Source organism: Balaenoptera musculus, chromosome 16, assembly GCF_009873245.2.
Source record: "Balaenoptera musculus isolate JJ_BM4_2016_0621 chromosome 16, mBalMus1.pri.v3, whole genome shotgun sequence".
In the NCBI taxonomy this organism is placed as follows: Eukaryota; Metazoa; Chordata; class Mammalia; order Artiodactyla; family Balaenopteridae; genus Balaenoptera; species Balaenoptera musculus.
In genome coordinates, this window is record NC_045800.1 from 34738991 (window position 1) to 35296095 (window position 557105).

Here is a 557105-nt window from a genome sequence, read left to right on the forward strand (position 1 = left end):
ACTTCTCCCCGGTCCCCTACCCCGCGGTCCACGTCCCCACCGCGCTCTAGAGGGAGCCCGCGGGCCGCGCGCCCGCCGCCGACTGGTTTTATGCGAGGCCGCCTAGTCCGCGGACCTTGTTCCAACACCTGCACTGCCGGGGCCGACAACCAACGAGGGCGCCTCCGCAAACGTGGTCCCTTGGGTCCTCACAGTATTCGTGAGCCCCCTGACCCCTGCTAACACAGAGCCAGATACACATCGCCGCCCTCACGCGTGCGCCTGGCGTGAGCCTGCCGGGCCCCTCCCCGCTCCGGGAAGCCTGGTGGCTGGGTTCCCACAGCTCCCCGGCCAGACTCCGGCCCGCCCGCTAGCTCCGGCCCTGGCCGCCCTCCATCCCCGCCCTGTCTGGCTCCAGGCAAAACCCGGGGAGGCGGCCGCTCGGAGGCTCCCGGGAGGCGGCGCGGCGCGGCGCGGCGGACTGAGCATGCGCAGTGAGCAAGGCCGGCTCCGGCGCAAGAAGGAAGCGTTCGCTGTGGTCCCGGCGGCTGCGCTGGGGTATGCAGTACCGGCTAACGTGGCTGCTGCACCCCGCGCTGTCCAGCACCTTCCGCTCGGTCCTCGGCGGCCGCCTGCCCCGTCCGGAGCGCCTCTGTGGGTAAGCCGAGCGGAGCGCCTGGGCCCTCGGGGCCCTTGGGTCACGGTGGTTTGGAGCTCGGGTTGCAAAGTGGTGATTCAGCACTTAAAGCCGCCGCCGCCGCCCCTCATGCCGCCTGTCCCGCCGGCCTGGGGCCCGGACGGCCGCACTGAGGCCGCCCGGGGCCCGGAAGGGCTGCTCGCGGGGCGGGAGCTAGGGCCCTTGCCCGAAGAGGAAGGTGTCCCTCGGGCGGTGAGGGCTGACGGAGGCTGTGACCCGGGGTCAGCGGGCGTGTGTCACAAGTGCGGGGGGCGCGGGGCGCGGGCGCGGACAGTCACCCCGGCCCGCTCCCGGGAGCCGCGCCGGGCCGCGCCACTCTCGGGAGAGTCTTCCTGTGAGGGACTGGGAAGCCGAGGCGGACTGTCCCTTGCCATGGGGTAAAGGATCTGAGTCCAGGGAGACCGCTTCTCACCTTCCTCTCAGCTCCGCTTTTTCCTCTGCGGACTGAGTTTCCACTCCTCTATGGAAATGCCAGCCTTGGGAAGTGTAAAAGTTTGCCGGCCTCCGCCTTAGCGAGTAGCCGAATGTTGGCTTTACTGTGGGAGGGAATTTGGGAGCCGAAAGATACCCTGGGATCCTTCATCGCAGCTCCCTTGTTTTACACCTGGGACAGCCGAGGTCCAGGAGAGATTGTGGCAGAAACCAGGATTGGGACGCAGGTTTTTGCCATCCGGTGGCGTGCTCTCTCCACTTGGCTGCTCTGTGTGTGGTAGAAATTGTCAGCGTTGTAGCGAACGCTGAATACCCTTTACTGTGAATAAAGAGGAATTGGCAAAGATGGGTAGTATTGTCTTGCCCTACTTAGGTACATTATTTGAACTCTTCGTCCGGTTTAACAAGTATCTGGGACCTAATAAGTGCAGGGTACAGTGATGACCCTCTGTGTAATATGGTCTGCCTTCATAATTGCTGGAGCGGATTGAGATGCCACGAGAGCATAGCCAGCTGAGAGGGTCAGAAGCTGGGCAGGATGTGTTTTAGGAGAATGGTGCGGGACAAAGACAGAGGAGGGGGTCTGGGCTGGCCTTTGAAGGAAAGGCAGAAGGTGGGTGTAATCCTACCTAGGTGTGCAGGTTAGCCTGTCTGTGTTGGGAGGACGGTGAGCAGATTAGTCGGAGCCTTAGAGAATTTCCTTGGGGGAATTAGGAGGAAACAAGTCCTGTGTTATAAAAGTAGGATAATGCCAGCTTGACCTTTGGATTTTAGTTGGGCTTTTTCTGGTGAATAATAGGTAGGGAGCCATTAGGAGTTTTTGAGGTGGGAAGTGATCTAATGAAACTGGTTGTTTAGGAAATTAGTCTGGTAGCTGTGTGCAGGATTGTAAGGGAGTGGAGAGGCCTGAGGCAGAGAAACTGGTTGGGCCTTAGTCTTTACTGCCTGAACTAGGATAGTAGTAATGGTACTAAAGGAGGCCTAATGCAAATGAAGAATCTGTGGAACTTGTTTTCCCTCTTGTGATTCTACATCCCAGAATCCACTACAACATGCAAAAAGATCCCTGAGTTTAGAAAGGGAAGTGGAGGTGCTGAGCATAGGTGGGGTACCTTCCTGGGCCTCCTTCATGTCAGAACACTTTTTAAAATTGTTGCTAATAGGCTGTGTTTCGCTCCACCTTATCTCCAGTGTACAGAATTTGTGATTTTACAGAAAGCATCAATTTTAAGTTTTATACAACTAAAAGGTTTATATGTTCTACTTGCAATTCACTTTTCTCTATGGTTTTCTGCCACTGTTCTTCACTTTCATTGATGAAGTCCAGGGCATGGGTTGAACAACCGGAGCTTCAAAATATGGTGGTTCTCAGAGAGGGAAATTCAAGATTCAAAGCGTAATAAATGAGATCAACCATTTAGAAAGCTCTACACTAAAAATTAGTGTCTGAAGCTAGTAAGGAAAATGCAGGTCCAATCAAAGGGATCAGGGCGTAGTTTTAGGAAGGAACATACTACCACCGGAAGTTACCATATATTCCGATCTTAAGGAAGGCACTCAATCCTACTCTACATAGTAGGAAGAATGCGTTAACAGAGATGGTTACGTAGCTATTTACTGGAAGAGCTGGGATTTAACCAGTGTCTGTCTGGTGCCAGAGCCTGAGCTCTTAACTGTTATTTTATACTGCCTTTGCCAGTGTTTGGGCATTCGTTTCCTGTTCTAACCTCTTGAGAAAGAAGTGGTCTTACAGCATTTGTATAAGATCAATTCATTTAAAAAGCAGCCTCATTGTTCTCTGTTCAGCCTTATTGGATAAACGGGAGCTCTGCAGAATCATCTGAACCTAGGGGAACCTGGAGGTAATAGCCCAGTTCCTGGCAACCACTTGAAGCACTTGAGCACCAGTCATCTCACTTTGCAGGTAGCTCTACTTTGCCTTTCTCTGTTCTACAGGCTTAAGAAACAGTGGTTTGCCAGGTGGGGTTACCTATTAAGATTCAGGCTTTTAAACCACTTTTAACCAGAACAATGTCTTTTAACAATTTAAAAGGACCGGATGCCCTTGAATATCTTTAGCATTAGCCGCACACATAAAAAGTTACATTCTGCCTATCTGCCTTAAAGGTTAGAGCTGGGCACGGTCTCATTAGAGAGTAATGTGGGGAGCGGAAGTTCAGTATATGTTTCCTTGAGAATGGGTTTCCTTTCCGTTTTCCTGTTGGTATTTTATATCTCCTAAACAGGTACCAGAGGCTCAGCCTACCTTTCAGCCAGGGTGATAAGGCTAAACTCTCTTTCCATAGGGTTAGATCCTCTAAGGTATGTTGGGCTCTGAAGGCTTGGGTAGGGTCTTCCTAACTGGCTTGTCTTCAGTCTGCCCTCACTCTTCTGTCTGTTCATTCAGCCTTACTTGAATGTCTGTTCTGTAGTGATCACTCACTGTGCTCAGTGCTGTGGGGGATGCAAAGACAGTCAGTTATAAATTCTGTCCTCAAGGAGTGTTCAGTCATGTAGTGACTCGTCCATTCCTTCACCTTTGACCTTTCACTGAACATCTCCATTTTTGTGTTCTGTTCCTTCTTTCAATTTATTTTGAAAAGCAACTCAGTATTATTATCACAGTACTCTTTTTTTTTAAATTAGTAGATCATGTTTTCCTCTTTTTTTTTAAAAAAAAAATTTTATTTATTTATTTATTTGGCTGTGCCAGGTCTTCGTTGAGGCACACGGGATCTTCAGTTGCGGCACGCATGTGGGATCTAGTTCCCTGACCAGGGATGGAACCCAGGCCCCCTGCATTGGGACCATGGAGTCTTAGCCACTGGACCACCAGGGAAGTCCCCACAGTACTCTTCTTTTAAAATGGTACTGGGCCTCCCTGGTGGCGCAGTGGTTAAGAATCCGCCTGCTAATGCAGTGGACCTGGGTTTGAGCCCTGGTCCAGGAAGATCCCACATGCCACGGAGCAACTGAGCCCATGCACCACAACTACTGAGCCTGCGCTCTAGAGCCCGTGAGCCACAACTACTGAGCCCGCGTGCCACAACTAATGAAGCCCGCACGCCTAGAGCCCGTGCTCCGCGACAAGAGAAGCCACCACAATGAGAAGCCCGCACACCGCAATGAAGAGTAGTCCCCGCTCGCCGCAATTAGAGAAAGCCCACGCACAGCAATGAAGACCGGATGCAGCCAAAAACAAATAAATAAATAAATTTTAAAATAAATAAATAAAATAAAATGGTACTTATAAAATTCTTATAGAGTTAAAAGCTATAAAAGCTTTTATTCTTCCTAGAGAACTGTATACTTTCTCTTTGCCTATTAAAAGTATGTAACTAAAAAAAAAAAAGAAAGAAAGAAAAAAGTAGGACTTCACAGGCTGTTCCCCGAGGGGAAGATATCACACTGCTTGACATATTTATCCCATGAATGAATTAATGGTCTTCCTTCAACACTGGTTTTCTCTGTTGATTTTCCTAGTTTTGCATATGTTGGTGTTATCATTTTCTCAGTTTAGCTTGAAAATTGGAGTAATCTATGAATCTCTCTTTTCCCTTCACTGCCTATTCCCAAGACCAAACTCTCTTCAATCTTTCATCTTAAAGTTTCTTGGAGTAAACTTGATTATCCATCAGGATTCTAGTTCAGGCCATGATAAATCTTCCCTGACGTCTCACATCTTCAAGTTTTATAACTGATTTTTCCAGCCTCCTATTTTCCTATTAGTTGATGCTTATCATTGCTGTTGTCTTGTTTAGACACCACCAGTGGTTATGCGCTATTTCAAGATCAAGTCCAAACTTCTTGACCTAGCATTTAAGCATCTCATAAGCTGGTCTTAGCCCAACTTTTCAACCTAACTTCACTCTTCTCCAGTCAGACTCACTAATTTACTGGTTCTTGTACATGACCTGTTGATTCCCATTCTAGAATGCCCTTCCCTCTTTTCTTTATATGACTCAACCTGTCCTTTTTAGACCTTATACAGGTCACACAGTTATCTTTCCTTTTTCTGAACTTAATGATTTTAAGATATTTTGAAATACCCATTTTACATTTAACCATATACTGCCTCATAATTTTTGACTCTTTTAATTATTTAATATTATACATGCCAGAGTGTATAGGACAAAGAAGAATAACAAAATGAACACCTGTGTACCCACCATCTAGTTTAGGAAATTTCTGGTAACTTTGAAGCCCTTTGTGCTCACCTCCCCTGGAGAGGTGATGTTATCCTGAATTTGGATATTAATTCCCTTGATTTTTCTTTATTGCTTTATCAATCTTAATATATTCCTAAACAGTACATTGTTTAGTTTTGTCTGTTGTTGACCTTTATGGAAAATTTTCTTCTCTGAGTTACTTTTTTTCATTTAACAGTATTTTTGAGATTCATTCACATAGATGTATGTGTTCACTGTTGAAAGACAATCTTATGTGAAAATGTCACTAATTATTTTTTTATTCTGTTGTTGATGGAGATTTGAGTTGTTTCTTTTTTTTTTCTATCACAAATAATCCATGTGGTAGGCTTGCCCCAGTACCCAATCTTCTCTACCTACACTCACCAGGGTTCTCATCACATATATGTGTTTCATCCAATTTGTAGCCACTTACCACATGTGCTTATTTAAATGTAAATTAACTAAAATTAACGATTCAGTTCCTCAGTCACCCTGTCCACATTTCAAGTCATATGTGGCTTGTGGCTGCCAAATGGGGCAGTGCAGATATAGAGTATATCCATCATCACAGAAGTTTTATGAAACTGGCTTGATCTGTATTCGGGCAATTCCCAAATGTGTATCGCTAGCCAGAACCTCTCCCCTGAATTTCAGATTTAGGTAATAAACTTCCTACTCAACATTTTCCTTTGTATGTCTGATATACATCCTTTTTTTTTTTCTTTTTTTTTTTTTGCGCCTGTTTTGGGTCTTCGTTGCTGGGCACGAGCTTTCTTTAGCGGCAAGTGGGGGCTCCCCTTCGTTGCGGAGCACAGGCTCTAGGTGTGCAGGCTTCAATAGTTGTGGCACACGGGCTTCAGTAGTTGTGGCACACGGGCTTAGTTGCTCCGTGGCATGTGGGATCTTCCCGGACCAGGGCTCGAACCCGTGTCCCCTTCATTGGCAGGCGGATTCTCAACCACTGCGCCACCAGGGAAGCCCCTGATATACATTTTAAACTGATCATGTCCAAAACCCGTCACCAAATCTTCTACGTCAAAACCTACTCCTGCCACCAACTTCTCCCTTATCTCAGGTAATGACACCTCTGCTCTTCCACTTGTTTAGGCTAACAACTTGGAATCATCCTTAACTCCTTTATTGTTCTCATAGCCCTCATCCAGTCAGCATATACATCCAGATTCAGACTCTTCTCACTGCCACCACCCTGGTTCTGATCACCCTTTTACCCAGATTACTATAATAGCCTCTTAACCAGTTTCCTCGCTTCTGCACTTGCCACTCTAACCATTATAATAATAAAGAATATTCCTTTGACAGCTCATCTGATACATATCAATGTTTGTAATCGGTGCTCTTAATAGTTTTAATTTTTTAAATAGCTGTATAGTTGCCTTTGTAGTATAGCAACAAAGTCTCACTCAAGATCAGTTTATGAGGAAGATAATACTGCTTATTATGGAGCTTTTTGTCACAAAGGATCCAAGTTCACTTGCAATAGTAACTGGATAAAAAATATCCAACAATTCAATGACTAGCATAATGGGCCCTGCAACTCATTTGTTTTTGTTTTTGTTTTCTTCTGTCTATTAAATACAAAAAAAATGCCTTGTGGGGCAAACCTAATGCGTAATTGACTTTCTTAAGGAATGAGATTCTGAATTCAGTACTTGCACTGGTGATTTTTTTTCTGAAGAACACATGACCTACTACATATATGCTAAAAATCAAACATTCTGCCTTTTAAGGGAAAACTTAAATGAATCTATTTAATACATGGCTGATTTTAAAAATTAATTTTTATATTTACCAAAGTAATACAGGCAGAGTTTTAAGAGTTAAATAGTACTAAAAGGTTTACAGCAAAAACAGCAGTTCCCTGCTCCCAGAGGCAACCACATTCAACTTTTTTTTTTTTTGGGCTGCACTGCGCTGTATGCAGGGATCTTAGTTCCCCAACCAGGGATGGAACCTGCGTCCCCTTCAGTGGAAGGGCAGAGTCTTAACCACTGGACCGCCAGGGCAGTCCCCACATTCAACTTTTTAAGCTATTTATTTTGAAATTTATTTTAATATTTCCAAATAATATGCTAATACTGTTATTCCTTGATTTCTTAATTTTAGGAATTATCTGTTGATTTGTTTTTACGGTAAATAAAGATTTAATTCTCTTCCCTTATCCTTCCTTCTTGCTCCATCTTACCAAACTAGTTATATCACAGATTTTGGATATAGCAGTCTTCAGTATTTATATTATTATGCCTTTGCAAATATTATTCACTGCCAGGCTAAGTAGTGTAATCTGATTACATTCTTTTTCTTGTCATATTTTTGTTTTTGCCTTTTGTCATTTTCTGTTTACTTATTTCTGCTTCTTCCCAGTTGCTTCCACAGCCGCTTAGTACAATTTCTCACATGACCAAACTTATTAAATGATGTACTGATTCCATATTTTTTCCTTGGAGACTTTCCCTCCAGACACTTTCCCCTGAGCTGCAGACTGGACTAGTTTTGCTCCAGGCCTGCTGTGAAGTGGTTGCCTGGAATTTCCCTTTGTTTCTCTCTAATAATGAATTTCCTGAATCTCATATTTTGTTCTATCTTGGTTTGCTCCTTCATTCAAAAGATACGTGGTATATTTGAAACATGTATTCCAGTAACTTCTTGAGAAAGAGAGCACATGGGAGATAACTTTTTAAAGATCTTCTAATGATTTCCTAAACAGAAAAGTGTAGATTTGAGTTTTCATATGAATCTACATATTTGTAGAATAAATCTACAAAATTGAGAAAGATGATCTGAATGGCCTCCACTCTTCCATCCAGCTCTAGAGTTGTAGGATTCTAAATACTTGAGAATTAAATGATTTTACAGATTATTTAGCAAATGGTTAAAGCAACAAACTTTTGAAGAGGCCCTTTGCAGAACTTTGACAAAAAAAAGACATATAACTTTTCTTTTGCTCCCCTTTCTTTTGATTGTTCTTTGCGTATTTCCATTTTATTTATTCTTTTCTTGCAGTTTTATTGAGATCTAATTGGCATACAGCATGGTGTAAGTCTTAGGTGTACAACATAATGATTTGACTTACATACATCCTGAAATGATTACTACAGTAAGTTTACTAAACATCCATCATCTATATAGATACAAAATTAAAGAAATAGAAAAAAATATTTTTCCTCATGATGTGAACTCCTGGATTTACTCTCTTAACAACTTTCATATATAGCATAGACAGTGTTAATTATATTTATCATGTTGTACATTACATTCCCGGTACTTATTTATCTCATAACTGGAAGTTTGTACCTTTTGACTGCCTTCATCCAGTTCCCCCTTCCCCTATCCCTCCACCTCTGGTAACCACAAATCTGACCTCTTTTTCTAGGAGTTTTTTTTTTTTTTTTTTTTTTTAATATTTTATTTATTTATTTGGCTGTGCCGGGTCTTTAGTTGCAGCATGCGGGATCTTCGTTGCCGTGTGCGGGATCTTTAGTTGCAGTATGTGGAATCTTTGGTTGTGGCATGCAGGATCTAGTTCCCTAACCAGGGATCGAACCTGGGCCCCCTGTGTTGGGAGTGCGGAGTCTTAACCACTGGACCACCAGGGAGGTCCCTGTTTGTTCTTGAAGTATAATTGACCTACAATACTATGTTAGTTCCTGTTACACAATATAGCAATTTGATATTTCTGTACATTTCAAAATGATCACCATGATAAGTTTAGTTACCATTTCTCATCATACAAAGATATTATGTAATTATTGAATATAATAATTCAATAATTGGGGACAATAATTCAATAAGTGGGGACACACTGTACATTTTATACCCATCACTCATTTATTTTGTAACTGGAAGTTTGTACTTCTTAATCTCCCTCACTTATTTCTCTCCTCCCCTAGCCCCCTCCCCTGTGGCAACCACCTGTTTGTTCTCTGTATCTGTGATTCTGTTTGTTTGTTCATTTGTTCTGTTTTTTAGATTCCACATACAAGTGAAATCATACAGTATTTGCCTCTCTGACTTATTTCACTTAACATAATACCCACTAGGTCCATCCATGTTGTTGCAAATGACAAGATTCCATTCTTTTTTATGGTTGAGTAATATTCCATTGTTTGAGATATATATACATATATATACACACACACACACACACACACACACATACACACACATATACACACATGTATCGCTCCCATCTTTATTCATCTATTGATGTGCACTTGGATTATTTTATAATTTGGCTATTGTAAGTCATGCTACAATGAAATGATATATCCAATAAGGGGTTAATAACCAAAATATTCAAAGAACTCATACAACTCAACATCAAAATAAACAACCCAATCAAAAAATGGGCAGAGAGGGACTTCCCTGGTAGTCCAGTGGTTAAGACTTCGCTGTCCAGTGCAGGGGGTGTAGGTTCAATCCCTGGTCGGGGAGCTAAGATCCCACATGCCTCGGGGCCAAAAAACCAAAACATAAAAGAGAAGCAATATTGTAACAAATTCAATAAAGAGTTTAAAAATGGTCCACAACAAAAAAAAAAAAAATCTAAAAGAAAAAAAATGGGCAGAGAATCTAATAGATATTTTTCCAAAGAAGACATAAAGATGGCCAACAGGCACATGAAAAGATGCTCATCACTAATCATCAGGGAAATAAATCAAAACCACAAAGAGATCTCACCTCACATCTGTCAGGATGGCTATTATCAAAAAGACAACAAGAAGTGTTAGTGAGGATGTGGAGAAAAGAGAACCCTTGTGCACTGCTGGTGGGGATGTAAATTGGTGCAGCCACTGTGGAAAACAGTATGGAGGTTCTTCAAAATATTGAAAATAGAACTACCATATGATCCAGCAATTCCACTCCTGGGTATGTATCTGAAGAAAATGAAAACATTAATTCAAAAAGATATATGGAGTCCTGTGATCATTGCAGCATTATTTACAATAGCCAAGATGTGGAAGTAATCTAAGTGCCCATCAGTAGATGAGTGGATAAAGATGATGTGGTGTACACACACACACACACACACACACACACACACACACGCAAAATGTAGTATTACTCAGCCATAAAAAAGAATGAAATCCTTTGTTTTTAATTGAACTTAAAAGATTTGTTTTTATGGAGCAAGTGCATTTGAGATTTTGCTTTTCAAACAAGAAGAAATGAAAACAAACATTAGCTTTCTTTTTTCCTTCTTTATTTGGTTGGTGAAAGTTTTCCCGCCTTCCCTTCTTCCCTAGGGCTACTCGGTGGTCTTTGTGTGCTCTGCTCATGGCTAATACAAGGCACCATGTACACATCATTAGCCACTATCTGAAGGGGCTAGGTATTGGGCACCATTTAATTTAGGGTAAAATATTCTTGAGCTCAGAGTCTGTTCCAAGAAGATATCAGTGAACTGGACTCCTGGTTCTGAGTTTGTACTCCAAACTGCCATCCCGTGACAAAATGTCTTATTCTTTCTATAAGTCTATTCCCTTGGGAGCCAGTGTGATACAGTGGAAAAGTCACTGTCTAGTAGTCAGACCTGAGTTAAAGCCCTCTTTGGCGTGGGTTGGTTTTGTTATCTTGAACGGGTTACTTTGCATGGGCCTTTTTTTTTTTTTTTTTTTTTTTTACTAGGCATTGGACTAAGTAGCTTCAAAATCCCTGAGTCCAATAAGTTTTGATTTCTGAACAGCATTGGCTTCTACTGATGTATAGTCTCTTTTGTTTTCTTGTGCTAAAATGTTGCTGTCTCCTCACTTTGTGTGGTTTTTATTTTAGAGAGATTCTGGCCGACTATAAAGTATGTGGCTGTGGACCAGTAGGCTGGGATGTGGCATGCAAATATGTTTTGCAGTTGTTATTTTTTATTTTATTATTTATTTATTTGAATTTATTTTAGGCTGCGTTGGGTCTCCATTGTGGTGCATGGGCTTCTCATTGCAGTGGCTTCTCTTGTTGAGGAACGTGGGCTCTAGGCGTGTGGGCTTCAGTAGTTGTGGCACACAGGCTAAGTAGTTGTCGCTCGTGGGCTCTAGAGTGCAGTCTCAGTAGTTGTGGCACACAGGCTTAGCTGCTCTGTGGCATGTGGGATCTTCCCGGACCAGGGCTCGAACCTGTGTCCCCTGCATTGACAGGCGGATTCTTAACCACTGTGCCACCAGGGAAGTCTCTGCAGTTGTTATTTTTTAAATGTGTATAAACACTTAAAAATCCCAAGAGTTCAGTCCCTTTAGGGAAAGTGGCATGATGTGTGATACTGGGCCCACATTACTCTCTGGCAGCAGTTGGCCTGAGCTGAGATTTACTTCCCTTTCATGTGGGACATGTATTCCTTCTCACCACAATTTGCTCATTTATGTTACCTGTTTGGCCTTGTAAGCATGTAGATTCATGAGCCTTGCTATGAAGTGATTAGAAGAAATCAGTCTTATTAGTTTTTAGTCATAGTTTTTGGTAATAGTAAAAATGAAGCAAAATACACATATAAATTGCTCTGAAGCTACAGAAATGATTGTGTAATCAGGACTACCCCCTGCTTTGTTTATGGTTTACAAAGAATTATCACATCATGTTATTTGATCCTTATGGCAACTGAATGTAGTTGACAGAGAAATAAAAGAATCCTACATCTCTTAAGAAGTTGAATTCATTTCAGGTAGCTCTGCTGCCTCTGAATTCACCTTATAGTCTAGAACCTGGGCAAGGCTGAAGGAGTGAGAGTGGGTGGGTGTAGAAGAGCATTAAGCTTGTTTCTAGGAAAGTAGGTAGAGCCGTCAACCTGGGCTAGATGGGCAAACATAAAAGGAGTAGCAAGTCTCTTCCAATCTGTGAGGCATCTCCAGAGATGCCCAACAAGAAGAGAGCGGGAAAAGTGAAAAAATTAGTGTACAGCATGTCAAGAAGATGATAAGTATAATGTAACAGAGTGGGGAAGGCCAAGAGAAACAAGATGACTACATTAGGGTCTCTGGTAGATCAGGTCAGATAAATAAGGCAGATGTGCACACTGACACTGGGAAGATACCATTCCTAGAAGCTGAGTAGACAAGGCTGTCTGGTCAGTTGGATACATGGTTAAAACAATAGACTTTTTGGGCTTCCCTGGTGGCGCAGTGGTTGAGAATCTGCCTGCCAGTGCAGGGGACACGGGTTCGAGCCCTGGTTTGGGAAGATCCCACATGCCGCGGAGCAACTAGGCCCATGAGCCACAACTACTGAGCCTGCGCGTCTGGAGCCTGTGCCCCGCAACAAGAGAGGCTGCGACAGTGAAAGGCCCGCGTACTGCGATGAAGAGTGGCCCCCGCTTGCCACAACTAGAGAAAGCCCTTGCATAGAAATGAAGACCCAACACAGCCCAAAAAATTAAATAAATAAATAAATAAATAAGTCAGGAGCTCTTCAAAAAAAAAAAAAATAGACTTTTTTTCCCCTAAGGTAAAATGGGTATTTGTTTGTACTTAAACTTATAAATCGACCAGCCAAACTGGTACTAATGTTATCATGACTCAGCAAAATACAAAGCATCTTTCCACAAATATTAGAGTAATGGACAAATTAGGGGTTGTAATAATATAAATGCTGTATATATTTATAATAGCTTTATTGATACCATCCAATTCACTCATTTAAAGTATGCCATTAAGTGGCTTTTAGTATATTCACAGAGTTTTGCAGCCGTGACCACAGGCAATTTTAAACATCTTTACCCACTCAAAAAGAAATCCCTTACCCTTTAGCATTGACTTCTCATTTCCCTCTTCCTCTAGCCCCTGGCAACAATTAATTTGCTTTCTTTCTCTAAGGATTTGCCTATTCTGAATATTTCATATAAATGGAATCATGCAATATGTGATCTTTTGTGTTTGGCTTCTTTCACTTAGCATAATGTTTTCAAAGTTTATCCATGTTGTAGCATGTGTCAGTGCTTCATGCCTTTTTATTGCTGATTAATATTCCATTATATGGATATGCCACATTTTATCCATTAATCAGTTGATGGACATCTGGGTTGTTTACAGTCTTGAAATATTATGAATAAGACAGCTATGAACATTCAGGTACAAGTTCTGTGTGGATATATGTTCTCATTTCTCTTGGTGTGTACCTAGGAATGGAAATGCTAGGTCATATGGAAACTGTGTTTAACCTTTTCAGGGACTGCCAGACTTTTTTAAAGCAGTTGTACCACTTTACATTCTTACCAACACTGTACGAGAGTTCCAATTTCTTCACATCCTTGCTGACATTTGTTATTATATATGTGTTTTGTTATAGCCGTCCTGCTGTGTGTGATGGTATTTCATTGCAGTTTTGATTTGCATTTCCCTGCTGGCTAATGATTTTGAGTATCTTTTCATGTGCTTATTATCCATTATTATATATCTTCTTTGGAGAAATGTGTATTCAGATCCTTTGCCTATTTTTTTCAACTGGGTTGTCTTGTTATTGAGTTGTAAGTGTTCTTTATATATTCTAGATATGTCTCTTATCAGATATATGATCTGCAAGTATTTTGTCCTATTCTGTAGGTTGTCTTAATGGTGTTCTTTGAAGCACAAAGTTTGTGGGGTTTTTTTGGCTTAAACAGCAGAAATTTATTTTCTCACAGTGGAGAAATGGAGGCTGGAAAACTGAGATTGAGGTGTTGGCAGTTTGCTTTCTCCTGAGGCCTCTCTCCTTGGTTTGCAGGTGGCTGCCTTTTCTGTGTCCTCACATGGCTTTTCCTCTGTGCCCATGCATTCCTGGTGTCTCTGTATGTCATAATCTCTTCTTATAAGGACACTAGTCAGATTTGATTATGGCCCACCCTAAAGGCATTTTAACTTAATTACCTCTTTAAAGGCCCTATCTCCAAATACAGTTACATTCTGAAGTAGTGGGATGTTAAAAAGCAAGACAACAGGCCCAAAATGGAGTTGCTTGTACAACTTGGAGTTGCTTATAAGCCCCATGTCATCAAACTGAGACTTAATTACAGTTTTGGCTCTCCCAGAAATGGAATCTTAAACCAGTCAATCAGGAATTGTCTGATCTGCACTAGTTAGATAATCTGCCCGAGAGACCTCTGTCATCCCCTAAAGGAAAGTGACCTTACAATAACCAACCCGCTTTTTTGCCTTGTATAATTGGAGCTCCTTTTTATCTGCTGCATTGGCTGCTGCCCAGTTCTAATTGATTTTTGCTCAAATAAACTCTTAAAATCTTTAATATGCCTTAGTTTATCTTTTAGTCATATGAACTTATGAATTGGGGGGGGAGGAGCACAATTCAGTCCATAACAGCAACATTAAGGATTTCAGATTTCCTCTTAAGAGCAATGGAAAACCATCGAAAGATTAGAAGCAAGGGCTATGTTAAAGGGGATGTAGCCGATGCTTCTAGACATCATTTCTTTTTACTAACAAAACCCTGTTTTTTGGTCAAGGCTTCAGTGTGTTCAGTCAAAAATGCAAACTGGTTCCCTTGGCACAAGGAACCTCTTGGGAGGCCATGTGACAGTATAAGTGGCTAATGAGATATAATTTGGAGGTCTACTGAGCGGACTTCAATAGTCTCAGGGGAGGCTGTTGTTTTACTGAAAAAAGGTATGTTCCTTTATCCTACACTCTTTCTTCTTCCTATCTGGGAAAAGGATACAATGCTTGGAGGTACAGCAGTCATCTTGAAACCATGAGGATGAAGGTTTCATGCTAAGGATATAGAGCAGGCAGATAGGAAGAGCTTGGTTTTCAGATCACACCCTTGAGCTGCTATATAAGCTCTGGTCAGTCTACATCCAGACTTTTTGTTACATGTGAATAATAAATCCCTACTTATTTAAACCACTGAGGTAGGGATTCCTGTTACAGCTGAACACACTACTTCCTGGTACAGAGGGCTAGAGGAGAAGGAATACCAGTTTAGAGGCCTTTGTCAGAGTCCAGACCAGAGATGACAGGGACCTGCATTAGAATGGCAGCAATGGCCTTGGAGCAAAGTGGACGGATCCCAGATACAAGATACATTGCCTGAGCGGCCTCCACATTTGATCCCATGAATTTCCCCTCGCTTGTTAGGGCCTTTGAGTTTGCTTTATTTGCCTTCCCTTAAAGTCCTGTAGCATGCACAGCCAATAAACATTTTTGGAGCACCTACTCAGTGGTGGGTCCTGTATTTCTGGGGTATTTTTCCCTGGCTACTCATAAGTACATTGATCACTCTTTCCTGTGAAGTCAGTTGTTTTCAACTTTATGTCTGTAATCCACAGTAATAAACATATTTTATATCATGACTGAAACACATGCAGCTTGATATATAACTGAAAAAGAAAAGTTTCACAAAGCAGTATTTGAAATATGTGCCATAAGCTTCATTATTTTTCATTCTATTCTACTGTTTAAAAAAAAGATGCTGATCACATCCACCACTCACTAAGTTTGCTTTCATGATCCACCAATGAGTCAAGGACCATGGATTGAAAACTCAATCTCTATCATTCTTTTGGCCGCCATTATTCACTACCTAGTGATATCTCTTGAATTGATATTTATGTTACCATCTGGACCATGAGCCCCCTCCCTGCCTTACTGTATCTATCCATAGTGCCTGGCACTGTGCCTGGCACATAGTGGATTGTACGCTCCTTGAGATCAAGAGCCGCACAGTGTGACCCTTTGAGTCCCCTCAGCACTATGAACATGAGAAATCCATCCTTCCAATTTGTCTAGGGTCGAGTAGGGGGAGGTCTTTTTTTTTTTTTTTAATTTTATTTATTTATTTTTTATATAGCAGGTTCTTATTAGTCATCCATTTTATACACATCAGTGTATACATGTCAATCCCAATCTTCCAATTCATCCCACCACCACCCCACCACCCACCGCTTTCCCCCCTTGGTGTTCATACGTTTGTTCTCTGCATCTGTGTCTCTATTTCTGCCTTGCAAACTGGTTCATCTGTACCATTTTTCTAGATTCCACATATATGCGTTAATATGCGATATTTGTTTTTCTCTTTCTGACTTACCACTCTGTATGCCAGTCTCTAGGTCCATCCACGTCTCTACAAATGACTCAATTTAGTTCCTTTTTATGGCTGAGTAATATTCCATTGTATATATGTACCACATCTTCTTTATCCATTCTGTCTGTCGATGGGCATTTAGGTAGCTTCCATGTCCTGGCTATTGTAAAGTGCTGCAGTGAACATTGGGGTGCATGTGTCTTTTTGAATTATGGTTTTCTCTGGGTATATGCCCAGTAGTGGGATTGCTGGGTCATATGGTAATTCTATTTTTAGTTTTTTAAGGAACCTACATACTGTTCTCCATAGAGGCTGTATCAATTTACATTCTCACTGACAGTGCAAGAGGGTTCCCTTTTCTCCACACCCTCTCCAGCATTTGTTGTTTGTAGATCTTCTGATGATGCCCATTCTAACCGGTGTGAAGTGATACCTCATTGTACTTTTGATTTGCATTTCTCTAATAATTAGTGATGTTGAGCAGCTTTTCATGTGCCTCTTGGCCATCTTATGTCTACTTTGGAGAAATGTCTATTTAGGTCTTCAGACCATTTTTTGATTGGGTTTGTTTTTTTTTTAATATTGAGCTGCATGAGCTGTTTATATACTTTGGAGATTAATCCTTTCTCTGTCGATTCATTTGCAAATATTTTCTCCCATTCTGAGGGTTGTCTTTTCATCTTGTTTATAGTTTCCTTTGCTGTGCAAAAGCTTTTAAGTTTCATTAGGTCCCATTTGTTTATTTTTGTTCTTATTTCCATTACTCAAGGAGGTGGGTCAAAAAAGATCTTGCTGTTATTTATGTCAAAGGGTGCTCTTTCTATGTTTTTCTCTAAGAGTTTTATGGTGTCCGGTCTTACATTTAGGTCTCTAATCCATTTGGAGTTTATTTTTGTGTATGGTGTTAGGAAGTGTTCTAATTTCATTCTTTTACATGTAGCTGTCCAGTTTTCCCAGCACCACTTATTGAAGAGACTGTCTTTTCTCCACAGTATATCCTTGCCTCCTTTGTCATAGATTAGTTGACCATAGGTGCGTGGGTTTATCTCTGGGCTTTCTATCCTGTTCCATTGATCTATATTTCTGTTTTTGTGCCAGTACCATATTGGCTTGATTACTGTAGCTTTGTAGTATAGTCTGAAGTCAGGGAGTCTGATTCCTCCAGCTCTGTTTTTTTCCCTCAAGATTGCTTTGGCTATTCGGGGTCTTTTGTGTCTCCATACAAATTTTAAGATTTTTGGTTCTAGTTCTATAAAAAATGCCATTGGTAATTTGATAGGGATTGCATTGCATCTGTAAATGGCTTTGGGTAGTATAGTCATTTTCACAATATTGATTCTTCCAGTCCAAGAACATGGTATATCTCTCCATCTGTTTGTGTCATCTTTGATTTCTTTCATCAGTGTCTTATAGTTTTCTGAGTACAGGTCTTTTACCTCCTTGGGTAGGTTTTATTCCTAGGTATTTTATTCTTTTTGTTGCAGTGGTGAATGTTTCCTTAATTTCTCTTTCTGATCTTTCATTTTTATAGGAATGCCAGAGATTTCTGTGCATTAATTTTGTATCCTGCAACTTTACCAAATTGATTGATTAGCTCTAGTAGTTTTCTGGTGGCATCTTTAGGATTCTCTATGTATAGTATCATGTCATCTGCAAACAGTGACAGTGTTACTTCTTCTTTTCCAATTTGGATTTCTTTTATTTCTTTTTCTTCTCTGATTGCCGTGGCTAGGACTTCCAAAACTATGTTGAATAATAGTGGTGAGAGTGGATATCCTTGTCTTGTTCCTGATCTTAGAGGAAATGCTTTCAGTTTTTCACCATTGAGAATGATGTTTGCTGTGGGTTTGTTGTATATGGCCTTTATTATGTTGAGGTAGGTTTCCTCTGTGCCCACTTTCTGGAGAGTTTTATCATAAATGGGTGTTGAATTTTGTCAAAAGCTTTTTCTGCATCTATTGAGATGATCACATGGTTTTTTATTCTTCAGTTTGTTAATATGATGTATCACACATTGATTGATTTGCGTATACTGAAGAATCAAAGTTTTACTTATACATTTTTTAGTTTTGGCTGCGTCGGGTCTTAGTTGTGGCACGCAGGATCTTTATAGCGGCACGCAGGCTTCTTTCTAGTTGTGGTGTGCGGGTTTTCTCTCTCTAGTTGTGGCGTGCGGGCTCCAGAGCACGTGGGCTCTATAGTTTGCAGCACATGGGCTCTCTAGTTGAGGTGCGCAGGCTCAGTAGATGTGGCATGCGGGCTTCGTTGCCCCATGGCATGGGGGATCTTAGTGCCCTGGCCAGGGATCGAACCCTCGTCCCCTGCATTGGAATGCAGATTCTTTAACACTGGACCACCAGGGAAGTCCGTGAAGCACAAAGTTTTAAATTTGGATCAAGTTTAATTTATCATTTTTTAAACTGCTTACGCTTTTGAGGTTATACCTAAGAAACCACTGCCTAATCCAAGGTCATAAAGATTTACCCTTATGTTTCCTTCTAAGAGTTTTATTGTTTTAGTTTTTACATTTAGGTCTTTGATCTGTTTTGAGTTAATTTTTGTATATGGTGTCCAGCTTCATCTTTTTGCATGTGGATGTCTGATTGTCCCAGCACCATTTGTTGGAAAGACTATTCTTTCCCCCATTGAATTGTTTTGGTATCCGTGTCAGAAATCAGTTGATTGTAAGGGTGAGGGTTTCAAACTATTCTATTAATATGTAAGTCTGTCCTTATCCAGACCACACTACTTTGATTACTATAGCTTTATTGTAAGTTTTGAAGTCAGGAAGTGTGAGTCCTCCATCTTCGTTCTTATTTTTCAAGATTGTTTTAACTATCCTGGGTCCCTTGCACTTCCATACAAATTTTAGGATGAGCTTGTCAATATCTGCAAAGAAGCAACCAGATGCGATTTTGATCTATGTGGGGAGTATTGCTATCTTAAAGATATTAAATCTTCTAATCCATGAATATGGAGTTCTTTCCATTTATTTAGATCTTCTTTAATTACTTACAACAGAGTTTTGCAGTTTTCACTGTATACGTTTTCTACTTCCTTGTTAAATTTATTTCTGTTTCATTTTTTGATGCTATTGTAAATGGACTTGTTTTCTTATTTCAATTTTAGTTTGTTCATTGCTATTATAGAGAAGTACTGTTGATTTTTTGTTTTCTATATACAAGATTATGTCTTCTGTGAAAAGAGCTAGCTTTACTTCTTCCTTTCCAATTTGGATTCCTTTTATTTCATTTTCTTGCCGAATTGGCCTGGCTAGAACCTTCAAGTACAGTGTTGAATAGAAATGGCAAGAGTGGACATCCTTGTCTTGTTCTTGATCTTAGGGTGAAAACAGTCTTTCACCTTTAATTATGTTGCCAGCTGTGGCTCTTCCATAGACACCCTTTATCAGGTTGAGGAAGTTCCCTTCTGTTCCTAGTTTTTTGACTTCATTATGAATAGGCATGAAGAGATGTATTTTGGGCTTCCCTGGTGGCACAGTGGTTAAGAATCCGCCTGCCAATGCAGGGGACACGGGTTCGAGCCCCGGTCTGGGAAGATCCCACATGCCGTGGAGCAGCTAAGCCCGTGCGCCACAACTACTGAGCCTGCGCTCTAGAGCCCACATGCCACAGCTACTGAAGCCCGCGCACCTAGAGCACGTGCGCTGCAACAAGAGAAGCCACTGCAATGAGAAGCCCACGCGCCACAAGGAAGAGTAGCCCCCGCTCACCGCAACTAGAGAGAAAGCCCGCTCACAGCAACGAAGACCCAATGCAGCTAAAAATAAATAAATTAATTTAAAAAAAAAAAGATGTATTTTAAAAACAGCCTCATACTTGGCATTGAAAATATTGCAAATATATTAAACAAAGTTTTTTCCTGAACCATTTGACAGTAAGCTGCCAATTTGATGCCCTGTCACCACCTAATTCTTTACTGTGATTTCCTGTAAACAAGGACATTCTCCTATATAACCGCAATATGATCGTTAAAATCAGAAAATTAACATCGATTCATTACTGCCATTTAAATCTCAGATCCCATTCAGATGTCACCAGTTGTCCAGTTTTATCCTTTACTGAAGGATACCTTAATGAAAGGATTCATTTCAGAATTAGCGTCGTCTTTAGTTGTCGTGTCTCTTTAGTCTCTTCAGAAGGGAAGTTCCACAGCCAAAGCATTTCATGACCTTGAATCTTTTAGAATTTACAGACCGGTTACTTTTAGAATGTCCCTAATTTGGGTTTTTCTGATTATTCCTCATGGTCGAATTCAGGTTACCCAGCTTTGGCAGAAATATCACAAAATTGATGCAGTGTATGTTTTCATTGCATCCTATCAGTTGACACTCAGTTTTGTCCTTTATTGGCTATATTTACTTTGATCACTTTAAGATAGTTCCTCCCAGGCTTCTCCACTGTAAAATTACTCTTTTCCCTTTGCTATAAATATCTTCAGGGGAGATACTTTAAAACTATGTAACTATAATGTTCCTTATCAAACTTTCAACTTACTCATTTTATTTATTCATATCAGTATAGACTTGTGTTGTTCTGTTTTACTTAAAGAGTTTTACTCTGCTACTGTTGTGATTTAATCTGATGCTCAGATTGTCCCACACATGGGCAGTGGGGACCCTTTCAAGCTGGCTTCTGTATCCATTTAACATCCATCTTTCTTTTGGTATTTTTGTATTTTTTGGCACAATGAGATATACCAGGCTCATTGTCTCATTTCCCTGTCCCAGTCCTGGAATCAACCATTTCTCCAAGGAACCCTGGTTCCTTTTAGTGGAGAATAAAATTTAGAAACCAAGTTCTAGGTGCTAAATGTACTCATCTGCTGTTTGGGGAGGAAGAGGAGGAAGATAGCTACTTCCAGGCCCTCTTATTAGACAGAGCCAGAGATACATGTATATGCATAAATAGGTATTTGATATAGATACAGATACATAGATATAGACAGATATTCTGTACACAGACCCATGTTAACATCTGTATTTATTTCCTGTCTGTCTATATGTGTATATTGAAAACCATGAGCCATACAGATAACCTCCAATTCCAATCAAAGACTACAAAGTTCATTTTAGCTTTTTTCCTTTCCGTGTTTGTAATTCTTTGCCCTGATAGTGAGGACCCTGGTTCTTATTATTCTTATTAAATACACTTATTTAATCCATCCCGCTAGATGTAACCAACATCTCATCATTGCCGCTGCCCCCTTCCCTTTGAGGTGCTTCCTGGGCACTGTCGCCCTGTGTTGGGCTGCCCCAGGAGTGGTTGCCCTTTTTATTCTGTGAGAGCTTTGACACCCCACTTGAGGCTGTTTTCTCAAAAGTATGCATGCCTCCTTAACCCTGCTTGGGCCTCAACTACCATGCTGGGCCACCAAGAGCAATTCTTCTCTCCTCACCCCACTCAGGAATGGGGATATTTTGAAATTTGCATTAGCCTTTATTTTAAATACCCTAAAGTTTGTAAATAGAGCCGAGTACAAGGCCTAACTTTGTATGTTGTCTATAAAATTCAGGGAATAGAAAGTGATGGAAAAGGGTTTGGGTAGCATGTACTCAAAAACAACACTGTCTTGTCTTTTTTCCTAGGGGTTTTCTGGTTGGTGGCTGTAAAACAGGTGGTGTTTGAATAGGAAGTCGTAGGTGCAGAGTGGGTTGTTGGACTTAAATTTGTAACCATTTATATGGGAAAAGTATATAAGCACATTTTCTAGAAGGAGACACATTAAAAATGTGTTTATCTTTAGATGGTGGAATCTAGGTAATTTGTATTTCCTCATACTTAAAGAAAACTATATACAAGTAGCATGGATAACTTTGTTTCTTTTATTATATGAGTAATTATAAAATAAAAGAAATAAAAATAAAACAAGAGCTTTAAATGCCCAGTACTGAGAACTTTTGCTTGTTGGTTCTGGGATACGGGAGAAGAAAAACGAAAAACGTATCTGCCCATATTCTTAGGAAAGCCTTTGATAAACATTTAGTTTAATTTAGTTTTGTTTTTTTCTACCTTTGGCCTTCTAGTAGCATAGAATCCTGGCTCTTAACATCTTCCGTAATGTAGTGTAGACATCCCAATGCGTTAACTTTTTTTTTTTTTTTTTTAATTTTTTTTTGGCTGTGTTGGGTTTTCGTTTCTGTGCGAGGGCTTTCTCCAGTTGCGGCGAGCGGGGGCCACTCTTCATCACGGTGCGCGGGCCTCTCACTGTCACGGCCTCTCTTGTTGCATAGCACAAGCTCCAGACGCGCAGGCTCAGTAGTTGTGGCTCACGGGCCTAATTGCTCCGCAGCATGTGGGATCTTCCCAGACCAGGGCTCGAACCCGTGTCCCCTGCATTGGCAGGCAAACTCAACCACTGCGCCACCAGGGAAGCCCAACTTTTTTTTGTTGTTGTTGGGGACAGAGGGTCTGGATACAGATGTATTTTTAATTTTTTAAAAAGCTTTTTATTTTGAACTAATTTTAGACTTACAGAAAAGTTGCAGAAATAATACACTTCCCCTATACTTAATCATTGTATAATTATCAAGAACAAGAAATTAATATCTTTACCTTTGTAGTTGATAGATATCTTGTAGGAGATACTTTGCGACTGTGCAAATCCTTTTTTACCTTACTTTTTAGCATCCACCAGTAGATCTCTGCAACAGTTAGTACTGCACTAAATGATGATTATTTCCCTTTTTATTTATTAATTGAAATTCTGTGAGGGAGAACTGTTTTTGTCCCTCATTTGTTTACTTATTTACTTATTTCTTTCCGTATGGATTCACAGATATTTATTTTACTCTACGGGTTAAAATTCATTGCTATCATTATTTATGTGTTGAACAAATTGTTCTAGCTTTGGCCATTAGGAACGCATTTGGGTTGGCTCCTGTGTACTTTCAATAAGCCCCCATCTTTTTTAGAGAACTTCTTTACTTCTGACACTATAAGGTGTTTCAGACTCATTTCGTATTTTCTTTGTCCTAGCCCTGAAATCAACTGCTTGGTTCTTTTTATTGGAAAATGATGTTTAGGGATCACAGTCTGGACACTAGATGTACTTACTGTCACTGAGGTGTCATTGCGTTTAGTGGATAGTCTAGCTACCCCCACACATAAACATATTTATGTTTCTAAATCTGGATAGATATATTCCAAATCATGAGTTTATATTGATATCTCTGATTCCAATTTAGTATTACAAAGCTTATTTTAGTCTTTTCTTTTTCCCTATTTATAGTTTCTTCCTCTAACAACAACTACACTGGATTTCATTATCTACAGTTTACTTACTTATTTGATCAGTTCTGGTATACATACAAAGTGCTTTCATAATTGCTAGCCCACACCTCTGTAAGAAACACTTTTGATAACTATATCATAACATTTATGTACAGTTCTTTCTGTCTTTATTGTATCCAGTCAAAATACTATTTTCCAGTTAAAGTTAGTTCATTTGTGTCTTTTTTTTAAATTACTTTATTTATTTTTGGCTGCAGTGGGTCTTCGTTGCTGCATGTGGGCTTTCTCTAGCTGCAGCGAGCGTGGGCTACTCTTCATTGCGGTGCGCGGGCTTCTCATTGTGGTGGCTTCTCTTGTTGCGGAGCACAGGCTCTAGGCGTGTGGGCCTCAGTAGTTGCATCACGCGGGCTCAGTAGTTATGGCTCGCGAGCTCTAGAGCGCAGGCTCAGTAGTTGTGGCGCACGGGCTGTTGCTCCGCGGCATGTGGGATCTTCCCGGACTAGGGCTCGAATCCGTGTCCCCTGTATTGGCAGTCGGATTCTTAACCACTGCGCCACCAGGGAAGTCTCAAGTTAGTTCATTTCTTTCCCACCCTCTTCAGTATGATTATGTTCATTTCTAATACAGTTCGTTTCTTTTGTTAGTATTTTTATTTTATTTTGCACACTAACATCCTGACTGATTTTAATGGTTTTTTATTGTTTTTAATTGTGAAATATACATAAGGTTTACCATTTTAGCCATTTTTAAGTGTACAGTTCAGTGGCACTAACTGTATCACATCAGTGTGATTACATTGTTGCGCAACCATCACCACCATCCATCTCCAGAACTTTTTCATTTTCCCAAACTGAAACTCTGTATCCGGCAAACAGTAACTTCCTATTCCCCGTTCCCCTCAGCCCCTGGCAACTACCATTCTACTTTCTGTCTCTGAATTTGACTACTCTAGATATCACATATAAGTGGAATCAAACAGTCTTTGTCCTTTTGTGACTAGTTTACTTCACTTAACATAACGTCTTCAAGATTCATCCATGTTGGGATTCAGTATTAACGTTTGAACTGTACTGTCAGAGTCTTGGGAATGCTTGACAGTATCACTGCCCCTGAGGGGCCCTGAGATGGTGAGGTGGGGACTCTGACTTCCTCTGCTCCTCTTGAACCAGAGTAGTTGAGTTTTATGATTTGCACTTCTATGAGATTTCAGTAGAGGGAAGCATATTTTCTTTTAAAAAAAAAATAGTTTGGGAATCACATTATGAATAGTATTCAAGCCTCTACTTTAATACTAGGTGGTCAGGTGCTTCTGACACGACCTAGTCAGTGAAGACTATTCTAACTGTTCGTCGGTTACATAAGCGTCAGTAGCTCTCCTTCCACCTTCCACCATTAAACTTAGTTTTGCCTGCTGAGGCAACACAAAGTGGGTTTGCTCTTTTACCTAATAGTCTTGGATATTTGAACGTTGCTTTTATGGATTGGTCATAGTATTGTGGAAGGGTCCATCCTGATACAGATCCTTTTGGGACTAGACGAGAATGTAGATAATTATTCTTTGGCTCGCATTGCTGTTGGGATCCTGGAGCCACAACACCTGGACTCTGCCATTCACCTCATGTGGCCTGGTAATCGTTACTGCCCTGTTCAAGCCTTTTCCCTCATCAGCAAAATGGGGACAATAATAGTATCTACCTTACAAGTTTGTGGTGAGAATGAAATGAGGAAATGCATGTAATGTGTATGTCTCCATCATATAGTTAAGTGTTCAATAAATGTGGACTAATAACAGTAACAATGCCACCATTGCTATGAAGAGGAGAAGAAAGTGTTATGTATTTTATTTTTGGATGCAACAACAGAGGTGTAATTTCAAAGTTGTAGGCAGCCACCTAGATGGGGCTTGAGGGGTAAGTTTTTTTAAAGTCTATCTAAATAGAATAGCATCTGCAATTAAAAAAAAAAAAAGTCGTCAGAATCTAGGCTCTTACCTACAAAACTACTTAAAATTCTTATCCTATTTGTAGAAAGTAACAAAATGAATCCTAAAATTGACAGCAACATTGGGCCAAACCACATTAGGTCAGCAATTGAGAAAGTAGGTTCCGGAATTAGGCTGTGGGTTCTGTTCCATTGTCTGCTTAAAGCTTTTACCTCACATCACAAACGGTTCAAAAAAATTTGTTTGGAAATTGCCCAAGTTGTGAGCCAACAAACTAGTTTCTTAAGGGAACCAAGTTGTCAGCAGCAACAGTGAATGGAAATGGAGCTCAGGTTTTTTCTTTATTAATCAGCTTGATGTATTGTGATGTTGCTGATGCAAGTTAACAACAGTAACAAAAAATTCACTTTGGGCTTATAAATTTACTAAGCAGAGACTAGTATGTTCAAGTTCAAGTCCATTAACTTTTATCTTTTAAAAGATTCTTTCTGTACTGACCTGAAAAGTACAAGGAATAAAGACCACCTAATAGTTTACTATCCATAGATAACCATACTGAACATTTCTGCGAGTATCCTTCCAGGGATTTAGTCTCTGTACATAAGATAAGCTTTTTAACTTGATGGAGTGATTAAGAAGAGCATGGTGCTTTGGTGTCTAAAGACTTGGGTTTAAATCTTAGTCCTTTTATTTAATGCTTGTGTGGCCCTAGCCAAATAACTTTATGAGGTTTAATTTCCCCATCCAGGAAAAACAGGAATAATAGGATCTACCTAAGGGGTTTGTTGAAGGTATAATCCCTACGAAGAGTTTATGCTGTGTAAAATACTGACTGAGCATTCAGTAAGAGTCTGTCCCAGTAACCTGGCTGTGCTCCTTCTAAGGCAGATCCCTTTACTTGTGTACTAGATTGCTTACTCAAGGACAAGGTTTCTACAAACCTCTCTCTTTCTCCTTCATTATCAGTTTTCCCCCTCTCTTCATTTAAGCCTTTTCTGGTTCAGATTTTTAAAAATAAATAGGTAGGACTTCCCTGGTGGCGCAGCGGTTAAGAATCCGCCTGCCAATGCAGGGGACACGGGTTCGAGCCCTGGTCTGGGAAGATCCCACATGCCGCGGAGCAACTAAGCCCGTGCGCCACAACTACTGAGCCTGCGCTCCAGAGCCCGTGAGCCACAGCTACTGAGCCCTCATGCCACAACTACTGAGGCCCGCGCCTAGAGCCCATGCTCTGCAACAAGAGAAGCCACCAAATGAGAAGCACGCGCACCGCAAGGAAGAGTAGCCCCCGCTCGCCGCAACTAGAGAAAGCCCGCGCACAGCAACAAAGACACAATGCAGCCAAAAATAAATAAATTTTTAAAAATAAAAATAAATAGGTGGGCGTTTAATAGATAACAGCTTTCTGTGTTTTGATGAGTCTATCTCCTGGTTTTATTTTAAGTGGGCTAAATTGGTTGCAGTTATCCATTATTTTTGGATGATGAAGTCAGAACTATAAACTAGGGTCTTTCAGCCTGAGCACTGTTGACATTTCGGGCCGGATAATTTTGTCATGAACGTTATCCTGTGCATTGTAGGATGCTTAGCAGCATCCCTGGCTTCCACTCGCTAGTTGCCAGTTGTACCTTTCAGTTGTGACAATTCATTTGTGACACATTGCCAGATGTCCCCTTGGGAAGCGAGTGGTTCTGTTGAGAACCACTGACTATAAACAGTGGCTTGCCTATAGCGATTATAAAGGGATAATTATTTGCCTGTTTTTCCGATAGTGTTATAAAGTACCATCCTATTACCAGGCTGTCCTGGAGATGACAATATACAACTGGAATTTGCATGAGTATATGTTAAGGATGCCAGTAATAACATGGTGGCTGTTGAGGTGGTCTATTTGCTTCTCACCACCCTAGGAACATAATAATGGTGATGATTATAAGGTTACCATTAGTGGGTGCCTACTATGTACCAGACACTGCCTGGGTGAAGTTTATTTATACCTATTGTACAGGAGAAAAGCTGTAAAGGCTGTCCAAGTCTGATGCAACTTTAGGTACCTCTGTCAGTTTAGTGCACCCATATGAACACTTCATGTGACTCTTGATTGGCAGTACCAGATGAGGCCCCAAAGCCATTTGACCAAGAGTTCAATAGGATCCAGGATCTGAGCAACATAGGGGTCATTTGGTAAAGGTGAAGGTATATAATTACTGAACATTGTCTGGAAGTGGTCATTGAGTCAGTACTGACATGGAGAATCATACTGAGGCAGAGTACAGGTCAAGCTTTCTGAACCAGCGTTATCTGAAGAGGGCAGGATTCTCTTTCTGTCAGAACCAGGGTGTACATGTCAGTGGAACTGAGCCTTCACATGGAGATTCACCACTCGGTACAGAACATGAGTGTTTGCGGTTTGCTTTCCTTGGAGGGCTGTCTTGAGAGAATTATTTACAGATTGGTAACTCTTCCTAGACTGTGATTTGCATTAATCTTTAGAGACCATGATAGGGATCTCTGAGCTGTCCTTGCTCTTCTGAGGTCATGGAGAATCTATGAGGAACATGACCCATGTGTAAAATTAATTCTGAGTTTGAAGAAATGTTCACTTTATATAGTATTCTTTTTTTGTTTTAAAAAAAGAAAAGAACCTGTCTAATTCAAATCCTGGGTTAGTGGTGGGAATGTAAATTGATACAGCCACTATGGAGAACAGTATGGAGGTTCCTTAAAAAACTAAAAATAGAACTACCATACAACCCAGCAATCCCACTTCTGGACATATACCCTGAGAAAACCATAATTCAAAAAGAGTCATGTACCACAATGTTCATTGCAGCACTATTTACAATAGCCAGGACATGGAAGCAACCTAAGTGTCCATTGACTGATGAATGGATAAAGAAGATGTGGCTCATATATACAATGGGATATTACTCAGCCATAAAAAAGAAACAAAATTGAGTTATTTGTAGTGAGGTGGATGGACCTAGAGACTGTCATACAGAGTGAAGTAAGTCAAAAAGAGAAAAACAAATACCATATGCTAACACACATATATGGAATCTAAAAAAAAAAAAGGTTCTGAAGAACCTAGGGGCAGGACAGGAATAAAGACACACGTAGAGAATGGACTTGAGGACACGGGAGGGGGAAGGGTAAGCTGGGACGAAGTGAGAGAGTGGCATGGACATATATATACTACCAAATGTAAAATAGATAGCTAGTGGGAAGCAGCTGCATAGCACAGGGAGATCAACTCGGTGCTTTGTGACCACCTAGAGGGGTGGGATAGGGAGGGTGGGAGGGAGACACAAGAGGGAGGGGATATGGAGATATATGTATACATATAGCTGATTCACTTTCTTATACAGCAGAAACTAACACACCATTGTAAAGCAATTATACTCCAATAAAGATGTTAAAAAAAAAAAATCCTGGGTTAGAAGTTGTTGTTTAATGTAAATGTTGAAAATTGATGGGAGAATTTATTTATTTTAAGTTTAATTATTTTGCTTTTATTTGGATCACATTTATTGCTTGTCACTCTTAATTGGTTGCTGGGAGTGTCAAGTTTTATCTTTATATCTTAACTGGGGTCTAAAGTAATTACTAAAAGCTAGCCTTCAAATCATACATAATGAGTAAAGACTTGTTAAATGATTTAACATATTATTGACTCAGTTGACTCATGCTGTGCTTATTACATGGGTCTCCTTATTGTTGTGGCCAAGAGGACATCAACAGAAATAATTGTCTCAGGACACACCTGAGAAGGTTTAGATAATTATTATGTTAATTGGACTATTATTTCTTCTGAGCCTTCTTAGTTTAAGCACCTGTTTGATATGGATAGCTACTTCTCAACATCTAAGTGGTACTATTTCCAGGATGACTTTTTTTTAAAGTAAATTATTTATTTTATTTATTTATTTTTTTTAAAAGTAAATTATTTTATTTATTTATTTATTTTTAAAGTAAATTATTTATTTTATTTATTTATTTTTGGCTGTGTTGGGTCTTCATTGCTGCGCGTGGCCTTTTCTTTAGTTGCGGCGAACGGGCTACTCTTCCTTGCGGTGCTCGGGCTTCTCATTGCAGTGGCTTCTCTTGTTGCGGAGCGTGGGCTCTAAGCGCGCAGGCTCAGTAGTTGTGGCTCACAGGCTCTAGAGAGCAGGCTCAGTAGTTGTGGAGCACGGGCTTAGTTGCTCCCGCAGCATGTGGGATCTTCCCGGACCAGGGCTCGAACCCCTGTCCCCTGCATTGGCAGGTGGATTCTTTTTTTTTTTTTTCAAGAAGTATTTTAATTAATTAATTAATTAATTTTATTTTTGGCTGTGTTGGGTCTTCGTTTCTGTGTGAGGGCTTTCTCTAGTTGTGGCAAGTGGGGGCCACTCTTCATCACGGTGCGCGGGCCTCTCACTATCGCGGCTTCTCTTGTTGCGGAGCACAGGCTCCAGACGCGCAGGCTCAGTAGTTGTGGCTCACGGGCCTAATTGCTCCGCGGCATGTGGGATCTTCCCAGACCAGGGCTCGAACCCGTGTCCCCTGCATTGGCAGGCAGATTCTCAACCACTGCACCACCAGGGAAGCCCGGCAGGTGGATTCTTAACCATTGCGCCATCAGGGAAGTCCCTCCAGGATGACCTTTGATGGATGATCTTTACAGCCTTGAGTAATTCATTTATCTCCCTCCTCTTTTGTTTTACTATGTTTTATATTTTCAAAAACTCTATTTTAAAAAACTTTTAATCGAAATATATCATAAGTGTTCAGCTTGATGAATTTTCACAAACTGACCATACCTCTGTGAACATACCTGTATAACCAGCACATGGTCAGCATCTCAGAAGCCCCCCTCATGTTTTCTTCTGTTCACTACCCACTACCCCCAAGGGTAACCACCATCCTGACATAAAGCATAGCTTGATTTTACTTATTCTTGCACTTTATTTAAATGGGAGAAAAAAAACATTTACTCTTTAGCATCTAACTTCTTTCGCTCAACCTTACATTAGTGAGATTCATCCTTATTTTTGTTCTTTGTTCTAGATTATTCATTTTCATTGCTGTATACTATTCCATTGTGTGAATATATCACAGTGTATTTACCTTTTCATTGCTAATGGACATTTGATCTTTTCTAGTTTTGGCTATTATGAATAGTATTGCTATGAACATATAAATGCATTTATTTGGGGTATATAGCTAATACATGAACTGTTAGGTCATATTGTCAGCTTTAGTATATACTGCCAGTTTTTGAAAATAGTTGTGGCAGTTTGCATCCCCATCGGCAGTGTATGAGAGTTTGGGTTGCCCTCTGACTTCTCTATCACTGGTGTTTTTTATTCTTTTCATTTTAGCCATTCTGGTTGGTATGTAGTGGTATCTCAGAAAACCTCCTGTGGCAGAAATCAGCTGTGAATTTGGGGCATCTTAGAGCTTTAATCTGTCAAACCAAGCTCATGCACCCACCAGAGCCTCATTTGTTTCTCTTGCCTTAGTAGAGTCCTTCTTCTTGGGTCAAGTATGATCTTTAGTCTGCACCCAGAATTGGCAGATACCTGCAGAGAAGAGAATAGGTGATGATCATCCACTCACCTCAGAGGGCTCTCCCCTCTGGAATTCCAGTTTATCCAACCCTCATTGCTTCCACAACTCTCCAACATCTATGAGAATGTGATTTTTAAATTTTTTGTGGCTTTTTCTAGTTATTGAAGCTGAATCAGGTTGCCACGACCTATTATATCCTATGCAAAAGTGGAAGTTGTCAGCAGATTCTTGGGATTTTCTATGTGCCCAGCGATGTCACCTGTGAGTAATGTTAGTTTTTTTCCCCCTTCCTTTCTCATCTTTTTTTTTTTCTTGCATTATCAGACTGGTCATAATTACCAGTACAGTGTTTAATAGAAGAGGTGATAGTGGCATCTTTTTTGTAGGGATGGAGAATGAATGCATTATTTTATCATTGTGTATGACAATTGCTGTGGTTTTTGTAGTTTGTTTTCGATGAAGGAATTCTCTTCTATTTCTGGTTTGCTGACATTTTTTTAAAGACATGAATGGTTATTGAATTTAAATACTTTTTCTGCACGTACCAAGATGATTATATGACTTTCTCTTTTTTTCCCCTATTCCTATGGCTTAATGTATGCTTCTGAAAAATCACGTATAATCTTACCATGTCTGCTGTAATATTATTTTCATATTCCCTTTCATCCATGAGACAATTCTGTACAGAGAGACAATTCTCTCTTTAAACCTGCTGTACATTTAAACCTACCAGACATTTTCCTTTTTATTTTTTATCAGCAAAGTAGATAATATAGTTCTCAGCCCAGAGACTACTTTGGCAGATTGGAAACATTCTTCCAGGCTCCTACCACCACCTCTCTCTATTTTATATAGGGAGGAATGAGTGAAAAACTGAAAAATCTCCTTAGAGCATGATTTTGACCTATTTTAATTTTTATTTCCTTGTTTTTGTTATTTGGGATTGTAAGGGAGGAGAATGGGGTCAGGGAAGGGCTGAGGGGGTGATGACAGGGATCTGGGGAAGAAAGCCGTATGTGATTTCCTTAAGCCTCACCTTCTGCTCCTCCCCTTCCCACGCTTCCTCTTTATAGTTCCAGCTTTGCCACAAATCAATTGTGTAAATGACCTTGGACAAGTCACTTAATCACTGAGCTTTTGTTTCCTCATCTGAGATTGAGGAGAATGGCCATGAACAGCTGCTGTGACCTGCCACTTACAGAAAATGGAAAGATTCAACGAGCAGTTTGCAAAGCATATGACGCTTCTAAAATGCGAACGATTTTTTAAAAAATATCTTTATTGGAATATAATTGCTTTACAATGTTGTGTTAGTTTCTGCTGTACACACATATCCCCATATCCCCTCCACGAGTGGTTGTTAGGATTAGTTTTCTACAGTGGCATCTATCTCACATTTTCTAACAGCCTGAAAGTTACCTGTGGAAGAAGGATGCTTGTGAAACACCCTCGGCCCGCAAACTACGACTGTAAGAAACCTGTAGTTAACTGTGGCAAGAGGTATAAAATGGAGGTTTTGTTAATTTGTTTAAACCTTCGTAAAGTCTCTATAAATTGTTCATAGCTAAGCTTGTCACTTTTGGAATGAACAACCATTGATATGTATGTACCAAAGCTAAAACAAAATTTGCAAAAGCTCTTTTCTCTAAAATGATACTGCTGCAGGATTCCTTTAAATTAAAATAACCCTTGTTCATTTAAGGGTTTGTTTTTTCATTGTAAACTCCTTTCCAGAGGGCACAGAGTTAGAACAGCTGACATGCTGCCTGGCACAAAGGCAGAGCATCACATCGTGGGAAAGTAAGACTTAATTGACAGGATTTTAGTTTATACCCACCTTTATGATCTATCTGGCGCATGAAGTGAGATACACTGGTCCTGTAACTGAAGAGCCATGGGGTAGATCAGGGGACTGGTACCAGTCCGAGGCCTGTTAGGACCTGGGCCGCACAGCAGGAGATGAGCAGCGGGCCAGCAAGCGAAGCTTCATCTGCCGCTCCCCATCACTCCGCATCGCTCCCCATCGCTCCCCATCTCTCCCCATCGCTCCGCATCGCTCCCCATCGCTCCCCATCTCTCCCCATCGCTCCGCATTGCTCCCCAGCGCTCCCCAGTGCTCCCCAGCGCTCCCCATTGCTCGAATTACCGCCTGAACCATTCCCACCCCCACAACCCCCACCCCCATCTGTAGAAAATTGTCTTCCACGAAACTGGTCCCTGGTGCCAAAAAGGTTGGGGACCGCTGGGGTAGATGGTTCCCTGAGACATGTCATTTTTTAGGTCAAGTAATATGGATAGTATTGGGGAATATGTGGTCTTATAGTGAGACATCCGAGGGCTCATATCACCACTGCCTTGATATTCTGTTTTACTAACCTCTGCCTTGTACAGGGAAGAAAGGGTGTTTGTGGAGTGGTTCTGATTCAAGGCATTTTCTCTCTGGGTACCTCCTCCACATTCAGGAGTGCCATAGGTAAGCTTCACTTCCGCCTATGGTTTTGGGAGTGGATGGATGGATTCCACAGAAGGGAGGTTTTGATTTATAATTTGACTATTAGCCCAGTCATTTATGTGTTCAGGTTTACAGGTCATCCATTCAGAAATTAGAAATGGATCAGGTCTAACTTTAAATATGTCTCAGGCTATGGGGTGGGTAGGGAGCAAACGGCAGAGTAGACTTGCTCAATCTTCTATTAAATCAGCTGTGAAACACTTAGAGACATGAGAAAAAAGACTGTAAAGGGTCATCTGAATAAAAGATTATTTGTGTAAAAGTTTTCCTCTTGGTACAGGAAGTTATAATTGATCTGTTTGGGAATTTGTTTTTGCAGACCTGCAATTTAGGCCTAGCCTAGATAAAAGTCCATGATCTTTCAGTGGAAGTTCTGGTTGTAGTTCTGTTAACATCAAGCTCTTGGTTTTCCGCTGAATGCCTCACATTTTTTTCTTCACCACCATTCATTTGCTCAGGTCTCCCCTTCCTTTTATTTGGCATGCTTCTACTCACCTGCTCTCTTTCCTGTCTCCCCTCCTGGACTGAGTTAGATGCCCCTTTTATTACTCCCATAGTTCCCTGGGGATAACTTTGTCACCACACTTAAAAAATAATGTCTTGTTTTCATCTCTGTCATAAGTCTGGGTTCCTTCAGAGCAAGGGCTCTGGTGTATTCATCTTTGTAGCCAGCGTGTATGGTGTGGTGTCTGGACCTTAACTGTTTGGCTATCAGGGTGCTGAGGTAGACAAGGACTGGGAGTTAAGAGCTAAGTCCTAATTGTAACTTTTTGCTGTATCATCTTGGACAAGTGATCTTCAGGTTTCTTAAAAGTAAGATGAGGGGACTGGCTCGCCTGGGGATCTTGTTAAAAATGCAGATTCTGGCTTAGTAGGTCTCTAGTGGTTTCTGATATTTTGCATTTTTAACAAGCTTACAAGAAGAGCTAGTGCTGCCGGTTCAAGAACTACAAAGGACTAGATAACATCTAATGGCTTTTCCAGCTTTTACCCTCTGTGATTTTAGTCACTGTTTTAAATGCTGAACAAAATTACAAGATATGCTGTAATTGCTAAACATCTCTCCAGTTTATCAGAATGTGAAACACTGACAATTCTGTGCCTTATTATGAAGTTGTATGATAATGTCCCTGTATTACTTCCAAGATTTTGACTTCGACAGGTTAAAAATATCAAATAGATGTCCGGAAAAGCATTTGAGTTAGCACTAGCTTGTCATCTAAAAGTCAGTACTTGCTTGCTTGCTCTTTGGTGCATGTTAGAGAACATTTGCAATAAATAAAGTGCTAATGAGGGAGTTGAGATGGGTGGACATGTGATCTCATCAGTATAAATACAAACAGGCAAGCTGTTGAGAAATTCATCATCATCAGAGGAGTTCCTGATCATTTCTTTCAGTTCTCCAGAAGGTGGGAATCAAATTGTCATATGACATATTGATAGATATGCTGTAGGTAAAGGCAGACTGTACCTATTGAATATGGATTGCTGGGGATGGGTCTTGTTTGAAAACGTCGCTACTGTTTCTTTTAGCTTTTACTTCCTCAAGAAGTCACGATATTTGATTTGGGAGCATTGCCAGCTTAGAAATTTATAGTTGTCCTTGATCTGGTGTACAGATGTCTAAAAGTAGTTGGGTTAATTTTTATGTTTGATTCATAGAAAAAAAAAATCCATCTCTTTACTCTTAACCACACCAGGAATATTAAACGGACATAGCTTCAATGTCCAAATGAGTTATATACATGCCTGTGATGGACTCTGATCATTTTTTTTTCCTCTAAGAAAATGAAAATCTGGACAAGGGAAATTAAACCATGAAAAAAGTACAGAATGTAGCATATAGTTGAGGGTGGTTATCTTAATTATAAAGAAATTTTCACCTCCCACAGAATAAGACAGTTTTTCCTACCAAAGTGAGCTGTATTTCATGTCCTGACTATGGTTGTGGATTGAACAGAAGTTTTAGAGCTTGCTTCATCATCATCATCATCATCATTGCATTTTAATCATTTGTAACCCTTGGTTCCCCTAGCTCAAACTAGCTGGGACAAACACAGTAGAGGGAGTTGGGTATAAGCAATGGCAATGGAACCAAAATAAATAGCCTTTGGTTTTTGCTCCCACTTAGTGGAATCCATCACTAGAATTCCAACCTTCTCCCTCCCTCCTGGTAGAGCCTTACAGGAGGGAGCTTAGGCATCCTCTGTGGTGCACATGGAGCTTTTTTTTACTGTTGCCTTTTTTTTTTTTTTTTTTTTTTTTAAATAAATTTATTTATTTATTTTTGGCTGTGTTGGGTCTTCGTTGCTGCGTGCGGGCTTTCTCTAGTTGCGGCGAGCAGGAGTTACTCTTCGTTGTGGTGCATGGGCTTCTCATTGCGGTGGCTTCTTGTTGCAGAGCACGGGCTCTAGACACGTGGGCTTCAGTAGCTGTAGCACGTGGGCTTAGCAGTTGTGGCTCGCGGGCTCTAGAGCACAGGCTTAGTAGTTGTGGCGCGTGGGCTTAGTTGCTCCAAGGCATGTGGGGTCTTCCTGGACTAGGGCTCAAACCCGTGTCCCCTGTATTGGGAGGCAGATTGTTAACCACTGTGCCACCAGGGAAGTCCCTAATGTTGCCTTTTAATGCTGTCCTTCTTGCTGGGGGGTCTTAATGGAGGCTACCTAGTGGCTTATTTAATCTTAATCTTGCTGCTAGGTTGGAACTCATTTTTAAAATAGTAATGTATGTTGAACCCAAATTAAAGTTTTTGAAGCCAGCTGTGTATCAAAGGCATTTGCTGCAGTCCAAACAGGTTGTCTTTTGGGAAATACCTTAACCAGGATTATTATTGTTGTGACCCTCTTTGGAGGCTTAGATAGACCATTTTTTATTACCCTGAGAATTTTTTTTTAACAACAGAACACTATTTGAAGACTTTCCACTTAGACATTTTAATTTGTCTTCGATATTGAACTTAAGTAGCTTATAGCTAATGAAATAGAAAGGAGTTCTTAATAATAATAATGCCTTTTCACTTTCAAATTGCTTTTGAATTGTCCATGGTGGCCTTATAGCTCCAAAATGTTAGTATTATATTTTATGCTTTATTTTTAAAGAAATTAGTTTTTACTATAAAGAGGGCAAGATTATTAATACTATAAAGTACTATGTGTTTTTTTAAAAAATCAGTATTACACATTTAGTATGACCTATAGTGTTGATCTCCAGAATTCCAAATACTCTCCTCAAAAGAAGATCTAGGGGACATTTTTATTTTTATAATTTTTATTTTATATTGGAGTATAGTTGATTTACAATGTTGTGTTAGTTTCAGGTATACAGCAAAGTGATTCAGTTATACATATACATATATCTATTCTTTTTCAGATTCTTTTCCCATATAGGTTATTACAAAACACTGAGTATAGGTCCCTGTGCTATACAGTAGGTTAGTAGGTTAGGGGACTTTCTTTTTTTTTTTTTTTTAATGTATATATATATATATTTTTAACACGTCTTAATTTTATTTATTTATTTATTTTTGCTGTGTTGGGTCTTCGTTTCTGTGTGAGGGCTTTCTCTAGTTGTGGCAAGCGGGGGCCTCTCTTCATCGCGGTGCGTGGGCCTCTCACTATCGCGGCCTCTCTTGCTGTGGAGCACAGGCTCCAGACGCGCAGGCTCAGTAATTGTGGCTCACGGGCCCAGTTGCTCCGTGGCATGTGGGATCTTCCCAGACCAGGGCTCGAACCCGTGTCCCCTGCATTGGCAGGCAGATTCTCAACCGCTGCGCCACCAGGGAAGCCCCTAGGGGACATTCTTAATAAGAGTGAACCTCTTTATTTAATCAGTTGTTCAGTTGTTACCCAGAAGACTAGTTACAGATGATTTCATAGAGAAAGATATTCTGATAGAAGCAAACTGGATTTTTCCCTCTCTTAATCTCCAGAGACTTTTTTTTTAAAACATAGGCACATTCCAGTACCAATTTTTAAAATTAATTAATTAATTAATTTTTGGCTGCGTTGGGTCTTCGTTGCTGTGCGCGGACTTTCTTTAGTTGCAGCGAGCAGGGGCTACTCTTCGTTGCAGTGTGCAGGCTTCTCATTGCGGTGTCTTCTCTTGTTGTGGAGCGCGGGCTCTAGGCGTGTAGGCTCAGTAGTTGTGGCTCGCGGGCTCTAGGGTGCAGGCTCAGTAGTTGTGGCGCACGGGCTTAGTTGCTCCTTGGCATGTGGGATCTTCCCGGACCAGGGCGCGAACTCGTGTCCCCTGCTTTGGCAGGCCGATTCTTAACCACTGCGCCACCAGGGAAGTCCCAATCTCCAGTGATTTTAACACAGAAAAAAATTTTATCCAAAATTAATTGCGTGCCTATTTATGTCACCTCTGATTTACCATTAAATCTGGATGTCTGTCAGTCTTTAAAGAGCAGTTAGATCCACTTCTTTTGTGTTCCAGGTAAAAAGCATATGTGTTAGCACAGGATCATTTTTTTTCTCTGTAGTTTCGGATAAGTTTTTGGCTTTACCTGATTAGTATATTGACCAGGTTCAGTTTTTGTCTCTTAAGCAGTCCCCAACATAGACAAAAATAGCGTTCACTCTTAGTCTCAAAAACATACATGCTGCAGATCTGGAAAATCCCTTCACTGCACTCATACCAACTTACGGGTGCAGTGAAGGGATAGGTCCCTTCCCATCAGTGTAACTCCAGCCTTCCTAGAGAAGAAAGGAGAGGATTGTCAGAGGAAGTGAAGTCCTTTGTAAGAGAAATTATCAAACATCTCTGTTAAGATCATTGGACTGTTCCTACTGTGACATTCAAGTCTTCACCAGATTACAAAAGTTTCTTGGGGTCCTTCCAACTTTTTGTTTGATTGTTTTTATGTGTTTGCTTTTGCTGCCTTCATAGGACAACCCAGGTCTCTTATTTTTATTAGGACTTCACAGGATTTTTCCTCAATGGTGTTGTTTCCTAGGTTTTGAGCATGTGAATATCAAACCCATCAGTTCCAGATCTGCCCTATCTCTGAATATCATAAGTTTGAGCAGTGTTTTGGTTAACCCAATAATAATACTTTCACAACTTCTCACCTCACTTACTCTAGTAGATACCTCTGAAATATGTGGGAAAGCAGTTATTGGTAATTGAAAACTCTTCTAGGTCAGCACACTGGCCAACTCATGGCACAACCAGTCCTGTTGCAAATCCCCATCGATGTGTTCTCCTAGGTACAAATATGGCTCCTCAGAAACAATATTGTTATCATTCTGTGAAAGAATGATGGTTAAGAGGGAGGAGAGGAATGATTATACCCTATAGGTAGGCTATAAAAAGTTTCCTCTAGAATCTGGATCAAAATGGTGGATTAGGAAGATCCTGAGCTCACCTCCTCCCCTGGACACACCAAATCTACAACTACATATAGACAACTATCTCTGAGAATGACCTGAGGACTAGCAAAACAGATTTTCAGATTTGTTGTATATGAACCTCATGGTAACCACAAACAAAAACCTATAACAGATACACAAAAAATAAAGAGAAAGGAATACAAACATAACACTAAAGAAAGTCATCAGAGCACAGGGGAAGGAACAAGAGAATAAGAAAGAAACAGAGAAGAATTGTAAAAACAACCATAAAACAATTAACAAAATAGCAATAAGTATATCCCTGTAAGTAATTAAATGTAAATGAACTAAGTGCTCCAATCAAAAGACATAGGGTGGCTGAATGGATTAAAAAAAGACCCATTTATATGCTGCCTGTAAGAGACTCACTTCAGATTTAAAGATGCACACAGACTGAAAGTGAAGGGATGGAAAAAGATATTTTATGCAATAGAAATGAAAGGAAAGCTGGGTTAGCAATATTTACATCAGACAAAATAGACTTTGAAACAAAGACTGTCAGAGAAGACAAAAAAAAGGCATTACATAATGATAAAGGTATGAATCCAACAAGAAGATATAACACTTGTAAATGTGCATCCAACTCAGGAGCACCTAAATACATAAACCAAATATTAATAGATGTAAAGTGAGATATTGACAGTAATACAATAATAGTAGGGGACTTTAAAGCCTCACTTACATCAATGGATAGATCACTCAGAGAGAAAATCAATAAGGAAACATTGACCTTAAATGACACATTATATCAAATGGACTCAATAGATATCTACAGAACATTTCACCCAAAACTAGCAGAATATACCTTCTTTTCCAGTGCACATGGAACATTCTCCCAGATAGATCACATCTGGGCCACAAAACAAGTCTCAGAAAATTTAAGAACACTGAAATTATATTAAATAAGCGTCTTTTTGGACCACATGGTATGAAAATAGAAATCAGTTACAAGAAAAATGGAAAAAACGCAAACACATGGAGGCTAAACAACATGATGCTAAGCAACCAGTGGGCCAGTGAAGAAAGCAAAGAGGAAATCACAAAATACCTTGAGACAAATGAAAATGGAAATACAATGTTCCAAAATCAGTGAAACAGAACAAAAGCAGTTTTAAGAAAGAAGTTTATAGCAATCCAGGCCTACCTCAGGAAACAAAAAACTCAAATAAATAATCTAACCTTACACCTAAAGGAACTAGAAAAAGAAGAACAAATAGAGCCCAAAGTTAGTAGAAGGAAGGAAATAAAAAATATCAGAGCAGGGCTTCCCTGGTGGCGCAGTAGTTGAGAATCTGCCTGCCAATGCAGGGGACATGGGTTCGAGCCCTGGTCTGGGAAGATCCCACATGCCGCAGAGCAACTAGGCCCGTGAGCCACAATTACTGAGCCTGCGCGTCTGCAGCCTGTGCTCCGCCACAAGAGAGGCCGCGATAGTGAGAGGCCCGCGCACCGCGATGAAGAGTGGCCCCCGCTTGCCGCAACTAGAGAAAGCCCTCGCAGAGAAACGAAGACCCAACACAGTCATAAATAAAAATAAATAAATAAATAAAAATTAAAAAAAAAATCAGAGCAGAAATAAATGAAATAGAGACTAAAAAAACAATAGAAAATACGATGAGACTAAAAGCTGATTCTTTGAAGAGATAAACAAAATTGATAAACCTTTAGCCACACTCATAAAGAGAGGACCCAAATAAATAAAAACAAATGAAAGAGAAGTTATAACTGATACCACAGAAATGCAAAGGACCATAAGAGTCTGTGATGAACAATTACTTGCCAACAAATTGGACAACCTAGAAGAAATGGATAAATTCCTAGAAACATACAATCTTCTGAGACTGAATCACGAAGAACTAGAAAATCTGAAGAGACAGATCACTAGAAATGAAGTTGAATCAGTAATCAAAAAGTTCCAAACAAAAGTCCAGAACCACACAGCTTCACAGGTGAACTCTACCAAACATTTAAAAAAGACTTAATATCAATCTGTCTTTCTCAAACTATTCTAAAAAAGAGGAAAAGGAACGTTTCAAAAATCATTCTACAAGGGCAGTGTTACCCTGATACCAAAACCAGATAAAGACACTATAAAAAAAAGAAAATCACATGACAGTATTCCTGATGAACAAAGATGCAAAAATCCTCAGCAAAATATTAGGAAACCAAATTCAACAATACATTAAAAGGGTCATATACCACAATGAAGTGGGATTTGTTCCAGCAATTCAAGGATGTTTCCACATCTGCAAATCAGTCAACATGAAACATCATATTAACAAAACAAAGAATAAAAATCATATGATCATCCCAACAGATGCAGAAATAACATTTGACAAAATTCAACATCCATTTATGAGAAAAACTGTCAACAAAGTGAGTATAGAGGGAATATAACCTCAACATAATAAAGGCCATATATGACAGACCCACAACTAACATAATACTCAATGGTGAAAAGCTGAACACTATTCCTCTAAGATCAGGAACAGGACAGGAATGCCCACTCTCACCACTTTTATTCAACATAGTAATGGATTACTATTTTCAGATGACATGCTACTGTATATAGAAAACCTTAAAGACTCCACCAAAATAACTGTTAGAACTAATAAATGAATTCAGTGAATCTGCGGGATTCAAAATCAGTATACAGAAATCTGTTGTGTTTCTGTATAGTAATAACAAACTTTCAGAAGGAGAAATGAAGGAAATAATCCCATTTACATTTGCATCAAAGAGAATAAAATACCTAGGAATGAATTTAATCAAGGAGGTAGAAGACCTGAACTCTGAAAACTATAAGACGTTGATGAAAGAAATTGAAGATGACACAAATAAATGGAAAGATTATATTATGCTCATGGATAGGAGAATTAATATTGGTAAAATGTACACATTACACAAAACAATCTACAGATTCAGTGCAATCCCTATGAAAATACTAACGGCATTTTTCAGAGAACGGGACAGATAATCCTAAAATTCATATGGAACTGCAAAAGGCCCTTAATAACCAAAGTAGTCTTAAGAAAGAAAATCAAAGTTGGAGCTATCATGCTTCCTGATTTCAAACTATGCTAGAAAGCTATAATAATCAAAACTATATGGCACAAAAACAGATGCATAGATCAATTGGACAGAATAGAGAGCCTAGAAATAAACCCACTCACATGTGGGTCAGTTAATTTACAACACAGGAGCCAAGACCATACATTGGGGAAAAGACATTCTCATCAGCAAGTGATGCTGGGAAAACTGAATCACTTTCCTATCCCATATACAAAAATAAACTCAAAATGGATTAAAGACTTAAATGTAAGGCCTGAAACCATAAAACTCCTAGAAGAAAACATAGGCAGTATGCTCTTTGACATCGTTCTTAGCAATATTATTTTGGATGTATCTCCTCAGGCAAAAATAAACAAATGGGACTACATCAAACTAAAAAGCTGTTGCACAGCTAAGGAAACCATCAACAAAATGAAAAGACAATCTACTGAATGGTAGAAGATATTTGCAAATGACATATTTGATAAAGGGTTAATATCCAAAATATATAGAGAACTCACACAACTCAATATCAAAAATATCTGATTTAAAAAATGGGCATTTAAAAACTGAATATACATTTATCCATGGAAGACATACACGTGGCCAGCAGACACATGAACAGATGCTCAACATCACTACATCAGGGAAATGCAAATCAAAACCACCTCACACCTGACAGAATGGCTGTCATCAAAAAGACAACAATTAAGAACCATTGTTACTTTAAATTAAAAAAAAAAACAATTTGAACATGATTTTTTCTGTATTGAAAGCTTGAATTCGTTTTATATTTGGATCCTTCTGAATCTTTTCTTAGTGTAACTTTTGGAATATGAATTTATAATTGAATATTGAGATGTGAAGCCATGAAATCAGAAATATTAACAAATCAATGTAAGCAAGAAGTGCCAATTGCCAATCATCACAAGACAGGTACAAAGAAATGTGAAGAAAAAAAAAAAGACAACAAATTAAGTGTTGGCAAGGACATGGAGAAAAGGGAACCCTTGCGCACTATTGGTGGACTTCATGCAATGCCCCAATTGTATGAAGTTTCCTCAAAAAATTAAAAATAGAACTACCATACAATCCAGCAATTCCACTTCTGGGTATTTATCCAGAAAGTATGAGAACACTAATTTGAAAAATATAGGCAGACCTATGTTCATTGCAGCATTATTTATAGTAGCCAAGATATGGATAAATGGCAAATAGCAAAATTTCATTATTTCTCATGGCTGAGTAATATTCCAGTGTGTGTGTGTTTGTGTGTGTGTCTGTGTACCATACCTCACACACACACACACACACACACACACATATACACACACAAGAATATTACTCAGCCATGAAAATAATGAAATCTTGCCATTTGCAACAGCACGGATGGACCTAGAGAGGTATTATGCTAAGTGAAATAAGTCAGACAGAGAAAGACAAATACCGTATGATTTCACTTATATGTGGAATCTAAAAAACAAAATAAGTGAACAAACAAAACAGAAACAGACTCATAGATACAGAGGAAAAATTCTTGGTTGCTAGAGGGGAGGATGGAGGGGGGTTTGGGCAAAATAGGTGAAGGTGATTAAGAGGTATAAATTTCCAGTTATAAAATAAATAAGTCAATGGGGATTTAGGGAATATAGTCAATAATATTTTAAGAACCTTGTATGGTGACAGATGGTTACTAGACTTATTGTGGTGATCAGTTTGTGATGAATCACTATGTTGTACACCTGAAACTAATATTGTATGTTAGTTGTACTTCATTGTACACATTTTTTAATCTGATGATATATTATATGGGTTTGCTTGTTACTCTTTGTTCATTAAAAGAAAAAAGCACAATCCAACAATTAATAATTTTTTTCTTTTCAGTTTCCAAAAAAAGACTTACAGCAAAATGAATAATCCAGCTATCAAGAGAATAGGAAATCATATCATCAAATCTCCTGAAGACAAGCGAGAATACCGTGGACTAGAGCTGGCCAATGGGATCAAAGTACTTCTCATCAGTGATCCCACAACAGATAAATCATCAGCAGCACTTGATGTACACATAGGTACAGTTTAAAATTATGAATTAAGCTTTGTTCAGTTTCATTGACCTAATGTTGACAATTATTAGAACTCTCCATATTTGTGCGAATGGAGACCTGGTAGTTACCAGTTCGATGTACCTTACTTTGTACAGTAGCCCTGTACAGCTATAGGTAATCTACAGTTGTCTAAGTTAAATCACCTTACATTTACCAAAAGTATCTTGTTAGGTTCCCAGCTAAGGTGACCTAGAAACAAGGAAATTCATTCCCATCCTTTAAGACAGTAACAGTTCTAATGCCTTTACTTTTATAAACTTTTGATATACTAGGGAATACCATATTTCCTAAATTCTTGTGTGCACATTTCTTCCACATTTAATGCTGCTTTAATCAAGTTATTTCTTATTTATATGTACATTTAGTTTCTTTTTTTCCTCTCTGAAAAGCTTTTATTTAACTCAATGGCATTTTAGAATTGGGAAAATAAGATAATAACCATCATAAGTTGAACAAATAATTGTTGCCAAGCACAGCTCAGTGTGCTTTGCAAATTATCATCTAATTTGTATTGCACAACTCTCTAAGTAAGGTATGTACACAAAAAGTGACTGAGGGCTTCCCTGTTGGTGCAGTGGTTAAGAATATGCCTGCCAATGCAGAGGACATGGGTTTAAGACCTGGTCCGGGAAGATCCCACATGACGCGGAGCAGCAAAGCCCTTGCGCCACAGCTACTGAGCCTGCACTGTAGAGCCCACGAGCCACAACTACTGAGCCCGTGTGCCACAACTACTGAAGCCCACGTGCCTAGAGCCCGTGCTCTGCAACAAGAGAAGCCACCGCAATGAGAAGCCCATGCACCACAACAAAGAGTAGCCCCTACTCACGGCAACTAGAGAAAGCCTGGGAGCAGCAACGAAGACCCAGTGCAGCCAAAAATAAATAAAATAAATAAATAAATAAAATGTTTAAAAAAAAAGTGACTGAAGCAAAATATTTTGCTCAAAGTTTTACAGCTAGTAGAGCTGCTAACCCCCAAACTTATGCTCTTAGCACTATGCTATATTGTCTCCTGCAATAAAATATAAGAGCTAGAAAGTTTCTAGCTCTTATAAAACAGTGAATTCAACTCTTCCTCTTAGTGTGATATGTGAGGAAACTAATGTCCAGAGGAGATAAATATCTGCCCAAGGCCACCAACTAACTGATGTCAAAAGCTGGGGCTTGAATCTAAACTGCACCATTTAGAGTAGCCTATGCGTAACTTTCTCTGACTGTGATTGGAGTTATCATGCTAACAAGTTCCAAATCATCTGTGATTCATCTGTACTCCATAGCTTTCAACATTTAAAAAAATGATTTATTATATATGTATATTTTCTCTTCTCTTTCAGGTTCCTTGTCAGATCCTGCAAATATTGCTGGCTTAAGTCATTTTTGTGAACATATGCTATTTTTAGGAACAAAGAAATACCCTAAAGAAAATGAATACAGCCAGTTTCTCAGTGAGCATGCAGGAAGTTCAAATGCCTTTACTAGTGGAGAGCATACCAATTACTATTTTGATGTTTCTCATGAACACCTAGAAGGTGCCCTAGACAGGTAATGCTGAAAATACCCTATGAATTATCCACCTTTGTTCACTTATCATGTTAATAATAATAATTAATATTTTTACAAAGATGTCTTCACAGCTTTATAGCTTAACAAAAGATATTTTAACCAGTATTTTCCCACTCTGGATTTTATAACAAAGAAAATAATGAATGATGTCATATATTTACTTTGTGGTAGAGGAAAAATAATGGCATGACTTTAAACCAGCCTTTAAGCCTACAAAATATTTTATTAGCTTATAAAATTCTCACCAGGCCTTCCCATTGTAACTGGTATTACATATGAAGCATCTGATGAAGAATAAACTGTAATAGTGTCATGGATCTCCTTTCAACCATACTCCTGTTCCAGAATGCTAGAACTTAAATATTCTGTTCTCCTTTAGTTCCTCAATCTTCAAGGATACTTAGTGAATACAGAATGTTTTGACCTGCTGTTTCAACCCTGGGGACATTTTGTGAAAGTATTTTCTGGAGCAAACTCCATTAGGCTATTTTAATTTCTTGGTCAATTTTCTATACAGCTAACAATATATAATTTTTTATCATATCAGTGATTTGATTCATTGTTCAAAGTGTAATTTTTCCCGTGGTGAATTTTTACAGTTTTCTGTGTTATCAAGAAGGTGTAATTCTGCAGCCTTTTGATGGGTCTATAATGAAGTTTGATTTCACAGTTTTAGTAATTCTCAGCTTTAATTGCTTACTTATGTTAATAGTCATTTTTTTTTCAAACCTAATAGTTTGAATTTATTCTGTAGCACAAAGAACATTAACAGAACAAGGCCATGGGTTCAGGATACAGGACTGGGTCGGAGTAACCTGTTTCTTATTTATTCTAGCTTATGTTTCAGTCTTCAGGCAGCAGCTTGGAGGTGTAATCATCTTTTATATGTATTCCCAGAAGACTTCCATTAATGAGTTCCCTGGGATCATACACTGAATTTAATTTCCTGCTTTACAAATGCCTCAGCAGATGTTCATGTAATAGATCTCTGTTTGATGGCGGATGTCTGTTACTTGGATCAGAGTAAAAAAACCACTTATATAGAGCATCTTTCAAAAATATAGATTATACTGTGTCAGAATCATGACCCTTTATGTGAACTTGTCCAGCTATGGTATGTAGCTATTAGGCACTTTTCCCAGCCTGAATTGAGGTAGATAAAAGTGGTTATATGTCTAGAATTATGTTTCCATATATCTTTGAATATAGGCTCCAGATAGATGGAGTTTCCCTTTGGATTGGTATGCGTAAAGTACTTAGCACAGGATTGTATTCACTATGTGCTTAAAATAATATCAAGTAATGATAACAGTCTTTTTGACAGCTGGACTGAGGTGCAGTTGCTGAGATGTTTATAAACCCAGGAGTCTCTTAGGCCCACTGAATAGTAGTCGCATTCAGGCAGAGCCTCTTCTCTTGGCTTCATCTGAATTCTGGACATTGTTTTTTATAAGATGGGGTCTAAAGTTTCTTAAGAAGACTTATTACTATATGAAATCATGATTTAAATTGCAACCTGATATAGGAGAGTTAATTTATTAACTAAAGGAATCTTAGTTCAGCTTTGGTACTACTATTAAAGAATAGCCTCAAGAAAAGCATATTGGTTACTTATATTAAAGTTACATGCCATGTTATTTGTTGAACCACTGCTTATTAAATTTTTAAAATTCTCTTAATATTTCATAAAAGCCCATAATTATGTCTTAGTCAAACTACTGTGTCATAGGTTTTTCACTCCATTATTTTTTCCACTAATTAAAGTTTGTTTCCTTTTCTTTATAAGAAGGAAAAATATTCAGATAGAGCCTTTTAAAAATAGGTCACTTAGTTTGTCCTAAAATGCCTGAGTCTTAGTGAAATTGCACTTAAAACTGTAAATGTAAGATTTATTGCCTAAGAACCATCACCTGCCTTTTCCTTTCTTGGAGAATTAGCCATATACAACAGGGATTTTCATAGACATGCCGAATTGTAAATCTTAAGTACATTGCTGCTGTCTCATAAGTCTGCCCTGACTTTTTGTTGTTGTTGTATTGTGGTTTATAATAAGAAATATATATTTGGTCTTTGTCCCTGGTCCTGGCCCATAGCTCCTAAAACCCTTGGAATTTCCTAAGTGATGAGAGCCAAAGGTTGCTTTTTGTTATTTTAATGCAGTGACGTTGGGGAAGTCCCTTGATAATCTGAGTTTGGGGGCTGGTTGCGTGGGGAGCCAGCCCTGTGATTAAGGGTTGGAACTTTCAGTCCAGGGGCTGGAGATTGACTTCAGTCACCAGTGGTCAGTGATTCACCCAATCCTGACGAAGTTTGGAGAACTTACAGGTTGGTGAACACATGGAGATTTGGGGAGGGTGGCCTGCCTAGAGGGCATGGAAGCTCCATACCCTTCCCACATACCTTGCCTTATGCATCTCTTTCATCTGGCTGTTCCTGAATCATATCCTTATCCATATCCTATAATATAAATATATAATATTTATATAAATATATAAATCATATCCATATCCATATCCTATAATAAATCCAGTAATTTAGTAAGTAAAACATTTCTCTGAGTCCTGTAAGCTGATCTAGGAAATTAATCGAACCCGAGGAGGAGGTCATGGGAACCTCTGATCTACAGCCAGTTGGTCAGAAGCCCAGGTGACAAGCTGGACTTGCAATTGGTGTTTGAAGTTGGGGGCAGTCTTGTAGGACCTGTGAGATCTGATGATATCAGTATTGAGTTGAATTTTAGGCCACCCAGCTGGTGTCGGAGAATTGATTGGTGGTGTGGTAACAACACATGGGAGTTGTCAGAATCAGAGTTGTTAATCTTTTTATATTTTCACTAATTATTTAACATATCTGGGGCAGAGTTCTCTGAATTTACATATGTATGATATTATATTTTTCTTCTGTTACTTAGAACTTATATTCCTTTTTTCTTAGTAGCAATGGTAGTTTTTTCTTATTCTGTAGAATTCATATTTCCTATCTAAGTTTCAAACATATTTTTTTAAACATATTTTTAAAAGGCCACTTAAAATAACAGCTTTCAAATTGTTAATTATGTTTCATACCCTTAGGTTTGCACAGTTTTTCCTGTGCCCCTTGTTTGATGAGAGTTGCAAAGACAGAGAGGTAAATGCAGTTGATTCAGAACATGAGAAGAATGTGATGAATGATGCTTGGAGACTCTTTCAGTTGGAAAAAGCTACAGGGAATCCCAAACACCCCTTCAGCAAATTTGGAACAGGTTTGTCAGCTGCGGCTCTAATGCATCTGTTCTCCTTGACCTCATTTAAACCATGGCCCCTTTGCCCAGTATTGTATTTTACAGTTCAGGATAGAAGATTGCAGAACTCCTTGTTCCTACCTACCCTGTTGTTCATAAACTCAGAGTCTGGAGCTGATAAATGGTTGTTATATCATTGTTACTCCTTGGTATTTCTTAAACCATGCCCCTACACATATGTTATCTGGCAGGTCCCTATGTAGACACCTATATTTGTGATTCGTGACCTAAAAAGAGGTTAAAGCTTAGGTATGTGAGCTTCATGGAGAAGGTGATAGTTTATTGAGAAGAAGAGTGACCAAATATGAAGCAAGTTTGTTGGATAACAAGGTGATAGAATTGAATTTAGATTTTAGAAATAGTAAGAATAAAGTGGCAATAATCCCTTTAACAGATGAGTAACATTTTGGCTAGTAGTTCAAAAAGAAGGATGTCAACAGGAGTTGGGCCCTTGGCATTGGATATTTTTTTTAACTGAGGTGTAGTTGATGAACAATATTGTGTAATTTTCAGGTGTACAACAGAGTGATTCTGGCATTGGACTTTGTACATAATACGTGGAATGATATTCTCAAAATTGTAGTAACAGTGACCTAAGCAGTTATTTAGCCCTCTAGAGGTTACTCTGGCCATCCCATACAAATAGGGGTCTGACTGTTTAAGGAACAGAGCAGTTAGAGTTGTGAATAAATATTTTTAAAAAATATTTATTTATTTATTTGGCTGCATCGGGTCTTAGTTGTAGCACGTGGGATCTTTTAGTTGTGGCATGTGGGATCTTTAGTTGTGGCATGCAGGATCTTTTAGTTGCAGCATGCAAACTCTTAGTTGCGGCATGTGGGATCTAGTTCACTGACCAGGGATTGAACCTGGACCCCCTGCATTGGGAGCTTGGAGTCTTAGCCACTGGACCACCAGGGAAGTCCCTGTGAGTAGATATTAACCAGCATTTCAAAGGGAGGAGATAATAGATCTCTTTATTCTGAATAAATAGAATGCTCACTTCAAGGCTTGTTGAACCCCCCTGCTCCCATCACCTCCACCTCTACTATCTACAGGTAGATGCATACTCCGGGCATGACTATAGAAGACACACAAGGTCCCTGCTCTCAAAGTGCTACAACATGCTGGTAGGAGATTAGAGGTGGGGATAACAGGGAGTAGAATAAAATAAATGTAGAGATTCTTGATTTTACGATTGTACCCTTTTTCTTTATTCAGTTTTTCATTAAAAAGTACATTTAATTTAAATATTTAAATGATACAAAAGTATTTTTTTTTAAAAAGCAAAAACAAAAAGTTGCCCTCTTCTTCATCTACTCTTGCCATTACCACTTCACCAGATGTAATCATTGTTAAAGGTTGCTGTGATTTTAAAATACTGCTTTGGGGATTATGAAATAGCATAAAAATAATAGATTGTTTAGTGTACTTAAAGTTTATGCTTATTACATAAGTTAATTTGGGGGACTTTAAAAAAAGACTATAAAGACAGCTTTCTTTCAGTTTGGATACCATTCTGATATATCTAGCAGCAGCCAGGGAATTAGCATAGCTTTTATAGAAATAGGGATTTTTAAAAATTGTAATTAGAAGCAGTGATACTGTATTCTTTAGACTTATAATATTTGGCACCCTGTGACAGCATCATTGCTAAGGTGAATATTGTGGTCTCTAAAATGTCTATGTAATGATTATCTGAAAAGTGGCTTTCGTAGAGAACATCAGCATACATGGTATATCAAGAGGGACTGAGTTTTAAAAACCAAATTTCAACATCACTACATCCAAATGAGTGTTGTCCTTTAAATAGTCCCTTTGGCAGGTTAGATACCTCCACCAACAATGCTGCTATTGTGCAGAACATGTTAGAGCTCCTCTTTGGGAGTTGCCTTCTTTTAAATAGTCTCACTGGTGATAAATCACAATCAGCATAATCAGGAAGCAGCCACAGATCTTCCAGAAATAAATCCAGTGAGTAAGGTGAGCAGTATTACCTCTGGTCACAAACAAGAAACAATCTTAAAATGTCCTAGAAGAAGGTTTCAGGAGTTATGGGCAAAGAAAAACATTGAATGGTCAGTTACGTGGAGGTGGAGTTTAAGAGCATATTTGTTTTTTAACCACTGACAAGGCTGGGCAGTTAGCAAAATATGAGGTAATATAAACAGCTAAGAGGTGAGTTAGCCAGACTCAGTACAAAAGTACAGAAAATGTGATATAAGTAACGCAAATACCAAGTTACCTACTGATTTTAGAAATATAAACTAACATTGAACTTTTTGGAGTAGAGGTTCTGTCGATTGTTAAGGTCACAGACAAGTTTGAAAGTATGATGAAAGCTGTTTACCCTTACCTTAGAAATCACACACGTATAAAATTTTGCAAAAGTTATTCTTGCAGAAGAATCCTTGTCAGAAATTCATACTTAATTTACTTCTGTTATTTTTTAGTAACTTCAGATGTTTCTGTGAGTGTGGGCCATTTTGTCCATCAAGGGATTATGATTTATTGTTTTAACATTAATATTTAAAATATTAAAATATTATTTTAATAATGTTATTATTATTTAATATCAGGAAAAGCTGGGTATTTTTAAATGAACAAAAACCAAGCATTGTGTTCTATATTTTTAAGAAAACCTTACAATAAAATGTTTGTCCTTAACGGTACTTTTTCTTTATACAACCCACAGTAAGAAGCATATTTTACTCAGAGCACACGTATGTGTGTTTGTGTGAGCAACTGAAACAAAAGTTTTACCAAACAATATCTTTCTTATATTTTCAGATGTAGTCTGGTACCCTCTGTTATATTCTGTTTCTTTTAAAAAAAATTCTGGTCTGCCAATACATTAAATTTATTTCATCACAATCGAGTGGGTCCCAACCTACAGTTTAAGTAATTCAGAGTGAAAGGCAGTCATTTCAGTAGACCCAGGAAAAGCATTTGATAAAACTCCTTCATGAACAAAACAACAAAAAAGCACTCATTCATGAACAAAACAACAAAAAACTCTTGAGTTGATAACAACCTATGCCAGACATCATGATTAATTCTGAAGTTTCAAAGGGATTTCTGTTGAAAGGCAAAAACAAAACAAGAATACCCTCTAATCACTTTTTTGTTCAGTTGTGCCGTAGGTACTAGTCATTGCAGGAAGTTAAGGGAAAAAAACGTCATAAGTAAGAGGTTGAAAGGAAGCAAAAGAAAACTTTCCTTATTTCCATATGATATGATTACATAAAAAATTCAAGAACTCTTCAGATCAGTCATTAAAAATAAGATTATTCACCAGCGTTGCCAAAAGAAGAGAAACACTAACATTGCATTTTTGTATCAATAGTAATCAATTAGAAAAATGCTACAGGAAAAATTATTTCATTTACAATATAAAAATAGCTATAAGGGGGCTTCCCTGGTGGCGCAGTGGTTGAGGGTCTGCCTGCCAATGCAGGGGGCACGGGTTCGGGCCCTGGTCTGGGAGGATCCCGCGTGCCGCAGAGCGGCTGGGCCCGTGAGCCACAGTTACTGAGCCTGCGCGTCTGGAGCCTGTGCTCCGCAACAAGTGAGGCTGCGGTGGTGAGGGGCCCGCGCACCGCGATGAGGAGTGGCCCCCACTTGCCGCAACTGGAGAAAGCCCTCGCACAGAAACGAGGACCCAACACAGCCATAAATAAATAAATAAAATTTAAAAAAAAAGAAAAAAAAATAGCTATAAGGTATTTAGAAGTAGCTCTAGCAGAAGAGCAAAAAATATATAATGGATATAAAAGAATGCCTGAGTAGGGCTTCCCTGGTGGTGCAGTGGTTAAGAATCCGCCTGCCAATGCAGGAGACACAGGTTTGAGCCCTCGTCCAGAAGCATCCCACATGCCGTGGAGCAACTAAGCCCGTGTGCCACAACTACTGAGCCCACGTGCCACAACAACTGAAGCCTGCGCGCCTAGAGCCCGTGCTCCACAACAAGAGAAGCCACTGCAATGAGAAGCCCGCACACCACAACGAAGAGTTACCCCCACTCACCACAAATAGAGAAAAGCCCACACACAACAACGAAGACCCAATGCAGCCAAAAATAAATAAATAAAATAAATTTTAAAAGAAGAGGTTGTGCATGTGAAGTGGTTAGCCAAAAGTCTGGCCATAAAGGTGCTCAGTAAATGATAGTAGCCTCCATAATAACAATGTAATAGAGGATCAGTAGCTGTGAAAGACAGCAAAACTTTGAAAAGGTCTTTGCCATGAAGTCGTGAGGGGCAGCCAGGGCTGCTTGAAGAGTCAGTGGGTTTGATGAACTGACTGTTGGGCAGTGTTATTAGAGAAGTGTTGTTCTCCTGTTCTCTTTTTAGGCTGAACCAGTGGTTGGTGACCACATTCCCTTTGCCCCTTCATTTATCACTCACATATGCCTTTAGTTTTAGTTCCATAGTTCCTGATAAATTATATGTCTTTTCTCTGCCCTGTTGCCTTTAAAAATTTTTTTCTCTGCGTCTCCGTGGAATAAAAGCAGAAGCACTTGAATTTTTAAAAGTAGTTTGGAACAGGAAAGGGAAAACTTAGTTCTGGTTATTCTTTAGTGATCTGTTTCTCTAATCATAACCCCACAGACACTGTGGGAGCAACTGGGTTTAGTCAGCTGAGAAGGAAATAAAAGAAGGAAGTCAGGATGTGGGTGAGGGAAACAAAACAGGCACTCCTTGATAGAATGAAAGGCAAAGTGGGAGAGTGCCTGGAAATAGAGGGTGGAGCTGTATTTAGATATGGGTGATGTTTTTCTTTCTTAATTGTTATGTGGCAATTATGTTTTGTAGCACGTACCACAGGATCATAAGAATCTGAATAGGGTGTTATAAGTGCGCTCAGATTATCTCTCTTTCTCTCTCAGTTGACAAGTAATTTTTTAAAGGTCCTCTACATGTAAAGTGCATTAGAAAATGCAAAGAAGTATAATCAGTGTCTTTGCACTCAAGATGTTTCTGGTTTAGTTGGAGAGCAAGTCAAACCCAGGATTTCACTGGAGTATAATCTCAGATTTGATTTTCCAGGAACATAATCTCTTCTCTCTTTTTTCCTCCTTGCTAATTTTTACTGAGTGCTGTACTAAGCACTTTGCCTGGATTATTTAACTCAGTTCTCACAATATCCCCAGTAGGTACGTGCTCTTATTATTTCTGTCTTATAGATGAGTGAACTAAGACTTCAGAGAAGGTAATTAAATTGCTTAGGGTCACTCAGCTTTTTGAATGCTGGAGCCAGGTCTGGTGCTTTTAACTACTATTCTACCTGCTTTAGGTTTGCCTAGAATTAAATTCTCCAGGATCTCAGAGGAGACGCAAATTGAATTTTCCTGAAGGTTGGGTAGGATTTTCTTAAGTAGAGGAAGAGCCACTCAAGAAGAAAAGGAACAGTATTTATTGTATGAGTATTAAGTGCCACACACTGGGTAGGTGTTTTACCTAATATGATTTCACTTAACTTTAACCACAATACTGAAATTTTCATCATCCCATTTGACAGATGCCAAAACTGATACTGACAGAATAATTAGACCAAAGTTTCATAGCCTTGTGGGGAATACAAGGAGGAGGGAGAAAGGGAGGGTGGTAGCAGAAGTGTCTGTGTAGGTTATGGGATTCAGTATCAAATCAGTCTGAACTCTTAAGCCTGTGTTCTTTGTGATAATGTTAGGTTGACCCCCAAAACCATGACAAGAAGCAAAGACCAAGGGGTGAGCCCTTGGCTGTTATTGGCCATAATAAAGGATGCTTTTGTAGGAAGGAGTAGGAAAATGGATTAGGACCAAAAAAAATATTGTGAAATATGAACCAGAAGGTAGTTGAACATCTCTTGACCCTGGGATGATGATAATGACACAAAAAATTAGACCCCAATAAAAGTTAATCATTTACTTTTTTCTCCCTTTCCTCCCTCCATCCCTTCCTCTTCTTAACTGAAGAATTTAAAATGTACGAAAGTAGACAAAATACTGTAACGAACCCTGTGTATACATCACTTTGCCCCTGGCCAGTCCTGTCTGATCTGCATTCCCAGTCACCCCCTTGTAGTATTTTGAAAAGATCCCAGACATCATATCATTTCACTCACGTATATTTCAATATATGTCTCTAAAGATAATGACTTTTAAAAAACAAGGTAAAAGTACCATTATCATTAATATCATCAACTATGCAGGTAGTGTTCAAATTTCTAGTTGTCTCATAAAAGTCATAATTTTTAAAGGTTTATCTGAATAAAGATCTACTTAAGTGTCAATTGTTAGTGATTAATGTGTCTTTTAAATTTTTAGTCTATAGGTTCATTCTTCATCTCTCTCCTCTGCTTCCTCCCTTTGACCCCCTGGAATTTATTTATTGAAGAATCAGGATATTTATTGTGTAGAACTTTTCATAGCCTAGCTTTTGCTGATTGCATTCCCAACAGTGTAGTTTAACATATTCCTCTGTCTTCTGTATTTCCACAAATTGGCAGTTGGATATAGAGGCTTGGTCAGATTCATTTTTGTCTTTTTTGTGGGAGGGCTTCATAGGTGGTGATGTGTTCTTTCATCAGGGGCGTATAATGTCTAGTTTTCTGTTTATGATGTTGCAGCCATCCTCAATGCGTCATCTCTCTAATTCTAATTCTGTTGTTTTTTTCTCGTATTGATTTGCTTGAATACTACTATAAACAGAAGATCTCTTTTTCTACTTTTGCCTACCCAGTGGTACAATTATTATAGGAAAGGCAAGACAAATGTTTGATTCATTCCCTTTATTTACCAGTTTTCAAAATATTGAGTTGGTTCCCTAGCATCCTTGAATGATGACTAATTTGTTTTTTTTAGTATCATGATAAACTCATAGATATAAAAATATTTGTTTCAGCCTGCTTAGTCATGTATTATTCTCCAAATTTTCCCCTGGCTTTTGTTAGTATCTTTTTTTTTTTTTTCCTTGCTAGGAAATGTGTCTATGGAAAACTAGAAATTGACTGAAAACTGAAAACAAGTGTACAGGTGCTTTATTATGGCATTTAAGAGGCTTTCACTTCAAGTCCCCTTTTCTTTTGTAACTCACATCTTGTACTTACATGTACTTACCCAGCTGCAGGAGAATTGTCCTTCTTAATTTTTTAGGAAAATTTATGTATCTCCAAAGGCTTTGGTCTCTTCCAGGATTTTTAGAAGATTGCTATAGCAAGAAGAAAGAGCTTAAAAAGAAAAAAGAGGTTATAATAATTCCAAGTAACTAACTGTAGATATATTAACCTAACCTTCAGAATCTTGGATTTTCAGAGAACAATTAAGAGTTTCATGGCTATAACTATCAAATGACTTTTCCCTGAGAACCTTATGAGACATACAGTTGGAGCCAGCTTTGATTTCTAAAACACATTTCTAAAACTTCAAACTCAGTCCTTCCCACAGAGTATAAGGAATATTTGGCTGGCTTTAGAATTTTCCAGGAAAATACATTCTATTTACTTGAAAATCAGCACTCATATACATTAGTACTGAGTTTGTAAGCTTTTTTTTAAATAGAATTTATAGTTCTTATAATGAAAATATAAAATAAAATTTACTGAGCTTACAATTTACAAAACCGTCTTCATATCCGTTATCACTTCCCGTAAACTTCACAGCAACCCAAGTTCCTATTAAGTAATTATTGTCTGACAGATGCTATGCTGAGCCTTAACACAGATTATTCATTTAATCCTCATGGCAATCCTGTGAGGCTGGTTCTCTTATTATTCGTATTTACCAATAAGGAAACTGGGGCTTAGAGAAGTTAAGAAACTTGTCTCACAGCTAGTAAATGAAGGGGTCAGGGATTGACTCTTGCTTTTAACAATTGGGCATGTACCCATATTACCCCCATTTTACAGATAAAATAAATGACCCCTTGGAGATATTTGTAGACTTTTCCAAGGTTGCTTAATTAGTCAAGGATGGAGTCAGGATGGGAAACCCTGAATCTCCCAACTGCCAAGCCAGTGCTGTCTCCTGGCAGGCCCAGAGCGGAAGGTCCCAGTGGGTCAGCAATCCTGACATCCTCAAGCCTCTGCTGGAGCTCACTCTTACGGTGAGAGAGCCAGAAAGGTAGGATTCAAGATTTTTGTAGCAGCATTTTAATTTGATATAAATGACCCAGCTGAATTAGTGTTAAATTAGGACAGTATATGTCTAGAGACTGAACTGGTATTTGTTATCCCAGCCATATTCACATTGTTCTCCACATATAGATTCTTAGGTAGAGGAAAGTCATCTGGACCATTTACTGAGCTTTCTTCCCTACTTTGGTGGAACGGTTTCTGTGCTGTACTCAGAAGCCAGGAATCCCTCCTACAATTCAAATCATAACAGACGTAGATACTGTTTATTGCCTATTTTCTGCTGTACTTCAAGTATTATATTAAATTCTGTAACATTTTTACAGATTTATTATTTGTCATAAAAGAGATCAGTATAAAAGCATTTGCCAGATCATTCTTTACACACTACTTAAAGAAACAGAACCTTACTAATACAGTTTGAGCATCTGTTGTACACTTCTCCAATTGCATTTTTCTCCCTGCTCCCGAGAGATAACCACTATCTTAAGTTTAGTGATTGTCACTCCCATGCTTTTTTTTTATAAAACATTGCTGTCATGCATTTATTCCTAAGCAATATGTTGTATAGTTTTTTTAGTTTTATAAAAATGGTATTTTATTGTGAGTAATCTCTACCACTTGTATTTTTTCATTCAGTGGTATATTTGTAAGGATTATCCATATTAGAGAGTGTGCCTCTGATAAGATTTTTAAATATATTAATTAATTAATTAATTAATTAATTAATTTATGGCTGCGTTGGGTCTTCGTTGCTGCACGCAGGCTTTCTTTAGTTGTGTCGAGCGGAGGCTACTCTTCGTTGTGGTGTGTAGGCTTCTCATTGCGGTGTCTTCTCGTTGTGGAGCACAGGCTCCAGGCATGTGGGCTTCAGTAGTTGTGGCATGCGGGCTCAGTAGTTGTGGCACGCAGGCTCTAGCGCAGGCTCAGTAGTGGTGGCTCACGGGCTTAGTTGCTCCGTGGCATGTGGGATCTTCCCGGACCAGGGCTCAAACCCGTGTCCCCTGCATTGGCAGGTGGATTCTTTTTTTTTTTTTTTTTTTTTTAAAGAGAGGTCTAGCTTTTTTTTTTTTTTAATTTTTTTTTATAGCTTCTTTTATTTTTATTTATTTATTTATTTTTGGCTGTGCTGGGTCTTCGGTTCGTGCGAGGGCTTTCTCTAGTTGCGGCAAGTGGGGGCCACTCTTCGTCGCGGTGCGGGGACCGCTCTTCATCGCGGTGCGCGGGCCTTTCACTATCGCGGCCCCTCCCGTTGCGGGGCACAGGCTCCAGACGCTCAGGCTCAGCAGTTGTGGCTCACGGGCCCAGCCGCTCCGTGGCATGTGGGATCTTCCCAGACCAGGGCTCGAACCCGTGTCCCCTGCATTAGCAGGCAGACTCTCAACCACTGCGCCACCAGGGAAGCCCTGGATTCTTAACCACTGCGCCACCAGGGAAGCCCCCTCTGATAAGTTTTTTATTTTTATTTTTTGCTGCTATCTGAAAAATTTATAAAATGCATATACTATTCTTTATCCATTTTCCTGTTGATGAAACATTGCTGCTATAAGCATTTCTTATACATGTTTCCTTGTACACAGTTCTCTAGGGTTCTGGGAGTGGGATTACTGTATATTAGGATATGTACATCTTTTAGATTAAACAGATATTGCCAAGTTGTTTCCTATAGTGGTTGATCCAGTTTGCACTCCCTCATGCAGCGTCTGAGTTCTCATTTCACCATCACCACAACACTTGGTGTCATCAGACTTTCTATTCTATTTATTGGTTGTTAAATATTAGTCTTATGCTTTTTTTACATCTTTTTTCTTTTTTAAATTTGGTGTTATATAAGTCTACCAATGTCAGAACAGCAGATTGAGCTTAAGAGAAGTAGGGTGACTTGTTCAAGGTCATGCAGCCAGAAGACATTTGACCCTGGATTTGATGATATCTCTGCCAACACCAAAGCCAGTGCTTGTTCCTCTGCACCTCCCTACCTGGGGATGATGGCACTGATAGTAGCAGAGTCTACTCAGTAATTTAAGGACTAATTATGGAATTCTGTGCATTATGTCCTGCTTTTCCTGCCATTTCCTCAACTAACTTTCTTGAGAACTTCCACTATAGCTAGCCTTCTTGTTTTTAAAAAACTTTAAAAAAAAATTGTTATAAAAGGGCTAATAAACTTAATAACAAGCCTGACTCTTTGGCCCATTTTTACCTAATATTCATGTTTTTCTGTCAGTGTACTAAGAGCTGACTATCCTGACCCCAAGAGAGTAATAGTGGAGAACTTTTTCCTCTTTCTGATTCAGGAGCTTCTAAGGATACAGCACTGCCATTCTGGGCTGTGTTCCCAAACAGACCACAGTTTCCTTGTGTCATCATATATTAGAAAGCCTAAAAGCATCTAGGTAGCAAATAAATGAATATGTAGATTCACAGAATGGCATCTATTTGTGGCTAAAAGCCACTTTTCAGAACAAACGTGATTGGACCTCTGTTTAGAAGTTTGGCCAGAGATACAGAATCACTAGATTTTTGTACCTTAGGTAGGTCAGGTTGCTGTTGACAGAGTGGCTCCTTTGGCTCGTTTTACTTTTAACTTTTTGTTGAAATATAATAAATGTACTGAAAAGTGTGTGTCTCTGATAAATTGTTGTTGTTGTTTTTACTCTGCTGCTATTTGAAGAATCAGATGAATGAATATACTGCTATTATTTATGTACAACTCACTGAATTTTCAAAACCTCAGTACACCATGGACCCAGCACCCAGTCAAGAAGCAGATTACCAGCAGGATAACCTCTGTTCTGACTTTTCATGACTCAGATTAGTTTAGCCTGTTTTTATGCTTTATATAAATGAAATGATGCAGTGTATACTCTTCTGTGTCTGTCTGGCTTCTCTTGTTCAACCTTAAAGTTGTGAAATTCCTCCGTGCTGTTGCACATGAACAGTGGATTCTTCGTTTTTTTTGTGGTATACTATTCTGTTGTGGTCCTCTGGATCTTTTCACTCTAGCATTGTCAGTATTTTGCCAGTGATACATGTCTTAGTGTATTTGGGGTATGTTCTTGCTTTATCTCTGTGTTTTTAAATGAACCTAAAGATAAAGGGTAAGGATTAGAATGGTAAGATATTCAGGTACATTAAAATCAAAGCAGAATGAGCTAGAACTAGTCAAACTGAAAGAATTTTAAGTTCTAGATGGAGGCCATGATCTTGGTTTTTGTATACTCTGATTTGAGATTTTTTTTTAACCAGAACATTGACCAGATTGTGAATAGGCATATCACACTTAGACTGAAAATCTGATTTCTATCTAACACTATCACATTTATAGTCTGTTGAAATAAAACGTAATTTCTCCAAACTTGGGTGTCCCAGTGTGTGGAGCTTGATGCATATATTGTGGGACTCTGAGCTTGGCAGTATAAATGAGTAAGGAAGCTCTAAGGACTAGTCTCTCTGGAACTGAGGCTTTTATAACCTTCATTTAGTAGAAAAGGGAGGTACCATCAATATTCAAGCTTTACCTTAATATGAGAGAACTTCAAACCATTACCCAACAAAAAGCTTTTTTTTTTCTTTTCCTTTTTTTTTCTGAGGAGTTAGGGCCCTGGATACTTTTTAGATCGCCTGGATTCCTCAGGTAGAATGAGGGAGTATTTTAGGACCCCTAGCAGAGCAGATCTGGAGTTGAACTGGATCTTTAGTGAAACTGAGAAGACTGATAAAGAACCTGGAGACTTGATTAGCAGGCTATGCTAGTGAATATGAGTACATTTGATTGCTTTCTGACTAGAGAAAGGTTAACGAGTACTTGCTGGGCTGTTTCTTGCACACTCCACTAGATCTGTTGATTGAAGCATTCTGGGGCATGAATCTTGGCTCAGAATCTTCAGCTCTACGTGGCTAAAGACTGGGTCTGAGAACGCCATCTGATGGCTCTCTCTAGATACCCAGTTTAGTGAAGGGCACTCTCCCAATGCCAGTTCATCAGCCATTATAATAACCCAAGGGGAAAAAACACATCAAGAATATGTTCTGCCATAGTTTCATCTATTCAGGTGAAAAAGAGTAGCCCATTTAATAGTATAAGCAAGAACAACAATAAAAGTTATTATACTAGATCTTAGGGTATTTCTAGTCAAGATGCCATTTTTAGAAAGATACCAATCATTGAAATTCCACCTCCCAGCCTTTAAATGGCAAGATCTTTATTAGAAATGTACTACTTAGAGAGTTTGACTATTTGCTTTTGACATGCGTATTTTATCCTAATTGAATTAGTTATTAAATTTCATAAGCGATCTCATAGTGGTACGCTGTGTACATCGCTTGAGACTTACAAAAATAGCATTGCATCCTATTTTTACCAGTGCAGGTCAAATTCATGAGAATTCACATCACAAATTTAATGCTTCAGCCAAGAATAGTACATTTCTTTCCACAAGTAACTTGGCAAGTTCCAAAAAGATCCCTCAGTGACTATGTTCAATTAATTACGGAGCACCTAGGGAATTGGAAGTTAAAGTAAGTGTGAATGGAGGCCATGTGGATCTCATTTTGTCTTATAAGTGCTCATAATACCTACTATCTCTTAGGAATTTTAAGAAGTATAATTTTTATAAGGTACTTTAAGCTCTTGAGGGAAGACTCTCTATAGATTAAAATGTTACTAGTTTGTACTATACTATCCTGTTTATCCAGGTTATGGTCAAACATATTTGACTAATCATTATATGTGTTTGTTTGGACTCTATTTTTTAAGTTTACCTTATAACAATGTCAGTAATAATTATAAGACTTTAAAATTTGCGTGTTTTGCTTTTTCTTAGAAATGTTTTTCCTTCCTTTCAGGTAACAAATATACTCTAGAGACTAGACCAAACCAAGAAGGCATTGATGTAAGACAAGAGCTACTGAAATTCCATTCTACTTATTATTCATCCAACTTAATGGCTATTTGTGTTTTAGGTCGAGGTAAGAATCGTTAAAATTTTTTCATGGTGTTGGATAATCTTAGTTTTCCACTTTGGCTTTTTCAAAGTATTGGAAGAAGGATATAAGACACTTCCTTTTATCTGTTCAGAGGCTTTTGAAAATGATCTTGTTGGAGAATATGTGGAGGGGAATTTTGTTTTTAACTCACTGTGTTCTAAAAAGAAGCTTAGGTGATTTTAAATGGAGACCTGAAGAAAATATAAATTAATAGCAAGGAAAGGAAGTATAAAGGATAAGACTGAGAGATTTGACCTTATAAAATTCAAAAAAACTAAAAAAAAATTAAAAGACAGATGATTATAAACTAGGAAAACTATTAGAAAGCAACAAAGTTTGATATTGTTTCCCCTATTAAATTACCATAATTTTGATTTGGGTTTTGTTTTAACTAATACCCATTATGAGGAGAGGTGCTCTTTTGTATTTGTGGTGTATACAATTTATGCAATTCCTCCACACTTTCTGGAGGACAGTTTAACAAGATGCATCACCCTATAAAGTACATTTTTACTTCTAGAAGTGCAATCTAAGGAAATAATCAGAGTTGTTCAAACAGGTGATGTACGAGGATGTTTCAGTATAGTATTTATTAGTGAAAAGTTAGATGCAAGCTAAATGTTCATTAACAGAAGATTGGTTAAATAGTGATGTTATAGGTATATAATAGAGCATCTTATAGAAAATAGCATCCCTTCTCCCACTTCCTCTCCTCTCACCTGCTTTATTTTTCTTTAAAACATTTATCACCACCTGAAATATTAAATATTCTTTATTGTTGCCTGCTGTACCAGAATGTAAGTTACTTGAGAATAGAAACTGTTTGTTCACTGCTTTGTCTGGGTTAGTGCTTGACACATCATAAGTATTCAGTAAGTAAATATTGAATGAATAAATAGTTTCATGACAGTGTTTTCATAACTTGGGAAAATATTCTTATTGTATTAAATAGAAAACAAAAGCACTCTATAAAAGCACTGTGTGCTATCTGATCCCATTTGGGGATTTCTAAAAAATTCTAATAGACATAAATGGGAGACATAAGACAAAGTAGAAAAACATACCAGAAATTTAATAATGTGGTATAGTAGTTAAGAACTCATGCGCTAGAGTCTGAGAGCTTGGGTTTGAATTCCTAATACACCACCTACTCAGTATATAGTGGCTATGAGCTAACAAAGTTACTTCAGTTCTCTGCACTTCAGTTTTTGCATTTGTAAAATGGAGGTGGTACCTCATACCTGTTGTGAGGTTTAATAGAGATAATGCAGAAAAAGTGCATAGTGCCTGGCAACACAGTAAAATGCTCCATAAATGGTAGCTACTTTCAGCATTCCATAATCATGAGCTTATGGGCGACTTTTGTTTTCTTCTTTTGTTTTTGGTTTTGTTTTTTTGCTTTTGTTTTTCAAAGTATTCTGCTATTGGCAAATGTTACTTTTGTGGGTAGAAAATAAACAACTATATATATTTTAACTTGGTAATAGGAACAAGGATATAAAATGGATCCAAGGAGTAAGGCTAATAAAAAATGTATATTATAATCCTGTGTGCTTTCTAAAGGTAGGTAGATCTGTAGAGTGTTAAAAAATATCACTTGGTATTTAGAGCCTAGTCCTGGGAGTAGGTTTCTAAGCTGTATTTTTGTCCACGTCATCTTGAGATAAAACACATGATTTCATTACGCACTTATTAGGCAAGTAATAATGACAACAGATGACGCATACATAAGCCCTGCCCTCAGTGTTCTTGGTTTAGTGGAAATGACAGAATAAGCATCTGAAAGAGACAAAGAGTTTCTTTGTTGCAGTTCCCTCTCCCAGTGTGACTGACCTCCTGTGCTCAGCTCAGTGGATTTGATGACATGTCTGGGAGAAGTGTCTTTACAGTACAGTGGTGTGTGGAGGAAACAGGATCTCTTAAAGGATTAATAGATAATCCGCTCCTTCTTCTAGGAGGAGGGGAGAGGAAGAGTAACCATGTGGAAGGATCTCTGTCACAAAGGGACAAAAAAGTTTTTCTCTCTTCTCCCACGGGGTCCTCCCTCTAGTGTGGCAGCACCAATTACCTGGACACTTGACAAATAGGTAACCGTCAAGTAGAGACCCTAGGATTGCCAAGTCCTGGTAATGTAAAGATGAATGGGACTCAGTTCCCTGATCTCTGGTAGCTCACAGTGAAGACAGATGGTGCATTATTGTACAGCTGCCTTACCTTTAAAAAGCTACATGGTGAATTTGTGCTTCTAAAAGGAAAGGCATTCCCTAGTAGAACCTTGCTCTAAAGGGCCTCGCTGTCGTCAGCACTTCAGGGTGACAAATCATTGTTGACTGCCCATCTTGTTTCCAGTTACGTGTCCCATCTGTGTGTCTCTTTATGTCTTTATGTCAGGTGTCTCTGACATCTCTTGCTCCAAATACACCCGATTCATTCCCGAGTTCACTTGTCATATAACAAACAGCCACGGGTTGGCCTTTTATTTGGCTCTGGACATTTTAGGGTCCTTCATACATGTCAAAAGAATCAAAGTAAAAATACATATGTTTTATAAATAAAGTGCACATGCCCACATTCATAGGCCTAAAAGAGAACTTCATACTATCTATAGGCAATTCTCATATAGTGAGTAAGTGCTTTTTAGAGAGTTCATGGAAAAGTTCAAAATGGGTCCTAGAATATCAAGGGAAATTTCTTATTCGATTCAAATGCTTCCTGACAGTGACAAGTAATGAATGTTTATACCATTTATAAATAACCTGTTTTTGAGGAGGCAGAATCAAGGTGAGTGGTTATCTTCTTTATAAAAAGATAACCTTTTCCACTTTTTTCTTTTTGGAGTAATAGTAGTATGTGTGCACAGAAAAAAATTTATCCCATACAGAAAGATATAAAATGGAAATCACGTTCTTCTTCCTTATCCCACCTTATGACCACTATGCCCTCTCCTCAAAGATAGTCACTTTATATCATTTTTTGTTATACTTGTAAAAGTAGAATTTTGTTAATATACTTGGATTTATGTGTGTCTGTTAAGAAATTAAATGAGATTATACTACATGGCACTGAAGTCTGTGGTTTTCACTTAATAGAGCTTTGAGATATTTTCATATCAGCACATACAGACCTCTCCCTCATTAATGGCTACATAATATTCCAATATACAGACTTTTCGTAACATGCACACGTTGATAGATGTTTAGGTCATTTCCAGTTTTTATTGTTGTTATAAATGGTGTTGCAGTGAACATCTCATACTTTTGCAAATACAACTCTCTATTAAAAATATAGATAGATGATAACATAGAAGAACTTCACATAAGTGGCTATATAATCTTACCAACAATTACAAATCTTTGCATGAGTTTGACACAGTATGGTACAGAATCATATAGTGTTAGACCTTGAAGAGACTTGTGGTCATCCTACCCAGCTTTCATGTTTTATAGAACCTGGAGTGGTTAAACAGTTTGTCCAAATAGTCTCTTGACATAATTGGTTGGTGAAGTTGGGGTTAGAATTGAAGACCCAGGATTCTTCTCACCATTTTATACTATTCCCCCACAAAATCAATTACTTACAAACTCTAATATTTGACTTTCAGCAATGGGTTTAGACTGTGTCTATTTATAAAGTTAATGTTAAAATCTGTCAGTGGTTTCGTATGTGCCTTTTGGGAATCGTAGATAAAATAGTTTCCAAATGCCACTCATTATTCTATTATTGTTTCCAATATTTGTTTGAAATTTATTGCAAGATAATATTTGTAAAACAGTTTTTTAAACTATAAAGAGACAGATATGTGTGAGGTATAATCAATATCAATACTGCATAGCTTCAGAAGTTATATAGGCACTGGTGGGATTTTACTGAACGCTTCAACTTTATCAGATGGAGTTTTTAAAAAATTCCTAGGTTTTCCTTTTAATAGTCCTGAGATTTTTCAGGCAATCGTAAGGTGTTTTCTTTCCCCCCCCAGCTTTACTGAGATATAATTAAAATATAACATCGTATAAATTTAAGGTATACAGAGACTTCCCTGGTGGCGCAGTGGTTAAGAATCCGCCTGCCAATGCAGGGGACACGGGTTCGATCCCTGCTCCGGGAAGATCCCACATGCCGCGGAGCAGCTAAGCCCATGCACCACAACTACTGAGCCTGCGCTCTAGAGCCTGCAAGCCACAACTACTGAGCCTGTGTGCCACAACTGCTGAAGCCTGAACACCTAGAGCCCATGCTCCGCAACAAAGAGAAGCCACCGCAATGAAGAGTAGCCCCCGCTCGCCTCAAGTAGAGAAAGCCCGTGCGCAGTGATGAAGACCCAGCGCAGCCAAAAATAAATAAATTTATTAAAAAAAAAAAACTTAAGGTGTACAACATAGTGATTTTATATATGTGTATATAATCCTAAGATTTTTAAATACTACCCATCATGTGTTATGATTAGTTTAAGTTCTGTTTCCATTGTCTGTTTTCTTGTAGAATCTTTAGATGACTTGACTGATCTGGTGGTGAAGTTATTTTCTGAAGTGGAGAACAAAAATGTCCCATTGCCAGAATTTCCTGAACATCCTTTCCAAGAAGAACATCTTAAAGTAAGTGCATGTATTTCTAGTATTTTTTTCTTTTTTAAATTTATGGACATAATAATATGCCTGGTTTACCAAAGAGTACATGAACATTTTTGGAGGTTCCATTATTTATATAGTTTTTAATATTTGTCTGGTTTATATTAAAATCAAATCAAATCAATTTCACATTTATTAGGGACGTGTATCACCAAAAAGATAACAATATGTTCTGATCTTTGCATGTTAAAAGTAGTTTTGGTAGCTATAACCTTGGCAGACTGTAGAAGCTGTTATCCAGTGCCAGAAGGCAAGTATCCAAAAGTATTGAGCTGCATGGTCAAGGGGACCAAACATGGACTGCATACCAACTGTAATGAAATCCCACTAAGAAAGAGCCCAGGTCGTTTATTTCAGTGTGGTCAGTATGGTTTTCTCTGGCAGTTGATTCTCTCCTGAATTTGGGATTTTTCCATGAAAATCGGTATTCTTTTTTTTTTTGAAAATCACTATTCTTCATAGTTTGTAAGTATTTTATTCAGTAGGAGTTGTACATAGCTAACCTTTTGTGATTTGTTTTATTTTTTCCCCAGCAACTTTACAAAATAGTACCCATTAAGGACATTAGGAATCTTTACGTGACATTTCCCATACCTGACCTTCAGAAATACTACAAATCAAATCCTGGTCATTATCTTGGTCATCTCATTGGGCATGAAGGTCCTGGGAGTCTGTTATCAGAACTTAAATCAAAGGGTGAGTCTCTTGGACACCAGCTTCTGAGGGTAGTACCCCACCTCCACCATATTTTTTTACTCTGACTCTCATTTCTCCTAAATATTTTCCTGTGAAGGAACATTTTCAGATGATACCGTTTAGGGTTGATGAGAGTGAGGTGTTGGTTGTTGTACACTTGTTTTTTGCTTTGGGGTTTTTGTTTTTGTCTTTTTCCATAATTTGTTTTATCCTTCAGTACTGAGCTGTGAAGTTTACATATTTCAAAAGGTATTGTAGTGCATGTTTTAAATAAGATAGAGGTTAAAAAAAGTAAAAGCTCACATTGGGTATTCTTTACCATCTCTATGAAATGTGCTGAAATATTTATTTGCCTGCTCTTATCCATCAAACCAAAGGGTATACTAGGATCAGTCAATAGATTTCCAAGGTTCCTCTCCACTCAGACTCATTTTATATAACACTTAAGCACAGTCATCTACTCTTGATTTCTTGATTTGGGAAATGATTTGAAGCGTCCCAAGGAAAGCTCCCAAACTAAAAATATCATTTGAATCTTTTGCAGTGTCTGAACTGCTTTTCAGTGCTTTTCTGAACTGATTTTTTTCCCAATCTTTTCTGCAAGAGGGCCATTCTATGTGTTCCATTGGGAACATACAGAATGAATTTTTTTAAAAAATTCCTTGTCTTAAAAGAAGACACACATGCAATCATGTTGATTTCCTTTGAATGTTACAGGCTGGGTAAATACTCTTGTTGGTGGGCAAAAGGAAGGAGCCCGAGGTTTTATGTTTTTTATCATTAATGTGGACTTGACTGAGGAAGGATTATGTAAGTATTGACCTTTTTGTTTTTGAATGAAAATTGATTTCTTATGATTTACTTTTATTAACTTATGCTGTGGATCTGTTTTTTGCTGTAAAGCTATAAACACTTTAATTCATACCATTTTATCCATTGTATTTATCATGTGTAACTTCATTTCATGGATGATTTTCCCTCCTTAACAACTGATCATTATGTTGCACTTGTAAAATGTGTACTTGACTTTTTATTTGCTCATTTACTACCCCAAAGCCCCTTCAGTCACATATACCAAATCCTGGAGGGCCATGTATGTGGGACCCTAAAACCAGTCTCAGGGAGGTGAGAACTCCCATCTCTAAGAGGGACCGTCTTCTACTTACCTGACTTTACCTTAGGAGTGAGCTCATTGCTTTGAAGGATTCGAGGACTGAATGGTTTTTAAGTGTGCCCCTTTTTTCCAGTACATGTTGAAGATATAATTTTGCACATGTTTCAATACATTCAGAAGTTACGTGCGGAAGGACCTCAAGAATGGGTTTTCCAAGAGTGCAAGGTACTTTTGTTTCACCAAAATTTTTCTTAAGGAAATTTTTCAAGAAACAAATATATGTGAATTAATTTAAATATAAGGAAGAGGAAAGAAATCAGATTGCTTTTCTATCCCTCAGAAGAAAGTCAGCAGTTTCTTGAGGTTTTATCTATCAGGGCTTACTCTATTCTCTGCCGGCCTGAAGTTGCACGAGCTGTGTCATTTTCAGATCTCGTGATAAAAATTTGTAGCATACTCTCAAAGAAACAGTGAATTGTTATATATATGATTGTGTTCTTAAAAGTGATTTTATTGTTGTTTGTATGGAAAAGCCTGGCCTTTTTTTTGTTTTGCATAAAACAGAAGGTATTTGTCTTTTAAATGTTTAAAGCCTTCTTTTAAGAGTTTTTTAAAATATCTACTATATAATTAAGGACTATCAAGACTCTGAAATGTATTTTAGGATAAGAGATAACCTCTTTACATAGATAAAAGTTTAAAGGTATAATCTCTGCTTGTGAAACTTATGACAATAACTTCTAATCAGGTTGCAGTTCTCTGAAAGGGTCAGCAAAATCATCATGTATGCAACTGTTGGATCTCACAAGCTTCCTCCAAAGTTTTCCTAATTCTTTGACTAATAGTTTCAACAGAATCATATTCTGTGTTTGTTATTTTCATTCATGTTCTGTACATTCCTAAATCAAGCATAGCCTTTTTTTCAGAAAGTGTGATAGTTAAATATGGAGTAGAAAGTCTATAGTGCAAACCAATCCCCCCCCAAAAAAAGTATTTCTAAATAATAGGTGACTTATGTCTAATTGATTTAATTTTTCATTTAGGACTTGAATGCTGTTGCTTTTAGGTTTAAAGATAAAGAGAGGCCACGGGGTTATACTTCTAAGATTGCAGGAATATTGCATGTAAGTTTATTGTTATTTTACTCTATACATTGGCATGTAGAGTATTTCAGTGATCTTGTATAAATAATGTTACTTTCATTACTATACAAATGATAAAAATTGAAGGTATAGTCTAAAACTTTAGACTTTGTAGCAACCAGGTAAAATTTGATGTGAAGACATTCTTTAAATCTTAATTTTCATCATCCTAAAAATCATCGTCTATAATATTTTCATTTCATAGACATTTTGCTTGTTGGCTTTAAATATTTTTCAATTCTACAATGTGTCAGGTGCTACTTACGTGAAAGCTATAAATCATCCACTTTTCTCCATTTCCATTGCTACCACCCTCATATGAGCTACCAGCATTTCTTGCCTGGACTACCATCATAGTCTCTTACCTGGGTTCCCTGTTTGCCTTCTTCTGCCCCACCTTAGTTTATTTTTCCAGCCTCAGTGATCTTTTGAAGACCCAAATCAGATTGTTCCACTCCTCTGTGTCAAGTAAGTTTCCCATCAGAGTTGGAACAGATCTAAATTTTTACCTTGACCTACATGGCCATCTGGTCCCAGCCTCTCTCTGACTGAATTCCATACCACTCGCATTCCACTCCAGCTACACTGGCTATGTGCCTAATCTTCAAGCATTAAGTTTACTCCTCCCTCTCAGGGCCCTGACAGTTGCTGTTTTCTCTGCCTGGAACACTTCTGGTTTTTCCATGACTAGGTTCTTCTTATCATTTGGGTCTCCACTCAGATGTCTCTCCCTCAGAGAGACCTTCCCTGACCTCCCCATCGTGACCCTGCCCCTTTTAAAATTTTCTTCATAGCACCTATCACTGTAATGACAGTATTTGTTTGTTTGTTGTCAGCCTCCTTCCCAATTAGAATATAAGCTCCTTAGAGAGCAGGGATATCATCTGTCTTATCGACCATTGTATCCACAGCAGCACCTAGAACAGTGCCTGGCACAGAGTAGGTGTTCATTACATACTTGTTGAGTGAATGAATCAGTCTATCTCAGTAAGTTGCTCGTACTAAAAAGCATCTTCTACATTATTTTTCTTTACTAACTGAAAATATAAGCCATTTTTCCTACACAACAACTTTCTAAATGCTTGTCTGATTTCATTCATAGAAATTTGAGTAGAAATTCTGTTTATTAAAATGTATGTACTTTATATTAAGAATCCTACAGGTGTCAGCATTTAATCATCAAATTTTCTTTATTAACAAGTACTCAGTTTTAGCTAGAGGTATTACTCACATTTTTCCCTGAAAAAATGTGATTTTGTTCTCTATAATGTAAATGTGTTTAGGGATTAACTGCAGAATCATTCCACAATATTAAATTGCTTAAAGTGTGGTAGGAAAGAGAAAAGATTCAGAAATTTTTCCAGTGGAGTAAAATTTAATTGAAGGGAAGAGGGGGGTGTAAAATAGAGGATTTAACATGTTAGAGATCTGTTTGCTTTAATAAGTTAGACTCTATTGTAGCCTTGCAAATTTTATTTATTTATTTTCCTTTTAAAAAGTATTATCCCCTAGAAGAAGTGCTCACAGCTGAATATTTACTGGAAGAATTTAGACCCGATTTAATAGAGATGGTTCTCGATAAACTCAGACCAGAAAATGTCCGGTGAGTTGCTCTACAGATTTTACTGTTACGTACTAAATTTTCAATAATGATTGGAATCTGAAAATTTGAAATTGTGAATAAAGTGCTTTTAAAGTTTTTTATCAAGCATGATTACAAAAGTAGAGAGAATAAGTAGAATGAAACAGTACCAAACTTCAACAGTCAATACACGGCCGGTCTTTTTTATCTTTACCCACACTTGTTCACTCATCCTCCCTCCACTCTGTGTATTTCAATTTATTTATTTATGGCTGCGTTGGGTCTTTGTTACTGCGCCCGGGCTTTCTCTAGTTGTGGTGAATGGGGGCTGCTCTTCGTTGTGGTGCGCGGGCTTCTCATTGCAATGGCTTCTTCTGTTGTGGAGCACAGGCTCTAGGTGCACGGGCTTCAGTAGTTGTGGCACGTGGGCTCAGTAGTTGTTGCTTGCAGGCTCTAGAGCACAGGCTCGGTAGTTGTGGCACACAGGCTTAGTTGCTCCGCGGCATGTGGGATCTTCCTGGACCAGGGATCAAACCCGTGTCCCCTGCGTTGGCAGGCGGATTCTTAACCACTGTGCCACCAGGGAAGACCCCTCCCTCCACTCTAGATTATTTTAAATCAGTATCTCGAACACATGAAGATTCTTTTTTTTTTTAACATAATCATAATTTCATTATGAATAAAATATAGTAATAGATCGTCTTAACCAGTCTTCATCCTTACTCAGATACCGGAAGTGTCAGCTCACTTATCTGGTTTAAAAAGCAAGTGAGGACACCCTCTTTTTTTTTAAGTAGAAGTAAGGATTACAATCTCAGAATGCTTCTGACTGACCAGTGGTTAACCAGGAGATCAAAAGTTGGAGAAGCTCTTACAGTAACAGAAGTATTCCTGTTAGAGGAGGGTCAGCCCTAAAGAGCTTATGAACTACCACATGATATTTCTGCCTTAAAATTTAATTTCATCTATATTTTCTGAAGTCAAGAATAAAAGGAATACACTTGGCTGGCACATACTTTGCATTTTTTCTTTTTCTCCTCTTTTGAGCACATATTTCCAAAATTCTCCTGGGAACTTAGTGATTGAGTAAATATGTTTTTTGGAATAGTCATTTTATGAATAAAATCAACAATCTGGTAGAACATTTTGAAGAAAAAATCCTCTGACAGACTGTTCTATCAAAGTCGTTTTCCTAGTTACCGTTGTTTGAACTTTTTCAGATATACCCTAGCAACAAACGGTAGGGAAATTAAGTTAAAAGGAATATTATTGCTGGTTACACAAATCTGTATATGTGATAAAATGACATAGACCTATACACACACATTGTACCGGCACCAATTTTGTTTGTACACATTGTACCAACATTGTACCAACACCAACACCAATTTATAATCCAACTTATAATACTTTTGATATTGTACTGTATTATAATTATGTAAAATGTAACCATTGAGGGAAGCTAGGTGAAGAGTACACAGGACCGCCCTGTACTATTTTTTTTTTCCATAGTGTACACATTATTTTTTATTTATTTTTTTATACATCAGGTTCTTATTAGTTATCTATTTTATACATATTAGTGTATATATGTCAGTCCCAATCTCCCAGTTCATCCCACCACCACCACCCCCTGCCACTTTCCCCCCTTGGTGTTCGTACATTTGTTCTATCCATCTGTGTCTCTATTTCTGCCTTGCAAACCGGTTCATCTGTACCATTTTTCTAGATTCCACATATATGTGTTAATATACGATATTCGTTTTTCTCTTTCTGACTGACTTATGACAGTCTCTAAGTCCATCCATGTCTCTACAAATGACCCAATTTCATTCCTTTTTATGGCTGAGTAATACTTCATTGTATATATGTACCACATCTTCTTTATCCATTCATCTGTCGATGGGCATTTAGGTTTCTTCCATGACCTGGCTATTGTAAATAGTGCTGCAATGAACATTGGAGTGCATGTGTCTTTTTGAATTATGGTTTTCTCTGGGTATATGCCCAGTAGTGGGATTGCTGGGTCATATGGTAATTCTATTTTTAGTTTTTTAAGGAACCTCCATACTGTTCTCCATAGTAGCTGTATCAATTTACATTCCCACCAACAATGCAAGAGGGTTCCCTTTTCTCCACACCCTTTCCAGCATTTGTTGTTTGTAGATTTTCTGATGATGCCCATTCTAACCAGTGTGAGGTGATACCTCACTGTACTTTTGATTTGCATTTCTCTAATAATTAGTGATGTTGAGCAGCTTTTCATGTGACTCTTGGCCATCTGTATGTCTTCTTTGGAGAGTGTACACATTTTTGTTATTTTTATTTTGACTTGGTTTTTGTGTGTGTGTGTGTGTGTGTGTGTGTGTGTGCTTTAATTTCGTCTCATCTAGATTATCTATTTCCATGTGTTAAGGGAAGCTTCATTTAGAACCTTGGGACCAATAGTATAACTCCTGCTTGAAACAATGGTGGCAAAAGTAAAAACTGCTCTACAATAAAGGAACATTATAGCTGTCTATTTTACATTTCTTAATCTAATACAGAACCAGCCACATGACAACATACATATGTTTTCTCTTCACTATGCTCCTAGTTTATATGCTTACATATGACATTTTTACCAATGTAAAATCTATTCATGATGTGGAGAAAACAAGCAATGCCACTTTAGTCAGGATGATGGATGAAGACAGCATCCTCATCCTTGCAGACAAAGATGGGAAAAATGTTAAAACTCCTCCAAAGAGGAGGTAGGAGAAGAAGAACTCTCAGTATATTCAACTATTTGTAAATTTTGGAAGAGCAGACTGATTTTTCCTATGTCTCCCAGGATGATTACTCCTAAACCCAGCCATTTGGTGTGAATTTGTAGGTATCAGAGGTAGAGGTGGGGGTGGAGCTGAATTATTGAAGAGATTGCAAAATCTTGCACTGGGAAGGGAAGGGGATTCCTTTCTTATCCAGAACTCTACTTTGGAGTTGGAAGTGGAGACAGCCACACCCTAGTTCCAAGGACTCCAGCCAAACATCACAGCAACAATGAAATTTCCAAAACTTCTGCAAGCCAGTGCAATCTTTATTTTATTACAATTGCCTCAGGACCGATAGTGCCCTGGCCATCAAAAAACATCATGATCACATGATGATCTTGATTATATGCTGAGTTGTTGAATAAACTAAACTTTCCGCCCTGTACTATTTTTGCAACTTCCTAACTGTAGGAATTTATTATTATATCAAAACAAAAACTTTTTAAGTTAAAAAAATTATTTACAATAGCAACAAAAACAAAATATTTAGGAATGAATTTAACCAAAGATAAACAAGACCTCTACACAAAAAACTACAAAACAGTGCCCAGAGATATTAAAGACCTTGTTTGTAGATTAGGAGACTTGATTTTATTAAAATGTCCATTCTCTCACATTTGATTCACAGACTCAGTATAATCACAATCAAAATCCTAGTAGGCTTTTTTTCTTTTAGAAATTGGTAAGCTGATTCCAAAATTCATGAGGATCTACAAAAGACCTTGATTACCCATAACACTCTTGCACAAAAAAACAAAAGTTGGAGGACTAAAACTGCCAGATTTGAAATCTTACTATAAAGCTACAGTACTTAAGACATTGTAGTATAGGCATAAAGATAGGCAAAGAAATCATTAGTACGGAACAGAGTCTAGAAATAAGCCCACACATATATGATCAATTGATTTCTTTTTTATTGTGGTAAAAAAAACCCCACATAACATAAAATTTATCATCTTAACATTTTTTTGGCCACGCCACGCAGCATGTGGGATCTTACTTCCCAGACCAGAGATTGAATCCGTGCCCCCTGCAGTGTAAGCCCGGAGTCTTAACCACTGGACCGCTAGGGAGGTCCCCATCTTAACTATTTTTAAGTGTACAATTCAGTAGTGTTAAGTATATTTGTATTGTTGTGAAACATCTCCAGAACTTTTTTAGCTTGCAAAACTCAATCTATACCCATTAAACAACAACTCCTCTTACCCCTTCCCGACCCCACCATCTCCTGTTCACAACCGTTCTACTTTCTCTTTGTGTGAATTTGACTACTTAGATACCTAATATAGATGGACTCGTGAAACATGTCTTTATTTCACTTAGCATAACATCCTTAAGGTTCATCTATGTTGTAGCATGTGACAGGATTTCCTTCCTTTTTAATGCTAAATAGTATTCCATAGTATGTATACACCACATTTTCTTTATCCAATCATCATTGGTCAGTTGATTTTTTTGACAAAAGCACTGACATAATTAAAATGGGAAAGGAAAGTCTTTTTAACAAATGGTGCTCTTCCACATGCTGCATAGCCACATGGAAAAAAGGTTAAATGTGACCTTTACCTCACAACATTCATAAAAATTAATTTGAGATAGATCATAGACCTCAGTATGAAAGCTGAAACTAGAAAACTTCTAGGAGAAAGTACAGTTTGAAAATATCTTTAAAACCTTGCGATAAGCAAAGATTTTTTAGAACATAAAAAGCAGTAACCATTAAAGAAAAGACATTGATAAATCGGACTTCATCAAGATTAAGAACTTCTGTTCTTAAGGTGATTTATGCATTTGCTTAGATGATTAAAATACAAGGAAGAAAAATACTCAGAACACACGCTAAATCATTTTAAGTAAGTAAAACAGTTTACCTATTTCTATTTTCCTCAAAGTAGCTTATACATTCTGGAAAAAAAAAAACCTAAATTCTGTTGAATTTTATTATATACCTTCTAAAAACAAAACCTCCTATCAGGGTGAGATGTGACAGGGTGAGAGAGTGTCATGGACATATATACACTACCAAATGTAAAATAGATAGCTAGTGGGAAGCAGCCGCATAGCACAGGGAGATCAGCTCGGTGATTTGTGACCACCTAGAGGGGTGGGATAGGGAGGGTGGGAGGGAGGGAGATGCAGGAGGGAAGAGATATGGGAACATATGTATATGTATAACTGATTCACTTTGTTATAAAGCAGAAACTAACACACCATTGTAAAGCAATTATACTTCAATAAAGATGTTTAAAAAAAAAACCTCCTATCAAAATGAGCAGAAAGAGCTTTAAACTTAATCATAAAACTCAATAAACACTTTTTAAGGTTTCTTCACCTACTAGTCATGCTATCTTGGAGAGATCACTTTTTTCCTTCAACCAGTGTTTATTGAGTAACTAATGTGAAACCTCAGAGTTCATTATTCTGCAAAGGGGACATGTGAAAAGTTATATAATGTCATGAACACTTACTCTCATTTAATTTCCTGGAAAATTGCCCACCTGAAAAATGAAGTAGTGCTTTATCTTTCTATGTGATGCAAAATGATTTAGCAAAGTTGAAAACTTGTACAAATACGAGGTAATCCTATTTAAGATTATATCATATAACAAAGATGTGCATTTTTTGGCAAGAAAAATCATGATCTAATTATGTGCGTATAATTTTTGCAGCCCTAGATCCAGTTATTTGACCCTGCAACACTTTCTTTCTCTTTTTTTTTTTTGGCCTCACTGCGCAGCTTGTGGGATCTTAGTTCCCTGACCAGGGATGGAACCTGCACCCTCGGCAATGAAAGTGTGGAGTCTTACCCACTGGACTGCCAGGGAATTCCCAGACCCCGAAACATTTTACAGGAGTGAATTTGCCGGAGCATACATTTTACTTCTGTTAAATTGCCTGTTTCTAAATTCCATATCTTATACAGTTAGAGTTGAGAACCTCTTTTTCTCTCTACCTTCACCTTTAATGAGAAAGCACTTTTTCTCTATAGGATTGATCTCTGTGGCTGTTATAATTATAACTGCAGTCAGTGACATAGTGCAGAACAGCCTGGGATAATAATGCCAACTGCCAAGCCAGATTGGGGTTGCTGGAGGGTAAGATTATTTTGTTTAATACCCACTGAGACAAGTTTAACATTGCAACCAGGTAGGAAAATTAATAGGAAAATCCTTCAGAATGAAAGGAACCTTAAAGGTCATTTAATCCAACCTCTGTCAAGTATATATCTCTTCTGCAATATCTCTAACAAGTAGTTACCAGCCTCAGCTTAAATTCCTTCAAGGATGGGGAACTCATTAAATACCAAGGTAGCCAGTTCCATTTTTGCCAGTTCTAATTGTTAGAGAGTTCTTTTCAATGTTGAGACTTGATTTACCTTTTCAAAGATGTTTACCTGTTACTATTTCATCATCATCATCACCCACCTTCTTTGATCCTATCATTTGGTGCCCATTTTACCATTTTAAACCTACAAATACAGCTATAGAGTTTTTGCCACATGCCTTGCTTAGGTCATAAATAAATCCATTCGTTTGGGAGGAGTTATTCTTGGTAAATCCATGTAGGTCCCAGTGATAACTGTCTTCTTGTCCAGATGTTTGATAGTCTGACAGTTGACTGTAGAATTTTGTCAGGAGGTCAGTGCCTAATCCACTGGTTTGTGGTTTTTAGGCCACACTCCTTTTCCTTTCTGAAAATCAGAGCATTTTCCCATCTTCAGTCTTCTGCCTCTTTTCCTGTCATCCATTAATGATAAAAGGTGATAGGCAGTGATCCTGCTGGGATTTGTTAGTTGCCTAAGCATCAGAGAATGTGACTCATCTGTGTTGCAGGTGTGAGTTCATTTGAGTCACCCGGCTGGCTCACTCACCTGTCCTGAGCTTCAACTCTTTTTTTCTGTTGTTTGGTCCACCTTTGCACTTTAAAGATCCATGAAGTCCTGTATCTGCTAACATGGGATCAGCATATCACATTTTTTTTAATTAATAAATTAATTTTTTGGCTGCGTTGGGTCTTCGTTGCTGCGCGCAGGCTTTCTCTAGTTGTGGCGAGCGGGGGCGACTCTTCGTTGCGGTGCACAGGCTTCTCATTGCGGTGGCTTCTCTTGTGGCAGAGCACTGGCTCTAAGCGCACGGCTTCAGTAGTTGTGGCACATGGGCTTAGTTGCTCTGAGGCATGTGGGATCTTCCTGGACGTGGGATCAATCCTGTGTCCCCTGCATTGGCAGGCGGGTTCTTAACCACTGCACCACCAGGGAAGTCCCAGCATACCACATTTTGCTTTAGGTCATGTGTCTCATTAGATTATGAGTTCCTGCCAGGTAGGAACTATGTTTTAAAACATCTTGCCCAGAATTCAAGCTGATTGAATTCTCTAAACTTTTAGCCTAACCTTTCTTGATTCCTTCTTACTTTAAGAAACCCTTTTTAAAAAAAATTTTTGAGCACTTTTCTTGAACTTCAATTTCTTAGCACTTTAGCCTTCCTGTCACTGTTTTTTAAGTTTGATTCAGAGTCTGTCATTAGTAGATTTTTTTTGTGCCTTCTTTCTTCCTCTGTTGTGTATCTTTTAAAAATATGATTTGATATCATGATATTGTGGAAATCTACTAGTAGAAGGACAGAGTTCATCTAGTTTGAATCCCTGTTTAAAAAGTAATGAAACTGAAGCCCAGAGACTTGCTTAATTTAGATCTTAACTGTGATTTTGGCAAGATCTCAAAGAAAGTGAGTCACGGTATCGACCAGAATCCAAGTTTCTCATGGCCAGGTCTGTTCACTTTCTACTAATTCTTTTTTAATTTATCACAGTTACCTGTGAAGCCTCTTCTCATTCTTGGCTGTCTTCCCTCTTTTCTCTCTCCGGGATTATTTGCAAAGGTCTCATGAGAATTCATTCCTGGGGAACCATATTGCCTTTTAATGTCTGTAGTCAGGATTATTTCTGAATGGATTCCATCAGCAGCAACAGCTATTCATTCCCACTGAACACTTCTAAATGGCTGATTTGAAGTCAACAGTCAGCATTCATTCTAGACCACTGTTTCCTTTTCTTACTGTTGTAAGCTTCAGTATGAAAATAAGAGGCCATTTCTTCTCACATTTCTAAGGACCATGTCAGTAGCCAATTCTTTGTGGGTGGAATTGAAGAGTAGCATTCCCCCCTCACCCCACAACACACACACATATTTAAGAAAAAAACTCATGGAGACTATTTTTTAGTATAATTAGGTTTCCAGCAGGTAGTCTAAGATGCTGCAGTGTCTGTGCCAGTTTTTCTCAATTGTCTGCAGTTAAATATACTGCAGCTCTCTGTGGTGTACCTCAATTATTGTGACTCTTTTCTCCTTTTCTCCTAATTCAGGTGCTCTCGCGGTTCCACACTCTGGTTCATAGATTTCTGTATACATTTGACATGTGTCTACTCTGTCTCTTCTGTTATTCGCCCTTCGTAATTTATTTGAAAATACATACTCTTCCATTGTATTTCAGTTTTGAATTCCTCGATGGTACACTAACTCTTGGTCTGCAAAGGTATCTCTTTCTGTTAGGCCAATATTTGGTATTTCCCTAGTTTGAGGAGCTACACTTATCTACTTCATATTTACTTCTTATGGTAACATGTCAACTGTTACCGCATAGACTTTACTTTGGTATCTAACTATCTAGATCCCTTAGGATTGTAACTGATAAATCTCCCCTCTCCTCCTTTTTTAACCTGAGCATTACTGGACAGCCTCCAGGGTCTGCTTCCTTCTGTGTCATATAGTCATCCTCCAGAGCAGTTGATGGCTTTTCCCGAGTTTTTTCACTTTCTCTCTCAGAACTGAGTTTAAAGTTTTCTTGTTCCAGAGGGCAAGTCCACTGCCAAATGAATGCTCCAGTCTTCACAAGTTGTAATCAATCCCTTGTTCATTATTCTGATTCATGGGCTGTCATTCAGGGAAACCAGAACCATCTATGTAATAAACTTCCAAAATCAAGCATCTCATGGAAGAGAAGATGGAATACCACCTCCCTACCCCGGAATTCTACTTCCTAACGTGTTTTTCAGAGGTCTCCCTGAGAATCAATCCATTCATTCTTTGAAAAATCAACAGGAATAGAAGCAATTTCTATGACTGACTCTTAGCTGGCTCTGTCATGTATTGAATGAATGCCCTTAAGAAACATCACATACCCTTCATGTGGCCATGTGCGTTCTGTATACACTGCACATACCCCTCATAAGGGATTTTCAAATAGCCAACATGTATCACTTCTTCTAGATACAATAACAGAACTCTTTCATCTGTTAAACCCTATGATTCTTCTGTATGTTTCTGTCGAACATATTCTTATTTAGCATGTTTTCTAGAACTGCTAGTGGTCAGTGGCAGCTAGGCCAGATCAGGAACACCTTAAACTGGAAGATTAGTCAGTCATTCTAACAGATAGGTGAGTCAGATTGCTTATGATATCTACCCTGAAGCAAGTGAGAAAGCCAAGTCTAGCTAGCCAGGTAGAGTATTTTATCTAGAATGAATAAGGAATAGATGGTGGTTCAGACAGTCAGGCATTGAAATGGAGGAGGTCCAACGATGGGCAGGTGTTTGGAACACAGAGATCAGGATTCTGAAAATTAATGGGTGTTCAGCAGAGGGGAGTTTTGACTGCAAGTAGTGGGCTTTCAGCTGTGAGACCGACATTCAGAGGCTAGAACCTAACCTCTGGGAGGACAAGTGAGAACAAGCAGGAACAGACATGAACCTAGTTATTTGAATTGGGACATAAAGAAGAAGTGAAACCAATAACAGGACTGACTGCATGGCAAGCCTTCCAAGCTATTGGCCCAGCACTCTATCTGCAAGATTCAAAGTAGGATTGGTCCCAGCCTGGGGTTGAGGCTGCTAGTGAGAGTGAAATGATTCCAACTTCGATAGTTAAAAGGCAGCAGAGGCAGACCTGTCCGTGACGATCCGCACAGGGACAGAAGCTCCGCTGGTATAGAGCTCCTTTCGCTCCTCTACTTGTAATCTTTTGACATTATTTTACCTCTACCTTCCCTCCCTGAACTTTTTTTCCTTCTGACTTCTCTTCCGTGCTCTTTCTACTACCCCAGCAGAGAAAGATAGAGATGTTTTCTTGGTCTTGTTCCTGTCTCCCCTAGCAGCAGGAAGGCCAGTGTACATGTAGTACATACAGTTGATGGTGGTGTCTGGCAGGAAAAAAAAAATAACAGAGTACAAACTTAGCAAGTTATAATGAAAGTGTGTTTTTAATTTTTTTTGGATCTCTGAATGAGCCAACAAATTTTCTTATCCATTCTTGTAACCCTGGGGCCTGAGCTGTTCCTGGGAAGGAGTACTTTGTTGTGCTTTTTTAAGGACAGTTTTTCAACTGACCTGGTTCCACTTTTTTCCCTAGCTACTCTTCTTTTACGATTTTAGTCAGTAGCATTCACAACAAGAATCTTTCTTGCAAGCAGCTTTTCATACCAAAAACGATGGACTATAACCAAAGGATAAAAGAGAGTATGATCAAAGACTTCTATACATACATTGCCGTTTCAGCTAGGCCTCATAGGACTTACAGGGTTGTAGAGGCCCAACACATTCTTGGATATTATTTATATTTTCGTGAGTCAGATTCTATAAATTTATGTATACAACATGAGTTTATAGGTTTTTTTTCCATCTGTCTCTAGGGTTGCAATAGTTTCCAAATCTTTTGAAGGAAAAACTGATCGCACAGAAGAGTGGTACGGAACCCAGTACAAACAAGAAGCTGTACCAGATGAAGTCATTAAGGTAGGGTTAACCCATCTGTGAATAAGCTGATGTGTGAGGGACACACGAGAATATGAGCTCCCTAGATCAACCAATTCACGGCCCAAAGTGTGGAGAGTGATGGCCCAGCACTGCCTGTACCATCCCAAGAGGAGTGAACAGGGAGGTGGAGAGCTGGAGCTTAGGTTTTGCGTGAAGAAATGGTACTGTAGCCACCTTCTCGTCTGTCTGTCAGACCAGCAGGGCTGTAAAGCAGACTCCAAGTCTCATGCTGTCAAAGATCAATGAAGTCCAAAGTACACAGGGTTGCAAAGGCACCAAGACAGGCAGGAAGAGATGGAAATAGAGAACCTGAAAGACAGATGCAAGGGCTGAGAGCTCACGATCTTGCTGTGAACACAGGTGGGGAGCAATTTCTGGGATTCATACCATCTTCACTTTAGGAGGGGCTATATTTTATGCCTCATACTGTATCGTTGCTCTTATTGTCAACATAGGGTCATTACGATTTGTTTCAAAACAGGTATGTATAGATAGTATGTTACCCCATTCATCAGGAGTCAGGATTTTGTTTGTGAGTCTTATCTACTTGTCTGGTACTTTTTCTTTTTTGGTTCTCATTGGCTGTGTAGCTTTGAGACTGTGTCCTTTATTCATGGGGAGACACCAGAAAGCCTTGCTCTGACTAAATTCTAGTTAAACTTGGGTAATGGATATTTCTTAAATGTACCAGGGTAATGACGATACAGAAAAAAGTAGTTTAAGAAAGAAAAATTATTACTGGTACTTTTCTGACATACTCACAGCACATAAGGAGATGACTGAAGCCCTTTAGTATGTGAAAATGTCCATCTTACTAAACTGTGAGGAAAGCTGATCTCCCATGAATTAGTGCTGGGTGTGAACTAACCCTCAAACAAGAGAAAACCCCTGTTCACCAAATTCTGACCATGACAAACCTGCCCCAAATGGGAATTTAAACAAATTGATCTGGAAGCTCAGCAGTGAAATTACTTGCTGAGTGTTTACCAGTCCCTACAATTCAGCCATACTGGGGACTTAAGTTGCTACATATAAATAATATGGCCAACATCCCCACCATCCCAGTGCCAAAAGACACAAATGCAGGGACCAAAATAGAACTACAAGAGCTGCAAGGCTGTGCCACATGAGCTGGAGACCAAATTACTGAACCCAGAATCATTGGCAGTTGGTTGCTTTTTTTTTTAAATAATGAAAAGTCTTATAAATCAGAGTTCATCAATCGTGGTCTGATCTGCCTCACTTAGCTTTTGGAAGTAGCCCGTGGAACAGATCCAACCTGCAGGTTGTGTCAATCCTGTTCCACAATCCAGATTTAAATCTCAACTTTGTCCTTAACCTTATGCTTGAGATATTGGTCCACTTGAAAATGCATGTGGTCGTCTGGGAGAGAAGTAGACCAGGCCTTTAGAAGTGCTGAAGTCAAAGAAGCCCCCTTTAACCTCGTTTTCAAGCCATACATGCAAGTAATTTAGTGTAGCTGAAAGTTTAACTCTTTTAAATGACCTGTTGTCTAGCAGTTGTGGGTATTTATCTCTGTGCAGATTATTCTCCATTCTTTAAAGAGCTGGAGCAAACATGATCTTCATATGGACCAGTTAGCCTGAGTTCCACAGTCTCAGATTGTTCCTTCACCTCAACTGGTCATTTTAGACGTGTGTAAAGAGGAAAGATAGATAAGTGTAAAACCTTGATTAGTTCCAGAGACTCCAATTCAAGTTTCATGAAAAGTCATTGATAGATCTTGGGAGTGGCCTTTTTATATATGATGGAAGAGAATGCTGTGTGACATTTATTCTCTTATTATTTGCCTAGATATTAAGCAATGTGACTGTTTTAAACTCTTAAATCAGATTCTAATTGCTTTTGTGTGTGTGTGTGTGTGTGTTTTTTCACTATTCATCCAGAAATGGCAAAATGCTGATCTGAATGGGAAATTTAAACTTCCAACGAAGAATGAATTTATTCCTACAGATTTTGAGATTTTATCATTAGAAAAAGAAGCAACACCATACCCTTCTCTTATTAAGGTAATATGTTAATCACTGATATTAAATTTAAGGGACAGACCTATCACATAGAAGGGACTAGAGAGATGGTTTCTTGCATTTGGTACTATGTTGATTTGCGGGGCTCACACCCTATAGATAACAGAAAAGTTGCAGAGAGAATAACTACAAGAAATATTAAAAGGCTAGACATTTTAAAACAAACAAAACTACTCTACAGCATAGAATCTAGGGAATTGTTTTCTTTGCAGGCAATAAAATAGTAAGTCTGGAATGTAACTACAAGTCTATTGAAAGCGGACTTTTTTCCATGTTCACTGAAGGCCCAATAAGGAAGTAGATTTATGCTGCATCATGAAAGTTAGAGATAAGAAAGAATCTCTAAAGCCTGGAAGAGAGCATATCCAGGGGAAGCTGTTGGATTTCCTGCCCTTAAAAACAATTCTTTCTCATTTTGACAGAGCGCTATATGAAGTTAATGGAGTTATAAGCCAGTGGGAAGAATGACTGAGAAGGGGGTTTTCTTTTTCAGAATGTTCTTTTCATGTCATTATTTCACACCTTGGGTAGATTGTGTAGAAAAATGGATCAAATTATTACAGCACATCCTTTTTTCTTAACTTTAAAACTAACTCTTTCTAAGCTTACCACCATAGACAGACATCTTTCTTTCCCTTTTCTTCAAATGACCTGACATTCAGATTAACTCAATGAGATGAGAATTAGTGTTTAGGACTATGAAATTTAATTTATCTCAAGCAACTAGATTATAAATGAGACAATCATTTTTCTTTAAAAATGACATTTTAATGAGTTATAGTTTAGGTTATTCAAAGAGAAAGCTTATTTACTTCTCCTATTTTTATTTTTTGTTTGTTTTAAATAGGCCATCTTAGCATAAACTAAGGAGAACATTAAACTATTTATATCTCTTGTCAGAGTTTCAAGGTAGTTTCAAGTGAACTTTAAGACTTTTTTTTTTTTAATTCATTTGGCTACGTCAGGTCTTAGTTGTGGTATGTGGGATCTTCTTCGCGGCATGCGGGATCTTTCGTTGTGGTGTGTGGGCTCTTTGTTGCAGCGCGTGGGCTTCTCTCTAGTTGTGGCATGCGGTCTCCAGAGTGCATGGACTCTGTAGTTGCGGCACACGGGCTCTCTAGTTGTGACGCGCAGGCTCAGTAGTTGCGGCACACAGGCTTAATTGCCCCACGGCATGTGGGGTCTTAGTTCCCCAACCAGGGATCGAACCCGCATGCCCTGCATTGGAAGGCGAATTCTTAACCACTGGACCACCAGGGAAGTCCCTAAGACTTTTTAAAATATAGTATGAATGAGTGAGTGGAGAGGCAAAGGAGTGGCTTATTTGTTCATCCTTGGCTGTGTTAGTATCCGTTGCGGTATAACAAATTACTCTAAAATTCAGCAGTTTAAAACCACAAACACTTATTTTATCTCATGCAGTTTCCAAGGGACAGGAATGTGGAAGTAGCTTAGTTGGGTAGTTCTGGCCCAGGGTCTCTCAGGTTATGGTCAAGCTGTGGGCTAGGACTTTGGTCATCTGAAGGCTCAACTAAGGCTGGAGGATTCTATTCCAAGTTCAGTTGTGTGGCTTTGGGCAGACCTTAGTTCTTCGGTACATGGGCCTCTCCATAGAGTAGCGTGACATGGCAGCTGGCTTACCCCAAAGTGAGTGATCCAAGAGGGAAAATGAGTGATCAAGGTGGAAGTCACAGTGTCTTTTATAATCTAATCTCAGAAGTGTCGTATCATCACGTCTGCCATAATCTGTTGGTCAGACAGAGACCAACCCTGGTCCAGTGCAGGAGAGAGGACCACACAAGGGTGTGAATTCCAGCAGGCAGGGATCCGTGTGGCCCACTTTGGTGGCTGGCTGCCACACACCCACCCCCCAAGGACTCCTGCATCCAGAAAGACAGGGACAGGACAGTTGGTATTGGCTTCACCTGTCTGTCTCTTCCTCCACTGTCTCCCCATCTCTTTGACCCAGGGTGCTGTTAAGAGGGTGATTTCTCTCTACTACTGGAATCACCAGTCACCTCTCCAGCTTCCCACCAGCTGACCCTCTGAGTATGCTTCAAGGCCATGGGTCAGCAGTCTCTCCAGAACAAAGCTCAGCTATTGCCTCTGTCCTCCTCCTCTTGAAGAGTGATTTGATTGAAGATTTTTGCCGAATGTGCCTGTATTTCCCTAAACATACTGTTTCTCCATCACAGGATACAGCTATGAGCAAACTCTGGTTCAAACAAGATGATAAGTTTTTCTTGCCCAAGGCCTGTCTCAACTTTGAATTTTTCAGGTACGTAAAATGAATCTAGCTACAAAGCTTCCTATGAAAATCAACAATTACATTTCTGAAAGTTTTCTTTGCTTCCTTAAGGACCTATGTCTGGAAATAAAAGGAATTAGAGTTTTTTAGCCTAGACAAAGGAAGGCTGCTCCTTCCTGTTAAGGGAAGGCTGTAGACTCACCAGAAGTTTCACTGAAGAAAGATTAAATAATTTGGGGTGGTTTTTTTTGTTGTGGTTTTGGTTTTGTATTCCTGGAACTTGCCCAGAAGAAGAGGTAGTAGTTAATAAATGATCTTGAATCCCTTCCAGCCCTTTAATTGTCTGGAGCCCTCAGATATTGCTTTCTCTATTCCTGGCTTGGTAGAAGATGTTTAATAAAATTTATGAATAATGCTACTGTTGCAATGATTTCTCAGTATAAATCTTTAGTTTATCTCGTCTCATTTTATTTGTGTGATAATGTTATCACTCAATTCAAATTTTACTTTGTGAGTTTGCACTCTATAATTTTATATTTCTAAAATTCAGTGGTCTGTGTTTATAAAATAAACCTATCATTTTTTAATAATGTTCAATATAATGATCAACTTTTTCATTAATTTTTATTTGATTTGCTTGGCATGAAATTAAAGCTGGATGTGTTTTAAATGTTTTAGAAAAGAGAAAAAGAATCTCTTAAGTAGGAAGTTAATAGTTCACGAACAAGTATGTTGAGATTGTAGAGATGTAAACATTATTTATAACATAAGATTCATAAATTATCTAGAGCTGCACTGAGATTGTTGGTGTTGTTTTTTGCTTGTTTGTTTGTGTACATCAAACATGGGCTTTCTGATTATGGCTTACTGTTGGTAGAGAGCATTACAAAGCTGGTTTTATTTTTTGATAGTTCAGGGTGATATTTTTAACACTCTAAGCAGCTTGTCACACTTTCCCATCTGGCTTCTATGATTTGGCTTCAGAATACCTTTTGAGAGACCATTTGACATGTTTGCATTCTCTAAACTGCCTAGCATAGTTCTCAGAATTTAAAATGTCTGCTTCCCACCAATCCCTCTCCGTGTTCTGGTCTCTCTAGAGGCAAACACTATTAGGTTTCTTGTACGTTCTTAAATAAATTTTCTGTTTGTGTATATCCTTTTCATCTTTTCAGAAATAGGATAATATTATGCATATGTACAGTTTTTAAAACTCTGTGATCCATATTTAAGCATATAACATCTGGTTACAAAATAATATGTTTTAAATTAACAAGTGAACCAGGATTTAAGCATTCCACTTGAATCATGTTCTCTTTTAAAAGTTGGTTTAGGACCCTCTCCAATTCACCAGCATAGCTGCTGTGGATGCAGCATTTTAGGACACTTCTTGGAATTGTGTTCTGAGCTTGATCCATATGACTTTGAACTCCCACATTTGTTTTTTTCTAGCTTTTCACTTCCACCTAAGGGTGCCTGTGGGAATGAGCCCTTTCAAGGACTCTCTTTTGTTTTGCTGCTTTTGTGAGTTGTGCTAGTAAGTTTCTGAACTGCTTCCTTCTATTTGACTAAAGAAGGAAGTCTTCATCATGTATAATACTTAAAAAATTAAATGACAGAGTGTTATTTAGATTTGCCAGGTGGAGAATGTGTAGCTTTAGAATTTTCTCTTTGATTTTAATTCTCTGTAGCTAAGCATTTTACCCCTATTTTTACTTAATTATCAGTTTTTGATAAAGTTTCTGGCTCTGATGTCAGTGCATTGGTTATATTTACTGTGCTATAGATAGAGTGAAACTTTTAATTTGCTGCCAAACAAACCAAGCCACGAGGCTACCTCAGGTCCTTTGTACTGGCTGTTTCCTCAGCCTGGAAGGTTCTCCACCCAGATATCCCCAGGGCTTGCTCCTTTGCTTCCTTCAGGTCTGGACCCAGATGTCACCTTTCAGAGTGGCCTTGATTAATAATTAGTAAGAATTTTAATAATAACAATTTAATTTATTAATAATAATTTTATGTAAATTAGCAGTCTTCCTGTCCCACCACCACTACCCATCACTCCTATTCCTCTTACCCTGCATAATTTTTCTCCATAACAGTATCACCACCTGATGTATCATATTTAAATTTATTATTTGTCTCTTCCAACTAGGCTCTAAACTCTGTGAAGTCAGGGACTCTGCCTGATTTGTTCCTTCTTTGTTCCCAGTACCTAGAGAAGTGCCTAGCACTGTAGTGAGAATGTAGTACATATTTGTTGAATGAAGGAATCTTTTACTTCTCATAAAGGTAAGCAGTGTCACATAGTCAGATGAATAGGTCATTTGACTTAAATCTGAATTCTAACTCTGCTGCTACTAGCCCAGGTGACATGAGGAAAATGATGCTTCTTATTTGGGAAATGAAGATTTAAGTTAGGTCATCTCTGTGGTCCTCTTTAGCTCTTGCACTCTGTAATTATTTCCTCTCTTTTGTTGCTCTTTCTCACTTAAAAATTTTCCTGTTTTAATATTTTTTCCTAGTTCTGGCTGTAGTTGTATGATGGATATTATCAATTACTTTACTGACGGTGTTCCAGTCTCTTGGCTTGGGAGGAAACTCAGAGATAAGCTAACATTTTCACAGGTCTTAGTTTTTCTCTTTCAAGTCTCTGTTTTTCCCTTTTAAGTTTATATAATCATGGCACACAAACTTCTCAGTCTCATCCTCCTGTCCCCCAGGGGTATGGCTTGCTTAGAGGGGGAAAGAGGACATGCACGTGCTGTATCAGCTCTATCAGCCGTGCCTTGTCCTGTTAGCCTAAATGTAGGCATGCGTTTTGGCCTGTTCCTCCTCCTTACCTACCCAGTGTTTCCAACTTGTCAGTTCTGCCACGCCATCTGGGCTAAGCAATTCCTTCTCCCTCTTCACCACTACCAGCACACATGGCATATTTCAAGCTTCTTTTTTAAACATCTTGTTTTTTTTCCTCATGAGAAGAGTCAGATTCAGGAATTAAAAGTGTATCTTCAGGAAGTTATTTTAACCCCTGTTCAGTTCCTTGATCCATCTCGAAAGGCCATATCACATTGGGAAGTAATAAATCAGCTATTTTACTGTCAACATTTTCTTCCAGCCCATTTGCTTATGTGGACCCCTTGCACTGTAACATGGCCTATTTGTACCTTGAGCTCCTCAAAGACTCACTCAACGAGTATGCATATGCAGCAGAGCTAGCAGGCTTGAGCTATGACCTCCAAAATACCATCTATGGGATGTATGTAAGTACCCACGTCTTAGAGCCTTCCACTCATCAACATTTTTTATATTGATTTGCTGGAAGCATTTTTGATTGAGGGTGTGAGTTTAATTTCTTTTTTTTGTGACTAATCATATTTTCGCATCATTTAATTTTTAAGTTAGCTCTTACTCTTAAGTATTCAGCAATATACCATTCATATTATGCAAATTTTCCTTGATTTCTTTTTTTTTTAAACATCTTTCATCAGACTGTCATATTTTTCTCCTCAAAACAAAATTGGACCCTGATTTAGGTTTAGATCTCTCCCATTCTGTATCTGAAGTCTTGGTCTTTGACAACAGAGAATGAAGTCTTCCTGCCATTGTAAAACAGAAGGTTGGCCTATACTATTTCCCTAGAAATTCAGATCATGAGGCTGCATATTCATACTCTTCGGTCATGTTTCTTCATTACCATGCCAGTGCTTGAGGTATCAAAGCATTTCTTTTGTTTTTCTTTTTGTTAGTCGCTACATTTATGCTGATCCTCTCCATTGCAACATGACATACCTGTTTATCAGGTTATTGAAGGATGATTTAAAAGAGTATACATATGCAGCACGCCTCTCAGGTTTGAGCTATGGCATTGCATCAGGAATGAATGCAATACTTGTAAGTAAAATGAACACGAAAGAAAAGGCGTCACACCGTTTAAGCATTATGTTGAGCTTGGGAAAACTATTAACTTCTGCATTTTAAAACAAGAAGATTGATGGTTTTTTCCTTGCACCTTTTTAATGATTGAAGAACTCAAGTTAGTATTAGTTCCACTAACAAATGATTTAGTAGAGTTTAGTGCATCTTGTGAACATGTATTTGTGCTACATTTATTTGCATGTTCATTTGCATGAAATGTTTAATATATTAATCCTGAAAGCATGTTGTTCTTTCCATGTATTTGAATATATTAACATCTGTAAGTGAAAGATACCCATAGTTACTGTTGTGGTGCTGAATTTTACTTATGAGCTTCTTTATTTCTGCTGACAGTAGTAGAAAGTTCCTGTGTTCAAACACGTCTGACATTTTCATTTAATTTATTTTGTAGCATGTATCATTAACTACTTTTAAGTGTATTTTAACATAAACATTATTAAATGCATCCCAAGAAATAACTAGATCCTTTCTCTTGAAACCGTTTCTGTTATGTTTCCAAACTTATATCTCATTTCCAAATTAACATCCCTCTTCTGGCACAATTCATCTTCACTTTTCTTAAAAATATATTGTATGTTTTCATAACAACTAAAATGAGAGCATGCACTGTGTACTCTTTCTATACAAAAGGTTTTAGGGTTTTTAAATTTTATTGATTTTGCAGTGACTTTTTTTCTTCATACAAGTAACTTTTCTGGTAGTTTTTGTTTCACGTATAAGAATGTATATAACCTAACCATTCTCAGAGTCCAGGGAAATTTGAAGCTCAGAGATCAAAATAAAATCCAAATAGAAAAGTAATAATCTATGGTTTATTTTTTGCTGTTGAGTTTTAGTAGCATATCACCATTAAAATAAATAATTTTTAATTTGTGACAAAATGGGCTTTCTGCTAGTTGTCAGTCTAGTTCCCACAGTACATGATGTGCTTTCCATGGGCAGTGACCTTCACTCCTGCTGAGATTCTTGCCTATCAATTTTCACAAGGTAGAGGCGTCCAGAGATATTCTAGTTGCAGTGTATCCTCTACTTCTGTGGGTGCCACCATGTGGCAATATAATAGTAGGAAATGTGATAATAGGCTTCCCCTGCTTTTCAAAATGTTATGCTTTCAGAAACTATTAAAGTAAATTGTCCTAAGGCAAAATCCAGACAGTACATAGAGTGTATCCTTACTTCACATCTGTTTTGCCACTGGCTTTTGGTACAGCAGCAGAACTCATCAAACAAGCAAGTAGTGAGACCTATGGACCATTATTGGGCAACATTGAACAAGAAAAGTGGCAAAATGCCATATAATACAAAATTGGGGCTTCCTGATTTCTTAAAAGATGATTTTTTTAAATATTTAAATATAAACAATTTGGGGACGTATCCAGTAGTTGGCTAGGTAACCCTCCCCTCTGATTTTTACCTTCTTAACACAACTATAAAAATCTTAAGCCTGCCATTCTTTAGAAATTCTTTTTGAAGGTTAAATTTAGAACACATTCTATAATTAATTTTGATTTAATGAGAACTTGAATTTTGATGATATATAGTGTGTACTGCCATAGTTTGGCACCAGGTAGGTTTTCCTGCTATTGTTTTTGTTTAGGAAAAGCATATGCTTTAGGATATTAGTAAATAAAGATGGTCAATGTTATCTTCCTAAGTGTTGAACTATATTTATGAGAAATGAAATTCATTTAATTTCTTGTTTTATTTTTATTTTGATACACCTGGTTTGGGGATTTTCTACATGTTTTAAAGTCAAATTGACGGTGTTTCATGTTAATTTTAGACTTTTAATATCCTGAACTCTTTCCGTAGCTCTCGGTGAAAGGTTATAATGACAAGCAGCCAATTTTGCTAAAGAAGATCATTGAGAAAATGGCTACCTTTGAGATTGATGAAAAAAGATTTGAAATTATCAAGGAGGCAGTAAGTTTTCTCAACTTATTTTTATAATTTATTTTTTTATTCATAAGGTGATATTGCCACATTATGAACATTTTTGAAAAAGAGGCGAGGAGGAAAAGAAGCATTCATAACCCTGTGGCAGTCATTTTATCCTATCTTTGCTAAATCCTATACTCTGTCCAGAAGGAAAGCCTGGGAGACTCTGGTGGACACCTGGCCCCCTTCTCTGTAGGCCCTAAGAGCTAGGATAGCACTGACTTTCAGAGAGGAGCCTGAGGTAGACCTAGCGGCTTTCAGGGACTCCTTGAAGGTTTCATCCAGTCTCCATTTAAGAAGAACACTCCAGGGCTTCCCTGGTGGCTCAGTGGTTAAGAATCGCCTGCCAGTGCAGGGGACACAGGTTCGAGCCCTGGTCTGGGAAGATCCCACATGCCGCAGAGCAACTAAGCCCATGCGCCACAACTACTGAGCCTGCACTCTAGAGCCCGTGAGCCACAACTACTGAAGCCCACGTGCCTAGCTCCTGTGCTCTGCAACAAGAGAAGCCACCGCAGTGAGAAGCCCGTGAACTGCGATGAAGAGTAGCCCTCACTCGCTGCAACTAAAGAAAGCCCACGTGCAGCAACGAAGACCCAACACAGCCATAAACTAACTAACTAATTAATTAATTAATTAATTAATTAATTTTTAAAAGGGGGGGAAGAAAAGAACACTCTCTTCTGCAGGCAGGGACCTCAGCCTTCCATAACAGCCTTGGTCACATTAGGGCAGACTATTTAGGCTTGATGTATCTTCCACTTAAATTCAACTCATGGTTGGCCCAATAATGGAAATATGGGATGGATACCTACTTTAAAAGCCAAACTATGACCTTCATTGTACACCCAAAGAAATTATCATCAGTTTTCAAATTAAGATTCAGTATTTTATATATATACATATCCATGTTGCTTGCTTAGAGAGACTTTTGGGATGACCTTATGGTGAAGAATTAAAGGATGCCAAGAGATGGAGGCCTTGAAAACTGGGGATAACTTTCTGAGGGATGAAAGAGATCCCGTAGTGAAGGTACTTAGAGTATATGTCAGATGCTGGGGGTAAAGCAGCAGCCTGGACAAAGAAAAAGTATGCTCAGGACTTCTCTGGTGGTCCAGTGGTTAAGACTCCAAGCTTCCACTGCAGAGGGCACAGGTTTGATCCCTGGTCGGGGAAGTAAGATCCTTCATGCCATGCAGTATGGCAAAAAAAAAAAAAAACCTTTTGAAAATACAACATGCAATCGTTTTTTTTTTAATTTATTTATTTTATTTATTTTTGGCTGCGTTGGGTCTTCGTTGTTGCACGCGGGCTTTTCTCTAGTTGCGGTGAACGGGGGCTATTCTTCGTTGCGGTGTGTGGGCTTCTCATTGTGGTGGCTTCTCTTGTTGCAGAGCATGGGCTCTAGGCACGTGGGCTTCAGTAGTTGTGGCACACGGGTGTAGTTGCTCCGCAGCCTGTGGGATCTTCCCGGACCAGGACTTGAACCCGTGTCCCCTGCATTGGCAGGCGGATTCTTAACCACTGCGCCACCAGGGAAGTCCGCAATCATTTTTAAGACTCAGTGTACACACCTCACTCCTGATACTATTTCTGGTGTTATAAGGAACATATATGTTAATTGAATTTAATTGAAGTTCTGTTCTCAGAATTTTACATTTTACATTTCTTAACTTTAACTTTACATTTCTTAATTATGGGGCCAAAAAACAAAAAAATTACTTTAAAAAAAAATAAGACTTCAAAAAAAAAGAAAGAAAAAAGAAAAAGCATGCTCTTTAGTTTAAGTATCAGAAGGAAGAGAAGAGTAAGTCCCATTCTAAATTACATAACTTCGAAAAGGATGAAGCAGATATCCCTGCGTCCCATTTAACACATCATTTATGCAAAATGAAGTTTGATTATAGCTGACCTTTTGAAATGATTTTAAAAAGATCGATAAAATTAACAAACCCACGTCTCCCTTCACTAGTATATGCGATCTCTTAACAATTTCCGAGCTGAACAGCCACACCAGCACGCCATGTACTACCTCCGCTTGCTGATGACTGAAGTGGCCTGGACTAAAGATGAATTGAAAGAAGCCCTGGATGGTGAGACTCTTTCTACTGATAGCCTAATGCTTTCTTCATTTTTTTCTAAAATCATTTTGGTTTATCCTATTACCTAGTGTTTATGCTTTCTAATAACTTGTAGTTCCATTAAAGCCAGCTGTGCATACTGTTTTTTGGTTGTTGTTTTTTTTTGTTTTTGTTTTTGTTTTACAAAAGCAGTGGTGGCCTTTGAAGTGGCTTTTGTATTCAGGCAGTTTAACCACATTTGCTGTTTTCATCCTGGACCCACAACAGTCACTTATTACTGTTCATAGATTTTTGCAGATGACAGTGTTTTGACCCAAGCACTTACCTTGTTAATATTGAAGTTTTCAGAAAAGGAAAAAAGGGCTGAGCTTGAAAGTCTTATCACACAGAAAGAATGCTTAGGCATTTTTAGATCTATTCAGTTTGGTTAAAAAATGGAAAATATGTAAAGCCTGAAGAGTCATCTTTTGTTGCTTTTTTCCTAAAATCTTAAATCTAGTTTTCAGAGCTTTTGCTTTAAAGTCCTAAATTCCTCAAGGGCAGTGAATTATGCCTTCCTTTTATCCTCTTTATTTAGTATCTAGTATATTATGCCCTCAGTGTGTGTCTAATGAATGTCTATTCAATGGAATGAAATTACTTTCAGGGTTGTTTCATTGGAAAGAATATAGACCAATATTACCCTTTATTATTGTTTTATCTTTCCACTTCTCAGCATTACTTTACCAATTAATCTTTCTTCCTACATGCTCAGCAATAAGAAAAAAGAAGTGTTGAATTTTTAATGATCTTTTATGACAAGTCCTTACTTATTATGTATCACTACGCCTTTGATGACTTTAGTGACAAATCAAGAGTGAGGTATTGAAGGTCATTATTTTATTGGTTGAGTAGGCGTATAGATTATAAAATTCATTAACTAGAACAGATACGTTTTTAATCTGGACAGTTAATACACCTTTCTTTGCAAAATGATTATGAGTCACATCTGGTTGTAACAGCAGGAATTTTACCTTTTTAAAAAAATACCACAAATTGATTTTAAATACATTTTCAAGAAACCGAACCTGCATTCAGCATGATCCAAGAGCAGAGATTTGGGGATTCCCACCCCCTTTGTTAGATTCTGGGTCAGATGGTATATGAATTGTAAGCAGAATTAGTTCTAAAGTTTCACATAAGCATGTGATGCCTTCCTAAAATGTGTTTTATAAAGAGAAAGTTAGCACTTTTTCGGTTGAAATTTTCTGCTCTAATAATCATTCTGTTTTGATATATATATTCATCAATAATCCGGTAATGCCAACATGGCTTAATCTGGAGACAACTCAATATGAGAGGCTGGCTCCCCCGTGACTCTACGTCTGTCAGCTATCCAGGTGCCAGGGTAGCAAGAACCTCAGAATTCAGTGTGGTCCAACAGCATTTACTGACTGCCTGCTATGCACCAGGCGCCAGACTGCAGGTGCTTGAGATTAAAAAATGATCAATTAGGTGGGGTTTCTTGGATCAAGGAGCTCCAGTCTAGTGGCAAAGCATAAATGTAAAACAGATTGTTTTTTGTAGAGGCAAAGAGACTGAGTATTGTTACAGAAGTCTGCAGAGAGAGCTGAGGGGGTCTAGTGAAGGGGACTTCTAGGGCAGTGCAGTGGAGTGGGATGGGTATGCATTTTGGAATTAGACTCAGATTCAAATGCAGCTCTGCCACTTACTAGCTTGATGACTTTGGACAAGAAACTTAAATTTTCTTAACTTCAGTTTTCTCACCTTTAAAATGGGGATAATAGCACATAATTTATAGTTTATAAGATAACATCTATAAAATGCCTGATGCATAGTAAGCACTTGTTAATTCCCTTCCTATGTCTCTCTTTAAATTTTATTCACTAATTTTAGCATCCATTGTAGCATTTATTAGTATGGTGTCCTAATGGAGAAGGGACAACTCTTCTTTACTGAAGAATTAAATCAGTACATGTAAAAGTAATGAGAGGAATGGAAAATTCACTATTAGGATTCCATAATAATAATTGATACAGGCAGTATCCACCGCTGGATGCTAAATTAGTGGGTAAAAGTTAAGTAAGGACAAGATATTTGTGTAGTCTCAAAGTATTTCCTCCAAAGTAAATATTTAAAAATTATAATGGGAAAAGAAGGCATTGGTGGAGTGGCTTTTCCTAATTGCTTGTAGAGCATACATGAGTTACTTAATTATAACCAAAAGATTAAAACAGTCCCTTGGCAGACAGCACTATAACCACGTGGTCAGTGTTTACATCACCAGTATTACAGCGTAACAGCATCATGTGCCCCCGATGTGATGCCCTGAGAAAGACATATTACCTCTGGGGTATTCTTCTAAGAATACAGAAGCTCAATTTAAGCATGAGAAAACACTAGACAAGCCCAAATAAAGGGCATTCTATAAAATAACTGAGCAGTACTGCTTAAAAATCTTAAGGTCATAGAAAGGCAAGGAAAGACCAAGGAACTGTTACAGATTGGAGGAAACTAAGGACACATGACAACTAAATGCAAGGTGGGATTGTGGATTAGATCCTGGAACAGAAAAGGGATATTAGTGGAAAACCTGAAATCCAAATAAAGTCTGTATTTTAGTTAATAGTATTGTCCCAGTGTTAACTTCTTAGTTTTGATCATCATCCTGTGGTTGTTAAAGATGTTAACGTAAGAGAAAACTGGGTGAAGGGTATATAGGAACTCCCTGTAATATTTTTGCAACTCTTCTGTAAGTCTCAAATTATCTCAGAGTTTTTTTTAAAAAAACCTTATAGGTAGAGCTTACTATTTCTTACACTTGTTTACAGATGTTACCCTTCCTCGCCTTAAGGCCTTCATACCTCAGCTCCTGTCACGGCTGCACATTGAAGCCCTTCTCCATGGAAACATAACAAAGCAGGTGGGGGATTGAGGTTTTAGCAATAATCTTTTATGCATCATTGCAAGAGAAAATTTTACCCTAGTTGGTCTAAGATTACTAACTAACCACCACAGTGTGGCTGTATAAGCACATTAGTGTTGATTCAGGCTTCCCTGCCCTATGCAGGAAGGTAGGGGAGGGTATAGGGGGAGCAGAATGATCATGGTTAACTGTGGACCTACTTTCACAGCTGTCTCCTCTGTTTTTGCCTGCCTCGTGCAATCATTGAAGGAAATGGGAATAATTATCCCTACTCTGTAGGACAGCAGGACTGTGTAGTGGATAAGAGCACATGGTGTAGAATCAGCCTGGATTCAAATCTTGACTCTTCCGCTTACAAGTTATGTAATCTTCTGAAAACATCTTAATCTCTCTATGCTCAGTTTCCTTATCGGTAAAATTACTTATAAGGATTAAATTAAATAGTACATTCCAAGTGTTTAGCATGTGGAAAGCATTCCAGATTCCCTTGGTAGTCTGTCTTAAGAGCCCACACTCTCTACCACTCTGTTATATTGCCTCCAAAACAATATGCCAAGGTCAGGTGCTAATAAGTAGCTGAGACAGTATTCTTCCCCAGGTCAGTTTTATTCAGAATAAAGCCTCATGCTTACCTCCTTTGCTTTGCTATAACCCCAGGTGTCTGTGGTGTGGGTCATTGACTTGGGACCACCTTTCCATCAGCAATAACCTCTCCAGCTTTGGCAGTGCCTTTTCCCCAGAATCGAGATCAGTGCTGATGATTGTCTGGGTCTCTGTTTCTCTTCACTACTACCATACTGACTCTATTGCAAATTGATGAGTTCAGTTTTTATCCATTTGAACAGGATCAAATGTATTTAAGATTTAAAAATCCACTTTTATGATAAACTAGGTTAGTTTGTTTCACAAGCATGTTGTTTCATATTGCATGGACTACTGTCTAATCAAGATACATTTGTGATTTGTAATGTGCTATGACCTATCTTCTTCCACAGGCTGCATTAGGAATTATGCAGATGGTCGAAGACACCCTTATTGAACATGCTCATACAAAACCTCTCCTTCCAAGTCAGCTGGTTCGGTATAGAGAAGTTCAGCTCCCTGACAGTAAGTGGAAATGTTATATCTTTGGTAATGGACTACTTTGACATAATATTGTGTGTGATTACAGATGGGTTGAAGTCACTTGGATGGTAATATGTAGTTTTATGGTAAAGATCTACTGGGATCCTCTACTATTTATAGGTAAAGGTAGATAATTCTGCAGGAAAATTATCTGTAGGAGTGCCAGAGAGGTAAAATTGGAGGTAGGCAATTATTTTGAAGAGAATGATACTGGAATTGACTGGTAATTGAGTGTAGAGGAGTTAGGAAAAAAATCACAAAACTAAAGAAATGTTGACTGTGAAGCATGAAATAAAATTTATTTATAAAAAATGTAAATCAGAATTAGGAGTGCATAGGAGTCTTTGGCAGAAGACTCACAGGTGCAGATAACACCATGTATTATTCATTGCATGCATATTTGATAAGGAATTAATATAAAGAATTGATAATAATATATTGGAGTTTGCAATGGTGGGTTACTTTTTTTTTTTTCGGAGGGAATTTATTTATTTATATTTTTTGGCTGTGTTGGTTCTTCGCTTCTGTGCGAGGGCCTTCTCCAGCCGCGGCAAGCGGGAACCACTCTTCATCGCGGTGCGCGGGCCTCTCACTATCGCGGCCTCCCTTGTTGCGGAGCACAGGCTCCAGACGCGCAGGCTCAGCAGTTGGGGCTCACGGGCCCAGCTGCTCCGCGGCATGTGGGATCCTCCCAGACCAGGGCTCGAACCCGTGTCCCCTGCATTGGCAGGCAGACTCTCAACCACTGCGCCACCAGGGAAGCCCAATGTTGGGTTACTTTTACATTAACAGTGGTTTCCTTTGATATAGAACTCATTAAGCATTATTTTCAATATTGTTCAGAATTGTATGGTGGGAAGTATGTTAGACCAGGGATGAGAAGCATTGATTTTTTTCTTTAACCTTTTTCTAAAAGTAATCACTTCCTCTTCTGACCCCCCAGCACAGGTTTTCTGAACCTTTCCTTGTTTAACCTACTCAGCACTTCTTCTCTTGTATTGGGATTGAAGTGCATCTCCATCTCCCCTGTTAGGCTATACATTTCTTAAGGCTGGGGTCTGTGTCTGGCTCACTTGAGTAGCTACTAAAGCATTACCTCAGGATCTCTTTGTTGAATGCTCAAAGACACTTTGAGCACAGCACTGCTATTCTGCATGGCCAGTCATTACAGACCTGGTAATGGTTACTTTCAAACTTCACTTAGTTTGTTCCTCAGTCACTGCAGCATGGCAGAGAGGGAGAATCAGGAACTGCCATTCAAGGGAATTCCCTGGTGGTCCAGTGGTTAGAACTCTGCACTTTCACTGCCTAGGGCCCTAGTTTGATTCCTGGTTGGGAAACTAATATCCCACAAGCTGCTCGGTACAGCTGAAAGAACAAGTGATTGAATGAATGAACAAACTGCCATTCAAAAACCATAGCACATGGTCATCAGGCAATGACTAAACACTGTGTATTTGCTTAGTCACATTTACTGCTCATGAAATAGTTATCAGATCATAAAGCATGGCCATCTGTTTATAACTTTGATGAATACTTGATCAGCATATCTGAGTTTTTGTCTTAGCTCTCCACCATCCAACTTTGTGTCCTTGGACAAGTCACCCCACTTCTCAGGGTCTTAGTTTCCTCATCTCTAAAGTAAGGTGTTAGGCTAAGTCATCTCTAAGCATTGTGCGCATTTGTGTAAATTTGTGAAGTGACCTTCAGTGTGGGTGTTGGTAAACAATATTAGGAATAGAATGCTAAATAGATAATGGCACAACTAGTAATTTAAAAATTGTTTTGTATGGTTATTAAAACATAGGTAATATTTCTGTTGAAGTTCTTATAGATATTAGCTAGTTCTAATCTAGTATGTACACTACATTGTAGATTTCATTAACTATGGATCTCATTTAGCATTAATACTTAGTCATAAAATGGGTTTTTTATAAGTGTTTTGCCCTTTAAAGTCAGTGAGTGTTTATCGAGGGCCTACCAAGTACAGATCACTGTAGTAGGATTCCCTTGGGTAAGTTGAGTTTCACATTCGTAATGAATTAATTGTAATAGTTTGGAACTGCCAAAAGACACCAACCAAACTGAACAACTTCATAACAGCCAAACAAAACAGTAACTTTATTAAACCCTAAATAAATTTTTGAACGTGTTGCTGTCTTCTTGAAACTTCCTAGGAGGATGGTTTGTCTATCAGCAGAGGAATGAAGTTCACAATAACTGTGGCATCGAGATATACTACCAAACAGACATGCAGAGCACCTCGGAGAACATGTTTCTGGAGCTCTTCTGTCAGATCATCTCCGAGCCGTGCTTCAACACCCTGCGCACCAAGGAACAGCTGGGTGAGGGGGAAGCAGGGGATGGCAGGATACCTCAGTCCTTGAGGAACAGCCATTGTCCTCGAGAGCATTCTCCACATGTACAGTCCCCTAGCATGATGCTTCAGGCATGCTCTACTCAGAAAGACTGTGAAAGCCTTGTTTGTGGGGAATCCGCTTCTAGAAGATAAGCAGTTAACATCTCATGGACATGAGAGCAGTTCTTAAGGAGATGATACTGTGTTTACATTACATACGAGTCTATAAAAAGGTCATTTTGGGTGGGATGCTAAGGGAAGTCTGTTAGGGGTGACAAGGTGGGAAGCAAGCCATCCACAGAAGCTTAGATTTACTGAATTTTGGGTTCATTGAGGGGGCAGGTATTTTCTTTTGTTCATCTTTGTTTCCCAAGCCTGGGGCACATAGAAGGTACTCAGTAAGTGTCTGTTGAGGAATTGTTTCGGCAGAGTTCTAGGCGCTGTTAAAAGCCTTGGAGATCCTGACAGGTTTGATCAATTAAGGAAAGAAACAAGCCCCAGTAATGTACTTTGAATAACCAATGAAAAAGGATTTGGGTGAGTGTCCCCAAGTAACAATCTTTTTTTCAATAACCACAGTGGTAGATGCTGGACAGCAAAAATGGATAAGTTATGGATGGTCTTTCCCTTCATGGAGCTCACAGTCTAGTCAGGAATGCAGACCTGTAAGGAATAATTTTAGTACAGTTTGGCAAATGCTACTAAGAGTGTTCAAACTCTAAAGGCTATGCTGAAGGTAGGGAGGTGTGCTTTGAGGCAGAGCAGCTGGAGAAGGCAAGCCACGAACGCTGTTTAGGAAAGATGTAGACGGTAGTTAGTGTATGAGCTCACAAGGTGACAATGGAAGTATGACCTTCAGTTACTTGGTCTAAAGGTTTGCAGTCTGAATGGAGTTGGTCCAGGAATGGGTTATCTAGCAAGAAACGCAATAGTGGCGGCAAGTTCACATAAGGAGCTTGGATGTGAAAGGAAGCCGAGCTAGGACAATGGTTAGGGGATGAAAATGAGTCCAGCATTTCATAGGGATGAGAATAACTTTAACATGGATTGAAGGGGATGAACTAGCAGACAGGGAGGAGCTTGGGAATATTGAGTTTGAAAGATGAACAAGGGTTTTCTCTCCAAATTGCTAACTATTCTTCAGAGAGCTCTTCTGCCCTGTGCTTAGGAACTGAAGATATTTTAATAGCTCATTTCTTCAGAGGTGAATAATATGAAGCCCTAAAGTAGATTTTATTTGCTCTGGCAGGATAATTTTTGAAAGATTAAAAGTGACCCACGTCTCAAATGCCAAGATCCTCACTGGCTGGTGTTTGCGTTTCAGGTTATATTGTCTTCAGCGGGCCACGCCGAGCCAATGGCATACAGGGCTTACGGTTCATCATCCAGTCGGAAAAGCCGCCTCACTACCTAGAAAGCCGAGTGGAAGCTTTCTTAATTACCATGGAAAAGTCCATAGAGGACATGACAGAAGAGGCCTTCCAAAAACACATCCAAGCGTTAGCGATTCGTCGACTAGACAAACCAAAGAAACTGTCTGCAGAGTGTGCTAAATACTGGGGGGAAATCATCTCCCAGCAATACAATTTTGACAGAGGTAAGGCAAAATTAGGGCCCCAACATTCATGGCATGTAAGTAAAACATTTGAGGACATTGATGCCATTCTACAAAATGGTATTTGTTTTGTAGGTGATGTTCCAGTACGATTTGGGATGGGGGTGGAGGCATACCACTTCTAAAGAACCTTTATTTAATGTAACAACGATTTCCTAGTAGAAACTTTATCTTTTTTTTTTTCCTTCTCTGAACTAGAGCTGGGTCTATCTGTATCTCATAATAATGCACTAATAATAAATCTGATTTCACTTTTTGTGTTCATTCAGTACGCCCCTGAGGCTCTGAGCACAGATATGTAGGTATTTCTCATAACTCTATATGGAAGATGTGCAAATTGAACTCTCTTGAGACAGGTGCTGCCCTGGAGGCACAGGGGTTCAAATGTTTTCCTTTAGGGATCTCCCAAAATTTGTCAGTGCTTTTAGATTTGGGAGAGCTGTGCTCCCCAAAGGGTCCTGCTTATCAGCTTCCTTTTGCCTTTCTTAGAACAGAGCTTAACAATGGAGTGCGCTCAGCTACACTAGAAGTCAGAAAGAGTTGGGTTGTGTTCTCATTGTAACACCAGCAAGCCAAAGATCTCGGCCAAGTCACATTTTTTGGGCCTCTGTTTCCTTACCTGTAATTTTTCTAGCAGTTGGATTCACCGTTAATAGTACTGGATTGGCCAAGAAGTTCGTTCGGGTTTTTCCGTAAGATGTTACGGAAAAACCTGTGCGAACTTCTTGGCCAACCCAGTACCTACCACTTATTGAGCATTTGCCCTGTGCCCCTCGTATTGTGTTATTGTCAGTTAAGTAGTTGTTATCCCCAATTTCTAGATGAGGAAACTGAGGCTCAGAAAAGTTGAAGTGACTAGCCCAAGACCCAACAGCTCATGACTAGAGAGACATGATATCCTCTTACTTTTTACTTGAAATTTATTCCCTTACTACTTGCAGGAGCAGATGATCACTCAAAAAGATGGATTCTTAAGAGTGTTGGAGTGAAGTATATTGTCATTTAGTGTAGTATTCTGGGATACTTAAAATGAAAATATTGTAAATTCTTGTTTGATTACTTTTTCAGATAATATAGAAGTTGCCTATTTAAAAACACTTACCAAGGAAGATATTATCAAATTCTATAAGGTAAGTTCAATTTGCATGTTTAGATTTTGACTGATAAGGAAATATTGTATGCACTGTGTTGTGTGTTGCTGCTTTGAACCCATTCAGGCAGGATTTACGAAGGCATTTTTATGGACCTAAGTATTTTTGACACATATTACTGTTAGGAAGAAGAGATAGTCCATGTTGAACCCAGTACTGTTTTTCTCTCCCTCTGGACCGAGGACCGTGGTGGCCCTTCCTGGCTTCCAGATCCACCTGTTTAGGTTACCCTTTTGTTTCTTCTCTCTGTTCCTCGCCCCAGCCCACAAAGAACATCGCTGAGCTTTTGGTGGGAAGAAAGAGCAAAGAAAACAAATAGAACTTGGGAATCAGATTATTTTCCAGTCTCTGACAACTATAAATCATCTTCACTAATTTAGGTGCCACTATGGCTCCTTTTAAAAATAAATGATTACTCACCTTTGAACTGTGTTCAGAGATCTTCTGAGTTTTTTTTTTTGTAAATTGTGTTCATTGAAGTATAGTTGATTTACGATGTTGTGTTAGTTTCAGGTGTACAGCAAAGTGATTCAGTTTTTTATATATATATATTCTTTTTCATATTCTTTTCCATTATAGGTTATTATAAGATATTGAATGTAGTTCCCTGTGCTATACAGTAGGATCTTATTGTTTGTCTATTTTATATATAGTAGTTTATATCTGCTAATCCCAAACTAGAGATTTGTGAGTTTTATTTTTATTTTTTTAAAGTAGAATGAAAGACTTCTTTTTTTTAAATTTTTATACTAATTATTATTTTTATTTATTTATTTATTTTTGGCTGTGTCGGGTCTTCGTTGCTGTGCGCAGGCTCTCTCTAGTTGCGGTGAGCGGGGGCTACTCTTCGCTGCAGTGTGCGGGCTTCGCATTGCGGTGGCTTCTCTTGTTGCGGAGCACAGACTCCAGTAGTTGTGGCACGCGGGCTCAGTAGTTGTGGCTCGTGGGCCCTAGAGCGCAGACTCAGCAGTTGTGGCGTACGGGCTTAGCTGCTCTGCGGCCTGTGGAATCTTCCCAGGCCAGGACTAGAACCTGTGTCCCGGCATCGGCAGGCGGATTCTTAACCACTGCGCCACCAGGGAAGTCCCGGGTTTGTGAGCTTTAAATGCCTGAGCTCACTGAGAAAGTTCATCAAGAGAAAAGAGAGGCACCACCATTAAAGTTTTCCCAGTACAGCTTGAAGAGGTTTACACCATCTAAATTTTCCCCACCCGTAACAGAATTCATAGAAGGGTAGCAAAAATTTTAAGTGGGCATATAATGTGTAGTAACCATGCTAAGTGCAGAAATTAAAAATTTATGCTGCAATAGAGTTGTACCTAAAGTGTTATATATATTCTTTGTAATGTATTGGGACCTCTAATTTGTGTAAAATACTTTTATGTCTGTTTTTTAGGACAAGGAACAAAATTCTACTCCATAATTACCATAGTACCTTAGAATTATACTCTATCTAGTATCGTTAGCTACTTCCCCTGGTTCATATCTGATTTATAAGACACCAGGTTTTTCGTTGGGAGCTCAGGTCCTGCCTCATGCTAACATCTCTGGGAGGGATGTCATCTGCTTTTCAAGGTCATTTTTCAGGGATCTGTTGTAACTGCCGTAACAGGAGTGGTGCTTGCAGTTCTCATTGGAATGATTTTGTGAAATTAGTTGTACAGTGAAGGCTAGTCAGATCTAATTCACCACGGTTGGTGCTGTGTGGGAGAGTGAGGAAAAGGAAATAGCCCTGAGTTGGAGGTGCTGATAGTTTCATAGAAGAAAAGGGTGATTTAGCACTGTCTGCCAGTTACTTATTACACTTCCCCCCAGATCCTCTGCAGGACGACAAGGTTTCTGGTCTCTGTATGTGCAAACATGTATTCATATAGCCAGTAACACTTTAGCAATAAGAAAAGAGAGACAGTAGCAATTTTAGGTTCAAAATTTGACAGTAAAAGACAGTATTTTGAATGTTCCTTTCTCAGCAATGGGATTTGAACCATTTTGGCTATGGGCATGGCTGGCTGGGCAATTTACCGTTTTCTTTACCTCATGGCTCCCTTGCATTGTGTAGAGGAATTGTGTTTTTTTGCAGTGATAGTCTTTTAAAAAATATATATTTTCACAAGGGGGAGGCTAGGCCTGTGAAGAGGCAGTGGGTATATGGAAGATCTGTGCACCTTCCACTCAATTTTGCTGTGAACCCAAACTGCTTTAAAAAATAAAATCTATTTTTAAAAAATGTGTGTATGTATGTAACGAAAACACATACTTTTTTTTTTTTTTTTAATTAAAAAATTTTTTTCTTTTATTTTTTGGCCACACCATGCAGCATGTGGGATCTTAACTCCCCGACCAGGGATTGAGCCCATATCCCCTGCAGTGGAAGCACAGAGTCCTAACCACTGGACCACCAGGGAACTCCCAACACATACATATTTTTTAAATAAAACAATATATAAAATAAGATTCTGTTCTGAAATGTAACCCCAGGTAGTCTTTGTGTCTGTGGAGAGAGAGCTGCAGTAGGACCGTGGTGGGCAGAGTTGGGTGTGAGAGCAGGCCTCCAGGACACGTGTCCGCTGCCAGGCCGTTCAGCCGTCCAGAGCCCTGCTCAGAGCTGCTGGCCTCCCTCAGTGGTCTGTGGGGCAGCAGCAGGAGCACATGTGGCCCCTGAGCACAGACTCGGGGCTCAGCCGTATCACCAACTAGCTAGCTCTGTGACCTTGGCCAAATTACTTAAGCTTCCTTATTTACAAAATAGAGATTATGGGGTATTCATTGAAATGAGGTATGTAAAGTGATTGGCACTTAGTAGCATTTATTAAACAGTCTCCATTGTTATCTCTTTATTAGTAATACTCAATCTTAGGATTTTTAAATATTTTAATCAGAATGTTTTAGATTGGAATATGTTTTCCTCCTTGGTGTTATAAAGTGGGTTTTAGTTGTGTTGATTTACTGCTTAAGACTGTTACACTTCGTGAGGTTAGTTACTTGTTCTCAACTGCCTACAAAAGAGGGTGCTCGTGTTCAGCTCTTTTTGGTTCCTAAGACATTTATTTTAAGACGTTATTAGTTATGTGTGTTCAAAAAGAATGATGACTTACTATGACTTACTGTGATGTTTCCAGAAGAAATGAAGATTTCTCTTTCCTTCCACAAATTCTGTTATTTATTTGAAGTTACAGGTGGTACCTGATTATTGAATTTGTGAAAATAGCAGTTATAAGACTGACTTTCTTGTCTTAAAAAATGAGAGTATTTATTACCAAGCTTACGCTAAATCTAGAACAGGCTTTCCCTAGCTATGTTCCGTGGTACAAGATACTAATAGGGGGTACCTAGAAAGAAGGGTTTCGTGACCATGTACGTTTGGGAATGACTACCCTTTATTCTCATTCTTGGAGAATCACAGAGCATGTTAGCTTTTGAAAAGTTCTAAGAACCCCATAGTTAAGATTTCTTTAGCCCAGCATTTGTTTAGTTTTGATTAACAAAATACTTCCTAAGCTGCTATCACTATGGACACTTTTTTTTTTTTTTTTGCACAGAATACCTATAAGTATCTCTTAGGACTCTAGTGTTCCTTAGAATAGAGTTAGCAAGAAAATGCAATTGGTTGGTTTTTAGAAAAATGGGGATTATCCAAAGTTGGTCAGGAAATTGAACAGGATGTTCTGCTGTAACCGATACAGGTTAAGAGGGCAATGAAGGTTTGGGTGAAAAGGGATCAAGAATAGATCTTTGGAAGCAAACGTTTTACTCCAGTAAGTAAGATGTTCTCAGATGAGGCACTGCATGTTACTGGAGGCCGACCTGGGCTGAGCTCCTGAAAGAGGCTGTTCTGCCAGCTGGCAGAGCCGTGGGCAAGCTTGCTGTGCAACCTCAGCAGGGCTTCCATTGCAGCTGCACAGGGCCAGGCTTGCAATAACTGTTACATAAATAACCGTGAGTCAGTCTGGCTTTGCTGATGATCTCTTCCTCTGAGGTTACAAAACATTGCTGCTGGCTGAGGCATCAGGGGAAACTTCATCGCAACTCGTGTTTTCCCTTTGCAAAAGACAGATACAGGTCCAGCATCAAGGAAAATGTGAGGAGACACTTCCCCACAGGATCCTTCTGCCAACATACCACTCCTGGCTTTCTTGGTAGTAACTAAGGGGAGTCCCTCAAAGCAACGTGGTGGAATGGAGAGAACAAGCAAACCTCACTTCTGGCACCATCCCTTCCAAGCTGTGTGACTCCAGCCGTGTGACTCTTTGTTTTAGAGTCAGAGTCTCTAAAATAGGAATCATCATGATGTTTAGCTTACAGAGAATCAAGTGAGCTGACATAGGAGGGAGGCTGATACAAGATGACACTCAAGAGATGTTAGTTTTCTTCTTTTCTTAGGGGGGCAAGCATTGTGGTCATCCCTTAACTAAGCTCAGGCCATTGTCTCTGCAGACACTGCAGATCACTAGGTGCAGCCCTGCGTCACACCCCAGTGAGAACTAAGCTAAGGTTTTAATCCCAAGCCCAGGTACTTACTAGCCGTAGGAGCTTGAGCACTTAATCTCCTTGGACTCAGTTTTCTCATCGTAAGATGGGGTTAAGAATAATTCTTGCCGGGCTTCCCTAGTGGCGCAGTGGTTAAGAATCCGCCTGCCAATGCAGTGGATGTGGGTTCGAGCCCTGGTCTGGGAAGATCCCACATGCCGTGGAGCAACTGGGCCCGTTCGCCACAACTGCTGAGCCTGTGCTCTAGAGCCCACGAGCCACAACTACTGAGCCCGCATGCCACAACTACTGAAGCCCGCGTGCCTAGAGCCCGTGCTGCGCAACAAGAAGCCACCACAATGAGAAGCCAGCGCACCGCAATGAAGAGTAGCCCCCGCTCGCAGCAACCATAGAGGGCCCGCGCACAGCAATGAAGACCCAACGCAGCCAAAAATAAATAATAAATAAATTTTAAAAAAAAAAGAATAATTCTTGCCTACCCTCCTAATCTTTGTGGAGTTCAAATGAAATGCTGTAGGTAAGGGGAAAGAAAGGGAGGCGTCTTTACTGTTTCTGACTGCGTGAGAGCTGATTGTTCATGGTCGTAAGAGATGTTCATGGTCGTAAGAGAGCACCTCATTTTAAGTTCCTTAGTGGGGCAAAAGGGTGACCTTGCTATTCTTTCCACCCAGGAAATGTTGGCGGTAGATGCCCCGAGAAGACATAAGGTATCCGTCCATGTTCTTGCCAGAGAAATGGATTCTTGTAAGTATTGAGTATTGACTTTTTCAAAAGTGTGTTTTTAGGCACACGATAGCTGTACCATGCCATAGCCACATCCTTTATAGAGCACCAGGAAGTAAAGGGGCACAGAAAGGGAACTAACTGGAGACAAGGTCTGCTCTGTCAAAACAAAAATAAGGGGAAAAAGGAAATGAGGCAGTGAAGGAGGGAGCCAACAGCAGATGACACAGTGCCGAGCTGGCCACAGCTCCATAAGAAAACAAGGCCAGGTGCTGGTAGGACATCTCCAAAGAATCTGTATGGAACAACTGCATGTGGCGGGAGAAGGGTGAGCAGTTTATCTGTCCTTCCCATCGCCTGTCTCTGACTGGCCAGGGTTTGCCCCATGACCATTTACTCCCCCAGCCTTCCAGGTTGTTTTACTGGGTCCTTCCGGGTGGCCAGAGCCTCAGGATCCAGTGAGGTCAGAGCTGGGCACTAAAGCAGCTGCGGCCAAGGCTATTTAAGCACAGTAACATCATGAACCATCATTAGGGACACTCTGGATAGGAGGTAGGACAAGCGAACAAAGCCTTGGGAGCACACACCCTAAAAGGATCTGAAAGGTACATGAACGGGGCCTGGTGCAGATTTTTAGTGAGCTGAGTCTGGTTTGTGTTTGTTTGTTTGTTTGCTCTTGTGTACAAGTATCAATAAGTGCAAAGCATTAAACCTTTTGTTTTTTATAGGTCCTGTGGTTGGAGAGTTCCCATGTCAAAATGATATAAATTTGTCACAAGCACCAGCCTTGCCACAAGTAAGAAATATAGATTTCTTGTTAGCTTGCCCTGTTAGAGGACTTTCTACTTAGAAGGAGCTTGTTCACCAGGACACATAAGACCTAGAGATTTCAGGTTACGAGGTATTCGGGCATCTACTTTAGGTCTCCCGTGAAGACCAGGTTGCCATTCTTTCCTTTTTCAGCTGCAGAGACTCAGCCTTTGCCCTTGTCCGCCTTGTCCTCTAGCTTGAACAGTTGTGTTACTCTGCAATGAGTCATCTCCAGCCACATTTGTCCCAGCCTTTTCCATGGTGCTTGTGCATTTTAATCATCTGGAAAGGTTGGGATTTACTTGCAAGAAGAGGAAGCTGGCAGTGTAAGCAGGCTCTTGCCGGGTGGGCACACTGGCCTCTACCACTCCGCCAAAGCGGTGGTCCTGAGCCCTCAGTGGGCCTGCCCTTGAGTGCCCGGAGGAAAGCCAAGATTCTTCCCTCTGGCCCAGAGTCCCACTGGGGACATTCACCATAGGTTTGCATAGACCCTCTGACCTTACTGATCCAGGAAGAGAGGTCAGTAGATATAATATGTAATATATAGTGTAGAAACTAGTATGTATATGTAAAAATAAAGTTTATGTCCTGTTCAGTCTGCTTTTTAGGCTAAATACACTAAAACTTTTTTCTTTGCAGCCTGAAGTGATTCAGAACATGACTGAGTTCAAGCGTGGTTTGCCACTGTTTCCCCTTGTGAAACCACATATTAACTTCATGGCTGCAAAACTCTGAAGATTCCTCACGGGTGGGAAAGTGCAAGTGGATGCATTCCTGAGTCTTCCAAGGGCTAGGAAAACAATCTTGGCCACTTTAATATTTTCTGGTTCACTATTAGAGAGACAAACAGAAAAAAAAAAGTTGTCAAATGTCATTATGTAGAAATATTAAAAATCCAAAGTAATTAAATTACAAAATCTTATAGATGTAGAATATTTTTAAAATACATGCCTCTTAATATTTTAAAAGTTTTCTTTTCATTACTAAGAGAAATGTCCCTTATATAACAATACTTAAAATGATGGATGATATTCCTGTAGAAACTTTCTTCCTTATTCTGTAAAATAGTCACTTGTCAGAAGAAAAATATGTTAGCTTTTTTCTAAAAGCCTCCTAGGTTGACAGAAAAGACTTCAAAACATATAGAAAGATAATACCTTTTTTAAAAATGGATCCTCAATTTTGCTTTCTACTTAATGGTTTCATGTAAATAATGGAGAACATTACATTTGGCAGATAATGAACAAAGCAATGTAGTTTTCTTTTATTAGTGAAATTGCTGATTATATAAGGCATGGTTTTAATCTTTTTATAGAATTTGAACATGTTTTTTATTCAAACTAGTAAAATGCTGGAAAACTCTAGAACACCCTACTTATTTACAGTGCTAGAAATACAGACTTACCTTACATCAATTTTGTCCCAAACTGAATTTCTCAGGATTACTGTGATTTGTTTTTTTCTGATTGAATTATATTGACATTCTTGTTGTTCATAGTTGGTTTGCAGTGTTCCATCAGTGTCACTTTTTCCCATCAACACGTTGCTGTATTTATTTAACAAAAACAAACAGGGTCAACTTCAGATCCCACTGAGTGTGTGACATGCTTTTCCAACATCATCTATTCTAAACACCTGTAACTTTTTACTACCACGAAATTGCAGTCAGTATACGAACCAAAATATTTGCCCCATTATGAATATAAAAGGCAACACGTGCAAAGACACCTTTTTGGAGGTCTAAAAAGGAAAGCCTTGGATTCTTAAATAGCGTGCCCTCCATAGAGACTCTAAATCCTGTTTTGCTACCAGTCTAATACTGCCTTAAGTGTAAAGTTATTTTTTGAATATATAAATTCAAACATACAAACACACAGATGATGACTGGAGTGAACTTTTAAAAAATATTTTTTTCATGAGATACAATTTTGGATGAAATTGTTACTGTAGATTTAACAGCTGTTTTGAAATATTTACTGTTACTAAAACTTAAAGAGAAATTGGAAACCTACAGGCACTAGTAACAGTAAGTGGCCCTGTAGTTCACTAACTCAGGCAAAGTAAAGAATGGCATTTTGAAATGATATTTTACCTCCATATGACTTGATTTGCCAGGACTTCTTTCTGTAGAGTCATGTCGTTTCACATCTTAAGTTTTCACATTTGCTATTTTTCTGAATAATCTGAATTTGGGGCAAGAATGATAATTACAACTGTGGAGGCTGCTTTTGAAAGCAGGGCTCCCTTTCTACTGTCAGATATATGTGGTGCTGTAACCGTCTTTTTATCCCTACCTTCAAGAGCTTCCTTGTATGAAGCCTGTCTTTGTCCATCAGAAGGTACGTGAGTCATCATCACTTCCTTCTGGTTTTATGCATTTGTAGACTATGCAGCTTTTCATCAAACTGCAAATATATACAAGAGGGATCAAAAACTAGTCCTGAGTGCATAAATCCACCACTGGAAAAGTAAATAATCCACTTATATCTTTTCTGTGGAAAATTATGTGCTACTGGGTAACTTTTAGCTCTTTAAAAAAAAGGGAGGGGGTGAAATTTAACCGTGTCATTTTTATGAGAAAGTCACGTGAAGAAATCTGAACGGCATCTCATGTAGTCTTACAGGAATCTGTGGTTGCTCCTGAGCGTGCTCTAGCATTGTCTCGTTTCCACTTTGGATCCAGAGCTACTGTGGGGTCACTCAGGCATACTTATGGATTCAGCTACATGGGTCCAAACTGCAGTCCCTGAGCAATAACAGACAACCTGGATACTGCTCTTCACTCAGCGCTTAGTAAATGAGATTTGTGAAACACACTAAGGTGTTAGTTACCCGTGACTTTTTGAAAAGTCTTCTTTTTCACTACTTGATGTGGAAGAGAGAGCATGTGACACAGCCAGTATGTGGTAGAGTGCTAGGGTAATCCTGTTTACAATAAATTGCCTGAATTTCACCTCTGGAGTTTGCATTTGTATTATTTTTACAGTTTCAGTGGCCAGTCCTCAACCTACCTCTCCACATCCCGATTCGACGATCTTTCTTGCTTTCATTGTTCCTAATGTAGAAAGCAGTGGATTTTTTTTTTTAAGTGAATCTGGGTAACAGTGATTTAGTCAAATAAATGGGTCAATTTCACGTCTTAAGAGTAGATCACTTTTGTAAAACAGGAATCTCAGTGTGAGAGGCTGAACTCCTTGCTGACCCCAAACCCAGAAAGGTTTGTCCTGTGAGTTACAGGGAGGAGATTCAGAAGGTAGAAAAAATATTTCTCTCCTCATCTTCCTCGCATGTCTCCAGCAGCAGGTTAGGCAGATATTTTGTCCGATCCCTGGCTTCTTACTTCCCTGTCAAAATAATCTTTCTACTCATGAGGTTACCAGCTGGTTTGACCAAGCATTTCAAGAGGGAATCTGGTTGTTCTTCAGCTTCCAACCTAGGACAGTAGTGCAGGGCACATGGTCAGCTCTGTGCTCAAGGAGGACACAGCTGCCCCATCCGGAGGCCTGGAGCCACCCCAGGTTTTAGGGCTTGGTGCAGTTTCCCCCTCTCTCATGGTGTGTGAGGGGAATCATCTGGTCCCCTTCTCTTATTCGCAGCATGTTTATGGTGAAAACCAAGGATTCTCACATACTCATCTCCCTTTGTAAGGATGGTTCCTGCCCTCCTAATCCTTCCCTGGAAGGGCCTCTGACCAGTAGGCTTCTAGATCCCTAGTATTCTGTGCTGCCCATACAATGAAGTTCATTCACTGTCCTTATCAACCTGAACGTTGACCATTCCATAGTTTCTTGTGGCAAAGCTTATTGGTAGTACTGAATTGCTACTTTTCTCACCCAATCTTTTGACATGGGAGGACGATGATTAAAATCATCATCATCCCAGGTTTTCGGACGTGAAAATAGGCTCAGAAAGGCTAAACAGTTTGCCCCAGACCATGCAAGAAGCACGGATTCAAACCTCCACTCAGATCTTTAAACTCTAATTCTCATTGTTCCATGTGGATTTCCTGTAATAATGGGTACCAAGTCTACAAGGTACTTGTGGAACAAAGTAGAGGGCAGTTGCTTTTACATGTGTATGAAACTTAACTTTTTTCCAGATACCACCTTACTCAGTCTCCAACCTTTGCCTATTTTGGAGGGAGTGAGACCAAGTCTCAGAGTCTGTGTGCCTCTCCTCCAGTCCTCTGTTGTTTCCCCTCTGCTGGACTCCCTTGTGGACAGTTATCACCACTGGGATCTCCCTCCCTCTTGGAGTCAGTCCAGAGCCATGCCTCCTGGCCTGCTAGGCCCTTAAATCAATGCAAGCTCTCCTTGCTGTCGCCCCTGGAGTGATGAGATGATCTGGAATCCTTCAAGTGATTCTGAACAAGACTGTGAAGAAGAGTCAAGTTCATCTGTAACCCCACCACTCCAAGGCAACCACATTTTTTGCATTGTTATTTTGCAGTCTTTTTCCCGTGTATGTAGGATGGGGTCATATATTCAGTGTTACAACTTTTTCCTTCCATAGTCTATCTATATTGAGAATTTTCCACGTGGACACTCTTGGGAAATTTGTGGTATTTGTTGTTGTTGTCATTGTTGTTGAGTTTTTGGTGTCATACTGTAGTTTGTTTATCCAGTCCTCTTAAGAGTGGGATATTTAGGGTGTTTTCAAACTCTGATCCATGATAAAACTCCTTGTGCAGACAGAGTATGTGTGTGGTTTTCTGATTATTTCTTTAAATCACTGGGTTGTAGAATATGAATATATCATTTAACTTCTTTTTGGAAAAGTTTTAAACCTACAGAAGTTGTAGAAATAGTACAGTGAATGCCCATATAGCCTTCACCCTGTATTCACCAGTTTAATAATGTTTGCTGCGCATTGCTCCCTCCCTCCCTCCCTCTCTCTCCGTAGATGTCGTGGCTCCTCACCCCTAAATACTTCATCAAGTATCTCCTAATAACATGGTCGATGTGTAGTCAGGAATTGGGTCTCGCCCAAAGGTAGGTCTGGCCTGTGTCCCCTTTGTTTTTGTTTAGACATTATAGACAAGTAATTTTGACAACTTAGATGAAAGAGGTACATTTCCTGAAAGACACAAATTACCAAAACAGACATGAAAGGAAATGGAAAATATGAATATTCCCTTAATCTGTTTTAAGAAATTGAATTAATGCCCTTTCCACAAAGAAAATCCCAAACCCAGATGGCTTCATTGGTGAATTCTATCAGACATTTAAGGATGAAATTATACCAATCTTACATTTTAGAAAGCAGGAGGGAACCCTTTTATGAGGTCAGCATTACCCTTATACCAAACTCAAAGATATTTCAAGTAAAGAAAGCTCTAAATCAATTACCCTTTTAAAAGTCCTGAAAGTCTTTAACAAAATGTTGGCAATTTGAATCCAACGATGTATAAAAAGGAATTTTTTTATACAGTTGATTTTCAAATATTATACCAACTTTACATGAAGACAGAGTGGGAGGAATGCAAGGTTGGTATAATATTTGAAAATCAATTAGTATTGTTTACCATAGTGACAGAATTAAGGAGGAAAAACCACATAGTCGTTTCAATAGGTAGAGTAAGAGCATTTTACAAAGTTCATACTAACAGCTCTCAGCAAACAAGAAATGGAAGGGAACTTCCTCAACCTAATAAAGGGAATTTAAAAAATACCTACTGGTCACATCATAAGTAAGGATAAAATATTGAATACTTTGACGCTAAGAGATGCACCAAGATGAGGATGTATGTTCTCACTACTTTTTTCAAACTTGTATATGAGGTCCTGGTCAGTACAATAAAGATTGGGAAGAATGAAGTAAAACTGTTCACAGATGGCATGAGCACATACCAAAAAAACTCTAAGGACTACAAAAATGGTACTTATAATAATTGAATTAACAAGATTGCAGGAAATAACATTAACAAATCAATTTTATGTCAAAAAATTATACTGTCCACAAAATTCAAATAATTTATAATAGCACCAAAAAATTAAGTATTTAGGGGCAAAATATTTTTAAATGTGAAAAACCCGTACACTGAAAACTTCAAAACGTTACTGAAGGAAAGTTTTTAAAGACCCAAATAAAAGGACAAAATCCATATTCATGGATTGTAGGACAGTGCTTTTAAGATATCTGTTTTTCCCCACTGAGCTATGGATTCTAAAGCAATGCTTGTCAGAATTCTTGCAGGCTTTTTGGGCAGACATTAAAATCAGACATTAAAATCAGACAAGCTGATTTAAAATTTTACATGAACATGCAAAGAATCTTGAACAGCTAAAATAATTCTGAAGAAGAACAAATTTATCCTTCCTGATAGCAGGGCTTATATGAAACTATAATCAAGCTAGTGAGTATTGGCTTAAGGATTGACATATGGATCAATGGAAGGGAATAGAGTCCAGAAATGGAGCCCCACCTTACTTTCAATTAATTTTTGACTAAAGTGTCATGGTAATTTGATGGGGGAAAAGTAGTCTTTTCTATGAATGGTTCAAGATCAACTGGATATCCTTATGGGAAAAAAAAAAAAAAAGAACCTTAACCCTTATCTCACAGTATATACAGAATTAACTCAAAAAGGCCTACAGATTTAAACATAAAAACTAGAACTGTAAAAGTTCTACAGGGAAACATAGGAGAAAATCTCTTCGAAGCTTGTTAGGCAAAAATTTCTTAGGATGCAAAAGTCACTAACCATCACAGAAAAAATGGACATATTGAAGTTTTTCAAGTTTAAAACTGTCTTCTCTTTAAAAGACACCATTAAGAAAAGAAAATGGCAAGCTGCTGACTGGGAGGAAATGTTTACAATACGTAAATCAGACAAAGGACTTATATATAAGAATATACAAGAAACTCGTAAGACAAAAATGTTGGAAAAGAGTTCAATAGATGCTTCACCAAAGGAGATGTAAGTAATGGTCAATATGTACCTGAAAAGATAACATCATGAGTCATGGGGAAATGCAAATTTAAGCCAACAGGAGAGCAAAACTACAGTGAGAAGGAAGATCGGTGATTGCCTGGAGACTGAGGTCAGCAGATGGGATCAAAGGACATAAGGAAACTTAGAGAAGGCCCATCCACCTCCTCAGTGACTGGGTAAGTCTCTCTTGGTCTTGGATCTCCCGTCTTGGTTGACGATTCTGAGTTTTATTCAGTGGTTGGTAAACTTGTTATGAGGAGTAGGTTTTCCTTGAACTTAAGGCAGTTCAAGAAGAGGTACCTGAATTCTCAGTTGAAAGACACTGGGAAGGTTGCTCAGTTCAAATGCACTGAGAAAATTGTCTAGCTGAAAGACACTGGAAAGGTTTGGACTGGGTGATTAGGTAAGGGCTAAGCTGGTGTCTTTCCTTGAATGGGCTACTTTAACAGAGTTTGTTGGAATAAAAATGAAGACACCATATGAGAGCTTTTAGCTCCAAAATAAGAGACAAAAGCTCCTCCCAGCTGGTTACAGCTTTCTCAGGCAACTGAGAAATTTACAGGAGTGGTGGAGGCAAGTCCTCATACCATGCAGCGGTCCCGTAGAGAAACCCACTCGTTAATTAAAGATCCGCTCATCTGGAGTTGTACACATTAGAACTGGCCATCCAGTGCTTGAGCACCCATGGTGGTTTTGGTTGGCTGGAGAGAGAAACCCAGACACCCTTCTAGGAGGAACTTGCATTATCTCCCTGTGCCTTTGAGATGTAAATGTACCTGATCTTCTTAGGCAACTTGTTCTATGTCTTGAGAGCTTGGTTTGTTGATCAGTGAGAAAACTCTTTCTGGCCTCTGCCATCTGGAAGGTACTCATACAGTGTCCATTTGGAAGCCAGTTGAAGAGACTAGGATTCCGAGCAATCCCTTTGGCCCTGCCAGCTCTCAGGAGAGTTTGTCATAAGGGTTCCTAATCCATAAGGGGCCTTCATCATGTCAACTTTCATTGGATCCACCTGTACAATAAAGGCCCTTACTTTCTTAGACTATTTTTGCAAATAAACTTTCTGGATCTTGTGAGGGCTGCATCCTTTGCACGATCCTATGGGGACACCTCTTGTGTCTTACTCGTTTGAATCCCTATTCAGATCCTACTCATCAATGGCCGAATGATGGATCCTTTAAATTGGAAAAACTTCTGGTAAATTTTTAGAGAGCTCTCCTTGTAAACAGCTATTTTATTGGTAGCTATGGAAAAACCAAATTAAAAGGTGGACACAAAGAAATGTAATGACTAACCTTAAGAACGCTCTTAGTTTAAAAAAAAAAACAAAAAAGCATCTGTTCGGGAAGTCTATTTGAATTTGTGATCTCAGCTTCCCTCACTGGGTCTTGCAGATGCTAATAAAACATTAGGTTAATTAATGTTAATTAGGTTAACAAGGGAATAGAAAGGGTTATTAAGGGGAAAGCCCTGTGGCTTGGATATTCATGGGATTAAAACAAAGGCTTTGAAACAGCACTACTTAAGTTTGGATGAGCCAAAGGGACCCTCTGTGGGTCCACCCAATATTAAAGGGCCCCAAACAAGTTTGCTCTATTTACCCCAGTTTGGAAAAAATTAAGGGGCTGGAAGGGAAAATTTACACTGAGAGACCAGATCAGCAATTGCTTGGAGCAACAGTTAGGCCAATTAATCAAGTTAAACATTGACAAAAGGGCCTGGGTTCCTTGGCTGGACCCCTCACTGGGGACCCCAAAGCCTTTTATACAGGAATGGATAAAACAGCTGGCGGATAAGAAGGAAGAGTTTCTGCAACTCCTTATAAGACCAAGACTTGTTGATGGGGTCCTAATGGAGGCTAAGGTTAAAGATAAAAAAAGGAAGTTACAGTAAGGTTATGGAAAAGGAACCCTGAGAAAAGAGTTTTGTGTATGGTTAGGACTGGCTAGGATTAGAACAAATTAAATAAATGAATCTTAAAAGTAAGGTTGTACAAAACTAGAATTTGATTCTTTCTGTTAAGAGGACAAAGTTTTTTTGGAATATCTGCTTTTGATAACAGTTTCTTTACCTCTTAAGTAATCTGTTGTAACTTTCTATATTTGCCTTTGAAATCTTTTGTTATCACTTTGGTTAAATGAATAAGTACTGTTTCACAGTGATCTATGCTAGGATCCTAATTGATCAAGTGTTTTTAAAACTTTTGATATTTTTGACAAACTTCCCCAAATCAGATTCTAAATAGAGTTCTTTTGACCTCTAGCTAACTTTGGGATGTTTCAGAGGGCCCTCTGAAACATCTCAAAGAGAGGTATTAAACTAATTAGACTTATTTTGTGTGTTAAATTACATGGGAAGCATTGTCAAATAAGTGATGATAAGCCTTCTTAAGTTATAGTTAGTTAACATCTATTTCTCTCTACCTGATCCATCCAGAATTTGGCTTCTTTGGCTGGCTCCCCTCTGGACTTGGTGGTTTATTATGATCCAGGTTGCAACTAGTTATACTAATCATTGTTCTAATTGATCTCTCTTTGTAGTTTTTAAACTGTTTATGCTTTGTGTCTCTTGCTGCTATACTATAATCTTATTAATGTTACTAGTGATATCCTGTTATCTTATGATTGTTGTTTCTTGCATCACCTGCTGTGTAACCAGCTCTCTGACAAAATTGATGACAGCTAAACATCTTGAGGCAATTGATCACATATATAGCTCTGTATAAAATTAATTTTTATAGATCTAGGAAGAAGCAACAAGGGAGAAACATTTCCTGGATCATAATAGACTAGTAAAACAGATGATCCAGAGAATTTTTAGGTTATTAACAGGACTTAATCCAGGTATAGCACTTGAATGACCTCTCAATGAAATCCTCACTAAACCTAGGAATGAGTCTTCCTAGCACCATGGGACAAATTTGTCATAAAATGCCTCTCAAACCTTAATTGAATTTATGACCAAAAGGGGAGAGACTGTGAACAAAAAAGAATAAACAGCGTCACTCATCACCCAGTTATACAAGTGGGTTAAATCAGAACCCACCAACAGTGCACCCTGAGGGGAATTCAGGATGAAAAAACAGGATGAGGCATTCTGTGCTTTGGCCCCTAGATAATTAGGTGCATATCTCAGGAAGAATTTCTTTTATTTTTTTTTCTTTTTGACTGCGTTGGTACTTCGTTGCTGCGCACGGGCTTTCTCTAGTTGTGGCGAGCGGGGGCTACTCTTCATTGCGGTTCGTGGGCTTCTCATTGCGGTGGCTTCTCTTGTTGCGGCATGCAGGCTCCAGGACGTGCGGGCTTCAGTAGTTGTGGCACGCGGGCTCAGTAGTTGTGGCTCGCTGGCTCTAGAGCGCAGGCTCAGTAGTTGTGGTGCACGGGCTTAGTTGCTCTGTGGCATATGGTATCTTCTAGGACCAGGGCTTGAACCCGTGTCCCCTGCATTGGCAGGCAGATTCTTAGGCACTGCGCCACCAGGGAAGTCTCAGGAAGAATTTCAGTGACCCCAGATTCTTGCATCTTCCCATACGTAGAAACACCTAAAATCACTAACTTGAGACGTCTGTTCTTTGTGATTAGCAGTGATCTTTTACCAAGATGCGTGCCTGACTACACGTATTTCCCAGCCCCAAAAAGTCATGTGTACCCTGGCTCCTCGCCCACCTCTTCAGAGCAGTTCCTCAGAGCTACTGAGTGGCTGTCTCCCTGGCGGGAGTCCTCAGTAAGACCCCGAGTCAAACTTAAACCCACAATTCTCATGTTGTGCATTTTTCTTTAACACTAGAAATGCAAGAATTGTGAGCCCCACACCAGAATACTGGATCAAAGCTGCCTTTTAACAAGATTCTCAGATGAGTCATATGTACAGTAAAGTTTGGGGAACACTGTTGATAACATCCCATCAATTAAAACTCTCCTCACTTACGGTGAAAAACACAAGGAAGACTTTTAGTTAGTTTTACAAAACTGTTTTTGAATATTCTGTTTTGCTTTAGAAATTGCTTTTACTCAAGTGCACAAATGGTTTAAGCTCAGTGAATTATCCCAAAGTGAACACATCTGTGTACTGACAACTCAGGGGAAGAATTGTATCATTATCCCTTTCCCCTTTACACTTTCTACCTCTCCCTCTTACCTAAAGGTAACCACTATCTTGACTTCTTACAGCATAGATTAGTTTTACCTGCTTTGAACTTTATACAAATGAAATTTTTAAAATATGCATTGCCTGTGCCCAACTTTGTACAAAATTTCATGTTAGATTACCCATTTATTGTGTGTGTAGCTATAGTTTTTTCCACTTTTATTCTATAGAATTCCATTGTATGAATATATCACAATTTATCCATTATACTATTAAAGGACATTTAAGTTTCCAGTTTTTGGTTATTTATAAATAATGCTATAAACATTCTTAAACATGTCTTTGGGTACACACTTACATGCATTTCTGTGGGTGTACCTAGGAGTGAAATTGCTATGTCATAGATAACCATGTATGTTCAACTTTAGGAGATGCCATCAAACAATTTTCCAAAGTGGTTGTACCAACTTACACCCTCACCAGCAGGGTATGAGAGTTGCAGTTGCTCCCCATCACTTGGTATTGTAGTCTTTTCAACTTTGACCATTCTAATGGGTGTGGTAGGTGAATACTTTGTAGTTTTAATTTGTATTTCTTTGTATACTAATGAAGATGAGAGCCTTTTCATGTATTTATTGACTATTTGAATATTCCCTTTTGTGAAGTCTCATGCCCCCCCCCTTTTTTTATTGTGTTGCTAGTCTTTTTCTTAGTGAGTCATAAGAGTTGTATGTATTCTGGATCTGAGCTCTTTTGTCAGTTATATGCATTGCAAATATATTTCTCACTCTCTGGCTTGCCTTTTCACTCTTTTAATAGTATGTACTTTCCTAGTTGTTTTCAGTGAGAGGGCACAACCATCTGGTCAACCATTGGCAGAAGCAGAACTTGATCTCCTTTTTAATAACTAAAATTGATCTATTGTCAGTGGGAATTAATTTGAGAAGCTTTTTGAAAAGATAGCAAACTGAGAAGGAAGCCAGTTCTGGCACTGTAAGATTTAATGAACACAAAGATGCAGGGAAAAGCAGGGTCTGAATGTGCACCTAAGATATGAAAGGGCTCTGTGTTCTTAGGTGAGTGTTTGTACTCATGAGAAGAGGGAAAACTCATTTTAACAAGTTCTTGAGAGGATTAAATGAGAAAGTATGTGAGAAAGTTTTTGGAAAATACATAGGGTATCAAAATTGGGTTGAAATTATTTGACAGTTTTGCCCAGGGACCAGTCTAATTGTGTGTGTGTGTGTGTGTGTGTGTGTGTCTGTGTGTCTGTGTGTTTGCTTAGCACATATTGGGATTGTGGCACCCCTGGTGATCCTAAAGTGCGCCCGGGCCTGAGAATTACCGCTGACGTTGCAGATGAGTTTGTCCACCAGAGGGAGACAAAGCACTTCTCCATGAAAAAGGCCCCACATAAAACCCATTCTCCGACGTCACAGCTGCGTCAACTCCAATTTATGTAATGTGCCAAGCAGCACAAAAGTGAGAAGATAGGTAAAATTATCTTTGGTACTGTTCTTGCCACCACTGGCAAAAGTTCCAGGTCTAACTTAAGGAATAACATGTGGAGAAAAATATATCTTATTCACCCAGAACTAGCATCTAGAAATATTTTCAATTCCTTTTCTAGCTCACTTTGATAAAATAGACCATATAAACTGACATCAAAACTGAAAATAAAAAAGGATGGGTAGCGTTGTTGATATATTATAGAGTGGAAATTTTTGAAATAAAATTACTCTAAGAATTATGCAAATAGAAATCAACATCAGCATGAGTAGATTAGCTTAAGATATACTCACAGGATTTTAGGAAATATGCAGACATAATAATGAACCTTACGTTTATTTCGTTTTTTAAATTTTTTTATTTTTGGCCGTGCAGCTTGTGGGATATTAGTTGCCTCACCAGGAATCAGACCCTTGCCCTCAGCAAAGAAAACGCAGAGTCCTAACCACTAGACTGCCAGGGAATTCCCCTTTATGTTTATTTCTAAATCTGAAATACTTGATTGGCAATTCTCAACTCTCAGTTTCTCCCATCTCTTGCCAAGCTCTATCATAGAAGCTCATAGAAGCTATAAAAGCTACAATCTTAATCTCTGTCCCCTTTTAGCTGCAGATGGTCGATGAGATGTAGGTAAAAAACACTAGGGAGGCTTCCCTTCCAGAATGAAATGATAAGACTTAGTACAAAAAAAATTCCTTTTCTCCCTTGTTCCCCCCTCCTCCTGCCCCATATTCCTGGGGACACAAAACTTGGAGGTGGAATAACCATCACTGTCCATGAGATGACAAGTGTGAGGATAAAAGCCAGTATAATTAAGGATGTCAGAGAGGACAGGCAGGAGGAGCCTGGATCCTTCCCTGATGAACGTTATCTGAGCCAAAATCCATAGTTCGACATACCACTTGGTTAGGGTGAACATTTTCAACACAATGGTACTAAGAAAAGCCAGGAAGTCCTGTCACCCTACCTGATATAGCCTGTGATTTCTTCAGGGTCGGCACCAGGTTAAAGTACACAGACCCCTGCTGTGACTGAACACACAGTCAACAGGATAGAAATAATAAACCAAATAGTAATAAAAAACAGGTATTTGTATCAATGCAGGCCTAATTTGGTCTTTAGGGTGGACAGACGAAAAACAAAGGTATCTAATTGGAAAATGAACTGGGAAAGAGTAAGATTTCTACATTTTGATTAAGCAGAGTGGGCAATTTGCTATTTGATGACTAGGATATTCAGGATAATTGCTGTTCTATGGTCTAGTGCAGGAGAATTTCATGGAATAGGATTTCTCGGAAATCAGGGGTTGTTTAAAGAACTTGGGAGAATTGAGTTGGCAAAATAGGGGGAAGATATTATAGGCATATGAGGTCCTCCTTGGAAGGTCCTAAAGGTTTGGGTGGGTCCTCCCTGGAGCACAACATAGAATTGTGCACCCTGGAGCTGTCATAAGCCGGCTCTGTGAGCTGCCCAGGGGACAGTGACGGTGTACTTCTGGAAAGCAAAAGTAATTGACTAAGAAGTAGGAGGAAGTAAATCCCTTTAATTGTTGAACTTCATCAGGTCTGCTCCTGACGCGCTTCTCACTTTCAGGCTTTTATTACACTCTGGTAACACTCAAGTCTTTATCTCCAAACCTAACCTCTCCGTGAGTTTTCAGGCTCATTTCCAACTGCCACCTGGATTTTTGCACAGTCATTTCAAACTCACCATGTCCAAAAAGGAACTCGTTGAAGTGTCTTTTCTTCCTGTATATTCCGTTTCCCATTCTGTATATTTTTTGGACAGCTTTTATTCAGTGCTGACTACGTGCCACTCACTTTGCTAGTGCTGGTGGTACAAGGATGAGCAAAACCAGACATGATTCTACCCCACTGCGTTTTCAGTCTGGAGGGGCAGACTGCTACTAAGCAAATAAGCACACAAATAAGTACATATTTCAATCTGTGATGATAAAGGAATGGACACCAGAGGGTATCTGAGAGTCAACAGGGGGACTTCTGTCTAATCAGGCAGAATATCACCCACCTGGTCACCAGGGCGTCATCCTCTCCCTTCCCTCTCTTACCATTTACATACAACCAACCACCACATCTTGCCTATTTGACCTCCTAAATATTTCTCAAGCCCATCTCCTCTTTCCCTTCCTCATTACCCTAGCTGAGACTGTCTCCATCTTCGATGTGGACCAGGCATGACTCCTTGAAGCCAGGCTTTGTATATTTCCCTCTTTGTCTTCACTCTACCCCCATTCCTTTCCACACTGCCTTGAGACAGCTTTACCCTGCACCTAATCTGACCAGGTCTCTTTCCTGACTAAAGTCTTTCTAGTGCGTTCCCATTTTATGTTAAAAATCAACTGACTGGTCTTCCCTGGCGGTGCAATGGTTACGAATCCGCCTGCCAATGCAGGGGACACAGGGTTCGAGCCCCTGGTCCCGGAAGATCCCACATGCCCCAGAGCAGCTAAGTCCGTGCGCCACAACTACTGAGCCTGCTCTCTGGAGCCCATGTACCACAACTACTGAAGCCTGCGCGCCTAGAGCCAGTGCTCTGCAACAAGAGAAGCCGCCGCAATGAGAATCCCACGCACTGCAACGAAGAGTAGCCCCCGCTCCACGCAGCTAGAGAAAGCCCATGTGCAGCAACGGAGACCCAGTGCAGCCAAAAATAAATAAATAAAATAAATTTATTTTTTAAAAAATCAACTGACTTTTAAAAAATTAATAGATTTTTTTAAATTTATTAATTTATTAATTTATTTTTGGCTGCACTGGGTCTCTGCTGCTGCACTCGGGCTTTCTCTAGTTGCAGCGAGTGGGAGCTACTCTTCGTTATGGTGCGCGGGCTTCTCATTGCGGTGGCTTCTCTTGTTGCAGAGCACGGGCTCTAGGCGCTCGGGCTTCAGTAGTTGTGGCATGTGGGCTCAGTAGTTGTGGCTTGCAGGCTCTAGAGCGCAGGCTCAGTAGTTGTGGCGCACGGGCTTAGTTGCTCCGCGACATGTGGGATCTTCCCAGACCAGGTCTCGAACCCGTGTCCCCTGCATTGGCAGGCGGATTCCCAACCACTGCGTCACCAGGGAAGTCCCCTAAAAACTTAATAGATTTTATTTGGGGGGGAACAGTTTTAGGTTTATAGAAAAATTGAGCAGAAAGTACGGATTCCAAGATACTCCATTCTCCCCCACTTTACCACCCCAACACAATTTCCCTTATTATTAACTTCTTACTTTAGTGTGGTACATTTGTTACAATTGACAAATCAATACTGATATATTATTGTTAACTAAAGTCTATAGTTTACATTAGGGTTCACTCTTTGTGTTGTACAGTCTGTGTACAAAGGGTTTGACAAATACATAATGTCATGTCAACCATTATTACAGTACAGACAGAATAGTTTCTCTGCCCTAAAAATCCCCTGTACTCTACCTATTCATCTATCCCTCCTCTTAGAACTTCCACCAACCATTTTACTGTCTCTATAGTTTTGCCTTTTCCAGAATTTCATAGTTGGAATAATACAGTATGTAGCGTTTTCAGCATGGCTTCTTTTATGTAACAATATGCATTTAAGTTTCTTCCAAGTTCTTTTTTTGATAGCTCATTTCTTTTTATTGCTGAATAATATTCCACTGTATGGATGTACCACAGTTTATCCATTCACCTATTGAAGGACATCTTGATTGCGTCTACATTTGGAGAATTGTGAATAAGACTGCTATAAACATCTGTGTGCAGGTTTTTGAGTGGACATAGTTTTCAACTCATTTGGGTAAATACCAAGGAGCATGACTGCTGGGTTGTATGGTGAAACTATGTTTACCTTTGTAAGAAACTACCAAACTATCTTCCAAAATGGCTCTACTATTGTGCATTCCCACCAGCAATGAATGAGAGTTCCTGTGGCTCCATATCCAGGCCAGTATTTGGCATTGTCAGTGTTTGGGATTTTAGCCATCCTAGTAGCTATATAGTGGTATCTCATTGTTTAATTTGCAATTCCCTGATGACATTTGATATTGAAATAGCATCTTTTCATCTGCTATTTGCCATCTTTGGTAAGGTGTCTGTTCAAATGTTTGTTTCACTTTTTAATGGGGTTGTTTTCTTATTATTAAGTTATAAGGGTTCTTTGTATATTTTGGTTACAAGTCCTTCACTAGAAACGTATTTTGCAACTATTTTCTCCCAGTCTGTGGCTTGTCATTTTATTCTCTTAAAGTTGTCTTTCACAGAGCAGAAATTTTTCATTTTAATGAAGTCCAGCTTATCAATTTTTTTCTTTCATGGATTGTGTTTTTGGTGTTGTATCTAAAAACTATTGCCAAGGGACTTCCCTGGCAGTCCAGTGGTTAAGACTCCGTGCTTCCAATGCAGGTGACGTGGGTTCGATCCCTGGTCAGGGAACTAAGATCCCACATGCCACATGGTGCAGCCAAAAATAAATAAATAAATAAAAATAAAAACTATTGCCAAACCCAACGTCACCTCAGTTTTCTCCTATATTATCATCTAGGAGTACAGTTCTATATTTTACTGTTAGGTATAAGATCCATTTTCAGTTAATTTTTGTGAAAAGTAAAAAGTCTGTGTCTAGATTCTTTTTTTTGCATGTGGATGTCCAGTAGTTCCAGCACCATTTGTTGAAAAGACTATCCTTTCTCCATTGAATTGCCTTTGCCTTTTTGTCAAGTATTGGTTGGCTATATTTGTATTGGTCTATTTCTGGGCTCTGTATTCTGTTGCATTGATCTATTTGTCTATTCTTTAATACACACCATCTTCATTACTGTAGCTTTATAGTAAGTCTTGAAGTTGGTAGTGTCAGTCCTCCAACTTTGTTCTTCAATATTGTTTTGGCTATTCTGGGTCTTTTGCCTTTGATATAAACTTTAGAATCAGTTTGTTGGTATTTGAAAAGTAACTTAGTAGGATTTTGATTGGGATTGTGTTGAATCTATAGATCGAGTTAGGAAGAACTGATATCTTAACATGAGTCTTCCTGTCCATGAATATGGAATATCTCTCCATTTATTTAGATTTTATTGATTTCTTTCATCAGAATTTTGTAGTTTTCCTCATGCAGATAATATATATATATTGTATATGTATAATACAACCACATGTGGTCTAAAGGAGACTTATTTTGGATACAAAGACACAAAGAGATTAAAAGTAAAAGGATGGAAAAGATATTCCATGAAAATACTAACCAAAAGAGAGCTGGGATTGTTATATTATTATCAGACAAAATAGATTGTCAAAAAAGGTTATGAGACAAGAAAGGATATTATATATTGATAAAAGTTTCAGTTCATCAAGAATATATAAGAATTATAAACAAATACCTGTCTAATAACATAGCCCCAAGTTATATGGAGTAAAAATTGACAGAAATGAAGGGAAAAGTGGACTATTCTACAGTAATAGTTGACTATTTCAATACCCCACTTCCAATAATGGATAGAAGAGCCAGACAGAAGCTCGATAAGGAAACAGAGGACTTTGACAACACTATAAACCAGTTAGACCTAAAACACACATACAGAACACTTCACTGAACAACAGCGGAATACATTGTTCTCAAGCACAAATAGAATATTCTCTAGGATAGACTATATGTTAATCCACAACCAAAACTTAATAAATTTTAAAAGATTGGTATCATACAAAGTACCTTTCTTATTTCAATGGAATAAAACTAGAAATCAATAACAGAAGGAAAAAAATAGAAAACTCACAAATATGTGGAAGTTAAACAACATACACTTAAAGAACCAATGGGTCAAGGAAGAAATCACAAGGGAAATGAGAATAGCATGAGAAAAATGAAAATAAAAATACAACATACTATATGTATAGCTGATTTGCTTTGTTATACAGCAGAAACTAACACACCATTGTAAAGCAATTATACTCCAATAAAGATGTTAAAAAAAAAATACAACATACTAAAAAATATGAGATACAGCCAAAGCAGTGCTAGGAGGGAAATTTATAGCTGTAAATACATATATTAATGAAGAAGAAATTTCTCAAATCAATCACCTAATTGTTTACATTAAATAACTGGAAAAAGAGGAGAAAACTAAACCCAAATGTCACAGAAGAAAGGAAATAATAAAGATTAGAGAAATGGTAAATGAAATAAAGAATAGAAAAAACAATAGAGAAAATCAACAAAACCTAAATTTGGTTCTTTAAAAAGATCAACAGAATTTGTGTTATGGAGTTGTTCATAACATTCCTCTATTATTGTTTTAATGTCTGTGGGGTCAGTAGTGCTGGCCTCTTTTTCATGTCTGATATTAGCAATTTGTGTCTTCTCTTTCTTGGTTAGCTTGGCTGGAGGCTTATCGATTTTACTGATCTTTCAGAGAACCAGTTTTTGGTTTCTTTGATTTTCTCTTATTGATTTCCTATATTCAATTTCATTGATTTCTGCTCTAATTTTTAACTTTTTCTTCTATTTACTTTAGATTTAGTTTGCTGTTTTCTAGTTTACTAAGGTGGAGGCTTACAGATATTAGGTCTTCCTTCTTTTCTAATACATGCATTCAATGCTATATATATTTTCCTTTAGCATCTCTTTTGTTGGATACTACAAATTTTTATAAGCTGTATTTTCCTTTAGTTCAAAAAATTTTTTTAATTTCTCTTGAGACTTGTTTTTTGACTTATGTGTTATTTAGAATTATGTTATTTAATCTTCTGCTATTTGGGGGTTTTGCAGCTATCTTTCTGTTTTTGATTTCTAGTTTAATTCCATTGTGGTCTGAGAGTACACTGTATTATTTCTGTTTTGAATTTGTTAAAGTGCGTTTTACACCCCAGAATGTAGTCTATCTTGGTGAATGTTCCATGTGAGGTTGAGAAAAATGTATACTCTGCAGTGCTGGATGAAGTAATCTATAGATGTCAACAGATCCAATTGGCTGATGGTGCAGTTCAGTTCAACTGCATCCTTAACTGATTTTCTGCCTGCTGGATCTGTCCATTTCTGATAGAGGGGTGTTGGGAGTCGCCAACTATGATAGAGGATTGGTTTACTTCTCCTTTCAATTCTATCCATCTTTGCCTCACAAATTTTGACGCTCTGTTGTTAGGTTCATCCACATTAAAGACTGTTATCGCTTCTTGGGGAATCGACCCATCATTATGTAATGCCCCTCTTTATCCCTGATCATTTTCTTTGTCTTGGCTCTACAGCTGGAAGGCCGGCGCTCATCGCTGCAGACTCGTTCGTGAAGGGGACGCGCAGTTCCTGTTTGTGTGAGGTTGCTTTAGATGACCTGCTGTTATCTGCAGAGGAACAGCCAGGAACGGGTCATAAAATGTCGCAAATCACTGTCAGAATTCTGGGCCTTAGCCGGGTCCACATCCTCTCCCGCAGTGGCTTTTCGCCTTGGTGAACGGTCTACGGGCTGAAACTGTTCGCGTTTCCTCCAAGCTCCTCACGTTGTGCAGTTTGGCCACAGAGTCGAAGCTCTTTTCACCCTGGGTGGGCAACTTGCAAGTGACTTTGTCCTTGTCAAAGCCTCGCCTCGCGCTTCAGCGCCTCCTGGAGCTCTGGCGGACTCGGCGTCCCGAGTCCCAGGAGCTGGGGCTCCAAGCTGGGACAGGGGCGCGAGGCTGGAGGGCGACTGACAACTCGGTCCCCCGGCGGTTCTGCCGCTCGCGCCCATCGCGGCCGTTAAGGATGTTGATTCGTTACCAAACGACCATCTAGAAAGCCAGCCATGATTTAAACTTCCATCAGAGATCATTCAATTACCGTGGGAGGATTGGATCTTACTTTGGTACCCACCTTGCAATTTATTTAATGTTTGGGAGAGGGTGTTTTTTTTTAAAAAAACATCTTTATTGGAGTATAACTGCTTTACAATGGTGTGTTAGTTTCTGCTTTATAACAAAGTGAATCAGTTATACATATACATATGTTCCCATATCTCTTCACTCTTGCATCTCCCTCCCTCCCACCCTCCCTATCCCACCCCTCTAGGTGGTCACAAAGCACCGAGCTGATCTCCCTGTGCTAGGCGGCTACTTCCCACTAGCTATCTATTTTACATTTGGTAGTGTATATATGTCCATGCCACTCTCTTACCCTGTCACATCTCCCCCCTCCCCCTCCCCATATCCTCAAGTCCATTCAGGAGAGGGTGATTTTTTTAAAAAATGTATTCTTCACCAAAAAGTGAGACTAACTAATTCCTAGTGATGGATCTGCAAGTCCAGATTTGTGGGTGGCAACTTGATGTGATTACAGAGACTCTGAGGTCTTATGGTGTGGGACGTCTGCTTAGACTTCGGAGACCGACAAATGGGTTTGAATTCTGGTCAGACACTTATCAGTTGTGCAATCTTAACCCCAATTTCTTTCTCTTTAAAGGATTGCTCAATTATGTCTATGCAAAGGGCAGGTGGATCTTGGTGAATAACGGTGAATTATCAACTTACTCGGATGGTCACTCCAACTTAGCTGCTCTTCAAGATGTCATTTCTGTGTTGGAGCAAAGCAACACATTCTTTGGCGCCTGGTATGTCTAAGTTGGAAGTAATTTACCTCCTGAATTTTGTTTACATACATAAATGATACACGTTATTGTAAAGAATTCAAAACATATAAATATAAACAGAAGAGAGTAAAGGTAGCCTGAAAGCTGCACCCTAAATTAACCCCCAATATTCGGGGACCCTAGTGGACAAGAGGCTCACTGTTTGGTGTGTAGATTCTCACTAGTTCCCGTGTTTTCAGCACAGCCTTACTGCCTACAGGGTAGGCTGGGGCCCTAGAGTCCAGAGCTTTATTGAATGAGCATCTCCAGGGAGTAAACCTCCAGTCTTCAACCAGTGGAGTGGATATGGGCTTCCAGCCACTGTGTTCAGATTCACATTGAGTCGCATTGAGTTCAAACTCCCCCGAGTTTTCACCCACCTGATCCTCCACAGGGTCCCTGACGCCTCCGGTCCAGAGCTTCCCAGGAGCCGCAGCAGGGAAGAGCTTGCTCACACTCTGTTGCTGCTGGTTAGGGTTTGGCTTCCTCATGTTTGCAGAAAAGTTACTACTTGTACACACGCATTCTTGCTTCCAAACTTTCATTGCTATTGTCTTCCTGCCACTTCTGCTTATCCTTGTGGTTTGACCTTGTAAATTATTCCCTTTACTATCATTTTAGGAGTTATAGGAGGGGCGGGGAGGTAAATGCCCTTGTTTGTTTTTTGATGATTAGTGGGAACTATCTCATAAAATTCTTATACACATTTTATGTACTATTTAAGTTTAATCTAGTGTCCTAGAACCCTTAGAGCAAAGTAACTGCTCTGTGTGTGTGTGTGTGTGTGTATTGAGGATAAGGGGGCATCAGTGCTAGACTCAAATGTTTAATTGACCCTAATCTTATACTATTACTATATTTAATCACAAATGTAATCTTCTTTGTTCCTTTCCCCTCATATTTTATAAATAGCTTAAGTTTTAACATCTATTCTTTCACAAATTGGCCTTAAATCTATGTCAATACTCGTTCCTTTCCAGGAACAAGTAGAACCTGCCTTGCCTGGAATGTATAAATTTTTCAAAATACAGTAGGACCTCATCTTTTTGTTAAACATGCTTTTGTCCCACTTACAAATATTAAAAAAAACTAAACATTAAAAACTAAGAAAAAATTGTAAAGAAAATAAAATTTATCACAGCTCTCACAGATGAAGGGTTATAAAAATAAATCTACAATCATTTCTGTTTTTATTTTCCATTTCCTTCTGATATGAATTAAAAGTACTCTCATATAAGTCCATTTATGTCTGTAGTACAAACAAATAGCATCAACAAATGTTAAGTTAATGCCATTTAACAAATGTTAAAGTTAAGTTAAGTTAATGTTAATGTTAATGCCAATTTTATTCAAATATTTCAGATTCTCTTGGGTGCAAGTGACAGAAACTCATCTCAAGCTAACTGGTTGAAAAGGTAATTTATTTGTTTGAATACCTGGGAGTTCCAAGGGTTTATTCAGCTCTAGTTACAGCTGGATCAGAGGGGGTGTCAAATGATATTGTCCGGATTTGAGTGTAATGTGTGTCTGTCTATCTATTTATCTATCAGAAACATTGTTTCATAAAAATTTTATCAGGCTGTTGACAATAATATTTAAACAAATATCCAAACAAGTGTTTCATTTCAGGTGGTTCCCTCAGGAGAGTAATTTTTCTCTTGGGTTTTCCTTCAGGTAGTGTGGATTAGAGCCACAGAGTGAAATCGGTCTGGTAATTTTATAATCATAGTTCATTCACTGGTCCCCAACTGATATACTTTCTCTTATGGACACTTGTGTATTGCATCTGCAATCACTTGGATGTTTGGTCTTTTCCCACCCTTATTAGCCATAGTGGGATGCAGAGGTTGCCTCACTCAATGGGAGATGAAAATGCCAAACTCTTGCTTTCCTAGACTCCCTTGCAGCTAGGGCATGGTCCAGTGACTTACAGTGACTTGGAAGTAGGAACCAGTGACTCAAAGGGGTAGGGACTGGGAGCCTCCACATGGATTGAGTTCCTAGGGCAGCAGTGGCAGCAAATGGTATGCAGGGTGCAGTGCTAGAGGGGTTGGTGGTGCAAGATGTAGACTCTTTTGCTTGCTGGTGGTGGTAGGGATGTCCACACTTGATGAGTTGTGCCACGTAGTAGTGGGCATTGATCCTGTGTTTCATAGAACCTGGCTCTCCATCCATATTGGCAATTTCGTGATCTACCCAACATTATAAATTCCTTTCTTGTCAAACTCAACCTGAGTTGGTTTCCGTTGCTTGCAGCTGAGACCCGTGAACCAATAGCCTTGTCTTTCTCTGTGTCATCTCTCCTTTATTCCTTTAACTCTCTACTTACATCTTATAGCACTCCCTGGCCTGTGCTACTTGAATCTTCGATATTAGCTGGAAGAGGGGGTCTTGGAGAAGAGATCAGGAGAAGATGATGGGAGGCCAATACTGGGTCTGGGAGGCGGAGCAAGCCCTGCTGGAGGCCATCATTGCTAATTCAGCAGGGTGCAAGCCGCCAGCCACAGGGACACACTCCTCTTCCCACCTCTGCGTCCATGACCTGGTCCAGTCTGCCATCACCACTCGTCTGGAATGTGGCACTGTTTCCTGGCATCCATCTGCTTCTGCCCTTGTCCCCCTAAACGCTTATCAACACAGGGATCCTGAGAAAACATGGCATCAGCCAATGTCAGTTCTCTGTGAAAACTCCCCAATGTCTCCCATTCCTCTCAGATTAAAAGTCTTTTATAGAGGATTAAAGTTTTTCCCCTCAAAACATTCTCATTACTATGCATTTGATCCCAGGAGAAACTAAGTGCAGGAGGGGATGCTGGGAGGGGAGAGGCCACTTGCTGGGGTCCCCCTGGCCCCCACCGCATTTGGGAGCAAAGCCATGTTTTCCTGGACCCCTCAGAGCATCCAGGCTGTTCCACAGGGCAGGAGTAGGGAGTGGAGGGAAGGGGAGCCCTTGGTCTAAGGGAGGGGTGCAGCGCCATCGCCGGCCAGCGCCCGTAACCATCCGTCTCCACGCCAGCTGCGGGGTTAGCAGGCAGGGAGCCGCTCTGCCCAATCTGTCCCCCAGCCCACGGACAGGCGACACTGTCAGGAAGGGACGGCTGGGAGACAGAAAGATAAGGCAGCAGGGTCCGGTGGGAGGAGCTCACTGCAGAGGAACTAGATGTGGCCCAGATCAGTGCAATCCAGGGAAGCGATGGGGAAGAGGATGGTGGGTGGTGGTGTAGTGGTGCTTTCAGACAAAGGCTCTCCTAGAACGGAGATTGCTGTGTCCCTGTCACCAGGGAGACCAATGACCCAGGGGCCCCAGGGGAGCCTAATGTCCCTGCAGCCCCTCCACACTCCCAGCCCCAGAGTGCGTGGGGGGAGGGATGGCACAGAGCTGGCAAGGAGGACAGCCACCCCTTGCACAGCGCCCTGTGGAGAAACGCCAGCTCTGGGGAAGGAGGGAGGGCTCAGGGCTCACAGTGGAAGGAGACCAGAGGCGCCCCCCTCACCTCTGCAGCCCAGGGGCCGAGGTCGGGGCAGGCTGCGCTGGTGGTTTGCTTGGAGGGGAAAGTGGGGCGGAGCGGGTAGAGTAGAAGTGGGCCCTGCTAGGGGACCGAGCCCCTCCCGGGGAACTCCAGAGATCCAGTCTCAGTGTCCCAGTGGAGCGGGGAGGAGAGGGGGCCGCTGGCCAGCAGCTTCCATCAACGCACCCCGAGCCTTCCCTTTCCACCTGGGAGCTTCCCACTGCCCTGCCTGCCTGGGGTCCCCACCAGACGCAGTGATGGTGGCCACTCCGCCGACTCTGAGTAAACAGCTGTGTGTTCTCACTAGAGTCGCCTGTGTTTATCTTAACAGGGCATCGCGCCTCCCCCACTGGGTGGAAGAGAAGAGGAGGAGGGCCGCGGCGGAGCAGGGTTCCAGGGAGGCGCCCGGCCTGGTTGCGATTTGGACCAGGTGGGCGAGCTCGGCCTCAGCTCGGGGCGGCGCCTCCTCTGGTCCCCGGGCGGTGGTTCTAGAGGCGATGCTTCTGGAAGCCGTGGGGACGAGGGTCTGCGTTTCGATCCCCCGGGTCGGAAGGCCGCCCTCCCTGCTCGCGAGTCCCGGCTGCCCGCACAGCGGCTGGTCCTGCTTCTGCTGCACCGGCAGCTGCTCGCGTGGAGCACCGCCTGGCCCCGCATCCTCTCCTGCCTCTGCACCCTCTCCTGCCCCCGCATCCTCTCCTGCCCCCGCACCCTCTCCTGCCCCCGCACCCTCTCCTGCCCCCGCACCCTCTCCTGTCTCCGCATCATCTCCTGCCCCCACACCCTCTCCTGCCCCCGCACCCTCTCCTGCCCCCGCACCCTCTCCTGTCTCCGCACCCTCTCCTGTCCCCGCATCCTCTCCTGTCTCCGCATCCTCTCCTGTCCCCCGCATCCTCTCCTGTCCCCGTACCCTCTCCTGTCCCCCGCATCCTCTCCTGTCCCCGCATCCTCTCCTGTCTCCGCATCCTCTCCTGTCCCCCGCACCCTCTCCTGCCCCCGCATCCTCTCCTGCCCCGCATCCTCTCCTGCCCCCGCACCCTCTCCTGCCCCTGCATCCTCTCCTGCCCCCGCATCCTCTCCTGTCTCTGCATCATCTCCTCCCGCTCCACGGAGCTCATGGTCTCCGTCGTCCATCTCAAGTGTAGTGAGCGCGGCTCACTGTTTTATCACTGCCTCAGCTGCTCACCATGTGAGGGAGGAGTGTCTTCCCTCTGTCTTTGCTTTCAGGTTCATTCAGGTTCCTCTGGCAAACCTCGGTTTCTTCCTGTCGATTTGGACTTGAACTTCCTGAAGAAGCTCCCAGTGGAGCCGATTGTGACTTCTGCCACTGGCAGAGTCTGGGGTCTCACCTCAGGGCAGAATGTCTGGGTTTGGCACCTGTCGGGCTGCCCCTGTGGGCGGAGTTCCCTTTGGACAGACCCGGGGCTCCACTCCCTACTGACCTTGCAGGTAGATGGGTGGACTCGGGGACAGGCTGGGGGCTGTGCTGGCCTTGGGCTCCTCACAGGTACTCTCCGTGGGGCGCAGCCCGGAGGCCGGCTTGGGCTGCACTTGGATTCCTGGTGCAGGCGGGGCCGGGTTACACTGTGGCAGAAGCACCAGCCAAGGGGACCCCGGACCCTCACGGTTAGGCTGCCTTGGCCGTTCTGCACGGAGGCCTGGCCGAGGCTGGCTCTCTCCCAACGCGGGGGTTCCTGCTCTGATTTGTGCCGGTGGAGAGGGCGCTGGGCGTGGGCGGCAGCGGCGGTCTTCTTCCCCTGCCGGCTCGCTGGCTGCGCTGTGGCCCTCCGCCCCGTGCCCTGATCCTCCTCCACATCTGCGTTCTTCCTCGGAGTGTTCTCAGAGCAGCAGTTAGAGGTGGGAATGTGCTGCTTGCAGCTGGCGGGGGCCCTGTGCCGTTCCTGGGGGCGGGGGAAGGAGTGCTGCTGTTAGATCCGCTGAAGGCTGAGGCTTCAGGGTGGCCGGGTAGCCCTCTGGCTCAGATCTGTTATAACCCAGGACCAGATACTGGAACATTACCTTGTCTTTCCAGCCTATCAGTGAGTCCTGGATCTCTGTCTCCACGTGTAACCATGGACGCCATGAATTCAGTCTGCCCGGGGTCCTGGTAGTCAGCGAGTGGCTCCATGTAGAGCTTTAGTTCCTTATAGCCATGACCCACAGTAATCCACGGATCCTTCATGATTTGTTCTTACTTCTTACTGAGAATCAGAGATTTCTTAAACAGATTTTCATTCCATAAACATGCAGAAGAGAATATAATATATTCTGTTCTAGTACCCCTCTGGCAGCTCCTTGAAGTTCTGTCCATCAAAAGGCAGGAATCCATCGGCCAGTGTAGACAGGATGACTTCCTGTGGTTCTTCCCTGGAAGAGTTCCGGGCAGCATGAGGGGGACCACCCCAAAAGGTGTCCAGCTTGTTGTAAAAGGTGCATTTGTTGCTGAAGCCCAAGTCTGATGTTCGTGTTCACATGCAGGAGCAGGTTTTCTGCCTTTAAGTCTCTGTGGACAGTACCCTCCTGGTGGACTCTGCTTTCAGCTGCTTTGCTTTCCTACTGCCATGAGCCACGAGGTGCTCAGACACCTCTCCTCCACTAGCGTCCTCCTGACAAGCGGAGAGTTTCCTCAGCCTCCGTCACTTCAAATACTTCACTATGTTGGGATGATCCAAGCCTTCATGATTCCTGCTTTGCGGGACAGTCTCCGGAGGCTGGAGGAGTTCCGCTGAGTCTCATCAACGATCTTCACGGCTCTCGCTTTCCCAGCCAGGATGTGCCGGCCAGCTTCACCGTAGCCCAGTCTCCCTTGATGATGGTCTCGAGGATCTGGAGGAGACCAGGTGAATCTGAGTCTCTCCTCAACAGAGACGGCTCAGAGACCCCACAGCACGCTGGACTCACTGCTGTGCTTGGAGTCAAGGCGTCCTAAGTTCGGCTTACATCTGGGAAGAGCTGGTGAGAAGCTTGGTCCAAATCAAAAGAAAATCAGTTCAAAGTTCACCCCATGAACTGGTCTTTATGACTGAATCAAAACACAATGCCAGACAAAACTAAAAAGAAACAAAAGCAAATACTAACAAACTAAATTTAAAAAGAAAAAATTGAGGGAAAAGAGAAATGATAAAAGTAAAATTAAAGAATAAAGAAAAGAAGTGAGGAAAAAATAAGATAGGGGGAAAAAAATAAACCCCAACAACTAAAATAGACCAAAATGCCAAGGAGGAAACAAGCTGACTTTCGTCAAAGTCCCTCAGGTCACTGAAAAGCAGCTTACTGAGCCAGAAGGACTAATAAACTAGTCCTAACCGGGAGCTTATTTGGTTCTTGGAATTCTAAAACAATAGCTCCTTATGAGGTCATAGGAAGAAACAGACCTATCAACAAAGTTGGGGATAACCACAGTGATTTTCTCACTTTTTGATCTCAAGTGAGACCCATTACTCTTTTTTTTTTTTTTTTTAGAAATTCACGTTCTTTTATTTATTTATTTATGACTGTGTTGAGTCTTCGTTTCTGTGCGAGGGCTTTCTCTAGTTGCGGCAAGTGGGGACCACTCTTCATCGCGGTGCACGGGCCTCTCACCATCGCGGCCTCTCTTGTTGCGGAGCACAGGCTCCAGACGCGCAGGCTCAGTAATTGTCACTCACGGGCCTAGTTGCTCCGTGGCATGTGGGATCTTCCCAGACCAGGGCTCGAACCCGTGTCCCCTGCATTGGCAGGCAGATTCTCAACCACTGCGCCACCAGGGAAGCCCGAGACCCATTACTCTTAAAAAAAAATTAGGGACTTCCCTGATGGTCAAGTGATTAAGACTCTGCACTTCCACTGCATGGGACACGGGTTCAATCCCTGGTCAGGGAAGTTCCACATGCCGTGAGCGGAGCAGCCAAAAACAAAAAAAAAAAATTGAGGACCCCAAAGGGCTTTTTGTTTATATGGGTTATGCCTATCAATATCTTGTTAGAAATTAAAACCTGTAGGATGCTTCAGTGCCTTTTCATTTCTAGTTTGAAAAGCTGTAATTTTGGCTTTTTAAGAGCTCGTAATGTCTACACTTAAAATATTCAATTCCTTTTTCTTTAAACTCAAATTGATTGCTCTCAAAATGATGCCACAACTTAACTGGCATCATGATACTGTGTGAAAATGTTCTGTTGCATAAGACAGAATAAGGTACATTATTAACATCTATTACGGGAAGACAGTTCTCAGATTTTATTTACAGTTTCACCCAGTTCTTAGTAGATTCCTCCCTTCCATGAGCCAGAGAACTCACTGTGTCAGTTTCAGCAGCTTTAAATGTAGAGGTTGCTGTTGTGAGTTGAGAAAGCATGACATCTACTCTTTTTAAACCAACAATCCACTGTGTTCTGTTCCCTTCTTATTCACCATGAGATGCGGGTAGGGGTGGCTGGGTGTCATCACCGATAGTTAAGAGGAGGGAACCAAGACACCCCTGCATGACTTTTTATAGATGTTTCATTAACTATACTGTAGATACTGAAAAGGGCACAGATCATCAGTGTGCTGCTTGGTGGCTGCTTGCAAATTGAATTCACGTACTTAACCAGCATGCAGATCGAGGTCCATACAAAGTACGTACAATGCTTTAAATTATTCAAAATATTATTTATTTTGCATATTTAGTGCCTGTTGTCTGTCTCTCCCATTTGAGTATCAACTCTGTGCAAGTGGGTTTTTTGTCTGTTCTTTGCTGTAACTTCATCACCTAAAACTGTTACTGGCATGTAGTAGGCTTGAATAAATGTTTGTTGAATGAATGAATGAATGAATGAAAGAATGAAGTTGGCAACATGAATCTAATGGCCCAAGGAGTATGTCAACATAGTCAAATCTGTTTATTTTCCAGCTCTAAAACTTCAGGTAACTTTCTGAGCTTCAATTTTCTTATCAGTAAAATAGGACTAAATAACACCAATTTTCCAGGGTTGTTGTGAGAATTAGACAAAATACGTGTACAATGTCTGACATCTAGCACATGCTCAGTATAGCTATCTTTATTTATCATTGTAACTGCCTTTATAAGGCATAAGCAGATGGAAGGTATGTAGTAAAGAACTTGGCCCTGCCCAGATTGGTCTGACCTTTGTCCCTGGTTCCTGGGAGATATCCTTTAAACCCCTGGAATTTCCCAGGTGATGGGAGTGTCTTTGTTATTCATGTTGGGCCCCTTAGCTCACACCTGATAGTTTATGCTAATGAGGTGACTCAGTCTGCTCAGGCCAGGTGATATCAGCCTCACCTCCAGGGGGTGGAGTGGGGCTGGAGTCTAAGTTCAATCCTATGGACAATAAATCAATCACTCATGCTTATGGAATGAAGCCCCCATAAAACCTCTAGACACTGAAGCTTGGGTGAACTTCCCAGGTTGACCACACTCCATGCTTATTGCCATACATCAATATCAACATCTGGAGGGTCATACGTTCTGAGGACCATCAAAGCTTTGCATTTGGGAACCTCCCATTCTCTACCCTTTGTATCTCTTCTTCTGGCTAATTTTGATCTGTATCCTTTCCCTGAAATAAACCGTAACTGTGAGTATAACAGCTTTCAGTGAGTTCTGTGATTCCTTTTAGCGAATCTGTCCAACCCAAGGGTGGTTTTGGAAACCTGAACTTGCAAGGGAGGCAGGACCCCTGTGTTCTGGTCCAGGCTCAGTAGCTGGCTGTGTCAACTGGCAAGAGGCACTTGGCCTCACTGCCTCAGTTTGCTCATCTGTGAAACGAGGAGGATAAGCCAAATGGTCTCTTGGCTCCTGTAGCCTTATTGTAAAATGAAGTTCTTTTCTTCTCAGGGAGCATTTGTCTCTGCCTGTTCCTCACGTGCAAACACACAAACAGATGTGTGCAGAAGCCAGTCAAGGGAGAGGCCACAACCCCATCATGTTAGGTGAGGGTGACAAAAGACCCCTTTCCAGGACTTCCCTGGTGGTCCAGTGGTTAAGACTCTGCGCTTCCACTGCGGAGGACACGGGTTTGATCCCTGGTTGGGGAACTAAGATCCTGCCTGGCGTGCGGCCAAAAAAAAAAAAGATCCCTTTCCTGGAGTAGTTGAGCTGACTTGATGAATTCATGACTTGTTCTTTCTTCCCTGTTCCCTGGAGAGAGTCAGCCGTGTTTGCTTCCAGGGTTGACGAATGCCTGCAGATGCTCGGACAGCAGGGCCATCGTGACTGCGCAGAAGGGGGCGCTCTGCTTTCTTCAAGTTCCTCCTGAGACCCTGCACAGGGGCTCTCACCACACCAACCCTCTCCACCCACCCCTTATCCTTCTCATCCTTTCCTCCTTATCTCCTTCCCATCCTCCATGTCCCACTTAAAGACTGGAGGGAAGAGGGGCACCTAGGGTTTCCCTGCGGTTCCCCCACTACTCCAAGCCCCACATGTTATAATCAATCCTTGAGCACTTGAGCCTATTCACAATGCATGTCATTTCATCCTCACAGCCCTGAGAGAGAGGGATTATTATTGTCCTTTTGCAGATGAGGAGCCCAAGGCCAGAGTGGTTAAGTAACTTGCCCAAACACACTCAGACAAGCAAGTAGGTTTGAATCCAAGTCTGGCAGATCCCAAAGTCTTAATGATTCTGTCATTCTCTGGGCCTCTCTGACAGTGGGGTGGCAGATTTGAAATTGGGGCTGGGATGGTACAGTAGATTGATTGTGGTCCTAATTTTTCTCCCCTCCCTGGATCCACACATTTGATAATATCCTCCCATCCTGACTCTGGGTTTGACCTCACCACTTGCTCTCACCAGTGGAGTGTGGCAGAAATGGCAGGTATGTCCATTCCAAGCCTAGGCCTTCAGAGGCTTTGCATACTTATGTCCTGTCTCTCTGGGGCCTCTACCACCACCTACCAGAGGATAACAGAGCACGTGGGTGGCAGCCCAGGTGTCTCATTCTGGGCCACCCTAGACCAGCCTACAGACCTGCCCAAACATGGGAGACTAGATAGCCCAGCGATGATCAATGGATCCCACAGCTGATAGCAGCTGCGTAAATGAACGTGGTCAAGACCCAAGGAACCACCGAAATCACCTGTAGACTTGTAGGACGTGATAAATTCTCATTGTTTAAATTTGAGTTTGGGGGTGATTTGTTATGCTGCAATAAATGAAACATGAGGAAAACCTGGTCACAAGGTTCATCAGTTCCTTAGAGCAATTAGAAAGAACTTCTAAAGTCCTTAGTTCCTGTGATTTCTTCACTGGGCCCTTAATACTCTCCTTCCTCAAATTACTTTACACCATCTCTCCCTCAACTCCAAAGTAACCCAGTCCCCACTGGCCTTATGTTCTAGACCTCTGTCTACTGTTTCTCAACCTGCATGTCCTTCCTGCTCCACAGGCAGCTCCTCTCAGGAGCTCATGGTGTTTCCTTCTTTTTAAGGCTGAATAATATTCCACTGTATGTATACACCACACCTTCTTTATTCATCTGTCAGTTGACATTTAGGACACGTCTCCATACCCTGGCTATTGTGAAGAGTGCTGCAATGAACACAGGAGGGCAGAAATCTCTTTAAGATTCCACAGATGAACCTGTGGACATTATGCTAAGTGAAATAAGCCAGTCACAGAAGGACAGATACTGAATGATTCCACTTACATAAGGGACCTAAAATAGTCAAGCTCCTAGAAGCAGAGACTAGAACAGTGGTTACCAGGGGCTGGGGGGAGGGGAAATGGGGAGTTTTTCAATCAGTATAGTTTCACTTACACAAGATGCATTAGTTCTGGAGATCTGCTGTATGGCACAGAGCCTGTATTATGCACTTAAAAATTTCTTAAGAGGGTAATCTCATGTAATCCCACAAAAACCAAACCAAACCAAACCCAACCAAAGGAATATAAGGAAGCTTTCAGAGGTGATGACTATGTTACCTTAATTTTGGTGATGGTTTTGCAGGTGTACGTATGTGTTCAAACTCATCAAATTGTATATATTACATATGCACAATTTTTACATATATCAAATACACCTCAGTAAAGCTGTTTTTTAAAATAAGCATCAGCAGCTCGTGGTACAGGTGGAGCCAGTCCTTTTCAGCACAGCTGTATGCTGTGGGCTTTGATTAAATTGGCCTGTTGGTTCAGAGGAAACTGGTGAAGCCAGTTTTGCTTTCTTTTCTTTATTGTGGGGGGGTGGGGTGCGGAGGACAAGAGCACTGCTGGAGAGAGTACTGGAGCTCGGGGAGCAGAAGCTAAGGAAGAAAGGTAAGCCCTGCTGTCACTCTTGGCCCTCGAGCCTGTGCTCTGTTTCTACATCCTGCTTCTGGAGACCTGCTGGAGGTAAGCGCAGCCCTGAGGGCCCTAAAAGTAGCTGGTGGCATAGGCTTCTGGAAGCTCAATTCCCAAATCCAGCTCCTCCCTGTACTTTACGTCTCTCCCATCCTTTCTGGGTCAAGGAATCACCATTGCCTCAGGGTGCACCCCGGCCACAGGCTCAAGAATCACCAAACCCTTTTCTTCAGAGGGCTTTGAGCGGGAACAGAAAGTATCTCACGTTTTAATAGTATCTCTCTGGTTGCTGGTCTGCAAGGGAGAAAAGGCAGAAGCAGTGACACCAGTCAGGAGGTAAAAAATGATGGAGACTTAGACTGTGGCTTGAGCCGGGTGGGTGCCAGCGGTGTGAGACGTGGTTGGATCCTGGATGTATTTAAAGGGTAGAGCCAGCAGGATTTGTTGACGGATTATACGTGCGGAGTGAAAGAAAAAGGCTTTTCCTAAGCATAACATCCTCTAGATCCATCCATGTTGCCACAAATGGCAAAATTTCATTCTTTTTTATGGCTGAGTAATATTCTGTTGAACATACACACCACATCTTTATCCATTCATCTACTGATGGGCACTAAGGTTGCTTCCATATCTTGGCTATTGTAAATAATCCTGCAACAAACATTGGGGTGTATATATCTTTTCAAAATAGTGTTTTCATTTTCTTCGGATAAATACCCAGGAGTGGAATTCAAAACAACAAAACAAAACAAAAAAACCCCGGAATGAACAAACAGAACAGAAACAGGCTCAGAGATACAGAGAACAAACTGATGATTGCCGGAGGGGAGGGGGTGGGGGAGAAGAGTGAAACAGGTGAAGGGGATTAAGAGGTTCAGACTACCGGTTATAAAATAAATAAGTCACAGGGATGTAATGTACAGCACCGGGTATATAGTCGGTATTTTATAATAACTTGGTACAGTGTGTAATCCATAAAAATATTGAATCACTATGTTGTACCACCTGAAACTAATATAATATTGTAAATTGACTATATTTCATTTTTAAAAAAAGGCTTCAAGATTTTGGGGCTGAGCAACTGGAATTGCAGAGATTAACAGAGGTTGGGATGAGTGGGGGCAGGTAAAGAGCTCAGGATACTATATATGTATATACACACACACACATGCATACACACATACACACCAATGCACAGCAGAGTTCATCATTCCTATTTTGCAGATGACAGGAAATGGGCTCAGAGAGGTTAAGTGATTTGCTGCCCAGGGGCACAGTGCAGAAAAGCCAGGACTCAAACCCAGCGTGTCTAACTCCGAAGCCCGTGCTTCCCAGCAGACATGAAGCTACCTCCTGAAACCTATATCCCCTTGCTGGGCCTGATTCTGTAAATGTGCCTAATGTGAGCCTGGGCCTCCCTGTCTGACTGGGGACGTTCAATGCTGACACTCAGTGCACTGGTTTTGAGAATCGCCTGCAGTGAAAGCAGGACACAGGAAGTGCCAAGATGACCCACATTCTCAGCTTGAGGATATTGTGATGTATTATGAATGGATCCTTTTGAAGTACGGTTTTAACACCTAGTTAAATAATAATTCATTCTCTGATATGAGACATTTTGACTGATAGACTCTAATGGGATAATATTATTACTAGTGAATTGGAACATTCCATTAAATATGACATTGCATCCTTTTCTGTCGTCTCCAGCTTTCTCCTTCGGGGGAGGGGGTGGTGATGGGGAAACCTGAATTTCTATGGAAAGCAGAGGTTCCTGAGCCCCTTGCATGCGTTTTTTGGTGTCATTAATAAGCCAGTCTTATTGGGAACAGGAGGAGAAACAGAATCTTGTTTCAGGATTTTCACTCACTTATTAAGACCTGATCCTCAGTAGGGAAGTAAGCACTCAAGGCTCTGGTTTCTGGGCTGGGTCAGACCTCTGTGGAAATTCTGGTTTAACTGCTTATTAGCCAGGGGGCCTGTTACAGATAAAGTGACCCTTTAGAAAACCTTTCCTTTGCCATTTCTGCTTTGACCCATGAGTTATTTACAACTGTGTTAATTTCCAAATATTTGTGGAATTCCTAAATTTCCTACTGTCTTTTATTTCTGATTTAATTCCATTGTGGTCAGAAAACGTACTTCATATGATTTCAGTCCTTTCCTATTTATTGAGACTTGCTTTTTCATCCTGTTATTTTTATCCTGGAGAATGTTCTAAGTGTGCTTGAAAAGAATGTATATTCTGCTGTCACTGGGTGGAGTGTTCTATAATTGTCAGTCAGATCTAACTGGAAGGTGCTGTATATCCTTCCTGAGCTCCTCTCCGGTTGTTCTAGTTCTCGTTTCAATTCTATCAGCTTTTTCTTCACATAGTTTGAGTCTCTATTATTAGGTGCACATACAATTATAATTGTTATATCTTCTTGATGTCATGACTGTTTTATTATTATGACATGTCCCTGTTTGTTTCTAGTATTATTTCTAGTCTTAAAGTCCATTTTGTCTGATATTAATATAGCCACTCCAGCTCTCTTTTGGATACTGTTTGCATAGTGTATCTCTTTCCATCCTTTAACTTTCAATTAATTGTGTCTTTGAATCTGAAGTGTGTCTCTTATATGCAGCATATAGTTGGAGCTTGCTTTTTTAATCCAATCTGACAATTTCTGCCTTTTGATTGGAGTATTTAGTATTCAATGTAATTATTAATAAGATTGGATTTAAAATCAGCCACTTTACTATTTGTTTTCTGTATCTATTATGCCTTGCTCATTTACTGACTTCTTTTGTGTTAAACAAACATTGTTATTGTATTATTCTAATTCTTCTGATTTTTTTCTATTGATTTTAAACTCTGCTTCTTTGGATTATTTTCTCAGTGGTTGCTGTAGGACAGTGGTTCTCAGCTAGGGGCGATGCCCCCCGCCTCCAGCCATGTGGATAGGGTATATTTAGAGACCTTTTTATTGGCCATAGCTGGGAGTAGGGGTGTGCTACTAGGAGGAGGCCGGGATGCTGCTGAACACCCTAGAAGGCAAAGGGCAGCCCACCACAGCAGTTCCCGACCCAAAGTATCAGTAGTGCCAAGGACTGCAATACACAGCTTAATGTGTCACAGTCTACTCCAGATTAATACTGACTTGATTCTGGTAAAACACAGAAACTTTGTTCCAGTAAAGCTCCATTTCCTCTCCCTCTTTTGTGCTATTGCCATACATGTATGTTAGGAATCCAACACTACAGTGTTAGAATTTGTATGCATTTTTGTTTCTTGAATAGTTTTATTGAGATATAATTTATGTCCCATGAAGTTCACATGTTCAAAGTGTCAAATCAGTTGTTTCTATTCTGCAGTCATATTTTATAAGAAATTAAGAGAACTGAGAAGCCTTTATATTTATGTACTCTTTTTAATTTGCCCATATATTTAAAATCTTGGGTGCACTTCATTTCTTCTTGTGAATTCAAGTTGCCATCTGTGTCATTTCCTGTCCACCTGAAGGATTTCCTTTAGTATTTCTTAAAAGGTAGGTCTGCTAGCAACAAATTCTCTCAGATTTTGTCTATTTGGAAACGTCTTTCTTTTGTCTTCATTTTTAAAGGATGGTTTTGCTGACTCTATAATTATTTGTTGACTTCTTTTTTAGTTCTCTATGCCACTTCACTGCCTTTTGGACTCGTTTCTGATGATGAGTCATTAATTGTACTGTGGATTCTCTGTACACATGAGAGATTTTTCTCTTGCTGCTTTCAACCTTTTCTCTTTGTTTTGGCTTTTAGCAATTCAACTATGATGTGTCTAGGTATGGATTCTTTGTGTTTGTGTTATTTGGGGTTTGTTGAGCTTTTCATGAAATTTGAAACATTTTTGGCTATTATTTCTTCAGTTTGTTATATCTCTCTCTCATCTCCTTCTAGGACTCTCATTACATGTAAGCTGGTTTGCTTGGTGTTGTTCCACAGGTCTTAGAGGCTCCATTCATTTTTCTTCATTCTTTTTAATTTTTCCCCCTTTGTTCATCAGATTGGATAATTTTTACTGAACTGTCTATCTTCAGGCTCACTGATTCTTCCTTCCGCCATCTCAAATCCACTGTTGAGCCTATCCAGTGGATGAAATTTTTCATTTTGGTTGTTTTCAACTCTGGAGTTTCCATTTGTTTTGTTTTAGTCTAGTTGATATTTTCTTTTGAGGTTCTCGATTTACTGAATTATTGTCATATTTTCCTTTAGTTTTTTAAAAGGTTTCCTTTAATTATTTGGGCATATTTAAAATAGTTGCTTTAAGGGAACAGTCTTCAGCGCTTTCTGAAAGACTGTCTCCCAGGTTATAATCTTCAGGATGGCTCAAATAAAATTTTCCATTTCTTTCTTCAAAAAAAAAAAAACAAAAACAAACAAAAAAACTCAGTTGCTTTGAAATCTTTTTCTGCTGAAATCAACATTTGGGCTCATTCAGAGTCTGTTTCAATAGAGTTTTCCTTTGTGTGGACCACACTTTCCTGTTTCTTTGTATGTCTCATAGTTTTTTGTCAAAAGCTGAAGAAAATTCAATATAATATATTCTATAGCACCTAGAGATTCTGATTTATTTTCCTGAGGGCTTCTTCTAGTTTGTTTCTTTGTTTTGTTCTGTTTTGGTTTGGTTTTAGTAACTTGCCTGGACTTAATCTGCAGAATCTGTCTTCCCCACAGTGTATAGCAGCTGATGTCTCTGCTCAGTATTTTCATGCTTATTTTTAGCCTGACTTCCTAAGGGAACCCATGTGTCAACATAGCTTAGTAGTTAGCCATTGATTCGGGCAGAGGTTGTATTTAAACACCTCGAGCCCATAACATTCTCACCCTTCCCTGATGGGTCTGTGTGTGGGGTGAGGAGGGCATTCCCAAGTCTGCTGTGGCTTTCACTTTTCCCTGGGCCCTCTCATGTCTCCCTGAACATGTGTATAGTTTTCCAGTCAGCTGGAGACATGTGGAGAGCTTACTTAGGCCTTCTATCGACCTGTCACTCCCAGAGCCTTCCTATAGAACTGATCCACCACTCATCCCACCTGGGACCACAGTCCCAGGTCAGCCAAGCTGCAGGCTTTCTATGTTCCTTTTCTACTGGGCTTGCTGCTTTCCTGACAATGCTATTGAGCATGGACTTTTCACTCTCCATTCCAAATCAAGTTTGCCCCTACTTGCAGCCAAGCTGGTTTTCAATTTTTGTCCTGCTCTAGTAAATCAGCTGCACCTACCAACCTGGGTGCTGGGATGGAAGCTGTCCTGGCCAAGAAGGCTGCAGACTCCTATTGTTCTTACACAGAGTTCCAGCAAATTCGTTAGAAATAAACATCTCTCAATTTGTTATTTGCATTTCGTTGATCTACAGAGCCTTGAAATGGTTTGATTTTGATAATTTTGTTCGATTTCTTCCTTGTGTTTGGTGAGAGAATACTTGCCTACCTCTTCATATTGTCATAGCTGGAAGTCTCATTTCTGCACATTTTAAAGATTTTAATACCTGTGATCAAACTTCTCTCAAAAAAGGCTTCACGTGCCCCAGCTAGATTCAAAAGCACAAGGAGACAGACCTGTACATTTTATATATTGGTCCTAGTTATCCAGACCTTGCCTAACACTAAAGGGGGCTTCTTACCTGGTTTTAGTAATAAAACCCATGCTCCTTAATGGCAGAATTGTTATACATTTGGTGTTTTTCAAAGCATTCATGGAACATAAGTGGAAATCGGAAAGTGACCTGAAGAATTTCAAATAATCATAAATAAATGAATATCCTTTGCTTCTTTCTTTGCTTCTCTTTCTTGGACTGTTGCCCTTCAGTTTCCATGGGAATATATGTTTGGGAAGAAATATAATCACATCGGTTTATGTTCTTAGCTTAGAGAGATAGGGAAGTTAGGTAGAGGACTGAGGATCTTTTTTTTTTTTAAATAAATTTATTTATTTTTGTCTGCATTGGGTCTTCGTTGCTGGGCGTGGGCTTTCTCTAGTTGCGTGGAGCGGGGGCTACTCTTCGTTGCGGTACGCGGGCTTCTCGTTTTGGTGGCTTCTCTTGTTGCGGAGCACGGGCTCTAGGCGTGCGGGCCTCAGTAGTTGCATCACGCAGGCTCAGTAGTTATGGCTCGCGAGTTCTAGAGCGCAGGCTCAGTAGTTGTGGCGCACGGGCTTAGTTGCTCCGCAGCCTGTGGGATCTTCCCGGACCAGGGCTCGAACCCGTGTCCCCTGCATTGGCAGGTGGATTCTTAACCACTGCGCCACCAAGGAAGTCCCGGGACTGACGATCTTGAAAAGGGGATATCTGGCCCTAGTTAGCTTTGGTGAAATGAATCCAGGTTTCTCAAGACAAACAGATTTTGGTAGTTTAATGATATCTTAAAGATAAGATATTGCAAGACATGATCTTTTTTTTAAACCTCAAACAATATAAAAAACAATTATATCCTCAAAAATCTTTCTCCCAACTGTCAGGTTCCCAGTTCCCCAACCCAGTGGCAACCACTATCACCAATTGTTTGTATTTTCCTCAAGACGTATTCTATGTAGATTCAAGAGTGTTTGTGTGTGTGTGTGAGAGAGAGAATGTGAGAATGTGTGACAGACTCCTTTTTACACAAAAGGTAACTTCTTTTTCACTCAATAATATATTCTGGAGATTATTCCATATCAGTACTAATGAGCTCTGTTTTATTTTTTAGGCTTGTTAATTTTGAATTTTGAAATAATTTCAGGCTTAAAAATAAAACTGTATAAGTAATACAAGAATTCCTGTATAACCTTTCTACAGCTTCCCCAAATGTTAACATCTATAACCACAAGACAATTATCAAAACCAGGGAATTAGTACTGACATAATACTACTTGTAATCTCCTTACCTTATTCAAGTGTCTCCGATTGTCTCACTAATGATCTTTTTCTGGCCCAGGATCAAATCCAGGACCCTGTATTTAGTTTTCATGTCTCCTTAATTTTCTCCTGTCTTGGAGAGTTTCTCAGTTTCGTTTTTGTTTTTTGGTTTTGTCTTTTATGACCTTGACACTTTTGAAGAGTGTCCAGTAATTTATAGAATGTCTCTCAATTGGGGTTTATAAGATGTTTCATTATGGTTAAATTCAGGTTATGCATTTTTAACAGAACACCACGGAAGTGATGTGTGTCCTTCTCCTTGCAGCATATCAAGAGGCATACGATGCTGATATGTTGCATTACTAGTGACGTTAACTTCGAACAGTTAGTTAAGGAGGTGTCTGCCGTATTTCTCCACTGTAAAGTTACTATTTTCCCCTTTGCAATTAATAAGTATCTTGGGAGAGCTTTGAGACTATGTTAACACCTGTTTCTATCATACATTTGCCCATGAATTTTGGTATCCATCAATGATCCTTGCTTGCAATAATTATTACTGTGTTATTTGCCAAGTGGTGGTTTTCTATTTCAATCCTTCCTTGAATTTTTATTTAATTGGAATTCTACTCTAAGGAGGAGCCTCCTTTTCCTACATGTTAAAGTTTATTCAACTATTTATATCATCAGGACTTATAGATATTTATTTTACTGAGGGCAATAATCCACCATCATCATTACTTTGTTGCTCAAACTATATCAGATTTGGCCATTGGGAACTTCTTCAAGTAGCCTCCTGACTCTCATTCTTTGTTCTAATAATTCTGAATAATAATTCGAATAACTTTAACTTACCCTTGATTCTTCCTAAAGCAGTTTCACAATTATGTCATATGATCCTTGTCAGATGAGGCTTTTATTATTTCCGCAAAAGATGGAATTCATTGCTTGCCCGACCAAGCCTCGTCAAGGAGAGATCTGCACCCACCCACTCCCAACCATGGTCCTGGGCCAGGGATGGATATTTTACTCAAAGAGCCAACTGAAAGGCCAGCTAATAGTTTACAACTTATCCTTGCCCTGGCAGATGTGAGATGATCAATCCAATGTCATCTCTTGGAGTGGACTTTAAGAGATAGAAGGGGTCATATTCATTTGTTGGGCACTCAAAGTGGAAAGGGGAATGGGGGAACGCAGTGAGAAGCAGAACCCCTCCAAGAGACACACCCACACTGCCCCCAAGAGAGGCAGACAGCAAATGTTCCCACAAAGCCCTGCCTGATGAATAAGAGTTTGTTTGTATAAGGATTACAATTTAAGTATAAATTAGAACAATTTAAATCAGGGAACCTAATTACCTCTCCTTACCATAAAACGAAATGAAATCGGTTAAAAGTTAAAAAGAAATTATTGTTTCCAGACCTGTGTAGTATATGGAGCAGAAAGGAAAAATGGAATAATAACTTTACATATTATTATAAAACCTAAGAATAAAAAGGAAGTAGCCCATTCACCACATACTGGATTTAATAAGAAAAGGCAAGAATAAAGCAAGTAATACTTTGATACACCCTGAGCTAAATGTTTAAATAATATACATGTGTTTTTTATAATAAAAGTTTTCTGTTAAAAAAAAAAAGCCCTGCCTGCTGTACCTCGCTTCTTGTGCTTGGCTTTTGAGTCACCTCTCTCTCTTCCCACTCAGTATCTGCACAGACATATTTCACCTGGGTTGTCTTTTTTTTTTTTTTTTTTTATAAATGTATTTACTTTTGGCTGTGTTGGGTCCTCGTTGCTGCACGTGGGCTTTCTCTTGTGGCTAGTGGGGGCTGCTCTTCTCTGCGGTGCACGGGCCCCTCATTGCAGGCTCAGCAGTTGTGGCACAGGGCCTATTTGCTCCGTGGCATGTGGGATCTTCCCCGGGCCCAGGAATGGAACCCATGTCCCCTGCATTGGCAGGCAGACTTCCAACCACTGCGCCACAAGGGAAGTTCCACCTGGGTTGTCTTGAGTCAACTTTGATTTCTTGTACCCAGGAGACCATGGACTAGAACAAACCCGATTTTAAAGTGGAAATCCAGGCATCTTGTCCTTAATTCTGTAGCTGGTTGGCTGGAGAACTAGGGACTGAGTCCCTGGCTACTGCTCTGCTCTCACTACATCTCCGAAACCTCAAGGCAGGTGTTTTAGAGGATCCTTTTAAAGTTCTGATTGTGTTCCTCTAACCTAGAGTGGAATGAGGAAACATGAAAGGGACGTTGGCCCACGCTCACCTGAGGAATTTTCCTTGACTAAGTCTCATCATAAATGTTCTTCTTTTCCAAAGGACAACCAAGGATAGTGTTGGTTATCCAGGGTCAGAGAGAAAAAGTTGGCTTTAAAGATTTGATAGGTCCAAAATAATTCTATACTGGTGATCTGGCCAGAGAAATATTTTGATTTTTTTTTTTTTTTTTTTTTTTTGCTTTTTTTTATGGTGTGGTTTTTTTCTGTTTTTTGTTTTTATTTATTTATTTATTTATTTATTTATTTATGGCTGTGTTGGGTCTTCGTTTCTGTGCGAGGGCTTTCTCTAGTTGCGGCAAGCGGGGGCCACTCTTCATCGCGGTGCGCGCAGGCCTCTCACTATCGCGGCCTCTCTTGTTGCAGAGCACAGGCTCCAGACGCGCAGGCTCAGCAATTGTGGCTCACGGGCCCAGTTGCTCCGCGGCATGTGGGATCTTCCCAGACCAGGGCTCGAACCCGTGTCCCCTGCTTTAGCAGGCGGATTCTCAACCACTGCGCCACCAGGGAAGCCCAATATTTTGATTTTTATTATTTCCAAAGCTTGTCTCCCTAAATAGGATCAAAGTCGATGGAACTTGGTCGCCGCCAGCCAGCCCTGATGCTTGTGGGACAGGGGCAGGCTGCAGTAAAGTACATCTTAAATGTCCCAGGGTGTGGCATAGCTCCAATTCACCCTTCCCAACTTCCCCCATAGGATCAAGGAGCATCATTACAAAACGAAACAGGCAAAAAAGAGATGACAGTAGCAAGTCATGGGCCCAAGGGTGTTCTGAACCCTTAACAATCATCACCAGCTCCATCCATACTAAGGAAAAAGTTCAGACTATGAAAATCTCCTTGATCTTGGGCTGGAATGGGCCTAATAAATCAGACCTCCCTAAACCATGCTGGCAGGTTTTGCCCAGGACCTATTTCCCCAGAGGCACTGTTATGTCCCCAGAGAGGTTAAGCAGTTTGTCCAAGGGACCCAACTAGTAAGTGGCGGTGCTGGGACTGGACCTCCAGAGCCTTAAACGTGACCTTAACTGTTACCCTGTATTTATTGTATGGGAAGCAGCCAGGGTGCTACCAAAGCAACCTCCCTTCATTTAGGTAGCTGGGTGGTGATAGCACTTTCTTTTCAATCTTTTTCCTATATGTATAATTATTTCATAGTTTTTATAGATATTTGTGTACATACACATATTGTAGCCTACTTATTCACTTAACACCATACCATTAACATTTTCCCATATCAAAACTTTTCATAAACACTCTTTCTAATGGCCATATCATAACATCCCCCTAGAGGATGCTCTCTCCTCCTTGATTCACATCCTTTCTCAATGACTCAGAATATTTCTATGTTAGCACTTGGATAACTTTTTCCACTGTTTTATTGTGAGATACATAGAAAAGTTCAAATAACACCAATGTATAGTTTCACAAATAATCCAAGGTGAGCTCCCTTATGACTACTTACCAGACCAAGAGACGAAAACCAGTCCCCAGAGCCCACTCTGTGCTTCCTCCCTCCTCCAGACTTTCAGCTAAAATATTTTAAAAGTTCAGTGTAATATGATGTTCATGATCTAATGACTTTGCACCACATTAGAGGAGCAACCTTTGTCCAAAAGGGACAGATCCTTTTCTTGGGCTTTGCAAATAACTCAGAGGCATCAGACTCTCCAGAATCTGTTAAAAATTGCACATCTCTTGACAGTCATTTAAATACCACAGCTTTGCCCTAATATTCTTTTGCTCAGAGTTACTGACTTTCAAGCCATTTCTAATGACCATTCCCAGATGCCTAGATCTGCTTGTCCTGCAATCTGATCTAGCATCTCTGTCCCTAAAAATAGTTTCCTTTTATGTTTTACCCTGGTTTTTCAGATCTCCCCAGTGGTCTTTCATCAGATCCTCTCCTCCTGTCTAATTACCTGTGTCCTGGAATCTCTGTCAAGCAACTCTCCCTTCTTCAGTAATGCAAACGTTAACTCACTTCAATGTCCACTAATTAGACCTTTTTTCCTGCCCCAGCCAGACAGGAATACTCTCAAAACCACATGGAAGGGATACGGGCATTTTTGTCATGCTTCCCTACTCCCATATGTAGCACCTACTTGGAGAAATGATACTCTGGAGTTATACCATTGGGGGTTATTCCCTTCAGTCCTGAAAACCTTTTGATCTTTCAGTATTTTTTATTATGGGTTTAAAATTCCTGGGGGTGTAAACATCATACATGTCCCCCACCCCACAGTGACATTGGAGGGAGCAAACATTGAGCTCAGTGTGCTGATGGAGTGGTTCATACTGCCCCAGATCCTCAGAGAGGACAAGCATTGTAAATGTCAGACAAAAAGCCAAGTGAGGGACTTCCCTGGTGGCGCAGTGGTTAAGAATCCACTTGCCAATGCAGGGGACCCGGGTTCGATCCCTGGTCCGGGAAGATTCCACATGCCGTGGAGCAACTAAGCCCGTGCACCACAACTACTGAGCCTGCACTCTAGAGCCTGCGAGCCACAACTACTGAGCCCACGTGTCACAACTACCGAAGCCCCCATGCCTAAAGCCCGTGCTCCGCAACAAGAGAAGCCACTGCATTGAGAAGCACGCGCACCACAACGAAGAGTAGCCCCCTCTCGCCACAACTAGAGAAAGCCCGCACGCAGCAACGAAGACCCAACACAGCCAAAAATAAATAAATAAATAAAATAAATTTAAAAAAAAAAGCTGAGTGAGATCAACCATGGAGACCATGTAGCATAAACCAAAGATATGGGGAACAGAGTAAAAATAACAAGGTTTTTGAGATAGAAAATGAAAACAAAATCTGTGAACACTTTGGTGACACAACCTAGGATACCTCTTCTGGAGGTGTATCAACATTGGTGCCCTCTGGTCCCCTGAGCCCACCCATTCTTTTGACTCTCCTTCAGTCAAGTGATTTTCAAGCCATGGTTGTTTGAAGTTTAATTCTCCTAGAGTCCATTCCTAGTAACTGATTATTTGGACACATTGTCCAAATTGGAGTCATTCTTATGTCTCCCTGGCAACTTTTCAGCTTCTTTTCCTTGTTCTCACTCTGGCCCCAGCTCTTCTCTTCCGTACTGCCTCTTCTCTTGTTTGGTTCAGAATTCATAGGAGAGAATTCTTAGGAGATGTGTAAGAGTCACCAGAGTCCTAAGAAATGTTAGTCAGATTTGGTTACAAGTAACAGAAACCCAATTCAAACTGGCTTAAGCAATAAAGGGAATGTATTAGCCCTGAAAAGTCCAGGGGAATTTCAGACTTCAGAGCCACTTGATTCAGAGGCTCAAACAAGGTCATTTGGACCTGGTCTCCATCCCTCAGCTCTACCTGCCTTTGAGTTGGCTCCATTATAAGAACCAGGGTGAATTTCTAGAAGATTGGGGAATAAAGGCTAACAGGAAAAAAAGCAACAGGGTGCCTACTACATAGGCTTAGGAGCAATAAGCAGATCCTAGCAGAGCGATTTCTAAGCTATCATCCATGGAATGACTATCAGATTCATCTGGTCTCTGGTTGTTATTGTTGTTGTTGTTGTTAAATGCAGAGACCTACTGAGTCAAAGTATCTGGGGGTGGGGCTTTGCAATCAGTACATTTATCTACCTTCCCCATTGACTCAGATTTGCAGCCAGGTTGTGAATTACTGCCGCAACTTGTAGCTATGGTTCAGGACCAAGGATAGCGGTCCATGTGCCCTGCTTTGACCACAGACATTCGTGGGCTTGCTATGCTCATGCAAGACAGGCCTGGGCAGAAAGAGGGGCAGGGCTTCAGGAGGGGTGTGGGAAAGTCTCCAAAGAGGCCTCTCACATAGAAGCCCCTTGTCAAGGCAACGCCAGATGAAGGAATGTGAAGCTGCCCTTCTTTGGCATTCCAGTGCTCATATCTTTATTTTTTGGTACCAGAGCCTCTGTGCTGGCAAAGCCAGATGCTTCCTTTGTCCTTTGGCACCTGGATCCAAGGCCTTACAAAACTTTAATCTTTATTATTCCCTTTAATATAGCAATAAATCTATAGTGGGTTCCTGTGAAAGAGGCACCACTGAGAAGAAGGAGTGCAGCTGCTGTCTTAACATTCCATCTTTGTCCAAAAAGTTATGTAAGAGGAGGGAAAAGGTTTCTAACATTCATTGGCTTAAAAAGATCAGTGATGTTACAGCAGAGCCCTCTCTCAGATCTCCCAGATGTCATCAGCTCCAAGAAATCTGATCTAGAGTGAAAAACCCTGTCCTGCTGCTGCCAACAGGAACTGTCTGTCCACATGTCCTGAGGATGGATAGGAGGAGGCAGTCTGATGCAGACCAGGCTGTGCTGGAATCCCAGGGATGCCTTTTATGGCTCTCCTAGAGTCCATTCCTCTTCCTTCTCTGAGCAGCTCCCCAGATTTCCTGTTGAGGAGTCACCTCTTCCCCATGGGAAAGTTGATCAGAGATTAGGTGTTTTTTAGGGGCTCTGCCCACTGATTCCCAAATTGTAGCATGCACAGATATGGGGAATCTCTTGAAATGTAGATCCGGATTTGGGAAGTCCAGGGTGGGGCCTGAAATTCTGCATTTCTAACAAGTTCCCGGGTGATGCCAAAGCTGCTGGCCTGCGCGCCCATTCTCAAGCATTTGGCCATCAGATGCTTCCAGATTCTGGAATCGAAATCTGAGTGTTGAAAAGCTTGGACTTGCTTCCTGCCTCTGCCTCATGTCACCTGTGAGATCCTGCCTGTTTCTTGTTCAGGCTCTCCAGCCACCCCTCCCACCCTATGAGCTCCCAGCATCCTTGCTTAAAAATCCCCTTCACTTCGGTCAGCCTTGGTTTCTGAGAGATGCAAACCAGAAACCCTAAATGACGTGGTCTCTGAGCCTCAGTTTCCTAAGCTATAGAAGAGGGACACTAATCCCTAGTGGGAAGGTATTCACGATATTAAGGTGACCAAGATGTAGGACACACCCTGAGATGCTGCTAGTACCCATGAGGTCCTGAGAGGAAGCCCCGCTAGGAACCCTCACGGCTCTGCCCTCTCTCCAGCCACTGCTTAGGTCCAGGTAGCAGTTAGGATGAAAGAACAAAGGAAGCTATTAAAACTTTCAGCTAAGAGATTGATTTTTCTAATTACCAGTTAATGTCTTCTCTTCTGGGCCTCAGAGGCCTGTTCATTCTTATTTAAAATACAAATCGTTCAGATTTTCTCGTGTAACTAGCTTAATGTAAAATTCTTCACATCCTAAAATACACTTTCATTAACTGACTTGTCAGGTAGAATAAGTATCTTTAAGTGGTAATGATATAATTTTTCTTAACTACTAATTACTAATTAACTACTAATTACTACTTTCTCAATTCTGTTTTTTGCTTTCTTGAGAATGATGATAATTATAATAATAGGGACCATTTATTAATCTTATTGTTAATGATAAACATTAAGAACCAATATTTAATGAGTACTTAGGTGTACCAAGCAATGAGATAAGCATTGTATATAGTCTGTGTCATTTAATTCTTGCAGTATACTCTATTATAGAGTGTTATAATTCTCATTTTACGCTGGGGAAATTGAGGCACAAAGAGTCTGGTAACTTGCACAAGTTACAAAGTGGTGGAATTGGAATTGGTATCAATCCAGGCAGTTTAACTCCAGAGTCCATCCTGGTGACCACTATACTAGACTTGAGAAATGCTTGTACAAATGTGTAAAAAGGAAACAACCAAAATGGATTGGGTAAATAGGACTGATATATCCAATACCACTGAACACTATGCAACTATTAAACAGCCAAGACAGAGCTACGTGAATAGACATGGAAAAAAGCCCAAGATATATTTTTTGTGAAAAATAGTATGTTACAGAATAGGTTTATTGTGTTAAAAAAAAAAAAGCCATATAAATGTCTTAGTATCTATGTAGAAAAAAGTCTGTAAAGGAAGATATACACCAAACTAATTCTAAGAATTAGGATGTGGAAGGGAGAAAATTTTCACTTTAAATTTTGATATGCATCTTTATCAATTGAAGTTTTTACAACAGGTACATAATATTTAGGAAATTAAGAAAACAGAAAAGTTTTGCTCTATAGGAAAAAAAAAAAAAACCCTTTGAAGAATATATTCCAAACTGTTGTCATTTCTGGGAGCTAGGGAGTAGGTTGACTTTTATTTGCTATGTTACGTATATCTGTAATGTTAACATTTTTACAAAAGGAATGTATTAATTTTATAGGGTGAAAACCACAATAAACGTACATTTTACAAATGGTATTTTGCCTTGGTAAGGAGACGAGAAATTCATAGCATCTCGTCTTGAGAATCTTTTTTTTTTTTTTTAACATCTTTATTGGAGTATAATTGCTTTACAATGGTGTGTTAGTTTCTGCTTTATAACAAAGTGAATCAGCTATACATATACATACATCCCCATATCTCCTCCCTCTTGCATCTCCCTCCCACCCTCCCTATCCCACCCCTCTAGGTGGTCACAAAGCAGGGAGCTGATATCCCTGTGCTATGCAGCTGCTTCCCACTAGCTATCTATTTTACATTTGGTAGTGCATATAAGTCCATGCCACCCTCTCACTTCGTCCCAGCTTACCCTTTTCCCCTCCCCATGTCCTCCATCTTGAGAATCTTAACTGCATTTTTCCCTGTAACACAATTCCTTATTCCCAGTATTAGTGTTATTTAAAAGGTGATATTCCATTTGCTAAAAACCACCCTACAGTTGAGATGAACTGTGCTGGGTTTGTGGGGACTGGCTTCTTCTTCAATGGGAATCTTTCACTGGGGCCTGGACTTCAAAACCCAACAATCAAAACAAAAGGAAACAAAATCCCCTAAGGCTGAAATATGTTTTTTTCCCAGTTTATACATAATTAGTGGTACCCAAGGAATGCTCAGGAAAATATAGTTATCAATCCCAAAGACTTCTGTGAGTTAGTTTTAAAAAAGATGATGGAGGGCTTCCCTGGTGGCGCAGTGGTTGAGAATCTGCCTGCCGGTGCAGGGGACACGGGTTCGAGCCCTGCTCTGGGAAGATCCCACATGCCGCGGAGCAACTAGGCCCGTGAGCCACAACTACTGAGCCTGCGCGTCTGGAGCCTCTGCTCCGCAACAAGAGAGGCCGCGATGGTGAGAGGCCCGCGCACCGCGATGAAGAGTGGCCCCCACTTGCCGCAGCTGGAGAAAGCCCTCGCGCAGAAACGAAGATCCAACACAGCCATAAATAAATAAATAAATAAATATTAAAAAAAAAAAAAAAGATGATGGAAATATCAAAAACGGATAGACACTAGTTACATGTGGGAAATGGGATTGAGGATATGCTTTGTTGACCTAAAACAAATAGACTGCAGGTTATTTCTCCAGCAAAAATGGGTTTATTCAAGATCAGGACAGAACTGTATTTCGGGGTCTGCAACCAAGGTGAGCCAAGTGCAAGTCCCCTCACAGCAAGAGAAACAGAAACTTTTATAGAGAAGAAAGGAAGTCCAGAGGGTTAGAGTAAAGAAAGAGTGAATGGCTTTTTATTGGCTGAGTTGTTACCAGGAAACAAGAGGAGCCTTTCTTCTTCCTGTTGGGCTCTGCTGTCATCCAGACCATGAGAGCTCACCCTTCTGGTCTCCCAACTCTATTTTATTTGAGGTTTCTGTTTATTAATTTTTTTTTTTTTTTTTTTTTTACAGATTCTGTATCAATTGAAGTTTTTACAACAAGCACATGATATTTAGGAAATTAGGAAGGAAATGGGGCGGGGCAGACTTTAACTTCTTATTTTGTACTTTTATGTTTGACTTTATAAATTATAGCATACAATACTGTTATAATAATTTATTTTTATAAAAGAGAGATGATAGATTTATATTGTGAATGTGGTGTTTTTTGAATGTGTAGTATTTGGGGGATTTTCTTAGACCATTTCTAAACTGACAACGTGAAGTGTTTTCTGATAAAAACTACGTGGAACTTGGACTTCCCTCGTGGTGCAGTGGTTAAGAGTCCGCCTGCCAATGCAGGGGACATGGGTTCGAGCCCTGGCCCAGGAAGATCCCACAGGCCACGGAGCAACTAAGCCCGTGCGCCACAACTAATGAGCCTGCGCTCTAGAGCCCGCGAGCCACAACTACTGAGCCCGTGTGCCACAGCTACTGAAGCCTGTGTGCCTAGAGCCTGTGCTCCACAAGAGAAGCCACTGCAATGAGAAGCCCTCACACTGCAACGAAGAGTAGCCCCCGCCCGCTGCAACTAGAGAAAGCCCGCTCGCAGCAATGAAGACCCAACGCAGCCAAAAATAAACAAAGAAATAAATAAATTTATTAAAAAAAAAAACTACATGGAACTTGGCAATTTCTACAATCCTTCACATTTTTAGACAATGATTACATTCTACAGGAAGTGTCAGATTTGTCAATATCCAAAGACAGCCAAACACTGGCGGAGAGAGTAAGATACAAAAGAATTTCCTCCTGGTACCTCTATGTTCAGAATTTAGGAAATCTATACTAGTGCCTAGTAAACATGGCATGTTAAGGAGTACATTCTCTAAATGACACTTTTGGCAGAATTGTAACCACATAAAGGACAGGGTAGGCACTTCTAGCTGGAGCCTCAGGAATAGTCAGTTCTTTGAGAGCAGGGCCCCCTGTATTGATCTGTGTAGCCCCAGTCCCCAAGCATGGAGCCTGGCCTGGAGCTTGTCCTTAGCAAAGGATGAAGGGTAAATGGGCACCATGTACAAAATCTACTCACAGTGCAGACTCACAGACGTGAGTTATAATCTTGATGCCACCATTTACCAGTTTGTTGGCCTTGGCTGAGTTACTTCACCTCACTCAGCCCCCATTTCCTCACCTGTAAAATGGGCATAATCATAATTATACTTAGTTCTCAGAACTTTGTAAAGATTTAATGATGTACTGTGTGTAAATTGCTTAGAGAAGTGCCTTGCACATGGTAAGCAATCAACAAATGGTAGCTTAAAAATTATTTTTCTCCTTTAGATTTCTAGTTTTAAGGATGAGAATAGAAGACCCGTTTAGCCTCTCCAAATCTTGGAAATCACTCCAGAACCAAACCAAACCAACGAGGAACAAAATCACAAACTGTAACTTTGATGAAATTGTAAATCCCAACTACTGCTGTCAAAAAGCAGATAATGGAGTGGGAACTGTAGCCGAGTAAAGGTAAATATACAAGTACCTGAAGAAGGGAAAACTAATGAGAGAAACTAGGAATCATAACACCTCAGAAGGCAGGGGTGAAAGCAGGAGGTTAGTTTGAGTTTTTTCAAAGCTCCAGCAATCGAGCAAGTCTACCTCCTTCACTCCCACAGGATACCAGAGGTGTATTCTTTGGAGAACTTGAACCTGAGAAGTTCAGAACTTAAGAAGACTAAGCAGGGAACTCCCTGGCAGTCCAGTGGTTAGGACTCAGCACTCTCACTGCCGAGGGCCCGGGTTCAATCCCTGGTCGGGGAACTAAGATCCCACAAGCTTCACAGTGCGGTCCCCGCATAAAAAAGAAGAGTAAGCACATGGAGAGCAGCAAGTGGGGTTAATAGTAGTTGAGGGCTAGACTGAAAACGAGAGGAATAAAGGACAGACTGCTGTCACTGGTCAGGGAGAGCCCTAATCCCCCTACCTGTTCTCAAGAACACCTGTAGCTTGGTTTATTCACCCCTGACAGTAGATGGGAGGGCTGTTTGGGGAAAACAATGAGTGGCTTGAAAACACTGAGTGGAATATTAGATTGGATTATTTGTCCCAATTCTTTTTTTTAAGTTTTTTTTTTTGATGTGGACCATTTTTTTAAAAAAGTCTTTATTGAATGTGTTACAATATTGCTTCTGTTTTTATGTTTTGGTTTTTTGGCCATGAGGCATGTGGGATCTTAGCTCCCCAACCAGGGATCGAACCCGCACCCCCTGCATTAGAAGGCAAAGTCTTAACCTCTGGCCCACCAAGGAAGTCCCTGTCCCAATTCTTAACTCCCTAACTCTATTACACTGAATAAAGTTCAGTGTAATAAAGTTCACATCCTCATTCTTGCTGGGCCTCATAGTAAGTAGGGTATAGTGCCACATCCCTTGACTTTGGCTTTGGCCATGTGAATTGCTTGGCCCCATTAGCAGACGTGAAATGAACAGAGACTTGAAATAAGCTTGCATGGTTGGGTTGCTGTCTTGCTCTCCTGCTTTTCACCATGAGAACAATATTCCATGGGTAGACACTGGTATAGGAGGATAAGAGACATGCGGAGCAGACTTGAACCCAACTTGAGGCTTGGGTCCAAGCCCAACAGAGCCAACCTGAAGAGGGGAGAAGGAAGAAATAAATGCTCGTGCTGTATGCCATTGAAATTTTGTGTTGGTTTGTAAGGGAAAGGAGCTGACTAATATAGATGCTGACTTACGGAGGTCTTCCCCAAAAGAAAAGTTGGCTCTCTACCTTTTCACTACACAGTGAAGGGCACCAATTGACAGGCATTTTGCATCCCTACAGAGCTTCCAGTCAGCTGTTTAGTGCAAAACTTTTATTTTATTTTTAAAAAACATTTATTTATTTATTTGGCTGTGCTGGATCTTCAGTCACGGCACACAAGATCTTTTGTTGCAGCATGCGGGATCTTAGTTGCGGCATGTGGGATCTTAGTTGCAGCATGTGGGATCTAGTTCCCTGACCAGGGATCGAACTCAGGCCCCCTGCATTGGGAGTGCAGAGTCTTAGCCACTGGACCACTGGGGAAGTCCCTAGTGTATTACTTTTAAATATGAAAGGATAACCAAAGATCACCAGGCTCTCAAGGAAAAGAGCTCAGAGGAAACAGGCAATGCAGAGAGTAAAAGAAAACATTTTAAAAAAACTAATAGTAATCTGAGGAGATAAGAGAAGATATTACATCCACAAGCCAAGGTCCAGGACAGGGTGCTATTGCTATATGGAAAAATAAAAGATGGAAAATTCAGAGAATAATTAAGAGCTCTTAGAAACTCAAAATAGGATAGTCAAAATGAAAATTGCAACAGAAGGGCTGGAAGTTAAAGTCAAGTAACTCTTGAAAAACAGTTGGATCATCAAAGGGAGAACATAAGAACATAAGAAAATAAGACTTTTTTTTGGAGCTCTAGAGAGTAGTTTGGTGAAAAGCTTTGAAAAGAAATATAATCATCATCAATACCTCAGAAAAAGAGGGATGTCGAACTGGTTAAATAAAATTTTGCAGCAAGTTTATGGTTTTGGTTAATTACTGTAAGAAGGAAAGGACCATTAACTGACATATAATTACACTGGTGTGAACAACCAACCAAATCAGGACAAGCAGCTGTTAGTGAAGAACAGGGCACAGCAAAGCCTTCAAAGCCTCTTAGAAATCTGTGTCAAATAGGTAAATTATGTTATGTTAGTGGCTGTTATGAACTAGAAGTAAGAGCTTTCTTATAAAAGTAGACTGTAAGCTCCACGAGGGCAGGACTCACGTCTTGTCTCATTCATATGCATAGCAATAGATTTCTTTCTATATATACGTGAGGAAATAGAGTTATGATTTGAATTATCACTATTCTAATAACTAAAAATTGGGGTTGCTTGATTATTCAGCCAAAGCCATCAAACCCTTGCCAGTTACTAACCCTCTTTTGTAGCAGCCTGAGGGCTGAGGTAGCACATTGGTTGTAACCTTAACAATCTTTGTTAAGAATTACATCATGGTAATGAGATACTATTACTATATACCCACCAGCATGGCTAAAACTAAAGACTGTTGATAGATGTCAGAATAGAGTTGTGTCTTGGGAGGGATGTATTAACTGGGAAGAGGGCATTTTCTAGGGAGATGGAAATAAATGTTCTATATGGTGTAGATTGTTGTCACACAGGGGTATACAGTTGACCCTTGAACAACACGGGTTTGAACTGTGTGGGTCCCCTTATATGTGGATTTTTTTCAATAAAAATATGTATGTGTATAAAGATCCATTGAGTTGTTACCTTTAAAAATTGTTTATTTTACTGTATAAACTTAAAACAACAAAAAAAGACCTCACATTTAAAATCATTGAAATGTGGGAGTCATCACAGTCTTGGAGAATGAGCAAATAGAATACGCAGAGAAAGGAGAGGAGAGCATTTAGGGCACTTAACCTCCATGTTCTCATCTGCTAAATGGGTATAATAAAGAGTGTAGATAAATAGAAAACAAGTACATCAGGAATTGGCTCATAGGTGAATCATCTAAATAAAAACCAGTTGAAATTGTCCCTCTTCTGCTCTGAAGACTCAAACACTTGCTCTCCTCTGTCCTTGAAGACCAACTAACTGAAAATCTTTCACGAGGAGGCAGATCCTAGAATGCCCACTTATTAAGTTATGGTGAGAATTATAGTTCTCATATGGACAGACTAGCATACTTGTGGCCTCATAATCAGCACATTCTTGCCTAGTGATTAAGCTGCAGGGAAAGACAAAGAGATCATTTTACTAATTCACCCTGGGTACCATCAAGGCCAGGATGGGACACAAAAGATTCAGGCAGCGTCTTCTTTAGGTTGGTCTCTGTGGGCCTCTGAGAGCTGTCTGGTGGACACAGCATCAGAGCAAGAAGAGCTGGATAGCTTCAAAGTGTACTGGCTTCAGGGGGAGGGATCTTCATGCCTCCTTCACCACAGGGATGTCCTTAACAACTGAGCCAGAAATACTTGAATTCCACCCCCTAAGATGTCTCACACCAGTAACTAATGGTTGTCACTGCGTGTCTCAGTTATTTATTGCTGCATAACAAACCACTTCATTTAATTTTGTTGGCAATTGTGTGTGTCAGGAATTCAGGAAGGGTTTAGCCAAGTAATTTGTATTTGATCCACATGACATTAGCTGGGTCAGGCTGGGGCTGGAGGATTCATTTCCAAGATGGCTCCATCACTCACATGTCTCCCTCACCCCCTCTCTCTCCATGTAGCATCTCACCCTCCGTGCACCAGTCTGCACATGGCTTGGGATAATTTGAGATATACATATATGTGTGTGTGTGTGTGTGTGTATGTGTATGTATGTATGTGTGTATATATATATATATATATATATATATATATATATATAGATGTTGAATAGGAAATGTTCGTCGGGAATTCACGGGTGTAATTTGGGCTGGAGATATAAATCTGGGAATTATTATTATTATTATTATTTTTAAAGAAATTCACGTTCTTTTATTTATTTATTTATTTATTTATGACTGTGTTGAGTCTTCGTTTCTGTGCGAGGGCTTTCTCTAGTTGCGGCAAGTGGGGACCACTCTTCATCGCGGTGCGTGGGCCTCTCACCATCGCGGCCTCTCTTGTTGCGGAGCACAGGCTCCAGACGCGCAGGCTCAGTAACTGTGGCTCACGGGCCCAGTTGCTCTGTGGCACGTGGGATCTTCCCAGACCAGGGCGCGAACCCGTGTCCCCTGCATCGGCAGGCAGATTCTCAACCGCTGTGCCACCAGGGAAGCCCCTGGGAATTATTATATTATAGAAGGTAGATCATCTGATGGATGGTCAGATGTCTGGACGAGTTCACTTACGTAGTGTAAATGAGAAGAGTCCAGGGACTGAGCCCTGGGGCTCTTCAACACTTAGACGTTGGAAAGGTAAATCAGACTCAATGAAGGAGACTGGAAATGATCAGCCAGCGAGGTAGGAGGAGAATCAGGAGGGTGGCACTCCAAAAGCCAGATGAAACTGTTTTAAGCATGAAGCTATGACTTTGTCAAATACTTTATATAAGTTAAATGAGGTGACCGTTGGATTGGATTGACCACTGGATTTAGCAATATGGTAACTGATGACCTTGTTTAGAGTAGTTTTGGTGAAGTGTGGGATGTAGGGGGTAAAGGCGTGATTGGAGTAGGTTTAAAAGAGAAAGGGCCCAAATGTCTATCAGTGGATGAATGGATAAACCAAATATGGTTTTATCCATACAGTGGATTACTATTCAGCCGTAAAAAGGAATGAAGTACTGAAACATGCTACAACATGGATGAACCATGAAAACATGCTAAGTGACAGAAACCAGACACAAATGGCCACATAATATATGATCCCATTTAAAGGAAATGTCCAGACTAGGCAAATCTGGACAGAAAGTAAATTAGGGGTTTCCAGGGCCTGGGGGAGGGGGACTTTGGGACTGACTGCTGATTGGTATAGGGTTTCTTTTGGGGGGAATAGAAATGTTCTGGAACTAGATAGGGGTAATGGTTACACAACTCTGAAAATACTATACTACTTAGTACAGTATACTATACTATACTTCAGTATAAATCACTGATTATACACTTAGTTTTTTGACTGTGTTGGTCTTCATTGTTGCACGCGGGCTCTCTCTAGTTGTGGAAAGCGGGGGCTACTTTTTGTTGCAGTGCATGGGCTTCTTATTGCAGTGGCTTCTCATGTTGCAGAGCGCAGGTACTAGGTGGGTGGGCTTCAGTAGTTGTGGCACACGGGCTTAGTTGCTCCGAGGCATGTGGGATCTTCCTGGACCAGGGCTCGAACCCATGTCCCCTGCATTGGCAGGTGGATTCTTAACCACTGTACCACCAGGGAAGTCCCTTGATATTTTTTTAACAATATTCGTTAGAAATATTTTCATATCATTATGTAAACAGCTCTTTCATTCCTTTTTTTAGAGATATATAGTATTCATTATGGATACACCACAATTTATTTAACCAATTTCCTACTGACAGACATTTAGGTTGATTCAAATTTCTTGTTATTACATATATTGCTGCAAGGAATATATAGGGCAAATATATTTTAAGATAAATTCCTAGAATTCGAACTGCTGAGTCAATGAGTACACGCATTTGTAATTTAGAAGGATATTAATTGCCCTCCATACCAGTTTACACCCCAAACCATAATATACAAAAATGGCCCGTTTATCATCCTGGATGATATGGTATTTAATCACTTATGGCCCTTTCTGTGAATCAAGTACATCAGAATTAAATGACTATGCCAAACACTTTCTAAGTTATTAACTGAAAAGAGGTCAAGATTATATTTCCTTTTGGGGTGGGTGGAGTGTGGGGGTCAGAGATTGACTAGGAAAGGCCACAAAGAAGGGCATTAGTTACCTGTGCCAAATTATTGTCTCTCAGCTCTAAATTCACTCTTCCTTGCCCAACTCTGTGACATGGAACTGGATTCTGTAAACTGTTTTCCTTTGGAACATTAGGCTTTTTCAACAGAGGGCACTGGAGTGACACTGCAAGGCAAAAATTTATCAAGATTTATACTTAAAGATTGTGCACTTTTAATTAATTAATTTGGCTGCGTCGGGTCTTAGTTATAGCACGAGGGATCTTCGTTGCCTTGTGCGAGATCTTCCTTGTGGCATGTGGGATCTTTTTTTAGTTGCGGCACGCAGGATCTAGTTCCCGGCCAGGGATCGAACCCAGATCCCCTGCATTGGGAGCTCAGAGTCTTAACCACTAGACCACCAGGGAAGTCCCAATTGTGCACTTTACGTGTCTTATTTTTGGTGTACAATTATCTGAATTGGTAAATACACTGATATTCTGATACATAAGAATAAATACGTTGTTCAATGTGAATTATTAAAAGGTCATGAATGTATTACCTCTCAGTTCCTGTTACAGATTGTTTCTTGCTAATTTTAAACTAGAGACAGTCTGTATTTAAGGAGGGCACATCTTCTAAGATTTCAAAGTATTCAACAGCAGCCCATGAATGCTGTTAATTTGTGGAATAGAGTAGTAAACAAAAGTAAAACAAAACCCCCCCACACCCTTATGGATCTTACATTCTTGGCAGGGTAATATCATAATAAGACTAAGTAAGATCTGTTGTGTACTTTGAAGACTCTAAACATCTCAAAGCAGGTTTATTTCCCATCTACCAAAGGATTTATTAGCACAGTGCTTGGCTCATACAGGTGCTCAACAAACATCTGGTAAAGTAGGATACGTTGTTGGCCTACAGTAACCTTGGCAGGCTGTTAGCAGTAAGATAAATCCACTTGGGCTTGACCAGAACAGCAGAGCCTCTGTTACTTGCCCAAATCTTCTACACTGAGCTGCAAACCCTTCTTCTCTTCCCTTTGCTCAGGATCTTTGTTCCAGGAAGGCAATTAAACAAGACATTTCATCACTATACCCATTAGAGGGTGTGTGGGTGGCAGGTAGCAGAGAAGCGGCAACCTTGAGATCCCAGGGAACCAAAGAAAGGTTATGGGCAAACCAACCTCCAAGTTGGCACAGATATATTTAGTTTCTCTGTGTATCAAAGTGTCCCAGTATGTTACCTCACTTAATCCTCACAGTAACCCAGGAGATTGGTTTTATAATCTTCATCTTATTGATAAGGAAGTTGAGGGTCTATCTGAAAGGTAAAGCAACTTGCCCTACAACCAATTAAACATCAGCTAGAATATGCATCCAGGACTGACTCTATGGCTGTTTCTCTGCTAGTCTGTCTCTCAGATGGTGGCAGTGAAATGATTTAGACACAATACTATCCCCATGGATGGAAAGGCCTTTATTTGATGTACTCGTTCTGGAAGATTCTAATCTTCTTCAGAAACTAAAGTTCTTAGTATCTTGGAGGAAGCAACTTTTTCTGTGTTCCCAACCCACCTGAGTATACTTCGATACCTGTGGCATGAGACCACCCACAGATCTTGTCTAATCATACTCCAAGTGGCTCTGAGGGTAGGTGAGGGGGGATTCATTTTAAAAATTAAAACACACTTGGAATTTAGGCTCATCTGCTTATGAAATTAAGACATATTTCTCTACAGTTCTTAAAAAATTCAGATTATTTGTACTAAGAGAAAATCTCACTAGTATCTCGATTACTATGATTTAAAAAGAATTATGTAGGTACAGAATAAACAAATTATGTTTTGGAAGTTGTTCAACAGACAAAGTACACCTAGAGAACATAAAAATTCTTTATTTAACCTAATCCAGCCAGTGTTGAGATAGTCTGCTATGTTAAAAACAGGACGTTTAAAAAAATTACAGCACAGTTAGCAAGGCAGTGACTAAGTCACTCAGTTTAATTTTATATTCTTCACAGTCATTTGATAATCATGTAATGATGAACAATATTTTCTGCCACTTTGGAGATAAGTTAAATTCTGCAAAGAAGAGAATTCTACTAGTTGTCATTGAATTTTATAAAAGAGGTTTAAAACATTAAAGTTTATAGAAATAACACAGTAAAGCAATGTGAAAATAAACTGGAAAACACAAATATACCTGCCCATCCCAAAAGTCTAGAGCATCCCTTTAATCTGTCCCCTAATGTTTCTCGTTTACTGCCTCATTCCCTTTTCCTAGTGTTCAGCAATTAAGACACTACTGCTCTGTAGACGCTATATTGAGCTTAAAGTGCCTCTCTCTGTTTCTTTAATTTCTCAGTTAATCCTAGAAACATTCTAAGCATTACTTGTATTTCAGAGATGAAGAAAACTGTAGCTGAGAGCAAGTTAAGTCACTTGATGAAAGTCATACATACAGTTATTAAAAGCAGAATTAGGATCTGAACCTAGGTCCACTCAACTTTAGTCAGCCCATGCTTTTGTTGATTCAGGGTGGTGCAGGACACTTTCTGAAGAGGCTGGTACCTGGTACTTCTTGAGCTAAGGCTCTTTAGATTTAAATGTGTTCAATTCCAGGGCTGAGGCTACTCTGGTCCCCAGGCACTTGCAGTTCCCTCCCCACAGCCCTCAAAACTCCTTCTCCCTGCCCCTAAACGATTAGAGTTGTTCTCTGGCCCTCACAAGCCCTGATGCCAAACAAATCCAAGCAGTTATTCCCCCATTTTGGGCATAAAGTAATAAATGGGGAACTGTGTGCTTGTGTAACTTTAGTAAAGGCTGCTAAAAGCTGTTCTATATAACAAAATTATGCAGGAAATATCCAGTATGTCTTTTCATATTGAAAATTTAAGAAAGCCAATATATTTTATAAGCACAGCTATATAATCTGTTATTTTTATATATAATCATAGATTTTATATTTCCCCTTCAGAACTGTAGCAGTGATCTTAATATAAGGCTCACTGTCAGTCAAATATTCCCTTCCTCCCTAAGTAATTACAACTTTGAATGTTCAATAGCCATTCACATAAATTTCATGTTATAACTCAAAATTAAGACATTCATACTATAGAAAGGTACCAGTCTTAAATTACTGAAGTTAACATATACTACTGTAATCTAACATAGCTCAATCTATACTTGCTACAATCCTAAAGAGAAGTGGCCACTTATCAGTAAGGGGGAACATTCATATTGTCATGCATTAGATGCTGTGAACAAGAAAATAAATAGGGTTTTTGGAACTATCTTTAAAAAACTTAATACTAATTGATGAAAATAACTCCAAGACCAGATCGCTGAACATTAAAAGGGTCACTACTGAACAGCTTAAAATAAATAATTGCTTTTGAAAAATGAATATAAAACTAGTTAAACAGTGACTATTAAGGTGCTAGCCTCCTCAGTATGACAAGCAATTTAAATTTAAAAATATTAGTATTGTTTTTTTTCTTATAATAATCTGACAAAAACAATGACCTTAATATTTACTCAAGACTTGTTTTCATAATTATTTCCTCACTGACTGGTATAAAAACAAAGAGCTCAAGGCCTCACCTTGGTTTACTCACTGCTGGTTTTCTACCTGTTGAAACTAGATTGTAAACTATATAAAAGCAGGAACCAAGTTTGTCTTGTTCACCACTGTATCCCCACAGCACTTTGCATAGTGCCTGGGGAAGTAGGAGGTGATCAACAAACACCTGAATAACTGAATCGATGAGAAAGGAGAGGAAAATAACTTTATTGATTTTTTGCAAATCGTTCTCTGTGTTCAAACTACTATAAACTAATTTCTAGAAACACGAATTTAAAAACCTTACTCCGGTGATGGAAGGACCTGATGTCGCTGTCTCTGTCTCTGTCTCTCTCTCACTCACACACACACACACACACACACATACACACACAGTAGTTAAGACTGCATGAGTCAAAATTACAATATGAACTATGAGATGTCAACATTATATAAATAAAATTTAATAGTGAAAAAGTGATCTGGAAGCCCTGTGAAATTTTACCCTACACATTTTGGAGGACATCACATGGGTTAAGAAAAAGAAAACAAAATTGCATTTGTTCAGATAATCATTTGAATGTTTACATACATTTTTGGTTTGTTAATTATGTATAACTAATTTACATTTCTTCATATTAACATATACTCCTGTTTAGCTTGTAATCAAATTATGCCAGTGAGAAAAATCCTCGTAGTACCTTCATTGAGTTGCTGATTCTAAGAAAACACTGAACATGAACATGTACAAAAGAGGCCTTTGAATAAAACGGCATGTGCATTTTTAAATATTTGCACAGTTTGATCTTTACATTTCTGTCTGAAGAAAATATGAACAAAACTCAGGTTCACCATGCTAAAATAATGGTTCAGATGACTGCCATAAAAGAAGTACATACAAAAGAATGAAAACAAATCACATCCTTAGGTTCCATGATTACTGAGAGGGTTTCCCCTTCCCTAAGTGCTTTATTTTACTTCTTAAAAATATGAGAGCAGCAGCTTATCGCAAGTCTCCACTACTGTGCATTAATGATGGAATCAAAACAACACAACAGACTCATAAGAATGAGAGGACTGCAGAACAACGAGAAGTCAGTTTTATGCTTCTTCTTGCTCTGGATAATTTAGAATTTTGCGGTGTGCCTGACGTAAATATTGCTGCTGTTTGAAGTAAACCTTGAATGCTCCTTTAATGGCAACAAAAGCAATTCCACCCTAAAAAAAAAAAAATTAGCTTTTTATAATGCAGATTTAGAGGAACATAATAAAAATCATTTTACTTAAATCACAAAAGACACAGGCATTGTTGCTAATTCAGATGACTGCAAATGAAATAGTTCTCTTTTTTTTACTAGGGGGTAAGATAGGAATAGACATTAGAGGTCAGAAAGCCTTTACCCTCTCTGAGTGATCTTCCTTCCACTTAGCTCTAAATCCATTCTCATATAGTAGAGAGAATGCCCAGGCATTATATGCAGGCTGCTACCAGAGGGGAGAAGTGGGAACAATAATAATGACATCAAACAACATAAGGGCTTACTATGTGCTAGCACTTCAAATGAATTGTCTCATTTAACCCTCACAATACTCCTGGGGTAGCTACCATTACTATCTCCATTCTACAAGCACAGAGAAATCAAGAAATTTTATTTAGGTTTCTCAGCAAGGCAATGTCTGTGATAGGATTTGAACTGGGCAATCTGACCCTAGAGCAGAAACTTTTCAACACTATCTTTTGGGAGTAATGATTCACGCACATCCCAGGAGAGAACTCCCACAGCATAGTTCCAGAAGACCAGAACTACTGCAGTGGATCCTCCTCTTTTTATTGCTATTGGATGACAGCGGGGATCAAATAGAGACTTAAGGCACAGGAGCCATAGTATAAATATTTATATAGTCCCATTCTTCTTTTTTTTTTTAAAAACAAATATACAGTTCTTTCTCTTTTGCATAGTCACTTGAAAAAAGTAATATTAAAGCCACCTTACCAAGATTGTCCTTTGTAAATTAGAGTTAACACTACTGAACATTAGTTTACCAACTATTGTCGCAATAGTAGGAAAAACAAGGGCTCCACACAAAATTCGGGTCGCAGAGACATGATCTGCTAAAGGATTAGCCTCAGCTGGAATTCGAGGAACAGGGCAACCAATCCCTAGAGAAAAAAATGTAGGGTATTAGTGCTAATAAATCAGAGTATCTAAAATATTTTCGCATGTTAGGATTTGTCCACAAGATTAATTTGGTATGTTCATTACCAGCACAATTCAGGGCCTTACCTGGAAATATACTGTTCAAAATCTGTAGTTTATTTGAGTATTTGCGCCATAGTCTAAGCACATAGTCCTCCCAGCGAATCATCTTGCCTAATATCAGCATGACAGGAATAGTAGGAAGTCCAATTAAAAGGAATAAAGGATCAGCTCTCTCCATAACATCCAGACCTTCTTTGTGGCCTACAACCTGTGAAACAGATAGCATTTGCTCCAATCATTTCCTCATCTAATGAAGGGTTGCATGCTTGAGTGCAATTCATTTTAGAGGAAATGCTAATTTCAAAAGAATACAGAAATAAAAAGTTTTAAAAATAAGCTGGAAAGCTATCAATCCTGATTTATTTATAAGAAATGTCTCTCATGCAAGGGGAAAAAGAAAAGCTCCCAAGCTGTTTCATATTACATTGGAATAAAAGCTTTAAAACCCACATTGATTACATTTCAATAGAGGGGAGGGGACTTCTGGTTCTTGCTTCCATTCCTCTATTTAATTTGGTTAGACTGGGCTATAATTTTAGGTCTCATGTGTCTTCCAGAAGAGCAACTGTTTTCCTGCTCTTCCTACTAGGAGGTAAGCACAGCCAGCCAAGGGGCAGGACCGGCCTTCAGGAGATGGTCTGAAATCTCATTTCTCTTTGGCTTTCTCCCTGCTCAGTGGTGTCTGGGATTGAGTGTGATTTCTCTGGCTGGCTAAATGCCTGCTCTACAGACCTAACTCTCCTAAAATGCAATTCCAAGGTCTAGATTTGAGGGAATGCAATAGGAGGTCCAGTTTTGGCTACAGGTTCCAGTCACTTTTTCTAATCCAGGAACCCAAGGGTGCCTATCTATGGGGTAATAAAGCTAAAACAATCCTTCCCCTCTCATCTGGGTCTTGGGGTTATTTCTCAATTGGTTTAGATCTGAGAGGGCAAGAAGGACATGATTAATTCGCATGTGTGAATCTCCATACTTCCCCTCCTGGCAAAATTCTTTTCACTTGCTGATCAATCTCGGTCTTACATGTCTCTCAACATGGCCATTTAGTTGGTGAGCATCTTACTTTTAACTAGAAAATTTCCCTAAAAATTCTTTCACAGGTCTCAAATGACCTCCCTTTAGCCAAAAGTCTCAAATGCTCGCAAATTAAATATATTTCTCTGAGGGATTATTCTTGGCAGTTATGACAGGGGAGACTATTTCAGAATCCTGGGGTTTTAGCCCATCCAGGTATCACAGCTTGATATGAGGAGACTACTATAAAGGTTTCTATAGTTTTTCTGTACACACTTAAGGATTAAACTATGAAGAAAGGATTGTTGATATAGACAATCTATATCTTTGTCTTTGTCTATATCTCTGAGAGGGACGAGGGAAAAGAAAGGAAGGAAAGGTAAGGAGGGAAGGGAGAAAAGAAGGTAGGGAAGACTAAAAGCTCCAGGGACAATATCTACTCAGGAAAGCAAACTCATGAAAAAGTAAATGGGATTTGTTTTCAAAAATGAGATGCCCTTTATGTCAGCTATTATAGCAGAGTTTTTTAGGTGGACTTCAAGGAGATGTGAAATAAGGAAGCTGACAATGGTCATGGCAAATTGAAATTCTAGACAACAGACTTGATCCAGGTAGAAATAGTTTATAAAATTATGTGGAGGGACTTCCCTGGCGGTCCAGTGGTTAAACTCTGCACTTCCAATGCAGGGGGCACAGGTTCAATCCCTGGTCTGGGAACTAAGAGCCCACATGCCATTGCTGTGTGGCACGGCCAACAAAAAAAAAAAAAAAAAAAAAAAAAAAGAAAAAGTATGTGGAGAGGACCAAAATGGGTGCTTTTAAAATTTCAGCTAAGGATATAGCCCAGACTTTTGTGCATGATTAATTTATCTAACCAAGATGTAACATTAAGGAACAGGGGACTAGCCTCTTCCAAATGGTCAAAACCCATGGTATCAGTATCTGATATTCTTCTGTGTTTCCAGGTAGAAATTAACAACCTCATATCTTGCATGTGAAGGGTGGTTGTTCTGAGCTGCCCTAAAGTGAAATAGTCTGGTTCACCACATTTCATAAACACATATCCCACATTGGCAGCAAAAGTGGATTAGCCCAGAAACTGTCTTTACCTATAATGCTTGTCCCATGACACTCTATTTTTTATATCATTTTATTATTTTCAATATTATGATCACTTTAAAGTTATAACTAAATGTGATTTAAATACTCCCAAAGTGTTAGCAAACAAATTTAGAAATTTGAAAAATTCCTTTGTTGGGTTATGTTTTCAGAATTTAGGGTTTAAAAATATAAAGCAAAGTGAATATTCAGGTATGGACTATAGTAAGGGAAAATTTATTCCTCATGGGTAGCAGTAAAAACTTTCCAACCAGGTGTCTAAGAATGAGGAAATAAAAAGGAAATTAGGGCAAACAGTGAGCAAAAGCCCATTTTCCCCACCTGTGATCAAGAGGCATGCTTTGTGCTTAAGCTGAGGCTGACCACTACATGCATACCTGCATGCATTCATTCAACTGAATACTGATTATGTGCCAGACACAGGCCTAGGTGCTGGGAATTAAAAGGTGAGCTAAATAGACGTCTTTTGGAGGTAAGAGGCAATCAAATCAAACAAGTGTGCAAATATAAATGTTAAGGAACTAGGACAGTGTAACACCTATAGTGTCATACTATGTGCCGCTACAGTCAGACTCAAGGGTAATAAATTAAAGCTGAATTAAGCAATGGGGCTGATTTAACTTTGGTCAATATAAAACCAGCAAACTTTGTGTAGGATCATGTACATTCTGATGTTATGCCCTAAGACTGAGAAAGAGATAATTTTCAAGACTTAAATTTTGAGGTTAGATTCAGGAACTGTCGAATGTCTTCTCTAAGAATTTTTTATCCATGTACAAAATCAAGGCCTATGGAATTGCAGGTTTAGAGAAAGGTTTGTTTGTTTTTCTGCTTAAGAGCTGAAAGCTAAATCTCCATAGTCAGCTAGGCCTGCAGTTCATCAATGCTAAAAAGCTAAGAGTTAGTTTTAATTAAGGTTTGATCTTTTAAAGCACTGCCTATAGAACCCTACTTTTAAAAGGGGGGATGGAACAGCGATGAACTAAAAGGTCTCCTTAGAATTCAGGGTAATTAAATGCAACACAATTAAGAAGGGACAATGCTTGTGGGGGCTGCTCTACAGCAGAGGCAGAAGCAGAGCTGGGCCGGGTGTTAGTGTACCACTGTTCCCGGATACAATGCTCCAGCTGCCTCTGGGGCCAGCTTTCATTTCAGGAGCCCTAGATTAGGGACAGGAGTCCTAATGCTTCTTCCTTGCTGGAAGGTGGTACTGGTACTGGACACGTAAGCTCTCTGAACCTGTAAACTAGGAATAATTGATAGTATCTATGTCACAAGATTGTTGCAAGAATTATATGCATCGGTGCTTGAAAGGTGTTCAGCCAGGCGCCAGGGGAAAAAAAAGTTAACCACGTTGTCTTTTCAACAAATTTAAATCAAAGGGGCCATTCAAGTTCTTTACAACGAACAGGGATTGAACCTAAGACTGGTTCATGAAGAAATAAATGGGAAAAAAACAGTGATCTGATTCCTTAATCTGATTTACCTGAACTTCAGAGAAGTCAGAGAACAAAAGGAAAAAAAATAATTAAGTGTTAAAAAGAAAATCCTAAATTCTGCTGATGGAGTAGGGGGCACGACTGCTATCAAATATTCAGAAAGATAAAAGTCTTCCAAATACTCTTAAATCACACAACAGGAGCTATCTACTGTCACAGCTAATCGCTCCCATTTCTGGGCTAAAAAAAAAAATCTTTTCAAGTGAAACAGTACATGTGAAGGTTATATCTAAATGGTAACACATAATATATATATGCATTATCATCGTTTTAGTTCTTTTCTGTCACCATTAACCTTCTTTACTGTCACCATTAACATGTTTATTTTTGTCTCCTTGCTCATATCATTTCCTCCTCTCTACCAATCCAAATTATCCTCTTCAAGGGTCAGCTCAAGACTTATTTTTTTCATAACTTCAAATGATCTTTCACTTTTACTGAATTAAAATACTGTTAAGGTAGTCTTTCCTTAATTGGCTCCTGTTGTTTAAGTGTCTCATTAATTACGAGAATTCTTTTAAGACTGTGCTAGCCTAAAATCTTTTCAAAAAGAGCCATCCCATTTCTTATGGTCAATTAGGTCTTAAAGAGAAATCACTCAATCTCAGAGGGCCTTAGTTTCCCCATCTGCAAAAATATACTTTTGTATAATGTATTTGTACATTAAACAATGTATAATCTCTTAAGTTTTCAGGTCTTTGTCAGTCCTAGTGAATGGTCCTGAACTTCCTTGATCTAATGATATACTAATACTCATTACTGGAGCTTAACAAATTATTACAGAACATATAATCAGTTAAACAAACCTGTTACTACCTGATAGAATTGGTCATATTAAAAAAATCATTACTTATGAAAGCCTTCTAAAGTTAACGTCTGTGTATATGCTATACAGGGAACACCTATGTATAAGATAGTCTCTACTTTCTCAAGGAAATTACCTGCTAATAGGAAGAGTAAGGCCTGAATACAGCAAAAGTTAAATAACTTAGGTAATCTATATAAGATATAGCACTTGGTCAACATAGGATTGGCTGCCATTTGAGGAATAAAAATGTCATGAATGCAGAGGAAGAAGAAATCACACTGGGCAGGAGTTGCCTGATAAGTTTCATGGAGGGAAAGTGGCTGAACTAAGCCTGGAAGGAGGGTTTAAATTCGGAGAGAAAGGACTGAAAGGACAGGTATTAGGCAGGGCGGGTGACATAAGCCAAAGGACAGAGGTAAAAAAACTAAACAACATAAGGATGGGTTGGAGGAGACAGCCCAATAGGCCTCAAAGTAGAATGAAGTTAAGATTGTGGAGAACACTGCATAACAAACCAGGTTAAGGAAATGGAATCTTTTTCAAGTCAGTGATTCTCAATCTTTATCCACTATCCTATGACAAATGATTTGTGATTCATTCCAGTGACTACATCCAGATTTCTGGGGTGTCATCAACATTTTATAAAGAAGCATTGCAATATTCTGTCTCACCATGATTATTAATGGAGTAACCAGAACGGCGGCTCACTATGGACCTTGCATAGATAGGTTATGTGCAACTTCTAGAATATTACATATAATCCCTTCGATCCCTTTTTCTTTCATGTACTCTTTAATTTATATTAAAGAAAAGTAAGTTATATCATCTACAAACCAAAGTGTGTTAACCATTACTGAGTTAGTCATGAAACATTTAACCGGGCTTCCCTGGTGGCGCAGTGGTTAAGAATCCGCCTGCCAACGCAGGAGACATGGGTTTGAGCCCTGGTCTGGGAGGATCCCACATGCCGCGGAGCAACTAAGCCCATGTGCCACAACTACTGAAGCCTGCGTGCCTAGAGCCCGTGCTCAACAACAAGAGAAGCCACTGCTATGAGAAGCCTGCGCACCACAACGAAGAGTAGCCCCTGCTCAGCGCAACTAGAGAAAGCCTGCATGCAGCAACAAAGACCCAACGCAGCCAAAAATAAAAATAAATAAATTTATTAAAAAAAAAAAAAAGAAACATTTAACCAATCTAGGTGCTGCTTTCGAAAATGATCACTTAAGTTAGAGGAGACGTTAAGCTTTGAAGTAAAACGTTGAAAGGTATTATTTTAGGAAGATTCATATGGAAGGATGGATCGACAGAAAAGAATGAAGTTAAAGAAAACAATCAAGAGGCTCCTTTAGCCATCCAGGTATGATGGGAGAAAGACAATAAGTCAGGTATTAAAGATTGTGGAAAGGAAGCCACAGATGTTAAGACGTATCTAGATGGAAACTGCTTGGACTCAGTGGACTGGATATAGCACTATGAAGTAGAAAGAGTTAAAGGTAATCCTAAGAATGTAGGCTATATATCAAGTAGATGAGAAAATAATTGTAGGAATCAAAGATACAGAGAAATTATAACAGAGAATAAATTTAGGTTTCAAATTGAGGAAAAGCCAAGTTTGATTTCAATAATATTGAGTGTGAAGTCATAAGAGGTCATTTAAGGAGAAGGGCCATGCTGTTCTTATAGGACTGATTTTGGGAAAAGATTAGGGTGAAAGACATAGATCTGAACACAAAACGCTCAGTTAAGATGGCTGGAAATCTTCAAAGAAGAGGTATACAGAGAGAAGAGTCAAGGGCCTGGGACTAAATCTTGAAATTTAAGTCATTCTAATTTTCATCAACAGTTACTAACTGTAGCATTGTTTCATAATAGCAAAAAACTAGAAGTAACTAACTGTCTAATCAATAAGAGACTGGTTAGTAAACTGCTGAAATTCTATACAAAGAATGCTATGCAGATTTCTCCATACTTTGTGAAAAGATCTCTAAAATTCATTGTTTTTGGAAAAAGGGGGTTCAGCTCTAATACGTTTCCTTTTGGGGGGAAAACTATAATGTGTGTGGGAGAACATATTTATTTTATCTTGCATACGCACAAAGAAAGTCTGGAAGAATATATCTGGCTACCTGAGGAGAGGGGAACCTGGGCAAATGAAGGAGAGGAGTAAGAAGACTTTCCCCTAGAGAGCTTTTATATATTTTCTTATTTTTAAGCCATGAGAATGTTATTACTTGTTCAAATAATAATTTTAAAAACTCCTAACAAAAATCTATTTAATCTGTTTGATCTTCATATCAAAAGTAACATCATCAAATAGAATAAAATAGTGAACCTGCATCACTGTCACCGCTCCATAAGTTACAGCTGTCCAATAGATAGAGCCAACCATTATTCCTGCTGCAGCAAATGGACAGGCTTTTGAGATCAGTCTATCTGCAAGATCCAAGACGTAAACAACTGGACCTATAATATAAAGAAAACAAAGTTTCAACACAAGACAGATTAAAAAAAAAAAAAAAAGACCACAGATCTAAAATATTTTTATGAAGTTGGATGCCCTGATGCTTTAGAAATAACTTATAAATGTAATGGGAACCTAGATTTGAACAAATTTAGAATTTCTCAGTCATTTCCATGAATAGCTGAGTTTTACTTCCTAACTCCTAGGAAATAGCCTCTTCAAATTTTTATCTTTATCAGTAAACCTAAGAGTAAAGCCTTAAACAAAGCTACTTCTTATAAAGGAAAATAGTTCTCTTACTTCTCTTAATGACACTGGCTACTGCAGAATGACATGGCCATTTCAACTTGCTCTTCACAAACAGTTCCTGGCCACAATTAGATTCTATAGTACTTGGTAAGACTATCATTTCTTTGACTTCACTTATTACTTCCTTGATAGTGTGTGAAGGTAACCTAGGCTATTTTTTTGTAGTTATACAAAGTCAACCTATCTTACTTTGATATCCAATATACAATATTTAGTTGAGCACTATTCTCTAACAAACTACTTTTAATGATCATGCCAGTTTTTATGGCATTCCAACAGCTGTATATGCCAATTATGCTTCTATTATTATTATGTGCTTACAAAGTGAAATTTGGTTATTATCTCCTCTGGTAGTTATTTGGAATAACTATACTAGGAGGAATTATAATAACTGCAATTAAGCCCGGTATAATTTAGCTCTAGAATTTTCCAGAATAGTGGAAAAGTCTTAGACCTGAATTAGAGCAAGGCCTAAAGAACTGAATATCTAAGTTGAGCTAAAGAAACATGCAACCTTGACTTAGTAATCATCATATTTGTTGAATGCCCTCTACGTACAAACTATTACTTAGGACATTTTCTTAGAAATGTATAAGAGGTATTACCTACCTCTGGGGGCTTACAATCTATAGGAGGATGCTGTATACAAAACCAACTTATTTTCATTGTACAAAGAAATTCAAATAGCAATATATGATAAAATCATTTAAAAGAACAAGCATCCATCTATCCATCCAGCAATAGTTCCCCCTGATTGCTGGAGCCAGTAATATTACTAGTCACTGTATAAAGAGAGACCATACTGTGAAGAAGGAAGAACATTAGGAGAGATGTCAAAGGGACCTATGATTTAAATTTAGCATATAAACTTACTACTGTCAAAATCTAACTTATATAACATTTAAAACTATGACAAGGTATCTTTTGGGACCAAAGAGATAAAGTAAGCCTAGTTCAATGTATACTGACTCTACATTCTACATGATAGCAGGCGCTGTGCCACACATTACATGTATCATTATATAATCTCATAATGTACGGTTTAATCCTTAAAATACACAAATTTGCAGGTTTAAGTTTATAACCCTCTCAGAAGGCACAATAAAAAGCATTTTAGTAAGTCACCAAAGATCCCTGAAATGCTGGTACTAAAAGTTAAAGCCAATAGGTATATATAAAGCCTCAAAACTTCAGCTTTCATATTTTCTATCGATAGTTCTTTAATCAGAAAATTAAAATCACAAAACAACTACAGACTCTTTACAGCACGTTTCCACCTACCAACATCACACCTATCTGAAGTCAATCCCCACTTATACACCAGATCCCATCCCCTCACCAACTCAAAGACACAGCTCTAGCAATTCACTTCTACCCTCCTACATCATTTCCCCCTACCCTTTATTGGATTATTTTCATCAAACATGTCATTATTTATTCTATCTTAAAAAAAAGAGAAACACCTTCTCTTGATCCTTCTTTTCCCACTGCTCCATTTCTTTGCTCCCTTTACAACAAAATCACTCAAAAGACTCTTCTGTTTTCACTCTCTCTCTTCAATTCTCTCTTGAACCCACTCCACCAAAACTGCTCATCAAGGTCACTAACAACCCACACATAGCTAAATCCAATGGTCTAATATCAGCCTTCCTCTTATTTGGGCTACCACCAACATCTGATAGATGTTCCCTTCTTCTTCCCAATAATCAATGCATCTCCAGGACATCACCATCTCTTGGTTTTCTTTCCATCTCACCAGTCACTAACTTTTCAGTCTCCTTTGCTGGTTCCTCCTCTTTTTCTTGACCAAAGTGAGGTCCACCCTGCCAACTTCTACTTCATCATACTCCCTATTTGATTACTCTGCTCTATTTTTCTTTTTCCTAAAGCACTTACCACCTAACATACTCTAATTTACTTACTGTTTCCACCTACTAGAATAGGGGTTGAAAAACTATGGCCCATGGGCCGAATCCACCTCGCTGTTATTATAAATAAATTTTCGAGAAACATGGCCACATGCAAAGTTAGCTGACCCCTGAACAACACGGGTTTGAACTACACGGATCCACTTACACTAGGATTTTTTTCAATAGTAAATACTACAGTTCTACACAATCCTCTGTTGGTTGAATCCATGGATATGGAGGGATACAGAGGAGCTGTGGATATGGAGGGCTGACTATAAGTTATATGTGGGTTTTTGAATGCACAGAAGGTTGGCACCCCTTCCCCCATCCAAGCCCGCACTGTTCAAGGGTCAACTGTATTTACTATATATATATATATATTTTTTTTTTTTTTTTTTTTTTTTTTTTTGCAGAAAAAGTTTGTTGGCTCCTGAACTAGAATATGAGCTCCAAAGCGAAAGTAACCTTTTTATTTTGCTTATTGACGAATCCCAATTCCTTTGATTCTCAAAAATTTGCTTAATTCTCTACTGAGGTACTTACGAAAAACTATGATATGAAAATCTCTAGGTCTTCCTTTTTCATTATTCTGTATGAAGCCCAAGTTATGAGACTATTTTCTACCCAGTCAGAATCAGAATGTATTAGGAGAGAAGGTATTTTACCTGCTTCCAGCTGACCTTCTCCCCCCATTCCCCACCTTTTCAAAAGGGTGCTTGGAAAGATCTACTGATGGAGCAAAGCAATATAATTCCTAAAAAAAGTAACAGATCATTTAGATGAAAACATAGTTCCTAAAAAGTGATCAGTCACTACCAATTTTATCTATTATGAACATGGACAATAGACAGGTGTTTGAATTGTCTTTCCTTTAAAGATCTCAGAAGGTTCCAACAGAATAAGCTCAATTTTCAATTTTCTTCTGAATCACTGGGTATGAATTCTTTCTGTACAAACAAAAACAAACAAATAAATCCTCATACTTCCTTCTGGAAATTTTTTACTTATCCCTTGGGTCATATGCAACAGATGTGCTGGATTAAATGAAGTTACTGGCTGCATTTCATAATCCCTATTTCCAGTTTTTCTGGCAAAATTCTGTCTAGGCTTTTGTTTTAAGTTTATTTTGCCTAAACCTCTCAAGTCTTTTCCAGATAGACTAGTCCAAGATTAGTTTAATATTTAAAAGGAAGGATAAATGCCTAGTGGTAAACATACCATTAGAATTATAAACTGCCACCCAGGGGAGGTATTTCTGAGAGCTAAAGATTATCTAGGCAAGCTATTTGATGAATAAGAACAATCACTCAAATCCTCCGGATGCAGTCCCTCAATCATATTTTTCTTATTAGGAAGCTTATCATGTACTATCCTATGACTTGAGGCCATAAAAGGAAAACAGCAACAGTCATTAGCCTCTTCTTATTGTCAGATTAAAGTACAAACAGTTACGGGAAATGAGGAAAGGCAAGACTCTAGCCCTTGAAAATCTCAATTCTGATGGGGAGGAAGAAGTATGAATAAACGTACTTCACAAGTTAAATATGCAAGGGCATAAAAAGGTTTTATTTAGTATTTTAAAAAGGTATTATTGAATTTTTAATGCCTCAGTGGGCTTCATCACTTATGTTTCCAACAGTACTGTATTTACACAATGAATGGCAATTGGAGAAGCTTTGTATAAATACAAGTTTTGAAAATTCAATAATTTAAAGGGCACTAGGGAAACTTGCAATTAAAAGGAAATCTATTGTGAATTCTTTTGCACAATAAAACTTTTGTAAAGAAAATAACTACACGTAATGTTTTGGGTAAATTCAAATCTTCACATTTCAGATTGGAATGACATCAAACAGTGAGCTGAGAACTATTAGGGAAACTCCTAAGTCCATGTCTATTGAAAAGAAGTAATCAGTTTTATCTGGCAGACACTGCAAAAGTAGATTTGTTGTGATTGTTGTGTTGTGATTTAAATTCAAGTCTCTGTATGCATGGTGTTAAAGGTACATTTTGGAAATTAAGAATTAATGACTGAAGGGCAGCTAATACTTAAGTGTTCAAAATCTCCTGGCACTGCATACAATCATACCCAGAATTCCCAGAACCTTTCTTGGGGATAGAGAGGTACCCTCAAAAACACCTCTGACCAATTCTTGAAAAATAATTTCTAAATGCTGCCAGGGTGCTAAAGTTTCTAACACAAAACATAATTTAATGCTTCACAAGATAACCTTGTATAAGTCCCTGAGATGATAACAGCTCCCATGAACTCCAAGGTTTCTGTTAAGTGGCCAAATTTATAAAAGAGATTGCCAGACCCAACTCAAATGCCAACTTGCTAAGCCAAAACATCAACCCCACTTTCAGGTTCAGAACTGCTGAGAATTGCAGATTTTCGAGGTCACCAAGATCCTAACAATACAGTTCTAAACTTCTTTCCTTGCTCCAAGTCTTCTTTTTGTTGCACACTACTTCTGGAATGTCCTGTCCCTACTTTGATTAAATCTGTATGAAAACCCAAATTCCCAATGAAAACTAACCTAACCTGATAGAGGCTGACTAATTGTTCTACCCCACCCTGTTCCACGAGGCTTCCTTTACATACTATCCCACAAAATGCACTTACCCCTTTGCTTGTGCATAATGTTAGTACTTTATGTTCTTGTTCAATGTTTGTTCAGTTGTCTCAATATCCTTTAAGTCTGTCCATGTCAGCATCATCTGAGATTGAAAACTCCCAGGGGGCAGGGGCCATGTCTGTTTAACTCGTTTTGTACAGTGCCTAGGATAGAACCATGTACAGATAGGTGCTTAAAAAATGCTTTTTAATGATGATTGGTATCTATCACTCTCAGGGACTGTCTAAGCTACAGCTATCTTCAGCACATGGTACTTGGCAGTATATCAGGGAACTTTGGCCTGTTCCACAGGGCATTAGAATATAATGGCACAGGACCTAGCTGCAGCGCTCTGTGGCAAGTATTTGACTCAATTCATTGTTAAAAAAACAACTTAAAAAAAGTATTAATTATATGGTCCAACAACAAATGTGGATTTTACTGAAAACATGAATATCACAACCACCAATTCAACTGTGGGAATTTTGATGGGATAGTAAAGAGTTTTAACTTTTAACTCTTTCTCTAGCATTCATCACTGTTTTAAACACTAAGATGCCGGAGGCTAGGTCTAAGAGCCCCAGACAAGCTCATGTAAGTTCATCTTTAATTGCTCTGCTTGTAGGTTGAGATTTTACCATTTTTTATGTAAAAACAAACATCCTGCAAACTTAGGCTTTAATTTACTTTGCTTAATGATGAAAGTTAGTCATTAGATTGTAAACAGAGGAAAGGATATGTTCTTGGACAATTTTTTATTTAACCAAACTAATAATAATTGACCAAAAACCCCTCAAAACAAAACAAAACCAATGCTGAATAAAAGATTCAGAGTCAAAGTAGATGAATATTATGTCTTGGTGTATATATATAGTGTATTACCAAGAAAAGTAACTAAAGATCATCAAAGTAGTTCTTTATGAGTACATAGCTTGTGCCAAGGGAAAGCTTAAATTTTTCCTCATTAGAATAGATTAGCCCATAGAATATTTGAGGCCTGTAATGTCAACTACTAGTACTTATTAAGCACCTATTGTACATATAGCATTTTACTATCCATTAAAATAAATGTAAATAAAATTTAACACACTAGCCTCTGCCTCCAAGGAGCCTACAATCTAGTTAGGGACAAACAATAAATACACATTAAACAACTGGAAAACTTTATGGCAAAACTGACAAATATATGATAGTGTCATACAAACTACACAGATACATGTTAACAAATTTTAAGTTAAGATTATAGAGGGGGTAAGGATGCAAGGAGTTTTAATATTACTGTCTGTATGTATATATTTACTAATTAACAGAAGTGAATATTGACCTTGAAATCTATGATCTGAAAAGGGGGAATGCTAGAAGACCTAACTAGAGGCAAGAGACTTTATTCAAAGGGTTACATATTTTTAAAAAGCTAGTATGCCAGTAAGGTGGGGGTTAATTGATAGAAACCGTTAGCCAGATCTCTGAAGAACATGACACAATAGGCAGGAAGGAAGTTCCTGGTGACAGGCATGCTAAAATGAATATGATATTTTAGGAAAACTAAGAATATTTAAAGTCAGAATAAACTAGAATAGAATCTACAAGATTTTGTATCTAAAGTGAGTACAAAAAAAGAGAAAGTAGCATCAATCTAAAGTAGCTTAATAGGGAGTTGAGTTAGAAAGGATAAAGAAATATTAAACCTTATTAGAGAAAAAATGTTTTGTCTGCTTTTAGGAGAAACCATGCCTAAGGTATTAAATTCTTTGAATTTCCAAATTAAAAGTTGAAAAAGTTAAGCTGTGATAAAAGAACCACCACCATCAATTATCATTAATACATAAAAATAGATGGCAATATTAATTATGCACATACTACATATATGCCAAGGAATTGTTATTACATATTCTTTTTTCTTCTTTAAACATACCTATATTTTTCAAATTTTCCATGATGAGAATATAATTACTTTTATTAATAAGAAAAACTACTTTTTAGAGAATAACAAAGGGTTATCATAAAATTCAGGTAACCATACCCTAAGGAAAGTCAACCTGACATTACTGTTTCATTTTCTTTTCCCCTTTATATGAGAAACTCCCAGTAGGCTCCTTAGGAGGCAAAATAACAAGGCAGGTAAGGATTAGGTAGGGTCTACTGTGTGAATTTGGACAAAATGCTACCTCCAGACCTCAATTTCTACATCTATAATGATAATGAAGATAATATCTACCTCAGAGTTTTTGTGAAAATTAATGCATATGAAGCTCTTAATACAGTACTTAGTGTTATACTGTACCAATGTCAGATATTAGTTCTTTCAAAAATGGCATACTAAGTTAAGTAGAATAGAACTCTGGAATAGGCGGTATAATCCAAGACAGATGTTTGAGGAAAAATTTATGGTATAAGGCTCTGGTATAAAAATAAGACTGTTTCAGGAAAATGTGAGGTAAGAAATAAAGGACAGATCTTTTTTGCCTAAAGGTCTGGAACAAGGAGGAAGAGGAAAATTCATGGTGCCAGGGAATCTGGGAATGAAGAGGGAGAAGACACCAGACTATAATTAGTAATTACTTTTTAAAAAATGTAAGATTCTGTAATTGTGTTTTGGACCTATAATTCAGCTACCAGTATTTATATATAGTGTGTACCCAGAAAGCCTCACCCTATTGAAGATACTTATTAAAACAAATTTATATTTAAATCTTAGGGAACAAGACTAGATGTGATCCAGCAATAAACACAAGAAATCCTTACTTTGAAAGTATTCTAGTCATCTGCCTCATAAGAGGGTATATAAAGGAGGGCCAAAGAAGATCTAATGAGATGCCTACCTACAAACTTTAACATCAGAGGGTACTCAAAGATTGAATCATTAGGGAGTAGGATTTTGGTTTTTCAATTCCTTTATTTTGATCATCCATAGACGTTTAGATATAATGCAAAGCAAAAATAAACACTTCTCTGATGGCCAAGTGTAAATATTACTAGAAACTCTTAATTATATGAAGAAAGTACTTGAATTCTTAAGTCTATACTGGTTTTCAAGTAATGAAATAAGCCAACAATATATTTTATGAGAGCAGTCAGGAAAGTAACCGCTTGGATTTATGGTGAGTAACAGAGGGCCATGTGGTTAGAGGAAACAATGCAGACTATTCTTAGAAAGTTAACTGATAGCTTAGAAAATATTAAAAATGTAAAATTCTCATTAAATTGAAGCCATGGAGAACTTTTTTAAATTTGGGGAAAATATATTTTATATATATTTAGTACCCTTTTTCAAACAAAAGGATGCTCAACATCACTAATCGTTAGAGAAATGCAAATCAAAACTACAGTGAGGTATCACCTCACACCAGTCAGAATGGCCATCATCAAAAAGTCTACAAACAATAAATGCTGGAGAGGGTGTGGAGAAAAGGGAACCCTCTGGCACTGTTGGTGGGAATGTAAATTGATACAGCCACTATGGAAAACAGTATGGAGGTTCCTTAAATAACTAAAAATAGAACTACCATACAACCCAGCAATCCCACTACTGGGCATATATATACCCAGAGAAAACCCTAATTCAAAAAGAGTCATGTACCAAAATGTTCATTGCAGCTCTATTTACAACAGCCAGGACATGGAAGCAACCTAAGTGTCCATCAACAGATGAATGGATAAAGAAGATATGGCACATATATACAATGGAATATTACTCAGCCATAAAGAGAAATGAAATTGAGTTATTTGTAATGAGGTGGATGGACCTAGAGTCTGTCATACAGAGTGAAGTAAGTCAGCAAGAGAAAAACGAATAACGTATGCTAACACATATATGGAATCTTAAAAAAAAAAAAAAAAAAAAAGGTTCTGAAGAACCTAGGGGCAGGACAAGAATAAAGATGCAGACGTAGAGAATGGACTTGAGGACACGGGGAGGGGGAAGGGTAAGCTGGGACGAAGTGAGAGAGTGGCATGGACATATATACACTACCAAATGTAAAACAGCTAGTGGGAAGCAGCTGCATAGCAAAGGGAGCTCAGCTCTGTGCTTTGTAACCACCTAGAGGGGTGGGATAGGGAGGGTGGAAGGGAGATGCAAGAGGGAGGGGATATGGGGATATATGTACATGTATAGCTGATTCACTTTGTGATACAGCAGAAACTAACACACCATTGTAAAGCAATTATACTCCAATAAAGATGTTAAAAAAAAAAAAACCCAACACAACAGCATTCTTTCTTGCTTTCCAATGGTTAGCCACCTCACTCATAAAGAAATGGAAATTAAAACTCTGAGATACCTTTTCTTACCTAACAGATTATACTGACAAACTAAAATGTTAGCCAATCTATTGGCAAAGCTGTAAGTAAACAGGCAAACTCATCCATTGCAGGTGCATATAAAATGGTATAGTACCTAATCCAGCAAAAGTATATATGCTATTCACCCCAATTTAGCAATCCCTTCTTGGTTCATCTTTAATAAGTATTCTAAGCTAATGAACTCAAAAAAAAAGAGAAAGAATTACAATGTCATTCTTCTGTACCATCTAATGAAATAATAGATCTAGAGGCAATGAATAAAAAAAAAATCAATCTCTGCTAAAACCAGTAGGTGGAAACTGACAGGGAATTCTATTGGATGTATCAGGTTGATAACACCTGTATCCACTGATCAGTCTTATCATAAAAAAAGATAACTATACATTTTTCCAGCTTTATTATTATTGACATATAACATATATGTTTAAGGTGTAGAATATGATAATTTGATAATATATATTGAGAAATGATCACCACAATAAGGTTAGTTAACACTTCAATCCTCTTACATAATTACCATCTTTGTGGTGCTAACACTTAAGGTCTACTTTTTTAACCTTCATTTATATAATACAGTGCTAATTATGGTCACCATATTGTACATTAATCTCTAGAACTGATTCATCTTTTAAATGGAAGTTTGTAGCCCTTGACCAACATTTCCCAATATTCCCCAACCCCCAGCCCCAACCATTCTACTATTTGAGTTTGGATATTTTAGAGTCCACATATAAGTGAGAACATATAGTATTTGTCTTTCTCTGACTTATTTCGCTTAGCACAATGCCCTTAAGATCTACCCATGTTCTTGCAAAAGGCAGGGTTTCCTTTTATTTTTTTTAAAAAAGGCTGAATATTCTACTGTATATATACACACATTTTCTTTATCCATTCATCCGTCAATGGACACTTAGGTTGTTTCCATGTCTTGGCTATTGTGAATAATGCTGCAGTGAACATGGGGGTGTAGGTATCTCTTCCAGACAGTGATTTCATTCCTTCAGATATCTACTCAGAAGTGGGATTGCTGGATCACATGATAGTTAAAAAACTTTTTTTGAGTAATCTCCATATAATTTTTCATAGTGGCTGTACCAATTAATATCCCCACAAACAGTGCACACAGTACCCTTTTCTCCACAGCCTTGTTAACACTTGTTGTCTATTGTCTTTTTGTTAATAGCTATTCTAACAGATGTGAGGTAACATCTCATTGTGGTTTTGATTCCCATTTCCCCAATGATTAGTGATGTTGAGCATCTTTTCATGCATCAGTTGACCATTTGTATGTCTTCTACAGAAAATTTTCTATTCAAGATTTTAACCTATTTTTAAATCAGATTGTGTATGGATTTTATTCTTGGATATTGAGTTGTATAAATTCCTTATATTTTGGATATTAATCCCCTATCAGACAGATGATTTACAAGTATTTTCTCATTCCATAGGTTACCTTTTCATTTTGCTAATTGTTTCTTTTGCTGTGCAAAAGCTCTTTAGTTTTATATAGTCCAACTTGTTTATTTCTGCTTTTGTCGCTTGTGCTTTTGGTGTCATATCCAAAAAATCATTGCCAAGATCAATGTCAAGGAGACTTTCCTATATTTTATTCTAGAACGTTTATAGTTTCTGGTCCTAAATTTAAATCTCTAATCCATTTTGAGTTAATTTTTGTGAGTGGAATAAGACAGGGGCCAGTTTCAGTCTTTTGCATGTAACAATTCAGTTTTCCCAACATCACTTACTGAAGAGACTTCCCCGAGTATTCTTGGCTCCCTTGTCAAATATTAGTTGAACATATATGTGTGGGTTTAATTCTGGGCTCTCAACTCTGTTCCACTGGCCTACGTGTCTTTTTACACTAGTACCATATTGCTTTATTACAGCTTTGTAATAAAGTTTAAATCAGTAAATGTGATGTCACCTGCTTTGTTCTTCTTTCTCAGGATTGCTTTGGCTATTTGCGGTCTTTTGTAGTTCCATACAATTTTAGGATTATTTTTCCTAATTCTGTAAAAAATGCCATTGGACTTTCAGGGATTACATTGAATATATAGATGGCTTTGGGTAGTATGGACATTTTAACAGTATTAATTCTGCCAATCCATGAATATGAGATAGCTTTTCATTTATTTGTGTCTTCTTTAATTTCTTGCATCAATGTTTTGAAATTTTGTTTTACTCCTAAGTATTTTATTATTTTTGGTATTATAAATGGGATTATTTTATTTCTTTTTCAGATAGCTTAGTGTATATATAGAAACACAACTGATTTTTATGTTGATTTTGTATCCTGCAACTTTACTGAATTCATTTATTAGTTCTAACAGGCTTTTGGTGGAGTCTTTAGGATTTTCTATATATAAGATCATATCATCTCCAAGCAAAGACAATTTTACTTCTTTCTTTTGGATTCAGATGTCTTTTATTTCTTTTTCTTGACTAACTGCTCTGGGTAGGACAGGAGTGGTGAGAACAGACACCCTTGTCTTGTTCTTGATCTTAGTGGGTACACTGCGTATGATGTTAGCTGTGAGCTTGTCATGTACAGCCTTTATGACGTTGAGGTACGTCCTTCTATACCCAATTTGTTGAGAGTTTTTATCATGAAAGGATGTTGAATTCTGTCAAATGCTTTTCTGCATCCTGCAGATAATGAGATGCAGAGATAATAAGATTTTTATCTTTCATTCTATTAATGTGGTGTATCACACTGATTGATATGCAGATATTGAACCATCCTTGCATCCCAGGGATAAATCCCACTTGATCATGGTGTACGATGCTTTAATATGCTGTTGGATTTGTTTTGCTAATATTTTGTTGAGAATTTTTTCATCTATATTCATCAGGGATATTGGCTTGTAGTTTTCTTATAGTGTCTGTGTCTGGCTTTGGTATCAGGGTAATGCTGGCCTCATAAAATGAGTTTGGGAATGTTCCCTCCTCTTTAATTTTAAAGAGTCTGAGAAGGACTGGCATTAATTCTTCCTTAAGTGTTTGGCGGAATTCACCAGTGAAACCATCTGGTCCTGGGTTTTTCTTTGCTGGGAGTTTTATGATCTCCTTAGTTGTTATTGGTCTGTTCACATTTTTTATTTCTTCATGATTCAGTCTTTGTACGTTTTATGTTTCTAGGAATTTATCCTTTACTTCTAGGTTACCCAATTTGTTGGCATACAACTGCTCACAGTACTTTCTTAAGATCCTTTGTATTTCTGGGACTTCCCTGGTGGCGCAGTGGTTAAGAATCCACCTGCCAATGCAGGGGACACGGCCTGGCCCGGGAAGATCCCACACGCCGAGGAGCAACTAAGCCCGTGTGCCACAACTACTGAGCCTGCGCTCTAGAGCCCGCGAGCCACAACTACTGAGCCCACGTGCCACAACTACTGAAGCCCGTGCACCTAGAGCCCGTGCTCCGCAACAAGAGAAGCCACTGCAATAAGAAGCCTGCGCACCGCAACAAAGAGTAGCCCCCGCTTGCCGCGAATAGAGAAATCTCGCGTGCAGCAACGAAGACTCAACACAGTCAAAAAAAAAAAAAAAAGTACAGGGGAAAATATAGCATCACAGGAAAAAGCATTTCAATCCAGAAGATGATCAACTAAAGGGGAAAAAAAAGATAAAAAGGACAAATAGAATGCATGAAATTTGACAGAAAAAAACCCAACTATATGAGTATCACAATAAGTTTACACTTATTTACAAAAGAATTCAGAAGAACTGAAAATAAAAGGATGAGAAAAGATAAGCAAATGCAACAACATCAAAAAAAGCTGGTATGAAAGGGGGAAAAAAAGAGTAACTTTACAGTGAAAAAACCTGACAAACATAACCTTACTGAGATGATCAAGGTCAGTATCATGAGTGATAAGTAATATTGATAGTATGTGCCTGGGATGTGATGTGATGAAAATGGCACTTCATCTCTGTGGTCTTGTACCCCAAAACTCATAACCCCAGTAGATAATGGGAAAAACATCAGACAGATCCGAATTGTGAGACATTCTGTAAAACATCTAACCAGTATTCCTCAAAACCGTCAAGGTCAACAAAAACAAGGAAAGTCTGAGAAGCTGTTACAGCCAAGAGGAGCATTAAGGAGACATGACTAAATGTAATATAATATCCTGAATAGGATCCTGGAACAGAATAAGGACATTAGGGAAAAATTAAGAAAACCTGAGTAAAGTATGGACTTCAGTTAATAATAATATCAGTACTGGTACATTAATTATAACAAATGTGTACAATACTACATAAGATGTTAATAACAGAAGAAACTGAATATGGGATATTTGGGAACTCTCTGTACTATCTTTGAAATTTTTCTGTAAATTAAAAATTGTCCTAAAATAACAAATCTATTTTAAAAAATCTGGTATAGCTATATTTTCATTCTACAGTTGGCCCTCCAAATCTTTGGGTTCTGCATCTGCATATTCAACCAACTGCAGAATGAAAATATCTAGGGGGAAAAAATTCCAGAAAGTTTCCCAAAGCAAAACTCAAAGTTGCTGCACACCAGCAACAACTTACCATTTACACCGTATTAGAATATTATGAGTAATCTAGAGATGATTTAAAGTATATAGTAGGGGGACTTCCCTGGTGGTGCGGTGGTTAAGAATTCACCTGCCAATGCAGGGGACACAGTTTTAATCCCTGGTCCAGGAAGATCCCACATGCTGTGGAGCAACTAAGCCCGTGTGCCACAACTACTGAAGCCCGCGCGCCTAGAGCTCATGCTCCGCAACAAGAGAAGCCACCGCAAGGAGAAGCCTGCGCACCACAATGAGTAGCCCCCGCTTGCCACAACTAGAGAAAGCCTGCGTGCAGCAATGAAGACCCAACGCGGCCAAAAATAAATAAATAAAATAAAATAAAATAAAGTATATAGTAGTATGTGCATAAATTATATGCAAATACTATACCATTTTATATAAGGGACTTGAGCATCCATGGATTTTGGTATCTGCAGGGGTCCTGGAACCAACCTCCCGCAGATACCGAGGGGCAACTGTATTCTATATTATCATGTCTATATTATATAGAAGTTTAAGATACACACAAAAAATTCTTATAGATAAAATAGTCATGGGCTTCCCTGGTGGCGCAGTGGTTGAGAATCTGCCTGCCAATGCAGGGGACACGGGTTCGAGCCCTGGTCTGGGAAGATCCCACATGCCGTGGAGCAACTGGGCCCATGAGCCACAACTACTGAGCCTGCGCGTCTGGAGCCTGTGCTTCGCAACAAGAGAGGCCGCGATAGTGAGAGGCCCGCGCACCGCGATGAAGAGTGGCCCCCGCTTGCCACAACTAGAGAAAGCCCTCACACATAAACGAAGACCCAACACAGCCATAGAAAATAAATAAATAAAATAAAATTTAAAAAAATTAAAAAAAAAATAGTCATTACTTAATGATAAAAAGTTGAAATCACCAGGATATTTTATCTCTAAACCTGAGGGATAGGTAAATGGATGATAGTTTATTAGTCATTATTCCTCATATGTAGTTATATATTCTTTCTCAACAAATGAAATTTCATAATAGAAGAAAAAACCTTAGTGAACATTCTGCTGAGCTTTGATCAATGCTAAGGCAGCAGATATAATTAGTTCTGTATATTGATAGCAGCATGTTGGTAAAGGCAATGGAAAAGCAGGCACTCCAATGCACTGTTGGGAAGATTAAACAGACATAATCTCTACAAAAGCCAATTTGATGATGTCCATTAATGTTATAACTGCACATACCCTTTGACTTATAGCAATTCCACTCTAGTCATTTTGCACATGTGTAAAATTATTTTACACAGTTGTTTATGACAGCACTCTTTGTAGTAGTAAAAGATTACAAACAGACTATATGTCCATCATTAGGAAACTGGTTATATAACCATACATTTATGTAACAGAATACTATACAACTACAAAGAAAAAGAAAGCTCTTTATACACTAATATAAAATGGTATCTACCATATATTGCTAAGAAAAAAAAAGGAAGCATAGAACATGATGTATAGTATACTAGTCTAGAATATATTAACATATAAACTAATTGTGCTCAATATTCTGTTTGCCTCTCCAAATTTACTCCTCCTCTTTCTCCACCCTGCTTTGTACATTGGGAGGCTGACTAAACAAACTGCATCCTTTAGCTAACCTTCCCCTCTAGCTACTGATGTGCTTTGGCAATTTAAAATCCTGGCTCCTTACTTGCTAGAAACCCATGGTATTCCGTTAAATAAATTTGCCAAGTCTGCTTCCTTAACTGTAGAATAAGGACACTATCTATTGTGTAGAGCTTTTGAGAAGCTTAAAATAATATAGGCAAACTGATCGACATAGTGCCTGGCAAAGAGTCAGTGCCTGTTAGGAAGTGATAGCTACTGATATCACTGTTAATATTATTAAAAGAAAATACTATAAAATAAAATAGTAACAACTATTAATTTTATTTGCTAGATTTTCTAGGAAGGGTTTCTCCCAGGAATCATTCCTCATCATCCCTAGTGAATATCTTTTCCTTCTAAGCTTTACACTCCACTTAACATTTGACAACCAGTTTTTGAGGGTAATTGTTAGTTATCTTCCTCTCTACACAGAAGTTTGAATTAATGCTTAGTTGAGAACAATGAAGAAATAAAAAACAAAGCTGTAATATAATTTAACTTGAAAGTAATCTAAGAATTTACATAAAGAGTGGAAGTGGCAACACTGATATCAGTTAAAATCAACTTTAAGACAAAAAGTGTTACTAGAAACAAAGAAGGACATTCTATGACAGTAAAAGGGACAATCCATCAGAAAGACGTAACAATTAGGAACATTTATGCACATAACAACAGTCCAAAATAAATGAAGCAAAAATGGGCAGAACTGGAGAAGCAGACAATTCAACAATAGCTGTAGACTTCAACAGTCCACTTTCAATGAATAGGTAAAAGAACGACAAGGAAATAGAAGACTTCAAAATTCTATGAGTCAACTAGATATTTATATCACACTCTACCACCACCACCACCACCACCACCAGAACACACATCTTCCCAAGTACACATGGAACATTTGCAAGTATAAAGCTTGCTAGGCCATAAAACAAGCCTTAATCATTTAAAAGAACAGATAGCAAAGTATGTTCTTTGATCACAATGGAATGAAATTAGAAATCAATAAGAGAAGGGCATTTGGGAAATTTACAAGTATGTGAAAATTAAACAACACACTCCTGAATAATCAACAGGTCAAAGCAGAAATCCAAGCAGTGCTTAGAGAGAAATTTATAGCTGTAAATGACTACATTAAAAAAGAAGAAAGATCAAGAGAATGAGAAGACAAGCTACAGACTGGGAAAAAATATTTGCAAAAGATATACCTGATAAAGAACTGTTATCCAAAATACACAAAGAACATTTAAAACTCAACAATAAGAAAACTGATGTTAAAAACGATCAAAAGACTTAACAGACACCTCATCAAAGAAGACATGACTTTTTTTTTTAACATCTTTATTGGAGTATAACTGCTTTACAATGGTTAGTTTCTGCTTTATAACAAAGTGAATCAGTTATACATATACATATATCTGCATATCTCTTCCCTCTTGCATCTCCCTCCCTCCCACCCTCACTATCCCACCCCTCTAGGTGGTCACAAAGCACCTAACTGATCTCCCTGTGCTATGCGGCTGCTTCCCACTAGCTATCTATTTTACATTTGGTAGTGTATATATGTCCATGCCACTCTCTCACGTTGTCCCATATTACCCTTCCCCCTCCCCCTATCCTCAAGTCCATTCTCTAGTAGGTCTGTGTCTTTATTCCCGTCTTGCCCCTAGGTTCTTCATGACCACTTTTTTTTTGTTTTTTAGATTCCATATGTATGTGTAAGCATACGATATTTGTTTTTCTCTTTCTGACTTACTTCACTCTGTATGACACACTCTAGGTCCATCCACCTCACTACAAATAACTCCATTTTGTTTCTTTTTATGGCTGAGTAATACTCCATTGTATATATGTGCCACATCTTCTTTATCCATTCATCTGTTGATGGACACTTAGGTTGCTTCCATGTCCTGGCTATTGTAAATAGAGCTGCAATGAACATTTTGGTACATGACTCTTTTTGAATTATGGTTTTCTCAGGGTATATGCCCAGTAGTGGGATTGCTGGATCGTATGGTAGTTCTATTTGTAGTTTTTTAAGGAACCTCCATACTGTTCTCCATAGTGGCTGTATCAATTTACATTCCCACCAACAGTGCAAGAGGGTTCCCTTCTCTCCACACCCTCTCCAGCATTTATTGTTTGTAGATTTTTTGATGATGGCCATTCTGACTGGTGTGAGGTGATACCTCATTGTAGTTCTGATTTGCATTTCTCTATTGATTAATGATGTTGAGCATTCTTTCATGTGTTTGTTGGCAATCTGTATATCTTCTTTGGAGAAATGTCTATTTAGGTCTTCTGCCCATTTTTGGATTGGGCTGTTTGTCTTTTTCATAATGAACTGCATGAGCTGCTTGTAAATTCTGGAGATTAATCCTTTGTCAGTTGCTTCATTTGCAAATATTTTCTCCCATTCTAAGGGTTGTCTTTTGGTCTTGTTTATGGTTTCCTTTGCTGTGCAAAAGCTTTTACGTTTCATTAGGTCCCATTTGTTTATTTTTGTTTTTATTTCCATCTCTCTAGGAGGTGGGTCAAAAAGAATCTTGCTGTGATTTATGTCATAGAGTGTTCTGCCTATGTTTTCCTCTAAGAGTTTGATAGTGTCTGGCCTTACATTTAGGTCTTTAATCTATTTTGAGTTTATTTTTGTGTATGGTGTTAGGGAGTGTTCTAATTTCATACTTTTACATGTACCTGTCCAGTTTTCCCAGCACCACTTATTGAAGAGGCTGTCTTTTCTCCACTGTATATGCTTGCCTCCTTTATCAAAGATAAGGTGACCATATGTGCGTGGGTTTATCTCTGGGCTTTCTATCCTGTTCCATTGATCTGTATTTCTGTTTTTTTGTGCCAGTACCATACTGTCTTGATTACTGTAGCTTTGTAGTATAGTCTGAAGTCAGGGAGCCTGATTCCTCCAGCTCTGTTTTTTGTTCTCAGGATTGCTTTGGCTATTCGGGGTCTTTTGTGTTTCCATACAAACTGGGAAATTTTTTGTTCTAGTTCTGTGAAAAATGCCAGTGGTAGTTTGATAGGGATTGCATTGAATCTGTAGATTGCTTTGGGTAGTAGAGTCATTTTCATAATGTTGATTCTTCCAATCCAAGAACATAGTATATCTCTCCATCTATTTGTATCATTTTTAATTTCCTTCATCAGTATCTTATAATTTTCTGCATACAGGTCTTTTGTCTCCTTAGGTAGGTTTATTCCTAGATATTTTATTCTTTATGTTGCAATGGTAAATGGGAGTGTTTTCTAATTTCATTTTCAGATTTTTCATCATTAGTGTATAGGAATGCCAGAGATTTCTGTGCATTAATTTTGTATCCTGCTACTTTACCAAATTCATTGATTAGCTCTAGTAGTTTTCTGGTAGCATCTTTAGGATTCTCTATGTATAGTATCATGTCATCTGCAAACAGTGACAGCTTTACTTCTTCTTTTCCAATTTGGATTCCTTTTATTTCTTTTTCTTCTCTGATTGCTGTGGCTAAAACTTCCAAAACTATGTTGAATAATAGTGGTGAGAGTGGGCAACCTTGTCTTGTTCCTGATCTTCGTGGAAATGGTTTCAGTTTTTCACCACTGAGGACGATGTTGGCTGTGGGTTTGTCATATATGGCCTTTATTATGTTGAGGAAAGTTCCCTCTATGTCTACTTTCTGCAGGGTTTTTATCATAAATGAGTGTTGAATTTTGTTGAAAGCTTTCTCTGCATCTATTGAGATGATCATATGGTTTTTCTCCTTCAATTTGTTAATATGGTGTATCAAATTGATTGATTTGCGTATATTGAAGAATCCTTGCATTCCTGGGTGTTTGTAGATTTTTTGATGATGACCATTCTGACAGGTGTGAGAAGGACATAAGACTCTTAATAAGCATATGAAAAGACACTCAACATCTATGTTATTAGGGAATAGCAAATTAAAACTGGTGGTGCAGTGGTTAAGAATCCGCCTGCCAATGCAGGGGACACGGGTTTGAGCCGTGGTCCGGGAAGATCCCACATGCCATGGAGCAACAAAGCCCGTGTGCCACAACTACTGAGCCTGAGCTCTAGAGCCTGTGAACCACAACTACTGAGACTGCGTGCCACATTACTGAAGCCCTCACACCACAAAGAGTAGCCCCCGCTTGCCACGACAAGAGAAAACCCACGTGCAGCAACAAAGACCCAATGCAGCCAAAAATTAATAAATAAATTAAAAAAATTAAAAAAAAATAAAAAATAAAACAATGAGATATAAATGGCTAAATCCAAAACACTGACAAAAGCAAGTGCTGCCAAGGATATAGAGCAACAGGAACTTACTGCTGGTCGGAATGCAAAATGTACAGCCACTCTGAAAGACAATTTGGTAGTTTCTTACAAAACTAAACATACTCTTACCATATGATCCAGCAATTTACGCTATTATTAACCTAAATAAGCTGAAAATATATGTCCAGACAAAAACTTGCACACAGATGTGTACTGCAGCTTTATTTGTAACTGCCAAAACCTGGAAGCAACAAGATGCCCTTCAGTAGGAGAATGGATAAATAAGCTGTGGTATGTCCAGACAATGGGATATGATTCAGTATTAACAAGAAATGAACTATCAAGCCATGAAAGACATGGAGAAACCTTAAATATATTTACTAAGTGAAAGAAACCAATCTGAAAAGGCTACATACTGTATGATTCCAGCTATATGACATTCTGAAAAAGGCAAGACTATGAAGACAGTAAAAAGATCATTGGTTGCCAGGGTTTAGGGAGGAGGATGGGATGAATAGGAGGATATATTCACAGTATATTCCCTATTGACAATTAAGAACACACACTTGCCACCATCCTTCCATTCTGGCCACCACTAAGTACCAGAAAAGATGCAGACTTTGGCCAGTTAGCCAGACAGACTGAGTCTAAATCCATATGAAAACTCTTTTTTAATACCTGCTACACAGAGATCATCTCATAGAATGTTAACCATCACCTCTTCCTCTCTGCATCTTTTCTCTTGTCTTTCATTCCTTCTTCTGGCCAGTGTCTCCTAAGTGTCGTCTGGGGACCAATGGTGGTCCCTGGCAATCAATTAACTGGTTTACTATAGACAGTTTGATTAAAAAAAAAAGTGATAAAAGCTTTGATCACAAACATTTCATAAATTGAAAAGATTAATTATGACTTTCAAGGAAATTCCTTTAGCTTCTTAATTGTTATGTTCCAAGGGTCACACATGCTTTACAAGGATAGTTAAGAGGGGACTGTTTGTTTCAGCTAACAAACTTTGACATCATGAGTTGTTTACATTGGTTAAATATATATTTTGTTGTTGTCTTATCACTGTGTTAAATCCCCAATTAGGAAAATGTATCAATGCCTCAAAAGTGCTCACTGAAGAGTAAAAGTGATAAAAACACATTTGACTCAGAATGTCATAAATGATAAATAGTATGATCTTATAGAGAGAAAACAGTAGGATCTTACAATGGGCTATGACCAGTGAATTACAAGTTATTAGTTTACACTGGGGGACCTCCTTGTTCCAATCATAGTATAATACATTTTTAAACAGGGACTGAAACATTATAAAACAGGGATAAGAAGCCACTGAAGCATTCATATAATTTTCAGCCACTCTAGTAAACCAATCAAAACCTGCATTATGAATTTTGTCATTGAAAGCAAAGATTAAAAACTGCGAAGAAACTTTAAGTTATTTTAACAAAAACAGGTATAACTAAGGTCAGCTGCAAAATTAATGACAAACATGCTCAGAAAGAAAACAATTTACTGGTATGTTTCTGTATCAGATGACATTACTGGACATTAATTACATAATGTTAGGTGTGGTATTCAGTGAGTAAGAACAGTTAGTATCACAGATGTATGCTCTTAAATATTTTGTTTCATGGCTACAAGAAACCACTAGTATTCAGAATATGAATCAACTCTTGGTATGTACATAATATGTAAATTATGAAATACAAACAGTTCTGATTATCAATGAAAACATGCTTTAGAGAAGGGATTTTCCTTTAACCAACAATTATCTTTGAACCTTGACTTGAAAATGTACACTAGGATCAATATGGCCAAAAGCACTAGTCATGTGTGTAGCAAGGAAGAGTATAGCACCTGGAAGTCAATTCACACATGGCTTCATTTACAGACAACACCTGACATTTGACAGTAAGTCTTCTACTGAGTCTGTTAAAGATTGCATGGAAAATTGTGAATATAATATTCAAACTGCAGTCCCTGAGCAGGTATCTTCAGCATGTTAGGTCAGGAAAAAAGAAGCAAATACAACACTCTGCTTTCCTATCTTGTCAGGAGGAAAGATGCTAACAAAAACTATTTAAGTGAAGTATATACATTTTTTTTCCCATGACACCAATAAGGTCAGTAAAAAATTTCTGATTATCTGTGGCTTACTCAAGTGGCAGATCTCTGTGATATTCAGTATAGTGAATAGCTTGAACCTATCATGAGGGTGAAATAACAGTTCTTAATGATAAAATACAAAGACCAAATCATGATACACGTAGCTTAAGCAAAGAGTTTGACTTTTCCAACATGTAGCCATTTTCTTTCCTTGTTGTAGAATGAAATCAGTGTCTTATCATTAGTATACTTAAAAAATGTATTCAATTACCACACTAGACCTAAAAACATGTTTCCTAGAACTGAAATACAACCAGAAAGACAGATTTATCCACTGCCATCTTCCAAACTGAAATATTCAACTTCATTGCTGAGTGCCATACATTTGTCAACTCAGTGCTTCATCAGATATTGTAGGTAGTTTTCAGTGAGAATTCTTGCAATAATTTTTGTACCCATCCATCTGAATATCTAAAACATCTAAAAGAATCATCCTGTACTTGCTGCTATTCCCAACAACCTATAGTTGAAAAGTGGGATTATCTGATTTAGCAGAACTAAGAAGTAGGAAAAGAAACAGTTAAATAGGAAACTGTAACTTTGACTTTAGTGAGCCAGATATCAATGTGGTGAAAGACTACAGCAGTAATCGCTTTTCATGATGTTTAAAAGACCCATGAGTGGGACTTCCCTGGTGGCACAGTGGTTAAGAATCCGCCTGCCAATGCAGGGGACACGGGTTCAAGCCCTGGTCCGGGAAGATCCCACATGCCATGGAGCAACTAAGCCCATGTGCTGCAACTCCTGAGCCTGCACTCTAGAGCCCGTGAGCCACAACTACTGAGCCTGTGTGCCGCAACTACTGAAGCCCTCGCGCCTAGAGCCCATGCTCCGCAACAAGACAAGCCACCATAATGAGAAGCCTGCGCACCGCAACAAAGAGTAGCCCCCGCTTGCTGCAACTAGAGAAAGCCCGCGCGCAGCAACAAAGACCCAACACAGGCAAAAATAAATAAATAAATTAATTAAAAACAAAAACAACAAAAAAGACCTGTCAGTGTGGTCCACAAATTCTAAACGTCTGAGAAATGCTACTTTCTCTACTACACTATTTTTCTTTCATAGAAAGCTATCGCTTCTTCCTATGCATTATGTTAGAAAAATATAGACAGCTATGGAAATTTTGTTTGCCCTTATTACTAATCTTCTCACATTAGAAAAGCACTTCATCAGCTGCACTTATGTTGCCTTATTTTTTTAAAGAAAGGTCTGATTTCAGTATGTATAGCACCTAGAAAAAAAAAATCTAATAACTATTTCCAGTTTCTCCTTGAACTCTATTCCTCCACAAAGTCATTTTTTCCTTGACCCTCCCAAAACCCAAACTGCTTTCATATACCTCACCTCTTGATTATAGTCAAGTGTGACATTAAAAATGTTGAACAACTGGCATGGCATAAACACCAAACAAAGAGAATGACACCAGTTCATAATCACATGGATGTAATGGAACATGCTAACTAAATATCAGCCTTAGTTATAGCTTCCTTTAAACAATCCGCTACACTTGTTTCAATGCTAGCCTCATTCTCAAAGACCATTGGTTATTCCTTGCCTGCCAACTCACAGAAAAAGGAAAGTAGTTTTCATGAAAGACAGCCATATAAATTGGATTCTAAACACTGTCTTTTATTAAATATTTAATTTCCCTTTTATTCCTTAATAGAAGAATTAAGAAAAATAAGTATTAGAAAGAACACACTATTGTTTTCTTTCTCCCACACCAATGGTTTCCAGAGAATGAGGCTCTTTAGTCAGCCTTTTATTATAGTTTTGTTAACTTGATTTTACCCACACAATTAGATATCCAAGTTCTTTATCCACTCAACCAAATGAAAACATTGAATACACAGACAAATGGATAGATCTGGGGATATATTAAGGATAATGTAAACTGTTAGCAAAACAAATATCTGACATTTAGAGAGAAAACAACAGAAATGGAATACAGAAATTCACAAAAAAGCAAAGACATGAGTCACTTAAAAATCAACCTAGGATCATAGAGTCATATATTATAACATGATATATATATATATATATCTGTGTTGGTTTTAAGGATCTTCTTACCCAACTTTGGAAAAACTATTAAGTATTCAGCATTGCACTGGGGACATGCCACTCTGGCTGTACTGTTTCCTCTTTGTTTTTCATCCACCCAGCGCTGCAGACAAGCCTGGTGAACCCATTTTGTAGATCCTCTGCATCTGCATGGTCTCACCCATTCAGCTGTTCTATCATCTTCATCAGTGGCAAAACACACCCAGCAACTTCTGTAAATTAAAAGAGAAAATAATGACATTATCATTAACACCCCAGCCTCCTCTTCACTGCAGCTCTCACTTAATGGGATGAGCCTACTATGTTGTATTATAGGAACTTTTAATTCTACATTAAAAGACTGAGGAGAAAAACAACCAACACATTTCCAGTAGAGTAGTTTCTTCTTTTTCTGTTTTTCCTTGTATTCTTCTGCGGAGTCTTGTGTTTTCTGAATTTTGTTTTTATATAACTTCCTCCATCTTTCTAGTATATTAACGTTTTTTTTTTTAATTAATTAATTTGTTTTTGGCGGCACTGGTCTTTGTTTCTGCACGTGGGCTTTCTCTAGTTGCAGTGAGCGGGGCTACTCTTCATTGCGGTGCACGGGCTTCTCATTGCAGTGGCTTCTCTTGTTGCAAAGCATGGGCTCTAGGTGTGCGGGCTTCAGTAGTTGTGGCTCGCGGGCTCTAGAGCACAGGCTCAGTAGTTGTGGCACACAGGCTTTAGTTGCTCCACGGCATGTGGGATCTTCCTGGACCAGGGCTTGAACCCGTGTCTCCTGCATTGGCAGGCAGACTCTTAACCACTGTGCCACCAGGGAAGTCCATCTTTCTAGTAATTCTTCATCTTCTCTAATGAACCAGAATGCAAACAGACAATCCTCAAGCTGCTTTTATATGACCTAATAATTCTTCAAGGATTGGTAAATATAGGAATATGTGAAATTCAGTGTATCTCCCATTTCAACAACATTAACCTCTTAACCTCTTGAACTTGGAAAACTAAAGTATTACATAAATGATTTCACATATGGTCTCATTCAGTTTTCAACTGAGACAGAAAAAACCCCCACTCATTTCTCTTTCTGGTAAAGTACGACTGTAAGAGAGAAAGATGATTAAATTAAAAAGCCCAAAGGGAAGGAGAGATGAGGATATCAGGATAAATTGTTTTAGGATAGTGATATGATAAATTTGGGCCTACATGTTTCCATTATAGGTATGATTGGTTTTCCTTTTTTGTGGGAATTAAATTATATTTATTATATTCTAAATCTAAAAGTCAAGTCTGGGATGCCTATATTTTAAAAAATTCTATTGAGATGGTTAATTTTTAAACATTTCCCCATTTTGCTTTTGAGGATACTTCATGAACTCTAATTTGTTCTTGTGGAATTAGGTTGCAATTCCTTTTTTTTTTCCTCTCAGTTAACACAAGTTTTGACACCGATTTCCATTAGGGCAAAGACGGTTTAACTCAATGACACCATTCACTCTCCTCTACTACCCTTAAAGTTTGACTGCACAATAGGAAACTGCTAATTAAAGCTTGTCACCTACTGTGCACATTTCACTTAATTAGATAAGTGGCTTCTGTCAGAACAACTAGCTTAACTATGCTCAGTGGGAAGGACTATATAGTCAGGTACTATATACGGGTGAGGTCTCCAGTCTGTATAACAATATGAATTTTAATTGTGTGCTCCAATTAAAACTTAGCAATTAGAATAGGGAAAAAAAAAACTGAACTGAATACGTGGTAACAATATCCAAAGTTGTGCTTTTACTCAGCTTTCAAATTCAGTCAGATTTCATTTGACCTACCTAGGTAAAAATTGGAGGTAGGTAGCATTTGTTTGAGCATGCTTGACCCTCTGACCTACCTCAGCCAAGCTGTCTGGGCCCTTGTGCTATCTTACGGTTATCCAGAAATGCCTCCTCCTCCACCTCCTTATTTTTTAAAATTTTATTGTGGTAAAATATACATAACATAAAATTTACTACTTTAACCATTTTTAAGATTGCAATTCAGTAGCACTAAGTCATTCACACTGGCAACCATCATCACTATCCATGATTTGACTGGGTTTCAACCTAGTTTTCATAAAATTTCAATTGACAAGTACAGAGCAAATAAACCAGTTATTTGAGGTGTTAGTATATATTTTCCCCATTTAACCAAGGTAATTTTTAAAATATAATTGTATACCTCTGGGAAATGAAAACCATATTTTGGCAACAAAATATAGGCAGAATACCTAGAAACTAGATTTCTAGGTTCTTGTAAGTTTTTCATATCAACAATGGAACATATATGTAGCTAAGTACATCTAGACCAGCATAATTAATCAGTATTAAGGTGAACTGAATCTTAAATTAAGCCAATTTCCAGTCATCAGGAAAAAACAAAATAAAATGTAAAGAACCTTAATACTAGGTGGAACCAAATGAAATTGCCTATATTTATCTGTTTTTAACTTACATAAATGGCAGCTTCATATACCAATATAATGGGAATATTTGTATAGCTATAATCCCCATAAATTCTGGATAAGTATAAGTTTATTTTCCCCCAACATTTAATAGGAAAAATTTCAAACTTTTGAAAAAAGTTGAAAAACTGTTTGGTGAACATCCATATTCTTAACACCTAGATTCTACAATTCTTATCATTTTGCTACATATGTACTTTACTACATATTCTTTCATCAATCTTATTTTTTGATGCATTTCAAAGTTTCAGACATTAGTGTACTTCACCCCTAAATAAACACTTTTACAGTTTTACTTTTTAGAAGGTACTCAACTAACATTTAAAAGAGGCACTTTCCGGATTTTTTTCTAATTTCACAACTATGGTAGATAAGATAGTTGAACGATGATTTACAGTGAAAACTTATCAGCTGTTAAACCTAATTGGAAGTGTTAATACCCATAACCTTGTTTTTATTGTTTGATTCATAGTGATAGTGAGTATACAGCTTACAAATTTGGATTTTGAAGCTAATGCTCATTAGAGATTAACTGAAATTATCCTATAGAGGAGATATTAAAAAAAAAAACCTTATTGATAATAATACTCTCAAAAAGTCTGATTTTCAACATCTACCAACGTACCACATACATTTTCTATTTATTCTAATCGCTAAACAGTACATCTGATGATGGTCATCTGAGATCAAATAGTATTGCCCACAATATGTAAGCTTCTGATAACACCACCAAATTACTTCATCTAAAAATTATAATTTAGATACAAGTAAATGTTATATAAAACGAAGACTTCTAACTTAACAGTACAAAACAAACAAGCAACTGAAAATTATAGAAATTGCCAGCAACATTTACTGAGCATTCACTGATTCCATGTAGTTTCACTGGTTCCATGTGGTTGCACAAACAAAATAAATGGAAGATTGTACCTATCTAGAAAACCCTATAATTTAATTGGGGCTACATCCAGTAGATACAAGAGATTTAAGGTTCCAGTGAAATTACCATAGCTACATCCATTTTAAGAAGAAGGAATGATCAATTTGGATAGATCAGAAAAGGTTTCAGGGAGGAGTCATAGCAGAAATTAGCAGGGGCAAGTGATTTTATTGCAGGGATTCTCAAAACAAAGGTCTCAGGACCAGTAGTTCAGGATCACTAGGGAACTTGCAAATTCTCTGGCTCTACTCCAGATCTAGTAAATAAGAAACTCTAGAGGAAGAGGGCCTACAAATCTGTGATTTAACAAGCTCTCAAAGTGATCCCAATATTCAATAAAGTTTGGGAACCGCTGGTGTAGAAAAATGGCAGGTAAAAAAAAAGCAAACAGATTGGAGAAAGCAGACTGTGTGAAAGGGATAATTACTGGATTTACTTAAGGTAGAAATAATTGCTTCTGATGACTAAATATTTTTAATATAAATAACAGTACAGAAAATGTTAGGTTCTAAAGAATTTATTAACTGATTTACTACCTTACTAGGTATATGAGTTTAATCTACGTAATATGGAAAGAATATTAGTCTGTGAAATAAGGGCCAGGTACATGGGAAATTAAAGCATATAAAAATGGTCACATGAATGTTTTTAGGCAGACAGCCTGTAAGACAGTTATTAGTCTTCAGGGCTGGAAATGAGGGGAGGGAACAAAGTATGTATAGGAATCTTCTCTTCCCTCATTTTAAAAAAAACTTCTAATAGGCTGACCAGGAATATCACCTAAGAAGGTCTTAAAATTATGCCTTCCCCCTTTGCTTCCCCATACCCTACTCCCTCCTTGATGCAATCTATTTCAGCTATTTATTCCCCAATTCCCCACCTCCTTCCATTTAAGGAGAAAAGAGGTTGTTTGAAAATGATGGGTTTAGAGTTTCTCAAGATCTTAGAATAGAGGAGAGAGTAGAAGCTTGTGGTTTAATGTACAGCACACGTTCTCTTTTTTAGGGACAAAAAGTATACCATACTTTTTAAGGAAAACCACTCTTCCCTCCAACATCAGCCATGTATGTGGTTTATTTAGGCAGTTAGTCCCACATCCCCAGCTCCAGGAAGAGTAATCCCTAGATTGGTTTAAGGGAGTATCCCATGTCCTAGATTACAGTTGTTCGGAGGCTGGACCCATAAAGCTAGTTTCATTAGAGTGAACTTCAGAATTTTTGCTGGGAAAGTTGGTACACAGACTTTCTTTTCCACTGAGCCTGAAGGCAGGAGAAGTGTGAAGCTAAATGAGGGTGTGAGGCTCTGCTGCCAGGAGAGCCACAATGTGGAGCCTAAAGAATCCAAAGGAAGCTGAAAGATAGAAACTGATGACTTCGTTTGAGACATGTATCAAGCTGTGCTTAAAGCTAAATATACCCTTGCACTGTTCACTTACATAAACCCACAGATTTTTTTTTTTTTTTTTTTTTTTTTTTGGTTTAACCAGTTTGGGGCAGATTCCTATCAGATACAACCCAAACAATCTTGTTACAGATTGTGAGAAATTGGATATAAGGGATAGCCCTGAACAATCATATAACGTAGACTCTTAAACAGCTTTTATAAGGACACTATTTTTTGTCAATGGCTTTGTTTCCTACTGACCGCAACTTGAGCTGAAAAGGCTTAAATAAATCTAATTTCCACTGCAAGTACTTTGAGTCTTGCAAGTTTTTCTATTTCTCACACAGGGCAAAAATATGCTCCTGATTCTGGCTACTGGATCAGGTCATTTCTTAGATAAAAACAGCCAACAAAGATAAAACCAAACATTTTGAAATTAAAAATTCTTACTGACAATGCTATAATATTTGCATTGCAGGATCAATTTAACTATAATTCTACTTTATTACATATTTTAATGTTATAGTTTATAGGATGGCAATTTTAATACCCTTAAAAGGTGAGAACTGGCTATTTGCCATTTCAAAGGACAAAGCCAAAAACCTTTCAAAGTCCACACCTAAGAAGAGGTTGTAATTTCTGATAAAATTCTAATTAAGAGTTTCTCTTTGAGTCATTTCCTCCCCTTCTTCTCTTCAATCCTCCAATCTCTCAGCAGTGTTCAGTGTGATGCAGAAGCATCATCTGAGAACTTGCTAGAAATGCAAATTTTCAGGTCCCACCCCAGACCTGCAGAATCAGAAACTCTGAGGATGGGACCCAACACTACATTTAAAAAATTTATTTATTTTAAATTTCTTTAAAAATTCTTCTTTTTTTATTGTGGTAAAATATGTAACATAAAATTTGCCATCTTAACCATTTTTAAGTGTATAGTTCAGTGGTATTAAATACATTTACACTGTTGTGCTACCATCACCACCAACCATCCCCATAACTCTTCATCTTATAAAACAAACTCTATACTTATTAAACAACTCTCCAATGTCCTCTCTCCCAAGCCCCTGACAGCCACCCTTATACCTTCTGTCTTTATAATTTTGACTACTCTAAGTACCTCATATAAGTGGAATCATCCAGTATTTGTCTTTCTATGTCTTCAAGGTTCATCCACATTGTAGCATATTGCAGAATATCCTTCCTTTTTTGAGGCTGAATAGTATTCCATTGTATGTATATATACCACATTTTGCTTATCCATTCATTGGTCTTAAATACTAAGGTTGGGCTTCCCTGGTGGCGCAGTGGTTGAGAATCTGCCTGCCAATGCAGGGGACACGGGTTCGAGCCCTGGTCTGGGAAGATCCCACATGCCACAGAGCAACTAGGCCCGTGAGCCACAATTACTGAGCCTGCGCGTCTGGAGCCTGTGCTCCGCAACAAGAGAGGCCGCGATAGTGAGAGGCCTGCGCACCGCAATGAAGAGTGGTCCCCACTTGCCACAACTAGAGAAAGCCCTCGCACAGAAACGAAGACCCAACACAGCCATAAATAAATAAAAAATAAATAAATAAATTAAATACTAAGGTTGCTTCCAAGTTTTAGCTATTGTGAATAATACTGTTACGAACATGGGTGTACAAATATCTTTTTGAGATCCTGTTTTTAATTCTTTTTGGATATATACCCAGAAGTGAAATTGCTGGGTCACATGGTAATTCTATTTTTAACTTTTTTGAGGAATCACCAACGTGGTATTTGGTATTTTAACAAACCCTTCAGGTGATCGTGATACCTGAAGTTTGAGAACCTCTACTCTGGCCATTCTTCTTTCCTTTTTCCCTTTGTAAGTTTCCTCAACTCACCATAATACAAAAATGAAATTTTATTTTATATTCAGTGTAAACATTTTTAAGCTATTTGGTTTTTAGTTTAAATTGTAAGCAAAATGCTTGAGATCCTTTTTTCTAAGGAAAAAAGCTAGCTAAATCTGGGGAAAAGATCTTGTGAGTTCAGGATATTCTAACTGGTTAAAGAACTTGGGATGCCTGAGTTCAAATTCCTGCTTACCACTTATTTTAGGTTTAATGACAATCTCTTTCAGAGTTTTTGTAATGCAGGGGTTCTTAACCTGAGGTCCATGAAAAATTTACGGGATTGGTAAATTTGGATGGGAAAAAAATTAATTATACCTTTATTTTCACTAAACTCTAAATAAAATTCAGTTTTCCTTCAATGATGAATAAACAAATCATAGTAATATTAGCATACAGCAATTAGAAATTAGTACAGTGACCAGAAATTTTCATATTACAGCTGTGCTGATCTCAAAATAATATTTAACCCACTGCTAACTTGAAATTATCAGACCCACCAGTAATAGATCTTGTATTTGTTTTAAAGCTCATATTACCATGTCAGCTTGTTAATATTTTGGTAGCTGTATTTCAACGTAATTTGTCCATTTCTGACCTGTATATTTTGTTTTATTCTTTCAAAACATTCTGAGAAGGAACCCACAAGCTTAACTAAACTTCCAAAGGAGTTCTCAGCATAAAAAAGGTTTTATGTTAAAATTCCCTATTGTAGAAACCTCCTACACTGTTGGTAGAATTGTAAATTGGTACATCCACTATGGAAAACAGTATAGGGGTTCCTCAAAAAACTAAAAATAGAGTTGTCATATTATCCAGCAATCCCACTCCTGGGCATATATCCAGATAAAACCATAATTCAAAAAGATGCATGCACCCCTGAGTTCACAGTAGCACTATTCACCACAGCCAAGACATGGAAGCAACCTAAATGTCTACCGACAGATGAATGGATAAAGAAGATGTGGTGTACGTACACACACACACACACACACACACACACATACACACACAGGAATACTCCTCAGCCATAAAAAAAATGAAATAATGCCATTTGCAGCAACATGGATGGACCTAGAGATTATCATACTTAGTGAAGTAAGTCAGAAAGTGAAAGACAAATACCATATGATATCACTTACATGGGGAATCTAAAATAGGACACAAATGAACTTATCTATGAAACAGAAACAGACTTACAGACATAGAGAACAGACTTGTGGTTGCCAAGAGGGAGGGATGGATTGGGAGTTTGGGATGAGCAGATGCAAACAAATATATATAGAATGGATAAACAACAAGGTCCTACTGTATACCACAGGGAACTATGTTCAGTGTCCTGTGATAAGCCACAGAGAAGAAGAATACGAAGGAGAATGTATATAGGTGTGTGGCTGAGTCACTTTGCTGTACAGCAGAAATTAACACAACATTGTAAATCAACTATACTTCAATTAAATAAATTTTAAAAAAAGATTCTCTATTGTAAAGGATTAAACAAGTGATCATGAAACTGCTTAAGAATTGCCCGGCACATACATAACCACGAAATGAACAGTAGCAATAATGGCACCGATAGAGATGAGAAAGATGGTGTCAACTTTACATCTATGCCTAGATTTTTATGGATGCATTTTCTTACCTAAATTAGCACATACAGCAGTTCTGCCTGGCACCCTGGTATTCAGTGGAAAAGGTCCTGGATTCCTGATCATCCCCCAATTGTTCAATAGGCCAACACCACTGCTTAAGATATTTTTTCAAATCCTCAATTCATTTTCTCCCACCCTTCTTTTCCTTCCACTAGGTTTTCTAAATGCCGCCTGCTTGCTGATAATACACACTCACAATTTACTTCCACACCTTTCCAACAGCCAAGTTAGTGCTCATTAGGTTACAGAGTAAAGGGAGATCTGGGAATTATCAAGATTGGTTCAGAGATCAAAGAACAAATCACTATTATAGTATGAAGACACGAAAAAAGAACTAAACTAGACAATTCTAAAGAATATTACTTATTCCTTAAAATAAATGTATGGCCTTACTGGTACTGGTAATGTCACTAATCTGTATGTATGACATGCCACTCTTTATAAAAAAAATCATTTACTTCTATGTGATTTTAAATTAAAATTATAACTTTTTTCCAATTATTGATATAAATCCTTCTCAACAGTAAAATTTATAAACAGTTAAAGGAATATACATCTAATTTGCCTTAAATCAAACAGTATTCAAGATCTCCCCCTAAATTAACTTGAATGTACTTAGTATGTTCACTATTTGATGCCGGAAGAAATACACTTAAGGAACTTACAATCTAGTTAAAGAACAAATATATGCATAGAAGGATCACATAAAAACAACCACACAAGACACTGAGTGCCAAGAAATGATGTTGGTGACCAAAGGTAATACAGAAACGTGATGATGACCATAAGAAACACAGGATGAAACAGCTGAGAAGGTTTCATGAAAAGGAAGAACTACAAATGAGATGGCAATTGGGGAATGAAAAGAATAAGGGTATCTGAAGTAAGAATAACAGCATAAACAACCTTAGAGATAGACATGAGCATATGGTCATGGACAATGATAAAACCAATGTGGTTGGAGCAGAAAGGTTTTAAAATAAAGCTAGATATTACAAACCAGTTGGGAAAGGATGGATGACAAAGGTAACCTCACTTCACAGGGTTCATTTGTGACTAAACCAGTTTATATGATTAAGTTAATTATTTTAAAAGTATATGGAAAAAAAGAGGAGGAAACATCAATAGAATAGTTTCTCACTGGCACATAAATTAACTAAGCAAGATAGGTATGGTTATCTAATAAAACAGTTGGCAGTAAAGTCTACCTTTGCAGACTCAGACTGTAGGTGTTTATAGTGGATTATTAGAAAGATTTGGAAAATCATAGGCTCCTGCCTATGATCACTTTGATGAAAACTGGAGGGAAGCAGAATAGAAGAGTTCCAGAATACAGGAGTGAGAGCAATGAAACAAGCTTTAAATTGTTGTTTTTGTATTATATATGGTGGCTTACCAATGTATTTCCATGAATGTTTTAAGGAAAGAGAACATGTCCTTAATCCAGAAGATGCTTAGAGAACCATGCTCTGGTTAATGCAAGGAACGCCTAAATTTAACAATGGAAAAAACTGCAAACTGCTTGCTTTGTCTCAGGATTAAAAGTGTCACATCCCATGTATTCTTAAACATGAACTATACCATCAAGAAGACTAAAAATCCAGGACTTCCCTGGTGGCGCAGTGGTTAAGAATCTGCCTGCCAGTGCAGGGGACACGGGTTCCAGCCCTGGTCCGGGAAGATCCCACATGCCGTGGAGCAACGAAGCCCGTGTGCCACAACTACTGAGCCTGTGCTCTAGAGCCTGCGAGCCACAACTACTGAGCCCAAGTGCCACAACTACTGAAGCCCGCGTGCCTAGAGCTCATGCTCTGCAACAAGAGAAGCCACCACAGTGAGAAGCCTGGGGACCGCAACGAAGAGTAGCCCCCGCTCACCGCAACTAGAGAAAAGACCGCGCGCAGCAACAAAGACCCAAGGCAGCCAAAAATAAAAATAAATAAATAAATTTAAAAAATTTATTAAAAAAAAAAAAACTAAACATCCCTTTATATGTCTGTCCAGCCAAGTGGAATAGAAGTTAAAGTATCTGGATTCATCAAAGAGCTACCACAATTATGACACATTACAAAAAAGGGAAAGGGAAATACCCCACAATGAAAGCAATCATTTACTGAGCAAATATTCATGCCATGCTCTTTGTCTCTGATCTTCACAAACTCTGCAAACATAATTATTTCTGTCTTAAATAAATAAGGAAACAAAAGCCCAGAACGGTTAAACAGTCTGCCCAAGGCCTCATGGTTAAGTAGAAAGGCATGGATGCAACCTAGGCCTCAACTCTAAAATATGAGCTTTTTTGTAAATTATATCCCAATAAAAAAAAAAAAATTAAAAATTAAAAAAAAAAAACACCAAAAACATCAACTTTTTTCACTGCACCATGCTGCCATATGGATAGTGTATTCTGAGAAAAATTTCCATTTCTCATTTCTAAGGAAATTATAGCCAGTACAAATAATCATGTGTTTCATTTTTGCTAGGGTACTTTTAAGCAGCCATAAGGAGCTTTCACTAGAGATCTAAACCCCTGCCAGTGTACTCCAATGTGCCATATAAATGTTACCATCTCTCATCTTATGAACTATGGCATGTAAAGAGTTGGGAGGCATGTATGTACGTGTGGCCTGTAAAGAACTGCTACATGAGTCTGGAGAAGGGGGGAAATACTTCTGGCTGAAATGGTCAGAAAAGCTTTATAAAAGAGGCAGAAACTAAACTGGGTCTTGAAGAGTGGGTAGAATTTTGAAAGACAAGATGCTGAAAAGAACACAGGACAGTGAGTCAATCAGTTTGGCCTGGGCAAAACACATATACTTTATGAACTCATTCTTAAACAGAAGCAAAGCTTTAAGAAGGTAGCTGGTGCCAGCCATATACTCACTGTCTTAAACATAATAGAGAGCACAATAAATATGATTATGGAGGGTCTTGAAGGCCAGGTTAAAGAATTTGAACTTAAGCTTAATAAGCAATTAAGAAAATACAAAAGGTTTTGAGCAAATAAATATTTGGTGCTTCAGCAAGATTATTCTAGGCACTGATATGTCATAAATAGTGAAAAGACAGACACCATGATTCAACAGTGTCTCCAATGTACTTTCCCCTTCTGGGGGAATGGGATAGGGAACAGTTCCTGTTCTCAGTGAACTTCCACTTGAATGTGCATGGTGGTGGTGGTAAAGGGTATGTGTGGAAGGCTCAGAGACTTGGGATAGGTGCATTAAAAAAAAATCACCATACAGTGTGATGTACTAAAATGAATGCATAAAGGTTCTATGGAAATACAGGAAGAAGTAACTCACTCTGCCTGAAGGAGCTGTGTAATGCTTCAAGGTGATACTTGAGCTGAATTCTAAAGATGGGTCAGAGTTAGCCAGGTGTCAAAAGGGAGGAAGTCATCTAAAGCAAAAGTAAGAAGATGTACAGCAGGATATATCCAGAGGACAATGAAGTGCAGTGCAGAAGAGTATGGTTAAGGAAGGTTGGGGCTGGATTGGATTAATAGAGCTAAACCTCTTCACCAGGGCCTTGAAAGTTTAGAATTTATCCTATAGGTGATGTAGAGACTGACAGGTTTTAAAGTATGGAAACGCCATGATAATTGTGCCTTGGCCAATTCTGGTACCACTCTGTTAAGTCAAACTGGGAAATTCTGGTACCACTCTGTAAGTCAAACTGGAAGAGAAAAACTGGAGTCAGAGAAAGAAGAATCTATAGTATCTGATAAGCAAGTGGATTTGGAGGAAAAAAGCAAAAAAGCAAAAAAAGATGTAGGTTTTATGGCTGGTAGACTAGAAGAATGGTCCTATCAAAGGCCAAAATTGGGAAGTCAAGATAAGTAAACGCCAGGGAAATAGCAGTAGTTTAGTTTTAGATACGTTAAGGCGCTAGTAATACTCTTTTTTTTTTTTAACTTTTGGGTTTGTTTATTTATTTATTTATTTATTTATGGCTGTGTTGGGTCTTCGTTTCTGTGCGAGAGCTCTTCTCTAGTTGCGGCAAGTGGGGGCCACTCTTCATCGCGGTGCCCGGGCCTCTCACCATCGCGGCCTCTCGTTACGGAGCACAGGCTCCAGACGCGCAGGCTCAGTAATTGTGGTTCACGGGCCTAGTTGCTCCGCTGCATGTGGGATCTTCCCAGACCAGGGCTCGAACCCGTGTCCCCTGCATCGGCAGGCAGATTCTCAACCACTGCGCCACCAGGGAAGCCCCATAATACTCTTTATACACAAATGGAAATGTCTACTGGGCAGCTAGAATGCAGACACTAAAATGTGGGAAAGAGGTCAGGAATAAAGACATAAATCTGGAAGTCACTCAAATAAAGGTGATAGTGAGATAGTAAGCAGGTATACTTTTCAGAGAAGAATTATAAGTGCTGAGGATTGAACCATACTTAATTGACTGAAGAGAGTAAAGGTAAGGTGATACATAAGAGGGGAAAAAAGGAAAAGACAAATAGTGTGGTAGACTAGAACACAGTTTCAAGAAGTTAGGGGGTGGTGGTCACCAGTTTCATCTCCACTACATATATGTCAAGGACATGAGGACCAAGAAAAAAAGTCATTAGGTTTACCGAGTAAGAAATTATTGGTAACCTTCAGTATACTTTTAGTAGAGCTACGGACAAGAAAGGTGGATGAAAATCAAATTACAACAAGAGACAATAAGGAGAAAATAAGAATATAAATGTCACAAACAGGGAAACGGATTTAGAAAGAAAAACAATGGTAAGTTAATACAATGGATTATATATATATTCTCTTTAATTGCTGTATATCACAGAAGTCAATATTTTAAAAAGTCAATTGTAGATTGATATATTTAAATTTTAGAAACAAGAACAAAACTATGAATTACATATGGTATATATAAAAGCATTAAACAAAGACTGGAAGAACATAAACCCATTTATGATAGTGGAGTGGGGATGGGGAGAAGATATGGGACTGGGGATAGTGGCCAAAGGGGACTTTATCTGTAATGTTTCCACTTTTCACATAGAGATGGAAGCAAATACAACTAATTGCTAATGTTTTTTAATTCTAGGTATTGTTCTGTAAATGTCAAAATGGGATAGTGATATGTTTGGGGAAAATATGCTTCAGAGAAGGAGAAGCTGCTTTAATGGAAACTAGAGATGGTTATATAAATAAGAAGATAATATAGCATGTTCCTATCAGAACACTCTACAGCCTCTAAAAGGATGTACATGTGTGGCTGACAGCACCCTGAGAGTGGGGATTCTAATTCACTTTGCCACTGCAGGAGGCTCGTGGGGAGCAGATGATTCTCCCTGCTTTTCTTCCCATTTGACTGTTCTGGGGACACTGGCTACATTCCTTGCCTACTCACCAGGTGCAAGTAAGTGATGCAAACAATCTCAACAAATTCCTGAGTGTTTAATGTGAAAGGGGTACACAAAAGTCAAGTTTCCAGAAGCATCTCTCATCAGGCTTTAAACCTGAGGTTCATTCCTGCAGTTTGTTACAGTATTCTTTGTATTCTCTATATATTTAATCCTAATTTTGAGAAATAAAAGAGAAAACGAGAAAGTGTAATGGTGATAGAATATATATAACAGACTTCTCCTTAAAAAAGTATGGCAATGAAGGGAAGGAAGAGAAACTGACCAAGATACAGAGAGCCTGATGTAAAAGGTTTGAGTTTATGAATGGTTATAATTTCAGGGCAATGATTTGTGATCTCAAATCATTCATGACACTAGAAAACCACCCACTTTCCCACCCCCTTTCTCAAACAATTTAAAAGGTTCAAATGATAAATTTATATAAAACAGTTGCTTACTGTTTATAAAAATGAAAGGCAATCAAAATATATATCTATATATACTCCTTCTATCTACAAATACTTCAATAATAAAATTTATCAAGATAAACAATTGATAAACTAAATTTAGTTATTCACAAAGGACAAGGCAATTGAACTTCAGCTATTAATAAGTTGCTATTAATTTAAAAACCTTGAGACTAAGTGTATAAACTGAACATACCATCCATGTTATGTAAATATAATCTTCATTTTATTTGATAGTTTATGGAACACAAACCTCACTAGTATTAAAGCTCCATATGAGCATTTTTGCTTATGTTCACTACCACCATATACCGAGGACCTAGAATGGTACTGGGCAAATGCATCGATATTTATTAAGTCAATTCATTAAATACAAATGTTTAATAAGCACTAAAATATACCTAATTTTAACCTAGAAGCAAAAGAACAATATATGTTATACACATTTCCTAATCTTCTCAAGGATAGAACTTGCACTGAAGAAATAAACATAAGGGCAAGTTTCTGAGCTAAATTCTATCCCTCAAAAATTGCCACCCAAAGACCAAGCTGGGGGGGAAGCCAAATTCAAAGCAAGAATTCTAGGTCCTAACAGGTTGACATATTTTAGTTTGTTGGGCCTGTCAGTATTCCTCAAATGAACCCATCAAGTATCTCTGTGTTCAATTTGCATGTAAGGCCAGCCCAGATTAAGATGATACTGTAAATATGGAGATACGTGTGTGTGTGGTGGGGAGGGAATTGCTACAATAGTTGGTTACACTAGAATCTTAAGTACCTTCTGTGTGCCTAACTTATGAATAGCATTTTATTGTTTTATAAAGTGCTTACACGTGTTCTCATTTATACAATCCTGTGAGGTAGGATATTGCCATTTTATAAATGAGGATGTAGAACCTCAGAATATAAGTCCAAAGTCACATAGCTAGTAAGTGGCAAAATGAGAATTTTAAGATTTCTGGCCAAGCTTATATCACTAAAATGTACTATCTCTTATCATGAAATAATCCCTTGGGATTTAGGGTAGTGGGAATTCCCTGGTGGTCCAGTGGTTAGGACTCCACACTTCCACTGCAGGGGGCCTTGATTCAATCCCTGGTCCTGGTTGGGGAACTAAGATCCCCCAGCAAGCCGTGCCTCGCGGCCAAAAAGAAAAAGTGATTTTCAACTACAATAAACATCTGAAAAGCTTTTGAAAATATACATGCTCAGGCCCCATTCTCCAGAAATCTGTGAATTAATTGGTTGTGGGCAGAGCCAGGCATCCATCCATATTTTAAAATGCTCCCCAGGTTGATTCCAACGTGGGGCCACGTTGCAAAACACTGACTTAGATAGTAAAGATCTTTGAATGTCATCTTAAGAATCTACCTTGAGGTATGTCAAAAAGGTGCCAAAGATGAGGGAAGCCAGTATTATAGTCACCTGTTTCAGTACATGCAGCCAGAATTTCCATGTTTCTATTAGATGTTTTAAATGTCTGGCAAGCACTCCTTGGCTTTTTTACTTTTATGGAAATCTCCAAAGAGTGTATGAAAGCCAGATCAGCTTTTGGACACAAAAGCTTTTCTAAAAGTCACCTACATAAAAGTGAAAGCAGCAGGCCCTCAGAGGGAAAAAAAAATTAATTACAAAATACCCAGCACCACAATAGGGTCTCATTTGATTGGAATTGGCAGTGGCAGAAAGTGGTCTCCTGTGGGCATATTTCAGTAGTCCTATATAATTTGCCAGTATGGTAAATTATAATTTACCTGGTAAAACCTGGTAAATTATCAAACCCCTAGACAACTGGGAAAAATGACAAAAAAGGTCATGCATTTGTTCATTTAAGAAATATTTACTGATGACCTGCTTAGTGCCAGGCTCTGCTGTAGGTTTCAAAATAATGATGTGTAAGTTTCTGCCTTCCAGGAGCTTGTAAACTACTTACATAAAAAGGGGTTAGTCAATACAACTTGACCTGAATGCTTCCCTCAAACAAGGGCTGGATTAATCACTGGGTCACCCCAACTGGAAAAAGTCAGTACCATGATTTCTATCAACTTAGATGTCTCAAAACTCTAAGCTCCAAAGGAAATGTCTGTCACTCTGGAAGAAGACGTACTCTTGAGTGACTTGTGTTCTGGGTGTGATCCCAACAGCATTTAACTGGGTATAATCTCATTTAAGGTTGGCCCTTCATTGCCAACCTTACAGTTGGACTTTTCCTCAGTACGAAGACCTGTACCACACGCTGAACTGGGTGGCAAATGGTCTACTGAGAGTTGTAGGCAACCAAACATGCATTAGCCTGTAGCATTGGCTAGGTCAGGAAGTTATGTCCTGGCTTAGGGGAAAATGTGGAGTAAGGGTCTCCAAAAACTCGTGGTAGAACCCATGGCCTAGAATTTCAACAGCAGAGGGCGGTGCAGCCGATTTCACAGAAAGAGTTTTACCGACTGGAGCCCCCCCCCACCCCAGGAACTTGCCCCATGATAAGATGAAACTTTCTCAGTGAACTCAACGAATGGTAAAATACGCTAAGTGTTCAGGGTTGGACTTATGGCTGTTTTCCATAACCTCTACTCCGGTCTGTCCGTTAAAGTCCCTTGCGGACACTCTTGACCTTATAGTTTGGGGTGGGGATGGGATGGGGGAGGAAGGAGGAATGAAGTCAGCCTATCAGGCTTTCCAACAGAATGCTTATCCTTGGTTTTTGGAAAGAGTGTACAAATTGGAGGGGGATCACTCCCCAGAGAATTAGTCTGTTCCTTCTTGCCAGTGACAGCGCTGATAAACACGTTACAACATAGTTTGGGGGGAGGGGAGGAGGACAGTAAGAAAAAGAAAATAATTCTCTGGGTTCACACGAACCCCTCTCACTTCGCAACGGCGTTCGGACAAAACCAGACGCCAATCCGTAACTAAGTTTCGGTTTAAGTCTACGCACCCAGGCCGCCCGCTCCGTCCTCCCCCCCCAAGTACGGACTCCAAACTTTCTGCCCCTCACTCGGCCCCCAGGCCGTGGAACTCCTCCCGGCAGGCTAGGCTCCGCTCCGAAGAGCCCCGAGGCCCGGACCCCGTCCTTCCCCAAGGCTGCCCGTACCTGTCCAGCATCTGCTGTAGGGCTTGGTCCGGCATCTTCGTCGGAGGCGGCGCACTCGCCTCCCTAGTGGGCCCGGTCAGGGCCGGGCCCAGGGACAATAGCACTGAGAGGCGGCGGAGTAGGCCTCAGTCCGGCGGCAGCCGCGAACCCGCCACCCAGCCTCCCGGGGCGGCTCCGCGAGCCCGGCGGTGGCGGTGCACGGCCCGCGGGCGTCGGGAGGAGGCGGTGGGGAGCGAGGAGGAGGAGCCTGGGGTGGGGAGGCGGCGATCGCGGCCCGGGTTCCTGCCCGTCGGCCCGGGGTTCCGGTCCATGGACCGCGAGCGCCGAGTTGCTGCCGGCGGAGGAGCTACCTCTGTGAGGTAAGAGTCACCGCTTCAGTGCGCGCCGGGGTCACGACGCAAGGCGGCCCAGAGCAGCCTGGGAGATGTAGTCCTCGGACCGTTCCCGCAAGAGGCTGCACAGCCCGCCCCGACCACCGCCGTCGCGCCCGCCGCCGCCCGGCCGGCGCCCTCCCGTTTCCTTCCTCCAGGGGGAAAAATGTCCTGCGGGCCGCTTTCCAGGAAGCAGCGGGATGTGCCGCTCCACCGTCAGTAGCATCAAGGTCAGCCCTCCCTGCCTGTTTCTTTTCTCTCAGCTCTCGTGCTCAGGTGGGACCGAGCCAGGTGAGGGGCGGGGGTGGGGGGGCTAAAGGGCCATTTCTCGGCAGGGTCCCCAGTCGCGGCCGCGGCGTCGGGGCGGGCCGTGGCGGGGGTGGGGGTGGCAGAAGCGCCTTCTGAAGCCCTCGGCGCTGGGGCCAGCGTCTGCCGCGTCTGAACCCATTTTGGGGAGTTATGCAACCCCCGTAAGGGGTCGGATGCTCTAGTACGTGAGTTTATTCCTGAGGGGTCGGAAGGGCAGGGGCTGCCTAGACGAGATGGTTCCCACCCGAACCTCTCCGTGTATGTTTGCCCGACGTGGGGGAGAGGGGCGGGGTAGTGGGGGGGAGTTTATTCCCTCCCTCTCTAGGAACCTTCTAAAATGTGCCTGGGCTTTCAAGGGCTCGCCACTAGTCTCCAAACGGAACGTGTTCGTGAATAAACAGCTCTTGCTTACTCAGCTGTAGGTCGTCAGGGGTGTTTGTTTCTCTCGCTGCTGCTGGTCGCTGTTAACCATTTCTAGTCGCCTTGACACCTCCAAGCAGGTGGATGTGTATGTGTGGGGGGAGGGGGGGATCAAAAGGGAAAAATCAGAAATCGCTCGTTGGTTTATTCTCTGACGCTCTAGGGACAGCTTTGGCGGGAGGAAAAGAGCTGTTGGCTAACAGGAATGCGTCTTTTGGATGACCTGTGGCGTTCTCTAGTGCTGCGATTGGTAGGATGTCTGGTAGTTTTCCCCTGATTATGCCTAATTTCTGCCGCAAGAGGTTTGATTTTTCTTTAAATTAAAATGTGTTGCTTAAGCTCTTTTTTTTTTTTAACGTAGAATTGTACAATAAGCTCTTAATTCTCTGCTCAAAGTCTGCTTCCTGAATATATTTGAACTAGAGTGTACATCACCAGGAAGAAAAACAAAAATAACATGTGACCAGAAGTTTATTTGGCCTCCAATTTCTGAAAGATGCTTTTATGAAAAGCTTTGGGAATTTACATGACTAATTATAATTAATGCTTCACCTTTTTCTCATGAAATGAGAAGCAGGCCCCTGACAGGGGAGGGAAATAAGTAATTTAATCAGGGTGTTTGATATTTTAAATTCCTATTTATTGCTACTCCTACTGGGTAAGTCTTCCCTTACTGTGTATTTATCTCTTAAGCAATTGTCAGCCACAAGGAGATTGATACATACATGCCACTCAAAAAATAGAAGTTGATCTTAGCATATTGAAAAAAAAAAAGAATTTATATTAGCATTTTCATGAAAATTCTGTTCCCTGGCTGTGTCAAAAATCCTTTGAAATAGGAAAAAAAAATCTATTATTCATCTTAAGAGTGATGAGCAAAAAAAACAACAAAAAAAAAAGCGATAAGCACCTGACCTAGTAATTCCACTCCTTGGTATCTGCCTAAGAGAAATAAAAACGTTATGTCTACACAAAGACTTGTATGCCAACATTCATAGCAGCATTATTCCTAATAGCCAAAAAGTGGAAACAACCCAAATATCCATCAGCTGATGAATGGATAAACCAAGTGTGGTATAGTCATACAACAGAATGTGATTAGGTTATAACAAGGAATGAAGTTCTGATACATGTGACAATATGGATGAACCTTGAAAACATTATGCTAAGTGAAAGGAACCAGTCACAAAAACAACATATTGTATGATTCCATTTATATTAAATGTTAAGAATAAATTCATAGAGACAAAGTAGATTAGTGGTTGCCTAGAGCTGGAAGAGTTGGGGAGTAATGGGGAGAGATTGCTAACGGGTATGAGGTTTCTTTTTGGGTTGATGAAAATTTCCAGAATTAGAGTGGTGATGGTTACACAACTTTGTGAATTATATTGCAATTAAAAAAATAAGATAAAACAAAATTAGATTCTGGTGGTGGTGGCACAGCTCTGTAAATATACTTAAAAAACTGAATTGTATGCTTAATATGAGTTAATTTTATAGTATGTAAATTACATCTCAGTAAAGCTGTTAAAAAATTAGCTCCATAGAAAATATTCATAAGGACATATAAAGAGAAACAGATCAACAGATAACTGATAATTCTTTAATTTAACTTTAATTTTTTATATTTTTTAATTAGTATGGACAAAAATCATGATTGATAGAACTCATGAAATAAATTCCTTCAAATAAATTTGAAATGGGTGACACACATAGCTTGAATTTCAGTATTGTTTGTCAACTTTGTTTTCCTTGGCTCTTGTGTTTTCAGATAAGACTTGGAATAATTGGAATTATAATTTACTTTCTGATTTTGAAGGAAAAAACTTCTTACTTACTTAGATCTTAGTCTGAGCCCCCACCCAAAATAAAAAGTTGAAATGCACTTATGCATTAATAATTTTATAATGGATTTAGAAATACCTGAGTATGGAACTGTTCTAAATATGTTAGGAAATTTAAAGTAGTATATTACTTTAATGTTCTCCCATGACACTTGTTTTGAACTGTCTGCCAAAAGGGGCCCTGGAGATATTCCAAAGAGATATATAAAGTATCCAGGTGCCTTCCAAGGAGAATTGTCAATTGCCAAATTTGGTGATAAACTGCAGGCTGAGTCCACATTGCAGGCCACAGAATATTCTTCATTAATTTATTTAGCAGACATTTCCAGAGGATTTATGATGTGCCTGGGTACTCTAGTCACAAATTAAACAATAACTACCCTTTAAGAACATACAAACTACCTACCAAGGCTTATATTAAAAAAAATTAAAACAAGGCATTTACATATGAAATACTACGTAATGATACATGGAAGCATATGATTAAGTGCCAAATGAATTGGCCTAGAAATACAAAGTGAGGTAGACGTTTAGAGACTGTTGTGGGCTGGTGTGTTAGAGAACTTTGTGAAACAAGGGGAATTTAGGCTCTACCTTGTAGCAATAAGAATTATGTAGGTAAAGAGGTGGAGAAAGATCTTGGGTCTGGATAAGGATGAAAAGATGTAGAGAGAGGAGTTAACCTCTGTAACTGGAACTGTGTCTCTGTTGAGTAAAAGTGAAAAATATGATTGGTTGGTTAAGTAGGGAATAGTTAAAAGGCCTTGAAGCTGTTAATTCTTTTGATAAGTATTTATTGAACAAGCAATATTTATGTGACAGGCACTAAGCTAGGTACTGGAGACACAATAATGAGAAAAACAAGCATGGTCCCTACTTTTGTGGAGTTTACCATTTATAGTGGGAGAGAGAGAATCACATAAATACATTTTTTAGGTTGCAAATGTAGTACATGGTGTTATGAGAGATAATAACTAGGGTTTTTACCTAGACAGGGAGGTCAGAAAAGTTTCTCAGGAAGTGTCTATTATGCTGAGAACTGAGGAAGAGCAACAGTTAATTGGACAAAGGGAGGAGGGAAGAGCATCCCAGGCCAAAGGACAGCATGTGCAAATACCCTGAGAAGGAAAGCCCTGTGATGAAGGGGAGAAATCGAAACAAAGAGAGGACATGGGGTAAAAATGGGACCACAAAGGTCAGTCAAGTGACAGACTCTGAAGAGCTTTGTAAGCCAATTTAAGGAATTTTGCCTGTATCCTAGAATCCTGCTGGGAGGAGGACATAAGAAATGGACTCCATTATGTAGGAAACGGAGAGTTAACTTGTAGTGGTTCCCAAACCTGCTGTGAGTCAGAGAATTACCCTGGACATTCTGATCCATGTGCCTTGTAGTTGTGCCCAATTAGCTGTTTTTTTAAAAAACAAATTTCCTAAGTGATTATTAGACCAATGGTATCTCTGCAGAAATACCACAGTGGTTGAGAGCATCAACTCAAACCTACATTTGAGTCTTAGCATTGCCACACAGGGGCTCAGCAATTTTGGGTGGGTTATTGAATCTTTTTAAGCCAAAGTTTCCTCATCTTCAGGAGGAGAATTACAGAACCTCCCTCACTGGGTTACTGGGAGGATTAAATGAGAAAATTCATTTAAATTGTTCAGGACAACGCTGGGTACATGGTTAAGAGCTCCATTGGTGTTAGCTCTGAATTATTACTAAAAGTTCTTGAGTCAAGGTGAGAGTGATTTAGGGGGATTAATTTCGCAGTGGTATGCAGGGTGGGTTGGGCACAAAGACAAGTTAGGACTGGCCTAGGTCTCAGTAACTTAGCCATGGTCTGTAACTATTTCAGAAGTTTGCTTTAACACAGCTATAAGTTCTTGAAGAGCCTTAGATTGGCTAAGTAGTTTTCAAATAGATAATGCTCCTGGGTCTCTTAAAGGACTTTTATAGGGAGACCTTGGTCCCCAGAATACATTTTACTGGCTTAGCATCTATAATGTTACTTTTTTTTTTTATAAGTTTATTTATTTTATTTGTTTTTGGCTGCATTGGTCTTCGTTCCTTTCTCTAGTTGCAGTGAGCGAGGGCTACTCTTCATTGCCGTGCGAGGGCTTCTCATTGTGGTGGTTTCTCTTGTTGTGGAGCACGGGCTCTAGGCGCACGGGCTTCAGTAGTTGTGGCACGTGGGCTCAGTAGTTGTGGCTCGCAGGCTCTAGAGCGCAGGCTCAGTAGTTGTGGTGCACAGGCTTAGTTGCTTCTCGGCATGTGGGATCTTCCTGGACCAGGTCTCGAACCCCTGTCCCCTGCATTGGCAGGCGGATTCTTAACCACTGCGCCACCAGGTAAGCCCTTTAAGATTACTTTGAATTGACCTTTTCTTAATTCTGGACAGAGGCTTCACTGGCCACTTATAGAAGACAGTCTAAAACCTGTCTCTTCATCTTCATTTGCTATGCAGAGAATAGAATTTTAATAGCTTATGTCAACTCTAACGGAAAAGATATTTATAAAGGGTAAATAATTTTACCAAAAAAAGTCATCATCTACTAATTAGTCTTCTTTTCCTCATAAATATTGTGGAAGACTCATTACTTTTCATTGTCCTTGGTTAAATTCCTCTCTCCGGGTTAGGTGTCCCTGGGATAAGGCAGTGGTGTGTCAAGAGTAGGTAAAAATCACAGGATAACATGCCACATCTTCCTTCTTGTATCTTGTTTCAGGAGTATCAATTTTATGTGAAAATATATATATAAAGAATTACTTTCTTTTTTAAACAAGCGTGGATGTCAGAGCAGCAGTTCTCAAAAAGTTGTCTAACAGACTCCTAGGGCTCCCTGAGAACCTTTCCAAGAGGTATGTGAGGTCAAAGCTATTTTTATAATAATACTAAAACATTATTTGCCTCTTTCACTGCATTGGCATTTACACTGATAGCACAAGCAATGGTGGATGTAAATGCTTGTATCTTAGCACCATTAAAGGCACTGACACCAAACTGTACTAATAGTTATATAGTCTTCACTACCGCACACATAGAATAAAAACAAAAGTTCACTTAAGAATGTCCTTGATTAAGCAGTAAAAAATATTCATTTATTAAATTTTGACCCTAGGTTATGTGTATTTTGAATATTCTGTGTGATGAAATGGGAAATATGCACACTTCTGCTGCATCCAAAGTATGATAGTTGTCTCAGAGCAAAACACTTTACATGATTGAGCTACAAGCTGAACTAGCTGCTCATCTCACACTATTTTACCTGAAAGACTGACAATAAACATTTTAAACTTTTGTGCTGTTAAGAAAGTGAACAGACTTTCACTCATTTCAGAATGGGAGAAAATTTTTGGAAATAATATATCTGAAAAATGACCTCTGTCTAGAATATATAAAGATTTGTTGCAACTCAATAATAGAAAGACAAAGAACCCAATTAAAATATGGACAAAGGATCTGAATAGACATTTCTCCAAAGATATACAAATGGCCAGTAAGCACCTGAAGAGATGCTCACCAACGTTAGCCATCAGGGAAATGCAAATCGAAACCGTGATGGAATACCACTTCACTCTCCCTAGGGTGGCTATAATAAAAAAGATGAATAATAAATGATAAGTGATAATAAGTGTTGGTGAGAATGTGAGGAAATTAGAGCTCTAGTACACTGCTGATGGGAAGGTAAAATGGTGGGGCCATTTTGGGAAACAGTCTGGCACTTCCTCAAAATGTTAAACATAAAGTTTCCGTATGACCCAGCAGTTCTACCCCCAGGTATATACCCAAGAGAAATGAAAACCTGTCTACACAAAAACTTGTACATGAATGTTCATAGCAGCATTATTCATAATAGCCACAAAGTGGAGCCACCCAAATGCTTATCGACTGATATATGGGTAGATAAAATGTGTCCATACAATGGAATATTATTCAACCATAAGGGATGAAGTACTGTTAAATGCTATAGCATGGCCAAACCTTGAAAACATTGTGCTAAGTGAAGTAAGCCAGTGCGAAAGAGAACATATTCTATGATTCCGTTTATATGAAGTGTTCAGAATAGGTAAGTCTACAGAGACAGAAAGTAGATTAGTGGTTGCCTAGGGTTGAGGGAGATGGAGTTTTGAGGAGTGACAACTAAGGTGTGCAGGGATGTGCACCTTTTTTTGAGGTGATGAAAACATTCTAAAATTGATTGTAGTGATGACTGCACAACTCTGTGAATATACTAAAAATCACTGAAGTGTACACTTTAAATGGGTGAATTATTTGGTGTTTGACTTGTATCTCCATAAAGCTGTTGTTTAAAATAACACCAGATAAAGCCTTAAAGTCCATTGTTAGTTGACTGATGTATTAACTTATGACATATCAATATAATACTATTATTATATAGCTGAGCTATTGAAACAAATGAGATATTTCTATATAGGCCATAATGAAAAGTTGCTAAAGATGTAGTGGTCATCAGTTAGGTTTTTTTTTTGTTCCACAGAAATCAACTCTAGCTAATTCAGTCCCACTAGGGGACATTTGTTGATGTCTGGAAACTTTTTTGATAGTTACACTAGCATCTGGTGGGTTGAGACCGGGGATGCTGCTAAACATACTACAATGCACAGAACAGCCCCTCACAACAAAGATGTTGTAGCTCAAGATGTCAGTAGCGCTGAGGTTGAGAAACACTGAGCTAACTTAAGCAAAAGGAAATTTATTGGAAGGAATTGGGTGAGCTCACAGGACTGAAAGTAAGGCAGGAGAACCATCTTGCAGGAACATTCCATGCTCTCATATGGGTTCAGCACTGGAATGGATAAACTCCCTCCAACTGTTTATATTCTGCTCACGGTTCAAAATCTAAGGAGAGAGCATCTAATCAATCTTCCTTGCCACTTGGCTAAAGGAAGGCAATGTACCTTGAATGAAGGCAGTTCCTCAAAAGGAAATACATTCATTAGCAAGCACTTTTGACCATATAGTTATGATTCATTTACTATCTAGGTGCTGGGGATAGAGGAGAGCAAAAGAGACAGAATGCTCTTGTGGAGCTTATATTCTTATGTTGCTAAATCAGAGCAGATCTTTAATAACTTAAAGAAGGTTGAATAGTTGTCGAACTCCAGAACCAATAAATACTCCCTATATGTTAAGTGAAAAAAGCAGGGAGTAGATAGTATCTATAGTGTTATCCAAATTATTATTTTTTTTAACTTAGCATGTGTATGTAAGGAGATTTCTAGAAAGACACATAGGAAATGTGTTTTGTTGTTGTTTTTTTAATATTACCTGTGGATGGTGAAACTGAATATGGGGAGAGAAGCCTACTTTTCATTTTATTCCCTTATGATGTTTTCATTTTCACCATGAGCATGTATTTCATAGTTAAAATTTGTAAATTAAATTTAAAAAATCATTGGTGCAAGTGAAGGATGATTAAAGGCTTTAAAAAAGTCACAATATTGGGAGTTCCCTGGTGGTCTAGTGGTTAGGATTCCGGGCTTTCACTGCCATGGCCTGGGTTCAATCCCTGGTCGGGAACTGAGATCCCACAAACCGTGTGGCCAAAAAAAAAAAAAAAGTCACAACATTATGGTGGTTCTGCTTATTATGGAAAAATGGAAGGAAAATCTGACTGGAAAGTGTGGCCTGTAATCATTCAACAAATGTTTGTTGAACACCTCCCTGCCTTAGGTCCTTTTTGGACAAGGTGGAATATAAGTAAATAAAATATCAAGCAGCAGCCATGTGTGAGGCACTCTGTGAGGTGCTGTATCTGGGAGGGGATTGACATTTGAAAAAGATCTGACAGCTGCCCTTAACGCATGCCTGTTGGCATCTACTTATTGAACACCTAATACGTGGCATGTGCTGGGCCCTATACACACATTATCTCAAACCCTAACAATGACCTTATCAGATAGATGGCTGTGTCTCTCATATCACAGATAAGAACTTGAACAATGGAGAGATGAAGTCATAGCAAGTAAGTGGCATAGCTGACCTTTGAATCCAGGTATATCTGACTTCACTGGAGAACAGTGTATGAATATGTGATAGTTAAATAACAAGTAAAGAAGAAAGTGATTTATTGCAAGAGCAATCACAGAACTACCCATGATTAATTTCTGAAGAATTTTACAGATAGGTACCCCAGGAGCTCAGAGAAGGGTAAAGAAGTTGCCGCATATTGGAGTGGTCTGGGCAGGCTTCCTAGTGGAGGAGTGGTTTGAAGGTGGGTCTGGGCAGGCTTCCTAGTGGAGGAGTGGTTTGAATTGGGTCTCGAAGGAGGAGTATATGGATATGTAAAGAGAAAGGCAGTGTCAATCTTTACTAAATGCCTGCTTGAGTCTAAAAACACTTCACCTAATCCACGTAGCCTGATTTGGGAAGTGAGGAAACAGAGGCCTCCCCTTACCCCCACCTCCTGCCAGGAATAGGCACTTAATAGGCCTTAAGTTTTGGCAATCTGATAGGTGTGAAGTGAAATTTCATTGTTATAGTCAAATATTTACCTCTATTTTATAGCTTCTGGGTTTTACCTCTTGGGTAAGATGAATTAATGATAGAAGAGAAAGTGTATGTAATAAACTAAAAGACCAGGATATAGTCTTTTGGGAGAATAGATATTCAGTATAAGTCAGTTTCCTCTACTAAAAGAGTTTTAGGCTTTTATGAAGGTATTATAACTAACTTGATACCCTACAGCTGAAATCTCAACTCGGTAAGTCTGAGAAAGATAACCTATTTGTTTATTCAACACAAGTTCTTGAGCTCCAACTATGTACCAGACACTGTGGGAATACTGGGGATACAAATATATGAATAATACATTGTTAGTCTGTTCTTGTCATCAGGTTGTTTACCATTTAATGGAAGAGACATATCGTCATATATTTACAATTTATGGAAATCTGAGCCAATATATCTGCACACACTCCCTGAAACCTAGGAGTCCTCCTTGAGTCATCCTTCTCCCTTACCTCATCCCCCTACCTTTCAGTCAGTCACCAAGTGTGGTCCATTTATCACCTAAATATCTCTCAAATCCATTTATTTTTTTTTCCATTGCCCCCTCCCTTCACCCCAGTCCAGTTGCCTGTCATCTCTTACCTTGGACTACTTACTAGTCTCATAATTGGTCTCCGCACCTTTGCTTTCATCCCTCTTCAACTGATTTGACAATTGGCCTCTCCAGTTTACTCTTTCTTCCTTCGATTCACGAGTAGAATGACTTGTTAAGAAATGTAGAACTGCTCATGTTACGTGCTTGAAGTCCTTCTGTGGCCTGTTTAAATCCTGGTGAGAAGGAGCCAGTAGAAAGCATAAATTTAGCAATTTGGAGAAAAGGGGAGTAATCCATGAATTATGCCTTCTAAGCTTCATGAGGGCAGGCCAGGACCATACCTGTTTTGTTCACTATTGTATCCCCAGTGCCTTGCACAGAGCCTGGCCCTTGGCAGGTGTTCAGTAAATATTTAGTGAATTTTTAAAAGGGAGAGACACTTCTAAGGCGAGAATGAACCCTGAGATGTTTGGAAGTGGAAGTATCGATACAAACTCATGATTTTATAGATATACATACATAGATAAACACACACAGATGTGTGCATACATATGCTTTTGGCTGTATCTGCTGAGAGGGCCTAAGGCAGTTATACCCCAGAACCAATGAGTATACCTAGTGCTATCTCCAATAGAGGGAACAAGGGCTCTTTGGAGAAACTGCTAATTCTAGACTAGTAGGAAAGGAAAAGTACATGAACCTGGAACATCTGCAGTGCCAGAAAGTAGGGATGTGCTAAAAAACTGATGCGGCCATGTCAAAAGGGCCTAGGAGTCAACTTGAAGGGATCCCAATGGCCAAATCAGGGACATTTTGAGTAACATAATAAATAATGATAATGAATTATAACCTATAGAATAAAATATGAATCTGTGAGTTTATGCTGTTAAAAATAAATGAATAAATCAGGGGAGAAGGAAAAACTCTTATAGTGGCATTACAACTAATTAGAAGCGTTGATGAAAATAGCAAATCACCACTTGCAAACACCACAGGAATAATTTATATAGGCAAGAATCATTGATGGATGCTAAAATTAGTGGGTGAAAGTATGTTGATAAACAGGATGGTCACATAGTCAGAAAGTATCTTCCCAAAGATATTTAAGTAGAAAGGGAAAAATAGTAGCTTTACAGTGGAGATATCTGGCAGACACTACCTTAACCAAGTGATCAAAGTTATCATTACCACAATGGGGCATATCCACATCATGTTCCTTTTGGAATGATGCACTAAGAAGGACACAACATGACTTCTGTGGTATTATTGCCAAAAATGCATGACCTGAATTTGATCATGAGGAAACATCAGAGACACCAAAATTGAGGGACATTCTACCAGATAGCCGGCCAGTGTTCTTCAAAAGTGTCAAGGTCAGGGGACTTCCCTGGTGGTCCAGTGGTTAAGACTCCATGCTTCCAATGCAGGGGGTGTGGGTTCAGTCCCTGGTCAGGGAATTAAGATCCTGCATGCTGTGCCGCGTGGCCAAAAAAAAAAAAAAAGGTGTCAGGGTCATGAAAGACAAATACTGAGGAATTGTCCCATATTAAAGGAGACTAAGGAGACATGACAACTAAATGCAATGTGTGATTCTTGGTTGGATTCTTAGAAGGGGCATTAGTTGGCCAGTTGGTAAAATAAGGTCTGTAAATTAGATAATAGTACTGAATCAATGTTAATTTTCTGATTTTGATAATTATACTGTGGTCATTTAAGATGTGAACATTTGAGAATGTGGGTGAAAAGTGGAGGGAAATTCTTTTTTGTAACATTTTTGTAATTCTGAAATTATTTCAAAGTGAAACATTAAAAGTAAAGTAAAACCCCATTTCTTTTTGAATTTTTGAATTTTATTTTTTTATACAGCAGGTTCTTATTAGTTATCCATTTTATACATATTAGTGTATATATGTCAATCCCAGTCTCCCAATTCATCCCACCACCACCACCACCCCCCCTGCCGCTTTCCCCCCTTGGTGTCCAGATGTAAAACCCCATTTTTAATGGTTTTGTATTGCCCTCACTTACTTTATCTTGCTTTACTTTACTCCCCACCTCCCTCTAGCTTCCCAAATGAACCCTGAACTCTAGCATGCTAGCTACTGGCTTTCTTCTTTAGTTCCTTGAATACACCATGCTTCCTCCTCTTCAGATCCTGACGGTAAGAAGAAGCATGGTATTCTCTTTGCATGGAGCATACTTCCTTTGAACTTTATCCTTTTGTTCTTTAAGGCTCATTTTACTTACTCTAGAAAACCCCTCCCTGACCCCCTAATCCAGGTCCGAACATTGTATGGTTCCATAACATCTGGTACTTTTTCATAGCATTTTTATCACAACTGCCATGAAATTATCATGGAGTTTACTGTTTAAAGTCCGTCTCACTCACTAGAAATTAATGTTCATAAAAGATGGAAAAAAAAAAAAGATGGAGGGATTGTCTTTTTTTGCTCAATATTATTTCCTTGGTACCTTGCACAGATTTTCAATGACTATTTGAGTAATTAATGCAAGTCATGCAATGGAGCATCCCCCCTGCAAAAAAAAAAAACCAACACAACTTGGATGAAACTGGACACAGGAGACGTTTTAAGTTTGAGGAGATGAAGGTGGGGACCAGAATTGGTGGCAGTGACAGAAAAGGATAGATGGAGGAGTCTTATCATGGAAGGAGCCATAGGACTTGATAAGGGAGGAGGAAGAGTCAAAAATGACTCAGGTTTAATCATCAGCTGCAAAAAGGTACACAGTTGAAATGGCACTTGAGTCACGTTTCCAGCAGTATTTTTTGAAAGTATGTTCCTAAACATTTGAAAATGGTCTCTATTTATTTTTAATAAAAATGCTTTAAGTGGTAAAATACTGTATTGTGTGGTAAATACCAGTTGCCATGCTGATTAGTATGTTTGGTATACTAAAAAGTACTAGAGTATTTTAATAAAAATACTATAAACCCATGGTAAAATACTGCCTTGATTCATATTAAACAATAAAAATGACTATATGAGAACACCTGAGTATCCCTCTGTAGTGGGTGCTGTGGTGCTCCAATCCAGATCCTCTCTTCGTGGGTAATGTACTCCTCCCTCAGCTGCTGGGAATTTTAGTTCCTGATGGTGAAAAGCTTTGTTTTTGCTGGGTGTTGCCTTCGGTTGCAGGGAACTGCCTCACTTTAGGTTATCCTCCCAGGTTATGCCTCACTGGCCCAGAGCCAGTGACTGGCTGATTTAAGATGCAAAGACCCAGCTTCCTTGCCTTATTTGAAGACAAGTCTGAGGGACCTGTCTCAGCTACCACAGGTATTGGCCAAGTTGCAACCACTTTGGGGTCAGTGTCTCCCTCTGACTCTCCTGGTCTTCCTCATTGCATTGCAGATGTATTTGCCGGTTGCGTCCTGCCTCAGTAAATCTCTTGCTTGAAATTGGTCTCAGAATCTGTCTCCAAGGAACCTAACCTATGACACTATCTAATCTGCCTACTCTCTAACGGTTGCCATCATTGGAACCTCTGTGTGTGTGTGTCTGGGTTTTGTTTTTGTTTTCTCCCCCAACTATACCCCAAAAGTGCCCAAGTTAAATGTACACCTTGATGAATTTTCAAAAACTCAGCTTCATTTTTATCAAAGAAAGAATAAGAAAATGAGTATGGGTAGAGTGAGAACCACCTACATTTACAACTTCCTCATGGTGAAAACTTTGAGGGAAGGGCGGGTTGCCAAGGGAAGTTGGAAGTTTCTCTGATTTTAAAAGAGCAAACAGTTTTGCTCTTTTGGTTGACTGCAGTGTACTCTGAAATGAGAGGAACAATCTCAGTATACTTCATAATACATGTAAATGAAATGGGGAAAATAATGAGTGTCAGGGACCAGAGGAGAAACTGAACCATTTCACTAGAGGAAATGATTCAGAGAGAGGAAAAGATGATCTTCCTGAAGGTCAAATATCTATAAATCAAACATGTCAAAATATTGCTAAAATTTTGAGTAACCAAGATTTTTCTGTTAGTCAAGCTCTTTATAGTACTCTTTTGATTTTAAAGTAAAATTTCAAGAATTCTTCTATGTTTTTGTTTCTCAGTGATAGATAAAGCTTTCATCGAGAGTGTTTAGTTCCTCTCTGTTCAATTCTTTCTGTCTCGAACATCACCCTCCTCGTTCTGTCCTGCCTGGATGATACAATAGCTGGCCTCCTAATCAACTATCTCTCTCTTTCCACTCTTATCCCCACCACAGTCTGTTCTTCACACAGAACCACGATGGCCTTTTTAAAGCATAAATCAGATCATGTCACTGCCCTGCTTAAAACTCTCCAGGGGATTCCCATCACACTTAGGAAAAAAACCCAAAATCTTAATATAACCTAAAAGGCACTATACCATATGGCTCCTGACTACCTCTCAGACCTCATCTTGTACCACTTTCTCCTTGTTTACTCTAGCTGCAATAGATTAGATGTTCCTCTAAAGCAGGGGTCAGAAAACTAAGAGGGGCCAAATTTTGCTAGAGGCCTATTTTTATACTGCCATTTTTAAAGGATTGTGAAACAACTACAACAACAGGAACAAAAAGAAGAATATGGAACAAGAGACATTGTGTGACTTGCAAAGCCTAAAACATTTACTATGTGGCTCTTTTACAGAAAAAGTTTGCCAACTTCTGCTTTAAAGGCTTATCCCTCCTGCATTAGGATCTTCACATTAGCTGTTCCCTTTGCATCCTCCACTACCAGTCTTCACATGGATGGGTCCTTTTAATTCAGGTGTGAACTTGATTCAGGTGTCACTTCATCATTGAGGCCTTTAATGACTACCTAATGTAAATATCTTACCAGATTCTCTCCATCACATCACCTTTTTTGTTCTTTACAGCACTTATCTGATATTTCTTATTTTTATTTTTTCAGTAACCATTCCCCCTCTCCCCCATGTAGAAAGATCTTTTCTTTCTTGTATACTACTTTTGAGTATTCTTTTTTTTTTTTTTCTTTTGAGTATTCTTGATCTTGCATTTAGATGGAAGAGAGCAATAGTAAATGTTCGGAGCCTACTGCATAGTTCGTGCTCAATAAATGTGTTGAATGAGTGAATTTCCAGATTATTTCTGCATATGAAGTTTAGGTCTTCTGCTTTCTTCTTGTCCTCTCTGAGAGGACCTACAGTGCAAACTGCAATAAAGAGCTACTTTAGAATGGAGAGGCCAAACAATGCCTCTCCCTTAAGAGAACAGATAAACTTCTCTTTTTCTTTTCCTTGCTTTCCCTGGGAGAGCCCATTGATAGAAGAGTGGGATGTTTCAAAGGAATGTCTCAAGGACAACTTATATAAAAAAAAAAAAAAAGAAAAGAGGAAAAAAACCGTTTCTTTTCATCTTTTTCTTTTGCGAGAGGAATTTTTTAGGGTGGTAAAATTGGTCGAGGTCACATTTTCTACGAGGCTCTGAGGCTTTTGGGTGAAGAGTTTAGGTGGAGGCCTCTGCTTGGGAGATGGATTTAACACTAAGAGGAACCAGGCCTGAGCTCAAAAGAGAAGCCGAGAACAATGTGAATAGGGCTTGTTCTAGGTGATCAGGTATGAGGGAGGAAGGTAAAAGCCCAATAAGCACAGGTCCTGGATTTTTCTAGAGTTTTATTATTTCACATGGTCAGGCCACATGTTTTGACTTTTGGTAGGAAAAATATGGTTACTAAAGCAATGGGAGGCATTGCCTGCTGCAGCTAAGGCCAGTGCAACCAAATAAATGAATTAATTAAAAAAAATAAAAATAAAGCAATGGGAGGCAGTGATTGTAAAGAAAATGTGGGCACTGTCCTCTGGGTGTGGCGAGATGTGAGGGATAAGAGTTAAGCTGTAGAGCTTGAGTTTTGGAGTCAAAATAGACCTGAGCTTATTCATCCACTAGTTATGTCACCTTGGGCAAATTATTTAGCCTTTCTAAACCTTGGTTTCCTCATCTGAAAAATGAGAAGAATGATAGCTTCTATCTTTTAGGATTATTTTGAGGATTAACTGATAAGGCATGTAAAATGCTTATTTAGATGCCTACGTAAATAAGTGATCAGTTAGTATAAATATCATCATCATCATTGCCAGGTGGTGAAGAAATTTTCTAAAGCTACAGATGTTGAAATGAATGAACAATAAAATCTGTACCCTCTAGCAGTTTAAGGATATGTCCCACTGTATTTTGCTTCCATAAGTAGGAACACAGGATATGGAAAGGGGTGAGGTAAGAAATGTGTGGGAGCAAGATCATTGTTGTTCGAAGAAGCATGGTCTTAACACAACTCATTTGACTCCTAATATTAAGTGGAAAGGAGACAAGGAAATCTGTACTTGTGTAGACCTTCCAGATGAACCCATCTGCATGTCAATGTTAGCTTTGGATTTCATACATTGACCTCTACTGCTTTACAGTTTATTGAAAATGCCCTTGTACATGCTAATATAATTCTGATTATTTGGGTAGGGCAGCTGTTATTATTATCTCTATTTTATTCTAGAGGAAACAAAGACTAAGAAATTGAGAACATGGGTTTTAGAGTCATATTGCTAGGGTTTGAAACCTGGCTTCTCCACTTCCCAACAGTGTAACCTAGGGGAAGTTACTTGAACTTTCCAGAGCCTCAATATCTTCATCTGTGAAATGGGAGTAATGAAGATACATACCTCTTAGGATTGTGTGAAATTATTCATGTAAACAAAGTACATGGTATGGCAAATAGTATGTGTTCAATGAATATTTGTTATTGTTATCTCCCAGGGCCAGGCAGCTAATAAGTGGTAATGCTAGTATCTAAATTTAGATAATTGGATTTCATACCTTATGGCCTTTCCACACACCACCTCCCATAATATTAATAATGTTGACTCTCTGCCACTGTGATGATGTATGATCCATAACATTAGGACAGGTGGTCTAATTTGTTTTTCCAAAAGTGGTAGGAGATCCATCTAAAGTATCCCTTTTGGTACAGTTGGCACACATATCTGTCTCTCAGCTTCCTCAGTAAGAGGACAGCTGTGGCTTTAGGACAGAACTACACCAAAAAGCTCTGGACTTTGTTTCCACTAGTTGGAGCAAAGTGCTGAGGATACCAGTCTGCCACATGAGAAGACAGAGATAGCCAACATTAAACTGAACCAATGGGAGACTTGTAGTATAGTTGAAAAAGCATGCAAACTATAACTAGTAAGTTGGAAGACTTGAATTCTAATCTTGGATCCACCAGTTATTAACTATATCTTGTAACATCTCTGAGCCTGGGTTTCAACATCTTTATTTATTCTTAATTTTTCTAGCTTTATTGAGGTATAATTGATACCCACATATTAACGTAGGGATCCCAATAGTCATCCTTGTTGCTGTCACCTATTCATACAGTCCCTTTGTGGAAATTAGGAAAAGATGCCTTTTCCTCCAGGCAGAAGCAGCTCTGCCACTAAGGTTCGTGAGCTTGGTGACCAGAGAATGTAGATTTCAGTCTCTACTAGCCTCCTTGGCCAGCCTTCTGGTGCACTGCAGAAGCAAAGGCAAGGGCCCTGTCTGTGCCGTCTTTCCACTGCACAGGGCTGTTAATATCAAGTGAGATAATAAGTTGAAGGAGTTTGGTAAAGTCTAATCCCCTCTGTGAATGTAAAGCACTGATATCACACAAACACTACCTGATTTCAAGTACCAGGATCCAAGAGTGACTTGGGTAGACATTCTGACCATTGCCCTTCCCTTTGGTTCTGATGATCCTGGTGACTCGTTAACTTGTACAACACCTATTGTGTACTTCTATAGAGATTGTGGCCAGGAAAGATTTTCTCCATCATTTTCAGGCCTGGACCAGCCTTGCTCTCTAGATATAAGACTAAAATCAGTTCTTTTGATGATTCATCCTCTTGGAAACAATCATGTTGTTTTTAGAACACCCTGGAGTGGGACTGGGTCTTCCCCATAGGTGGAATTTGGAATCCTTTGGTTAGAATTTATCTTTGGTTTTCAGGCAAAGGTCATTATATAAAAGCTTTGTGTCAAGGGGAGAAAGAAAATTTGCTGAACCATAATTTGCCCTCTTTTCACACCTCTGAAGCCCAAACTATCTGCTGGGCTGTTTAGATCAAGTAGGACAAGAGGACCTGCTTGTGTGGACAGGTAAATCACCTTTCTAAGTTTCCATTTTGTTATCTCGAATTAGGGACAATAACAGTACTTATTACCTCATAGGTTTATTACATGGATTAAATGAACTAATAAGTAGAAAGCACTTGGCACACAGTATATGCGCAATAAATGTTAGCTCTAATTACGAGGCTCCCTGCAGGATACTCTACCTGACTTTGAGGAAGAACAAAAACATAAGTTCCAGTGCCTTTCTAAGCTCAAGAAGCTTAGAGTTCTAGCTGGGGAATTAACATAATTATACCAGAAAAGGTAAATAGAAATGCAAAGCTATAAATGTGTGGTACAGATAGATGCTGTTTTTAGGAACTGGTGTTTGAACTAGGCCCTGAAGAAAGGTGAGATTGGGATAAGTAGAGAGGATGAGGAGGGTATGGCATATGGGGTCGGTAACATCAGCAAGGTTCAGGACCACAAGTAGACCAATTTGCCTGGAGAAGTGGGGCCAATGCTATCTGGGAATATAAGTTGGGATTAGAAGGAGAGAACCCTAAATACTAGGGTAAATGTTTGCTCTTGTCCCATAGAGAACGATGAGTGACACTGTAAAACTTGAACATGGAAATGTCCAGCAGGCAGTTGGAATGCTCTTGGGAAAATGCTCAAAGCTGTAGCTAAAACTTTGGGGATGGAAGTTGAAATTGTGGAAGCTGGTGATACTTCTAAGGCAGCTCCTTGAGAGGTGACTGTTGATTCCATTTTAATGAGGGCAACCTGTGAATAGCATTTAAAGTGAAATGGTGAAACTGTCAGGAGATTTGAAGAACAACTTAAAACATTAACTAGGTAGGGTTTGCTTCTCTGAAGTCTTTGCTTCCCAGGGGGAAGCTGTATTTTGTGACCAAGAGACTGAGAAGAAACTTCAGAAGTGAAGAAGCAGGAGAGCAGTGTCTTCAAAGACAGTGGAGTACTGTTGTGTTAGTTTTCTCCTGATCTGTAACAAATTACCACAAGCTTAATGGCTTAAAAAAAGAAAAAACCCACTCATTTACTAACTTACGGTTCTGTAGTCAGCATGACTGTGGGTTCTCTGTTTAGGGTGTCCAATCCACTTTCAGGTTCATTCTTATTGTTGGCAGAATTGCCTTTATAGGACTAAGGTTCCTGTTTTCCTTCTAGCTTGGAATCTTGGAGGGCCATCTTAGAATTCTGCCTAATGCAAGTGTTTTATGAAGGATAAATGGCAAATAAAATAAGAATTGAAAAGGTGTCAGTTGGTCATTGGTGATTTGAGTAAGATCAGTAGCAAGAGAAGTTTTGGCAGGATTGTAGGGGCAGAAGCCAGATGCAGTAAGTTTGTGGAGTCAACTGGAAGTGAGAAAGAAGTAAAGCTGGGATTTAGCGGTTTCTTTCAAATGGCCAGGCTGGAATGGGAAGGAGAATGTTGGGCATAATTAACTAATGAACTAAGTCTCAAGGAAACTAGATGGAATGAACTCTAGACTATAGATGGAGGGATTAGTGTGGACTTGTAGGGGAACTCAGCTTCCTCTGAGGTAGGAGGAAAGCAAGTGTGGGTGGGGATGCAGATAAGTTTGTAAAGAGAGGGTGGGCAGCTGAGAAATTGAGGAAATTACTACCTAATACCCTGTTTTCTCTTAGAGGTTAGAGACAAGGTCAGTAAAAAAGCAGGTGAAGTTTTGGAATTTCTACTTTGTGGCTAGGAGGTTTTTCATAAAATTGCTGAATGAAATCAAAACTAATGGACAGAGAGGCAAGAAACATAAAGAACCCCAGGTACTCTTCAGAGTGCCCACCAAACCATACCTGACTCACCTGGCTCCCCTTTTGCTCCCTTTCTTTTGTTCCGTCCGTTCTCAAACAGTCTGATCTAGAATTGCTTAACAGGTCCTTACTCAGAGGAGGTGGACTTCCTGCTAGTAAATTGCCTTAGGCTTTAAGATCTTAAAAGCTTTCTAGATTACTTAGGGGATATCTAATTTACCATAGTTGACCATAATGATTTTTCCTTCCTTAGGCTGTGAGGTCTTTGAAGTCAAGGGATTTAGGCTTTTTTTCATCTTTGCACTTAGTGCCTCTAATACAAGTCTGGCACATAGGAACTCCCCAGTTTATTTTTCTAGCTTAGATGACCCAGACTTAAGGCTCCCCTCCCTATTTGGCCAGATTGTGCTATTTTTTCCTCTTTACTTTAGAGAAGATAGTTAACCTTTAAAAATACATGTATATGTTTTATAAATTTAAAGAAAGTATAACAAAAATGTAGAAAAGTGCAAAAATCATGTGGTCCGTTTTCTGAATTTTTAAAGTAAATACACTTGTGTAACAGTGTCCAGTTCAAGAAACAGAGTAGGGACTTCCCTGGTGGTCCAGTGGTTAAGACTCTGCACTCCCAATGCAGGGGGCCCAGGTTCGATTCTTGATCGGGGAACTAGATCCCGCGTGCCACAACTAAGAACTTTCATGCCACAATTTAAGACCCGGTGCAGCCAAATTAAAAAAAAGAAAAAAAAAAAAAAAAAAAAAGAGTGTATCACCAGCATCCCTGCAGCGCCCCCCTCTTTTTTAAACATCTTTATTGGAGTATAATTGCTTTACAATGGTGTGTTAGTTTCTGCTGTATAACAAAGTGAATCAGCTATACATATACATATATCCCCATATCTCTTCCCTCTTGCATCTCCCTCCCACCCTCCCTATCCCACCCCTCTAGGTGGACACAAAGCACCAAGCTGATCTCCCTGTGCTGTGCGGCTGCTTCCCACTAGCTATCTATTTTACATTTGGTAGTGTATATATGTCCATGCCACTCTCTTACTTCGTCCCAGCTTCCCCTTCCCCTTCCCCGTGTCCTCAAGCCCATTCTCTACACCTGCGTCTTTATTCCTGTCCCCTGCAGCCCCCTTTTATATACCCTATCAATCATTATTGCTCTGCAGAAGTTACCAGCATGCTGCCTTCTAGCCCTATAAATTAGTTTTATTAGAACTTTATATAAATTGAATCATATAGTATATATTCTTAGGTGTCAGGCTTCTTTCACTCAGCATTGTATTCATGCAGTTCATCTAGGTTGTTTTATAGAGTTGGCGTCTATTCATTATCTTTGCCTTATGATATTCTATTATATGACTCTATCACAGATTTACTTATTCAGTCTGTTGTAGATGGATATTTGGGTTGTTTCCAAGTTTGGGCTATTATCAATAATGTTGTTTTGAACATGTCTTTTGGTGAACATATGTTTGCATCTTTATTGGGTATATATCTAGATGCAGTATTGCTGGGTCATAAGGTGTGTGAATGTTTGCTTTAATAGATCCTACTAAATAGTTTTGCAATGTGGTTGTATAGTTATACTAAATTATACTTTCATCAGCAGTGTTTGAGAATGAGTTGCCCCACATCCTTGTGAATGTGTGGTATTGTCTGCCTTTTCCAGTTTTAGCCATTCTGGTTGTATTTTGTATTTCTTTGATTATTAGTGATGTAGAGCACCTTTTCATGTGCCTTTTGGCCATTTGAATATCTTTTGTTGGAGTCTCTTGCCCATTTTTCTTTGGGATGTTCACTGTTATTAATTTGGAAGGGTCCTTTATATATTTGAATTACAAGTCTTTTGTTGAAAAAAAAATATATAGCATATATTTCTCCCATTCTGTGATTTTTCACTCTGACTTTTGGTAAACAGATGTTCTTAATTTAATTAGTTTAGTTTATTAAATTTTTCCTTTATAGTTATTGCTTTTGTGACCTGTTGAAGAAATTGTTACCTGCTCTAATGTCATGAAAATACTCTTTTAAAGGCTTTATTGTTTACCTTTTACATTTAGACTCACAATCCATCTGGAATTGATTTTTGTGTATGGTGTGATAAGGATGAAGGTCTCTTTTTTGCCATATGGATATTCAGTTGACTCCAATATCCTTTATTGAAAAGACCATCCTTTCACTACTGCAATGTTACTGTTTTCATAAATCTGGTCACCATGTCACAGGAAGGGGGACCCCTTCCAGGGCCTGAAAGTGGGCTCTTGTCTAACACTCAGAAATGAATTGTCCAAGGAAACACGTGCGCTGACAAAGCAAGACACTTTACTGGAAAGGGGAACCCAGGCGGAGAGCAGCAGGGTAAGGCAACCTAGGAGAACTGCTCTGCCACGTGGCTCGCAGTCTTAGGTTTTATGGTAATGGGGTTAGTTTCTGGGTTGTCTCTGGCCAATCATCTCTGGCCCACAGTTAGTTTTCAGAGACAGCACCATGTTCCTTATCGGGACCTCTTGTTGTGGCACAACTCAGGCAAGCGGTTTTCATCGTGCCTGGCCAAGGTGGGTGGTTTCGGTCCACAGTTCCTTAACAACTATACATATGTGGATCTGTGTCTGGACTTTTTGGTCCATTCGTCTATTTGCTTATCCTGTGCCAATAACCACACAATCTAATTATTATAACTTTATAATAGGTCTTGCTATCTGGTGGTTTAAGTCCCTCTAGGTTTATTTATTTTTTGCCACCTAGAGTGTGTTGGCAACCTTGCCCTTTGCATACAAATGTAAATTTAATTCAACAAATATTTCCTGAATACCTATTTATTATGTGCTAGGCACAGTGATAGATGTTGGGAATATAGCTGTCCATAAAGATAGGCCTGGTCCTTTCCTTTTAGTTGGGAAAGCCATTCAAATGAAGTGAGATGAGAAGAGGGCCTAGGACAGAGCCCTGAGGAACTCAATATTTAAAGTCAGTTGGCAAAGAAGACAGAGAGAGAGCGTGTGTGTGCACATGTGGGCAAGCGAGTAAAACCCCAAATGTAAGAAAACCAAGAAAGGACAACATGAAGGAAGCCAAGGGAAGAAGGTATATCTAGAAAGTGTGGTCAGCTATGTCAATGTTGCTGCAAGGTCAAGCAAGATAACACTAACAAAACATCCTTTGGACTTAGCTCTGAATGGCTATTGTGAACTTAATGAAGCAGTTTTTGTGGAGGGGTAGGGTGTGTGTCTTTATTAGATTGTAAACTCTTAGATGGGAACAAAGTTCCTTGTTCACTTTGTGCTTAATGAATGTTATTTCATGATGGTAATCCAATGATCTGCATACTGCTGAGCATCATAAAGGTCCAAAATTGTGCTCTATTTTATAACACTTCCCATTCTTGCAGCTGATGAAAAAGTAATTGCTCTTGTAAATGGAGGATAATTTAATACTTACTCAAACCTTGGCTGTTTTATTTATTTTTATTTTTATTTTTTAAATGAACTTTCTTTATTTATTTATTTTGGCCGCTCTGCGAGGCATGTGGGATCTTAGTTCCCTGACCAGGGATCGAACCCTCGCCCCTGCAGTGGAAGCATTGAGTCCCAACCACTGGGCTGCCAGGGAAGTCCCAAACCTTGGCTGTTTTAGATAATCAAAAACTATGCTTCATCCATCCATTCATTTATCCATTTATTCACTTATCAGCAAGGGTACATGGAGCAACCACCAAGTACCCGGGACTCATAAGCATTGTGCTGGAGATGTAAGTAGGGAAAGAAAGGAAAGAAGGAAGCCTAGAAAAATGTGTTTGACCCATGTATATCTCAATGAATTAACTTTGCAAGTGCAATCTCTATTTTTACAGCCTTTCATGACTATTCAAAAGGGGTCTATTGTTAAGCTTTGTGACCTAAAGACAAAATTTCAGAAAATGCTTCCTTTTTGGTTAAATAAAAAACAAGATTTCAGTAGAGAAGTTCTTTGTCTTTGTTAGGGGTCCTCCTATAATTTATTGTTTGCTTGGTATTTACTTACACCTTGGTATATATGTATGAGTCATTTTCTTTTAAATTTGAGTGCTCATTTTAGGAACGGAAGAGCAGAGATAGTTCATTTTCAAATACAATAAAATTATGTTAAGTATGGGCTGTGCTAATTATTTATTGTCATTTATCAAAGGGTCAGAGGCCAAAGTTTATTTTTCTTCATTGTGTGAATTATTAGTAGACCTGTACTTGGGGTCAGGTGGATTGATAAATGCCCAGGTAAACCATTTTCAAGCACACCTGCATAACTTAAGAATTTCTACTTTACCAATAAAGTCTTGACATATTAATTTCAAATAATTAAAAAAAATCTATTTCTTAAAACAAGTCTTTATAAGGGTTTTATGAGGGAACTTTTTTTTTTTTTAACTTAATTGAAGTACTTGAAAATGTAGAAGTTTGGTAGGTTAGGGAAGTATTCAGGAATAAGATTAGCCATGAGTTGATCTTTACAGACTCTGTAATGAATATGGTTAGTATAGCACGTTGGCAGAGGTAAAGCTTTCTTTAGGAAGGTAGAGGAAGAAAAAAAAAAGGGGAATATATGCTAAGTTCACGGTAGGAATAAGAAGATCATTTATTTGGTTCTTTTAAAAAGAGCTTTTGGCAGATTCATTCGAAATGATTTTTTCCTCTTAAATTGTTAGTTTTGTTTTTTCCTTAGAAATAACTAGAAACAAAGACTACTAACTGCTGCAAATTGGTAGTCTCTGGTAATACTACTTTAGTTGTAATTGGTGAAGAGGGGAAATAGAGAAATAAGACAGTTTTAAATGGTGCTTAACATTTTTAGTTCTAAGTCCAATCAGCATAATCATCAACTGACATTTACTCTGAACCTCTTGGGTGAATGGCACTGAACCAAATCCCACAAGAAATAATATCTTCTGCCTATGTGAGCAAACTGGTAATTGAACTATTGCTCTCAGAAGCTATAGATAATACCAGTTGATAAGATGTTGTGAGATTCCAGCCTTGGAGTTCTGAGGTTAAGATAGGAAAAATGTACACCGGAAAAAAAAATTTTAGATAGAAACTGTATCTACTTTCTGTTTTGAATAAAGAAGTCACTGCCCTATACAGTGAAACTCTAAACATGTCAGATTATTTTTTTAATGTTTAACCAAACACTATTTTAGCTTAAAAGAGTTGAATTTTATTTGATTGATCATTGTATGAATAATGCAAGGTAAACTTTCATTTTGACAAGTAAAATAAGGAGGTGAGTTGATTTTGAGCATATGAAGTAGAATCGTGAAGTAAGTGATTTCTGCCTTCATTTCAAATACAAAGAAATCTTGGTGGATAGATAAGATGTCAAAAATTTGTGACTGAAACCTATTTTTAACCTGACCTCCAAGGTTTATATCATATTTAATATTAAGGTATTTTTCATTTTATAATATTAAGCATGTGTCTTTTAAGTATGGTCAGATTTTAAGTATCTTTCCCTAGTAGTCCGCCTCCTCCCTTCCTTATTCCTCCCCACCCCATGTCTTTTGCTGTGGTAGGGTTCCTATTGCTGGCTACCCAGTCATTACCATTCTAATACCATTTAAGGTAGCTCCGCTGGGTTTCTTTATTTTGAGTCCTAGAATCTAGTTTCTCTTTTAACCTGGCCTCCTAAATCAGTTAACAAACCGGCTTATTTCCCCCCGTGTTCATCTTAACAACTCGTGATTTAGATTGGTTAGGAAGATACAGTGTAATCGGCACAACCTCTTTCCCGTGGAATCAGTATTTTGGAGGCTTCCTCCTTTCCTAGCGGAACATGCTCCAGTCGGGCAGTGGACCTAGCTAAGGACTTCAGCCCCCACAGTTCCCTGTGTGCGCATGCCCTCTCTTCTTACAGTTGTCAAAGTGCTCTTGCCAGAGCGGTCACATAATCAACCTGAAAGAAGAAAATAAATACTGTACACTTTTTAATTTTATCGATCCTTAAAAACTGGACCCTCAAAGGTAACTGCTGCTAAGAATTTGTTACTTGAGATTGGGTGATTGCATGTAAAGGAAGATCTATTGTGTGTGGGGTGGGGGGAGGGGAAGGAGGTATCTATTTCTCGGACTCTGCTGTAAATAAGAAAAAAGAAAAAAAAAAACCCAACAAACAAAAAACCCACCCAAAGGAACAGACTGTAAAGCAGTTACTGACATTGCATATTAACTCTGTAAATGTTATTTTCATCTATTGCTTATCTTTTGTTTAAAAGGGTCTTATTTATTAAAGATGGGTCTTGACCTTGACAGAGTGAATTTATACAGGCAGTGAAATTTATGTCTTTAAGAAATGTTGAAAAGAGAAATGGGTGTTTCTGGTATGATAAAAATTTTTTAATTTAATAAATATATTAATATTACTTATAGCCTTAAAATATTCTGAGTCTACCTTACTTTTTGGCTTTTTTGCTATAGTACAGCATTAATTTTTCCACCACAGATATATAGTTTAAACTGAAGGCATTAACAGAAAGCATTGATACAAGCATTGGAAAAGCTGAGTGATATTAAAATTATAATCAAATGCATATTTCAGCCATGATGATATGGCTGTTGTAAAGACAATTCTAGCACACTGGAAGAGACTCAAATCCCAGATTATAATGGTTTACTGCAGAACTGCTTAAACCAAGTATGAAAATGTCTCTTTCTGTGTCCATTTCCTTTGGCAGCAATAGAACTTTGTGCTGTTGTGAATCCAAGCTCTGCTTGCCTCTTTGTCATATTTTACAATACTGATCAAAGCCATTATTTTAGACGAAGGGAGCTAAGGAACACAAAGTCAATCTTAAGTAGGTTTAATTGGTAGTAGCTGGCAATTTGTGATGTGTATTATATTGGGTTGGGTTTTTTGGGGGTGGGGGTCGGGGGGAGGAGTAGAAAGGAGAATAAGGTGGCTGTGAAGCTTTTCCTCGAGCCCACTATTTTGTCTATGTATGAAACTTTGAAATGAAACATTAACCATTTTAAAGATACTCTTTAATAAAATAGTAGAACTACTTTTAATCCCATTTCTTAGTCTGACGTATTTTGCTTAATAGTTGAGAGGGGAAGCATAGACATTTTCCAACACATTTATCTTACAACAGTTATTATCGTGAGAATGTCCAAAGACAGAACTTCTGTGTGTATCTGAATGCCCTTTACAAGTGTCCTGAGAAAGATGCTTTTCCAAGTATCTGAGTTAATTAACTGCATTAAACATATTAATAACTTTGTTGCAATTATACTGAATCATCATCTAAAAATAATTATATATTTGGTCATATGCTCCTTGAACGCTTCAAAATACTTGTTTTCAGGGTCTTAGCACTGTAATATTCATATATTTAAAACAATTAATGTACTCTAAGGGACAAGCTAACTCAGTGATAACTATGTGTATGGAAATCTCCTGGTTTTGAGCGATGACTATTTTCATCCTTGAATGATAAAACATGCTGTATGGCAGAGGTGAATATAGCCCTTCTGTGCGAAATGGAAAATACCATACTCTCCTTATATGGCTAAATGAAGCAGTGATGGCAGTGCACTATAATTGCAATGTATGAGAATTGGGGACTTTGTACTATGCTATTTTTAACACGTTAGCTAGCATATGGTAATTCAGGGTCTTCAAACCATAATCTTTCACTGCTAATACCAGTGATAAGAGAATGGATTCTAAATTTGCCAGAGTCTTGTGACCAAGGCAGTAGCAGGAGGATTCAAAAATGAAAAATCTGGCAACCCCAGAATTATCTTGACTTTCTGCTTAAATCTCAAGAGGGATTTTTTAAAAGCCCCGCCCCCACCCCATCTCATAGTCACAGTCCCCCGCCCCCTCCCTCCGTCCCTCCCTCCTCCCTCCCTCCGCGTCTCTCTCTCTCTCTCTCTCTCTCTCTCTCTCTCCGTCTCTCTCTGACCTTAAATCCAACCAGAACATTTCTTCACTCTGCGGAGAAATTCTCAGGCTCCTGTTGAGACCTGAACCACTGAGATGCCAAAAAAATCTCTTGTGCGGCAGAATTGGAGACGAGAAAATTGGAGAATAAGCAGAAAAACCCTAATCCTTAGAGCAACAAGAAGCAGGCACTTGAAAATGTTTCAGTAGATTTTTACCTCTTTAAAAACAATGTGTTTTTTGTTGTTGTTGTTGTTTGTTTTAATGTCTCCTAACAAAATGGAGTAGCTGCAGCTCCTGGGAGGCCAGAAAATGATTGTGCAGCTGAGTCCTCCTCCTAACAAATGCCAAGGATTTCCTCCCTCGTGGTTCGCTGCTGCTAAATGAAACAATTATCGAGGCAAGAAGGCAGTTTGCTAATCAAGGGGGATAAGACTTCTGTTTCTTTAAAGTGCCGGAGCGGGGGTTAGAAAGGGTCGTGTGCGGTGTCTTTTTAACCTTGCTGAAGGACGCAGCAGTATTTATTGACGTATGCAAATAGCTGGGGGAGGGTGGTGCTTGGGAAAAAACAGGAACCAGAATCGGTTTCTCATTGCAGGGTGAACGCTCTGAGTTCCGGTGAAGGGAAAAGAGACGTGGCGAAATTGCCGTCTTTCTGTCTTATAAGCACATCTCTCACTAATACAGAAAAGGAACCTAGACATCAGAAAGGGTGAAGACGCTCTCACAGTATTTTTAGAGACCTTGCATGAGCTCCCCCCCCCCCCGCACCCTCCTCCCCCCGCTCCCCCAGCCCGACCTGTTCTTCTAAATGGGAGATTATGGATTTGCATTGCAATTGGCTAATAGCGGTGGCACTGGATTTTCGCAAGTAAAACACCCGCCCGCTTCAGCAAGGGGCATTAACGAACACATTGACAATAACGCGTCTCTCTTTTTTCCCGTTTCAGCTGCGCAAACCATGCAGGATGATTTACTGATGGACAAAAGCAAAACCCAGCCCCAGCCCCAGCAGCAGCGGCAGCAGCAGCAGCAGCCCCAGCCCGAGCCCGGCACAGCCGAAGCCCCGTCCACGCCCCTGTCCTCAGAGACCCCCAAGCCGGAGGACAGCAGCGCAGTGCCGGCCCTCAGCCCCGCCGCGGCCCCGCCGGCCCCCAACGGCCCCGACAAGATGCAGATGGAATCGCCGCTCCTGCCGGGCTTGGGTTTCCACCAGCCCCCTCAGCAGCCGCCGCCGCCGCCGCCGCAGGAGCCCGCGGCGCCGGGCGCGTCGCTGTCGCCGTCCTTCGGCAGCACCTGGTCCACGGGCACCACGAACGCGGTAGAGGACAGCTTCTTCCAGGGGATCACGCCAGTCAACGGGACCATGCTCTTCCAGAACTTCCCTCACCACGTCAACCCGGTCTTCGGAGGCACCTTCTCCCCGCAGATGAGCCTGGCGCAGACCCAGCACCACCAGCAGCCGCCGCCGCCCGCACCGCAGCCCGCGCAGCCCGCGCAGCCCCCGCAGGCGCAGCCCTCGCAGCAGCGCCGGTCGCCCGCCAGCCCCAGCCAGGCACCCTATGCGCAGAGGGGCGCCGCCGCGGCGTACGGTCACCAGCCCATCATGACTAGCAAGCCGTCCTCGTCCTCGGCCGCCGCGGCTGCCGCGGCCGCCGCGGCTGCCGCCTCGTCCGCGTCGTCCAGCTGGAACACGCACCAGAGCGTGAATGCGGCCTGGAGCGCGCCGTCCAACCCGTGGGGCGGCCTGCAGGCGGGCCGGGACCCTCGCCGGGCTGTCGGCGTGGGCGTGGGCGTGGGCGTCGGGGTGCCTTCACCGCTCAACCCCATCTCGCCGCTCAAAAAGCCCTTCTCCAGCAACGTGATCGCGCCGCCCAAGTTCCCCCGCGCGGCCCCGCTCACCTCCAAGTCCTGGATGGAGGATAACGCTTTCCGGACGGACAATGGTAACAATCTGTTGCCATTTCAGGTAATGCTCCAGTGCACCTGCACACGCCTTCCTTCTCTGCTCCCTTTGCCTTGTCTTCCCTGCCATTTAATAGGCCGTTGATTTTTGTTCTTTAAAAAAGGCAGCGATGCCCTGCCGTTTTCCAAAGCCTTCAGTTCACTGGGGCTGTTCCACGACCGGGGACAAGGGTGGGGGAACACTGTGACTGCTGGCGGAATCGTATATATGCACCCTGACAAGATAGAAAAGAGCCTTTTTCTTTTAGCTTATTTTTTCCTTCATCGTGCTTGTGCCTCTTCTTTTGACCTTCTTCGACAAGAAAAGCTGCAAGTGTATGGCAGGGTGCCGGCATAGTCCCAGGATGAGTAGGCTGGGATTCCTGTCGGTTTAAGTAGCTACACATTTCACGTTATGCAATCCCGGGCTCAGGGTGCCTCCTGAAAGCCGTCCACTCCCAAACCACTCTGGCCCCCCTCTTAAAGGGGTTAACAGCCCTTGAGTGTTGCTATTTCAGACAGTTGCATACGCTCAATTAAACTAATGTGAACACATGTGTTTATGTCTCGCGAAGGTGCTGGCATCATTAATGGCAATCAGCATATTGCCCCTGCCGGGAAAATTATGAGTGTGAGATTCCAGTAAACACTGGAACTCTATCAGGGACCAGGATGGAAGAGTGGGAATTCTAGGGGTAACCCTTCCTACGTTACCTAGAAGAAGGACTTAAGAAATTGTTTTTTCCAGAGGAAAGAGACAATAGGACGCGACCTTCAGAGCCATATTGCAATGGAGACTATTTGCTAGCTAGCGCTGAAATATTTAAAGCTGCAGTGTCCTTCAGTTGGGTTATTTAAGAAGACAATGCAGATCAATTACACCATCTGAAACTGGGCAAAGTGAAAGTCTTGCAACTTTAATGAAAAATGAGCCTTGTGTCTTGGTGTTAAATGCCAATGAAAAACCCAGGAAGTACCCCAGACAAAAAGGTTGAATGGAGTGTCCTTATTCTGTTCTCGCTTTCTGATCCAGTGTATGGCCACGTCGGTTGGCAGTGTCCTGGACATCTTGAGTTGGAAAGGGGTGGTGAGGGGGAGTGTTCACTGGAGGGCTTTGTTCTCAGGTAAACATTCACCCTTCACTTACAAATTGATTTGGCCATACGCTTCCAGGCTCAGTTAAAAAAGAAAAGAAGGAAGGAGAGAGGAGGGCCTTGGATAAGACCCAGTTTGGATCTTTGGATCCAAGGAAATGAAACAGAAATCCTTTGAGCATTGCTGAAAAATGGCAGAACCGACATTTGACAGAGTTAGTTTAAAGCAGCAGGTGCAATTGGAGGCTTCATTTTATTGCTCTTTACATTTCAGATGTGATGTTTGGCATGGCTCCCATCCATGAAGGAGGAGATAGGGTTATTAAGAAGCGCGTGATTCTCTAAACTAGAGCAAGGATTTTTAACCTCAACAGTTCAAGGGGGGCCCTGAAACTCATAAATTATGTGTATGAGAGTTTTTAATGAGACAATCTTAACACATTTTTACAGGGGCCCTTCAGGAATGGAAAAGTTTAATATTAAGGTATATTTCTCCCCATTATTCTAAAGTTTGTTTTAATAAAATGAAGAGACTGCACGCTGGGATTAGATCCCTAGAGAAAAGGAGGACTCTGCTTTCTGGAATTTCTTTATGTGTGTGTGTGTGGGGGGGGGCTGGACAGGGAGGCTGCATTTGGTAGGAGAGCCCCTCTTTTTCTAATAGCCCCTCTTATTATTCTGATGATCTCTACCCAAATCCAGTCTTAGAGGATAACCTAAAATCTAACAGGGAGGTTTTGGGCCTGGAAGCTGATAGTGTAGACATCAATTATCTTTTTCTAAGAGTAGAATCTGAATACAACTAGCTTTTGATTATCTCCAGAAAAGGGAACTGGGGAGAGATTAAATCCATAAAATTTCCCCCAAACTGATATTGACAAGTAACGTGGGGATTGCCAGTTGTTTCTCAGCAAACCATTTACCAGCCATGCTAATGAGAGCCAGATGGACTGGATTGAGTTTGGATTCTTGTTTTTTCATCCCTGGTAGTGCTATTGAGTAGGGAAAGATGGCCAAAAGATTTGTAGGAGGAGAGATTTGATTGAAAATTGAGCTTTATAAATTTGACCTCAGGAAGAATTACATGGACTTTGTCTCATTTCTTTTTCTTACTTAAAATGGAGCTTCAGGGTTTTGAAGCAATATTAGAACCAGAGTAGGAGTAACCTGGCTGTGTTTTGGCTTGGAAAATTATCAGACTTGGTTTGTGTTGATAAGCATATTAAGTTTAAAAAAACAAAAACACCTTGAGTCTTGTGTACAGAATTTTACATGTTTATATATTTATTTAAATCATTTTTCTACAGAAGAGAAAATAACTTAAGTAGCTCCTAATGACTTTTTAAAAAATTATTTTGACAAATAAGATTTTTTTCTTTAAATCTAGGACTGTATTTCATAGAATACCAACTTAATTTTTTTATTTCAGACTCTTTGAGCTAAAAGGGGCTTTCCACAGTGATCTACTCTAATGTATCATAATATTAAAAAAAAATCCATTACCGACTCCCAGCAGTGCTGCTTCACTCTCTTTTGCCAACCCACACAATAGAATTTTTGGAGCTTTACTTATGTGGTTTATATTGTGAAAGCAATAACTGTATTTGAATGTGATTTTTCAAACTGCATGTGCTTTCTTATGCCCTTCCCTTAATCCTAACAAAGTTGATTGGTTTCTCTGGGTTGGGGTGGCTGCTTCCTTAGGGATTGCTTGTATCTAAAAGCCAACTCATTTCTATAAATAAGGAAACTGAGGTCCTGAGAGAAAGAATGGCATAACTTAGGTAATAGCACTTTGGCTAGTTTTGTTGATGTGTGTCCTTAACTTCCTTGTAGCACTAGTGCTGTCAGGTAGACTTCATTTATGTCAGGTTCTCTTTGGGCTCCATTCAAAGGGACTTACTTATGGAACTATCTCATGAGGTTCTCTATCTGGCTCTTAGTGATGTACCATCCACCAACAGAGATCAAAAGCAGTGAGGGGGCTTCCCTGGTGGCGCAGTGGTTAAGAATCCGCCTGCCAGTGCAGGGGACACGGGTTCGAGCCCTGGTCTGGGAAGATCCCACATGCCACGGAGCAGCTAAGCCCGTGCGCCACAACTACTGAACCTGCGCTCTAGAGCTCGCGAGCCACAACTACTGAGCCCGCGCCCCACAACTACTGAAGCCTGTGCGCCTAGAGGCCGTGCTCCGCAACAACAGAAGCCACCGCAATGAGGAGCCTGCGCACTGCAACGAAGAGTAGCCCCCGCTCGCCGCAACTAGAGAAAGCCTGCGCGCAGCAACGGAGACCCAACGCAGCCAAAAATAAATAAATTTATATTAAAAAAAAAAAATTTAAAAAAGCAGTGAGGTACCCCACCTGGGGTATTATACATATGCTTCATTCTCTATTTATATAAGACAGAGAAGCCTAGGTTTGTAAAAGGACTAGAACAGAGGTATTTTCTATATGTAGTGAATTTCGGTTTAAATAGTGTTGTTGTCCAGAGAAATTTAGAAGGGACTTTTGAGAGCGCCTATTCCACTACTCTGCTCATTTTCCAGAAGAGGAAATCAAAGTCCAAATATGTGTAATGACCTGCTCAAGTTCAGGTGGGTAGTTTCTATCAGAAGCAGACTTTGGAGGCAGATTGCCTAGGTTCACATCTCAACGCTGCCAGTTCCTGGGTTTGTAATCTTGCACAAATTATGTATATATGTTGACCCTCAATTTTGTCATCTGTAAAATGGGAATAATAATAATTACTCGCTTCACAGGAGTTCAGATAAGAAACTGCATGTAAAGTGCTTAGCACAGTACTTGGCCCATAGTAAAGTACCATATAAATGTTGAGTTATGATTATTGTTATTATAATGGTGGCCAGAGGCTCTGCGTGATCTTATCTTAGTATGGATTACTGCTTTTTCATCCCATGCAATCTGAAAAACCCCAAACTTCTATGTAATGTTATTTAGTCTTTTTTTTTCTGTCTGAAGGTACCCCCTGGTTACCGTAACGTGATAATCCACCATTTACCTATAACCCGGGCCCTTTGCTAAGCACTTTATATGTAGTTTCTTATTGGAACTCCTTTAAGGTAGAGGACTATTACTACCCTCATTATCCTGACAAAGAAATTGAGGGTTAGTGCATTTACATTATTTCCTCATCATCACACAGCCAGTAACTGGCAGAGTTGGGATTTGAACCCAGGAGATCTGCCTCCAGAGCCAGTGGACATCAGTTAACCAGTGCAGTGTAGAAGCAGGAGACTGGGCGGCATCTGTACTTGACCTTATGATATACCTTGGAGATTGTATTGTTAAAATATATTTTATTGAGAGGAACAGAGGAAGGAAAATATAGTGCCCATACATATACTAGATTCAACAGTAGTCAGTATTTTCCCCTATTTGTTTATTTACTTAGCTATGTATTTTTGAATTTGTATTTTTGGAAAAAAATTCAAATTATGTTCTGCTTTCTCTCTGCATTTCTGCCTTTATCCCGCCTCTCTTTTCCTACCTCAAATTGAAGGCCACTGTATAGATTTTATATTTTCTGGCATAAGTCTGCTTAAATGTAGTTTAGTGTTGATTGTGCTGGTGGGTTATCTATACCAGAGAAAGAAATTCCTTACATGAATTCATGGGAATATAAATTATTTTGAAAAATAAATATGCCTATTCATAATAAATTTTGAAGAAACATCAGTGTTTTCAACCAACCTAGGCTCCTTCTTTTGGAACCATCTTTTCAGGAAGTAATATAAATTGTCTAGTTTATGCTTGATTCTGAATAAGGATACTATGACCTAGATTTAAAACTAGAGACTCTTCTGTAGTTGGTTTCTTAACTACTGCTCCAATGCAAAAACCACTTAAAGTCCACCCAACTCTACAAACTGTTTCAGAACTTACTGTAGCGTGGTTAATATGTATGCCAGCAAAGCCACATTATCTATATTCTATTTAAAAGAGATATTGGTTAGGAAATATTAGAAAGTTTTCTATGCTACTGAAAACATTTATCTAATATAAACTGTTTACTTTAAAATTGCATGTTGAAAAGTACTTAGCTTTAAACTCTTCATGACCTTGCAGCAAGTTGATATAAAAATATGCTCTCAGAAATGTAATGCGTTTAGATATCCTCTAAGACACAAATTTCTGCTTAAATAGCTTTCTCCACTGGTTGGCCTGTTTTGCTATCTTTCAAGGGCTGCGCAAGGTGTAATGCTCGTCCATTTGGAAGGTGTCATTGCTCAGGTGGTTTTTGGAGTGTTTTGATCTGCAAGTGTCAAAAGATTATGGCTTCGTTACTACACTATGAAAAATCTGATGCAGCCATGTGGATTTTACTAAGGAAAGGAATGGAGGGGAGTATAGAGTAGTGGACAGCCCATGAAGCCTGGAACGAGGAAGACACTGGTTGAAGCCTCAGCTCTGTCACTGGTGATTGGAGTCAAGTCATTTATTCCATGTTTCTTTTTCCAAGAAGTCTGCAAAAATGGAGAGAGAGAGAGCCTTATCTTCTGGGTTTGCTTTGAGAATGTATACAAAATGTTCAAAAAATTAGATACTGTTATGACTCTTAAATGCCTGCCTAACCACCAGTAATTAGAGACAGTTCGAGTTTAATAGAGGAAATATTTGTTGATAGCTAGTAGTCTAGGATTAAATGCTAGTTGATGACATCTGGAAGTGGAGAAGGCCTAGAAAGATGTGTCCAGCAGGGATGGAAGAGCAATGAAAGGCTCTTTGTATGTTATGGTGACTGCCTGTCCTAGAAAGCCAGTCATAGTGCTCTGAAAGTTAGGGAGTTTAGAGTTAGTCACAAGGATGGTGTATATTTGTAAATACCTGCTTCTGCCATGGCTGACTCACCAATGCAAATGTGAGATTTTGGTAGTTCTGGAGCTCCAAAGGCTCTGATTTGAAGTTCCTTATCACCACTTCCCTGAAGACCATGCCTGACTCTCTGTAGAGGCCAGCATGGTTGTCAGAGATAGAATTCAGTATAGAGGCCCAAGTTTGGATCTTGAGAGTTGAGGAATATAATATAGCCACAGCTTCAAAGGTGCCTTCCTGGGGAGATTGCTGTGCTTGCAGTAGTAGCCAGGCTTACAAGGAATTTTCCACAACTGGTCCTTATACCTTGTACATGGCTTGTTCTCTGGGGGTTCTGTTATGCTTCAGTTCTTTTACATTTAGTTTTCATATCCTTCAGTGTTCATTACAGGTGTTAGGCATGTAAACTTAATGTGAAAACATTGTAATATTTTGACTTAACTTGATGTGGAAAAGTACTAGTGAATTAAAATAATACAATAAGTTAGCATCTTAGAATCAACACTGCTTTTCTTTCCCCAGAAGCACTATTATATAATTCTCAAAAATAATGACTATATGATATGAATCCTTGTTGGCGGTCTTCAGAGGAGAGGAGCAGAAATGGGTGCCAAACAGCCTTTATATCATTTGAAGTGATCATAGAATAAATGTACACAGAGGGAAGGAAACTTTGTGTACTGATATTGTGTGGTTAAGACTGTTGTACAGCCAAATATCTTCATTCTTCAAGTGTTCAAACTTATTTCAAAGGCAAGATCAAATTCAAGAGAAAAAATGTAACTACCTATCTTTAGTAATTCAGTGCAACGAATTAAATGGCCAGTGCTACCGACTGAACCAGTGTCTAGAAGTTCATGAGCACTTGACACTTAGTAGGTGCTCATTACATGAATGACTAAACATTTAAATACAAGTTGCTATAGTTTTGTCCTTTCTACAATACAGTATATTTAACATTTTCAAGGCAGATTCTCCACTATAGCATTGCTTTACAAGATGTTCACAGAATGTGGAAACATAGGTGAATGTACAGAATGTTATAAAGGACATCTTCAATTTGTAAAAACAGAAAATATCTGGCTTTTCAGACTTTATGGACATCCCTAGTTTCTAGGCTGTGACTCTGTTTGTACTTTGGTATGCTAAGAAGTAAGCAGGGTTCTTGCTTTGACATTAGAGATTTTGGCAACCAATAGATGGGAACATTAACTTGTATCCTATGAGTTAAATTTTTCTTTACCTCTTCACTGTTAATCATCTCATTGTTGTGGAGTTAACTTACCCTGTCATGGTGGTCTATTTTATTCCTGTCTTCCCAAATCAAGTTATTAATACTGGAAGTGATCAGAATGAGGGTCAGAATAATTCTGACAATAACACTTAGAAATATTAAGGTGACAATTCTTTGGTCTAAGAGGTTGACAAAGAGTAGGTTATAGTAGGCCCATTCAGCTAGTCATTCGTTTGAAGATTGTGAGATTGGAAAGCAGAGATGTAAAGGGCAAAAGACTTTCTATCTTAAATATATGGTAGAGTTTGGGGACTAGCTAGGGATTTAAATACTTCAGAGGAAACATTTTAGTGATCTGACACTCTAACCCCCTACTCAAAGTCTAGGAGACCCAGTTCTTAGGTTTCAGATAGGCAGCAATTAAAAAGGACAAGAAGTGAATGTGCCCAGAAGCACCTCTCTTTTGCAATCTGCCGTGGAAAATTTCCTTTCCTCTTTTGGACTAGAGAAATATAAACTAGATACGCAGGGGATTAAAAATAGTGAAGACCAGTGAGGTTTATGAATAAAGATTGTGGCGAAAGGCTGAGAGACAGTTTTTGGAGCATGAATCTTTTTTTTTTTTTATGTGCTTGCATTTGATTTTATGGGTAAGCTAGTCAACTCTTTGCCATATTGTTGTTTAAAGTGGTTGTAATCAATAGTAGAATCCTGAGTTCAGATAAACAGTTAAGAAGGATAGCGTAAGCGGTATTTTTGTTAGGCACATATCTATTACATATCTATTACAGGATTCCCTGATCAAAGGATTTACATTAAGTATCTTTTGGCATCATCATTCGCAGTCATAATCCATGTACTCCAGCTTTTGGGTGTTGTATTATTTTTGATGTCTTCTCCAAATAGATTCAGCTAACAAATACATGGGACTCTGCATGTCAAGCACTGGCCTCACCCTTTGCACATAAATTATCTTATTTAATCCTTACACATTCTTGTGAATTAAGAATTATCATCCTACTTGAGACTCAGAGAATATCACCTGACTAGTAAGGTGACAGAGGAGGAATGGAAATGTAGGTCTTTAGACTCGATGTCCAGTTCTCTCATTTTATTATACCCGCTTGCCTCTTACCACTTACCATCTTTCAGTGTGTCTTTGATGTTGCACTCTTCCCCCAGATCTCCCCTGATTCCCCTCATCCCACATTGTCTTTATAGCACTTGTTACTGTCTGAAGTGAGCTGGGTTTGTTTGTTTGTTTGTTTGTTTCTCCACACTAGAATGTAAGTTCCACAAGGGCAAGGACCTTTTTCACTGTAGTGTTTTCAGGGGTTGTGACAGTATCTGGGATATTTTAGGCACATGGGAAATGTTTGTTGAATGTGTTAATGATTTACATTTACAAATGATTGATAAGACACTTATTGGTCATTTACATGTAGCTAGCAATGTAAGAGCAATTTCATTTTATAAACATTTACCTGGCTGCTACCAGAGGTCAGGCACTAGGGATTAAAACTGAACCATATCTGGTCCTCAGACAGCTCCCTGAGAAACATAAATTAAAATACAGGATGATAAGTTTTATACTTGTGTGTGATATGCACAACAAAGAGAATGTGTACTTGCAGAGGAAGGAATAATTAAATTTGTGTGTGGGGAGAGGGAGGGTTGGGAAGTCTCCAGGAAAGTCTTTTGTAATTTAAAATACTTTCGAAGTTTTTCTGATTTTGAAAGTAATGCATATTCACTGTCTGAAACTTGAGGGGAAAAAAATTGCCCATAATTCTGTTACCCAGTGATAAGTACTCTTAATGTGTTGGTGCATTTTCTGCCAATTCTCTCTTTTTTTTAATGTATATGTATAGTGTACTTTATATGGTTGAGATGATTCTGTGTAAACAATTTTATCGCCATATTTTTTAGCTTTTCATATCATTAATTTTTAAACATTTTTTATTATTGCATAATAGTCCATCACAGGAATCCACTGTAATTTAACAAATTATTTCTGTATTTGGAGGATTTAGCTTTTCAGTTTTTAACTGTTAAACATAATGCTGTCATGAACATCATTGGGCATTTTAAATCTCTATTTAGAAGTGAATGGGTAGGGATCCATAGACAGACCAGGGCATGGGGGTAGAGGTTGCAGCAAATATTTATTTTAAGCAGAGGGAAAAACAGGGACACAGGTAAAAAACAGCATGGTGTGTTGAGGGAGCAGAAGATTCAGCATAGGGGTGAGGCAAGTGAGAGATGAGACTGGGGATGTAGGTAGGGGCCACATCACAAAGGACATTCCAGCATTTCTGTGTCTTCAACTTTGTCCAGTAGGGACACTGAAGGATTTTTTTTTTAATTAATTTATGAATTTATTTTTGGCTGCGTTGGGTCTTTGTTGCTGCATGCGGGCTTTCTCTAGTTGTGGTGAGCGGGGGCTACTCTTCGTTGCGGTGCGCGGGCCTCTCACTGCAGCGGCTTCTCTTGTTGCGGAGCATGGGCTCTAGGCGTGCGGGCTTCAGTAGTTGTGGCACGTGGGCTCGGTAGTTGTGGCACGCAGGCTCAGTAGTTGTGGCTCGCGGGCTGTAGAGCACAGGCTCAGTAGTTGTAGTGCACGGGCTTAGTCGCTCCGTGGCATGTGGGATCTTCTTGGACCAGAGCTCGAACCCATGTCCCCTGCATTGGCAGGCAGATTCTTAACCACTGCGCCACCAGGGAAGCCCACATTGAAGGATTTTTAAGCTGAGAGCCATTGTAAGGCTTTAATTTGGTGAATGAAGTGATCACATCTTTGTTTCGGAAAGATTATTCTGGGATATGGATTGTCAGGAACCAAACACAGACAGGGAAACCAGTTAACATGTAAGGACCTAAATTGATTGAGAGGAAGGGACAGACTTGAGAAATGAATTAGGAGACCAACTGGAGGACTAGTGATTGCTTGGATGTGGGTAATAAAGGAGAAGGAGGAGTTTAGAATGACTGTTCAAGTTTTGGTTTAGGCAGCTGGGAAAAATGATTTAGAAGTGAAAAGGCTTAATAGTGGCAGATTAGAATTTTCATGACTCATAAGCCCAGGTGGGTTTAGACTGGAGGAACTTCAGAAGAGAAAGCTATGTGTTGGGAATATTTGAGCAAGTGATTTGACATCTCTTATCCACCCGTGCTTTTATATGACTCTTAATGCGTGGGAAGGAAAACCTTATTAAGATAGATTACTTTGTGGACTACTTATTAAAACACTAAATCTGAGAGAAGAAATAACTACCATTCTAAGTCAAGAGCTTTTTCTGATTCTAGCCTTATTTATTTATTTATTAAAAAAATTTTCTTTATTGTACCCTGAGAATTAAGAGTATGTGTTCGCTCATTAGTCATCTTGTTTATGGGTTACAGCTAGGCATTGCAGAGAACTATAAGGAATTGCTAACCAATCAATCATATGGGAGGATCACAGGAATTAAGAGAAATGAGACCTGGCATCCTTTATTATTTAAGTTGAATAAACTTACTTGAGAGGTCAGTGTATGTTATTAGAAGGTCTGAAATATCGCTAATAAGGTCTTAGCAAAGTTGAGATTAGACCTTATGGAATTTAGTTCTGCTGTACTAATAAAATGCTTAGTTTTTTAATGGGTGTAAACATGATAAAATGTTTTGAAGCTTAAGATCCGTAGAGCCACAGGGAGATGAGCTTTCATGGAGCATGAAGGAGAAATGGGGACAGGGTATAATATCCACCAGAATTGTGTGTTTATTCATTTGTATTTCTAGGGAGAGAAGTGGGCTGTAACATTCATTAAATTTCCTGAGGAATCCATAACTTGAAAATGGTTAAGAATTACAGATGCTGCTACATGGCACCCAATAAATCTTTAAAAGATTTTTAAAACTTAGGCATCTCATAAAATTTGTCTTTCTCCCTCTTCACAACTCACAAGAATTTTGCCTAACTTTAATTTGAGAGCTTTCTAAAGAGAAGGGACCAGGGACTTCCTTGGCAGTCCAGTGGTTAAGACTCTGTGCTACCAATGTAGGAGGCACAGGTTCAATCCCTGGTGGGGGAACTAAGATCTCGCATGCCACGTGGCACGGCCAAAAAATAAATAAATACATAAATAAATAAAATGAAAACAAATAGAAGGGACCCAACTCCTCTTTCATCTAGCTTTTTCTAGAGCATTCAAATTACCTTTTTTTTTTTTTTTTGGCTGCGTTGGGTTTCGCTGTTGCGAGTGGGCCTTCTCTAGTTGTGGCGAGCGGGGGCTACTCTTCGTTGTGGTGTGCGGGCTTCTCACTGCGGTGGCTTCTCTTGTTGTGGAGCACAGGCTCTAGGCTCACGGGCTTCAGTAGTTGTGGCAGGTGGGCTCAGTAGTTGTGGCTCGTGGTCTCTAGAGGACAGGCTTAGTAGTTGTAGCACATGGGCTTAGTTGCTCCGCGGCACGTGGGATCTTCCCAGACCAGGGCTCGAACCCGTGTCCCCTGCATTGGCAGGAGGATTCTTAGCCACCAGGGAAGTCCTCAGATTAACTTTTCATCATAATTTTTTGGCATTCATTTCACTGGCTTGCATATATTAAATCACATACTTATAATAACACTAGCATTACAAAGATTAGGGGACAAACCCATCATTTCTAGGTTGACTTGTAACTAATCTGGTAGGACAGAAATCTATAGGCTTATCGGTCACAAGTGTTGAATGTACTATGGGCATTTTTTTTATTGGGAAGGTGGAACTCATGGGTTAATCTGGAAAGTAAATTAATCAAAGCTTCAACTATAGTAGATGCTTATGTATTTTAATGAATAAATGGACTAGGAAGTTTTGATTCAAGAGAGGGATGTTATTCCATTTCTGGTATAGGAGGTACAGTTAGAAATATTGACTTTCAGAAATTGCAAATATATAAGTGACCTCCTTTGCTCAAGAGGAACATGTCCACTCTCCCATTCATGTCTTTGTTGTTGCTTTTCCTACTATTGTAACCTAATGAAGAGAGTAGAGAGTAGAACTGGGGGAGAGGGTAGAAATTGGGGGTTTGGGGGGTAGAGGAGCAGTTGTTCTAGATCTCAATGATATACCTGCAACACACCAAGAGAAGTGAAACAGATCTTAAGTTTTTCACGTAGAAACAATGTTGCCTATATGATTTAGGGGTTTTTTGTTTAGCTTTGTAACCAATTAACTACTTCTAGGCCAGTGTGGAAATCTAGCTATCATCTATTACTTAGTTTTTATTGGTAAAGAGCCATTTTAACAATAGAGCATTTTGGAATACAGTGTCTTTAAGAAGTTATGACATCAAGGCCTGGTAAGAAAAATTGACCAAACTTTTGCCAGTTCTGAACTCTTTTGCAGCATCATATTCTGTATATGCCTCAATTAAAACAGAAAGGCTGTTTTGTTAGTTTGCTCATTTGGGGAGGGAGTTGGCTGGGTTTTTTTTAAGATGACAGTTTAAGTTGAAGCTTTACCAGGCACCTTATTGCCATCGTGCTCATTCAAAGGTCAGAAGGTATCTTGGGGGGGGGGTGGGGGAAGCTTTAAAATAGTTGGCTCTTAAGCTGCAAAGACACAGTCTATCAATAAATACTTTGAATCATTTTACAATGCTGATGAAACATTATTTTGCAATGTTTGTCAAATTAAACTTTGTGTTGATTTTAAGCAGAATAAAGGCAGACTAATTGTGCTAATGTTTCAGGATGTTGCAAAGTAAAACTTGGTGAATGGAAAATTTTAAACTCTACTTTCAAAGGCATTATAACTTTAGTATTTTAGAAGATTTGGGATTGGGTGGGGAGATTGATTTTATCATTTTGACCTTGAATTCCTCAATATTCCAAAGACATGAGCTCATCTGAAGGTAACAAAATTATTCGGTTAACGTTTTAGAGCTTACTGCCTACTTCCTACTTATTTGCCAGGGTAGATGACTCCGTTTGACCTATCAACTTTGGTGTGATCTAGCATATGAAATATTATTCCCAAACAGCTGTTTTAAAGTTGGTGAATCATCCAGGTATAACAGAAGATTTTCATTTTAAAATACAGTGGGATATTTGATATTCTAATTCTAATTTAGGGCTAGATTCTGTTAAATGTGAAACATAGAAGGAGACTTAAAGGAAATTATTGTTTAATGTCAAAAATATAAGACCTGGAGTGAGGAGGAAATGGAGAAAAATCTCTTGATAGTGAATATATTCCTTCACACTTGAGGGATATAATGGAGGGCTGAAGTAGACAAGGGAGTTGAAGTGACACATTCTGTTAGAGCGACATAAATAATAGAGAATGTATTGAATACTGAGACATCAAAGGACATTGAAAGACAGTGAAGAAGATTTCCACGAAGAGGACAAAGCAAGGTAAAAGGATGCTTCAGCTTTTGTTACAATAATTAAATATTCAAAAAGGCAGCCACTTTATCCTATCCAGGAAGTTAAGCAATTGCCCATTTTATATTCCAGTTTTATGCAAGCAAGCCATAGGCAAGTAAGCTGACATCAGGGATTTATATTAAAAAAGTTTCTTCTAGGGAATGTCAGAAGCAAGTTCAAAACCCAATCTTTTAATCTCCTGTGGCGTGATCATAATATTCATGATGCCTCTAAGATACTTCGTTTGTTCTAAACCATCAAAGAAAGATAGACTGTGTATTTAGCGTAATTTGCATTGTGTGTATTATTGATTTAGTCTAATGACTTCGCACAATAGTCAGAATTGTAAAAAGACAACCTATGTAGAAAAGATATGTTCTGTAGATCTGTGTTTTATAGAAAAAGCTGTAGAAACTATCTATACTGTGAAAAATTCTTATATACTCTTTTATGTATTTTCTCTTTATTATAAATCTAGAAATTCATGTATATGTGGCAGTGCTGTTAACTGGAGTTCGAATTCAGTATTTACAAAGTACATACTATGTTCTTGGACTGGTGTTAGGTATTGTGAAATATCTGAATCCTGTCTTTAGAAACTAACATACACGCAACGGAGCATAATAAGAAAGCAAGGACCAGATTGTGTGATGTGTTATTTGCCATGAGTGGCCAAGTAGGGTCAAGAATAATTTGTCCTAGAATGCTTTTTTGAAAAAAATGATAGACAGTTCCCTGTGGTCCAGTGGCTGAGACTCTGCACTTTCACTGCCGAGGATGCGGGTTCAAACCCTGATCTGGGAACTAAAATCCTGCAAGCTGTGCGACGCGGCCAAAAAAGAAAAAAATAAAATTAAAATTAAAAAATTTAAAAAGTGATAGTGTCCCATAGTTCCATTTTGAAGAATGGATAGAATTTGATTGGATAGAATGGGAATCCAAAATAAGGAAAGAAAAATGAACCATAATTGGGGTTATCGAGCAGACTTTCCTGACTAGAGCTGGGGATTTTTCATCTTACTGGGAGATGAGGATGGATTGGTTGTTCCTTAGGATTAAAAATAAACAAACAAACAAATAAATAAATATTTTATTTACTAGATTCCACTTGGTTTTAAAAAGCATTTAACATGTCTTTGTACATTCTACACTGTAAGGGAACTTAGATTAGAAGTAGGTGAGATAAAGGTAACAAGGATGCAAAATGGAGCTGAGAATTAGACTAATACTGATGATACTTATCATGATAGTGACAGTCTTGAATGTCTGGCTTAGGAATGTGGGTTCTTCTGCAGACAGTGGGGAGCCCTGAAGAACTAAGATCAGAGCAGTGACACAATAAAAATATATGTTTAGAAAGACAAGGCAGGTGGATTGGAGAAGTGTGTGTGCCTGCCACAGTGCAGCCTGGGGGCAAGGAGACTAGTGAGAAGGCATGATAGTAATCTTGGGTTTAGCACAAATCTAGGGAGGTATACCTGTGAGAAACCTTACAAAGGAGAATATGTCGCGAGTGCTGATGGAGTGAGTAGAGGATGTGAAGGAGCACAAGATTGTTCTGAGCTGTTATGCTTAAAACAGTATCAACTTAAGGCTACATATATGTATATACATATATATATATATATATATATATTTTTTTTTTTTTTTTTCCCTCCATCTTTCTCTTTCCCTACCTGGCTTTGCCCCAGCTAAAATGTGGTGACAGTGTTTCCCACAACATTCTCCATGGAGGTCCCCATCCATTAAAAGGATTGAGGGAGAGGAGAAGAGGATGATCTTTTCCCTTTCTCACTTCGGCACTTACAGAATTTTTCTGCCTTCTCTCTGAATTTTATCATTTGAAGCTCAAGAATTCAAAACTGCTGTTGCCTATTTTCATTCTTAAACTACTGATAGGGATATTTTGACTTCTTGAATCCCTGTGCCCACAATAGGTTGAGTGTTATGCTGCTGAAGGGCTATTCAAGTAAAGATGCGCAGCAGGCATGCAATTAAAAGTGAGGTTGTAGAATTGATGTAAGGTCAGGCCCTGGCAGTGAACACGAGTGTCTTTTTATGCTATAATGTTCCCTGTAAGACTTCCGTTGCTCTTCCTCCACAGAATTCACAAAAGGGGTGTCTTAGCTGTTCAGCGATTTATATTGGCTCACTCTGGGTAGTATATTTGAAGACAGGCGGGAGAACAGGGTCTCTGCTTGTAATTCTTTGTATTAAAACACATCTCTCCCTTTTACATATGTGTGCACACATGTATACAAGCACCCTGTAGAGACATCTTGAATAGACCATTTAATTGTGAAGTGGTATTAATGATCTAAAAGTCAAAATTTCTCTTTGATTTTGGAATACTGTTTTGTCAGTGGCCATTCTTAATCATTCTTAATTTTGTTAATATGGACTTGATTGAGTATTCATCAAGGGTGGAGAAATACTTAAGAAACTTGCTGAAAATCAAAGTAAAGCTGCCAAAGTTGCAAAATTGATTGTGGTGCATCATACTGATAAATCAAGTAAATGTGTTTTTGTCATAAATGCATGATTCTCAAGTTAAGATTTTTATTCTGATGTTCTGTTGTTAGGTTGTCATAGTGTATCTGATGTCTTTGTTTATTAAGAAAATCTTTTAACTTACTGATGTGGAGAACACTAACAAAGTTGAAAGAAAATGGTTAAAATAAACTTAGGTGGGATGGGTGACTATTTTGGGGTAAGCGAAAGTGTGTATTACTTGAGATTAATATGTGTACAATGGTGAAAAGTTGAAAATTGAGTCTTATGTATGGTTTTCTGTTTAGTGATTTGAGGATGTATTTAACTTTTCATAAATATGGCCTATTTAGGTGGCTGTAATTCTGGAGTTTAAATGTCGCCATTGAAGGGAATCAAAACGGCAAGGTATAATTCACTCTGTACGGGAAAAACTTGGTGGACTTCAGCTAACTTGCCACATTATAATCAACTCTAGACTAGGGGGTTTACCCTGGCTCCTGGGCTTTAAAATGGTATTCTGCTGAGCCCTGAGACTGAAAGGAAAGTAGTAAAGATGGCTACATTTGTTTTGTGTCTCCCTTAAAACCCCACCCATTTCTACTCTGAAGACTCAGTCAGGAGTTGGGTACAAATCACAAAAACAATAAGGATTCTATAAAGTCTAATAAAAATTTAGATCATGTTTTCAGCCTGTTTGTAACACTCAGAAACCTCAGTGAAGTTGATATATTCCTGTTGTCTAATTTAATGTTACGTACTCCTACTCTGTCATAGCAGGAACCTTAGCAGGAACCTTAGTGCCCATATGATTTGCTCTTTCACTTTTCCAAAATAAGGTAGATTGCTACAAGTGTGGATTTTAATTTAGGTAATTTAAATCACTAGACAGAACAACCTATATATAATTACTTTTTTCTAACCGTTCCTGTTATGCCTCCTCAATACAACTTATTGCATTTTACAATTCTTATTCATTGACTTTGTCAAAGCCCTGTACAAAGACCACCAGGGAAACCTGCTGATCATATAAAGCTGGGTTTCCTGCACTTGCTGAGCCAGCACCACCTTGACAGTCTCAGGAGTGCCTTAAAAGTGGGGAAGTTAGAGTACATAAATAAATTTTGGAGGCTGAGGTTAGTCATAGGGTGGTTTTAGGTCAGAAATTAGCACAGTTTGGGCAGGGATTGGTTAAGTTTGTAAACTAGTCTAGTTGCTGGAATAGTCAGTGATCTTAACTTTGGAACACAGGAATTCAAGCTGAGTTACCATTAAATCTATTTGTCTGTCGCTGCGCTGACCAACAGAAATAGACTGCAAAGCACAGTCTATTGCTCTTATCCTGCAAGGATAATGTAAAATTTTCTAGCGGCATATTTAAAAAGTAAAAAGAAACAGGTGAAATTAATTTTAATAATATATTGTTTTTAATCTGCTCTATCCAAAATATTTCAACCTGTAATCAATATAAAAATTAATAATGAGGTATTTTACATTGTTCTTTTCATATTGTGTCTTCAAAATCCAGGATGTATTTACACCTACAACACATCTCAATTTGTTCTAGCAACGTTTCAATTGCTCTATAGCCACATGTGGGTAGAGGCTACCATATTGGACGGTGCAGATATATTGTCTTATCTTAGAACAAATGGATCTGAATGTACTGATGTTTAAAACAATTTTGTCTTAAATAGTTTGTGCTTTATGTCATGATTTGGCATAGTATATCTGTACTGCAAGTCATAGTATAGTTTTATAACTTGTGGTTTCTGTTTCATTTCTCACTTTTATGCATAAATCTATGGTTTTCCGTTAGCATGCCATCATTAAAGCAACATATATAGAGAGAGATACAATATATAATTTACAAGGAGAATGTAAGGGTTTTTCTTGTATGCTTGACAGACTGTCTACTAGGCTAAGCTTTTGCTTCCAGTAGGTAGAATGTTTCATCAAATTTTCTAAAGCTAGTGAGTGTTTTGAACAACAAAAAATATTGCCCAGAAATGGCTAAATCTTGCATATATTGTACTGACACTGTTTCTATTAATTTTATGTGATGCTTTCTTTACAGTTGACAAAAGCATTTTACATACATTCTCATTTGTTATCACTAAAGATATTCCTAGATATTATCTTTGAGCTTTTATGTTTACATTTTGAATTTTATTTTATTTATTTTTTATACAGCAGGTTCTTATTAGTTATCTATTTTATACATATTAGTGTATATATGTCAATCAAAATCTCCCAATTCATCCCACCACCACCCACCCTCCCACCACTTTCCCCCCTTGGTGTCCATACGTTTGTTCTCTACATCTGTGTCTCTATTTCTGCCCTGCAAACTGGTTCATCTGTACAATTTTTCTAGGTTCCACATATATGTGTTAATATACGATATTTGTTTTTCTCTTTCTGAATTACTTCACTCTGTATGACAGTCTCTAGGTCCATCCACATCTCTACAAATGACCCAATTTCGTTCCTTTTTATGGCTAAGTAATATTCCATTGTATATATGTACCACAACTTCTTTATCCATTCGTCTGTCGATGGGCATTTAGGTTGCTTCCATGACCTGGCTATTGTAAATAGTGCTGCAGTGAACATTGAGGTGCATGTGTCTTTTTGAATTATGGTTTTCTCTGGGTACATGCCCAGTAGTGGGATTGCTGGGTCATATGGTAATACTATTTTTAGTTTTTTAAGGAACCTCCATACTGTTCTCCATAGTGACTCTATCAATTTACATTCCCACCAACAGTGCAAGACGGTTCCCTTTTCTCCACACCCTCTCCAGTATTTGTTGTTTGTAGATTTTCTGGTAATGCCCATTCTAACTGGTGTGAGGTGATACCTCATTGTAGTTTTGATTTGCATTTCTCTAATAATTAGTGATGTTGAGCAGCTTTTCATGTGCTTCTTGGCCATCTGTATGTCTTCTTTGGAGAAATGTCTATTAAGGTCTTCTGCCCATTTTTGGATTGAGTTGTTTGCTTTTTAATATAGAGCTGCATGAGCTGTTTATATATTTTGGAGATTAATCCTATGTCCATTGATTCGTTTGCAAATATTTTCTCCCAGTCTGCGGGTTGTCTTTTCATCTTGTTTGTAGTTTCCTTTGCTTTGCAAAAGCTTTTAAGTTTCACTAGGTCCCATTTGTTTATTTTTGTTTTTATTTCCATTACTCTAGGAGGTGAGTCAAAAAAAATCTTGCTGTGATTTATGTCAAAGAGTGTTCTTCCTGTGTTTTCCTCTAAGAGTTTTATAGTGTCCGGTCTTACATTTAGGTCTGGAAACCATTTTGAGTTTATTTTTGTGTATGGTGTTAGGAAATGTTCTAATTTCATTCTTTTACATGTAGCTGTCCAGTTTTCCCAGCACCACTTATTGAAGAGACTGTCTTTTCTCCATTGTATATCCTTGCCTCCTTTGTCATAGATTAGTTGTCCATAGGTGTGTGGGTTTATCTCTGGGCTTTCTGTCCCATTTCCTTGATATATATTTTTGTTTTTGTGCCAGTACCATGTTGTCTTGATTACTGTAGCTTTGTAGTATAGTCTGAAGTCAGGGAGTCTGATTCCTCCAGCTCTGTTTTTTTCCCTCAAGACTGCTTTGGCTATTCAGGGTCTTTCGTGTCTCCATACAAATTTTAAGATTTTTTGTTCTAGTTCTGTGAAAACTGCCACTGGTAATTTGATAGGGATTGCATTGAATCTGTAGATTGCTTTGGGTAGTATAGTCATTTTGACAATATTGATTCTTCCAATCCAAGAACATGGTATATCTCTCCAAATGTTTGTGTCACCTTTGATTTCTTTCATCAGTGTCTTATAGTTTTCTGAGTACAGGTGTTTTACCTCCTTAAGTAGGTTTATTCTTAGGTATTGTATTCTTTTTGTTGCAATGGTGAATGGGATTGTTTCCTTAATTTCTTTCTGATCTTTAGTTGTTAGTGTATAGGAATGCAAGAGATTTCTGTGCATTAATTTTGTATCCTCAACTTTACCAAATTCATTGATTAGCTCTAGTAGTTTTCTGGTGGCATCTTTAGGATACTCTATGTATAGTATCATGTCATCTGCAAACAGTGACAGTTTTACTTCTTCTTTTCCAATTTGTATTCCTTTTATTTCTTTTTCTTCTCTGATTGCCGTGGCTAGGACTTCCAAAACTATGTTGAATAATAGTGGTGAGAGTGGATATCCTTGTCTTGTTCCTGATCTTAGAGGAAATGCTTTCAGTTTTTCACCATTGAGAATGATGTTTGCTGTGGGTTTGTCGTATATGGCCTTTATTATGTTGAGGTAAGTTCCCTCTATGCCCACTTTCTGGAGAGTTTTTATCATAAATGGGTGTGGAATTTTGTCAAAAGCTTTTTCTGCATCTATTGAGATGATCATATGGTTTTTATTCTTCAATTTGTTAATATGGTTTATCAGATTGATTGATTTACGTATATTGAAGAATCCTTGCATCCCTGGGATAAATCCCACTTGAGCATGGTGAATGAACCTTTTAATATGTTGTTGGATTCTGTGTGCTAGTATTTTGTTGAGGATTTTTGCATCTATATTCATCAGTGATATTGGTCTGTAATTTTCTTTTTTTGTAGTATCTTTGTCTGGTTTTGGTATCAGGGTGATGGTGGCCTCGTAGAATGAGTTTGGGAGTGTTCCTTCCTCTGCAATTTTTTGGAAGAGTTTGAGAAGGATGGGTGTTAGCTCTTCTCTAAATGTTTGATAGAATTCACCTGTGAAGCCATCTGGTCCTGGACTTTTGTTTGTTGAAAGATTTTTAATCACAGTTTCAATTTCATTACTTGTGATTGGTCTGTTCATATTTTCTATTTCTTCCTGGGTCAGTCTTGGAAGGTTATACCTTTCTAAGAATTTGTCCATTTCTTCCAGGTTGTCCATTTTATTGGCATAGAGTTGCTTGTAGTAGTCTCTTAGGATGCTTTGTATTTCTGCAGTGTCCATTGTAACTTCTCCTTTTTCATTTCTAATTTTATTGATTTGAGTCCTCTCCCTCTTTTTCTTGATGAGTCTGGCTAAAGGTTTATCAATTTTGTTTACCTTCTTAAAGAACCAGCTTTTAGTTTTATTGATCTTTGCTATTGTTTTCTTTGTTTCTATCTCATTTATTTCTGCTCTGATCTTTATGATTTTTTTCCTTCTACTAACTTTGGGTTTTGTTTGTTCTTCTTTCTCTAGTTCCTTTAGGTGTAAGGTTAGGTTGTTTATTTGAGATTTTTCTTGTTTCTTGAGTAGGCTTGTATTGCTATAAACTTCCGTCTTAGAACTGCTTTTGCTGCATCCCATAGGTTTTGGATTGTCGTGTTTTCATTGTAAATTGTCTCTAGGTATTTTTTGATTTCCTCTTAGATTTCTTCAGGGATCTCTTGGTTATTTAGTAACATATTGTTTAGCCTCCATGTGTTTGTGTTTTTTACATTTTTTCCCCTGTAATTGATTTCTAATCTCAGAGCGTTGTGGTTGGAAAAGATGCTTGATAAGATTTCAATTTTCTTAAATTTACTGAGGCTTGGTTTGTGACCCAAGATGTGATCTATCCTGGAGAATGATCCGTGTGCACTTGAGAAGAAAGTGTAATCTGCTGTTTTTGGATGGAATGTCCTGTAAGTATCAATTCAATCCATCTGGTCTGTTTTGTCATTTAAAGCTTGTGTTTCCGTATTAATTTTGTCTGGATGATCTGTCCATTGGTGTAAGTGAGGTGTTAAAGTCCCCCACGATTACTGTACTGTCGATTTCCTCTTTTGTAGCTGTTAGCAGTTACCGTGTATTGAGGTGCTCCTGTGTTGGGTGCATATATATTTATAATTGTTATATCTTCTTGGATTAATCCTTTGATCATTATGTAGTGTCCTTCCTTGTCTCTTGTAACATTCTTTATTTTAAAGTCTATTTTATCTGATATGAGTATTGCTACTCCAGCTTTCTTTTGATTTCCATTTGCATGGAATATCTTTTTCCATCCCCTCAGTTTCAGTCTGTATGTGTCCCCAGGTCTGAAGTGGGTCTCTTGTAGACAGCATATGGGTTTTGTTTTTGTATCCATTCAGGGAGCCTGTGTCTTTTGGTTGGAGCATTTAATCCATTCACATTTAAGGTAATTATTGGTATGTATGTTCCTGTTACCATTTTCTTAATTGTTATGGGTTTGTTTTTTTAGGTCCTTCTCTTATGTTTCCCACTTAGAGCGGTTCCTTTAGCATTTGTTGTAGAGCTGGCTTGGTGGTGCTGAATTCCCTTAGCTTTTGCTTGTCTGTAAAGCTTTTGATTTCTCTGATGAATCTGCATGAGATCTTTGCTGGGTAGAGTAATCTTGGTTGTAGGCTCTTCCCTTTCATCACTTTAACTATATTGTGCCAGTCCCTTCTGGCTTGTAGCGTTTCTGCTGAGAAATCAGCTGTTAACCTTATGGGAGTTCCCTTGTATGTTATTTGTCGTTTTTCCCTTGTTGCTTTCAATAATTTTTCTGTCTTTAATTTTTGTCAATTTGATTACTGTGTGTCTTGGTGTGTTTCTCCTTGGGTTTATCCTGCCTGGGACTCTCTGTGCTTCCTGGACTTGGGTGGCTATTTCCTTTCCTATGTTAGGGAAGTTTTTGACTGTAATCTCTTCAAGTATTTTCTTGAGTCCTTTCTCTCTCTCTTCTCCTTCTGGGACCCCTGTAATGCGAATGTTGTTGTGTTTAATGTTGTCCCAGAGCTCTCTTAGGCTGTCTTCAGTTCTTTTCATTCTTTTTTCTTCATTCTGTTCCACAGCAGTGAATTCCACCATTCTGTCTTCCAGGTCACTTATCTGTTCTTCTGCCTCAGTTATTCTGCTATTGATTCCTTCTAGTGTATTTTTCATTTCAGTTATTGTATTGTTCATCTCTGTTTGTTTGTTCTTTAATTCTTCTAGGTGTTTGTTCTTTAATTCTTCTAGGTCTTTGTTAAACATTTCTTGCATCTTCTCCATCTTTGCCTCCATTATTTTTCTGAGGTCTTGGATCATCTTCACTATCATTATGCTGAATTCTTTTTCTGGAAGGTTTCCTATCTCCACTTCTTTTAGTTGTTTTTCTGGGGTTTTATCTTGTTCCTTCATCTGGCACAAAGTCCTCTGCCTTTTCATTTTGTATGTCTTTCTGTGAATGTGGTTTTCCTTCCACAGGCTACAGAATTGTAGTTCTTTTTGCTTCTGCTGTCTGCCCTCTCTTATGTTTTTTTTGTTTTTAGTTAATTTATTTATTTATTTTTGGCTGTGTTGGGTCTTCATTGCTGCATGCAGGCTTTATCTAATTGTGGCGAGCAGGCGCTACTCTTTTTTGTGATGTGCGGGCTTCTCATTGTGGTGACTTCTCTTGCTGCGGAGCACGGGCTCTAGGTGCGCGGGCTTCAGTAGTTGTGGCACGCCGGCTTAGTAGTTGTGGCTTGCAGGCTCTAGAGTGCAGGCTCAGTAGTTGTGGCGCACGGGCTTAGTTGCTCTGTGGCATGTGGGATCTTCCTGGACCAGGGCTTGAACCCGTGTCCCCTGCATTGGCAGGCGGATTCTTAACCACTGTGCCACCAGGGAAGTCCCCCCTCTCTTATGTTTACATTTTGAATGAAATTGTTTTTATAAAGGGTAGGTGAGTTGTCAACAAAATCACAAAATTATTCAAATGAAAAGTATTTTTAAAAGCACCGTATATCTCTTGAAGTTTTGTTCATACCTGCAGTTTTTCCAAGTGATTACAGATTGTTCAGTAGTTTAGGTATTACTCCTTAAAGTGTATGTGTGTGAGGGGAGGGGTGTGTGTGGGTACATATATATAATATTTTCCCTTCTTTCTTTTGTTCTCCAGCAGCTTTCCTGTCTTCTATTATTTCAAAATAATTGCTGTAGATTTTTCTTGTGCATTCAGTTCCACTTGAATGCAATTTATTTGCCACTTGCCTCTTTCATAATTCCGTAGTTTGCAACTTGTAAATCATGCCTTACTTTTACTTTATGAAAAAGAAATTGAGGTTCATTCAGAACTTCCATACTGTGGTATATGAGCACCTTCACGTCCTTGCGTGATGACAGGGACGAATGGTATTCATTTGTTTATTTTATTTATTTCACACTTACTTGGTGCTACATTATGCTGCATAACCTACTAAGTGCTTTGCAAATATCTTCATAGCATCCATGTAAGGTGGGTATTAGTGTTATCACCATTTTTCCTATGAGGAAACTGATTCACAGGGAGGTTAAGTAGCTTGTCCATTTCTATTGAAATGTGAGTGCTTATCAATGTGCTGTGATTTACGAATTTTTACTTCTGTCCAACTTCAGAGCAGCAGTGTTATTCTGGCTGCCACTGGTCATCCCAGTGAAAAGACTTTTTTTTTTTTTTTGGCTGCACTGCATGGCTTGCGGGATCTTAATTCCCTGACCAGGGATTGCACCTGGGCCTTGGCAGTGAAAGCACTGAGTCCTAACTACTGGATTGCCAGGGAGTTCCCAAGACTGATTATCTTGTGTATACCATTGTAAGAATAGTGAGTTCTATCTGCTTTTTCCTTTTTATTTCTTCTTGGCTTTTGTCTCCTTTTTCCTTTCTCAAATTGTGCCTTGAAATCTCTCTTTTGAGTCTTTGCTTTTGGAATATTGTATATACCCCATAGTCTCATTGAATGAGGATAGTCAGAACATAGCCAGTCCACTTGCTTGTTCTTTTTTCTGTCTCCAGAAGCCGTGACATATTCTAGTGACAGTAAAGGTTTATGGAAAGAGTAATATATATGTTCTCATACATAAACATGTATTTATGGTTATATATTTATGTCCATATGTAAATTTTTTTACATTGATACCTCACTTTTTATGAAGTAAAATTCCCACAAGATTTTGGGAATAAAATTAATTTTTGTAAGTTGGGTCAGTTTAAGAACCTCCAAATAGCTATACCTTAAAAGGAGGTCCTACTTTAATTATTTTTCAAAAGCAAATTAAGTGAAATTTTTTCACTTAAGTAAACAGTTTCCTCAAAATAGTGTTTGAAACACAAATTGAAGTAAAATGTTAGGGTTTTTCCAGCCCTCTATTAGATGTGGGAGAGAGATTTAAAATTACAGGCAGAAAAAAAAAACCACTTTAGAATTATTCATGTTTTTGCTTTCCCCTTGTTCCTATGGGATTCAACTTAATGAATAAGAAACAATAATATCTCAATAAGTAGTTACCATACAACTCTTTTTCACACACACACACCACACCAGGAATGGTAGAAAAATAATGGTTAGATAATAACAGAAATGAGAATTATTAACCAGGAATGATTATCCACCTCCATGCAGAAGAGCACAATGGTTTTAAGGCCCAGAATTGCCTAGGTTTGACTCCTGTCTCAGATACTTTCTGTTTGTTATCTTTTTGCCTCAGTTTTTTCCTAAAATGAGATAATAATAGTATTTACCACCACAGACTCTTATGAGGAAGAAATGAGATGAAACATGTAAAGTGTTTAAAAGTGTACTGGGCACATAGCCAGTATCAATCAGTTCTGCTATTATTTAATTACAGGAGTTTTTGTTAGCCCTGTTGCTGGTTTAATAAGAAGAGAAAGGTTCTGGGATATGTTGAAGTGGAATAAGGCATGCTAAGTAAGGCTCAAAAGAACACCCTAGGGCTTCCCTGGTGGTGCAGTGGTTAAGAATCTGCCTGCCAATGCAGGGGACACGGGTTCAAGCCCTGGTCCGGGGCGATCCCACATGCCGCGGAGCAACTAAGCCCGTGCGCCACAACTACTGAGCCTGCTCTCTAGAGCCTGTGTGCCACAACTACTGAAGCCCGCGTGCCTAGAGCCCGTGCTCTGCAACAAGAGAAGCCACCACAATGAGAAGCCCACGCACCACAACGAAGAGTAGCCCCCGCTCGACGCAACTAAAGGAAGCCCGTGTGCAGCAACGAAGACCCAACGCAGCCCAAACAAAACAAAACAAAACACCGTAATGAGGTTCAGATGAGCAAAGGTGTATGAAAATGCTTTTGGAGATGTAAAGTACTCTATAAATAAAAGGTAATAAGAGGAAATCAGATTATTTGTTGTCTTAGTATGCTGGAGAATGAATATTTGCAGATCTAACTTAACAGATAATGGTAATATTCCCCTCCAGATCCCCAAATTTGACTACCAGGGAAAAGATTTAAGGCCACACCAAAAAAGTCTTTAAAATAAAGTTGGACTCTTTTGTGGTAGAATGTTATTCTGAAATTCGGCACATTCACACACAAATTAACCTGATACTGTCCTGAAGAAATGGTTTCCTAAGCTACATCCTTAATGTTAATAGTATTTACAAACAAATCTTATCTATTTATAGCCTATAGCATATATTTCCTTTGAAGAATCTCTTCTAGGGTCCTTCCAAATTTCTTGAGGAAGTTGGACCCAGGTGTTTGTGCAAGTCTCTGTGCCTCTGGCCTTCCTTTTCTGGAAGCATATTTGATCTCTCTGTCATTTGTGCTCCCATAATTCCAAGCGCATAGCTCTGTCACTGCCTTTACTTCATTATATAGTAATTATCTGTAAACTAGACAGCTGGCTTATGGACAGACTATGTATGCCTCACTTAACCTTTTAATCTTTAATGCTTGGCATATTAAAGTTTTCAATAAATATATGTGGAATAAATGAAGAAAGAGTAAAACAGCCCTCAGCACACTTGGCAAAATCTTGTTAGCACTAACATTTGAAAGTGATAAAGAAAGCTGTTCTTCTAAGAAATATTCTGTGATGTAGATATTTTGGAAATTCTGCTTGAACTTCCCTTAATCTAAATTATTGCATTTTACTGTATAATCTCTAAAGTACCTTAAAGTAGCATGACTAGAATGATACAGGCTTCATTTTGAGCTAAATTTTTTTAACCTTCCAAATACCAAATATTTTAATAAATGTAGATGCTTTGCATTTTAGGTACTTTAACGTGCTCACCTTAAATGTGGTAACATTTAAATGGAAGATTAGGCTAAGGGTTTATAGATGTTCTTTTCTTCCTGGAATTCTTACATAACAAATGATTTGTGTGTGGTTAGCCTTCTTCAAGGATTACCTGATTTGTATTAAGAACTGAATTTAAGATTTAGTTTCCTCATCTGTAAAATAGAGATTATAATATCTATCTCATGGGACAGTTGTAAAGGTTAAATAAAATAATGCACGTAAAGTACTCAGCACAGAGTCTGGCATATATTAATTATCTGTTATATGGTAGCTATGACCGAATAAATTCTACAAGGCTTATTATGAAAAACAGTATACCCATCCGTTTCCCTCTCTCCAGAGGCAGATTGGCAGCTATTTTTATAAACCAACATTATCTTGTGTCAGAGACAGTTGGGCATAAAGGGGGAGTAAGCCTGTTCAAATTCAGAAAGAATAAAGCTTTAAAAATGGTTAAGACAGGGCTTTTGACCATACTATCCTATTATATTTGTTTGGTTACTCAGTCTGTTTTTATTATTGGTCTCATCTGGAATCGGATGAGATTGTACAATAAACTTGAGAAGCAGGGTTTGTTTTTTTTTCCCTCCAGTATTTTGTATTAGAATTCTTTAAATGCATACTGAAGTAGAGAAAAAACAGCAAAACATAACAACATAACATGACATAGATATGGTCTTAGCAATAACTTTTTTGAGATTGCTTTATATAATGTAGGGAATTCAACAGTTATTTTGTTTTTTAATATAGTGACGATAATAGAAAAAATTAACATAGCTTAATATAATAATTTATTAATATAGCTTAATAATGTAATTTATTGTTACCTTATGCATGGTAGCTTTAAATGTTCTGGTTCTGTGTAAATATTTTATTTGTTGATGATTTTTTTTATTGTGGTAAAATATACAAAGCAGGGTTTTTTGTGGTTTGTGTTTTGTTTGTTTTCCCTTCTTCCATTAGAAGAGAGGGGTTTGGAAACTGAGAAAAAAATCATACTTCTCTTCCTCTGGTTCCAGTCCATCAACGTGGAGTGAATTTTTTTGGTACTCACCACGTTCCTTGCTTAAAAAATAAACACACAGCACATTGGTGACCTCTCCAGTGGTGGCCAGGGAGTGACAGTGAAAAGCTATATTCCATAACTCTTAATCTGTGTGTATGCTGAGCACGGCATCATCTGTTGGTTTCTGAAGTGGGAAGAACCCTCAACAGGTGCTAGCCCAAACTGGCAGAGTTGTTACTTTATTGCTTTCATTGCCATAGGACTATTTGCATGAAAGCAGCTGTGTTTTGCTGATCAGTTTTTAAATACAGGGATCAAAGGATAACAGGGGGCTACAGCAGAAGCGTTCACATTGCAGCCCGTCACATTCTGGTGAATCTGCGAATTCTGCTGTGTTGCCTCACCTAACCATTGAAGCCAAACAACAGTTGAAATGAATAGCAGCAGGGCATACTTTGGTGTTTATGGATATAGGGTATCTTTTGAAGTCTAGTAGTGCCTTTAGGTAGATGCTGGAGCATATCATTCTTTTTTTTTTTTTTAAGCTTTTTCTGTATTTTAAGTTTTAATTTTAGTTTTGGCTGCGTCGGGTCTTAGTTGCGGGATCTTCGTTGCAGCACGTGGGATCTTTCATTGTGGTGCATGGACTTCTCTCTTGTTGTGGTGCGTGGGCTCCAGAGCGTGTGGGCTCTGTAGTTTGTGGCATGCGGGCTCAGTAGTTGTGGCGCACGGGGCTTAGTTGCCCCGCAGCATGTGGGATCTTAGTTTCCTGACCAGGGATCAAACCCGCATCCCCTGCATTGGAAGGTGGATTCTTTTTTTTTCTTTTTTAAAAAAATAAATTAATTAATTAATTTATTTTTGTCTGTGTTGGGTCTTAGTTTCTGTGCGAGGGCTTTCTCTAGTTGCGGCAATCGGGGGCCACTCTTCATCGCGATGTGCGGGCCTCTCACTATCATGGCTTCTCTTGTTGCGGAGCACAGGCTCCAGACGCGCAGGCTCAGTAGTTGTGGCTCACGGGCCTAGTTGCTCCGTGGCATGTGGGATCTTCCCAGACCAGGGCTCGAACTCGTGTCCCCTGCATTAGCAGGCAGATTCTCAACCACTGCGCCACCAGGGAAGCCCGGAAGGTGGATTCTTAACCACTGGACCACCAGCGAAGTCCCTGGAGCATGTCATTCTTAAAAGGTTATAAATGGGATGATCTGGGTCTCTGAAGGACAGAGTACATCACTATAAGACAGGAATCTCTGGGATTAAGAAAAACTCATCAGAAACAATAGATGACATGAAAAGATGCTGTTTGTGGTTAATATAGCTAATAACTGCTTGTAGGTCTCTGGAGGAATATTACAGACATCCTTAGAAATATAAATGATACATATTGTGACGATGGATGGCATTAGTTATTTGCCAGTTATTTACTGGCCGTACAGTTGCCTTTTGAAATTTACTACTATGTGGTTTAGGTTTAATTACCTGGATCCTTCAGTGGCTCCTGAATGGAACAACTGGAGTCAAGACTTTGCCTTCCTTCAGTTATAGCTCAAGAAAGTTATTAGGTCTCATGTCCTGTAACTAAAGTAGATGATTTGTAGGTAGAATCATAGTTCCTATTAAAACCTTAGGAAAGCTTTTTTCTTTCTTTAAATAATAGCTTTATTGAGATATAATGCACATACCATGAAATTCATTCACCCTTTTAAAGTATACAATGCGGTGGCTTTTAGTATATTTACAAAGTGTGTGTCAGTCATTACTATCTAATTTTAGAACATTTTCCTCATCCCCAAAAGAAACCTGTACCCATTAGGTTTTCACTCCCCATTTCCCTCCTGCTTTCCTAGCCCTAGGCTATGACCAATCTACTTTCTGTCTCTGGATAATTTGCCTATTTTGGACATCTCATATAATTGGAATTATACAACATGTGATTCTTTGTGACTGGCTTCTTTCACTTATAGTATTTTTAAGGTTCATCCATGTTATAGCATATCAGTAGCTCATTTTTTTAATTGCTGAATAATATTCAATCATACGGATGTACCACAATTTGTTTTATCTGGTCACCAGTTGATGGGCATTTGCGTAGTTTCCAGTTTTTGGAAAATACGAATAAAGTTGTTTTATGAAGTTTTTATAAACATTTGTGCAAAGATTTTTGTATGGACATGTGTTTTTATTTACCTTAGGTAAGTTCTTAGGAGTGAGGTTGCTAGGTTGTATTGTTAAGTGTATGTTTAACTTTATAATTAAATCCCAAATTGTTTTTCCAAAGTGGCAGTACCATTTTACATTCCCACCACCAATTTATGAGAGTTCTGGTTGTTCCACATCCTAGTCAGCATTTGGAATTGTCAGGGTTTTTTGTTTGGGATTTTAGCCATTCTAATAGGTGCGCAGTTCTTTGTTAGTTTTAAATGAAAATCTTACAGTATGAAACCATCAGGACGATGATTTTAAATGCAAAGGAAGCATTTACTGAATGCCTGTTATATGCCAGGCCCTCTACTGGGTGATGGAAATATGGAGAAATAAGATATATCTCTGCTCCCATGGAAGTTACAGTTTATTGAGGATGTCAGGCATTATTGCTAACTATCTGGGGTTAAGATATTGGGGAGGGGATCACCAGTAGAGTCCAACTACACCTAGAAGTGGGCAGTTTTGTGGAAGGATTTTGACATTTATGATCAGTAAAAAGAAAACAATATGAGGAGCCCTATGTACCTTTGCATAATGTTCTAAGATAGGTTTTGGTCATGAAGGTCAAGCTCTTCCTACGTTATCATGTCTAATAATCAGGACCTAATAAGCTACTTGGGATAATATTCTGATGCCTAACAGTTTGGGGGCAACACCAGCTGGTCACATATGCACAATAACCAGGGAAAGGGGAACTTAAATTTTTTGTAGTCCTTGGAACCTGCTCTTTTGACCCCTGTGGTTACTGTTTTCCCTTTCTGAGTCCATCCTGGGTCTGGCTTTCTGCCTTTTACCTCACACACTGCTAAACTGTATAATCACTCCTCTTAAAAGTGCATATGAGGGGCTTCCCTGGTGACGCAGTGGTTAAGAATCCGCCTGCCAATGCAGGGGACATGGGTTCAAGCCCTGGTCCAGGAAGATACCACATGCCATGGAGCAACTAAGCCCGTGCGCCACAACTACTAAGCCTACACTCTAGAGCCTGTGAGCCACTACTGAGCCCACGTGCCACAACTACTGAAGCCCGTGTGCCTAGAGCCCGTGCTCTGCAACAAAAGAAGCCACCGCAATGAGAAGCCCGCACACTGCAACGAAGAGTAACCCCTGCTCGCCGCAACTAGAGAAAGCCCATGCACAGCAACAAAGACCCACTGCGGCCAAAAATAAATAAATAAAATAAATAAATTTATATAAATAAATAAATAAAAGTGCATATGGGGGCTTCCCTGGTGTCCAGTGGTAAAGAATCCGCCTTCCAGTGCAGGGGACGCAGGTTCGATGCCTGGTCAGGTAACTAAGATCCCACATGCTGCGGGGCAACTAAGCCCACGTGCCTCAACTAGAGAAACCACGTGCCGCAACTACAGAGCTCAGGCACTCTGGAACCCGCGTGCCACAACTATAGAGCCCACACACCCTGGAGCCTGCGTGCCACAATAAATAAATAAATAATAAATGTTAAAAAAAAAAAGGTGCATGTGTACTTAGCTCTGAACTGTTTACCACGGTCAGAAGTGGTAGCAATAGGCATTTGTACTTTCTGTCCAGTTGACCCCTTCAGCATTCACCCAGCTAGATCTGGCCTCAGTATGAAGGTCATTTCAGGTGAATAAGATTCCAAGAGCCATGTTTCCCTGTGTTTGATAAACTGGGCCTCTTATCGGACCTGTGTGGCAAACAATTGAGAAGAGCTGTGAAGGAAGATCGGAGGTGGCATGAAGCGGGAAGAGACTATGTGAAATTGCTGGGTCGTGCCTCAAGTTGTCATGCTCATCTAATTTTTGAGCATCAGAGCAGGTCAAACTATTTTTTGCTTTCTTAAAAACTTCTCAAGAACCTTAGCTTCATTTGCTGTTATACAGCAAGGAAAAATATGATCTGATAAAAAGTTTAAAGTGATTGGAAGTCATTCTCATGAAGAAAAAGATGAGAGTCATGATTTCTTTGTGTACGGCTATATCCTCTAAATTCTTGAGAATTTCTTTCATGGAAGACTGGGTTTAACAATAATGTTAAAAAATATTAAAATTCATAGCAGGTGCTGATCAATTTTTTTTTTTTTTTCTGAAGACAGAAAAGCAAGAGAGAGTTCAACTTTGTAAGGACTTTAGGTTGGCTATAAGGAGCATTTGCTTGCTATTGAGGGACTGAAGGAGAGTCTACAATCACGTTTTCCAGAGAGCTACAAATATGATAGTCTCATTTGGGATGGTTAAAATTTACCATTGACTGAAGGACTTGCTACCTACTGAAGATGGGATGAAAATCTGCATTTGAAAAGTTTTTTTTTTTCTCTTCCCCATAGGTTAGCGACATTGATTTTCTTTTATTTGGGAAAGGTTTTAATCTTCGGGCAAATGTTTGTCAAGCTGCTCGGTACTATAGTAAAGTTCAGTTTGATACAGGAACCTCATGCTTTTGATAGGTTCTGACAAATAACAGCAGTAATTGGTTTAGAGCTATAAATTCCTAGACTTCTACTTTGTGATACATAGAAATTTTATATTACTAGTCATCTAACTGTTTCCTGCCCTTATATAGTATTTGTTATTAAATGTTTTGTCTGTTCTTTCTGGTACTCTTAAGCATATTCTGAGCTTGAACTCACTACATGTTGATCTTTTGGATATATTGCCTCTTTGATTTTTACTCAGGGCTGGCAGGTTCTATAGATCCTTATGTTTCATTAGTAGTGGTGTCCTTCATAGAAACCAGGGATCAGGAAACGATTGTGCCAAAATAGACCAAGCATGGAAGAGATGCAATTAAAGGAGCAGAACAGAAATTTTGAGGAAATTGGGGGATAGGAAAGAAATCTCAAAATCAGAAATTATTTTATAGAATATACACTGAGATGATTACTTTGTTCTTTTAACATACTCACCATGCATTTACCCTGTAGGAGGCATGTGTGTATAGTTGGGTGGGGGAGAGGCAAGAACATATATTAAAAGGGACCTTACCTCAAAAGCACAATTTTGGTCAAAGAAAGCAAGTTGCAGAACAGTATGCATATTTTTACATTTAGGAAAAAACATAAAACAATATATATTTTCTATGTATATGTGTGTCTGTGTCCATATATATATATATATATATATATATGTATGTGTGTGTGTGTGTGTGTGTATATATATATATATATATTTTTTTTTTTTTTTTTTTTTAACATCTGAAAGAATATGTGCCAAATGTATATAGTGGTCTGAAGAGAGTGCAAGAAGGCAGGAGGATTGGAGACTTTTGCTTTTTCTGTAATATTCTTTGTGTGTGTGTGTGTTTGAGAAGAATACGTTCATATTTTAATTATGTAATTAAATATCCATTTAAAAATAGATAAAGAATATTCATTACCCTTAAACAGTGTTTATAGTGTAGGTGGGGAATTGAGATAGTTTCAAGTAATGTAAACTAGTTAGAAAACAAAAGCAGTAGGGTAGAAATTCAGGAATGACTAGTTTTGTGGGTTAATTCTCTTTTATGGGTTGAATACACTTAACTTTGAAATGTTTTATCCGTATGTACATATATTGGAGCCATATGATAAATAGAAAAACCTTCCTTCAGGAATTCCTCCTCTTTTTTTTCTGTATCATTTCACAACCCCATTTATCCTTTGCTAACCCTTTCAAACATCTGTCCTCCTTTTGAGTTTTGATCTTGTCTGTGCCCCTTTGTTCCCAGCCAAGCCCCCATTGTTCATGGGACACACGGCAACTGATCAGTGTAGAGCATTGGAGCATTACTGGTGTGGACTTGAAAGTCACAGACCTGGGTTCACATCCTGATTTCTGACCGGCTTTGTGACTTTGAGCAGTTATATAACCATGATTAATTTTATCATTTGGTTCCAGAGCTGCTTTTTTTTTTTCAGATGTTCTTGGCTCCTTGCAGCTTTGACCTTATATCTCTAGGAGAGGAAATGTCTGGGGATAAGCCAGAAAGGGTAGAAGAGGGTCCTGGATTTCTTTCCCAAGAAAAAGGCAGGTGAGGGCTGGTAGAGGCAGGCCTGGGGCTGTCCTGGAGGGTAGATCAAGCAACTACTTGAATTTAACTGGTTGTCAGTAGAACAAGGGTCATTGACCAAGGGCAAGTGAGGGTTAGGTTGCCTGTGTGGAAGGGTGGGATCAAAGAGTCCTGTCTCTGATTGTGTCAGTATGAGGCTGAAGTGGGTGTTTGTGAAAAGCATTTAAGGTGAAGGGAGTAGGAGGAAGTCAAGGAAGCAGTGCACGGGGAGTCCTTAAGAGCACAGTCTGGATTTAGCTGAGTCCTGGCTCTGCCTCTTACTAGCCTTGTAACCTTGAGCCAGTTACTTATCTCTTCAAGATTTTATTGCTTGATTTATAAAACGGGGATAAAAGTTACCTACCTCATAGAGTTGTGAGGGAATACATTTAGCATTCTTAGAACAGCGCCAGGCACATATTAAGTACTTGATAAATTTATAAATATTAAGTCAAGCTAGGGGAAGAAGGAAAGCAGGCCTAATGAACTGTATAGTGGGGGTGGCTGCCTTTGTGTACATCTGACTGATGACATCCGTCCTTCGTTATCTCCAGAGAAGAGTCAATAATAGGAAGCATTATTTATACATGTTCTAATACTTCCTGATGTGTTTGCTTGTTCAAAACACACTTAAAAAGATGTTTTCCTTATTTGTTATTCCCTATACCTGGAAACAAAACTTATGAAAAAGAAAGACCTTAAATGATTATTTGCCACTTGTAACCTTTGCTGTTAAATGATAAATTGCGGACTTGTTTTCTCTATGCATAATTTCTGTTGACTTTCACTGCAGATGTTTTAGTTTTTCTGTCTTTTTTGTTTTTTCTTGCCAGTTAATCAGTTGTTTCAGCAACATTGACTACTTACAAAACTAAGAAGGATGAATCGTATGCAAATATAAATTGATGAAGCATAGATAGAATTAATTTTAGTGAGAAAATAAGTCTCTCAGTACTTATTGAAGTTTGTTCAGTTAAGAAGCCTGTGCAAATTCTATTGTGCATTTCACATGTTTCATCTGCTGAGCACTAGTGAACCCTGTTAGGTTAGCATCCATGAACCTCTGGGTTCTAAAATCTATGTTCCAGTAGTCTGAGGTGGCATCACAGAAGTCTCTTTGTGTTTTCCCTAATATTCCAGTAGCCACCACAGTACAGATCCCTTGTACGTTTGTCATATAGCGCTGAAAACAACCATAAAAAGAGAATTATTTTCACCTCCATTTTATAAATGTAGATAATCAAGGCTTAGAAACTTGTTCAGAGTGACATGCCAGCAAGTGGCAGAGCCGGAATTTGAAAAATTAGATGTCTGATTTCAAAGTTTGTGCTTTTAAAAACTAGGCCACCACCTGCTTCTCTCACCCACAATCAACTGGAAGACTGCAAAGCTGACCCTTGGCAAAGTGGCCGGGCTTGTTTATTTCCTGCTGCTATCTAGTCTCTCCCCTCACTTTACTGTCCCATTTTTATGATCAGATTCATGAATGTAAAGGCTTAACTTGAAGAATCATCCAGTCCAGTGGCTCTCGAATCTAGCCAGTCATAAGAATCACCAGGACATTAGTTTCTTTTAAAATTACAATTAAGTTGGTTTTAGCCAGAGCCCAGGAACCTGCATTTTAACCATTCTACATGTGATTTTAACAGTCTGACAGGTTTGGGAACCACTTCAATTACATGAATCCCCTCCAAATACCCCCTGCAATTTTCCTGACAGGTAGTCATCTAATATCTGTTAGTCTTCTGACAGGAACTCACTACCACCTTGCCAGGAAGTTTATTTCATTGATAATTAGATGCAATGCTATGCTTCTATAGGGCTTTCATTTACTGTCCTATATGGATTGGATTAACTTCTTTGGACAGATTTTTATACTCCTTAGATATTGGCTTGGAGGTCAGATCCACGTTTGAATCTTCTCTGAACCTTACCTTCCTTGTGTAAAAGGAGTATGTTATTTGCCACCTTGAAGGATAATATCAAGAATTAAATGAAAAAAATAAACTGTTCTGGCTGGAAAGATACTAAAATCAGCCAGATTTTTTTATAGTTTTATAAAAAACTATAGTTTTTTTTATAGTTCCAAACAGCCTTTTTTTTATAGTTCCTTCACCTCATCAGCCTTTTTGGAAATAGTCCCACGTCTGCAGGGTTCTAGTTAGAAGTGTGGATATGTATGATAGAAGGCACTTAGACACATTCTGGGATTGTCAGTGCCAGAAATAGGCTGTCATTCTGACTACTCATCAGCACACTTTTTTACCTCTGGCTTTTTCTTTGGACAAAGAATGTGATACTCATTCTTATGGGTACAAACTTGCATTTCTGGAAATTCAGCTTTACTCCGTAAGTAATTGGAGTTTCCACTGATAACTTGAACCCAAAGCAAAACAAATGATCAGCAGCAAGACCCTAAAGGCAAAAGGAAAGACCTTCTTCAGTTATATAGAGACCAAAATGGAGAACCAAAGAAAATATTCCATGTCTCCTTCTTACCCATCAGTAGAGATAGGTAACTGCTGAGTGTTAGTTAAAAAGGAAAAAAAATGGGGTGGAGGAAAAAAAATGGGTAGAAAGGAGTTGGGGGGCAGCAGTAAAGAAAGAAATGTTGAGCACTTGCTTTTTGTCAAACATAATGTGAGTAAAATGAATACTTAAGTAATTTCACCCTAATCCTCACAGGTAAGAAAGATCCCATTTTACCAATGAGAATACTGAAGACATCGAGAATGACTAAGACAAGCCTCACGCCTGGTTAAATGACAGGTCCAGATTCAAGACACCTAGGATTTTACAGAATGTGATTTTTAAAAAAATTTATTATACACACACAAATATATGTTCTTTAAGAAATAGATGTGACTTAGTTTTTATTGTATTGTATACATTCCTTTGTTAAAACACCTGTCATACTCTTATTTTAATTGGTTATGTCTCCCTCTACCAGTTACTTAAAAGCAGGGACTAGGTTATAACATTCTTCTCTGAATCACCAGGGCCCAGCCCTACACTTGTGCGTTAAAGGCTTGTAAAAATGGAATATCTCTCTGTGGCATTTGATAACATCTGTGCCCTCCACCCCTACTCCTCATGTGTGAGTTAAAAAAAAAAAAAAGTATACTATTGGAAGGGATGTTATAAATAATCTAGCTCAATCCTTTCATTTGTATAAAGGGAGGAATTTCAGGCACAGACTAGAGATCATGATGTACCCAAAAGCTCCTAATTGACTGTATTTCTAGCACTCTTGCGTTCTGGTTCTCAGTTCAGGGCTCTTCTTCGGACCTGCATCCAAACTTACTGCATTCATTCATTCAGTAACCCTCTGGGTTCCTCCTCTATGCTCAGAGCTGAGGAAATGCCACCTTCCTTTCTGCCTCCCTGGATGGATATACAGCCATGCTTTCCAGAAGCCAGAAGAAAACAGCCTCCCAAGATTTTAAGACTTAAACTAGAAAATGATCACTGTAGCTGAGATTTTTACCTGTTGTATCCCTTTTTGCTCATCAAGGCAGTCATTTTGTTATTCTGTTGCTCATAGGGGAGGATAAGTGGTCATTTGCAAAACTGGATAAACTTTTCAAGACCCTGAAAATAATCTCTCATTGCTGTGGTTTGATTTGGTGTGGTTGTTGATGTTTATGACTGTATTGCTTTTCTTTAGCAAAAGCAAACTAAATCTGCTGTTCTATAGTATTAAGTTAGGCCATGAACTGCATTTCCTTTTAGGCTCAGACTACTAAAAATAATTTGTAGGTGATGGTCTCCCATGGGCTTCAGTGAAATGCAGTAGAACAATTTTCTTCTTCACTTAGTTTGTGTTAGCTCTCTGTTTTCAAAATGTTTTTGAATCTAACATCATGAAATCACACTACCTTGGGTTAAAGTTTTTTTTCATGTGAGTGCTTTTCAAAAGGTAGTTTTAGTACTTTGGACACATTTTAATTTTTATAAAGTGTATCTAATGTATGGAACTTATCAGTAATAATTATTAAAGATACCCAATGAAATTACATTGAAACTACAGTCACCTTTTGATTTTTCAGGGAAGTGATTCTGTTTGTAGACTGAGAGTTCTTAGTTATGGTCTTCCTCTAGGGAAAAAAAAAAGATCTCTATTCATTTGAATAGAATATTCAGTTGATAGTAGAGGGAGGGGGTGAAGGGTGGAGGGCAAAACCAATTCACTTGACTCTTCCTTTTGAATTTACTTTTTTAGTTCATTTGAGAGAAAATTAGTCTGAAGTACTGGGACATATATATTAAAGGATTATTAGGGTAAAGGATACAATTTAATTAATTATGGAAACTCGTATTAAACTTAATGTTGCCAAGTCATTATTCTTTTTTTTTTTTTTTTAATTTATTTAATTATTTATTTAGTTTTGGCTGTGTTGGGTCTTCGTTTCTGTGCGAGGGCTTTGTCTAGTTGTGGCAAGCGGGGGCCACTCTTCATCGCGGTGCGCGGGCCTCTCACTATCGCGGCCTCTCTTGTTGCGGAGCACAGGCTCCAGACGCGCAGGCTCAGTAGTTGTGGCTCACGGGCCTAGTTGCTCCGCGGCATGTGGGATCTTCCCAGACCAGGGCTCGAACCCGTGTCCCTTGCATTGGCAGGCAGATTCTCAACCACTGCGCCACCAGGGAAGCCCCCAAGTCATTATTCTTAATGAAAAGAATGTGTTATTAAAACTACCTGGAATTTTGATTCATGTCATCAATCCGTGGCAAGAAGCAAATGATATGGTTATTAATTTTATGAAGTAATTTTATGTATTGTCTTGTTCTGTTTTTATTTTTAGGACCGGAGTAGGCCCTATGACACTTTTAACTTGCACTCGTTGGAGAACTCCTTAATGGATATGATAAGGACTGATCATGAGCCTCTGAAAGGTAAACACTACCCTCCCAGTGGCCCACCAATGAGTTTCGCTGATATAATGTGGAGGAATCATTTTGCAGGTTAGGAATATTCATATGTCCATTCCTTGCTTGGTGTTTTAAACAAAAATCAGCTTTTTAATAATTGTGGTTTTGTTTTTGTTTCTTTTTTGTTTGTTTGTTTTTGTTTGCTTCTGTAAAGCATTGTGGAATGTATTTAAAGTTGATTTTTTTTTAAACCTGGGTTCAGCTACCTACCATAATCAAGGTTGTTTGCTTTAATCATAATGTCTGGCAGAAGCATGTGTTGGGTAGCTGAGGTCGTGGTTTATAGCATGAGACCAGCAGCCAAGTTTTTTGGGCTTTGTGTATTTGGAATGTTTAGCTGAACCTGGATAATTCATTTAAGTCCAAGTATACTGCAAGGAAGTATGAGATTTAATCTCCAAAGACTACTTCAGAAAACTTTGTAGAAAAGGGTTTCATTTTATTAAAATACAATCACTTTCCTAGTGTAGGAAATATTGCTACACAGACTTAAGAGCAGACAGTGACCCTTTGCATTCTCTAAGGCTAAACACAAGGAAAATGTTTTGGGTTAAATATAAGGCAGAAAGTCCCAAGGTCAGCAGTATTAGGACTTCCTATATTTAGAGCCCATGTAAATTCAGGATAGAGGCTGATGTTACATTCATGATTACAGATAGTTCTTATTATGCGGTATAGGACTTTTCCAGGGCCCTGTGATATTTTAAGATACTGAAATGGAAATTTTCTGTGGAAATAGCCACTGTACTTGGGTTTAGAGACTAACTATCTGAAAACTGGAAGCGTTAGCCACAAGGATGCCCGTCTTATACGAACCCTTATGTCCTCTAGAGTTGTGAGGAATTTGATCCCCTCTGGTTCTCTTCAAGCTCTTATATAGGGTATGACTGACTGTGAACCTGATAGTCATTTCCTCATGCCACACCAAAAATCTATTTCATCATTTTCTTGTCATACGCATGATTTTCTGCTGCTTTCCTCAATTTCCAGTGAAAAGAAAGTAGTTAACAGGCTATGAAGAAAATAAAAGATTTTGAGAAAAGCTATATTTTAAGGCCTTCAGAAGTAGGAAAAAAGGCCTCTCATTTAGTCATTGTTATATTTAGTCACTGTTACCACATCTTTCTTCAGTAAAGATTAGGTACATGGTAATTTCACTTAGAAGTGAGAATGGTGTTTAAAAAAAAAAAAACAATATTCACAGACTGTTTTGCGTTTTTAGTATCTTCTAAGGCTACATTTGTCTTCCTTCTCTACCTCGAACAGCTGTAAGCCCATCCTAATTATTCTAAAATATTCAGTCCTTGTTCTTTATGCATACCTGTTTTATCTTGGTCTGTATTCTTCTAGCAATAAAAGATTATGAAAGGATCTTAGATTATAGTCTGTAAAATAATTTTCTAGAATTTTGTGAATATTGATTAAGCAGGAGCTGTTCTGCCCTGTTGAGAGTAGCACTGTCAAAGTGTAAGGAGGGTACCTCACTATGGGATAATGTAAATACCTTATTCTACTTGTGATGGCCCCTTTTTTATTTTACGTCCAACTACCTCTGCATAAATTTCTCCACTACACTTGCAAATGTGAGGTTTCATCTATAAAAGCCTTCTGAATTGTACTTATAGATATAATATGTCCTAATAAGTTGGAAGGCACTTAACATGTACTTTTTTACAGCCTGAGTATGGTTACAACCACCCACATTGATTTCCTATGAATGGACTACTTCCCATGGTCAATTACCTCACCCTGTTATTTTCCCCTGGTTAGGGTGTTTGAACTTCAGGCTTCCCTTTTCCAGCTGGGAGACTTTTACGTTTGGTTTATGGCACCATGTGTTTGATCCTTATTACTTCTAAAAACATAATTATGATGCTAGCGTTTTAAGGGAAAGATTTTCAGTAATATTTGATTTTAAAAAATGGAGCAAATTATAATAATTAAAAGATAATTTAAAAATAAAAGAAACATTGTCATGATATATATTTAAAAAATTTTTCCATATAATAAACATTATGTTTTTACCTTGTCTTTATAATTTATTGATAGACCTTAACTTTGGACTCTTAGGTTGTTTCCAGCTTTTTCACCATTATAGGTAATGCTGCCATGGATTAGTTCTTACATGTAGCTTTTTCTTAAGGTAAATTCATAGAGAGGGTCTCTGGCTCAAAAGATGTAAATGTCTAGGTGAATTGAGCTTTAAGAGAAAGGTAGTAGGATAGGGGAACTACCACATGGCTTCTGTATGAATCTGTCCAGAAACACTTCCCCCTATCCATCCTGTTCTTCCTCCTAGCTTTAATATCCTCTTGTTTTACTTGAACATTATTTTGAGGGTCTTAAAATTCAAGTTAGAGAGTCATTGGTTTTTTGTGTGCTTATTTGTTTTGGTGTTTTTCTATGGATTTAGGTTTTCTTGAGAAAATAATACATTCTTGCTCTTGGTAAGAAATTCAAGTAGTACATAAAAAGACAAAAAGGAAAGTGAAAAAACCACCTGAGACTTACTACCTAGAGATAACAAAGATTATTATTTTTATTAATATTCTTCCAGACATTTTATATTCTCTGTATAGGAAATGAAATTTCAACTCAGCCTTTCTGACTTTGCAGTCATTCAAACCTGGGTTTGAATTCTGGTTCTGCCTTTAGTTGGCTATTGATCTAGATAAATTAGTTAGCCTCTTCAAAGCCTTAGTGTCTTCATCATTAAAATAAAGCACCTACTTCATAGAGTGGGTGTGAAGGTGAGATAAAGTCCCTGACACTAGAAACTGCTCAGAGGTTATCTGTGATTTTTTTACCAGCAGTGGTAGTGGTGTGCCTACTGCCTGGCCTGGGTAATAAAGTAAACCTTTATATCCCTACAGTATTTACTTCCTTCCAGCTAGACTGCAGCTAAGTGTTGAAAGCTTTCGAATGCAAGTTGTCAAAATTGTGTATTTGCCATAGATATAAGTAGTGATTATTGAAGGATAAACATTCTGTCATTATCAAAAACCACCTAAAGGAGAAAGAAAAATAATCCTCCTAAGTTTTGTTGGCTTTACAAAATTTTATACCTGAATAGTGTAAAGAAAGTATAATAAAGTAGAATATCACATTCATGAAAAATAAAAGTACTTCATGATGTACTTAAAGTGAACATGGTAAAAATAAGTTCACAGTGATATTTCATCGTATAAATGTATTCCATAAGAAATCCCTTTATTCAACTGTTCTCTTGATTCAGGCAGAAAAAGGGTTAGTGGGAGAAATGACAGAATAGGAAGTTTAGGAAGTAATAAAACTTGTTTTAGTAAAGAGCTTTAACAGTTTTCCAATCATATTTCTACCTATACTAGGTCAGCCTTAAAGATGTTTGTAGGAAATTTTAAAATTTTAAAAATTAAAAAAAACCTCCTCCCCATGTTAAAAATGTCAAGTAATGTAGAGAAAAAGTCAAACTGAGCTTTCTTCACAGAACCCTGAGGAATGTCTTCTGCAATGCTGCTCAGATCACAGAACCCTTATTTAAACAAAACTTAATTTAAATAAAATAAAAACTAATTTTGGGGGGGCTTCTTAGATCTCAAACTACAGTTCTTGATTGTAGCAGAATAACATTTTAATAATTAATTACCTGTTGTCTCTTACCATACCTTAGGTATGACTTCTCCTGTCGTTCATTTGAGAAAATGTCTCCAGGAAATGAGAAGGAGGGTTTTGAGAAGGGTGATGAACTAATGAAAACTATCCCTTATTTCTTTTCTAAGTACAGAAATCCTTGGGTCAGTAGAGGTATGAGTGAGGCCTGGGTGGGAAGAATTGTCCTCTGCCCTCTTTTCTAGTGGATGCAGGGAAAGCCAACTCTCCTCATGATTATGAGGATTAGGGGGATTTCTGGCATCGGGAGAGTTAGGATTAGGAAAGGGGAAAATGTTCCTCCCTGCACCCTCCTTACAGCTGTCCCCCGACTTGCTACCAATGATGAGGGTTCACCTAGCCACTGGGGAACCCCTCTGAAAACCCAGGGACGTAAGGTTTGATTATTCATACCGTCTCTTGGGATTATTATTCAAAAAGAACAAAGTGATGAGAGAGAAGAATAATAGGGAAAACCCAACACAGTGCATTGGGCAGGGTAGGTGACATTATGAAGCAAGGTCCCATTGCCTGGCTGGGGTAGTACAATATAGCACAGTCCTTGGCAAAAAACAGGAAGGAATCATCCTTCTCTCATCCTGTGTAGTCTCCCTGTTATAAGAGAAGAGTAGGCTTGGCTGGGCACTTGGGGGTAGTGCCTGATGAAACATTTTTGTATATTTGAATTTTCTCTTCCTTCACCATTCATGGAACTGAAATTTGAAAAATGAAAAGAGCAGGTGTCGGTTGAGAACTGATATCGAAGGGTTTGTTTTTCAAATGTATACTGAATCTGGGAAAAAATAGCAGCTATCCTCTGATAATAGTGCTTTAAAACATTTAAATTGACAGAAACTTGGAAGAAATAATGCCATCCCTTTGGTATTATAGAGGCATTTTTCTTTATTCATCATAATTTAAATTTAGTATTATAGAGCCTTTCAGAAAATTGGTCCCTTTTGTGGAAGGTTGAGGTCACCTTGTTTTAGAAAAAGTGCACCTTCATTACATTTAGTTTATTTAGAAAAATATACAGTCTCTTTACGTACTTGAATTATTACTCCGGTTCTAATTTTGTACTACCTCCCTTTGGCCCATATCCGTCTGCCTTGTATAAAAGTTTGCAGATTCCAGAAACTGTTAGGGCACAGGTTCGAAGTTAGCAAGAAGTCATTGTTCCTCTTCTACACAAAAGGGAAGACAACAGATAGAAGTTGAGTGATTTTGTTTTTATAGGTAATTCCCATTAATTTGCCCAGTGATCCTTTCAATATAGCACTATAATCACCTGAGAGTAAGAAAAAGATAAAGGGTTCTTTAATCCTGGGCACTACCTCTGGAAATTCTGATTTAATTGTTCTAGAGTACAGACTGAAATGAGGCAATGTAGGCACAAAGGACTTGATAACATACCAAAAATTATTCACAACTGGTATGCAAAGAAACAAGGATTTGACCTCAGGTCAAAGCTCACCTTTTTTGCTTCGTGGTTCTTTGGAACACATTTCGAATATTATAGTACCATACTTTCATAATTTTTCCTTAAAAGGAATTTGAAACACCATTTTATTGTATTCTTACATATCACATTATTGTACCTTGTAGATACTTTTTCTGAGGAACTGTCTCTTCAACTTTATAGAGAAAATTAGTAGGAAATAGAATCTAGTAGAATATGCATTGTCTCATAACATTTTCTAGAACACAGCACTCACATTCTGTTATGTAAAGGTCTCCAAAGGACTTGACTTTTTAGAACATGTGGGGATGATTAGAGAAAGATAGTTGCTCCCTATCTCATAAGGAATTGCAGAAGTGAAGAGGTGACTTTCATAATTAGTTACGAATTAATAAAAATTCCAGTTTTTATTTTGGACATATAAAAGTATGGGTTTAGTTTGACTCTGAAACTTTGAATAACAGTAGAGGCAATTTTTTATAACTAACATCTTAAATATGAATATGAATTGAGCTTATGAGACTGTGATTTTTAGAGTCTGAATAGCCATATGTAACCCTATTCTCCAACCTCCCCCTCCATCCTCTCCCACTCCCATTTATCAGGCCTTGTGCAGTGGGGAAAGTGGGACACGGTCTCAGATTTCCACAGCATCGTTTAACTCAGTAAAACTAAGTATGCCTTCCAGTTTTCGAAACCTTATATTTTACGCTATACTTAAAAGATAGCTAGCTGACAAGAACAATTTAAAAATAGCAGACCGTGGACAGGTGACAAAATGTCACGCTGGCAGCACCAGACTGCATTAACAAAAATCACCAGATGTCACACACTTGATTTCTATTTTCACAGCTGATTAAACAGCAGTATTTGTTGGACAAAAGGAAGAAAAAAGAAATGGCCTCATCTGAATTTGGAGTCAGTTTTTCTTTTGCTGTTGGTATTTTCTCTCTCCTTCAAAATCCCATAATAACTAAAACTTAAGGCATACCATATATTAAATTTTTAAAATATTATAAAATAAACCTAATTTTAGGAAAGAAACCTTTATACATATATACTCCCTAAACTGGCAGGCTATAAATCAAAATGTTAGCAGAGCTTGTCTTTGATTGGTGATCTTGTTTTCTTCATTTTTCTGTATTGTCTAATTTTTCTCCAATGAAAATATATTGTATTTTATAATCTAAACATTAATTTTTGAAGAGGTAGAGAAAGTAGCTTAAAGAAGCCATAAGTGGTTTACTAAAAAGAATTTGGGAAAAAATTATATTACATTTAAGTAACTGGTTCTGATGGTTCTGACATTGAACTAGAGTTTCTTATAAAATCTTTGGTTGATGATCTTGATCTAGAGATCATTAAAGTCAAAGAGGCCAACAGAATTAGGAAGGATACCAGGAAAGGCAAAAAAATTTTCTGCTTTTCAGCAAGTAGTGATGCCTTCATCTACAAAACATTGCCTAAGGCTCTTGTTTTGCCGCATCTTTAGAAAGACTGAATTGGAAGTTATCGGTGTAGGATAGAGGATGATAATTAGAAAACTACTGAGCTTCCTTTCAGTTTCATCTTTCCAGGTTGAAAAGTCCCAAGACCTGATGGAAAGAGTACAAAAAGGATCCAGCTTCTAGAGGACTACAGAGAGGGGCACCCCTTAACGTTAGGGAACATAAGTAGTTCCAGAAACATATAAAAACTATTATTTGATATAGTGGTTGTAAACTACATAATTCTTTACCATAAATGATTGTAGCACAGGAAATAAAAGAAGTTGAATGAGCTAAATTTGGGCTTGCTTGGATTTCTTGATAACCCGTATTATTCTGAGAACGTTTAGGGAACATCCCTAGTTTATAGGAACAACACCCATATCTGAATATTCCTAGGTCAAGATTGAAAGACCCTCTCAACGTGCCATTTCCTTAAATTCTGCTCGTCAGTGATTGGGTTTTTTAGGCAGACTTTCCAGTGACTGGTTGTTTATTGTTTAGTTTGAATACCTCAGAATATGATAAGTAAATCACAAATAGTTAATACATCTTCTGCTCTTAAACCTGGAGGCTATTAGTTGAAACATCTTATTCAGACTTGTCATCTTATAGAACGGAGGCTGGCAAGCACCATCTGTAAAGGGCCAGAGAGTAAATACTTTAGGCCTGTGGGCCATATAGTTTCTGTTGCACATTATTCTTTGTTTTTTAATTTCTGTGTTTGTTTTTACAACTCCTTAAAAATGTAAAAATGATTGTTCGTTTGGAGGCAGACAAAACAAGCAGCCAGCCCCCTGTTACTATAAGGACAAAGGTCTGGACACAAGCATTATGCCCAAGGTCGTATAACTAGTGAGTGGTAGGGGCAGCACAAGAACCCTAAATTTTTAGGCCGGTCATTGTCCCCCACTATATCTGTTATATAAATTTTACATCTTTCTTCTGGTCGCCATTCTGATCATTATGTTGCATTTTTGAGCCACCATGAAACCTTTATCTTTTAATTCCCTCTAAGCTTCAAGTTTATATACTTCTTTGAATTCATTATTTTGCTGCTTGAATTTGAAGGGCAGTATAAATTGTTTAAATAAAATGCTTAATCCAGGGAGTTGGCATGTTTAAATTGGAATGTGGGAAATGCGTTAAATTTTCCTATTATAATGGAAGCTTCTTTTTTGTTTTGTTTTATTTCTTTGTTGTTATTGAGACTTTAGCTTTGTTTTAAGATTTTTCATGTGTATGTTTTATGACTTGATTTAAAACTGTTTTAACTGCTGTGGCCTTTGATAGCATTGTTATAGATTAATCTGTTTTAGTTTTTTGTAATGTTCATATTGTACAATGTATTTATGATTATATATAAGCATGCTTTGTGCTTAAAGTAAAATTACTTTATTTTTTAGGACGCATGGGAATAAATTTTCATCATCCAGGAACAGATAATATTATGGCACTTAACAGTAAGTCTTCATATGAAATATTCTGTAAAATTGGCAGTCAAGTCTACGGCATGTAGTTTCCACTTTCTCAGCTGTTCATTACATTTCAGCCTTCACTGAGTGCAGTGTAGACCATTATTCTATAGCAGTGGTTTTCAAAGTGTGGACCCTGAACGAGCAGCATCAGCATCATTTGGGAACTTATTAAAAATGCAAAATCTCAGGCCCCATTACAGATCTGCTGAATCAGAAACTTTAAGCATGGGGCCCAGAAATCTGTGTATGACCGAGTTCTGTAGGTGATTCTGATGCAGGCTAAAGTTTGAGAACTGCTACTGTAAACCAGGGGTTGACAAACTACAGCCCTGTGAGCCATATGTGGCCCACCGCCTGCCTGTTTTTGTAAATAGTTTTATTGAAACACAGCCAAACCCATTCATTTATGGATTGTCTTTGGCTACTTTTGTTCTACAGTGGCAGAGACAAAAAAGCCTAAACTGTTTATTGTCTGGCCCTTTACAGAGAACTTTGCTGACCCCTGCTGTATAATACCACTGTGGTAGGGGGGAGGAAGGAGGGGAGGAAGAAGGAGGGAGATGATAGAGAGGGACTGGGCTAGAGAGTGTGAATAAATAAATCAACTTATTGTAACTCAGAATTTTCTCATTGTGGTAGATAGCCAACAGGTGCTTCAAACTGGACATATAAGGGGTTTCCCATTAGTGGAGTTTGCATAGGAATAGTGGCAATAGCTTTGCTGCTTAGAAATGGTTTTGTCAGTATACTTGTTGGATTGGGTTCTGGAGCATCAAAACCTTATTAGCCAGAAAGTCACTGTATTAAATAATACTGCAAGAAATATCTGGCTGGCATCAACTCTCCTTCCTAGTGTCTATGGACCAAATAGCTTTGCAGAAGAACAGTCTCTAAATGGAAATTGTCCCTTGTCTGAAGGACCATACAAGCCATTGAATCCCTCAGGATATAAGTTTTCTCCTCTATCAAATGAGTGATATCAGGTTGTCCCCTCTCATCCTCCCTGACATACAAGCTGACTCTCAATACACATGGAAGACATGCTGGGTAAATCTACGATTGTTTACAATATTACCCCTTTTCTTCTTGCTTGAGTAAGGATGTTGAAATGCCATTAATGTTCCTTAGGGCATATTTTAGGTTATCTCTAAAATATATATTCCATATTTCTTTTGGTTCTGACATGTAGCCTACCTTCCAAGGAGCACTGGTAAGAACCAGCACTGCTGGCATTGTTTGATAATGCAGGTCCTAATCCACTCCGTGCATATTTTGTTCTAAACAGCTAGTATCTCCTCTTTTTGAGGGTCTTGGAAACAATGGGAGTTCCAGACTATCCACCTCTATTTTCTAATTTCTAGAAGAAAGATCACTTTACAGTTAGATTCTGCTACCTCTAACTTTTTTTCTAGAAGGCAGGTATTCTTGAGGTGAGGATTAATAAACATGCTTAACTTGCCGAGCCACAGCAATTTTGTGAAGCTTTGTGAAAACACTTCAGTTAGATGATGGGATTTAGAAATGAATGTAAAAGAAAAGAACAGTATGATAGTGTGTCTGCCTGCAGGAATAAGTGTGTATTTTAGAAAAGACCTAATTTGACGTGGTATAAGTCCTCTTCTGCAAGAGGGAGAGGATATAATTTATGATTTTCCGTGTAAAAAATGAAGCTAAAGGACACTTTTGTTTTTAAAAGGTTTTGATTCTCTTTGATTTGATTCTCTTTAATCTCTGCTTTTAAATAAGAGATTTCATTTATGTTCTTTCCACTTTTTACATGTTGTTTAAATCCCCCTTTCAGCCTTGAAATTTCTTCATCCTTACAGATGAGGAGACTGAATTAGGTCATCTTAATGATTGCTTTCAGAATGAAGATTCTGTGATGTTGTAATATTTTTTAAAGTACCAAAAGGGTCATTTTGCCAATATCTATATCAAATGTTGATGAGTTATGCATATTTCAACATTATGGCAGATACCAGAGCACACCTATCTTCAAATGACTCTGTGGGTCCTGCCCTATAGGCTCCTCAAAGTAAACCGTAAAAACCACTGGGGTTTGACATTTGCATTTGTCAGTTCTCTTTCAAAGTTGACTTTGACTTGAAATGATCAGAATAAACAAAATATCCTCCTTGGTAGATACTTGTGAGGCCTACAGGTTTTGACAGATTTGCTGTGATAAAGCTTTTTTTCCCCTTTTGTGTAGTTGGGCCCAGTCCATCTGGTGACATATATATGTAACACATGCACAAACACACCTATGTATTTTTTGTCTTCCCTTTTATGCCTACCATTTTTCAGCTCAACAGTTAGTGTCCTGTGACTGGTCTGTCCTTCTTATTTTCCCTCAACCTTCATATAGATGAGGTCACAAATCACTAAATCTTCATTAATTCAGAATTTGCAATTATTGAAAGGGGCTGGGTTGAAGTTGAACTATATTTTCAGACAAGAAGATACTGGCTAAGAAAATTTAAAAGAATTGAGTCAAGGGTTAAATTTTTTAAAAAAGAAAATGTGAGACAGTTGTAGTTCCTTTTTTATTAACTGTTTTTGGTATGCAAAATTGATGCTTCCTAACTCTGTTCATAGTGCTGCCATTCACTATGTCTTCAAAAAATCTCCCATTCTTTCACTTCCTTGATCTCACCCAAACCCAAATCTCTCCTGAAAATACCATGTTGTCAGCTCTCCTGACTTGATGAGACAGACAGAGGTGTCAGGGTGAGCATTCTCACTTCTCATTACTACTGCCCAACTTTGAATGGGCCAATTTCCCATTTTTTGGTGTTCCTAGTGCATGTCTTCCACCTATACCTTCCTCTCAGAATCACCACTGCTGATGACATCTAGAAGCCAGAAAATGGAGCTTGGGAGAAGACGGTAGGAAACCAACTGTAGAAAACAGTAAACTTGTAGACGTTTAGGGTGTGGAAAGACTAGCAAAATTTGTGTAAAGCCAAAGACTCTCCTGATTTTTGCTACTCAAGACCATGAATTTAGTAAGAGTTAGCAGGCCAGCCTTTGGGGAGGAAACTAAGAGACATATCTAAATTTTGGCTGTTACCGAAAATTTTAGTCCTCAAGTATTGTAGAATACAGAAGTGGAGATGGGAAGAAATTCTGATCCATCAGTAAGATCTGCCACTTGTTTGCTATTTCCAAAATATAGTTAGTTCTGAAACAATATGCCCCTTCCCTTTAAACTGTTAATGTATTTTTTCTTAACTTTCTAATAATGCCCTCTTTTCATCCTCTTCACCCTTACACCAAAGACACTAGAAGTTTGCATAATGTATTTTTATTTTTCCTGCTGGAGAAGGACGAGGCTATGAGAGTGCTTCCAGCTATATCTGTAGTAGTTTTATCAGCGAGATTTTTTCTAACACTTAAGGGTAGTTTGTGTTTTTTGTTTCTTTGATTGTCTGTGGGTTTTGTGTGTGTGTGCACGTGTGTGTATACCTGCACTCTAGGTATAGAGTTGAGTTTAGCAGTTGCGGGCTTGTATGGGATTGATGCCTGACTTGGTGCTTTTTCCTCTATTATGATGATCCTCAGAAAAGGATATTGGTGCTCCATCATTAGTCAAGTGACCAAATTTATGGTCAAGTTAATGTTCAAAACCAGAATGCCTGGTCTTGTGATTTACTCTAGGAGAATCACTGCTGAGTATATTCACTTTATTCCTTTTGACTGGTCAGCTCCTCTTTTTTCAAGTAGAGAATGGGAAAAACAGTGAAATATCAGGAAGTTGCTTGATGAGTACAACTTTAGAAACAGGGGGAGCAGTGTGGCCTAAGGGATAGTATCACTCAGCTTCAGGGAGGTATCTTCCAAGTAGGCCGGAAGGCTTGTGAAGCCTGGAGATGAGCAATAAATTAGCATAGCCACGAAAAGCATTGTTTAGAATCTAGCAGATCTGGTCCCACTTCTTAGAAGCTGTATGACCTTGGGGCCACATTCTTAACTTCTTTGTCTCTGGTTTCTTCACCTGTAAAATCGAGATAATGATCACTAAAGTGGCTATATATAAATCTTGTAAAGTTTAGCATAGCGGCCTAGTAGATAATGCTCAGGTGAACTGCTGTCATGATTGCTTGTACCAGAGCTTTAGTGCTGCCTTTTATTTTATTTATTTATTTAATTTATTTATTTTTGGCTGTGTTGGGTCTTCGTTGCTGCACGTGAGCTTTCTGTAGTTGCGGCGAGCGGGGGCTACTCTTCATTGCAGTGTGCGGGCTTCTCACTGGGGTGGCTTCTCTTGTCGTGGAGCACGGGCTCTAGGCGTGTGGGCTTCAGTAGTTGTGGCACGTGGGCTCAGTAGTTGTGGCTCGTGGGCTCTAGAGTGCAGGCTGAGTAGTTGTGGCGCACTGGTTTAGTTGCTCTGCGGCATGTGGGATCTTCCCGGACCAGGGCTCGAACCCGTGTCCCCTGCATTGGCAGGCGGACTCCCAACCACTGTGCCACCAGGGAAGCCATAGTGCTGCTTTTTAAAGATTTCCTTTTCTTTGCATGTTAGACTTCCAAAACATATCCTACGTTGTTTGTATTTAGATAGAGGTTTTCCTGATGGAATTTAAGACAGCACACCTACAAATCACTAATAGGCTAGAGTGGCTGTCCTGGAGTATATTACCATCTCTTTTTGTGTGAATCTTTTTTTCTGCATGAAATGCTTCCTGTCTCTGTCTCCTGACTGAAACATGCACCTTCTTTGGGGCTTAGAGTTGCTGTATCTTTCATGATGTTTGGCACTTTTAAAGATGCCGTACAGTGATGTTCGCAATGTAAAATGGGATAGCCATTTTGGGCAACAGTTTGGCAGTTTCTTAAAAAAGTTAAACATACACACCTACCATAGGATGCAGCAGTTCTATCTTAAGAATTTACCAATGTCCACACAAAGGTGTGTATGTGATGTTTAAAGCAGCAGTATTCATGATAGCCAAAATTATAAATAATCCAGATGTCCCGCAACTGGAGAACGGATAAACAAATTGTGGTACATTTGCACAGTGGAATACTATTCTGCAATAAAGAAGAGCGAACTGTTGGACTTCCCTGGTGGCGCAGTGGTTAAGAATCCACCTGCCGTCGCAGGGGACTAGGGTTCAAGCCCTGGTCTGGGAAGATCCCACATGCTGCGGAGCAACTAAGCCCGTGCGCCACAGCTCCTGAGCCTGCGCTCTAGAGCCCGTGAGCCACGACTACTGAGCCCATGTGCCACAACTGCTGAAGCCCATGTACCTAGAGCCCATGCTCTGCAACAAGAGAAGCCACCACAATGAGAAGCACGCACACCACATCAATGAGTTCCCCCACTCGCCGCAGCTAGAGAAAGCCTGCGCACAGCAATGAAGACCTAACCACAGCCAAAAGTAAATAAATAAATTAATTAATTAATTTTAAAAAAGGGACGAACTGTTGATTCATGCAACAACATGAATGACTCAAAATAATTATGCTGAATTTAAAAAACTAGACAAAGAGTACATACTAGATGATTCCATTAATATAAAATTCTAGAAAATGTACACTAATCTATAGTGACAGAAAATACAACAGCTTTAAGAATATTTTGAAGTAATATTGTCCCCCTTTTTTCAGAGGGCAAGAGTGAAGGCTTAGATTTTTGGAGGAGTCATGTGATAAGGATGGCTTCTGGTTGAGCAAGTCTCTGAATCTCCTAAGTCTCTCTTTAGTTAAAAAAACCTACAGGAGGACAGTTATGATACTCTAACTACCTCATTATTTTTGTGAGATGTAGATGAGATTAGGTACAGGTACAAATAAGGTGTTAGTATTGCTACATTTGGAAAGTAGGGGGCATAGTCGTTTTAGAGAAGAGGGTCTAAACAGTAGTTTTGTAATGTAACAGAGGTTCAGTTTTATTTAAAAATTTTCATGCCATTCATTTTTTGATATCTCTCAGCTTGTAACTACAGCCTGTTCCAAGTTATGAGGCAAATAAGAAATTTGAAGTGCCGTTAGATTATACAACAGTTATGTGCCTTATTTGTCAGCTGAACTATAAACCCAGTAGAGGCTTATACTTCAGTAGGTATCTTCTACAGCTTCTTGTTAATTGCAACCTCTAACCCAGTAATTTGAACTTAATACAGCTAAACTTGCTATCCCATATGATAATTATGAAATAAAGAATTTGTTTCCACAAGTCAAAAAAAAAACAAGGAAATTTGAAGTGCCACTTTCCCTCTGACAGGGAGGGATGATTGTTTACCGTCACTCTTCCTTATCAAACTTTTAAGAACACTGATAAATTGAGGAGTCCTAGAATAAAACCTTGGATGTTTGAAGACTTAAAATTTTAATATCTTAAAAAAACCTCAAAAAGACATTCATCTGCTTGAGAAACTCTGAGGTCATTGATTGTTAACACCTTGTACACAGCTGATGCACCAAGAAGCTTGGAGCTTTAGCTCATGCTGCCTTCTGCTTTTTTCCTCTTATTAATGCGTTGAAAATATTTTAGAAGGCTTCACTTCTATTTCTGTTTGAACTGAGGGCTGCCAGAGGCGATGTGAAAGGGTTTTGGTATGAACTTTGTGTTTGGCAGACTCTGGTGTGGCCGGCGAGCCTCCTCTTCCCCCTCCCTTTCATTCTCTGCTGAGGGTAAACTCCTTGGGGAGCAGCTCAGCTGAGAGGAAGTGGCAGAGAGGGAGCTGAACACATGATGCTTTTATGCCAAAATGGGAATAGAGCCAGTTTTGCTAGAATTTCAAATGGAATTTTCCAAAATTTGAAGAGTACATTGTATTTCTGCTCACCATGAGTGGATATAAGTCAATAGTTTTTTTTTTTTTTTTTTTAGCAGAGTAATAAGATAGTGAAGGAATTATTTTGAGAGTCTCAGATTAAAGACTTTGTCTTTGAGTATTTTGAACTTTTGGAAGACAAGATCCCTGTTTCTATCTGAACAGATTTAGAAGTAAAATTAGTATATAATTGTGGAATGAATATATTGTAAATGATGGCTAATTTAAAAATGCAGGATAGTAATCAGAAGGCCATGTAATGATCTATACTCAAATTTCAAACTATTTTGGGTAGATGCTGCACATGAACATGGTAGGGGACCTAAGGGCATTGTTGTTTTGTTTTGACCTTCTCATTTTACAGATGGGGAAGCTGAGGTTCAAGAGACTATGTGAACTGGCTAGGGTGACATGATGGAGCCAGAACCTTCTGGATCAGAACCTTCTGCCTCCAGGTTGAGGGTGATAACCTTTGCTTTAAATACTTAATTGTTAAGAGTGGTTATATTATTTTTATACTAGTTTAACACACACAAATTCAGTGTCTCTGGGAAAATCATTTTTCTAATGTTACTTGTCACCTTGTTTATGCTCTGAGTGCTTAATGAATCCTCTTTTCCTGAAAAATAGAGCGATATTCCTGGTCTACATGGCCTGGCATTGAATATTGTAAAGAACTGAACTCTGAAATTCTTGACTGACTTTACTGGATTTTGGAAGAAGTTCTTTGTGTGTGTGAATATGTCTAAGGTGTCAGGATTTGGGTGCTTCCGACCTAATAATAAAGATGCAGGAAACTGAAAAGTTACCTTTTTCCTGTGGACCTCCCTGTTTGCTTTGTCCACTTGTGTCAGCAGTAGAACGTGGATTTCTCTTTTATAGCACTCATCACACTTGTAATTAACTATTTTAATGTTGGTGTTTCACTTTAATATGTACGCTTCAAGAGGGCAGAGAATGAACTTCTTTTCATAGCTGTTCGTTGGTTTCCAGTGCAATGCCCAGCCCATAGAGTAGGTACTCAGTCTGGAAGACTGGAAGAAAGGGAAAGATATCTCAGAGAGACTGTGAAAAGCACAGTTTAACAGCCTTAGAGAATATCTAGTCCACCTTAGTTCCTTCCTGAAGTTTTGTTTTAACTTTTCCTTTTGGAAGCTGGTACTAACATATATGGATCTAGCAATGAACAGTTTACAAAGTGCTTTCACAGACCTGTCTCTGCCATTGTAATGCTTAAAATGGTTTGCCAGGACATGGTCAAAATTTTCCTTGAGCACCAGTTTCACCCCAGAATTATTCTCTTATCCAAACAAAATATGGCTGTGTGATAGAGCAGTATATGAAACAGAATGCAGTTTTTCAGATAAAGCTGGAGACTTCAAAAGATTTTCTAGATTTCAGCAAGTTTTTTTTTTTTTTAAACATCTTTATTGAAGTATAATTGCCTTACAATAGTGTGTTAGCTTCTGCTTTATAACAAAGTGAATCAGTTATACATATACAATATGTTCCCATTTCTCTTCCCTCTTGCATCTCCCTCCCTCCCACCCTCCCCATCCCACCCCTCTAGGTGGTCACAAAGCACCGAGCTGATCTCCCTGTGCTATGCGGCTGCTTCCCACCAGCTATCTATTTTACATTTGGTAGTGTATATATGTCCATGACACTCTCTTACCCTGTCACATCTCACCCCACCCCCTCCCCATATCCTCAAGTCCATTCTCTAGTAGGTCTGTGTCTTTATTCCCGTCTTGCCACTAGGTTCTTCATGGCCTTTTTTTTTTTTTTTTTCCCTTAGATTCCGTATATATGTGTTAGCATACTGTATTTGTTTTTCTCTTTCTGACTTACTTCACTCTGTATGACAGACTCTAACTCCATCCACCTCATTACAAATACCTCCATTTCATTTCTTTTTATGGCTGAGTAATATTCCATTGTATATATGTGCCACATCTTCTTTATCCATTCATCTGTCGATGGACATTTAGGTTGCTTCCAGGTCCTGGCTATTGTAAAATAGAGCTGCAATGAACATTGTGGTACATGACACTTTTTGACCTATGGTTTTCTCAGGGTATATGCCCAGTAGTGGGATTGCTGGGTCGTATGGTAGTTCTATTTGTAGTTTTTTAAGGAACCTCCATACTGTTCTCCATAGTGGCTGTATCAATTTACATTCCCACCAACAGTGCAAGAGTGTTCCCTTTCCTCCACACCCTCTCCAGCATTTATTGTTTCTAGATTTTTTGATGATGGCCATTCTGACCGGTGTGAGATGATATCTCATTGTAGTTTTGATTTGCATTTCTCTAATGATTAATGATGTTGAGCATTCTTTCATGTGTCTGTAGGCCATCTGTATATCTTCTTTGGAGAAATGTCTATTTAGGTCTTCTGCCCATTTTTGGATTGGGTTGTTTGTTTTTTTGTTATTGAGCTGCATGAGCTGCTTGTAAATCTTGGAGATTAATCCTTTGTCTAGATTTCAGCAAGTTTTAAGAATGCTTTGTGATTTGTTTCCTTCTGCTATTGGGGCACTTTGATAGAAAACAGAGAATCATGGTCATTCCTTTCATCTTTATTGCATCCTTGTTTAATACACGGCAGTGTCCTCATTTTCTAAAAAAGGTAAAGGAACTTGCTGATGTCATACAGCCAGCAAGTAGTCATCTAAGACTTGAACACACAGATTAGTCTGCTAACCAGTCCTTTAATCCAAAAGAGCAGTGATTTCTGCTCTTTTGGGTTTTCCCAAAAAGATCACTCAGGTTTCCTTTAGTAGCAGTTAACTAAATAATACTTTATTGATTGTAGAGAATTAGTGCATTTCTGAAAATGATCAGTTTTAATTTTACAACGTAGTCTCCCTTATTAGTGGCAAGAATTTTAACACACTGCCTCTCAGGCCTCTAGTATATGCAGACTGGAAATCTGAGACTTGGACGAAGACTTGGTATGCCGATGATCAGGAGGGAAAGTTAAGTACCTGAAACTTTGCCTTCTTTTCTTTGTTAGCCTGCACACACACATACCTTTGTTATCTGACTAAAGTTGTTGTTGTTTTTCCAGCCTAATATAGTGGAAATAATGTAGTTTGGAGGGACCAAGCATATCTGAGCTTAAATCCGGGACCCATCATTTGTTTCCTTGGGAAAGCTACCCGTATTTTTTATTTTAAATGGACACATTAATCCCTTCTTTACCAACAATAAGGTTAAATGTGCAATGCTCCATTACCAAACCTGGCAAGAAATACATACCTAACAAATGCTAGTCTCTGATCCTTCCCTCTTCTACCCATTTGCCCCCTTTTTTTCCTTTTGAGTTAACAGTAATTCTTAATCCTGGCTCTACAATCAAAATGGGAACCAAAATAAATAACCTATATGGGAAAAGAATCTGAAAAAGAATGGATATATGTATATGTGTAACTGATTCACTTTGCTGTACACCTGAAACTAACACAACATTCTAAATCAACTATACTCCAATATAAAATAAAAAATTAAGAAAAAAAAGGAACCAAAATAGAAAATACTTGTGACCCCATACCAGAGACTGTAATTTAATAGGTCTGGGATTGAACCTGGTTGAGGGGGGTGGGTGGAAAAGACCACAATTAGAGGTAGTCCCCTCTTGAGAAATTCAGTGCTGCCCCCCTACCCCTTTCCAGTGTCTATCTTTATCTGAGCATGAAGGAATCAAACAGTATAAGGATTGTGCTGTGTATTCCTTCCTATTGTTTCTTTCTGCTCAAGGCTTGGCCTGCTTTTATTGTTCCCTGAGGTTTTTCCAAGTCCAGGTTACTAGAGGAAGCTGTCTTTGAGAGGTCAGGATGGGTGAGGGGAATGAGCAGTTCTCTGTGTTGCCAGAGTTCCTCCCAAATTCTCAGGTCCATTCCTTTCCACAACTTTGCTCCACGAAGGAGCCCTCCTTCCCACATGAGAGGAGCCCTGTTGGTAGGGAGGAGACGAGGAGGCTGACTAAGGGGCCTGGGCACAACGGCACCTGTTTTGTTACCGCTCTCTCCCCTCTGTATAATTTCCTACATTATCTCGGGGCTCAGACATGTAGGGTTAGCAAGTATTGGCTGTCCTGAACAATCTAAAAATTGAGTGTTTAAAGTTTGAAGAGACCACAAGACACCTTGGCATAGTGAAGACTTTGGTATAGTGAACATATGCCAGATATTTGGGTGCAGGGAGTAGGCATTTTCAGACCTGGTTTGGACAGACTGGTCTGTGTAAAATATAAAATATTCTGGTATGTGATGAGAATCTGTAGAACTTTGCTTGCTTTTCAGGAGGGCAGTTAGTGTGTCATTTAGCAATGTGCTATTGAGATAAAGGTAAGGCGGTAATTAATTACTTTCAGTGGAATACTATTAGGGCACAGGTGTGAGGGTGCATAGGCACCAGCTGTTGCAAACGCATGTGCATGCCCACTCTCTCCAACCAGTGATAGCAGTATCATGCAGACATTCTTTTTTTTTTAAAAAAAAATTTATTTATTTATTTGGCTGCATCGGGTCTTAGTTGCGGCATGCAGGACCTTCGCTGCAGTATGCGGGATCTTTCATTACGGTGCACAGGCTCTTCGGTTGCGGCGGGCAGGCTTCTCTCTAGTTGTGGCACATGGGCTCTAGAGTGCGCAAGCTTAGTTGCCCCGCGGCATGTGGAATTTTAGTTCCCCGACCAGGGATCGAACCCACGACCCCTGCATTAGAAAGCGAATTCTTTTTTTTAATAAATGTATTTATTTATTTATTTTTGGCTGCATTGTGTCTTCGTTGCGGTGCACGGGCTTCTCATTGTGGTGGCTTCTCTCGTTGCGGAGCACAGGCTCTAGGCGCATGGGCTCAGTAGTTGTGGCTCACCGTCTCTAGAGTGCAGGCTCAGTAGTTGTGGCACACAGGCTTAGTTGCTCCATGGCGTGTGGGATCTTCCCGGAGCAGGGATTGGACCCGTGTCCCCTGCATTGGCAGGCGGACTCTTAACCACTGCACCACCAGGGAAGTCCCCATGCAGAGATTCTTTACCAATGTTTATTTCCAGAGAAATCTTGTCAGACATACAAATTTTAAATGATCTTTCTCTGTTTTAATGAGAAATTTAAGACATGGACCTGGAAGTTCTGAAGTGATTACTTTGGTAACATGTCACATATTGAGAGATTTAATTAGTAACCTATATGGTAAATGTAGTTTAGAAATTAATACTAGGCATGCATGGACACTGCAAGATGGTATAGTGAAGCCTTGGATTTACAATTTTGGACAAGATTGGAAAAATAATAGGGGATGGAAATGGAAACGGGGATTAGGAGTTTCCTAGGAAGCAGAGAAGAACAGATGTTAAAACATGTGGGTATCTAGATCCTTATGTTAACCGGATAGGTGATTATATTTTAATGGTACTATCAGAGGAGTGGGTTGAATTGGTGTGACTGGAATATATGGGTCTGATGTATGGAATAGTGGGAATGAGGATCTGAAAGGTGGTTAGAGATCAGATGGTAAAGGGCCTTGATTGTTCTTATGAGAAGCTTGGACAGACAAGTACTGTCTTACTGGAAAATTAGGTTTATCTGAAGGAGGATGTTCAGGATGATGTGGGGTATGGAAAACTATTTCGTATGAGGAATAGCTAAATATAACTCCATTGTAAGAAAGAAAACCGAAAGGAGATAAAGTAGTGACCCTCGAAAAAAAGGCTGGTGTCTGTGGCGAAGGATAATAGTGAGGCAAGTATAAGAAAGAACTTTCTAACTAGAAAGAATTGTCCTACCATGTAGCATGAATCTCACTTTTCCAGTCATGTTCTATGGAACCCCAGCATCCAAGGGGGTACTTTAAGGGCCACTATGGGGAGGGATACCTGACAGGTGGGGCTCTGAATCCCTGTGCTGCTTCAACCTGAACAGCCTTGTTCAGGGAATAAATATCTCATATTTGTTGGGGTTCATTTGTTAGAAGAGATAGGGTTCTGCTACTTAGAAAAAAGTTTGAAAAAAAAAAAAAAAAAGAAAGACTGGAAAAGACGGAAGTGAGCCTCCTTATTCTTTTACCTTAACTCTTGATTAAGGTATTCTAGCAGAACCAGGGAGAACATCTTTGTGTTGGGTATAGAAGTAATTCCTGTTTTGTTTGGGACATGGATTAAAGATCTATAGGTTTCTTGTAAGATTTTGTAAGCAATGAAACAGAATGTTGCAAAAATTCAGTTGCTTAGAATGTAGGGCAGTTTCATATGTTATTAATGACAATTAGATTTTCTGACCAATCCACAAAAACACCTATTAAATTCTGATCTTAATTCATAAAATAACAGCTTTAAGGGTAGTGATTAATAGAAAACAATAGTGCTATGGTAGTAATAATGAAATAAAACAAAGAAAATTTGGGTGAGAAATTTCTCTTTATTAATCTTGGATTATGATACTAAAAGCAGACTCTTGGAGGATGATAAGTTTTTGGAAATCCTAAAGGGAATTTCTGGGTACTTTCAAGGACTGTACAGGTTTGAAATACTGGCTTTTCTATCTTGGTGGTTAGGAATAAAGGCTTTATTTTTTCAAATGTCCGTTGACTGGTGTATTACTTTACTAGGGATGCCATAACAAAATATCATAGACTGGAGAACTTAAACAAAAGAAATGTGTTTTCTCATAGTTCTGGAGACTGGAAGTCCAAGATCAAGGTGTTGGCAGGGTTGGTTTCTCCTGAGGCCTTTCTTCTTGGCTGGCAGATGGCTGCCTTCTTGTTGTGACCTCACATGGCCTTTTCTCTGTGCATGGGCACTCCTAGTATCTCCTCTTCTTATAAGGACACCAGTCCTGTTGGATTAGGGCTTTACATTTATGGCCTTATTCAACCTTAATTACCTCATAGAAGACCCTGTCTTCACATATAGTCACATTGTGGGTTAGGGCTTCAACGTATGAATTTTAGGGGGAACACATTTCAGTCCCTATTAACTGGTGAATGGATCAATTGTGGTATTTCCATTCTATGGAATACTACTCAGCAATAAAGAGAAACAAAATATTAACACATGTAATAACATGGATAAATCTCAAAAACATTATGCTAAGTAAAGGAAGTCAAACACATTGATTCCATTTATATGAAGTTGTATAAAGGGCAGACAAAGCTAAGAAAGCAGACTGTTGATTGCCAGGAGCCATGGTTTGGGGGATAAGATCAACAGCAAAAGGGCACAAGGAAATGTTTTAGGGAGATGAACTGTTCTATATATTGTTTATGATGGTACCGGTTGCATGGCTATATATGATTACCAAAATGGATCAAACTGTAAACTTACAATGGATGAGTTTTATTGAATGTACATACTACCTTAACTTAAAAGAGAAAAAGAATAAATGCTTTAGAGCCAGTGTGGACCTGGATTCCATCCCAGCTCTGCTGTTTAGGTAGCTGAATAACCTGGACCAGTCATTCTCTTTGGACCGTAGTTTGCCCATCTGGAAATATATATTATGGTAGTTGCTTTGGGAATTAGAACAGACAACATTAAACATTCAGCATATAATGCCTGGAGCATAGTAAATTATCAGGTTATTATATTTTACTTTATGGTATTTCTTTTCCTTTATGAAGTATGTAAGCAACACTAGTATTATACTTGCCACTTGTTAATGTTACTTTTTAAGCTTGCAAATGGAATGGAAAGATTTTTCTGAGAAAAATGGATAAGAGTCAAAGAGAAAAGGGTGGGAAGAAGGGATTTTAAAACATCCAAATACTTTATGGGAATGTAGCAGATGAAAATGTATCCCATCCGTTCAAGCATCATTTCTACCTGCTAAGTTTATGTTATGAATAAATTGATCTTTTCAATTATAATTTGCCAGATTTGAAAATTACTGGGCTAAAACTATCTCACCTGCCATTATAAAGACAAAGATAGAGGCGGGGCATATATGGGACAAACTCCATCACTCCTGTGCTTTGGGAATTTACAGTCTAACTAGGGAAAAGGAGATATTTTTGTACTAACTTAAAGATCTTAACCCATCTTAGGTAGAATTTTTTGCATGACTAGTACTTAGATGGAAGTTGAAAGGGACCATTAGATGTTCGAATAGAATTTAATTTTGTATACTGAAATGGTATTCAAAAAATAAGTTTACAAGGTGTTTTTAAGGAACTGATTTTATTGCAAGGAAGGTAATTAACAATTTGTTCCTACAGTTAACTTTTAACAGCCTTGACAGATACTTCCAAGCCAGTTTGTAAAATGTTGTACTAAGATCTCTGTATCTTGTTCATTTAATTTCATAAGTATGGCATCCCAGGGACTCTGCTTAAGTTCCTGAAATGGGTGCACGCTACTTTGATCCACAAGAGAATGGAGATCTCTCTCTCTCTCTCTCTCTGTTGTGCCATGCACGAGCATTTTTGAACCTCTGTAGTAGAATCTGTGTATGATGTTACTTGGCTTACAGAAACTTCAGCAACTGTGGATGAATCCATGTAGCTGAAGATTTACTTTAGATGTTAAAATCAGATCCTAAGTTGCCCTTAGGGAATCACATGTGTGAGTGCAGCCATTTAAAACAGAGTGCAGGCCAAGTCTTAAGGAGTAACAGATGATCCATTTTACAGTGCCGCCTCCTGTGCCTAACCAAACACCATACCGTTAACATGAGGTGCCATTCACAAGGTACTAGCCATTGATCATGTAAACTTATTTTTAGAGTAACTGGCATATCCCACTGCAAAGTACATGTACCATTTTATATTTATTCTGATGAATTGAAAATAAGTCTAATTTTTTTCAATTTTGGATTATTCAGGTTTATGATTTAAAGACTACAAAAATGTTAGCATTTTGGACCTTCTACATTAATCTTATAACCTTTTATCCCAGTGAATCGGTCTAAAATGTTTGTAATATTTTGTTTTTTATTAAAGTATAATTATATACCAAATAGTGTGTAGATCATAAATATATACTGTAGCTTGATATATTATCACGGAATTGAACACAGATTAACCGGTACCAAGATCAAGATCAAAACGTTACCAATACCCCAGAACCTCCCCTCAGGTTCCCTTCCAGTTAATACCCCTAGCCAAGGGTAACTACTACCTTGACTTCTAGAAATTGAATGTAATATTTTATGAGGTCTAAAGTTGTTTAATACATAATGAAACAGTAAAAGAATTTTATCTGTAATGATGATGATTGATAATAAAGAAAGTTCGTGGAGGAAGTAGTTCTTGGACTTTGAAAGTATATCGTATCTTGTCATATCTGGTATAAATCTGTACTGGCATAGAATATATTATATACCCAGAATTAGTCACATTATTTCCTTTTTTTCTATGTGGGATTGTTTTGTGCTGGCTCATGCTAAGTTTATATATTCAATTGTCTTTCTTGTTTAAAAGTCATGTTTGTTCTCAGGGGAAAGCACTACTTCTGTGCTCCCAAATTTCTCTCCTTGGTGTTCTCTTCATTATCTCTCCCTTAGGGAAGAGTTTGACTCTAATTAGTCTATTTGCAAATGGCCCTCATGAGCAAAATTTTTTTTATATATATATATATTTATTTATTTATTTATGGCTGCGTTGGGTCTTCGTTGCTGCGCGTGGGCTTTTCTCTAGTTGTGGCGAGCGGGGGTTACTCTTCCTTGTGGTGCGCAGGCTTCTCATTGCAGTGGTTTCTCTTGTTGCAGAACACAGGCTCTAGGCACACGGGCTTCAGTAGTTGTGGCACGTGGGCTCAGTAGTTGTGGCTCGCGGGCTCTAGAGCGCAGGCTCAGTAGTTGTGGCGCACGGGCTTAGTTGCTCCGCGGCATGTGGGATCTTCCCAGACCAGGGCTCGAACCCTTGTCCCCTGCATTGACAGGCAGATTCTTAACCACTGTGCCACCAGGGAAGCCCAAGATCACTATTTTAAATTGGCTGCCTATTCCATATGCCATCTTTGCCTCCATATTATCAGAGCCTCCAGACTGACATGAACCAATTTTCTGTCTTTGATTAGAAATGGGAAAAAGAGAAGAATCTATAAAAATCATCAACTGTTTTAAGGAAGCTTTGATTACAACTCCCAAGTAACTGTGAAATACTGATCTATTTTTGCAGTTTCAATGTGAGAGATAAATAAAACCTCCTCCCAGGCAAACAAACAAACAAAAACCCAAAAAACAACTCCCAAGTACACCTTTTGCAACTCTACCCCATCCCCAGTTCAGGGTGCTCCTCCCCGCCCCCATGCCTGTCTGGGTCTGTGCACTTTGTGTTCTCTATTACCTGAATGGTTAGCAATTGAAGACTTGAGTGAACAGCATTTTCATTTATCCTTTAGGGATGTTAAGGTCTGATGAGTCATTTGTACCTTAGTGTCGTAATCAGATTCTTTTTATTGAGTATCTGGCCAGAAATCAGATATAATGGAAGAATGGGAATGTGTTGTTTGGGAGAGAAGTGAGTAATTTTGAAATATAGAATGTTTGATTTTCTCTCTAAATAGAGGTTTTGCACTGGGGGGTGTTGGACAGCATGACATCATTGGGGATGGGAAAAGGACAAAAATAAATGGTAGGACATCAAAACTGGTTTTCCCGCGATGAAGAGTGGCCCCCGCTTGCCACAACTAGAGAAAGCCCTCGCACAGAAACGAAGACCCAGCACAGCCATAGATAAATAAACAAACAAATACTTTAAAAAAAAAAGAAAAAACTGGTTTTCATCTCTTTTTTTAAGTGTTGTCTATTAGTGTTAATTCACCCATGTTATTATAAGTGAAGTAGGCTTTTGGGGGGACCAAGCTAGGAAACTACCATTTATTTTTCTGAGAAGATGAATTTCAGGTCCAAATTATGAAAAGTGTAAAAGTTCCTTAAAATTTTATTTTAGAGTGCATTCCCTTTGTAAGTGATGCAAACAATAATTGCTATGTAAATTCAGAAAAGGTGTTTTTCGTTGAGAGTTATACCGATGGATGGAGTTAGGGAGTAAGTAGGGTTTGAGTAATCCTTTTTAATCTGGATAATACTTTTTAATATTTGTGTCATGGGAAAGTGAAGAGGCCAAAGGTGTGTCAGTGGGGTGAGTACGATGTCTGAAGAAAAATGGAAACTAGAAGAAGATGAGATTGGCCAACTGGTATTTCAACTTTCTAGCTGAGAAGTCTGAATTCTTTTCCTAGGAGAGAAGTAGTTTTCTTTAGTTCTACCTTATACTGCAAATGTAACCCCAAATTATCCTTGTTTTTTAGTTTAAAGTTAATGTTATAACATTTCATGCCTTTAAAAAATGGATTAGAGTTCTCATTTATTTTTTACAGAACTCGGGGTTTCAAATTTGAAAAACATTGCACTTTGAAAAGTCATTTTAGATGACAGGATCTCCTAGCAATATACGTAGGATGCCACAGTCTAGCTCTATTAAATATTGTAACAATGCATTCTGTGGGCCTTGAGTTTTGAGGGGGAAGAAAATCTTTAAAGTGCTCTGTTCTTCAGCATAGCCTGGGATGTACCCATTGCCTTAATCCCTTTCTACTTTTTCAGTTCACTTTCTAGATGAAAAATATATTGTTTTCCCTGCATTTGTAATACTGTATGGAAAGTAACTGAGGAGGCTAAGAGAAATGTCACTGAAAATTTTACAGAAACACATTTTGTAAAGCAACAGCTAATTGTGTATACAGTTTTCAGGGGACTCTGTGAAGTGTGTGTGTGTGTGTGTGTGTGTGTGTGTGTGTGTGTGTGAAGAAATTTAGAATGACCACCACATGCTGCAGATTTTATTTAGAATGAATGGTTTTATCTTTAAAGTGATGTCTGGTGGTAACATATAGTCCAAATGAAGATTTATAAATCAGAAAAAAATTTTAAAGAACTCTATCTATATCTGATATAGATAATGGGCCACAATATAAATCCTTATAAGACTTGTGAAACTTAAGCACCCATTGTATCTTTTCCAGTGGCTGCCACATGCAGTTGAATTTCTCTTTAAGATTGTGATTTAACTTGTGCTTCATAAAGGTTTTTTTAATATAATATGTCTGTAGTCAAGTTGAACAGTATCTCCAGATTAATTGATTCTGAGAATACTTAGAAAAGGTTTGTGTGAATATTTTTTTATTTCTAAATTCACCATTTTGATACAAATACCCATGGTTTTCTTCTGTGTTTACATGCAGCCAGGAGCTATGGGCGAAGACGAGGTAAATTTTTTTTTAATGAGATCTTTTGCTTGCCAAATTGTGAGTAAATATGAGTGTGTGCGTGTTTATACCCGTGTGTGTGTAAAACAATAATTACTGTATGGTATGATGTTCTAGCTTAATTATTTTAGCGAAATAATTCTCATGTCACTTTCATTATAATTATTTTTTGTTGTTAGTAGGTAATTTCTTGTTTTAATCCTAATAAAGATATAGCAAAGACTATTTATAACTGGAAGTTTTTGTTATATGGTTTATTGTGAATGATCTTGAGGGAATAAAGGCCAAGCATACGTATATTTTGTTGTTGTTCTGTGTCCACTGTGTTCTTTTCACACTACTTAGAAGACAGAAGTTAGGTTTTAGAGGGCAATTCTTTATCTTAGTAGGTTGGCTGGTGAATTTTTTGTGTGTTACATCCAGAGGCAGATTTACCTTGAAGCTAAATGAAAGTTAAGTTTCAGGTATCCTCACTTTCATGGGTCCCCTCCAAGATTTTTACCTTATCATTGTATTCTTTTTCTTAAAGAGAGAGCCTCAACTTGTATAGGCTCTAAGCCCCATAAAACTTTCATTCTCTCCTGGCCACACCCAAACAAAATAATATTGCTTTCATTTGTGTATTGCTGTAACTTTTCTAAAGCATTTCCATATCTGTAATTTGTTCAAATAATTTTACGAAGTAGGTAGGGTAAGTCTAATGTAGTGGAAAGAGTATGGGGTTTAGGATCAAAGACTTAGGTTGGAATCACTGCTTTATCACTAACATCTGGTATCCTCATCTATAAATTATGAAGTATTAAAACCAGTCTTTTCCAACTTCAAGAATGTTAGTTAGTGAAGTTATGGTATTAAAAATGGTAGAGGAAAACTTATCCATGTAAACTGAAAGCATTCCATAGATGTCAGTTGCTTTGGTGCTTATTTGCAGAAGTTGGGAGAGATGAAGTAATTTCCCCAGCTGTGTGATCTCAAAGTCAGAGCCAAGTCCAGAACCTTTGTCTTTTGGCTACTTATTGGGTGATGTTTATCATTCATCAGGCTGTCTCTGACTCTGTAGTTGAGTCCTGAAGATAATAATATTAAATTCATAGTATTTATTCCACAGTAAATGTTTGTTGAATAGGTGAATATTGGCAGAACCTAATATGTGTTTGAGTTACCAATGAAACCTTCTGTCATGATGGAATCATATCGTCAGTTTTGTTCTCATGTGGTGGTGAAGAAAAACATTTGTATAGTTGATTACTTTTTAACCATGGAAATAAAGACCATTTAACATTTATTAATCTTATAATTTTACAATTTCAAGTGTAGAAAATAATATTACTAGAAATCATTTTGTAACATTTTTTTTTCTTATTGCTAGGAAATTGATGGCTCTCGGGAAGGAATAGAGAAGAACACTATCTGGGGGGTAGACAACAGGAACTATTCTCTTATTAGGCACTGATTAATCACCAGATCTCGTCAGTATTTTCCTTCTAGTTTCTCAGGGCTTAACCCTCCCATTCCATTCTATTGTTTCATCTCTCTGAAGCATCACTTTGTCCTTCTCACCCTTGTTCTCCATTCAGGATCCCTGTCATCTGACTTCTCCCTGTTTCACCAGCCTCATCATCTCCATTTTTCCCCTTCACCTTCCTCTGACCAATCCTTGTGCTTTCTCACTCTCTAGCTATTGCAAATGCTGTCCACCCTTCCTCTCATTTACTTAACTAAAACCTATCCTTAGTTCATGCATTCAAGTCTAACTCAAGCCTTACCCCTTCCAGGAAGCCTTGCCCAGTGGCCTTACAGGCAGTGTTTTCCTCTGCTTCTGTTGCCTTATGTTCTTTCTGTCTTTTCTGTATGCCCTGATTCTTCAACTGGAGATAGGTTCTTTGAGGACAGTTGTCTCTTGTGCCTAACACTGTGACCTACATATAGTTAGCACGTATTAAATGCTTATTGATGAGGATTGTTTGGAAGTAAAACCCCATACCTATGCAGACCAGAGTTTGTCATTATACTTTTTCAAAATTATTTTATATTTAAAAATCATAGTATACTAAATACTAGACATCAAGAATATAAGATCACCTGTAGTTTCTAAACTCCTGAAAAAATATTTACTCTTCCTATTTCTGTGTTACCTTCCGCATCTTTATTTGTAAGGTTTGACGTAATCGTTTTCAGAAGCCATGATCATCTTTGCATCAAGTGCTAAACACTGCCTAGAATGACCTGGTCACTGCTCTTCATAAGTCTGCAGTTTGATAGTTGTAAATGAAGAAGATAACGGCAAAAGAGAGAGAGAGAGAGAGAGAGTGTGTGTGTGTGTGTGTGTGTAAAGTTGAAAAAGAAGAGTCATCTTTTTAAAATGTAGTGACAAAGTCATATGGGATGGAGCAGGTGTACCTCATATCCACTCTCATTCCTTGAAATATACTCATCTGGGCCAGCATTACATAGTATAAATTTGATGATCTAGCAGATTTCCTCATGCCATTTATTTGTGTGATCAGGGATTATATTAATGCTTGATTTCTTTCCTCCAAACCAAATTTGGACTTTTCCCCAAAAGCATAAAAAGTGAACCTGTTGATGTGTGTTAGCTGTAACTCATATTCTGTGCTTTACATACACGTTGGTAAACATTTTGGGAATAGAGGGCAAAGGGAATTATCTGTGACAGTTTTGAGATCTGTCAGCAAAAATTAGGCAGTGAAATCTTTCACCTCTCCTGGAAAAGCTTCCTGGAATAGGTAGAATTTCAGGAACTGTTTGGATGATGGAAGAGGATTAGGAAGCAAAGCACTCCAGGTATCTGATTCAACGTAAAAGAAAGCTTTGAGATGAGATTGGCATGACCAGATGATTGGAGCATATGTCTGTGAGTGGATGCAGTGGGGGCCAGCTGGAGAGGAGAAGTTGGCAGTGAGATGGTCTGTGCTGCCCTGATGAATGGTTTTTGACACAGATAATGTCAGGCTTTAGAAAGAGTTTCATGATACAAGTAATGAAAACAGGAGAGAACTTGGGCATCAGTTGACAGCTTGGATGGGAAATCAAGTGTTGGAGGGTAGACTCTTTGGCAAATCAAGCGCTTCCAGTAGTACAGTTGAAGCAGTAGCAGTTGGGAAGAAGAAGAATTAGATGTGAAAGAATAGGATTTGAAAATGAATATTGATTGTACATAAAGTTTTAAAATATTCAATTATATTTCCCATTGATACCCACTTTTATTTTAGAGATGGGTTTCAGTAGACAAAAGTTGATTTCCCTTGTGGAATCAAAGTGACAGCAAAGAATCTTAACCTCTTCTTTCCAGAGTGTTCTTTCACAAGTTTTTTTTTTTAACATCTTTATTGGAGTATAATTGCTTTACAATGTTGTGTTAGTTTCTGCTGTATAACAAAGTGAATCAGCTATACGTATACACATATCCCCATATTTCCTCCCTCTTACGTCTCCCTCCCACCCTCCCTATCCCACCCCTCTAGGTGGTCACAAAGCACTGAGCTGATCTCCCTGTGCTATGTGGCTGCTATCCCACTAAAATAGCTATCTATTTTACATTTGGTAATGTATATATGTCAGTGCTACTCTCTCACTTCGTCCCAGCTTACCCTTCCCCCTCCCCGTGTCCTCAAGTCCATTCTCTACATTTGCGTCTTTATTCCTGTCCTGCCCCTAGGTTCTTCAGAACCTTTTTTTTTTTAGATTCCATATATATGTGTTAGCATACAGTATTTGTTTTTCTTTTTCTGACTTACTTCACTCTGTATGACAGACTCTAAGTCCATCTACCTCACTATAAATAACTCAATTTCATTTCTTTTTTTTTTTTTTAAACATCTTTATTGGAGTATAATTGCTTTACAATGGTGTGTTAGTTTCTGCTTTATAACAAAGTGAGTCAGTTATACATATACATATGTTCCCATATCTCTTCCCTCTTGCATCTCCCTCCCACCCTCCCTATCCCCCCCTCTAGGTGGTCACAAAGCACCGAGCTGATCTCCCTGTGCTATGCGGCTGCTTCCCACTAGCTATCTATTTTACATTTGGTAGTGTATATATGTCCATGCCACTCTCTCACCCTGTCACATCTTACCCCTCCCCCTCCCCATATCCTCAAGTCCATTCTCTAGTAGGTCTGTGTCTTTATTCCCGTCTTGCCACTAGGTTCTTCAGACCTTTATTTTCCCTTAGATTCCATATATATGTGTTAGCATACTGTATTTGTTTTTCTCTTTCTGACTTACTTCACTCTGTATGACAGACTCTAACTCCATCCACCTCACTACAAATACCTCCATTTCATTTCTTTTTATGGCTGAGTAATAGTCCATTGTATATATGTGCCACATCTTCTTTATCCATTCCTCTGTCAGTTGACACTTAGGTTGCTTCCATGTCCTGGGTATTGTAAATAGTGCTGCAATGAACATTGTGGTACATGACTCTTTTTGAATTATGGTTTCTCTGGGTATATGCCCAGTAGTGGGATTGCTGGGTCATATGGTAATTCTATTTTTAGTTTTTTAAGGAACCTCCATACTGTTCTCCATAGTGGCTGTATCAATTTACACTCCCACCAACAGTGCAAGAGGGTTCCCTTTTCTCCACAGCCTCTCCAGCATTTATTGTTTGTAGATTTTTTGATGATGGCCATTCTGACTGGTGTGAGGTGATACCTCATTGTAGTTTTGATTTGCATTTCTCTAATGATTAGTGATGTTGAGCATCCTTTCATGTGTTTGTTGGCAATCTGTATATCTTCTTTGGAGAAATGTCTATTTAGGTCTTCTGCCCATTTTTGGATTGAGTTGTTTGTGTTTTTGATATTGAGCTGCATGAGCTGCTTGTATATTTTGGAGAATAATCCTTTGTCAGTTGCTTCGTTTGCAAATATTTTCTCCCATTCTGAGGGTTGTCTTTTCGTCTTGTTTATGGTTTCCTTTGCTATGCAAAAGCTTTTAAGTTTCATTAGGTCCCATTTGTTTATTTTTGTTTTTATTTCCATTTCTCTAGGAGGTGGGTCAAAAAGGATCTTGCTGTGATTTATGTCATAGAGTGTTCTACCTATGTTTTCCTCTAAGAGTTTTATAGTGTCTGGCCTTACATTTAGGTCTTTAATCCATTTTGAGTTTATTTTTGTGTATGGTGTTAGGGAGTGTTCTAATTTCATTCTTTTACATATAGCTGTCCAGTTTTCCCAGAACCACTTGTTGAAGAGGTTGTCTTTTCTCCATTGTATATTCTTGCCTCCTTTATCAAGGATAAGGGGACCATATGTGCGTGGGTTTATCTCTGGGCTTTCTATCCTGTTTCATTAATCTATATTTCTGTTTTTGTGCTAGTACCATACTGTCTTGATTACTGTAGCTTTGCAGTATAGTCTGAAGTCCGGGAGACTGATTCCTCCAGCTCCATTTTTCTTTCTCAAGATTGCTTTGGGTATTCGGGGTCTTTTGTGTTTCCATACAAATTGTGAAATTTTTTGTTCTAGTTCTGAGAAAAATGCCATTGGTAGTTTGATAAGGGTTGCATTGAATTGCTTTGTTTTCCTATGCAGCTGCAGCCCCTGTTAGAAACTAGCCTGATAGCTAGTGTCATACATGATATTTGCCTACACATTAAACAGCACACTTGATTAAAATATATGTTGTGTTTTCATTTCACATGAGTTTTTATGGTCTCTGGGAGACTTTTGTCCATAAACAGAGATGTTGGCTATGTCAGTGCTTTTGATGTTTAACAGAATTTCTTAGTTAAAGAGCAGCCAGGAAAATATGAAAGATCTTTTTAAGTAATGTGAATGAGCAAATGGAAAGAATGATTGGAGTCACTTTACTGTTGGATTTACTGTGGATTGGTGTTACTATTGTAAAATGTACTTCTGTGTATATTTAATTCATAAAAATCTATTGAAATTAATGGATGATTTAGTCAATAAAAAAGGTTCTAAGAATCCAATAAAACAAACTTGTGTATCAAGTTGGAGTTAGGTCTTTCTGCCAAAAGCCTGCCCAAGGGAGGAGAGATCAGCTGTATCAGTGAGACCGTGGTACAAACATGTCATCCTGCTAATTCAAACTGGGGTTACGTGAGCTTTCTTGTCTAAAGGAATGGATGGTCCCAGAGTGAAACATGAACAGCTGAAGAAATATCTGAGTGTTCATAGCTACAGTGTCTGAAGTATTGCTGCTTATAGTAATAGGAAAAATTTTCACTTTTGCAAGAAGTTGCTCTGGAAGGAACCTAAACTAATAATGAAGGAGGGGTTCTGGGCTGTCCACCCTAATTTCATTCATTAAATGTTTGTGTGCCCATTATGGGTTGGATGAGGTGCTAGACCCTAGCTGTCTCTCTACTGAGTGTTCACTCTAGTGGGGGAGAGAGAGGTAATACATCAGTATTAACAAACATTTTTATACTCAAAAGTTGTGATAAGTACTAGGCAGGAAAAATGGGAGGGTCCCTTTAAGGTAGGATGGTTTTCTCTGAAGAGATGTTATTTAAGCTGAAACCCAAAGGATGGAAAGACAGGATGGAAAGGATGGAAAGATTTATTTATCTTTAAATAAATGTTTTATTTTGGAAATTTCCAAACATACACAAAAATAGAATTGTTTAATGAAGTGTATACCCATCACTTAGCTTCAATGATTATCAACATTTTTGCCAATCTTGTTTCATATGTTCCCCCTCCTTTTTTCCCTTAGAATATTTTAAAGGAAATTCCAGACATCATAATACAGCTATTTTAAGAGGCTTGAAGCATAGTACTGATAAATGCTACAGCATTGATTAACCTTGAAAACATTATGCTAACTGAAAGAAGGCAATTAGAAAAGATCACATGTTGGATGATTCCACTTTTATGAAATGTCCAGAATAGGCAAATCTACTGAGACAGAAGGTAGACTAGTGGTTGCCTAGGGCTGAGAGGGTTCAAGGAAAATGGGGAGTGACTGCTAATGGGTTAGAAGGATGAATTGTATAATAAGTAAATTATTTCTTAATAAAGCTGTATTAAAAAGGAGTGGTGGGGGAGGGGAGAGGCACCTGAGGCAAGAAAGGGCTTTGTTTGTTTGAGGAAGTAAATAGAGCCTAGAATGGCTGAGTTTGGTGGGAGAGAAGGGAGGGTGTATTAAGATGAGGTTGGAGGAAGGAAGGAAATCTGATCTTGCTGGGCTTTAGCTCCTGGTAAGGATTTTGAACTTGGTCCAAGTACAAGAGGAAATCTATGAATGTTTTAAAGCATGGTCAAGTGATCAGTTTTATGTTTTTAAGAGTACTCTGGCTGTTGTTTGGAGTAGAGTGAGAGAAGTGGGTTGTTTACATTGGAATGATGGTAGTAGTCTAGGCAAGAGATGATGGTGCTTTAGGATAGGATGATGGCAGTGGAGTTGGAAAGAAGTGAACAAGTGGGGTTTTATGTAAGAGTTTTGTGTAATAAAAGGAATGCTGGGACTTCCCTGGTGGTCCAGTGGGTAAGACTCCGTGCTCCCAATGCAGGGGGCCCAGATTCGATCCCTGGTCGGGGAACTAGATGCCACATGCATGCCGCAACTAAGAAGCCCTCATGCTGCAACTAAGACGTCCGTGTGTCGCAACTAAAAACAATCCCGCATGCCGAGATCCCGCAACTAAAGATCCCTCAAGCCACAACGGATCCCGTGTGCCGCAACTAAGACCTGGAGCAGCCTAAATAAATAAATAAATAAATAAATTTTTTTTTAAAAAAAGGAATGCTGCTGCCCCCAGAGATTTGAAACCTTTCATCTAGTTCAAATCTCTCATTATGGAAATGAGACTCAGATAAGTGAAATGTCCAAGGTCACAGAGTAAAACAACCTAGGCTGGACTCTGACTATCTTGACTTATAGGCAGTTTTTTTTTCTTAAGGGAGACATGCTTCATAATCCATTTTTTAAAAAAATCCCCAGAGTGACTTATTTCTGAGCTCCTTGTAAAACTAAGATGGAAAGGGTCAGGCTTGGAGTGGAAGTATTGGGCCAGGAGTGCCCTGGAGCTGCTGGATTGACAGCAGAGACGTGGCAGCTCAGAGGTGAGGTCCAAGCAGTTTTGGCAGCACAGCATGGCCAGTGGGCTTTTGTTTTCCCCTCATAAGCTGTAGGAAACGGAGCCTCCTGGGGAAGAGTTATCTTGGACAAGCCTTCCATGCTTAACTACTAGGCTTTGCAGGTTTCTTATTTGGCCCTTGTCTTCCAAGGCTCCTTTAGCTTTTTTTTAAAAATAAATTTATTTATTTATTTATTTATATTTTTAATTTTTGGCTGTGTTGGGTCTTTGTTGCTGTGCGCAGGCTTTCTTTAGTTGTGTTGTGCGGGCTTCTCATTGCAGTGGCTTCTCTTGTTGAGGAGCACGGGCTCTAGGTGCACGGGCTTCAGTAGTTGTGGCTCGTGGGCTCTAGAGCGCAGGCTCAGTAGTTGTGGCACACGGGCTTAGTTGCTCCGCGGCATATGGGATCTCTCTGGACCAGGGGTTGAACCTGTGTCCCCTGCATTGACAGGTGGATTCTTAACCACTGTGCCACCAGGGAAGTCCAGGGCTCCTTTAGCCTTAAGTCATCTCTACATCCAGAGATTTTTTGTCCATTTACTGGACCAAAAACTACATTCTGCTTATTAATTGAAAATAGATATCAGAAAACCAGACCATTGGTGGAAGAGAAAGCCAAATGGCCAAAGTGCAGCAGTTGAGAAGTATTTCTCCTGCTTCTGTTGAAATATTGAATATGAATATTTTATGTGAAAGTATCATGAGATTCTAAAGCAGATTTATATGCTAGGTACATAGGATATAATTTTTGGTAAGTAACGTGACTTACTTAAAACATTTTGGTCTTGGGGAATGCCTTTTTTTTTTTAACATCTTTATTGGAGTATAATTGCTTTACAATGGTGTGTTAGTTTCTGCTTTATAACAAAGTGAATCAGCTATACATATACATATATCCCCATATCTCCTCCCTCTTGCGTCTCCCTCCCACCTTCCCTATCCCACCCCTCTAGGTGGTCACAAAGCACCGAGCTGATCTCCCTGTGCTATGCTGATCTCCCTGTGCTATGCGGCTGCTTCTTGGGGAATGCTTTTATTAAAGAAAAGAAGTATGTCAGAGAGATACTACTTTAGTGAAGCAGGGCCTCTCATGGGACACAATTTGGGTACATCCTCTTAAGTTTCAGTTTCTAGTAATGCACGTCCAGGAACTAAAATTATACCAGTCTTCCCAGGGACTGTTTGTCATGGGAGGATGATTTGTGCCAACCAAATGAATGCACAAATACCAACCTCTTTAGTCTACTGGACAGATCAGAATACCAGTGTTTCATCTTATCATGGAGATGGATGTAACAGAAATACAATTTCAGTGGCTGATTATTTTTCTACTAGTTCAAGAGTCACCTTTTCATAATAACAAGGCACTAAATTAATAGAACAGCCCTTCAGGAGCTTATAATTAGAGCATAGGGAAATAGATGGTTTTCAGGCTTTGGAAAGATCAAATGAGCCATTCTATCTCACATAGGAGTAATCCCGCCAGTATGGTCAAAGTCTTCCTATCTCCTGTTGATATGAGCTGGGTAAATGCTGCAAGTTCTTAGTCTGCCCTTCTGTCTTTTAAATGCTTCCTGCATACTAACTTTTTGTTCCATCAGTACTTGAGGCAGTCATGTTACAGTAAGGTTGACTAGATTATAGATTTTGTATTCCATTCCTGAGCATATACTTTTTTTTTTTTCTTAAATCTTTATTGAATTTGTTGCAATATTGCTTCTGTTTTATGTTTTGGTTTTTTGACCCCAGGGCATGTGGGATCTTAGCTCCCTGACCAGGGATCGAACCCGCACCCCCTGCATTGGAAAGCGAAGTCTTAACCACTGGACTGCCAGGGAAGTCCCATTGTATACTTTTCTTAACTTGATCGAACTTGGATGTTTCCCAAGGCTCCATACACTTCACACAATGTCTCTTTTAGTGGCTGTCTGCTACAGACAGATAATCTGCATTTCAGTGGTTCTTAAGTTTGAGCATAGGAATCACTGAGGAGATTTGTTAAAAGAGCAGATTTTCAAGTTTGACCTCCATGATTCAATTTAAGTAGATCTGGGGATTGAGTTCTGAGACCTGTATTCTTAGTTCTTTAACCTACAGTTAGAGAAACATCATGTATGTGTGAATTCTTAGCAGTTTCATTTCCAGGGGCAAATTTATTACTAAAGTCTATGGTACTCTATATACTAATAATAAGACAGAGTTTGGTTTTAAAACCTTGGAAAGTTTAAGTACCCATAACCAATTTTTAAAACAGCCCAAATTTTTGCAATTAACGTTTGCTTTTATTTTCTTTGCCAAAATACTCCGGGGAATCTGTGGTTATGTTGGCCATGCAGAAAGAAAGTTCTCTTTGTTCCAGAATGTCTTGAACATCCACTGCTTCTCCTCACTGATCTGGTTCAAGACTTCCTCATCTCTCAACTGGACAGTCATAGATTTGTTCAGAATTTCACCCCATCCTCCCTCTCCCTGGGTGCAGATTGCTAGTGGAGGTGATGTAGCTATTGTAGGATTTGGGGTGGAGGGAATAACATGGTCCGGGGCATCTTAGAGAAGTCATTCTGACAGGATGGAAGATGGATTAGATGGGAGTATCAGAGTCTTCAGGGAGTGAGTGTGGTTTTTTTAAAGAAAGCTAGTATTAGAATGAAATAGCAAATTTGGAAAATGTGGAAATTTCCTGTTGCTTTTGTAATATATACTGTAAAACGTAATGCTTGAACAAACAGAAGGAGGAGAAAAGGTCTCAATTTTCTAGGAACAGGATCCCATCTCTTGCCATCCTCACACCTGTATATTGTGTGCCAGCATTTATTTGCACATACTGTTTTCCTTTCTTGTCTACTGCCTCGCTTTTAACACTTACTGAATACCTATTTTATGTGCCCTTATTAGGACATGAAGATACAGTGGTGAACATGATTAAATTGGTCCTTGTCCTAGTAGAGCTTACAGTTTCACGGGGTTGGGAAACGAGATACCAAATGAAAACCCGTATGATAGCATAATGGTAACTGAGGAGAAAATGTTAGGAAAAGTGCTGTGAGTGGATAGAGATGGGCTTCTAATCTCATCTAGAAGGTCAGGAAAGTTCTACCTGAGTTTCAATGACTTTTCAGCTTAGACCTGAAGAATTAATAGGAATTAACTAGAAAATTGGGGAGTTGGGAGGAGGGTGTTTGTTTTGGGTGGGGGGAACACCTTGCCCTTAGGGCCTGAAGCAGGGAGGAATAATCAGGAATTTCTAAGGAGGTCTGGGTGATTGGAGGTTAGTGAACCAGAGGTAGAGGCAGCAACTATGATGAAGGAGAGGTAGGCAGAGGCCTTACAGTTTACAGTGTTTTTGTACTTTATCCAAATAAAGGGTGAGGAGTTTTAAGGATGGGGTGAAGAGTGTAGTTTCATGTTCAGATTAATATTTGAAAATGGTGACTTCGGCTGTTTTACAGAGAAAGCATTGTGGGGTACAAGGTAGAAATCAGTAGACTAAACAGGTTGTTGTATAGACTCGTTAGGCTGTTCAGGGGAGAGATGATGGCAATCTGGACCAGGGTGTTAGGACTGAAGGTGGAGAGAACTAAATGGATTGAAGAATTATTTTGTAGCTTGAGTTGGTAGGACTTAGTGAGAGATGGATTAGATGTGGAATATGAAAGAAAGGGATGTTAGGGATGACTCCTAGATTTCGAGATTGAATTGAGTGTGGATAATAGTCATTTTTATTGAGATTGCAGGGAACGCTAGAGGCGCAGGTTTGGAGGGAAAGATAAGAGCTGTTTTGAAAGTTCTTTCTCTGTGGATTCTTATTCTTCACCTTAGAAACTCCCACTCCCACAAGATTCTGCTCAAAATTGTCCTCCTGTGAAATCACTATAAAGCCCTTCCCACCCCCCCCCCCCCGCTACCTTTTTCTGTAGAGCAGTAAATTGTGCCATTGTGTCACTTGGTAAAGTCTTCTCTTAGTATTTCTCTATTTTATAATTATGTGCTTGCCTATCTCTCTCACCAGCCTTGATTTCTTTGGCAACGACGTCCAAATAACTATCTTATTTCTTTGGTGTTCCTGGAATGTGGATAAACATTTCTTCAAGTGTTTTCCACTGAGTTATACATGTATGTTAAAGTTTCCTTTATCTTAAATCCAAGTAATGCTAGATTAAGTGATTTTACTGCAGAACTTTTCCCAGTCTTTGTATTCTTTTTTTTTTTTTTTTTTTCCAGTCTTTGTATTCTAATATGGCTTGTGAATCTCTGGGAAGGGCATAAGGTGTGCAGTATTTTCCAATATTATTTAGTTCTCCCAATCCCTCCCCGCCACCAGCTTTTGTTTTCTGAGCATCTCATGTTACTAGTGTTGAGAGTAAGAGGTGGGGATAGGAACATAAGCTGGGAAATGCTGGTTTGGGTGTGTGAGTAGGACTAGGCACATAATTCACTGAGTGTGGACTCCATGAAAAGCAAACCCGACGGCCGTGGGAGAACATCTCTGGATGTTTTGGGGAAGCTCGTTTTGCCTATAGTTGTTGCAGATCTAGTTCTTTTACCCCCAATGAACAAAACAGACATCAGGGGATGAGAATTTACTGTCTATTGTTTGTCCTTGCCAGGCTAAAAAAGCTAGGTAACACGAGGTGACAAATTCTGTTCTGTTTCTTTGTAGCTAAGCTGGGAAGAGCTGAACAAAAAATTCTTTGGTCCTTTTATTTATTAACTCTCAACATCAAAACAGTGCCTTTCTTATACCACCTGGGTTGTTCATAAAATAAACAGAGTTATATTAGTAACTTTTTTATAGAAGAATTAATGTTCAGTATTTTTCTGAGGCTATTTATATTGTGTTTTAGAGAGTTGGCTGTAGTGACACAGAACCTAGGTCTCAGGGAGCTATAGAGAGGAGAGACTAAATAGGGAAGACAGTGTCCTTTTTTTGAAGAGTGTATGATTTATTTTAGAGGGGAATTTTTCTTTTTTTCAAAAGTTAGAGAGCTCAAGATAGTTCAATTTTAGAGTGGATCCTAGTGGAAAGCTTTACTAGGAACTCACTGACTCAAACAGGAAAATATATATATATATATATTTTTTTTTAATAAATTTATTTTTATTTATTTTTGGCTGTGTTGGGTCTTTGTTGCTGCATGTGGGCTTTCTCTAGTTGCAGCGAGCCGGGGCTACTCCTCATTGTGGTGCGTGGGCTTCTCACTGCGGTGGCTTCTCTTGTTGCGGAGCTCGGGCTCTAGATGTGCGGGCTTCAGTAGTTGTGGTCCGCGGGCTTAGTTGCTCTGTGGCATGTGGGATCTTCCCAGACCAGGGCCCGAACCCATATCCCCTGCAGTGGCAGGTGGATTCTTAACCTCTGTGCCACCAGGGAAGGCCTATATATTTTAAACTATATATATATATATTTTAAACTTAGATTTTATTTTGTGATGCCAGATGGCATTATTGTGTTACATTTATTGACAGACTTTAACTGCTGGCATCTTTCTTATGTCATGTGGAGTGGGTAGGGCCTTTACTCTACAGACTTTATTTGGCTATAGAGTTAACAATAGACATCGTTTTCTTGAGTGATATAAAATACAGCTTAGATTAGTAAAGATGTCATAACCACATCTACATCTATACTCCCATATCTTAATTTACATGTCTTCATTTACTTGCCCCACCCTTTATTATTGTGGATGTTTGTTTCTAAATTGGAGTAGCTTGGAATGGCAGGGAAAACTTGATCATTTTTAGTACTGCTAGCAGAGAAGTTATCAGCCTCTGTCATCAGTTTAATATTCCATCAGCTATCAGACCCAGTCTTTAGACATGAACCTCTGAAGTCACCATAAAGAACAATCAAAATCTGTCAGTAAAGATTACTTTTCCATTTATTTTAAGAAAACCCTGGGGAAAGGAAAAATAACTGCTGAATACTCTTAGCAGCAGTGATAGGGACTGTATGAGTAAAATGTAGTAATTTTTTTAGCAGCGAAAATAGCTGCAATTTTTGACGCTTCTTCCTTAATATCAATCCAGTTGTTTCTGTGCTGTACATAACTTTACACAAAAATGATACTATGAACTTGTCTAGACCTGGTAACCTGCAGTCGCTTATTCTATTGAAAAAGTCACAGCTCAGGATATATTTTTTGGAATGCTTCACTCTGTGCTTCAGCTCCTAATAAAGCATGTGTTGTCCAGGAAAATAATTTTAACCATAGAAACTCCCACATTTGTTTCAGGTCGATCTTCTCTCTTTCCCTTTGAAGATGCCTTCCTGGACGACAGTCACGGCGATCAGTCCTTGTCATCCGGCTTAAGTTCTCCCACTCGCTGTCAAAATGGGGAGCGAGTAGAACGCTACTCTAGAAAGGTGTTTGTTGGAGGCCTTCCTCCTGATATCGATGAAGGTACAATGCACTCACTTTGTAATGACTTTATAAAGGCCAGGTTTGTTATTTGTGTGATTTGACCCTACCTCTCCTCTTGAAGGTAGCTTCAGGACGTTCATATCTTGGTGTCAGGAGATGAGGCTATTCGATAGATGGGGAAGTGAGAGATTGTGCACTTTAGGTCTGTTCTTCATACATAGCAGTCTTCAAACAACTTCCCATTTCCTAGTTATTAATACATTTGGGGATACATTTTAAATGATACATTTTAAATGATAATGAGAGCTAATATGTATGAAACTCGTACCACAAGCCCATTGTTGTGCCAGGTGCTTTACATTATCTTGTTTAATCTCCATAGCTACCCTGTAAGGCGTCTCCTACCAGCTCTGTTTTGTGGGTGAGGAAACTAAGGATCAGAGAGAAACAGCTTATCCAGGGTTATGCAGCTAATGGTGCAGCTGGAATCAAAATCAGTCTGATTCCAGAGCTTTTGCTCCTATCCATCATACCATACCATCTCATATTTTAATGTAGATACCTATTAATGAAAAACCCCCTCTTGCCTTTAAAGAATGAAGACTTATTGGAATATTTCCTAATAATATTTTTGAGATACTGCCAATCCAAAAGTGAGTTTCACTTATGCCTAAAGCCAGCCAACATATAGTAGGTTGTCAATAACTATTTGTTGAATGGACAAATGAAATAGAATTGTGACAAAGTTACCTCAAGGGAAATAACAGTGGCTCTAATTCTAGTAGGCTTTGGATCTGCTATAAAAACATTGTTAAAGCAGAATTGTTTTGCCAGTATTATTTAAGCTATGGTATTTCTCTAATTTATCATGATTTTCTTTTTTTCATAATGAGAGAAGAATAGTCTCTAAAAATAGTTTTACTTTAGGCTTACTGCTTTAAAGTTGTACATTTTCCTCTAAACTATTCTTGTACTAGTGTTAATCTCATCGCTGGATTGGATTTTTCTTTAAGACCAAGTTTTTGATCGTGGCTGAGAGAGTGGCAACTTAAACCTGATTAGGAGCTTAGTTATAACCTTCTGCTTTGAGTCAAAAGTCAGAAGGAAAAGATAAATTTGTTAAGCTATAACTTTTGAAACGTTTTCTTTATAGGCTGTGTAATAGGTATATATGAGAGAAAGAGACCATTGGCTTTAGCTTTTTCTTATCCCTAAATAGAATTACCTACTTATTGTCCCTACTCCTCACCAAAGGAATAATATTTCTAAAACAATCTTAATAATAATCTAAGATTAATAATCTTAGAGATTGTTTCACCACACAAGTGGAAGTGTATTTTAAATATTTTGTGTACTTTTGCCTGTTTTTCTAAAAACAGAGAACATTCCTATTTTTAGAATCTCCTTTCTACTTGACAGAGAGGTTACCTTAGCTAATGTCAGATTTTTTTCCTTCCAAATTCTTTATATCAGGTTTATTGGAAGTGAAGAAGGGAAGTGAATTATAGTTAGAAACACATTCTGCATTGTTGAAATACAATGGTATTTCACTTAGTAAGTTTGACTTCTGTAAAAATGCTTTAGAATATAGCTCTCAAAACATTTTAAAACAGGACTTCCCTGGTGGCACAGTGGTTAAGAATCCGCCTGCCAATGCAGGGGACATGGGTTCGATCCCTGGTCCAGGAAGATCCCACATGCCGTGGAGCAGCTAAGCTCGTGCGCCACAATTACTGAGCCCGCATGCTACAGCTACTGAAGCCTGCACGCCCTAGAGCCCGTGCTCCACAACAAGAGGAGCCACCGCAATGGGAAGCCTGCGCACCGCAACGAAGAGTAACCCCCGCTCACCGCAACTAGAGAAAGCCCGCGTGCAGCAACAAAGACCCAACGCAGCCAAAAATAAAATAAATAAATAAATATATTAAAAAAAGAAAAAGCATTTTAAAATAAAAAGACATGTTTTATGCTATTCTGTTTGCAGTATTATTTTCTCTTCTGCTAAGAATTCTTCTTTGTTTTGTAGATGAGATCACTGCCAGCTTTCGCAGGTTTGGACCTCTCGTCGTAGACTGGCCTCACAAAGCTGAAAGCAAGTCGTATTTTCCTCCTAAAGGTAATGCGCTTAAAATATCTACACTGCCTGCCTATTGGAGAGCTAACATGATAATTCAATAAAAGGCAGCCTTTTAACTCTGGAAATAGCTGTTGACTTTTCCCCCCCAATTAAGAAAACATTTCCATGTTGATCATCTTTTTATATTTTACTGTTTCCACTTGGAGACTATTCTCCCAGGAGCACAGTGGTTGTTTTGTGGCATCTACTTTTATTGACAGTGAGATCCTGTGAGTTTATTGTGAACGAGCCTTGGCTAACTTTTCATTAATTGAGAGAAGAGATCTAGGGTTTTGAGGAATGTCAGCAATGGAAAAGAAAAGATTGTTTTGAGTCAAATTTTATTAGTAGCCCATAGCCCTGTGGTTTTATAGATCTTATAAACCCCAAACTTGGAAAAGCTAGTGACTGAAGAATGACATTATATAAAATTACTTTTATCCATGTCTGTATCTTAAGTGACTTAGCCTTTTAACAGGTAGAGGGCACACTAACAAAGGACTCTTTACATGACCTTGCTTCCCTTATTTTTGATAGACTTTTTTGTTAGTTTATGAGGGCATGAAAATATATCACTTTGTTTATAGTTTGTCATTTCTGTGGAATCTAGGGAGCTTTTCTGGTGATATTAATTCTACGTATGTTCCTAGATTTATATTGAAGAGTGTTTTGAGTTAAAGAGAAAGTTTTCTTCTTGTGTTATGTTCTGTATGTTTCAAGGATGTCCTTCATCTCTAAGGAATTGGGTTTTGATGTGTATTATTGTGTAACAGTACTCACCACAAGAAGATGGAGTCAAAATACTTGTCCTTCCTGGGCCTTGTATAGGAATCAAATTATAGCTTAACCTAGGAAAGGCAGGAGCTTCCTTTTATGTCTGGTTTATTAGATTTGTCACCTGTACTTCTCCCCACTCTCTTTATAGCCTATGAAAAATAATATAAGGCTGTTTGTTTGCTTTTAACATTCTTCTGTTAATCTTCTCCAATAATTTTTAAAATTAAAATTAAGTTTTATGTTAGTCAAAAAAGATAAAGATCATCATGCTGATTAGTTCAGTGAAGGAATGTATTCACTTTGTGGTGCATGTATAACACTAAAGAAACATGTTTAAAACATGTTTTTAAGAATGCTAATGGTTTGTTGAATCAGAATAGTGGTATTTCAGTGAATGAATGAGTTCACCACACTGTGCTGCATGTAATACACTCTGTAAAGTCACATGTATAACAAGATGTTCCTGAGAGTACTAGCTGCACGTGTGAATGAAGGCAGTGTTATTTCAGTGAAAGAATGTATTCACCACACTGTGGTGCATGTAACATACTCTGTAAAATGACATGTATAAAAGATATTTCTAAGAGTACTAGTTGAAAAAAAAAATCATCATTCTGAGAAGGTTATAAAAATGATTCTGGGATAAAAGGTGTCAGGTGATCATTGTAAAAAATAAAAATGAAGATAAGCACATCTATGGTCATGTCCAAAGAAAATTATCCCAAATCTACCTCTGTCAGAGATAATCACTGTATACATTTTATTAAATATCCTTCTTATATCTCTTTATGAATATATACATTTATATGAAATTTAAAATTTTACATAAATGGGATCACACTATATATGCTGTTTAATAACCTGCATTTTCCCCCCAGCAATGTCAACATCTTTCTGTAAGAAACCTATATTATCCTTAATGACCTTGTTTTATTTAATCAGTCCTACTGCTGGTCATTTAAGTTGCTTTCAGTTGTTTTTTCTCATGGATGATGCTTCAGTGAATATCCTTGTGCCTTCATTTTTTTTGCTTTTTTCTAATTACCTCTTAGGGTGAATTTCCAGAAGTGAGGTACATATGTATACGTATTGCCAAGCTGCCCTTAACAAAGGTCATACACATTTATGTTCCCACTAATAGTACCTGATTCGTAAAACTTTGTTTTATTGAGGGTCTGGCGGTATGGCTCTTTTTCGATCTTTGCCAATCTGATGGTTAAAATAACATCTTTTTTGGCATTTTTTTCTCTTACTGGCCATTTGAATTTATTATTTTACTTTCTTACATCGACATCTCATTTCTCTCTGGAATTTATAATGGAGTAAGTCACAAAAAAGGATCCAGCTTTATTTTTCCCGGTATTATGCCAGTTGTCCCAGCAGTCATTTATTGACAATTCCATTTTTTCCTCATTGATTTGAGTCATTAGAATTAAGTATTGGTTGGAAGGTCATCTCTTCTGTTTCCCTACACTGAATTTCAAAGACTTAGTTTTAAAAAAAAGGTAAAGAATTTCATTAGTAATTTTGTTTACATGTTAGAATGATAGTTTTTTGGATATTTTGGATTAAATAAAGTATATTAAAATTAACTTCTCCTGCGTCTTTTTAACTTTTTAAATGTAGATATTGGAAAATTTAAAATTACATATGTGACTCATATATTTATTGGACAGCACACCTGCAGAACATGAGTCAGCAAACTATCTTTGGCCTGTGAGCTAAGCATAGTTTTTATATTTTTAAGGGTTGTAGAAACACACACACACACACACACACACACACACACACACACACACACACACAGAAGAATAGGTAACAGAGACTATACGTGGCCCTCAAATCCCTTTGCAAAAAATTTATTGACTCCTGTTCTAAAATAGCCCAGAGAATTGTTCATTTAGCTTCTGAGACATCCAGTGACAAAGGAGGCAGTTTATTTCAGAGGAAGTCTATGTATTTGCAGACTAACTGATTATTAAATTTTGTTCTTCTATTGAAGATGGTCATTGTAAAAAGTAAAAATGAAGATAAACATATATGGTCATGCAATCTTTACCCCATGGTCAATTGTGTTCGATAAAGTAAAACTGAGTCATTATTGTGACATATATCTCTCGGTACTTAAAGAACTATCAGTTTCTCTTTAAGTCTTCTCTTTTCCAAGCTACATATTTTCACATCTCGAGTCATACCTTATGCCTAATGGATTCTGGACCACCGTTATTCTTGTTTGCCTTTTCTGTGCATATGTCATCTCTACAATATCCTACTTAAATTTGTTTCTGAGAGTTGAAGAGAGAACATTTGGGTTGGTATGAGCAGTATAGAGTTTAGCAACTCTATGAACTCCGTGGTATTGGTACCACTCCTACGTAACAGCACAATAATATAGAATTGTAGAACGTTAGAGAAAGTGCCCTTATTTTATAGCTGAGGTTAAGTGTTGAGATGGACTAGGGAGAGCCAGGCCAAGAAGAGAATCTGGATCTCCTGATTCTGGTCCTCAGGCTTGCATCCTCCGAGAGCAGATTGCCTTTGTGGTGATTTTGGGGTCAAGTAGGAGAAATAATTATACTGTTGGCTCCTGTTGTGTTTTGCTCTCAGCTAAAGTCTGAAGGTTGACCTAGTTTGGAAGGACCTAAAGAAATTTGGTGTTATTCCAAGATTGAAGTAACTTTGAGAATCCATGCCCATTGCTTTGAACATTGGGAACATCTAAGTAGTTCACCCCAAACTGCTCTGTGCCTTCTTAATAATACGTCCTCATGCTGTTTCTATTTTTCCTTAAATTCCTTAGGTTTTAATTCAGGTCAGTGCTTTTTTGGTAATCCCCCTCTTGCCGATTATAGTTTTCTTAGCTCACCTCAGCTTGGCCATAAGGCACAGTTCCTTTGGCTGTATGCTTTAGGCTTATGTGTAAATAAGAGGAAAATATGAACCATCCACTATTGAGTCCTCCTGTCTTTTTCTCAGAAAGTGTATGTCTAATGAAATAAACAGAACCATTCATGTATCCAGCAGGTATACCTGTACAGATGTGGAGTACGGTTTGTAAAACCATGGCCATTTCAGTGAACTGTGGAGAACTTAATATCCATGTAGAGAAACAGTGACCAAGCACATCAACTGTCCCCTTAAGTGTTGTTGGGCCAGCAGAGTGGGAGGTGATTGAGACTGGGGTTCTCTCCAGCACAAAGCCACTGAGGCATTTGATCAACTCTTTGAGGATATGCAGAGCCCTCTGGATCATTTGTCTGTGGGCCACAAACAGGTAGTTGCTTGGTGTTCTCCAGAGCACCTCTGAGAACCTGGAAGGCAAAAGAAGGCATGGAAATCAGATCGTCTTCATGATATGTTCTCAGACCTCCTGAACTTAGAGTCCTGTGGGGGAAATTAAAAGAAGTCAAATAGTCACAATATACCACAATTATAAACTATAATAGTTCTCTAAAGGAAAAAATGGAGAGTGCGGTGACTTTAAAAGGGGGACGTCGATTTAGATCAGGTATATGGAGAGAGCTTCTTTGAGAAAATAGGGATTAAATAGACCTGAAAATTGAGGAGTTAACTAGAAAGTGTAGGGAAGCAAGTGCCAAGCAGAGGAATACCATATGGGAAATAGTGAGTATGAAAAGGGCTTTATTACCTTTGAAGAAATGAAGGAAGTGTGGTTGGAATGTTGTGAGGGTGGAGAAAATGACATGAAAGAAAGTCTTGAAAAAAAAGTACGATTATTTTCCCTTCCCTGAATTGCTCTAGTCCCCCAGAGAGAGTAGATACAAAGGCATTTGTGTGGTGTTTGTCTTTGGGGTAGAGACAGAATGGAGTTGGGTCAAATAGAAATACCAGTTTAAAATACTTTCAAATAGCTATTGATAAACCTGAAGCAAAGTCTTCCTTTGTGTTTTCTGCCTTTGGTTCTTGATGATGAAAAGAAATTCAGATCTAATCAAAATATTGAGGAAGTTTGCTGAGATTGCATTCTCATGCTTTTTACTTCTGGAATAGTAGAGTTGGAGTTGTGAGTCCTGGAAAGGGAGGTTCTCCCAAATGTTAGTGCATGAACCAAATCCTGCATTCATATAAAATACTAATCAACATCACTATATTTATAGTAGGTTGGGTGCAGGTAATTTGAAGATAGTTATTTCAAGGGGATGGTGAGAGAACAAATAAATGCAGACAGAGGGCCTGGGTCCTGGTGCAAATGATCATGCATCAATCCATCTAATATTTGTTGCACATCAGTCTGTGAAAGAGTCTATACTATATGGCCTTGTGGGGGATCTAGAGAAGACGCCATTCTTGTTTTTGAGAAGGCTGCAGTTTTCCAGAGGAGACATGAGAACACAGCGGCGAAACATTAAGTCATGGTAAAGAGCATGGATTCTGGAACTAGACTTGCTGGGCTACTCCTCTTATTAACTGTATGATCTTAGACATGCTGTTTAGCCTTTCTGTTCCTTAGTTTCATCACTTGTAAAAGAGGGATAATATGAGTACCTACTTCATAAGGTTGTGTGATGAGGATTAAAATGGGTAAATCCATGTGGAGTGCTTAAAATAGTCCCTGCATACAGGTTTTATGAGTGATGTTGTTATTTTCATTAAAATACAGATCAACTTATGGTTAATGACAAGTGAGTAAAAAATATTCTAGTCATCTAGAGGAGGAATAGATTACTGTGGGCTGTGCAAGACCTTGGTCTTAAAACCTAGGCAGGAAGAGAAGAGGCAGAATAATGATAATTATTGTGGGGCTAAAATAATGATAATTAGGATGGCTAACATTTACTAAGGGCTTGTTGTGAGCTCGGCAGTGTGTTACTATTTTCTAAGCTTAATCTAATTTAATCTTCTTTAATCTTCCTAACTCCACAAGGTAGGCACCCTTATTATTACCATTTTAAAGAGTAAGAAACAGGTATAGAAGAGAGTAATTTGTCTATGGTCATGTGTTAAATGATGGGAATGGGATTTGAGCCTAAACAGGCTAACCTCAGAGTCCCAAGGTTCTTAGATATTGCACTATACTGTTGTCATTCGGGAATAAGAATGGCCTAGAGGTAGGTGTATTCAAGGCGGGGTTACGTGGTAGCCTCACTGCCAGGCTTAGGACTTGGGTCCAGTAACCAGTGGTCAAGAGTACAGGCTCTGGAGTCAGCTGCCTGGGTTGAATTCCTGTTCCACTACTTGCCATTGCTGTATGTTTCGGCTGATTATTAATCTTCCTAAATCTCTCTCCCTCTCTCTGTCTCTCTCTGTCTCTCTTTTTTTTAAAATTTTATTAAATTTATTTATTTTTATTTTTGGCTGCCTTGGGTCTTTGTTGCTGCACACGGGCTTTCTCGGCAAGAAAGTTGCGGCGAGCAGGGGCTACACTTCATTGCGGTTCGCCAGCTTCTCATTGGGTGGCTTCTCTTGTTGCAGAGCATGGGCTCTAGGCGCGCGGGCTTTGGTATTTGTGGCACTCGGGCTCAGTAGTTGTGGCTCGCGGGCTCTAGAGCGCAGGCTCAGTAGTTGTGGTGCACGGGCTTAGTTGCTCCGCGGCATGTGGGATCTTCCTGGACCAGGGCTCGAACCCGTGTGCCCTGCACTGGCAGGCGGATTCCTAACCACTGCGCCACCAGGGAAGTCCTGTCTCTTTTTTTTTTAATCTACAAAGTGGAAACAATAATACCACTTCTGGGTTTATGAGGATTAAATGAGACAGTGCACATAGGATACTTTCTTAGAGCCCAGATATCATTCAAGACTTCTTTTTTTGTTTTTTTTTTTAACTTTTGGGTTTTATTTATTTATTTATTTATTTATTTATTTTATGGCTGTGTTGGGTCTTCGTTTCTGTGCGAGGGCTTTCTCTAGTTGCGGCAAGTGGGGTCCACTCTTCATCGCAGTGTGCGGGCCTCTCATTATCGCGGCCTCTTTTGTTGCAGAGCACAGGCTCCAGACGCGCAGGCTCAGTAATTGTGGCTCACGGGCCTAGTTGCTCCGCGGCATGTGGGATCTTCCCAGACCAGGGCTCGAACCCGTGTCCCCTGCATTGGCAGGCAGATTCTCAACCACTGCGCCACCAGGGAAGCCCAAGACTTCTTTTTTTCTTTTTTTTTTTTTAAGCAAGGGAGAGGTTAGGTTTAGTATTTGGTTTTGGTTTTTTAGCCAGGGTCAGCAAAACCGTTTAGGTGTTTTCTGTAATCAAGCTCATAAGAAGTGATAAGGACCATGAACTCCTAAGACAGTAGCATTGAGGTATTACTAGAATGAGGGGAGAAAGGGACCAGTGGTCTTACTGATAGAGTAGATCATGATGGTGATAGATTTGATGGCAGGGTTGTGCTAAAATTCCTTCCACTGAATGGGAGAATCATGATACTATTGAATGTGAGGGAGTCAGCAGAGGGAAAACCAGTTTGGTGTAGTGTTGAAATGTTTGAAGATCCGTAGAGTTTGGTATGTCCTTACCTCTTATCTGAGAGGAAGTTCCTAATGGGCAGTTGGAATTGTGGCTAGGGAGTTTGGGAAAAGAGTCTGGAGATGGAGGTACACATCTCTTGCGAGTCATCTTTAGAGAGTGGAGGGAAAAGAAAATGAAAAGCCATTAATAAGTAAGTTTTGTCAGGAACCAGAAAGAAAAAGAGGACATGGCAGTGGAGATGCAGGTGAGTGAAGGACTGGGGGTGTGTCTGTGGCTACGGAGGCGCAAGGAAAGAAGCTTTAAGAAAGAATAGTCAGCACCATCAGGTATCACAGGGTTATTGAGAAGTCCTTGATGGAATAGAGATGCATGTGGCCCTCTTGTCAAGTACATGATTATAGTAATTTCTATTGTTATCCTAATTGTAGGCCTTAATATTTTAATGAAGTAGTAGAAGCAGAACAAAGCAATCTGGCCGCAGTGAACAAGTGTTATTTTATGAGCAGTAAGAATAATCCTGCCTCCGTAGCAGAGCCAACCATCATCAGTTTTGTTTCCCTCCAGTCTTTATTCATATGTATCTTTTTTTTGTGGGAGTGTAATAATAGCAGAGATACAGTTTTCCATTCTCCTTCCTCCCAAGTTTCTGCTTAATTTTCATATTTTTTAAGTGGCTGCCTAACCTGCTGCTGCACCATAATTGACTTGCTTGTTGGTCATGTAGGCTATTATAAATAATGCTTCTGTTAATATATCCTTTTGTGTGTGGTTTTTCTTTCATAGTATTTTCTTTAGCATAAATTTGCAGCAGAAGCTTAACCAGAGTTAAAAGAAATGAAAATCTTAATGACTCCGGATTTGATATCACATGGCTTCCCAAAGCAATTTTCTTTATGAAGTTTATGCTAATTTGGACATCTGCAGCACATTTTCCAAGTCAGATAAATGGTACATTACAGTTGTGGACTTACCTTTTTGCCTACGTATTTGGAATATAATGGACCCCTGCAGAAGCCAGGAACCACATTGATATGAATCTTGTACATGAAGCATTTAAACCTTTTCCTCTTGGGTCTCATCGGTCAAGTCCTGGGTGTTCTTTGACATCATCTTCTGTCATTCTCTGCCTTACCTTCTCTGGCCACACTGACTCCTTTGCTATTCCTTGAGGTAAACTAAGGCTTCTCAGGGGCTTAGTACTTCCGTTTGTCTAAAAGCATCTTCCCCCAAATTTCTGAATGGACCACTCCTCTCTTCCCTGAGACAGACCTCTGCTCAAATGACACCTTCACAGAGAGATCTTTCTTGACTTCCTCATCTCATACAGCAGCCCCTCTACCCTCTTACTCCCTGTACCTCTTACCCTCATTTTCTTTTTCCTCAAAGTACCTATTTTATCACAACCTGAAAAAAATTATATGTGTTTTTCTGCTTTCCAGGTTGGAATGTAGGTTTTATGAGAACAGGGTTTTTTATGTTTTGTTCACTGCTCTGTACTCAGTACCTTGCATACCTGCATCAACGGCTAGCCCTCAGATGTTTGTTAAATGGATGAATTTTCTCTTTGCAAATGATGAGCTCATTACTTGTAGAGTCCATCAAATTTTAGAGCTGCCCTAAAGATCGTCTCATTCTAATTCAACCTTTATTTTAACCTAAGACTCAAAGAGGTGATGTGTCTTTTCCTAGGAGCACACAGCTCTTATTAGACAGACTTGAACTGGGAAGACTAATAGTTTATACTGTTTTACCTGGTGAATTACCAAGAAAATAATTTTTGTTTTGCTAGGGTGTATGATTTGTGGGAAAGGAAGATAGGTTTAAACTATATAATCTGATAAATGATGCTGTTATTTATAGGGCTGGATTTTATATAAAAATTAGCAACTTAAGCTATATGACCCATGGCACACTTTCATAGCTATTTAAAAATGAAAGTGATCCTTGGCTTTTTCCTGAATTCTTCTATTCTGTTGGCCACACTGACATAGCTGGGGTATTTCCAAAGAGCTGGTTTAGGCTGAGGCTATAGGTCTGAGCTGCCCTTTAGCTGTAGCTTAACCATGGGATTTTGCCTCTGGGGTGATACCACACCATTTCTGGACATGAGTGCACTGCTTTGTAGGGGAGTTCTTTGACTACAAGGATCAGAGGGTTCTCTTGTGCTACTTCAAATTGGGGAAGTAGTTATGAGTGACAAGGAAAGCCCAAAAATAGGAGCTGTGACACAACCAGGTGTCATGGAGACTGTGCTAGGGGGTGGCAGGCTGCAAGGATTTGAACAGTGGGAGCTATTAATCCTTCATTGTAATGTTCCACATTATCATGACTCAGCTCTTCTCTGCATGTGTGCTCCTCTCTGTTTGTGCTTCCAGTGGGCAAATTGTTTTCATATTTCTAGTCGGAGTCCAGAGAGAGGGAATCTGATTGGTTCAGTTCATCTTTTAACCCCTTGCTGTGACATAGGCCATCCTAATGGTAGTGGCCTTAGAATCCTTGACTGCTTAATAAAAAATAAAAAAAACAAATGGTTTAATTCTGCTTCCTCGAGCATGGGACTGGGAATGTGGCAGCTAGGAAGGTAAGTTGGGCAGGGCAAACTTTTATGATGGTAGATGTGCTTAGCGTCACCTCCCTCATTGCCTCCTGGGAGAATAGCCCATGTCCAAAGTTGCTGTTACTGGAGCTCCAAAAAAAAAATGTCTACCTACCCTGAGCCTTCTACCCCTGCCTGGCTCTGAACCAAGCAGCTGCTCCTGATACTGCCAACAGTCTTACCTCTTGTGGTGGGGCTGGGGCCAGGGAGAGGAGCTGGCATCTCCTGGGCAGTGAGCGCAGCTACACTGTACCACTGTTGGCAGAGACCTCTGGGGCAAAGGCAGGGACAGCAGCCAGTTGCAGATGTTGGACAGGCGATTGGCCACATGGCTCTGAAGCTGTGTTAGGTCGATGGTACTGGCATCCTCAGCCCATATGGAAGCCAGCTTCAGCCCTAGCAATCCAGGTGCACAGCCAGGTGGATCGAACAGTAACAGTCATGCATATTTATGCGAGAGTGACCCATGCCTTGCGCTCTGATGATTCCCGCCCACCTTGAGTAAAGCGTGTACTTCTAAGTGGCTGTTTCTACTGGTGATCACGTATTTCCTCTGCACTGGTCAGGCTGACTTGACTGCTAGTCCTTGTGACCAAGGTCATGCAGGCATGGAAGTTTATACAATAGCAGCATGGTTTGTGAACCTGGCATAAGCCGGGCCACAGGGGATTCAGATTGACTTTGAGCTGACCAGCTAAGGAGATGCTGTTTGAAGAACAGGAAAGGGGACTCTACTTGAAATGGGCAAAATAGGTCATTGTGAAGCTGCAGGGGGCTGGATTCACAGCACCTCTTTCCTTTTTCCTTCAGTTTGTCTAAATCTGGCTTTGGAAAGGAAAGTTTTCAAGCTTCACATTTTTTTCCCTTGTAGCGTAACTTGGATGAAAATAAGTCAGTGTTGTTTTAGGCCCAGATTCCAAGTTTTTCCACCTTCTGAGTTATATAAACTGATCGCGTTGGGAACCTAATGGAGCTTTAGCATGTACTTAACCTTTTGCAGTTTGTAAGCTTTTGAGTAACACTTGGCCTTTTTTTAAAAATTTTTTTAAATGCAGGTCCTGGCTTATAGTACTCATACTCTTTGGTGAATTATGAATCCTATATTTTAATATTTGTTTGATTGAAGTTTTTGTTCTCCGGATGGATTTTCTCATAAAAACATGGAAACTGCATTGCAGAGCAGCAAGAGTGGACTTTTTGTTCTGTTTTGTCCTGTTTTGAAGAGATGGAGCAGCATCCTATTGTTGCTTTTAAAAGCTCAGCACACCCTCAGTTTAAACTGTTCTATTAAACATTTCTCTCTTTTGCGTTACGTTAAAGAGGAACTATTAGAGTTAGTGTTTGATTTCAAAGCATTAACAGTTTGAGGGACTGTATAAAACGGAACGGGCAGAAGGAATGCACAGGCCACAGGACAAAGCTGAGCAGCCACGTAAATAACAGAGACAGCTTGTACTGTGTCACAGCAGTACTTGTTGTGCTATCCCCAGGCAGAGGTACTAGAAAGGGGGGGATGCTTGTTTAGTTCAGAGAAGCCGAAACCACCCCCGAGGAGAACTTTCTTTTGAAGAGAGTAAAATTCAGGAACTGAAATGCCAGCTGCAAATTTGGTAGGCTGAGGCAGAGAGAATGTTTTAGAAGAGGGCGTAGCTTGGGGCAGGACTTGCTGGCAGGAATTGGATAGGGCTAAGGCTATGAGCAAGTGAGACCAAGAGAGGATGTATCATTTGGAAGAGTTCAGAATGGGAAGCTGACTGAGAGGATCTGGTGAAACATTTTGAAAGCTGAGAGCAAAGACTTGGGCTGTCTTTCAAAATAGAACGGGATAGCCTTCATCTTGAGAAGGGGAAATGGTGACGCCAAGAAAACCCATTGGCAGCAGCATTAAGAACTCATCAGAGGAGTGTTAAAGTGCAAGGAGGAGAAATTAGATTGTCAGAGTTCAGGCAATCTACAAGCAGGGCTGGACTAAAGCTTCATCTTCAGGGAAGCGTCTACTGGGTTAAAATGTAGAATTTGCCAATTGTCTGATGCTGCATGAGGCAGAGCAACAAGCAGTGGGGCAAGAACTAGATATTTGTGGACTCAGACATGGGCGCCAGCAGTTACCAGCTAGACGACCTTGAGCAAGTGATCTAATCCCTGAACCTCAGTTTACTCATCTGAGTTAATACTACTCATTGTTATTAAAAGGATTATGTGAGATGTTGTACATATGCACCAGCACTTAGGCTTCATAGAGGTTAAATAATATTAGTGTCCTTCCCCCTGATGAAAATACGTTGTTCAGTAAAATAAAACTGTCCAACTAGTTTGACCAGTTCCTTCCCACACCCCCACTCTGATCTCAGTTTTCTTGGTCAGGTGCTTGTTAGAACTGACTGTGACTAGAACTGACAGATTTGGCAGACTTCACAAGGACCTCTTTATATAGGGAATGTGTGGTTACGTAAACAGAGCAGACTTTAAGCCCAAATGCCCCAGGTCACTGCCCTGGACTGCAGGACTTTACTAAAAACACAGGAAGTAGACTGCCAGTTTTCAACTCTGAGGTGGTTCTACCCATCAGACTTGTTTTCTTGTCCATTCTCACCTTCCCCCACCCCTGCCTGCCAAGCAACGAGCCCACCAAGAAACAGTCACTAGTGTGATAGAAAACACGAAACAGGCTTGAGCCAAAATGCTTGAGCCTCAGCTCTTTGTAGTAAATATAGTCAAAGAAATATGTTTGGTTCTGAAACCAAGGGGAATGTTTAGGCATCGATGGACAGTACCTGCTGAGCCATCTCTACATTTTAATTAGGCTAAATCCTTCCCTTGGAATGTCCTTCTCCAATTTTTCACCTAAGATCTGGCTCCTGTGCCACCACCGACAGAAAGTCTTCCCTGATTTCTCTATCCATGTCTTCTTCACGGAAAGATCTGTCTTCCTTCTATGAAATCCAACTTTTAAAAATACGTTTAGAAAATACTTCTAAGGGTCCTGAATGCATTGTTCCTAAATTAGAGTTCTCTTTATACTTATTCTTCATGACCTTCATGTACTGGTTTATAAATTTCTTGAGAACAAGGACTTGCTCGTGTCAGAATTCCCCTGCATTGCCTAGGGTGCATAGTAAGTGTTCAGTCAGTCTTGGAGATCAGAGGTTCTCATCCAAGAGGAGAATGAATAAGGAATCCAGTTCAGAGACTTACTGTGTTCTCCAGGCAGCAGACAGGGGGTTGATGAGCTACTTCATCTCTTCCCGCCTGCTACCCCCAATCCTATACTCTGAACTAATGCACTCTACTCACTGTTTTCCAAATAAGCCGATCTTTGGCCCTTTGAAGCCTTGGCCTGTGCTCTTTCATGAACTTGGATTGCCCTTGCTTCCTAGAAAAGCAGTTATCCTCCAGCCCAGATGTGGCCTTACTGTATGACTTTCCCTGATGTTTGGGCACCTCTGCTCCATTTGTCTCTCACCAGTGTTTTATAGGCTATAACCCCAACTAGCACTTTTCTTGTTGTTTCTTAGTCACTTATTTACAGGCTGAGTTTTTCCAGGGCAGGGTTCTTTCTTGACTTATTCATCTTTGTAGCTTCAGTGCCTAGTATCCTGCCTTGTACCTCCTAAACATTTTTGGTTCTATTGAATTGAATCCAAAGGCAAAGACTCCTGAGGCAAACCAGGTAAGTCCTCTGACCTGAAAGCCAAGGTCAGGGAGAATGTTTGGAACAGACTTCCTGTGCCAAAAATGTCTGAACTCATTCAGCTCTGGCTGGAGAGGTGCCCTTCAGGTCTCTCTAGGAAGGTCACAGGAAATCAGGGAGCCTGGATTCCGTGCAAGGAGCGATCTCTCTCTCTGTCCAGACCTTGGATCCTTCCTTCTGGGGCTGACCTCCTGTCATCAGAAACCAACCCTCCCTTGTCAGTCACCATTTTATGAATGCAGCCATAGCTCAGGGCACAGCTCTACAAGTTGGAATTGTTTTTCCATTGTAGTTGCTACTTAAAACATATAAATCACTAAGAGCATTAGTTGATTTTAAGAACTATTAGGTCTTTCAGAAGACCACACAGCTCTTTCAAGAATGAGAGAGTATATTACCCTCTTCTCCAGAGAGACCTGTGGTTTAGATTTTTTTCCACAAATTTTTATTTTGAAAAATTTCAAAATGTACAGTAAAGTTGTAAGAATAGTACAGTGAACGCCTATACTGCCTTCCTCTAGATTCATCAGTTGTTAGCATTTTGCCACATTTGCTTTCTGTTTTTTTTTGTCAGTATGTGTATATATACATACATATTTTTTGATAAATCGTTTGAGAGTAAGTTGTAGACATTAAGACCCCTCACTCCTAAATGATTCACCATATGTTTTCTGAGAACAAGAAGTATCCAGATTATTCTAGTAATGTCCTTTAGAGCTTTTTTTTTTTTTTAAATCCAAGATCCAGTCAAAGTCTAGTCATACATTTAGTTGTCATGTCTCTTTAGTCTCCTTTACTTTAGATACTTTCCTAGGCTTTTTGTCTTTTGTATCATTTGAAGAGTTCCTGCCGGATGTTTTACAGACTGTCACTTAATTTGGAATGATAGGTTTGTTTCCTCATAATGAGATTCAGGGGAAACACTCTTAGCAGATGACGTGCTGCACCGGGAAGGACGTAATACGAGAGGCACATGATGTCAGTTTGCCCTGTTGTTGGTGATGTTCAGTGCGATCATTTGGCTATGGTGCTGTCTGCCGGATTTCTCCACTGTGAAAGTACCTTTTTCTCCCTTTGCAAATACTTATTCATCTTCAAAGTGATACCTTAAGATAGCATGAGTATGTTGTATCCCCTCCCAGATTTACCCAATGGTTTTAGCATCTATTGAAGATTCTTTTTTTTTTTTTTTAATTTTTATTATTTATTTATTTATTTATTTTTGGCTGTGTTGGGTCTTTGTTGCTGTGTGAGGGCTTTCTCTAGTTGCAGCAAGCGGGGGCCACTCTTCATCGCGGTGCGGGGGCCACTCTTCATCGCGGTGCGCGGGCCTCTCACTATCGCGGCCTCTCTTGTTGCGGAGCACAGGCTCCAGACGCGCAGGCTCAGTAGTTGTGGCTCACGGGCTTAGTTGCTCTGCGGCATGTGGGATCTTCCCAGACCAGGGCTCGAACCCGTGTCCCCTGCATTAGCAGGCAGATTCTCAACCACTGCGCCACCAGGGAAGCCCCTATTGAAGATTCTTGCTTAAGCTGATGATTACTGTGATGGTGATGTTCATTTTATTCAAGTCTAATTTAGTGAGATCTGCTCTTTAACTCCCTCAAGAGCCTTCATTCTAAATATACAACTTAAAAATACATTGAAAACAATAAGCATCTTTACTAAATATGATAATTTGATTGTCCTAAATAAACTAAAACTAAACTTCTGATTATTTTGAAATTCATCATTTCAGCTTTTCTTAATATAGTTGTTTTTTTTTTTTTGAGCTGAGATTATTTGGTTTTATAAGCTCTTCTTAATATAGTTTTTGTGGGCTTTAGAGCAAATATATCTGCGTAGACCTTAAATTGTAGGACTAAAGCACAGGTGACCACTTCATGCCACTAAACCACTGTCAAATGATCACTGTCACAAAAGTGACAATAAATAATAAATAGGCAAGTACTTATTTGCTAGTGATATTGAAAACTTTATCTCATCATTTTTAGGTGAGACAGTGTAAGTTAGTGGATAAAGAATGAGGGCTCTGGAAGCTGACCTAAATTTCAATCCCAAATTTAATCTCTAGGTTTTAATCTGAGGTATCCCTTAACCTCTCAGAGCTTCAGTTTCCTCATCTGTAAAATGGTAATAATAACAACTGTATTTACCTCATAGAATTACTGTGAGGTAAAGTGTTTATTATTGACAAAGTGTGTAGCACATTGTAAGCACTTAGTAACTGGTGTTTCTGGTGGTGAAGTTGGTGGTGACTGTTATTTGTACTAGGGATCAAGTATAAAAAAATTATAACAGGAAAAATTAGGTATTTAAGAGCTCAGGAAGCTTTGTTTTTGAAAGGTAGCCAAGAACATTTTGGAGGTTGTTATTATACTCAATGTGTTTTGGGTATTAAGAGAAAAAAAAATCTTTAATTAAATTTATCCTTCAAAAACTTGGCCAAATAAAATGGAATTATCCCAATTAAGTCCCCTTTCTCACTCCATACCTCTTTACCCCAGAGAAGTACATTGGTCAGTTCAGGCTTGTCCAAAAATCCCTCACTGTTCTACCCTTCCTTCCCAACCTATTTGGCACCAGTGGGAAAGCAAGCAGCTTCCTGCCACCCATTCTGCCCATAACCCAGGGTGGTGATGGTGACCATGCCAAGAGTTCCTACTGCTTCCCCAGAGCCCCTGTTTCCACCTACAGACTGGCTCTGAGTTGAGGACCTCCCATAGCTCACCACACTTCTTAGGTACTTGGGTAAGAAGGTCACCATTTCTGAAACTTGAGTTTTATAATCCTGTTATCTCTTGGCTGGCTCAGAGGGCAAGGGAAAACAGAGGGAGTTTATAATTTTTGGGCCAAGTTTTTTTTATACCTTTCAAACTAACAGAAGAACCCTGCCATCATAGTGACAGTTTGAGGAGCTTGATTTATAGGTATAATAGGCTTTTATTTAAAGAATGTATGAAAACCAGCAAACAGTACCACATCAGATAATTCTCTCTCCTAATAGAACTTGCTAATGATATAGGAAAGCAAATATTCAGTCACTTTATTGATTGTTTACAGTAGTATTTATTTAGCCTGTCATTCAAAAAACTGTTTACCTTTAGTATCTAGATTACTTCCCTTTATTCACCAAATGCTTGCAAATGCAAAGAAGAAAGTTTATCTCATTCACCTGAACTCTAATTTTTATAATGAGACCATATGCAAAACAATTTAATATTACATTATCACAAAAATAACTGAAAATGCAGTAAAAGAAAAATTGACACTTGCACGATATCCTAGTTTTCAAAGCATCTTACATATATCATCTCACAACCTTCATCTCTGTAAGATAATCTTCATTTTACAGATAAAAGAGCCAAGACTCAGAAAATTTTTTTTAAAAATTTTTTATTGGAGTAGAGTTGACTTACAATGTTGTGTTAGTTTCTGCTGTACAGAAAAGTGAATCAGTTATACATATACATATATCCACTCCGTTTTACATTCTTTTCCCATGTAGGCCATTAAGACTCAGAAACTTTAACATTCAAGTCCATGATTCCACCACTTACTGGGTGATAGAACAATCACCACCAAACAAGTCGCTTAATCACTCTTGAAGTTTCTTTAACTGTAAAACAGAATTTAAAATAGTGACTACCTCAGAGTGTGTGTGAAGATGAAACGAGTTAATACACATAAGGCACTTAGAAACAGTGCCTGGTGCATAGTAGATGCTCAATAAATGTTAGCTATTAGCTGTTATTACTACACAGCCAATAAGTGTTAGGACTAGGACCCAAATCCAGGCATTTTGACTCCTAGTCCAGAACTCTTTCTGTAGTACCATGTGGAATTTGCCTTTTAGTAAATCATTGATTTAATGTCCATCTCACATTGACCTTGTTATTCTTGAAGGGATCTTTTTCTACTTTGTTTACTTTGACCTCGAATTTCTGAAAATCAAAAGGGAAATGTGTTTGAAGTTTTCTTCCTTCCTGATTTTTTTTTAATCCTCTGATTTCTGTTGTTGTCTGGGTTTGGTTGACCTTGAGATATCAGAAGGTGTTTTAGTAGGTGAACGTATCATGAAGTTGTTTTCATGGGTGTGTTGGGGTCTCTGGTGAATTTTGTTTTGGTTGAAAGGCCTGAGGTAGGAGGCAGGGTTGAAGGAAATGGTTGGGCTTGAGTTACACCCCTTATCTGTGGTGCTAAGAGAATGTTGGTGTTACTGAGAGTAGCAGCTTGCTGATTAGGGAGGAGAGATGATTTGTTGTAAAAGAGCCATTCTGAAGAAATTGGCCCATTCCCTGGGAAAGGAAAAGAAGTTGTAGATATTTTTCTTGGTAATAATATTTGTATCAGGCTTTTACTTGTGACTCCCAGTTGTTTTTACTCTGTCTACTGCCAGTGTTGTCATTTATGGCTGTGAGACAGGCCTGAGTGAAAAATCTGTGTGATTTTGTGGTAGCTGCTCAGCTGCTATGGGGAGATACCCTCCCTTTCCTCTGATGCCCACGTTGAACACAGTGTGGGATTTGATGTGGAAGATTGTAAGAGGTGGGCAGCAATGTGCAGGAAAGGTGCAGCCAGCTCGGTGGCCTTGCAGAGGCAAGGAGCTAGAGAGAACCCCAGCTCACTGAGCTGCCCCATCCCCAGGCCTTTTTGATGTGCCTGCGCGTACCGTACACAGACAGGGCCCTCTCCAAGAACAAGATATTCAGCGTGCCTCTGAGGACCTTTGTGGAAGATTTGCACCAAGATTTAACTTGGTGAGGCAGGAGGTTTGAGAGGACATGCTGAGACCTCCTCTTTGTGATCTTTGCATTTTTTAACCCACTGACCTCTAATATTCTCTTTGGCAAGTGTAATTAATGTTCTCACATTAATTGAAAACATTGAACTTTTAATAGATTCGCTGGGGCTTGGTAATCGTTTGATACTATTTCGAAAAGAGAGAGGGTATGAAGAAATGATGTATTATCCTTTCTAGTTTTGCGGTTAAGTTTTATTGTTCTTGCCTGGCCATCTGCTGCATCCTTTGACCCATCTAGCCTGGGAGCAAAGCCCAGAAAACAGCTCTGGGTCCTGCCATCTAGGCAGCCTCCGTCTTGTAGCTCCATACCCGTTCCTGTGGGCTTGGTGCTTTCCCCTGTGTGTTGGCTTCTGCCTGTTGCATTGGCCACTCCTGGTGTGCTGCATAATGGTTGATCTTTTTCCTACTCTGCTTGGATGCTCTGTATAGTAGACGAGGAGCTGGGGAAAAAGGATAAAGAGTACCCATTATTCACTGTCCACTGCCACTGTCATCACGTGCTACCCAGGACTCCAGAGAGCTTTGCTTCTAGGCCAGTTGATGAGCATCTTTGTTTGATGTGTGAGAAGCTTCTGAACACGGGGGTTCTTATCCTTCTTCACCACTTACATCTTTCTGGCACACAGTGCGCCAGGGGAGAGCCTTATTGGTGATGGTTTCCTTTGAGGTCAGTAGCAGGACTGGGAGCGGAGGTGACAGCTGAGAGACTTAGCAAAGCTGAAGGGATTGTAGAGAGGTTGAACAGCTGAATACTCAGGTTTAGACTAGCTCATCCTGGGCCTTTGCTCAGCTGCCATTCATGAATGCCAGTGTGGCAGCAAGTGCCACAGTTGGCCCCTTGAACATCTATTGTCCTCTTTGACGTCTTTGCTGATTCTCTCAAGTCAGATTCCTTGCTTGTCTGGGCTCCCATAGTACTTTTTATTTCCGTTTATCTCCCTCAGCTTTGTAGCGAGAAGTTAATTGTCTAAAGGCCTGTTTCTTCTATCACATAAGTCTCTGGACAGCTGGAACCTAGTCTCGTTCATCTCAGTTTTCCTCATAATCCATAGATTGTGTCTCGTTTGTAACAGTTGCTCAGTAAATCTTACTGAATTGAACTGAACAAAGCTGGCTGTGTCCGTGGACATACTGCAGCTCATGTCCACGCTCACAGATCATGTATTCAGCCATGAGACAGGAGAATATCCTTGAAGGAACAGAGCATCACCATCAGATATAACATATAAAGACAAATTAGCCTATTGTTGAGCTTTTTTTTTTGGACAACTTTTGTTGAGATATAATTCACAGTTCACCCATTTAAAATGTACGGTTCAGTGGTTTCCAGTATGTTCACAGTTACGCAATCACCACCACAATCAATTTTAGAAGATTTTCATCATCCCCAAAAGAAACACTGTACCTATTCCCTCCACTCCCCCAGCCCTAGGCAACCACTAATCTTATTTTTTGTCTCTCTAGATTTGCCTATTCTGGCCATTCCATATAATATGCGGTATTTTGTGCCTGGCTCCTTTCAGTTAGCATAATGTTTTCAGGGTACATCCATGTTGCAGCATGTGTCAAGCCTAGAGCTTGGTGGAAGTTGGAGGGCAGGTGACGCTTGTTTCCTGAGCCGTTGTGGCTCAGGCCATTGGTGAGTCTGCCTGCTCTCATTAAAGATGACCAAAGCTACTTAATGGAAATTCCATAGATGTGTTCTGAACTTGCTCCCCTGAGTAATTATGGAAATTAATCAAAGTCAAGTCTATGAGTACCTAATACAGTGCCTGTAATACCCAATACAAGGTAAAGTCTATGAGTACCTAACACATGAGGGTCTCAATGACTCTTACTTCCCTGTGTCCCACTTCAAGTTCTTAGATTTTTAGTAAGAATTTGCCAAAGTGAAACAATAGGTAAATTTTTAATTGGTACGTTGAGTTTAATTTACTGATTCCTCCCCCCACCCTTTTGTTTTTGTTCTCCCCAAGGCTATGCCTTTCTGCTGTTCCAGGAGGAGAGCTCAGTACAAGCTTTGATAGATGCCTGCCTAGAAGAAGACGGGAAACTGTACCTGTGCGTGTCAAGCCCCACCATCAAGGATAAACCGGTGAGTAATATGCAGCCAGCTGTTGCTTTTCCAGAGCATGTATGCAATTGGAATAGCTGATCGCCTTCTCCTTGTCATGGGAATGCTGAAACTAGGATCCTCTTACCCGGGGTGACCTTGCTACGCAGTAGCGCTGGACTGCTGTTGATGGGAAGCTAATAACAAATTACTCAGTATTTTGCTTTATACCTTTGGGACCACATGTAAACAAATGTGCCCTTGTCTTTCACTTTATGGCTCTTTTATGCTAATTCCTATTCAGAAACTCTGAATTGAAGTAAATAATGCTCTTAGTGGTTTTGGCAGCTGGTTTCTGTCATTATTTCAGATCAAGGGCAGGAGTAATTTATTTATTTTTTTAAAAAAGATCATAATCATCAATGTTTATATGCCTTTGAATGCAAGGCATTGTGCTGGGTGGTACCCACAGCTGGCTAAATAGAGCCTTCTGGGCCAGGAGCTTATAATCTAAAATGGGATAGCTTCAAATAGGGCAGCGGAGGGGAAGGACAGAGAACGTGGACCCAAAATCATAAATAATGTACACTTCTACAGAATTTATGGTTAAGTTTGTGGTTTCTGAGCCAAAGAGTGTAAGTCACTAGGTAACAGAGGAAGACCGCTTCCTTTCTCCTGACAGAGGGGCTATCAGTGGAGAAGGGGCAAGAATGTTTAGAGCAGAAGAAAAAACTTGGTTAACATGGCAGAAGTAAAGATCCTTAGGTGGTGGGGAGGGGGGTGAGTTTGTGTGTCAAGACTTGATGCTAGGAGTGGGATATAGAGTAAAAATTAGTGGTGTGGACTAAGGGACCAAAGCAGGTATCTGTCATGGGGCCTAAAGCATCCCCTTACACCAGAGGTGTTGGGCTTGGTTGACAGCCAGGTTTATTCTCAGAAATGTGTATGGGGAAAGAGTTGTGGTCAGATGTAAAGTTCCCAGTTTGAGTCTTGGCTCTAGCATTTAAATATCTACTTGACTCTGAATAAGTCACATAATCCTTGCTGCAACTTGGCTTCCTCACCTATAAAATGAGAAGAATAATGGTTCCTCTCTGGGATGTTGAGAGGCTCAGATAAGAACAAAATGAATGTGAAAGCATTTGGTGAGGTTGGGTACTTGAACAAATGGTGCTATTAGTTCTACATAGTGCTAGAGGATTCAGGAGAGCAGGGTTAGAGCTTATCTACCTAGTAACATCTTTTGAAAAGAATGGTGGCATCTAGAACAGGGTTTACAATTGGTTGCAAAAAAATGGTGCTGGGACTTGGCCACCTATAAGTGGGAGATTACAGTATGTAATGCAGAAGAGGGTGTTACTAAAGAGTGGGGATACTGAGTCACGGTACAATAATTGATGCAGAGGAAGAGGCAAGGATTTTAGCAAGTTTGAAAGTATCACTATAATTTTTCAATATCTGGGGCTATTGCCCAATTTTTATAACAGCAGTTAACAGCATTGGATAGGGTAGCTATACAGGTAGCTGTATAGGAAAACAGTAGAAAACAGCAGGCTGGGAAAAAGAGTAGGGAGCCTTTGTTAACTTTCGTCTTAATTTAAACAGTGTAGAGAGGCTGTGTGTTAAGAGGGAGACATGGGGACTGACTAGAATAGGAGTGTGCAGTGTTTCCTCTGAAAAAATAATAAGAAAGCTGCAATAACTTCTACATCTCTTTGGAGTAATATGAAATTAGACAGACTGAGCCCAGTTTGGCAGGGTCAGATGTCAGAGGAAAATGGTCAACCTCCAGAGAGTCTCTGCCACTGACACATCAGTGGGAGTGGGAGTGAGCTCAAAAGGGTTAAGGTGGGGCTGGTCATGCACTGTAGGAGAGGATCTGAAATATGTTCGTCTCTGTAAAACGACAGAGGGGTAGAGGTACATACTGAGATAGTTACACCCGGAGTAGATTAAGAAGCTGTTGAATTGAGGGGAGGGGTCTGGAGGTGAGCAGATGGGGCTTGTGTACCTTGGAAGGGCCATGTCACTGGCTGTGTGGGAGGAGGTGGGTCATATGTTCTGTCAGGGCAAGCGCACACCAGGGCTGGACGTCTTGTGAGAGGGGATGAGCAGCGGCGGTTGCAGGCGGAGGTGGTATGGACGCGACACCAGCACTGTTGAGTGTTTCCCCTCCAAACATGTGTATTACCCTTGGCCTGAAGGACCTTTGAAATTAATTAGTGTAATTATCTGTTTCGGAAATGTTTATAGGGGAAACTAACTTTCATTGTTTGTGTTTCTACAAATTTCCTGCCTTATTGCAGTTTCCATTTTCTGAGCCCAAGTGAAGCAGTTTTATTGGAGCTTGGTGAATTCTGAATGGTGGCTGCTGATCACGTATTTCTTTGACCCAGGCATACTCAGCATTTCCAGCATAAACAATTTAAATAAAACTTAGGATGGGAAACATAGAAGTCCCCAAATACCTGTAATTCTAATGAACTGGATCCCATTTTGGGTTCTGGCTCTTTTTGGCTCCATTTTTGAAACCTTCTCTTTCTTGGCTTCAGCTCCACATCTTCCACTCCCAGCCTCATTTGGCCACACTTCCCTACCAGGTTTCGGTACATTCCACCTCATTTTGGATGCTCCCACAGACAGTGAGAGCTGGGTTGAACCTTTGGGAGTAAATAAGGACCTGGGCAATAGCTCAAGGTAAAGTCAGCCTCTAGAGCTCATTCACCAAACCTTCTGAGCTGTGGCTCTTTCTGGCTTTTTCTACTTCTTAGCTTGGCTACCTTTCAGGATCTTAGTGCCCTCATTCTGTTGTTTAGTTCTCTCCAATCCTCCCTGAATTTCTCCTTGGAAATATACACCATATTCTAAAGTGACCTCACAGATTTTCTGTCCTTTGCCCTCTCCCTTTCCCCCAAATCAACCCCCCACTCCCTTTGTGTGGATTAGGTTAATCACATGGTTTTCCTAATACAGCGCCTGATAGAAAGGTTCCCTCTCACTTATCCTTTCTAAGATCATGTTTGTTTTTTAACTCAAATGAATCCATACTTAGTGGATTTCAGGTAGTTATATTTTTGGTCAGTGATTACCTTTCATTAGATGACTCCACTCAGACTATTCTATATATAGGCCTGATCCTGAAAGATGGCAAAAGAAACTGTATTTATGGCCTGATTAATTGACCCCCCCCCCCAGTCTTTTTTTTTTTATAACTTTTATTGGCATATAGTTGATTTACAATGTTGTGTTGGTTTCAGATGTACAACAAAGTGAATCAGTTATACATATACATATATCCACTCTTTTTTAGATTCTTTTCCCATGTAAGCCATTACAGGGTATTGAGTAGAGGACCCCCTCAGTCTTAAAGAATGAAAGACAAATTGGCAAGAGTAGGAATAATTGCAAAGCCTCTAGATCTGTGATTTTTTTTCCCCCTCCTCCAACAAGAGGAGTTCCATAGCTCAGATGTCCCAGGCGTCCCAGAGGATAGCTATGTTCTTGTCCATGCTTTCAGCAAAGCAGGCAGCCATTGTGACAGTGGTCCCTCTTGTTAAGGGAACTCTACTTTTTGAATGTATAAATAGGCTGAACCTGAAGGTTCAAGACAGCGGACTGATAGATGAGGAAACCTAAGAGGGTCTAACAGATTGAGGGGCTGAAAAGAGTAACCTTGAAAAGGAGGTGAGGAAGGAGACGTTATGGTTCTTAACTTCTAGAACACTTTGGCCAGAGATGTGGGATAGCAAACACCTTGAAAGGAGTATCAGAAAAGTTTCCTAATTCCTCCTCCTTACAATTTATAGCACAATCACAATTTATAAATATTCTAAAACATGACAGATTGACTTTGCTATATATTTTTAAACTGTCTTACCGAACTGAAGTGTCTTATGTAAGATGAATTCTTTAGGTTATTGCTCAGGTCATCCACTTAAAACTAGAAAGACAAAAATTAAAAAAAAAAAATTGTGGAAAAAAAAGGAAGCTGGAAATAGAGGCCGGTTTAATTCTTTAATTTTTAAATCTGTCTAATCTGTCTGTCATTCCAGTGTCTCCTACCCCCATTTATATATCAGAGGAATCTCTAGCATTTTTCATCACTTTTTTTAGTTACAAAAATAGGCTGGATTGTTTTGCCTAGGATTTAAGCTCTCTCCAGCCCACATACAGCTTTTAAAAATGCTGTGCCTTCCTTTCTTCCTTCAAACCACATTTGAGTGCCTACTATGTGCAAGGCTTTAGTATTGGTTACTATGAATCAGAACTTATTTTGAACCAGACATAAAATCCTGTGTTCAAAAACTTAATAATATAATGAATAGATAAAACAAGTGTATAAATAGACAAATCTGTAGAGCCTGGTGCATAAGAGGTTCTCAGATATTTGTCAAATTAAGAAAAAGAACAAATACAACGAGGTAAGATGTAGATTAAGCACTTTGGACAGTTTATACATACCAGGAGTGATGAAAGAAAGCTTCTTGGATGAAGTGTCATTTAAACGAGGTCTTGAAGCATGAAGAGAGTTTGGAGATTGGCCAGGAGAAGTATGGAGGTGTGGGGGAGTAGACATTTTGGAGAAAGGCAACAGTGTGAACACAGAAATGAGAAATTGTGTGGTATGAATGCAGAACACTTAGGATGGAACACAAATATATGAAAGGGAGTAGAGGGAAATTAAATTGGGAAAGACAGGTAGGGGCTTGTAGGGCAGTCTTGATTGATGGCCTCAGTCCTTGGGTTTGTGGTATATTTACTCAAACTCTTTCATTCCCCACCTGCTACCCACTAAGACAATAACTATAATTTTATCTTGGCTCAATCAAATCTGGTTTTGTGTCATATCCCATCTTGGAAATCTTTAGCACTTCTAATCTTCTTGATTTATTTATTTGTTGCTTGGTCTAAATTCATGCTTTGGGCACCTCCCATCTTAAGAATTTCTCCAAAGAAAGAATTCCTCCTTTAAAATGAGAGCAGTACCGCCTATTCATAATAAGTCTTATTTTTTTTTCTCCATGAATCTCTGATTTTGCAAATGGGTCCAGAGTTTCTTAATGCTTGAGTCTTTGGAAGCTGTTATTCCTTTCTAGGGAGGTCTAAAAGATGCTGCAGTTCCAGTGTACAAAATGGTAACCAGGGGACTAAATAGCCAATACCATCCCCTAAGGGATCGTAGTCAGTGTTTTCCAAAGTGTGTTCTGAAGAACGCTTGTCTCATCAAACACTGGTCTCTTGAGAGGATCATTGACAGAAGGTTTGCTCTTAATAATAATAGGTGTCCCTTATTGAGCACTTACTTTGTACATTTTATATCCATTTTCTCCTTTAATTAAAGATTCCATAGCCAAGAACATTTGGGAAACATTGATATATTAAAGTTCTGAGGAGTTTTGCGATAAATAAATGTGTGTAATATTGTTTAATCCAGCATATTATATACCTCTTTGGGGATTATACTTGCGAAGATTCTGGTGGAATTAGTATTGCATGAAGCTCGCTCAAAGAATAGGCTTCTTCCCAGGAAAAACTTAGGTAACGTGAACTTTTATGTGTACATCCCTCTCAAGAGTTTGAGTGATCGGCATGCCAGTGACAACATCCTTGCCCTAGTGCCATGGAACTGAAAATACACATTTATGTAGACATTGGACAAAATTGTCTGGCTGCAGCGCAAGAGTGCCTGAGGCTATGAACCTAGAAGTTAAAATAGCCAGTTTCATTGCCAAATCATATTTGAGCTTTTCTAACTGCTAGTTTTGTTTAGTAGCTTTAAGAAGAGTCTATGGGTCATTTCTTAATGCGTTGAAAATGGGCCAAATGAGATTGGAAAGAAGAGAGAGGTTAATCATTCACAAATAAAAATGCGTTTTGGCTTTTCCAGGAGACTCTTGGGAAGCAGAGCTGGTGGCCAGTAGCCTGGAGGACAGGGAGCCTTGCAGGCACACAGCATCGTTGCAGTGGAAAGAGTGTCTGTAGACTCGGGGTCAGATAAACCTGGGTTTCGGTCCTGAGTTGACGTCACACTTCTGAGTCTTAGTTTCCTTGTTTTTAAAGTAGAGATAATTTTTACAGCATAACAGTTACGGTGAGTTTAAATGTGACAGTGTATGTAAAATGCCTAGCACAGTGGTGCAGTGTAGGTGCTCAAAAGTGCTAGTTTCTTCTTTCTTTCAAAAGGGAATCGTCTATCACGCTTGTACTTTCTAAGTGATGCGGGAATATCAGAAGTGACGATGAACACTAGGTAATTCTGATCCCCGCGTGCGTCACCTAGTGGCATCAGAAATTTGCACTGATTAGGCCCAAGCCCTGGCGTACCCACTGGTGACCAGACACAGTGTATTTCCATGCCTCTAGAAGGTAGCTTTCAGTGGAGTGAGGAGAGTGATTGGGGAGCTATAGAGGGGCAGCTGCTGGACAAGTTCTTACAGCACCACTGTCTGCCCCTCGGGAAAACCTTCGTTAATTCACCAGCACGCTGAGGAGCACAGAGCACTCACTAAGGGTTGGGTGCTGTGATGGGCAGTTGGGACCCACACAGAGATATGGTCTCAGCCTTAGAGGCCCCCAGAGTCCAATGGAGGGAAATAGCCAAGTGAATAGTAAGTGGAGTAAGGAGTCACAGGTGCTATGATGGACGCATTATAGACGGTAGTTGAGGTGGGGTGGCTCAAAAGCAAAGTGGTCAGGTGTTCCTGAGGGAGTCTGGAAGGCCTTTAGAGGGAAGATGTTTCCTTGAATCTTACGGTTGTAAATACGGGTATTAATCATAGCATCTAATTGATAGTGGCTTTATTACATCAAGCATAGAGCAAGGATGTACATCACCATTTTGGGGGCACAGTTTATGCATGCTCTGTTTTTGTACTGGGTGCCCTTATGCAACAGTATACAGAGTGTTATTTGAATTGTTCAACAGTAACTGAAGTTCCCGTTGGGGCTGTAAGCCTGTGGTTTCCGTGCCTCAGGCTGTGTAGCCTGGTGTGGATGGCAGCAATTTCCTTTTTGTACCTGCAGAGTGTTTCTTGATGCTGGTGGTGGGTGTGGAGCATCCTGGGAGAGCGTAAGAGAATTTCCCAGGGTTACTTTCGGCTTCCTGTCTAAGAAGAATCCAGGCTATTTTGCTGAGGTTCTTTGGGGCCTGTGATCTACTGGTATCTGAGGAATAGTCTTAGTGTGAGAGTGAGAGCTTTTTGCTTTGAGTCCCAGTGGAGTTCTGCCTGGAAGCCCCAGAGCTGCCCAGGGTACAGAAGTCTTATCAAGGCCAATGACTCTGAGCAGATGTTAAGTTTCTTTCTGGCCACTTACCGCAGAAGATACAGGGAGGGCATCTTCTTTTCCTCTCTTTTGGGTGGAGGGCAGCATTTGAGAATCATAGGTAGCATCTGAACTCCACAAAGGCGGCTGAGCCGTTTGTTCGGGAGCTATGTGGTGAAAATTAGGTTGACATGAGATACCAAATGTGAATATACTTTGAAGAGTCCAAACCACAGTTATTGCTGTTACGGCTATTAGTTTTGGTGGTTATAGTAATAAAACAACCCCTTACACATGGAAGAGATAAAGATGCCTCACAAACCACAGACTAGTTTATTTGTGATACTGTGGGGCACTCCAGTCATTCTGTGAGGTCTGGGATTCTTAAAATAGAATTGCTGACAGCTGGGGTGGGTGTGAGTTCATTGCCACTGCAGCCGCGCTGTTGCAGCTGTATCAGCGGCCCTCGGTTTAGCTGACTCATCCTGGTTGTCAGAAGAGCCGGGAAGCTGCTGCTCACTGGGGAGAGCAGTCCTGATGGTTCTGCACTATTGTTTTTCTGATTCGTGTACATTGAAAGGATTGTAGGATTAGGGAGAGAAAAATGGAGACCTTTTCCTGAAGAGCTTGAGTAGGAGTTTGAAGAGTGTTGAAAAGAGGAAAAAGGAAATGGGGTGGGGTTGGGGGGATGCTGAGCCATGAGCTTTATGGATAATTCGTGGGAAAGAGATCAAATGGCAGGGAAGGGGGATTTGGTCAGGTGATTTCCTGAACTAGCCACCGGATTGCACTGTTGACTCTGAACAGTTTGGTTGCTTTTTGGAGCTGCCTTGAGCCCAACAAATGAAAAGGAAGGCAGTGTGCAGTAGACCCTTCATGTGGTAGATGTTTGTAACCTAAGGAGAGCACCAGACCGCATATAGGGTGAGATGTTTAAAATGAGCTCAAGATAACATTATTGACTGGTAGATAATGTCTAAATTCTAAATAGTGGTCTAAACTGAGAGAATTCTAGAGCTATAGGGAGATTTGGTCATGTTCAGAAACTTGAAGTCCTAAGGTTTGTGTTTAAGACTGTTCTTACTAAAACTGTATGTTTTCTCTTATGCTGTTATTAAAGATACAATAAAAATGCATTTTATATTTAATTTTAACTTAGAGGCTTTTGCAAATTTTCAGTGAAATTATCTTTTTAGGAAATGATGTTATCTTGTAGCATCCTGTCAAAATAAGTGACCTCTATTGCATTTCTTAAATTTTTTTCCCTAGAAATTAGCCTAATCCTATCCCTATTAATGACTTTCAGTTTTAACCAGGATGAAATTTTAGTTAACTCTTTGAGAGCAATAGCAGGAAATAAGTGAGGAAAAGGCTTTGATTGAAGTTTCTATGATGTTTTGTTCAATTAGTTCAACCTTATTATGCCATATTTTGATACATACTAAAAAGTAAGATATAATAGGGCAGTATTACCCAAAGTGTGGATATTAATAGGTGTTATGCAAAGAAAATAGGTTCCATGGAAGTAATTTTGGAAATGCTGGCTTAAACAACATTTGAATAGATTCATTTCCTGTAGAACTTCTTAGAGCCTTTAATTAATATACACCAGTGTGTGCTGTGAAGCTCCAAGAAGGAAGTTTGTAACTCTTTCCTAAACACTGCTTTTCTGGCAGAAGAACCCTAGGGATCTGCACTTCACAGAACACACTTTGGGAAACCTTGAAAAGGAAAATTAGTGCTTTTAGTACTAACTGTTGCTATTACATATTAATGTTATGTTCTTTTAGATTTCTTGATGGCTGTTGAAGTCACTTGATGGTATAAACTGGTATATTTATACTACCAAGCTTTATGTTTGGTTTTTGCCTTTATCCTTAAAAAGATTTTGCCTTTGGAGATAAGCAGTTACACAAAGCCAATTATTAATTAAGGAGATAAAAATTTAGAAGACAAATAATTCAGCTAAAAGTAAGTTTATGGTCCTGACCAGAACTTCCACAGGAATACATGCTTAAAAAAGACACTAAAGAAAAACCATTTTTTAATTTTGTCTCATAATCGTTTATGCAATAAAACATTCCATTGTGAGGAGCTGTGTGGTTACTAAACCTTTCTAACCAGAGATCACAGACCGGGGCCCACAGGATAGATCTGGCCTGCAGATAGTTTTGTCTAGCGTGTACAGGTGACTTTATACATTTGAATTAGTTCCCAACATTCAAAAATCTTGAAGTTTTATATAAAAATCTGAATTTTCTAGCTACTTTTGAGAAATGGAAAAGTCTGACAACACATTCGCAAATGCTAACTACTAGCTGGAGCTGAGAGGTGTCTGCTTCCTTTAACAAGAGTGGTTTAACACTGCTACATTTAAAATAGGTAACCAACAAGGACCTACTGTATAGCACAGGGAACTCTGCTCAGTATTCTGTAATAACCTAAATGGGAAAAGAATTTGAAAAAGAATAGATACATGTATATGTGTAACTAAATCACTTTGCTGTACACCTGAAACTAACACAACATTGTTAATCAACTATGCTCCAATAGAAAATAAAAATTTAAAAAAATAAATAAAAGGAGTGGTTTACTCCATTGTGTCACTGCCTGCCTACTAACCGTTGTCCTGGTAGCTTGACATGTTTATGCTGCCTGTCTGGCCCTACAGACATTTGTTTTTGTGTAACCCTTGCTGTGAGGTCATGGCATGGCCAAAGGGCTAGTGGGTGCTCCCTCCCAGATAGCCTCTTCCTAGAGTCACCTTTGTAATCAAATGTGGTCAGGTTTCTTCAGGAGGTAGTGTTGAAACCATGTCAGGCTCATTTAAGGTAATCTTCACCATTCTTCACCTTATCCTTGTTCTTAGGATGTTGTGGCTTTTACTGCCCAGTATAGCCTATTTGACAACGTCCTGCAAGAGTTGTTACACACACACACACACACACACACACACACACACACACACAGAGTAATCCCTATGTATGTAAAAGCTGTTTTGCCAGGGGAAGTTTATGTTGAATTAGGACAGAGATCTAATTTCATCCTTTCTCAAAACTAATTATTAAAGAAATAAAGATAATAAAAAAACAGTTCTTTTACTTATATTCTACCTCTTCTACAAAATATCTGAGCCAGCTTATAAAGTATGGGATTAAAAGAGTAGAGAAACATGTATATATATTTTTTTTCAAAGAGTAAGTCAGAAAGATAGAACATGGATATTAGACCCTGAGAATAAACCTTAGAAGATGGAGAACATGCCTGTGTGAGAATGGTCTTATATTTCAGAGAGAAACCAGAGTGTGAATGGAACTTCTCAGCGCAAACAGTACCACAGTATTACTCTTTGCTTAGCTCTTAGAGTGTACTGATGTTGGCCTGTGTTGACTTTTCTCTGAATCCGCAGTGGTGTGAGCTCTGAGGAGCTGTCCTGTGGTGGCAGCTGGGAAATGTGGGTTTTGTGAATAGGATTAACCATTACTGTCTCCCTAGTCCTCTTCCTGTATTTTTACCAAGAATAGGGTAAGGGAATGGGTTGTGTGTGATGTAATGAAGGGATGGGGAGAGTGTCAGAGGGAAGAAGAGGCAGCAATGAAGACTCTCAACAGGCAGGTTTGAGATCGTCTGCAGAGTTCTTTTGAGCAGCAGTAACCTCCAGCTATTGTACAAGGCTACATTTTCTGTACTTTTGATTAAATGAAACCAGAACACTATGGATACTACACAGGAATTGTTTTCATTTGTGAGCCATATGAGCAAACTCAGTTATCATAAAGTTAATGGAATTACCTGGTCCTGAAGCTGCCTTAACTACTTAATAAAGGATGAGACTAGAAGAAGAGAGGGCTCTGTGTAGAAAAAGATTTGCCCTACTTTTTTTTTTTTTTGGTGACATTAGAGTCCTTTTTCTTAGAGTCAGGACATTGTGTTTTTAATTAAAAATTAATAATGGGCCCTCATGAAGGCATTTGAAAGTGGTGTTTTATGGTATTGGTGAATCTGCCTTTGTGATAAATGTCAAGGGAACGATAATTTAGTCAAACAGACCAAATTTTACAAGGAAAGAACTGGATTTTTTTTTTTAAGTGATAAAGGTAGAGCAGATGCCTGGGTGTTAACAGAATTACAAACAGGTCCAAGGTTTTAGGGTCTAGGGAAGAAGTGGAGATTTTATGGCTTCTGGCTAACTGGTGAAGGCAACTGTGTCGTAAAAGCCCAAAAAGCTGCGGGGCGGGGGCCTACATTTTGTAACAATCATAAGGAACGTGTAGCCTGCTTCTAACTGAGCGATGCCGGTGTCAGAGTTGACCCAAGATGTTTTGAAAGTGTTAATTGGCAGATTTACTACCTTTCAAATAGGAGTACTCCTGGATATAGCCAGGCCACATAAGAAATTATCATACGTGTTTCCTTGCATTGTGTTGTTGGTTGAGTAATGGGGCAAAAGAAGAATTTTGTTGATACTAAGAAAATGAAAATTCAGCTGTTTTGTTTCCTATCCTAATCGATGAGGGGAAAGGAGAGGGGTGTTCCTTAGAGACCGACACTATTTTCTCTGCTTCTATACCTGGCCCACTTCCCAGCGCGCATGGCCAGCTGAGTGACTGGTTGGTTTTCAGGCAGTGCTGAAACTGGCCTTTCGGTATGAGAGGGTTTTTTGTGCTTTTTTTGTTTTGTTCGGTTATGGATTGAAAGGATTATGTTTTAAGGTTACGATTCTGATGGAATACCTTATTTTATATGATAATGGTAAAACAGTGTAAACTATGGGCAGGAAGTCAGAGTCCCAGTGAAGAGACACTACCAGTTAGAAATATGTCATAGAGATTTCTTTTTCTACTCTTTGAAAATTTGCTTCAATTTCTAGGCTTACCTTTATTTAACCAGACTTGTTTAGGAAAATCAGATCAACCAAAAGTCGATAAATCTGTGACCTTCAGTATTTGATATTGCTGGTAATTGTGTGCTAACTTGATAAGTGTTAAACTGTGTTAAATCATATTGCTGAAAGAGAAATGTTTTAATTTTAGGGGGTGATCATTTAAAAGCCAGACATATGGATAATTTTTAGAAAATATTCCCAATGTTCCTGTCCCTCTTTAGGTGAGCTCTTAAAAAACTAAGTGCTGTAATGTGACCGGTTATAAACAGTCTAACATGTGTTAAAATTCAAAACCCAGACTCTATCTATAAAAGACTGCCCTTTTTTAAACCACAGGTGGTTTCTGAAGGTTTCATGGTATATGTCTAGAGTGTTGAGTCTAATACCTGTAAGTAGATTCCCCAAGAGTTCTATTGAAAGCCACTTAATGCAGATTACATTAACTAAAAACTGGATTTTGTTTGGGTTGTGTATGTTGTAAAATGCACAAATCAGTGGGTTTGTCTTTAGTCACCTTATTCTCATTTGGGGTTGATGGAAATGAAGTAAGGACCAAGTAAACGACTTTTTTTCAGGTGCAAATTCGACCATGGAACCTAAGTGACAGTGACTTTGTAATGGATGGTTCTCAGCCTTTGGACCCCAGAAAAACTATCTTTGTTGGGGGAGTTCCACGACCCCTTCGAGCTGGTGAGTGGAAATAGTAACACCACAACAACAAAAGCAACAACAAAATCCCCAATGTGTTTAGTCTTCAATATTTTCTAGGTTTCTGGTCAGCTATGCACAATCTCCAAAAAGAAGGCTGTCAGGTCAGTTTCACTGAGCTGACCCTTAAATGTTTTCTCCCAAGATGTTGTATTTTCTTATGGTACAAGAGTGAATTTCATTAAATTGTTATTTCAGAGGGATGAATTCTAATTAGTGCCTCCCTATTCAACCAATTATTTTTAAAATAATAACAATACATTTGGCAGTGTGCACTCTTATGCCAGTTAGCATTGTTATATATGACAGAAAAAGAAGTCACCCCATCAGAAATCTGTCCAGTGCAGCTGTGTGTCCACTTAGTCAGTGAGGAACCAAACAACTGCTAGAAATTGTGTCACTGGGAATCAAACTGAACTTTTCCCAAGTGAAACAGGTTCCTGTTTTTTCTTATATACTTTGAAAAGTGAGGTATGTATTTGAGCATCTTTATTTTGACTTCTTGAAAGCTCCCCTGTTTTTTGTTTTTTAAGTACCTTTCCAATGATGAAATAATTGTGCCTGCTGGGATTGGGCAGAATCATTATTGACTGGGGCATTTGAAGTGATGCTGGGCTGATGACTTCAATATTTAAATCCAAAGACAAATCTAATTGGTTGTGGATTAGTGTGATTGCCCGTGGAATATAATAAAATTATTTGTAAGAACAAAGTTTTCAAAGTGCTTAAAATAGTTGAGTTTATTTTTTTTTAAATAAGATGAAAAAATAAGGTAGCTGTTGCCACTGTAGTAGCAAAAAGGACAGTGTTATCTCTACGTCAGTGTAAGCAAGTAGACTTAGTTCTACTTAAAAAGTAAAAGAAAAAGCAGAGGTCATTAAAATCAAGTTGTGAAACAGAATTGTAAAATGTACCTACAGCTCTTTGGCTCTATGACTTTGGGGACTTCTTAATTCTGAATGTTCCTCAACATTTCTAACATATTTATTCAAATCTCAACTCCAATCTACTCCTAAAAGATAAGTTTTAGGTCTGTACAAAGATGTATTCATAATTCCATTTTGAAGGACTTTAAAACATATTAATTATGACTGTGGAGTTTGTAATTTTATGGTACTTCAGAAAGTCAAGCATCACTGGGTCTTTTTCTCATTCTCATGGAAAACCTGCCCAGAGAAGGAAAGCAAAACAGCAGAGATGCTTTTCCCCCTTTATCTGCTGTCAGAAAATAAAGTCTAAGCAGGGCTAACTCGAACGTGAACAGCATTATGAGATGAGGGCCAATGCAGCCCTTTGTTTCTAAACAGCTTGTGCTTTAAAAAAAAAATGTGGGTGGGGGCACTGTGTAATATTCCTGGCTTTTTCTAACTGGTGGTGTGTTTAGGAGTGGAGAGGGAGAAAAATCTCCTTTGATAGTGTTTTAACTGCAAATGGATTCTACAAAAATGGACATTCATTGCTAGTATTCTAGCTGTTCTTTTCTGCAACTAAATACAAGCACAAATTAGTTTTAATATCTCAGCTCCTCTCCTTTTTTCTTAGCTGGGAATCTGAAAAACAAATTTCTGAAAGAAAAGTTCCCACAGTTGTAAAAATAACAGAACTGGCTTTGACCTCTTATGTCTATTTTTAAGTCACAGACACAATAGTTTATAAACTAAATTCCCTTTTTTATTAGTCACTCTTTATTCTTTCTGTTTAAATGATTTGAAAGGATAGGTGTGGGCCTCTATATCCTTTTCTCTCTTTAAATCTTGTGATGATCTATTTTTCACACTGTTCTTATGATCACACTGACACTGCAAGACAGGAAACCCAAGATGCTAAATTATATTCTTTCTTTAACGTTCTGTGTCTATAAGATGCTGCAAGTTCTAGGGTTAAACAAGAATTATGTTTAGTTATCTAGTCAGAAATGGGATTTTGTGTTCCCTGCCTAGATAGTACATATTTTGTAAATTTCAAAGTTCTTTTTTTTTAACGTAAGCTAAATTTTTTTGTTTTAAAATTTTGTTTTTGCCACTATTGGCTAGTAATCTACAGTCACTTGGTCTAATGGCAATGTTCCCCCATGCCAGCACCTCCTATAAGTGTAGCTAGTTTCTAGAAGGGTAAACAATCTACATTAGCATCTTAGAATTTTACTGTATCTATCCAAGACTTCCAGATTGGAGGCCATGTAATCTAGATGAAAAGAGTTAACATCTGCAGCTTTTATCCCTGTGCATAGAATTAGTTTTCTTTGGAACACACTGAGCTTTGTGGATTGGTGTGTGTCTTGGAATAGAAGACTGTTTTTAAAAGAATTCATTTTGACTTTGCTAGACAATCTTAAATTGAATACAGTGCAGTTCACTGGAATAATAAACACGTATTGAGCACGCACTGTGTTACTGGCACTGAGAAAATGCACATTATGCCACCCTGAATGGACATCCCACTATCATGTTGAACAGGTCGTCATCTACAGAATCAAAGATTTCAGAACAGAAGAAGATGAGAAATGTATGAATAAAATACTAACTCAGTTAATTGGATGCTAAATTATACTCCTTAACATAATGATTCTCAAATTTTGATTTTTAAATACTTCAGGGCATTTTTAATTATTTCCGGGGGTGTTGTGGTTATGAATTCTGAAAAGTCTTAAAACTATTTCAAGCACTATATACAAGGTGATCCTAGACTAGATATCAGTGATGATGAGACTCAACAGGTGAGATTTTATGTGTCCAGATTGATTTTCACCTTATCCTGGGCCAAAAGTGGTCCTTCAACACGTTACAGTGACTAAAATGTTATCACTCAAGAATTATTCCTTTGGATCTTGTGAGGCTTTTTATCTTTGATATTTTCCCATTGTAAGACAGAGACCATTATCACTAATAAATTATTCTAAATATAGTTATCCCACCAAATAGAAGTGCAGAAACACTTCTAAAGAAACAAGGCAACCTGTTTTAAGTGGTATTGTCTTGACTGAGGAGTTTAGGTTGCTCCTTCTGACCTTTTGACTGAGGAGTTTAGGTTGCTCCTTCTGACCTTTTGACAAGCGTGACTTGACTTTTAAAAATTCAAGTTGGAAAAAATCAGGGGCCTAGAAAAATTAGCCTGAAAATGGGAAAATATCAGTGGAAAATCTAGATGAGTTTACCCAAAGTTGGACTGCCTGATTGTTGCCTTCTCTAAGTCAAATAATACACATTTCTACGTCTCTTGTCTCTCCCTTCCATCACTCCTGTCAGTGACAGTGGCAAGCCCGGGATGGTTTACCTGAAGTCTCCTGGTGTTTCTCCATCTTGCTTTCCTTCCACTCCCCACTTCTCCCCACCCCGACTCTAGGAAAGGCCGTGGGTAGACTCGCCATGCCACCGTGTGGCTAAAGTGTACATATTCTTCAGAGGAGTCAGTACAGGGAAAGGGGTGGTCTGTCTGTCTGGTCTGTCTCTCCTCCCGCTACTACCTGGACGTGCAACAGCATGTTGCCACTCTTCATTCAAGTGTTGTAAGCAGCATGTCTTCCTAAATCTCAGTATGGAAATATCCCTGTTGCGTATCCCTATGGCATTAGAACCTCTCCAGACCACATCCCTTTGCTCTGAGAGCAACTAAGTGCCGGGCTTGGGGGTTATGAGGAGACCACCAGGAAAAAGTGGAAGATGAAGGATCTGGTCCCTGTATTCTTCCCTGGTTTGTAAATGTGAGTATTCTCTGACTCTAGCTTCTTGGCTTAGACATCTCATTTGGGGGCTGCCTCAGTGATCAAGCTTTGGGACCCATCCACTTCCAATTTTGATCAGGCTTGAAAAACCCTCAGTCTTCCTCTCTAATTAGAGGCATCTGGGAGCTGTTCCTCCACTTTATGACTTCCTTCTGACAGTTTATCTGACCAGGTCCTGCAGAACAGATCAGTCTTGAGTTCCCAGAGCCTACCATTTGCCCATCATCTTTGGGTCTCCCATCTTCCTAACTATTGCTCTGATGATTCTTTCCTGTCTTTTTCTCCCCTGCTAATATTCTGTGATGGATCCTGAAATTTCCTTCTCCACCTTACCCCCTCCCAACTCCCCCACCACCACTGTTGTGAGGATGGCTTTCTATGGAAATTCTAGGGAAAAAAATTTTTGAGGTAAATATTCAGTAAGGTATGACATACATCTAGAGAACGTACATGATGAATTTTTCTAAGAGCATTTATTTCAGACATTCTGCAAACATTCTGGTAGTCCACATGTATTAGGAATCACATCCTGATTTGTGATTAAGGAAATAGGAGTATTATAACCATAGCCTTTTTGTTCAGTGAAGTGGTAGCAGGCAGAAATCATCTTTATATCAAGTTTGTCAGCACTAGGAGCTTTTTCTTTTTGTTTTTCTTTCTATCTCTTTTTCTTTTTGGCTGCACCGTGTGGCATGTGGGATCTTAGTTCCCAGACCAGGGATGGAACTCGCACCCCCTGCAGTGGAAGCACAGAGTCTTAACCGCTGGACCTCCAGGGAAGTCCCCCTGCCAACACCTTTTTTTTTTTTTTTTAACATCTTTATTGGAGTATAGTTACTTTAGAATATTGTGTTAGTTTCTGCTGTATAACAAAGTGAATCAGCTATATGTATACATCTATCCCCATATCCACTCCCTCTTGCGTCTTCCTCCCACCCTCCCTATCCCACCCGCTAGGTGGTCACAAAGCACCGAGCTGATCTCCCTGTGCTATGCAGCTGCTTCCCACTAGCTATCTATTTTACATTTGGTAGTGTATATATGTCAATGCTACTCTCTCACTTCGTCCCAGCTTACCCTTCCCCCTCCCCTTGTCCTCAAGTCCATTCTCTACGTCTGCATCTTTATTCCTGTCCTGCCCCTAGGTTCATGAGAACCTTTTTTTTTTTTTTTAAGATTCCATATAGATATGTTAGCATACGGTATTTGTTTTTCTCTTTCTGACTTATTTCTCTCTATATGACAGACTCTAGGTCCATCCACCTCACTACAAATAACTCAATTTCGTTTCTTTTTATGGCTCAGTAATATTCCATTGTATATATGTGCCACATCTTCTTTATCCATTCGTCTGTCAGTGGACACTTAGGTTGCTTCCATGTCCTGGCTATTGTAAATAGTGCTGCAGTGAACATTGTGGACACCTTTTTTTTTTTGTAGAAGCTTTTTCTTTCACCAAGTCCCAAGTTCAGAATGAGTTGTCTCAGATAAACTCCAGAATTGGCATACTGACTTGATTAACTGCATTGCCCTTAGGCTTAAGGATTTTATAATGTCTGTGTTTGTTTGCTCCTCCTCCAAAAAAGCGAACTCTCACCCACAGCCAGTGTCAAAGTTTGCCATATCAGTGGCAGTTTGAGCAACCTTAGCATAAAGCCAAAGTAAGACTGGGATGAATTGGTGCTTATGGAGCAGAAACCAGGCCAAGTAAATGTTAAGCAAAGATTTATGAGTAGAGGGAAAAACAACTGCTGGACAAAACTAAACATTTGAGCACTGCTCTTTGCCCAGCGGTGTGCTCAGAGCCCTCATGTATGTTTAATCCTCATGATAACCCTGTGAGGTTGTAAGTGGTAGACTTTTCATTGTAGAGATAAGGAAGCAGAGTTCAAAGGGGGTGATTAGTCAAGACCACAACAGGTGAAAAAACCAAGGTTCAAACTCAGATCTCCAGACTTCAAGTTTGGGGCTCTTTGCACAGAAGGAAGCTGCTTTATCAAGCTGAGATCTGAGATGTTGTCTCAGTAACAGCAATAACAGTCAATCTGGTACCAGCTCGATTTAATCAAGTTAAAACTCTTATCCTTCTTACTTAGTTGATTGTTCATATCATTTGTTTGAAAATATTCTTAACTTCCCAACGTCTCATGCAGAGTGGAAGCTAATGAGCACATTTCCTCCACTAAAGATGTGTGAACTGCTCTCATGAACCAACTCAGCAATCGTAAACCCAGAAAGTCCACCTTCAAGTTGAATTTTCCTTTCTTTCAGAAGTCCAGACCTCTTGTCATCCTGAGGCGCCTTATGCCTCTTTCCTGTCTGCTTTGTTATTTCCAAAGAGGAGAAATGTAGCTTCTAGATTCACAATTTAGAATCTGGAAAGATGAATGTGTTAGTATTTCCCTCAGGAATCCTCATTCCTGCTTTACCCCGTTTGGCTCTCATAGTGAGTGTCTCAGACTTATACATTGCCTTAGGCTAGCTTTGAAATCTAATTAAATGACAGGAACAGGATCCTGGGGTGGGGCAGGATGGGGAGTCATCATGATTTCCTTTCTGACGAGCTGAAGTCCCTTTCAGATCTCTGTGAAGAATTAGGAGCAAAACAAGGAACCACAGTTGGGGTTCAGAGTCACCTTCACGGCATAGTCACCACAACCCAGAGGCATTCATGGAAACGCTATACGCTACATACAACTGCAATATTCTTGTTTCCTTCTCCAGTCTGGGACACGGTGAAGCTCATCACAAGAGCCAATGTGTGGGTTATACTCATAGTAGTGTACTGTTACCATGGAACAGTTGTTTATGAGATGACTTGAGTTGTCTTAAGAGCACAGAACATCTTATCCAAAGTACAGAATGCCCTTGGATATAGCTACCAGAACTCCTAATTTCCCACCCCTGTGGTGACCAGACACGCTGTGAACACTGTCTGGATGGGAAGGAAAAAATAGAAGTGGTTTGGAGATTCCTGACTTCCTCATGGACTCTATGCCTGCTGTCACCTCCATCTGTCTGAATTTCAGCCTCTACCTGTATGTCCTGCTCCGGTAGCCTCATCTTCCTCAGGTTAAATGTTAAGAACGTGCTCTGGGGAGCTACGCTGTCCTTGTCCTCTACAGAGGATGGTTTAGAATGAGGATTCACTGTCATAGGTTTAGTAGGTGGTTTGACTACATTTTCCAGATAAGACACTTCCTTGATCAAGGACTCACATTTCTTGAGCAGGATTGAGATCATAAGGTATAGACAGACCCACGAAGGTTTTAGTTGACTTCTACCAGATCCTTACTGCTTTTTTTCTGTTTTTGCCTCTTCCTCCCAAGTAGTCAAAATGGTAGCCCTCTTCTTGGCTCAGCTTCCCCCTAATCAGAGGAAGGGAATTTATATGGGGCTTTCCTACATTAACTGATAATACTCACTCTAAAGAACCCTTTAAAACCTAGTCTCTAAAAGTAGTGGTACATTATGACATCTGTAGGTGAATTTGTATCTTCCATATAAAAAATATTTTCAGATTGGGAATTTGTAGGATTTGAGGAGAGCTTGCTCTGTGTTTGTTAGTTACCTATGTAGTGGATGAATTGTTAGTATTTTTTTTTAATGCTGTTTCTACCAACTGGTTACTTTTCTCAATAATTAAAAACTCTGTTTAGTACTTAAGTGACATACCTCTGGTGTTTGAGCCCAGCATGAGTTTAGCCTGCAAGAAGTATTCTTTTAGTGAAGACTTGCTGATTGAGTAAAGGACCAAATACAAACAGCAGTTGTTTGGTCATTATTTACTTTTCTTCAAGGGTCATCACAGTATTAGAACTTTTGTAGTTAAAATACAGATTAAGGTAGAGAGATGGGTAACCTTCATATTCTTCTCCCCCAGAAAACTTTCCTTAGTCACCTTGATTTCTTTCTTGTAGCTTCTCAACAAATTGCCCTTCACTTGAGTGAGACTTCATTGGCTCAAATGTCTGCAGAGTTTTGGGTGGCCAAGAAAATGACTGTATATAAGCTTTTAAGTGGAAATTATTTATTTATATAGTTTTCATAAAAACATAAGTGAATGAGGGTTTCTTTTTCCTATCAAAAGTACGTAACTGCCAGCAGCATCAGCCATGACCTAATCTTTGGCACGTGAAGATGATTTTCCAGCAGCCAGATTCACACAGTGCTTGTGGAAGGTGCCATCTCTGGCATCTGAGGATCCCTAAGGTTCCTTTGGAGACCAAGATGCAGTAGAAGAACCTGTGGTTACAGTAACTCTTCTCTTCAGCTGGAGCTTCAAGCTCACAGCTGGTGTGTATACCTTCTTTGTAAATTAGATATTTTCTTGAATCCTTCCTAAGGGTGGAAGACAAGCGTATTCAGTCCCTTGACAGCATTCTTTTCCTGGCCATTCACCAGGCTGAGGGAGTTTTCACTGTCTTGTTCCGTTCCAGAGGAAGCCAGGTCTTTGGAAAATTAGTGTTTAATTTCCAGGCCCTGAGGTTACATATTTTACTAAGCCCACTTGACTAATAAAGGAAATTCATGAATGACTGCAGTGAATTAATTACACGTTCAGTTTCTTGTTCTCTGTAACTGGAATAATGTTAGCTATGTGAGGAAGTCCCCAAGCCATCAGAAGTTGTTGGGGTGAAGTATGAGGACCCACTGAACTCTGATATTTAGGGTACACACATGATTCTTATTGCATTGTTTGAATGAATGTGATTCCTGGATCCTGCCCCAAGACTGCAGTCAGGGTTCACTTGGGCTCTAACCAGCAATGTTCCCTTGGCTGATGTGACTCAGTAATTCTGATCATGATGGGATCATTGGGATAGCTTTCTGCTGTTCTGTCTTTAAAAGCACTTATTCTCTGGCTTAATTATTGCTAGTTTATTTTCTCTCCTTCTGAAAATTACCTGTTGGCTGGAAGTCATTCTTCCAGTTAGAAACAGGCACTTAGAAAACAATTACCAGTATTAGGCAGTCTGGTTTGGGGACAAATTTTGAAGAAGTTGAATAGAAAGACAGCCTTTCTGTCTGGCGAAATAGCTTTCTTACTGCCTCAGCAGCTTCCTATTACAGGAACCAGTAGTACTTGGCTTTCCTTCTGTTTGTAGAAATCTTACACCGTTCAGCCCTTCAGCCCTTGTACCTGCTGCAGAGTTCTTCCCCTACCCCTCCAGGTTGTGCTGCTTTCCTTCTCCCCAGATACTGATTCCTGTGGAGCTCTACTGTCTGATGGTCTTTGCACACTGGCTGTGTCCCAGGTCATCATCTGTCTTCCCTGTCTGCTCCTTTCCAAATGCCATGTGTAGGTGTTTGAGGGAAGTGGATTCTTGGGTCGTTCCCCAGGGGTAGGACTAAGTCTTTTGGACTTAAACCATGTGAGTGGCCTGAAAGGAATGGTCATACCTGGAGGAGGTGCCATCCAGTATCAAGTAAACAATTACCTTCAGGCAATTTGGATCCAGGTAAGTAACTGCTATGTGTCTCTCCATGGTACCTTTTGATGAGGACGATTTTAGAATATCAGACCTTTGGAATGCTCCAATGTCCAAGTGCCTTCTGTACAGGTGTTTTGCAAATATACCAATATAAAGGTATACTTAGAAGAAATATGGTGAGGTGTGCAGACCAGACCTCTGGATTTATAGCAGGGTGTAGGATGGGTATGTTTTTACTGCCTTTGTAGCAGCTTAGTGTTTCCTGGCACATTGTAAGTGCTCAATAAATAATTGCTGCTGTGATCATTTTTAGTACTATTATTTAAGAATTCAGTGTGAGAAGTTAGTATGGAGAGTTCTCAATTGGGATAGCATATACTCTTAAAATCTTTATTATTTTTTTTAATTGTAGAGATTTACTTTAAGCCTGTAAACATATTGCCTCTAGTTAAAATGAATTAAATTCTTTTTTTTTAAATTAAATTCTTTCTATAGCTTGATCTTAATACAGTAGTGTGACTTTAGTAATTGCTTTCAGTCCTAGAGGTCAGTAAGTAGAGCTGTTTCTTATTAACTTGTTAGGGTACCTGAAATGCTTTGCCTACCCAGGGCCCCACTCCAGTGGACTAAGCAGTTAGAAATTAGAACAGGAGGGTTGCTGATAGATCATTTCTTTTATACTGTTGCTGAAATTCTGGTTATGTAAACTCTTAATTTTTTTTTCATTTTGTTTTCAAATATCCTATGAGGAGCTCCCCTCCTTGAGTTGTAAGACTGGTGTAGACACTCTTCATGAGACTTAACATGGGTTTTCCGTTTCTTAATTACACTGCATGATCCTTACATAGTCCTTCCTTCTGGGCAAGAGTACCTTCTAAACATTTATACCGAACAGTGTTTATTTTCTTGCAGTTGAACTGGCAATGATCATGGACCGTTTGTATGGCGGTGTCTGCTATGCTGGCATTGATACGGACCCAGAGCTGAAGTACCCCAAAGGTGCTGGCCGCGTGGCATTCTCCAATCAGCAGAGTTACATTGCAGCCATCAGCGCTCGCTTTGTGCAGCTCCAACACAATGACATTGACAAACGGGTAAGCAACTGCTCAAGGTATAATTGCTATGGGAAAGAAATGAAATTTATTCTGTGGGCCCCTGGGGAGAAAAGCACCTTGTGATCAAAGTGAGCAGCTCTGCCTTACATGGCATTAGTCCATGAGTCCACCTAGGCTGCCTGAAAAAGAGAGCACCCTTCGTATTTAAGGCATTAATGAACTTTCTGCCTCACCCATCCCCAGGGTGATGTTACACTTATGAAAATAACACTGCAGAATTTAGCAAAGCAAACCAGTGCTGTTCAAAAGATGATGCCAACAGCACGTTAACGACGATTGAGAGCTGGTAATCTGCTTGACCCGTGTGGTACTCTTAAAACAAACAAACTTGAACTAACATTTAATGTTAATATTCAGAAGTATACATAAAATTTTGAAGTTCTGGTTTCTTTTAAAATTGCAAGAACATAGGGACTTCCCTGGCATTCCAGTGGTTAAGATTCCGTGCTTCCACTGCGGGGGGCACGGGTTCAATTCCTGGTCGGGGAACTAAGATCCCACATGCCACGCAGCGTTGCCAAAAAAAATTGCAAGAGCATACGTGGTAGCAGTCATTGGAGCCAAATAGCTGCCGTCCCCTCCAGCCCCCTCTCCAACTCCCGTAGTTCTCCTGCTCATACCAAATATGCATATCCATTACCTGCCTCTTTGCCCATTGGTGTTACCTACCTGACCAGTAGAGGCACTCAGATTTGCTAACTCTCCTCTAAACAGGGGACAGTAGAGCTGTAGGGCATTGGTGTGCTCAGTTGGCTTTGGAGACAGACACAGGTTTAAATCCCTTAAATTCCAGCTCTGCTGCTATTTGGAAGCTTGGGGGAGTAGAAGGTGTTAGTTAGGTAGCTAATCTGGGACCTGTACTGATAGATTAAAAGATCAAGTGGGAGAACATCAAGTCTTAAATACCTCCCTATGCAATTGTACAGTGGCTGTTAATGCTTCCAGCAAAGGCTGTTCTTGGGGCATACACTGGACTAGAATAAGTAAAGTAGTAAATATGTTGTATTACAAAGTTTCACCTATACTCTCTATGGTTGACTGACTGATTTTGCGTAGTAGACCTAAGTTTCTTAGGAGGTGAAAGTTTCAGTTGGTGATGAATTTTTTTTATAGTCAACAAGGTTACATTTTCTTTAAGACATAGATCAAATTACAAAAGCCAGTGCTTAAAATAAATAGTCTATTTGCTGCATCTACTGGGATCCTTAAAAGTAAGTAGTGGTGGTTTGTTTTTTAATTAAAATGAATGAAGTTTTACAGAATTTTGAAACACTCTGAATCAGTGGAAACTCAGGGGGTGATAAACATTCAGCTCCATTCCTAGTTTTCAGGTGCCCACAGCACCCCTTCTGTATCAGTAATTCCCCTACAGACTGTAAGCTCCACAGAGCTTACCCATTGCTTGATGTATAGATACAGTAGATGCTTGATAAACCTTTGTTGAATTGACAAATGGTGTTATGTGGAGTGTTCTCTTAACTACTGCTGCTGGTGGACTTGCTAGTGCCTATACATTTGTGAGTCTGAAGCCCCAGATTCCATTACATTTAGACTGCTCTTGCCCCCATCACTGGTGATCCCAGGCAATAAACTTAACTTGAAGAGCGCTTATGTTCTCATCTCTATCAAAGTAGCTTTCTTTGTTCCCCTCTGAAGCCAGAATTAATGAGACTTCTCAGGAGGTAGGTCCTAGAGATGGTAAAAGAAGGTTCCACTTGCTCATGCTTATATCTTTCCTTTGCTCTCACCCTAGCAACCTCCTGGCCTATTCCTTAGTTAGAAGGAAGCACACTTACCCCAGGGATTACAGAAATCTTTGAACCCCTTTAAGCATCATAGAAAATTCAGGCACTATTTGTTTTATTGCCTACCTCTACTCTCACCCCTGCTATGCTCATGCCCTCAGCATTGATTCCCACAAGACTTTGACGTAGGTAAAAAAGAAAGAAGTGGCTTTTCTTTTGTTAGCATAATCATAGGCCATGCTATAGAAATATATTTGGCACATCAAACTTCTCAAGACTCAGGAAAGCCATTGACTGTTTTCTGCTCACTGTATTTGGGTTAACCATACCCTCCATATCTTAGAGTAGTTCTTGATAAACATTTAGGGGAACAGCCAGTTGTAATGGAAGGAGTATGGAGTTTGGAGCTAGAACAGATTCCAATACAGTTAAACCTTTGCTGCACCAGTCACTGGTGACTCAAGCAAGTTACTCAATGCCGGGAGCCTTGGGTCCTCATCTGCAACTCCCTCCTGGAGATGGTGTGACGATTAAATGAGATTTGAAGATTGAACAGCCAGAGTCATATGGCAGTTAATAGATGTTTAACTGGCACTTGCTGGTTAATAGTATTCATCTTGCTGGAAGTATACTTACACTGCTGTTAATATTACATAGCTTGAATTTTATCGGTTGCTCTGCTGAAGATGCAGTGAAAAGATAACACTGGTTAGTGAAAAGGGCACTGGCTAGAGTCAGATGACCGGGTCTAGATCTGGTCCTGTTCCTGGTGGGCTGTGTGATTTTGAGCAGGTCACTTAAATTCTGAGTTTCAGTGTATAATGAGGGCAGTAGTAATAGCTTTGTGTATCCGACTAGATTGTTGAGAAGCCCAGAAGAGATACTGAGCAAGAAAGTAATATATACAGTGTGTCTCACTGGACACATGTAGAGTGGGACTGTTGTGGGCAAAAGAATGCCATCTCCATCCACATGGTGTCAAAAGGGACCTATCAGTTCCTTCAGTGCCCTAGGATGAGAGTCATCTAAGTGGGAGAACTGGAAATCATTGAAAGTGATGGATTCCTTTCTCTCCCTGTCTCCCAGCTCCATCTTCATGCTCTTTGTTTGCTCTGACCAAGGTGCAGACCATTTTCTTTATTATGAGAGAAGGAAGTCAGCTTCCATCTTGAGTGGGGCTCCTTTTTCACTGGTCTTCTGTGAATATTACACTCCTTTCTCCCAAACTGTTACTCTATCCTTGTTTTCCTTCTTGCTTTGAACATGGCCAGCAATACCTTATTTTGTTGTCCCTGGCATTCTGAGCCTCTCTTAACTGCACCGTTTGCTGTAGATGCTTTTTTAGGTTGATTCTACTTTTATATTTATGTGTCTTTCTTCTAAAGCTTAAGTTTGAGCTTTCCAGAGGGTTCCCATTATATATAAGCATATTAGTATTTCCTTAGGTAATGCCCTTTTTCTTTCTCAGGGGCTCTGTTCTTGATTGACCATGGAGAATTTCTGTCATCGGGCACACCCTTCTTTCCTGAATAACCCTTCCAGGTTTTTAGCAATAGTCTCATAGCTAAGGTTTTGAAGCTTCAAAAGTCAGTGGCAGGTGTCTACCTGTGCCCACAATCCCTTTTCCTTGCTATTGCAAATTCCAAGATGCTATAGTCCTTTTCTCCTTCATTCTAATGTTAGCCTAAAGTTGCTTTTAAACCGAGGCCTTGACTATTTTGAATAGCTTCAACCTTTATCATCCTTCTGGTCAAAGGAATCTCTTTTGCTGTCTGTATCATAAATGCAGATTCAGTGGAATCAGCAGATTAAAAAAAAAACAAAAAACAACAAGTATAGATGGCATCTTACAGGCCACTTGCTTCGTGTTTGCAGCCCTTTCCTCTTTCACTGTTTGCCCCATATGGAGAGTGGGAGAGGGCCTCCTGCAGAGCAGCAATGTCTGGAATCATGGAAGTTCTAGCACTGTTTAAGGTGTACGTTCTCAGGCTGCACCTTTCCTAGGTAAACTGTGGAGGTAAATGAAGAAGGATCTGATTGGTATATTTCATTAACCTCTTTTATGTCCAACCACCTTTTTTCAAAAAAGACATCTCTTTTGAGAGTTTATATGTTTATGTATCGTCCTTGTTGTTGTTATTGCTGCTCTTTGGCTAAGCTTTTAGATGGAGTGATTTATGGGGAAAATACAGCCTTTATAGATTTGATTTCTTCTCATCATCGTAGAGACTTTTGGCTTGCCTATGAATATAAAATATGCCAATATGCAACAGTTACAGAAACAGTTGCACCTATGGCTTTGGCACTTTTAATCTCTGCTGTCGTCTCACTCATCCATGTCATCGTCTTTAAAGAAGAGGTGATTTAAAAAATTTTTGTTTTGGTAACAACTTTATTGAGATATAATTCATATACCCTGCAAATCAACAATTTAAAGTATTCAATTCGGTTTTTAGTATATTTACATAGTTGTGCAATCATCACCACAGTCAATTTTAGAACACAGGAAGAAGTATTTGAATGTGCATCCTTCAAGTCTGCAATAAGAGGATCAATTGAATAATGACCCCAGTGAGGACAGGGAGTTGAGGGATAGTGGATTTATCCTGTATAATTTTACTCAGCTCATTATAGGGAAGGGATCCTACTTATTAACTTGTGCTCTTTGAAGTCATAAGAACAAGGCAGCCCAGGCTGTTGGGGCAAATTTCTGCCCCCTGCTATGGCAGTAATTAGGGTCCCCCAAGAATATGTGACTTGTTGGAGTGGGCTGATAAATCTATGCATCAGCAAGCTTTTCGCCATAGTATGCGTAGCAGTGGGAGGACTAACAGGTGGAAGAGGCTTCTAATGGTAGTTCCTCATGGAGCTGCCATGATCTCGAATCTGCCACCTGTGCCCAGAGGTCTGAATGGGAGTGCTTGGCACTTGGCTGACACTCAGTAAGTGTGTAGAATAAACTAGGTTGGTATATGGGAGAGCAAGGACTAGAAGCAACCCCAATTCAACTTTTGCCCACTCCAATTCCTTCTTTACATGAAAAACTAAAGCCATCTTTTAAAATCATGATTTGAATCACATCTTTCCCTCCTTTAAACCTTTTGATTATGTTCTACTGCTCTTAGGTTAAAGGTCAAAGTCCATTAATTAACACTGCCTACATGACCCTTCGTGTACTACGTACTACCTCTGCCTCAGCTCCCATTTCCTCATCTTGAGCCAATCACAACTGGCCTTTTTCTCTATTTATACAGGGTGATTATGGATACTGGTTTCCTCTCCCTGCCTGAAACTCACTTTTCCTTCAGGTCTCAGCTTATTGTGAAAATTTTAGGAATCCTTTCTTCAGTGGAGCTTACATCTTCCCATAGATCATTGTCATAATACCATCTATTATTCCTTTGTGGCATTAAATACCTCTGTAATGAAGCAATGCTTATAATGTCCACCTATGCTTCTAGACTATGCAGACGATGAGGGCAATCAATGACTGTGTGTCTCTCGTGTTAGCTACTGTATACTCAATAATTGACACACAGTGGACACATTATTTAATTATATTGAATGAATGAATGAGTTGTTGAATGAATGCTGATTGATTGAGAGCTTCCAGATGGGAAGCTCTTTGGCATATCCACTGTCCACCAGAGGGCACTCTGCATAGCTTTCTTTTTTTTACTTAGTTAGGCAGGCACTTGAGTAATAAAGAAGTTTAGGTTTTGCTGTTAGCAGATCAAAAGTTCATTTGACACTTATAGTACATTAAAGCTAGACTTTAACTTGGGCATGACCTCATCCAACCCCCTTTATTTGCAACAGAGAAGAATCTAGGAGCGGCTTGGAGACTCTCAAGACACCTGTCATTAATTGACGTGAGAGCTGCCTCTGCTTATGGAACTCCCCTCCCGAACGTTGCTGCTCATCCAGGGTCTAATGTTTCTTTAAACCCACTTCTTCTATGAAGTCATTTTTCCACAGACCTGGGTAGGAACCCCTGAGTTGTATTATAGGTCCTTTAGTTAGTTTTATACGTGTTTCCATATTTCATGTAACTTTTCAGGTGAACATACACTGCACAGAGCAGGGCACATCTGGAGTTTGTTATCAGAATTTGTCAGTGTGTCTATAGGTCATTTTGAATATTAACAAAATGAATTTGAAATTTTTTTTTTGCAATTGTTTTGCTTTTGATTTTAATTTTTATGTTGTCTTCATGTAAACCCTTTTTTAAGTCAGTGTGAGCCAATGCAACTCCACTGGATTATAATGTTTAGTGAAACTGGCATTTTTGCTGTCATAATGACCCTTGTTATTGAACATTATTATAAATGAGACAAATACAATTCATGCCTCAGTTTTTACTGCAAAAGAGAAGTTATTAACATCTTGAAATAAATCCTTTAAGGCTTACATTTATGCATATTTTATGGCTAATGTTCAACAGTTACCGGTCAACTGGTTATTCATCCCTATGATGACAATATTGAAGTTGTATGATACCCAGCACAGGGTTCTCAGCATTTCTTCTGCCTTGGCATACACTCTCATGGGTAACAGAGGCTCCCTAGAACACTAATGTGGGGGGGTGTTTATGTATCTAAGGGTCCCACACCCACTCCTGCCATCATCACCCACAGAACCGTGGCTGTAGTAAAAAAAAAAAGTGTGTCCTGACTTAGGAACTGAGAGATCTGAGTTTATACTCCTAGCTCTTCTCCCAGCCATGATGTGACCTTGGGCAAGTTACTTAACCTTTTGAGGCTTGATTTTATTGTCTCAGAGTAATAAGACCACTAACCTAACAATCTTAAGGTTTATAACACAGATAAACAATGAAGGTGAAGAAGTGCTCTGGAAAGTTATTAGGCTGTACAGATGTTGATTTGTATCATTGCTGAACTTGGCCTATTTAAACTGTGCTGTTGGTTCCTAACCATATGTCCAAGACTAATAGTTGATTCGCTCTCTTTTTTTTTTTTTGTCTTTTAAAGTGCCTACTCAGTTTCACTCAGAATCTTTAATATAAGGATAATGAAATAGTTGAAGTTGACACTAAAAAAATAAAAAGAAAAAAGAAAATTTACCATAAGTGCCAATCTATCAACATGCAAGTTGGATGTTAGTCAAGACATGTATGTAGAGACTCAAGTTTCATTTAAAGGTGTAAACACCTGGATGCATTTCCTATTTAAAGGATTGAAGGTGTTTCTCTCTTTAGTCTAGAAAGAGGTGTTTTTACCAGTATCTTCTCTAATAATGAAAAGATTTTGAACCTGAAATTGAGTAAAAAGGTTAGGATTAAATTTTACTTATATTCTTTTGAACAGTGTTCTGTGAAAAACTGGAACAGTTTAAAGTATTTAAGTACAATAAGGGCAAAAGAGGACATCTGTACTCATTCTTTCTGTTTTAATTGTATTTTTAGAAGTGATGCCAAATGAACACTTAAGATGTGAAAGCTCTGCTAAATCCAGTTTTCTTTATAACTTGTCTAGGTCACTTACATATGAAAGATTTTTGTAGTGTGAAAATTGAGATCATTAGACAATGGGTAATCTTTTTACATGGCCATTTTTCTGCTCTTTTGTCTACTCTCCATGGTGCTGAGAAAATTTGTATGGGTAGAATCAGTTGAGTCTCCCTTAATCTAAAAAAAAACATATGATTTGATTTATGTGAACTATTTCTTTATAAAAATCTCAGGGATCCCTCCCATAGCTGTTGTTTAGCACAGCTATTGTTCTAGTAGAACGGATACTAGACTAGAATCAGCCAGTCTTGGGTTTAGTATTAACTATACCTACCTGTGTAGCTTGAAGGAAGGACATGTGTGTATGTGTGTTAAAGTGGTTTTGAAAACTATAAAGTACTCTGTCAATACACAGTGACACTGAAAACACATTAATTTACATGAAATCATAAATGACTAATATTTGAGCTCTTCTGGAAGATGTTTATTGGACAGTCTAATTGGAATTTCACATTATAAAAGGAGTTAAATATTTCAGCAAAGATAGGGGTAATGTTGGTTGGTTATTTGGGTTTTTGAAACAGGAGGAGGAACTCTCAGTAGGCAGGTCTGCCCTGCCCAGGAATCTGTCCCTAAAATTAGTTCCCCAAATCATCATTTCCTACATTGTTCTCCATGAAACATGAATCCCTTGGGATTTTAATATTTATTTTATAAAAAAAATCTTTTTCTGAGTCAAATGAGTTTAGAAATGCTTTCTTGAAGAAAGTTAAATAGGCTAGTTTATTCTAGGACTTCTTGGAAGCATTTATATACTAATCTCATTGTGAACATCCAAGAAGGAAACAATCTGCAATTTTTCACAAATTTTTTGATCATGGAACTCTTCTAAAATGTACCATCTCTTGGGAATAGTGTTCCAGGGAACCCAGTTGAGTAATTAGTGTTTTCAGCTTCGTTTCTTCTTTCATGCTCAAAATCAAAAGTTTAGTAAGCAGTTGATTGTTTTTTCCTTCCTCGGTCCTTTTTCCAAGTTTGTCCCACCCACCATATAGTCTCTCTCTTTTTTTTTTTTTTCTTATTGTGGTGTAAAAAACACATGAGATTTACCCTCTTAACAAATTAAGTGTACAGTACAGTATTGTTAACCATAAGCCCAATGTTATACTGCAGATCGCTAGAACTTTTTCAGCTTGTGTAATCGAAACTTTATACCCTTTGAACAGCAACTCCCCACTTCCCCCTGCCCCCAACGCCTGGCAATCACCATTCTACTTTCTGCTTTCTATGAGTTTGACTACTTTAGATTCCTCATATGGAATCATGTGGTGTTTGTCCTCTTGTGAATGGCTTATTTCATTTAGCATAATGTCCTTAAAGTTCATCCATGTTGTCACATGTGACAGGATTTCCTTCCTTATTACTTCTGGATAATATACTGTTTTATGTATATACTACATTTTCTTTGTCCATTCATCTGTCAGTGGGCATTTAAGTTGCTCCCACACCTTGGTTATTGTGAATAATGCTGCAGTGAGCATAATAGTGCAAATATCTCTTCAAGATCCTGCTTTCAGTTCTTTTGACTACCCAGAAATGGAATTGCTGGACATGTGTCTTCTATCTACAAAGGGTTGGGGTGGGGTAGCTGCATATTCAGAATTCTGGGAAGGGCACTGAAAGTGTGGTTGCTATTCTCTTTAGTATTTGTAGTCCTTTATCTCTTGATTTCTTGAGATTATCTATTGTATCTTTCTAACACATCAGTCTCTATATAAGAAGGGAAAATAGTTTTGAAATCAATATACCATTGGGAAATAATGTTCCCTTGACTCTATTTTAGCTTAGTGTAGAAGACCTGAGAGTCTGACTTTGTTAGCTAATTTGGAGCTTTCTGATACTTTTATTTAAGGAACATTGTGATAGTTAAGCCATAGCACATCGTGTGTGCTTTGAATAGCACTTTTTAGAATAACCCATTTTTTATTTAGTGAGATGTTATCCACTGCACCTTTCTTTGCAAGCACTTCAAGTACTTCACACATTTAATCTTTTTTTCTCTCTTCACTAAAAACATGTTGGGCCTGAATTTTAGCTAAAGATTATCAAAGGCTTTATATTTTTAGCCTGCATGAAGATAAATATGAACTAGTAACCATACTAACAGAAGTGCTGATAATACTGCTCTTTGTCCCTGGCCTCAGCTAGAATATATGAGATGACTCAATAGCAAAAGAAGTGAGGGTTCTGACGACCTGTTCCCAGACTATTTCTGCTCCTAGCCTTAGTCTGGGACTCCCACAACCCAGCCTTTAACTTGCTGCTGTTACTGGCCCTGGCCTTGATCTGGCTTGAAAGTTTCCCAGCTGTAGCTATAGCTATGTTTGGTTTGACCCTTTGAGAGGAAGCAACACCCAGAAGTGAGTTCAAATATTTTCTGAATACCACATGGGCTTATTTTGAAGCCCTGGGAGTCTCAGAGCCTTTGACTAGAAATAGCTTTTAAAATAGAGTTTGGGTCATCTTAAGAAAGAGAGAAAAATATTCCTCTTCTCTGAATGGCATGGGACCTTTTTGTCTTGTCTCTCCTTCCTGGTCTTGACCCCTCATCTCTTCTGTCCTTCGCTCTCTTTTTATGTCTTCTCCTGTGGAATTGTGATAATTTTTAATATGAAAACTCTTTAGAGTGATTAAGTGTTCTTCTTTCCTTCTCATATTTGAGTTTAGGCGCTGTTTATGAGATTATTAATGGGAAAAAGCCACAGTTTTTTAAAGTAGTTATCTCAGTAGGATATTCAAGTTCTTTGACCCCAGGAGGCAGGGGTATCAGTCAGTTAGCAATTTCTTGGTGAGTGCTTATTTTTACTTGGAAGAGAGCTGGTCCAAACCTCTAATATAGTAGAGGAAACTGTGGCCTGCACGGTTATGATGTAGCCAGTTAAATGGATAGAGCCAGAGGGCTCTGCACGTCTGCATCCTGGGGGGTTAGGGAGTGGTGATGCCATGGCAGTCATGCATTTTATAGATTTTAAATGACTTTCTTACCCATTGTTCTCTATATGATATACTCTTCTACCACTAGAAATTGATTTGGGGCTGATTTATACCCTCACCTCCAGCCCCATTCCCAAGCAGCATGGAAGGAAACAAGATTAGAGAGTGAGTGTATGGAGTATGCAGGATTCTGTCAGCTGGACCGTCTTCGTTTCATGAAAAAGTAATCTTAAGACCAAACAGAGCACTCACAGATCTCTCTGTGTTCTATAGACATACAGCAAAGGTGTCAACATTAGCACACATAAGTATGTTTCCTTGTGGGAAAGGCATAAGGGTGATTTTAAAACCTTTCTTCCCCTAGCACTTGAAAATATGAAAAATGGTCAGTCCCATCCTTTGAAAGGTAAAAAGAGAATAAAATTCAACCATTTTCGCTGTGTTTATTTTAATCTACCCCAGATTTCTTCTAAAATTAATAACTGCGAATTTGCTATAACTGGAAGGTTGTGGATAACTTTGTTGCTAAGGAAAAGCTATTTTCACGTTGCTGCTTTAATTTCCTAGGCATCTGTCATCTGCTTTCTAAACAGCAGGATTCCAGCTCATAGTTGAAAAACTAAAAATTTAGTTTAAACATTCTTAGTATTGCCTGCCGGTGGAGGACTTGCTTTAGCAACTGTAAAGACACCGTGTTTAGTGGGAATGGTAATGAGGTTACTGTGGATTTTAGGCCTGGATAGATGTACTCTGTGACACATGCCAAGAAGATTAGGAATACGTTATGTTTAAAGCTTTGAGTACACCAAACAAAATGGTCTTTCCAGGAAGCACATTGCTCCAGATGATAAGAAATGGCCTACCTGACTTCTGGGCAGGCCTTTCCAGACAGTTATCCCTGTTAAATTATACCTCTTCACTTGGCCTCTTTCTCCAGTTTGTCCACTCTGACTCCATTATCTGAAATCATTGCTGCTACTCATCTTCCAGCCACCTGTAAACATGCCTTACCTGCCTTGGGACGGCTGGGTATCTGACAGACTTAATTTGTTTTTTTTCCTGTCACCAAAGGGCAGACTGCGGCAGGGACCCAGCTGTTCTTATATGACCTTTAGCACATAATTCAAGCACCTGAGCCTGACCTGGCTAATGCCTCCTTTCTCATTCTACAACCTTTCGGGTCAAGGAGCGAGAAGCTGGACCTGTGAATAGTTTATGGTCTCCCTAGGTATCACCTCTCTGCCACCAGAGCTGTTAATCATTGCTTATTTACTTTAGGAGGTCATTATGTTGACCAATCAAAATCACTGCAAGCAAATATTTTCCCTAGTTGTTAGAAACACAACAATGTCAACATGAGATCAGTTTATTAAGTATGGCTTTTTTTCTTCGCCTATATCATTCTACATATATATTCCCTTTTTCCATCTTTTTATAGGCCACTTATCCAGCATTCCCCTCAGTCTTCCTTATCCTTAATAGTTATCCCTCATCAATAAGTTACACATGTTCTCAGCATCCTTGGGTATGGTCACCTCCATTAGGTGTGTAGTATGAATTCAAGCGTTTCTCTCTGTAGGACGTTCTCACCTCCTGGTCCTGTAAATCTCTTTGAACCAGGTCAGCTTGGTGATTTGATTGGCTCTGTGGAGGGCTCTAGTATTTGAACTTTAATGGTCATGTAGATCACTAATGTGATCCCAATAAGTTGGTGTCGCCAAAGTGCTGTAGCTTAATGATACTCCAGGTGTTTTAGGTGGTTAACAGAGAAGCCTCTTTTTATTTTATGTTATTTTATTTTAAATTTTATTTTTATTTTATTTGGGGGTATAGTTGATTTACAATGTTAGTTTCAGGTGTACAGCAAAGTGATTCAGTTATACATATACATATATCTATTCTTTTTCTGTTTTTATTTTAATAATTATGTATATGTATATTGGGAAAAATAGAATTAATCTCGATAGTCAGGTAAAACATCAAGTAATAGTACAGATGGCATTAGGATATGGCAAAAACTACAAATGGTTGGGAATGCCTTTAAGAAACTCTCAAATAGACCATAAATTATTTTAGGGAAGAACTATGCCTTGTTCTCCATTGTATTTCAGTTTTTAATACGGTGGCATATAAGGAATAGGCACTCCATAAATATTCATCAAATGAATGAAGCCATTTGAGCCAAAATAATCACCCTTCTTTAGCATAAGGACCACCTAACTACCAGTGTCCTTCATGCAGCTACTTCTCTTTGTTGATATAAATTGTCAGAGGGTACGCTTGACTGTTGCCCTTTGAGAGGCTGTGGTTGCCACTTTGCACATGTGTTTGCGGATCATTTTGACTCTTGGTGTATGTCCTACCTTTTGGGCATGGCTGTACTCTTTGGATCAGTCCTTGCACACAGGTGCTGACAGCAGCTTTGCAATAATAGCACCACTCACCCATCTGGAAGGGAGCCCTCTGGAAGGTGTCGGGAAAGGCCTCCGAGAGCACAGTGGCAGTCCAGAAGCCACATCCTTTACTTTTTTGTCTCTATTCAGAGTCTTAGTTAATGTGTGAGATTTAGCAAATGTGATTATCTAGCTTTTAATCCAATTATAATGATTGGAAGTTGCAAAATTATAAAGGGTCTTTGAAAGGTATTAATCGAAGTGGTAGCAGATAGACACATTTTGAAGGAGGTGACAGAAAAAATGAAAACTGTCCACTTCATTGTCCTACTTGCACTACTATAAAGGATGCTGATAGTACCCTTTGCTTAAGAGGGGGAAGAATAAATAGTACATTTTAGGAAGATTTCTATCAAGAAACATCAAAATTCAAGATGTTTAACACCAAAAAGAAAAAATGTCTGCTCCATGGAAAAGTAACTTATGAGAAATCCATTATTCCTTAAGGAAGCTGATAGAATAAGGCATCAGTGTATGCCTAGGCCTGGTGCCTCTGGCATGATAGGGCTTCATGGTAGATCTTCTGAAGTACTGTCTTGACTAGATCCCTCAAAAACCCTCATGCAGTAAGGAACATTGGTGCCAAGCTCAGCTGGAAGCCTGAATACATGGAAGATGCAGTTTATTCATATTGCATTTTCAGGTAGCAGCATGAATGTATTACTTGACCTTACATTTATTTGTTCAGTGTTCTTCAGTTTGCAGTAGGTGCTTGTATCCATCACTCCACTAGATCTTAATATCCCCGTGTTGTAGAAATCCTTTCAAAACAAACACTAATTCAGTCTTTTTCATGACTGCATGATATTCCACAGGTTAGATGTACCACATTTTATTTAACCATTTCCCTATGAAATGGAGCAGGACCATGTGGGGCCCTCCTGGGTACAAAAGCCCCTTTGTGTCCCCCGTTTCTTGTTTGTAGAAAAAGACGTTAGTCTCCTAGGCCTTCCCTGAGTTCCAAAGAGCAGACTCAAGCAGTTACTAATTAGGGGAGTGAAGAAATGCAGAAAGAAAGGAAAAATAGTCAAGAAACAACAGTTCAGCGATAAAACAGAGTCCTAGTTCCTCCTCAAGGGAAATACATAACAATCTGACACATATCTTTGAGTTGTTCTGCAGGAACTAAGGCCCCCCTCACCCCCACCCCCAGTGGAGCATGGTGACTACATGCTGACCACAAACTCACAGACCCCAGACTGGTTGGAACCAGAAGGTTGATGATTAAGATTCCTGAAACACCACCCTGTTACCTCACCACCAAGCAGAGAGAAGAAAGTCATGCCCCCTGCAACCCTCACCTCAAATGTTGCCTTTCAGAGCCCTTCCCTGAAAGCCATCAGGGAGTTTGGGTCTTTGAGCATGAGCCTCCTGTTCTCCTTGCTTGGCCCTGTAATAAAAGCTGTACTTTCCTCCACTACAACTTTGTATCAGTGAATCGGCTTTGCTTTGTGATGGGCAAGTGGACCCAAGTTCGGTTCCATAAAACTAAAATTTCTGAACGCTGAAGATAAAGAGAAAATGTTACATGCTTCCACGTGAAAAGAGCTAGTTACTATCTCCTACAAAGGAAAAGAAAGAAAGAAATTGGCATCAGAGTTTTCATCTGCAGCACTGGAAGCTAGAACACCAAGGAATACTATTGATTAGTCTGAGAGAAAAAGATGTGATCCCAAAATCCTGTATTTAGTCAAGATATTATTTCTCTGTCAAGAGACTTGGAGAACACTAGTAGCTTTATGCTATTCTAGAAATAAAAATGGAGAAAGTAATCACAGTTGTAACAAAAATTATAATTGCTTGCAATGACCAAACCATAAAGATAGGATCTACATAAGAAAGATTTAAACATAAAAAAATAATGATGATCTTTAAAAAAAAAATCAAAGCATCTAGGTCTGTATGAAAAAATTAAGGGCCATGTTGGCCTTCTTAATAAGGATTAGAAACTTAGAAGCTTCAGAAAGAAATAAATGTATTAGACTATGTAAAATAAAATACATTTAAATGGCAAAGATGCCCTGAGAAAAGTCAATAGGCAAATGATGGATTTGGAAAACAATTGCAGATTATTATTTATACCATACAAAGAACTCTTAAAAATTTGCAAGAAAAAGACATACAACACAGTGGGAAAATGGGTAGAAGATAATTCACATAAGAATTCACAGGCAATGCACCTAAAAAAATGTTCACGTTTATTCATAGTCAAGAAAAAGAAAATTAACGTCACTTTATTCTCATCAGACTGGAGAGCATTTAAAAGAGGTGATAACTACTTATTATGTGCTGATAGAGATGTGAATTGCTACATTTTAAAAAAGCAAACTAGCAAAGTCTTAAAATTAAAAATACCTATACTCTTTGACCCAATAATCCTACCATTGGTTGTTTTTAATGCTATAATCCCAATGCTTAGAAATAAAACCACAGATGTGAGGACACATGAAAGGTATATTTATTGCAGAATTGTCAATAGTGGCAAAAAACTGAAAAACAAAGTAAATGTACATGTATGGGTGTTACCCAACCGAACTTGGGTCCCCTCACCCGTCACAAAGCAAAGCCAATTCACTGACACCAGGTTGTGGTGAGGCATTTATTGCAGGGCCAAGAAAGGAGAATGGGCAGCTCATGCTCAAAAGACCCAAACTCCCTGATGGCTTTCAGGGAAAGGCTCTGAAAGGCAACATTTGAGGTGAGGATTGCAGGGGGGCATGACTTTCTTCTGTCTGATTGGTGGTGAGGTAACAGGGTGGTGTTTCAGGAATCTTAATCATCAACCTTCTGATTCCAACCAGTCAGGGGTCTGTGTGCTTATGGTTAGCATGTAGTCACCATCCTCCACCTGGGTGAGGGTCTTAGTTCCTGCAGAACAACTCAAAGATATGTGTCAGATTGTTATGTATTTCCCTTGAGGAGGAACTAGGACTCTGTTTTATCGCTGAACTGTTGTTTCTTGACGATTTTTCCTTTCTTTCTGCATTTCTTCACTCCCCTAATTAGTAACTGCTTGAGTCTGCTCTTTGGAACTTAGGAAAGGCCCAGAAGCTAAGCCTTTTTCTACAAACAAGAAACGGGAGACCCAAGGTGGGGGTTGTATCCAGGAGGGCCCCACACCGTTCTGCTCCGTTTCAATCCCCTCCCCTTTTTAAAATTTATTTATTTATTTTTAATTAATTTATTTTTGGCTGTGTTGGGTCTTCATTGCTGCGTGCGGGCTTTCTCTACTTGCGGCGAGCGGGGGCTACTCTTTGTTGTGGTGCGCGGGCTTCTCATTGTGGTGGCTTCTCTTGTTGCAGAGTACCGGCTCTAGGTATGTGGGCTTCAGTAGTTGTGGCACGTGGGCTCAGTAGTTGTGGCTCGCGGGCTTAGTTGCTCCACGGCATGTGGGATGTTCCCAGACAAGGGATCGAACCCACGTCCCCTGCGTTGGCAGGCGGATTCTTAACCACTGCGCCACCAGGGAAGCCCCTGTTCACTTTAAAATGGTTAATTCTTTATGACTTTAACCTCAATTTAAAAAATTAATTTAAGCTCTTAAAAAAAACTGAGAGACAAAACCCCCCACATAACCACAATGCCACTTTTACACCTAAACAAAAGTAACATTAAAAAAATATATATATATTACTGGAAAGTGCCCTTTGTGCTAGGCTTGAATCTCCTTAAGTACTCTTTTCACATGTGTATATATTACAAAGGGCTATTGTCTTTCTCCTCTGGCAGCTTTCTTTTGCTGAATGTAAAAGACCAATCCTCTCTCTCACTGCTGGATCCCCTTTTCTGGGCTTTTTGGGACTCAGATCTGGTTGCTGGAGCACCCTGAGTGTAGGCGTCTACCTGGTGGTAGAAGCAAAGCAGTCCTCAGCTCATGGACCGAAGGTGGAAAAGCTCGCTGCTCCTAGTTCCCCACACACCCTGCCTCTACCAGTAGTCCTCCCACCTCAGGGCAGAGGGGGACTTAGTCCCACCACTTCGCTCCTTCTTGGCCTTCAAGTACAGGGAGTTCAGGCCAGGTTATATACACTTTCATGAGCCTACAGCTCCCTTCCCCCAGGAGCCCACAACCTCTGCAGACCACATTCTTCCCCAGATCTACTCTGTCCTCAAGTTGCTTGAAGATAAGGAGAGATGCTGACTAAGGCAAAACTATAGATAGGAAATGCCAGAAGAGCAAAGTGGAGTATTAAGTTCAAAGGAGGAAGGAATAGTTCCCTGTGGGGCTGAAAGGCTGGGCCTATAGTTAATTTTCGACAAGGTTGGTGAGACCATTCAATGGGTAAAGAATAGTCTCTTCAACAAATGGTCCTAGGGCAACTGGATATCCACATGCTAAAGAATGAAGTTGAACCCCTGTTTCACACTATATACAAAATTAACTTGAAATCAGTTAACCTAACTATCGGAGTTAAAACCATAAAATTCTTAGAAGAAAACATAGGGGCAAGTCTTTTTCTTTTTTTTTTTTTAAATAAATTTATTTATTTTATTTATTTATTTTTGGCTACATCGGGTCTTCATTGCTGCACGCGGGCTTTCTCTAGTTGTGGCTAGTGGGGGCTACTCTTTGTTGCGGTGTGTGTGCTTCTCATTGCGGTGGCTTCTCTTGTTGTGGAGCATAAGCCCTAGAGCGCGTGGGCTTCAATAGTTGTGGCATGCGGGCTCAGTAGTTGTGGCGCACGGGCTTAGTTGTTCTGCAGCATGTGGGATCTTCCCGGACCAGGGCTTGAACCCGTGTCCCCTGCATTGGCAGGCAGATTCTTAACCACTGCACCACCAGGGAAGTCCAGGGAGCAAATCTTCGTGACCTGATTGGCAGTGGATTCTAGCTATGACATCAAAAGGAAGAACAGCAAAAGAAAAAAACAGATAAATTGGACTTGCTCAAAATTAAAAACTTTTGTATATCAAAGAACATTTTCAGAAAGTGAAACACAACCTACAAAATAGAGAAAATATTTGCAAATCATATGTCTGATAAAAGTCTAGTATCTAGCATACATAAAGAAGTCTTACAACTCAACAACAGAAAACAATCCAATTTTTAAAATGGGCAAAGAGCTTGAATAAACCTTTCTCCAAAGAAGGTATACAAATGCCAACAAGTATATGAAAAGATGCTCAATGTCGTCAGTAGGGAGTTGCAAATCAGAACCACAATGAGACATCTCTTCATACCTATTGGGAAGACTATAATCACAGAAATGGAAAACAAGTGTTGGTGAGTATATGGAAAAATTGAAACCCTTTTACATTGCTGGTGGGAATGCAAAATGGTACAGCCGCTGTGGAAAACAATTTGGCAGTTCCTCAGAAAGTTAATTATAGAATTGTCATATGCCCCAGCAATTCTACTCCTAGGTATGTACTGAAAAGAATTGAAAACAAATATTCAAACAAACATATGTACATACATGTTCATAGCTGCACCATTCACAATAGCCAAAAGGTAGAAATAACCCAAATGTCCATTAATGAATGAATACATAAACAAAATACCATATATATACATGCATATACATACACAAACAATGGAATATTATTCAGTCATACAAAGGAATCAAATATTGCTATATGCTACATGGAGGAACCCCAAAACATTATGATAAGTGAAAGAAGCCAGACACAAAAGGTCACAATTATGTGATTACATTTATATAAAATATCCAGAATAGGTAAATCCATAGAGACAGAAAGCAGATAGGTTGTTGCCAGGGGCTGTGGAGGGAGAGAAGGTAGGGAAAACTGCTTAGTGGCTACAGGGTTTCCTTTTGGAGTGAAGAAAATGTTTTGGAACTAAATAGAGGTAGTGGTTGTACAACATTGTGAATATATTCAACGCCACTGAATTGTTCACTTTAAGATTGTTAATTTTATGCTAAGAAGGAAAGAGAAAAGAAAGACTGGGCCTTACTGGGTACAGGAAATTGTTGGGTGGGCTGAGCATGTAAGGTGGGAAGAAAGTGCAGGTAAGTTAGAGACCAGGTCGAGTTTGAGTTGGGGACCAGATGGGAGAGAGATTGGGGCAAATCCTGAAGGCTCTGGCTTACATTTGAGTCGCAGGGGACAGGGAGTAAGTACCCTGTTATACTGAGGCAGCTGGGCTTACTCCTGAAGGTAGGGGAGAGCCTGAAGGGCTTTTGACCAGGCAAGAAACATTGAGAAGGCAGATGATTGAAACGTCTACCTGGACGTAGGAGAATTGACCCAGGGAAGGCCCGGAGCTTGGCGGCCAGTGCAGAGGCCATCGGTATTGGACAGGTGTGGATGCACGTTGTGGTGGCCTGGACTAGAGAGGAAGCAGGGGGAGTGATAACTACACTTAATGAGGGCATCTGATGTGCCAGGCACGGTTCTGTGTGCTTTATGTGACTCAACTCATTTGCTCCTCATAGGAACCCTATAAAGTACGAACTGTTCTTTATCCCCAGTGTACAGATGAGGAAACAGAGGCTCAGAGTACCTGAGAAATTTGCCTAAGGTTGTACAGCTAGTAATGTGGCTGGGATCTGAACCTAGGCAGATGACCCAAGAGCCACTACAGTTTTAGTTATGATGCAGAGATGAATGTGAGATTTTTTTTTTTTTTGAAGCCCACTCACTAACCTGTTAGGTTGAGGAGGGAAAAATAGGAGGAAGGGAACTAGAGCCAAAGCAAAGACATTTTCCCACTTGGGTAACCAAGGGCTGGGACAGGTCATCTCCAGTGGGTCTTCCAAGCAGAGACAGAACTCCAGAGGAGGCCAGCGAAGGGGCCTTCAGAAGGGAAGGTCCAGGAATGCCAGAGCCCAATCCCAGGCGTTCCCTATGTCCCTGCTCACCCCATGCTGTCCCCTAGCAGCCCCTCGGTACCCTGCCCCGTGCCCTGCTGGAACCTCCTGGCTGCGTCCAGAGGCAGCCCAAACTGTCAGGCAGTTGGCTCATGTCAAAAAAAACGTGGGTCCCCATCTCCATAGCCCCAGCGGCCACAGTGCTCGCCCTTCCCCAGAACGGCTCTAGAGGTCAGCGTGGGAAGGAGCCTGATTGCAGAGACTTGCCATCTTCCTGCTAATTTCTAACATTTGGGATGAAAACATTAATGATAGTCCGTTTCTGAGGTTCTAGGAAGCGGACATGGGGGAAAGCTGTGGTAACTTTTGTTCTTCCTTGCTTCTGGTTTTCCTCTAACATAGCCTGCAGGGCTGTGATGAAAAGTTCTCTATTGAAGCTTCCAGTCTTGGAGGGAGATTAAGGCAATAAAATCTAAAAAATAAAAAAGCCTCAATTGTTCGAGTAGCTTCTTAACATCCCCCTAGTCCCCCTTTCCCTGCCATCCATTGTGAACAGTACTGGGAGGTTAGTCTTTTGAAAGCCTTGTGCTTAAAACATTGAAGCCCAGAGCCTCACGGTCACCCTTCAGCTAGGCTTGCCAGCCTCAGTGGGACTTCCCCTTTGGCCCAGCTCCTGCCAAACTTCCCCAAGTACGTGCTCTGCCTTTGCCTACTTTTGGGCTTTGTCCTCACTGGTTGCTCTCCCTGAAATGCTGTTTGTGCATAGCCGGGTGCTTCCCAGCCTTCAGGATTCAGCTCATGTGCTTTTACCTGTGCTACCTCTCTTAATCCTCCAGCACCCTTTGAGTTAGACCCTGCTATGCCCATCATATAGATATCCAGATGTGTGTGTGTGTGTCCGTGTATCACCGTTACACCCACTTTACAGATCCACATATAGAGCAAACAGAAGCACAGAGAGAGGTTACTGCCATCACACAACTAGTAAGTAGTAAGTCAAGGAGCAGATCCCATACTGTCAGCCACTGTCTGATACCAGCTGAGTTCAACACCGAGTCTGACTGGGACATATTAAGCTCCATTATAAACTCTCAAGAGGAAGAAATGTGAGGAAGCTTTGCTAAAATCTTTTTTCCTGTCTTTCCTCTTTGGGTCCAGGTGGAAGTGAAGCCATATGTGCTGGATGATCAGATGTGTGATGAGTGCCAGGGCACACGCTGTGGTGGGAAGTTTGCCCCATTCTTCTGTGCCAACGTCACCTGTCTGCAGTATTACTGCGAATACTGCTGGGCGAGCATACATTCCCGCGCCGGGCGGGAGTTCCACAAACCGCTGGTGAAGGAGGGAGGTGACCGCCCTCGCCATGTCCCGTTCCGCTGGAGCTGAGCCCAGGGTATACCCAGCCACAAGTACTGGAGTAGATAACAAGGAGGGAAAAGAGAGGGCACTGCCTCAGGGCTTACAGTGTTCTGGAAATCTGTGCATTTGTTCTCGATTTTTAAAGAAGAAATGGGTCTTTTTATTATTATTATTATTTACAGTCATATTACTGAACTCAGTGTCCAGTATAATGCAGAATTGCAGAGTGTATAACGGTACTGATTTGCACTTTGATTCACACCTTTGTCTGCTTGGTACCTTAATTTCTTACACCTGATTTGTCACTCGTAGACTGCCATTCTCATCAGCGGCCATCAGGTTGATGTCTGTGATTTTTTTGTTTGTTGTTGTTGTTGTATTGTTATTGTTTTGATCGTTTTTGAACTGGAGCATGCACTTATTTTCAGAAACTTAGAGAATCGCCCCAAGGAGAAGACTTACCAAAGGTAATACTCGTGAGTAGGTGGCAGATGTAGCAAAAACTTCACAACAATTCAGCAATCATTAGTTGGGGTCATTTAGAGTAAGGAAAACCCTTAATGAAAATAAGCCTTTAGTTGCTCTCTATTTTGACATGTAAGGATACCTCATAAGCTGAATCTTTATTTTTCCTTCATGTTTAATTTTTGTTTTGCTGAGGATTTTGGTTAGATCTTTTAGTGTTATGTAAATTTATGCTGCAATAGCTTTTGCTGCTATTAAAGTGGTATTATTAATACCATAATACTCTATTCAGGCTAAGGTATCAATTACAAAAAACCCAACAACATACTTTTGTGATTTAGGGATAGAATCAGCTGCCGAAAGGAGATCAGAATAGACTTGAGAAAGCTTCAACGGAAGGTCACTATTTCTGACTGCATGTTTACTTAATCAGGTTGCTGCATGCAATAAATTTTATATCTGATGTCTAGTATAAAACCTTCCCACAATGCACAAATTAAGAATCTATATAAGCTATAAAATACTGATTTTTTTAAAAAAGATTTTTTTCATTCAAAGAAGTGGTAATTGACTGGAGGAAGGCATGCCTCAATAAATGGAATGCTTCGGAAATTAGGAACAGCCCATAACAGAATGACCTATATTACAACCAATATAAAACCTAGGTGTAGGATATTCTTAAAGCAAATTTGTGGATGGTAGATGAAGTATTTTGCGGTGCTCTGTTATATATTGTGCAATTTATTTTATATAGTAAAGTGATTATGTCTAACTGTGATCAAACTTAACTGTTTAAAGCCTCTGTGTCAGACGTTAACGAACTTGACAGTTCATAACTGGTATATTATTAACTAACACATGAGCTCTTAGTTACAATCTCCTAGTGCTTGCACCATTTTACATAGCTTCAGACCTTGTCCAGAAAACCAAAGAGCTCATCTTAGCTTACAAACACTAGGAATATATACAGTATATAGAGATAAGTTGTCAATTGACAAACTAGGCACATTTTAAGAAAGTTGCGTGATCGTGATGCTAAAGAAATGTCTGTACAAAATAAGATGGCCTGGGCAGGGTTGGTTGTCTGGGTGAGAAATTAACTACTTAATTCCCTGGATTTATCCTGTAAAGCTTGAATAGAATTCAGACCTGCTAGTACTACCATGGACATTTTTTTAGCATTCACTCTTGGGCTGCAGATAGTAATATATAAACACACACAATGATTATGAGACTATGTAAATCTTTTTTTAAATCTTCTTCCTATGTTTTGGAATTCTGGGGACAATCTGACTGGATATGACACTGCAGAATAGATTTAAGTCGCTGTGTTTTATGTGCTGTGATGTCCTTGTACTGTCTTAATATCGCTTGGTTTTGTTTTGTTTTGTTTCTCCAGTGTTTAGTTGCAATTAACAGCTCTCAAACTATAGTTTGTTTTCAAAAAGGAAAAAACAAAATAGTTTTTTACTGGATTAAAAATGCTTATTAGAATTCTCCCCCTTTGAGGTTACCTCTGGGCTTTTTGGTAATAATTGCTTTTTTCCAGCCCAGCTGTGGTTTTCTGTTTGTTTTTTTTCTATGTTTGTGGTTTTTTTCATCTGTACAAGAAATTTTGTTATGCACTACTACTTTTTGTATTCTAGACAGTTTTCAAAAGTTGGCTGAAGATTTTTTTGTTTGTTTGTTTTTAAGGAAAAAGGCATGCTTTCTGACTGACATGATCTTTTGCAATACCTCAATTTTGAAATATAGGAAAGAAAATGATATTTTCTAAGTAAGTTTATTCAGAAAAATATATATTAATTTAATTCTGCAAGAAAAATGATTTAACAGATGGGTAACTTTATTTTTTTCATGCTTATTTGTGTTTTTTGAAAATGAAGAAGTTAGAGCTTTATAACTATAATATTAAAGATCATATCTAACCTACAGAAATCTACCTAATTATGTGAAAGAAGCAAAACTTTTTGAAGAAGCACCCCTCTTTCATGTACTAAAATAACACTGAGATTTAAAAAAAAAAGCTGGAATATTGTACAGCATAAAGCTGAAGTGAAGGCGAAAAAGCATTGTCATAAAGAATAGGTTACAAAAAATAAACTCCATTTGGTGCTGAAAGTTGTGAATAGGTGGTGGAAACTACTTTCCCTTAATTTGTATATTTATAATCAAGCGTTGATTGTGCACGACTGACCAGGATTGTGAAAGAGTTCTTCTGTTTGTATTTTTTTAAAGAGAACTTTTTTAGTTTATTAAATTATAACATGTTCCCTTTTGTTTTGTAAATAAATGTGCCCCCAAGTTGTTAATGTTATATTAAAAGAGAGGGTCCTTCAAAAAAAATTATTTTTTAAAACACAGAGGTGTTCTGACCTGCAACTTGATGGGAAGCCCCCGGGTATCACAGGTCCTGTTGTGGCCTTTCCTTGATGTGACACTTGAACTAGTCGATTTTTTGAAGGCTATAACCTAACCTCGACTATTTGTTGTTATGTGCAATACTGTTTGTACTGTTTGTATAAAAAATAGAAAAAAAAAGAAAAGAAAAAAGGCATAAATCTTTATTGCAGATTTATTTTCATTGCAAACTTTAGACATTGTGATTCACTGAAATCATTTTTCTACTGTCAAATATGTACCTTTTCTTCATGCTGGTATTTTTTCAATAGTAATGTAGCCTTTGTACTGAGACAAATTTTCATTGTTATTTTTAGAAAGATTTTTTGCTAAGAAAAAAATTAAACATATTTACATATTTTTCATTTTATTTCGTATTTTCTTTAAGGAGTGCTTTCTCAATCATTAATAGAGTTGTTTCTGGGAGGGACTTTCATATCTGGTCAATGTCATAATATTATTTTGTATTTTTACTTGGAATAAATTAATTTTATGATGCTAATTCTTTAAAAGTTTATTTTTTTCATTTTCAGTTATTTTTGAAGCTAAAACCTTTGTAATATTGTTACTAAAGTGTCTAGTTTTTTGAAATGCAAAGCTTTATGTATTAACTTGCTGATGTGGTTTACAATAGTGTGACAACGATGAAAATGGTTGGTTATGTAAAGTGATTGGAAAATGTAATGGATAATTGGGTAATAAAATGACAGAATGAGCAGAGCATGTGAGATTTTGACAAGCCTTTTCCTTTATTACAGTGGTTTAGTGTAAGACTAGGGATGTCACAGTACAGTTCTCTAGGGATGTCACAGTGGATTTATACAACACCAGGTGCAGCCAAATCTGTGGCCCTGATGATGAAGTCACCCCTTACTGAGATACCACCAAGTTGAGAACCTGGCCGGGTCGACAGAGTGTTTATTGCTTTTCCCCTCTAACTCTTCATTCTGTTGTGTGTGTGTGTATGTGTGTGTGTGTGTGTGTGTGTGTGTGTGTGTGAATCTGCCACCGACTGCTGTCCACATGTGAGTGGGTACCTTTCGCCAGGCCGAATCTTTGCCCTGCATTTACAGTGGTGACGTCTGAGAGTGAAAGGAGGTCTCTGAGAGGACCAGCCCTCTGGGTAGTTAGACTTGGATCGCAGTGTCTCGCCCAAGTGACCTCCCCGAGCACACGGGTGGCCTGGCAAGGCGGCACGCTCTGAGGTCACCACTGTAAACGGACAGTTTCAGACTTCGTCTTCCTCCACCCCCCGCCTGCTCCTGGTATGGTGCCCCTTGTTTGTCCCTTATTGTGGCAACACATCTGGCCACTCCGAGCATGATCTGTCTGCCCTCCTGCTTCTTTTCCAACACCCAAACTCACCTTGAAGCTGTGCTGTTAAGGCAGCGTGTCATTGTCACGGCACCTAAAATTAAACAAAAGTCATAACAACTGCAAAACTGGTGTTGCGTAAACAGAACATCCAATGACTCGCTCTAGACAGATGGTGAGTTTCTCCCAGTCCCTGATGGCCTCTTCCAGGTCTCCTGCCACGGAGGCAAGGTTATGAATGACTCAGAGAAACACGTGTCCAGAGTTGGCTCTTGGGTATGCTCCATGTATTCAGTTTTGTAAATAATATATAGATTAGATCAAGTTGTGATGTAAAATTTTAACTCAAATTGGATATTACTGGTTGGAATTTTACATTAACTACAAATAAGTGATTAGGAACAGAAGAAAAGAAATTGGAAAATTTTTGCTTAGTGGTATAAAGATTATGCTTAGATTTCTGCCTATATCTTGTGTTTCATAGCTTGTTAGTGAGGCATGGGCTAATGCAGAATGTACTGCATTTATGCGATTAGCAAATAACTGCTAGTTTTCATTTTATCTATTATATTAGCAACAAAATGGCATTTAACTGGGTAAAGCTCCTACCTAAATATTTGAGTATTGTGACATCTCTACTTGCAAGGTTTGAGTGAAAGATTAGTCACAGATTAGTGAAAAAAAAAAAGTTATCTTTTTGTTAAAACTGGCTTATTTGTATGGATTGTTGCTTTTTCACCAGTTTGTGTGGTATGTCAGCTAACATTTTCTGTTGTTTTTTTTTTTTTTATAATAACCAAACTTCTCTATCTCAGCTGCAATAGTGTTCCATTTTACCAGAGTATTTTATAATTAATGCTGTTGACTTTATACCCCAAAATGGGTCAAGAAATGGATATGTGATTTGGGGATGTTTAAATTTGTATGACAATGAAGTTAATCACAACAAGTAGAAAACCTGGGTGCTAATACAGGACAACTTCTGCTCTTTCTTTTCTGGATATAGTTCCGTTGGGGTATAAAGTATTAGGTATTTGTATTTTTGCTGTCAAAATAATGGACATAACTTTTAGAGTGTTCACAGCTAAGATCTCTGTATTTGTTTTTCAACTAACAACTAATTTTAAATGTATTGTATCTTTTATTACCTGTTCTCTTAGATTGTTTTTGCTAGTAACCCTTACTCAGCTTCCGCCTTTGGGGCTTGGACTGATATTGCTTGTGTGGAACTGCAGTACTGTGACTAACCATGGAGCTCAATGCAGCTATTGCTTACAACTGCTTAAACTTTGTAGTTTGGACTTCTTTTTTTTTTTTCTGTAATAACAACTTATTAAATCTAGTTGTATGAAGTACTGACACTTGTCATCCTTTGCACTTGCCAAGGAGTATCTTGGAGTAATGGATTGCGTCTGGGAATATCTGCACACTCCAACTTGCTTGATGAGCTTTTGGGGGGAGGGGGGACAAACTCCTTTAAGCAGGTTAAATACAGCAACATTCACCTTTTTTCTGACACGAACGACACTCGTTTAAAGAAGAGAAAAAGACCACGAGTGTATTTAAAACAGGAAGGTGTTTGTTGACACAATGTGAGTGTGTATGCAAGATTTTAAGGTGCACGTGGGCATGCCAGCACTTGCCACATGAAACCAATTTTCAAAATTAAAACCAAGGAAGTCAATGAAAACGTTAAGTACGCCCCCTTTCGTTTTATTTTTTACGCTAGGCTGTCTGGGATCCTCTCGGAAAATGGGTCCTTTCACAATCCCGTAGCGACTTTGGACGTGCTAGAAGCTCTCTTGTAGGCACTAACTTCAATCTTTGTAGAAAACGGACCACAAGCGGCCACACCCAAGAATCCCCTGGCAGCTTTCATAACATGCAGGTGTCAGCGTCCCAACCCCGAGCCGTAGTTCCGTGGTGGGGAGCGGGGTCTGGCGCAGGTGTTTTCCACACGGGGCCTCCAGCGCCGCCCGAGAGTCGGCCGGCGCCCGAGGGGGCGGGACCGGCGCCGAGCAGCGCTCCGCCCTTCGGGATCCCGGCTCCGCTCTCCGGCCGCTCGGCTTTGCAGGGGAGCTGGCGGGGCGGCTGGGCTGTCTCCCGGGCTTTCCCGGCCCCCCTCCCGCCTCGCGCCCCTTCCCGCCGCTGGTCCCCAAGTCCGGCCCCAGTCTGCCCTCCCCCAGGTGGCCCCGGCGCGTGGCCGCGGCCCACAGGTAAGCTAACCCGCGACCGGTGCGCGCGCGCCCACCCCGCCGCCTCCCGGGCTTCGGGTACGGCCGCTGCAGCACCAGCCTCCCGAGATGCCATCAAGGTCCGGAGGCCTGAAGCTCGCGCGGAAGGCCCGGGGTTCAGCGCAGCCGTGTCGCCGGACGGCATCGACCATTTGGAGCTCTGTGTCAATGCCTCGTGCCAAATGGGGAGAGGAATACTATGTTTCAGGTCCCTTTTACGTTTGATTTTCTAAAACTACATCATGCATCAAGCACCAAATGGAACCCTGTTTTCAGAATGCTGGCCTGACTTGGGCCCCACGTTAGTCTCCAGGCAAAAGGGTTCTGGGATCCTAACTCGGAGGGGGAGTAGGTAAATGAGTGGTGCCGAGGTGACTAGCAGCTTGTTATTTCTAGGGGGTAAAAGCCGGGAGGCCTGGCGTTCCTGGGGCGTGAGGTTGGAAGCGGCGGTTCTGAAGCAGCCCCCTTGCTGGACGCTAAGCCCTCGCTGTGAGGGGATGTGCAGGACAGACCCTGACGGCTGAGAAGGTTGGGGTTAGGTCTAAGGCACCCGCTTTACAGAAAGAAAACTCATTACCCACAAACACTGATGAACACAGCTTAAAAATTGTATTTGGGTGGTTTTTCACAAGACCCATGGCACATGGGTCACTTGGACACTTAAATTGGAAGACTTAAAATCATATATTTTAACTAGAACGGTTGTACTAGATAGGTTAATGATTGCTAATGAGATGAGGGGAGTCCAAAATTGAGGAGTCCTATTGCTATTCATAAGGCCTGTTGGGAAGAAAAACTTTGCTCTAATTTAGGCTCAGTGATTAGAAGCCTGTGAGTTAACTGGCAAAAGACAGATTAACAGGAGCTTATTCATATGCACATGAATCCAGCAAAAGAAGTGGCCCCTCCATAATTAGAGGTAGGTGTCTATAACCTAATTTAATAGGGGAAAGGAAGGGGGGAGAAAGGAGCTTCTATGGGAAGATCAAATGGTTTCTTCTTTTTTTTAAAATCAATTTTCCAATGCAGTTGTTTTTTAATTAGCAAATTTTTAAAAATTAAAGTATAGTTGATTTACATTATTCGTTTCAGGTGTACAATATAGTGATACAGTATTTTTATAGATTTAGGAAAGACGGTGGGTTTTTAGGGGAACAAATGGGAGATAAGAAAGTTTGTGATAATGTTTGTCTATGCAGGTGCGAGCGTTTTCTGTGTTCTTTTGGCCAGTGAAACTCCCCAGGAGAGGGCGTTCATTGATTGATTACAGCCTCGCTCTCAGAAGCTTCTGCCTTTAATCAGATAAGGGAAGCTTTGAAAAAGCTTCTTTTGCATCTGTTGAATTTCCAATGTCTTCAGTTTAAAATCATCTTAATATCAACTCTGGAGGTCCGAGGGGTCCCCACAGATAAATGGCTGGAATGACCCTATCACTGGAACAGGTAACTGAAAGTTATCTGTATTCTGTCCCATTACGGAGTATTATGGAGGGAACAGATTCTGAGTCTGGTCATTGTTTGTGTTTAGATAAAGGACTTGTCTGTAACTGCATGTACATTCATCTCAATATTTAATTCTGGCCCCGTAAGGGTCAGCCCAAGTCATGGAGTTTTCTTCTTTGCTGTTACTGGTCAAATCTTTGGTTAAGATGCTTTTGAGCTGAACTGTTAAGTATAAGGGAAACATTCCAACTTGTCATCTTCAGTGCAGGCCTGAACCAAGTGAGACTCTTTTTTGTAAATGGAAGAAAGACCCCCCGAGCAAGTTCTGGTCCCTAAGGCGGGGAGTTGTCTTGCGTGCCTGGTCTCTCCTTTCAAAAGGGCCCTTCTGCTCAATTTCATTACTCATTATTAAAAACAAACAAAAAAACGCAGTTCCAATACATACCCATAAGAAGGACTAAAATTTAGAAGATGGGAAATACTAAGTATCAGGAAGAATCTAGATAAGTGCTGATAAAGGTGTAAAGTGGTGCAACCATACTAGAAAACTGTTTACAAGGGCTGAATGTGTATATCCTATGACTCTGCCTTTCCACTCATAGGCAGAAGCCCAACAGAGATGTGTAGCATGTTCCCAAAAGATACTACAAGAAGGATCACAGCAGCATATAGCCCCAATCTGGAAGCTATCCAAATGCCCTGCAACATTAGAATGGATACACTGTAGTATATCCACAAATGGAACACTGTATAACAGTAAGAATGAAGGTCTACAAGTATATGCCACATTACGGAAGGCCATCACAAACTTAATGTTGATCAAAATCGCCAAAGAGTACATAATGTATGATTCCATTTGTATGAACAGGGAAGGAGTAACTGAAAGGGGGCATGGAGGTGGCTGCTGGGCTGCGGGTAACTCTCTTGATCTGGGTGTTGCATACAAGGTGTGTGCAGTTTGTGTAAATTCACTGAGCCATACACTGAGATCTGTGCACTTTTCTATGTTTTAATGGAGCGTTAAAACGAAAAAAAAGGGGGCTCTGTGAAAGGTAAAAGCTGATGCTTGGCACAAATGCAGTTCTTTCCAGGCAGTCTCCATGCAATTCACTGTCTTATTCCTGAACCAGACTTCTTTTCTGGCTGTCACTGCTAGCAGGCGCCCATCCAATCTGGCCTGCTTTCCCAATCACCCAAACCTCAGTCTCCCTGCTCCCCATCTTCCCTGCTCCCATGTCTAGGCTCCTTTCCACTCTTCCTTAAGCTTACCAACATCCAGGAGGATTTGTTTTGTTTTGTTTTAGTCAGTTTGGGGGGAGGGCTGGAATCGGGAAACAGAGTTTAAAAACCCTCCATCCACTAGTCTCTGCGGTTGACGGTAAAGCATCAAACATTGAAAGCCAGTTAATCTCACGTGTGCGTGTGCTGACTGGCTTATGTGATGTCTTGTTTAACATTTAACAAGATCTGTCGGCCCCTGCTTCCACATTTATAGCCTGATTGACTTTTTAACATTATACCTTTTTTATTTTTAGATACATGTAGATGCAGATACTGTTGTAAGAAATAAGACAGATTCCATGTATTCTTTACCCAGTTTCCCCCTAGTATCTTGCAAAATTGTGTTAAATATTACACCCAGAATACTGACATTGATACAGACAAAATGAAAAGCATTTCTGTCACCATAAGAACACCCGCTACCCTCCCTTTTCCACCTCCCTAGAGCCATGGCAATGATGACTAATTTGTTCTCCAGTTCTATAACTTTCTCATTTCAAGAATGGGATATAGGGACTGCCCTGGCGGTCCAGTGGTTAAGATTCCATGCTTCCACTGCAGGGGGAACGGGTTCAATCCCTGGTCAGGGAACTAAGATCACTTATCCCACATGCTCTGCAGCCGGAAAAAAAAGAATGGAAACATACAGTGTGTAACCTTTTGGGATTGGCTTTTTCTCTTTTTTTTTAATTTATATATTTATTTATTTGTTTGTTTTTGGCTGTGTTGGGTCTCCATTGCTGTGCGTGGGCTTTCTCTAGTTGTGGCGAGTGGGGGCTACTCTTCGTTGCGGTGCACAGACTTCTCATTGCGGTGGCTTCTCTTGTTGCGGAGCACGGGCTCTAGGCACGCGGGCTTCAGTAGTTGTGGCACAAGGGCTTCAGTAGCTGTGGCTCGCGGGCTCTAGAGCGCAGGCTGTGTAGTTGTGGCGCATGGGCTTAGTTGCTCCGCAGCATGTGGGATCTTCCCAGACCAGGGATCGTACCCATGTCCCCTGCACTGGCAGGCGGATTCTTAACCACTGTGCCACCAGGGAAGTCGAGGATTGGCTTTTTTCAATCATTATAATTCTCTAGAGATTCATCATGGTTGTTGTATTTATCAATAGTTTGTTCCTTTTGATTACCAAGTATTATTCCATGGCATGGATGCACCATGGTTTGTTTAACCACTTGTTTGAAGGACATCTGGATTGCTTCTAGCTTGGCACTATTAGAAATAAAGCTGCTACAAACATTCGTGTACAGGTTTTTATGTGAACATGTCTTCGTTTTCTCTGGGATAAATGCCCAGGAGTGCAATTGCAGGGTCGTATGGTAGTTTCATGTTTCGTTTTTGAAGAAACTACCAAAATGTTTTCTAGAGTCTGGTATACCTTTTTACATATTAACCAGAATGTATGCATGATCCAGTTTCTCTGTGTCCTCTCCGGCATTTGGTTTTGTCACTACTTTTCAGCTTACCCATTCTGATAGGTGTGCAGTCATATCCCATTGTGGTTTTAATTTGCATTTCTCTAATGGCTAATAATGTTGAACATTTTCTCACGTTCATGTTTGTCATCTCTATACCCTCTTCAGTGAAATGTCTCTATTGTTGCCCATTTTCTAATTGGTTTGGGTTTTGGGTTTTTTTTTTTATCGTGTGGCTCTTTTTATTCACTTTATTTGATCAAATAGTACAGAGTTCCCATGCACCCCCGTCAGTCCTCTCCCCTCAAGTTCCCCCTATTAACACCTTGCACTAGGGTGGTACATTTGTTACAGTTGATAGCCAATATTGATAAATTACTAACTAAAGTCCACAGTTTAAATTAGGGTTTACTCTTTTTTTAATTTATTTTTTATTGAAGTATAGTTGAACTACAATGTTGTGTTAATTACTGCTGTACAGCAAAGAGACTCAGTTATACATATATATATATATATATATATATATATATATATATATATATATATATATATATACACACACACACACACATTCTTTTTCATATTCTTTTCCATTATGGTTTATCACAGGATATTGAATATAGTTCTCTGTGCTATGCAGTATGACCTTGTTGTTTATCCATTCCGTATATATAGAGTTTACTCTTTATGTTGTACATTTCCATGGGTTTTGACAAATGCATAATGTCATGTATCCACCATTATAGTATCATACAGAATAGTTTCACTGCCCTAAAAATCCCATGTGCTCCCCCTTCCCCCTTGCAATCACTCTTCTTTTTACTCTCTTTATAGTTTGAGCCTTTTGCAAAATGTCATAGTTGGAATCATACATTATGTAGACTTTTCAGACTGGCTTCTTTCACTTAGTAATATGCATTTAAGATTCCTCCAAGTCTTCTCATGGCTTCACAGCTCATTTCTCTTTAGTGCTGAATAATATTCCATTGTCTGGAAGTACCATAGTTTACTTACTCATTCACCTACTAAAGGACATCTTGGTTGCTTCCTATTTTTGGCAATTATGAATAAAGCTGCTATAAACGTCCATGTGCAGGTTTTTGCGTGGACATAAGTATTCAACTCATTTGGGTAAACATCTGTGAGCACGATTGCTGGATCATATGGTAAACATATGTTTAGTTTTGTAAGAGACTGCCAAACTGTCTTCCAAAGTGACTGTACCATTTTGCTTTTCGTGTGCTTATTTGCCGTCTGTATTGTTGTTGGTGAGAAGTCTGTTGAGTTCTTTAGCCTATTTTTTACATTGGATTGATTGCTTTCTTATTGTTGAGTTTTAAGAATTGTTTGTATGCATTGGGTACAAGTCCTTTGTATGTTTTGGAGATAAAGTTCAACTTATTAATTTTGTCTTTCGTGAACCGTGCTTTTCATGTTGTACCCAAAATTCATTGCCAAACCCAGGGTCATCTATGTTATTTTCTAGAAGTTTTATACTTTTGCATTTAACATTTAGGTCTGTGTTATTTTCTAGAAGTTTTATATTTTTGCATTTAACATTTAGGTCTGTGATCTACTTTGAGTTAATTTTTGTGAAAGGTGTAAGGTCTGTGTCTAGATTCACTTTTTTTGCATGTGGATGTCCAGTTGTTCCAGCACCATTTGTTGAAAAGATCATCTTTTCTCCATTGTATTACCTTTGCTCCTTTGTCGAAGATTGGTTGACTACATTTGTGAGGGTCTGTTTTGGGGCTCTATATTCTGTTCCACTGATCTATTTGTCTGTTCTTTTGCCAGTACAACACTATCTTGATTACTGTAGGTTTATATTGTCTTAAAGTCAGGTAGTGTCAGTCTCACAACTTTGTTCTTTTTCAGTATTGTGTTGCCTATTGTAGGTTTTTTCCTTTTATATACAAACTTTAGAATCAGTTTGTCAGTATCCACAAAGTAACTTGCTGGGATTTGGATTGGGATTGCATTAAATCTGCAGATCAGCTAGGGAAGAACTGACATCTTAACAATATTAAGTCTTCTTATCCATGAATATGAAATATCTCTCCATTTATTATTTTTTCTTTTATTAGAATTTGTAGTTTTCCTCATATAAATCTTGCACATGTATTTTAGGTTTATACCTAAGCATTTCATTTTTGGGTGCTCATGTTGATATATAGGAAAGCAATGAACTTTTTATTTTTTAGCCTTATATCTTGCAACCTTGTACATAATCTCTTATAAATTCCAGGGTTTTTTGTTTGTTTTGTCAATTCTTTGAGATTTTCTACACATACAACCCTATGTCATGTGCAAACAAAGACAGTTTGATGTCTTCCTTCCCAATCTGTATACCTTTTATTTCCTTTTCTTATTGTGTTAGCTAGGACTTCCAGTATAATAGTGAACAGGAGTGGTGAGAAGAGACATCTTTGCCTTGTTTCCAATCTTACGTGGAAAGCATCTAGGTTATTAGCCTTAAGTACGATGTTAGCTGTAGGTTTTTCATAGTTGTTCTTTATCGAGGTGAGGAAGTTCCCCTCTGTTGCTGGTTTTTATAATGAATAGGTGTTGAGTTTTGTCAAGTGCCTTTCCTGCAGCTATTGAGATAATGACATGATTTTTCTTCTTTAGCCTGTTGATGTAATGGATTATACTAATTGATTTTTGAACAGTGAACCAGCCTTTTATACTTGGAATAAATCCCACTTGGCCATGGTGTATATAATTTTATTTATACATTGTTGGATTTGATTTGCTAATATTTTGTTGAAGCTTTTTGCATCTGTGGTCATGAGAGATATTGGTCTATAGTTTTGCTTTCTTGTAATGCCTTTATCTGGTTTGGTATTAGAGTAATGCTCTCCTCATAGAGTGAATTGGGATGTGTTCCTTCTGCTTCTATTTCCTGAAAGACTTTGTAGAGAATTGATATCATTTGTTCCTTCAGTGTTTGGTAGAATTCATTACTGAAACCATCTGGGTCTGGTGCTTTTTGTTTTGGAAAGTTATTAATGATTGATTCAGTTTCTTTAATAGATGTGGGTCTATTCAGAGTATCTATTTTTCCTTGTGTGAGTTTTGGTAGATTGTACCTTTCAAGGAATTGGTCTGTTTCATGTAAATTATCAAACTGTGGGCATAGAGATAGAGTTGTTCACAATCTTTTATTAACCTTTCAATGTCCATAGACTCAGTAGTGGTGGTCTCTTCTTCACTTGTGATATTAGTAACCAGTGCCTTCTCTTTTTTTCTTTTGGTTAGCCTAGCTAGATAGAGGTTATCAATTTTATTGATCTTTTCAAAGAACCAACATTTTTGGTTTCATTTTCTCTATCATTTTACTGTTTTCAATGTCATTGATTTTTTTGCTGTCATTTTTATTTCTTTTTTAAAAATTTTATTGAAGTGTAGTTGACTTACGATGTTGTGTTAATTTCTTCTGTACAGCAAAATGACCCAGTTATACATATATATTCTTTTTCATATTCTCTTCCATTATGGTTTGTTACAGGATATTGAATATAGTTCCCTGTGCTATACAGTAGGACCTTGTTGTTTATCCATCCTATATATAATAGTTTGCCTCTGCTAATCCCAAACTCCCAGTCCTTCCTTCCCCTAACCACCGCCCCCGTGTCTTGACAACCACAAGTCTGTTCTCTACATCTGTGAGTCTGTTTCTGTTTTGTAGATAAGTTCATTGGTGTCATATTTTAGATTTCACATATAAGTGATATCATATGGTATTTGTCTTTCTGTTTCTGACTTACTTCACTTAGTATGATAATCTCTAGGTCCATCCATGTTGCTGCAAATAGCATTATTTCATTCTTTTTTATGACTAATATTCCATTGTGTATATATACCACGTCTTCTTTATCCGTTCATCTGTCAATGGACGTTTAGGTTGTTTCCATGTCTTGGCTATTGTAAATAGTGCTGCTGTGAACATAGGGGTGCATGTATCTTTTCGAATTATAGTTTTGTCTGGGTATGGGTATGCCCAGGAATGGGATTGCTGGATCAATATGGCAACTCTATTTTTAGTTTTTGGAGGAACCTCCATGCCGTTTTCCATAGTGGCTGCACCAATTTACATTCCCATCAACAGTGTAAGGGGGTTTCCTTTTCTCCACACCCTCTCCTGCACTTATTATTTGTAGACGTTTTAATGATGGCCCTTCTGACTGGTGTGAGGTGGTATCTCATTGTAGTTTTGATGTGCATTTCTCTAATAATTAGTGATGTTGAGCATCTTTTCATGTGTTTGTTGCCCATCTGTATGTCTTCTTTAGAGAAATGTCTATTTAGGTCTTCTGCCCATTTTTCAATTGGGTCGTTTTTGTTGTTGTTGAGTTGTATGAGCTGTTTGTATATTCTGGAAATTAAGCCCTTGTCAGTCGCATTGTTTGCAAATATTTTCTCCCATACAGTAGTTTTTCTTTTCTTTTCGTGTTGTTTATGGTTTCCTTTGCTGTGCAAAACCTTGTAAGTTTGATTAGGTCCCATGTGTTTATTTTTGCTTTTATTTCTATTGCTTTGGGAGACTGACCTAAGAAAACATTGGTAAAATTTCTGTCAGAAATGTTTTGCCTATGTTCTCTTCTAGGAGTTTTATGGTGTCATGTCTTATGTTTAAGTCTTTAAGCCATTTTGAGTTTATTTTTGTGTATGGTGAGAGGGTATGTTCTAACTTCATTGATTTTCATGCGGCTGTCCAACTTTCCCAATACCACTTGCTAAAGAGACTGTCTTTTCTCCATTGTATATTCTTGCCTCCTTTGTCGAAGATTAATTGATCTTAGGTGTGTGTGTTTATTTCTGGGCTCTTTATTCTGTTCCGTTGATCCATATGTCTGTTTTTGTGCCAGTACCACACTGTTTTGATTACTGTAGCTTTGTAGTATTGTCTGAAGTCTGGGAGGGTTATGCCTTCTCCTTTGTTGTTTTTTCCTCGGGATTGCTTTGGCAATCCTGGGTCTTTTATGGTTCCATATAAATTTTAGTGTTATTTGTTCTAGTTCTGTGAAAAACGTCATGGGTAATTTGATAGGGATTGCATTAAGTCTGTAGATTGCTTTGGGTAGTATTTTAACAATATTCTTCCAATCCAAGAGCATGGGATGTCTCTCCATTTCTTTGAATCATGTTTAGTTCCCTTTATTAATGTTTTGTAGTTCTCAGCGTGAAAGTCTTTCATCTCCTTGGTGAGGTTTATTCCTAAGTATTTTATTTTTCTGGATGCAGTTTTAAAAGGGATTGTTTGTTTACATTCCCCTTCTGATATTTCAGTGTTAGTGTAAAGGAATGCAACCAATTTCTGTATGTTAATCTTGTATTCTGCTACCTTGCTGAATTCGTTTATCAGTTCTAGTAGTTTTTGTGTGGAGTCTTTAGGGTTTTCTATATATAGTATCATGTCATCTGCGTATAATGAAAATTTTACCTCTTCCCTACCAATTTGAATACCTTTTATTTCTTTTTCTTTTTTGATTGCTGTGGCTATGACTTCCAATACTATGTTGAAGAGAAGTGGTGAGAGTGGGCATCCTTGTCTTGTTCCAGATTTTAATAGGAAGGCTTTCAGCTTTTCACCATTGAGTATTATATTGGCTGTGGGTTTGTCATAAATAGCTTTTTATGTTGAGATATGTTCCCTTTGTACCCATTTTTGTAAGGGTTTTTGTCATGAATCGGTGTTGAATTTTATCAAATGCTTTTTCTGCATCTACTGAGATGATAATGTAGTTTTGTCATTTCTTTTGTTGATGTGGTGTATCACATTGATTGATTTGCATATGTTGAACCATCCTTGTGACCCTGGGATGAATCCAACTTGGTCGTGGTATATGATCCTTTTTTCTGTGTTGTTGGATTTGGTCTGCTTATATTTTGTTGAGAATTTTTGCATCTAAATTCATTAGAGATATTGGCCTATAATTTTGATTTTTGGTAGTGTCTTTGTCTGGTTTTGGTATCAAGATGATGGTGGCTTCTCATTTTTATTTTTTTCTTCTGCTTGTATTTGGTTTATTTACTTTTCTTTCTCTACTAAAGTGGAAGCTTAGGTTTTGATTTTGTATCTTTTATCATTTATAATATAAAATATTACAATATTATTATAAAACGAATAGTTGTATTTTCATTTAGTTCAAAATATTATTTTAATTTCTCTTGAGATTTTTTCTTGGGCCCATGTGTTATTTATAAATGTGTCATTTAATCTCCAAATATTTTTAGAATTTTCCAGCTATCTTTCTTCTATTGACTTCCAGTTTAATTCCATTGTGGTCTTAGAGCATGCTTTGTATGATTTCTATTCTTTTAAGTTTGTTGAGGTGTATGTTATGGCCCAGAATGTAGTCTATCTTGGTCAGTGTTCCATGTCAGCTTGAGAAATATATATATTCTGCTGTTGGGTATTGTTCAGTTCTACTATATCCTTACTGATTTTTTGCATGCTGGGTCTATCAATTACTGATAGAGATGTGTTGACACCTCCAACTATAATAGTTGAATTATCTATTTCTCCTTTCAGTTCTTTCAGTTTTTGCCTCAGGTATTTGCATGTTCTCTTGTTAGGTGCATATATCTTAAGGATTGTTACGTCTTTCTTGGAGAATTGATCCTTTTATCATTATATAATGCCCCTTTCTATCCTGGATAATCTTCCTCGTTTTGAAGTCTGCCTTGTCTAAAATTAATGTAACTACTACAGCTTTCTTTTGATTTGTGTTAGCATGATATATCTTTCTTCATCTCTACTTTAAAAAAATTTTTATTTTTAGTTGTGGTTAAAATAAAAACACGTAACACAACAGTTACCATCTAAACCATTTCTAAGTGTACAGTTCAGTACTGTTAAGTATATTCATTGTTGTACAGTGGATATCCAGAAGTTTTTCTTCCTGCAGAACTGAAACTCTATACCCATTAAGCAACAGCTCCCCACCTTCTTCCTCCCCAGCCCCTGGCAACCACCATTCTACTTTGTTTCTATGAAGTTAACTATTCTAGATGCTTCATTTAAGTGGACTCATACAGTATTTGTCTTTTTATGACTGGCTTGCTTCACTGGGCATGATATCCTCAAGGTTTATCCATATCGTAGCATATGTCAAAGTTTCCTTCTTTCTTTCTTTATATTTTTTTAATAGATCTTTATTACAGTATAATTGTTTCACAATACTGTGTTAGTTTCTGTTGTACAACAAAGTAAATCAGCCATATGCATACATATATCCCCATATCCCCTCCCTCTTGAGCCTCCCTCCCACCCTCCCTATCCCACCCCTCTAGGTCATCGCAAATGACCGAGCTGATCTCCCTCTGCTATGCTGCTGCTTCCCACTTGCTAACTGTTTTACATTGGGTAGTGTATATATATGTCGATGCTACTCTCACTTTGCCCCAGCTTCCCCCTCCACCCCCGTGTCCTCAAGTCCATTTTCTATGTCTACATCTTTATTCCTGTCCTGGCACTAGGTTCATCAGTACCATTTTTGTTTGTTTGTTTGTTTGTTTAGATTCCATATATATGTGTTAGCATATGGTATTTGTTTTTCTCTTTCTGACTTACTTCACTCTGTATGATAGACCCTAGGTCCATCCACCTCACTACAAATAACTCAACTTTGTTTCTTTTTATGGCTGAGTAATATTCCATTGTATATATGTGCCACATCTTCTTTATCCATTCATCTGTCAATGGACACTTAGGTTGCTTCCATGTCCTGGCTATTGTAAATAGCACTGCAATGAACATTGTGGTACATGTCTCGTTTTGAATTATGGTTTTCTCAGGGTATATGCCCAGTAGTGGGATTGCTGGGTCATATGGTAGTTTTCTTTTTAGTTTTTTTAAGGAACCTCCCTACTGTTCTCCATAGTGGTTGTATCAATTTACATTCCCACCAACAGTGCAGGGGGGTTCCTTTTTCACCACACCCTTCCCAGCATTTATTGTTTCTACATTGTTTGATAATGGCCATTCTGACCGGTGTGAGGTGATACCTCATTGTAGTATTGATTTGCATTTCTCTGTGATGTTGAGCATCTTTTCATGTGCCTCTTGGCCATCTGTTTGTCTTTTTTGGTGAAATGTCTATTTAGGTCTTCCACCCATTTTTTAATTGAATTGTTTGTTTTTTTGATATTGCGCTCCATGAGTTGTTTGTATATTTTGGAGATTAATCCTTTGCCTGTTGTTTCACTTGCAAATATTTTCTCCCATTCTGAGGGTTGTCTTTTCATCTTGTTTATGGTTTCCTTTGCTGTGCAAAAGCTTTTATGTTTAATTAGGTCCCATTTGTTTATTTTTGTTTTTATTTCTGTTACTCTAGGAGGTGGGTCAAAAAAGATCTTGCTGTGGTTTATGTCAAAGAGTGTTTTTCCTGTGTTTTCCTCTAAGAGTTTTATAGTGTTTGGCCTTACATTTAGGTTTTTAAACCATTTGGAGTTTATTTTTGTGTATGGTGTTAGGTAGTGTTCTAATTTCATTCTTTTACATGTAGCTGTCCAGTTTTCCCAGCACCACTTATTGAAGAGGCTGTCTTTTCTCCATTGTATGTTCTTGCCTCCTTTATCATAAATTAGGTGACCATATGTGTGTGAGTTTATCTCTGGGCTTTCTATCCTGTACCAACAGATCTATATTTCTGTTTTTGTGCCAGTACCATACTGTCTTGTTTACTGTAGCTTTGTAGTATAGTTTGAAGTCAGGGAGCCTGATTCCTCCAGCTCTGTTTTTCTTTCTCAAGATTGCTTTGGCTATTCGGGGTCTTGTGTGTTTCCATACGAATTGTAAAATTTTTTGTTCTAATTCTGTGAAGAATGCCATTGGTAGTTTGATAGGGATTGCATTGAATCTGTAGATTGTTTTGGGTAGTATAGTCATTTTCACAATATTGATTCTTCCAATCCAAGAACATGGTTTATTTCTCCATCTGTTTATGTCGTCTTTGATTTCTTTCATCAGTGTTTTATAGTTTTCTGAGTACAGGTCTTTCACCTCCTTAGGTAGGTTTATTCCTAGGTGTTTTATTCTTTTTATTGTGATGGTAAATGGGATTGTTTCCTTAATTTCTTCCTGATTTTTCCTTGTTAGTGTATAGGAATGCCAGAGATTTCTGTGCATTAATTTTGTATCCTGCAACCTTACCACATTCATTGATTAGTTCTAGTAGTTTTCTGGTGGCATCTTTAGGATTTTCTATGTATAGTATCATGTCCTCTGCAAACAGTGACAGTTTTATTTCTTCTCTTCCAATTTGTATTCCTTTTATTTCTTTTTCTTCTCTGATTGCAATGGCTAGGACTTCCAAAATTATGTTGAATAAGAGTGGTGAGAGTGGACATCCTTGTCTTGTTCCTGATCTTAGAGGAAATGCTTTCAGTTTTTCACCATTGAGAACGATGTTGGCTGTGGGTTTGTCATATATGGCCTTTATTATGTTGAGGTAGGTTCCCTCTATGCCCATTTTCTGGAGAGTTTTTTTTATCATAAATGGGTGTTGAATTTTGTCAAAAGCTTTTTTTGCATCTGTTGAGATGATCATATGGTTTTTATTCCTTAATTTGTTAATATGGTGTATCACATTGATTGATTTGCATATATTGAAGAATCCTTGCATCCCTGGGATAAATCCCACTTGATCGTGGTGTATGATCCTTTTAATATGCTGTTGGATTCTGTTTGCTAGTATTTTGTTGAGGATTTTTGCATCTATGTTCATCAGTGATATTGGTCTATAATTTTCTTTTTTTGTGATATCTTTTTCTGGTTTCAGTATCAGGGTGATGGTGGCTTCATAGAATGAATTTGGGAGTGTTCCTCCCTCTGCAATTTTTTGGAAGAGGTTGAGAAGGATGGGTGTTAGCTCTTCTCTAAATGTTTGATAGAATTTGCCTGTGAAGCCATCTGGTCCTGGACTTTTGTTTGTTGGAAGATTTTTAATTACAGTTTCAATTTCATTACTTGTGATAGGTCTTTTTATATTTTCTAATTCTTCATGGTTCAGTCTTGGAAAATTGTACCTTTCCAAGAATTTGTCCATTTCTTTGTGGTTGTCCATTTTTTTGGCATATAGTTGTTTGTAGTAGTCTCTTATAATCCTTTGTATTTCTGTGGTGTCAGTTGTGATTTCTCCTTTTTCATTTCTAATTTTATTGATTTGTGCCCTCTCCCTTTTTTTCTTGATGAGTCTGGCTAAGGGTTTATCAATTTTGTTTATCTTCTCAAAGAACCAGCTTTTAGTTTTATTAATCTTTGCTATTGTTTTCTTCGTTTCTATTTCATTTATTTCTGCTTTGATCTTTATTATTTTTTTCTTTCTACTGACTTTGGGTTTTCTTTGTTCTTGTTTCTCTAGTTGCTTTAGGTGTAAGGTTAGATTGTTTATTTGAGATTTTTCTTGTTTCTTGAGGTGAGACTGAATTGCTATAAACTTCCCTTTTAGAACTGTTTTTGCTGCGTCCCATAGGTTTTGGGTCATTGTGTTTTTGTTGTCATTTGCTTCTATGTATTTTTAAATTTCTTCTTTGATTTCTTCAGTAATCTCTTGGTTATTTAGTAGTGCACTGTTTAGCCTCCATGTATTTGTGGTTTTTACAATTTTTTTCCTGTAATTGATTTCCAATCTCATAGCGTTGTGGTCAGAAAAGATGCTAGATACGATTTCAGTATTTTTCTTAAATATTCCGAGGCTTGATTTGTGACCCAAGATGTGATCTATCCTGGAGAATGTTCCATGTGCACTTGAAAAGAAAGTGTATTCTGCCACTTCTGGCTGGAATGTTCTATAAATGTCAATTAAATCTATCTGGTCTGTTGTATCATTTAAAGTTTGGTTTTCCTTATTTATTTTCTGTTTGGATGATCTGTCCATTGGTGTAAGTGGGGTGTTAGAGTCCCCTACTATTATTTTGTTGCTGTTAATTTCCCCTTTCATGGTTGTTAGCATTTGCCTTATGCATTGAGGTGCTCCCATGTTGGGTGCATAAACATTTATAATTGTTATATCTTCTTCTTGGATTGATCCCTTGATCATTATATAGTGTCCTTCCTTATCTCTTGTAACAGTCTTTATTTTAAAGTCTATTTTATCTGATACGAGTATTGCTACTCCAGCTTTCTTTTGATTTCCATTTGCATGGAATATCTTTTTCCATCCCTTCACTTTCAGTCTGTATGTGTCCCTAGGTCTGAGGTGGGTCTCTTGTAGACAGCATATGTATGGGTCTTGTTTTTGTATCCATTCAGCCACTCTGTGTCTTTTGGTTGGGGCATTTAATCCATTTACACTCAAGGTAATTATCAATATGTATGTTCCTATTACCTTTTTCTTAATTGTTTTAGGTTTGTTTTTGTGGGTCTTTTTCTTCTCTTGTGTTTCCTGCCTGGAGAAGTTTCTTTAGCATTTGTTGTAAAGCTGGTTTGGTGGTGCTGAATTCTCTTAGCTTTTCCTTGTCTGAAAAGCTTTTGATTTCTCCACTGAATCTGAATGAGATCCTTGCTGGGTAGAGTAATCTTGGTTGTAAGTTTTTCTCTTTCATCATTTTAAGTATATCCTGCCTCTCCCTTCTGGCCTGTAGAGTTTCTGCTGAAAAATCAGCTGATAACCTTATGGGGATTCCTTTGTGTGTTATTTTTTGTTTTTCCCTTGCTGCTTTTAATATTTTTTCTTTGAATTTAATTTTTGTTAGTTTGATTAATATGTGTCTTGGTGTGTTTCTCCTAGGGTTTATCCTCTATGGGACTCTCTGTGCTTCCTGGACTTGGGTTGACTACTTCCTTTCCCATGTTAGGGAAGTTTTCCACTATAATCTCTTCAAATATTTTCTCAAACCCTTTCTTTTTCTCTTCTTCTTCTGGGACCCCTATAATTTGAATGTTGGTGCGTTTAGTGTTGCCCCAGAGGTCTCTGAGATTGTCTTCAATTATTTTCATTCTTTTTTCTTTATTCTGCTCCTCAGCAGTTATTTCCACCATTCTGTCTTCCAGCTCACTTATTCGTTCTTCTGCCTCAGTTATTCTGTTATTGATTCCTTCCAGTGTATTTTTCATTTCAGTTATTGTGTTGTTCATCTCTGTTTGTTCTTTAGTTCTTCTAGGTCTTTCTTAAACATTTCTTGTATTTTCTCAGTCCATGCCTCCATTCTGTTTCCGAGATTCTGGATCATCTTTACTATCATTACTCTGAATTCTTTTTCAGGTAGATTGCCTATTACCTCTTCATTTATTTGGTTCTTGTAGGTTTTTACCTTGCTCCTTAATCTGTGACGTATTTTTTTGCTGTCTCATTTTTTTTCCCTTTTTTTTATGAGTGGGATTGTGTTCCTGTCTTACTGGTTGTTTGGCCTGAGGCTTCCAACACTGGAGTTTGTAAGCTGTTGAGTATAGGTGGGTCTTGGTGCTGAGATGAGGACCACCAGGAGACCTCACTCCGATGAATATTCCCTGGGGTCTGAGGTTCTCTGTTAGTCCAGTGGTTCAGACTCGGAACTCCCACCACAGGAGCTTCGGCCCGACCCCTGGCTCGTTAATGAAGATCCTGCAAGCCACGTGGGGCAGGAAAAAAAAAGAACAATAACAAAGTAAAAAATAAGATTAGACTAGGAAACTAACAGATATGTTAGAAAAAAATATAAAAATAAAAATATAGATGAAACAACAACCAGAAGGACCACAATAGTAAAAAAGAGGAGGGAAAAAAAAAGGTGGAAAAGGCCTTGGATGTGGGGGGAGGGGCATAAGCAGGGGTGAGGTTTGGGCGGTGGGCAGGGCCTATGCTTAGGACCCACAGGGCTGGAAAAGGCCCTGGGGGGTGTGGGGTGTAGGGCTTAGGCTCAACAGAACAGAAGGGGCCCAGGCTGCCTCCCGCCTCTGGTCTCAGAGGGTGGGGGACCCCACCCGGAGGGCCCCTCCCGCCTGCCTGATCTCCCAGCCTCCCTCCTATGCCCCCAGGACCCATGTGGCCTGGAGGGGGCTTTGCAGGGCCTCCTTCATTTTTCAAAGCTGAGTAATATTCCAGTGTTTGTCGATACCACAATTTGTTTATCCATTCATCCATCCATTGATGCATACTTGGGTTGCTTCTACCTCTTGGCTATTGGGAGTAATGTTGCTAGGAAAATGGGTGTGCAGAGGAACCAAGATGGTGGAGTAGAAGGATGTGCTCTCACTCCCTCTTGCGAGAACACCAGAATCACAACTAGCTGTTGGACAGTCATTGACAGGAAGACACTGGAACTCACCGAAAAAGATACCCCACATCCAAAGACAAAGGAGAAGCCACAGTGAGACGGTAGGAGGGGCGCAATCACAGTAAAATCAAATCCCATAACTGCTGGGTGGGTGACTCACAGACTGGAGAACACTTATACCACAGAAGTCCAGCCACTGGAGTGAAGGTTCTGAGCCCCATGTCAGGCTTCCCAACCTGGGTGTCCGGCAACGGGAGGAGGAATTCCTAGAGAATCAGACTTTGAAGCCTAGTGGGAATTGATTGAAGGACTTTGACAGTACTGGAGGAAACAGAGGATCCACTCTTGGAGGGCACACACAAAGTAGTGTGCACATCGGGACCCAGGGGAAAGAGCAGTGATCCCAGGGGAGACTGAACCAGACCTACCTGCTAGTGTTGGAGGGTCTCCTGCGGAGGCAGGGTGTGGCTGTGGCTCACCGTGGGGACAAGGACACTGGCAGCGGAAGTTCTGGGAAGTACTCCTTGGCGTGAGCTCCCAAACTCATTCTATGAGGCCACCATCACCCTGATACCAAAACCAGACAAAGATACTACAAAAAAAGAAAATTACAGAGCAATATCACTGATGAATGTAGATGCAAAAATCCTCAACAAAATAGTAGCAAACAGAATCCAACAACACATTAAAAGGATCATACACCATGATCAAGTGGGATTTATCCCAGAGATGCAAGGACTCTTCAATATACGCAAATCAATCAATGTGATACACCATATTAACAAATTGAAGAAGAAAAATCATATGATCATCTCGATAGATGCAGAAAAAGGTTTTGACAAAATTCAACACCCATTTATGATAAAAACTCTCCAGAAAGTGGGCATAGAGGAAACCTACCTCAACATAATAAAGGCCATATATGACAAACCCACAGCAAACATCATTCTCAATGTTGAAAAACTGAAAGCATTTCCTCTAAGATCAGGAACAAGACAAGGTTGTCCACTCTCACCACTACTATTCAACATAGTTTTGAAAGTCCTAGCCACGGCAGTCAGAGAAGAAAAAGAAATAAAAGGAATCCAAATTGGAAAAGAAGAAGTAAAACTGTCACTGTTTGCAGATGACATGATAATATACATAGAGAATCCTAAAAATGCCACTAGAAAACTACCAGAGCTAATCAATGAATTTGGTATAGTTGCAGGATACAAAATTAATGCACAGAAGTCTCTTGCATTCCTATACACTAGTGATGAAAAATCTGAAAGAGAAATTAAGGAAACACTCCCATTTACAATTGCAACAAAAAGAATAAAATACCTAGGAATAAACCTACCTAAGGAAGTGAAAGACCTGCATGTAGAAAACTATAAGACGCTGATGAAAGAAATTAAAGATGATACCAACAGATGGAGAAATAAACCATGTTCTTGGATTGGAAGAATGAATATTGTGAAAATGACTATACTACCCAAAGCAATTTACAGATTCAATGCAATCCCTATCAAATTACCAATGGCATTTTTTACGGAACTTGAGCAAAAAATTTTAAAATTTGTATGGAGACACAAAAGACCCCGAATAGCCAAAGCAGTCTTGAGGGAAAAAAACAGAGCTGGAGGAATCAGACTCCCTGACTTCAGACTATACTACAAAGCTACAGTAATCAAGACAATATGGTACTGGCACAAAAACAGAAACATAGATCAGTGGAACAAGATAGAAAGCCCAGAGATAAACCCACACACCTATGGTCAACTAATCTATGACAAAGGAGGCAAGGATATACAATGGAGAAAAGACAGTCTCTTCAATAAGTGGTGCTGGGAAAACTGGACAGCTACATGTAAAAGAATGAAATTAGAACACTCCCTAACACCATACACAAAAATAAACTCCAAATGGTTTCCAGACCTAAATGTAAGACTGGACACTATAAAACTCTTAGAGGAAAACACAGGAAGAACACTCTTTGACATAAATCACAGCAAGATCTTTTTTGATCCACCTCCTAGAGTAATGGAAATAAAAACTAAAATAAACAAATGGGACCTAATTAAACTTAAAAGCTTTTGCACAGCAAAGGAAACCATAAACAAGACGAAAAGACAACCCTCAGAATGGGAGAAAATATTTGCAAACGAATCAACGGACAAAGGATTAATCTCCAAACTATATAAACAGCTCATGCAGCTCAATATTAAAGAAACAAACAACCCAATCCAAAAATGGGCAGAAGACCTAAATAGACATTTCTCCAAAGAAGACATACAGATGGCCAAGAAGCACATGAAAAGCTGCTCAACATCACTAATTATTAGAGAAATGCAAATCAAAACTACAATGAGATATCACCTCACACCAGTTAGAATAGGCATCATCAGAAAATCTACAAACAACAAATGTTGGAGAGGGTGTGGAGAAAAGGGAACCCTTTTGCACTGTTGGTGGGAATGTAAATTGATACAGCCACTATGGAGAACAGTATGGAGGTTCCTTAAAAAACTAAAACTAGAATTACCATATGACCCAGCAATCCCACTACTGGGCATATACCCAGAGAAAACCATAATTCAAAAAGACACATGCACCCCAATGTTCATTGCAGCACTATTTACAGTAGCGGTCATGGAAGCAACCTAAATGCCCATTGACAGACGAATGGATAAAGAAGTTGTGGTACATATATGCAATGGAATATTACTCAGCCATAAAAAGGAACGAAATTAAGTCATTTGTTGAGACGTGGATGGATCTAGAGACTGTCATACAGAGTGAAGTAAGTCAGAAAGAGAAAAACAAATATCGTATATTAACGCATGTATGTGGAACCTAGAAAAATGGTACAGAAGAACCGGTTTGCAGGGCAGAAGTTGAGACACAGATGTAGAGAAGAAACGTATGGACACCAAGGTGGGAAAGCTGCTGGGGGGTGGGGATGGTGGTGTGCTGAATTGGGCAATTGGATTGACATGTATACACTGATGTGTATAAAATTGGTGACTAATAAGAACCTGTATAAAAAAATAAAATAAAATTCAAAAATTTAAAAAGAAAATGGGTGTGCAAATATCTCTTTAAGGTCCTGTTATCAGTTCTATTGGATACTCAGAAGTATAAATTGCTAGATCAAGTGGTAATTATATTTTTAATTTTTTGATGGATCACCATGCTGTTTTCCACAGTGACTGTACCATCTTACACTCCCACGACAAGGGTGCGCAAAGTTTCCAATTTTTTCCACATTATTGCTAACACTTGTTTTTTTCTATTTTTTGTTTTGTTTTGTTTTGTTTTAATAATAGCTACCCTAATGGGTATGAGGTGATTCTATCCCTTTACTTCTAATCTATGTCTTTGTATTTAAAGTGGGTCTCTTGTAGATAACATATAATTGGGTCTCATTTTTTCAATATCCTCTCAGTCTCTACCTTTTAATTGGTGTGTTTAGGTAATTTACATTTAGTGAGTATTCATATAGTTGAATTAATAACTATCATATTTATAGCTGTTTATTATACATTGCTCTCATTTTGTTTTCTTTTTAAATTTTCCCTCTTTTTCTGCCTTCTCTGGATTTATCTGAGCAAATTGTTAAGATTCTATCTTCTCTCATTTCTTTTTTTTTAATTAATTAATTGATTTGGTTGCACCAGGTTTTAGTTGCAGCAGGCAGGCTCCTTAGTTGCGGCTCGCCGGCTCCTTAGTTGCGGTATGTGGACTCCTTTAGTTGCGGCAGGCGGGCTCCTTAGTTGTGGCTTGTGGGCTCCTTAGTTGCCACTCGCTGGCTCCTTAGTTGCAGCACGCAGGCTTCTTAGTTGTGGCATGTGAACTCTTATTGTGGCACGCATGTGAGATCTAGTTCCCTGACGAGGGATCAAACCTGGGCCCGCTGCATTGGGAGCGTGGCCTCCACTGCACCACCGGGGAAGTTCCTTTTCTCTCATTTCTTAGAACTTCAATTATACTTCTTTAACAAATTATTTTTTACTAGAGGCCCTAGGGTTAGCAGTTTTCATTTACACTAATCTATGTCCACTTTCAAATAACACTATTCCATGCTTCATGGGTAGTGCAGATACCTTATAATAGAGTATTTCCAGTTCCTCCTTCTTGTCCCTTATAGCATGGCTGTCATTCATGTCACTTACCTATAAGCTATAATCACCAAATATATTCTTGCTATTATTTTGAATAGTTACTATTAAAGAATTTTGAAAGTAAAAGGTTTTATTTTATCTTCCTTCCTTTTCATGTTCTTCCTTTCTTTATGTAGATCTGAATTTCTGACCTATATCATTTTCCCTCTCTCTGAAGAATTTCTTTTAATACTCCATGCAAGGCGGTTGACTGGTGACAAATTCCCTCAGTTTTTATTTGTCTGAGAAAGTCTTTATTGCTCCATTTCTGAAGGATAGTTTTGCTTGATACAGAATTGTAGGTTGGTGGATTTTTTTCTTTCACTACTTTAAATATTTCAATCCAGTCCTTTTTTGCTTGCATGATTTGTGAAGACAAGTCTGATGTAAGTTTTATCATTGTTCCTCCATAGGTAAGGTGTTTTTTTCCTCTGGCTTCTTTCAAAAATTTTTGTCTTTGATTTCTGCAGTTTAAATATGGTATGCCTAGGTGCAAATCTGGGGGGGGCGGATTTATTCTGGTTGGTGTTTCGGAGCTTCCTGGATCTGTGTTTTGCTCTGTGACATTAATTTTGGAAAATTCTCAGTCATTATTACTTAAAATATTTCTTTTGCTCCTTTCTCTCTCTACTTCTGCTATTCCATTATGCATATGTTACACTGTAATTCTCTCTTAATTCTTGAATAGTGTTGTCTTTTTCATTTTTTTTCTTTTCATTTCAGTTTGGGAAGTTTTTATTGACATATCTTCAAATCCACTGACTCAGTGTCAAGTCTACTGTGAGCCCATCAAAGGTATTTTTCATTTCTGTTACAGTGTTTTTGACTTTTAGCATTTCCTTTTTTAAAAAAATTGTATTGAAGTATTGTTGATTTACAATGTTGTGTTAATTTCTGCTGTACAGCAAAGTGACTAATTATACATATATATATATATACACATTGTTTTTCATATTCTTTTTTTAAAAAATCATTTTTATTTATTTATTTTTGGCTGCGTCGGTTCTTAGTTGCAGCACGTGGGATCTTTCGTTGCGGTGCACAGACTCTCCGTTGAGGCACGCAGGCTTCTCTCTAGTTGTGGCGCATGAGCTCCAGAGTGCATGGGTTCCGTAGTTGCAGTGCACAGGCTCCAGAGCACGCGGGCTCAGTAGTTGCAGCGCATGGGCTCTCTAGTTGTGGCAGGCGGGCTCCAGAGCATGTGGGGGCTTTCTAGTTGTGGTGCACAGGCTCAGTAGTTGCGGTGCATGGGCTTAGTTGCCTCATGGATTGTGGGATCTTAGCTCCTTGACCAGGGATCGAACCTGCATCCCCTGCATTGGAAGGTGGATTCTTAACCACTGGGCCACCAGGGAAGTCTCTCATATTCTTTTCCATTATGGTTTATCACAGGATACTAAATATAGTTCCCTGTGCTATACAGTAGGACCTTGTTGTTTATCCATTCTATATGTAATAGTTTGCATCTACTAATCCCAAACTCCCACTCCATCCCTCCCCTACCCCGCCCTTTGCAACCACAGTTCTGTTCTCTATGTCTGTGAGTCTGTTTCTGTTTTGTAAATAAGTTCATTTGTGTCATATTTTAGATTACACATATAAGTGATATCATATGGTATTTGGCTTTTTTTTCTGACTTCATTTAGTATGATAATCTCTAGGTCCATCCATGTTGCTGCAAATGGCATTATTTCTTTCCTTTTTATGGATGAGTAGTATTCCGTTGTCTATATGTACCACATTTTCTTTATCCATTCATCTGTCAGTGGACATTTAGATTGTTTCCATGTCTTGGCTATTGTAAATAGGGCTGCTGTGAACATAGGGATGTGTGTATCTTTTTGAATTATAGTTTTGTCTGGATATATGCCCAGGAGTGGGATTGCTGGATCATATGGCAACTCTATTTTTCATTGTTTGAGGAACCTCCACACTGTTTTCCATAGTGACTGCACCAATTTACATTCCCACCAACGTGTAAGGGGGTTTCCTTTTCTCCACACGCTCTCCAGCATTTATTATTTGTAGACTTTTTAATGATGGCCCTTCTGACTGGTGTGAGGTGGTATCTTACTGTAGTTTTGATTTACATTTCTTTAATAGTTAGCAATGTTGATCATCTTTTCATGTGCCTTTTGGCCATCTGTATGTCTTCTTTAGAGAAATGTCTATTTAGGTCTTCTGCCCATTTTCCAATTGGGTCGTTTTTGTTGTTGTTGAGTTGTATGAGCTGTTTGTATATTCTGGAAATTAAGCCCTTGTCGGTCGCATTGTTTGCAAATATTTTCTCCCATACAGTAGTTTTTCTTTTTGTGTTGTTTATGGTTTCCTTTGCTGTGCAAAACCTTGTAAGTTTGATTAGGTCCCATGTGTTTATTTTTGCTTTTATTTCTATTGCTTTGGGAGACTGACCTAAGAAAACATTGGTAAAATTTCTGTCAGAAATGTTTTGCCTATGTTCTCTTCTAGGAGTTTTATGGTGTCATGTCTTATGTTTAAGTCTTTAAGCCATTTTGAGTTTATTTTTGTTTATGGTGTGATGGTGTGGTCTAATGTCATTGATTTTCATGTGGCTGTCCAACTTTCCCAATACCACTTGCTGAAGAGACTGTCTTGTCTTCATTGTATATTCTTGCCTCCTTTGTCGAAGATTAATTGATCATAGGTGTGTGGCTTTATTTCTGGGCTCTCTATTCTGTTCCATTGATTCATATGTCTGTTTTTGTGCCAATACCACACTGTTTGATTACTGTAGCTTTGTAGTATCATCTGAAGTCTGGGAGGGTTATGCCTCCTGCTTTGTTGTTTTTCCTCAGGATTACTTTGGCAATCCTGGGTCTTTTATGTTCCATATAAATTTTAGGATGATTTGTTTTAGTTCTGTGAAAAATGTCATGGATAATTTGATAGGAATCTCATTAAATATGTAGATTGCTTTGGGTAGTATGGCTATTAAATTTCTAATATGATAATTCCAAAGTCTGGTAATGATGCTTGCTTTGCCTCTTCAGATTGTGTCTTTTCTTGCCCTAGCTTGTTTGTAATTTTTTGTTGAAAGCTGGGCATGACGTATTGGGAAATAGGTAAATAGGCCTTTAGTGTGAGATTTTATGTCTATTTTGCTGTGAGTTAGGCTCTGTTTAATGTTGCTATAATTGTAGGTGTTGGGGGCTTCAGTTTCCCCTAGTGTCCTTGTTTTTGTCTCCCCTCTTTCCTTTGGCTTTCCCTAGAAACTCTTTTTTAAAAAAATTCTTGAGATATAATTCATATACAATTTACCCATTTTCAGTGTACAATTCAGTGGTTTTTGATATATTCACAGATATATGCAACCATCACCACAGTTAATTTTAGAACATTTTCATCACTTCACAAAGAAATCTGAACCCTTTCCCTATCACCCACCTATACCACACTCCCAGCCTTAAGTAATCACTAATTTTCTTTCTGTCTCTATATGGTTCTCCATTCTGGATGTTCCATATGAATGTAATCATACACTACGTGGTCTTCTGTGACTAAGTGCTTACAGTTAGCAAAATGTTTTCAAGGTTCATCCATACTGTAGCATACATCAGTACTTTATTCATTTTTATGGCCAAATAGCCATTTGTCAAATGTATCCATTTGTCAGTTAATGGACATTTGGGTGGTTTGCGTCCTTTGTCTGTTATGAATAAAGCTGCTATAAACATTTGTGTACAAGTTTTTGTGTGAACATATTTCATTACACTCAGGTAAATAACTCAGAATGGGATTGGTGGGTCATCTGGTAAGCGTATGCTTAACTTTTTAAGAAACAGCCAAACTGTTTTCCAAAGTGGCCACACCACTTTGCTCTGCATCTTCATCAGCAGTTCATATTGTCAGTTTTTAAAATTTTGAATTATTTTCATAGGTGTGTAATTGTAGTGGATATACCACTACACACTATTGGAAAAGATGTTGAACATTTTGAACATCTTTTCATGTGCTTATTTGTCTTTCATATATCTTATTTGGTGATGTATCTGTTCAAATATTTTGCTTGTTTTTAAATTGGGTTGCTTACTGAGTTTTAGAAGTTCTTTATGTATTCTTGATATTTTCAAGATATAAGCCTTTTATCAGATATGTGATTTGGAAATATTTTCTCTCATGCTGTGGCTCTTCATTCTTTCTAGTATCTTTCAAATAGTGGAAGTTCTTAATTTTTTCCAAAGTACAACTTACATTTTTTTCTTCTATGGATCATGCTTATAGTATAATTTCTAAGAAATCTTTGCCCAACCCAACATCACAAAAATTTTCTCTGATGTTTTCTGTTTCTATAGAAGTTAAACAGCTTTAGGTTTATCATGTATGTCCATGGTTAACTTTGAATTAAATTTTGCATAAGATATAAGGTATGTTTGGAGTTGTGGGTTATTATTTTTGTTTTTTAGTGTATGGACACACACTTTTTGAAAAGATTATCTTCTCCATTGAGTTGCCTTAGCACCTTTGTAGAAAATCAATTGACTTTTTAAGTGTCAATATATTTGTAGGCAATGTGTTCTGTTCCATTAATCTGTCTTTATGCCAGTACTACACTCTCTTGACTACTATACATTTATAGTAAGCTTTAAAATCTGGCAGTGTAAGTCTTACAACTGTTTCCTTTTTCATAGTTGTCTTTGATTACTATGGTTCCTTTGCCTTTCCATAAAAATTTTAGCATCAGTTTGATATGTACAAAATGTCCTCCTGGAAATTGATTGGAATTGCTTTGTGTCTATAGATCTGTATGGAGAGAACTGAAATCTTAACAATTTTGAGTTTTGAATCCATGAACATAATATGTATCTCTATTTTTTAATATCTTTTTGATTTCCTTCATCAGCATTTTTGTAGTTTTCAGCACACAAACCTTTTTACATGTTTTCTAAGACTTATTTTATGGATTTTGGTGCTATTATAAAAAGAATGTTTAAAAATTTCAGTTTCCAATTTTTTATTGCCAAGTATAAAAATACATTTGACTTTTTGTATATTGTCTTTGTATCCCGAGAACTTTCTAAACTCAATTCTGGTAGCTTTTTTGTAGATTCTTCGGAATTTTCTACATAGACAACCATTGTAAGTCAAAAGTTTTGTCTCTTATTTTCTGAAGTGTGTGCTTTCCTTTTATTGCCATATTGCACAAGGAAGGACCTTAAGTATATCTTTGATCTATCTTTATGCCAATACTACACTCTCCTGAATAGGAGTGGAGAAAGTGGATACTGTATTTGTGATTTTAATTTCTTAAAATTTGCCAGGACTTGCATTATGGCTCAGCATATGGTCAGTTTTGGTGAATGTTCCACACAAGCTTCCAAAGAATGTATTCTGGAGTTGTTGGGTATATCTAGGTATGTCAATTAAGTCACATTTGTTAACCATATTATTCAAATTGTCTATATCCTGTTGCTTTTTTTTTTTGGCCTGCTTGTTCTACTGAAAGAGGTGAGTTAAAATCTCTAACTATGACCTTGGACCTGTCCATTTCCTTTTATGTAGTTGTCTATTTTTCCTTTATGGATTTTGAGGTGTATATCAGTTTGGAGCTGTTATAACTTCCTGGTTAACTGAAATCACATTATCATTATGAGATACCCCTCTTTATTGTAAGTAATATTTTTTTGCCTTGAGGTCTACTTCTTCTGAAATTAATGTAACCATATCAGCTGTTGGCTAAGGTATCCTTCCTCCTCACTGGTCTTTAAGCTTCTCCCATTGTGTTTGGTACAGAGTAGGAAGTGATCAATAAGTGTTGTGCATGTGACTGTCACTCAGTTTTTTGTTTCAAATGTGCAATAACCATATATGTGATTTGTTTGTATATCCCTAAACAGTGTTTCATTTTTACCTGTTTTTAGTCTTTATATAGACTGAAACTATACATATTTTATTATTTTTTTCACTCAACTTCGTTTTTGAGATTTATCCATGTTTTACTATAGTCATTGATTTTTCACTGCTTTATAGTACTTCACTATATAAATAACACCGCAGGAGATCTCATTCAGTCCCATTCCTTAAAAATACTATCTTCCAAATTTATATCTCTAGTCTTGACCTTTCCTTTGAGCTCTAGATTCAACATCTCTCCTTTGATATAACAAGGATCTCAATTTAATGACCAAAAGACAATTCTTGATTTCCTACTCTCCCCCTTCCCAATCTGTTCCTTTTTCAGTATTCCATATCTCCCCATGACACCATTCACCAAGCTGTACAAGAACCAAAATCGAGATGGAAACACATTTGGTTTTACATTGAGGCATTAGCAGGGGGACAGACTGACTTGACTGGGGTAAATATGGTGGGATATGCTGAAAGTGAGAGAGATGGGCGGGGGCCAGAACATGTAGGGCTTGTATACCATGGTAAGGAGTTCAGATTCAGTATGAGTGTTATAGGAAGTCATGGGAGGCTTAGCAAGCAGGAAGACCAGTTAGAATACAGTAGTCCTGAAGAGTTAAGATGATGGTGGGAACTATAGCAGTAGTAGTAGAGATGGAGAATGGTGAACAGACTTGGAATATATTTTGGAGCCAGAGATGGTAGAACTTGCTGATAGACTGGATGCAGGGGTGTGTAATAATCAGAGTTAAGTCAAAGACGACTTTGTCTCTTTTCCCATATCCCATTCCTTCTGGACCCTCCTATGAACTGTATTATTAGGTGCTCTCATTCCATCTCCCATGATTTTTGCCTGCCCTTTCATAGTTTCTATCAATCCATCTCTGTATCCCATCATAGATGATTTTATAAGATCAGTCTCCCAATTCACATTCTCTCTTCACCTGTGTCTAATCTGCATTGATGACTATCAAGTTTTCAATTCCAGTGACTTTTTTTCATTTATGAATGTTTCAAATTTGCCTTTTTTTAAAAATTAATTATTTATTTTTATTTTTGGCTGTGTTGGGTCTTCGTTTCTGTGCGAGGGCTTTCTCCAGTTGCGGCAAGCGGGGGCTACTCTTCATCGCAGTGCGCGGGCCTCTCACCATTGTGGCCTCTCTTGTTGCGGAGCACAGGCTCCAGACGCGCAGGCTCAGTAGTTGTGGCTCACGGGCCCAGTTGCTCCGTGGCATGTGGGATCTTCCCAGACGAGGGCTCGAACCCGTGTCTCCTGCATTGGCAGGCAGATTCTCAACCACTGCGCCACCAGAGAAGCCCTCAAATTTGCCTAACTTTTAAATAATGTTTTCCTTATTTTCATATCTAATCATTATTTTATGGTCTTTCGGATTATTCTATTTGCAGTTTTTATTCTATTTTTTTAAGTAACTATTTTTTAAAGATTTATTTAATTTTTGGCTGCACTGGGTCTTAGTTGCAGCACGCAGGATCTTTGCTGAGGCATGCGGGATCTTTCGTTGTGGCACGTGGGCTTTTTGTTGCGGCACGCGGGCTTCTCTCTAGTTGTGGCGTGCAGGCTCCAGGGCACGTGGGCTCTGTAGTTGTGGCTTGTGGGTTCCAGAGCACGCAGGCTCTCTAGTTGTGGTGCGGGCTTAGTTGCCCCATGGCATGTAGGATCTTAGTTCCCTGATCAGGGATCAAACCCTCGTCCCCTGCATTGTAAGGTGGTTTCTTTACCACTGGACCACCAGGGAAGTCCCTATTTGCAGTTTTTAAATAACGAATTTTCCTATTTGCATCTGCTGACTCTTCCTCCTGGCAGTTCATTGCCTCCTGTAGATTGTGTGTGAGTTTAATCTTAGAAGCTTTCCCCTGTGGTAATCCTAAGGGACCCTATCTGAAACTGTTCCTATAGGGCAGTTTTGTTTGCTTCTGCTAGGGTCCCAGAGTTGATTTGTTATTTTCTTAATCTGTGGTTCTTATAGCTATACACTTAAAATAACCCAACCTTACTTACCTTTGGTACAGGTATTCTGGGATTCTGATTTCTCATAGACGACTTTGTGATTCTGGGCTCTTGGACAGTTCTACTAGTCCTGTTTCAATACATGAACTCTTTGTGGATTTATGGAGAGGATTAAGTTATAGCTCTACTTTCTCCTGTGAGCCTGAAACCATGGCTGTTGTCCCTACACAGATAATAGGATCTCAGCTCCTATATTCTTCAACAGAACTTCACCGGTTTGAGGGAATTTACTAGAGACTGGTGGGAACCCTTTCTTTATGCAGGAGGCAATTTTTGATGTCTGACACTGACTTGTGTGACTAGCAAATATTTTGTTACTTGATACAACTCAAGTTATTGCTTTGTAGATTCACACTGAGTACTCTGGCACTTGATAACAGATGTTCCTGCAATCAATTTCACTTAGATTCCACTGATGCCAGCATGTATTCTGGGAAATCGGGAGGTCTATCTTTAATCGGGAGGTATAAGATTGTACTGGGATTAAATATTTGGAACAGATATGTGAATGCAGTGCTGTTACCTTTCTGTAATTTCTATTATGCTCTTATAGTCCCCCCACTTTTGTCTCTGAGTGGTCACATCCCCAAACAGCTTCACTGTGCTATGTACAATGGATATTCTGTATAAAGTCAAGAATTTCCTTTTTTGTCTTCCACCAAATTTGACTATAAATCCTAAATAATGAAAAAATAACCATTTAATTAGTAAGAAAAAAGATCTTGAGCTTTTTTAGAACATATCTAAACTAATGATCTTTTGCTTTTTCTAGTGATCATTTCCTACAAATAACACACAGTTGCACATATTTTTACAGTTAAATCTTTTTTTTATTCTCTTGTGGAATGCTATGTTTAATGTTACAGTATGGTTGTCAAAGCTACTGAAATGTGACACATCCATGTCTAAATGCTGCAGAACAGTAAAACTTTATTTTAACAAAAAGTTATTTTACAGCTGAGGTCTGATGGTTTTGAAACCAATGCCTATGTGTATGGCCAGCCACAAACCTGGGGGATGTTTATTTCCTGTACATGTATATACAAATATATCCCATACATATATATGCACACAGGCATGTATTAATTTATGTGTGAAATATATAAAATTATATACATACACATACATGCATATCTATATACATATACCCACCCTCACTATTGAGCTCACTTTTCTAACACTAATCAGCTTCATGCCCAATTATTGCTGCCCAGTATAACTACATGATTTTAGTGCCAATACCAAGCACCCTTTTGGATGCAGGATAGGTACATCTGTGCATATAGATATGTGTATTTATGTATGTTTGTGTGTATAAAGGAATCATTTCTCCCTTTTATGCTTCAGTCATGCATTACTACAATAAACAGTCTTTTCACCATAGGTTTTGAAATTCTAAACAGTGTAAAATCTACTTCTGGAAAACTGTATAGGTTCATAGTTACAAAAAATATATATTTTATATATATATGTGTGTGTGTATATATATATATATATATATATATATACACACACACATATATATATATATATATATGATTGAAACCTATTGAGTAGATATGTTCTCAGAATCTGGCTATATCCTAGCCCTTAGATAAATTAAAAGAACACCCTCTTAATAGGATGTTATGATAGCCTTAAATAGAACATTACCTGTATTTAGAATAGTTGATATATTTTAAAAGTTGACAAAATGATGTTAAAGATTTGAACAACACTATGCCTTTGCATTAAATATATAAAGGTTTCCACCAAAAGCTTGGTTCAATTCATTGTCTAAGATTTTCATGTTCCAAGAGTAACCAGTATTGTAGTCATTATTCTTAAAATTATGGCTCATTAAAGGCTTTTATACAAAAAAAGCCCTAGTTTTAATCATTTATAAAAACAAGGTCTCTTTAAAAGGAAAAATGTACATGAACACTAAAGTACTCATGGATATTAGCCTGTACAAAGTGACTACTATGTAAAGATAGGAGGCTTGTTCCCAGTAAGAACACCTCATGGTAGCACATGTAAACCTGGTTTGGTTCCTCTGCTCTGCAGCTATTCAGCATGTAAAATTTAAACCATTTCACATTAACATTTAAATTTAATACAGTGCAAATGTTTGAGAATAACTTGTTCCCCCCAGTGAAACAAGAACCAGCGTTATGCTGAATATTCTTCAGATCTATTTACACATTGAGCTAAAAAGTTCACCATAAACTTTGAAATTTGCTGAATATCAGCAGAAATGTTACTGAACTAGCAGCAATTGCATTTACGATATTTGATAGTTATTTGAGAGAATGCATGAAATTTTCCAGGCTGTACTCTGAATCGTATTGCTCTTGATCCCAAAGATCGCTCAGGTTTTCAAGAACTGATTTCATACTTGCTTTTCCAGAAGTAGAGGCGTCAGCTTTTTCTCCTTTGCCATCCTTAAGAAAAATTGGCAGAAAGATAAAATGAAAGATTAATTTCAGAAATTTTATTTTCCTTTAAAATATCATCATACTTGTTTCTAACATTGCACTTTTTCAACAGAGTTAAACACTTCAAAATATAGGGAAGTTCGTGAACTCATAAGATAGCCTATTCTATTTTCCCACAGCCCTAATAATTTATCATTTTACGCTTTTTACTTGAGAAAAATTTTAAGAACACTGCAAAGAACTCACTGTTAACTGTGTCACATTGGCTTTGTCATTCTTCTCCCCTGTGTGTGTATATATGTATATATATATATATATATATACCTGTGTATATGTTAGTATTAGATATATAGTTAAATTATCAGCCTTTCCCAAAACCATTTGAGAGTAAGTTGTACATAATTATGCCCCTTTATCCCAAGAACAAGGACATTCTCTTACATAACCAAAGTACAAAGATCAAATTGAGGAAATTTAATATTGGTATATTAAGATGATCTCATATGTAGTCCATATTCAAATTTTGCCAGTAAGATCCTTTATGGCAATAGTTCTTGCTTCCTTGGAACACCCCTTGAGCCCAGTTTCCTTGGAACACCCCTTGAGCCCAGTTTCTGCTCGCTGAAAGTCACCCATAAGAATATTGTTTCAAACAGAATAAAATACATTTGAAGCAATCCATGTTTCTTTGAGACTTTTTTCTGGCTTACACAGATCTTGTTCTTTCAACCTCCCTTACGTGACATGATTGAAGAACCTTTCTCCATTCTGGCCATCTTTTGGGGATTCACTGATTTGTTACTGTTTAAAATGCAGCACCCAGAACCAGACAGTATTCTAAGTGTGGCTTAACACACACAGAGTAGAGTGGAACTACTTTCTCTCACATTTGGACACTATAATTCTGTTATTACAGCTAGTTTAATTGCATTATATAAGGCCATTTCTTACCCTAATTTATACTGAGTGTACAGTTGATTTTCTGAACCTACACAGGACTTTAAATCCAACCCTATTAGTTTTACATTATTAGATCAACCAATATTTCCAGCTGGTGCATCCTTTGATAATGGATTGTTATCTGATATATTAGTTCCATCATCCACAATAACAACAATAGCTACTATTTATTATCTTCACAACTCTGTAGTAACATAGGCATTGTTATCCTGCCGAGGCTGAAGATGCTCAGAGAAGTTAATTTGCCTAAGGTCACCAGTTAATAGGAGGCAGGGCAAGAAACACAGACCCAGGTCTAGCTGACTCCAGAAACAGCTGTCCTTTAGCAGGTAGGGACTAAGGAAAGAAAATCTGGGGAAGACACTGGAGACATCAATCAAAAGTCAGACCTTCAAACATCCCCTAGTATCCTGGAGAGTTTTATCTGGACATCAAAAATTCCCACAAAGGGTTGTCTAGGTGATACTGAAGTGAATGACTTTTGCTCCTCCTTTTAATACTTTTACCAAGCAGTTCCAGGAAGTCTGTGAACACATTAAAAATACAACAAATTGTGTAAGTTCTTTCTTTACCTTATCAAGAGTAAACAGATCAAGGAGTTGATCTGTCCCCATACTCTGCAAACTAGAATTCTCTTGGCTAATAACAGTATTTGCTATGTTCATCTTGAATTTCTGCAAACCCATTATTTTCTCTTCCAACGTTCCTCTGGTTATCAATCGGTACACATTAACCACACGTTTCTGAATGAGAAAAAGAAGTTAAGCAACTGTAGCATGAATAAATGGGTAAGTAAGTTTTGAGATTTACCAAGTCAGAGGGCTTGCATACTTGTACTAAGTACTTAACTACTATTGAATTAGGATTGGGTTTTCTTTATCTGTGCCCATGACCTTAAAATGTTTGCAGACGATCACAGAATATTAGGAATGGACAGTTTCCCAGGTTTTCTTAGCCCAAGCACCTCATTTAATGCATGAGGAAATGGTGCCACAAAATTAAGTGACTTGCCTAACGTCACAACACTTACTAACATAAGAGCAGGCACTTAAACCAAGGCTTCCTGTCTTTTGGGGGGAGTGATTTTTCCCAGGGCACAAGGTAACACCTGTGCGTGCTGACTTTTTACCTGCCCAATGCGATGGGCCCGGTCCATAGCTTGTAGATCGCGCATGGGATTCCAGTCATGCTCCACAAACACCACCGTGTCAGCGCCTGTTAAGTTAAGCCCCAGGCCACCAACGTGAGTTGTAAGTAAGAGAACATCTATGGATGGATCATTGTTAAACCTAAAAACATAGATATTAAAAAATAAAATTAGTACATTTCTTCCTAAAGTTCCAGTAACAGAAACTGAACTGTTTAATAAAAGTTAAAGAGCACAAATGAGAACACTGCTTTATAATCCACGACACGGACGTTTCTGTGACCACCTGAGTTCAGACTATCAATATACATAACATCTTTAGTAGTAGATAGAAGGTATTCTAGAATATGTCAGAAATTTCATACCTAGCAATTAAGTCCAATTGCAAAATGGATGCAAAAATGGAACACTAATTATAATTAAGACAAAACCCAACTATGAACCTTTAACACATGGAGACAGAAGAGCGTAGAGAAAGGTTAGATCAGTCAGGGAAGGCAGAAGATTAGCGTGCTGAGGGTTGCTAAAATTGTACTAGTCCTAGAAGATATTGACAAAGGACATCTGGTAGCTTCTAGGAAAAAGAAAAACTAACGTTTCTAAGCTACCATTTATTACTCACTCTGAGTCAAGCAATGGGCTTTGTACTTTATATGCTTTATGTTATTTAATTGTTACAACAGCTCTATAAGATATGATGATTATTGTTTTTTGAGAGACTCTCAGGCTGTGTGGATAATAAACAGGCCCAAGAGAACACTGCCTCAGTGGTAGAGTCAGGAGTCAAACCTGGGTTCAAAGTCCCTTCGTGGGTCTCTAACTTTTTTGTGCCTAAAAATCTCTTAGGGATGCTTGTTAAAAATGCTCACTCTTGAAGTCAGCAGGCCTGGGACATAACCTAGGAATACGCATTTTTAAAAACGAACCCCTGAGATTTCCAAAGCAGAGGGAGCAGACCACACGTAAGAAACACTGCACTCAGTGATTCTGCTTCCAAGCTAGGCCAGCTTCCAACTTGTTTTCAGCAGAGACAGAGGGATCAGGATAAAGAGCTTAGTTAAGCCATTTGTTTGCTTCCTCCTGCCCCAACCCCCAAAAACAGATGAGGGGAAAGTAGTTATCTCTATTTTTTGTTGATGCCTTCAATTTCTTTCATGCCCTTAGGAGTGCTTTCCTAATACAGTCACACTTTTTTTCCCCCTAACTAAACAAACTATTCAATTATATTTCTGCAGTTCTGTATTGTAAAAAGGTAAAGATTTAGTTGGGTTGAATTATACAACAAAAAAACACATTTGCAAATATCTAAGCAAAGAAGATACTTCATGAGGCAAACTTCTATGTAGGTAATAATAATAAATTGACTGTAACTTGATTTGTAAGATTTTAGAAGCCACTTACCGTGAAACAATGGAATGCCTCTGACCAGGAGGTATGCTACCATCTAATCTCAGGTAAGTGACAGAGGGTAAGTGAGGTTTGAGAAGATCATGCTCTACTATATCAAGCATGCTTTTAAGCTGACAGAAGATCAGTATCCTGTGCTGGGCTACAACAGACTCTGTGCCACTCTCGGAAGTGCTGCCATTTCCCAAACCACAGTCCAACAGCAACTTGAAAAAAGAATCAATTGTTACGCAGATGTTCAATAAAAGCAGGCAGTCAATCTCACCAAAATAAATACCTCTCTTTGTGGTGAGAAAAGGTTAACTTACCTGTGACCTGAAAAGCAGATTAGCATTTTGGGCTCTCATTTATAACATTTTCTACACTAGCCCGTGTGAAATCTAAAATCTTCATCCATTAGTTATTCTCAATAAAATTTAAGCCAGAATAACTACAAAAAGTTAAAACAATGAAGTCCAGATTTTACAATAAGATCTTAATTTTTAAGGCTAGAAGAACTAAATGGTATTAACATTTACATTAACTTGGAATTGGTTCCTTTAATTTAACCTTTCCAAATTTCAGAATTTTTTAAAACTCCATTTTTAAAAGTTATACCAAGAGTGACATGAGCAAAATGGCAGAGCAAGCAGTTCCTAGAAAAATAAATTCCAGTGATCCACACTGACACACATTATAATCAAACTGTTGAAAGACAAAGACAAAAAGCGAAATCTTGACAACAGCAAGAGAAAAGTGACCACCTCCCCCCACCACACGACCTGTGGGATCTTCGTCTCCCAACCAGGGATCAAACCCGGGCCCCGGCAGTGAAAGCGGCAAGTCCTAACCACTGGACTGCCAGGGAATTCCCAAAAGTGACTTCCTGTAAAAGGGATTCTCAATGAGATGAACACCTGTTTTCTCATCAGACACCATGGAGGACATGACCAAGAAAGTTAAAAGACAATCTATAGAATGGGAGAAAGTATTTGTAAATCATATATCTGATAAAGGCTTAATATCTAGAATATAAACTCCTAAAACTCAACCAAAAGACAAACAATGCAATGAAAAAAACAGTCAAAGGACTTAAACAGGCATTTCTCCAAAGAAGATATACAAATGTCCCAATAAGCACATGAAAAACAACATCATTAGTCATTAGGAATAGCAAATCAAATCAACAATGTGATACCACTTCATACCTATTGTGATGGCTATACTTAAAAAAAGGAAAATAGTGTTGGTGAGGATGTAGGGAAATCAGAACCCTGGCACATAGCTTGGGAATGTACATGTTGCAGCCACTGTGGAAAGCAGTTTGGCAGTTCCTGAAAAAGTTAAACATAGAATTGCTATATAATACAGCAATTCCACTCTTAGGTCTAATATTTTAAAGAACTAAAAAGAGGGACTCAAAACAGATACTTATAAGCTAATGCTCATTGCAGCATTATTCACAATAGCCAGAAGGTGGAAACAACCCAAGTGTCATCAACACATGACTGGATAAGCAAAATGTACCGGTGGTGGTAATAACAACAACAACAAAGGACTATTATCCGGCCATAAAAAGGAATGAAGTACTGATATGTGCTCTAACATGAATGAACCTTGAAAATAAGTGAAATAAGCCAGCCACAAAAGAACAACGATATGATTCCACTTACATGAAATATTTAGAACAGGCAAATTCATACAGACAGAAAGTAGATTAGAGGTTCCCTGGGGTTACAGAAAGGGGAGTGGGAAGTTATTGCTTAATAGGTACAGAGTTTCTGTTTGGTTGATGGAAAAATTTTGGAAATAAATAGTGGTGATGGTTACATAACACTGTGGATGTTATTAATGCCATAGAATTCTACACTTAAAAATGGTTAAAACAGCATATATTATGTTATATATTTTACCACAAGTTTTTAAAAAGCTGTATCAAAAATTTAACAAACCAAATTTAAAAATAAAAGAAACAGTAAACACCTCAGTAATCTTTTGGAAAAGCAAATTTACCTACTGTTACAGACCAAGAATGTACAACACACATCTAACACTTAAAAGACCTACTTACTTGTTTCAAAGCCGAGAGTTTAGGGGCATGTTGAATATCATGGAGAGAAGAATTCTGAACTGCAAGTTTTTCACTAGTACTCTTGAACTCTGGATGTTGAGGTGTTAAGACTAATGCTGGATGGTTGCACAGTTTACGTAGGTACTGTAATGCCTTTAAGAAAGGGAAAAAAGTATATACAAGTCTCCTTCACATGCCACAAATGTTCATATCTCAGTATCTTTGCCATGCTAGTCTGTCTATCTAAAATGCCTTTCTTCCCCTTCTCGCTACTCCTGCTCATTCTTCAAGAAACAGTTCAAGTATCTCATCTGTGATGTCTTCATCTGTGCTTCTTATGCAACTTGTATTTATTTTTGTGACAGCATTTATAACTTGTATAAACTGTACTGTTTTTGTCTGTCTCCCCCACTAGACAATGAGCTTCTCGTGAAAGAATGTCTTATTTATTAGCTCCTAGCTAACCCTTTCCCACTCAAAGTGCCTGATAATGCTGATGGATGATTCTAGAACTAGACATCATTTTCTAAAGAAAGGTTTCTCAAACTTCAGTGGGTATAAAAACTTCTTGAGGACCTTATAAATCTGTAAATCTCTCCCCTCTACACAGTATTTTGATTCAACATGTCTGGTGGTGGGAAGGGTAAGGTGGAACTAGGTGGTTGTGTTTGAGAATCAGAAGCCCCTCAGGTCTTTTTTTTTCTTTCTCTGATTCAGCCATACCCTTTGTCTTTTGTCAATTACTTGGCTGACAGTTTGGGTCTCAACTGTATCCATAAGCACTTTGACAGAAACTGTGGGAGAGGTATAAGCCTTCAAAATCACCTTTTCCCATTTCTATCTTTAAAACTGCTACACGTCTTTAATTTATTGGTGACAAGGGGGTTTGGAAGGTATTCTACAGTGGAATATTTCAAAAGGGAAAGAAAAAAAGTGAGTTGATACTGTCTCTTTTTTTCTCAAGCACATTCATCATCTGTCTCAGGACTTCTGTGCTTTATGTACACTCTGCCTGGAATCACTCCCCCCCCACATATCTGCATGCCTCAATCTTCCTTCAGATCTTCGCTCAAATGTCACCTTTTCAGTGACATCCCTGATCACTCTATTGAAAACCACAACCTACCGTGATTCCTATACTGTATAACCCTATACTTGCCTTTTTTTTTTTTTTTTACATGATATATATATTTTACTTACTTAATCATTTTTCACCTCTACAAGGGAAGGGGTCTGTTTTGTCCACTGCTTTAATTAACCCCTGAGGTTAGAAAAATTACTGCCTTGTGGTAGATGTTCAAATATTTTTTTGAATAGAAAATAAAAGGTTCTCTATTTTAAAACCCTTCTTTTCATGTAATATACAAACATATATTGCGGTTTTTACTTTAATTTTAATATTAAATTACTTATTAATTACTATGAATATGAAAATAAATTAAATTGGTACTTTTACCTATTTTCAAGAATGTATACACAATACTGAAAAAAATTAAATAAACCCGTATTTCAGTGTTCCATGTAAAAACTGCTGCACTGAAGAACATTCTTCAACAACATTTAAAAAGTGGACTGCAATATATACCTGGAATACGTGGCCTGTAGCTTTAAGCTTTGGTTTTTCAGTTTCTTCAGAAAGTGCAGCTGAAGAAACTGTTTCATCAACATCACACTTGGCACGAGACTTAGCAAAATCCTCGTAGAGCTGAACCTGTAAAATTCCCCCCATGAAAGCAATAAGTATATTTATTTTCAATTGTTCAAAATATAACTATATAGCAAAGGCCAATAAAAGCAGTAATTTAAATCAGCCCTCATCAAAGAAAATAAATTATGATACCTATATTTCACTACTTGATTACAGATGACCCACTGCATCTTGGTAAATTCCTCTTAAATTACATTTAGAAAACAAGTTTAACACATTGTTTGGCTGCTAAAATATTTTAAAAAGTAGTCAAATAGTCCTAGACCCAATTTTTCCACTGTGTTCAAGAAGAGAAATACATTACCAATAAAAGAGAACTTTAACCCTTACAAGTAAATGAGGAAATCTTCCTTAAGTGAAGTTACGTGGTCAAGACCCTAATAGGTATATTTCAAAAGACCAAGTTTAAAAAAGGATACTAACTGCAGAACCCATACCAAGTTCAAAGTATTATCTTGGAGTCTGGGTTCCTGCCTTGTATATGCTAAAACAATGTGAAAGGGAAGAGAATCTAGAGTGCTAGAGAACAGAAGTCAGAGAATAAAAACCTGTAGGTGCAAAACGAACCCAAATGTCACTTCCCTCCCCAGCCCCCTTCCTCCAGACTACTTAAATGTGTTTTATGAGGATGTTATAATACCACCACCAGTATATCATCTCAGGTTTTTTCATATGGCACCTTTTCTTTATTATACTTTAAAAAGTCTTCATCTCATTACCCCTAAAAATTTTTCCTTCAAGAAATATTAATCCAGTTTTTACAAATGAGGGATGGAGGCTCAGAGAGATGAGGTAGATAATATAAATGTGATCACAGAGCTCTTAGCATCTAAATTAGTGTCCTGTCCACTAAACTCAAGTTGTATAGATAAATACTAAAAGGTTAAATGTCTATACACTAGAGGGAAAGAAGCTATTTTCCAGGTATGTCTGTATATCTTTTATTCATTTGACCATACTAAATCAACTCTAATACTAAAACAGACTGATGCTTACTAACCTAGAACACAAAGTAAACGTTCAAACAGAAAATTCTGCTTATTGGCCATACCTTACTAAGACAAGAGATAGTTTCCCCTTACAAAAATACTGCACAAGGAAAGGCATACAATAAATTCCTTTGATAATGGTCTCTATGCACAAAACCAGAACTGTGCAGAAGCCAATACTTATTTTGAAAATTTATTGGCAATACTTTAAAAGGGACAAGGTCCCACTTCCCAACTCAGCCCTGATGTATACACCTATAATGCTGCTGTAAGGATATGACATTATAGGCAGACTTCTGGCCCTTATAAAACATTGGCTTTCTTCTTTATCATTTTAACCTTCCAACTTTTTCAATTAACTGGACATATATAACACAGCAATTATGATACTGGATTTTGTTTTAATGCTATATTCAAAATGCACATACCCAAATGTGTACTTACATATCCAAACAGATTCATTTAGGTTTTATCTACACCTGTTTGAAACTGAATATTCCTGAAGTCTAAGGAAGTAGAAGCTAGATTAGAGTGATAAACCAAAGGCTAAATCCCCTTTATTCAATACTTTTGTGGCTTGTTCAAAACATTCCCCTAATAAACATAGCACCAACAACCACAATTGCGATCACCAGATTCCTAACCTGGAGAGTACTAAGAGTACAGTAATAGTCTTGAATAATTTTGGGTGGTAGATCCTGCAAAACATCTTCTTTCATTCTTCTCAAAAGAAATGGCAGGACTTGGCGGTGCAGTGCATCCATCGCGAGAACACCTATTAATAATAACAGAGTTAACTTTATTCTATTTATTATTATTATTCTCTTATTAATTTCTCTTAATAATAAGATTAAATGGCTTCCCAAAATTTAGATATAAATTATATTCACTTGCACAGAGTATATAACTGTATCTCTTTTTCATACCTGCTTCTTGTTCACGACTGGAGCTTCGAGCATCCCTACTTGCTAATATAGGTTTACCGTATCGAGCAGCAAACTGGCGTTCAGTCCCCAAAAATCCTGGCATGAGGAAATCAAATAATGACCACAGCTCCAAAACGTTGTTCTGAATATAAGAAAAGAACACCAGTTATCTTGTGTACTAGGATTATTTCCTTATACTTAAAAATGGAACATTAATGAAAGCCAACTGTGATGACATAGATTATCACCACATTTTTGGGTATGAGTCTATACATACATATATTTTAAAGATTTTTTTGATGTGGACCACTTTTAAAGTCTTTATTGAATTTGTTACAATATTGCTTCTGTTTTCTGTTTTGGTTTTTTGGCCATGAGGCATGTGGGATCTTAGCTCCCCGACCAGGGATCAAACTCGCACCCCCTGCGAAGGCACAAGTCTTAACCACTGGACCGCCAGGGAAGTCTCTATGAGTCTATATTTTAACGTGTAAAATTTGGAGAAAATACTCTATCCTATTTGGAGGAAACTTTCAAGTCTCTTCCACCAGAATAAGCCTTGGTCCATGGTATTTAAATCCTACTGGTGGGTTCCATCAAGTAGTAAATAGAAGAGGAGAAAGATGAATACATGTCTGATTCTTCTAACTTTGAGACTCAGATTAACAGCAAGATTTAAGAAATTTGGCCAACACCACCATTTCTTCAACACAGGAAAACCTAGAAGAGTTTGGTTATAGGTCAAGTCTACCCAGTATTTATGGGTCATGAGGAACAGGCACAGGTTCTTTCCAATTCTGCTGGAGTTTCATGAAAAAAAAAAAAAAAAAAAGAAATCAACACTTTTTCATTTTGGATGCTTTCCCAGTATGTGTGGATCCTAAAGTGCCATCCCATCTGTTTACCCCTTCCAGAAGCCCTCCTCACCATGCTCAAGCAGTGGCTCACCATGCTGGGCTGCCATTCTATATTGAAACCCTTCTAATCCCACTTAGGCTCTGCCCCACGACTCATGGGCTACCATGGCTGTTTGATACAGAAACCCAGACACCTTACAGCTTCAGAGCTAAACTGTTGAGGTGTGGAAGGGGAAAAGAGAGCCTTTAAGCAAACAAATACTTCTTTTGTTGTGAAAGCTATAATCAATTTTAAAATACTATGACGTTTTCATATAAGCAAAACAAATCTTGATATATCAAACCTGAAAGAGTGATTTTTTCCATCTATCTATCTATCTATTTATTTATTTAGGCTATGCCGTGTGGCATGCAGGATCCTAGTTTCCAACCAGGGATCAAACCCATGCCCCCTGCACTGGGAGGGCAGAGTCTTAACCACTGGACCACCAGGGAAGTCCCTTTTTCCCTTTTAAATGTACTTTTTCTTACTTCCATTAAATTTTCATATGTTTGTAATTATGTTCTCTCTTGTGGTTATTAAAATCTGAAGTGTTTACTTAATAGACAAAACCCTAATACTTTAGTAGTCAGTCCATCACCAAAAATAAATTTAAAAGAAAAGTAACAAATACATAAAGAACCATCATTTTTTTAAGAGTCAGAAGCAATCTTAGAAGTCACTTGGTGTCTATCCTCCCACCAACTGGAGAATGATGGAGGGTATCTTCCCATCAGACTTGGCTATCCAAGCTAGATGTGAACATTTGCAACCAATTCCTCTGGAAGATAAGAGAATCTCTCAAAAGTATCTAAGGGCATTTACATACTCAGCCATCTCCTTCCTTTACCAAGATAAACTTTTACAATCTCTTTCCTTCAATTGCTTCCTAACCTCAGGTATTCATACCTCTCCTATATGATGAGTCACCTCTGAATCATCTTTAGCTTTTCAATGTTAAATCAGATTGTATTATACTGCAGAAGGAAAATGGCCAACGTGGAAGAAAATGTGACTAATGTCTCCCATACTTTGGACATAAGACTTATGTTTACATAGCCTAAAATTACATTTTAAATATGAGATTTAAAACCTAGTTTGCTCAGATACTGCTACATACCAAATGAACCATTATAAAAGCAAGATAATTATTGGAAATTATCATTCCTATAAACTAAAAAAACCTCTTTAATTCACTGTCAAATGCCAAGCCTTCTCTCCACATGGCAAATATTAAAAAAAAAAAAAAAAAAAGGTAAATAATTACCTGGATTGGTGTTCCAGAAAGAATAATCCTATAATTAGCAGTCAGTTGTTTTACTGCTTTTGACAATTTTGTTTTTCCATTTTTGATGACATGGCCTTCATCAAGAATACAGTAGTTAAATTTAATATTTCTGAAGAAAAACAAAAAATGTTAGCATCTTTTACTATATGTCAGGAACAATATGAAGTCTTTCAGGCAGGAAAATACTAAGTCTCTCTGAATTTGATACTAAGTCTTTCTTTAAAAAAGTTTAATTCTTACCTAAAGAAATCTATGTCGTTTCTCACAACATCATACGAAGCCACTATCAGATTGTGCCTTTTCACCTGATGCTGTAACCTGTATTTAAAAATACATAAGATTACAAAATGGGGACTCTGCAAAGTTTGTAATATGCTTTCAAAGGGAAAACCACAGATGCCATTGTATACAGTGCTTTCAATCTACCTACTAAGCCCAATATTCCCTTCTGCTTACTCTACATCCATGACCCTGACACCTTTCAGGTGAAGGCCATTCTTCTTATGACTTGGCCTTGCTGCCCTAACTCAGTCTGATTAGAAAAGAGACAGGTACCTGACTCAAAATGTGGAGGTCATTTTAACTTTATTTGCCAACACCTCTTCCTTGGAGGCACTCACTATTCCTTCACCATTCCATGTTGTGCTGGGGGGTAGAGGGGGAGCTATCAATCACATGTCCCCATAATCACCAAAGGGATGAAGCATTTTAATCAGGTCAAGCCATTCACAATATTTTATCCCCTGACCACAAAGACTGGTTTGGGGGCATGACCCAATCAAGGCCAGTCAGTCATCTCAAGTACTGATATATTCATGATGGGAGAGAGAAGATTTCTGTTTATTATAGTTGCCAACCTAGGAAAATGTAGACCTAAGACTGCCCATGATCATCTTACCTACCAACAGTAGACTGAAGTCCAGTAGAGATCAACAGAACAAGTTATACGTGGGGAAGAATAGTAAATTAGATGTACCTGAAGCAAGAATTCACCCCCTGAGATTCTCAATTTAATTAATGAATTTGCTATTTGCTTAAGCTAGTCTGAGCTGAGCTTCTACCACTTGTAAATGGATTAATTCTTTTACAATAAATTCTTTAAGAGTACAAGCTGTTGAGCTGCCTGTGTTCCAATCTTCATTTAATTAGCTGAGTGACCTTCTTCCCAGGCCCCATGTCTTAGACTCCTCATCTGCACACTGGAAACAATAATAGTACCCATACCTCATAAGGTAATTATGAGAATACACAATTTTAAATAAATGTAAATAAAACTGCTTAGAATAATGCCTAGCCAGTAAGTGCTCAATATATGTTAGCTATTATTAACAGAAGGGCAGCAAATCTATGGACTAATCAGCAATCTATGACTATCCAAGCTTTAAAAGATGAACTGAAATCAGGGCTTCCCTGGTGGCACGGTGGTTAAGAATCTGCTTGCCAATGCAGGAGACACGGGTTCGAGCCCTGGTCCGGGAAGATCCCACATGCCGCGGAGCAACTAAGCCCATGCGCCACAACTACTGAGCCTGCGCTCTAGAGCCTGCGAGCCACAACTACTGAAGCCCGTGCGCCTACAGCCCGTGCTCTGCAACAAGAGAAGCCACCGCAATGAGAAGCCCGCGCACTGCAATGAAGAGTAGCCCCCACTCGCTGCAACTAGAGAAAAGCCCGTGTGCAGCAATGAAGACCCAGTGCAGCCAAAAATAAGTAAAAAATAAAATAAATTTATAAAAAAAAAAAAGATGAACTGAAATCAATGATATACCACTCTTCAACATTTGTATTTAGGAACAGAGATGTACTAGTTGATAGAAAGAAGGTAAAACTAATAGAATTCTAGTGTTTCTATGGTATCAGGGCAGCTAGAGCAAGCCACTGTGGACCAAAAGCATTTTTGGGGAGAGAGAAGAAGAAAGAGGGAGCACTTAGGGAAAGTGAGTAGAAAATGAGGATACAACAGAAGCACCTAGAAGATACTATGATCAGAAGACTTCCAAGAAAGGCATAGAGAATGGCTTTGGTTCCTGACAGTTTCCTAGCTCCAAAACTTAGAAAGCCCAACTGATTGTTAACAATGGCTAAAGTCCTTGAATTTTGATGAGTCTCACTGATTATATCTTTATTATTCACTCACCTTTCTTTAATAAGTAAGTTCCTATGTCTGACAACCAAAAAAGCTAACTAGAATTCATTTTTAATCGATTTTATTCTTCCAAACTACTTAAAGCAAAAGATAAAACATTTTTTGGTTGTACAGTTCTTACCTTATTCTTTCAGTGGGAGGTCCAGTATAATGCAATGGATTGAGATATTCTCTGGAGCAAAATTTACCTACTTCATCCACCCAATGACCTGTTAATGTTGGTGGACAAACCACTAAGGAAGGAAGTGGCATACATTCTGCCAATTTTGATCTTGCATATTCCTGGGCCCTTTACGACAGCAAAACACAATGAATTAACCAGCTCGTTTAAACTGCTCAGCATCTGAAAGCCTTCTTTTAAAATAACATTTAAAATTACCTGTGACAATGATCTCCTGCTAGAATGCAGATGGACTGTAAAGTTTTTCCTAAACCCATGTCATCACACAGAATTCCATGAAGCTTATACTTATTAAGAAATGCTAACCAGTTCACACCATCCTGAAAGGTTGGGAGAAAAAGAAAAATGATAAATGTGAACAGATCATAACAAATTTTTTCTTGTAAAGAACATGTTTATTACACAGACCAAAAAATCTGTATTTTTACAGGCAACGAGAAATAAATCGGTATAAGACACTAAACAGAAGAATTGAATTACTAAATCAATTTTTAAACTCCTCAAGGAATATTTACAAGGAATAGTCACTATTTATAAGTATAAAACTTTACCTGCTGATATTTTCTGAGTTCAGCATTGATTGGTACTGGAATCTTGTAATTTTCTAATTTTTTCCCATCTAACAATTGCTCCAAAAAGTGTCGTTCCTTGGCTTTCAACTGGATTAATTCTTCTGACATATTTGGAGGGTCTGGAATGCCTGCCTAAAATTGTTTTTTAAAGTGTATTAAAACTATTTGCTACTATTTATTAATTTTTCCATCCTCAGATTGTGAAATCATTTCACATCTTATCAAAATACAAATGCAGAGGTAACACAATATTGTAAACCAAGTATACTTCAATTATAAAAAATACCAACGATAAAACATATATATGTATATATATAAAAATGCAGAGAAAAAGGCAATTCAAAAATAGTATGATTTTAAAGACTCGAAGACAAATAGTTAAGAATTTGACAGGTATTAAAAGTGCTATAATGAGACTACTAAATAAACACATTTGAGATATTTTAAAGAACACAGCTACAATTTATTTTTTCCAGTACCATGCATTACTTGATAAAGAGGCAAATAAAATTGTATAGCTTATTTTAAGTGAAATGCCGTTTCTGGAGCTTCTCAATTTTAGTGTTATGATACCCCAGGGTTATTGGTTCTCAAAAAGTGGTCTGCAGACCCCTCAGGGTCTCTAAGACCTTTTCAAAGGGTTATTGACATCAACTATTTCATAACAAAAGAAAGACATTACTTTTTTCATTGTGTTGACATTTGCTCTGATGCACAAAAATAATGGGCAAAACTGCTTGTGCCTCAGAAAGAATCAAGGCAATGTCACCAAGTGTACTGGTAGTCACTGTAGTATTCCTCACAGCCATCCACCAGCCTTTTTTTTAAAAGTTGGTTTTACTTAAGAATGTCCTTGAAGCAGTAAAAATAATTTTATTAAACCTCAACCTTCGAATGGCACATCTTTTTAACATTCCGTGCAACAAAATATGAAGTACCCATAAAGCATTTCTGCTGCATATCATACATATGGAAGTACAATATGTTTAGGAAAAGCACTTGCAAGATTTCTTAAAACTCTGAGTTGACCTAGCCATTATTTTACAGAACAACATTTTATTTGAATGGACTGACAAACTATGGTTATTCTGACTTGGGTATTTGGCTGATATTTTCTCAAAAATAAATTTGTCACTTCAAGGAAAACAACTGACATAACTTGTTGCCAATGATAAAATTCAAGTTTTCAAAAGAGACTTAGCACTGCAGGTACTTCCCAATATTTAAAAATAACTTTCTGTTGGTGAGATTAATGAGTCTGATTTGTTGCTACTGTATGATGAAATGTATCAACCTTTAAAAGATTTACATAACTCAGTGAACCAATGTTTTCCAAATGACCAATGCATGTTACAAAACATGTACTGGTAAAAGATCTATTCAAAAGTCTAACGGATTTATTCTTTAAACGAATTAATAAATCTTTTTACATTTGTTTTAATTTCTATAACAGAAAATATGATAAACAAAAGCTCTTTGGGGTCTTTAATTTTTAAGAGTGTAAAGAGGTCCAGAGACCTGAAAGTTTGAGAACTACTGCCCTATGAATAAGAAATGTAAAGTGAAAGTTAAGAAATGTAAAATTCTGAGAAAAGAACTTCAATTAAATTCAATTAAAATATATGTTCCTTATAATACCAGAAATAGTATCAGGAGTGAGGTGTATACACTGAGTCTTAAAACGATTGCATGTTATATCTTCAGAAGTTTTTTTTTTTTTTGCTGTGCTGCAGGGCTCGAGGGATCTTAGTTCCCCAACCAGGGATCAAACCTGTGCCCCCTGCAGTGGAAGCGTGGAGTTCTAACCACTGGACCATCAGGGAATTCCCTCAAAAGGTTTTAGAATTAACAACTTTGTCAAGTAAGATAGAAACTAACATTTTAACACATCTAATACCATAATGACAACCATCAAAATGAAGCCTTTCTGCACAGTGCTTTATAAGGAAGTAACAAATCTTCAAACATTTATCCTCATGGACCTTTTAATAAATGACAACCAGATATAAGGCCATACAATAGGGACATTTCCTAACAACGATTAGGATTCATAAATATTGTTTAGTGCCAGGAACCCTTCCTTTGAGTACCTTCCTCACCCCAATTCCTATAAAAGCAGCAAGAGTTACTAATAGTGCAAGGAATTAAAGCTTCTATCAAAACCACTGGTTTATATTCCCTGAATCCTTGACTGAAAAGTACATGATTCTTCCTATGAAGATGGGACAGAGCAAATCAAGATAAAGTGGAACAGGAATTAACTTGCATGACATTCTTGTTCCTATTGCTGTGTCTTCAAACTCACAGCATCTAAACTGCTATTAATCCTATCCAGTGTGTTTTTATTTGTAATTATATCTTTCGACTCAAGAAGGTCAATTTGGGTTGTTCTTATATCTTCCATTTTGCTCCTCATTACACTCATGCTTTCCCTCTACCTTCTTGAACATATGGAGCATGTTTTAATGTCCTTGTATACTAATTCTGTTATCTGGGTCATTTCAGGGTCTGCTTCTATTGACTGACTTTTCTCCTGGTTAACTTTTTTTTTTTCTTTTTTTTGGGCAGGATCTCAGTTCCCTGAGCAGGGACTGAAACCTGGCCATGGCAGTGAAAGCCTGGAATCCTAACCAATAGGCCACTAGGGAATTCCCTCTGGTTAATTTTCTGATGGGTACTAAACAACCTAAGTTTTACGCTGTTGGGTGCTGAACTTTTGGGGGTTAAATAGTTTTTTCTTTCTGGGATATAGTTAAATTACCTGAAACCAATCTGATCCTTTTCAGGCTTGCTTTTAAGCTTTATTAAGGTGGGTTCAAATCAGTCTTTTGTCAAGGGTTAATCTGGCCCTGCTACTCAGGCGATATACTTCTAAGGACTGTACTCAGTGCCCTATATGGTAGGTCCTCTGACTCAGCTTGGGGGAAATACCTATTCTTGACCCTGTGTGAGCTCTGGGAATTGTTCCACCTACTCCTTTCTGATTTTCGCCCCCAGTCTCAAACATATATTCTCATACACATGCCCAGATGAATGAATACTCAGCCTTTGTGTGGACCTCTCGAGCTTCCTCTCTGTGCAGCTACTTCCTCTCAGGTACTCTGCCTTGCAAATTCTACCCATCTTGTCCTCTCTGCACTCTGACTCTGCTAGCCTCTGTTTAGGTTTCACTTCCCTGTCCTATGGTCTGGAAACTCACTCCAGGCAGTAAGCTAGGGCACTTGATTTGTTCCCTTGTTGTTCAATGTCTGAAATCCGTTGTTTGATTCATTTTGTCTGGTTTTCTAAGTTAAGGTAGGAGGATAAATCTGTTTTATCATGGCTGGAAGCAAAATATGCATCACATCCTTGTAATTTTCACATCTATCAAAGGGAATCTTACCAATCTTTTCTCAATCTCTAAAGTTCAAAATCTCTTTTCTTTGCCAATTTGTTATCAAGTACTGTTATTCTCCCTTAAAAAAAAAGTAGTTTAGACTCTTTATCACCTCACAGTGGATCTGGGCTCTGTTTGAGGGCACTTACATTCTAATCCACATTCAAACAGCTATTAAACTGATTTTCCTAAAACACTGCTTTCATCATCTACTCCTTTGCTCAAAGAACACATGATGGTTTCTCATCACTCGTTGATTTCAGTGCCAAAAAAGACCAAGGGGACGAAGCATAATCAACTTAGTTTACAGATAAGATGATGCAAGGCCCAAAAGTTAAAGGATATGAATAAGACCTAGGAAACACAGAGGATGGAAACAATTCAGGAAATGCCACTTGGGTCTTTTGATACAGTAGTCTAGTATTTTTTAGTCATGGTGGTTATTTTAACATATTTTATTGCGGAAAAAATATTCATGCAGAGAAATATATAAACAAATGTACAGATTAATAAATTATAAAACAAACACCTTTCTAACTATTGCCAGATTAAGAAAAACAGCCCTGCCATCATCCTACAAGATCCCATATTTCTCTCCCAGTGATAACCTGCTCTCCTTTCCTCAAGAGGTAATCATTTTACTGACTTTCATGGCAATTTCTTTTTTACCTTTCTTTATACCTTTATCACCTAATTATGCATCCCATGTACTTTTGCCTATTTTTGAACTTCATAAAAATAGAATCTTATGTTAAGGATTCACTAATTGTTGTATGTATCTGTACTTTGTTCATTCTTATTGCAGTATAATAATCCACAGTTAACATATCTACTCTACAGATAATGAACATTTGAGTGGTTTTAGACTACTATAAATAATGGTATAAATAATATTCTTGAAGGTGTGTCTTGGATGTATTATGAATTTCTCTAGGATATATACCTAGCATAGATTTGATGGGTCATTGGGATGGGAATCTTCAACTTTACCAGATATAGCCAAATTTTTTTTTTTTTTTCAGAGAGGCTATCATCCAACTTATGCTCATACTTTGCTGGTAGAAATATAAAATGGTAGAGTTACTCTGGGAAAGTAGTTTGGCAGTTTCTTAAAAAGTTAAACATAAAAAAAAAAAAAAAAAGTTAAACATGATATGACCCAGTAATTCCATTCCTAAATATCTGCTCAAAAGAAATAAAAGCAGGGACTTCTCTGGCGGTCCAGTGGTTAAGAATCCATGTTCTGGGGCTTCCCTGGTGACGCAGTGGTTAAGAATCCACCTGCCAATGCAGGGGACACAGGTTCGAGCCCTGGACCAGGGAGATCCCACATGCCGCAGAGCAACTAAGCCTGTGCACCACAACTACTGAGCCTGCATGCCACAACTACTGAAGCCTGTGTGCCTATAGCCTGTCCTCTGCAACGAGAAGCCACTGCAATGAGAAGCCTGTGCACCGCAACGAAGAGTAGCCCCTCGCTCGCCGCAACTAAAGAAAGCCTGCGCACAGCAACAAAGACCCAATGCAGCCAAAAATAAATAAATAAAACAAATAAAGAAAAGAAATAAAAGCATACATCCACACAAAGACTTTATAAGTGCATAAAGTGCATGTTCATAGCAGCATTACTCATAATAGCCAAAAGCTGGTAATAATCCAAATGTCCATCAGCTGGTGAACAGATAAACAAAATGTGGTGTCTCCATAAAATAGAGTATTATTTGGCCAATAATACTCTAAACACACCCAAAAGGATAATACATCCAAAAGGAACTACTGACATACTACAACACGGATGAACTGCATATATACTTACTTCCTGAATTACAAAAATCCCATAAAAATATATTAAGTGGCTAAGTGGCAAGGTCCTGGCTTTTCCCTTGCTTCAAGCCACTTCTATTTCCCGCACTGACCACATATATTATTTCTGTAGCATGAATATACTCCAAAATTCTCCAGCTTCAGCCTTCTAGTCTGCTTTCTCCATAATCCAACAGAGACATCATCTGCTTTTTACACTTTCAATTACCATCTTTCAAATTTACCTTTCACGTAAACTTCAGAACAGAATCTTTACCTAGATGTTACCAGGGATACTTAGGAACAATTCTATTTCTAGAATAGCATCAATGAATTATCATTCTTTTAGGAACCATAGTTTTTGTTTGTTTCTTTTTTAAATTTTTGGCCATGTTGTGCGGCATGTGGGATCCTAGTTCCCCGATTGAACCCATGCCCCCTGCAGTGGGGTCTTAACCACTAGACCGCCAGGGAAGTCCCAGAACCATAGTTTTATTTAAAACACTGTGTTAAAAAAAAAATTACCCATTAAAGCATAAAATTCTTAACACTTATAACATAAACATATTCAAATCTTTTTTTTAAACCTGACATGTTCTTTAAAAAGGGTTACAATTACTATGAAGTTACTGAAAACATTAAGTCCATAAACCAAGTATCTTCAACTTACCTCAAGTGGCATGAGTCTAATTAGTGTTGCAAAGCACTGTGTAGCCATGAATCTTACACTGTCCGTCTGATCACTCATTCTTCCCAACACAGGCACGACTAAAAGGACAATATATGGAACAATACCAACATCCAGTTGTTCCATTACACCTGAGTAAGTTATTAAGGAAATTTCCAACTGGTTCCAAGGTAGATGTTTTCACAAACTAAGACCATGACTTCTAAAACAGTTCCTCATTTTCTCACCTGTATTATGATGAACTGACTGTCCCTCAAGGTCTATGATTCAACTATAACAGCATTTGTACAATGTTACTCCTTTGTAAACATTATGTAACTTTCTCATGATTAAGAAGATAAAATGATGTTTTTCATCTGAGGAAGGCTGGAGGTAACTTTACTAATAAGACTTTTTTCCATAGAGAAATTCCTACAAGTTTCTAGAATTCCCATACCAAAATTGAGTTACATTGCAAGCAAGGGAGCACAACTCAGCGTCAAAGATTAATTCCAAATTTCCCACCAATATCTTAACAATCTTAAACTGGACATAGCAGGCCCAGTGAGTTCAGTCCTCCTGACTGAAGTAATCGTCAGCATTTCTGAGCCAGAGTTTCTAACTGATTTGATCTCCACCCGTCTTTCTTGCTCTTATACCGAAATATCTTTCGGGTATTTCGAGATAAAGAATGTCAGTGGATGCCATACCCTTGGTAAAAGTTTGCCTGTATATTTCTAGTTATTTAGTATACTTAGTCATTTTCTACACAAGTAATGAACAAAGCAAACATAATATGTTTATAAGAACTACCTATATAATATCTGATTAATATTAAAAAAATTGATTATAAACCAAATAAACAGGTTACTAGATAAATAGTTCATGAGGTACATAAAATTTTTGCCTGTAAAAAGATCTCTTAAAATTAATAGTAATTCTTCAGACTTTCTGTGTGAATATTTTCATAATCAAATGTAAATATATTTATAATGTATTATAATGTAATAAAAATACACTTCAAAATAAAATCTAAAAAAGTAGTTTTCTTTTTGGAACAAGGCAGGTTATGTGCGTATTTGTTTTTGTTCTCTTTTGTTTTGTTTTTGCTGTACTGCGTAGCTTGTGGGATCTTAGTTCCCTGACCAGGGATCGAACCCATGCCCTTAGCAGTGAAAGCATGGAGTCCTAACCACTGGACCGCCAGGGAATTCCCTGTGCATATTTGAATAAGTTTTATTTTAGTCATCCTTAAATAAAATGAATATAATTTCTGAATAGTTTGTCAAAATAAAAAAGGATACAGGCAAGTGCTTCAATTGCACCCTCTTGTTTGATATTGTCATCAATTGCTCCCAGCCATGGAAGAACCTTCTCCAAAAAAATATTCATTGTTTCCATGGTACCTATTTTGCTCATGACGCCTATACAACGAGCAGCCATGTGCCTCACTGCAGTGCTGGGGTACTGAAGGCACATATAAAGATGAGGCAAATGCTGTACCAACTAAAAAACAAGAAGTTTAAGATAATCAGAATACTCATTAGGGAATCTACTGTTTAAAATATAACTATAACGGCCCAGACTCAGAGGTTCTCAATATTCTAAGTAACTCTAAATCCGAGAATATCTCCAATCACCTCAAAACATTACTGTCAAAACATCCTCAATAAAAATTTAAATCTAAATTGTTATTATAATGCTTTTAAAAAGAATAGAAAGGTGCAGAACTTCTCCCCTGTTCAATATCCTCTTAGGCATCAGGGAACACTCAATTCTTTCCAAAATTAGTAGGGAACGCATCAAAGGCACTTGCAAGATTCTCCTACTGAGGTTGGGAAAATGACACCACACATCATCAGCCCCCTCCCAATTTGGCTTAGTTTTAGGTACATACTTTTTTATTCACTGGGTTGAGTGATCCTGATTTTGTTCTAGGAACTATACTTTGGTAGGTATTTTCCACTTTAACTTCCTGGCTTACCAAAGGCAATATGATCGCAAGAGCACAACATATCCCATTATTAAACGTCTGCTGCATGGAAGCCAGATCCAGGTACTTGCTCAACAGACTAGCCTTACAGATCAGCTGAATGCACGCTGTTGATCACGGAGGGTGAGCATGTACAGGATTCTGCCCTTCTTTACTAATGATAAATCCGCAAAATTTAACAAGTAAAAGAATATGCTTTATTACTATATAAACAGAAAAATTTCACTCTACTCTCTCCTAGATTCTCCCTCTTATATTAGATGTGAATAGAGAATTGGAGATAGCACCCTTCACAATGTTATAAATTGCAGAGAGCTTCCTATTGCAGATATACAGAAAGAGTAATACTTTCTTCAAAGGAAAAACCAGACAATTAATTCTCTAGTCTATGTTCCTCCTCCCTCTGTTCCAATTTTTTGGTAAGAGATATTTTAACAGTCAAAAAATAAACCCAGGTTCTATCTTTGCCATTGACTAGTTTCATCTCTGAGAGGTAACTTCCTTCTACCATTACATTTATCCTGGAAAGAGGTTTTATTACCTGTACTCTTCCTTTCCTAGACTATATTATTAAGATGGTATAGATGAATAGGGATGCGGCTTTCTTTCCTGTTTACACCTGGCTTCTGCGTCATCAGAGCCCTGTCCCTACTGCCCTGTATTCTAAGCTCCCAGAGTGGGTTTTCTATCATTCATGCACCCAGCTCTGCCTCAAAATCCCATGAGAGCTGAGTTGTCAGGAAAGAGGAATCTAGACATAGCATATACAAGAAAATGCAATTATAAGGGATGACATCAAAGTTGCACTTTTCATTCAAGCCTTAAGTCTAATAAGACTACTTGTCTTACTAGAAGAAAACTACACTTGCATTAGTTAGTTACCAAGGGATGAAGTTCAGAATCCATTGACACTGCTGCTGTTTCAAAAACTTGCAGAGAATTCACCAGTTCTTGGGCAGGGCCATCTCCCTTTTCCAGGAGGGACTTTCCATCTATTAAAACATATTGATTTAAGTGCATATTACCTTGCAAATAATTCTTTAAAATCTAGAGCCCACAAAAAGTTTTAGCTCTCCCCCAGGTACTGTGGAAGAGTCTATTTTGCTTTATAGCGTAAAATGAAATACCACGCCCTTAATTTAACTGCTGAGGTACTACACCTAAAGCAACTAAAGATGTTTAACATAATGATCCATTTCAAATATGTTTCTAAATATGTAATAGAAAAAGTAAAAAGCAAAAAGTATGCAAAATGACATGAAAATAAATTAAATGTTTTTACCAACCTTCCATTTAAAAACTTACCAGCTGGCCTGGGATAAACAGGTATAGGCATTGTTATTTTATAAGTACATATGTAATGGATATACACTGAAATCTGTTTAAAATGCAACTTGGAAAATTATGTACACACCAAAATTATTTATGTCGATTGTATTCCTCAATGGACCAACCATAGCATCCCAGAGATGTGGCAACTTCACTGCCATTTCACCACCAAAATGCTTCACTATAGTTGTCAAGGCAAATTCAGCTCCTCTCCGTTGTACCAGGTAAGGCTTCTGGGCCTAAAATTAAATGTTAGTTGAAAACGAAATTTCAGAAAAAAGTATAATGCATTTGAAATGTTATTAAGATAATTTAAAAGTCACTACCTAAGAATTCACAGTGTTACCATTAACTAATTAAGCAATTACTGGACATATTTACCATAACTATAAACATTTCTCAATAATTAAACTTATATGGGCATAAAATCCCAAACTAGATTTTCACATCCAAAGTAAAATACTTTTTGGGGGTTGGAGATAAGGAATAGACAAATATGTGCTGTTTCTAGAGACAGTTCTAAGTAACATGTTTTTTTCTTCTTCTCTCCACCCCAAAGAAACAGGTAGAGAGAGGAAAAGGAGATAAAATGATGGGCCCTTATTTATATTTGCTTAAGGGATAGAATATGAGCATCTATTTAATTTAACCACAATATTAATAAACTCTTACTTAGCAGTAATTTTATAATAATTAAATACAAAAGAAACTGTCCCCCCAGAAAGATACATATATATTTTTAAGTGAAGGAACTATGTAAACCATGGAAGTATTAAAACCACAGTAAATTTTGATTAAAATTATGGGAAGAATATAGTTAGTGAAAAAACCTTCATTCACAGAATATTTTAAAAGAAATATAGACAATAAGCTAAGATTTTGGTTTAAAAAAAGAAACTTAGAATTGGGCGATTGGGATTGACATGTATACACTGATGTGTATAAAACTGATGACTGATTAAAAAAAAAAAAAGAAACTTAAAATAGGCCTATACGTTATAGAAATATATTAAACACATGTCTTTTAGCATTGATAGTTTATTGCTGAACTCAGGTAAAGTTCCTATGTCTTGCAACCAAAAGAGCTACCTAGAGCATTCATTCTGTTGTTAATAATGTGACTGTAAGATTTTCCAAAACCAAACACTTTTTAAAATCATCTTTAAAGAAGACTGTACTGTAGAATAAGTAGACCAATGAAACAGAATAGAGAGCCCAAGGAGATCCTTATATGTACGAAGCATGACATAAAACAGAGGTGCCATTATAAACCAGGGAGGAAAAGATTCAATGGTAGGATAACTGGCTGTTCATGTGGGCAAATAAATTTAGATCCCTACCTCACATCACACAGTTAATAAATTCCAAGTTGACTAAAAGTCAGATAGGTAAAACTTTGACATGTATAAACTTATCCTCTGAATATCAACAGCAATTCCTGACATTGATAGGACTGAGAAAAGTTAGCTTTCACTATTACTTAACATCTCTGTAGTCACTGTTATAGGAGTGAATTAGTTTATATTCATGAATGACTTATGTACCCACTACTGAGAAGGTTTCTTGCCTAGGAATATAATCATCAAGTTAAGCTGGTAAAAATAATAAGAGGCATGAGAAATTTGAAGAAGTTTTCAGTTTTTCTGGACCCTGTTGCTGCAGTACTCCAAAAAGTTATTAGCCCCAGTTCTTTCACTTAAAAATATTAAAATACAATTCTAGAAGCTGATATGACAATTTAGCTCTCAATCTGTAAGATATTTGTTTTAAAATCAGAGTATTCAAAGAAAAAAACTATTTACCTCATCAAGTTCAACAAGGATATTTCCACTACCTCCTGCAGGAAGATCTGCTATTTGAGCTTTTACTGCTTTGGGGGTAGGACCTCGCCTACTTGTGATAGCAAAAGCAGCTTTTTGATGCCTATAGAGTGTAATTATACCCCTGTGCTTGGTGACAGTATGATGCATTCCATCTTTTTCAGAGTTGGATCCTATTAAGGAAAAAAGTTAAATAAACTTTAAAGCATAATATAGGTGACCAAATGTTTCCTGCTCCAAAAGAGATACAACACATTTTAAAATTGTCTTTTAAGCCTCAATTTTTATAGGCCAATGATATTTTCTTTAGACAATGAAATGGTAACAAAAATCAATAATTTATAACATTGAATGTTTTAATATTTGCATAGGACCATACTTAATACAACCAAATTTGCAGCATCATGTTAACAACAAGAAATATCACATGCAAGAATGAATGTACCACGGGTTCGAGCCCTGGTCTGGGAAGATCCCACATGCCGCGGAGCAACTAGGCCCGTGAGCCACAACTACTGAGCCTGCACGTCTGGAGCCTGTGCTCCACAACAAGAGAGGCCGCAATAATGAGAGGCCCGCGCACCACGATGAAGAGTGGCCCCCACTTGCCGCAACTAGAGAAAGCCCTCGCAGAGAAACGAAGACCCAACACAGCCATAAATAAATAAATAAACCCAAAGTTTAAAAAAAAAAAAAAACAAAAAAACTGTATCTCTTTAAAAAAAAAAAAAAAAAGAATGAATGTACCTTCAGTTAAAAGTACATTAATTGTTTAAAAATGAATGTTTCCAGGCATAAAAAGAAACATTAAAAAACAATGCAAGTAAGTTTTCTTTAAAAAAAAGAAGTCCATTGTTACCATGAATTCAGAAACACCAACCACTGCAAAATATTGCTGCCTCACATAGCTCTCAGGGACAGGGATAGGGGGAATTTAGGACTAAGGCATGTGAAGAAACATTGGTCCTTCAGATTAGCCTACAAAGAGCAGTTACTTTCCATATAAATTTTCTGGATGAAAACAGAAAAGCTGTTTAAGCATTATTTGCTAAAGGTAACAGAGCCCACTTATCTCATAAGACATGTACTAAATTAGAGAAACCAGAATTTTACAGGAAGAACTTTTATTCACCACTGGATATAATTAAGTTTTCTAGCTCTGTTAACAGTAAACCCTATAATTATCGTCTTGAAAGAGAAGTTAAGGGTTAACACCTGTCTCATAGAATTCAGTCATTTTATATATCAGGTCTTTTATGAATAACTTATTTAAGTTAAGAGGGTTGTGATTTTATTAGCAATATGTGCAAATTCTCTCAAAATGGGAAAAAGCTCCAACATAAACTGGATTTGTGCTTAAATTATACCTGTAAACGACTATAAACAAATTTAAATGGTTAATTCTTTCTCTACCCCAAATAAAGCTTTAGATATATACCTTTAGAATTTTCCTGGCCACTTTGTGTTGGTACTGGACACGTGACAGAAGGAGTTAGATATGGGTCCACACAAAGTGAGCTACAGAGATTTTTAATAATTTTTGAATTGGGACAGGGCGTCCTTGTTGTGCACTGCTGAAGTAGTTTGGCTATGCACTGAGCCGCGTAGTTCTGCACTAGAGTATTCTCTTCTTTTTTAATTGTCTCCATTAATGGTTTTATAATAGGATTTAATTTCTCCGGAAGTTGCTGCAAGCTTACAACTGCACATGCAGCAAAAGTATGCACTCTCAACTGCAACACTTGCCACTCCTGGTTGGTCTCTGTAACTGTCATTTGGACCTGCTGTCGTTTACTGTCTAACTGCTGTAACACTTGAGGATTTAAATCGAAAGATGATGTGACTTCATTAAAAACAGCAGTGACCTATTAAAAAAGAGAAATAAAAAATCATTAAGGATATCAACCCCAAATAGCCTGTAAACTCCTGAAGGGCAGACAACAAACTTTCTGTTTCAATTTTAAGTTCCATGATATCTAGTACTATTTTAGTATTCAGTAAACTAAATAAATGTCTAAAACCTTCCAAGTAAACTTTATTTTAATCTGACTTAATTTAACATTAGTATTATATTGTTTAAGAAAGACAGTTTCTTATTATATCTAATAAGTTTGAGTGAAAAATCACACACAATACCCATATAGTACACTTTGGTGAAATGAGAACGCTGTAAGCAAATATAAACCAACAGTTAAGAGAGGATGGTACAATAGTCATTAATTATTTAATTACCAAGAGCTGCTTAAAGCTGTAAGACTGTGGCATCAGACTACTTTACAAGCCCCGTTAAAAGACTGTTCAATACATCTTCTTAAAACAACTTTATGAGATATAATTCACATACAATACACTCATTTAAAGTGTACAATTCGATGGTTTTTATTATATTCAGAGTTGTACAACCATCACCACAATTTTAGAACATTTTCATCACCCCCAAAATAAAATTCAATACCTATTAGCAATCATTCCTCATTTCCTCCAAGCCCCATGTAACCACTTATATACTTTCTATCTTTATAGATTTGCCTATTCTGGACATTTCATATAAATGGACTAATATAATGTGTAATCTTTTGTGACTAGATTCTTTCATTTAGCATAATTCTTTCAAGGTTCACTGATGTTGTAGCATGTATAATTACTTCATTCCTTTTTTTGCCAAATAATATTACACTATATGGATATATCAATTGCATTTTTCCATTCATTAGTTGATGAATGGATGGGTTGGTTCCATCTTTTAGCTATTGTGAATAATGTTGCTATGAACATTTATGTACAAGTTTCTGTGTGCGCACATTTTTTAAATTATCATTTAAAGACTGTGTGGTGGATTACATAACAAAAATAGTCTTCTTGTTTGATAGGTAACTGCAATCATAAAGAGGCTCCATAAATAGATCCAATCTGATCAATGTTGGTCAGAAAAGCCTGTAACATTAAAGAACCTAACTTTTTTTTTAATGGAGAACCCAATTTTTCAGACTTAGAAATAATCAATTCCCTTATGGACAAGACTGATAATGCCAACCTCTATTATAAAAAGCAAAACAGGCACACAAATAAGATCTTCTTTTATCATTATAAAATACCAAAGACTTTAAATTGAGCTGTATCTGCTTCATCTTGATCTCTTCTCTACAAAGGAACATGATTACATACCACTTCTAGCTTATGCTCTCCACTTTGCTTTGTCTGTTTTATGTGTTCAAGCTTTGCATAAGATTATTTGAAACAGGTTTCACTACTAAAAGTTTAAAAACATTGTCCTAAATACACTAGGCTTCTGTCAATTTTCAATGATTCTAGGCAGCTTAGGAAAAGCTTTCCAATTACCCCAAATTCATTCATTCAACAAATACTTAATGAGTAATACTAAAAGATGAGTAAAACCAATGTCTTCATACACTCAAAAAATGTTGAGACTAATGTGGGAGACAGATACATTAGTAAACAATTAAGACAATGTAACATGAAACTGAGGTAAGTGCAAGTTGCTGTGGTAGCACAAGGGTAGCTTAACTCTTCTTAGGAGACAAAAGTAGTGAAGGCTTGCCAGAGGCGGTTAACACTTATGCTACGTTTTTAAACAATGGATAAGTCTGGAGTTATGGGGACATCTTGGCAAACAGAGTGAGGTAGGGAGTGCAAAGCGAGGCATTGTCCAAGGAACTGACAACGGCTTACCACAGCCTGAGCACAGGAAGGAATGTCAAGAGATGAACTCGGGATGAGCACAGAGGCTGGAGGGTAGGGAATTTCTGGCAAAGGAAAGAGGAGCTCAGACACCAAAGTGACAATGAGTGAAGCAAAGAAAGTGGGTGAGGGTGGTGTACTTCTGCAAAAGAAAAACTAACTAGGCTTAAGTGGAGGAAGTTTGAGAAATAATGAGGAGAAAAGAGATGGGGAATTTAGAGAAGGTGTTGAAAGTAAGAAAGAAAAAAACTAAAATCAAGGAAAAAGAAAATAATGTTTTTAAGTAGGGGAGAGATGTGTTCAGAGTGGCACTAAGAATTTTATTAGTGTGGCACAGCATGCAGGATGGAATGAACCAGAGACTGCCTGGAGCCTTAGAGATGAGTCAGGACCTAGTCATAAAGCACTAAGGCCTTTGACTAGGTTGTGGTGATGGAAACAGAGAAAGGATAAACATATGAAACTTTCTGAAAGGAAATGTTAACAAGATTGGAGACTGTGGATAAAAAGGGCTATTTTCTGTTAAAAAATAAATCCCAATTTTGGTTGTGTTAAGTTTGAAATGACAGTGAGATATCCAAGCAAAAATGCCTACTTGAAGAACATAAAAGATCAAGAGAAGATAGCACAGTACATGGATAAGAACTAAATTGTGAGAATGGTGACAAACAAAGGAAGACCTTCAGGAAATGCCTATATTTTGCAGGTAAGAATAAAACAGGGATGCAAAGAAAGTTACAAAGAGCAGTGGCTCTTAGCCAAGGCCAAGACTAATGTTTTAAAATTGCTCTTCCCTCAAATATGCTCTTCTAGAGACTCTGATATCCCAGGTCAAAAACCACTGGACTAAGGAAGCTGATGAAACAGAATAGTAGTTTCACTGGGGAGTGAGTGAGAGGTTTGAATAAGAAAAGCTTTAAGAGTCCATGTAATAGCTTTAAAAAGAAATGTTGTCAGAAACAGTAAGAAGGGAACCCAGACCTTAAAGAAAATTTGAGATTTTATTCCAGGGAGGCAAAATATGGGGGAGGGGAGGCAAAAAGGAGAAATTATAGAAAAACAACAATCAGAAAAACAACTCAGAAAAAAAATTGGAGCAATTTTAGCTTTTTTTTCACAGGTGAGAAGAAAAAAAATTTCAACTATATTATTTTTTCAATAAGAAAGGGGGATAAGAAATGAAGCACGCTCTTTCACAGGAATCAACACAAGTGAAGCAGCTGAGTTTCTGATTAACTCATAAAAGGAAGAACTCATTTACACCACCTAACCTCAGAGACTTACTAAGTACAAAGATACAGTAATCAAGACACTGGTGCTAGCATAACAGACAAATAGATTGAACAAATAGAGCCCATATACAGACACACACTTAACATTTCAACTAATTTTTGACAAAGGTGTCAAAGAAATTCCATGGGGAAAGAAAAATCTTTTCAATAAATGATGATGGAAAAATTAGATATCTATATGAAAAACAAAACGCAATCTCTACTTCACACTATATATAAACATAAATATGGATGATTAAACAAAAACTACAACTACAATGCTTTAGGAGAAAATGTGTGTGAATAACTTTGCCACTTGGAGATAAGAAAAGGTACCTTAGGTCACAGAACACAATAACCATAAAAGAAAACAATTGATAAACTAGACTTCATCAAACTTAAAAATATCTGCTCATCCAAAGACACCATTAAGAAAATGAAAAGGCAAGCCACACACTGGGAGAAAATATTCGGAAAGCATCTATCTGACAAAGGATTGGTATCCAGGATATATAAAGAACTCCTACAACTCAATAATAAAAAGACAACCTAATTAAAAACAGACAAAAGATTTGAACAGACATTTCAGAAAGGAAGATCAACAAATGGCCGATAAGACATAAAAAAGTGTTAAACATATTAGTCATCAAGGAAACACAAGTTAAAACCACAATGACACTATCACACAACCACCAGAAAGGCAAAAATTACAAGGAGTGACCATCATCAAATGTTGGTGATGATGTAGAGCAACCAGAACTCTCATATATTGCTGATTAGAAGGTAAAATGATACAGCCACTTTGGGAAAAGTGCAATTTTTTATAAAACTAAATAAACACCTCACCCTATGACCCAGCAATTGCACTCCTATGTATTTACCCAAGAGAAATGAAAATATGTCTTTAAAAAACTTGTACAAAAATGTTTATAGCAGCTCTGTTCATAACAGCTGAAAACTTGGAGTAGCCCAAATGTTCATCAAGCAGAGAAGGGCTTACACTAACTGTGGTATATTTATACAATGAAAGAAAACTCAGCAACAGAAAAGAATGAATTAGTGATACATATAACAACATGTATTATTTTACAAAACATCATGCTGAAAAAGATCCTTACACCAAACAGCACAGAGTATATGATTCCATGTATATGAAATTCTAGAACAGGCAAAAGTAATCTATGGTGAAGGAAAAACCAGAACAATGGTTATTTGAGGGCAGGGGATTGACTGGGAAGTGTTATGGCACTGTCTGTATCTTGACAGAGGTTTGGGTTTCATAGGTATATGCTTCTGTTAAAATTTATCATATGTTCCATTGAAGGTCTGTACAATTCATAGTACATAAGTTTTACCTCAAAAAAGAACAAATAAACATAAAAACTGAATTTTAGTTAATGAGACAAAAAAAGAGAAAAAAACATAAAAACTGAATTTTAGTTTAAGTGTACTGATATCTGTCTGCAACTTACTTAAAAATGCATCAAAAATTAAGAAGGATTAATGATTGAATAGAGGGGTAGAGAGTTGCATATATATGTGATAAAGCAAATTTAGTAAAATGTTAACTGTGTAATCTAGTTGGGTAGGTATATGAGACTTCACTGTGTAATTCTCTTATGTTTGAATATTTTCATTGTAAGTTGGCAAGGGGGAGGAGAAGTACTCAGGAACTTATAAAATCAATTTTTTCTATACTCTGCCAGTCTTAAGCAAAACTGAGAAGTGACAAAAATGTAACAGTTTTTTCTAATAAAGGTATATTGGTTTGTCAAAGCTGAGATAAAAAAAAAAAAAAAATCCCTTCCCCATTCTCTTATTTCAAGAAAAGTCAATACAATGAAATAACCTTTCTAAAGGGTAGTGATGACAGGCTACCAAGCCATAAATAGATTAAACAAATTAGTGTTGTTGTGGTAAACATGACATGACAAAGTTCTTATCCTTATTTCATGCTCTAAAATTAAGAAGGTTACTTCTTTACTCACCAGGTCATTAGCTTGATCAATTGTAAAAACACTGTTGTTTACTCTATTACCAACTTCAATATGTGCATCAGCTAACGATGAAATAAGCTGTTTACACTCATTCTGCATTCGCGTGAATGGAACGGCAATTTCATCATAATATAAATGTTCTGAAAGGATATCAAGTAAACGTGGCTGCACAGCCAGGGTAACAGCTCTACACTCCTAAAATATAACAGACAACAAATATTCAGGGCAAATATGTAAACATAATTCTAGAAATGCATAAATCTTCACTTGCAAACTACCAAGTCTAAATTTCTATTGATTTTGAATCTATATTCTGTTATCTCCCAGAACAACATAGTTATTAGTTGCACAGAGAAAAGGTATCACACCCAAACTACTCTAAAATTTTAATATGAATGACTATAGCACATGCACATGGAACTATTACAATTCCATTAAATTTTCCACTTAATTACTCTTACTTTATTCTGAATTTATTCCACGTTTACATATATATTACGTAGCACAGATTTTAAAATATACAACTGTAAAAAGAAATCAGTCAGAAAAGAACACTTAGCATGCACTAAAAATGTTATTTAAAAACTCATTAGATTTCTTAACAGTTGAACCCATAGCTTCACATGCCATACTGTAGAAATGGATATATAATTTAAAAGCTACTTACCTGCCCCCAAATTTAACTAACCCTTCCCACTCTCTCTGGTTGTTGCCTGCCCCAACCAGAGGGGGAATGACCTCAGTGGTGAGCCATGAGGGGTTCTGTGGGATCTGGGTGATCAGCCTGGGCTTCACAGAGTAAGTCCAGAGAAGCTCTGTGAGGGTCCAGAAACCGAACTGTCAACACTTGCTGCTGAGTCTGAGAGGCACAAAAACAGAGCATCACTGCCTCTCCAGCACACCGAGTCCTGCCTAAAAACAGATGAGCCTTGCTTCTTTCCAGAGGCAAAGCTGGGGTTTCAGTTGCAATAGAGCATGGCTCAATTACTTTTAGACACAGCTTTGACAAACTGCTAAGAGGCAGTAACAAGCAGCTCTCACAGCAAGTGCAGACAGTTAAATTTCCAGAATTCCAGTCAATGGAATAAACAAAGCCAGCAGGAAGTTTCTCTGATTTACAGAAGCAAGTCTTACATAAAATCATATGTCTTACTAGAAGTTAAAAATTAAAGGGGCTGCAAGGGAATGGCTTATTTGGAAATATAAAGATTTGTGTTTAAATGTGGAGATTTTATTCTTCCTGTGACCAAAAATCTGCCCTTGCTACTACTCATAAAAATGGATTTCTATCACTCAAAGCCTCTTATCTTTTGTAGTTCTCAGGTACAAGACTGGGGGTTCTAAGAAAAAAGTCTACGGTTAAAGGCAAATGAGAAACAATGTTGCAATATAATTTGGAATACTTTTCTATAAATGTCGGATTTTTATACAGGGACAATTTTCACTTTTCTGTTTGTAAAATATAATGAAAATAATCCTAACAGCTAATGGAAACTGGTTTAAATTGTCTTCATTTATTTTTGGGCAAAATCTTACCTTCTGTAAAGCAGCCCATTCACAGATTACCAAAGCTACACTAATTCTCTGTAAGGCAGATTTGGAGTTCAAATGGAAGAGTAGTAACTGGCCAAGGGATTCAGCTGGTTTAATTTCTTGGGTCACCACATTTACACCTGGATCACAAATACAACAACAAAGTGCTCCTAACAACCTAAGAGGGAGAAAAAAAGAAGTTACTATAGAATTGCTTGAAGTTTCCCCTATTGAAGCTATAACTTTTCCCAAGGAAGACATAACTCCTATCTTATCTTCATAAAAATATATAAATCTTATTTTTAAAACTTCAAAAAAATTAAAAACGTTTTCTTATGCTTTAATTTTTTTCCTACTCTGTAACTAGTGTGATGGAGGAAAGACTGACAGACACATCAGAGGAATCTTTTGGTTAAATGACTTTTGAGTTTATGTATACTTACTTGGCTGCCATCATTCTAGCCCGCATAACAACAAAATCCCTGGTGGCGGGGTCTTCCATGATGGTGTCTGCACCTGCAATGTACTCCTGAAGTACTTCTTTACTCTGGCTTTGGCCTTGACGCACCTTACCACCTGTTTTTTCCTAGAGGGAATAAGGGGGAAGAAAACAATAATTAAAGATTAACCATTAAAATTTAATAGACAACATCAAAAACACTCTCATTTGTTATAATCCCAGTAAAATACAGTTCTTTTCACAAAATTTTAATGGATTAAAATTGCTATGCATTTTGTCAAGGTTCTAATGATATAATTTTTCCTTATGTTACAATAATGATATCATGCTTATAATAAAGCAATACAGATTTCTTACATGGTTACTGTATTAATAATTATGAGTTGAACATACAAATACATTATGTCCCTCTACACTTACCTTGGCTCTAGCTTTTACTTCCAGCAACATATTTAAATCAATAGGTAAATGAGAAGGCTGCATCATTAAGCAAAGCCAAGCACCCATCCACGGACAAGCAGCTGCTACCACGTACTGAACTGAAGCCTTGCTCAACAATTCCATCCAAACCTGCAGAATGAAAAGGGAACAAGAATGAACATTTTCCAGCAAGGCCTAAAAAAACCTAATATTTATTTTTAGGGATACTGAATCAAAAAAAAAAAAAAGTAGGAAATAGCACAGAGATTAATTTTAAAATTCAATATAGAGGCTTATTTTTAAATACTGTTTTTGGGTAGGTAGGTTCATATACTAAAAAAAAAGTAATACAAGAGAAAGTTTTTAAAAAAAGGAATACAAAGTATTTTCCTCAGTATTTTATGAAAATCATTTAAAAAAAAAGGTACCCATAAAAATAACAGTTACCAAAATCTCAGTAAGTCTATGAAATCCTTTGTATGTATCATAAAGCTCAATATGCAGTCCTATATTCAACACTGCTTCAATATATAATAGCTCCTGATAAATAACCTCTGCTAAATTTAGAGGTAGTAATATCCTAGTATAAATTAAGAACAGTATAAGTCTTGATTCATGATCTTACTCAATAAAGTACCTTTTTTGATGCCTAGCATTAAATGGGCTAGGGCCAGCATGTAGAAATAATACCAATGTTAACCCAAGGCTGTTAACAATGAGCTACCTCAGAGGCCAATGATTCAAGACTAACTTAACAGGTTTTAAAGGTAAAACAGTGCCACTTCCTCCCATAAATATTATTAAATACATCAAATGGCTATTCTTTAAAGGTTCCAACACGTATGACCAATCTTGCTAAGTAATAAAAAGGTACAAGTCTAAACTATGACAATCAGACTCTATATATTACCAATAAATCCCAAAGATACTTTGCAGGATCAATAAGCATGCTGATAAACAGCAAAATGAGTGATGGAGAAAAGCAGTCTTTCCTTCATTTTATTTTGTGTATTGAGGCTATAAAGAAAGCGCTTAAAACGTTTGCCTGGTAGGTCACACAAGCAGCAGGGCTAACCAGGACTTAACTACTATATTCCATAAGAAGCCTGTTTCCTTGTCTCATTTTGCAGATCTCCAGACTATTCAAATCTCTTGGATGATTTCTAGTTTCTTAAAATCCCTGATCAACAACAGTACAGAGTTATGAAAAAAATTTTAAATCTACCAAGATACTGGGAGAGGAGTACAGATATTTTCACCATATACCTTGTGAATGAGGTCCAGAATTTCCTGGCTGCTTTCTAAAACACAAAACTGAAAAATGTGTCGAAGCATATCAGGAAGGATAGGTATAAGCCAAGATGAAGAGTTCTAAAAACAAAAACAAAATCAAAATTATAGCATATAATTCTTTGGTGTTAGCTTATTTAAAAAGTTATAAGTCAAATAACAGAAGTACTACCATGAAAAGACTGTATGACTTCATCAAAAATGTTCAACTGGTGATAAATTTTGACAAGATTCTGGAGCAACAATACCGCATTTATTATTCCAATGGTTTGGAGAAATTAAATGGCACACAATCGCTAGGAAGCTGGAGAAAGTCTGATTATGATTAACAACACTGAATTTTGCTTCTAATAAATTGAAATCATCCTCTATATGGGAGCAAGCTCTAACCAGCAACAACTCTTTGTTTACATTATATATCACTGCTCAGTCAGAGAAATTTGACAAATGATCAGATTACTGTTGCTGTGCTAAACAGTTTAAGTTTTATGTGCTCACCATTAATGCAAGTAATGAATTGTAAGATGATATCCAACCTAGAAAATTCAACTTTGAGTTCACTACAAAATTAAGGCAAATGTTCTTCATCTATTTTGGGTTAGGGACCCTTTGAAAATCTGGTGAAAACTACACACAACCTATTCTGAGAGAAATACACTTATATACACACTTAGGTATAATATTTTGCTTTCAGTTTCAGGGGGTTCAAGGATTTCCTTAAGCCCAGGTTTATAACCTCAATCTAAGGAATTTCTCAACAATTCAAAACCCAACCCAAATCAAACAATCAAACAGTGATTAATTAAATATCTACTGTGTGCCCAAAATTCTAAGAAAAGGAATCTCACATGTTGTCTATTGCTCAAAATTACAAGGTTGTTGGGAGCTAAAAATTCTATTAACTAGTTCACAGTACTTAACATCACCTCCTTCCACAATTTTTTTTTTAAATTTTTATTTATTTATTTATTTATGTCTGTGTTGGGTCTTCGTTTCTGTGCTAGGGCTCTCTCTAGTTGTGGCAAGTGGGGGCCACTCTTCATCGCGGTGCGCGGGCCTCTCACTATCGCGGCCTCTCTCATAGCGGAGCACAGGCTCCAGACACGCAAGCTCAGTAATTGTGGCTCACGGGGCCCAGCTGCTCCGCGGCATGTGGGATCTTCCCAGACCAGGGCTCAAACCTGTGTCCCGTGCATTGGCAGGCAGATTCTCAACCACTGCGCCACCAGGGAAGCCCCACAATTTTTTTTAAAGCAAAAACTGTGTTGTCTGCAAGAGACTGAAGAGAAATTTGAAAAATTTAACTGAAATTCCAGAAAGCCAGAAGATCTAGGGATAATGTATAACTCAGAAAGCTACCTATAATTTTCTAGCCAGTGGAAAACTAACAACCCTGGTCCTATCTTTTAAATATGTTTCTCAAAATGGTTTGAAAGAAGTTTAAAACAGACTGCAAAATCATCAGCTGGGGGAGCCTACTCACTGATTTGCTATGCCTTAACTACTTTCCATTGAAAGGGAAAGGGAAATCGGAAAGAAGAAAAGTTCTCTTTTCTCAGCAGAGAGAATTAGGGACAATCTTAATAGAATTAGGAAAGCTGTAATAGCAATAACCAAATAATTTGATATTACTCTCCCATAATTTCTTCTCATTTCTCCCCACCATATTTACCAACTCTCTTAATTCTTCCCTAACCCCATCACTGGAAATCCAAATAGTTGCTTGTAGATCCCAAAGCCACACCTATAGAGGAAGATTTTTCCCCTGTATTTACAAACAATGAATGTAATATAAATTGTAGTAGCCTTCTCAGGCTATAATCTTTGTTACTGTAGTAAATTCTACTTTATAATTATTAAAAACAACCAGGGGAAGAAAGGGATGAAAGAGCACAGGGGGTTTTTAGGGTAGAGAAACTATTCTGTATGATACAATAATGATGGAGAGATGTCACATTTGTCAAAATCAGCAGAATGAACATACAACATCAAGGGTGAAGCCTAGGGAATTCCCTGGCAGTCCAGTGGTTAGGACTCCGCACTTTCACCGCCAAAGGCCAGGGTTCAATCCCTGGTTGGGAAACTAAGATTCTGCAAGCTGTGTGGCGCAGCCAAAAAAAGAGTGAAGCCTAATATAAACTATGGACTAGCTGATAATGATATGTCAACGTTTGTTTACTGACTGTAACAAATGTACCATTCTGGTGTGGGATGCTGATGGTGGGAGAAGGTGTGTTTGGGGGAGGGTAGGGGGTATATGGATGGGCACTCTGTACTTTGTTTAATTTTGCTCTAAAGAGTAAAGTCAGGGCTTCCCTGGTGGCGCAGTGGTTAGGAATCCGCCTGCTAATGCAGGGGACACGGGTTCGAGCCCTGGTTCAGGAAGATCCCACATGCTGCAGAGCAGCTAGGCCCGTGCGCCACAACTACTGAGCCTGCGCTCTAGAGCCTGTGCACCTAGAGCCGGTGCTCCAAGACGACAGAGGCCACCACAATGAGAAGCCTGCGCACGGCAATGAAGAGTAGCCCCTGCTCACTGCAACTAAAAAGAAAGCCCACGCACAGCAACAAAGACCCAACACAGCCAAAAATAAATAAATTAAAAAAAAAAAAGTAAAGTCAATAAATAAACAGAAAAATAAAATTTAAAAAATAAAGAGAAACCAAAAACCTAACCAAACAAAAAAAACCCAACCCAGAATATGCAGATCACCATCATCACAGGAACCAGTATTTTAAAAAACGCAGATTCTCCAGTAGCACAACATAAAGCTGCCTAGCAGAAAATACAAGATACAAAATACAAGTTGGGGAGACAACCATAGGCCAAATTCAGTCCATCTAAACAACTGTGCAAGCATCTCCTTTTAGATACGGTTGCAAAAAGTTACATGCTTTAGCTCACTATTAGCATTTTCTCAAAATATCGCTAAGTACCATTTGGCCCATTCAGAGTCAACTTGCCTCTTGCAAATCTGAAAGCTGGTCCACCTGCTTTCATTAATTTTGTGCCTGTCTTCCAGTAGACAGTGATTTAGGCAGGTAACCTAATGTTGTTTTTATTTATAGTTTATTAAATTGGTTGGGGAGTGGGGTACAGTGAGGGGTGTAGTACTTTCAGTCCTTTAGACATTATCCACCTTGGGATTTTCCATCCCAAAATTTTAAAAAATAGTCAATAGACTTCTAGTATGCTACTAACTTGGAGTCTACTAGTCAAAAATTTCCCTCCTAGGGCTTCCCTGGTGGCGCAGTGGTTGAGAATCTGCCTGCCAATGCAGGGGACACGGGTTCGAGCCCTGGTCTGGGAAGATCCCACATGCCGTGGAGCAACTGGGCCCGTGAGCCACAACTACTGAGCCTGCGCGTCTGGAGCCTGTGCTCCCAACAAGAGAGGCCGCGATAGTGAGAGGCCCGCGCACCACGATGAAGAGTGGCCCCCGCTCGCCGCAACTAGAGAAAGCCCTCGCACAGAAACGAAGACCCAACACAGCCATAAATAAATAAATAAATAAAAATTAAAAAAAAAAAATTTCCCTCCTAATCTTAGGCAAAGTCTGGAAAGTTCTGACGACTTTAGTATTAGTCTAGCAGAGTGCAATCTAGAATACAGAAAAATTCCTACCACAGAATGTTTATTTCACTAGGTTTAAATTAACTATAACCTGGACTACTACAACTCAAGTTATAAGTAAATTCATGTTTTAAGAGGGCTTTTAAAAAAAATCTTTTGGTTTGTGTTAAATAATTAACATAATATTAGCACTTTATGTTAGTGCTAAACGTGGTCCCCAACATTTCTATAGTGAGGGTCAGATGGAGGGGAGGGCATTTATGGGAATTACTCAGGGGAATGACGGACAGTTATTTAATTTGATGAGAATGGGGCAGTCTCTTTCCAGCTCCTTTATTCAGATTGCTGTTCCCTCCTGTGTTCTGCCTTCATGGAACTAATAAGGAAAGCTGATGACAAACAAAAGCCTATCAGACATGTCATTGTACCAGAAAATCAAGGTTAAACTTCTAGCCATCTATACCCCCTTACACTCTATCCTTCAGCCGGACCAATTTCCTTTCACTTCCTCTTTAGTGCCATCATGCTCACTCCTACTCCCAGAGTTTAACACATGTTCCTTCCTCTGACTGTTACCCTGCTCTTCACCTGGTTAAATTCCACTCATCCTTCAGGTCTCAGTTTCAACTTCACTTTTAGCAAGATACTTCCCTGACCTTTACACACCTCACTAGTGAGGATCCAGTAGCACTGTCTTCTTCCCCTACCAGATACTCACCTCATTATGTATTGATAGTTTTATGAAATGACCATTATATAATTTTAAGGGCTTGTCTAGTTGTCTTCTCCTGTCTTGCTTAGTTTCCTGTCTTAAGCTCTACAGAAGGGCAGAGACCTTGCCTCTTACCAATAAGTATCTAGAAAACTGTAGGCACACGGTAGGCACTAAAATATCTGTTGAATAAATCCACCTTGCTTAGGGGAATGGTCCAAAGTCACAGGGAATAGTTGGTAATATGCAAAATTTTCCACAACTGTAGTTGGCAATAAATCCCTAACTGGCAAAATTGGTATCTTAGGTGGGATAAGATCTTGCCAGTACCATTTTGCTATGCCCCCTCTTTTATCTTCCCACAAGCACACCCACAAAGGGGGCAGATGTGGAAAAAAGCAGCAATCTGATTATCATTACCCTGAACACGTGATTCCTGCCTGCAGGCAAATGCATCATCATTTCTATCTCCATATCAAATGATCTGGGGTTGCAGGGAAGAAAATCTGGAAAGAAGCTACAGCAAAGTGATGAATCATACTGAGTTCTGTGTTCTTCCACTAATTTGGTCTGAAATCCTGTTTTGGCCCACTGCCAAAAACAAAAACAAACCCAGTTCTATATTTAGACAACTTATAATGCCTTGTTTTATTTATTTGTCCAACCAGTATTTACTGAAAGTCAACTAAATATATAAACTTTGCTCTCCTCTTTTCATACCTTTATAAAATCTGGTCAATACCTAATTATGTTAATGTTGTCAAATGCCAAAGTCTTAGTCAGCTCTATTCTTTTGGTCTTTCTTTCCTTCTCTACATATGCATATGTTAAATTTTCTTACATCCTGGACTAAGTATGCCCCAGATTCCAACTCAATCTCATGTATGTCTTCATGCGAAATATAAGCGTCATGCTAATGCTTGCCTTTCAAACAAAAATCGATACTGTATGTATTGAAATTCTGGATTGACTCACAAAGTGACTCTGATGCAAATGGAATGGAAAAGTTGACCCAGTCAACAAAACATGGCTAAACTAGAGATTAATGTCCAGAAGCATATTTTCCTAGATCGTGAAGTTGAGTTCTGGTTAAAACAGATAGTGGTTATCAAGACTAATTAATCTAGACATTCCAGTAAAGTAGTTCACTGATAGACATATACATTCATAGATAAACTCACATGAATAAATAGTCTATAGAAAGGAAAAACAAGTAATGACCCATATGAGAACAGAATCTAAAAAAGAGTGAATATATGGGTATGTATAACTGATTCACTTTGCTGTACAGCAGAAACTAACACAACATTGTAAATCAACTATACTCCAATAAAAAATAATTAAAAAAAAAAAGGAAAAGCAAGTGATTAATTACTTCACTTTGTCAAGCTCCTAGTTCAGCAAAAAAAAAAGTTACATCTTGATTTTAAGTCATTACCAAATGAAATTAATTTGGTTTGCTTAAGAGTTCTTATTTCATACTCCCTGAGAAGCCAGGCTTGCCAATACTTTCATATGTTAACAACAGAGATAAAGGCACAGGGATTAAACAATTTATTTTCACAGATGCCAAGGTATGTCACATGGAAGTCTAATAGAAATGAGATTTCGGGAATTCCCTGGCAGTCCAGTGGTTAGAACTCTGCGCTTCCACTGCCGGGGGCCCAGATTTGATCCGTAATCAGGGAACTAAGATCCTGCTAGCTGCATGGTACGGCCAAATAAATAAATAAAAGAAATGAGAGTTTATTATTTCATAAATAACTATATTAACTGTGATATTATACAAAAACATTTTAGAGATGAGCAGGTCTGCATACGCACTTTTCTTTTCCCATCTTTACTGGAGTATAATTGCTTTACAATGTTGTTGTGTTAGTTTCTGCTGTACAACGAAGTGAATCAGCTGTATGTATACATATATCCCCGTACACCCTCCCTCTTGAGCCTCCCTCCCACCCTCCTTATCCCACCCCTCTAGGTCGTCACAAAGCATCGAGCTGATCTCCCTGTGCTATGCATACACACTTATGATCGGATAAATTTTAAGATTTAGGATATCTTCCTTATAAAGTCTTCTGGTTTTACAAAGCAAAACAAAACACAAAATTACTAAAGATAATCAAAATACTTCCAATGGAACAGAGGCATCAGTCTTTATGAGGTACTGATGCACTGAGCTACAGTGAGGTTGGGCCTCACCAAATTACCTTGGAATTACTGAGGGGAAGAGATTGAGAAGCTAGAACTGAAACCAAAACAGAGCTAACTAGTAAATTAGCTCTGAAGTTTTTTTTCACTTTGGACTTAAGGTGACTTCATATTCAGAAATGGGAAAGTAATTCAAGAGACACATTCCATTTTGTCTTCTAAAACTAGAAGCTGAAAGTCAGCGAGAATTGGATCTAAATCTGAGCTGAGTCGCTTACTATGAGATGTGTAGCTGTGAGCTTGGGAAGGTTTCTTAATTTTTGATCATCAGTTCCCTCATCTGCAAAATAGGAATGGCAATAGCCACCCGATATATAGTGCTTACTGAAATTCACAGCATAAAGTTAAGCTCTCAATAATAGCCTGATTATTACTACAATTAAATATCATTCTTACACCCTAGAATACAAATATGATTTTGAAATTGTTAGGAAAGATTTCCCAGAAGTACAAGTGTTAATTATTATTGTTATGTCTGTACTATTAATAATTTGTATTTGTACAGAATTAAAGCACTTTCATATACATTATCTTACTTGGTCAATATATAACTCTGAAAAAGGATCAATAGAGATTATCACCAGAGGGTTAAATAAACTTGATCAAGGTCATAAAGCTAACAAATGGTAGAGCTAAGGTTAGAACCCAGATTCTCTGTTCAGTTAAGGGATCTTTTCATTAAACCACTGAAGAGGAAACAACAGTGATAGAAAGCAGCTCAGAAAGAAGTAAGGCAAGTTATATGAAGGTAGATTTTATTGTCACAATAGGCCTAACATCTGCAGTCCAAATTCCCTGGAGCCAAGTATGTTTTAAAATTCAGAATTTTTTCAAATTTTAGAACAGTAATGAGGTTGTATATACCCTATGTTATGTAATATCCTCAATAGAGTCTGAGGCAGCACCTGAATAAAATATATTAATAGTTCTGCAGCAAAATTTGTGAATAGGCACATTAAGTAGGATAAAGACTTATATAAATAGCCTCTATTCAGAATGGTCAGGTTTTTCTGCCAAATAAGTAGTTTTATAAGTTGACCCAACTTACAAAAGTGCTGGATTTCAAAACTGCAGGTAAGAGACCATGGGCTTGCATTACAAGAGTCTGTACATAGCTATTAATCAATCTATAATAACTATCAGGTAATGCCATGGGAGGAACACAATAACAGATAAAAGCATCAGACATGGTTTACTCTGCTATCTTCTCAGAAAGCAAATAATGTTGCCAAAATCACAAGATTAACAATAACCATTAAATAAATGTTTTTCACTGCATAATGACTTTATTTAAATAATGTTTTAGATAAAGAAAAATCATAGTGAGTTGTAGAAGTCAGAATAACTTTATGGCCCTAGAGATTGGACCTGTTCCCTGAAGGAAAGTTACAGAGAGGAAGAAAACGGAGCTAATATTTCGGAGAGAAAATGTATGTGTGGCTGGGGGTGGGCAGTGTTGGTGATGAGCCATGTACAAAGATACGCTGATCAAAAGAACGTAACATGGTTACAACTGGGATACAGGGGTAGACGTGGACAATTTTCTTAACTCCAGGTTACATATTAGGGAATAGCAGAGGAAAAGGCTGACAAGAGCCAAATAACAGAAGAACAAGAAAGACAGGAATTTAATTCTAATGTAGTAGGCAATGACAGATTACTAACAAGTTTGCAAGTAAACGAGGTTATGGTCCCCCAAATTATCCTGAGACTTAACTCAAATTCTCCCCTTTTAGAAATACTATGACTGTGTAGAAACTAAATATACAAAGACTGATTCCAAACCTTAAAGAGCCAACTATTAGGGAAAGGACAATAATATTTTTTTATAAATATACAGAAGAAAGAAAATGGGTAAATTAGAAAATAGGTGATGTTCTAAGCGGGTTACAATTTATTCTTTATATTTTTGATGACAAAAACTTGAAGCAAGTAAGAATTATAACAAATGCCAAGTATGGATAGTGGATAGATGAATGCTGTTTTATAATTCCCTCTTTTTTCTATTTAAATAATTTCCCAAAATTAAAAAAATGAAAAAGAGGTGGTGGTAGTAAAAAAAGTAATCTGAAAGGGTTTGGCTTTATAGTATTATTTGGGGAAAAAAACAGAACAAAAAATCAAACGAAATAGTAAAGGATATATGTGGGGGCCCAAAAGTGGAATGTACTGAGAGTGGGTGATACGCGCCATAACTACAGCCTCCAATGGTGAGGCTACTGGAGAGCAAGGCTCAGGGCAGTGACGAAGCACAAAATAATCTACATGCATCAATATTAAGTTTCACTGACAGCAACGCTTTCAGTAAAAAGACACTCTGAAGATACAGGATAGATAGTAACAATGGGAAATTTCATTAGTGACACCATTAAAAATTTTTTAAGAAGAGAAAAAGAAGAGGCATAGATAACAAACACAAAAGGACATAGGATCTTTATTCCCGTCTTACCCCTAGGTTCTTCATGACCTTTTTTTTTTTTTCTTAGATTCCATATATATGTGTTAGCATACGGTATTTGTTTTTCTCTTTCTGACTTACTTCACTCTGTAGGACTTGAGGATATGGGGAGGGGGAAGGGTAAGCTGTGACAAAGTGAGAGAGTGGCATGGACTTATATATACCACCAAACATAAAATAGATAGCTAGTGGGAAGCAGCCGCATAGCACAGGGAGATCAGCTCGGTGGTTTGTGACCACCTAGAGGGGTGGGATAGGGAGGGTGCGAGGGAGCGATATGCAAGAGGGAAGAGATATGGGAACATATGTATATGTATAACTGATTCACTTTGTTATAAAGTAGAAACTAACACACCATTGTAAAGCAATTATACTCCAATAAAGATGTTAAAAGAAAAAAAAAAGGACATAGGAAATACAATAAACATTAAGACCTAGAAAAATAAAGGACTGTGCACATATCAGAATAACTGGATGGAAGATATGGAAGCAGGATAGATTTAAACGTCTAAAAGGAGGAGACTGGAAAAGCTCTTTTGTTCAATACAGTCTGTATAACTTGCCTAATTTGAAACTGACATATTATTCAGAAAAATGAAACGCTTATAGAAGTATGTCTTAAAGATATTAGATGTTAAATAGGAAGAAGTAAGGGAAGATGACTTTTTTTAACCTTATCACCCAAATTCTCCTGATCTTTCAGCACTTAGTCTAGCCTTCAATGCTGCTTCCTGACACCTATCATATTCTGGTCTTCCATTATTTATTTGCAGAGGTTATTAAACTTATTACATAAGAGTCTTATCACAATCATACCATAAATTTTTTCAAGGTAAGAACCATGTAGGATTTTTTTCTTATTGATAATTTCCCGTAACACCCTGCACTGAATTTTATATAAATTTATTTAACAAATATTGAGGGCCTATGCATAAGTGACAGCTGACGTACCACAAATCACATACAAACACAATAGAGTTCTGGTATAAGAAATGACAGTCATCATCATCAATCTTTTACATATGCTAAGGCCAAAGCATTCATTTACAAGCCAGTAAAGGCAAATTCAAATTTGGTCAAAGGACCTAAATAAATAAATAAATAAAACCCCGAATAAAAAGAAATCAACACATCACAGAACATCGTAGAGATGTTTTCACAGCCACATAATTTTAATAGCCAATATCAACAATCATTGAGGACTTCCCTGGTGGCGCAGTGGTTAAGAATCTGCCTGCCAATGCAGGGGACAAGGGTTCCAGCCCTGGTCCAGGAAGATCCCACATGCCGTGGAGCAACTAAGCCCACACAGCACAACTACTGAGCCCACGCACCACAACTACTGAGCCCACGCGCCTAGAGCCCGTGCTGTGCAACAAGAGAAGCCACCACAATGAGAAGCCCGCGCACCGCCACCAAGAGTAGCCCCCACTCGCCTCAACTAGAGAAAGCCCGCGCGCAGCAACGAAGACCCAACGCAGCCATAAATAAATAAATAAATGTATTAAACAAACAAACAAACAAACCAATCATTGAGGGGCTAAAAAAATTTAGAAGGGGATTTGGAGCAATTTTGGGATCAAAAAATTTTGAAACATGGGAGGAGGAGCCAGATTTTATTAAGACGGACAAAAGTGAGAAATCACAATTGACAGCTGAGAGGAAAAAAAAAAAAAAAAAACCTAGGAAAAAGCAACTGAAAAAGAAGCAGTGTGACTCATGTATCTCAATATTCCCACGGTATACCGTAATAAGCAAGCACACTATTGACCAATAAGTCATATTGGTGACTCATTCATCAAAAACTCATGTTTAATATACTTTAAGATGATAACCAGGTTTGTCAATGATTTTAATGGGTAACTATTTTTGGTGGCAAAAAAGTATGTTTCAACTATTTAGAAAACTGATTTATATGAAATACCTGATTTCCTAATAATGTAAATAAAGTTGACATTACTAAAGAAATAAAGCCATAAAAGTTAAGTTTAAAAGAGACTGCAGGTGGCTTAATCACCTTATAAAGAACAGAAAGGCTTAAAAGAACAATGAGGAACTCGTATACAAAATATACAAAGAAATCTTAAAATTCAACAATAAGAAAACAACCCAATTTAAAAATGGGGAAAAGATCTGAACACTTCATTAAAGAAGAAATATAGATGGTAAAAAGCATATGAAAAGATGTTTAACATCATATATCATTAGGGAACTGCAAATTAAAACTATAGTGAGATACCACTATACACTTATTAGAAAGGCTAAAATCCGCAACACTGACAACATCAAATGCTGGGAGAGGATGTAGAGCAACACAAACTCTCATTCAGTGCTGGTGGAAATGTAAAATGGTGCAGCCACTTTTGGAAGACACTTTCTTATAAAATTAAACATACTCTTACTATATGATCCAGCAATTGTGCTCCTTGGTATTTACCCAAGTGCACTGAAAACTACGCCCGTACAAAAACCTGCACACGAATGTTTAAAACTTTGTTCGTAATGGCCCAAACAGAAAGAAACAAAAATATCCTTCAATAGGTGAATATATGAACTGTGTGACATCCATACAATGGAACATTATTCAGTGATAAAAAGAAATGAGCTATCAAGTCACAAAAAGACATGGAGGAATCTTAATTCTGTATTGCTAAATGAAAAAAAGCCTCTCTTAAAAGGCTACCTACTACATGACTCCAACTACATGACATTCTGCAAAAGGCAAAAACCATGAAGACAGTAAAAAGATCCGTGGTTGCTATGGCTCTGAAGGGAGGAAAAGTAGAAATGCACAGGTGGGGCACAGGCATTTTTTAGGGCAGTGAAACTATTCTCTATGATACTCTGATGGTGGACATATACCACTGTACATTTATCAAAACCCACAGAATCTACAATGCAAAGAGTGAACCCTAATGTAAACTGTGGGCTTTGTTAATAATATATCAATATTGGTTTATCAACTGTAACAAATGTACTACACTAATGCAAGATGTTAGCTAAAGGGGAAACGGTGTGCATGTGGGTAGGGGCATATGGGAACTATGTACTTTTTGCTGTTTTTCTGTAAACCTAAAACTGCTCCAAACAACAACAACAACAACATGAAGGGAAGAAATCTGATAACTTCAAGAGGTCTACCGAAAGTGAATTTAAGAATATTTACATCAAAAACATTTAGGCAAAACTCACAAAAGTAAAACAAAAATGAAGTGAAAATTCAGAACAACCCATGACGGTTTTGTCATATGAACCCATGCCTGATCAACTAAGGATTATAAAACAGACCTGATAGTTTTTCCTTAGAAGACTGTGCTTAGACAAAAAAGATAATGCAAAACGAAACTTCACAAATATTGATTCATGGTAGTGCAACACAACATCATGCTGTAGATTAAAGTAGGTCTACATGGAATATTCCTAATTCACATATGAATGCATGGCTAGTGAACACAAAAGAGACATTTATCCCTACTATATTGTCTAAAAAAATTAATCACTGCTTTTTCAAGACCACTGGCTCAAACTGCAGTACCTATAAATAACAGCATGATAGAAGAATAGATTCCTTATGGTGTTTCCCTAAATTCTAGTATTTTGTTTGACCTTTAGGGCTACTTTTAAAATAGGAATGTGAAGCCTTTTACAGACAGGGCAAGGACTCCTCAGCTCATTAACAGATTCCATTCACACAGTGATATTACCTGAAGGTTCTCTGTAGGCATTTCATTGTATTATTCCTGAAGTATACTATCCTTCGAAATATCATGCTCTTAAGATCGAGTAATCCTTAAGAGGAGGTAAGTGCCTAGCAATTTTATTATCAGTCTTTAGAGTCATACTGCAGAGCTCCAAATGTAGCCTTCTAACCTGGGATGAGTTTTGCCAATCATCCAACTGTCAACCACACAGAGCAAGCAAAGAATGAATAACAAGTCTCTGACAAGAAGGGAATATTCAATCAATCTTTCTTTCGACAAATACTCAGTGAGGGCCACCCATGTGTTAAGCAATATTCCAAGTGCTGGGAATACAACCTACAACAAAATATTTAAATATTTCTGCCCTTATGGTGATTATATTCTTACGTGTCTACATAGTCACCATACCAATTTTACTAGGCCTAGCATTCTCCCGATCTTTATGTGAAGCAAGGGTAACCTGGTGATCAGATTTAGTTTACAAAATTAATTTATATAAATTTCAAGATTACTATGGTTATTAGTTCTTACCTGGTCTTGAGTTGATAATAAAGTGAACAGAGTTTCCAATGCTGCTCTTCGAACTGATGATATAGTGTGATGCAAAAAAGGCCAGACCCGTGGAACTAAAACTGTGAGTGACTGCTGAATACTAATAAAGAAGACACAAATTAATCTTACTCATTCTCAGTTGAAGCTCTATTGATACATTATCTAAGTAGCAATTCCTTGTGGACCTAGCATCTTTTCTGATGAATAAGTTCTAAAAAGACAATACAATTTTCATACGAACATTCGCTTTACACCCTCCTTCAAAACCGTTATTATAGTACCAGTACAGACAGAGCAAATGCAGTCATAAAGAAGAGTAGAAATATTAACATTAGGTTGTTCTATGGCACTAATGCCATGAATTAACCTTTATCAAATTAGAACTTTCCAATATAACTGCACTTATTCTCAGTCTGTTCTTACTCAGGAAAATGGGGGCATGTATCTTAGCTCGTGGTCAGCCTACACAAAATCAGGATTGCTAATCCTTACTACTTTCCCATGGCTAACCCCAATGGGTAACCAATAGGTGCACATAACTTACAATCCCCTTTGGGGCCAACTGTATCACATATCAAAAGAAACAAGAGATGGTATGGTAGTAGATTTGAAATTTGTTATCCTGATCTAGCATTACTAAGTTAGGAAAATTCAAATTATCTTCCTTCTCACAGATTAGATTTTAAATGGGAAAGCAAGCAAAGCCACGTGTAGGCTAACAACTTGGACCATAAGATTCCTGTCACATCCGTGAGTCATTTATAAAAGTTACCTCAAATTAGGAAATTATTTATAACTAGCACTTGAAATATATACCTCTGTAGACAAAGAAATGAGGAAAAAAGAATATGTCAGTGTAACTATTTATCTCTGTTCTTTTGGTTCCTCTCAGGAGGTCCATCTTTTAATGCTATTTTCATTACTTGCAGGTTTGTATGAACATCACTTCTTACATTTATTTACACATTTAGTAAATTTACTTATAAAATTATAACTTAAAACACATGCACACACGGACATAAAACAGAGTCAAATATGTATTATAAAAGCATTATAACAGGTCTTGTTAATAGTGTAACCGTTCATGCTCCAAATACATGCTGCATTTCTTCTTACATAAGCTGGAAAGTATCTGCCAAATATCACAACATATGAAGCAAATTTTCTAAGGCAATTTTGAAAAAAAAAAGATCAAAAACTACATTATTTCACATTGAATTAACAGAATTTTTGCTACATTCTTTCATTTTTTTTTATATTATCTAGCTTTCCAGACACTGTCCACTTGATTATTTTTTTTAAAAGTCCAGAGTCTTTATTTAGGGCAGGTGCCAACAAACTAAGGCTCACAGTTCAAATCCACTCTACTTGGTTTTTTTAAATAAAGTTTTGGATCACAGGCATGTTCATTCCTTTATGTATTATCTATGACTGCTTTTGTGCTACAATGGCAGAGTTGAGTAGTTTTGACAGAGATCGTATGGCCCACAAAGCCAAAACATCACTATCTGGGCAGAAAAAGTTTGCCAACCCCTGATACAGAGTAATTAAGAACTCTTGCATTTTGCAGCTTGAGAAGGGCTTTCATATAGATTAACTGATTTAATCCCTATACCAATGAAAGCATCGGAAAATTAGGAAACGCCATATAGGCACTACCACTTCAATTTTTTTCTTCATTTTATAGGCACTTATTTTACTACTCCAATTTGTGAGCTGTCCTACTAGCCTAAATTTAACATTGAAGGACTACCAGCAGGTCAGTATTATTTGAAACATTTTTCACACATCGATGATTTTCATTGGAAATAGACTCACTCACAGAACCAGAAATCATTTATGATCATAATCACATAAACATTCATTGAACACTCTCACTAGGCTAAGAAGAATAATTAATTTTCTCATCTGTGATTTTTTTTTTAAGTTGCATATGATTTTCTTCTCTGTCTCCAAGGATACTATTAATAGAAAATAATATTCAGGAGCCAGTCTAAAAGGTAGGGAATACATTAATTAGCTGAGCTTCATTTCAAATATCAGGATAGGAAAATAAACAACACTTTAAATTTTTGGTTTATGTTTTGGCTTCACCCAGACTCTGCCTTTGGACATTATATTACATTATTATGTATTCCCTTCCTGATGACTGATTATTGAAATAAAGAACAAGAGTTGAAGTGAACATCACAAAGAAAAAGTTTACAGAGTAGTAAATTTTGGAAAAAGTACAACTGATGTTCAAGGATAATTCTATTAACTAAATGTCACAAAGGCTAAAATTCCATAGTCTGGGGCTAGAGGTGAAAATAACATGTAATAATTGTATTTCTAAAGTTAACTATTACAGGATGAACAAATCGAAGAATTATATAAATGAACTAACCCAAGAATATGACCTCTCTAAGTTCCTGCCCCAAAAGAGCTGGTGGCTAGACAGTCAAGAAGAAAAGTCCTCCTGGAAATAACTGTCTTTGGCATCCCCAACTTACAGTACTGTTCTAAAAGGTGCTAGACTATTTTTAGGCTTAATTATCTGGAAATGTATGTAAACACTTTTTACTTTTTTCCACTGAATAGAAATAATTACCTGCATTGTTGAACCTGAGGATAAGTTAACAAGGATGAAAGAAGAGTCATAATACTATTTGTTGAAGCTGTTAGATCATCTAGTTCCAGAAGAGCATCCCATAATGTATTTATAATCAAGGGTACCTGTAAGATTAGTTATCAAGAAAACAGTTGTTAATTTTGCAAGAAATATGCACGAGCCATGCCAAATTGTATCTCAGGAGTCACTACTGATTCAACAACATATACAATCCCAATGACCTTGGATAATGCCAGTTTTGGGCAAAGTTAAGAAGCCTTTAACAATTCTCTACCCCTCTTTTTAATGCCACTCAACTCTACTTTGGCACTGCCCTTTCTAATGAGGCTCATAATTGGATGGAGAATTCAGGAAATAAGATATCCAATACTCTATTTTATGTAAAAAATTAAACTTTGAAACCAATACAGTGTAGACACACATGTCAGGACTCTCTGAGTAAAATAATTTTAATATATTTAATACATTCCTAATCATCATGAAAGGACAAATTTAGTTTCTGAGCTTTCAAAGTACTGCTTGCCGCACTCCCAGATACATGTGTTCCAGTTTTGATAATACAAAGGGAAGTCAGATAGATCTTAAAAGAGGCATTTCAAAGATGAAACCAGATTAAAAAACCAAAAGCCAAAACCAAAATCAAAACAAACAAAAATCTCATATGCCTAAAAACCGGGAATGAAATGAAGAAGGGATGGTAGCTTCCTTCTCAAGGAAGTTCCCTACATATTCTGTACATGAAAGGGAAAGATAAATAGACACAGTTCACTCTTCCCAAGGATAATATATAATCGAGATCCCATGCATCAGAGGGTTATTTGTCATAAGAAAAATGGAGAATGGCGAAAAAAGTCTCAGTGTTTTTCCTAACATGCTACACCTCAAATGTAAACAGGCTCTACGTGAAGAAAATGCAAAAATATTTACTTTTTGTGTCTGAAGATACACAAGGCTTTCTACCACAGGTACTAACGATGCTGCAGCAACAGCTCTCACATCATCATCAAGATCCTGGAGTCCTTCAATTATTCTAGTTAAAACTTTAGGCAATAAAGTATTAATTACATCCTGTAAAAGAGTACATAAAAATAGATTAATTTTCTATAGTACACTTATTGTGCTTAAACATCTTTTATTAAATTTACATATGGAAGCACAAATTCCAATATTTATTTATTTAAAAAGAGTCATGTAAATGGAAACAAAAAATAACATCAACAGATGCCTATGTAACTAATCTCATTTCTAAAAGAACACAACAGTATCAAGTACTTCATTATTCATTGTGACTTGAAACATCAGAACATGTTTTCAAGGCAGGACTATGAATTCCCAGTGTGAATACACACACATACACACTCCTGTGCTAGAACCTTAACTTCTATTTCTCATTCAACACCACTGACAACCAAAAGGAATATGAGAGAAGAGGGAAAAGAAAGCCATCTCTTCCTGCTTCTCATTACTCCAAACTACCCTCTTTTCAATCACCCCAATAAAGGCAGCTCCCAGAGGCTACTCCTGTGATCATACACTAGGAATCTCGCTGAGAACTGGTCTTGCTATGAAATAGAAACAGGTTTCTAAGGCTATCTTTTAATTTGTACTTGAATTCTTATTAGCATCACCTATCTCTATGATACTACCTCAAGAAGGCAAATCTTGAAGGACTGGCTTACCTGTAACACTAAGAATCTAGGGCCAATTCATTTAATTAATGAAAATAAACTAAGAGGGGGAAAAAACTCTCCCATACATGCTTCAAAAACTGAAGTGTTTACCTGACGAACTGCCAACGCATATTTTATTCCTAGCAGACCACCATGTCTAACTTCCCATTGTTCTTGTGTAAGTAATTTAAGCAGCACGTCCACAGTCTTATGAACTCCTGTTTCATTCATGTGTTTTAACACCACACCTAATGTCTGAGCACAAGTTTCACGAACTGGTGCCACAACCTACAAATAAAAAAGATAACTCACATTTGCAAAAAAACTTATTTTGTAAGAATCTGAAATTTGATTGGGTAAAGCCTCCCTTAGGCGCTACTTACTTCATCAGAAACAAAGTCTCCAAATCTGTCTAATGCAAACACACAAAGGAGTCTAATAGCCAAGTCTTCCAACCACTCTTGATGCTGTTGAATCATCTGTTAAAATGATCACTTTTTAATAACGTATTAAAACATATTAAGGGAAACATATTAGGTCCAAAAACTAAAACTAAACTATTACAGTATAGTAAACTGAAACAAAATGCTGGGACAGATTATTTTAGCTGTAGGAACAATAACCAAAATATGGAATAGTCCCAATTACTATCTTTAATATTAACCACATCCTCTTTGATGATTATTAGATATACTGTACCAAAATCTTTAAAATTCATGAATTCTATTATTTTACTTGCACTCCAAGAGAAATTAAGAAACCACTTAAGGCTGCTCTGGTATTAATTATATCTATCACATATCTATTATCTAGCCTATTACCAGTGTCTCCATTTTAACACCAATCATATTGCTTACTGACCTTTAAACTATCCTTTCATTTATCTTACTCTACATTCGAATCCCTTATATCCTGCTCAAATACTAGTGCTTCTACATATTTTTCCACTCAATATTTCCAGACATATCTTTCCCTTGAACTCATTCTTCCTGTCTATAAATAATATAAGTAAACCTCTTCCTAACCTTTTTATCTTTTTCCTTATGTTCACCTTTCCATGTTTCTTATTATTTACCTCTCATTTCTACTTCATGGCTCTGTTACTGCCCTGTCTTGGAAAAAGAGGCCACCTACTGAAACTTGGTGATAATTATTGATTTACTACACTTACACTTACCTCTTCTAAAGTGCTGTCTCCCATTTTACCACCACTTTTCCCATGAGCTTTAAGGATTTCCCTAAGTCCAGTGCCTGCACCATGTCGAACCTAAAAAGAACCAAGAAGCAAATATCAGAGGTTAAATGCTTAAGAAACAGTGTTTACCTTTGCTTCAATATGAAAAAGGGATATTAGATTTTTAAGAAATTGGAACAAACTAAGCAGTACTTCACAAGAATGTGTTTTTCTTCTATTGTCCAAGAAGATTTACATATATTTATTTCACAATTTTGATTATGTGGAATTTTTTTAAAAAATCAAGGCAAGAAAACAGCTATTCTAAATTCCTTCTGAGATATTAACCCACCTGGCTGTCACTCCTCTAACCTCTACTTGCATTCAGCATCATCCACAGGAAAGGAGAGAAAAGCATCATATAATGTTCTTTATAGCCCAAACACCAATATTTTAGAAATAAATACATCAATACTAAGTTCCAAAGCTACCAGTGTTAAGCATCAAAGGAAGACAATTCAAATAAAATGTCTCATGACTAATACTTTACTGTAGCCCTGTAGCCTTCTGCAGTGTCATCTGGAAGGGAGGAAACGTGCCACTGACACTGCATCCACTTATTCAAGACCCCATTTGAGTTAAGACTTGAATAGCTTTAAATAGAAGTACATCAAGGAGAAGAAAGAGTGCTGAAGGGTATTCCAAAACAGTGTTTTAAAATTACTCAGAGGCCAAATGAAGTGAAACAGAATCGTTTGAGACTACCAACCCTCAATTTCAACCAGAGGAACTTCACGTTCATCTCTTTTACATGAGACCTGTTCAAGATTTTCTTTGAAGAAATATTTCTGAGGTTAAGCTACTGCTTGGAAACTACTGGTCTTAATCATAATTGTCCACTTCCAGATGAAATTTTTACTGTCTGGAAGATATGCAACTCTTTACATAATAGCTAAAAGAATGAAAAGAAATGAACAATTCACTAAAGAAATATGTCAAAAGGGGTATGAAAGGTGAAAATCAGTCTAAAGTTTTCTATTTAACAGGCGAGTGATATGAAGAGCCCTGACCAGTAGTTCTGAGAAGGATACAGGGCAAGAACAGGAACTCTGACAAAACAGATTGTGCTTGACATGGTTCCTATCATTAGCCAAGAAAATAGAGCTGAGAGAAACTGTAATGAAGAAATCCTACCTCCCAGGAGGGATTAAAAAGGTCATTGCAAAGTTCTTCGCAAAAGCTTTCCAAAGGCCATTCATTTGTCTGAATAAGAAAAACAGAATTACTACTAATTTAAAAGATCTATCTTATGCTAATAATTTAAGTAATAAGGTGTATTTATTTGTAGGACTAATAATAATAGTCAGGCTTTTAAATTTTTAAATAATTAACAATTTTTACTAATGAAGTAAAGATACTTAGATTTTTAATAATAAAAGTTCTCTCAAGTGACAGATTATTATATACCATCTACTAACACATTAGTATGAAAAAATTATAAATAATTTCAAAGGACACTTTAGGGCATTTCAATAGTACCTCTTCAATTAAGGGAGAACTGTCTGGAATATTATCAATCAGGACTTTGGAATCATTTGCAGACTGATTAATAACAACATTGGCTATTTTTCGTCTCTTTTCTTCTGGTTCCCCATCAGTGCTATCATTGCTAAAAAAAAAAAGTCACCATTTAAAAAAAGTGAATAAAGGATAATGTTAACCACAATGAATGTAAGAGAATCCATCATTTGAACAAATGTTTTGCCATTTTCTGCTTATATGGTTTACTTACAATTTCATGTATCAAATAACTAAGATTAACTGCTTAAAAATGTTTGAGCAAACTTTATCCTACTACTCTTACTGATAAATGTAAAACAGGTCAAAGACGTCTTACTTTCAGACTGGATCTCAAATTTAACAATGTCTTCTTTTTTCCCCTTCTCTCTACAACCAGCTCCTCTCCTTTTTATTTTAAACTCTTTTGGCCTAAACAACCTAAATCTGGCCCAGCATAACTTTTTTTCTTTAGGCTTTTGTACCCTGAAAAAAACTAATATACTGAGCAACACACTATAATCTTACTAGTTCTTGAAAAATATAGAGATAAGACTATTGGAAGATGAAAAATGTGTGCAGAAAATTTGAGGAAAATTTTATGACTAAAAGAACAAAAACAGAGGCTAGACTAATAACAAAATATTACAAAGGAGAAGACAAGTAACTGCTTTATTGAATTATTAACAGAAAGAAAGAATTAGCATTGTTAAGATATATACAGCATTATTTTCTATAGATATCCACCCAGCCCCACCTTCCACCTTAATAGTGTAATCTTGGCCAACCATTTTTTCTGTAAGGTGATGAAAGAAATCGGAGACTATTATTATTCTCCTAATACTTTCTAATTCAATCTAGTCACACTGGTTGGTCATTTTACTGTCTTTGAACTTGTTAAGCATGTTTCTACTCCCAGGCTTTTGTCCTTGCTATTCCCTCTATTTGGAATGTCTTCTTAAGATATTCACAGGGCTGGCTAGCATCCTCACTTCTTTCATATCTTTACTGAAAAGTAACCTCCGTGAATCTCTCCCTGACCATCCTATCTAAACTTTAAAACTCCCTCCCCACAAAACATTTCACTTGTTCGTTCCTTGCTTTACCTCTTTTTTCCTTCTTAACCCTTACCATTAATAGAATTATTTATCTTATTCCTCATCTATCTTTCCCTCTAGAATGTAAGCTCCACGAAGACAGGAGTTCTTACCTATTTTATTCACTACCGTATCATGAGGGCCTAGAACAGTATCTGGCACATAAAAAGTATTTAATAAATATCTGTAATGAATGAGTCATGGGCTCTGAAAAATAAGGTCTATTATTTCCAATATTCAGATATTTGGGTAAAAGTCTTAAATGAACAGAAGTCAGTAAAAACACTTACTAGGTTACTACACAATCCTAATGAGCTGTTAACTTAAAAAAAAAACCTGTAGTTAAACAAGATCAATAAAGATTTTATACTTAAAAAAACAACTCCAAGTAAAAATTTATACCAAGTAGATGTTTATAGTTTACCCCACCATATGCCTAGCTTTTAAATAAATGCTGTAAACACTTAACTTTTTAGCTTTATATGAATGGAAAGAACAACAAAAAGTTCTGTTATCTGCAACAAAACCTTATTTTCATAGGCTCTCATGTGTTTATGAATGCACCATTTCCTCAAACATTTCTTGGACACCACTAAAGATTCTGATTTAAGAGTTAAGTGGGGCCCAAGAAACTACATTTTAACAAGATTCTCAAAGTGTTTATGAAGGGAGTTGTTTTGAACCACTCCTTGAGAAATGCTGCTCCAAGCCATGCAGATATCATTCTTATGAACTCATTAAGAAAGTGAGGACAGTGATTTTATCCACAGAGTTCTTTCCTACAACAGGATTAGGTAAACAAGCCTGGATTATTACCCACTATTTGGCTTAGCCCCCAGCCAAGGGAACAGGTGATATAATACCCAGTTTATAAATGTAGTATTCTTAACTTGTAGTCCTCAGGCCATTTCTCTGACTTCATTCTCTACTACTCTTACCAGTCATACAGCCTTTCTTTCTGTTTCTTGAATATTCCATGATTAAGGCATTTACACTTGCTCCTGCTACCTGGAATGCACTCCCCTTGGAAGATCTTCAATCCTCATTCAGGGCTCATAATTATTAAGAAAAAAAATGTAAAAAAAAAAAGAAAAAAAAATGTGCATATGTGGATTTTTCTGGGAAAGTTGTCCTAGTCCCTAATAATAGTAAATACTCTCTGACAATTGAGCAAGACAATCCAAATGGTACTCCACAGCCAAAGACAATGTCATCAAAATGTTTTTAGAAATCAAGCAGACCCAGATTTAAGCTAACCAACATTACTGTTTTAAATAAGCAGAAAAAGATTATTACCTCTTCTCATTAGTTTCCACTGCATCCCTGGATCTCTGTTTTGCAAATAACTTGGCCATTCTTTTAGCTTTGTTCTTTTGTCTATTGCTCATTCCTGTTCGAAACTCTGAGTCAATCAATTCAGCTGCCTGGAGAGTCTAAAAGAATAAAAGAATGCTGAATTTGAACTTCTGAAGTTAGAATATATACCCATAGTCTCAGCCTCAGAAGAGGCCTAAGGTCTATAAATTTCACTATATACAAATTGATTACATTCTTCTTTGACAGCTTCATTCTGTTCTGTTGTATGGCTGTACCATAATTTCACTCTCTTCTTCCTTCTCCCCTATTCTTTCAATTGCCAGGAAATGCTCATTTGTCACAGATAAGGCAAAAATGTATGATCCTGACCCCAGTGAGGGCTTTGAAGAGGTGAGACTTCAAAATAACCATCTAGGACTTCCCTGGTGGCATAGTGGTTAAGAATCCGCCTGCCAATGCAGGGGACACGGGTTTGATCCCTGGTCCGGGAAGATCCCACATGCCCGCGGGGCAACTAAGCACGTGAGACAAAACTACTGAAGCCCACGTGCATAGAGCCCATAGAGCTCCGCAACAAGAGAAGCACCGCAATGAGAAGCCCACGCACCGCAAAGAAGAGTAGCCCCCGCTCGCCACAGCTAGAGAAAGCCCGCACACAGCAACGAAGACCCAACGCAGGCAAAAACAAAAAAAACAAAAAAAAACCATACTACCATCCAAAAGTTATAAGAATAAAGAATGTCAATTTTTAAACAATGATAATCATCTCCTACTGAAAAAAATAAAAATAACTATAGCCATATAGTTATAGTAACTGGGCCAGTGTCCTATAGTTAACTTAGCCTATATGTTTTTTCCCTCTTAATCACTCACTACATACTGTTTTTGCTCTCTTTTGCATTCATGGGAGACATTATTAAGGATGTGAACAAAAATGCTTTGAGCGCAGGCCTAAAAATCCTTTCTGCCCTTAACTGATTAAGATTCAATTGAAATTTACACTTCTACAACCAATTAGGCTCACTGGTGTGGGTGCCCTGCTACAGACTTGGTCCAGCGACCACTGGCACATACACAAGGCAATGGAGCAGTGATGACCCTATGGCAACAACTAACCTCAGTAACTCTTCCCAAAGGTCCGCGACATCTAAAGCAACCAAACTTGGATCCTGCAAACCTCAAATTTGCTGCTGCCATCCCATATCCAACTATTCTGTCTATAGCCCATTTTCTCTAATACACCTACCCATTCATTTCCCTACACCATGTCGAAATACCACACTGTGATCACATTACTGCATTTTTGTTTTCCTTTATTCTATTCTATTGTCTTCCTTACTTTTTAAAATTTTATTTGTTTATTTATTTATTCATTTATTTTTGGCTGCGTTGGGTCTTTGTTTCTGCATGCAGGCTTTCTCTAGCTGTGGTAAGTGGGGGCTACTCTTCGTTGCAGTGCGCGGGCTTCTTCTCATTGCAGTGGCTTCTCTTGTTGCAGAGCACGGGCTCTAGGTGCATGGGCTTCAGTAGCTGTGGCACATGGGCTCAGTAGTTGTGGCTCACGGGCTCTAGAGCGCAGGCTCAGTAGTTGTGGCACACGGGCTTAGCTGCTCCGTGGCATGTAGGATCTTCCCAGACCAGAGCTTGAACCCGTGTCCCCTGCATGGGCAGGCGGATTCCTAACCATTGCGCCACCAGAGAAGTCCTGTCTTCATTATTTATTTACATCTTATGCGTCCCTTTGTACCCCATTTCTTTCTATTCCTTCCTGGTTGTTATTATATTTTCTGCCTCTGTACTCTTCTCCTTTTTCCCTCCAGAATCTGCCTTTTTTTCCCCCTTGTCTGCAAAAGTTCCATCATCATCACATACCCCTCAATGCCAAAAAATTTAGTTTACAAATTCTAATGGTTTAGAGGGCAACTGGTATAAAGGCAAATAGAACCCTTCTCCTCTTAAGCAAAGGGAAAGGCCAAGGGAATGAGAAGATACGGGTTTCATGTAAAGCAGGAATTCTTAATGGGACCCACAGATCCCTAAAAGGATATTGCAGGGGCAGGAGGAAAGAACACTAAACACCCTGAAAGGTAGTATCTCACATGTATGTGAATTTTTCTGAGGAGAGAGCCACAGCTTTTACTGGAGCTTAAAGAGAGTCTGGTATAAAAAAAGGAAGCATACAGGCATCCATTGGGAATTGGAAAAATAGAGGAACAGGAAAAATACAGAGCAAAATTATGGTACAGCCATATAAACAGCATGAAGCTGTCAAAAAAGAATGTGCTCAATCTGTATATACTGATATATGAAGCCATAAAAGTGAGAAAAGGTGGACATGGCTTAAAAGAACTTACGTATACAGAGAAAATTTCAGGAAAAATGCACAAATAACTTAAAAAGGGTTGCTTCCTAGTGTGCCCTTTTGCATTGTTTGAAAGTTTTCACCATGTTTGTTACTTTCTCAAATAAAAGAATCATAGTTGTAAAGATTTCTAGTATCATCATATCTGACTATGATAGCCCTTACTATCTCCCACCCTCTGAAATATTTTTCTTCATTGAAGAACAAAGAAAGAGCAATTGATGCAACTAGGATTTTTCAATACCAGTGTCTCCTAAAAGATGCACCATACCTTTTATCTAATAGTCCAATGTCTATGAGGTAGGTGGCAACTTCTGTCTCCTTAGAATCTATCACTAGAAATCCAATTTATGAAGACACTAAATTATGGTGACACTAAGCAACAATGAGCAGAATTTAAAAATGCATTTTTTAAAATTCCAATTGCATAGCAAAATAAAACAAACCCCCTGTTATTATTACTTGCAATCAACCAACCAGAGGTTTTACCTACAGGTTGTTTGTTTACAAGGGCTGCTGAAGTTGGGGTATAATCCAAATCTTCATCATTAAAGAGTTCTTCAGTGCTCATTCCAATAGCTTCTCCCATATTAAGGCCAAGTTTCTTCTGTAATAGTTTTCGTTGGCGTGCTATCCTCTCTTTAGGATCCACTTCACCTTTAAACAAAGAAGAAATACATTTTCTTCAAATCAGTTAAGCAGTTTTCTAATACGTGAAGATCAGACTCGATTAAAATTTTAAAAAAAATTTAACCATTAGAATACTTCTCTTGATAATAAAACGAACCACACTCACAATCTCTGAAGATGTCATAAACTTTATTACCTAATAGAGTAAATATTTTACTGGATCTTGGAAAACAGTGTTCTAGCTAACAAAACACTCTAGCTAACAAAAATTCACTGAGATTACCCCATTGCCCTACTGTAAATTATCAAGTATATATAAAATGAGATCTATTCCTATGAAAATAAACCAATCTTATTATTTTATAGCTAATCTCGTATATTCTCTGAGAGCTCTAACCAGGCTTTAAAAAAGAAAAATCTAGATTTTATTTTACAGAAAAAGATCTCAACAAATACATGCTTATTCCAAGTGTGGCCTTTATGTATTCTGAGATGACACAGTCCTGATAGCCCAAATAACAAAGACAAAGGCATAAAAGTAGATTCTGAATGTCCCAAGAAAAATCCCTCAATATTTCAGTGGAAAATAGATCAAAAGGTATTATTTTAAAAATAAAAATTTGGGCTTAAACTAGCTAAGCTGCAAGAGATGGTTCTATAATGATTAACTTCCAATAATAGCTGATTAAGTTCTTATTGGACTACCCCTCCACAGATAACAAATTCTAGCTAAAATATAATAAACAACCACCTGAGGCACTGGAAAGAAATCAAAAGTAGGCATATACTTGGAGGAGTCATCAATACCTGGAAGAAGGACATGGCATTAGGTGAGTTTCCCATTTTTGAACGTTTTTAGCCTGAAGGTAGACCCAGTTTTTAGCCTGAAGGTAGACCCAGTTTTTAGCCTGGAGGTAGACCCAGTCCGTGGTATGTAGGGCAGCCAGGCCCTACATTTAAAAGTTATGTAAAAACCCAGTCTGTCTGGCTTGCAGAATTAGAGGAGAGTCAGGGATCACTATAGCCACTGGAAAGTAGAGAGAAAAAACCCAGAAAGGAGAGAAAGCCCAAATTCTGTGAACTCAGCCGAATCTCTGGCTGACCTCTGAACTATGCATGCACAGGGCAGACTCCAAACAGTCCAACTAAAGCTAAAAATTGAATTGGGATTTGAGTTGTTGCCCAGTACAAAGGAGACTGAGTTTGCAATTTGAGTTTCACCAAATTAAATGCTTATTAAAACAAGTAAGCAAAAACAACCAACTAAACCAAACAAATCAAAACACTCTTTGGAAGAATATAACAGAATCCAACCTGCGGTATAAACATTTATAATGTGAGGAATACAATCCAAAATTAACTGACATACAAAGAACCAAGAAAATGTAACGCATTCCCAAAAGGAAGACAATTAATGGAGCTCAACACTGAGATGACCCAGATGTTGGAATTAGAAGACAAGATTTTTTAAGCAGCTAATATAACAATGATAAATGTAAAGGAAGATATTGTCACAATGATGAAAAGATAGAATACCTCATTAGAGAAACAAACTATTAAAAAAAATAGAATCATACACTTGAAAAGGGTAAATTATAATAGTTTTATAAGTGAATTCAAAGATAAAGCTATACAAAGTTCCCTCATCTAAAGAACAGGGAGGGGAAAAAAAGATTTAAAGAAACAAACAACTTGAATATAAAATTAAGAAAACAATTCTACTAACAATAAAATCAAAAGTAAAACTTAAAACTTATATTCTGAAAACTACAAAATACTGGTGAAAGAAATTAAAGATCTAAACTAATGGAAAAACATTCCATGTTCATGGATCATAATACCTCATAGTAAGACAGTAATACTTCTCAAATTGATATACTGATTCAAAACAATTCCTACCAAAATATCAGCTGGGGGCTTCCCTAGTGGCGCAGTGGTTGAGAATCTGCCTGCTAATGCAGGGGACACGGGTTCGAGCCCTGGTCTGGGAAGATCCCACATGCCGCGGAGTAACTAGGCCTGTGAGCCACAACTACTGAGCCTGCGTGTCTGGGGCCTGTGCTCCGCAACAAGAGAGGCCGCGATAGTGAGAGGCCCGCGTACCGCGATGAAGAGTGGCCCCCGTTTGCCACAACTAGAGAAAGCCCTCGTACAGAAACGAAGACCCAACACAGCCAAAAAATAAAAATAAATTAATAATAAAAAAAAGAAATAGCATTAAAAAAAAAATCAGCTGGCTTTTTGCAGACACTGACAAACTGATCCTATAATTCATATAGAAATGCAAGAGACTGAGACTATCCAAAATAATCCTGAAAAAGAACAACAAAGTTGAAGCCTCATACTTCTTGATTTTATTGTTTTAGTTTTTAAATTATTTATTTATTTAGTTAGTTAGTTTCTGCTTTATAACAAAGTGAATCAGCTATACATATACATATATCCCCATATCTCTTCCCTCTTGCATCTCCCTCCCTCCCATCCTCCTTCTTCATTTTAAAAATTACCAGAAAGCAATGGTGATCAAGACAATGAGGTACTGGCATAAAGAAAGACATCAACTGAATAGAATTGAGAGTCCAGAAATAAAACCATATGTCTACTGCCAACAGGTTTTCATGAAGGGTGCAAAGACAATTCAGTGGGGAAAGAAGAATCTTTTCAACAAATGGTGTTGAGACAACAGGATAGCCACATGTAAAGAATGATGTTGGATCCTTAACCTCACAACATACAAAAATGAACTCAAAACAGATCAAATACAAAAATGAACTCAAAACAGATCAAATACCTAAGAGCAAGAGTTAAAGCTATAAAACTCTTAGAGAAAACACAGGGGTAAATGACCTTAGATTTGGCAATAGCTTCTTACATATGACATCAAAAAGCTTGAGAAACAAAAGAAAAAGATAAATTGGACTTCATCAAAGTTAAAAACGTTTATGCTTCAAAGGTTACCATCAGGAAAGTGAAAAGATGCACAGAATGGGAGGAAATATTTGTAAATCACATATCAGATAAGAGGTTTGTATAAAGAGTATATAAAGACCTCTTATATCTCATTAATAAAAGAACAAATATCCCACTTAAAAATGGGCAAAGGACCTGAATAGACAGGTCTCCAAAGAAGATACAGAAACGGTCAATAAACACATGAAAATATGTTCAACATCATTAGTCATCAGAAAAATGCAAATCAAAACTACAATGAGATATCACTTCACAGTCACTGGTATGGATATAGTCAAAGTCAGTTAATAACAAGTAAGCGTTGGCAAGGATGTGCAGAGATCGGAATCCTTGTATCCTGCTAGAGGAATGTGAAATGGTGAAGCCAGTTTGGAGAACAGTCTGGCAGTCCTCGAATAGTAAAACATAGTTACCATATGACCCAGCAAGTCCACTCTTATGTATCTACATAGGAGAAATGAAAACATACACCCACACAAAAATCTGTACATGAACATTTATTGGCAGCATTATTCATAATAGCCAAAAAAGTGGAAACAACCCAAATGTCCTCAGCCTATGAATGAATAAACAAAATGTGATATTCATACAATGGAATGTTATTCAGCCAGAAAATAAAATAACTTCACACCTACCAATATGGCTACTACCAAAAAAGCCAGAAAATAACAAGCGTTGACAAGGTTATGTGGAGAAGATGGAAACCTCATAGATTGTTGATGGGAATGTAAAATGGAACAGCCACTATGGAACTGCCAGTATGGCAGTTCTAAAAAAAAAAAATCATAAACAGAATTACCATATGATCCTATAATTCCAATTCTTGGCATAAATCCAAAAGAACTGGAAGCAGGAATTCAAACAGATATTTGTACACCCACGTACATAGTAGCATTATTCACAATAAGCAAAAGGTAGAAGCAACCCAAGTGTCCACTGACGGATGCATGGATAAACAAAATGTGGTATAAACATACACTGGAATATTATTCAGCCTTAAAACAGAAGGAAATTCTGACACATACAACAACATAGATGAACATGAAAGATTATGTTAAGTGAAATAAGTCGGTCACAAAAGGACAAATATTTTATGATTCCATTTATATGAAGTACCTCGAGTAGTCAAATTCAGAGACAGAAAGTAAAACAGTGGTTGCCAGGGAGTGAGGGGAAAAAGGAATGGAATTGCTGTTTAATGGGTATAAAGTTTCGGTTTTGCAAGATGAAAAGAGTTCTGGAGACTGGCTGTACAACAGTATGAATGTACTTAATACTACTGAACTGTACAGTTAAAAATGATTAAGATGGTAAATTTTATGTTATCTATATTCTATCACAATTTAAAAACTGATACACCCTGTAACAGTAGTAACTACTACTTAGGAAAAAAAATGAAAACAGTACTAATATATATACTACAATATGGATAAACCTTGGAAATATTCTGCTAAGTAAAAAGAAGCCAGTCTCAAAAGACTGCATATTATATGATTCAATTTATATGAAATGTCCATAGTAGGCAAATCTATAGCTACAGGAAGTAAATTAATGGTCCTTAGGGCTGGGAAGAGAAGGGAAGGATGTAGGGGGATAGGAAGGTGGTTGCTAAAGGATACAGGGTTTCTTCTTGAGACAATGTTCTAAAATTAACTACACACAATTGTGAATATACTAAAACCCACTGAATTGGACACTTTTAAAGTGGGGATTTCTATCGTATGTGAATTATATCTCTCTAAAGCTACATTAAAAAAAAAAAAATTTAAGGCTACTCTACCCAGAGGGAAAAACACTAGGCATCCAAAATGAAGGCTGCTGGATCATAAGTTCAGTACACTTACAAAGAGCCTAAAATTGGTCCTCTCATTCCAGGGAAAGTTCTACTGGGGAAAATAACCAACTGCAAAGGAAACTCAGACTGGCACCTATGCAAATCATATATGTGTCATTTATAAATATGTAGAGACCAACACAGATGAGCAGATATTTAAAGAAAACCTAATTAGAGGGTTTTAATGAGCACTCTTCAGCATACTATGACTTATCAGCATTAAAAACTAAGTTCCAAGAAAATCGGGGTTCCCAATCCTGCTTACATTATCAGTCACCTGTGGAGCTTTTTCTTTTAATATACAATTTCCCAAAAACTCTCCACAGATCTATTAAATCAGAATCTTTAAGATATGACCCAAACACATTTTTTTTTTTAAGTGACAAAAGTGACACTGACTTTTATCCTTAGATAAGGGCCAATGATCTCTCATGATGTCCATGGGTACACTAGTAAGATTAGTAAACTTACTAATTAGTAAACTTAGAGATAACTTTTTTTCAAATTGGAAAGTTTTTGAAGACTTCTACCTCCCTTATTAAAAAAAAAAAACTATGCTTTTCTGGAACTTAAGCAAATTCTCCTCTTAATTCTCTCCATAAATAATTACACTAGATCTTTCAATACAAAGTATATTAGGAAAGAGGAAATGGGTATTTGACTTTTTTTTAAATGAACAAATTGAAGATCATTTCATTAACTTAGACAGATATGCTTTGACTAATGATAAATTAGCAACAAAACAAAACACTGTTCTGTTTTGGTTTTAGTCAAAAAAGCAACTTATTTACTTACAGAAATCCATTAAAAACATCAAGGTTTTTTCCACTCAAGGCATCAATCTTGAATGGCCAAAACATTTATTTATATCCAGATGGATTCTGTAAGTTTAAAGATAATGGGACAATTACCTATCTAAGATTTATTTTTCATTTTTAGTTTTTGCTTTGGTCATCAGCATAAGTAGATCCAATTATTTAAATGTTTAAAACATATGATAAAAAGGAAACTATCATAGCCTCTTAAATTTCCATAATTGTGAAAACATTACCACAATCTGTACTAATCCTGGCTTTTAAAATCTATTCAACTGAAGCTCTTGGGTACCACTTTACAATTTCTATATTGAAATACTGAAATATTAATATGTATCTATTAATGGTGCATATATATATATATATAGTACATATTCAACTAAGGGAAGAAAAATATTCCTATGGTAGCTTTAGACAAAGTGCTTCTGGTTACCTTCCCCACCTGCATGCCCCACACCTCAAACTGAAAACTTCAGTGAATTTGCATTTCATGACATCTATTAGATTTTGCATGACTGATAACATAGCACACCAAGGAACAAATTGGTCTGAACGCACGCATTTCAGACTTTTTTCTGTAGGACTACTACTACATACCTGATTTTTCATCTTGTACTTCAAATTCTGCACCAGCAGATCCCAAAAGTGATGCCCCATGTTGTAACAATCTACATATATCAAATCTGTCAAAATTCAATCGATCTGTAGTAGATGAATCTTCCATAGCACCTTCTGAAGTAGTTTCTAGATGAGGTTTAAAAACATTTAATTTGATTATATAGCCAAAGTATAGAATGAAAGAAAATAGCATCACTTCGGAAGGGCAGGGGGGAGGGTAATATTTTAAGAGAAGTAAAATGTGGAAGAAGTAGAAAAGCTACTGTGAATTTACTTATGATCAACTCTTATTTATGAAAAAATTATTTAGTAGGTGGCTCCCTTACTACAAAGTACCAGAATGTCAGTGGGTGTGTGTATAACTTTTTGACTATGAAAGCACAATGTTATATGAAGAAATGCATCCCCATGTTGAAATATGTATGTTAAAAATCGTGCTGTTAAACAGTTAAAAAATACCAAGGTAGTTTATCATAGTGATAAATTGGAAGATAAACATATTCATAGAATACATTCATAAATAAAACTAGTGAGCATCATCGTTCCCTATACCTGAGGAATATCTAGGACATAAAGGAAGTGAAGTACTCAATCAATAGGACTCATTTCTCATAATATAAAGCAAATTACAATCTCCTGGCAAATCGCTAAAATTAAATATCCATCTGGGGTCTAAAACTATCTACAAAATGTTCTGTATTCCTCCCAAAAAGGTTATGCCATTGTAAATTTTTAAATGTACTGTAATTGTTCACTGACTTAATAGTTTGTTTAACTGGCATTTGCATATAATTCATCTGTAAACTAAAGTATAATTGCTAAACTGAAAGGGAATTGCTATGAATATCTTAAAGTTTTCTAATGATAACAAGTAACCTTACTATATATTTTAATGCTACTGTAACTACTTTAAAGTTTTTTTTTGGATTCTCTGGTGGTCCAGTGGTTAGGATTCCACACTTTCACTGCAGGAGTTGTGAGTTCAATCCCTGGTCAGGGAACTAAGATCCCACAAGCCGCGTGGCAAGGGCAAAAAAAAATTTTTTTTTTAAATTTGTTTTGAAAAGAATTTGAGTAATAGGCTGGAATGGAAAAGGCTCTTTTCTAAAACAAGTTATAACTTCTTCTGGTTATATATTTCTTTTGATGAGAGAAGGCAAATTAACACAATCCCTCAAAATAATAGGTGAGGCAAATTAAAGCAAAAATTTTGGACGAGCTAAGACATATGATAAAAGTCATGTTATCAAAGTGACTTGAAAATGAAATGCATTAGCACCATATTAAATTCTCACTTAATTAAAATGTATACCTTTATCAATTTGTAAAAGCATACATTCATTTTTAAATGTCATATATAATAGGCAGTCAGAAAACAAGTAATTTCCACTAAAAGACATCTAAAAGACACATAAAAAAAACTAAAGACTGACCCCTCCAAATATCCACACATAACTGTGCTTAAATTTAGTAAACAATTACACTATTTTCCCAGCAACAAGAATAAATAGACTGTTACAAATATTTACACTGTATTGATTTCTTTTTTTAGAACATAAATCCTTGAGGGAAGTAATAATCTCTAAATCAAGCATACTGTAGAGTAATTTAAAATATATGTGAGATAATGCAACTATACTCCAATAAAAATTAATTTAAAAAATAAAGAAAAATAAATAAAATATATATGAGAAAACATTTTGTCTAGTATGCTTTTTAAAACATGGTGAAAAAATCACCTTATTCAATATTATTTCCTGACAAGACTGCACCTAAAAGCATGAAAATTAAGTCTTTAAAAGTGAAATTGCTAAAATATAATATGTGTAGTTTTTACTGCAAACTACTTTTCCACTTAAAAGCACCTTGTTTGGTTCTTGGCATTGGATTCCATTCAGGTACATTTTTCACTATAGCTTCAACAGCTTGTCCTGCTGCAATCCGAGTATCCCAATTTGTACTCCTTAAATATATCAACACCTTAAAAAATTAAAAATTAAATAGTTATATAACAAAAAATTTTGTTTGTTCAAAGTGGCCAAAACAGAATGCTTAAGTGCATTTTAAAAATAACATAGTTTTTAACATTCTAAAAAGCAAAGTGCATATTATTCATTAAGTCCCATTACTTAATACAAGAGTTATAAAACTAGTAGAAAAGATGAGTTCAGCAAGAGAGCAAGATGTAACATCAATATACAAAAATCAACTGTATTTCTGTACACTTTCAACAATCTGAAAATGAAATTAAGAAAATAATCTCATTTATAATAGTATCAAAAAGTATAAAATACTTAATAAATTTAACAAAAAATGTACAAGACTTGTACATTGAAGACTACAAAAAATTCAAAATACTACTGAAAGAAATTAAATAAGACCTAAATAAACACCTCATGTTCATGGATTGGAAGACTTAATATCGTTAAGATAGCAATACCCCCTAAATTGAATACAGACTCAACACAATTCCTATCAAAATCCCAGCTGGATTTTTTGCAGAAATTGACAAGTTAATCCTAAAATTTATATGGAAATGTAAGGGACCCATAATCACCGAAAGAATCTTGAAAAAGAATAATAAAGTTGACAGCCTCACAGTTCTTGGTTTCAAAACTTACTACAAAGCAACAATAATCAAGACAGCGTTGTACTGGCAGAGGGCAGATACACAGATCAATGGAATAGAATTTAGAGTCCAAAAATAATATTATGTGTCTATCGTCAACAGATTTCAACAACAGTGCCAAGACAATTCAATGGGAAAAAAGGTTTTTTTCAGCAAATGGTACTAGAGCAACAAAATAATGACTTAAAATCCCTACCTCACACCAGACACAAAAACTAACTCAAAATAGACCAGAAGCCTAAAAATAAGAGCTAAAACTATAAAACTGTTAGAAGAAAACATGGGGATAAACTTTTGTAAACTTGGGTTAGGCAAAGGTTTCTTAGATATGATCTCAAGAGCACACAAGTGATGTATTTAAAAAAAGAAAAAAAAAGATAAATTCGGCTTCATTGAAATTAATAACTTTTGTGCTTCAAAGGATACCATCAAGAAAGTGAAAAGACAACCCACAGACTAGAAGAACATATTTGCAAACCCCATACCTGATAAGGGGCTTGTATCTAAAATATATAAAGAACTCCTACACCTCATTAATAAAAGAACAAATATCCCACTTAAAAATGGGCAAAGGATCTGAACAGACAGGTCTCCAAAGAAGATATAGAAATGGTCAATAAACAAATGAAAAGATGTTCAACGTCATTAGTCATCAGGAAAACGCAAATCAAAACTACAATATCACTTCATACTCACTGGTACGGATATAAACAAAGTCAGTTAATAGTAAGTGTTGGCAAGTATGTGGAGAAATCCGACCTCTCATACATGCTGTTGGGAATGTAATATGGTGGAGCCAGTTTGGAAAGCAGTCTGGCAGTTCCTCATAAAGTTAAACACAGTTACCATATGATCCAGCAATTCTGCTCTCTGGTATACACCCATGTATGAAAACATACATCCACACAAAAACTTGCACAAAAATTTTCATAGCAGCTTTATTCATAACAGGCCAAAAAGTGGAAACAACCGAAATGTCCATCAACTGATGAAGAGATAAATAAAATGTGCTATATCCATACAGCATTATCCATATCCATACAATGGAACAATATTTGGCAATAAAAAGGAATGAAAAACAAAACATGCTACAATATGAATGAACCCTAAAAATAATACTTTAAGTGAAAAAACCAATCACAAAAGGTCACACATTTATATAAAATGTTCAAAATAAGCAAATCTATAGACAGAGAGTAGGTTAGGGGTTGCCTAGGACTGGCTACGGGAGGGGGAGTGACGGAGAGTGACTGGTAATAGGCATGAAGTTTCTTTTGGGGGTGATAGAAATGTTTTAAAATTAGATTGTGGTGATGGTTGCACATATTTGTGAATATGCTAAAAATCATTGAATTGTACATTTTATCTGGGTGAATTGTATGGTATGTAAATTATATTTCAATACAGCTGTTTTTTAAAAAATAAAACCAAAGGCAATAGGAAAACACGAGGGCAGAGAGGGCATAGGAGGTGAGAAGGTGCTAAAAACAAACTGCCTCTTTTGGAATTACTTGATGGCAGCCATATGATGGGGTCTGAGATAAGAAGACCAGAACTCACTTAGAAGTCTGGAAACCTTTTCTCAGTTCAGCACAAGTTAGTCTTGTTCATTGTTTCCAGTTTCAGCTCATTCAGTCCTCCATCTCTTCCCTTGGGATGAGAAGAAATGGGTATACCTCTCTATCCCCACACCTTTCACATGAGTATGGTATTGCCTAATACGCACCCTTCTCCATTCTGAGAATATGGAGCCTGTAGATGTCAAATCACTATCTCTTCATCGACATCTTGGTTAGAAAGTTCTGATAGTATCTAAGTGGGGAGTGCGTTGGAATGAGAGTCGCTGTTAGCCCCTATGATAGGAACAATAGAGTGCAGGTTTGTGTATGATGACAAAGGGCTTAGAACGCCTACTCATAGGAAGCAGGGAGGGACAAATCAGAATGAAAGGATGAGATAACACTGGTGGGAACAGGGATATACTGAGTCTTCCAATATCTGGGCTATCATACTGCTTCCCACCTTATCCTCTATCCACTGCTCCCACCCCCCTAAACACAGACACAAAGCACTCCTGTTTTTACTTTGCATGCCAGAGAATAAAATACATGGAATTTGCTGCTTACTATCATACAGTCACACTTCTACAAGCCCACAGAGTTCAGTAAAAATAAAGCATTTCTTAGGGAAAGAACATGGGCTAGGATTATGAAAATACTTATCCACCAAAGCAGAAAGCCTCCACTTTCAAAGAGCTAATAGCTAAGAATGTAACAACTAGCTTCTCATATATTTCCACCATTACCCATGAGTACTCATCCATTTGAAGATCGCCAACTAGTATAATTATTAGCTGCTAAGAACAAGTTAGACCACTAAAAAACTAGATTAACAACTTACTTTGTTACCAAATTGGATCAGATTCAAATTTGTGCCACAGGCCAAAGGTTCTATATTGTCAAATCCCTTAAACAAACTTGACGCAAAAAACAAAATATTTTAAACCTTGTGACAAACAAAAATGGCAAACATTTTAAAATATTTGGAGAAATACTGAGATACTTAATGGAATTTGAAGACCACAAAGTGTCACTAATAAGACAATTTCTTTCTCTACTTTTATGTTCCTGCCCATGGATAAATTTCTACAATTGTTTTATACTAAAAGAAAAAAAAAAAAAAAGAGTTCTTACTTTAGATAAGAGATTATTTAGCTCGTGGGGATGAAGCTTCACCACTTCTCCAAGTTGCTGTGCAGCAGCTTTTCTTGTAACTGGAGTAGTGCCAGTATCCAGTAAGATAAAAAGACGGTCAAGCCTAAAATAACAAAAATATAATGCTTATTCTGAAATGTTTCTTCATATGTATACGTCTGAGTCAGTAAATGTACATATTAAGCACCTATGAAGAAAGATTTATGGTAGGGTCACAGGAGATAATCTAACCTCTACTCATAAGGAACATGCTATGGAGGTGGAGTGAATGGGTAAGGCAAATACACAATTAGAATATAGGGTTCAATACAGGTACTGTACATGCATGGACACATACAATAAGACACATGTCAGAAAAGACATACAAAGTGCTTTGAGGAGTGGGAATGGAGGCAACAAACACTACATCCCCAACTGTATACTACTGAGAAGGCGTTCTAAAAGAAATGGTGTATGAGCTGGACCTTAATGGTAGAAAAAAATTTCAATACTGGTGGAGATGAGGTGGTAAAAAGGAAAAGGGGGAGAAACATCTGGAAGAGGGAATAAGAAGAGAACAGCAATAAGAAAAAGGAGACTGTATTTAGGGAAGTGAGTAAAACAGCCTGGTTGTAATTCAGGGTACACTTAAGAGAACAGTGGAAGATACAGCTAATATTGTGCAGACCCTTGAATTATAGCTCAGCCATGAAAGTCTTGGGTCAAGAAAGTGATGGGACTGGAGCTATGCTTTAGAGAGATTAGTCTGGCAGCAGTGTGAAGCATGAAGTAAAATGGAAGAAAACTTTTAGAGAACTTTCAGACCTGAACTGCTATCTAAGACTAGAAAGAAGCTGGGGAAAATGCTGCAGAAGTAAAACACCACGGTATAGTAATTCCGTGAAATGTCAGGGAAATGAAAGGATTCTGAGACTCTGAATTTTAGAAATGAAGCTATCATTAAAAGATATGGGAATAACTAGTGGAAGAAATGTTATTGAGAAAAGATGACAAGTTTATTAGTGGCAGGGACAGGAAAGCTGGGGGAGACCAAAAAGGATAGCTGAAATAGAGATCTGACGTTCAGGAGAAAGTCGAGACGAAAGGTATATAGATATATGAGTCATTTGTATAGAAGTGACAGATACAGCAATAAGATCTCTGAGGAAAGAGTTTGTAAAGGTAAATAGCATAATGGGACAAATTCCAGAGCCACAGCCTCACGATTCAAATCCCAGTTCTGCCACTTATCCAACAAACGGTTTGGAATAAAATCACAATGCCTTATACCTGGAATAAGTGGGGAGAAAGGGAAAACTGTATCCCTTAGTTTCTGAGATACAGGAAAATCCTAAGATTTTAAAAAGGCAAAGAAACCAGTAACTACCACCAGCTGTCCACATGGTAGAAGGTCTAGCCCTTCCACCACAGTACTCATCAGGCTCAATGAGGCAAATGGATGCCACAGGTAATGAAAGGAAGGCGGCTTCCTATCCAGAATAAACGGGTACTTTAAACAAGATGAAGGGTGAAAAGGGGCAAGGTTATATTAATTGTGCCCAATCCTATATGAGGGGAGATTTAGAGAATACACCTTTAAATGTCATCTAATGAGGAAAAGAAAGCAAGCAAGGTTCCAGAGTTAAGCATGAGCATTAAGTATTAATAGACTGCAAAGAGGCTCATATTTTACTTCTGGGATTATTTTTCTTTCACAAAGAGCTAAAAAATTAGAAAGCAAAGTTCTAAAAACCTTTTACGAGAAAATATAAAGCTATAAGGGAGCAAAGGAAATAAGCAGGGTTTTTCCTTCTCTTCTTACTTTTTCTTTTCGAAGGGGTAGTATTTATAAAACTAGCCAGTCACTAAATAAGCACAAAATCACTGTAACTGGTAAAAAATATATATATATAACTAAAATAGATCTTTTTCAGTCAAGAAGGCTAAGGGTACTATGAAAACTTTTCAACTGCTTCAGAACAAAACACTAAGAGGCGAGGTTCAAATTTTATAGTTAAGTGTATGTGTAAAAAGGACATAGTTCAAGAAAAATATTTGAGGTAATTAAAGCCAGCGAAATAAAGGGGAAAAAAAGAGTAATACAACACAGTTTTTGCTTCCAATATACTGAATGGCACACAGAGTGATTTTATAGAAATTATTTCTTAAAAAACATGCAAAGATCAATTTATTTTATACACTGTGCATAGACACACCCCACCTTTTGACACAATACTTCTCCTTATCCATTCAAGGCTATCTAAATACTTGTCTTTACCCATTCACTCTTCAGGCCTTGCTACAGGATTTGGTGAACAGTGAGTCACAGATAATGGGACAAAAGGGAGAAAAAAAAATTTTCTGACAGCTGGTTTTCTTAAAGTTCTAACACTAAGTCAGACCCCAAATCCCTTCCCCATAAAATGACTTCCCTTATACATCCCATACATAACCCTAAGAATGCTCTTTGACGTATTTTCATCTTTACAACTGATTGTGATGTTAAAGTTACTGAAACTCTCTCTGAACCTTCACAACAAATAAATGCCTATTGCCATGACTCTGATTTTGAATGCCTCTGCTCAATGAAATCTGCGAAAAGAAATTTTAAATAATCTATAAACAACTTTCTATCAAGGCAAATATTCATTTTAAATCTATATTCTATGGCAGGCAAAATTATCCAAAATTAAATAAGTTTTATTATAAAAATTATGTCTTAGGTCAAATTTATGTAACAGTGGACTTATATTTGCATATGATGCATGCATTCTTTATAACAATATCGGGCTCTCTTGTATGTGTACAGTTCACATAAATCCAGGACTTTCTTACAGGAAAACAGTGGTAAAATGGTAAAACAAACTAGACTGGAAGTTAGGAGACAAAGCACTACTTTTGTCACTTGTTAGACGACTTAGAGAAGCTCACTTAACTTTGCTTAACCTCTTATTTTGTAGGGTTAAACTAGATTTAGCCATATTTTATAGCTTCACATCATTGCATTTGTTTTAATAGGGTTTTTTTCCCTTATATACCATAGTGTTTGTCATATCTTTGACTTATTTCATGCAAAGTTCCCTAGACTGCACCTCTGGAAGGACTTCAACTACCTCATAATTCCCTTTTTTTTTTTTTGGCTATGCTGGGTCTTCGCTGCTTCACACGGGCTTTCTCTAGTTGCGGCGAGCAGGGGCTACTCTTCATTGTGGTGCGCGGGCACCTCATTGCAGTGGCTTCTCTTGTTGCAGAGCAAGGGCTCTAAGCACACAGGCTTCAGTAGTCGTGGCGCGCGGGCTCAGTAGTTGCAGCACACGGGCTTAGTTGTCCTGCAGCATGTGGGATCTTCCGGACCAGGGATCGAACCCGTGTCCCCTGCATTGGCAGACGGATTCTTAACCACTGGACCACCAGGGAAGTCCCCATAATTCCTTTTTTGATGATGGAGTTTCTGCTTTTGTGACTAAAAGCAAAGCTGGCTGCAAAATGAACACTCTAAGAAGTGACAATACTAACCTGTTTATAAATGCATGTGTAAAAAAGTTAAAATAAAATGGACAGTTTTCCCCAATCATTTCCACTTTCCTCAAGTCCCAGTTGCCATTCCCTATTCCTTAAAAAGGAATGGACTGAGTAGATCTCTAGATTATGGAACAAGAACTATCTCGTTCTCTACTCATTACCTCTAAAGGTCTTTACACTTATCCTCTTTCAATTTCAGATGAAAAGACAATCCTCACTCTTCTTCAAGACTTACATAAAGTCCCACTATTTTTTTTTGTTACCATCTCCTTCTACCCTCATTCAATTATCCTTTCTCCAATATCTTAAATCACTGCCTTAGTAATCTATTCCCTTCTATCTTCAAACATCCAGAGGTCCATCTTTAATGAGAAGATAAACTGCTTGACTTCCATCTTCTAGAACACTTTCTTTTTGCTGCCAAGCATCTTGAACAAGTGCTTAAAATCACTTCTTTTATCTCCTCACCATACACAATTTAATCCCTATAAATCAAGTTTCTATCCTTCTTTACTACTAAAATAGCACACCTGAAGGTCACCAATGAACTTCTAAGCTCTAAATCTAATGGTTTGTGTTTTTTTTTGTAAATCCAATTTTCATGAATCTTCTATGACATGTGATTTCAGCAAGTATCCCATTCTTAAAATATTTTCCTTCCTAAGTGTTCACAACATTCTGCTACCCTGTTCTTTTCTGAACTCTTAATTCTTTCTGTGGTTTCCCTACTCTTAACACTCTTAATATGAACATTCTCCTAGATTCAATCCTTGGCTGCCCATCTCTCACCCATTTCTCCTGTAGGAAACTGTAATTTGGTTAAACTATAACACAGTAAAAAGAATCCCCAAACCTAGCCCGTCTGGGAGCTCCAGTGCCACACTTTCAACTGCCTGACGAGCGTAACTCCATACTAATATGATCTCGTTGCTAAATTTACTTCCTAAAGCACTCTTTGATCAAATTATTACCTTACGCTAAAACTTTCAATGGCTCACCCTTACCTACCAGATAGTAATCAAAAACAAAAAAGTATCTCCCAAACAGGATCCATTCTGGTTTCCACAATTTTGTCTACCCTGTTTCCTCTACTTGGAATGTCTTTCTTGGTCCAATTCTTCAGCTAGCTCCCACCCATCAAGATTCAGTTCAAGTCCTTTACCTTCTTGAAACCATCTCAGACTACTACACTATTTCATCCTTTTCTAAAATCCACAGGATTCTCATCTTAAATAACCATTTTGGCATTTTTTGGCATTATTATGAATTCTTGTGTCTTTACATTAATTTGTCACATGTTATCTTATGCTCGTTAGGCTTCAGCTTCTTCAATGATTCTTTTTGTCCCCCACAACACTTTGCACAGTGTCTTTGCAGTGTCTTCGCACAGTAGTCAAATATTTGTTGAATACTTGGTATTTACTGTAATTAAAATTATAGATAAAGAAAAGTTCAAGTTTCTTGGGGACAGGTTTAAGCACCATTTTTAAGCAAAGAAAGAGGGTGCTATATTACAAATTTTTTTGCTTCCTTCAAGAAATATCCTTAATCTGTCATAGCTATATTACATAAAAACAAGTTATAAAAATAACAGAAGTGATGCTAAGGCAATGTTTCAGTAAGTGAAAAGACGAACACAGCAGTACTTTAGCAATCTGAACATCACAGCAGTTACACTTGCTCCAAAGAGCAAGCCGAAAAAGACCGCGCAGTAGGCACTGTATTCCTTCAATAATTTCTACCCTTCCTAAACTTTCCTTTAGTCCTCTGCTACCCAGCTTCATTAGAACCATATCCTGCTCAAAGACCTTCGACTCCTCTCTAACCTAATGCTGGCTCTGCCTCACAACCACACAGTTCCTCCTGCCTCTCCTTTCTTCAACGTCTTTTATCCCAATGCCATGTCATGTCAGCTCTGCTCCCTCACCAGCCAACTGCCCTGAGGGTAGCAGATCAGCTCACCCTCTCATCCAATTCCAGGCCTGTTTATTCTCACATCTCCCACCTTTTGATAGCCAAATTTGCCTCCCTGAATAGAGGAATGGGGACCCAAGAATGCTTCTTTAGTCCTCTTGACTCAAAGCCCCTTTTGGAGTTCTCCATTCCTCTCTCCAGGACAACAGATTAGATGCCACACAAAAGGAAGAACAAAGGGATGTGCAGACCAGGATCTCACAAGAGGACAATCTGACCTATTACTCCAAGATAGCCAGCTATGAGGCAAGCAGGGTAAGCACCAGCGCCAGGCCACAATGGAAAAGGCTGGTATAATGAACTGGTAGGGGACAGGGAAAGGGCATGAGACAGAGTCAGTATTATGCTGGAGGGCAGACAGGGCCCTTGATGAGGGAGAGGTCTGAAGGCTAGGTGATCAAAAGAAAAAGGAAGTTAAAAGAAGGGCTGACTGAGGGAACACAGTACTTACCATGATACTTCTTTTGGCTAAACCTTATGTTGCATAACAGATAATAGAAAAAAATGACATTCTTCATTTGCCGAAGGATAGACAGATGGAGGAGAAAGAGGTAACAGATGTCAAGCTGAATCGAAGGTACCAAAGACTGTAGACGAATAATTTTAATAAAACATAAGGCAATTATATTTGACAGTATCCACTGGTTATGAATCTACTGATGATGATAATCTGGCCCATTTTCAATTTGGATTTTAATTCACAGAAATAACTATAAAAGATATGACTCATGTTTATTTTACAAACGTGTGATTTCAGAAAACTGCTCTAAAGGCTGCCTAGAGGGAAGAGGGAATGGGAAGACGTGTGTGGGATTAAGAGACACAAACTACTATGTACAAAATAAATAAGCAACAAGGATACATTGTACAGCACATAATAACTTTAAATGATGTATAATCTATAAAATACTGAATCACAATGTTGTACCCCTGAAACCAATACGTTGAAAATTAATTATACTTCAATTTTTTAAAAAATGTGGTTAAAAAAAAAAGACTGCCTAGAAAAAAGGAAAGTACGTGGGAGTTTGTAGAGGCTATGCTGGCAACTGCGATCTAACTTCAGCTGTTTGCATTATGATAATTCATAAAGTAAAAATATAAAAAGAAATCGTATGCATTTTGAACTATAAAACGTGTCCTAGATTACTACTTCATCATTAATAAACATATATATATATTGCATTTCTACTCCTAAGCCATTTGACGATGAAAAAAAGTATAAGATATAACTTCCTCAATCTACTTCCAATCTCAATATTCTCAGAATAAATTTAAACACTCTGAAAATTTATGGAAGGTCTACTGGCAGAATACCTCACACGGATGGCTTTGTAATCTTAACTAAAAGGGATTGGTCAGTGAAGTTTGCCCATTTTGTCATACATTTTTTACATTTACTATTTGAAGTTTTACTTTTCTGTGTTACTTACGGAATAAGAAAATAAATAGCTGATATGAACACTGTGCTTAGTCCTACATAATATCATTAAGCAAGGAAGTTATGGTCAAAAGAAACAACTTCCAAGAAATTGTCTAGACTGATGTTTTAAAATGTATGCCTTCTAGTTCCTACTGTGGGTTATTTGAAACTATGTTATGTTTTTTAAACAAGAAAGTAGATTAATCTGAAATACCACATAGGACACTAAGAACAAATATGAAGATGTGAAACCACACCAAAGCCAGGTGCAAGGGCAGGTGCATGCTAGATAATTTACATTCCCCCCACTCCCACTCTAGAACACAAACTCCATGAGAATGGGAACTCCATTTTTGTTCTTTGCTGTATCTCCAGCACCTAGAACATAAAAAGCACTCTGTAAATACTTGTTAAATGAATGCTGAAAAAGGACAACCAAGTTGCGTTATTTCCTTCAGGCCATTTTTTTTTCTAATCTCCGCCTCTTGCATGACTTTATCTTAAAGACAAAATCTAGGTTTTGCAGGAAAAATATCTGTGGTTTTAAAACTTCATTTGAAATTATACACTTTAAAACGGTGAATTTTGTTATGTGTATAGTACTTTGAGAAATAAACTAAAAGGGAGGAATTTACCACAGGGATTAAAATGGATACACTTACATAATGCCTCTTCCACCTTTCCTAGCTTTTTGTCCCTACATTTTTAAAATAACAAAATATTTGATATATTACAATTTACAACAGTGTCTTCTGTCAATCTTATAATGGATAGAAATTAGCAATAATGGAGGAATAGGCCTAGCAAACATAAGCAACCTGTGCTGTCCTATAGGTAAGATTATTTTAGCATTTTCCCTGTCAAGAGCAAGGACCCACTGGAATTTGCCCCAGCATCATGAAACCTCCTTTTACTTGGCAGAATAGGCCACTGAGACAATGTTTCTCTGAAGTATCAGCAATGCAGAGAGAGAATTATCAAAACTGAGCAAAGTTCTGCTCACATGTAGCAATTTGTTTCTTCCATAAGAGGGTATGTTCCCTTTTTTTCCCTGAATCTTTTCTGAACACTGCATCATTTTTAAATGCAAAGAATATGTGTCACAGACTTAAGGCATGACTTCTAAAACAGTCAAGTCATAATTACCATCTCGACATTTTAGACATGAACTTTATAGCAGAGATCACTCAGGAAAAATTCTCTAAATTATATTTTTACATTTTCTCTATATGATCAAGGAAAAACTAAGTTCATAATAGCTAATCAATGCATAACAACAGTCAATCAATTGTGGCATAAACAGGCAAAGGTATCAAAAACAATCTTTTTAAAAAATCTGTATTAAGCCATGGAACCCAACATCACCACACATTCACCTACACCTTCTGTAATGAGCATAAGCTTTAACAGCCCCTCTAAGGTTGCCTTTACTGTTGGTGACTCAACTCCAACTAGATGACAGATAATACAGGGAGAGAGGCTCTTGTGAGCCTCTACAAAACAATATTCAAAGATTTAACAATTATAATTCAAACTGTTTGCAAACAACACTGAAAGCCTGTAATATATACTAATTTGTTTTTTTGCTGAGGGTGATTTTATGGGAGCAAGTCAAGTAGCTAGTGAGTGAGCTTGGCTGACCTTCCAGCATTCACATCTTAAGGGCAACATTGTTCTCCTACATGTGTATGCTCTCTTTTATTTAGGGTCTAAAGGAGTCATACATTTTTTAGTAGTATTTCACTGCATTTTATAGAGAACTTCAAATGTTATAATTGTATTTGCAATTTTAGAGAGTCACAAAGTTTTTTTTCGGGGGGGAGTGTTTGTTTGTGGTAAGATTTAACTCATCCATGGATCAAGAGTTGACCATACATTTCACGATTTGCTACATTCTTATAATTCAAAGTACATTAAAACTAGGCCTTCGGGCTTCCCTGGTGGCGCAGTGGTTGAGAATCTGCCTGCTAATGCAGGGGACACGGGTTCGAGCCCTGGTCTGGGAAGATCCCACAGACCGCGGAGCAACTGGGCCCGTGAGCCACAGCTACTGAGCCTGCGCGTCTGGAGCCTGTGCTCCGCAACAAGAGAGGCCGCGATAGTGAGAGGCCCGCACACCGCGATGAAGAGTGGCCCCCACTTGCCGCAACTAGAGAAAGCCCTCGCACAGAAACGAAGACCCAACACCGCCATAAATAAATATAAAAATAAATAAATAAATAAGACCTGGTGCAACCAAATAAATATTTAAAAACAAAAAAACAAAAAAACTAGGCCTTCATAAAACTAAGTGGGGTCTAAAAATTTTGATTACACAAAATGCAGGGTTACATTATATCCAATTTGCATTATAAAAGACCATGCTATCACAGAATTGTACTAGGTTATAAACTTATAAAACTAGTTCTGACAATGTTTATTATATTTTTAAAATTATAATTCTGGCTAATAGTCAAAGCTATAAAGTTTTTCTCCTCAGGGAAAACTGTAAAACTCAGAAGCACTTATTGAAAAACACCAGAAATACTCTACTATATATAAATTACAGAAAAATCATGAGAGGAATTAAAACAAGAAACAAAAGCACTCACTTACTCGTTTTTTTTAAAACGTATTGAGCACCTACCAGGAACGAGGCACTCTCCTGGGGATATTAAGATCAAAGACATTCCCTTCTCTCACAGAGCTGATGCTCAAGCAGGGGAGAGAACAATTAAACAATCACTTACAAAGTATGATAAATATGACTGATAGGAGTACACGTTGGTGCAAAGAGCTCAGATGAAGGAAAACCAGAGAAGGTTTCCCAAACAAAGTGACATATGTATAGGCTTAGGGTTTAGACCTAAAAACTAAGGTTGGAATTAGCCAGACTTGGGGGGAAGTGGGGGAGGTAGGAAAAATGTTCCAGAGATAAAGACTTGGAGGTGAGAACAAAGATTCAGAATGAAGGGGAGTGGAGAAGAGAGAGAGAGATGCAGAGAACCTGAGACAAGATGAAGCTTAAAAAGGTAAAGCAGGAACCAGATCACAAATGACCTGGTAAGATGTGTTTGTTACGGAATGTGGCCTTTATCTTAAGGCAACAGAAAACTAAAGGGTTTTAAGCAGAAAAAAGGCCATATTAAAATTAGCATATTAGCAAACAATAATATAACTGAAATGAAGAATAAATTAGAAAGAGATGCCATCGGAGGCAGGAAGAGCAGAGTGGCTGCTGTTACAGGTATCTCGGATTAGAGATGATGGTGGTATGGAGGAGGACTGTGGTAATTCGTATGGAAAGAAAAAGATTGGCCAGAGAAAGATTAGAAAGGTTGAACTGACAAGATTGGATGTGGGGACTAGCTAGACTCGGGGAAAGGAAGGGAGAGCAAAGTCAAATATTATTCCTAGATTTCTGGATCTTGCAATCTGAACTTAATATTTCCCTTCTATTGGAAATACTTACAAGGTTCTAAAAACATTACAGTTTCTTTTCAGTTACACACATTGATATAAACAGTGCAAAAAATATTTTAGATTTGGTTCTAGCAAATATGATTTTTATCTCTTGAACCATCTTCCACTTTTTCTACAATAAAGTATTAAAATGAGTCTGTATTCCACACCAAAAGGAAAAAGGAAATTTAGTTAATAAAGATATGTGCTCAGTGCATGGAGAAGGCCAGCCTGAAATTAAAGTTTGCTATCCAAAGTGAATCCTCAGATGAAAAAGTCAAGGACTGACAGTATCCCCAAACCAGAAAGTGTCTCAAAAGTGTTTTCTGTGAACCTATTATATTACCAAAATAAGCACAGGACTAGCTCTTTCATAAAACCATGACAGGCTTTCTTTTTACAGTAGAATTTGATAGAATTTTGGCAAGCTAAATAAAAAAGATCTATAGAAAAAGAGCACCACCCTTTGAAATCCAATGTCAAGAACAAAAAGCATTTGCTTTCAAAACTCACTCATTCATGCAGAAGTTTAGGTGCTCTAAACTTCTGTAAATAGATTAACATTGGCCAAGCAGATTAGGCGCTCTTTAATCTTTCATTTTGTCTCTATAAAACTATAACCAATACTGTGAACATACACCGTCTACTCAGGAACGAAATTTCAAGAGCTACTCATTCCCTTAAACGTTGTACCACCTTATAAACAGAATACCATATTAAGTTTATATATCAATGTATTTATAATGTATGTATTTATATATTCATATGGGGGTAACAAATTAGATGATACACCTTTCTGTATTTGAAAAAATTGAAAATACTACTTGTATACTCTCAAGGCAATTTTACATATCACAAAATAAGAATTTCCTCCCATTGAACGGATTCAACTAATCTATGAAATAAAAATTAGATGCCCCACTACAGGTATCTTAGGACCCCTTTCACCCAGCTCCCATGGGTTTCTCCCACATACTCTTTAATCAGTTATCTAGGAAGTCTGTGAGGGATGGGTTATCATTTCACTTGCAAAACAGGAATGTGTTCAATTAACTATGAAAAATGAGCAAAAACTATGTTTTTATGTCTTCCCCTTTCAGTCTACGTGGTAGAAGGACCCATTTCTCATGAAAACTAACAGTAAACTTGGCGAATCCTGACTGCTATCAGAGGGAATATCCCCTACTTACACACACATAGGTCCACTAACTTCAAGTCTCTGACAAAATATACTCCCCCCACTCTCTCATATTGGAGGAAAGGAGAACTTTCCTTCTAAAGCTATACAAATAAATGTCTTGCTGGTCTTTCTACAGTTTCTTATCGATGGGCATCGCTTTAAAATCGTTTAAGATTCGCGATACATCTTCCACGCCTTAGTTAAGGAAGATGATGCTGATACAGTAATTTGCTAAAGATTACACTGACGACTGAATGTGTACTGTCAAACAAAAGGAAGAATTATACTGTAATGTAAGGAAAAAGTCCTCATACGGAACATATCCCTAAAGCCGTAAACACAAAATTTTAACATAATTAGAAGGTCATGTAGATAATATTAACTCAAAATCTCCCCGACTTCGACAGTTGCTACCAAGTTTTCCCGTGAAATGGAGGTTAGGGATCGGCCTTAAAATGCTCAGAAAAAGAAGAGACTCTCCTAAAACTGAAAGGGGGAAGAGAAACCAGAGAACAGAAACATGGTGAGGAAAGAGAAAAACTAGCCCTAACGCGCCAAAGGATCTATTCAACAAGAAAAAAGACATTTTTGAACCGATTTACGAGGGGTAACCCGAGCCCAAACCCCCGCAGACCGAGGGGCGAATCGCGGAGTCTGGGGAGGAAGGCGCCCGAGCCCCGTGACAATGGGAACCGTTCCTTCCTAGGAGTGGGGGCTCAGAGAGGAGACCGTGCCTCGCCCGGGCCGCCTTCCCGTCCGCTCGGGAGAAGCTAGACCCACCTGGAGACCGCCATGGCCGGGCGCCGGCGGTTCGGAGCTCCCCGCGAGCGACGCGCCGCGCTGCCGAGGCGCTAGTTTCCAGGGAGCGGAGCGGCGCAGGCCCAGGCCACGGAGCAGATAGGAGCGGCCGGTGCAGCGCGGGATGTCCCGGCGCGGGCCCTCGGGCATCTGCCCCGCCGCCTACCCGAGCTCGTCCCTGCCGCGGCCCGGGAGCAGGGGTCTGAGACGGCGGCGGAGGCAGCAGTCCTCCGACCCGCACGACTTCAAACCGGGTGCCCCCAACCCCGCTCTTTGCTGACGCAGGCGTCGGCACGCCGGACTGAGCGTCAGCGCGCCGGAAGTGACGCCCGCTCACAGTCAGGGGCTCCGCTCCGCCGCTGAGTAGGAGTATGAACCCATACGGCCTGGTGGCGCGCGCCGCAAAAAAAAAAGTTGTCTATGCTCATCTAGAGGGGGTCGGTAGTCTTCATAAGAGGCGAGAGAGGAGAAATGAGTCCACTTATCTTCTAGGGAAGGAAAAGAAGCGATCTAGCCAAGGTTCTGGGAGTTAAAACCTTTGCTTATAATTCCTCACTGCCCCGATCCCCATCTCACCAGACTGCTTCTAGAGAAAGCAGAATCCACAGGACCATAGCATGCTCTAGTCCAGGTGGCGATGCCAGTGGGAGGGGTGAAATCCAGAAAGATCTGCAACGGCACTGAAGACACGGCTCGAATGTTTGCCATCTATCTGCCATATGTTCTGCCTAGGTATGGGAGGGAAGGTATTCTGTCAACCATTTTGCCATGTTTGATTTCTTAATTGCTTGTGTTGTTGGTGCCATCATTTTCTCAACCTTATTTGAAAACTCTCAGCCATTTATTTATGTATTTATTTATTTGCTTATGTGACTGTTCAGTCGCTTAATTTATTAGGCTTTTAAACATTCTTCTGTCACCTAGTGCAGGCCCTTATCACCTTAAACTTGATTTTAATGACAGTAGTCAAAGTAATATTTCTCCAGCTTCAACTGAGCCCATCTTTTTTTTTTTTTAATTAATTAATTAATTTATTTTCTGGCTGTGTTGGGTCTTCGTTTCTGTGCGAGGGCTTTCTCCAGTTGCGCTGAGCGGGGGCCACTCCTCATGGCGGCAGGCCTCTCACTGTCGTGGCCTCTCTTGTTGCGGAGCACAGGCTCCAGACGCGCAGGCTCAGTAGTTGTGGCTCACGGGCCCAGTTGCTCCGCGGCATGTGGGATCTTCCCAGACCAGGGCTCGAACCCGTGTCCCCTTCATTGGCAGGTGGATTCTTAACCACTGCGCCACCAGGGAAGCCCCTGAGCCCATCTTAAAGGCCTCCAACAGATTAATCTTCATGAAACACTGCTTTCACCGTGTCACTCCTCTGCTTATAAAACTTATCCATTGGCTTCTCATTATCTGAAGAGGCTTTGCCTCAGCCCCTGAGTCTTTTTCATCTATAAAATGAGGCTAATGAGAAGTACTATAGAAATAAAATGAGGTCACGTATCTAGAAAAGCTTACAAGAGTTTATAAAGCATGAAGGGAAAGAAACTAACTTAAGAACCTATGTGCTAGGCATTTGGCATGCATTATCTCATATAATTTGTAGGCCAACCCTGTGAAGTAAGTTTTAATCTTCATTTATAGGTGAGAAAACTAAGCTCGGGAAGGTTAAGTAATTGGCCCAAGATCCAAGCTACTAATAATATTTACTGTTCATTCTTAAACAAATATTAATTTGGCCCCTGCTCTATGCCAGACACTCTGCTCGGCACTGTTTTATACTATTAGACAATATCTGATTAAGCTGATGTTCACATGTCTTCATATTTCACAGCCTCCTCCCACCTGCCTTCTCAGTTCATCTAACACCACTGAAACTAACAAGCAGGTACATTTACTGATTGTACACTACATTCATTTATTCAGCCAAAATTAAGTACCTACCACATGCTAAACTCTACACTAGAGGTTAGGGCTTCTAAAGAAGCCAAAAACAGATAAGGTGCCCACTCTAGTTGAACTTACATTCTAATGGGAGGAAAGAGAGTGAACAGATAAACAAGAAAATATCATGTTTGTATGCTATGGAAAGCAGAATGATGGGATAGAGAGGGTGATTAGAGACCCCAGACTGGGTTATTAGGGGGAAACAAAGGAGGAGCTTAATCTGAGGCCTGAAGGACAAGAGGGGGCCAGCTATGTGAAAACCTGGGGAGCCTTCCAGATAGAGGATACAACTAGTGTAAAAACCTAAGAGAAGCTGGCTATCTTGGGAGACAAGATGGGAGAGGTAGAAAGGGGCCATTGTAAGGTATTTAGATTTTAGTCTAGCAATAGAAAGTCATAGGAGGGTTTTAAGCATGTGGGTAAAATGATCTGATATACATTTAAAAAAATCTTACTCTTTAATATCCAAGAGGTAATTAGATATATAGTTCTAAAGAACATATAGAAGAGAGGAAAAGGCTGGTGTTACAGATTGGTAAGGCATAGTGCAATAATCAAATATACTGAAGTCAGACTGACTTGTTTTTAAATCCTTCCTCACCACACTTAACAGTTGTGTGTCCAGGGAGTTGTCTAACCTTTCTAAGCTTCAGTTGCTTCTGGGAAACGGGGACAATAATAGCACCTTATAGGGTTGTGGTAAGGATTAAATGATATAATGAATATAAAGCATTTAACCCAGTGACTGAAACTTTAAGCACTCAAAAACATTGTTAACTACATTGAGTGTTCTTTTTGTTAACTATGCAACCTTAAGCAAATGACTTACCTTCTATGTCTCAATTTCCTCAGCTGTGAAATGGGGATAACATTAGTACTGGTACACAACCCTTATCTGAGACCCTGGCTAGAGATGGTTTTCTGAATTTAGAATTTTTTAGATTTTGAAAGGCAATCCAGTGCCTATTATGTCACACCCTAGCAGCTTCTAGGGCAGCACTCCATAGTCAAGTACATTTATAGTTCTGCAGCAAAACATATGAATAGCCATACTAAGAGGACTAAATAAGAAACTCTAAATAGATGCATGGCAGTTTAGGTCAGGTTTTGCTGCCAGATGAATTTTTTTAAAGTATCATATTCAGACCTTTTTCAATTCCAGAATTGCAAATAATGGATCGTGAACCTGTACTTTGTAAAGTTGTTGTAAGGAGCAAATGAGTTGATACATGATACACTTAAGAAATACTAAGTGCTAAATAAATTTTAGCTATTATTTTTTTTTTTTATCACCAGAAAGGTGGCTTCAAAAATCAATGGCAGGACTTCCCTCGTGGCACAGTGGTTAAGAATCCGCCTGCCAATGCAGGAGACATGGGTTCGAGCCCTGGTCCGGGAAGATCCCACATGCAGCGGAGCAACTAAGCCCGTGCACCACAACTACTGAACCTGCGCTGTAGAGCCCACGAGCCACAACTACTGAGCCCGTGTGCCACAGCTACTGAAGCCTGCGCGCCTAGAGCCCATGCTCTGCAACAAGAGAAGCCACGACAATGAGAAGTCCGCGCACTGCAACGAAGAGTAGCCCCTGCTCGCCGCAACTAGAGAAAGCCTGCACATAGCAACGAAGACCCAACACAGACAAAAAAAAAAGAAAAACTTTACCCAGTAGGGTGGCTATTATAAAACACACACACACACACACACACACACACACACACACACACACACACACACACACCACACACACGCAAGGGAGCAAACAAAAAAAGTAAATAACAGGGGCTTCCCTGGTGGCACAGTGGTTAAGAATCCGCCTGCCAATGCAGGGGACACGGGTTCGAGCCCTGGTCCGGGAAGATCCCACATGCCGTGGAGCAACTAAGCCCATGCGCCACAACTACTGAGCCTGTGCCCTAGAGCCCACGAGCCACAACTACTGAAGCCCACGCACCTAGAGCTCATGCTCTGCAAGGAGAGAAGCCACCTCAATGAGAAGCCTGTACACCACAACGATGAGTAGCCCCCGCTCGACACAACTAGAGAAAGCCCACGCACAGCAACGAAGACCCAACGCAGCCAAAAATAAATAAATAAATTTATATTTTAAAAAAAGTAAATAACAAGTATTGGCAAGGATCTGGAGAAATTGGGACCTTTGTGCACTGTTGGTTGGAATGTAAAATGATGCAGCCACTATGGGAAACAGCATGGAGGTTCCTCAAAAAGTTAAAAATAAAATTAGCATATGATCCAGCAATTCCACTTTTGGGTATGTGCCCAAAAGAACTGAAAGCAGCCGCGGAGCAACAGCCTGTGCGCCACAACTACTGAGCCTGCACTCTAGAGCCCACGAGCCACAACTACTGAGCCCACGTGCCATAACTACTGAAGCCCGCGTGCCTAGAGCCCACGCTCCGCAACAAGAGAAGCCACCGCAATGAGAAGCCTGCGCACTGCAACAAAGAGTAGCCCCCGCTGGCTGCAACTAGAGAAAGCCTGCGCACAGCAACAAAGACCCAACACAGCCAAAAATAAATAAATAAATAATAAAAATAAATTATTAAAAAAAAACCTGAAAGCAGAAACTCAAATATTTATACACACATATTCATAGCAGCATTATTCAAAATAGTCAAAAGGTGGAAGCAACCCAAGTGTTCATCAACCGAAGAATGCATAAACAAAATGTGCACTATACATACAATGGATAATTATTCAGCCTTAGAAAGGAAGGAGGGGCTTCCCTGGTGGCGCAGTGGTTGAGAATCTGCCTGCCAATGCAGGGGACACAGGTTCGAGCCCTGGTCTGGGAAGATCCCACATGCCACGGAGCAACTAGGCCCGTGAGCCACAATTACTGAGCCTGCGCGTCTGGAGCCTGTGCTTCGCAACAGGAGAGGCTGCGACAGTGAGAGGCCCGCGCACCAAGATGAAGAGTGGCCCCCGCTTGCCGCAACTAGAGAAAGCCCTCGCACAGAAACGAAGACCCAACACAGCCATAAATAAATAAATAAAAATTTAAAAAAAAAAAAGGAAGGAAAATTTGACACATGCTACAACATAGATGAGACTTGACGAAATTATACTAAGTGAAATAAGCTAGTCACAAAAGGACAAATACTGTATGATTCCACTTATATGAGGTATCCAGAGTAGTCCATTCATGGAGACAAAAAGTAGAATGGTGGTTGCCAGGGGGTGGAGGAAGGGAGGAATGAGGAGTTATTGTTTAATGGGTACAGAGTTTCAGTTTTGGAAGAAGAAAAAAGTTCTGGAGCTGGATGGTGGTGATGGTTGCACAACAGTGTGAATGTACTTAATGTCACTGAATTGTACACCTAAAATGGTTAAAATGGTAAATTTGGGGGTGGGATGAATTGGGAGATTGGGACTGAAATCTATACACTACTGATACTATGTATAAAATAGATAACTAATGAGAACTTACTGTATAGCCCAGGGAACTCTACTCAGTGCTCTGTGTTGACCTAAATGGGAAGGAAATCCAAAAAAGAGGGGATATGTGTATACGTATAGCTGATTCACTTTGCTGTACAGCAGAAACTAACACAACATTGTAAATCAACTATACTCCAATAAAAGTTAATTTAAAAAACAAAAAAAACAAAAAAAAAATGGTACAATTTATGTTATGTGTATTTAACCACAATTTATAAAAAGTAACTTCTAGTAAGACGTTACCCCTTTCTGACATGGCATAGCACATCTGTGTGCCCTTATTTTTGTTCTGGGGGCAATGTTTCTGACAGAAAACATGGTCTCGAATGTCTCCTTTAATAATTATGACTTTCTGGTAACAAACTTTTTCATTGTAATTAGTAAAAAATGTCACAAGATGTCACTCTTTAGCTGAAAAACTATTGCAGTTTGGTTCAGTAGCCGATAACTATAAGTAATTCCAGAGCATCAGATAAAAGTCTGTATATAGTGCTTTGCTCATACAAATACGGTTTTCTGGGAAAGAGAAGGTTTCCATCTGTGAAATGTATTAGTAAGCTACTCTGTTCATGAAATTTATGTTAATATTTATTAACTTCATTGGTACTAATTGTTTTTCAGTATAGATTGAGCTGGTGTAATTAAGACATAACTAACTTTGTAAGTGATAGGGAAATACAAATCTGAAATGTAAAGATCATTGATCATTAAAAGTCAGGTGGCTTTACCACTAAATGATGTGTGACATTGGGTAAGTCCTTTAATCCCTCTGATTTCACCAGAGTGGTAGAAACATCCTTTCTTAGGTCGATATACACTACCGTATATTTACTCTGGGCTAAAACATATTTAAGTACATTCTAATTCTAAAACATTTTGGTTTTTATAGTAGTAATCAAATTGTAACTGTTGAAATACAATACCAATGGGAGTTCAGTAATAGAAAATACTGCCCCCAAGACATTAGGAAATATAATGAGACTTCTTGATGTCCTGAGGGAGTATTTTAGGAAAATACTTACTTGTATTAAACAATTATAGTCAGAGGTATAAACTCTTGAAATAAAAAAGATCACATTTATTACTGAGAACAGTTTTTAAAAGATAATGGACTATCCTAAAGTGTAAAAGAAAAATTGCTTTGTTTACATGTAAAATTCTTAAGATTCAAGGACACATTAATTCTTAAAGATTAACCATTTGAATTGGTAATATTATACTATAATCAAAATAATTTTTTAAACTTCTAATTTTTGTAAGAAGTTTGTAATTGAGTTATAAAACCTAAAAACAATCAAAAGACCAAATGCTCACCGCTGGATGAAATGTTGGACATTATAATGCATCAATAAATGAGGATATTACATTTTTATTAGTAGTAACAGTTATTAGGATTAAGATTATTAGGATGAGAAAAACTATCAGAAATGGTGGGTGAAAATATAGAACTCAGAATGATATAAAAAATAGAGTGTAAATAGTGTCCAGTTAAGGATACTGACAGTTGTTTTGTTTCATTTCATCTTATTTAACTCTTAAAACTTAGATCTTTCTGTTTAACTTTTATCTTCACATGATTAAATATGTAAAAGGAGAGGGGGTGTAGTAGCTAAAGGGTACAGAGTTGCTTTTCGTGGTGATGAAAGTGTTCTAAGATTAACTGTGGTGATAGTTGCACGTATGGGTGAATATATTAAAAACCATTGAATTTTACACTTTAAATGGGTGAACTGTATGGTATATGAACTATATCTCAATAAAAAGTAGGTGAAGGAAGCACTATTCAAGCTTTTTTTTCTATTACTGCAAATATAGTTATGAATGCCTATTTTTAAAAGAGCATTGAAAACAAGTGTTTTGGGGGGGACGGATAAATTAGGAGTATGGGATTAACAGATGCACACTACCATAAATAAAATAGATACACAAAGATTTACTGTGGAGCACAGGGAACTATATTCAGTATCTTGTAATAAACTATAATGGAAAAGAATTTTTAAAAAAGGAATATAGATATAGATATATATATGTATAACTGAGTTACTTTGCTGTACACCTGAAACTAACACAATATTGTAAATCAACTATAATTCAATTAAAATAAAATTCAAGTAAAAAATACGTAAAAGGAAAGAAAAGAATGATTTGTTAAAATTCGCGTGATTATTTTAAACACTGGAAGCAAAAAAGATTTATATTCATGTTACATTGCAACTTCTATCATACATCTGTGTGTGTGTGTGTGTGTGTGTGTGTGTGTGTGGCGCGGTGGTGGGAAGTCTCCCAGGAAGAGAGAGAGAAGTCTGGGAGGGGCATAGTCGGGGAGGCCCGTTCTGTTCCATTGATTACACGTTCATTCACTGGGAGCCGGCTAAAACAGACTAATCCTTCTAGCAGTCATTTCCTCTACCTTAACAAGGCTCCGCCACCTCGCCCAGAACTCGGTAAGTTCAAAGTGCAGTAAAAGTGCGTTTTTCCAAAGAATAATCTGAAATGACTTTGTAGATAATTTACTGGAGGGTGGAGAAGGGAGGGGGTGGAGGAAGGGGTGGAGGTGGTAATTATCAGGCATCGCTTTGCTATCATATTTGCAATGGGGGGAAAAACCTCAATGCGCAAATAGTTTCAAAAAGATTAGACAGTAATTGGCTTTTTCCCAGGAAACCTTTCCAGAGGGGCCACTCGCAAGCTGCTGCTGCCCACTGAAAACCGACGCCCACAAAGTCTGGGGAGGGGGATTGGCAGGTGCCTGTGCTTGGGCCAAGAGCTGCGCCCGACTCAGCCAGTAGCCGTCTCTGCCTCTGTCCCCAGGTCCAAGGGATGCTGCTCTCCTGGCCCTGCTACCACTGAAGCGCTCAGGGGTCCCTGGAAAGCCGACCTGAGTGCAGACACCACGAGCCATGAGTCCTCTGAGGCTGCGAGCGTCTCTCTCGTTGCTGCTGCTGCTGCTGGGTGGCTGCCTCCTCGAGGGCGCCGGGAGAACCCAGGGGGCGGCCGGCAGCGCGGTCGAGTCGGCCCCGGGCCCCGCGGGCGGCTCCTCCGGTCGCTTCGTCAGCCCCGAGCGGCACGCGTGCAGCTGGCAGCTCCTGCCGCCCGCCCCAGGGCCCGCGGCGGGCAGCGAGCTGGCGCTGCGTTGCCAGGGCCCGGACGGGGCGCGCCACCAGTGTGCCTACCGCGGGGAGCCGGGGCGCTGCCCGGTCTATGCCGCCCGCCGCTCGCACTTCTGGAAGCAGGTGCTAGGTGGGCTGCGCAGGAAGCGGCGGCCCTGCCACGACCCCGCGCCGCTCAAGGCCCGCCTGTGCGCGGGCAAGAAGGGCCAGGGCGCGGAGCTGCGCCTGGTGCCCCATGCATCCCCATTCGTCAGCCCTACTGGGGCGGGCTTTCCCCGGGATCCCAAGCTCCGGGCCAGGAGCCGGGGGAAGCCCCGAGACACCGCGCGCGGCCCCGCCGCAGGGGCCCCGCCTCCCCCGAACGCACCGCCCGAAGGGAAGCCCTCTGAGAAGAAGACCAAAGGAGGCAAGAGAAAGGCTGCCTGGGACCTAGATGAGGGGCGACCTCTGGGGACCCGGCCCGATCCCGACGAGCTGGACGAGAACGCGAAGCTCACGGAGACCTACTGTGCTGAGAAGTGGCATTCCCTCTGCAACTTCTTTGTCAATTTCTGGAATGGCTGAGGGTGCGGGCCTGGGGAGGGAAGGGGAGAGGGAGGGAGGGGATCTGTGCGCAGCCCGAGAGGGGAAGCTAAGGGCATCCTAGGCCACGAGATACTGGATAGAGAGTGGGGAAGAGTCCAGGTTCTAGAATGGGTCTGGGGGGTGGAGGTGGGGCTTGGGATGAGAGTATAAAGGCTATGGAGAGTCTCTGAGACAACAGAGAAGTTAAAAATTATTAAGAGTCGACCCTGATTAAGAGCAGAAGAACTAGTGGAAACAGAAGTGGGCATACCCTAAATGTGCAAAAACTGTAGACTGGGGAGAGAGACGGGTACAGAGAGAGGCTGAAAAAAATAAGTGGGAAAAAGTGACTGAGAGGATGTGACTCTCGTGTGGGAAGCAGGATACAATGTACACTGTTTAACACATTCCTATTAAAATACACTCATGAGCAACTGATAACCTGAGCCAGGTTGAATTTTCAGTGTCATCTCACCTACTCAGCTGACAAGATTACCAACTTCTTTTCTCTTTAGGAATTAGCATGAACTTGGGTGCTGTCTCCTGTCATAGATGATCCCTATAGGGATCGAAGCCATTCAGAGCTCAAAATTGACTCCAGTGAAAAGGTTTTCAGGATGATTGCCTTTGAATTCTTTTAGAAGTTCTGCTTTTAAACAGAGTGATGCCTAGTGTTCTGAAACTTTCCTATTAACCTTCCAAATTCAGAAGTGAATTATAGAAGTTGAGTGCTCCAGTAGGTTTTAAAAAACAATTCTCTTTGTATTTGATCGTATTTTTTTAAAAAAGCTAAAATGTAAGTACATATCTCAGAGTCATTTGGACCATTATGGAAGTCATCTCTCTATTTCGCATAACTAATTGTTAACATATTTCATTTTAAATAAGATGAAATGATAGACTTTGCATGTGTCAGGTGTTCAATAAAAACTGTATGGCTAGATTTAAAGAACTGGCAGGACAATGGAAATTTTGACTGCATTTGATCTAGTTCTGAGTATACCTTGAAGTTCCTAAAAACATCTTGAATTGTTGGGGAAAGACAAGAACAAGTCTGCATAAGGGAAAAATCACAAACTGACAAACCCTGGGTCCTATCATTGCTCTGTTTGGCCTGCATGCAGTTCTCTCATTTTTCCACTCTTCCTCCCTCCCTCCCAATTGGGATTTGTTGCTAGCATTTAAAAATTAGATCATTTCATATAAAAAGCCAGATTTCTGTATTCTCTTGTAAAATTAGATCTAATGACATTGGACACATCTTTCCACATTGCAACAACTGGCTGATGCTGAATATTGGCTGACCTCTTTAGATTAGATATATTTTCTGGAGTTTTCCCACTGCTGCTGCACGTCTTATAAATTGACTTTATTCATTTATATTACAGGGCTGAACCCATGAGACATTTAAGCCACCACCAGATATAAGGGTTTTTGGCTGACCTTCTGTTTTTCTCACCTCCTCTCCTTTAAAATAATGGTAAATGCAACAATCTTACAGATACTGAACATCTCCTGACCTTTTTCCTCCTTGACCAGCCCCTAGAAAATGTAAACTATCTTTTACCTATTCTGTACATTCTTCACACAATTGGCAAAACATTCAGATTGACCATAGTTTCATGCCACGTTTATGAATCACCTTCTGAGTAACATTGACCATTAGATAAAATTCATCTTGGCCAAGGAAAGGAAGCTCAGAGTAGCTTGAGACCACCCCCTAAAGATAGGAATGCAAGGTTTGAGGGATCTTAATTTCCCGACCAGGGATCGAACTTGGCCCCCCCTGCAGTGGACTGCCAGGGAATTCCCAAAAGGGGTTCAGTCTTACAGGGCACTTACACAAAATGGTGATCAGAAACTATCCATCTCAGCTGGGAGCCACATAAAAAGAAATAAGCAAGAAATGTGTGGTTGAAAAAGAAATAAGCAAGAAATGTGTGGTTGAAAAAGAAATAAGCAAGAAATTTGTGGTTGTAGAAGGGAGAATTATCTGATGAGGAGAACAAAATACAGTGCTCGCATCCCTGACGCGTAAGCAAGAGGGTATGTGTAATGTCCTTCAATGACAATGACTTGAAAGGAGATGAGAATGTTTCTGGTCTTGGAGGCCTGGGGACCACAGCTGCCCTCCCAGCTCCATGGCTTTCTTACAACTTCAAAGAGCATCTCTCCTTACTTCCTGCCCGATGCTTACAGCTGCAGAGCTTTGATGAACTTACCCCAAGTTTGTCCCTCCTGTGACCTCTGGCTCACCACATTCAAACTCTTCCCCATTTCAATTTTTAAAAGCAGGCATAAAAGCAGACCAAAGCCCTCCTTTCCCTTTTGTAAAGCAAGACAGCTTCTTCAGCCATATTAAAATTATGAGGTGGTCATTATATACAGACAACAGCAGTTAGAAAAAGATAATGTAAGGTGCCATTAATAATAGCAATCCAAGGTAAAATACCTAAGAATAAATTCAATAAAAAATATACAAGAGCTATGTGAAGAACATAGAAATACTTCTGAGGGCAGAACAGAAAGACTTGAGTAAATGAAAACATATGTGGATTATGATTATGATTAAAGAGGCCTTAACATTTAAAAATGTCAATCTAAAAATAAATAAATAAAAATAAAAATGTCAATCTGTAAATAATCTATACATTTAAACATGATAACAACAGACTACCAAAAGGATTTTTTGGTGTGAGAATTGGGCAAACTGATTCTAAAATTCTAAAGGAAAACCGAAACGAATTTGGGGACTGGAGGGGTGCAGGGTTGTATGTTTCAGAGAGAGAGAAATAAAGGATGCTTTCATTAAGGTTAAGGGTACAATTTGAAATGGTTAAATATAGAATCTCCCAAAGGACTGCTGGCAGCACAGTGCAAAACAATGTAAATGATGTGAGTGGACTGTTTCTAGGTAACCACAGGGACTCTCCATAGAAGGCCAGAAGCTTCCAACCAGCACTTCAGTTGACTGTTGCTGCCTCTGAGCTGGGTGGTCATGTGATCGTGGTGGGGCTGAGGACCCTAAACCTTTGATCCGTATGTTCTTTTGTTTCCATGCATAACGATCACAATGAGAACGATTCTTCTCCAAATCGAGACAGGGAGAGAGCCCTTATGCATTGATTTTAAGATGTGGGGAGAGAGGTGAAGGGAAGATGGCCAGTGTGGGATCCCCAGGAGGGTGAGATGTCACAGTTTATGTTTAATCATGTGTTAGTATTCCTTGGGAGTGCCACAGGATGAAATGTTTGCCAGCATTTAGAGGCAGCTCTTTACCGTCTCTCTTTTTTCCCTTCCTATTATTACTTAAGGCTTGGGAGGGCTCTCGATTAAATTTTTAAAAAGCAAAGCAAAAGAACACACTACACAACAGAACACACACACACACTCCATACACACACACACACACACACACACACACACACACACAGAGGATTGGAGTATTTTGAAAACTTACTGCCGGCAGTGTGCCCAGAGGAAAGAAGTTGGTTAGGACAGTCCCATCTTTCATTCCTTAGCTCACACCAGTAGTCTCCACCATGTGGGTATGCAACCAGCTTCTCAGATGGGTTTGGATGTTCCTGCAAAGCCCTGTTAAAATCCACAACATAAACCCTCAGGAAAATCTGGAGGGTGAAATCACTTTGAGTAACTGTGAATGGCTGGCACCTACACTGTTATAAAAACTTTGAGTGAGTCACCGAGAATGAAGGAGGACCTCAGTGTAAGAGGACAGCACGTATGCCTAAACGCAGGTGGGCTGCCTTAGGAAGGCTGGGGGCAGATTGAAGGCTGGAGAGCTGAAGTTATTTGCAGGAGGGATAATTAGCCTCATGGGACCAGGTGGTAGGATGTAAGAGGGGATGGGCCAGAAGGGGCCTCGACTGAGCCCCTTCGACTGCAGCCTCAAAATTTGGCTACTGTTTAATGGTAAATCTGTTCAAAATAGTAGAGGAGGCCTTCTCTTTTAATAGTCATGAAGTTTCATTTGCCGTTAAAAAATAATAATAACAACTATTGTTTAATGTCAATGATCTTCTTGAATTTTGAAAATAACTTAGAAAACCATTTAGACATGACTGGTGTGTTATTTTGGTAATGAATGCAGTTTCACAAAATTCTATATCAATAACATAAAAGTCCCTTTGTTTACCATTCTGTTGTTTATCTCAAAGTTTGCCATTAGATCCTAATTGAAATTCATAGACTTCCTGGTCCTTGTTAAATATTGAAAGTGAGAGCTCAGATCTAAGAGTGAGAAGGGTTAATGAGCTTGTGAACTTGTGTTGGTGGCCTGTTCCCAAGTCTGAACCCCGCATGTGTTGGGGAATAATGGCTGCTTATTAACCTCCCAGGCGGAACAGCTGGTGGGGATCAAAGGCACCCTGCACTACATGGTGTTGCTCAAACTGACTCCCCACCTAACCCCCAGGAAAGCGTGCCAGGTCCCCAGGGAGGGGTGGGTTGCACTAAACCCAGGAGCACATTGAAAGAAGGTCTGTCCCACTAGAGTCTCTCTGGAAATGTACCAGGGGAGCCCATGGGAGTAAGGGATTGATTCTCAAAGCTGTAGAAATAGGGGTGGGAATACTACGATTATTTAGGCAGAGACATCACTCCAAGAAGCATTTCCCTCTTTAGGTCCTCCTCCAACATTTGCAGGGCCTGGGGCAAGAGCTCCAATGGAGGGAAGTCCACATACGGTATGTCTAAATATTAAATAATCATAACGCAAGCTAATAAATATAGTCTATCCTCCTATCTTGGCTATACCTTTGAACAACAGAATTTTAAATATATACGTATGAAAACTATAATTTTTTTTAAAAATTAATTAATTAATTAATTAATTATTTATTTATTTTTGGCTGCATTGGGTCTTCGCTGATGTGTGGCTCTCTCCAGTTGTGGCGAGCAGGGGCCCCTCCTCGTTGTGGTGCGCTGGCCTCTCATTGTGGTCGTTTCTCCCGTTGTGGAGCACGGGCTCTAGGCACACGGGCTTCAGTAGTTGTGCCTCGCCGGCTCCAGGGCGCAGGCCCAGCAGCCGTGGTTCACGGGCCCAGTTGCTCTGTGGCATGTGGGATCTTCCCGGACCAGGGCTCGAACCCATGTCCCCTGCATTGGCAGGTGGATTCTTAACCACTGCACCACAAGGGAAGCCCGAAAACTATAATTTTTATACGATTGAAAGTTGGTAAAATGTCAAAGAAAATGAAATTTAATGATCATGGTGCATGTCTGGGGTCCTCTTGATGGGCCGGTGAATGATGGATGAGTAATAGTGACCTATATAATTCACAAGTTATTATATTGTAATTTTTTGTCTTCATTTCAGCAAAATTGCTAATTATGCTGTTTGGATTATAATGGCAAGATTTGTGCCAGAAATGCCAAATTAGATAATAATTCTTGAGTCATCTTAGTTCTTAGGTGGCTTTTTATTAATTTCGATTTTGAGAAACTTCATTCCGCTGAGGCAGTAGCAACTGAATTTGTCAATGAATTTCTTAGATTCAGAAATGAACCCGAAATTTTATAAATCACATTCAAGCACTGTGTTGGAATTGCGAATGATAATTAACATTATTACAGAAAATAGCATAAAATATTTAATATATTTGTAAAACATTTTAATTTAATCCTATAAATTGCTATCACTTATACTTCAATGTTTCATCTCTTAAAGCAATATCTAGAACCATTCAATATTAAATTCAAAGTTTCCAATTTGTTCAAATCTCTCTTCAGTTGACAGGATACCTTGCTCTACAAAGGCCAGAAAATAGGCTCTATTGAAATTAGTTTAGAATCATTTATGAATAAATCTTTTCCTTCAAAGTCATGCAAACATATTCTTTTCCATTTTGATTTCCTTATGTTTTATAAGAATGTCACTTTTGTTCATATGTCACATGCGGTTTCATTCAATTTAAATAACCAATTTTCACTAAATTAAAAAAGTATTTTTAATTTTTTAAAAAGTGAAATAGGCAATCTTGAATCTATTTGTTGTTCTTATAAGCTTTTGATAACATTATTAATAGCAAGTGATATACCAAAAATAAGTACGGAGAGAGCACATTTTAAATTAATTTCATTTTCTATCACCAACTACAATTTGTTCTTCATTTGAAGATCTGTTTCACTTAACTCATCTCACACATGTTCTGTCTTATCTAGCTTAAGTCTAATTGCTTTAGCACCATTTCATAGGCTCTCACATTGTGTGTCAGAAAGGTCAATTTTAATATGTACTTCATCAAGATGTGACATCTCTGGGCAGATCCAGAAAATATAGCATATAGTCTTTGAATTGTTCCAAAGAATGCCATTGCTACTAGCACAGTTGAGACCCTGTCTCCTGAAATAAAGTCAAACTATGCACTGCACTGCCCAATATAGCAGGTATTTAGACACATGAGGTTCTGAGCATTTGAAATGTGGCTAGTCTGAATTGAGATGGGCTGTGAGTATAAAATACATACTGGGTCTCAAAAGCTTGGTAGCCCTCCCCCTACAACACAAAAATGTAAGATGTTTCATGAAAAAAATTTATAATATTGCTTGCATGTGGAAGTGATATTTTAGAGATATTAGGTTGAAGAAAGTAAATTATTAAAATTAATTTTACCTGTTTCTTTTTATGTTTTTTTCGTGTAATTACTTGAAAATTTAAAATCACGTATGTGTGGGACTTCCCTGGCAGTCTAGTAGTTAAGACTCCATGCTTCCACTGCAGGGGGCACGGGTTCGATCCCAGTCGGGTAACTATGATTCTGCATGCCACATGGTGAGGCCAAAAAAAAAAAATTAAATTAAAAAAAAATCACGTATGTGACTGGCATTATATTTCTATTGGACAGTGCTGGTGTAGAACACCAAGAATGCTTCTGGATTTTTGTCCAAAATTCTGGTTTGCACCTCTTTCCCTTTACCAAGATGGTATAGGCCTATTTTTTAAATTTATTTATTTAGTCCTCTTGGAGCGGCATGCGGGGGGTGTGGGGGGGTGGGGTGGATCTTAGTTCCCTGACCTGGGATTGAACCCTTGTCCCCTGCAGTGGAAGAATGGAGTCTTAACCACTGGACCGCCAGGGAAGTCCCCAGCAACGTTTTAAATCAATACCTGCAGTTGACATTTTTTTATTCTTTCAATTCTTTACTTGAGTGAAAACCTGTGCTTTTCACAACAGGTGTGAAACTAATGAAACATTAGTTTGGACTGTTCTGGCTATAATTTTTGAAATCATTTTAATCAAATCCAGAAATTTGCTGTTATTTTCTGTAAATATTGTGCTGTTAGTGCCATGAAAAATATCATGTCTAGCTGAATACTGGACATGTATTATTATTTTATGACTATTATGTGGATGTTTTATATTGGTGTTTAGTTGTCCTTGTGAAATACAATTTTTTTTAACATCTTTATTGGAGTATAATTGCTTTACAATGTTGTGTTAGTTTCTGCTGTATAACAAAGTGAATCAGCTATTGAAATACTATTAATTGCTGTTTATTCAGCTTTTTTTTTTTTCAGTTCTAGGGTTTGCATGTCTGTGTCTGTTTTTTTAATGCACAAGTGACAGTCATGTTCTTCTAATAGAGAATCTAAATGTGTCCTTTCACAAGTCCCTCCATTGGTCAAAGCTAATTATGACATGATTGTGAAACATGTAAGAGGAGCTACAGAATACTTTGCATTTGTGCTTAGAATTTAAAAGTCAGTTTCTCCATCTGAAGAAATTTTTATGTACAATGAAATATTAAACTTGGATAATCATTTACTTGAACTTAACCTTTTTTTGGGGGGGTGGCGCTAGGAACATCCTCATGCTGGAAGGATGTGAGGGCAATTTTGCAGGATCCTTACCCCCCAAAATCGTTCCAAAGGTCTCCTCTTTTTCATCTAGCTTGCCGATTTCATGGCCTATATTTTAAATGTAACTTTCTTTATCAGCTAATAGTCCAGAGTAGCATTTGAAGTTTTGATTTGTGATTTAAAAGGAATAATTCTTTTAAAGTTTTCATTGCTTTGATTAGTCATTACTTCTCCACTTAGTAAAGATTTTGGAGACGCAGAGACCTTCATCTACTTATTCAAGCTATAGATTTGATGAGAGTAATTTTCTAGCCCGATTTCATTGTTTTGAAAAGGAGTTAAATATTCATTAAATAATTTCTAATGTCGTATTTGCACATTTTATATGGTCATGTCCTACAGTTTGGGGTTTAAAAAATAAACAGATCACTCTGAAAGTGTTCTGTTTCCTTTTTTCCTTCAGCTTTTTTTCTGCTATGAGTTCCATTTGGGTATTTTCTATTACAATCTTGACTAGTACTCATTCTCAGTGATCTAAGGGATTAAAAAATAAAGTGTAATATGGATAAACGACAAGGTCCTACTGTATAGCACAGGGAACTATATTCAAGATCCATATTGCACTGTAGGGCACAGTGCACAAATTTAAACTCCAGAAATGTGCCAGCGAGGCTGAAAATAACAACAACAACAAAAATAATAATAACATTTAACAAAATTACTATAAAAAGAAAAAACATAACTGATGCAATGCATGAAACTTTACTGGATTCTGGATTTTTAAAAAAAATCTAGTTAAAAGGCATTTTGGGAAAAACTGAGAACATTTAAATATGGCCTATATTTTAAATGATATTTAAGCAGAGTTAATTATTCGAGGTGTGATAACAGTACTGTGTTTATGAAGAAAAACGTCCTTATGCCCAGTTCCTGAATGTGAATTATTTCAGGGCAAACTGTTATGAGATGCGCAATTTACTTGTAATTCAGGAGTAAGAAATCTCTCTATGCAGATATACGATAAAGCTAATTGCAAAATGCCTACAAGTGGTGAACGTAGATGAAGGGTAGAGGAATGTTCATCTGTCTTATTGTATTACATTTTCAACTTTTCTGTAGATTTGAATATTTCCTAAAAAGAAAGTCTGAAGAAAAACTAACTGGAAACTGATCACGCCTCTACTTAGGAATATAATAAAGTTACAGAGAAAGAGAGTAAGAGAGACAGAGCCATTGCCTCGCTGGCTTCTCTCCTGTGGGCTCTGTGCAACGGAAGCTTCCCGGGCCCCACGATTACCTTAAAATGTTTTCTACATTATTTGAATTGTAGTGAGAAAATGTGGTCCTGAGGAATGTAACCATGGTGATTAAACGGTGAGATTGAAAAAAAAAAAAAAAGACAGCACTAAAAGAGCCACGAACACGAGTATGTTTTAGAGGAAAATGAATTTGGCAAGCCCTTTAAGCACTGCGCGCGGTGCTCGGGAGCGGGCGGTGCTCCGCGACCCGCGTGATGCTCCACCGCGGGCGCACACAGGGTTAACTGCAGGCCGAGGGGCCCGCGCATCCTCTGCCCGCCCACATTCCGCCGCTGAATGGAGGCGATGGCCTGATGCCGGTGGGGTGATGTCGCCGCTCCGCATCCAACCTTCCCACTGGCCAAGCCCGCGCCCCTCCGGGGCCGACCCTGCGCTCTGCAGTCACGTTACCTTCCCCACCATTCACGCGGCCCGACGGGGGTTACAAAGCGGGACATTAAGAAGTCTATGGACGTCGTCGCAGAATCTAGAAATGATGGGCTAGGAACGTGGAGACAATTACCGTGGTTCTGAAGGCCCCCGTCGTCGACTAGCCTAGTAATCTGACCCCTTTCGTGGTGTGACAGGGGGCCTGTGTTTGCAGATCTGTTCCTTTGTCTGAATTTTGGAAATAAAGCGTGGTACAACTTGAGAAATGTGTGTGTGTGTGTGTGTGTGTGCGTGTGCGCGCGCCCTTTCATTAAATCCCTATGAATCAAACAAAAAAGAGACTTTTCCTGATTTGCCCTTGTCTAATCTTATAAAGCACATCTCATAAAATATAAACTTTTTTTTTTAATAATAGAAGAACAGGGTTTTAAGTTTACAGAAACCTAAATGAAAAGAATATATTATTTTCATAAATAATGCTCCACCAAATCTAATAATTTATTCTTCTTTCTGTAAAAACCATATTTTTAAAATAGCTTCAGCTGGCAATATTTCCTAAAATATTTTATAAAATATATAAAACATAAAATAATGTAAATCCTTCATTTTAATCACCTATCCAATGACCATGAAAATTAGAGAAAGTGTGATTAAGTGGGCAATACAAAATGACATTCTCACCAGAAAAAGTAAATTGGCATCTACAGAATGAGTAAATGTCCAAATAGAAAATTAAATCACTCCTTTAACTAGTACTTAGAGAACCCACAATGCCCTAGGCGCCAGGGATTCAAGACTGTGTGGAACACCGGTCTTGCCCTCCAGAATCTCCCAGTATTCCTGAGGAAGAGCGTTGATTGAGGTGGCCAGTATTATGAAAGAGTAAGTACCAGGTGCTGCAGGAGCCCAGGGTGCTGCAGGGATACCCGACTGGGTCAGGGTCATGGGTGTGTGTGGAGGTGACAGAGAGGGGGAATCAGGAAGGCTTCCTGAAGGAAGAAATACTGAGCTGAAACCTGAGAAAAGAAGTTAGGCCAGGGGTTCCCTAACTTCGTGGACATTAGAATCACCTGGGGAGCTTTTTAAAATCCCTGTGGCCCAGGTCACACTCCCGTACATCAGAATGTCTGGGGGTGAGAGCCTGGCAACAGTGTTATTTAAAATTATTTTAAGGGACTTCCCTGGTGGTCCGGTGGGTACGACTCCGTGCTCCCAATGCAGGGAGCCCGCGTTTGATCCCTCGCAGGGGAACCAGATCCCACATGCATGCCAAAACTAAGAAGTCCTCATGCTGTAACTAAAAATCCCACATGCCTCGAGGAAGATGCCACATGCTGCAACTAAGACCGGGCACAGCCAAATAAATAAATAAATAAATGTTAAAAAATAAATAAAATTATTTAAAAACCCGGGTAATCCCAATGTATAGCAAGGTTGGGGGAATTACTAAAGCAAAGGGAGGGAAGCTGATGTTTTTTAGTTTTCTGAAGGAAAACATTTGCCCAGCAGGCATGTAGTAGTTGCTAGTCATTGTTCTTGTTTCCGTCTTCTCCTCTGCGCTGCCTGCCTCTAGTACACATTAAGGAAATGTCTATTGAAGTTGGAGAAAAAGCGAATCAAAATCCGGATGTATAAGAAAACCAGGCCCTCCTAAAGAATGCCGGTGGACTAATTGTGGTCTGAAACTTACAATGGCATGTCCTTCCTTAAAGAGAAGGTAAAATGCAACATTTTGACAACTGGGGAAAAAACGCTGTAATTGTCGCTTCATAGGCAACAGTTAAAGAACTATCGTTTCTATCTTGAAAATGGCTCCCCCCTCTTTATTAAAAAAAGCACAGCGTCTGCCAAAATTATGAGTACATTAATCATGAACAGCCTAAGGAGGAGGCCACTCGAAAGAATATTCAAGTAAGTGTAGGCAAGCTGTGCAGGGTGAAGCTAGGGCTCTCTCCACCCACGGGCCACCTTCCCTGCCTGCTCAGGGAGTGGAAGGATTTGCCCATCATGCTCTCCTAGCTAAGCCGTCTTTGAGATGCTACTCTACCTTGGCATGAAATAGCCTCTTGCAATTTACCTCTTGTCTTAAATGGTAGTTCCAAGCCTACAGGCACTTTAAAAGGGGTGGGGGGCTTCCCTGGTGGCGCAGTGGTTGAGAATCTGCCTGCCAATGCAGGGGACATGGGTTCGAGCCCTGGTCTGGGAAGATCTCACATGCCGCGGAGCAACTAGGCCCGTGAGCCACAACTACTGAGCCTACACTCTAGAGCCCGTGCACCGCGATGAAGAGTGGCCCCCGCTTGCCGCAACTAGAGACAGCCCTCGCATAGAAACGAAGACCCAACACAGCCAATAAATAAATAAATAAGTCAGGAGCTCTTTAAAAAAAAAAAAGGGGGTGGGGGGTGGGGGGTGGGGGTTGGGGAAGAAAACCTCAATCCAGGCTGAGGCAGGCTGCACTTTCAGTAGATCACAGACTACAAAATATGAACTCCTTTTATTGCGAGGGGCGGGGTGCTATTCTCTGATATTCTAGGAGATCCACTGTAGCCCCGAGGAAACAGCATGATGTCACACCACTCAAGGAGAGCCCCAGGGAATGAACCCCACAGTGCTCTATCTTATTAACCTCTAGGAACCTTTGCATCTCTCTGTAGGAAAGCGGGAAGTCAAAGGTAAGGCGTTTATTCCGTTTCATCGCTCCTCCTCCAAGCACCGGGTGCAACTGTAACCCCATGGGATTAACAAAGGCAATCCTGTGACCTAGATTCAAGTCACAAAGGCGCTCCTCAATCCAGGGTACTCTGAGGGGACACGGCCAGGAGTGGTCTGGAGAGAGAGCACTCTTTTCATTAGTCCCATACCTGATGCAATAAGGGGTCCAAGCCTCTGAAACCAACCTATCAGCACAAACCCCTGCAAAATGGAAGCTGACCTAAAATGAAGCTAGTCCCAGGCAAAGCCCATGGACAAGGAAGGAGAGGATGTTTCGTAGGAAAACAAATGTGGATTTTGCAGCAGTCTCCGCAAGGGTAGCTGGGAGCTGTTGCTGAGCCCTGAAAATCAACCAGGCTCTTCCAAATATCTTTTCCTCTTGAGCACAGTGAGGTAATGCCCCTCACATGTGTATATGGTTTATAATCTGCCAAGTGTTTTCACAGGCATGACCTCATCTGAGCCCCATAGCCACCCTGTAAGGTTGGCAGGGCATGCGTGATCTTTCCCCCCAATTAACATTGTGAGAAACTGAGGCTCAGAGCGAGTGTCTTGTAGGGAAGAGCTACCCCCTGAACCCATGTCTGACTTAAAGTGCTCTTTCTACTCAATGGCATTTCTTCAAATCTGGGCTGAACATTAGTAGCTCTTTTTAAACCACCCACAGAGCTCATGAAAAATACAGATTTCTGGACCGCACTTGGATCTTCCGAAAATGACCATCTAGGGCAGCACTGGGGAGACTATTTTTAACCTGCAGATTGCCCAGGCGATTCTGGTAAGAATCATGTTTGGTAACTTGTTACCCAGACAAGACCCAGGAGTGTTTCACTTTGATTCGTGGTTCCTATGAGCTCTTGGGTCTAGTGTTCCCTTGTCCTTGCACCAATTAGCCCTGTGTACTGCTGGACAGGTCAGATGTCTGCCTGCTGCCTCCTTCCCCCAAAGTCCTCCCAGTGGTTCTTCTGGAATGCCTAGAGTGTCCACTCTTTAGGAAGTTCTTCAGGTTTGGGTGGTGTGGTGGTAACATGCACAGGTGTTATCTGGAGGAGCTGGTTAAACACTCTGCTGTCAACTTAGGACACTAGCTGTCCTGAGAAGGTGGATGAGGGTCCCGGCATGAGGAGAGAAGGATGTGGACCTTGCTTGGGAGACCGTCGTTCTGTTCCTGCATCTACCAGTTGGGTGGACTTAAATAAGTTGTTCAACCTCTCTTGGCCTCACTACCCTCTTCTGAAATCCAAGAAGGTATATCAGATCCAAATCCTTATTTCTAACAATATGTTATGCTGAAGACCAATGTGTAAAACAGGGGAAGTCTGATATGACAGGTGTCCACCAGGACTTAGAAAGTCAGAGAGTGCAGAGCACACGTGAGGCTTCATTTTAAGTTTTACCTCCTTGAATCACCTTTCTTCCCTGACACCATGGCTCACAGAGATGGAGATGCAAATAAAACCAACTCCCAAATCACACACGTCTTAAAAACACATGTAATCTCTAAGAGTTTTTTCAACGGTATGAGAATCTCAGACTTGAGCTAAACTGCTTTCTAGCTGGATGAGAAAAGAAATTTAAAAAAAGAATGATTACAACTGCAGCACACTGGAGTAGGATTAGAAAATTCCCCTTTAGATTGAGGGAACACGATACTGACATAGAAGTATCTTGGAGAAATGTTGTAGAGAGAAAAGCAAGCAAGGTGTCTTGTGTACTACTATTTGTGTTAAAAAAGAAAAGAGAAACAAGGAACCCATATACATATATGGAAAAGTGATAATGCTGGTTACTTCAATGAAGGGAACTGAGTGGCAAGGAGTGGTGTGGGAGAGAGGCTTGCTTTTCATGCTATACCTTTTTTTACCTTTTAATTTTCACTATGTGCATTTTACTTTTTTAAACTACCCTTGGGTATCCCCCGTCACTCCCTTTGACCCTCTGACCAGCAATTCCACTTCTGGGAATTGATCAAACAGATATACTCACACTCCAAACATGACATGACCGTATAGTTGTTCACTGAAGCTTTTTTTTTTTTTTGGTAATGGCAAATGTTTGAAACGTTGTCAATATCCACCAGTAGGAGACTGGTAAAACAGATTGTGGCACACCTACAAAATGAAAAGCCATGCATTGTGCATATTAGTACACTGAGGATGCTCTCAATGTATTAATATGCAGAGATGCACAAGATACATTGTTGAGTGAAAATAGGAAGATGCACAACAGTGTGCATAATATGAATTTTAAAAGGGGGTTAAAATATATACATACATATATACATTCATATTTGCTTGTATATGTATTAAAATCTCTGGTAGGGTACACTAGAGACAAATAATAGCATTTATCTAATGTGGGAGAATTGGGTGATGGGAATGGGGATAGAAGAGAGATTTTATTGAATATCTTTTTATACTTTAATATTTTTGAACCATGTAAATATAATACCTACTCAAATTAAATAATTAATGTTTTAAAACAAACATATAAAAATTACACTTTGGCTTCCCCCTCCTTTATAACCAGCATGACCATTATGGCTTTGCTTCAGGGCCAGAACAAAACACAACACTCTTTTAAAGAAGCCAGTCCTCAGGCCTCCCTTCATCCTTTCAAATAGCGACTTGCAGAAAAGCCAAAGCAGCATCTCTTCCCTCTAGCTTCCTAGTCTTCAGAACTGCTCCATGCTAGCGTTAATCCCCCCTTTTTCTTATCTGTCCCCCTTACTCAAGTCTCATCAATCTTCCCTGGGCCTCTACTCTGAACACTGCTGTAGCCACCAGAGCTCTGATTTATAGCACAACTTCGTGCTTGGAATTAAAGGAAAGCAGAAGCACGGCTCTGAACACGGGGGTGTCCCAACAGCTCCCTAGGGTTGGCCAACTCCTGTCTCTGTTGCAAGCTCTTAACTGGCGCCACATCTCAATTTCCTCATACAGCTGACGTCCCCAGGTCCTTCAAGGGATAAATAATTGCCTTTCACACTAAATCAGTCATTTCAAACGCAAGGCTAGCTGAGCCTGCCCGCAACCCTTGATAAACCCCCCACATACCCTGGTCACCCATCATGTGCTTATCTTTACCTGCTTCCCCCAGTTACCTCCAAGCTTGGCAAAAACTGGTTCTCAGAGCCTCCAGCATCCTCCCAAAAGCCACTCAGGCCTTGAATCAACGAACTCCCAAGGATATCACTGCATTCATTTCAAACACGTGTCTATGGCATTGGGCAGGATGCTGGAAGACAGTCACGAACAAGACTGACATGGTCCCTGTCTGCGTGCAGCCAGTAGCCCAGTTGGAAAGGCAACTGAACAAGGGATCAAATACTGCAGCTCTCAACTCCAGCTGCATATTAGAATTTCTTGGGATCTTTTAAAAAAATGCCAATACTCTTAAGTCCCCTCTTGGCAAACTGAATCAGAATCTGGAAGTGAGGACCGTGCAGCAGTATTTTTTAAACTTCCCAGGTGATTCTAATGGCAACCAGCATTGAGAACCCCTCTCTAACACAAGAGTTACACAACCTCCTACTTGATAATACAATCTAAATGATTCCTAGATGACAGTCCAATACAATCTAAATGATTCCTAGATGACAGTCCTTAATTGAATCATAAAAATGGAATTTATTTTCTATAGATACAAGGCTAGGAACTAGGGCACTGTTCTGAAACCCCATTTCATACCACAAACACCACTTTAATCCTGAAATAAATGACAAGAAGCCCAAATACATGCTTTAAAAAATATCGAATGGCAGGCATACAATATTAAAACATGCCATAGAGTGATCAGGGCTTATCCACGAGACAGGACGGAATACCTTGGCGGTAAGAGTCCTGGGGAGTCGAGAAGTATTTTCCAAACTTCTTAAATCACAGGGTTTTCTCATAGCCTCCATCCATTCCTTAGAGGGTTCCAGTGGAATTTCAAGTACACAGATACCCGTCTAGTCATTCCTTGTGTCTGTGACTGGGGGCCCAAGTGTGTGCTGCCACGATGATGACTCTTCCGTCTGTGGGCCCCACAGTGCAGAGCACGACTCCCTCCACACCCTCGCTAGTGGGCAGCTCTGAAGATTTCAGAAGGCAGCTGAAGGACCAGGAATAAGGATTTTCCTTTAAACTTTATTTGGGGGTGCGGGGATTAATGCTTTTATTATCTCTATTGGGGTCTAATCAGACCAAAAGAAAAAATAACAACACATGGGAATTAGTGTCAGAACAATGAAATACATACAGCTGACAACTATATCTATATATTTTTTAAACTAATTATTTTTGGCTGTACTGGGTCTTCGTTGCTGCGCGCAGGCTTTCTCCAGTTGCGGTGAGCGGGGGCTACTCTTCGTGGCGGTGCGCGGGCTTCTCATTGCGGTGGCTTCTCTTGTTGTGGAGCACGGGCTCTAGGTGCGCGGGCTTCAGTAGTTGTGGCACGTGGGCTCAGTAGTTGTGGCTCGTGGTCTCTAGAGCGCAGGCTCAGTAGTTGTGGCGCACGGGCTTACCTGCTCTGCATCATGTGGGATCTTCCCGGACCAGGGCTCGAACCCGTGTCCCCTGCATTGGCAGGCAGATTCTCAAACGCTGCGCCACCAGGGAAGTCCCCAGCTGACAAATATTTAACCCCCACTTTCCTCATCTATAAAATGGGCATCATTATAGATAAAACCTCGTAGGTCTGCTATGAAAATTAATGGTTATCATTTAGGTAAAGAGTTTGATATGTAACACTACACAATAGGTCATATTTATTTCTTTTAATCTCTGAAGAGGAAGGCTGGAAAATGCTGTTTTATGATTTACAGATTTACAAATGAATCTACAAAGGGGTTACAACAATACACATTCCCACCAGCAGTTTAAGAAAATACTCATTTTTAGCACCTCCACCACAGAGTATCATTCTTAAAGAAAAAGTTGCCAATTTGATAGATAAAACTGGTGTTATTTTAACTTTCATGCATCTTATTAATTCTAGTGTTGAACTTTTTTCCTGTCATATTTCTGATCTATTTTGTATTTTTTTTGTATCTATGTATTTTTTACATAACAAATTTAAATTTAAAAATGTAATCACATCTCAATCTTTTGATTTACAACTTTTGCTTTTATGCTTCTTCATCTTGAGATTATATAAATATTCATCTTTATCATCTTTTAGTTCTATTTTTAAAAAATATTTGACTTGTAGATCCACATGGAATTTATTTTAGACTATGATGTAAACTAAAGATTTAACTTTAATTTTTCCTTAAACAATTAATTACTTCTATTAGGACCCCTTATATAATTCATTCTTTCCCTATTGACTGGAAATACCATTTTTATTCTCTTTCAATAACTTTCACTGTCCCTTCTTATAATAATAGCACATATTTTAATTATTATAGCCTTGTAATATGTTTTAGAATCAGGTAGTGCAAATTCGGGGGGAGAGTCTTGATACTGCATCCTGTTTGTGTGTCACACACTTGTTCATGCACATTGTCTCCTGAATTAAAATATATTACTTTGGGTAATGCAACCTAAGTTGAGATACTTTATATGGTGGAACAGGACGCAGTCATTAAAAAGAAGCTTTTCCAAAAGGACATATTTAGCAACATGGGAAAATGCTTTGCATATAATATTAAAAGAAAAGATTCAGGTTAAACAATATGATTTGGCTTTGCTAAAACCAACAAATTTCCTGTCTATATGCATAGAAAACAGATTGTAAATAAATACACAAAAATGTTAATGGTAAGCTGTTTCTAAGTAATGGGATGATGGGTGATTTTTACTTAGCTGTATCTTTCAGCCTTTCCCAGATTTTCTACAGTGAATGTGCTTTACTGTTATAAGCACAACAATCAGTAATTAATATTACTGAAATGGATGTTTTAAGGCCCACCCCCAGTACTTGTCAGGATGGTTGAAGGAGTCAATCCCACCCCAGAGAAGAGACTGGCTCTCTCTCCAGAGGGAGTCGTGGACGGGTATCCAGCCCTGAAAGAGTTCAGTCCTTTTGATTGAGAGATGCTGCCATTAGAACATGTTAAATGCCAAATAACATCATCTGGAATCTCCTGGTGACCCTCTGTGTCGCCAGCTGGGAGAGGGCTGTGGGTGTCACCTCCTGCTCGCCCTCTCCAAACACCACCCAGGAGGGCTGGGAAGACACAAGGATGGTGTGCTGCCATCAGGGCGTATACAAATGCTGGCGTGTCTCCGACCTTCTAATTCTATCGGGAATGCTTAGGGTGTGAATTTGACCATCTTTCTCAGCTCATAAATCTACCTGGGGGCACAGCTGAGCTGTCAGACGCCATCAAGCAAAACTTCTTCTGAGGTTGGCAGTTTGAGTAAAACAGCCGGGATCATGCCTCAGTGAAGTCCAGTAAAGAGCTTTGTATGTGGGGGCCTGGAAAGCAGCGTCTCACATTCTGATACAATAGAACAAAACAGTGGGAAATGTGAATGTCTGATTATCTGGACTGGTGGTCTCCCCTGTGCCCCGCCTGCCCACTGAGCCATGGATCCTTATTCATTCACAATTCTTTGCATGCAGATGGATCTACCTTATTCCCAAACAACTGCTTGCAGAGACTCCTGTCAGACTGGTTTATTTAATCCCTGTCTATAAATACAAATTGCCTACATTCGCTTCCACTGGAACCTGCTAGCCTTTTTACAATGAAATCTACTAAACTTCAGGCAGGTCATTTCTGCCTAGATTAGTTCTCGCTGTATTCAGTGGTCAGAACAGAAACATTCTACTCTTCCTGGGACAGAACACTCCCCCAGAAGAGTTCCCACTGTTTCCTCTTGACACAAATGCAGGGTTGAAACTATCAAAAGAAATCAGTTTCCACCTCTAGATTACAGCTCCATCCAGACTCCATCTGTTCCTCCAATTGGTCAGTTTACAACTCAGCTGATTAGAAGTTCTAAGTAAAAGCATACTTTCCAGCATCTGCTTCAAAAGGGGAAGCACTGAGGCAGGCAGTTAGATTTTCATCAACTTCCTTTTTGGGCCAAGCCTCCAAGCATGGTAGTGCAGTTTTCTGCCTTTAGAGTCATAAAGCTCCTCTGACAGATTCTGCACATTGACTGAGGTGGAGTGCTGCCTCCAGGAGAGGCACGCGGCAGTTAATTCCCCTGATCGGAGACTGGACGTCCCAGAAAAGACCTACCCACCCTGCATCTCCATATGGTAGAGGCAACCAGTGACACTCCCACAGAGCCTACATGAAAGACTCTTGTCTCCCCAGGGCTGATTTACTGCTCGCTAAGAGCACAGCACCACTTAGGAGGGCTGAGAAACACAGGCAAAAGGAATCGGAAAAGACTTAACAGCCTTGGCTTTGGCGAAGTTTCTTTAACTCTGGAGCTCCAGTTCCCTTCATGTGGGATTATCTGGTTTATGATGCAGGCATTTAATACATGGTAATTGTGATTACTGATCCAACTGATAGTGAATTGAGAACTGTGATTATTGATATTATTATTACCGGTAGTGAATTTAAAAAATGATAGCTATGATTATTGGTGTTATTGCTGGTAGTGGATTTGATAAACAACTTGTTACTGTTGCTGCTGGTAATGCCAGTACTAGCCATTTCTCCATATAATGGTGAGTAGACTTTAAAAGAACAGAGTGAAGATCATATAAGCCCACTCACTCACTTAACAATTGTTTATGGGGCACCACCTATGTGCCAGGCACTGTTCGAGGCACTGGGGCTACATCAGTGGAATCCACCCTTGTGAAGTTTACCTTTTAGTGTGGGGAGACCGAGAATAAATATGTTAATTACATGAATTTAGAACTTTTTAGTTTAATAGGGAAAAATAGAGCAGGGTAGAGAGGACTGGGAGTAAGTTAAGGGAGATGGGGAGTATGCAATGGCATTTAAAATAACGTAGTTCTGGGCTTCCCTGGTGGCGCAGTGGTTGAGAATCTGCCTGCCAATGCAGGGTACACGGGTTCGAGCCCTGGTCTGGAAAGATCCCACATGCCGCGGAGCAACTAGGCCCGTGAGCCACAACTACTGAGCCTGCGCGTCTGGAGCCTGTGCTCCGCAACAAGAGAGGCCCTGATTGTGAGAGGCCCGCGCACCGCGATGAAGAGTGGCCCCCGCTTGCCGCAACTAGAGAAAGCCCTCGCACAGAAACGAAGACCCAACACAGCCATAAATAAATAAATTAAAAAAAAAAATAGTGCTATTGACTTTGAGCTATTCTGACCCATTAAGAAAATAATAACTGAAAGTTAGTCATCATTTTTTTTTTAAAAAAAAAAAAAGGTAGTTCTGGAGAACCTTCCTGAGAAGGTGATACCTGAACCACCAGGAAGGTGGGGAACGAATTACAGAGAATGCTGGGCAAGAGCATTCTAGCTGCAGAAACGGCCCCTGCAAAGGCCCTGAGGGTGGGGGCATGCCCATGCTAAGAAGGCTGGAGTGGCCAGGGGTCGAGTGAGAAATGGCATCACAGGGGTGCAGCGGCAGATCGAGTAGGGTCAACCTGGGTATTTTAAGGACTTCAGCTTTTTACTCTAAGTGAAATGGGGAGTCACTGCAGGGTTTTGTGACATAGTTGACTTATGCTTCAAAAGGATCACTCTGGCTCCTGAGTTGAAAGTAGACTAAGGGACCTGGGCGTGGGCTTGGGGAGGGGTCGGTAGTGGACAAGGGTGAAAGCAGGGAGGCCAGGTGAGCTGATGTAGGCTGTGAGGGAAAGAGGACGCTGACTTCCAAGGTTTTTGTCTTGAACAACTAGACGGATGCAGAGGCCTTTCACTACGAAGAGGAAGACTGAAGGCAGAGCAGGTTTGGGGGATTTCTTTCTTTTTTTTTTAGATTAATTTTTATTGGAGTATAGTTGCTTTACAATGTTGTGTTAGTTTCTACTGTACAGCAAAGTGAATCAACTATACGTATACATATATCCTCTCTTTTTTGGATTTCCTTCCCATTTAGGTCACCACAGAGCACTGAGTAGAGTTCCCTGCGCTATACAGTAGGTTCTCATTAGTTACGTATTTATACATCATAGTGTATATATGTCAATCCCAATCTCCCAAATCATCCCTCCCCCCCCACCCCCTCTTGGGGGATTTCGCAGTTCAGTTTTGGTCACACTTTTCCAGACCTACAGCTTAAAAAAATCTCTTAGATATTAACCTAACTCAAATCTCATCTTTAGACAAATATTTTTAAATGAGTGCACAAAGTACAAAATTCTAAGTATAATAGATACAGAATAGAAAGTTCGCTTTCATTCCACCCCTATGTCTCCTGCCACCCGGATCTCTTCCTCAGCACAAGTATGCCTGTGTGTTGGTATTTCCTCTCTATATTTTACAATGGTAGCTGACTCTACACACAGTTCTGAACCTTGCTTTTGTTTTTTCCACTCAATAATCTATCTCGATCAGTACATGTAGGACTGGCTCATTCTCTTCATGGTTCCAGACTTTCTGGTGTATGAATGCGCTGTAATTTATTTAACGAGTCCCCTACTGATGGAGAGATGTGCTGCTTATAACTCTGTCTTTCCAAATAATGCTGTAATGTATTTCCTTACCACAGGTCCTCTTCCTCAGAGGGTATACCCATTTAAAATTTGGACAAGTACTGCTCAGTTTTCCTTCTAGAGGCTGTTTCTCGATGAAGCAAGAGAGGTATTTTCCTCCACCAGTGGGACTGTACTGGCTGTTAAATATCGGCATGCTTCAGTGCCCGCTGGTAACTACCTGCTGCCCCAAGTCCTGAGTGCTCCTCTCTGCTATCTAGAGCCTCCGAGATAGCCCAGAGGCCCTACTTCCCCCCCAGTCTCCCACCATCCCGCAACTAAAAGGTTAACACCAGGCAGAAGAGGCGGTCTTCAGTCTCTTCTGACTGGTCAGTGCCTGGCTGTTAAATATTCTGAATATCACTCCGTCTTTTCTCTACTAGTAGGAGAAGCGGAAAATGGTACCACAGTACAAAGTTCAGCGGCATTTCTCCTCTTTAAATGCCATTTGAATTTCCTTCTCTGTGTACTGCTCATTTTCTATTGGGTTGTTGGTGTTTTGATTCCTGATTCTGAAGAGCTTTTAATGTTAAAAAAATAAATTCTTCGTTTATGTGCTGCAAATATTTCTTACGGTTTGCCATTCATCTTTTAACTTTGCAGACAAAATTTTTGTGAAGTTGGATTTATCAATCTCTCTGTTCAGAGCTTCTGGGTTTTGTTATAATCAGAAAGGTCTTTGCTATACCAATATTGGTAACATTGTTCTGTTTTTCTTCTTGTAATTTCGTAGTTTCACTTTCTATCATTACATATTTGACTCAACTGAAGTATTTTGATGTTAGAAACAAGGGTCCAACTTTATTTTGTCCTGATGGCTCCTCAGTTGTTGCAAGACCATTATCTTTCCCACAGTTTCATAATATCCTACCTTTCCTACCGTAGATCTGAGACCATTTCTGGACTCTCTATTCCATTCCAGTAATTTAGCTTATGTGCCAGTATTACTGTTTAATAGTTTAAAAAATATTTTTAATATGTGATATGGCTAGTAGCCCTTCAGTACTTTTTTCTCAGAAACTTTTTATAAGAATCCTTGTATATCTCTTTTTCCACAGTAGCTTTAGAATCAGTTTGCATAGTTTCCCACCCCTTCCCTCAAAAGGGTTGCTATTTTTTGTTTAAATTAATTTTTATCGGAGTACACTTGATTTACAAAGTTGTGTTAGTTTCTGCTGTACAGCAAAGTTAATCAGTTATACATATACATATATCCACTCTTTTTTAGATTCTATTGCCATATAGGTTATTACAGAGTACTGAGCAGAGTTCCCTGTGCTGTACAGTAGGTTCTTATTAGTTATCTATTTTATATATAGTAGTGTGTATATGTCAATCCGGTATGTTACTAGGTCATGGCAAATTTATATACTTACTTAAGGATAACCAAAATCATTATAATATTGAACTTTTCTATCCAAGAATAGCATATAGTATCCTATTTGTGCCAGTCTTATTTTGTTTCTACGTAACATTATTTTCTTTTTATTGCTTTTATTGTTTCCTCTTTATATACCCAGAAGTAGGCGCTTTCATTTTACTGGTAATGTCAAATTGTTTTCCAAAGCACTTAGACCCACAGCAATGTGTAAGAGATCCACATCCTCTAATAGTCTGCATTGTCAAGTTTTTTACTTTTGTCAATTCCAGCAGGTGTAAAATGGTATTACCATGTTACCTAATTTGAATTTCCCTGATTACCAATACGGCTGAGCATTTTTTTGAATGCTTAGTGGTCACTGGGGTCTCCCATTTTGAGAAATGCCTGTTTATTTTTTACTCATTTTCCCCCTTAGTTTAGTATATCCTGGATATGAATCCTTTGCCCTTTAAATGTGTTGCAAATATTTTCTCCCACTTTGTGACCTGCCTCTTTACTTTCTTTACAAAGGTCGTTTGATGAACAGATGTTCTTAATTTTAATACAAATTTATCAATCTTTTCTTTTAGGGTTAAGTGTTCTTTGAAGCTCAGTTAAAAGCTCTTTCTTTTCCCCAAATCATAAAGTCTTCTTCTGTATTTTTTTAACATTTAAAATATTTTGATTTTCATATTAAGTCCCATATAAAATCCATCTGGAAGTGATTTTTGTGTATGCATCCAGATATACAAATTCTTCCCATGTGCATAACCAGTTGTTTCCTAACAATTTATTGAACAGCTCCTTCTTCCCACATGATCTGTAGTGCTACCTCTGGTGTATATAAAAATCCCATTTATACTCTGTTCAGTTGGTCAGATGAATCCATCCCTGCACCAATATTATTACACTTAGTTACTGGAGCCTTAATGCTATTCTTGACATCTGGTCCTCTCGCTGACGCCCCCCTCCCCTTCAGGAATGTCCAGCCTGTTCTTATCGCTTTACAGATAATTTCCTACTCATTTAAGATTCTTTCATACCTTTTGGGAGAAAAAAAGTACATGAGTCACCTATGATCCCCACTTTTGTTGGAGTGTTCTTTTACCTGTTTTTCATCTTTACAGTTCTATTTCTACTCTTTTAGTGATTATTTTTAAAATTTTAATATGCATACTTAAACTCTGAAGCTCATCAACACTTTAAAGTTTCTCCTATCTTCCATATTATGATCAAGTAGTACTTTAAATTCCACCTTGCTTTTAAAATCTCATATCTATTTATTACTCCTATGGTATTTTTATAGACAATGCTTAAATAGTTTTGTTTAAATAGATAAAACAGTCCTGCTAGGGACTTCCCTGGTGGTGCAGTGGTTAAGAATCCAACTGCCAATGCAGGGGACATGGGTTCGAGCCCTGGTCCGGGAAGATCCCACATGCCATGAAGCAACTAAGCCCATGCACCACAACTACTGAGCCTCTGCTCTAGAGCCCGTGAGCCACAACAACTGAGCCCGCGAGCCACAGCTACTGAAGCCTGTGCGCCTAGAGCCCGTGCTCCGCAACAAGAGAAGCTACCTCAACGAGAAGCTCGGGCACCGCAACAAAGAGTAGCCCCTGCTCGCCGCAACTAGAGAAAGCCCGCGCACAGCAACGAATACCCAGCACAGCCAAAAATAAATAAAATAAATAAATATAAAAAAATAGTCCTGCTACAAAATTCAAAAGGAATAAAAGACTATACAGTAAAAAGTCTCTTCAACACCTCTGTCCCCTGGCACCTAGGTGTCCTCCCAATAGTTTGTGTGTATCCCGGAGGTGTTTTACGCATAAAGAAGCCAATGTATATTGTACCTTTTTCCTGTTTTACACAAATAGACTACCAAATCATACACAGTCATCAACCTCTTACTTTTTTCATTTATTGTATCTTGAAGATGATTCCTTATCAGTTAATAAAGTACTTATTCTTTTTTTTACACGAGTATAATTTCAGTCTGTTTACCAACACGTTTACCAATTTCTTTGTTCACCATGCTTCTTGCAGTCCACTCCTTCCTTCTGGATTCAACTGCCTTCCTTCTGGAATAAATCCTATGAGTTCTTTCAGTAAAATCTGAAAATGTGTTTTTCATCCTCTCTTTTGAATGCTAATTTACCTCTGTATAGATTTCAAGGCTAACATCAATTCTTTTCAACACTTACAACTTATTTTATTGTCTTCTGGCCTATATTGCTGCCACTGAGAAGCCTGCTACAAGCGTAGTTATTCCTTTGCAGGTAATAACTACTAATTCCTTTGCAGGTAACTTTTCTTTTTAGTTGCTTTTAGATTTTTCTCTCGTCTTTTGTAGTTGTACTATATGTCTAGAAACAGACTTGTTTTTATTCACTCTCCTAGATATTTGTTACACTTTCTTAATTTGAGGATCCATACCTCCTTTAAAATTCTGGAAAAATCTTCAAATATCTTCCTTCCCCTATTATGTTGGACCTTCTCATTCTATTCTCCATGTTTCTTAGCCTTTTCCTATTTCCCATCCCTTCCTCTGCTATGACCAGGGTATCTTCCTGATTTATCTTCTAGGTCACCAATTCTCTGTTCATAGATGCCCAATCTGTGCTTTAATCTGTCCACGGGGCTCTTAATTTCATTAATTATACATTTTTTTAGTTCCCCAAAAGACTTAGCTTTTCAAATCTACTTTGCCTTTTTCAGTGTCATCTTTTCTAATGGTTTTTATGCTTTCCTCCCCCAGCCAATCATTTTAAATATTCTTATTCCATAGTTATCATCCTACATTAAGTTTGTGAGGGTGCTAAAGCTCTAAGGTTGTGTCTACTGACTTATGCTCACAGTGGACTGTTTTGGACTTTTGATCATGAGTTCATTTGAGTGGAGTTTGTTTCTTCTGTTCTGTAGGAATATGATGCAGGCTTGGGTTACGGGTATGTCTTCCTTCCCCAACCAGGTTGCCACCATGTCTGTCTGTGTGCTTTTGTCAGTCTTTTTCAAACTGAGATCCTCAGCCTCCTAGGGACATACATACCTCATATTTGAGCTTCTTAAGGTTTCATTGGAACAAAGGGACCAGTCCAGTGGCAAATAAATTTTGCTGTTTTAAAATTCTATGTTCGATAACTCAACCACTGGTCCTGGGGATTCAGGGAAATAATAATATAATTACAATAACCAGTTTTTGCCAAGTACAGCACTTAGTGGCACATACAGAAAATCATTTAGTTCCCTCAACAAACCTATGAGATAAGTACTGTAAGGCTTATAAAGGTTATGTAATATGTTCAAGGCTGTAAAATTGGTGTGGGATAGGGTAAAATTCAAATCCAGATCCATCTACAGCCCAACCACTTAACCACTATTCACTCAACAAAAATTTACTGAGGAACTACTACGTGTCAGCCTGTGCTAAGTGATGGGTCTAGTGGTAAAAAAAACACAGATATCTTTCTTCTACCTTTCAAGTTATCTGTGAGGGACTACTGTTTCTGTTTTCCTCTTAATTTCCAATTTGTTGCAGACCAATATTTTAGTTAAAGAAATTTAAGAGGACTTCCCTGGCAGGCCGGTGGTTAAAACTCCATGCTCCCAATGCAGGGGGCACGAGTTCGATCCCTGGTTGGGGAACTAAGATCCCACATGCTGCATGGCACGGCCTTAAAAAAAAAAAAAAAAGAAAAAAGAAAAAAGAGAAAAGAAATTTAAAACATTGCATCAATGTCAAACTGCTATAAAAGTTTCCTCTCAATTTTTGTTTTCATCTCTCCACAGGCTGGTAACAAATAGTTTGCAGACCAGCCCCACCTGCAGGCCACTTTTGCGTAGCACTGCTCTACAGGGTATTGGCAGACCATCTGAGGGGCTTTGTGCAGATTTTTGTGATGCGCACATTTTTGTGGTGAATAACAAAGTGGAGAAGACACTTCTGACAATGGTGGCTTGTATGTGGAGAGCAAGAACCTTCTAAGAAGGTATCATTAAGTATTTTATGGCAGTCTTCCTCAGCTAGTAATAAGCATGAAAAGGAGGAGGTGGGTAGAGATTCAGCAGATAGTGAAAAGGCCACACTACAGTCTAACTTTATACAAATCTGGCAGTTCTCCTGGTGAAGAATGTATACCACCATTTGCTTCCTCTGTTACTCTAGTCCTCTAACAGGACAGGACAGTAGGTAAAGGGCCAGTCAGGAATACTAATCACAAAAGCTTAGGGAAATTTATTTGCAAGTTTTCTTTCCTCATCACCCTGCAAACAACTGGATCACATCATACAATGGCATGCATGCT

The 557105-nt window shown here is 38.8% G+C and overlaps 5 protein-coding genes and 1 long non-coding RNA gene across 13 annotated transcripts; 4 read left to right on the top strand and 2 right to left on the bottom strand.

The window, feature by feature from the left end:
- Positions 1–344: 344 nt before the first annotated feature.
- Positions 345–112249, top strand: IDE (insulin degrading enzyme). Of its 2 annotated transcripts, none has more exons than XM_036828619.1 (25): positions 345–637; positions 43897–44081; positions 45454–45661; positions 48754–48923; positions 61926–62048; positions 66546–66658; positions 67225–67387; positions 68105–68197; positions 68635–68726; positions 69545–69625; positions 71143–71246; positions 81725–81827; positions 83756–83878; positions 86092–86174; positions 89891–90035; positions 91893–92003; positions 93991–94111; positions 96931–97022; positions 98021–98132; positions 100328–100495; positions 101834–102106; positions 103193–103254; positions 108435–108507; positions 109215–109282; positions 109936–112249. In XM_036828619.1, exons 1-25 carry the CDS (start codon positions 540–542, stop codon positions 110029–110031), a joined length of 3060 nt encoding a protein of 1019 aa, XP_036684514.1. In that variant the 5' UTR covers positions 345–539; the 3' UTR covers positions 110032–112249. The 2 variants fall into 2 exon arrangements, with proteins under 2 accessions (XP_036684514.1, XP_036684513.1); XM_036828618.1 differs by lacking the exon at positions 89891–90035 and adding an exon at positions 89260–89404 and having other exon boundaries at positions 348–637.
- A 16628-nt stretch (positions 112250–128877) lies between these two features.
- LOC118882868 lies at positions 128878–133122 on the top strand. The gene is made up of 4 exons (XR_005016880.1): positions 128878–129626; positions 130220–130367; positions 131748–131800; positions 132724–133122. It is a non-coding gene; the product is annotated as an uncharacterized LOC118882868 (long non-coding RNA).
- Positions 133123–168963: 35841 nt separating this feature from the next.
- Positions 168964–220479, bottom strand: MARCHF5 (membrane associated ring-CH-type finger 5). Of its 2 annotated transcripts, none has more exons than XM_036829287.1 (6): positions 220124–220479; positions 202903–203105; positions 178944–179074; positions 172193–172376; positions 171902–172068; positions 168964–171125 (listed from the first exon to the last, which is right to left on the bottom strand). In XM_036829287.1, the coding sequence occupies exons 1-6, from the start codon at positions 220156–220158 to the stop codon at positions 171009–171011; spliced, it is 837 nt and encodes a 278-aa protein (XP_036685182.1). In that variant the 5' UTR covers positions 220159–220479; the 3' UTR covers positions 168964–171008. The 2 variants fall into 2 exon arrangements, with proteins under 2 accessions (XP_036685182.1, XP_036685183.1); XM_036829288.1 differs by having other exon boundaries at positions 171038–171125; positions 171952–172068; positions 220124–220446.
- A 107-nt stretch (positions 220480–220586) lies between these two features.
- CPEB3 (cytoplasmic polyadenylation element binding protein 3) lies at positions 220587–402024 on the top strand. Of its 5 annotated transcripts, none has more exons than XM_036829282.1 (11): positions 220587–220724; positions 248892–249910; positions 288947–289106; positions 297053–297109; positions 316089–316112; positions 330419–330586; positions 332574–332663; positions 352926–353044; positions 365726–365840; positions 375927–376108; positions 396723–402024. In XM_036829282.1, exons 2-11 carry the CDS (start codon positions 248903–248905, stop codon positions 396948–396950), a joined length of 2151 nt encoding a protein of 716 aa, XP_036685177.1. In that variant the 5' UTR covers positions 220587–220724; positions 248892–248902; the 3' UTR covers positions 396951–402024. The 5 variants fall into 5 exon arrangements, with proteins under 5 accessions (XP_036685177.1, XP_036685178.1, XP_036685180.1 ...); XM_036829283.1 differs by lacking the exon at positions 220587–220724 and adding an exon at positions 245936–246020; XM_036829285.1 differs by lacking the exon at positions 220587–220724 and adding an exon at positions 248554–248653 and having other exon boundaries at positions 288947–289037.
- Positions 402025–433535: 31511 nt separating this feature from the next.
- On the bottom strand, positions 433536–520867 carry BTAF1 (B-TFIID TATA-box binding protein associated factor 1). Of its 2 annotated transcripts, none has more exons than XM_036828506.1 (38): positions 520565–520867; positions 508245–508368; positions 504788–504902; positions 502902–503048; positions 496549–496712; positions 493673–493809; positions 491262–491391; positions 490917–490985; positions 489726–489815; positions 488932–489027; positions 488660–488836; positions 487806–487946; positions 486858–486982; positions 484247–484367; positions 471036–471140; positions 469770–469919; positions 469333–469475; positions 468893–469067; positions 467348–467551; positions 461828–462254; positions 460372–460562; positions 458655–458808; positions 458123–458232; positions 456552–456753; positions 455251–455399; positions 449381–449533; positions 449028–449149; positions 448770–448937; positions 446743–446820; positions 446482–446611; positions 444318–444459; positions 444036–444166; positions 442280–442405; positions 440695–440847; positions 438639–438850; positions 437220–437379; positions 436664–436833; positions 433536–435140 (listed from the first exon to the last, which is right to left on the bottom strand). In XM_036828506.1, the coding sequence occupies exons 1-38, from the start codon at positions 520576–520578 to the stop codon at positions 434993–434995; spliced, it is 5553 nt and encodes a 1850-aa protein (XP_036684401.1). In that variant the 5' UTR covers positions 520579–520867; the 3' UTR covers positions 433536–434992. The 2 variants fall into 2 exon arrangements, with proteins under 2 accessions (XP_036684401.1, XP_036684402.1); XM_036828507.1 differs by having other exon boundaries at positions 434993–435136; positions 436663–436833.
- Positions 520868–528862: 7995 nt separating this feature from the next.
- Positions 528863–529653, top strand: FGFBP3 (fibroblast growth factor binding protein 3). The gene has a single exon (XM_036829518.1). It carries the CDS (start codon positions 528880–528882, stop codon positions 529651–529653), a length of 774 nt encoding a protein of 257 aa, XP_036685413.1. The 5' UTR covers positions 528863–528879.
- The last annotated feature ends 27452 nt before the right edge of the window (positions 529654–557105 follow it).

Coding starts and splice junctions, on each gene's coding strand:
- CPEB3 (XM_036829282.1), top strand. CDS start 248,903: ATGCAGGATGATTTACTGATGGACAAAAGCAAAACCCAGCCCCAGCCC. Junction 297,110..316,088: donor TAATATTATGGCACTTAACA/GTAAGTCTTCAT, acceptor GTTTACATGCAG/CCAGGAGCTATGGGCGAAGA. Junction 376,109..396,722: donor ACAATGACATTGACAAACGG/GTAAGCAACTGC, acceptor CTTTGGGTCCAG/GTGGAAGTGAAGCCATATGT.
- BTAF1 (XM_036828506.1), bottom strand. Junction 458,809..460,371: donor TCCTTGTTGAACTTGATGAG/GTAAATAGTTTT, acceptor ATTTAATTTTAG/GCCCAGAAGCCTTACCTGGT. Junction 438,851..440,694: donor AACTCTCGGCTTTGAAACAA/GTAAGTAGGTCT, acceptor TCTTTTTTCAAG/TTGCTGTTGGACTGTGGTTT.
- FGFBP3 (XM_036829518.1), top strand. CDS start 528,880: ATGAGTCCTCTGAGGCTGCGAGCGTCTCTCTCGTTGCTGCTGCTGCTG.
- MARCHF5 (XM_036829287.1), bottom strand. CDS start 220,158: ATGCCGGACCAAGCCCTACAGCAGATGCTGGACAG. Junction 203,106..220,123: donor CTACAGCAGATGCTGGACAG/GTACGGGCAGCC, acceptor TTTAATTTACAG/AAGTTGCTGGGTGTGTTTTG. Junction 179,075..202,902: donor AATAGTTTTTCCAAAGTTGG/GTAAGAAGATCC, acceptor TTTATATTATAG/GTCCAGTTGTTTACGTCTTG.
- IDE (XM_036828619.1), top strand. CDS start 540: ATGCAGTACCGGCTAACGTGGCTGCTGCACCCCGCGCTGTCCAGCACC. Junction 638..43,896: donor CGTCCGGAGCGCCTCTGTGG/GTAAGCCGAGCG, acceptor TTTTCTTTTCAG/TTTCCAAAAAAAGACTTACA. Junction 45,662..48,753: donor CTAGAAGGTGCCCTAGACAG/GTAATGCTGAAA, acceptor TCATACCCTTAG/GTTTGCACAGTTTTTCCTGT.